We start from the raw sequence: 525,274 nt of genomic DNA on the forward strand, positions 1-525,274 counted from the left end.
ACCAGGGATGGCCGGAGCTACAGCAGCCTCTCCCTCTCCCTTCCCATTCCATCTGCATCCCACCATCTGTAACCGAAGTTCATAATCTGGGAATGTGCAACTTATTGTAGGTACAAGGACAGTAAAACAAATGATAGGCCAGTTTATCTATACAAGACTTTAAAGTAATAAGACACGGGGCAGATGATCTCTCTCGTGACAAAACCGTGCTAACCTGTGACATAAAAACTACTGCTTTAAATGTATGATGGACTTGTGGATCTAGAATATAGATAATGAATGTTTAGTCAGGTACTAGTGTTATTGGAAAGACATATAAACAATTCTTCTGTAATTCTTTAAGCCTTACCAATCTGTGACATGAATTATTGCCTCAAGCTTACTATGACTTGTAGAATGTAAAAATGCTGAGAAAAACCACTGGGCTGGAGAGATGGTTCAGCAGTTAAGAGCACTCACTGGCTCTTCCAGAGGTCTTGAGTAGCTCACAACCATCTGGGATTCAATGTTCTCTTTGGGTTTGTCTGACAGCTACAGTTTACTCATATAAATAAAATTAAAATAAAAAAAAGAAAATCATGTAATCAATTATCCTGAGAAGGTAGAAAAACTAAGAACAAAAATAATGGTGCAGCCTTTTCCTGCTTCATCCAGTATGCATGTGTCTTTTTATGTGTGTGTGTGCCTGAGTTATGTTGTTTTTTCTTTTTCTTTTCTCTCTGGCTCACAAGGAGTTAAAGAACTCTGAGTCTATTGCCTGTCCAGGAGATGTCCCTGAATCAGATTGAAGAGCCCAAGTAACTAAGTTTATTTTCTGATTTTTTTTGCTGCCATCAGCAGGAGTTAATTGCCAGAAGCCATCAACTTTTGGCCCTAGCATAGCAAGGGAGAGTTAAAGAGTTTTGGTCCCTACAGCTGCCACACCTCACCCCCTTCCCCAGGTTACCTGGATGCCAAGCTGGTTGTTGGCAAATAATCTCACCCTTTCTAGTTCCTTCTGAACTCTGGCTGATTCAACTCAGCTGTTCTAGCTCAAGTAAGTTCCTCTCCAAGCTGACTGGTTCAATCTGGCTTCTTGTAAAAAACAAAGTTTTTAGGGGCTCTGAGACTTTTCCAAAGCACCCATTTTTGAGAAAGTAGACAAAGACAGAATTTACTAGAATGTGAGACCCTAAAGACACAGAAATGGCTGAAGTCAGACTCAGAGACTTTCCAGTCATCCTGAGGCTGTGAGATCCTGCCTATGCCTGACAAATAAAAACAATGGCCCAGAGTAATTTTCAGAAAAACACAGAATATACTGACTGATAGCCACCTGACCCTCTAGAAAGCCCTAGATAGGGTCTGACACATGTCATAGTTAACTCATGCCCTAATCACCCAATTCTGAGAAACAAAACAAGGACAAACCCCCTCAAAGTTTTGAAATATATAAACAAGGTTCTGAATATGTAAAAACAAAGTTTTAATGGACAGGTCAAGCTATACTGACCAAGCTGAGTTAAAACAAAACAAAAATGGCAGCTTTAGGAATAGCTCCCCTACCCCTCCCTGTACTGAATCCCAAGGAGAATGCAAATTGTCAACAACCTTACTGCCAAAGTTTCTCCCCCCTTACCTCCCCCTGCCTCTCCTCTTTCTGAAAATTATACTGCTGACCAATGGTAAAATAGCAGTTCATCCCCCTCACAAGAAAGTATAAAAGATGTAACTTTGAGTTCAGGGTTGACTCCCTGCGAGGATGAGCGACCCATGTACGTGGAATAAAAACCTCTTGTTATTACAGGTCCATCGTCTAATTGTGTTCTGTGGGTCACGCTCCTGAGCTAAGACTCCTCAGGGTCTTACAACATAAGGTGCGGTGTTCGGGAACTGTGTGTTCCCCAGATCCACATCATTGAAAATATCAGGTTCTCTCGAGCAGGTCTGTGTCTGTGTACTTGGTGTATTTTGTGTATTTTCTGTTTTTGGTTGTTTCTGTTCCCTGTTGTCTGCGTCCGATGCCTGTTTGCGAGACTAGTCGTGGTGGTCTCAAGTGTGCAAAGCCAGCTGCGGTGGTCTCAGGTTTGGGGTCTCAGAGAGACCCCCTGGGTGGTTGCTGAAAGCTCCATGAGGGGCTTGCAGCTGTGATTGGTGGACCTGCCAGGTCATCACAGGCCACAAGGCCCTGGAGGACGCCCCAGAATCCTGTTGGGAGGTAGGGTCCGAAGTGGTCCACTCCATCTGGAAGCAGCTAAGGCTCAGCTGCTGTCTGAGCCGGGTACCGAAAGTAGCAGGCATCTGTGGAAATCGCGTGCAGGGCACCCTGTTTTAGTCTTCTCTTGCTTGTTTTCTGTGGTGTAGCACTCCACTTGGACGAGATGATGGGATAGTTACCCTGGACCACTGGACGGACGTTAAAGATAGGGCACACAATTTCTGTTGAAGTCAAGAAGGGAAAGTGGCAGACTCTGTGCGCCTCGGAATGGCCATCCTTTCAGACCCTGCGGCCACCCCGAGGCTCTTTTTGCCTGGATATCTCCTGTGCTGCTGGTGGCAGGAACTCCTAGGATTTTTGTTTCAGTTTCTGGTGTGTCTGTGTGGACTTGCGAGTTCGTGATAAGAACGCGTCAGAATTGACTTTCTTTTTTGTATCTGGACTTAGACTGACATCCCTTGTGGTGCAGACTCCCTCCCTCCTTTCACTGCTGCTGCAGGGCTACAGCCTCACCCTCTCCGGTTCTCTGCGTGAGGAGGGGTCTGGCCTTGCCGATTGTGTCTTGCTGGGGGCTCTGTGAGATTTGCTTCCCTGTGTACGGGCGTTGGTTCAAGCCTGCCTTCTCAGCTCAAACTCTGATAAGAAGAGCAGCTTTGGTTTTTACATTTTGGTGCAAGCTTTGGTTTTTATTAAAGAAAAAGAAACCCCTGGCTTCTGCTGCCTTTGGTTGTGGACCAGTACAGCTGCTCCAGGCAGAGCTGCGCAGAGCCAGGGAGTTACCTGGAGCCAGTCAGTGGGCATCCGGGAGGCGGCAGCGGCACCCGGAGGGGCGGGGCAGCACTGGCCGAAAGCTAACATCACAGCTCTTTTATTCACTTTACATTTCCACATGGCTGTTTATCACCAAAGCATGTCCTCCCGACCACAGATGCTGACCTTCTTCTTGGCTAACCTCCCCTTATCTGCCCTCTATTCCTTCTCAGGCAGACCCAGAAGCAGGAACCCAGGGTGGACCCTCCACTCCTCCAGTCCAACAAGGTAAAGAGCCCCTCAGAAGCCTGTGGCCCTCCTGATGATTGAAGCTTACAACCCCCACAATATTGGCCATTCTCCTCAGCCAATCTGTATAACTGGAAAACTCATAGCTCATCTTTTTCTGAGAACCTGCAGGCCTTGATTAATTTATTTGAGTCTCTCCTTTTCTCCCACCAACCAATCTGGGAAGACTGCCAGCAGCTGCTCCAGGTCCTCTTTACCACAGAGGAGAAACAGTGTATCATCCTTGAGGCTTAAAAGAATGTCCCTGGGGGCAGATGGGTGACCCTCCCTCGTGCCTGTGGACGTAGAAGCAGGCTTTTCCCCTGACTAGGCCTGGCCGGAACTTTGGCAGAAGGGAAGGAGCACCTTCTACACCGGGCTCCAGTTTACAAACCTTAAGGGCGTTGCAGGATGACCCACCAATTTGACAAAGGTACATGAGTTACCCAGGGACCAGACAAGTCGCCCTTAGCCTTCCTGGGGCAGCTCCTAGAGGTATCCTGCCTATGACCCTAGCAGCAAAGAAAACTTTATAGACCAGTAGATGTGTCAAGAAAAAACCCTCAGAGGCGAGAGAGACTATGACATAAGTCATGGTGAGATTTAGTGCAGGTTGTTAAGGAAATAAATATATGTAAGATAAAAAAGAAATTAAAGAGAGAGAAAAATTCATAGAAAAAGCAAAAAGAGCAGGAAGCTAGAGAATTCATGAGAGACAAGAGACAAGGGAAAGAACTTTCAAAGGATCCTGGCTACATCATGAAAGACAGGAAATTAAGACCCAAGTCTGGCACTAGGAAGGAGCCTCTAGACAAGGATCAATGTGCCTACTGTAAAGAAAAAAGACACTGGGCAAGAGACTCCCCAAGGAAGGAGAAACGGGGTACCTGTGATCCTGAAAAAGAACCCCTGGGTCCTAAGATATTGGCCATTCAGGAAGACAGCAATTAGGGAAGATGGGGTTCAGACCCCCTCCCTAAGTCCAGAGTAACCTTAAAAGTAGAAAAAAAGAAAAAAACCAAAACACCCCCAAAAAACAGGATATAAAAACTATTCTCAACAACAAAAGAACTTCTGGGGGAATCACCATCGCTGACCTCAAGCTGTATTACAGAGCAACAGTGGTAAAAAAACAAAACAAAACAAAAAAATACCTGTATGGTATTTGCACAGAGTCAGGCAGGTAAATCAGTGGAACAGAACTGAAGATCCAGAAATGAACCCCTATACCTATGGTTGCTTGATCTTTGACAAGGGAGCTAAAACCATTCCGTTGAACAAGATAGAATTTTCAACAAATGGTGCTGGTCCAGCTGGCAATCATCATGTAGAAAAATGCAAATACATCCATTCTGATTGCCCTGTACAAAGCTCAAGTCCAAGTGGATCAAGGACTTCCACATAAAACCAGGTACACTGAAACCAATAGAAGAGAAAGTAGGGAGGGCCTGAAACACATGGGCACTGGGGAAATTTTCCTGAACAGAACACCAAGAGCTTATGCTCTAAGATAAAGAATAGACAAATGGGACCTCATAAAATCGCAAAGCTTCTGTAAGGCAGAGGACACTGTCATTAAGACATAACAGCAACCAACAGAATAGGAACAGATATTTGTCAATGCTACATCTGATAGAGGGCTAGTATTCTATATATACAAAGAACTCAAGGAGTTAGACTTCAGAGAATCAAATAACCCTATTTAAATATGGGGTACAGAGCTAAACAAAGAATTCTCATCTGAGGAATATGAAATGCCTGGGAAGTACCTAAAGGAATGTTCAACACCCCTAGTCATCAGGGAAATGCAAATCAAAACAACACTGAGATTTCACCCTACACAGTCAGAATGGCTAAGATCAAAAACTCAGGTGACAGCAGATGCTGGAGAGAATGTGGAGAAAGAGAAACACTCCTCCATTGTTGGTGGGATTGCAGGCTGGTACAACCACTCTGGAAATCAGTCTGGTGGTTCCTCAGAAAATTGGACATAGTACTACCTAAGGACCCAGCTAAACCACTCCTGGGCACATACCCCAAAGATGCTCCAACATATAACAAGGACACATGCTCCACTGTGTTCATAGCAGCCTTATTTATAATAGCCAGAAGCTGGAAAGAACCCAGATGTCCTTCAACAGAGGAATGGATACAAAAAAAATGTGGTACGTATACACAGTGGAGTACTACTCAGCTATTAGAAATGATGACTTCATGAAATTCCTAGGCAAATGGATAGAACTAGAAGCTATCATCCTGAGTGAGGTAACCCAGTCACAAAAGAACACACATGGTAAGCACTCACTAAGTGGATATTAGCCCAAAAGCTTACCCAAGATACAATTCACAGATCACAGGAAGCTCAAGAAGTTGGAAGACTAAAGAGTGGATGCTTCAGTTCTTCTGAGAAGGGGGAACAAAATATTCACAGGTGGAAATACAGAGACAAAGTTTGAAACAGAGACTGAAGCCATCCAGAGAGTGTCCCACCTGGAGATCCAGCCCATGTATAGCCACCAAATCCAGACAATATTGTTGATGTCAAGAAGTGCATGCTGACAGGAGCCTGATATAGCTGTCCCCTGAGAAGCTCTGGGAGATCATGACAAATACAGAGAAGCATGTTCACAGCCAACCACTGAACTGAGAACGGGATCCCAAATGGATGAGTTAGAGAAAGGATTGAAAAAGCTGAAGGGGTTTGCAAGCCCATAAGAACAGCAATACCAACCAACCAGAGCTTCCAGGACTATCCAAAGAGTGCACATGAACAGACTCATGGCTCCAGCTGCACATGTAGCAGAGGATGGCCTTGTTGGGCATCAGTGGGAAGCGAAGCCTTTGGTCTTGCCAAGACTCAATGCTTCAGCGTAGGGGAATCTCAGGGAGGGGAGGCAGGAGGGAGTGCATAGGGGGCACCCCCTAGGAGGGGGGTGAATGAGGGTCTATGGAGTGTTACCAGGAAAGGGGTAACAACTGAAATGGAAATAAAATATATCCAATTTAAAAAAAGAAAAAGAAATGTTCAACATCCTCAGGGGGTGGGGTGGAGAGTAAGAAGAGTGTTTTCTATGAGCAGTGATGCTAATCTTCACTGTCAAGGTGACACCAAGTCACTTAGGAGACACACTTCTGGGCATGTTTTTGTGGGAGTTTCTGCTGAGGAGGAAGACCCACACTGGCCATGCATGACACCATTTCCTGCTCTGGAGTCCCAGGCTGAATGAAAAGGGAAAAAAAGTGGACCGCACCCTCAAAGTGCGTACTAGAATAAAACCTTCATTCCTTCACTTATCTAAGAGAAGTTCCAATTCCATTCTGTTGTTTTGATAGAAGCACTCTGAACAGAAGGGACTTGCTGAGGAAAGTCAGGGGCAGGAACCCAAGCAGGGATGTCCTCGCCAGCTTGCTTTCTGTCTCCTGTTAATTAGCTTAATTAGTTTTCTCATACAGCCCAGGACCACCTTCTCAGAAATAGTGCCAGCCAGAGTGGGCTGGATCTTCCTGCATCAATTAAGAATCGAGACAGTCCCGAACTCACATACCCACAGGCCAATCTGATCTGGGCAACTCAGCAGTTGCGACTCCTTTTCGTTTGCGTTATAGGTAACTATGGTTCTAACTACGCTGACCCGTGGCCTGTTTCACACTTGAATCTGTGCTCCAGAATGGATGTGTGAGACAGAGGGACAGGAGCTACATGTTCCAGTGCACTCAGGTTTACCTCAAGTAGTTCAAGACAGTCACAGAACAGGGTAGCTGCGTCAGCTTTTAATCATTGCAAAAAACCATGTTTGTGCATCCAATTTCACATTTCCTCTGAAGATGTGAACCATAGACTTACATTTTAAATTACATTTAATTAATTACAATTGAATTAAAGATTGCATTAATTTTTAGAATGGATGGAGCCTGGAAGTCACGTGGTAGAAGGGGAGGACCGGCTCCTACGGTTTGTCCTCTGACCTCCACACCCGTGTGCACATACAATCATAAAATGTGTCCATTAACAGTTATTCTTTTTTGTTTGTTCACTTTTGTTTTTTGAGTCAGGGTTTTCCCTGTCTGTAGCCCTGACTGTCCTGGAACTATTTCTGTAGACTAGGCTGGCCTCAAACTCAGAAATCTGACAGCCATTGTGGGATCAGAAGCAATCTGGCCTGTTCGTGAAAGCTTACTTTTACAATAGGTTTCCCTCTTTTATTTTTACTTTTTTATTTTAGGTGTTTGGGTGTTTTGTCTGCATACATGTTTGTGTACCAGTTTGGGGCCCACTAATGACAATCGAGAGCATTGGTTCCCTTAGAACCGGAGCTACAGGAGGTTGTGGGCTGACATGTTGGAATCATAACATCAAACTTGAGTTCTCGGGAAGATCAGCTACTGTGCTTAACCGCTAAGCCATTTTCTTTCTAATGCCACTACACTTAACTACTTCACATAAAATTCTGAGATTTGTATCTATAAAATATAGACCAAAAGTAACAGAAATATCTACCACCCCACCTCCATCTGTCAAAAAAAAAATATTACTCTGATTTCAAAAGCACAGGTTTTGGATCCAGGTAAGACCTTAATGCTTACTTAGAAGGCATAAGAGAATTCTGAACACATTACCATGAGAATGTGTATAGGGAAGTGTATACACACACACACACACACACACACACACACACACACACACACACACGCCGGAATAAAGTCATTTCAGTATTACACCATAACTTTTGTGTATTTTTTTTTAGCATATTACTTTCTCTTTGTTAAAAGTATGTTGAAAACCACATTGATTTGTTAAAACAATTTAATTCACAACAGTCACTTCATATTTATTGATTTATCACAACAATATTTATTGAAATATAGATAAAAACTACAACTTTAGGTTTTCACACAATATTTTTATGTATTCATTGGCTTGAATGGACATCTTAAATTAATCTGTTTTTATGCCTTTATCTATGGAAGATTTATGTTTTCAATTAAGGATTTTATTTGGCTGCTTCTATACAGTTATTTTTGAGATCTTAAGGCATTCAAATACATCTTTAAACTCAATTCATTTCCAAAACATTTGCATAAATTGCATGGCTTTGAGGTCATGCTGTTTCAATTATCTGTCTGTAAAAGGATTTGCTTATAATTATGATCTTTAACTTTTCCCATCATGTTGCAACAAAATGTACTATAGCTCTGTCAGCTCCTGATTGCTCTTTGACCTCTCAGTCAGTTGAAATAGAAAGGCAAACATGGGAGGCTAACCAGTCCAGTTTGCTGAAAGCCTTTGGGCTGGACTTTCTATTTTTTAAAAATTTACTTTTTATTATTTTACTTAATTTGTGTGGATTGTTGCCTGCATGTGTGTATTTGCAACACATGTGTGCCTGGTATCCCTGGAGGCTAGAAAAGGGAGTCTGATCCCCTAGACCTGGAGTCACAGATGGTAGTGAGGCACCATGAGGTTCTGGGAACTGAACCCAGGTTCTCTGTAAGAACAGCAAGTACTCTTAACCCCTGGGCCATCTCCCCAGTCTTGAACTGAAATTTAAAATTCCAGATCTCTTTACAAACGTTTATTGTTTCTTATACATTATAAACTCCAACCCACTGAGACTTCTTGGTTTGCCCTCTTGCCTTAGACATATTTATGTCTAAGATTGTCCCAATTACGTGTGGTAAACTAATTTCTAATATTTACTAATTGGCAATTATGTATATGTTAATTTATAGGTTTTAATTCCTTTAAACAGTTATTTTTATGGTATGAATGCTGCCTGCATGTATGTGTGTAATATACACCCACAAAGGCCAGAAGAGGGCTTCAGAGGCCCTGGAACTAGAGTTACAAATGGTTGTGAGCTGCCATGTGGGTGCTGGGAATTCAATCTCCGGAAGAGCAGCCAGTGTTCTTTAACTGGGGATCGTTTGTTTACCCAGGGATGATGGCTAATCTCCAATGTTGACTTGATTGGACTAAGGACGCCTAGAAGGTTACTAAAGGACACTGTTGGGCGATCTTATGAGGATATTTGCAGTGATGACTAAAATGTGGGGCAGCACCATTGGTCTGGGGTTACCCATAAAACAGAAGCAGGAGGGAGAAGTCTGCTGGAGTGAACTCACTCTTAGATTAGGCTTCCTGGTCACCGTGAGGCACGCGTCTGACATCTCCACTGCTATGATACTCTGCTTCCGTTCAGGTCCAAAATAACGGAATTAGGCAGTCAGGGACACGAACTCCTCTTCCCCCACCCACATCGTTTCTCTAGGGCACTAGTGGTGGAAAGGCTGGCTAATGGACCAGAGTATTTTCTCGGTTCTCACAAACCAGTATACCTAGGACTGAGTATGTTCTTAGCTTAAGACCTTTTCAGTATGAGCAACAAACCTTCCAGACATTCATCCTCAAAATCCTGGAATAGACAGGAATGGCTGGCAATGGCATACTGGAAGAAGTCCTAACAATTGCCTTGCTGAAACTGGGTAGACATTTTGCTTTGAAAGCCTTTGTGAACTCTAGACGACATTGTCACACAGGATAAAAGAGACAAACTTACCCTGGAGGGCTAGCAGACAAATGTCTGCGATGAGCGCTGAAGAGGCACTACAGCTGGTGCAAAATCAAACCTCGGTTTGCCTGTGAGGTGTGCTGTGATTGGTCCAAACGGCTCTCTTTGACTTCCCTGTGAGGTGTGCTGTGATTGGTCCAAACGGCCCTCTTTGTACCGCATGTGAGGTGTGCTGTGATTGGTCCAAACGGCCCTTCTTGGACTGTATTCGCTCTGGTTTTGCAATATGAGACCCGCCCCCCAAGGCTCTATCCCCACCCCATGTTTGATAATGATGTTGAAACAGACAGGAAGCATCTTAAGAGAAACGATGTTAGGTCAAGCTACAAACATGGCAGCATAGCCGGGTGCCCAACAGCTGAAGCAACTTCCAAGATGGGAGAGTAGCAGAAGAGATGACAAGAGAAGCCAGGCAGCAGAGGAGAGACATCCCAAGCCTTGGTTACTACAAAAACTCTAGAGAGTTGTCATATCTTCAACGTCAATGGCCTAGACCAGTGATTCTCAACTTCCTAATGCTGTGACCCTTTAATACAGTTCCTCATGTTATGGTGACCCCCCCACCCATAAAATCATTATGTTGTGACTTCATAACTGTAATTTTACTACTGTTATGAATCGTAATGTAAATATCTGATACATGGGGTATCTGATATGTGACCCCAATGAAAGATTCATTAAACCCCCAAAGGTGTCATGACCCATAGGCTGAGAATCACTGGTCTAGACACTCAGGCTAATATCTGTAACACTAGCCAGTGATTAGGGCTGACCAGCTGGAGTCAATGGCTGAGGAATCTCAGCTTTCTAGATCTACCCAAGAGGTGTAACACACATATGGTCTGAGGCTCTGGTTGCCCTGGATCTAGATAAGAGCTGGAACCTGTGAGGACCTGTGAGGTCTTGGTACTAGAAGCCTGTGTTCAGCCCTGACACTGGAACGCACTGCTGCTCTCACCAGCTTGCGGCCACCCCACCGTTAACTGCCATCAAGTGCAGAGGGAATCTGTGGTGCTTTGAAAGGAATGGCCCCCGAGATACATGTGTTTGAATGCTAGGCCAGTAGGGAATGGCATTACTAGGACCTGTGGCCTTGCTGGAGTAGGTGTGGACTTGTTGGAGAGAGTGTATCACTGTGGGAGTGGGCTTCAAGGTCTATCCTAAGTTCAAGCTACATCCAGTGTGGTACACAGTCTCCTTCTGCTGCGTGTGGACCAAGAGGTACAACTCTCAGCTACCTCTCCAGCACCTTGTCTGCCAGCACACTGCTTTCTGCTATGACGATACTGAGCAAAATCTCTGAACTGTAAGCCAGCCCCAATGAAATGTCCTCCGTTAGGACTCGAGAGGCCCCCACCAGCTGCCACGGGGCGTGCGCAGCATGGTTTGTGTACTGGGAAGAGAAGTGAACCGTGAGGGTGGAGAGAAACAGCCTTATAATGGGAGTAGCCTGCACTGCCACTCCATGTCTGTGCTAGAGCTGGCCCTGGTGATGCGGGTGTGGAACTGGGACGGGACAGCTGACCTGAGGGCTTGAGAACCGGGGGTGGGGGTGGGGCTCAGCCCCTTGCTGAGGAAGTGCTGGAGCCCTGGCTCTGGGCTATGGATGTGGGAGAGCGGCCCCTCCCCCCACCCGGGCAAAGCTGCAGCACAGAGGCAGTCTCCGGACAACTTAGCTCCTGTGCAGGGCCAGAACCAGCGCTTTGAGCTGGCCCATCCTAACATCTACCCCACCCTCGAACCGCTAGAGCGCACGAAGATACCAGTCCTGCAGAACCAAAGCTGCAGTATCTTCATGGCATGGGATATCCGAGAGGAGTCGTGATGACGGCCCAGTGTTGGTGTAGAAGAAGCCAGAGGCCTCAAAGCACACCAATGATTCATGGTAATAAACATTCGAAAGTAAATCTGTTTGGGTAAAAGTATGTGACACACCATAACACACGTCAGTGAGACGTTGTTGTTTTGTTTTATTTCTCTTTTTGTGTTCTTTTGGGAGGAAAGTTACAAGGGTGGAAGGCAGATATGAAGGGACGGGGAGATGAGTGGGGTTGGGGTGCAGCATGTGAAATTCACAAAGAATTAATCAAAAGTTTTTTGGTTTGTTTTTGAAAAAGAGTTACTGTGGATATAGCATCTCTTCATGTTAATAGAAACCCTAAGACAGGACCTAATAGAGGCCAAAAGAACTTTATGAGGTCCCTTCCTCCCTTCCCTCCTTCCTCCCTTCCCTCCTTCCTCCCTTCCCTCCTTCCTCCCTTCCCTCCTTCCTTCCTTCCCTCTCCCCCTCCTCCCTCCCTCCCTTCTTCCCTCTCCTTCCTTCCTTCCTTTCTCTCTTCCTTCCTTTCTTTCCTTCTTTCTTTCCTACTTACTATTCCACACGGGTAGAGCAGAGGACCCCAGCCACCTTATTTTTAACGGAACTACTCTTGTTGCACCCCCCTCCCCCAATTTTAAATGTCATTTCTTACGCCTCTCTAACTTACAAACCAACCTGGCAGATCTGTAAGCACAGAAGATTGCTCTTCACGGAAGGTCACCAGAACTGATTCAAAGAGCCTTGGGGTTTGGTCAGCAACAATAGGGTTCTTTCCAGCTTTGCGTCTTTTAAACAAAATAACTCCAAGTCAGGGGACCATAAACTGTTGAAATAAGCCAGGCTTCACACAAAGCACAAAAATCTTCTGGATAGTGTTTTATTTCTGGTCAGCATTTTAACAATTGCGAGAGAAAGAACATAAAATGTTGAGAAATAATATATCTGCATAATCAAAATGCTCCCATAGAGGCAAAGCAGACCTAGGCCATAATAAAAACTCATAGCCTTGATTCAGATTCGGCACTTTAATATTTTATTTTCTATGTGAGTTTGAGATCATAGGACAGGAGCACTCAACACTGTCTCTAAGCGCTCCTCCTTCCTAGACAGCGATTATGATCTTTCACAGGTCATTTCAAACAAGCATGCCAAAAGTTTAGGCAACACAAACTTAGCTCTAGTTTGCTTGCAAAAGTAGGATACCACAGAAGGGAGAAAATATGATAAAGCTAAAGGAGTTTCAGACATTTTCAAAGCTCACTCATAATGGATGGATCTCTATGAACTGTGGTAATAAGTACACTCCTGGTTGAGTAACCACACCCCACGGATGGCTCCACACTCATGAAATGTCTGGCAGCACGAACTGCATTCAGTAGGTTTTTTTTTTTTTTTTTTTTTTAAAGACACAGTATCTAGGAGGAATTGGGGGGAAAGGAGGTATGTGATTAAAATACATTGCATATGTTTTAAATTCTCAAAGAATCAACAAAACTGTTATATTTTAAAAAACTCTTCTTCTAAGCCAAGGCCAAAGCAGACACCTTTCCGTGTCCTGTACCTTTGCAGGGATGGCTTTGTTCAGACATTCCATATCTAGCAAGATAACTTCAGAATTGAGATCCTACATCACAAAGCAGGCATCACAAACATCTCTGGGACGTATCTTCACAGCATTAGTCTAGTCTCTGCTTGACTTTTTCTAGTTCAGGGTCCCCACTCTGACCCTTCCTCTCCACTGCCACAGGAGTCATCTTCCTAAACCAGTACCCTGTGCTGTCCCAACCCCTCTGTGTGGCAGCAGTGCCCAAGTCGTGGGCTTCCTCCCATTTATTCAGCCCAGGGAACTATACTCCCCTTTTTTTTTCTCCTAGACAGAGTTTCTTTTTGTAGCACTGGCTGTCCTGAAACTGGCTCTGTAGACCAGGCTAGCCTCAAACTCACAGATATCCACCTGCCTCCGCTTGAGTGCTGGGATCAAAGGCATGTGCCTCCACACCTGGCCCTCCTGTCTTTCTTACTATGGATACAACTGGGGATGCTTTGAACCTTGATTTCCTAGCCATGGTGGACTGTACTCTGGAACTGTGAGCCAAAATCAATCCTTCCTTCCTTAAGTTCCTCTTGTCGGGGAAGTTTACCACAGCAACGAGAACATTTAGTATGTTATTTTTATATCCGGCCACTTTTTTAAAAGTGTTACCAGACCTAAGAGTTTTCTGGTGGAATATTTTTTATTATTATTCCTTTTGTTTCTTTCTCTTGCCTTACTGTGCTAGCTAAGACTTTAAGTAGTATATTGAACGAGAGTGGAAACATGGACACCCTTGTCTTGTTCATGGTTCTAACGGGAACGCTGTAAGGTTTTCCCATCTAGAATAATGTTGGCTACAGGTTTTCTATAGAAATCTTTGTTATATTGAGATATGTTTCTGGTCTTTATAGAGTTTGGGTTTTTTCCCTTTAAAACAGCGTCTCAGTGTCTAGTTGATCTGGAGCTGTCTATGCAGACAGACCAGGTGAGTCCCACTTGCGTCTGTCTCCTCAGTGCTGGGGTTAAAGATGCGTGCCACCATACCTGGAACTTCACAGCTTTCATACGAAGGGATGTAACATGTCCTGCATCCGCTTATATAATGTGTCACATCATTTGATTTGGTTATGTTGAATAATCCCCCCATCTCTAGAATGAACCCAGTTTAACCACAATGAATGGTCTTGAATTCAGTTTACAGATATCTTATTGAGAATTTTTACATTTATGTTTAGCATGGAGGTTGGCCTATAGAATTGTTGGCATATGTGTGTATATACATTCCTCTCTCTCTCTCTCTCTCTCTCTCTCTCTCTCTCTCTCTCTCTCTCTCTGTGTGTGTGTGTGTGTGTGTGTGTGTGTTTATCTGTTTATATGGTTTGGTACCAGGGTAAAACAGGTTTCAGAAGGAATTTGATAGACTTTTTTCCTTTTTTGCTTTTATGAAACAGTGTTTGAAAGACCTCATAGCATTTCACATTGATTCTAGCCAGAGCCAGCCTTTTAAAATTAGAAGATTTAAAATTTTTTAATGCTTCAATTTTCTTGATTTTTATCACTTTGTTTAAACCTTTAAATCTCATTTTGAAAGGTCATATGCACCTAAAAAATCCACCGATTTCTTTAGATTTTCTCTTTTAGAGGAGTCTAAGTGTGTAAGTTGTGTTCTGGTAGTTTTCTGATGTTCATTGGTCTCTGTGCGTTCTCCCTCTTCATCTCCAGTTGTAGTAGTGTAGGTCTTCTTTCTTTTGCTGAGATTCACTAAGGTTTGTCGATCTTGTTTCTTTTTTCAAAGACCCAACTCTTGGCTTCATTCACTGGTTATTTTTTCCCATAATCTTGCTCTTTTTTTTTTTTTTTTTAACTAGGAAAAGACTTTTTATTAACCTTTTCCAAACTTTATTCCCAGGCTTCTTCAGCTTAATTTGCCGCAAAGAATGAATTAGGTATAAGCAAAAACTGAAAAGAGCTGCAGTGTCCGGGGGGCTTGGGCTAAAAAATATTAGAGATCTAGATTTTATCAGATTCATAATAAACAAAAAAATTTTTAAAAAGGCAATCATGATATAAAATAGCAGCTCCTGTGACTTCCGCAAGTGTCACCTTCTTCAGAAGTTGCTTCAATTCAGTTTGCATCATTCTTAGAAGCCTCATCAAAATTCTCCACCAGATCTGGATCTTCATCATCATCCTCCTCTCCAGGAGCAAGTGGTGCTTTTCCGTCCGCAGATTGTCTGGGCAGAGCTTCAGCCAGTCTCCGTAAACTAGCCAGAGTGTCTGCACCGCGCTGGTTTAGGATGCTGGGAAGTATGTCTGTCGGCTGCTTTGTCTCAGCGTGGCCTGTAATGGTGAAGGTGTTTGTTGCCAGAGATGCCTGAACTCTAGGGGTGTTAAAATGGACCACTGTTCCTTGGTTTGTAAACACGCTCACCGCTTCAATACCAGAGATACTGTTTACCCCTAACGTCTTTAAGGAGAACTGCAGTTTTTTATCGTCTGCTGTGGCTGTTCTGTGAACCACCTTCTTCTTTCCAAGAGCAGTTCCTTTCCCACCAATGCGCACTTGTGCCTGCAGTTTGGCGAGTTTTTCCTGGTTCATGATCGTTTCTTTCATCTTGTCGGAGTGAAAATGGGGCCGCGCGGGGAACTAAGGTTCACGCTCAGGGGGTCTCGGGCCGACCCGCTGAGATATGGCGCACACACGCGGGGACAAGATGGCAGCTAGAGGTTGCTCCGACGTTTTAATATAAGCACTCATAGCTACAAAATTCGCTAGAGCCTACTGGTTTTTATATGTTGTGTTTGAGTATTTATTTGACCCCCAAGACTCCTTTTTTAACTTCTTACCTTCATTGACGACAATGTGCCAATTATCGGTATTCTGTTTAACAACCACGAGCTGCGTGTCCCGTCGCTTCTCTTGCTGCTGGTTTCCAGTGTTGTTCCACTGCAGCTGGATAGATTATAAGGCGTTATTTCAGTTTCCTTCTATTTGTTGAGATGTTGTTTCTCAAAAATATGACTTATTTTTGAAAAAGTTCCGTGGGATACAGAGAAAATTGTATATTACTCAGCATTTGAACTAAATGCTCTATGGATGTTTGTCACCTACAAAACCATTTAACTTATATTTATCATATATATGATATATATCATTTAAAAAAGAAAGGAAATCGTAGTACTCCATTTATTGGGGGAAATGTGGTATTAAAATCGCTCACTGTATAAACTGTTGATCCCATCTGGATGGATCATTCCCTTACTGGTATGAAGTGTCTTTCTTTATTGTGTGTTATCAGAACATGGCCCATGAATGAAGCTGTGTGAGATTTCCGAGAGCTTGTGAGGAAACTAAGTAAACAGACAAGAGTCTTGTGACCCCTGTTCCTTTACAAGGTAGACTTGTTCTTGGAATGTGCTTTCACACCCCTCCCATGTGTAATAAATAAGATGGGGTATGCTGTACATTACCTGTTATCATTCGGAATGATGCTTCCTTATGACGCATGCAGCTTACACTCCCGTGAGCTTGCCACGGTGGCTGTATGCAGCTGGAAGTCAAGTGGACTTTGTTCATGTGATTTTCATAACTTTCAGAACCCTGAATAAAGAAGGTTATTGCATGAGAGTTTAGTCTACCTCATGTTTAGGGTCACTCAACCAGATTCACAACGCCAAATGGTAGCAAGTGGCACCCAATCAGGGACTTGAAGTTGACTAGAAGGTAGGAGAGTGGGGGCCTCCCTGGACACCAGTGAAAGATTTGCCTTATGTCAAGCCTGTGCATTGTGTCTTGAAGAAAGGCGAAGCGCAAGTATAAAATCACAGCATTAGATTGCTTGCAAGTTGTTTGTGATTGTAAGTCCTGGTTTGCCGAAGAAGGAACTTTAGATAAAGAAGTATGAGATAAAATCTGAAAGAATATTTAAAAGGCATATAAAAAGGGGAAAGAAGTCCTTGCTCAACTTTGGGTCACTTGGAAATACTTAAGGAAGATAAAGAGATCTCTCCTGTGCAGACACAAGGATTTAAAGAGAGCCTATGAAAATGCTGTTTCTAGCTAAATAAAAAGCACACAAGGTTTCTTTGAGCCTTATGTGGATCTCATGGGGGAGACTCAAAGATGCTATTGAAAAGCAAGTAAGTACAAGGGAAACAAATCTAAGAATCATTATTAAAACAATTAGATTTTGATAATGCCAATAAAGATAATGCCAAGGATTAATCAAGACTCAGAGAGAGAAAGAAAAGGAGAGAGGGGGTGATGGGGAAGAGAAATAGAGAAAGAGACTGAGACAGACAGAGACGGTATAGACTTTCTAAAGTTATGTATAAATGTGGGGACCTACAAGCATAGAGCAAAATTGGCTGCTTTAGAAGCCCACACTGTGTAAAGACAAAGTGTTACAATTTTGGTCAACCTGGCCATGTTAAAAAAAAAAAACTACAATGGAAAAAGGGCAGCATCTTCAACAAATGATGCTGGCTCAACTGGCAGTCAGCATGCAGAAGAATGCAAATTGATTCGTTCATATCTCCTTGTACAAGGCTCAAGTCCAAGTGGATCAAAGACCTCTACATAAAGCGAGGTACACTGAAACTAATAGAAGAGAAAGTGGGGAAGAGCTTAGAACACATAGGTACAGGGGCAATTTTCCTGAACAGAACACCAGTGGCTTGTGCTCTAAGACCAAGAATTGTCAAATGGGACCTCATAAAATTGCAAAGCTTCTGTAAGGTCAAGGAGACTGTCAAAGAACAAAATGGCAACCAACAGATTGGGACAAGATCTTTGCCAATCCTACATCTGATAGAGATGTTAATTTCTATTAAAATAAATAATCCTATTAAAAATGGGATACAGAGTTAAACAAAGAATTCTCAACTGAGAAATATCAAATGGCTGAGAAGCACCTAAAGAAATGTTAAATATACTTATTCATCAGGGAAATGCAAATCAAAACAACCCTGATATTCCACCTGACACCAGTCAGAATGGCTAAGATCAAAAACTCAGGTGACAGCAGATGCTGGCAAGGATGTGGAGAAAGAGGAACACTCCTCCACTGGTGAGATTGCAAGCTGGTACAACCACTCTGGAAATCAGTCTGGTGGTTCTTCAGAAATTTGAACATAGTACTACCTGAGGACCCAGCTATACCACACTTGGGCATATACACAAAAGAATCTTCACATATAACAAGCTCCACTGTGTTCATGGCAGCCTTATTTATAATAGCCAGAAGTTGGAAAAAAACCCAGATGTCCTTCAACAGAGGAATGGATACAGAAAATGTGGTACATTTCCACAATGGAATACTACTCAGCTATTAGAAACAGTGACTTCATGAAATTCCTAGGCAAATTAATGGAACTAGAAGCTATCATCATGGGTACGATAACTGTGATGGTTTGCATATGCTTGGCCCAGGGAGTGGCACTATTAGAAGGTGTGGCCTTGTTGGAGGAAGTGTGTCACTCTGGGGATGGGCTTGGAGACACTCCTCCTAGCTATCTGAGGATGCTCAGTCTGTTCCTGGCTTCCTTTGGATGAAGATGTAGAACTCTCAGCTCCTCCTGCACCATGCCTGCCGGATGCTGCCTTGTTCCCACTTTGATGGTACTGGAGTGAACCTCTGAACCTGTAAGCCAGCCTCAATTAAATGTTGTTGTTTATAAGACTTGCCTTGGTCATGGTGTCTGTTCACAGCAATAAATCCGTAACTAAGACAGTAACCCAGTCACAAAAGAACTCACATGGTATACGCTCACTGATAAGTGGATACTAGCCCGAAAAGCTCGGAATACCCAAGAAACAATTCAACGACCCTTTAAAGCTCAAAAAGAAGAAAGGCCAGAATGTGGATGCCTCAGTCCTTAGAAGGGAGAACAAAACATTCAGGGGAGAAAATACAGGGACAAATAGAGGAGCAGGGATTGAAGAAAGATCATCCAAAGACTGTCTCACCTGGGGATCCATCCCATATGCAGCCCCTAGTCCCAAGCACTATTGCTGATGCCAAGAAGTGCTTACTGGTAAGAACATGATATGGATGTCTCCTCAGAGGCTCTGCCAGAGCCATACTGATACAGAGGAGGATGCTCACAGCTAACCATTGGACTGAACACAGACACACCAATGAAGGAGCTAGAGAAAGGATCGAAGGAGCTGAAAGGGTCTGCAACCTCATGTGAGGAACAATATTATCAACCAACCAAACCCTCCACAGCTCCCAGGGACTAAACCACCAACCAATGAGCACACATAGAGAGACCCACAGCTCCAGCTGCATATGTAGCTGAGGATAGCAGTGTCTGGCATCAATATGAGAAGAGGCCTTTGGTCCAGTGAAGGTGTGTTTTCCCAGTGTAGGGGAATGTCAAGGCATTGAGATGGGAGAGGGTTGTTGGGAGAGGGGCATCTTTATAGAAGGGGAGGGGGATGGGAGTAGGGGGAAAGGGGATAACATTTGAAATGTAAACACAGAGAATATTCAAGAAAAAGAAAAATTATGCTGAGCACATCTTGGCAAGGCGGGCAGCTCACGCGTCCTGGTCGCCACTACAGGAACCTGTGGGGTTTGTGAATCTTTCCACTGACTCTGCTGTTTGTTTATATCCAGATGTCACACAATTTATTGGGTGGACTAAGTAAGAATCTTCCAGTCATAATGGGCAGCTTTGGAACCCCAGTTTGCACATCCTTACCCAAAATGGGTACAACTAAGGAAGACTGAAGCCTAACTGACCCCAGAGATAAACTAGCACACAAAGGACAGAAATTTACTGAGGATGGAAACCAACCTACCTCGGAGAAGAGCAATGTTGCAGATAGGACATGACGGTAGACAGGGCATCACGGAAATGGCCGTTTAGAGTAGAGTCCTTGAGTCTAGTAAACAGAAAGTTGGAACAGATCGGACACAAGTAGCTTAGAGACAGAAATAAAAGAGAGAAATGAAAGAGAGAGAAAAGGGAAAAGGCTTAGTGTGCTCCCATAACTGAATTCCCATGCCTTAAAAATAAAAAGTAAATAAAAAATTATTTAAATCCTAACAAAATCACTGTTAGAATTGCTGACACCTCCTTCACAGGTAAAAAGATAACACAGAAAAAAAATCTGCCTAGGAGGAAAACCAGAACCAGCTGTAGCTATGGCTGATAAAATGCTGCTCCAAAGGTTGGGGCGGTGAGTTGTCTTGTGACTGTAGGGGGTTAGACAGCAATGTAAATCACTTCTACAACAAGTAAATGCACAGATTAGAGGGTTTCAATCCCAAATCAGTAACATTTGTCCCAGCTTCAGATTGTAATCAGTCTATTCTCTCATTAGACACTGCTACATAAGGAACTATATCTATTTGAATCCAGGCTGAAAGGCATTGTGTGGACCCTTCAGTGCCTTTAACCTTCTCAGAAGTCAAGTCGGTCTACTGGGCACAGACTGTGCACCCAGGGAGAGGACGGTCTACAAAACACACAAAGCCCCATGTCACCTGAAAATCTTTTTTTGTCTATGCTAGCTGCTTTGACTGGTGCACCTATGGTGTCTCTGAACACATCCAGCTCCAGTTATCATCACTAATGACTCTGTGTTGGGACTGTAATAGACTCAATCATCCATCTGAAGAAAGAACTGAGTTTAATGTTTCCTTGGAGTTTGAATTACTTTCTGTTAGCATAGGACATCTAACACTGGTATTCCTATTAGAAGGCAAATGTGTTTTACCAGACATCATGGGGTCCCTTTCAAGCTGTTCCCTGGACTCTTCTGATCAATACAATCCTGTTTATATTACCGTTTCTTGTGACAATTATACATGTATCCCTGTTCTTTGGTCTACATGCGAAAGTGCAAAAGGAAAAATCACTCAACATGGCGATCGTTTTGTCCTCATGAAAGACTTGTTCCTCAGGTAAATGTATGAACTGTCCTTTAAGTAATAGTCAGTGGTGTAGTTACAATGAATCGGCTCTATGGCATGTTTCTAATTGCACTAATTTCCACTCTTAACCCAAGGGTTAGTAGCTTGGCATAATGGAGGCCTAGGATTTGGTTTAATGACCTGGTATCTGTACAATGGCATATTTGGAAATTTCTGAGAGCATTGAATTCTATAAGACCCTCTCTGCTCATTTTACACATATCTGTTCCATTAATTATACATCTTACTTTAACAACGTCATTCATACTACCCTGTGTATAAAGTACCAAAGCTTTTGCTATAGGTAACCTTAGCATTGATCTTACTTTGCGTTTTAAAATTTTTATTTATTTATTTGTTTTTACTTATTCATTTTATATTCTGATTGCTGTCCCCCTCCAAGTTCCCCTCCCATAATCATTACCCCCACCCCCCTTCTCCTCTGAGAGGGTGGGGGTATTTCCTCACCCTGGCACATCAAGTCTCTTCGGGGCTAGGTACATCTTCTTCCACTGAAGTCAGACAAAGCAGCCCAGATAGAAGAACACATCTCACATACTTTTGGGGTAGACCCCCCTCCAGTTGTTCAGGACCCACATGAAGACGTCTGCTACATATGTGTGGGGAGGCCTCAGTCTGTCCTGTATGCTCTTTGGTTGGTGGTTCAGTCTCTGAGGGCCTCCAAGCCCTTGGAGGAGCCCAGAAGTTCTTGAGTGGTTCCCAGACACTGGATGGTTAGAGTTTGATTTTGATTTTGACTGTGACTGTGCCCTGATATTTTTCCCTCTTGAAGGAGGAAGTGGAGTCCATAGTTAATAGACTTTGATTTTAAAGGGATTGCAATTTTAATATTTAAGAATTTGCAAAAGACTGTGGGAGTCTTAAGGTTATTTACATCTTGGAAATTAATAAGAAAGTAAGGGTTGAGGTTTAATGGAAATACGTTTGTGTATCAAGTTGACAAGGGGTCAATTGTACTGGCTGGTTTTGTGTCAACTTGACACAAGCTGGAGTCATCACCGAGAAAGGAGCCTCAGTTGGGTAAATGCTTCCATGAGATCCAGCTGTAAGGCATTTTCTCAACTAGTGATCAAGAGGAAGGGCCCAGCCCATTGTGGGTGGTGCCATCCCTGGGCTTGTAGACCTGGGTTCTATAAGAAAGCAGGCTGAGCAAGCCAGGGGGAGCAAGCCAGTAAGTAACATCCCTCCGTGGCCTCTGCATCAGCTCCTGCTTCCTGACCTGCTTGAGTTCCAGTCCTGACTTCCTTTGGTGATGAACAGCAATGTGGAAGTGTAAGCTGAATAAACCCTTTCCTCCCCAACTTGCTTCTTGGTCATGATGTTTGTTCAGGACTAAGACACATGGGTATCCTATATTTTATGGCCAATATCAACTTATAAGCGAGTACATACCATGCATGTCTTTTTGGGACTGGGCTACCTCACCCAGGATGATGTTCTCATGATCTATCCATTTGCCTGCAAAATTCATATTATTTTTGTTCTTAATAGTTGAATAGTATTCCATTGTGTAGATGTACCACATTTTCTTTATCTATTCTTCAGCTGAGGGACATCTAGGTTGTTTTCAGTTTCTGACTATTATGAATAAAGCTGCTATAAACATAGTTAAGCAAGTGTCCTTGTGGTATGGTGGAGTATCTTTTGGGTATATGCCAGGACTGATATACCTGGGACTTGAGGTAGAACTTTTCCCAGTGTTCTGAGAAACTGCCAAATGAATTTCTGAATCGGTTGTACAAGTTCGCACTCCCACCAGCAATGAAGAAGTGTTCCCCTTGCTCCACATCCTCATCAGCATGTGCTGTCTCTGAGTTTTTTATCTTAGCCATTCTTCTGGGTGTAAGATGAAACTGCACCGTTATTTTGATTTGCATTTCCCTGAAGACTAAGGACTTCAAGCATTTCTTGAAGTATTTCTTGGACATTTAAGATTCCTCTGTTGAGAATTGTCTGTTTAGCTCTGAAGCTTATTTTTATTAGGGTTATTTGGTTTCTTGGTATCTAACTTCTTGAGTTCTTTATAAATTCTGGCTATTAGCCCTTTGTTAGATGTAGGGTTGGTGAAGATCCTTTTTCAATCTGTAGGTTGCTGTTTTGTCCTGTTGACAGTGTCCTTTGCCTTACAAAAGCTTTTCAGTTTCATGAGGTCCCATTTATCAATTGTTGATCTTAGAGCCTGAGCCATCCATGAAAATTGTCTCCTGTATAAATGTGTTCAAAGATATTTTTCATGTTCTCTTCTATGAGATTTAGTGTATCTGGTTTTATGTTGAGGTCCTTGATCCACTTGGACTTGGATTTTGTGAAGGGTGGTGAATATGGATCTATTTTTCATTCTTCTACATGTAGACATCCAGTTAGACCAGCACCATTTGTTGAAGATGCTTTCTTTTTCCATTGTATGTTTTTGCCTTCTTTATCAAAAATCAAGTGTCCATAGGTGTGTGGGTTTATTTCTGGGTCTTCGATTCAATTCCATTGATCAACATGTCTGTCTTTGTACTAATAGCATGCAGTTTTAAAATCACCATTGCTCTGTGATACAGCTTGAGGTCAGGGATAATGATTCCTCCCAAAGATCTTTTAGTGTTCAGAATTGTTTTGGTCAGCCTGTTTTGTTTTTTGTTTTTTTCCATATGAAGTTGAGAATTTCTTTTTCAAGGTCTGTAAAAAATTGTGTTGAAATTCTGGTGGGGATTGCATTGAATCTGTAGATGGATCCTGTTTTAATTTAATTTAACTTAAAATTTGTGTGTGTGTGTGTGTGTGTGTGTGTGTGTGTGTCCATGTACAACATGTGAGTGAATGTCTTCGGAAGCCAGAAGAAGGTGTTGGAAACCCTGAAGCTGGAGTTACATGCAGTTGTGAGCCACTCATGTGAGCTGCTGAGAACTGAACTCAGGCTCTCCGGAAGAGCAACTCTAAGCCGTCTCTTTGACCCCTTGTCTTAGGGTTTTGTTGAGGTGACCAAGGCAAGTCTTATAAAGGACAGCATTTAATTGTGGCTGGCATAGAGTTGTAGAGGTTCAGTGTATTATCATAATGGCAGAAAGCATGGCAGTGTCCAGGCTCACATAGTGCTGGAGAGGGAGCCAAGGGTTCTACATCTTGATCTGAAAGCAGGCAGAGGAAACTCTTCTGCAGGCAGCTAGGAGGAGGCTTCCTTCTGCACTGGGTGGAACTTGAACACTAGGAGACTTCAAAGCCCATCTACAAAGTGTCACACTTCCTCCAACAAGGCCACATGTCCTAATAGTGCCACTTCCCATGGGCTAAGCATATTCAAACCATCTCACCTCTTCCTTTCTTTGTAAAAAGGAGATTTATTTCCTTTCACTGTATGTGTATGAGTGCATGTGTGCTTCTGCACTACATGTTGTTTGCAGCGGTCAGAGAGGGCATTGGAGCCCTGAGAGCTGAAGTTACAGGATGTGGTGAGCCTCCGTGTAGGTGCTGGGAACCAGACTTGGGTTCCTGCAAGAGGGGAGGGGTGAGACATAGTAAGACATGGTCTGTCAATTTGACATTGGGTACTAAGGATAAACAAGGAGTAACTGTGAAGAGGAAAGATAGATGAAGGGGAAGGGTAATGAATGTAGTCCAGACCGATTACTTAATTCAGCTGGACTTTATATTCCTTCCCATACCTCAGATGCCTGCCACACTCTTGGACAGTTCTTTGTAGGCTTGGATCACCCGTGCAGCTCATGAGATGGGGTCCCTAAGCTGATAGCTTAGTAGAGATCTTTCAAAAACAGTGCTCAGGGCTTCCGAGTGCCCAGAGCAGGACTTTCCTTCCTTTCCCGGTGCTGTCCCCTTTGGTCTGTCTGCCCCCCCCCCCCGGTTTTTCCAAAAGAGACAGGGTTTTTCTGTGTAGCCTTGGCTGTCCTGGAACTCACTCTAGACAAGGCTGACCTCTAACAAAGATGCTCCTGAGTGCTGGGATTAAAGGCATGCACCACCAGTGCCCAACTTTTTTCCCTTTAAAACATGAATTATAAGAGTACCATATGGTTTCGCCGAGCCTCTCTGTCATCACTCACGGGTCCCACCTTCTGCGGTTCACACTTCCTCTCACTGAAGGGAGAGCCCACACCATGCCGATGCCCTGGGACGACCCAGGTCTTATTCTCTATGCTGTTCAGTTACTTCTGTTCTACACTATTTCGCACCGCCATTTACAGGAGGGATGTGTTGGTGCCTTCCACTTTCCTGGTGTCCTCCAGTGTCTCCCAGTGTATCTCCCACACTGTTTACTCTTACACCCTTGACTTTTGGGGTCCCTGAATGTTTGCAGTTTTAGTGTGAATTTGCTCATTTTCCCCCTGGATTTAGATCAAAAGTGATGGGAATAAAATTTTTGCCTATAATCAAGGAGAGGAGAGGCCCTTGGCCCTGTGAAAGCTCAGTGCCCTAGTGTAGGGAAATACTAGAGTGGGGAGATGGGAGGGAGTGGGTGTGTGAGGGGACACTCTCATAGAGGCAGGGGGAGGGAGGAGAGATAATAGGTGGATTCCAGAGGGTAAACTGAATAACATATGAAATGTAAGTGAAGAAAATATCAAATTAAAAAAAAAGAAAAAAATTTTGCCTGTATTCACTCCCTGTACTAGGCTGTAGGCTTACTTAGGAAAAGAACCCTATGTGAGTTGTCTTTGCATATGACAGGAGTGTGCACACACGAAATGGTAAGCTCTTCCCTATTCTGACTCTGTAGCTCAGATCACCCTTCAGGATCTCACAGAGGAATTTCCTCCCTAATTTTCCATCACGTGAGACACTAATATTTTCATTTTATTGCTTATTGTTTGCTATAAAGAAAACAATAAACAGATTTAAAAATGTTTTTCTGATATTTGGTTCCTAGCACAAATAAAGTAATCAATAAAGTTTGAATCCATTTAAATATTTTAGATCGTAGGCTTTTCAAATATGTAAAACCTTCTACATTAATAATTTAAATTGTTAGACTTGAGTAACTAAAAAAAAAACAAGTCTTCTGAGTAAAAGAGAGAATATATGGAAGCATTTCATAAATTAATTGTGTGTTTAAAGGCCACCTGGAAATTGGAGAAAATCTTAAGGTAAAAAATAGGGAAACGATGTCTTCATCAAAGAATGCTCTGAAACAATTGAAGAGGCCTGCTCCGGGCCACAAAATGTATTTGTGCCTATGAACAGTAGGTGGCGCTCATATCATAGCACCAATTGGTCCTCAGCCATGGAAAGAGTGATCTGAAGAAGGATAGAAGTTCCAGAGGACACAGACTGCTAGAATCTTCTGAGAGGAAACTGAAGACGGGGGACTGCAGCTAACCTACGAGGTGGATATGTCAGAAAACACTAGTTTCAGCAACAAGGTAAAATAAAACTCTAAACAACAGTCCAAAGACCGTAACAGTCCCATCTGGGGAGTGGTCGCTCTTCTCTGTCCGCGGCCTTAAAGTGAGAGGGATGTAGCTCAGTTGGTAGAGTGTTTGCCTAGTGTCTTAGTTAGGGGTTTACTGCTGTGAACAGACACCATGACCAAGGCAAGTCTTATAAATAACAACATTTAATTGGGGCTGGCTTACAGGTTCAGAGGTGCAGTCCATTATCATCAAGACAAGAGCATGGCAGTATCCAGGCAGGCATGGTGCAGGAGGAGCTGAGAGTTCTACATCTTCATCCAAAGGATGCCAGGAACAGACTGAGCATCCTCAGGCAGCTAGGAGGAGTGTCTCCAAGCCCATCCCCAGAGTGACACATTCCCTCCAACAAGGCCACACCTTCTAATAGCGCCACAATTATGGGCACTATTATATATATTATACTCAGTGTAGCCCAGGACGCCCTTTAATTGCCCTCAGCTGCCTGCTTCACCACCTTCTTGATGTCATCATACTTGACAGGCTTCTCTAGGAGGCATGTCAGATCTACAACAGATTGGGAGTAGGAACACAGAAGGCCATGCCCGTGAGATTCCCATTTAGCTCTGGGATGACCTTGTCCACAGCTTTGACAGGACCAGTGGATGCAGGGATGATGTTCCTGCTGCCCCACGGTCATCACACCACAGCTTTCCAGAGAGACCATCCACAGTCTTCTGTAGGTCAGTGATGGCATGAACTGTGGTCATGAGCCTTCCACAATACCAAAGTTGTCATGGATAACCAGGGGGGCTAAGCAGTTGGTGTGCAGGATGCATTGCTGACAATCTTGAGTGAATTATCACATTTCTCATGGTTCACACCCATCACAAACATGAGGGCATCGGTTGAAGGGGCAGAGATGATGACCCTTTTGGCTCCACCCTTCAAGTGGTCCCCAGCCTTCTCCATGGTGGTGAAGACACCAGTAGACTCCACAACATACTCAGCACCAGCATCAGCCCATTTGATGTTAGCGGGATCTCGCTCCTGGAAGATGGTGATGGGCTTCCCATTGATGACAAGCTTCCCATTCTCAGCCTTGACTGTGTCACTGAATTTGCCATAGGTAGAGTCATACTGGAGCATGTAGACCATGTAGTTGAGGTCAATGAAGGGGTCGTTGATGACGACAATCTCCATTTTGTCAGATGCAGAGCAGAAGGCAGCCCTGGTAACCAGGTGCCCAATATGGCCAAAATCTGTTCACACTGACTTTCACCATCTCGTCTAAGGGACAAGGCTGGCATTGCAGAAGATTCTGCTGTCTCTGGAACAGGGAGGAGCAGAGAGCCCAAAATAAACTTTAAACCAAAAAAATTAAAATTAAGAAGGTCAGTATGTATTGATTAAGGAACAATTCTCCAAGAGAACATTACAATTTGAATCATATATGCATGGGACATGAACATACAAATAAGACAAAGTCATAACCAATAGATGGAAATTAATAGAGATCATTACAGAAAGTACTGAAATGGAGGCAAAAAGAAAAAAGTACAAAAACATAATCAAGATCAACTAACTCTTAGCCAAACCAACTAAATGAAAGAGAAAAATGATCCAAGTTAATAAAATTAAATATTCAAAAGGAGATGTCACAATAGACACAAATGAATTCAGGTGATGCTTACTTCTAACATGGAGGCACTTTGAAACCTGTATTCCGATCAGCTGAAGCATCTAGAATAAGTAGTAAATTTCCAGGTACATGTTATTTATAAAAATTAAGCAGCTGGATTTTACTAGAGGCTTAAAGAAAAATACTAATACTTTCCCAAATTGCTCCATAAAGCAGAAGGGACTTTGCCAAACTCATTGTACAAAGTGAGAATTACATGGATTCCAAAACTAGAATAATAAAAAATTACCAAGGAGGAGGAGGAAGAGGCGGAGGAGGGAAGAAAGAGAAGAAAGGAAAATTGCACGGCAATCCCCTGACTAGAACTGCTGTCAGAAATGACTGAAGAAGCCCTGTTTGCAGTGGGCAACAGTCAATGCAGCCTCACAACCTGTCACACTACTGAGTCCAAGTGACTCTGAGTGCTCAGCACTAGCCATGAAATCTACGTCACCCCCCCACACGAGCACACACACATACACACACACACATACACACATACACACACATACACACATACACACACACATACACACATACACACATACACACACATACACACACACACATACACACATACACACACACACATACACACACACATACACACATACACACACACACATACACACATACACACACACACATACACACACACATACACACATACACACACACACATACACACACACACACACACACACATACACACACACATACACACATACACACACACACACACACACACACACACGGTTCAGGGAACAGAGAGGAAAGGGTGGGAATCAACAAATGCTGTGGAATATTATATTCTGTACATGACACAGGTTTTGCAGCCATGAACTCAGCACTTGTGGTTAACTGCATTGGACCTGCAAAAGATGGGTCTATTAACAGTCCGTCCTGGGGGGGGGCTCACTGGGACCCACCCCTCTGGGAGGAGCTGTAGAGTGCAATGAGGGATGGAAGGAGTCATGTGCCTCGATGGTGTAGCCACTGGAAGGTCAGTTGCTCTTCCTCAAGTATCTCTGTCATTCAGGGAGAGAAGGAGGGGGAAGAAAAGTCATACAGGGGGAAAGCCCGGGAAGAGGGGGCCTGGAGGAAGGGCTAGAGGGATAAGAGAGAATAATGCAGGGGAGAAATATGGACAAGAAGCATAGGTGTGAAATTGTGAAAGAAAAAAAATGTCAAAGAACAAAACACCAAAACAAACATAACCCCAGTCAGCCAACCCAAGCAGTAAACAGAAGTGAACTTTATATGTGTGTATACACACACACACACACACACACACACACACACACACACATACACACAAAAGCTTTCTTCATTGGGCCATGCTGTCAGGTACATTATTGAACTGGCTTAAATTTTTCTTTTTTTCGTTTTTTCTTTCTCTTTCTTTCTTTCTTTCTTTCTTTTTTATTGGATATTCTCTGCATTTACATTTCAGATTTTATCCCCTTCCCCTAATCCCATCCCCCTTACCCTCCCATTGCCTCCATGAAGGTGCTCCCTCTTCCAACCACCCTCTCCCACCTCAGCACCTTGGCCTCCCCTACACTGGGAAAACGAGCCTTCACTGGACTAAAGGCCTCTTCTTCCATTAATGCCAGACAGGGCTGTCCTCTGCTGCATATGTACCTGGAGCCATGGGTCTTTCTGTGTGATCTCATTGGTTGGTGTTTTAGTCCCTGGAAGCTGTGGTGGATTTGGTTAGTTGATAATTTTGTTCTTCCCATGGGGTTGCAAACCCTTTCCGCTCCTTCAGTCCTATCTCTAGCTCCTTTGTTGGGGGTCCCCCTGTTCAGTCCAGTGGTTAGCTGCAAGCATCCTCCTCTGTATCAGTATGGCTCTGGCAGAGCCTCTGAGGAGGCATCCATATCAGGTTCCTGCCAGTAAGCACTTCTTGGCATCAGCAATAGTGCTTGGGACTGGTGGCTGCATATGGGGTAGATCCCAAGGTGAGGCAGTCTTTGGATGATCTTTCTTCAATTCCTGCTCCTCCATTTGTCCCTGTATTTTCTCCCCTGGGTGTTTTGTTCTTCCTTCTAAGAAAGACTGGGACATCTGCCTTATAGCCTTCCTTCTTTTTGAGTTTCATAAGGTCTGTGAATTGTTTCTTGGGTACTCAGAGCTTTTTGGAACTAGTATCCACTTATTAGTGAGTGCATACCATGTGTATTCTTTTGGTTCCCTCACTCAGGATGATAGCTTCTAGTTCCATCCATTTGTCTAAGAATTTCATAAAGTCATTGTTTTTAGTAGCTGAGTAGTATTCCATTGTTTTAATGTACCACATTTTCTGTATCCATTTCTCTGTTGAAGGACACTAGGTTCTTTCCAGTTTCTGGCTATTATGAATAGGTTGCTATGAACATAGTTGAGCATGTGTCCTTGTTATATGTTGGAGCTTCTTTTGGGTATATACCTAGGTGTGGTATAACTGGGTCCTCAGGTAGTACTATGTCCAATTTTCTGAGGAACTGCCAGACTGATTTCCAGAGTGGTTGTACCAGATTAGAGTCCCACCAACAGTGGAGGAGTGTTCCTCTTTCTCCACATCCTTGCCAGCATCTGCTGTTACCTGAGTTTTTGATCTTAGCCATTCTGACTGTGTGGGTTAGAAGCTCAGGGTTGTTTGGATTTGCATTTCCCTAATGACTAGGGATGTTGAGCATTTCTTTAGATGCTTCTCAGTCATTTGATATTCCTCAGTTGAGAATAGTTTGTTTAGTTCTGTACCCCATTTTTAAAATAAGATTACTTGATTTTCTAGAGTCTAACTTCTCTAGTTCTTTGTATATATGGAATACTAGCCCTCTATCAGATGTAGAATTGTTAAAGATCTTTTCCCAGTCTATTGGTTGCCATTTTGTAATTTTCAGTGTTTGTTGCCTTACAGAAACTTTGCAATTTTATGAGGTCCCATTTGTCAATTCTTGATCTTAGAGCCTAAGCCATTGGTGTTCTGATCAGGAAAATTTCCCCTGTGCCTATGTGTTCTAAACTTTCCCCCACTTTCTCTTCTTTTTTTTTTTTAACAATTTTATTTTACAAAACAAAGATAAATGTACAGATTTTAAGCATTTTTTGCATAAAATTATACAATACATTTTTGTCAGTACTTTTTTTTCAAATTTTAAAATAATTTTTACATAAAACTGTATGAATATATTTGTTAGTCAGTACTTGTTTTTTTAAAGGTTTGATAGTATGCATTGAAAACTTAATAGTTACAATGAGCATAAAGTACATGTAAAACAAAATGTAACATGGAAATAGTCAAAGTTTTCTTGTTGTATAAAGATTTTTTTGTTTTGTTTTGTTTGTTTTCTTTATTTCTTGGACTTCATACAGTCTGTGAGTTGTTTCTGGGGCAGTGCGAGCCTCTGGGGTTAGCATCCCACTATCAGTGACTGCATATTATGTCTGTTCTTTTGTGCCCACTTTCTCTTCTAATAGTTTCAATGTACCTACTTTTCTGTGGAGGTCTTTGATCCACTTGCACTTGAGCTTTGTACAAGGAGATAAGAAAATTCATTTGCATTCTTTTGCATGCTGAGGGCCAGTTGAACCAGCACCATTTGTTTAAGAGGCTGGAACAGACACTTTTTAAAGATGAAGTACAGATGACCAATAGTCATAAAAATTGTTCGGTGTCCTTAGTCAACTGGGAAATGCAAATTAAAACTACAGTGAGAATTCAGCTCACTGCAGCCAGAATTACTCCCGTTAGAAAAACAAACAATGAAAGTGACTAGGATGTAGAGAAATGGGGACACGGACACTTTTACTCTGTACTGGTGGGAGTGCAAACTGGTTCAGGTGCTCTGAAAGTCAGCACGGAATTGTCTCACACATCTAAAATGAGGGCTGCTATATGACAGCTGTATTCCTTTGGTTTATGCCTCAAAGGCTCTAAGTCAGTCCCTTCCAGAGATCATCAGCGAGCCGGGTTATGAATCATCTTAGGCGTTCATCAATAGATGAGTCAATAAAGAAAATGTGGTACATATTCATGACCAGGTCTTATTCAGTCATAAAGAAAACATAAATATGTATCTGCAATGGGAGATCATCATATTGAGTGAAATAAATCAAACACAGAAGGTGAATACTGCATGTTCTTAATATATAAATATTATATACATATGTATGTATATTACAGTAGAACAGAAAGGAAATTGGTGAAAGACTAGTGGAAGAGGGGAAGAAGCAGGAAAGTGGGAAGGAAGAATTTAGGAGAGGAATGAAAGGGATGAATATATTCAACACTCACAATACACTTAGAAGAAACTGTCCTTATTGGAAACCCAACCCTATATGCAATGACTATGTGCTGATCAAACTGCAAACAAAGCAAAAGAAGAATCTTGAAGCAACATGAAGAATTGTTAACCTCTTACCTTTTCACTAAAGGACACAAAACTACAATGCTTCATTCATGGTTCTGATCCTGAACTTTTGGAGAGCATTGAGCCACACTTGAGTAGTGTGGCTCCTTCATCCCATTGGTTATTGCCTAACGCATGCACACCTGGGATGTTCAAAATACTGGAAGTGAAAAGAACTTTCAAGATAAAAATAAAGATGACGAAGGATAAAATCCATGTGTTAGAATACACAGTCACACACATGAACAGAGTATGGTGGACTTCGGAACTGATGAACTCATAACACGGAATAGTACAGGACAATGATGGTGACCCCAGGTGTCCTGTAAACCTTACATCTATTGTCTCCCTGTGCCCAGGCACAAAGGTTTTAAGTCTCTGGGATTTGAACGTGTCTTCGCCTTTTACTTATAAGACTCAAGCTAAAATGTGTTTTATTTTAGAGATTCCAAGTTGGGCTCCTAGGTATACTCAATCAGTGACGATCAATTGATTTTTAGGTTAGACCCAAGACAGGGACTCATGCATTAGTCTTAGGATTTTATTTGAGCCAACTGAAGAAAATACAAGCAGTCTCATGGTCAAGAGTGTCCAGGTAACAAATACAACTCAGTTCCTACCTTAAGTCTTTGTGGACCTCATAAGCAAAGGTTCCCTTTGTATCTAGGTATAATTTATTGTGGTATCAGGCATGAAACCTAGGGTCTCACATATACTGCAAGTGCTTGACCACTGAGCTGTATACAACACTTGTGCATTTTGAGACAGTCTCAATTCTGTCTCAGGCAGAACTTTCCCCACCATCTGAGAAGCCTGCAGTGACAGGATTGCACCACCAGGCCTGGCTCTACTTAGTTCTTCTAACCCCAGAGGTTGTAAATAACACCAGGGAAGGCTGTTTGTTTCTCCTCCACTGATCTGGGCTGGAACTATGGAATGCTTCTGTCTGGTTTCATAGGAACTATCATCCTAATCATGAACACAATAGAAAACAATCACCTTCCCATTTGACTTCAATTTTAATTATTAAACTAAAAACATTATAAAGAGAGCGATGCTTTGTGGAGTCTTTTCAGACAAATTTCCCCAAATAAAAGTTTTTCTTATAAAAATGTAATATTGTAGACATGTGTATATCTACATATCTTAGCCCTCTGGAGGACATACAAACCATTCTAGTCATGGGGGTTGGGGTAGCATTGAAAATACAGTATAGAACAATTTAGAATTTTGTTATTTCTAACATAATCTTAACCGTTCAATTCTACCAATGAAGACTCAGGAGCCACATGCTTTGGTGAGAGCCTACTAGCTCAGAGATACAGAGAAAGCACCTGGCTGACCTTCCTCCACAGCCAATGTCCGAAAAGCAAATCCTCCACAAAGTCGCAAACACCCTCAGATTGAAGGTCCCTCCCTTCTACTTCCTGTGTGTTTTGCTATCCATCCTCCTGACTTCCTCTTACTCTCTATGAGTTTTCCTATGTTCAGCCCCTATCAACTGGTGTCATGCTCTGCCTGTTGACCTGTGGTTGACTTTAATACTGTTTATGACCAGCAGAAAGCTCTTAGATTAAAGGCGAGTGCTAGGGCTCAGCCACACTACAACTAGAAATAGGCTTTTGCAGTAAATAACAGTCTTGGTAAATAACAGTATTATTATTAAATAAATAGTGTGATCAAATATCCTGCAACAGAAAGAGTAGGAAGAGTATGGCCTTATTTTAAATCCAGAGCCCCCATTTATTTATGTGATCTTAAGGTACGGCTGCTGGGGCTTTCTGGGCAAAAGCATGTGCTTTTCTTGTCTTCCTTGGGGTGAATGAGCAGGGATTACTATAGGCTTGTAAAGAAAGGGCTATGGATATTATCAGGGCACCAATAAAAGCATCTTCTCAGGGGCTGGAGATGTCTTGGTGGTTTAAAACATTTGTTGCTATTGCAGAAGACCTAAATGCTGTTCCCAGCTCAAAACTGCATGGTGGATCATAGCGACCAGTGACTCCAATTCCAGAGACTCTGATGGCCTCTTCTGACCTCTGAGGGCACAGGCATGCACTCGATGCACATAAAACATCTGAGCAAAACATTTGTACAATGAAAATAAATAAATCTAAAAAGAAAAAAGACAACCTCTCGTGCCTATGAGCAAGTACCTCCTGTTTGTTTGAAATCCCACTAGCCATGGCGACTGCCAGTTAAAAATGTCAGACTAGCTATCAGGAGCTGGCAACAAGGGGACAATTCCCTGTGTGAACTGAGGCTAAGAGCTGAGCTGGCGTGCCCTCTAGAGCAATTTGTTTTAGAAAAATCCTCAGACATTTATTACTGTAATCTAAAAGTAAAGCTAAATCCAGCACCAGGGTTAGTACCCAGTCAGCCTAGAAGAAAACGAGGCCAAAGAGAAGCAGATGGGGTGGGCAGGGGAGGGAACAAGGAAAAGGTAACATTTCTACATTGATCCATACATATGATTTTTCCCCTCAGTGATGCTGACTGATTGAAGTCAGAGTCTCACACACACTATACAAGTACTCTACACTGAGCTACACCCCAGCCTTAGTGTTGGAACATTTTACTAGATTTACAACTAAGTCTGAGAGTTTGGAAACTAAGTAATGACACTTACCTAGCAGCAGGAGCCACCATAGTATATGGGTGGAACAGCTTGGGCATTGTGAAGAAAGAAGGAACTGGAGACCTGAGGATACAAAGGAACAGCCTGTTGTGAGCGGCCAGCACTGTCACCTAGGGTCATGGTTGAGGTCTTAGCCCAAGCTGCTGCTATGGGGTCATGTCAGCACGGTTGAAGGTATCTGTAGCTCATACTACCATTAGAGAACATGGCGGACATCCCTGGTCAGGGTAGTCACTGAGGACCATATAAGTGTCCAGGGGCTAAACAGAACTGGCTTTGATCCTCAATGACTGTAGTTCTCTGGGGAGCTAGCCCCACCTCAAATTTATCTGTGCCCTGTACCTCACCCAAACAGCACAGTAGATCTGGCCCTGGGAGGAGGGGGTGATCTAACCCCTAGGGTGTGAGCGTGGGAGGGCTGTCCCCAACACTCACCTGTCATGGGGTGACACAGGTACAGTGGTCATATCTCCTGTCCCTCTCCGTCTCCAGCAGTTGGGAAAGCTGCCCATAGGACCATGAGCATAGGAGAGCTATCCCTGCCCCTCACCAGCTACAGAAGAGCAGACCCTGAACCTCATCTGGGCAGGAAATTAGATCAGGCCCTGGGGTGTGGGACACAGATGACCCAACCCAAAAGATGTGAGTGAGGGAGAAGTGGCCCAGCCACTTCTTTGTGTGAGGTGGCCCTGGGAGAATTGCCCTCTGCCCCTTGCCCCTTGCTCCTTGCCAAGTGAGGCAGTTGGGAGAGTTGACCATGAGGTCAATGGTGTGGAAAACCTGTCCCTGTCCCTCACCATCTTCAGCACTCTGTAGAGCAGGCCCCGCACCTTGCTTGGGCAGATGCCAGAGGCATAGGCGAGCTAGTTTTGAGAGCAAGAGCAAGAGAGAGCTGGCCCCACCACTAGTCCACTGTGAGATGGTGGGGGTGCAAGGGTGATACCTCCCCCACCCACCTACAGAAGTAGGGAGAGCTGGCCCTGACCCTCAAGGCCACACCTTGCCTGGGTCACACAGGGCCCTGTTGGTGAAGGCAAGGGTGAGCCAGCCACAATGGTATGAGAGCAGGAGAGCTGGCCCAGCCCCTCACAGGCTGCAGCACTTGGAAGAATGGGCCCTGTGCCTTGACTGGGCAGCACAATGGAGCTGGCTCTGGAGGCTTGGGTGTGGGTGAGCTGGACCCAAGGATATGAGAGCAAAGGAGCTGACCCTGCCTCCTGCTGTTGGCAGCATTAGGTGGCCTCGCTGGAGCAGTGCTGGAGCGCTTAGCCTGGTGGACACACGGACTACTCCATCTACCACGCAAGCACACCAAGCTCCATGCTCTGAATTGGCCCACTCCAGAATTAAATCATCTGCAACCCCTGGGATGTATGAACGGGCCAGTCCTGCTAATCTAAAGCTGCAGGGTCTCCGTGACACTGGGCAACAGCAGGATAACCACCAGGAGGAGGTCCGGTGAAGGCCCAGTATTGATGGTGTCACAGAGACCAGAGAAAAGCAAACCACTGATCCATCGCAATGAACATTCATGTGGACAGAATACACACTGTGACAAATTACAGCTTTCATGAGAAGGTTCTCATACTTTGTTTTGTTGTTGTTTGCCTTGTTTTCGTTTGTTTCTGCAATTTTTATTTTGTGAGGGAGGTTGCAAGGGCGAGGGGCAGAGATGAGGGGATGAAGGGCCTGAGATGGTGTGAAGCAGACATAGAGGCAATAAAAAGTTTGTTAGAAAGGCATGCTGCTGAATGATAGGTCAACCTAATATAGCAGCAGACATGTATGTATGTATACATGTATGTTTGTATGCATGTATGTATGTATAATTGCACTGGACCAAAGTCAAGGTGTCCTTAGAACTCCTTTCCTCCCAGGATTCCCTGGAGGGACTCCCCTGCTTTCCTGGATTCTAGAGGCTGCCCACATCTCTTGGCTCTTGACCTCCTTTCATGCTCAGAGCCAACAGTCTCCTCCAACTGTTTCCATTCATACATGTCTGTGATGACTAACTTATCAGTAATGTGACTAGATTAAGATTGCCTAGGGTGTTCATGAGGGACACGTTTGGCTATGTCTGTGAGAGAGTTCTCAGAGTACCCGAGTAGGAAACACTGAAGGGATGGCACCATTCCCTGAGCTGCGATTCCAGACTGAATAAAAAGAAAATCAGCTAAGGAAGTTGGACCCATTCAATTTCCTGACTTTGGGTTTAATGTCCCCAGCTACAGCACAGTCCCACCATGCCGTTCCTGCTGGTGGACAGTAGCCCCTGAAACTGTGAGCTGAGAGAAACCAGCCCTTACTGAAACTTTTGTCACAACGATGAGAGAAAAGTAACTAAGACACTCTTCTCTGTCTCTGATGCTTCCTTTATGAAGCCCCCTGTAGTCTGCCATGGTGATGCAGGCTTACAATCCAGCACTTGGGAGGCTGAGGCAGGAGGATTAGGGATTCAAAGCCATTCTCGATAACAGTAAGTTTGAGGTCGTTGGGGCTACAGGTCTTAAAAAGCAGAAACAAGCACATGCACACCACATACACACACACACACACACACACATACACACACACACACACACACACACACAAAGAGCTTTGTGACTACATGGAGCTTATCCAGAGCACCTAGAGCATCTAGAATAAATCTTCCTAACTCAAAATTCTTAATTCAATCACATTTGCATGACTCCTTTACCTTGAGGGTAACATATTCATATGTTAACTTGATTTAAAAGTCTTGGACTTTTGGGGTGGGGGCGGGGGACAGGATCTCACTTTGTAGATTAGGCTGGTCTCAAACTTACAGAAATCCCCTTACCTCTGCCTCTTGAGTGTTTGGATTAAAGGTGTACACCAGCATGCTCAGTCAAAGTCTTAGAAATTATGAGGAGCCATTATCCTGCCCACTACACCTAGGACCCAGCGTAGTGAAGATGACAGGGAGTAGGCTGAAAATACTGGACTCAAGTGGAGGAGCTCTGACCTTCTTCCTCTCAGGTTAAATTTGAAGGCATTCCGAGATCCCTTAGCCAAGGGTTTCATTTACGGCCTAGCCTTCCAATGGCCCTCACTTGACACAGGAGAGAGATGCTTAGACCTGCCATTTTGCCAACTCTGCAGTTCTTAAAATAAGATTCTAAGATGCACTGCAGTCTCTTTATCATGCTGCAGAGAGCAATGTAGGGCGGTCCGAGGGACAAAGACATTTAGTTTGACTATTGATCTACAGCCTCCTCTCTGGCTCTATACAATCAAGCTTCCTTACTCTGGGTTTTCAAGGATGGAATCCGACATGTGCAGCCAAGAAGCCCGGCAACCCTTCACCCTGGAATTTTCCTAGGGTTCCCAGGACATCAGACCCACACCAGAAAGTTTAGAGCTAAGGCAGAGAGCCATGGAACCATTCTTATTCACTCACATTCCAGGCAGAACCTTTGAAATCTAATCTTTTCTCATGGTCATAGGAGACTGTACTGGCTGGTTTTGTGTCAACTTGACACAAGCTGGAGTTATCACAGAGAAAGGAGCCTCAGCTGAGAAAATGCCTCCATGAGACCCAGCTGTAAGGCATTTTCTCAGCTAGTGATCAAGGGGGGAGGGCCCAGCCCATTGTGGGTGGTGCCATCCCTGGGCTGGTAGACCTGGGTTATAAGAAAGCAGGCTGAGCAAGCCAGGGGAAGCAAGCCAGTAAATGACATCCCTCCATGGCCTCTGCCTCAGCTCCTGCTTCCTGACCTGCTTGAGTTCCAGTCCTGACTTCCTCTGGTGATGAACAGCGATATGGAAGTGTAAGCTGGATAAACCCTTTCCTCCCCAACTTGCTTCTTGGTCATGATGTTTGTGCAGGAATAGAAACCCTGACTAAGACACAGACCAATGCAGAGGGTCCTTGATGGCAGAAAAGAGTTTGCATTTTCAATATCAGGACTTGAGGAAGTAAACTTGGGGTTTTTATAGCTGGCACCTCTTTAGGAATGAATCCTAATCCTGGTAGATAATTTACAGACCAGAGAAGACTGACCTCCCATGAAATCTGATCATTTTTTCCCCGGATTAGACTGTACCCTACTGGTTTAAATGTGATCAAAGCTGGGTTCAGTGGTGCATGCCTATAATCTGAGCTACTCAGAAGGGTAAGGCAGAAGGACTGTTCCAGGCCAGCATGGGTTATAGAGAGAGACTCTGTCTCCTCTGCCTTTCTTTTCTTTTTTCATTTGTTGTTGTCTATTGGGGTTTTTTGGTAATCAGAACTTGATTTTCACAAAAAAAGCTGGGAGACTTCCATTGTTTTCATTTAAAGAGATGACAGAAAGAACTTTATAAGCCTGTTTTAGTTACCTTTCCATTCCTATGATAAGACACCATGACTAAGGCAACCTAAAGAAAAGTTTGGGGCTTGCAGAGGGTTTGAGTCATGGCAACCATGGTGGGAAGCATGGCAGTAGGTGGGTAGGCACTGGAGCAGTGTGTGGTAGCTTATGTCTTGATCCACAAATACGAGACAGAGAAAGTGAGTGGGGGGGGAGAGGAGAGAGAGAGAGAGAGAGAGAGAGAGAGAGAGAGAGAGAGAGAGAGAGAGAGAGAGAGCATGCACATTAAAAGGCATGAGCTTTTTAACACAGTAGTTGTCCATCCACAGAGGTATACCTCCTCCAACATGGCCAAACCTCCCAATCCTTCCCAAACAGTTTTTTCCCCTGGGGGTGGGGGTGGGGGGTAAGCATCCAAATATGTGAGCCCATGAGAACCATTCTCATTCATATCGCCACAAAGCCCCAGTTTAGTTTATCTCATTCAACATGTGAAACATTAATTTCCTTTAGGAGACCTCTCAGTATGAAATGATCACAATAAATAGTTCACCTACCGGCATATTTTCATAATATATCATTTCTATTCTCATCTGGGATAGTTAGTCTTTTCAACTTGAGACAACCCTGAATTCTTGGTGGAAGAATTGTCTATATTAAGTTGATCTGTGAACACACCAATGGGGTATTATCTTAATTAAATTAATTGATATGGGAAGACCCAGTCCACTGTTGGCACTACCATTCCCTAGGCACATGTCCTGAACTGTGTAAGAGTGGGGAACCAGAGCTGAGCACAAGCAGATAGGTGTACATGCACTCACTTCTCTTTGTTCTGGACAGTTGATGTGTTGTGACGAGCTGTTTGGAGTTCTTATTGGGATTTTGCCACAATGATTAGCTACCTATACCCTGGAATTAAAATCCCTTTTAAGCAAGGGATTTTTTTTCTCCCCTGCTTGTCTTTTGTCAGAGTATTTTATCACAGCAACAGAAATTAAACTAGGACACCACCCCTCACAAGTTCCCCTTAGTTATGCAAGAATTGAAAATCTAATATAAATGATCACTCTTTCCAAACCACCCTTCCGCCCCAGGCCACTGGGATTTTATAATGGGAACTGAGGAGTGCTCTGGAACTGAAAGGATTTCCTCTTTGGGAAACAAGGGGTCAGTGTGGGGGACGGAGCAGCTGGGCACCACACAGAGGCAGCTTTCTTCCAGTGGATTCCAAACCCACGGACATTCTGTCCTCAGCTGTTCCAACCCCTGTTAGGACCCTCTGTTTTGGGGCCTTCGAATGGGACCTTCCGGTCAGTCCTACACTAGAGTCTCCATCCCCCTGACAGTCTCTTCTCTTTATCATGCTAGGTTTGGATGGTTTTTCTGTCTACCTGAGTCTGAGCAAAAGAGCAGAAAGAGTGTAGAGTATGTTCATATCTGAAGACATGTTTAGCCATTGTCTGAGGACTGCCTCCGTCTGTCTGAGTTTGTCATTTTGGTAGCTGTTCCCAGCACTTTGAACCTTGTGGCTTCTCGCTAACCATTCTAAACCAACCTAGGTGTTATGATCCCCACTTTGTAAGGAGACTAAAATCCTGGATCCATCAGGGATCTATGGAAACAGATGGTGTCTACATAGAACTCGAGTGAGTGAGTGACTGTTGATGGAGGTGTGAGCAGAGTAAGAATCCCAGGAAGAGTTGATGAGTCCCCTCTGGGATTGGAGACAGATGGAAGCCATTAGCATCTCTGAGATTAGAAGGGATAAGAGGTGAGAGCCACCCAACCCTGACAAGAGCTGAAGTCAAGAAGAGGAGTGCACTGTCAGAAACAAAGACAGACATTTGTATCTTCCCACAGTGTCAGAATTTATTAAATAACAATAAAGTCACAAGTTATACAGATTTTTTTTGGCTATGATTTACCAAGTGGTTCTTATTTTTCTTGTTAGCTGCCCAAAGCAAACACATATTTTATTCCAATCTTAACTACCAACATTAACTCTATCACAATATGTGTGCATGTGTGTGTATAGACATACATACACAGGAAGAATTATAGATAATCTGTAATATATAATAATATGTAAAGTATATAATATATAATGTATTATTATAACTACAATATATAACATTTAATAATATATAAAATATATTGTACATAAACATGAAATGTATGAATTATGAAACACTTATATATAAATAAAATATAGTAATATATAAAATAAATTTATCTGTAAATAAAATAATATATAATAAAATTATATATAAAACCAATATATAATATAAAATATATAAATAAAATTATATATTTATATTAAATAATAATTAATTATACACATATTTACAGAATAACAGACACACAGAGAAAATTCTGTGGTTCACAACAGAGTGTGAGGAATTTCCAAGCAAGTCTTACTAGGCAAGGGTAAATACAGATGCAGAGAGGTCATGACGGTGGCTAGACAGTGACAAACTGGTAGGTCTGTCACTGAGTCTCATGGAGCTGCCCAGGCAAGGTGGAGATTGCTGCCATAGAAGCGGTGCAAGAACCAGCTCCAGATGGACAAACGAGCTGACAGACAGACATCGATTCTCATAGCTCATGTTACCATCATGGAACAAGCTGAGTTGACACCCCTGGGGCAGTCAGAAATTCTCTGCCTGTAGATTCTTGGATATGCATACACCAGGTGTTCAGGTGACAGGTCGGTGACTAGGGACCCTCTATGTAGGGACCAGGTAAGGTGGTTTCATCCTTTCTCAGCCTAGTGTGCTTGATAAATTCTCAAGTCTGACTTCCTGGTATGATTTAAATATGTCCACGTGTTCATATAATCTGAACTCACTTCAATAGCTTTTTAAAATATTTATTTATATGTATGTGTGTGAGGCTACATTTATGTGGACCAAATCATACAGGTGCCAGTGAAGGTCAGAGAAAATGGATCTCCTGGAACTGGAGTTACAGGTTGCTTGATATGGGACGCTGGGACTTGAACCATGATCCTCTGCAAGATCAGTAAGCACTTAACCACTGAGCTATCTCTCTAGCCCTACTTGGATAAATTCATAGGATGTCCTAGTCCTGTTGCCGTACTAAAACATCAACCAGGACAACTTGGGAGAGGACAGACCTTACCTGGCTCACATATCCACAGCACAGGCTATTGCTGAGGAGAGCTGAGGAGGAAATCCAAGCAGCAAACTAGAGATAGAAGTCAAAGCTTCCTGTTTCTACTCATCTACCTGTTTTATGCAACCCAGGACCACCTGCCCAGGGGTGGCACCATCCTCAGTGGGATAGGCCCTCCTCCATCAATAAGCAATTTTAAAAATGTTCATGGACATGTCATAGTCCAATCTGATGGAAGGAATTTCTCAACTGAAGTTTCTTCTTCCTAAGACTGTCAAGTTGACAACCAAGAACAGCCATCATACAGAATGATACCATTTCCACTTTTAGGAAAGTTTCAATTGGTACCACATGTATATGATCTGTTCACATGCCCACCAAGATGTAGTCATCCACACTTGATATCTACACTCAAATGGAGTCAACAAATGGTGTTCACACAACGAAGTCTCACAGCCTCAAAAATCTACTGTTTTATATAATATGAAGCAACTCAGAGCAGTACACAGCTGGTTAAAACATGGAGAATTAACAATGGAACACTGTCCTCTCTCATTTCCATCTCTCCTTCCCATTGGTCAAACCCAACTGGAACTGGAGGACAATGGAACTTGGGATGCTCAGCCCAGAAGTCATATCCTGGAGGGACAAGAGACTATCCACACAACTCCTGAGACATTGGTAATCAGACCAACGTCCTGTACTAGATTTAACCCATGCAGGATTCTGCCCTAATGTCTTCATTACTGCACACTACACACAGCAGCCGCTGTGGTCAGGAAGGTCAGGGGAGCTAGCCCTTTGTTCACAGACCAGTCATACCCAACATATATTTGAGGGTACATTAGGAAGAGTTTCACTGAATGTTTGATCATGACTTTACCTCTTATATCACATTTAAAGCTTCAAAATGTATTTTAGCATATGGGAGATTCTAAACGTAACTTTTGCTTCCCCCAACGTGTGTTAACCATGCAAATGTGCTCATGCACTGAAACCCTCTGGGTGAGCACTGCCGGGAGGACTGGAGTTGACACAGAGATGGTGAAGATGTGTTTGGTGCAGTGTGGAGGACGCACTGTAAGAGACAGACATGGCTCCTCCAGCCTGGTCCAAGATTAGGATGCAGGAGCCAAAGAAGCAGAAGAGGGAAGCCTGAGTCTCCTCGATGGCTGCGGTGAATGGCAGTGTTGTCTGAGACGGAAAAGAACAAACAGAGATTGGGAGATGATTTGGGTCCTTGAGACAGACAGGTACGTTTGTAGTTAACCTGGGCACACGGTGTGGGACTTGGAGGAGCACTTGCTTTACTGTAAGAGTGGCCAGCATGCCTGATGAGAAAGCAGACACTGCTCACGGCACCTTCATGTATATGGGCTTTTTCTTTCCTAGAAGACATCCCACAGCATAGATGGATTTTTAAGGTATCTTTAAAAAAATGAGGTTTAAAAATCACTGATGATGAATAAAAAGAAAGGGAGAATGAAAATAGAGAATTATCAGATGAGTATAATCTCCTTTCAGCTAGAGCATGTGATCCACACAGAGGCATGTGATCCACACAGGAGCATGTGATCCTCACAGAGGCATGTGATCCACACAGGAGCATGTGATCCACACAGAGGCATGTGATCCACACAGGAGCATGTGATCCACACAGAGGCATGTGATCCACATGGAGGCATGTGATCCACACAGGAGCATGTGATCCTCACAGAAACATGTGATCCACACAGGAGCATGTGATCCACACGGAGGCATGTGATCCACACAGAGGCATATGATCCACACGGAGGCATGTGATCCACACAGGAGCATGTGATCCACACAGGAGCATGTGATCCACACAGAGGCATGTGATCCACACAGAGGCATATGATCCACACAGGAGCATGTGATCCACACAGGAGCATGTGATCCACACAGGAGCATGTGATCCACACAGGAGCATGTGATCCACACAGGAGCATGTGATCCTCACAGAGGCATGTGATCCACACAGGAGCATGTGATCCACACAGAGGCATGTGATCCACACATGAGCATGTGATCCACACAGAGGCATGTGATCCACACATGAGCATGTGATCCACACAGAGGCATGTGATCCACACGGAGGCATGTGATCCACACAGGAGCATGTGATCCTCACAGAAACATGTGATCCACACAGGAGCATGTGATCCACACGGAGGCATGTGATCCACACAGAGGCATGTGATCCACACAGAGGCATGTGATCCACACGGAGGCATGTGATCCACACAGGAGCATGTGATCCACACAGGAGCATGTGATCCACACAGAGGCATGTGATCCACACAGAGGCATGTGATCCACACAGGAGCATGTGATCCACACAGAGGCATGTGATCCACACAGAGGCATGTGATCCACACAGGAGCATGTGATCCTCACAGAGGCATATGATCCACACAGAGGCATATGATCCACACAGGAGCATGTGATCCTCACAGAGGCATATGATCCACACAGAGGCATATGATCCACACGGAGGCATGTGATCCACACAGAGGCATATGATCCACACAGGAGCATGTGATCCACACAGGAGCATGTGATCCACACGGAGGCATGTGATCCACACAGGAGCATGTGATCCACACAGGAGCATGTGATCCACACAGGAGCATGTGATCCACACAGAGGCATATGATCCACACAGGAGCATGTGATCCACACAGGAGCATGTGATCCACACAGGAGCATGTGATCCACACAGAGGCATATGATCCACACAGGAGCATGTGATCCACACGGAGGCATGTGATCCACACGGAGGCATGTGATTCACACAGGAGCATGTGATCTACACGGAGGCATGTGATCCACACAGGAGCATGTGATCCACACAGGAGCATGTGATCCACACAGGAGCATGTGATCCACACAGAGGCATGTGATCCACACGGGAGCATGTGATCCACACGGAGGCACGTGATCTACATAGGGGTTTTGGGATCCACACGGGAGCATGTGATCCACACAGAAACATGTGATCCACACAGGAGCATGTGATCCACACAGGAGCATGGGATCCACACAGGGGCTGTGGGATCCACAGTAGTAGGAAAGACAAGCAGTTTCCAATGAGTAGAAGAGGTACCACAAAGTTAGTTAGAAGAACAGAGACTCCTCTAGATTAGGTCATTAGAAGGTCACGCCTTATCAAGGGAAGCACTAGTAGGAAGCTTATAGGTAAAATTAGACAGTGGATGGCTTTGAAGTAGATAGTGTGAAAAGACACAGACTATTTCAGGATTATGAGTTTATAATAGTTTGTACGCAGTAAAAGCTTGGTATCAGGATCAACCCACCAGGACATTGTTTTAAAAGAAAAACTAGAGCCCACATCCTGAAAAACAAAGCTTCATTCACTGTTCTAGTTCTTTTGGATATCGACTCACCATGACCTGGGTGCTTTCAAACCACACGGTTTGTACATGGTTCTGGAGGCCGGAAAGTCCGAGATAGAGGTGCTGGCAGGTTGGGTGTCTGGTTCACAGATGACCCTCTCCGTTCTCTATCTTCAAGTGGTAGGAGGGTAATCAGCTCTCTGGGGCTTCTGTGGTTTTTGTTTGTTTGTTTGTTTGTTTATTTTTTTTTTGGATTACTAGTCCCATTCCTGATGGACCCACTTGTATAACCTAGTCATCTCCCAACCACCAACCATCACCTTGGGGTCAGTTCTTACCTAAGAAGTTTGGGACATAGTACATACCGGGTGAATTAAAAAAAAAAAGATAACTCATTTTTGGCCTGCCCAATTCCTGGTGCTGACAGCTTACAGCAATAGACCTGGGTTCCTCTCAACTTTGGTCACAGGAGCTTCTTTGTGCAGTAAACAGCAGCCGATGCTGACAGGAACACATCAGTGCACCAAGAGACAGGATATATGTATTAGCACCACTACCGAGGCTCAGGAACCATCATGGAAAAAAAATCTGAGAGCCAGACAGAGGTGCTCTGAGATGCTGCCTTCTGTGCATGACATGGGTATTACACTCTGAACTCCCAGCTTACAACCTCGCAATGTCAAACCTGCAAAAAGCCCGGCAGAGACAAAGGTGTCTCAGAGGTGTCTCAAGGCTCCACCCCCTTACTGAAGTTTTTGGTAGTGGGTAGTGGGTGAGGAAAAGAGAATCAGTGTTCTTTTGAGCAATGTCCATGGGTAAGTTTCCCCGTGATGCAGTCCCACACTGATGTGCACATGGGCATCCCTAACTGCACTTAGTGGATAAGAAAGGAGGGGAGGGAGAGAGGAAAGGACAGATGGTCTGAGGGAGGGAGAGAGTGGGGAGGGAGGGGTGTTTCATTGGAATATGGGGAAGGTAGAGGGGGGAAATGAGGAGTAGATATGTTCATGTTTCACTGTATATATGTATGAAATTCTCAAAAAAAAAAAAAAGCCAAAACTTCAAGACAATAAACTTGTGACACTCGCATACAAGTGGGTGTGGGGAAGGAGATCACAGCAAGGATGAAAGCTCAGAGCCACAGTTGGTACCAGAGTGACAAGTTGGTACCCCGAAAGAATGGGTTAGGCATGACTTGTAGGCTTTGCTGTTGTGGCGGTTGGGAGAATGGTAGTGTCTTTTACAGGGTGGAGGAGAGAGGATGAGAATTTTGTGGAGGAAATGTCAAGGCTGAAAGGGCACAGAGGGAAAGCAGGTGAGATGAAGAAAGCCAGACCCCTTCCCCAGTCCCTTCAGTTCTGTAAGTCTCACGCACCATGGCTGTGGAGTCTGGAGCTAGAGAGAGTGCAGCTAACGGTAGAAAGGGATCTTGTCTGTTTCTTGAGGCTCTGCCACACTGCCCTGGTGAAGAGGTCACAGGTCAGCATTCTTCCCATGGGAGGAACACTGAGGAAGTGGCCTTCTTGATGACGTATTCACAGATGTGTTCCCATACCCACCCTAATGGCCACTGTCTTGGCAGTTACCACAGCATGACTGCACCTTTTTGCTTCTTGGTCACCCCCAAACCACCTACCCAGAGTCAAATTGACAGGAGCTTATTGAAACACCAAAGTCTGTGCTCATTCAAGGTACCTGGCCATGGAGCCAGTGTCCGGCCCTCTTCTATAAACTACAACTGTGCCCCTGGTACATATGTGTGCTTAGCATGCACAACTGCATGCAGCATCTTACTCCCTTTCATGCCAGCACAAAACATTTCTTATACCTTTAAAGTAAATAAATCCTTCTAAGTCTTGCTAATTAAAATAAATAGGTAAGCAAGTGACTAAATCAATAAGGTTTGCCACGGGGATTGCAGGCACAAGTGAGAGTCAATGATCCGTTGGTGATGGCTGTTACTTCTTAAGGTTCTCCCTCTGATGGAAGAGGAAGATTAGTCGCTGCCTCCAAGGGCTTCAATAAAAGTTCCTGTCAAGAACAGTCACAGGTGACATGCAACACTAAAACTTCAACCCCAGCCCTCAGGAGACAGAGGCAGGTGGAGCTCACTGCGTTTGGGTCCAACCCGGTTCTACGTATTGAGTTCCGGGCCAGCCAGGACTAAATGGTGAGACACTATCTTAAAAAGTTTGTTTACATAAAAAAGGTTTACATATTTTACATAACACCTAACTTATTTTTATTACTGCAACTTCCTCACCCTAGGTCTGGCTCTTGGATAAAAATCCGGTTTGGTTCAAATGCAAATTAACAAAAAGAGCATGGAGCTCAGGAAACTGTGCAGAACAGACACAGCTCAGCAAACAAAACCATCTGGGGCTCTGTTTGGGTCTGTTATTCTTCCTGTTCAGAAAATGCTTGTTTTATCCCAAGTCTTTTTTTTCTTTCTCCAAGTTGCTTACCATTAAGGATCAACCTTACCCCCACCCCACCCCCACTTAACACATGTTAGGAATTTCGGGGGCGCGTTGAAAACCTCCAGCAGGACTTAGGCTGTGGCCCTGGAATTCCTCTGTGGGGCAGGGCATTCAAAACAGGGCAAAAGAGCACCTGAGACTGAACTCGGCTTACAGTTCATGCTCAGAATACCTTGTTTTTTTAGTCGTGGGCTGGGTATGTAGCCAAACGTCCCCCGTGTTTCTGAAAATAAAATGAGGGTCTGGCTATGCTATCCGTGGGAAACTGACATGGTCCGTTTGTGTTTTATTTCTGTCAAAGGTACATAATGGGTTGCAGGTTTTTCTGCTCTTCTAGAGTCTATAAAGAAATGGGAAGAAAGAAAAGCCAGTCCTGAAAAGAGGAAGATGCTGGCCCAGAGCCCAGAATCCTCCTTCTGGGTTCAGACTGAAATGTAAAAACAGCCTGGGTTGTAAATGAAGAGGAGGAAAATGTTTGTGTTCTGAGTTTGACAGTGTGGTCCTCTGTGCCCCCCCCCCCCCATCCTGTCAAACAACGCTTCAGTCATATGATAGTTGGAGGGGAAATGGCTCTCCAGTGTTTATTTGGTCACTCATTTTAAAAAGTTCAAAATATTGAACAGAAAAAAAAAAAAAAAAAAAAAAAAAAGGAAAGGACATGACTGCTCTTAGGTATGGCGGAGGAGGAAGTTTACTGTAGAGAAAGGGTGTATGTAGCGGCGGGGACATCGGGAGAGTCCAGAGTGGGTATGACCAGACCGAGATGGAGAAAACAAAGGGAGAGGGAAGAGAGGGGAACCAGGCGCAGCATCCGAGGCAAAGGGGACACAGAGGTGGGACCCCAAAATGTCTGGATTATCTGAGTGTGTGTGGGGGAGGGTACATAGCCCGCCCCTAGGCTGGAGAGTTTAAACAGGGTGGGTGTTTAGTTTCAGACCTTGGGACAGGGGACTGAGGTTCATATTTTACATGTCAAAACAGACCTGACCTCTTGGTCTTCCCAGCATCCCTCAGTCCCTACCTGGGAAACCCATTTTTTAGCTCAGGAGCTGGGCTGCCCTTCCTGCAGTCTCCTCCTATATAATCCAGACATTTTATTTTGCGCTCATTCCTGCCCCCGCCCTCTCCCTCTTCTCTTTGCACACGGTGCACAGGCCCTTTCTCACCCCCCTCCCCATAGCAACCTCACTGGCCCCTTCCTCGGGGCCAGTGAGCTCTCTCGCCTTTACTATTTTTTAATCTTGTTTGAACTGGCTCATTTCACCCGTGAAGAAATAACCTAACAACAGGTATGGCAGCCATACCCTGTAATGGGTGGGGACTGGGGAATGCTGGGAGAACCTGGAGGCCAGATTCGCTCTGATGTGTTAGATAGGCACACCTCAGTCATTTGTTGTGGGTTTGAAACTACACATATCAGTGAAGAGGTAAGGTCGCCTCTGATGTTGCCAGCTCCAAGTTAACCTGAACCTGGAGAAACAAAGTGAGGTATTCTTGGCCCCTTCTCAAGAATGCACAAGATGAAGCCTTCCAAAAAAAAAAAAAACAGTTGATCTCTCTTTTCTTCCTTCCTTCCTTCCTCTCTCCTTCCCTCCCTCCCTTTCTTTCTTCCTTCCTTTGGAAGAGCAGTCAATGGTCTTAACCACTGAGCCATTGCTCCATAGATATGCATTTTAATCCATAGTAAATAAGAAGTTTATTTTTTTAAAGACTTATTTTCAAATCAAAGAAAAAGATCAAACATTCTCCTAGAGGCTGAGCATTACAGCACAAACCTATGATTCTGAGAGTTTGGAGGCTGAGGCGGGGGAATTGAAAGTTTGAAGCTCACCTGGGCGACAGCGTAAGACTGGGGCGATGTAGTGAGACTGTCCAAATAAAAGTAATTTTTAAAGGGGTGAGGAGGGGGTAGAGTCTCTAGAATGCTTGCTTCACAAGCGCAAGGCACTGGATTCAACCTCTACTCCTGCAGAAGAAAAGTAGGAAGGAGTAGAGCTTGCAGGTTCTCCTGAGAACGTCACCTTGCTGCTCTCCCCTGTCCCAAACACTGATCTGGGCTGGAGCACATGCATCCAAAGACACCCAAGAGAGCTGAGGCCAAGCTGACCACGTGCAAGCATCCTTAGTGAAACTCCCAGGAAGCCTCGGCCTTTGTCTTCAGATTCTCTCTAGACTGTTTGGAGTACATCCTTTTCACTCTTATAAGCAGTTTCCTGACATGATCAGTCCACCTCAGAGGACTCACTGGCTTCCAGAGCAGTGGGGGGGGGGGGGGGGGAGTGGCCACCTCAGAGGACTCACTGGCTTCCAGAGCAGTGGGGGGGAGTGGCCAGTGTGACCTCAGGTCACCACCCTTTTCATATCAGGAGGATTTGTGAGTTTCTGAAACCACTTCTTGATGTTAAAAGTTAATAAGTCTCAGGTCTACAGAGAAATACGGGCAGATGGACACTCTTTAGGACACTTCAGAAGACGTAAGGAGGAAGGTTGTTCACAGCTCTAATCAGCACAAAACAAATCCAGCTGTTGCTTCTCACAGGCCTTATTGGGTCGTTGTCCTATAAGAAGGTCTTAGGCACAGACCGACTCTAGTGGTTTGAATATGCTTGGCCCGTGGAAAGTAGTGTTAGTAGGAGGTGTGGCCTTATTAGAGGAAGCGTGTCACTGCGTGGGTGGGCTCTGACAGTGAGGAAGATGCCCTCCTCCTAGCCACCTGTGGAAGACAGTCTCCTCCTGAGTACTGTTGGCTTCTCCTGCACCGTGCCTGCTTACATGCTGCCATGCTTCCCACCCTGATGATAATGACTGAACCTCTGAAACCGTAGGCCACCCCCAATTAAATGTTGTCCTTCGTAAGAGTTGCTTTGGTCATGGTGTATCTCCACAGCAATGGAAATCCTAAGACACCAACTCATACAAATGCTGCACATGGGGGTCATTGTCACAATAACTTCCTCAAGCTCCTTTCTCGGCCACCAGTACCTTCCACCTATAGAGTCCGTGGCAGAACAGCAGAAAAATATCTTTCAAAACTGGAAGAAGATGAACTAATCTTGGGTGGTAGAAATACATAATTAAAGTGGGAATGGACCATAAATAATTTTTAGGTCTTAATTTTTATATGGAGATTTTCAAATATATACAAAAGTCTAATATACTAAACTATCAATTAACCCATCTCTCTGTTTCAAAACTCATTAACACAAGGACGATTTTTTTTTCATTTGCATTCCTGGCCATCTCTTCCCTTACTGAATTATTTTGGAACAAATCCCAGACAACATATTTCCTCTATAAATATTTTAGTATGCATGCCTAAAACACAAAGAATGAAAACCCCAACAATAGCATTAACCAATCTGAAAAAAAATGAAATCTTAATATTTATCAACTATCCATTCGGTAATTGCTATGGATTTGTCTTCAGCCCTAAAATGCTTCTGAGTACTTGTTTAGAATCAGAACCCATTCATTAAATTGATTATTCCTCTTAAGTGGCCTTCAATTCATGAGTTCTCCTTTTTAGCTCCTCCCCCTTCTAAAATCCTCTGCAATTAACTTGTTAAGAAAAGCAAGTTGCTCTTCCTGTGGATTGCTCACAGCCCGGAGTGTGCTGACGGAATTCTCCCCACACTCCTTACTGTCTTTTCTTTCTCTGTTGCAGTCTCTGTAACTAATACAGATGCTTAATGAGAATCAGGTTTGGTTTATATTTATTTAGATGATTTTTTAAAATTTTAGCTTTGCTAAGACTATAGGGGATGGTGTTTATTCCACCAGGAGGCTGGTAAATTTATCTCATTTTCATGTCAGTGTGTATTGATGACTGCATAGAGTATTTCATGTAGACTGCAAAGTGGTATTTATCCAATTTTTATTACTGCCCGTGTAAATGAAAATTCTTCTTTAAAATACTTCTATTGTCCATTTTGAAGTTTTTCTTTCGATTTTTCTTTGTTCTGGTACTGATCAAATCCAGGGTTTCACCATCTTAGGCAAACAGTTTCTCACTGAGACAGATCCCAGCCTTCTTTTGTCTTTGCAAGGAGGTCTTACTATGTTGCTGAGGTTGGACTTGAATTCTTGGTCTTATGTCACCCCTTTGCCTCGGCCCCTCAAGGGCTGTAACTACAGATCCAGCCTCCTGCAGCTTAAAGGGAAATTCTCCATGACTGTTCTATTACTTCAGAACTAAGGTGTGTGTGTGTGTATGTCTGTGTGTGTGTGTGTGTGTGTGTCTGTGTGTGTATGTCTGTGTGTGTGTATATCTGTGTGTGTGTGTCTGTGTGTGTGTTTGTCAGTGGGTGTTGGCAGGTTATAAAACCCCTCAAAATACTGACTGGTTTGCCAGCAAACGAGATAATTGTAGCAACTCCTTCACCGGGTTAAGGAAAATACACTGTACCCAGGAGCTGGCATGAAGTAAGAGCCCCCAAATAAATGAGCTATTTACCTCTAACCCTGGAACCTAGAAAAGAATAACCTAGAAGCAAGTACCCATTTTGTAAAAGATACTCCTTGGGGTCTTTCTGAATACTGTCATTTCTCAAGACATTTAAATGCTTCAGTTATACCAAACCTTACCCCCCCCCCCTTTTATTGTTTTTTTTTTTTTATTGAGGTTTGCTTTTTTTAAAAATTGGATATATTTTATTTACATTTTGAATGTTATCCACTTTCCTGGATTTCCCTCCATATCCCCTATCCCACCACCCCTCCCCCTGCTTCTATGAAGGTGTTCACTCACTCACTCACTCACTCCCATCTCCCCACCCTGACATTCCCCTACACTGCAGCATCAAGCCTTGGCAGGACCAAGGGCCTCTCCTCCCACTGATGCCCAACAAGTCCATCCTCTGCTACATGTGCAGCTGGAGCCATAGGTCCATCCATGTGTGCTCTTTGGATGGTGGTTTAATCTCTGGGAACACTGGTTGGTTGGTATTGTTGTTCTTATGAGGTTGCAAACCCTTTTAGCTCCTTCAATTCTTTCTCTAACTCATCCATTAAGGACCCTGTTCACAGTTCTATGGTTCGCTGTGAGCATCTGCCTCTGTATTTGTCATGCTCTGGCAGAGCCTCTTTGGAGGCAGCTATATCAGGCCCCTGTCAGCATGCACTTCTGGGCATCAGCAATATTGCTTGGGTTTGGTGGCTGAATATGGGCTGGATCTCCAGGTGGGGCAGTCTCTGGATGGCCTTTCCTTCAGTTCTGCTCTGAGCTTTGTCTCCATGATTTCTCCTGAGAATACTGTAGTTCCCCTTCTAACAAGGACTGAATCATGTGTACTTTGGCCATCCTTCTTCTTGAGTTTCATGTGGTCTGTGAATTGTATCTTGGGTTTTCTAAGATTTTGGGCTAATATCCACTTACCAGTGAGTGCATACCATGGGTATACTTTTGTGATTGGGTTACTCACTCAGGATGATATTTTCTAGTTCCAGCCATTTGCCTAAGAATTTCATGAACTCATTATTTTTAATAGCTGAGTAGTACTCCATTGTGGAAATATACCAAAGTTTCTGTATCTATTCCTCTGTTGAAGAACATCTGGGTTTTTTCCCAGCTCCTGGCTATTATAAATAAGGCTGCTATGAACACAGTGGAGCATGTGTCCTTGTTATATGTTGGAGCATTTTTTTGGTATATATGCCCAGAAGTGGTATAGCTTGGGTCCTCAGGTAGTACTATGTCCAGTTTTCTGAACAACTGCCAGACTGATTTCCAGAGTGGTTGTACCAGCTTGTAACCTCACCAACAATGGAAAAGTGTTCCTCTTTCTCCACATCCTTGCTAGCATCTGCTGTCATCTGAGTCTTTGATCTTAGCCATTCTGTGAGGTGGAATCTCAGGGTTGTTTTGATTTGCATTCCCCTGATGACTAAGGATGATGAATATTTCTTTAGGAGGAATATTCAATATTCCTCAGTTGAGAATTCTTTGTTTAGCTCTCTACCCCATTTTTTTCTACCCCATTTTTAATAAGGTTATTTGATTCTCTGGAGTCTAACTTCTTGAATTCTTTGTATATATTGGTTATTATTAGCCCTCTAGCAAATGTAGGATTGGTAAAGATCTTTTCCCAATCTGTTGGTTGCCGTTTTGTTCTAATGACAGTATCCTTTGCTTGATAGAAGCTTTGAAATTTTATGAGGTCCCATTTGTCGATTCTTGATCTTAGAGCACAAGCTATTGGTGTTTTCTTCAGGAAAATTTCCCCAGTGATGATGTGTTCAAGGCTCTTACCCACTTTCTCTTCTATTAGTTAGAGTGTATCTGGTTTTATGTGAAAGTCCTTGATTCATTAGGACTTGAGCTTTGTACAGGGTGATGAGTATGGATCGATTGCATTTTTCTACATGCTGACTGCCAGTTAGACCAGTACCATTTGTTGAAAATACTGTCTTTTTTCCACTGGATGATTTTAGCTCTTTTGTCAATGATCAAGTGACCACAGGTGTGTGGGTTAATTTCTGGGTCTTCAATTCTGTTCCATTGATCTACCTTCCTGTCTCTGCACCAATATCATACAGTTTTTATGAATATTGCTCTGTAATACAGCTTGAGGTCAGGGATGGTGATTCCCCCAGAAGTTCTTTTATTGCTGAGAATATTTTTCCCTATACTGGGTTCTTTGTTATTCCAAATTGCAAATTGCTCTTTCTAACTCTATGAAGAGTTAAGTTAGAATTTTAATGGAGATTGCAGTGAATATGGAGATTGCTTTTGGTAAGATGGCCACTTTTACTTTATTAAACCTTTCACTTCATGAGCATGGGAGATCTTTCCATCTTCTGAGACCTTCTTCAATTTTTTTCTTCAGAGACTTAAAGTTCTTGTCATACAGATCTTTTACTTGCTTGGTTAGAGTCACACCAAGGCATTTTATTCTATTTGTGACTATTGTGAAGGGTGTCAATTTTCTAATTTCTTTCTCAGCCTGTTTATCCTTTGAGTAGAGGAAGGCCACTGATTTATTTCAGTTAATTTTATATCCAGCCACTTTGCTGAAGTTGTTTATCAGCTGTCAAAGTTCTCTGGTGGGATTTTTGGAGTCACTTAAGTATACTATCATATCATCTGCAAATAGTGATGTTTTGACTTCTTCCTTTCCGATTTGTATCTCTTTGACCTGCTTTTGTTGTCTAATTGCTTTGACCAGTACTTCCAGTAGTATGTTGAATAGGTAGGGAGAGAGTGGGCAGCCTCATTTTATTGGGATTGCTGCAAGTTTCTTTCCATTTAGTTTGATGTTGGCTACTGGTTTGCTGTATATTGCTTTTACTATGTTAATGTATGGGCCTTGAATTCTTGATCTTTTCAAGACTTTTAACATGAAATGGTATTGAATTTTGTCAAATGCTTTCTTAGCAGCTAATGAGATGATCATGAGTTTTTTTTTTTTCTTTGCTTTTTTTTATATAGTGGATTATGTTGATGGTTTTCTTTATATTGACCATCCCTGCATCCCTGTGGTAAAGCCTACTTGATTATGATGAATAATTGTTTTGATGTGTTCTTGGATTTGGTTATTGAGAATTTTACTGAGTATTTTTGCATTGATATTCATAAGGGGAATTGGTCTGGAGTTTTCTTTGTTGGGTCTTTGTGTTGTTTAGGTATGCACGTAATTGTGGCTCTATAGAAGGAATTGGGTAGTGTTCCTTTTGTTTCTATTTTGTGGAATAGTTTGGAGAGTATTGGTATTAGGTCTCCTATGAAGGTAGAATTCTGCACTAAACCCATCTGGACCTGGGCTTTTTTAGGTTGGGAGACTTTTGATGATTGCTATAGGCCTGTCTAGATGGTTTATCTGGTCCTGATTCAACTTTGGTACCTGGTATCTGTCTAGAAAATTTTCCATTTCTTCCAGGTTTTCTAGTTTCGATGAGTATAGGCTTTTGGAGTTGGATCTGATTTTTTTTTTACCTTCTCCAGTTTCTGTTATTATGTCTTCCTTTTCATTTCTGATATTGTTGATTTGAATATTGTCTCTGTGCCCTCTGTTTAGTCTGGCTAAGGGAATAATCTATCTTGTTGATTTTCTCAAAGAACCAGCTCCTGGTTTTGTTGATCCTTTGTAGAGTTCTTTTTGTTTCTACTTGGTTGATTTCAGCTCTGAATTTGATTATTTCCTGACATCTACTCTTCTTGGGTCTATTTGCTTCTTTTTGTTCTAGAGCTTTCACGTGAGTTGTCAAGCTGCTAGTGTATGCTCTCTCTAGTTTCTTTTTGGAGGCACTCAGAGCTATGAGTTTTCCTCTTAACACTGCTTTCATTGTGTCCCATAAGTTTGAGTATGTTGTGCCTTCATTTTCATTAAATTCTAAAAAGTCTCTAATTTCTTTCTTTATTTCTTCCTTGACCAAGTTATCATTGAGTAGAGCATTGTTCAGTTTCCATGTGTACATGGACTTTCTGTTGTTTTTGTTGTTATTGAAGACTAGTCTTATTCCATGGTGCATGGAATTATTTCAGTCATTTTGTATCTATTGAGACTTGTTTTGTGACCAATCATATGGTCAGTTTTGGAGAAGGCACTGTGAGGTGCTGAGAAGAAGGTGTATTCTTTTGTTTTACGATGAAATGTTCTATAGATGTCTGTTAAATCAAATTGGTTCATAACCTTTGCTAGTTTTCCTGTGTCTCTGTTTAGTTTCTGTTTCCATGATCTGTCCATTGATGAGAGTGGGGTGTTGAAGTCTCCCACTATTATTCTGTAAGGTGCAATGTGTGCTTTGAGATTTAGTAAGGCTTCTTTCATGATTGTGGTAGCCCTTGTATTTGGAGCATAGATATTCAGAATGGATATATCATCTTGGTGGATTTTTTCTTTGAGGAATATGAACTATCCTTCCTTATCCTTTTTGATAACTTTTGGTTGAATTAGATATTAGATTATTCGATATTAGAATAGCTACTCCAGCTTCTTGGAACCATTTGCTTGGAAAATCTTTTTCAGCTTTTTATTATGAGGTAGTGTCTGTCTTTGACACTGAGGTGAAAACCTTGCTTTTCCAAAAATGGATCTCTTGAGAAATGGCCGGTTCAGCTCCTTCAGGTAAGGGGAAATGAAGCAGCTGTCTGGCTTCTTTTAGTGGAAAGAAATTTCTAGAACACACACAGAAGATAAGGGCTACTTTTCTTGGTGATGACAGTGAAACTTTCCAGAAGGTCCAGAGTACAACCAAGGCTCATTCTTTTCCACCAGAAAGAACTTCTCCTCCCCCTCCTTCTGCTCCTCTTCCTCCTCACCCTCCTCCTCCTCTCCCTTCTCCTCCTTCTCCATTTTCTTTTTTATTAATTTTATGTATTTTATTTACATTTCAAATGTCATCCCCTTTCCCCAGTTTCCTTTCCATAATCTCCCTATCCCATTTCCTCTTCCTCTACTTCTATGGGGGTGTCCTCCTACTCGCCAACCCCCTCCTGCCTCCCTGCCCTGACATTCCCCTATACTGGGAAATCAAGCCTTAGCAGGATCAAGGGCTTTTTATTCCTATTGATGCTCAACAAGGCCGTCCTCTGCTACATATGAAGCTGGAGCCATGGGCTTGTGCATTTGTACTATTTGGATAGTGGTTTAATCCCTGGGAGCTCTGGTTGGTTGGTATAGTTGTTCTTATGCGGTTGCAAAACCCTTCAGCTCCTTCAATCCTTTCTCTAACTCCTCCATTAGAGACCCTATTCTCAGTCCAATTGTTGGCATTGAGTGAGCATCTGCCTCTGTATTTATCATGATCTGGCAGAGCCTCTCTGGAGACAGCAATATCAGGCTCTTGTCAGCAAACACTTCTTGGCTTCAGCAATATTTTCTGGGTTTTGTGGCTGTATATGGGCTGGATTCCCCAGGTGGGGCAGTCTCTGAATGGCTTTTGTTTCAGTCTCTGCTTCAAACTTTGTCTCTGCATTTTCTCTTGTGAATGTTCTTGCTACCCCTTCTAAGAAGAACTGAAGCATCCACACTTTGGTTTTCCTTCCTCTTGAGCTTCATGTGGTCTGTGAATTGTATCGTGCATAATCTGAGCTTTGGGGCTAATATCCACTTATCAGTGAGTGTATACCATGTGTGTTCTTTTGTGACTGGGTTACCTCACTCAGGATGATAGCTTCTAGTTCCATCCATTTGCCTAAGTATTTCATAAAGTCATTGTCTTTACTAGCTGAGTAGTATTCCATTGTTTAAATGTGCCACATTTTCTGTATCCATTTCTCTGTTGAAGGACATTAGGTTCTTTCCAGTTTCTGGCTATTATGAATAAGGTTGCTATGAACATAGTTGAGCATGTGTCCTTGTTATATGTTGGAGTGTCTTTTGGGTATATGCCCAGTAGTGGAATAGCTGGATCCTCAGGTAGCACTATGTCCAATTTTCTGAGGAACTGACAGACTGATTTCCAGAGTGTTTGAAACAGCTTACAATCCCACCAACAATGGAGGAGTATTCCTTTTTTCCCACATCCTTGCCAGCATCTGCTGTCACCTGAGTTTTTGATCTTAGCCATTCTGACTGGTGTGAGGTGGAATCTCAGGGCTGTTTTGATTTGCATTTCCCTGATGACTAAGGATGTTGAACACTTCTTTAGGTGCTTCTCAGCCATTCAATACTCATCAGTTGAGAATTCTTTGTTTAGTCTGAAGCCCATTTTTAAAAAGGGTTATGTGATTCTCTGGAGTCTACCTTCTGGAGTTCTTTGTATATATTGGAGATTAGACCTCTATCAGATGTAGAATTGATAAAGACCTTTTCCCAATCTGTTGGGTTGCCGTTTTGTCCTTTTGACAGTGTCCTTTGCCTTACAGAAACTTCGAAATTTTATGAGGTTCCATTTGTTGATTCTTGTTCTTAGAGCATAAGCCATTGGTGTTCTGTTCAGGAAATTTTCCCCAGTGGCCATGTGTTCAAGGTTCTTCTCCACTTTCCCTTCTATTGGTTTGAGTGTATCTGGTTTTATGTGGAGGTCCTTGATCCCCTTGGACTTGAGCTTTAGCAAGTACTTCTAACATGATTTTCCTCCTGCCACTTTCTGCCGTGAGTTTAAGGAGCTCAGTATGTGCTGAAAGCTTGGGGGCATTCATTGCATCAGAGGATCTAACAGCAAACTGCCCAGCAGAGTGAGTCAGCCATATGGAAACGTTCTACTAAACTCAGATGAATGGCTTAACACCAGCTCCTTACCCGAGTCTTAAGATCACTCTGAGGGGCAGGTGAGGTCACATTTAAGGTGCTATGTCCTGTTCCCAGAACTCACACCATTGCTAACAGCTGCCTGTAACACACACACACACACACACAAATAATGAAAATAAAACTTTAAAAATTGCTCTCATAGTCCCCAAAAACATGGGCACCAAGGAGAGACCACTTCCACAGGGGAGACAACAGCCATACTTCTGAATAAAAGAAAGCGAATGAACGAGAGCTCATGCAGCCACAAAAGTCCACCGTTAGGTCCCACGGGCTTAAGGGGCCTCTGCAGGTGAGGAAGGACTTCTTGGCAGGAGCATGTCTGGCTTCATGTTAAATCTGCTCCTGCTTATCACGAAAGCTCAGTTTCCAGGAGGACCTTCTGGGCAATCCTTTTACAGACTAGAAACTAGTTCATTAACCCATGAATTGAGGTATTTCCTTATTTTCTAAAAATGTATAGACACCTTATTATGCAGCAGAAAACTTATGCAGGAGTCAACAGAAGCTGGAAGTGTAGGCACCATCTGCACCAAGAATAATTTTGAAGTTGCAAGAGCCTTGGGAGGTCCAATCAGGTGGGTAGGACCCTAAGGAGGGAGGGGCTACTGGTGATGTGATCACTAGCTAACAAGGTCAAGGAAGGCAAAGAGGCAAATGGCTGAGCACTCCCTACCCCATCCCCACATCACAACTTATCTTCCCCAGCCCTGCCCCCAACCACCTCACTATAGAGCCTCAATTACATTGACAGGCTTGGCCAGAGAATTTGGATTTGTTCCCAATGTGGCTTTACTACCCCTGTGCTGTCAGGTCTTGGGCCTCAGCCAGGAGAAGCACCTGGATGAGTCTGTGTATCACTAGATGCTTAATGTCCCTTGGGAGTGCTGGGCCTCTTCATTCCCCAAATGACACATCTTAACCCAGACACAGGCTTCTGGTTTTTTTTTTTTTTTTTTTTTTTTTTTTTGGCATTTTCATAAATGGCCCAAAAAAGTCTAGCTGAGACTCAGCCGTACACTCTCCATTTCACCCAGCTTGATTAAGGGTTGCCACAGTGAAAGCAAATTATTTCAGAAAATCAGGAAATGACTAAGGAATTAATTGGAAATTATTATTAAAAATTAATGGAGCTTCCAGACAAGCCCTTGTGAGGTCAGAAACAAACTCCCTTTTGTTCAAATTTCAAAAGAGCTGCCCCAGAACTCCGTCCAAAGTTCCTTAGATGCATATCTCCATAATGAGCAAGAGATTTGAAAACTCAGCTTCTGCAGGAGACTTTATTGCTTTTCAAGATGAAAAATGTTTTAGTGATAGGAAGGAAGGAAGGAAGGAAGGAGGGAAGGAAGGAAGGAAGGAAGGAAGAAGAGAATCGCCACCATTTCCCTCTTCAGTCCCCATCTGCCCAGTCAAAGCGATTCTAATGGTAGACGCCATAATGCTTCCTGTGACTGTGGGCTCTCTTGTAGGGAAGGAAGGCACATTAGGAAGGAAGCAGCGAGGCCACTTCTGTAAGGACTGTGGCACTGTCTGCCCATGAGTGATGTTTTGGGGAAGCATACATGTTACATGTATGTAATTATCATCTCCTTAATCATGCGTAAACTTTACATGGAAAAGGTTCAGATTTTTCTGTTTTGTTTTCCTGCCCCTTGATTCTACCACATAGTAGAAATGAAAGCTATATGTTGAGTAAAAACTATCAAGATTTCAAAGAGTAATGAGAGACAGACAGACAGACAGACAGACAGACAGACAGACAGGAACACGAATAATTAGAGCAGACAAAATATCTCAGTGGGTAAGTCTTTCTGGCAAGTCTGATGGCCTATGTTCAATCCCTGGAACTCACCTGATAGAAGGAGACCTCTGACCCCTACAAGTTACCCTCTGACTTCTATACATGCCACAGCATGATACACACACAGACACATAATCAATAAATGTAATTTGAAAAATTTTAAATGTAAAGTTTACATTTTAAAATTCAGTCTCTTGGTAGTAAAGCAAATGTACTACATTTTGTGTACATAAATACACTGTAGCTGTCCTCTGACACACCAGAAGAGGGTACTGGATCCCATTACAGATGGTTGTGAGCCACCATATGGTTGCTGGGATTTGAACTCAGGACCTCTGGAGGAGCAGTAGTAGGTGCTCTTATCCCTTGAGCCATCTCTCCAGCCCCTTCTATTTCTTTTTTGCAAATGTGCTACTTTTGATAACGTTTTACTTTAAAATAATTCCACACTTAGCAAACAGTTTTAAGAACTGTTATCAATGGCCAGCATTGGTGGTGCATGCCTTTAATTACAGCACTCAGGAGGCTCTTTGAGTAGGTACTTCGGTAGGTGTAGCTCTTTGAGTTCATACCTCTCTCTCTCTCTCTCTCTCTCTCTCTCTCTCTACACACACACACACACACACACACACACACACACTATAATTTTTTAAAGGACTATATCAGGAGTTTATGGGAATTCTTCATTCAGGTTCTCCAAACACCAGTGTCTGCCATGCTTGCTTCTGTGCATATGAGGGTAAGTTAGAGACAAGCCGCTCTTCCCTCTCCGGCCGGGTAGTGTAGGAGTCCTAAGCAAGTTGGTCTCTTCCATGGCTGCCAAGCAACTACCAAATTTAGGAGGATAATGAGACTGTCACCTCATCTGAAGGCAGGCATCACCCCCACTCCTTAGTCATCTTAGTCACATCCGGCAGCACAATGAGATATGAGGGCCTAAGCTGAGATCACATGATGCACTTATCATTTCTCTTTAATCTCCCTCAGCCTGAACACTTTCTCAGTCCCTTGAGACCTTGGTATTTTATGGACCACAAACCAATTACTTCGGAAGAAATCCTTCAGTTCATGTTTATCTGATGTCTCCTTGGGACTAAATTCAAACTTTGCGTCTTCGGCAGAAGTGGCGGTGGTGCTGTGCACTTGTTGGCCCTCGGATCTCTGTCCTGGGACAAAGGAGCATACACCAGGCTCAGAATTCCTCAGGCATCCTCCGCTCAGAATTCCTGTTGCTCCATCTGTGACTCGTGGGCCGCGTGGAGATGCCCTGAGACTGTGGACAGATCCTGGCTTTTTTTACATTTATTTATTTATGGGACAGTACCTCCCAGCATGCATGCAGAGGTCAGAGGACAATCTGTAGGAATCACCTTCTTCCTTCCACCATGTGGGTTACATAAATAACAATGTGGGCTCTGGGGGCAAACCCAGCTCAACAGGCATAGAGGTAGAGCTGTGGCCCCCTGAACCATCTCATTGGCCACATCTTAGCATCCATAGACAGTTCTTTTGTTGTTAGTATGGGTTGTTTATTCTTTGTTTTCTGAGACAGGATGTCATGGTGTAACTCTAGCTGGCCTAGAATGCTCTGTGTAGCAGAGACTGGTACCAACCCTCCCCTCCATCTTTCTACTAAATCTTCTCAAGGGTCAAGATAATACATGTATGCTACTATTCCTGGCTTCATTGACAGCTCTCACTTGACTTAGTTATTGAGTTACTGCACACTTGTTGGCTGGTATGCCATGAGAAATGGTATTAGTGCGTTTACTTATCCAACACATGGATTTGAGTCACAATTTCATTCACTGGGGTTATTCAATCTGTCACTATAAGTATTTTTATATGTATATTCTCTCCAATTAGGCTAGCTACCACGTTCTTTTCACATACATTATTTCAGAGTATTATTTCTTTATGTAAGATAAGGTATTATGTGCTCAAAATGAATCTGTTCCTGAAGTCAGCCCGAATATATTTATGGTACATATATGTATATGCAGACAAAACACTCGTAGACATAAAATAAAAATAAACATTTTTTAAAAAAATAAATAAAATTATATTTTTGGAATTTCAGAGTACATTAGGAAAAATCTAAAAGAATTAAAAGAACAAAATGACAATTTCAAGTTTACAGTCTCAGATTCAAATAGTCTTTCCTCTATCTTTGAGTAAGAAGTTGGGAGACTTGGGTGGGACTTACTTACAGTGATGTTCTTTCTCTACAATCAACATCAGTGTGAAACCTTCCTCCTAGGCTCCGGACTCCAGGCTCCGGGCTCGGACCAGACATGTTGGCTCCTTAAGGCTTCTCTCTCATTGATTCAAGGCACCGATGTTCCTCTCGACATCTCTCTGACCAGAGCTAGTTGGAAGCATCTGCTGCATTTCTTAATGTCTAGGGACTTGCTAGATTTCTAAAATATTTTACTGTGGTCAGGAGGCTTCTTTGAACAATTAGATCCTTTAGAATTTATCTTTTGGCAGGTGACCTGGACATATGCCTTGTGGATAAATACATTTGTCATAAAGTTTTATCGCTGGGACCCACATGGTGGGAGGAGAGAACTGACTCCCTACATGTGTGATAGGGCATGTTGTGAACACATAAAATAAATAAATGTAATAAAAATGTTTATGTATTGTTTTATGTCTATAGTAAAAGAATTTCACACATATTTAGTATACAATCTGCTAACACTAGATGGGGTCTTAGACACATTTTCTTAAGCTCTTCAGGAATGTTATCCAAAACTATGATTGTATTCATTTTTAAAAATATGTTTATTTTTATGTGTATAAGTGTTTTGTCTGCATGTACATGTATGTACCATCCGCATATTTGTTGTCCTCAGAGGCCAGAGTAGGGCATCAGACCTCCCAGAACTGGATTAAAACAATTGTGTTCTGTCATATGAATGTGTCTTAGGGTTTCTATTCCTGCACAAACATCATGACCAAGAAACAAGCTGGGGAGGAAAGGGTTTATTCAGCTTACACTTCCATACTGCTGTTCATCACCAGAGGAAGTCAGGACTGGAACTCAAGCAGGTAGGGAAGCAGGAGCTGATGCAGAGGCCATGGAGGGATGTTACTTACTGACTTGCTTCCCCTGGCTTGCTCAGCCTGCTTTCTTATAGAACCCAGGTCTACCAGCCCAGGGATGGCACCACCCACAATGGGCTGAGCCCTCCCCCCTTGATCACTAGTTGAGAAAATGCCTTACAGCTGGATCTCATGGAGGCATTTCCTCAAGGGAGGCTCCTTTCTCTGTGATGACTCCAGCTTGTGTCAAGTTGACACAGAAAACCAGACAGTAAAGAATGCTTGAAGGTGAACCTAAGTCCTCGGAAGAACAGTGAGTGTTCTTAACTAGTTAAGTCACTTCTCTAGCCTCCCACAGGCACAGCTTTTAAAGCAGAGAGCTCTTACCAGTTATGAATTTAGTGGTGTGAGTAGATAACAACATGCACAATTATGTCTTCCCACTATTTCATCTATCAATAAAAAGTGCTACTATTTACCCATAATTATAATTTCTTCTCTAAGGCTTATTTTGTCTGCACCATACAGTTATTCATCTAGCAAACATTCCCATTCCTCTGGTATCTGAGATTGGATTCAAGGCCTTATGTGAGTACTATACTGCCAACCTATTCACCATTTTTCCATCTCATCATGTTTACTCAACTGTACCACTGAGTCCAAGGTCAGAAAGCAGTGAATGATAAATTAATTTATAAAGCATACAAAACAATTGTCAGTGAAAAATTTCATTTCCAAAAAAACTATCCTTAAAAATTTCTATGTCCAACAAAACTATCTACCAAGAATGAAGAAGAGAGGAAGTACTGAGTTTTAGGCCAAACCTGAGACTTCGGACTTGAATATGTGCCATTCATAGGCTGAGACTTTTAACAGCCTCAAATGGTACGTTGACTCCCTACAGTTAAAGAAGCAATTTCACTACTGTAAAAATGCCAATAATGATAAAATACAGAGATAATAACTAAATTAAACCCATGGATTAGTGTTTCTCTGTGATACTTAGGACTAAGTGTTTACTTAATCATAGAAATAGAAATACACTTTTATATTTGGATCTGGAAAATTGACTTATTGGTTGAGAGCACTTACCAGAGGATCTGGGTTCAAATCTGATCACCCATGTCAGGCAGATGAGTTGAGTATGGTACCAGAGGACCCAATGATGTCATCTTCTGTCCTCTGTGAGCACCAGATATACATGTGGTACACAGACATACGTGCAGGCACTTACACATACACAGATAATAAAAAATAAACATTTAAAACGTCCAAAAGGGTTTAAAAAATCAGACATTAATCATATACACTTTTATTTAGAAATGTTTATTAAACTTTAATAAACATTTACTTTAGATTTTAATACAAATTTAATAAATATTTTATAAACAGTTAATCAACATTTACTTAAAAACATGTTCAAAAATTTGTTTTACATTGCTAGGGATGAAACTGGGGGCCTCAGGTACTACTCAAACATGCCACTGGAAACACTGGGTAGCCTGATTGCAGAAACTGGAAAAATCTTTGCTCTAGGTTTTATTTAGATGCTACTTGATGATTATCTTAGCTTTTTAAGTGGTCTATTAAGTTAATTCATTCTGAAAGGATTTACCTGGTCTTCAAAGGATATTGTGTCAGACACAGAAACAGGTGACAAACGGCTATTACGGTTAATGGTAGTTCAAGCTAACTGGTACTTGGTCTGCAACATTGTAACTCTCACAAAAGCAAAGTTCCAACCAGTCAATCAACCATATAGATTCTTTACTGCAAGTGTGGCTCTTTTTCTGAAAACCTTAGTTCATAGTTTTTTGGAGTTTTATTTGTTTTATAAAATCTGTAACATGTACATTCTAGACCCAATTTATAAAAATATGAACCAGGTGTCCAGCTTGGGGTCTCGGTGGTAAGCTGGGGCAGCGCCTTTTGCTGCTGTTTGGAGTGAAGCCCTGGCTGGTGATGTGAATTGTCCTGGGTGGTTTCCCCAGAGCCAACACTTAGTGTTTGCTTTATTGGAAAGAGGACAAAGGGATATTTGTTAATATTGTTAATGAGGTTGGTGTTAAACTGAGCTGTCCTGGCTACTGATGCCCTCGTGACCTGCTCGATGAACCTGGACCAGTTTCTGTCATCGCAGAAAGTGGGAGCAAAGGAGAAATGTTGGATCTGGGGCATGTAACCATCTTAGTGGCACTTCAGTTACCTAGAACAAACCCTACCTGCTCCTGGAGATGATGCTGGCAGCCAGGTTTCCGCTGGCTGTCACAGACGTCCTCCAGCAGAGCAGCAGGCAGGGGCTGCAGGAAGCAGCAGGTCCCTTGATATGCCCAGGGCACAGCCTATCCTGAGGGTGTTGGCAGTGACATCACGGACTGTTCTCCAGACTGCCTCCTGAGCGTCTGAGGAGTCAGAGCAAGCTTCTGACCATTGATTCCTGGGTGGCATCTGGTGGCCCTAATGCACAGATTCCATAGGACTGCTTGAGATAGCTCAGTGGGAGCTCATGAGTTTTCAAGGCTCTTGTGAAAGTATCCTTGGTTTAAATCAACCATAAAAAAATGCCATATGTGGTGTGTGTGGGGGGGGGGTCTGTAATCTTCACGTTTTTCTTAGCATTGCTTTGAAACTAAAGTGTAATCATCTGTCTTTCATGCATTAAGTCTCAATAAAACTCAGTAACCAAAAGGATTTTTGTGAAGAGATAAGGACAGATAAGGGGTGGAAATTCAAGACATTGTGATTTTGATGCTGGAAAATACTATAACTGTGCCATCCTGCCTTCTGACCACATGTGTAAGGTAGGACCTGATTTAGGGACACATGGTGGAAAATTCTCAAATATCCGCTGCTTAGGAATCAGGGGTAGCTATTAGAGTTTATTAATATATGTTATTTTAAAATTGTATTTGTGTGGGTCATGTGAATTTATGCCGTGTGTGTGTGTGTGTGTGTGTGTGTGTGTGTGTGCTCCTGACACGGGTGCTAGGAACTCAACTCCAGCCGTCTGGGAGGGCAGCAAACTCTTAACTGCTCAGCCATCTCTTCAGCACTGATGTCTTAGAACCACTGTTGTAATGAAACACCGAGACCGAAAGTAACGTGGGGAGGAAAGGGTTTAGTTTGTCTTACATCCAAAATTTACATCCTAAGTCACAGTCTACCGCACAAGACAAGAATTTGGAGCAGGAACTTGGAGACAGGAACCAAAGCACAGGCTGTGGAGGGCGCTGCTTGCTGGCTGGCTCCTCATACCCTGCTCAGCCTGCTTTCTTATAATAGTACCAAGGACCCCCTAACCCAGGGGTCACACCACCCACAGTGGTCCGGGTCCTCCCACATCAACCTCTAACTAAGAAATTCCCCTACAGCAGCTGTCCTCAACTTGTGGGTCACAACCCTTCTACAGGTTCACATTATGATTCATAACAGTAGCAAAATTACAGTTAAGAGGTAACAACAAAATAAATTTACCGTCGGGGTCACCACAACACGAGGAACTGGATTAAGGGGTTGCAGCCTTAGGAAGGTTGAGAAGCACTGCCCTAACTGCTAGCCCACAGCCAGATCTAACAGTGGCAATTTCTCAGTTGAGGTTTCTTCCTCTCAAATAACTTCAGATTTGAAAGGTTTTCTGTTTGTTTCTGTCTTTGAGGTTTCATACACATGAGAGGGAGGGAGAGGGAGGAAGAGGAAGGGAGGAAGGGAGGGAGAGAGAGAGAGAAGGAGGACATCATTACTATTTTGATAGAGAACACTATATCTGTAGATTGCTCCAGTTGTTTGGACGGTCTAGCTGTGCCGACCACTCTAGCCCAGGAACTCATGTCCTTCCATTTGCTTGTGATGCATTCTTTCCAATTCGACTTTTCACGACAGAAAGTTTTGTCTCGTTCACCACACCTAGGTACTCTGTAGTCATTGTAGACAGCATTGCTTTCGTGACTGTTGTGCTGATACACTATCAGCACTTGATAGCTATGCTGATAGTTTGTATTCCATAGCTTTGCCAACATTGTGGAGTCTCTGGGGCTCTTCTGCATATACCATCATGATGTAGAGGGCATGAGGTCCTTGTTCTCACAGATAAACACTGGTTTTCAACCTTCCTAATGCTGGGACCCCTTGATACAGTTTCTCATATTGTGGTGACTGCCAACCGTAAAATTATTTTATTGCTACTTCATAACTTTAATTTTGCTGCTGTTATAGTCATAACATAAATGTCTGAAATGCTCAATAACTGGTATGTGATCCCTTTTGGGATGGGAACCTACAGGTTGAAAAACACTGAACGAGGGAAATCAGGAATATGAAACACGCAAGGCTATCTTCTCAGTGGAAGTGATACATCCCTGTTTTTGGATTGGAAAGCTGGGAGTGGAGTTAGTTAACATCCTGGTGACCAGTGCTATCTGTAGGGGCAGGCACATCTTGAAAGACCCCCGGAGGGTATCTTCCGTCTGAAGAGACCCCTCCCAAGGAGAAGCGAGACCACTCACTTCGGATGCAAGTAGCAAGAGGTTTATTTACACAGGTACCTGTGGGCACACAGTCTCTCAGAGGACTTGCGCGCACCGGACAAAGGGGCAGTCCCCTTTTTATAGGGCTTGGGGGGGCAGAAGCAAGGTACAGAAGCAGAAACATAGCAACAGGGTTTTAATTGGTTAGTTTAAATGAAACCAGGGTGAACTGGGGACAAGCCTCAAGTTTTCGGAAAGAGCGGCCTTGGCCCCTCTTCTGGGACAGGGGTATTGTTTTTCGTCCTTGTCTCAGCATGTATGGCAAAATATTGTGTCTTTACCCCGGTCCAGGTGGTCAACTACAGATATCTTGTTTGGCAAGGACTGTGCTATTTCTTGGCTGACTCTCAGTTTAGTATTTTTCTATCTCTGTCTAATTTAAGCCTTGCACAAAATGGCGTTACTGCAGCTAAGGCGGATGAGGGGTCTTTCAATCTGAATCCCTCAGATGATTATGTTTGTCCCAGACTCTTCTTTTTTAAGTCCTTCTTTAAAGATAAAGGACTTTATCTTTAGCATTGTTTCTCTGTCAACAGAACCCATCTCTAAAGAACAGGTCACATGCACTTTGTAGCTTGATGACTTCTGTGATGCCTTAGACCACATCAGACCCTCTCCTAGGCCCTTCAGCTATAGAACCCTTCCTATGGAAGAGGTCATGAGTTTTGATACAGTCATGCCTCAACCTTTATTCTAATAATTGTCATCCGGGAAACTTTTTCTTCCCAAAGTTGAGCTGTATTTAAATGTGTCTACAATGAATTGGTTGGTGTCAGACTCAAGAATTTTGAACCAACACTGCCTAAGTCATGTTGACAATTTCCTTCTCACTTTACCTTTGGGTTTACTCTTTTGGGTTATACTCTGCTGGTCATGGGGTTTACAGGGATCCCCACACCATGTGACCTGCAGAGTAGCAACTTTCTGCTTTCAAGTTACACTGTCTCTCTTTTGTTTTCTTTTGCCTGATTGCTCTGACTGGGAGTTCTTAAACAGCATTTAATAAAAGTAGTGGAGGTTGGAACTGTTACTCTTTCCGGTCTTAGAGGGTTTCCAGCCCTTCCCGATGTGTTGGCTTGTCACAAATAGCTTCTGTTATGTCAGATTTATCCCTTCTTCCCTTTTTAATTTTTTTTTTTTTTTTTTTTTTTTTTTTTTTTTTTTTTTGGTTTTTAAACAAGAAGTCACTAGTTATGCTGGGCTGGCCTGAAACTCACGATATAGATCAATCTGGCATCAAATTAATCATCCTCCTGCCTCAGTGCCATTTATTCAGCTGCTGTGTGGTATCTTGGAAATAAAGATCTTACACGGATGTCCCAGACAGCAAGAAAGCCCTGGCTTCCAAAGTCACAAAGCCTGTCTGTCACTCATCCCGATCTTTGAAGCTTTTTAAAAATTACTTTATATGTATATGGGGGAGGGCAGTGTGTGCACATGAATGTAGGTGCCCCTGGAGGACCCAAGGAAGTGGGGACCCTGCAGCTGAAGTCCCAGGTGTTTGTGAGCTGCCCAGTGTGCATGCTTGGGTCCCCAAGCACTTGCACATTCTGACCACTGAGCCATCTCTCCATCCACTTCCACCCCCGCACCCCCACCGACCTCCAAGTTACTCAGTTTTATGCAATTGTTGGCTTAGTGCTTAACCCTTTGAAGTGAGGATAAAAATGTGTGAGAACTTGCTGCTTAACAGAGAGTTTTGCTTCCAGTTGTGAAATGTTGGGGAACTAGGCATTTGTGTCAGTGAATCCCTGGAGGGTATAATGGTGTCACTGAAGTGGACACTTACAAATGGTTTAGCAGTCTTCCCATGACACAGGTTTGTCATATTTCCGTGTGCGCTTCACACAACCGTATGGAAGAACTCAGCAATAAAACCCACAAGAAGGATAAAATGACCCCCATTCATAAAAGGTGGATGAGTGTGGTCGGTAACAATCATTCCATCTTCCAGGAACGCCTTGGGCTCTATAACCAGAACCTTTTGTGGTCTCTTGGCAACAGACAGACCTCACAGAGCAAAGCCTGACTTGCAGAATTAGCAATGCGGAGGCTCTCAGGACTTTGGGCAAATGAATACTGCTTATGTTTGCAACTCTCAAAAAGCTTGCAAATGAAGCTGGGTTAGACCCAGTTTGCTCCATCTGGTCAGCTCTGGTTATCACAGCCAGCACCATCTGTGCACAGTCATTAAGGGAGTTAAGGAATATTTTATTTGTACCCTTCAGACAAAGGTCAAGTTTCACCTCCTGATGCCATAGATTGGCAAAGGAAAAGACTAATGTGCGTTATGTCAGCCGGTGGAACTCCTCACCCTCCCCTTCACACCCCACCTCACCTCAGTGGCCCATCACCCTGTCACCACAAGGGCTAGACTTTGCCACCTGAGCGGGACATGTCACATGGGTGAGGAATGAACTGAGTGGTTCCATGGCAATGTTGGCTTCAGCTGTAGCCCTAGCTCTGCCCAGCCTGTCTGTCTGTCACCGGTGTGTGGTCTAAGAACTTCAACGCGGATGTTAAACTAGGAATGTGAACAAGGTTTCATTGCTGGCGAATGACTTTCTTTTTTCTTTCTTTAAAGATTTATTTACCTTATGTATATGAGCACACTGTAGCTGTCTTCAGACACAGAGGGAAAAGGTTATCTTATTCCATTACAGATGGTTGTGAGCCATCATGTGGTTGCTGGGATTTGAACTCAGGACCTCTGGAAGAGCAGTCAGTGATCTAACCACGGAGCCATCGCTCCAGCCCCATGATGTGGGACAAATAAAAGGGTTTCTCCTGGGCCTTCTTTTAAAATGCAGGAAGAGTGAGACATGGTTCTTGGGAGATTATGACTTACCTGACTCTGGTGCCCAACTCTAGTCAGGTGACGTGGTGGTTTGAAAGAAAATGGCCCCCATAGGCCCTTAGGGAGTGGCAGCATTAGGAGGTGTGGCTTTGTTGGAGTAGGTGTAGCCTTGGAGGAAGTGGTCACTGGGGGTGGGCTTGGAGGTCTCATGTTCAAGGCTCATCCAGTACGGAAGTTCTTTTATAGCCTGCCTATGAATCAAGATGGCGAACTCTGAGCTCCTGCTCCAACACCATGTCTGTCCTCATGTTTCTCACCATGACAGTCATGAACTAAACCTCGGAAGCTGTAGGCCAGCCCCAGTAAATGTTTTCCTTTGTAAGAGTCGCGTTGGTCAGGGTGTCTCTTGACAGCAATAGAAACCCTAAGACAGGTGCCAATGACTGTGATCTCAGTAAATTCTCCTGACAGCTCCAGGTAAGCCGTGTTGGCTTTGTGAGTTGAGGGTTTGGAGTCATTACTCCAGACAGCCTCTCTGAGCCTCATGAGCAGGAGGAAGGCTTACCGAGGATGTGGCTTCCCAGTCTGACGAAGCCACACTCAGTGCTGCTGGAAACTGCCCTTGCCCCTGTGCCAAAGCCATGTGACTCTTCTTCCTTTCCCACTGTCTGGATGGTTCTTTCTCTTCAGCTTCTTCAAAGATGGGATTCCAAGAAGCAGAGACCAAGCCCTAATCCCCCTGCTATTGGGACACAAAGGCTCGGCATTCCTGATTCACTGCTAGCCCGTGTCCATTGGTCTGCTGAACGTTAGTAACTTACTTACAGCACTGTGGTGGGGAAGGACCAGGGTAGAGCTAGAAGTATCTGAAAGGGAAAGGGCACATGTTGTATATCCACCCGGCTTGGCTCCTTCCAGAGCAGCCAAAACAAGTTTCAAATGAATGGGGCTCTTTCTCTGACCCCAAGCACCTTGGTGACTGTCCCTTGGCTGAGTGTCCTGGCTATGACATTGTAGAACACACTGCCTTCTCCTAACAGTGCCCCCTCCTTCCTCTGTTCCCACCTGTGTCCCTCTCTCCTCTTAAGCCCTTTCTCCCTGAGGAATATCTTTGTGGTTGATCTATTACTTTCAGCTGTTCCTCACTTTCTTCCTGCCATTGACTATTTTAGACGCATTCCTGGCTATTCTGACTTCTCAGTTCCAAGCTGCTGGTTTCTGGTTACTTGGCATGAACCACCCCTCTCATCTGAAGGCTGGTTGTCCGCCTTCGTGGCTTCCTCAGTCGCCTGCATCCTGAAGATTCCCAACCCACTCTTCTGTGAGAATGCTCAGAACCCAATCCTCCCTCGGCCCCCAAAAAACGTCCTTAACTTGCCTCGCTGTTGCTCTCAATGGGTGATGTTAACAACTGTTTTTTCATCCAGACCTGAAACTCCAGATGACCTTCTTCCATTTCCCACCCACCACCCTATGTAGGAGGAAGGGTAGATGGGAACGTGGGGTGATGTGCCCCTCGGCCTTGGAAATACCTAGTAAGAATGTGTCTAAGATTCCCGTCCGCATTCCATCCCCACTCTCTCTACCCCTGGCCCGGCTCCCGCCCCTGCCTGGGCCATAGACGCTGCTTTTCCTCTTTATCTCCTCTTCCCTGGTAACATAATGCTTCTTCAGGATAGTTAGTCCTGCTGCTTTAATTTTCTGTCCTAGAAGCTTATAGGGTCCCCACCTGTCTTCCAGCCCCTCCAGACTCCCCCCATTCCAATATCATTACCTCCCATCCCTGGAGCCCCGCTGGTCACCTGCGGTTTTAGGAAGCCTGGCTGCAGCTCCTAAAGACTTCCCCCTTCCCCACCCAGAGCACCCATAATTGCCCAGGGCCTGCACGGGTGTCCTACCATCACGAGAACTCCCCACCCCAGGCCTGAGCAACCCCAGTCATGAGTGGAATTAACCCCTTTTTCCTCTGTGGTCAGCACATTATGTTCCTGCGGTGTGAGGTACGCCACATCCTAGAGTTGACCCTGCTGAGAGCGACAGCTGCCGTGCATTCATTTAAGCTTGGCCGATATGCAAAGGATCTAGCGGCTAAGATGCATACTCCATGGCCATTAGACACATCGATTGACTGGAAGTTTTCTGTTGTTCTGTCTATAAACAAGGGCAATTCATTACATGATTCTTAAAGGTGTTGGACTCCCTAACATGCTGTCTTGGTATTTCTGGTGGTTCTTTTCCCATTCCTTGTTCTTTCTTCCTCTAAATAGTCATGATGGTCCTCTGCATGCCAGGCTCTGAAGTGTTGGCCCTGGAGGAAACTTCTCACAAAGGGGCACCTTGATGGATTCAGGGACAAGAACTCTGACATCTAGACACTCGCGACAACTCCCTCTCTTCGAGGGCAGGTTCTTCAACTGACAAGTCTGGTCCCTTCTCCTCTGAGTTTGTGTGTGGAAGATCCTGAGTACTGCTCCTGTTCCCCGTGGACCACCCACTTCGTTCCAGTCCTCTTCTGAAACATGTCCTTCATGGTTGCACAGCGGTGAGATTCAGGAAGCTGGTGATACAGGGAAGAAGCTGCCACCTCATTCTACTCTCTAGGTTCTATAGTGGCCCCACTGTAACATGATTGTGACTTGGAGTTTGCCACGCTGACCAGAAGCAGCTTGGGACTTGGATGAGGTTTTACACTTAGCCCCTTTTCACAGAGGCTCCGACTGGGCATCCCTGCCCCACCCTAGCTCCGTTCACTCTAAGTTTACTCCGTTTCCTCTAAGTGCTTGGCCCCACAGCCTTCCTCAAGTAAAGCCTTAACGTGGTCCCTTGCTTTGGAGTTGAATCCCAAAACTCTAGCCTTTAGCCAGTCCTTGCTACTTTGTGTTTTTTTTTTTTTCTCTCACCCCTCTCTAACCCTTTCCTTCCATCTTCTAACTCCCTAACACTAAATAAGAGAGAAAATGGATATACTGGGAAGTAAAGAGATCTCTAAATAAAGTTAGGTGTCCCCAAAGGGGTGATATTGTCATCAAACTACTTTCTACTGGTCAGGGTGTCTAGTTTCTTGGGGCAAGTTTGACCTTAGCAGTCAGTGATGTGTTTATAAAAAGATAAAGAGAGAAGGGATATGTCCTATTGAGATGGGGGAAGGGGGTGTCTCTGCAGGCCCATGCTGAGGCATCTCTTCCCCCTGAGGAACCAGCCACATGGTACAATGTAGAACAAAGTTTATTCAGGGAGGAGAGTTAAGAGGGTAGTAGAGGCAGAGAAAGGCAGAGAGAGAGAGAGAGAGAGAGAGAGAGAGAGAGAGAGAGAGAGAAGAAGAAGAAGAAGGAGGAGGAGGAGGAGGAGGAGGAGGAGGAGGAGGAGAAGGAGTATCTGGTCATGAGCACGTGGAGAGAGAGGGGAGAGAGTGGAGATAGGAAGGCAAGAGAGCAAGAGAAAACAAGGTAGTGGTGGGAGGGAAGCGCCCCTTTTATAATGTCAGGCATATATGACTGTTGCCAGGTAACTGTGGGGCAGAGCTTAGACTGAATGCTAATAGTCAGGATATCTATTTTTTTTTCTTGTTATTTCTTCTTTGGGCATTGACTACTTAGCAAACTGCAGCTAACAGTGACCAACAACAAACCACCCAACCACCCTGCCTCTCCGGGCCCTAGCATTTATATACTCTCTGAAATGTCCTCAGAATTCCATTTACACACAATCACAGAGACTATCTGCAGCTGGCAAAATCACGCCCCTGCTAGAGCTCGGGACAAATCATAGTCCGGTGTTGTTAATCCGAAGCAGCCCATATCCCACACCTGGGATAAAAACTGAAACATAGTCTTATAATATTTGTGTTTTTTAAAAGAAACCAAAACTCCAGAATTGTCACCATGCCAGCCATAGGCATTACCAGGAAGAAAACTGGGTTGCAGGGTCTATGAGTAAGGGACCTCTAGGGTGACTTTTCTTTTGTGTATAGTTCCATCATGACTGTCAATCATTCTCTGCCATCTTGGGAGTGGTCTAAATGAACACTCGCAGGCATCCCAGTAGTAGGCTGTACTTTTAGAAGCAACGGAAGAAGGGGAATATTCTTCAATTGCCGGAAAGTCTTGCCCGCCTTCGGTCAATGTGGACCATGTTGAGGTCAGAGCAGTTCTTTTTCTGAACCATTTTAATGAAAGACCCTAGGACCTCGAAGGGCAGCTCTGGGTAGAACAGGTTGCTATATTCTGTTTTGAAGTTTCAGTGCCAAAGGTGCAAACATGGTGCTTACTAATTCTTCTGTCTCCAAAATTACGACACCAGGTGCACAACCACAACGAAAGCCTAGGCCCTCTGTCTCTCTAATATCCAGTTTCTAAGCAGCCCTTGTTTTCTTTGTCCTTCAGAGTTCCCACCATGCTTGGACCCTACACTGCTGTGCTTTTTTTCTCCGTCCCCCGAGAGCAGCCTGTAATACTGTGAAGCCTTACTTAGCCGCATCCTTCACGGACTTTACATTTCTCAGTTAACCTACTTCCTAAAGTGTATTTACAGCACAAAAGCAGATCAATGCAGCACTCTGCCTGAGGTCACTGTGTACACCCCTGGGGAAAAGTGGGAGTCGGTGGACCTGACCTTCTTAGAAGGAACTGCCTCTTGACTTATATCACTCATTGTGTGGGGGTGTGCCCTTTTGTGATGTGTGTGTGATGTGCTTCTTGCCTCTTTGTGCTTTTTGTCATTGATTTCACTATTGAAACAGCCCCAAGGGTTGGGCTGAAGCACTGTTCTGAAATGCTAGATCATGAGTTCCTTCTAGAAAGTATGCAGTGTTTGGCCAGCTTTGTTCTCTTTCAGGTCATTGCTAACAAAGCAAGATGCGTTGAGTGAGGTGTCTTTTATCTGAAACACAAGACAGTGTTGCATGTTTGTCAGGTGATAAAGATGTAGTGACAGGAACACTAACCTTGGTTTCCCCCAGAAGAGACCTGTGAGTTTGCTAGTCAGTGCTTGTGCTGACTATTGAAAGTGACTATTGCCAATGGTGACAATTTGTCATCAGATTTAAAGCAAGTATGAAAATTCAATGCAAACCTTTGCAGTGCCAGGCAGATAGTAGGTTCTCAATAAATACATGATTGAATGAATGAATGAGAAGACACTTTCGACATCTTCATTTTCTTCTGGTTGTCAGTCTAGCCTTGGATGGCTGAACCATTTCTTCGGCCCAGACATCTCCAATGCAACGAATTTTTCAAACCATGTTACATTATAGAGAACTTGAAATATAGTTAATATTTATAAAGCCTTCAAATTTTATAGTAGATATTTTGCCCACAAGATAGTATCACATAAAAAATTTTGAATCACAGATCTTTTAAAAATGCTTTTTGAAATTTAGGTTTTTGTGATTGTATCTCTTTTTAAAATGTACTTTATTTTATGGGTACTGGTGTTTGCCTGTCCATGCATAATGTGTGTGCACGGCCAAGAGGCCAGAAGAGGGCATCAGATACCCTGAGCTACATATTTTGATCATCGTTTGAATATAATTGGTTCTTCTTAGTCGGGTTTTCTATTACTGTGATGGAACACCATGACCAAAAAGCAAGTTGGGAAGGAAACAGTTTATTCAGCTTACACTCCCACATTGCTGTTCATCACTGAAGGAAGTCAGGACAGGAAGTCAAATAGGGTGGGTTCCTGGAGGCAGAAACTGATGCAGAAGCCATGGAGGAATGCTGCTTACTGGCTTGCTCGCAATGGCTTGCTCAGCCTGCTTTCTTATAGAATGCAGGACCACTAGCCCAAGAATGGCACCACCCACCAATGGTTGGGCCATTCCCCCTTGATCACTAGTTGAGAAAATGCCTTACAGCTGGATCTCATGGAGGCATTTCCTCAACTAAGGCTCCTTCTGATAATTCTAGCTTTTGTCAAGTTGACACACAGAACTAGCCAGTACATGAGTTCTTTTGAAATCACTTGGTTTCTGTTTCCTGCAGTTAAGATCATAAATGTTAAACACTCTAGGAAAGGTCTATAGGTCCCTCAGGCTAGCAAAGAACCTGGCACAAAAGTATATAAGAACCTAAAACTGAGTTGATAACTCCTCCTGCAATCCCAGAACTTGAGAGGCAGAGACTCTCTGAGTTCCAAGCCAGCCTGGGCTACAGAGTCAGACCCTGTGTTAAAAATAATTAAGCCAAGCGTGGTGGTACATGCCTTTAATCTCCACACTTGGGAGGCAGAGGCAGATGGATTTCTGTGAGTTTAAGACCAGCTTTGTCTCCAGAGTGAGTTCCAAGACAGCCAGGGCTACACAGAGAAATTCCTTCTCAAAACAAAGCAAAATAATCATAATAACAAACTAATTAATTAATTAAAGAAGTTTAGCCTGGATGCAGGTATTAACTCAGAATTGGGGTCACATGGCAAGGTCATGAAGCTACTTGAGCAGAGTTTGGGTCTACAGAAAAATCTGCCTGCTGACACCATGGGCCAGTTTAGTCAAAGGGTTTCTTTGTGAAGACCACTCATCTGTGTCTCCCCTCAGGCAGCCCAGTGGGTGATTCCAGGGACCTCAATGACATGTATCCAGTGTTAAGCATGTGCAGAATCTTCTCGGAGGCTAGATGGTGGGGCCTTCCCAAGGTTAGCCAAGAGACTCACATGATCTGCAAATTGTTCTCGGGTGAAGAAGTGTAAAGAGCAGAAATAGAGTAAGAATTTAGAAACTTGGATTTAATAATAGCACAGCCTTGCAGCTTGCACATTTGCTCTCTTCGGATGTGTCTTCTCCTCCACAGGTATGTGTATTGGGCCCCTGGGAAGCAGAGGTGGCTTGAGGCCCTTAGGCCATACGGAAGAAGGTCCTCAGAAGAGGGAATGTGGTTTTGTTCATGGGAGCCTTCTGGTTAACTGTCATGGTGACTGTAATAAAAGCACGCGCTCCTTAGCATCATTTCCTTCTTATCCCTCGGTTTGACCTTTTCTTTGTGTGCCTGTGCCTGTTATGGTTACAGCATCCAGCACAAGAACTTTCCTGAGCCAAGCTGATGCCAAGGACATTGCCCTGGCCCTCCAGACCCCTGAGACGCATACACTTCTTTTCTTTATTATTAATTCTTCGGGTATCTTATTAGAGGAGACAGACTAATACATGTAAATGTAATTTTCAAATTTTATTTTATTTTACAAAGTCAGTGTTCTATGATGGATCGGAAGTGTGTAAAACACACACAAAACTCGAGCTTTTTTTCCCTTTTGCTGGGAGTCACCACTAGGGGGAGGGTGATAAAGGGAGTGAGAGATGGAGGTAAGGGTGGGCAATGCTCTGGATTCATAAGAGACCCACGAGACCGCTCTCAGTCTAGTAGAACTAGAGAAGGTGCAGGAAGCAGGAGGCGGTGAACTGTTTAGCCAACATCCACAGGCGGAGAAGGTGTCCCTTGGGTACTGCAAGAAGGACAACCCCACACCGTAAGGCAGCAGAAGCTGGGCAAGGAGCAGAGAGGGCAAGGTTGGACAGACAAGGCAGTCCTGGGGGCCTGTGTGTGTCCAAAAGGAGTTGGGTCCGTGTAGAGAGGGAAAGGAGCCGAGAAACACTTCTGAGTGCTACTCACAGATGCTGAGGGAGGTGCTGCCGATAAGACACTTTCCTGATGAGGCACCAAGAGCCCTTTATCTATCCTGAATGGGACGAAATATACCTGAGTTTCAGATGGTAATAATGTTCATCATGCCAATTTAACTTAAATTTTTCTTCATAATGTCTCTTCTTTGAGGGAAGAAAACTGTCCTCTTCTGAGGACAATTGTTCAGATCAGTTTCCACACTTGGGTGAACATGTGCAAGGACGGGCATGAATGAGGAATGTTCTGGAAGAGGCGTACGTTCCTTTGGCGCCCTCCCTTCCTCTCCTCTGCTTATCTGGACCAGATCAGACCCACATGCCCACATTTAAGGAAGTCCAGGGATCTGGGACTGTCACCTTAACTTGACTTTGCAGATGTGATTAAAGAGGAATCTCGAGTTAGTTGGCCATGACCCTGGACTACCTGTTTAGATTTCTGATCCGTGCCAGGATCCAGCCCACCAACACCAACTCTTCGGTTGTGGTGAGGTAGAATAGATTTTGGGATTTGGACATTTAGAACTATAAGGTGATCTATCAGTTTTTTTTAAAGGGGTGGGTTTTTTTGAGATTTTAATATCATTACATCATTTCCCTTCCTTGCTCTCCCTCAAAACCCTCACATGTACCCAAACCTTCTTCTCTTTCAAATTCACAGCCTCTTTTTCTTAGTCGTTGTTATATACGGGTGAACACATACACACACATGTGCTTATCAGTATGGCCTGTTCATTCTATACATGTCCCTTGTATGTTTCTTCTCAAGGATGACAATTTTGTATTGGATAACAGCCGGTGTGTTTTTCCCTCTTTGCTGTGGCTGGTGAAATCATGGATCTTAGAGAACCTATAATATACTAAGCCAGCATAGCCCCTAACGACATTCTTATACCCACAGAGAAGTGTCGTCCCCACCCTTTGTCAATGAAACCCTTGTAACAGACACAGGCCATTACAGAAAACGCAACCAATCAAAATGCAGAGTTGTGGTTATTAGATTATTGAAGCTGTTGAGAGACAAAGGCGGAGGAGGGCCTTGGTCTGACCTTAGGTGGGACCATATGTAATTTATTCACAGCAAGAAGCACTTTTGTCACTAGCATTAGCAGATGGCCAAAAATATCTACAGGAGATGCCATGTGGCCCCTATAGGACCGGGAATGACTCCCAGAGTCTGAAAGGAAAACTGGGGAGTGTAGTCTTTCAATAGAAGACTATCAGCGGAGCCCAGTGTTCTCCTTCCCCGTTACTTCTACAACACAGCTCCTCCATGTAAGACTTGGGGATCATTTCTGAAGAGGGCGCAGAAGAACTGTAAGAGCCAGAGGAACAGAAAGCTTGGTGTGAGGCTGCATCTCTTATAAGTGGCAGAAACTGCACCGTGAAGTCTTACCAGCATGACCGTCTGTAAACATGACCTACTCGAGGAGGACAGAAATAGACATGCTGGTGTGGATTCGAGAAGCCTGTCATATCTGTAACTCCGTGATGGCTCTGACCCGAAAGCCAGAAAGGGAAACCACAAGCCAGGCCTACTCCCCTCCCACATTCTCTGCCTGTAACAAGCAGCAGGGCCTCTGTCTGCAGTGGACATTAGTTATGAGTGACGATAGAGCTCTTGAAGTACAGTTGCTGCAGCCAAGGGGCTGATTTTCAGTTTCATACCATTTTAGTTCATGTGTCTGTTGGCGACCCTGTTGGACAGCTTAGAGAACTGTCTGGGCTAGAGACCAGTAATGAGAGCTTGCCTAACATGTGGGAGACCCGGGGCGGTTGGAACCCAAAAGTTAAAAAGAAGCAGAGAACTGAAATGTACATGTCACAAAGTGCAGACAGCTGCCACAGCACATGAGCATCTGAGTGAAGTGTGAACATTAAGTCTGGCATCAGACTATAGGGCTGAGAGTGTAGCTCAGGAGAAAGTGCATAATTAGAATGTGTGAGACCTTAGGTTCAACACACACACACACACACACACACACACACACACACACACACACGCACACACACTCAAGCTTAGTATCTTTAACCTGTTTGTGCCCATTGGATCCCTTAGTAAGAGATCTGCAGTCCAGGATTCTCACCTTAAACATGTAATTGTGGGGACAAGGACAAAAGCCACTGCCCACTGAGCATCAATACCTGTGAAACAGGCTTTCGTAGTCCTGTGTTACGAGAGAGGAAGATGAGCAACTTGTCCAAGCCCCAGGTGGCATTTAGAGTAGTCCTCAGGTCAGGGCTCTGGTTCCAAACCTCTGAGCTTGCTCACTCTCCGGGGACACAGGATCCATGGTCTTCACTGTCTGTCCTCTAGTCTGAGGACTAACAGGGGAACTATGAAACGGGAGGGAAGCTTTCAGGGCACCAGCACTGCGGGTGCTCTACCTCCATGATATTGAAAAGATTGTAACTTTCCATTTAAGCATTACAGGCCAGCACAGCCCAATCATGGAAAAAACAATGTCGGTTTGGAAAGGTTACCGCTGCTTTTCCAATTCCAGTCGACATTAAAAATGTAGATGCTTACTATTTAAATGCAGCCTCTGGCCACCGGCTCGGAGTGTCCAGGTCAAGGTAAACCACACTGGGCAGCCATCGCCCACTGAGGCTCAGAAGGAAGGAGGCAGAGGACACCCAGAAGTGCCCGTGTCACACCAGGATGCAGGTGTCACCTCCAGCTGTGTGCAGACTGGGTCCTCAGAGGTCATGCAGTTCCAGTCAGTGAGGCAGACTTCCATTCATTAGGCCCAGGCTTACCCACTCTGTGTCCTGGTGCACAGCACCTGCTTTAGTGTCTGAACTCAAGGAATATTGTTGAAGACATGGATGGCTTCCTTTGTCATCTTTTTTGGGGATATCTTCTCCTGTCTTGGGCACAGTGCTCCCAACTGATGCCAGGATGAACCATCTGAGGAAATCAATCCTGAATAATTTACACCTAAGGGTGGGGAACTCAATCAAACAATAACACCAAGCAACCCTGAGTTAACAGCCCCATAATGCCTGCTTCTAGAGATCGGTCAACAGTGCTCGGAAACATGCCTGCTAAAGAATGCTTGTGATGTCAGCAAGAAAAGTGGCCTAGAAGAGGTGCCAGGAGCTATCCCCAGAGTGGCTCCTGTGTTTAGCCCCCCCCCCCCCCGTTCACACGGTGAACTGTGAGAGGCCGTATTCATAGAGTGTCAATTGATTTCCATGGGGCCTGGCGTGTAATAGCAAATGTAAGTGGGTGGTGGATAAACAATGGCTAGGAACTCAGAAAAAATCAGAATGTACACATGACTGAGAGGTTAGCAATGGGCTGGAGCCAGAGTTCCAGAAAATGCAATGGTAGAGAGCTTGCCTAGCAAACACAGGGGCCTAGGTTCCATGACTGACACCTCAAAAATACTCAGGTTTCATTGTAGACAGGACTCACCTGGCCCAGGGACATGTCCCTTCCCGTGTTCTCACCCTGAAAGATGGCAGCCTAAGGCTTCGGTTTTAAGGGTAATGATCCCATTTCTGAGAACTCAGCTTTCCGGAACAAATCCATTGTCCAAGATCCACCTCATAATACTAGGACATTGGACATTGGGATACCTTTAGTTGATTTGTTTATCTTGAGACAGGAAAACAGAGTCTCGCTGTGTAGTTCTGTCTAGCCTGGAACTAGATATGTAGCCTAGGCTGGCCTCAAACTCAGAAAAATCTCCTGCCTCTACCTCCCAAGTGCAGGGGTTGAAGGGGTTATGCAACCACATCCCAAGAGTATTAAGATTTTAACAAACAGGTCTTAGGAAGATGCATTCAGATCCAAGCAAGAACAGAGGTAGCAGCTGTTGGGAGTGGCAGTTACCTGGGGGACTGGACAAGACCCCAGCAAGTGTTCTGTTGAAATTTCTAAAGTCAGAAGTTTAGAAGAGGGCCTCTGGTAACCTTACCTGGGAATGTGGAGCAGGGTCACTGCTTAGCTGCCTTGCTGGGGTTGAATATGCTAAAGCCAACTTCTTTAGCATTGGGAAATCTGCGCCCTGGCTTCCCCAATGCCACCGGGAAGGCTTGCAGTTGCTAGCATCACAAAGCTTGGATGAGATGATGGTAATAGAAAGAAAACAAACAGGACACACATTGCAAGTAAACAGGAGGGCTCTCTGAGTATCCCCATAGCAGACGTTCTGAGGGAGGACTCTGGATGCCTCAGACCTGGGATGCTTTCATAGGTAAACTTGGGAGCTTAACTGTGTCATAGCCAAGCTTATCTTTCTGGGAATTCAGGGAGAGTTCTTTCCTAGGCACTGTTTCACATCCTTTCAGGCCTCTGGCCCAGGTATTCAGAGTGGAAGCAACTTGGAAGTCTGCTGCTTGGCCCAGGAAAGCTAGCTGCTCTGGCCACTGCAATGACTTGTGTGAACTCCATGAAAGGCAAAGGATGTAAGAAGAGACAGAGAAATGGTAATGTGGAATGTCCTACTGGAGCGACAGGTGTTGGCCTGTCCACAGACTGGATCACACTCCTCTGTTGTCCTGGGCTCAGCAGGGCAGAGGCCCTTGAGTGACTCTCTCACAAGGGCCCTTACTTACGAAGCTTATGAATAGGAGCCTTTCTATCTCTGTCTCAAAATAGCTGAAGAAAGTTATTTAAAAAGAGCTTCTAGTTGGGTGGTCAAATGGCTTTTATTGTTTTCCTCTCATGAGAGTTCTAGAATTCTCTCATATTTTCCTTTTTCATTTATAGCACAAGTCATAACAGGAAGAGCCATTGAGCTCTGGAAGTTCCTGACTTAAGGTGCCCCGGCTGGTCTTGGAGTCAAGCATCAGCCCTAGCAATGGAATCCTCTCTCCATCGGTGCCCTTGCCAGACAGTCAGGTAGCCTTAGGTCACACTGTCAGCTATGGGCACCTCCAGACTGTAGTGTAGGAACTTAGGGGAAGAGAGCTGAATTGGGGTGTGGTAAAAAGACTTGGGCACGGGGACCAAGACTTTGACCCTCATGGACCTCCTAACACAAGATGTGGCCTCTGAATACTCTGTTGTAGTCTCTGACTAAAACAGGGGCTCTAGATCAAAAAAGGTCCCTGCCCGTATCAACCCTTGCCTTCCTCCCTTGACCCTTAATCTTAACTCCTTACATTTCTTGTTCATTGGTGGTCCAACTCCTATACAGCCATTACGCCCCCTGGAACTTGCCGTTTGCTGTGGGCCCCGGCCTGTCTTTTAACCCTTGCTGTCTTCCCATGATTCTGTCACCACTATCCTCACAGAGACTCTCTGATTTGTCCTAACAGTTTTCATTTCACTCAACAGCATTGGTACACGCCTTTAATCCCAGCACTCAGGAGACAGAGGCAGGTGGATCTCCGAGTTGTGAGTTCAAGGCCAGCCTGGTCTACAGAGTGAATTCTAGGACAGCTAAGACTCTAGTCTTATCAAATAAAATAAAAAGTTTTTCATTTATTCTGTAGCCCTTCTAGGGAAAAGTTCCTGGAGCCATGAGACTCGGAGACAGAAGCAGTAGCTGGATTGCCCTGGCTCCTCTTCCTCTCCACTGCTTGTCTACTCCCAACCTGGTTTTGAGTCTCAGGCTACCCACCTCTCCCATTCCTGGGGATGGACAACTGGTCAACACTCTTCACAACCACACAAGGCCTGGCTGGTGCTCTTCTCCATTTCAAATCCCATGGCATCCCTGGAGATTTTACATCCTGAGTTGACAGTATCTTGGCCTAGATATCTGGGAGTTTCTTTCTTCCTGAGATTTCATGTCAGCCATCAGTCCCAGGGGCTTGACGGGGGCTTGGCCATGAGCTGAGACCTCAATCTCTGGTTCATTCTTCCTTCTGCTCAGCAATTTCATGCCTCATTCTTACGACCCCTGTACCTTGACCTGAAGGGACCTCAGTCCCTTGGACCTTGTACTTCTTTCAACCCACAGTCCTCCTGGCCATTATGTTGCTCAGCTGTGGTCACCAACAAATTCCATTCCTTTCCTCTAGTCTCATCAGAAATCCCTCAAGTCAAATCCTTCATTCTTGCCCTGATCAACCCCCCATCTATTACCTTCTAACAACCCCCTATGACCTCTCTGTCATCTTTCATTCTGTCTTTCCTCACTCCCCTCTGTCTGGTCAGTCACCCTCTCCCTTGACTACCTCATGTTCCCAGCCTACTGTGTGCTGTCATCTGTCCTGACCACACCATGCACATTGCCTTCTCTGAAGTCAGAGTCTTGGGTATTGGCATAAGACATCTTATCATGCTCATGGGTTTAGAAAGTCAGAGAGTTGGATTGTCTCTACTCTGAACTCAGAGCCTCATCTGGGAGGATTTTGAAATCTGAGAATGACTTTACACCTGTGGGCTGAAACCATCTAAAGGCTTTTACATCCTCCTCCTGGGTAGGGATGATGATTCGAAGACTAGGTCTTCTGACCAGAGACCTCCTCACAGGCTCTCTAGGTGGCTTAGCCTTCACACTGTGGAGTTCTCTCAGGCTTCTTACACGAGATGCCAATGAGTAGGGTGGGAGTGGCATCACCATTTATGCCTCAGGAGTCCCATAGAATTACTTCTACTTCATTAGTCAAGGAAATGTAGCATGTAGCTTTTGGTACCCTGCCCAAGTTCCAGTCCCTACCCAGTTCCCTTGCCTCCATGGATAAAAGACACAGACACGCAATGCTGTTCATTTTCACTTACCTTCTTGGCACAATTGCTGGGGATTATTAAACTCCCATGGCTAGCATGCCCTTATCAATACCCTTTGCTCTGCACCACCACCTGCCCTAAACTTTAGTTGCTCAGTTACATCTAATCCCTACTAAACGTCCCCAGCTGGCCGCCTATAGGAGTGGTCACAGGCCACCGCTCTTCCTGAGATCACATGGCTGCTTAGTTTTTCTATGTCCGTAGCATGGCGAACTCAGTCTCTCCTCTCTGTCCCTTGCCTCCAGGGACTCAGACTTCCTGCCTATTCCTTCCGCCCAGCAATTGGTCCATGGCTTCTTTACTGACAGACAAGACCAATTGAGAAACAGGACCTTAGCATCAGAACCACCCCTATCAGGAAATCTCAAGATACCCGGAGTTAAGGGAAGATGGTAAAGCTCTCTTCTCTCATTGGGATGGTGATGTGATTACATTGTGGATCAGGCATGGAGACGCAGGCCTTCAATGCCAGCACCAGGGAGGCAGAGGCAGGTGGATCCCTATGTATCCAAAGCCAACTAATCTACATAGTGAGTTCCAGCCTAGCCAGGGCTACAAAGTGAGACCCTAATTAAAGAAAGGGTTTCTTTCTCTCAGGGATACCTAGTTACTGCAAAGCTGGACCTTCCTGTCCTCTTACCTCTTGCATGTCCTCATGCCCCATGTCATGCTCACTTACCTTGTAGACAGTTCCATGACCTTTATTTGCTTTTCATTTTCAAATTAGAGGACTAAGAATCAGATCATTATTGCCAAGGCGGAACAGCCACTCATTCTTCCATGTGTTCAACAACACATACTGAATGCTACGTTAGTTCTAAGGACTGAGATTTTAAAAGTTCAAGACATGGTTCCTGAACCCTTTTGTGGAACAGATGGGCAAGTAAACAGCAGATCCCTACACGGTGTGAGACAAACACAATTACGGTGACTGTAGGAAGCCCTGGGTGATAGTAAGGAAAGACCTTACTGGGTCCCGGTTGGAGCAAAGGTGGGCTGTATTCTTCCTTTGTAACAAATTATTCTATCAACCGTTTACACAATCACTTCCCCTTAGCTCACAGTTTCTTTGGGCCAGTAGTCTGGGTATAGCTTAGATGGGTACCTGATTCTGGGCTGTTACTATCTGAACAGTTGACTTGGGAGAGGTCTCACCCTGAGCACAGTGGCCTGACTATTTATTGACAGGCCTCAAATCCCTGCTGGCTATTAGCCAAAGACAGGGATATTCCTAGGCAGCTGACTTTCCCCGGAGCAAGGATGCTGAAAAGAGACAGAGCCAAGAAGAGAAGCCAGGCTTTTGTAACCCAACCTCAGCGTTATCCTAGAGGTTAGACTAGAATTACTCGGTCCAGTTTGTAGTGAGCCTCTAGAGCATCTCACGTAAGAAGATGCTTCTTAAATGACTGAGATCACTCTATAGGTCCAGCCTGAGTTTACACAAAGGTATAAATACCAGAGGAGGGAAGTCACTGGGAGCCTTCTCAGAGGCCAGTGATGGTGGACTCTGTTTAGGAAGTAGCCATTACTAGATGAAGGACTGTTGGTGCAGACACTGCTGTCCTGATCGCTACAGGAAGTTGGAGAGAACTGGACGCTGAAGGAAGCGTAGGGAAGGCTGAAGGGCAACTGTCAGCTGTGTGCAGACATGAGCAAGATGACACTGATGACTGATTGGTCGTCTGATGCTCATGCCCTATCTCCCAGCTTGAAGTCAGGTTTGTTGCTCAGCCCGCGCCTCCTTTTCTGTTAAAAGTGCGTTAATCAGCACTGAGTGATACCCAGCAAAACAGATTTGTTTTTTGTATAATAAAAATAAACTTATATCTTCTTTACCATTAAGGCCAAAACCATCAGAAAAGTTTTCCAACAGACGGTATATAGACCAGAATAAACGAGAAGGTGGCCAGAATTTCCAGTTATCTGGGTAGGGAGTATTCTATAATACTAAAATGTATTTAGCTAATTTTTATACAATTTTATATATAGAACTATTACATAGAAAGGAAACCACAGAAATAATAAAGGCATAATTCAAAGAGTTTTCAGAAAGTAACATCTTGTCTCTATCACTCAGACTGCAGAAATAGAATACTTTACTCCCAAGCCCCCGTGGCTCCACCCCCACTTCCTGGAGACGGCTCTTCCCCTCACTCCACACACTGTGGAGAAGCTGCACGTGTCTGGATGTTGTGTACGTGGCTTCCCGAGCCTGGACTCTCTGTGATTCCTGTTGATTGTTTGTTATGTGAGAATTATTTATGTTCCTAATATTAATTTACTTTCACTGCTAGGTAGCCATTTTCATCAACTGAGCCCCAGCTGATATTTCAATACTACCATGGATAGGAGTTTGAATGACTTTCAGTTTGGGGAGATCATGAATCATACAGCTGTGTTCTTTCATGATTTTGTCCTGTGATATGCATTCCTCGACGTTTCCTAGGCTCTCCCAGCTTGTTTGTTCTTTCTCTTCAGTTATGCTTTCTCTCTCTTCCTCCTCCTTCAAGTTTCATGTATCCCAGGCTGGAATATATATATATATATATGTGTGTGTGTGTGTGCACACACACACACACATATACACATATATACACATATATATGTATATATATATACACACACCCACACATATGTATACACACACACACATATATATATACACACATATGTATACATACACACATATGTGGACACACACATACACATATATTCTGGGATGACCTTGAACTTCTGGTTCTCCCACTTCCCCTCTGACTGCAGAAATGATAGGCATGTGTCACCATGTCATCATGCTGAGGATTGGTGACCCTGGGGTGTTGCAGTAAATAATAAAATGAATGGCTTACCCCTTTATCACCCCTCCACCCCTACCTCGGTGGTCTCACTCTGCGGAGCTCACAGACTCTACACAGGGTCCCAAGCCGCCCTCTCTACAGGATTCCTTTCCCAGGCGGTGAGAATTTAGGAGGGGGAGGGGAACGAGGAAGCAGGTCAGGTCTCAAGAAGGAAAGCCACACTGACGATTGTTGTCCCTGATGTCTGGAATCAGGCCAGTTCAGCATTCTGATGACAAGCTTCATCATAGCTGCACATTCTGTAATATACATAAAACTCAACAGAAAAAAAAACATTTTAGTATCAAGAGATATTTTGTTTGATCCTTTGAAATTAGTTTTTCAGGTGGTCTGTCTGCCTCTATCAAATCTAATCCATATAACTCTGGAAGACACACAGAGCCAAATCACAGTTTTTAAAAACACAAAGACAAAACCCTTCTCCCTTAGTTGGCAACTAAAATATCTTGTATCTTGTATTCTTTCTCAGAGAAATAATATAAACACAAAACTCAACATCATATACATTTTGAAACAATATAAGCAATTAAGAGAATCACAAACCCTCACTCTGACCAGCCATGTGGCCTCAGCAGGATAATTCACAAAACAAACTAACTTACTTTCACTTACAAATCAGTAAGTGAGCAATCTGTAAAGCCAGGACCTTAGTCCAGAGTATTTCCATCTGTCCTTCTCTCAGTCTGGAGCTTCAGCTCTTCATTTATTAATAACTTCTCTTTCATATTTCCGTATTCACTGTTCCGGTGTCCAGACTTCTGTCTTAGTTCCGAGCCTTGGGTGAAAATTGCCACGTGATTCAGGTGAGTTCTGTACTCTCTTCTTCTAACTAGAAAAACAAACGTGACTTGTGTATTAATTCTTTATACCATCTTAAAACAAACAAATAAGCTTTTTAATTTTTGAAAACAATGTTGTCAAAGAATCAAGTAGCTACTAATCTCCCTTTCTCTGTGTTCATGGTCGCCTGCCTTTTCACTGCAGGACACCCACAGCCTGTTAGCAGAGGTTGTCTCTGTGTTTCTTTTGTTTAAGGTGCCCATACTTGAGACATCATGTGATGACATGGCGCTGGCCCCCTCTTACTTAGGAAATAGAAACTTTCTAACTAACTCTTAGGCTGATAGCTGGAACCTTTTAGTGGATCCTTGCCTCACACATTGGGCACCTCCTGTTGCAGTAAATATTAGAAGGGAGGACTTTTGGTTTTAACAGCCCCGAGGTCTCACTCAGAGGAGGCCTTCCTATTGCATTAAATGTTTTTATGTACAATGAGGCAAAATTACCTTTGTATGTAGTACAATGTGCTGAGCATATTCTTTTTTAAAATTTTTAATCTTTTAAAAATTTATTATTTTTAATCTATTCACTTTATATCCTGCTCATGTCCCTCCCAGTCACCCCCTCCCCTTTTTCTGAGTGGGTTGGGATGCCCCTGGGTATCCCCCACCCTGGCAATGATGAGTGTATTCTTATTAGATTTGCTACTGACAATGTTTTGGATTTTGAACTCAGAGTGCGGGATGAAGAATCACTCTAATAGTATTCAATTCGTTCACCCGCCCATGTTCTCTTTATTCCTCACCATGTCTCCAGACACTGGACGCTTAACCGTCTATTCCCTCGCAAACATGGAGAGCCAGGCTTTGCAAACATATGTTGAAACAGATGCTACAACCCAGCAGAGGAACCAGACACCCTCACCTCGCGTAATTTCGCTCTTCGTTGAGAACTGGACAATAAGCAGTTTCCGTTGTGCTCAGTGCTCAGAAAGAAAAGCAGAGGTGTGATAGGAGCAGACACCTCAACTTCTGCCCCAGCCCCAGGTCAGGGGCCCAGAAAGACTCCCTGCAGACATGGTGCTTATCTAATACCCATGGGATCAGTGTTGGCCAGCTAGATGACGGATTGGGTGAAGAAACTCTTAGGCAGAAATAAAAGGCCCAGCAAGGAGGAGCTGAAGAATGTTTAGAAGACACAAGAGTCTCCGTGACCAAGGACTGGGAACGGAGAAGACACAAGACTGAAGGCAGAGGACATGGTAGATAGACTCAGAACCCTCTTAAAGAAGCCTGGACTTCATCTGGGAGTCCGATGCACCTGAACAGCGTGAGCATCTCGAAGGCTGTGTTGGCCTCAAAGCTCACGTAGCTGCAAATGCCATAGCAACTCCAAAGGAGAAATCCCACTGACTGGGAGCATCAGGCATTTCTTTACGGAGGATGCACTTGACATAGGCAAACATGGTTAGTGTGTATGTGATATGGTGTGTGTGTGTGTGTGTGTGTGATGGTGTGTGTATGTGGTATGGTGTGTGTATGTGTGTGTTATGGTCTGTGTGTGTGATATGGTGTGTGTGTGTTATGGTGTGTATATGTGGCATGTTGTGTGTGTGTGTTATGTATGGTCTCTGTGTGTGATATGGTGTGTGTTATGGTGTGTGTGTGTGATATGGTGTGTGTGTTATGGTGTGCTTATGTGGTATGGTGTGTGTGTGTGGTATGCTGTGTGTGTGTTGTGTGTGTGTATAGTGAGGATGTGTGTGTATGTGTGTGTGTATGTGTGGGGGAGGGATGTGGGTGTGGTATGGTGTATGTGTGTGTGTACATGTGTGTTATGGTATGTGTATGTGATATGGTGTGTGTGTGTTATGGTATGTGTATGTGATATGGTGTGTAAGTGTGTGTGTGTATGTGATATGGTGTGTGTGTTATGGTGTATGTGTGATGTTTGTGTGTGTGTGTGGTGTTTGTGTGTATATGGTGAGGATGTGCGTGTATGTGTGGGGGAGGGGTGGGGTGTGGTATGGTGTGTGTGTGTATATGTGGTGTGTGTGTATATGTTCGATATGTGTGTGTGGTGTGGTGTGTGTGTGTAATATGTGTGTGGTGTGTGTGTGATGTGTGTGTGTGGTGTGTGTGTGAGGTGGTGTGTGTGTGTGTGTGTGTGTGTGTGTGTGCTGGGAAGTAGAGGAGGTGAAGCCTGGGTGAGATGCATAGCCTGCATTCATTCAAATACAAGGAAACGGTGAGAGCTGTTTGAGGAGAGGCTGAGGAGTCAGGGTACATTAAGTCAGGAGGAGGTAGGCTTGGGGTGTGACAGGCCCTGAGGGCAACAGCAAAAAACTCATTAATAAGTGGCTTAGCTGTATGTTTTAGCTGGGTGCCCTAGAAAACTGAGTCCCCACAAAATCCTTTGGCAAACTCTTCTGGGAAAAGCAATCCCAGGGGAACCAGGCTGAAGAAAGGTTCAGAATGAGGAAAAGAAGTGAGTTGCTTGGCAACAAGGTGACGTGCAGACTCACAGGGTAAGAGGTTGTCCAGTGAGGGAGTAAAGAGCATCTCTGCAGCTTGCCTTTCCCTTTCACAGGTCATTCATATTTCTGCCCGTCCAGCATGTGTCAAACTGCTGTAATTAGAAATGACCCAAGGGCCCCGAGTCCGCCACTATAGTGGCCATGAGAACCTAGGCCTCACAAGTACCAGTCCAGGAATAAGTCAGTCTACACGGGAGGACCTGACTGCCCAGAGTGGGCTGTGTGCCCTGTGACGGCAGAGATCCGGAGGCCTTTGGGCTGAGGTGCTGAGAACCAGAGAGATGCTGAGTTAAAGCTGACAGCCAAGGATCAAGAAAGGATTTCTGAAACCACTGCCTCTACTTCCCCCTGAGGGGAGGCTCCAGAGAAGGTGACCAACATCCTTCCCCATCTGGAAGAGCCTCAGTCACAGACAGAGTGGGGCGGTGCCCTGCTGAGTTCAGCCTCCGCTGGTACCTGAAATTTCAGGGTTATCCTCAGCTACAGAGCTAGTCTGAGGCCAGGAATTTCAGGGTTATCCTCAGCTACAGAGCTAGTCTGAGGCCAGCCTGGGCTTCATAAGATAATGGTTCAAAACAAAAGGACAGTGCTGATGACAAAGAGCACTTGGTTAGAGAGGCTCAAGGTCATCTGCCACAGAAGTTCAATCCAAGGGCTACAGGGACGAGGAAAAGCAGGTCCCTTGTGCTTTGCAGTGGTGATGGGTGGCGGTCCAGCTGCTCTGGGCAGGAGTTTGAAAGTCTCTCCTAAAGTTAAGCATGGCTGGGTCAAACTACGCAGCTCGTCCTCCTGCATATTTATCCTGAGGAAATAGATGGGTGTTGGCATAAAACCTCCACAGCTTCCAGACTTAAGGATGTAAAGGAGGATGTTTGATAAGTCAGATGAAACGTGGGAAATTCGTTGTGGTTGGAGCTGTCACATTGCAGTTAGCACCAACACGTGGGGTGTGCTTTTGGGCGTGAAGATGGTGTCCCGATTCACAGAGACTGTCAGCTATACCACCAAGGAAGGAGCCAGGTTCTCAGCATGCATCTTTGTGTTTTTACCACCGTAATGTTCCCTAACATAAGCAAAAATGTCAGGCAACAATCACGTTAGACTCGTATTTGTCAGTTGTGTGTTGGGAACAAAAGCTCAGATACAAGAAGTAGGCAAACAGCAGAAGTTCTCTGAGAGGCTTCACTGACGGCGTGGACTGTACTTCACGTTTAATTGGTGCTTGTAATGATGAGGCACACGTGCGCACATGAAATGTCAGCTTGTACTCTTCTCTCTACCGTGCCCAAATCGTTAAGTTTTGTTTGTGAAACCTTCATTCCTGACCCAGAGTGCTTGTGGAAGAAGGGTGGATTTCTGAGCTCTGGGCATGTGTGCTCCCAGCTGAATTAAACCGGACGGCACCGCCCCACACACAGGCATGCACGCACGCACGCACGCACATACCCCCTGCTGACTCTCGCCCTCTAAATCTGCTCTGACTTAGCTAAAGCCTAAGTTTCCAAACCCTTGGGTTTTGTTGTTGCTGTTTTGCTGTTTAAAATAGCCCCCCCCACCCCCATCACTTCTCGGCTAAGGTAAAATGTAAAATAGTCCCCAGACTTGGTGTTCAAGTACTGTCTAGTGCTCCTAAGCCCAAGAGTGGAACACATCATGAGGACGTCGTGTTTTAGGTGAGCTGTTCTGGGACGTGAGTTCTAGTGTGTTACAGCCACAGGTTCAATACCAAAGAGTCAACGGCGAACACTGGAAACGCTGAGACCTTAGACAGACAGACAGGCTAAGCTAGTGTACAGGGTTCCTCCTTGCTCTGCTTCTGAAGTTTCAGGTACCCTTCATCAGCTGCAGCCCAAAATACTAAACAGGAAGCTCCAGAAATACTAATTTATCAGTTTTAAATTGAGTCCTGTTGTGAACTGCACGGGGACTTGGTGTGCTGACAGTACCGTCTCAGTCTGTGTGAGAAGAACCCCAGTGTCTAACAAATACACAATGTCTCCATTACCCAGTAACACACGTGGTCCTCAGATCAGCCCTCCTGGCGCTACAGTGTTTTTGTGGGAGGCTTCGCTTCACAACACCTGTACCACACACCTCTGTTCTTCTCTTGCCATTCACTGTAGGGTGTGTACGGCGCCCCAAAATGTTCTGAGACAGGGAGAGACTGAATTCACATAATATTCATGACGTTGTTCTATTTTATGCCTATTATATTTTATTATGAGTGTTCGTTCTGTGCCTGATGTATGAATTAAACTTGGCTGAAGATATGTAGAAGCAGGAAGAAAGGTAATATCCAGAAGATTCTGCACTATAAAAGGCATCTGCAAGAGTCTTGGGATGCGTCTCCTGTGGAGATTGCTGCATATATTAGTGGGTGGATGAAAATGTGGCCAGCGGCTCACAGGAGCCTAGGTCTCCATCCCCTCTAAGATTAATGATTTATTACTTGTTATTTTGGCGTTTGAATCTGCATGCAGGGTTTACAGGACCGGAGAGAGGAATGAGAACGGAGGGTCTATATAAGCAAAATTTCCCCTCAGAGGCCTGGTTCTTATTTATTGCCAGCACCCTGGTGACTGTAGGAGTTACCACATGTGGGTGCTAAACCATGCTGTCTGCAGATTCGCAGTCCTTTCTTGGAGAAAGACTCGAATGTCATTTCTTCCAGGCCAAGACCCAAGTTGGAACCCACCTTCCTGATTTTGCCTTGTGGCCTTCACCAAGAGAGTGACAGCCATTTTGTAGGGGAATCCAGCAAGACAGATAATAAAATGAGATGCCCATCAAGGAAGGGGTCTGGCAGGGCAGACAATGAATACACACCAGTCACCCTGAACTCCACATTCCAGCAAAGAGTGAGGCGGAGAAAGGAGCCCTCTGATCTAAACTGGGTCCCGAGCACAGAGAGGCTCGGTCTGCAGTGAGACTGTGCCCAGACATCCTATATCAGCTTTCAGCATGGATGCTCTCTGTCTGGGAGGCTCGGTTGGTTTGTAGTAGAGCTGTCCAAACCTGAAATTCTAAAAGATCTGCTGCCTGGGAGGAACCTCTTTCTCCCAGGACGCTGTAGTGGTCCACTTGCTAGTCTAACTCAGCCATTTTTCTGCCACAACAGGAAACGGCTAATGTCCTTTCTAGCTGGGGCTTCTTTTCTGTGCCTGTGGCTTCTGTATGACTTGGGGGGGGGGGGCGTGGAGAGTCCAGGTTTGCTTAGTGTATCCTCCCACTCACTTCTTGATGGTCTGAGTCTCAGAAGCCCAGGCTGCCCCAGTTCAGACTGTGACTCAGCTCTAACCTGGAGACAGTTCCACCTATGAGTCACCAGGCTGAGCTGCTTTCGAGGATAGCAGCCTGGCACTGCCTTCCGTCTTCTCAGGAAAGGTGCAGTGCCTCCACACCCCAGTGCCAGCCCCATGCCTAATTAGGTTCACAGTGCCCAGAAATCAAGGAACAAATTCTTCGAGGTATCTGTGGGTGCAGAAGAGCTCCAAGACTGAGGTTTAGAATGCTTGGGGTTCTGTTCCAGCTCAGCTAAGTAGCTTGTGTGAACAGAACACACCAGAAGCAGCCATTTGTTCCCTCAGAAGGGTGTTGAGAGGCCAACAAACAAACAAACAAACAAACAAACAATGTAGCACATGTCCAGGAGCTTAAACTAGTTATAAGGACAGGGTTTTAGCATTTTAAAAATAAGATTTATTTATTTATTTTATATGTTTGAATATTTTGCCCGCATTGTATGCATATGTGTGCTCTAGGTACATACATGCCTCGTGCACCGGGAGGCCAGAGGACTAGGGTACTCTGAAACTCACGTGACCAGTTGAGAGCCATCGTTCTAACGCTGGGAATCCAACCTGGGTTCTCTGCTAGTACAGCATTTAAAATGAGGTGTCAAAAACCAGAGAGACCTCACTTTGGTGTCTGGGTTTCTGGCTTCTCTGGGGAAATGAGCTGTCAGATTAGTTCCTTTCACCAGATGATGACAACCAACCAGGCCTTAGCAGGAAGAGTCTGAGGCTGTTCGCCCTTGGCCACAGCTCCACCCCCAACTCCTCTTTGGGCCCCAGCACAGAGGTCAAGGCTTCACTCCCATGCTGTAGTGAAAGCTTCGTGGAAATGAAGTCATCCTAATAACTATGTTTCTTTCAAAACAAAAATTAAATGTCCCTTGATTCAATCCCATCTGGGTCACAATGTCAAAAATAAAACTCCTTGGGCTGCTTCCCGGTTGTGGGTTCTAGGAAGGTGGGGCGTTGAGGGGGGAGAAATCACAGCTGGTCTCTGGATATTTGCCAACCGCCATCTTGGCCCCCCCCCCCCCCCCCCCGTTGGTCCTCTCTGTGAGGGGAAGGAGAAGCCACTCTGCATCTCTTTCCAGGTTGGTGCTGAAGTGGTCCTTAGCTATCTGTCCATTCAATGTTAGTAACTTTTAACTGGTACACCGCTACTGTGGAAATGGGTGGAAGAGGAGACAGACTGCTTTTTAGTGGAGCTGCAACATGGATTTGGAAGACAATTCAAAGGGAAATAGCTTAGGGGACGTCTAAGTCCTGTTGGAAACGACTCTCACACTTCCAAGGTCCTGCTAGAACCTCACTGCTCACCGGCTCTCAGTTGTCAGGCCTTGGTTCGAGTTCTGCCTTGGGCAGTTAGTACCATGTCTGATACTGTTTCTCCAACACTCTGAGGACAGAAAGGTCTAGACTCTAGAGTCTAGACGAAATTAGAAAAACGCACGGGGGAGCCCTGGGGAAATCTGGAAAGCGCCTTATACAGGCTGGGACTTTTCTGGTTTCTTTTCAAAAAGTTTTTCTTCTTAACTCTGTCCAAGGCTAAGACCCTCCCCTCGGTGTCGCAATTCTGCCCCTTCCTACACACCAAAGCCCGCGCCGCGTCAGGAAGGCGGGGACTGGGTGGCGGCGGTGAGGATCCGGCTCTCGCAGTCCCGCAGCCGGCGCGGTAGGTGTGCCCGCTGCGAGTGCGCCCCGGCTCCAGGCCCAGCCCGCCGACCTCAGGGCGCCCGGAGGGTGTGCGCGCCCCGGACAGCAGGGTGCGGCGGCGCGCGGTGCACGCCAGGACGCGGACAGTGCAGAGGAAGGGATCGTGCCACGGAAGACCGTGCAGCTGCAGCTGCGTGCACCCTGAAGCCGGGTTGGAGCTCGCGCTGCTCCCGCACAGCGGTCGTTTCCAGTCAGAACCCCGCGACTCCCCAAGGTAAGTGGCCTGGCGCCCTCTGGTCTCCGACAACCGCCCCACGCGACCCAGGCTGCGTCCCCACCCCTGCTAACGCCGCGTCCCTGCAGAGGCTGCTGCAGCCGGGCGTCCGGAGGGTCTTGGGTCGGGGAAAGAGGGTACCCGCTCTTGCTTTCCAGCTCTGGGAACTGAGGAGACCGTAGAAAGGGGACCTCCTCGTCCTTGAGACTCAGGTGGTGCAGACCCTCGCAGCTGTCCTCTGACGGACGCTGCGGTTCTGGATGCAGTTGCAGGACTGGGGGGCACCTCCAGGCTGGCTTACAGGACTACCTACAAATCGCCCGAGTCTCTTTCATTTTGAAAAACAGCCCGCACCTCCCTCCTCCTCCTGGCTGAAGTTTCTAGAGCTATGATGGGCTGCAACCTTGTGCAAAGGGAGGAGGGCTGCCCTGGATCCCTGTACTAGGCGCCAATATGTTAGGCTCTGGCTGAGAATACTTTGCTAAGCCCGCATGCCTCTTGGTTAGTTCCCCTCCCCTTCCTATCTTCTTTAAGGTCAAATCTTTGACCCCAGAACTTTGTCGGTGCAGACTGGCCAATTACAGACTGAAAAGTCCATGCGTTCTATGCCTGGCTGGAACCTACTCTCATGCTGCTACCCTGGGCTGCAGAGATTCTGGCTATTTCCCAAGCACCCTGGGATACTGACTTATAGGATCGGGATGGGCATTTTCCAGGAGACAGGGGTATGCCAAGGATGACCTCTGAGGCTTGTGCAAAGTCTTATGCACCAAACAGGGCCAGGGACGAATCACCTGCACCCCAGTGATGGGGCTACAGCCAGGAGAGAAGGCATCCGAGTAAAGTGCTGTCCTGGAGGAGCTACCTGAGTAAACGAAATCGGGCTCCTTAGCTTCTCAAGACATGGCACAGAAAAGCATGTTGCTTCCCGTGGAAGCAGAAGTGGGTCACGTGGAAGCAGAAGTGGGGTCAACGCTGGTATTATCCTTAGAGTCCAGCCTCCTACCTCAAGGAGGCATGATGTGTCTCAGGGACAGTGAGTTGTGGAAATGTTGTAGAAGCCAGAAAAAGCACAAAAGTTCAGATCCAGACATCAGGCAGGCTTTTCAGACACGAAGGTAAACAGAACTGTACACTGTCCTCAGCAGGCTTGCAGTCCAGTGACCAAGGGGAGCTGGACCACATCACTCCGGTGCAGAGTTCTGCTGAGGTCTTTGATCCTAAGAACTGGGACTGGGCTGGGCTTCGGTTTGAAGACTGAAAGCTAACTGGTTAGATGGTGGATGGACTTCCAGAGAGAAGCAGCCTGTGAGAGGGCTCTGCCCAGCCGCCAATTCCTGTGCAGGAACTGGAAGCCTTTGTTTGCTGATGGGGACTATCATGCCCCTTAGCTCTGCATTCCACTGACTGGGTTAATCAGTGTCTTCCTTTCTCAGCCATGATGCTGGACTATTACAGGCCCCAGTCTAGGTCAAGGGTACAGAGGAAAACAGCTTGACAGGAGCTTTCTACCCACACCTTTGTTAAAACTCAGAGCAATGGTTCTTTCCCATGCTGTTTCTCGCTGTCACATCCAACTTGCAACTTGCAAAAAAAAAAAAACCTCTGCTCAGCATTTAAGAAATGCATCGGAAGTGGTGGCTTGTTCAGTCCTGTGCAATTGGAGACCCATGTTTCGCGGGGGGGCGGGGGGAGGAATGTGGGGTGCCCACATGGCGTTATTGGACCTGGCCCCTGACAATCTCTAGCCTGGTTTCCGCCTTCCTACCACTCGATTGGCCTTCTGCAACCGCTGTGTTCCACTCCACATTACCACTGAGGCAGTTCCTAGAGCACGTGCTGTCTGAGCGCCTGGTGTTCTGTCTAAACTACTCTCCACTTCCTCACGCTGAGTGCACAAGCTGCCACCAACTTCGATATTAAGCTTAAGCTTCTCCACAGACGACCTGACCACAAGAGTTAAATGCTGCCTTTCTTTGTTTCCGGTGGCCTTGGACATGTGCCTGTAGTGATGAGCATCGGTAGCACTGAGGACCCCTTAAGTGGGACTCTCTGGTCATATTTGAGTCTCAAGTGCTTGGTACAGAGCAAGGACACATAGAAAGTGTTCAATAGATTGTTGTTTTTTCGATGGAAATCATGTAGTATTTCTTGATTTTTAATGGAGGAAGGATGATGTGTATCTTTGAGAATCTGAAAATGATGGGTCTTCTCCAGTGCATGCAACTTTACAACGTCACGATTACAGTTCCCACTCCACTCACCCCATTTCCCAAACCTTGGGCTGTAATTTTCAGAGAGGTGCAGTCAGGCTGAGTTCCCACAGCTAGCAAAGATCCCACGCTACTGACTCTCAGGCTCTCCCAGCCTCCGAGCCACGCAGCAGCCTCGCTCTATCCCTGGCATTTTGTGAAGGCTACTCTTCATGACTACGAGATGGATATCTTGGATTGTCTCAGTTCAGCATGAGCCTGAGGTAGAACGGGGCGTGGGGGGTGTCTTATTATGGGCAGAGTTGACAATTAAGAAGACAGGTGAGCCGTCTCTCCCCGCCCTGTTTGTGTCCCTTGGCCCACAAGGTTCATCACTGCATCTGTTTCCGCTGGAGGAGGAGCACACACACCTCAGTGATCATCTGAGCCCTGGATTGGGTCTGATGGGCCAGGGATGAGACCAGAGGCTCAGCCATTGGCTCTACACGGAGCATGCTCATGAGGGACAGAACACTTGCTGCCGCCACCCCATGCTTTTTGCAACAAGACGCTTGTTTCAGGAGCTCTGCCTCTGTGCGCATCCTCATTTGTTCAATGAGCCATCAGAACTGCGTCGTGCCTTTGTTATGTACCAGGCACTGTGCTGGTCCCAATCTCCTAAGAGTGTGTGCAAGGCTTATGTTCTGTTCTCTAGCAGAAGAAAGCGGCCACTCTTTCATGCCTAGGGAGGTAGGGGATAGATAGGACTTCTGGATCCAAAACTATGGTAACCCGTAAAGCTCAGATCTCAGGGCTGGCTGGCACTGTAGACTAGTGGCTTGTTCCTAGCACTACAAGGAAGCAGAAGAATAAATTTACCCTGGCATGCATCTCATCATCTGAAAGGGGCCCTGACTCTCTTAGTGGCGAATGGGTTTGATAACAGTACGTTCTCACTTATATTGGAGGGTCATGCAGACACAGCTGCTGCAGATGCACTCAATTCTTGGTGTGACATAGGAGCAGCTAGATGTAAGAATAGTGCAAACGCATGTCCAGCCGGCACCCTCAGTCCTTACAGCCGTGTTTGGGTTGGTTGGTCAGAATCTCCGGTGCACAGATGAGGAAATGGGAGGTAGACAGGTCGGCTGCTGTGTTTGGGATCTTGGACGTAAGGCTGGGATTGGGCAGAGCTGTCTAGCCCTGGACCTCAGGCAGAAAGAAACGCTGTGCTTTTCTGTGGTAGAGTAAATGGCTTGAAAGCCAAGGAATCCGGAATGGGACCCCAGACACACTACTAGTCAGCCGTGTGGTTTACAACCAAAGCCTAACTTCTCTGTGCCTCCGAGTGCTAATCTCCTGTGTGAAGGGCTGACTGGAAGGCTTCTGTTAGGCCTGGCTGGGAATGGCTTCTCTCCACAGATGAAAAAGAGGGTTCCTCCTCTAGAAATACACCTGTCGTGTTTTCCAATAAAGTAAATGTAGTTCTAGGATTTTAAGTAGGTGGTTCATGTTTCAGACAGCTGTAGTTTACCAGCCCTGAAGTCCTGAAGAAAGATATTACTGCTTCAAGAAAAAGTGTCCCCTAGGTTTTCCCCTGGGAGTCTTGTGCTCTTCTGGCCCACAAATGGCTTTCTGGGGGGCATAGGCAAGATCGGGAAAAACAAAAAGTCCTGGGTCCCCTTCTCAATTTTTTCCTCCTGGCTACCTATTAAATATATATGTATATGTATGTATATATATATATATATATATATATATATATATATATGTATATATATATATATATATATATATATATATGAGTGTGTGAGTGTGCATAGATGTGTGTGAATGTGTGCATCTGCATGTGTGTATATATGTGTGTATATTTGTGTCTGCTGAGTTTCCTTTAGTATGTATTTCTGGAATACATACTAGTGTCCCTTCCCTTCCATGGCAGTAGGGCTGCGTGAACATTTCCTCACAGGACACTGGCCAGAGCTCTCAGGAGTTTCCAAATGCTTCACTCATTGTGTGTTCCTTGCCTCAACAACCTTTCACCTCTGGAGGTACCCATCCTAATCCTTGGGGAGAGTTTAAAAGGCACAGTTTCAAGTTGGGTAAGTATAGTTTGACCAGGTCCGGGTTTTCCAGTTATGATGTTGGGTACGTGTGGAGGAAGGGCATTTTATCATTTTTATTTGGCTTTTTATTGCATTTCAGTTGATTTATTTAGTGAGCATTTGTGTGTGTGTGTGTGTGTGTGTGTGTGTTCACCAGTACCATGGATACTAAACTAAGGTCATCAAGCTTGGTGGCAGGTGTCTTTACCTTGCTAGTGTTTGAATTTCTTTTTCTTTTTTTCTTAATAAATTTACTTTACATCCCCAGAGGACTTTCCCTCCCTTCTCCCCTCTCAGTCCTCCCACCCCTCCCCTCCCCCATCTACTCCTAGGGTTTTAATTTTTAACATATTGTTTTCATATGTCATTCATGTGATCTTTCAGGAGATAAATACCAAAGGTCACGAGCCACTCGCAGGGCTCGGAGGAGAAGACAGGGCTAACGGTGTGAGTAGTCACCAGGGCTTGTGAGCCAGGGGATACAAGGGCTACTATCTTCAGCCTCCACCAGAGAGCTGGTTACACCGAGGTGGGCCCTTCTGACTTGGAAGGCAGAGATGCCGATAAGCCCTGAGGGAGGAAGAGAGGAGCTGGTTAAGCAGTGTCTGAGACAGGCAATGCTGTCGTGAGGGACCAACCATGGGCTCAGTGGCACTTTCTACCCCATACTGGCCTCCCTTCCTTGTTCCAGCCATTGATCCTGCTTTCTGGGAGCTTCTCTTCTCTGGGGCCTGGCAGGGGTCAGGCAGCCTAGGCATTGAGGCAGCCAAGAAGGGTCGTATCCGTAGAACTGAGTCTTTAGGGAAGAAAGAGTGTGATGAGGACTCTTCAAATGTAAGAGTAAGCTGCAACACGGATGTTTATCCTGGGGTCAACAACCCCAAATTCCCATTTACAGAATTTAAGACAAGTCTGTGAACTTGGATTGGGGAGGGGAAGGGTGGAGGATGGGAGGGGGAGGGTATGGAGGATGGGAGGGGGAAGGGCATGGAGGATGGGAGGGGGAGGGTGGAAGACAGGAAGGGGAGGGTATGAAGGATGGGAGGGGGAGAGTATGGAGGATGGGAGGGAGAGGGCATGGAGGATGGGAGGGAGAGGGTATGGAGGATGGGAGGGGGAAGGGCATGGAGGATGGGAGGGGGAGGGTGGAAGACAGGAAGGGGAGGGTATGAAGGATGGGAGGGGGAGAGTATGGAGGATGGGAGGGGGAGGGTGGAGGATGGGAGGGGGAGGGTAACATCTTGGCTTTACATTTTCAGTTTTCAGCATTGGCAACAAACCAGTTTGTGCTCAGTCCTCATGACACTGCCACCAATAAAAAGAATAGATCGTTTCATATTATATTTTAGTTGCTGTAGATATCGTGAAACATTATTTATGTTGGTTGTGTTTGAAATGCCAGTGGTTGCTACATCAGCTTCTAAAACGTGTAATTTAATGAGTTAATAAAGTAAAACACATATGGCTGTATTACACACTTGGTTTTTCAAATTGTAATAATTATATTTTATGTATATTGGTTTCCTTTGTAGTCAAGTTATATATTTTCTTTTATGGACCCTGAGAAAGGGTCCGTAGGCTTCACCAAATGGGTACAGGAGTAGTCGGGAGTCCTGAGAGGAAGTTCCCACCCTGGTCTTTCTTTCATAGACTCATGTCTCCGTTTAGGTAGGGGAGGCATTCCTGAGTGGTAGTAAATTCCCTTTAATAGTTGGTGAATTCTCAAAGGCTCGGCTTGTTCTTTGGGTAGAGAGCTTTGATGATGCACAAACCGAACTCAAGTTTTAAAATGCAGGCACACATGGGGAAATTTGACCAGCCCTTCCCAGCAGCTCTCAAAGCCACCAAGCCCAGCTATGATGGCTTTGCAAACTAGCCCATTGAAACAGTCACCCTGGGGGAGGCTTGGCTTCCTGAGCCTTAGAGAGTTCGTGCAGAGGAACTAAGGACACACTTGATCAAAGGCTCTCTCCAGCCCTGGGAAGAAACATCCTGGAAGTGGTTCTGGGATGAGGGAGGAAGAGAGGCAGGGTGGAATGTCAGGAGACTGGCCAGATGTTGAGGGGCCAGGAGAGGAAGGATCACACAGTAGTACTACAGGAGAGCTTGGGTTTTGCTGGTTTTTCTGGGTCTCACTATGGGGCCCTGACAGGCCTCAGACCCTCACTTCTCCATTTCGGTCTCCTGAGTGCTGGGCTACAGGCACTCGGTACCACACCCACTTTCTGCTCCCTTCTGGAGAATGTTTAATGTGTTTCAGACACATCCGAACCAAGGCCGTAAATTAGAGGAATTGACCTTTACCGGCTGCCTAACAAGGTGGGGCTGTTACCGTTCCCATCATGCTGCTGAGCCAAAGGAGGTCTCAAGAGATTAAATGTTTGCTTTAACATCATTGAGTATTAAGTGGAGGGACCCATGAGCTCAGCCCAGATCTGGCTAATGTTGGAACCCTGTACAGAAAGAAAGGAAGGAAGGAAAAAATCTTTTTAGGCAACAAGAGAAAAATCCATTTGAAAAACTTGTCTGCTATCTCGTATTGGTAGGAAAGCGATTCTTATCCATCTCTTTGCCCCCTACCAATCTTCTCAGCCATTTCTCTGTCCTTAGACACCTTCCCTTCCCATCCTCACCCTTAACCCAAGCAAGGGCACATAGACTGTGGGAACAAGGAGAAATTTAAAAAGACAAATGCTCTGGAGTTGGGCAGAACAGAGTTCTAATTCTACCTTTGTCACTTGACTCTGACCATCTGAGAACTAGGACTGTATCCTCTCCTTCCTACACATACGTGTTTCCTCTCCAGTGATTTTGGGCTTCCATTCTCCTTTGAGACTGGTAATCTCAAACCCGTTCCTCTTAGCACTTGCGCTCTGCTAGAAGGACTTCTGGGAAATCCTCAGATCTAGCCTGTGGCAGCAGCCCTCACCTCATGACAGCTGCTCTGGAAAAAAACAGTCAGTGTTCCTGAGAGTCACTGTCACCTCAGGCTTCTGGCCCTCAGGGTCACCTTGCACCCTCTCACTAAAACATCTCCCCAGCAGGTCTGTTTGAGTAGCTGGTGTCCGACCCTCCCTTTTACAAGGCTCATTCTTGGCCCACACACCTGCACGTACACCCTGAACTAGACACCTGTTCGATGGCCCACACACCTGCACATACACCCTGAACTAGACACCTGTTCGAGGGCACTATCACCTGGGGTTCCTTTTCTCCATTTTTTTGTTTCTTCCTCCTCCCTCCTTGCCCCTTTTGTCCAGTGATGGAGCCACTCATATTCTGGGTTCACAGCAGTCCAAGAAATGTCTGTTGTTGGAAGTGGAAGGAACCTCCCTGGTTGCCTAGACTACCTCCTCATTCCATGAGCATACTGAGGACCAGCGAGGGCAGGTACAGGCGTGGGTTGCACAGGGCCCGAGTGACTGAACTGTATGAAAACACTAAGCCTCCTGTTCCAGCTCCTTGCCCTACCCACCAATGTGACAATGTATCTTTCATACATATAGTAGAGTGGTATTTTGGGTACAGGGTCATTCGAAGAATGCATTTTTTTTCCCTGAAGATTAAGGCTGTGTCCCTTTTACCCCAGTCAAAGGTGAGCCATTTCCATCCTAAACTCCCTTATGTTTCTTTACCCTGTCTCCCAGCATTTTCAATTACCAAGTGGAGCCCTGTGTTAGCTAATTCCATGGGTGATGCCCAGTGGTGCGAAATGGCTCTCACCCAGAGATCTCTGCCTACACCCAGGGCTGAGGCCTGGCAACGGAATTATTCCTCTGAACTACAGTGGCTTCTTCAGAGAACTATTGTTCAAATTCAGGCTGCTAGCCCACCACAGTGTGGTTCTGGAAGAGCAGAAGGCCAAAGCATTCCCCTGTTAGTCAGGGTTCTATCTGTGACATGGGATGAGAAAGATGTTCACAGAGTACACAAAATCCCTCACATGCTTCCAATCATAAGATTGTTAGTGAGCTCCTTATTCTGCTGGATTACATATTTATTCATCCGACGTACGGTCTCACTATGCAGTTCTGGCTGGTCTGGAACTTGCTATGAAAACCAGGCTGGCCTCAAAGTCACAGAGCTGGGCTTGTCTCTGTTTCCCAAATGCTGGTATCAAAGGCGTGTCCCACACCCAGCTCTTCCAGGCCTTAAAAAGAATTTTGCTATTGAAGAGATGTGACCTCTTCAGTTGCTTTTGTTTTCCATTCTGGTTATAAACTGATTTTGATCTCCATTTTCTTGTCTGTAAGGTTGGTTTAAAATCCCACCCCACTGTTTGCATTGAGGGTTTGCTGAGGGGAATCTCCTGTGGACTCTCAGCATGGCTTTATAAAACCACATGGATGCTGGTGTCTCCTTGGTGCATTTTGAAATCCTACCCCCGTCGCCCGTGTGATGGCATTAGGATCCAGGCTTTGGGACGGTAGAGCCCTTGTGAAGGGGACTGACTGCTCCTTATCAAAGGAAACCCAGAGAATTTTCTTATTTCTTATCCTTTGTGAAGACACAGCAAGGACTTGCAGCCTGAATACTTGGAGCAGGCCTCAGCAGAACGAGTCTGCGCTGGCGCCCTAGTCACTGTCTTCCAGCATCTAACTGCGGGAAGGAAGCAGGGGTCTATTTATGAGCCACCCTGCTTCTGTTACAGTGCTGCTCTTAGACTTATCCTCTGGGTGGTCCTTCTGGTGGGTCATAAAGAAAGAGGAGAGGAAAGAGACACCAAGTGATAGGCTCCTATCAGATGCTGGTTCCTGGGTCTAGAAGCCAAGAGTTTCTTACAGTGTTGGGATGAAGAAGCCTTGTAGGGACGGTGACTGGGACCTTTAGCCTGTAGCACAATATAGCTGTGGTAGCCTCAACCTGGTGGCCCTCTTAAAAAGAACTGTATATGGCATTGTATTTTCCCGAATATATATAAGCGTACCGTGTGTGTGCTTAGTGCCCACGGAGGACAAAAAATTCCCTTGAAGTAGAGTAGCAGGCTGTTATCAGTCACCATGGGAACCAAACCTGAGTCTTTTCTTGACCACCAAGCCCCAGATCGGCCACTTCTTGGGGGGGTCTGTGACCCTGTTCTTTCTTCCCTTCTTTCATTGTCGTTTCTTTCCTCCCTCTGTCCCTCTCACTTCCTAAGAGCTCACAAATGTTTCTTGATCAATGGCACTGGACTAGGCCCTCCACTGGGCAAGCAGTTGGTGACCCATCAGAAGAGATGGAGCTACCACACTGTCTCATAAGGACTGACAAAGTCATAGTTGACAGCAGCAAGATCCCCCCCCCCCCCCTTTTTCTTTCTTTCTAACAGAAAGATTTCAACGTGGAGAGAGCCCGTGAGAGGTGACAGGGAGCAAGGGACATGCAAACTGGAGCCCAGGAGCTGTTTCTAAGGGGCCCGGGAAAGGTGGTGCTGCCTGAGGCTGGAATTAGGAGTTGCCTGGAAGCAGATCCCTGCAGGACGCCCTGGGGTAGGGGAGATGCTGGCAGAGGCCCAGGTACAGCTGGAGGTCAGGCAGAACTACCTGAGACCATTCTTCCTATCCACCTCTGGCACTGTGGGCCTCACCCGGCAGCATCTGTTTGCCTAAACAGTAATTTTAAACACTATCTTATTAATTCTTTGGGAATGCCATGCAGTGTATTTTGATCTGTACAGCATTAAAAAAAAAAAAATTCAGTCAACATTTAAAAACTAGATTTTACATAAGTCCACATTTTTGCCTTTTTTTTTTTTTTTTGAGGAAAGAAAAAACCTTGCGTGGAAATGCCAACCTTGAATTAACCCTGGAGCTGAACAGTGGGTCTTCACGTAATGACTGTGGTCCCAAAACTTGCCTGAAATCTTCACAATACCACTCTAGAATCAATGCCTTGTGCCCAGAAAGTACCAAATAATTCATTCCAGGGGAGGAGAAAGGAAATTCCAAAGGACGGGCATTGTGATTCTTTTATCAGATACTGAATGCCACCACTCTTTGGAGAAAGTTTAATTGTCAATTAAAAAAAAAAAGTAAGCATTCGAGGTGGATGGGCCTGGGTGGACTGGAAGTGTAAGGGCGGGTGTCGTACCAAGAAGGATGTAAATGGCAGGGCCCCAGGGGAAGGACGTTTGATCATATCAGTTCACAGCAAATATTTCAAATAATGGAGAACATTCCAAACCATAAAGAGCTGGTGGGCGGAGCTACAGGAAAGTTTGGACCGTGCTGGTCTAGACTTAGCATTGTCCACGTAGGAGCTGTATAAAAACCATGTCTTCAGTCGGGATGGATGGATGGATGGATGGATGGATGGATGGATGGATGGACGGATGAATGGAAGGATGGAAAGATAGTTGTTGGTGGATATTTTATAAATCAAAACGGGGCTTTACTGTGCTGCTGTATCTGCTCTATCCTGAGCAACTGGCAGTTCAGGCTTGTATTAAAAAAAACAAAACAAAACAAAAAAAAAAAAAAAAAAACCACAGTCTTCCACAAGAAAACCTTCTGGCTGGAAAGAGTGGGCTTTGGACTGTGCCCTTCCAAGGCTCAGTTTTCCTCCTCTGTAAAATGGGACGGAGATTCCCTTCCCTCAAAGGGCCAGAGCAAAGTTTTAAAATAAAGTGTGACTGACCTCAGGGTAGGCTCTGGGGTTCAGTGATCCCAACCCACTGAGCGCAAGCCCCGCCTACATCTTCCATTCTTGGGATTCCACATTCTCCACTGTTCACCACGCTGGGGGAGGGCTTGGAGGAAGAGCCTGTCTGGGAGGAATTACAACTTTCCACCATACAAAATCTTCTTTATCTGGTGCTGGTCAGACTTAAAATCTCAACGGCAGGTTCAGGTTTTGCCTAGGACTTTTTTTTTTTTTTTAATTCAGCTGAAAGGAAAGTCCCAAAGCCAGTATGTGTTCTCTGATGAAAAAGCTGTGTCCTGCCTTTGCTGGCGCTTGGAAGTGGGGGATGGGGCGCTTTTTTACTAGACGGAAAGTCAGCCTCTAGGCGGAACAACGGAGTGCCCCTAGCGCCCAGGAGAGGCGGCTCTCTCTGCTGCACCGTCCTGCCCGCTGATTTCCTCCTTCCGCACCTCCGCCCCACCCCCAGCGGGACTCCAACAATACCCTTCCTTCCTTTTAAAATGTATTCTTACTGTGGTTAACTCGTTTTCACGCGTGTGCACGCTTGTGCAAATGTCCTGGAGCCACGACTGTCTGGAGCTGGAGGTGCAGGTGCTCGTGAGCTGCCTGCATGGCTCTAAAAAAGTGATTCTTCTGCTCTGAGCCATTTCTCTAGCCCCGCCCCCTTCTTGTCTGTGGCCCATCTTTAATAACGCAACTCTGCTTTCTTTACCTCATCAATCCTACTCCCAAGACTAGCTTTAAATCAGTATTATGAGAACTTTTGATATGCCTTCAACTCCAGCAAACAAAAAAAGCAACAGGCAAATCTGAGGTAAGATCTAGACTGGCTTGCGGGCCACTGGAGTCAGGCTGTTTCGTGTTGCAGCCTTCCTAATTGCTGCCAGACTTCTACAGGGGTGGGGGCTGGGGTCAGTCTTGGCTAGCTCTAGGCAGTCAGGGGTTGGGGACGTTTTTTAAGTGTGTGTGTACATGATGTATGTTTGTAGGCAAGTATGCCATAACACACATGCAGAGGTCAACGGGCAATTTGAGGAAATAGAATCTCTTCTTCCAACAAATGGCTTCTGGGACCCAAACTAAAAGGTCTTTAGGCTTAATGGCTATTGCCTTAGCCCACCGAGCCATCTCACTGGCCCCAGGGACCACTCTTTGGGAGGCAGGATGTGCTTGGCATTGGTGTTCTGGGAGAGAGGGTGGATACAATGACTAGGTGAGCACTTGGGTAAACGGAGGAAGCAGAGCACAGGGGGCTGGGGGGATGAGGGGATGATGGTGGGGGATGGGGGTGGGGATGGGGGTTGCAGTGAATGGGAAGTAGTGCAGGTCGGTCTGGTACAAGGCCAGGACACCAAAGACCAAAGCAGAGTTTGAATCAGAAGTGGCCCCAGGGCCAGTCCTTATGGTTGGTCACTGGAGTCTCTCTGGATCTCTTCTAGAATTTTGGATTCATGGTAAACATTTGGTGCCTTCTAGCCCCCCTCAGTGACATGTCATGTTCTCTTTACGTACCCCAGAGGATCCCTTTCCTCATTCAGGTTATGTCTTCCTGGCCCTTCCTTCCCATTCCCTGCCAAACCATGCCATTCTATCCCCTTTCTCTCAGAAGGGCTGTAAGCTCCTGCTTAAGTCCTGGTACAGCCTGTGACATTTAGCCTGAATTTAGTGTAACCATTGCCTGAAAGACCAGTTTTTGCCAACAGCAGCATAAATGGGTCTCATTCGAAGCAATTAACAGAACCCAAAATAACAGGTAGAACTAATTGTAAATATATCTACCCCGGTATATCCAAGGGGATTTAACATGGACTCAGTATTAAGAGAGAGAAATAGGCTTGTGCTAATGTTTCACGCTAAGCCTTTGAAGCCCACCTGCCAAGCATTTTATTGAGGCTAGCCACGGTCTAGTGCTGTGGGCACAGGAAGTCAGTGGAGGGCTTTCACTATTAAACAAGCCAACTCGTATGTTGGAAAGCTTTGGAGTCCCTTTGTAATGAGTGCCTTGGGCAGGGTGGCCAGTCAGCAGACCTCAGATGTCACATGCCACAGCTAATGCTTGTCCTTGCCTACTGTGCTTGTTAGTGTAAACCCCCCTACCCCCCTCGTTTCCCAGCTCCCTCCTTTGCTAGGTGTGACCTATAGTCTCCCCTGACTCCTTTGAGGTTAAACTTTACTATCCCGTTTCCATAACTCAGGACAAGATCTATGTGAAATCTGTGCCCTTTGACCCCACTCATATTTGTGCCAAGGACCTCTCGCTCCCTTCTCCTCACTGCCTGGTACAAACCTCAGCTGCTTTCCACAAGTTCCCAGATCCCTCACTCTCTGCCTTTGCCTATCCCTGCCTTTCTAAGAGAAGGTGGAAACCATGTGGCTTAGACACCCTTTGCTTCACCTCAGTGTCTCTCCATCCTGCTTTTCCTTGTCAGAGATGAACTTCCAGAGTTTGACTCTCCCACCTCCAGAAGCTGATCTACCTGGCCTGTGGGTAAAAGCCATGGACCCTGTGGCCAGAACCTTTGGCTTTAAGTCTTAGCTCCTCCAGTTGCTGTATGGAAATCATTTAACCTCTGGCTGGGTCCACTTGGGTTGCTGTTACAAACTGCCATACACTGGGTGGCTTAAAAACAAAATAAGTTTGCTTCTCGAAGTTGTAGAGGCTGGAAGTCCTAGATCAAAGATTTGACAGGTTCCGTGACTGGTGAGGGCCACTTCCTAGCTCATAGAAATCATCTTAGTGTGTGTGTTGACCCAGTGGGTGGGCAAGACAGCTCTCTAGAAACTCTTACAGGAGGCTTCATGCGAATCAAGGCAATTCCATAACCAGAGCCCCACTCCTGATACCATCTGACCCATTGTGGATTTAACATGAACTGGGGCACAATCCTCCCTCTACAGTGCTTTTTCTGAGTGAAATTTGCTTTTTGTAAAGCATGAGATAAAATGATTAAAAGCACCCAGCTGCTGCTGTGGGGTCTGTATCTCAATAGAAGACTCTAAGGATGAAGTGGTAAGTTCAGAGACAGTTTTATGAGTGTTTTAAAGTAAAACCTCTGGGTAGGCAGGATGAAAATCTCAGCTGCCTCTGGAAGAAGGGAGGTGGAGAGAGAGAAAGTGCACCAGTGTGTAAGCAGCCACATGGTGGGTGCTCAGAGACTCAGTCCGAAGTACCCGAGAAAGCACACCTAAACTCTGGCCAGCATCCAAAGGATGAAGAGAAGAAAAAAGAGAAAGAGAAAGCGCTCAGAAAGGCGGACAGACCTAACAGAACCTCCCAGCAGCTTTGCAGAGGCTGATCTGGGTCCAGAGTGTCTAGGAAGGAAAAGTATATCATCTCATCAAAGGAATAAATGTTCCTACCATCTCTTTAGCATAGTATTTGGTGACATGGTCCCTTGGCTAGGTGATTGGTTTTAAGGTGATTGGGAGACAATGACATGTGTCTACCCAGAGGTAGATTACATTCTTTTGACTAGAAGAAACTTTTCCTTAATGGGTGTCCAGTGCTACATTTGGACAGACAGCAAGCATCCCTTCCTCTGTGTTTCAGTGAAATGAAGGAATTGGGCCAGTTCACTGCACAGGCTGCTCCGTGTCTTATGCTCCATGAATCTGCTTCTCTCTGTTTTAACTCAGAACCCACTTACTGTGTTCTCTGTATAAGATAAAGGTTGTTTGGCAAGGCAAAGGCAGAGGGAGCCCAGGAGGCATGTCCCTAGCTGTGACAAAGCTGAAAATGATTCAGGATGGCAAAGCCATCATCCGGGAACCTGGCAGCTGTGTAAGATGTTTTATGCCTATGCCTGCATTTCAGATCGTGGCTGCCCTTGGGTTGGTGAGGTGCTCAGTGGGTAAAAGTGCTCCCTGGGCAAGCCAGAAAACCTGGTGTCATCACCAGAACCCAGATGGTGGAAAGAGAGAACTGACTTCCAAAAGCTGTCCTCTGACCTCCACACACGTGCTATGGCATGCTGACATCTGCACTCATACATCCACACATACAATAACAATAAATAACTTTAAAATATATTGATGCTGTTCTCTTAAACAACAACAGCAACAACAAAAGGAGCATTTACTGAAGAGTCTGTCTGTTCAAACTTCTCACCAGACTCACTGCTCTCTTCTCCTTCCTCCCAAAACCAGTGGTGGAGACTGCATATGTGTTGAACACGCTCTAAAGGCCAGTGTCTAGACACAGGATACCCTCCCCCAGTCTCTTCTTCCTTCCTGCTCCTCTTCTGCTAAAGGATTCAGGACTAAGTGGAGCAGACTTCCAGCCCTGTCTCCTCTGCCATGCACACTGCGGCTAGGAATGTGAGCACCTGAAGCCGCCACATGCTTTCTTCTCTGCCCGTTTGTTTGGCAAACTCATATTCCTCACTCACAAGCCGGCTCGAGTTTGCGGTGTCTGTGTGCTCTCCGAATTCTCTCTGAAGCTTCGTCTGCTCCCTTCTTGTACCAGAAGTCCTTATTAAGAGTTTCTATTTCCTGTTTGGGATAGTCAGCTGCTTAAAGGAAACAGCCCCATCTGTGAACCCACAGAACCTGGCCCAACGTCTGCGCAGTTGTTTCAGATAGCCAAGTGACTTACACTTCTTGGAGTTTGGCTTTTGCTGCTCAGCATTTGACTCCAGGCACATGGGCTGTGGCCACATTATTGTCATTGTGTCTAACAGTAGTGAGGAGATGTCCCCTGGGGCCTCCCTGGCTCTGGAGAGTGGGGCCACGTGCTCCAAGGAGCTATGGTGAAGACAGCATTTATGTTTGGCTCTGTAGCCCAAGGTCGAGGAGCTCCAGAACACAACTGGGTAAGTCTGCTGGGCAGGCTCCAGGCTTCACACACACGCCAAATGCCTGCTGATGGCAAAGAAAAGGAGACCTGTGTGTGCTGGAAGTGCTCCAAGAGAAATAGTTGTTCTTCTGTGCTGAACGTAGCTCCCTCTTTTAAAGAGCAGCCTCAAAGGATAAAAAATAATCTCTCACAGGTTCTAATACAGACTAAATTTCAAACCACTTACACCCTCAAACTATATCGTGGATACATAACTGGGCCAACTGCGGTATCTTTCTGAGGCGTGGGTGTCCCTGTGGTTGAGCAGAAGATGCTGGCTTCATTGCTTTAGTGTCATTCCTGGGTGCCAGGGGTCTGAAGACCTCAGAAACAGGGCCTGGCTTCTTCTCTTGGGCTTGACTTCTGCTCCGGTTTTGAAGGCTCCGCCCCTGCCTGTTCCCCACCTTTGCATCTGAAGCTCCGCCCCTGCCTGTTCCCCACCTTTGCATCTGAAGTTAGTCTCCTGCCACTTACCCACTCTAAGCCACCAGCTTCCCTCAACTCAGGCCTTGTGGACCGAAGCATGATTCAGTCTGCCTAGGAAAAGTCCATCGGGGCTCACTGCAACGTCAGTTCCGCCCTGTGTCTCACTGCAACGTCAGTTCCGCCCTGTGTGGTCTCTGTGACGCCTACTGACTTCCTGTACTTGCCTGCACATTGGCTTCCAAGTCTCCAGAGGAAAGAGATATACAGTCCTGGTGGAGGGGCAAGAGTAAGAGATGACAGCTTACTGCTCGGCCAGTACACAGTCCATAAGCAAGGATAAAGCAGCCAACAGCTGCTGAGCGCCTACTGTTTTCCTTCCGCCCCTCCCCCCAGAACAATAGTGTTTTCGACATGCCAAATACAGCGTTAAGAGTGGGTATGTAGTTGGACATGGTAGCTCATACCAGGAATCCCAAGCACTTGAGAGGCTGAGGCAAGAGAGTTGCCTTGAGTTTGAGGTCAGTGTGGGCTACAGACTGAATTCCAGCAAGGTCTCACATAGTGCACACACACAGACGCACAGACACACTAACACACACACACACACACACACACACACACTGACACACACACACACATGGTAGGGAGTGAGGTAAGAAGAGATAGAAAGAGACAGACAGACACACACATGTACATGTACATATATATCATATACATACACACACACACACATATATATATATACACATATATATGAGCAAGCTGGGGAGATAGCTCAGTTAGGAAGGTGCTCACTGTCCAAGCGAGAGGACCTGAGTTTGGGTCTCCGGAAGTAAAAAGCTGGGTGTGGTGACACCTGCCGTCCTAGCACTGGGGAGACAGAGACAAGAGGACTCTTCAGGTTGCATTGGTCAGCTAATCTCGACAAATTGGTATGCTCCGGATTCAGTCAGAGAGCTTGTCTCAAAAAGCATAAGGGGAAGGGAGACAGAAACACTGACCCAACTCTCTTCCCCATACACACAAGCACACACACATACACCTAGATGCCCGAAACAACAGAACAACCATGTAGCCATCCCAACAGCCTTAAGTAGAAAGGCTTGCCCAAGGGCAAATCAGCTGCAAACTCTGGAGCTCTTGAGTTTAGCCAAGGTCAGCTGGGCCCCTGCCCTTTCCCACCCCAGGTGTGCTGCTCAGGCTGTGACGCCAGCTTCTCTGTGTCTATTGGAAACCAGTTCATGGAACTAGCTGGTGCTTGTTAACAAACTCTTCCGGAGATCTGGCAGAGTATGGTTTGCAAACGCACTAAGTGAGGGATTACGAATCTTGTTTGTGGTAGGTAAGTAGTCCTGGGTAACTAGATTTCCACGTGTCGGAGATTAAAGGCGGTACCACCCCTCACTGCACAAAACTCAGTTCAAAATGGGCCAGTGGCGTGGAGTAAGATGAGGAACTTTGAAACCGCTGAAGCAAATATAGGGGAGAGACTTTAAGATATGTGTATGGGCAAGGTCTTTCTGTTAGGAAGCTAATGCTCCGTAAGGAGCCCAAGGATTGACAGATAGGACTATGTTGAATCAAGACGTTTCTGCACAGCAAACCCAACAATCGCCATCGTGAAGAGACATCCTGACCAGGGAGGAGGGTAAATACTCACTAGACAGAGAATTAATATCCAGGTTTTAAAACTGCAAACACTGAACACACACACACACACACACACACCATCCAGGAAATAAATTCAGCCAATGAACTAGGAACATATAGGAAGTTAAACACCGTTTCAGTTCTTGTTGGTTGTTTTTATTCTTTTGTGAGTTACCAGAGAAATGCAAACTAAAACATTTAAGATTCCATCTCAGCCAGGCAGTGGGGACACACACCTTTAATTTCAGCACAGGAGGCAGAGACAGGATTTCTTAGTTCCAGGCCAGCCTGGTCTACAGAGCAGGTTCCAGGACAACCAGGGCTACATAGAGAAACCTTGTTTTGACACACACACCCCTCCCAAAAAAGAAAAACATCTTCTTCCAATCAGTCAATAGATGAAGTGAGAATGTAGTGGACGAGAACTTACTGCAAGTAGAAATGCAATTCTGTGTGGCCAGTATAGAAAACCGTGTGGAAAAAATTTTCAAATTCCTAAAAATAAACAGCATTGAGACCTGCCCATACTACTTCTGGGTCTGTGCCCAAAGGATTGTAATGCAACAGCCATGATTGTTGGTCTTCTCGCTGCAATACCCAAGACATAGGACCAGCCCAGTTGTCATCAAGTTGCATGGGTAAAAAACATATGTATAAACACACAGCCAAAAAAATGAAATCATGAAGAAAAATGGCTGTGCCTTGAAGTCAGTGCATGAAGTGAAATAAAGCAGACTCAGAAAAACAGAATTTCTTTCATATGTGAGAGCTAGACTTAATTGATACAAAATAAACATTTATACTACAAATATAGTAAATAAATATTTCATGTATTAAACAAACACAGATGTAAAGTATGCAAGAACGGGCATGGTAACATAATCCTAGTAGTAAGAAAAATGAGTTGGGATATGAAGCCAGCCTGGGCTATGAAGCAAGCCCAGTCACGAGGAAACTGAAGAGTGGAGTGTGCAAAGCTTCCCCTGGGGGACCAGGGCAGACTTCCAATTCAAGTTTTTTTTTTTTTTTTTTTTTTTAAGATTTATTTATTTTATATAACTACACTATAGCTGTTTCCAGACACACCAGAAGAGGGCATCGGATCTCATTACAGATGGTTGTGAGCCTCCATGTGGTTGCTGGGAATTGAACTCAGGACCTTTGGAAGAGCAGCCAGTGCTCTTAACTGCTGCTCTTAACTCTCTAGTCCCCCAATTCAAGTCTTAACCTTGGGGAAGCTCATGATCTTTATCTGCCACTGGGGCAGCCTGGATTGGACACAGGCTTTCCACCCACGGCTGCAGTGACGCCCCTCTGACTCTGTGGGGATGCTCCGTTGGCAGGAAGATACATCTCCCTAGTTATTCAAGGCAGGAACGGAGGATGTCATTCATCCCAGCTCCATACAGCTCAGTGAATGACAGGAAAACAAAATTAATTGGCAACCCCAACCCCTTTTTTCTGGCTAGGAGATATGTCTTCAGAATGGGAATTTTGACAGAATTGCCAGTTCTGCAAATAACATTGTATATAAAATTGATGACCATGTAACTCCATTGCTACTGTCTGTTAAACAGCTGTTAAACACCCTGTCTCCTTGGAAAATTTCAAGGTTATCTGAAACCTAATTGCATTTTTATTGATTAAGCAAGACTACATTTTTCCCACTCTATTTCTTAGCAAATAAATTTATTTATGGAACTATTGCATCCCCTGAAGATATCTATATTTTAATAGTTACTTGATACCCCATGAACAAGTCCGTGATGGAACCCAAGTCTAGACTCCTTCCTTCCTTTGCTGATCTTCAAAATTAAAAACAACGAATTCTTTTATGTTATGGGTGTTTTGCCTGTATATTTGTCAGTGCACCACATGGCTAAGGAGGCCGGGGAGGGTGTCAGTTTCCCTGGACCTAGAGCTGCACACATCATGAGCTACCATGTGGGTGATTAGAGTTGGACCCAGGTCCCCTGGAAGAGCAGCCATCTCCCCAGCGACCTTTGCTAATGTCTGGTTTCTTCTCTTTCTGTTTAGGCTCCAAACAACTTGTTTCACAGTTACAGAAACTGGAGCCCAGAGGGTCCTTCCACTCTGTGCTTAAGAGCTTGCTCCATGTAGTCGGACAAACACTGCCCCTACCAGATCTGTGATCCATGAGAGGATATAACCTACCTATTATAACCATGAATTCAGTATCCCTAGCATCAGTGTGTGTACCTAACAATGACTATTATCACCATGTAAGATATCATTCTCATATCTAAGTCTTAGCTCTCTCACCATAAATCACTTATAATGGAGAATAGAACTATTAATAGGTATTCATAACTTTGCCTGTGAAGCCTTCCGAGGAATTCCTTTCTGAGGAAATACCAGGCATAGCCTGCTTCAGTGTGGCTTTGTTACTGTGTAGACTGCGATATCCAGAGAGGATAAAGGCTTGGACAATGGAGCCAGCACTGGAATTCTGAGGAGAGGGCAGAGAGAACCTGGCGATGGTGAATTGTGCCAGGTGGGGGAGGGTGGTGGAGGCCCCAAGAGATGATACGCAAAGGATGCTGGGAACAAAGCTCTCTGCTGCAGCCGCTGCTCTGTTGGAGCAAGCTGCCCAGAATAGCAAGGAGGAAATCAGAAGGTTTGTTTTGCACTAAGAATGTTCTTCTCCTTTGGTATTTTCTCTGGAGACCACAGTGAAGGTTTGGATAGCTTCCAGTTAATTTTTTATCTGCTTAGCTGCTGTTTCTTTGAATGCAGCATCGCTGAGCTCAGACTGGGTCATGAGGCAGCCATCTTTGTCTCATTTGGAGAGGAGTCAGAACTCCAAGGGCCCCAGGTGCTGAGGAGAGAGGAGTAAAGAATGAACACAAAGAAGGTGCCTAATTGATCTTGGCAACTGTTTTTTATTGTGTTTGGTGCTGTCTCTGTAGCCAGAGGCTGCAAGCAAAGGTCAGCAGTGGGAGTGTGAGCAGTGTTCTGGCAAGCAGTCTCTCCACTGAAAGCTCCATTATTCTCTATGGAAACTGGGAAGACCAGCCATGCTGTTTTTAGAGAAACTTTGGAGTCGGTGTTCTCCAAAGCCCAAGGCAGACGAGCACTGTAACAGGAGCTTCTAGTAACAAGCAAGGAATCTAGAAGACAAAAGCTGACTATGGCTGTAGTGTGTGGCATCCACACCATGGGGCCACAGTATCCCACCTCGGAAATGAAGGTCATGACCAAGGTCCTGCTGGAGATTTCTCTTCTCTCAGCAGTAGAATTAGCAAAAATGGCTGCATGGAGACTCACCACTTGCAGGCCTGGCCTGGAGCTGGGGGAGGTTTGCAGATGCAGGAAGAGAGGTCTCCACTTGAGAGAGGCCACGGTGTGGCTTGAGGGAAGGTCTAATGGAAGTCAGCCTGTACTATGTCCTATGTGCTCAGCCATTGGGTGATGCCTCTGAGCTGCTCTCGGATGGTTTAAACCTGGGCTGTGACTTCACCTACTATCTTAGTCTGTTTCCTAAGGTAATTCGAGGTAAGAGAATATCTGAAACTGGATAATTTTTCACGAGCAGGAATTTACCTGACTCATCGTGTTGAGGGCTGACAATTCTAAGGTGCTGGCCTTCAGTTGTACCATCCTGGGAGAGAAAGCAGAAAGACAGACAGAGCAAGTGAAGACCAAACTCACTCTTCATGTGAGCCTACTCTCTCAACAGCTAACCCACTCCCAAAGCATGGCATGCAGCTACTCATGGGGTAGCCCTGGTGACCCTATCACCTCTTGTGAGGTCCCTCTCTCCAACATCATGGTTTAAGTTTCAAAGCATGACCTCTGAGAAGCACATTGAAACATAGCAGCCATATTAAGTACCAGAGAATGGAACTCAGGTCAGAACCGTGCACAGCCTCCCAGAATACTGCCAGGTGGCACTCTCAGTGAGCCCCATCTGCTTCCAGCAACCATTCAAATTGATAGAAGTTTCTAGAGCCTCTTTGGTTCACCTCTGATGATACCCACCTTCCATCAGCTGACATGTTGCTGAAACTAAGTGTCCATCATCCTTGTTTGACACACATAACAGATGTCTACTTTGCATACTGAACTTGTAGAAGGCTAGATAGGGTATTGTGCAATTAAAGAAAACAAAAACAAAACAAACAGTATTGAATTCACCCAGATATCTGGAGATCAGTTTTCATCTGCAGTTCTGTATAAACTGATTCCTGAGTAAGCAGGCTGTCTGTATGTGAGCCAAGAAAAATCTTCCTCCCAACCCAGAAGGCAGAAGCCATAGCCCACAAAAGTGCTGAACAGTCTGCACCTGGGGCTTATGGGAGCCTCAAAAGGTTCCAGTTGGATTCTAACCAAGGACAGTGATGCTAGTCATAGGAGGTGCAGGGGTGCAGAGGAGTCCCCTCACCCACCACACTGAGGTCTCTGCCCATGACCCAGGAAGGAGGAGTGGGCTGAATTCCTGAGAAATATTTGCTCCAAGTTGTGGTTTCCCAACTATCTAGACAGCAATCCACAGCTTTGGAGCAAAACTCCTTGTGGTCTACTGAGTGCACTCATTCCCATGTTCCAATGGGGGTGGGAACGGTAATAAAGGATTAAAGTGGGAAAGAAAAATAAAGTGGTAATAAAGCAAATACCCAAGATAGCAATCAACAAAAATTCCCAAAAATGACTTTATGAGTAATTGAAGTTTAAAAAAAGAAGAATAATTAACATCCAAGTTTTAGTAAGGGTCATAGTTGCAAACTTTTAACCCATTCTAGCAAGCTAGAAGAAGAGTTCATAAAAGAATGTCAGGTAGCAGAATGTTATTCTATTGGTCTCCCAAAGCCACTACCCAGTAATCTGTCTTCTTTAGGGACACTGACTTTCAGGCAGGAGTTGGGCCTTGCTGGCCCGGGATACTAATTTGGCTGGGTCCTAAGTGAAGTGGCTGGCATTATAAATTCCAGTTTCAACCTGGAGACTTGGGACTCCTAAGGAGGGAGTCCTGAGCATAGGAAGGGAGTTTGCAAAGTTCTGGCTCACTGAGAAAAGCACAAATGTCTTTTGTTCTGATAACAAAACGCCCTCTTTGAGAATGGCAGAATTTCAGATCTTGCCCTGAGTGAATATCCGGAAGTTCTGAAGTCATTTTTTCTGCATTTATTTGAGACAGGGTTTCTCTGTGTAGCCCTGGCTGTCCTAGAACTCACTCCATAGATCAGGCTGACTCAAACACAGAGTTAGCCTACCTTTGCCTTCTAACTGCTGGGATTAAGGGTATGCACCAGCACTGCCTTGCCACTGTTTGTTTATTGATGCCAGTATTTAATTGACTCACATATTTTGTTTCTAATTCCTTATACCAATAAAAATCATATTACTGTGTTACTTATTTTACGGACCAGAATTTGGGATCTGTTTAGTGCTATTCTAGAAACTCTTATTCTTGTCCGCTGCACCAGGATTTTGCTGTGAGAGTTGTAGATTTTAAATGTTGTGTGTGTAGAAATAATTTTAATCTGTTTTTTCTTTCCCAGGCCTGACTCCCAGAATGAGGATTCTGACTAAATATGTATTATTAAATGCTTAGGTCATAAGCTTTGGCTCATTCCCTGAGTAGCTCATCAAAGTATTTAACCCATTTAAACTATTCCATGTCTACCATGAGGTTAGTTACATCTCTTCAATCCCAGTTCGCTTCTTCCTTCACTTCTCAGCATCTCCCTGCTGGCTTATGTCCTTCTCTTCTGCCCGTCTCCTATGTCTGTCTCCCATCTTATCTCTCTAATCTCTTCTTTTATCCTCTCACTATTTCCCAGAATCCTTTCTCTTCCTGCCAATGTCCCGCCTGCCTCAGCTTATTGGCCATTGGCGCTTTTATTGACAGGTGATGCTTGTAAGAGGTATGTACATGGTGTTTCTAGGTCCCTATTTAAGAGCCCAGGAATTTAAGAGTGGCGACACACGGCTATTTTACCAGCACTTGGGAGACTAGGTATTCAATTCATCCTTGGGTGCATAGCAACTTTGAGGTCAGTCTGGGCTGCATGAGACCCTGTCCAAGGTCCACTAGGATATATTCAGGATAAAAAAGGAAAAAGGAGGAAGGGAGGGAGGAAGGGAGGGAGGGAGGGAGAGAGAGAGAGAGAGAGAGAGAGAGAGAGAGAGAGAGAGAGAGAGTGAGAGAGAAAGTTTTCTTTAGCCTTGTCTGATCTGAAGCTCTGATTCTCCCCCCAAATCCTGAATGTTATGTATGTTCCACCAGGCCAGGTTGCATATGTCTTTAACATGCTGTCTAAGGCTAGCTGACTAGTGGCATTGTAGTTCCTTCCTACTGTTTTGTTTTCTTTTTGGAGATTTATTTGACTTACATAGATATGTATCTGTGTGAGTACACGGGTGTTTATAGAGGTACGGGTGTGTGGATGCATGCAGGTGCACATGCTAAGGCCAGGAGAGTGCTTTGGAGCTGGAGTTAGAGACAGAGCTGAAGTTCCGGTGACATGAAGTTTAAGCCTTTGTAGAACTCCTGGTTGTCACCTCAGCATGGATGCAAGCTCTAGTCCTCATGGTTGCTCGGCAAGAGCTCTTAACCACAGAGGCATCTTTTAGTATTTGATTTTTTTCTTTAAAAAATTTTAAATTGTGTGTGTGTGTGTGTGTGTGTGTGTGTGTGTGCTTGTGTGCTCATGGTGGCCAGAAGAGGGCAAAGCTGTTACAAAACTATTATAGGTGGATGTGAACCATCTAATGGGGATGCTGGGAACTGAACTCAGGTCCTCTGGAAGAACAAGAAGTGATCTTAACTGCTGAACCCCGTATTTGATTTCCTAACTGACACATAGAACTTGTGCATATTTGTGAGAACAAGGAGGCTTTTTTTGGTTGTTGTTATTGATTTTGGCTATTTTCATTCCACGGGATTTTAGTAAAGCACGTAATCTCTCTGGCCTGGGGGAATTTTTATATGATGGTGAATTACCCATTATAGAAAAGAGGAGAAATGCTTTGTCCATTGGAAACCTTCCCTCAGCCTTTTGGCTTTGGGGATCCCACAGAGGTCAAAAAATGCTAAGTCTTCCAGATTTAAGAACTGTCAGCCGCCCTGCTGGCTTTTATACGGCTGCTGCCTTACCAGGTTTTTCTTTGTGTTTTAAGAAGGTTGCTAGATAGATAGTCTCTGCCAATGTCCTTGCAGGCTGTCGGGATTTAGATAGAGCTAGAGGGACCTTCAGCTGACACCAGAGCTCTGGCCAGAAGGATTCAGTTGTCCCTCCAGTGTGTCCAAATCTACGCGATGGTGATGACTGAGAGTACAGTAGGAAAGGATAGGTTGTTTGTCTTCAGAGTTGTAGGGGACTCACCTTCCCACCTTAGCTGCTGTTCAAGCCTTTGGGTCGCTGTCGAGCCCCATATTGGGCGCCAGATGTGGGAACTGGTGCCAGGAATCTCACACAGCCGCAGTTGCTGCCACCTCTACCACTGAGTCCGGCCGTGTGCACAAACTTAGGCTTGGGTGCGTGAAATCGGTGCTCTGTGCCAGGACAAGCTAAACCAAGCCAGCGAGAGGCTCCAGTGCAGGATGCAAGAAACTTTGAGAGAGAAAAATCTCTTCCCAATCGGAGGTGTTATCAGCACAAAGGAACTCAGGCGAAGGAATGATTTCTACATGCATCTCTCTTAACTTTTGTCCCAAGCTCCCATATAAATACAGTTTTTGAAATGGTTCAGAGTCTGAAAATCAGATTTCTATTGGCTTGGCCTCAGGGCTTGGGAAGACCTTGTCTACATATTTTAGGGTGGTCCTGTTTCTGCCTAGGGCTTAGTGCAGTCACATCTATGTGCGGGAGAAGGACTTGGGGCATGGCCGATCTGGCTGGGGTCCATGTCACATACTCCTGTGAAGGCAGGACTTGGGGCATAGCCAACATCCTAAGGGACCATGCATTGCTTATAGCAGCGTGAAGATTCCTGATTCTTGAGAGTTTGGGAAGCTTCCTGCTGCCTCTTTTACCACTCCTGGAACTTCGACCTGACTCAATCAAGAATCAGGGTTCCTAACACAGCCTACCTGCCCCAGAGTTTATTATAATTTTACATCTGTGTGTGTGCACCCACACCAAGGCACAGTTGTTATGTGTGGTAGTGAGAGAGGACAACTTGTGGGACTTGGTTCTTTCCACTGCATGGATCAATGGGAATGGAACTGAATCTGTCAGGTTTGGCGCTGGCACCTCCTGGCAGCAGGATTTGTACATTTATCAGGCAGTTGTAAACTCAGGGAAATGAGCATGTTTGCCTCAGCTTACCCCTTTCCCATTTCCTCGCAGTATATATGATGCATTATTGTACCACAGAACCTCTAAATGTAACTTTGTACCCTTGAAGGACCTTCCTTACCTCTGAGATCCACCTTTTACTCTGTCAAAAAGTCTAGAGCAGACGGGTTTTCCCAACACACAGGAAGTGTTTATCCGTAGGGGGTTCAGATAAATTTATATTACATGCTTTCTGGAGCCTGTGGTGGAGGTCAGAGACACAGACCCAGAGGCAGCCACTGTGGTGAAGAACAGACAGGAAAGATACAGTAGAAAGATGACGGTTGTACAGGGAAGAGATGTGTGAGGCTCAGGACAGGCAGGACCTGGACAGGCCAACAAGGGGGCACAGCCTTTGACACTTGTGTAGCTCAAGGACTTTGTTCCGAGAAAGGAATAGACAATGTCTGTCTTAGTCACACAGAGCAACTCCAGGCTGGACTCTAGTCTTGTCTGCTGTGACTGCTAGGTTACTTCCCTTCTCAGGCATCTGCCTCTGCCTGTCTCAGGCAGGGATTGGAAACCCTGCTGGGAGCAGGAACCACAGAACAGGCAGGAGTTTGCTTGTCATTGTAAGTACTCGTCCTTTTTCTTTCTTTTTCCTGCCTAAGATGGGGTGCATCTTAGGGTTCCAGAGCACCTGATTGGTGGGGCAGCAGAAACTGGGAACTGCTAGTCTGGCCCCAGGAATTCACTGGGCATTTCCTATCATAATCTTTCCCCAACCAAACCACTTTCATTCACTTAATATTCCGAGCCACCAGACGTCGCCATGAAGCCCAGCGAGTTTCCAGGCTGCAGTTAGTTTCATTGATGAGCTATAGGTGCACGTGAGAAATCCTCTCCTGAGTTCTTGGACTGGGAGGCATCAAAGAAGGTTGCATGTTTTGGGGATGTCTTTAGATGTGTCCCTCTGAAACAATGCCGGTTCCCCCAGGACAAAGGTTGTAGCTGAAAGATCTGAGCATCCCCTTTGCGTGTCTGACCCAGTATTAACTCACTGGACAGTGAATTCATTTCTGACCCAGCTTGCCTATTCCAGAGAGCAAAAAGGAAGTGAGTATTTGCTTTTCCAACCAGGTCATGGGTCACCTGACTGAGTCCTTTAACAAACAGACTGGGAAGCAGACTAGGCTGTGCTCAGCTTACCCAAATCAGCTCCATTCCTGTCTCCTGAAACTGGCTTCATAGGAGGGAGCCCTTCCTGCCTGGGCTGTGCAGAGTGGGCATCTGAGAAGGGAGACATGCACATAACTTGCTTCCCAGCTGGCCTTTCTTCTCCAACCACAGCAGTGTGGGCGAAATAAAAGAAACACTTGAACAAAAGTGTGGAAGTGGAATTATTGTGATGTGTTCATTTGCTAATTACTGCCCCTGACCCGCCTTCTCCTTGTGGGCAGGAGGTTATGCTGGCTGAGAACTCAGCAGTGCATCTCATTTCGTAGGTACCCCATCATGAGCCCTCCCAAGGAAGAGCTGAGCCTTGATAGCTCCTTAGCACAGGAAATAGTTCCACTTAAAGAATAGGGTCCTGAGATGAGAAACAAAAGCTTTCGTCTCAACACGTCATCAAGCAGGGCCATCCTAGGTACAGGGGCATTCATTTCTCTTTTGGAACGAGGGCTCTGTCATTGCCAGGTGATCCTGAAGGGACCAGTGGGGATGCTATTTAGTACACTACCATGCTAAATATTTGACTTTGGAAGGTTGAATTGTCCAAGAATTTTGTGGCAGTCAAGCTCTCTTTTCAAGGAAATCCAAGGTGCTATTTATTTTGGCATGCCATCGGTTTGGCGATGGAAAGCGGGTTCTTTATTATTGCAGAATAAAGAAGGGGTTTGAAGAGAATAAAAGCGCAGACGCAGGTCTTAGTTTCAGGACTAAGAAAGGGAAACTTTCTTTGTTTTGACTTGAGGTTAAATGAGGTCTGAAAATGGCATCACAGAAGGAGTCAGGGTGGATGGGTGGGACGGCGTGAAGATGTGCAGGAGTCAGGCTGACATGAGGAGACCGTTTCTAACAAGGTCCAACTGGACAGGGACCCTCTTTGCTGACACCAACTGTCTCAGTGGGCGCCTCAGGCCCTTCCTCCTCTTCTCATAAAAATATACTGTGTAGGGAGTGCCTGGCTGGCTCATGCCAAGGTGCCCCCTGAGAAATCAGCCATGCAACAGACCTGATATAAAGGAGGAGAGGAGGTAGAGACAGATGGGGGCCAAACCATGAGAGCAGAGAAGGACAGAAAAAGGGGGAGACTGGCCAGGACCACGTGGGAACAGGGAGAGGGGGCCTACTGGGGTAAATGCAGCCCACACCTGGCAACCAGTAAAGGCAGCAGGTGATGGCATAAACCACCGCTATGTCCCTGGGAGGAGCCTGGTGGAACTGCCTGTCAGCCCACACACTTGCCATCCGGGCCCTAGTTAACTGGGGAACTTCAGGCTGGCCACATAGCCTCTGGCTGCATTAGTGTCCTCATCTATAATTTAGAGCCAGCTCCCATACTTGCCTGTGTGGGGGAGGGGGTGGAATGACACCCAAGGCTTGGCACCTGTTCATTTCTCTCCATAGTTTCTGTTTGGAGATGGATAGGCTTGTTCCCTCCTTGGGTCATTTAAAATTCATGCAGTATCTTTAAGATCTTCACAGCAGGGATACAGCCTAGCAGGGCGGTCAGCCATGGCTGCATGTCAAAGCTTCACATGTTCTGGATAGTTGCAGGATTCCACGTTAAAGGGGACTTATGACCAACAAAGCTGTTGTCATGATCACGGCTGTTTCGAACAGCGTCACCTGTGCTGGCGTGGTATTCATTGTCCACGAACCAAACCATCAAACATCTGCCCAACTCCGAGGATTCTCCCTTAGCCAGACTCCAAGATGTCTACTGTAAGAATCACAGAGAAAAGTGGACCCAGCTATGGTGAGGAAGGAAAGGGTGAATTCCTTCATTTCCTCTCTGAGCTTAGAGCTCTTAGAGTAAAAAGCTGTGAAGCCCTTCCTCAGAGAGCTGGGTTTCACCACCATATGTAACCTTGAAGTTTTAGTGAAATGCAAGTGTGGGGTGGGGGTGGGGACTTAGGGCCTCCATAGAATTTTTTAGTCTTAAATCCAGCCTAAGGTGTATGGAATGATCCCGAGAAGTCATTGATCCCACATTTGATGGGCCACATTCAGAATTCTAGCCAAAGGCAATAACTCTAATGTCCCAGGTACTACTTAGAGTTTGCAATCATAGGTTTGGCTACATGTGGTGGTGTCCAGCCTTAGAGAGGTGGACTCATGAGGCCCAAGCTGTCCTTCCTTCTCCCAGCCTACGGGCTTTTCAGGAATTGAGTAGAAAAGGAAGACGTATTCAAAACTTTCTCCTCCCAAGGAGAGCAAAGGGCAGTCACAACTGTGAACTGGGCTGGCCAGGTTGGAGCTGGCTAGACTGGAGCCCCTGTTACACTCTAACACCTGTTTGTTGTGTTCCTTCACTCGTAGCCTCAGTTTCCCCATCTGAACCATGATCATAATGATCCTATCTGGGTTAAGGTAAGAACTGTATGAGACAATTCAAGTGTGTTACATGATTCCAGCCCTACCCGTGGCTTGTTATGTTACAGGATGTGGGGAGCAGGAGGCAGAATAAAGAAAGGTTAACATGATAAGGGGCCAAAAATAACTTCCCAAGCTTGACTTGACATGCTTGTCCAACCCTCCCAGAGGTACAGATTTGGGGTCGTGGGAGAAGCAGGGGAGTCCTCTGCCTAGGAGTGTTCTCCTCACAGGCCCAGTGCTCCATCACCCAGGTTAAAACTCTATGCTTTCCCACTGGTCTCATTCCTGCCACCCCAAGAACCACCATCTCTGTGGTCTCTGTTACCCCTGCCTTGTCCGCTCCAGCTCTATTCTCTGTCAGAATCAACCACTTGCTGGTCCAGTAACCTGCTAACTCCAAACTAAAGATGATAGTCAGCATCAGAATTCTTGTATTTCTGCTTTCACAAAACATATGTACCCTTTGAGGTTCAGCCAAATGTTGGAAAGGCCCTGTGGCTGGTGTGTAGAGACTGTATGAAGGATCCCTGATAGAAAACAAGGCACAAACTGGGGACACAGGGCTCATGTCACATATAGTATCGGGCAATCCTCTGAATCTCCCTCTTACTGGGTCAGTAATAATGTAATCAGCTCTCCAGAGCCCACCCTTGCTCTGTGTGTTCTGGGAGGGTCACAGCTCATCCCTAGGCCACCATTAGCCCACTGTTCTCTGTCTGGCTATTAATAGTCCAGCACATTAAAATCCTATAACCGCTCTGCTTCCACTGCTATGGATAATTTATTATTCTAATGTGAACTGTCTGATAATCACAAAAAAATCCGTTTCCGGTAGGTTATTGTAATGGGATAGGAGATAGAGAGAGTCCTGGGGATGGATTAAAACTTTGAGGACTGATGGTCAAATCTTAAGGTTGACTAATTCAATGTGAGGACAGCATTCCGATTGGGAAATTCCTATTGTCTTCTGGCCAAATGGGTTGGACATCCCCTCATCACCATGGTTATAAAATATCCTTCATATGAGCCACTTGTTGCCATGGTTATAACCCACTCCATATCAGCTCCATCTAATGCCCCTCCATATAAACTCTTTGTCCTGACGTCTCGTTTTTGTCTCGAATTTGATTGGAATGCCTCACATCACCTCAAATCATCACAGGCTGGATAATTTGATCCATTCTCTTACCAGGGAAAAGAGCCAGGCATCCTAGGCTCCCATGACGTCGTCAATAGTCTGCCGAGGAGTCTCGGTTGCCTCAGTTGCCAAACGAGGGCTTGGGCTAAGTGCCCGCCTCCTTTAGTGTCAGCTACTGCTAGCGGTCCACAAGGACACACCCAAAATCCAGCTGGGGAATGTGTCTAGCTTTTCACCTCCCACCTTGAAACACTTGTGAGCATCTAGGAGAAAGGTCCAGCTGAGTGTCACTTTCTTGGTACTGTTTCCTCGGCTTCAACGCATTCTAGCTTTGGCAAGGCTGACCGTTTCTTTTTCTTTTCTTCCAGACCTCTCCTGGAATCTCGCAGACTCCGTGGGTGTGGAGCACCTGACATACTGAGTCTTGGACAATGGAGAAGATAGACGGTAGGCAGGCGGTTTTCTGTTCCCTGATTTAAAGGGTTAGGTGGTTTGGAAAGGGTTAATCACCATCAGTTCCTGAAATGACTCTGGGGAGGTCTGCAGGAGAGAGTCGCCCAATATGGAGTGCTGCCTGCCCTGCCCCCCCCACCCCCGCACCTACTTCCGCTGTGAATCACAGTGGGTGTAGAATGTGAAAATGGAGTCTCGTGATGTACAAAGCATCAAACACATGTGAATTAAATTGTTTCATCTTATCTCATACAAGGACCAAGAATGAAATAGGATGCCGGACATCGTCATCTTTTTTTTTAACAGATGAGGAAATAAAACATGTTGTGACTTAGACAACATTTATTGTTTCTCATGTAGGCTGCTGGAGACAGTATTCTGGTGTAGGCCAGGGTGACTGATCTCCCAGACGGCTAGGCAGGGCCTGGGTGGTTTAGAGTGGCCTTGTTTGCATGTCTCATAGTTGACTTCTGGGCAAACCATGGACATAACCATGTCGTTCATCATCTAGGAGGATGGCTGGGACATGGTGCCATACAGAGACAGAAGAGCTAAGCACAGGAAAAACAACCCCCAAAGCCTCAATGGGCAGTTAGTGTTCACATTTCTGTCTACATCAGAATTGTTGTCCCCTAACCCTCAGGCAAAATCAGTCACAAGGACAGCCTATGAGAAGTGGTGGGTACTGGGCACTTTCCAAACTGTCATACCTCACGTAGAAATGGGCATGACTACTGTCTCCCGGGCTGGTGTAGAAGGAAGCAGGAAGGCACACACAAACCGAGCCGTAACTGTCTAGTGTAGTGAGTATCCCCTCCTAGGAAAGATGCTGCAGGGCCACAGACTAGACCCCATGTCCTGACTCAACGAGACATCTTCTTCCAAATTACCCAGTTTCAGGAAATGGGAGAGTCGGAAATCCTGCAGTCACATGGCTCTTAAAAGTGGCCTCACTAGTGCAGGGCATAGCATGAGAAGTCAGCCACAGCACTGGCTGCTTCCTGCTGTGTCCCAGTGCACTGCAGTCTTCAGAAGCCTGCACTTCCCACAGAGAGCCCCTCCTCTGGTGGGTGTGTCCCTGCTCTGCCTCCTCCGTGGAAACCCCTTTCAGTGACTGATGACTCCTCCACGCAGAAGCTCAAGAAATGTGCCCCTCCCTTTCTGTCTTGACTTCTTTTGTTTGAGACAGGGTCTTACTGTGTATCCAAGGCTGACCTGAACCTTCCTGTGGAGACCAGACCTGCCCGCCTCCTTTCTCTACCTTGGCATTCAAGGTGTGAGTTACCTACCATGCCTGCACCATCTTGGTTTTCCAAAGAAGTTAATATCCCTTCTTCACAGCTTCTCTTCCGGCTGCTTCTTCTTCATTCTGTTTCCTCGTTTCCTTCAGAAACTGAAGACAGACATTTGAGCTTTGCGTTTTCTCTTTAATCACCTCTGATTGACTTTAGTAACCTGCAACTCTTCACGTAGCCTTTGAGGTAATAACTGCCCCTTCCTCATTTGTTCCTACCCCCCCCACAGTGTGTGTGTGTGTGTGTGTGTGAGAGAGAGAGAGAGAGAGAGAGAGAGAGAGAGAGAGAGAGAGACTGGTATGTCTCTCTGGTGACTATGGCTATGTTTGCTAGTCTTTTCCATATACCTACCAACCAACTTTTCTTTTAAGCAATACAGTTTCTAATACCTCTGAATCTCCTATAGCTTGCTTTTCTTCTTCCCCTCCTGGTTCATTGTCTGGTTATTTGGGGGACTTTCACCCTCCCAACAAACTCTCATCCTCACAAAGTCCAGAGAAAGGATGGACAGCCAACACTCCCCAGTCCCATCAGAATCTCCCCATGTCTGCCTACCCACAAAGTCAAACAGCCAGGCATCATATTCTCTACTCTACAGAGGGAAAAATTGAAGCACAAGGAAAAAAATGAGAATCTTTTCCCAGAGCCACACAAGTCCGTTGGTTTATCGGATGTAGCTTTCATCTTGAACAGAGATAATTCTACTTATTTCTTGCCTTGAGGCCATGCCTGAACTCCTGCCTACCTGTCACCAGATATAACTAACAAGAGCTCAGCATAACATGAGATTCAGTCTCACACAGAAGGGCTTGCTTCAGCATTACTCTTGTCCTGGGAGAAAAGGCAGAATGCAGAGAGTGGCTGTCGTGCAGGGCACCATGAGGACTACCAAGTTGGTATGTGTGGGTTAGGGTTAGGGTTATGGATGTGGGTTATGGTTAGGGTTATGGGTGTAGGTGTGTGTAGGAAGATGGCTCTTAAACATCTCACCTCTTAAAAAAGATACTGGGCTGGAGAGATGGCTCAGAGGTTGGGAGCACTGACTACTCTTCCAGAGGACCCGGGGTTTAGTTCCCAGCACCCACATGGCAGCTCATATCTGAGAATGAGCACTCCTAACTGCTGAGCCATTTTTCTGGACCTTTGCCTCTTGCCTTTGATATCTTCTCAGTTCCAGACTCCTTTGGTTTCTCTTGGCTCTCAGCGGAAAGACTTTGTCTTTCAGCACCCTGCTTCATACATGTGGTGTGTTCATGCTCTGCATCTGCTCCCTGAAGCCACTGGGAAATCTGGACCATTTCTACTGCATGCAGGCGGTAGACCCCTACAGTGAACAGAGCAGCCTCTCCTTTAGGAGAAGTCTCTGCTTTGGGTCATGGGTCTCTTCACTTAACCTTGGACGGATGTCTCCTCTCTGACTTGGTTGTCCCCTAGTTCTTCTGAGTAGACCAGCGGCTTCAGAGTACAACTTGGGAAACTAACATAAGCAAGGATGAGAATGTTCTCATAACTGTCTTTGCAATGTGTCTCCTTGGGAAGTGAGAAAGTTGGGGGGATGTTGTAGATGGGAGGTGTTTGGGTGCTGGGGGCACATTGCCTCCTTGTCGATCTGAATTCTGAAACCCAGCAGGGACCATGATGTGAATCAGAAGTTCACCCTGCTCTCTGCTATGGTTGTGACAGTCACACACAGGATGTAGATCTATTAGGCAATAGTGATGCAGAGACTTCCTGACAAGTTGGCTCCACCCCATTCTCTAGAGATGCTTAAGCAGAGAGCCACCAGACAGGCCTATAGCGCTGCTGGAAGGAGCCACGGACACGTAGCCCTAAGCTCTCTTCCTCAGCAATCTTATCACTAGTGCCTTCTGAAAGCCCTCCTCGTTCTCTCCAAATTACTTCCTGTTTCTCTCCCCTTCATCATCTCAACAATCCCTCTACTGGTCCCTGGCTTTCTTTTAATCCTAGGCAAGACCGTTCATTTTGAGCTGTGCAGGATGACCCACAACTATGATCCCAAGACTCCAGGGGCTGACTGAGGTAGACAGAGTGATAATTCAGGGCCAGCCTGGGCTACACACTGAGACCTTATATTAAAACCAAATGAAACTAAAGCAACTACAAAATAATAACTAAAAATAAAAATAAAATAAATACATCTCTTCTTGAAATTTGCCCAATTCACCTTTTAATTAAACGCGGTTAGTGAATCCCGTGACCTAGACAATAAGTCCTGTAGCAGGCACGCACACAGGCTTCTCTGTGATCCAGCTTTTCTTCGCCTTCTCCATTCTGTCTTTCTCTCCTTGCTCTTCCATCCCACACTTTCAGCTGTGGCCATCTTAACTTTTATCCACCCCCGGCATGCTGTGTGAGCTCATGTCTTTTTGCTGCGTCTTTGACTTCCTCCTAGAGGGAACCTGGCCTGGCTGTCTGCTGCGGGAGCACAGACCACCCTGAAACTTAATGGCTTCCCACAGTATAATTGATTACTGATCTATATTCAGCTGAAAGCCCCTCATGTGAGGTTCTTCCTGTAGTCAGATGTTCCTTGGTGACTTTTATATTAGGCCTGGCCTTTGGGCAAAGTTGAATAGGACAAGCTTTTTCTTCTTGTCCATTCCTCTCTACACCCCTTCTCCTTCTCCAGATAACTTCTCTAAGAAGCTGCTTGGGCTTTTTTACATCATGACAGCCTTGGAGATTTATCTCATAGTAGCTGGCTTCCCAACATATGTGTATTCTGAGAGGCCCTGGTAGAAACTACCAGTCTCCTAACTTTTGAGTTCTCTTAGCATCTTCATTACCGTATTCTTTTGGTCCAAGCCTCACAAGCCAGCAGAGATTCAAAGGTGTAAAGAAATAGTTTCCTCCTTTATGAATTAGCTTGCCTGTCTCATGGGGCTGGGAGCCAATGGAGCCATCTTGGAGATAAAATGCTACAGAGTCTTTTTTGCCCTCTTGTTCTGGCAAATTCCTATTTTATAGAAAAATAATATCTAATTTTATGTTACTCTAGTGAAGCCTCCCTCCATCAGCAAGGTAAAGTTTTCTTCTATATCCAAGAAAGTATGTCCAGAGAAAGGAAAAAGACAGTCAGTGAAAAAGACCACTGTAGACTGTGCCCAACACATTGTACTGTTTGCTACTGCTGCCTTGTTTGGCCATAAATCCCTTGAGAGAAGTGGTTGTTCCTGACTCACCGTGTGTTTCCAGATTATATAGCTCAGCAATTGACACATAGGTACTCAGTAAGCAGTAGGTGACACATAGGTAGGTACTCAGTAAACAGTAGGTGAGGTAAACTGATTGGTTTGCTGAGGTTTTCATTTTTGCACTAGAACCCAGTGATCAATCCCAGCAAACGTGGGCAGGCCCTCCTTCACTCCCAGCAATGAGTCACATATGTTCATTTCCATCTTGGGACCTCAGTTCTTTATATGTTGCTCTCCCACAAAAATAGCAACTAGAACACTGAGAATGTTTATCATGTGCCAGGCATGGGACTGAGTATATCATATTCATTATTAATTTATCAGGCCTCACAATAATAATTACCTAATATTTTTCCATGTTGTGGATGATCCCACACAGGAAAACTTCTAAGTTTCCCAAGGTCATAGAGACCCCATATTCTCTTTGTTTCTCTATTTGATTTTGACTTTTTCTTCTTTTGAGACAAAGTATCACTTTGTAGCTCAGGCTAGCCCGGAACTTGAACTCCTGCTCCAGCCTTTGGTTCCTGAGATCACTGGTGGGCACTACCTTAACCAGCCAGTCACTGTATCCTTCTGAGCTCAGTTTTCTCAAAGCATGTTCTCACGGACGTAACAAGGGTGTCTGTCATATGAAGAGCATCAGAGGATCAAAGACGATTTATCCTGGGGTGGGGGGAGAATCTGTGTGCAAGTCCCAGTGACTTCATTAGACTGACAGGCTCCTCATGTCCTCTGTGGGAGTCAGGAGGGAGTCCGATGGCGGTATAAAGGAACGCATTCTCCCTCCCATTGCAGTCAGGCTTCCCCAAGAAGCCATGGACCCCACATCTAGGAAGATGTATGTCAGTCCTTTTGACATCTATGGACTCTCCTCCCTCAGCAATTGTTTCACGATTCATGAAAAGTGTGGTTTTGAAAACAGAACTCACATTGTTACCCTGTACACCATTTAGGGGAAAGGAACTTTGGGTATCTATGAGCAGCTGCTCCATTTCCCTTTGGTGTTTAGGTAACCAGAGGCTTAAGCACCCTGGGAGCTTAAATAATGCAGGAATCATAAATTATCAATAGCTTAGCCTTTTGCAAGATTTACTGGAACCAATTTAGGTTTACCCGTTTCTTTCTGGATGCTGAGAAAATTTTCCATCTTATCCTCCAGAATCTTCCATGTCTGTAACTGCCTGTTGGTACCTTCCTCTAACAATGGTAGACTTTGGCTGGACTTCAGTTCAGCAGTTACATGATGCAACCCCCGCCCCCAAAATTAAAACAGTGTGAGGCAATTTTGTTTTCCTGGTCTGCAGGCAGGTTCATGGTAACAAGAACTGAGGACTATTGGAAACAAGAAAGTGCAGATGTTGGCTAAACACACCAAGTCCATAGGCTCACTGGTACACTTCAGAAGCTGGAGCATTGGAGAGAAGTCTCATATGATAACGTAGGGTCAAAGTCACAGATAGCCTCATTTTAACTTTGTGCTTCTTTCTTTGTGTCTTTTACCTCTTAGTCAAGGACCAGTCCACTCAGGGGGATGAAGAGAAAGAGCCTCCAAAGAGCTACTCCTACTCTGTGGAGACCCCATATGGCTTTCATTTGGACTTGGACTTCCTCAAATATGTGGATGACATTGAGAAAGGACACACCATCAAAAGGATTCCTATCCACAGAAGAGCCAAGCAGGCTAAGTTTAGTACTCTGCCCCGAAACTTCAGCCTTCCCAACAGTGGGGACCGCTCCCATGTTGCTCCTCGAAAGCTAAACTGGTCTCCTGTGGTACCCAGAAAGAAATCCCTGGGGACCCAGGAGCACTCCCAGCCACTCCCACTGGATGATCTGCCCCAGCCCACAGTACATGGCAGTGAGCTGAGTTACCACAGGAAGGCCCTCTTGGCAAAGGACACCGGGCAGGTGGAGGCTGGTTCTCTAGAGGATGCTGGGAGTGGACGGCCCCAGCTGTTGAGAGCATCCAGCATGCCTGCTACGCTGCTGCAAAACCAGGCCCCAGAAGAGCCCAGCCTGACCTCGGGCCCTTCCACACTTCTTGCTCTCCCTCTGCTCCAAGATGAAGGCAGCGTCTGTGATGGTACCTTTGATCCTGCAGAAGGGTTTATGGGTTTCCAAGCAGCAGCTCAGTCAACAGACAGAGAGTTGGGAGAACTGGAGTCAGAAATTCGAGAGCCGGTCTGGGAGGAGGCTGAGCCAGAAGAAGGTGACATCAAGGCTGCAAGTCACCTCCCTCAGCCAGGTCCTTCCCCCTCTGTTCAGAAAGTCCCAATGGATCTAGAGGAAGTGGAAATTCAGCATCACACTAGAAAAACAGAGCTGGTGTTAACATCTGGCTCCTCCACTCCCAGCCCGCCCCCTCTGCCATCCCCTATCCCTGAAAATGAGCTCTCCCTGGAGGAAATTGAGCTCAGTATCAGTGAGATCCCACCTCCTCCTCCCATAGAAGTGGATGTGAGGAGCATTGGTATCCGAGTGACGGAGGAAAGCCTGGGCCTGGTAGATACTGACATCAGCAGCATCTCCAGCCTGAAGAATCAGGTCCTGGACCTTGAGGACAAATTGTCAGGGAAAACAGAAGAGCTTACCCAGGTCAGAGCTGCCCTTGAGCAGCAGGAAGAAGAGACCAAAGCTAGGGAACAGAGGATTCTAGAGTTGGAGTGCACTGTAGCCCATTTAGAAGAAAAGCTTAGTCAGGAGAAGGCCAGCGATGCTCTGGACCGGATTGACGCTATGGTGAACACTGACCCCCTTCCCAGAGAGTCACATGACAAAAACATTGGCGTCAATCTGCTGAACACTCCAGATCCTGAATGCTGGGTATCAAGAGCAGAAAGGAATGGCCTCCCATGGGTCCAAACTAATCACAAGCAAAGCGAACAGAAGAGCTCCAAAGAACCTGTGCCGCCACGTCAACTGTCACTGCCAAGGGGACCTGAGCAGATCCTCGCCTCATCCTTATGTAGCTGCCTCTCCATGGAGCTCCGGATCGAAGAGGAGGTTTCTGAGCAGGAGAGAGGGCCACAGGTGGGAGCGGGAGAATCGACCCCAGTGATCAGGGCGGAGGCCAGCTCAGAGCTCCCAGGGACGGAGCGTCCAGGAAGGCCAGCAAGTTCCCCACAAGATCCCACGATCGGGCAGTATGTTAAGAAGATCCAAGAGCTGCTGCACGAACAGTGGAATTGCCTAGAACACGGGTACCCGGAGCTGGCCAGCGCCATCAAACAGCCTGCCTCCAAGCTCAGCAGCATCCAGAACCAACTGCTCAGCTCTCTCAACCTGCTGCTCTCTGCGTACTCAGCTCAGGCCCCAGAGCCAAAGGAGACCCCTGCCCCTCCTCCCTCGGCCCCTCCCCCCTCTGCCCCTCCACCACCACCACCAGGTAAATAATAAATAATCACGCTCACTTTCCTTTACATGACAAATCGTGGGGGATGAGGGGTTTTAATTCTACGAGCATGTTTTTGTAAAGGATTTTAACACCCCATGGACTCAGGGGAGTAAAACTGATTGGCGGAGGCCTTGCTACCGGATTGTATCTGGCTGCAGTCGTGACATACAGCTAAACAGATAGCACAGGCCAAAGTGTGGAGGGAGAACCATTTGCCAAGCCATGAGCAGCACCGAGTGTCCCCCAAGGGCACCTTGTCTGTGCTGCATTATGTGCAGACCACATCTGGAGCCTGTGCACGCCTCCTGGGGGTCCCTTCTTGGTCAACTCCCACTTTCCTTTCTGGCTTTTCACATCAGAGGTCTTCTCTAGCTTGAATTTGGAGGAGCATCACAATGAGATTTGAAATTGTTCATTTACTATTTGGTGTGAGAGAGTGTAAGCAAGAGGAGGTGGGGAGGGCAAGGAAGAGGAGGTGGGGAGGGTAAGGAAGAGGAGGTGGGGAGGGCAAGGAAGAGGAAGTGGGGAGGGCAAGGAAGAGGAGGTGGGGAGGGCAAGGAAGAGGAAGTGGGGAGGGCAAGGAAGAGGAGGTGGGGAGGGCAAGGAAGAAGAGGTAGGGAGGGCAAGAAAGAAGAGGTGGGGAGGGCAAGGAAGAGGAGGTGGGGAGGGCAAGGAAGAGGAGGTGGGGAGGGCAAGGAAGAGGAGGTGGGGAGGGCAAGGAAGAGGAGGTGGGGAGGGCAAGGAAGAGGAGGTGGGGAGGGCAAGGAAGAGGAGGTGGGGAGGGCAAGGAAGAGGAGGTGGGGAGGGCAAGGAAGAGGAGGTGGGGAGGGCAAGGAAGAGGAGGTGGGGAGGGCAAGGAAGAGTGGGGAGGGCAAGGAAGAGGAGGTGGGGAGGGCAAGGAAGAAGAGGTGGGGAGGGCAAGGAAGAGGAGGTGGGGGGGCAAGGAAGAGGAAGTGGGGAGGGCAAGGAAGAGGAGGTGGGGAGGGCAAGGAAGAGGAAGTGGGGAGTGCAAGGAAGAGGAGGTGGGGAGGGCAAAGAAGAGGAGGTGGGGAGGGCAAGGAAGAGGAGGTGGGGAGGGCAAGGAAGAAGAGGTGGGGAGGGCAAGGAAGAGGAGGTGGGGAGGGCAAGGAAGAGGAGGTGGGGAGGGCAAGGAAGAGGAGGTGGGGAGGGCAAGGAAGAGGAGGTGGGGAGGGCAAGGAAGAGGAGGTGGGGAGGGCAAGGAAGAGGAGGTGGGGAGGGTAAAGAAGAGGAGGTGGGGAGGGTAAGGAAGAGGAGGTGGGGAGGGCAAGGAAGAGGAGGTGGGGAGGGTAAAGAAGAGGAGGTGGGGAGGGCAAGGAAGAGGAGGTGGGGAGGGTAAAGAAGAGGAGGTGGGGAGGGCAAGGAAGAGGAGGTGGGGAGGGCAAGGAAGAGGAGGTGGGGAGGGTAAAGAAGAAGAGGTGGGGAGGGTAAGGAAGAGGAGGTGGGGAAGGCAAGGAAGAGGAAGTGGGGAGGGCAAGGAAGAGGAGGTGGGGAGGGCAAGGAAGAGGAAGTGGGGAGGGTAAGGAAGAGGAGGTGGGGAGGGCAAGGAAGAGGAGGTGGGGAGGGCAAGGAAGAAGAGGTGGGGAGAGCAAGGAAGAGGAGGTGGGGAGGGCAAGGAAGAAGAGGGGGTGCTCACAAGCAAAAGTCACCCATAGGCGGAGCAGGAGTGACGAAGTCCTCAAACATACTCTTAGCTGTTGAGTAAAGCTGAACCATATATTGCCTTACAGAATTCAAGTTGGCTTCCTGCCACAGGTCACAAATCTGCAGCTAAACGTTCCTGCTACTTCTAGATTTGCCAGTGGGGACTGTCTTCTGTATCATAACATAACACACGGTTTGGGACCTGGCTCATGTGTCAGTCATCATTACAAGTGACCACTTGCACGCTATCACAAAGGACTATTGAGGTGTCCCTGAGTAGAGAAGAGAATAGCCCCTCACCCACAGACCTGAGCTCTTCTACCATCCCCTTCAGACTCGCCAGCCCTGAGACAGTGCCAACGCCACATACATGGTTCTGAGAAGTGCTCCAATGACTACTCAGTCATCCACACAGAGAGGGATCATTCCTGGGTACAGCGGCTAACAGCCCTAAAACATCTGATCTGCTCTATCTGCCCCAACCCCTGCCCTTTCTCCCCCTTCATACACCCATATCCTCTCAAAGCAATAATCTAGTTTACATGCCCCAAGGCGATTCTAACCTGTAATATTGTGTCTGTCTAGAGATCTCTCCGTCGACCAGCCTTAAATCCATAATGAAAAAGAAAGACTATGGCTTCCGTGCAGGAGGTAATGGGACCAAAAAGAACCTTCAGTTTGTTGGGGTTAACGGTGGGTAAGCATCACTCGTGAAGCTCAGACTGCCTTCCCTGCTACCTAACCTGCTGTTGTCCTTAGGACCCCTTCTCTAGGGAACACATCTGTTTCTTATTCTTCTGCAGGGATTCAGTCTCCACCGCCTGCTAACACTCCATATTGGGTTTGTATACGTCTGACTCCTTGCCAGCTATGGTGGTCTATTGGAACTTCTACTTTTAGTATGGCTTGTCCTGGTCTCTCTTGGGCCCACCTCCAGGTGGCTTGTGGGAGTTCAGGGTTTCTAGGTTCTGTGAGGAAGGACTTGAAACTAACACAAGGGAGCCTGGTTTGTTGGACTTCAAGTTTGATCTTTGCTTATTTCCAGTGTTGAGACTTGAAACAGACACAAACTAGTAGGCACTCTGCCATTACACCCACAAGCCCAATCCACTTTCTTTTTTTCTTCCTCTAATGTACTACAAATCAAACCAAAAGCAACTAGTCCATTTGTATAGAACATGAACCAAGGCTTCTCTAGGCTGGGAGATGGAGCATCAGATACAGTCATATTCCATCTAACACCAAGAATGCATTCTGAAAAAGTCATCCTTGGGGATTTCATCACTGCGTGAACATCAGAGAACTATACAAGCTAAGTCGTCGGTGACATCACTAAGCAGTACCATCTGGTGTGTACGCAGTCTGTGGTTGGATGGTATACTCTTGAATTCTACATGACTGCATCCTAAATTGGTCATTGCACAAATGCTCATTAGAAGACAGCTATGTGCTAGGTGACAGGGTCTTTAAAAAAAAAAGTCAGTCAGGTCAATCCTAGTTGTTACCTTTAGCTTACAGGTAAGTGAGGAGACAGAGGGAGCTAGGCAAGATGGCTCAGCAGGTGAAAATGCTTGCCACCAACCCCGAGGACCTGCATTCATCTCCAGGACCCATAGATGGAAGGAGAGAACTGACTCCTTTAGATTGTCTTCTGACTTCAACACACGTGTAAATATGTGTACATGTGTATATGGCTCAAGGGGGGGGAGTGAGGTGATAAATAAATAAATAAATAAATGTAATACAATTTTAAAAAACAAGAGGGGGCTGAAGAGATGGACCAGCAGTTAAGAGCATTGGCTAGTAGTGTAGTGGATAGTTTAGTGTCAACTTGACACAAGCTGGAGTTAATCACAGAGAAAGGAGCCTCAGCTGGGGAAATGCCTCCATGAGATCCAGCTATAAGGCATTTTCTTAACTAGTGATCAAGGGAGAGGGCCCAGCCCATTGTGGGTGGAGCCATCCCTGGGCTGGTAGACCTGGGTTCTATAAGAAAGCAGGCTGAGCAAGCCAGGGAAAGTAAGCCAGTAAGTGACATCCCTCCATGGCCTCTGCATCAGCTCCTGCTTCCTGACCTGCTTGAGTTCCAGTCCTGACTTCTTCTGGTGATGAACAGCAGTGTGGAAGTGTAAGCTGAATAAACCCCTTTCCTCCCCAACTTGCTTCTTGGTCATGATGTTTGTGCAGGAATAGAAACCCCGACTAAGAGAGCTAGTCTTCCAGAGGACCCTAGTTCAGTTCCCAGCAACCACATGGCAGCTCACAACTGTCTGCAACTTGGGTTCCAGGGAATCTGACACTTTCAGACACCAATGCACATTTTAAAAATTATAAAGAAATAAGAAAGAAGGAACTGCTGACTGGCAGTTCACTTAGCATAGAAGTACAGGATGCTACAAATGCCTGAATGGGTTATATCGCCCAGATCTGGAAGAGTCCTGAAGGCTTGACCACTTTCCTTTTTTTCTGTTTGCTGGCCCTGCCCAGAGAGTCTTCTCCTGGCCACTCCTCAGTATTTGAAACTCTAGAACCATGATGCTCATTGTGGCTATATATCAGAGGCACCAAGCCTTGCAAATTCTTGGTTCCAATCATGGAGACTGGTGCAGTTAGTGTAGGGTACAGTCAACATGCTGAGAATGTTAAATATTCCAACATACTGGTGTGTAACTTAGGTGAAAGGCCTGTATTATACACACTTCATTTTTTGGCAGGATTTTACTATGGAGCCCACGATAGCCACACACTCCATCCTTCTGTGTCAGTTCCCTGAGTATGTACCACCATGTTCTACTGGAAGTAAGTCTTCCTCATTCTAGTCTCGCCCACAGACATTCTGTGTGTGGCTGTTATCACAAAAGAGCCTGTGTGAGGGGTTCACCAGATATAATCTTGGCTGGAATAAGGAGGCTAAAGGAGGAGACTTAAGGTGGATGTGGGGATCCTTAGCCATGGGCTCCTCTCTGGACCTAACATTAGGATTCTAGAAGCATGTACTGATGTTGACATTGAACCACTGGCCCTGGTCAAGAAGGATGACCCAAATGACCTTTGTCTCTTCCATAGCTATGAGACCACATCTAGTGAGGAGACCAGTGGGGAGGATACCTCCCCTGAGGACTTGTCTGACAGTGAGACCGAGAAGAGACAGGATTGCTCAGAGCCCAGGGAGGACCGAGACACGCATCCTGGCTCTGAGACTGGGCAAGGAGTCTCCAAAGGCACCAGTAACTCCAGCCACACAAGTGAGCACGGGGAGGAAGTCTCTCATCCGAGGGCCGAGAGGTGAGTCACATGGGTAGAGATGGGGCACACGTTCCCCTAAAGAGGGGCAGGGTTATCTCTTCTTTATTTCGTCTCTCATGTGTGTACATTTCTACCAATCTGTTCAACGTTTGTTGAGGTTCTATTTTGTGCCAACCTCTTTGGTAAACTAAGCAAATGTGACTCTTGCTTTCATGAGGAAAATCCTTTGTGATCCAAACTTTTTTCTATATAAAAAACCCAGCATTTGTTGGTACTGTGAATAGGACAGACTTGACATGCAGTATTTTATGGAGTCACCTCTGCAGTCCTGGGAGGAAGACCTTACTGCAGTCCTTGCCGTGTAGGTGCAGAAACAGGATTCGGGCCCAGGTCTTCCTGATTCCCACACAGACTCTTCTGTCATGCAGTTTTGAGTGGCTGACTGACAGCTGCCCAAACATGCAGTTCCACACTTGGACCATCAGGGTCTTTAACCTATAGTCACCTCAGTGTCCTCATCCAGGAAGCAAGCATTGTGCCAAATGAGTTTTATCTAAGGACGTAGGAGGAAATGCTATGAAGTGCCCCACACAGAGTAAACCCTCAATACGTAGAAATATGCCAACCAGAACCACCGACATCCCCTCTGCTGGCCTCAGCCTGGGTGTGGGGGATGTAAGAACGGAGCCAATTGTCAAGCAGATCCACAGGGCTGCCCCATTGTAACAGTCCAAGATGGCAGAAGATTTCCTCACAGTAATGGACAGGTTCTTGTCACGGTGAAGCGCCAGCCTCACAGCTTCTCACTATACCCACTCGGTTCCCGTTTGTGCTGTCCTTCATGGAAGACTGCAGGTGTGGGCTGGGTTCTTTGTGTGCACCCAGGCAGAGCAGCAGCTTCCGTCCTGGCAGGGCAGTTACCACCATGGGGCCCTTGCCCCAGGTCTTCCTTAACTGCTCCAGCCCCTGCCAAAAGCAGCATGAAAAGACAGAGCCTGACCTTCAGAAGCACTCAGATGCCAAGCCACAAAAAGCTATGAACAGCCATGTTGTTTAAGAATTTCCCTCATTTGAAATAGTCACACTCTTGATTATCTGAGCTGTTGAAAGTGGAGGATGAGAGTCCTTTTTGTCGGTGCATTGAAACGGATATGTAATCTCTCTTTTTTCTTTAGGTATAAACCCTCAGAGGAATTTCTTAGTGCATGCCAGGCACTGAGCCAGCACCTGCCGGAAACGGGGACCACCACCAAGCAGCTCCTGGTACTCAGATTTTTCAGTGTCACACAGAGGTTTCCAATGGGGGGTGACTTTGGTCCCTTACCTAAGGCAGCAGTGTATGTGCACACACAGACTTTCTCCTCAGACATTGTATGGTTTACCAAATGCTCTCCCTTCAGGGGATGGGCTGGGCAGAGGAAAGAGTAGGGTTAATACACACAAGCAAGCTACTCAAACTAGGTGGTGGCTCACGACTTTAATCTCAGCACCCAGGAGGCAGAGGGAGGTGGATCTCGTGAGTTCAAGGTCAGCCTGGTCTACGGAGCAAGGCCTAGGATAGCCAGGGTTACACAAGGAAAGATAGCCATGGTCTCAAAGGCATTTTATGAAATATTTTAGGAGTCATCACCAGGTGCCTGCTACTAAATCTGCGGCTTAAGCTTCAAAGTGTTTTGCAGTTCACAAAACTGTGGGTAAAGTAGGAAAGGCACATGGATGTGGCCTGGGTCTTTCTTCCAGTGAATTCAATGCCGAGGGCCTGGTTTCCTCACTAGTAAATGACAGTGATTTGCAGGCTGTCTCCATCACCTCTGAGCCCCCACATTTGCTGCTACTGTACCAGGAGATCAGAAATAAGAACATACCTCCATTCCATCTTTCCCACCCTCATGTCCCACGGAGATTTGAACCTGTAATTCCTATGTTCTATTTTTAATCAAGAGCTACTGTGCTGGGCCAGGAGACAGCTGTCAGCCCCAAAGGGAAAAAAACCCCTGCAATTCAGAGCCCATTTGCTCCCTCAGCAGAGCAGCCTTGGGACCAAACTGATCAACAGTATTTGCTACCCGCCCTTTTTGTCTTGTTTTATTTTTTAATTCTTATCTTAGCTGATTGGGTAGATAGCATTTCCCAGACTGCTAAGCAGCCATACGTGAGGCGGCAGTTGATGAAGATTCCTGGCGCGTAGTTACATAACTGAGCTCTGCTCTGACCACTCTGAGGGAAATTCTTCGCCCAGCCTGGCTTCGCACTCATACATTGCCATGACCTTGAGCTTTTGATCCCCCTGCCTCTGCCTGCCACTGTGCCTGACTTTAAGTGGCTCCGAGAACTGGGTGCTTCACTAGCTTCGACTCTATTTAAAATCTACCGCTCTATTCCGTAGTGCCAGAGCCTTCCTCCGTATTTTCTTGATTCCTGAGATCAAGAAGATTTTCTAATATCTAAAAGTGTTTCAGCCACAAATCATTCTTCTTTGTCCGTTTTGGAACTGTGACAAGTCCATGCGTATGCAAGTTTAGCACCGCCCTTATTGAATCAAACCTTGGGATGTGAATCTCCCTCGCCTCGTCCTTGCCTGACCCTATAGAACTATGAAAACAAGGGTGCCAGCCCTGGGTTATAACAGGGACAAGAAATATTCGATGAGGGTGTATCTGAGCCAGAACTTATGTCTGGTCCTGTGAATTTAATGACTAAACCTGGTGCCCCTTCCAGAATGAGCATAAAGTCATTTAAAATCATCACATCCCTGTAGCATCTCTTGTCCTTTAGATAAATATTCTAAACATGTGGCCTTAACCATTTGGGCTTGTCACACAGAGAACTGATATCTCTACGTATTTGTTTTGTACATGGTTTCCGAGGGTGGGATGTAGGGGTGAGAGAATTGCACAGGCATTGAGTGTGCCGCATGATTCATGGTCCTTCCATCTCAGATCCCTGCCCGCAATAAATCGTAAGAACTGAGGGGAAGTGAGAGAGAAGCAGACACATCCGAAGCTGGCTATCCAAGGGTCACTCCAGCTAGGGTACCCAGGCCAGGGATGCTCCTGTCTCAGAATCTCCGTGCATTTCAGAGGCAAAGCATGAACACCGTCAGTCAGGAGTGGTTCCGTGTGTCCAGCCGGAAGTTATCCAGCCCCGAGGCCGTGGCCGCCTACCTCAAGGAGGTGCAGCCTCACTCTCCACATCTTCTGAAGCTGCTTGTCAACCTGGCTGACCGAAGTGGGAACACAGCCCTTCACTACAGTGTATCACACTCCAACTTCGCCATTGTCAAGCTACTGCTGGACACAGGTTAGAAATGGATGTCACAGTCTGTGTTCTTCCTTGAAGACCTACCTTCTGAACTCCTAAACTCATTCTCCTGTCTCAGCCTCCTGAGTAGCTAGGACTACAGTAATCTTCTGTATCATATTTCCTTCTCCTACTGAATTCCTCTTGGGGTCCAGGAACAGAGCCAGTTCATTTGCCTGATAGTTTAAATTTTTTTTTTTTTTTTTTTTCCTTTGAGACAGTGTTTCACTAGGCTGTCCTGGAACTCACTATGTAGACCAGGCTGGTCTTAAACTTACAGAAATCCTCCTCCCTCTGTCTGTGGAGCACTGGGGTTAAAGCATATTTTGTTGTTGTTCTTTTGGTTTGGTTTTTAAAGATTTATTTATTTTATTTATATGAGTACGCTGTCTCTGTCTTCAGACACACCAGAAGAGGCATCAGATCTCATTACAGATGGTTGTGAGCCACCATGTGGTTGCTGGGAATTGAACTCAGGACCTCTGGAAGATCAGCCAGTGCTCTAACCATTGAGCCATCTCTCCAGCCCATAGAATCTTGACTCATGTGCTCTTTCTGAAAAACTTTGCTCCTGCCTCCCTCCCTTCTCATCCAGTGACAGGCTTTGTGCCAAGCCCTTTTCAACCACACATCACCTTTTCTGTCCGACTGAACAAGGAACTTTTCTCTCAACTATAAACTGAGCACAACTATTAGCATTTGAAAACCATGGAGATGAACATATTCTCTCAGCGTTAACTAGTCTGGGTTAAACCGTTACCACTTTTTAACATTTACCACAACAGACAAGGGACCAGAGGGTATCTCGGGGATCCACAGAGAGACAGGGCAAGCTTCCGGTAGGTGGGTATGGTCACATCAAAAGGGTGAAGGAGACCATGAGGTGTGAGGAGACTGGCATGATGTGTCACGCTCTGGTGGCTGAGCAGGTGGTGGTGCTACAAACAGGAAGGGGCTGTGTGAGATCAGATACGTCTCCAGAAGGTCATTCAGGTGGAATGTTCAGAAGGCTATCAGTATTATATATACATATATGTATATGTGCGTATATATGCAATCAAAATGCTCATGTACATAAAATAAAATATTAAAAAACGTTTAATATAATATGACATTTCATAATAATATAAAAAATTTCAGATCTAGGATCTGAGAAAATGTCTCAGTGGGTAAACGAGTTTCCTGCCAACCCTGACAACCTGAGTTTGAGTCCTAGGACCCACATAATGGAGGGAAAGAACTGACTCTTGAAAATTGTCCTCTGATCTGCCTTTGTGCAGAATAGCACACACCTACACACACACACACACACACACACACACACACCTACACACACCTACACCTATACACACATACCTACACACCCACACCCACACACACACACAAACACCTACACACACATACACCTACACACACACACCTACACACACATACCTACACACACACACACACACACACACAAACACCTACACACACATACACCTACACACACACACACCTATACACACACACCTACACACACACACCTACACACACACACCTACACACACACAAACACCTATACTCACACACCTACACACACACAAACACCTACAGTCACACACACACCTACACACACACACACAAACACACACACACACACCTTTTTTTTTAATTTTTAAAATAAAACCAGACAGAATAGCTTCTGTCTGTAATCCTAGCATTTGGCTAGCTGAAACAGGAGGAATACCATAAACTCAAGGCCAGCCTGGGCTACATAGAGAATTGCTAGCCTGAGCTACAGAACAAGATTCAGTCTCAGAAACACCCAGCAACCAACCATTGGTTGATAGTAGTTAAATGCACCAATGAGGGGTGACTTTTGTAAGCTTACAACTTTCCTCAGTTCGGTTAAGTCCATTTGAGGTTCTTCCCAGTGACATCACAGTGTCACACACATCAGCAGCCCAAACTTTTCTCTGATACTGACATCATCAAAGGGTCAAATTAGTGTTCTGGCACTGAGTCAGCAAGACTGCTCTGACTTCTCTACAGGTTCAAGGCTCCCATCAGAATGACGACTTAGTGGGGTCAGTACTAGTGCAGGAGACCATGGCCTCTTCTGTTCCTCAGCCTCCTTGTTGGAGGCAGTAGCACAGCAGGAGCAACAGCAGCAATACTGGTTTAGTATGAGAATGCACACACATCTTTGCACACCCACAGTCCTTACACGGTGTGGACCAGATACAAATTGCATTTTCCAGGTGAGAAAATAGACTCACGGTGTCACTAGTGAGGTTAAAGTCCAGAACCAGTAAGTAGCCAAGTCAGAGTGTCTAACAAGATCTGATTCTTTCTACTGCCCAAAGCAGGTTCCCAGGATTGGATAAGGATTGAAAGCACCTATCATGTGCATGAAAACACCAAAGACTAGAAACACAGGGCCGTGTGTAGACCTTGTCTTGAAGTAGCTTTAAGACTTGAAGCATGCTCAAAGTCCTAGGTGAGCCAGGCCAGAGTCAGAACGAACAGGTGACATTTGAGGGCAGTAAATTCTTGCTGCAGCTAACCAAGAGCCTAGCTAATACTCATCCAACTTGGAACTTTCCCCTCTGCCACGGAGAGAGCGGAGGCTGGTTGGAGGGATGGAAGATGGAACTGTCACACTCCCAGGTCTGGGCTCTCTTCAGAGAGCAGTTGTGACATGCCCAGAAGGTACATGGTTAAACGTGTGATTATTGAGGAGGAAGCCATAAAGCGCCCCTCTGTGGTGTGTCCTTGCAACTCACTGAATGGAAGCATGCTCAGTTGAGAGCCTCTCCTCTCTCCTCCATGGATGGTTGACTTGCTCATTGGGCACTGCTCAAACCAGCTGCTGAAGGAATACGGACCTCTCCTCTGTGCTCAGTGGCAAGGAGAGACTATGCTATGAATCATGTTTCTAAAGAGAAGCAAGAAATCTGTAACCCGAGGCATTCGCCCTTCTTAAAGCAAACATAAAACAGGCAAGGATAAACAACTAAAACATATTAAGAAGGCAGCACAGTATCCACTTCCTTTAAGCTATATTTATGTATAGGGGTAGGGACACGTGTGCCAGTGTACATGCAGAAGTCACCCGACAACTTGTGAGCACCTTATGAGAATCAGTTCTCTTTTCCACCACACAGAACTCAGGGATTGAACTCGGGTCATTAGGTTGGTGGCAAACACCTTTACCCACTGAACCACCTTGCTGGCCCACGGTGCTTACTTCTTTACTGGGTCATAGTGAGGATCACATAGTTTTTGTCACCTGCCTGATCATAGCAGGGGTGGGTACCCCAGGGAAGAAAGCGGTTACAAAGGAGCCAGACTGCCTTTTTTATGTGTGCTGGCATCTGTGTTCCTATGGCACATCTCAGAAATATTCTTTGAGTGAGATGAAGGAATATCAGGTATTTTTTTTCTTTTTCATAAAATGTATAAGAAGCCCCAAATGTACTAATAAATTGACATTTTTTTGTAAATCATATCTGTTGTAAAAAAAATATTTACGTCTACATGAGTGCCATTCTGAATGGTAATACCCATGGCTGCTGGTAATGGCCTCTGGTATTTTACTATGTGCTCTCCTTGATCTATTGAGACAGATTTGTTTCCCTCAAACACATAACATTCTGCAATGAATAACAGTACAAGATGATTGGACACAATCTATGTGTACAATCCTACCTCATCTTTGATGTAGAAGGGCATAAAAGCATATCCCAGGGGCTATGCTTTTAAATTCTCACCACGTTGTCTTTAAAGTATTCTAATTTGTCATTCTGCCGTGAAAGGTAAATTCTCCATTTTTCAGTATTCGAATTAGGAAGCCCCTTTCTTCCCTCAAAGACGTTTTAATGTTTGTTCTGTATCGTTTTCCTGCCCCTGCTCTATGGTACATGAGCCCTTAGGAAGACCCTACAGGTTTAACCATCATCTTAAGTTCCAAACAATATGATCTAGCAAGATCTGTAGGCACACCTGTGAGTGGTATGTGACTGGATGAGAGATGGGTCCTGGTGCCAGGTAGTTTGAAGTCCTGGTCAAACCTCTCCCATCATGTGGATAGCTTGGGTGACTTCTCTGGCTTTCAATATCCTCATCTAGAAAGATTGTGTGTCCTGCCCATGTATACAAAACAAAGCCATTGTCATTGACCCCTTGTCTATCTCTGGCCCTTTTGTAGTCCTCCCTTGCTGGGCATCCTCAGAAAACCTGTAGAGAAGGTTAGCCAACTATAATGGCTGTTACAAATGTGAGCTGTGGAAACGCTAGTCCACAGTGTTTCAGCTAGCAAGCAGCGTTGTGTTGAACTGTTGAGAAGCAGTCTGGTTTTAACTGGCTGTTCCTTCCTTTGTAGGTGTCTGCAATGTGGACCATCAGAATAAAGCTGGTTACACTGCTGTGATGATCACTCCCCTGGCTTCCGCAGAGACAAAGGAAGACATGGCTGTTGTGTGGAAGCTCTTACGAGAAGGGAATGTGAACATACAAGCGACTCAGGTAGGTGGAGAGCATTCGAACCCTCTGCCTCTTGACAGACATACCGCCCTCCACTTCTGTACTGCCAGTGTGGTGAGGAATTCTGTGTGGATCCACGGAAATCTGGGGCAGCCAAACAGCATCTAGCCAAAGCTCCAATACTTGATTTTCCTTAAAAAAAAGAAAGCTCTTGGGACCTAGACACGCTGGCACAAGGGTCACTGAACACGGGTTTGTGTCCCAGACTAAAACAGGGAGAATTCCTTCTGGACTTAACTTCTGCAACCCAATTTCAAATGTTAGTTAGCGTTTTGGAAAGGGCTCTGCTGGTTGGCTGCTACAGTCAGTCACCTTTGTGACTCATCAGATCTTGACCCAGGACACTTAGGAAGCTTAATACTTTAGAGTTCTTACCTATCATGTCCTCTCTTCTTAGAATCTTTAAAAAAGGATTTGTTGTTGTTGTTGTTGTTGAATTTTTGAGACAAGGTTTCTCTGTGTAACCCTGGCTGTCCTGGAACTCACTTTATAGACCAGGCTGGCCTCAAACTTAGCAATCTGCCTCACAAGTACTAGGATTAAATCATGTGTCATCATACCTGGCTATTTTATTATTTTTATATGTGGCTGTGTCTACTGGGAACCCTTGGAGGCCAGAGGTGTTAGATCGCCAAAAATTGGAAGCTGTGAGTTTCCCCAAATGCGTGCCAGGAACCAAATTCATATCATCTGTCAGAGCAATCCATACTTAACTCCATGTCTTCGCTTCTCCAAAGCCTTTTTAATAGAGTCATCAATCTCTGTCAGACCAATGGAGAGTTTGAATAGCAGAGTAGGTGGGCGCTAGTAACAGTCACTTACTCACCTCGAAGGGGCTATGAGGATCCCTGACTCCCAGGCCTCTTCTAACCCAGGGGGTTACTATAGAATTTTGCTGCAACTGAGCAATATGCCTAGCATCCATCTTTGGTCCTTCTACTACCTGAGTCTTAAATCACTTTTGTCTCTTTTCTTACCTCCTTATTCTCCAACCAGATGAATGATACCTGAAATAAGTCACTTATAATGAAGGGATGTAGTGGCAGTGGATGCTTGCATAGTATGTTTGAGAGCCTGGTCATTCTCAGGGATTTATACAAAAGAAAATTTTATTTGGGCATATGGTTTCAGAGTTGTCAGTCCATAGCTGCTTGGTCTTATTGCCTTTTCCCCAGTAGTGAAAAGAATGTCATGGAAGGAACACACAGTTGGAAAATTTGTTACCTCATTGCGGAAATTGGAAAAAAAGAAGAGGAAGGGAGGAAGAAAGGGAGACACACACACACACACATACACACAGACACACAGAGAGAGGGGTGGGGAGAGAGAGAGAGAGAGAATATGAACATACCTGTAGTTCTAGTATCCCCTTCAAGGGCTACCCTAGTGAACTAACTTATTCCCACTAGATTCCATGATTCAGGATCCACCACACTTCCTAATGGTTCTACAGACTGGGTAACAAGTCTTTAACATATGAGGTCAATTGTCAGCAAGTCACAGTATTTGTGTTACAGGAAAATAGCCCTGAATTTGAAGAACCTGAATCTTTTATAATAGGCAATAAACCTGACCTAGGAGACACAGCCTCTTTAAAACCTGTTTGCTGTGTAAACATACTTTAAAAGAGAATCTGGGGACTGGAGATATGGTTTGTTGGTTAAGAGCATTGGATGCTTTTCCAGAGGACCCAGATTCAATTTCCAGCATCCACATAGCTGTTTGCAACCATCTGTAACTCCAGTTCTGCGGAATCTAATGCCTTCTTCTGACCTCCTTCAGCACAGACTTACACAAAACAATAATGCTAAAAATGTCTAAATGTTTGTGCTGGGCTCTACTCCTCTGCACTCCCCCAGATTGCTCACAGCAGCCTGAAGGCTACAAAGTCACTTTGCACAACTCATCTAAGAGCTTTGGGGACTCAGAAGATGGTTTGGTATTTGGAGCACTTGCTGCTCAAGCACGAGGACCTGAATTCGGATCCTGTGGTGATTTGAAAATGCTTGGTCCAGGGATTGGCACTGTCAGGAGGAGTGGCCTTGTTGGAAGAAGTGTGTCACTGTGGGGGGTGGGCTCTGAGACCCTCCTCCTAGCTGCCAGAAAACAGTCTGCTTCCAGCTTTCTTTGACTGAAGGTGTAGAACTCTGCTCTCCAGTGCCATGCCTGCCTGGACGTTGCTGTGCTTCTTGCCATGGTGATAAATGGCTAACGCTCTGAACCTGTAAGCCAGTCCCAGTTAAATGCTGTCCTTCATAAGAGTTGCCTTGGTTCACAGCAGTGAAATCCAAACTATGACAGATCTCCAGACTCACATTAAAAACATGGGCATGGGTCTGCACACACCCGGAAGCCCAGGTCTGTGGGGAGTAGAGATGGGATTGCGGAGGGCGCTGGTGGCCAGCGGGGGATAAGATGGAGAGTTACAAAGCATCATTCTCCATAACCACACACGCACCTTACACAGATCGCACAAACACATGACACACACGCAGGAAACAACATTTGTGAAAATCCTATGTTTCTGTTATCTCATAGCAACAGGTATTTGTAACTCACTTTCAGGTTTTCAAAGGATTCTCACCCACATACAACTCTTATTCCAGAAGATTCCATATTTAAACACTATTATCCTAACAAGCGTATTGATTTTGTTTGTTTGTTTGTTTGTTTTGTCTTTTAAATTGGGAAAGGGGATGATCACCCAGATCAAAGCCAAGTCCTCCTCTTTCCAGAGGTACATTTGGCTCTAGGAAGGTCAAAGTCTTGTCCGTGTCACTGTGGGAAGCCTAGGGATTCAAACCTGCATCTGTTCTCCTTGCCTTCCCTGGGACTCTGTAGGAAGGTGGCTGTGCCCAGCAGGGTGGGAGTGAGCTGGGAGTCTTTGAGGGATACACCTTTCTATCTCCAGGGTCACTCCATGGTCTGGTATATACTTTGGGAATGACCAATTACTGAACCAAGTTGTATCAATGTAGACCAGAAGAAAGATAAGGAAGAAGAGCCCCAGCCAAGCAGAAGGACTCTCTGCAGGGGCCCCTGGTTTTAACAGTGGTTGGGGAGAGGAAATCTCAATGTAGTGAACCACCATTACGTCTAGAATAAGTAATCACACTATCGAAGACAAACGGCCATCTCTGGAAAGATCTGTCTAGAATTCTAGAGAAATGGGACCTCAACCCCATGAGGCAGGTTGTGCACTAACTGTCCCGGACCTCCCACATCAGGAGACAGTGCAGAGACAAACTTGCATGTGTCTAGTCCACATATGCTGCGTGGCAGAGGCAGAAAAGTTCAGACTGCAAATCCTCTTTATTACGCCCAAGCTGATTGAAACTTATACCAGCAACATGTCCTCAGCGCTTTGACAAAAAAAAAAAAAAAAAACAAAACATTGTTTAGAGCAACAGTTCCCAAGTTGTGCTCATAACCCCTTTTCACAGGGGTCACATAAGACCATTAGAAAACACACACACACACACACACACACACACACACTATGATTCATAAGAGTAGAAAAATTACAGTTATGAAGTAACAACAAAGTGATTTTATGGTTGGGGTCAGGACAACATGAGAAACTGTATTAAAGGGTTGAAGACTTAGGGAGGTTGAAAAGCACTGATTTAAAGCCACAGGGGATCTGGAGGGAGAGAAGGCAGAGACCTTGTGTTATTCTTAGGAACCTGATATCCCACTGAAGAGACAAGCCCAACTATCAAACTAAAAAGGTTTGGCAAATACAGTAAGTCATAGAGTAAGGCTGTAAGAAAACAGGAATATATAACAGACTTGTGCAAATATGAAATAAATGTCACTTTATAATCATAAAAATGACCACCTCACACTACTGCATTTATATAATTTATCTCACCCAGTTCCCACAAGAGCCACATAAAACACACAGGAAAAGTAATAAGATGCATTTTCAAGTACAGCAAAACCAAGATTCATGGCAAACAGGAACCTAGTAGGGTCACACATTAAATTGCAGAGGCAGAAAACTTGGGTCGATTCTCTGAGTCTAACCCATTGCTATGCCCACTGATGGCCATGGGGATATAAAAGATAACCACACTGTCACTGGTGCCAGGTTAGAAACACTACAAGGTCTGCAAACAGAGGTCTTATTGAGACTAGAGGGTTCTGGGTATCCAAGAGACACCTAGCAGATGGAGGCTTCGCAGGGAAAAGAGGCGTGGGTTAAAGCCACAGCCTTCCTCTGCTCCATCAGCCATCACATACTTGGTGCTAGGCTTGGGGAGGCTGACACACTGACCACAGTCCCTGGGGGCAGTCTATAGCAGAACGTTTGTCCAGTATGTGTGGTGCCCTGAGGTTAATCCTCTACAAAGAATAAAATCAAATAAGATCTGTCTCTCCCCCCAAAAAAGAACAGCCCCCAGTGTCAGTTTCTTAGCCCCTAAGTGAAAAAAGGAAATCGGGACACAACCAGTAAGTGCTCTGTCCGCGCTGGGAAGCCAGGCAAGGCTTTGGAAAGGGCAACGGACTTGATCAGAGTTGTGGGAAAGCAGAAATTAGCCAGAAAGAAAAGGATGTGTCCCGTGTCACAGGCGGAGGGAAGATCTAACCAGCTCTGCCTGTCGCTGTGCGCAGGGAGGCCAGACTGCACTGATGTTGGGAGTCAACCATGACCGGGAGGACATGGTCCAAGCACTACTGAGCTGCCAGGCAGATGTCAACCTGCAGGACCACGATGGGTCTTCTGCCCTCATGCTAGCCTGTCACCAAGGCAATGCTGACCTGGTGCGACTGCTCCTGGCCCACCCAGCCTGCGACAGCAGCCTGACTGACAAGGTAAGATTCGCAGGCAGCTCACCAGCAGGTATTTAACACCGTCTCTCTACCGTGCTGCTGAAGGACTCAGTCTTGCCGCTGAATTCCTCATATGTAACAGAGTTCTTGCCACAGGTCAGTGACTCACCAAGAATTGAATGAATGAGCCCTAATCGTAAGGGTTTGGCCACAGCAAAGTGACCACATTTCCGATCATTACAGTAGGTCACATTTCTAGAGCATTTGGGAGAGCTAATCTTCAACTGACCATTTCCCTGCTCTTCCCAAGAGTACAGCAAGCAATTCATTGAGCAGAGATTCGATCTCAGGCCTGACTCTAGTATCATTAATGTTGGCATCATGGCTTAATGCTATAAACTGGTGTCTTTGTACTTAACATCAAAGTTCAAAGGGAACGGGAGTCTAGAGAGGGAGTGAGAGGCTTTTGCTATGCAAGGATAGGACCTTTTCCTGCATGAAAGCATCCATCAGCAAGCCAAGCTGAACCCCACACTCATAGCTAATGTATACCCCTGCCCCCACAGAATCTGGGAGTAGAGTCTCCTTTTCTAAACATGTAGTGAGTGAGACAGGGGATCTGTGTTGGAGAGCCCTCTGTGAACTGCTTTAATCTGGAGTAAACTTGAACAACAGTAGCCTACAGTCACTTAGAAGTGATTACTGCTCTAGCCCGGGAAAATGTCTGAGAAAAGCCGCCTATGGCACAGGCTAAGCGGGCCTGAGCCTTGAAGGTCCCTGGCTGGCCAGAGTAACAAACCAGAAAATGAGAGCCCCTCTTGGGTCCACATGGAGGTCACATATAAGAGAGAACTACATAGCTTTCTGGAGGTAGAGGAAAATGGTGAGGGAAGACAGCTTAGCCTATGATTATTCGAACTGGTTAAACCCGGCACTCATGAGTTTGAATCTGAGTTCTAAGTCTCTGTGTACATCTGCAAAATGGGTACAGAGATGAGTTACCCAAATGCTTAGTGTTTTTAAGCCATACCTGCCTGCTGGAACTATGACACCTAAGCAAAGTCCCAAATATGTCAGCAGGTGGGGGACTTGGCATTTGCAAGTGTCTGCTGGGTGTAAGGAGGCTGAAGATATGAAGTCAGGAGGAAGACTGACCCCCAACTGAGAAGCCAGCTGGGTACCAGTCTTAACTCAGTCTTGTGGTCCTCAGGAGGAGTACATTGCCATCTGGAGGAAGTTTGGTAGCATCTGGAAACATTTTTGTCACAAGTAGAGGAGGAAGTGCTCCAGCATCTAGAGCTAGGGTGTTGGTAAACACCTGCAGTGCACAGGAACCGTGAAGAATTATGGATTCCCCAGGAGCCAAATGTGGTCGTACACACCTTTTATCCCAGCAGTCGGGAAGCAGAGGCAGGTGGACCTCTGAGTTCAAAGCTTACTTGGTCCAAAAGCAAGTTCCAGGACAGCCAGGGCTGCACAGAGAAAGTCTGTCTCAAAAAAAACCTGGTCAAAGGTTGGGGCAGGGATAGCCAGGGCAGCGCTGGAGGAGCAAGCCACTGCAGAACAAGACCCAGACTCAGGGCTGGGTGTGGAGTGAGCTGGAAGGGAAGGCTAGCCAGTGTGGTCTTGTTCAGGACTTGTAGGAGTCACCCAGGGTGCAGCTACACTCTGTCCTCCTGAGTCAGGCCTGACTGAGGATTCCCACTTCAACTTCTTCATAGCAAGAGAGAGCGTGTGGTTTTCAGCAGCTGAGGGGGAGGAGAACAGGTGACAGGATCCACCAAGGACCAAGGCTGGCACCTGGTGCCAGCTCCCATCAGAGCACCGTCATCCTAGCCACCATCTGCCTTTGGAGTCTCAGGTCTCCACAGCACAAATCTCCTGGAGACTCATGTGGAGAGAGACTCGTGTTCGGAAATGATGTTTTCTCTTCGACAAAGCTTGATAAAAAATACAGAGAACTGTAGATACTGTAGAACTGTAGGTGTCAGGAAACTTCTGTGCGTTCTCTGGGGACTTTCAGCATGACAAGGAGTGGAGTGAGACCAGAGCACCAGCTGCCAGATTCTCCCTGGGAAGGGCTTATTCGGAAGATATTTCAGAACATCCATTAAATGGGAATGTTTCTGAGACAGAGATTACACCTTAATCATTACCTGATATATAATGGGTTCATGATGAGTTCTTATGTATTGAACAACACTACAGCGCACACACAGAAGCAGACACACACACACACTATCTGTGCAAACCCTCCACATTTCAGCTCGCAGTCAGGTTCACTGGGAGCCTGCAGTGTTGTTGAGTAAAGCTCACTAGGCCCCGCTAATGCTGGGGCCTCCCAGACTGCAGGAGATATTTATTTTAGGAGACACTCTCCCGGCCTAGGTGGTCTCTTTCTCCCACTTCCCCTCCTCCACGTCTTCAGCTGAGAAGCCAACAGATGGAAGCTGTCACCTCCAGACGGACTCTGTCAGAAATGCATAGCCTCTGGGACTGGCCCTGTGGCACTTTCCCATGGTAGCAGCCACCATACACTCTGTTTACATAAAGCTCTGGATGACAAAGGCCAGCTTGGAACACCGAGTAAAGATAGACCTCCCTCTCCCCTGACAGTTCCCTGCTGAACAGTCCCCTCTCCCCACAGTGTGGGGACTCCCTGCTGTAAAACCTGTACCTAGTTCCAGGTTTGCTCAGAAAGAAAATGCTCCTTAGGATTGCTTGGCTCCTTTGTCAACATGGATCAAACACCTCTGCCGTGCGGTCCAGCTCTTAACAGCGCTTAGGGCGAGCAAGGCCAGGCAGCCCACCTAGGCCAGGATGCAGCAGGGACCAAGCCAGAGAGAGGAACTGATCACATGACTTAGCAAATTCCAGCCTAAATAGGAGTCGGGGGTGGGCAGCAAATTCAAGGCTAGCCTGGGATACTTATCAGGTCACTGTTTCAAAAGAAAGGAAGAGCTGGAGAGATGCCTTCGAGGCTAAAGTGTATACTCCTCTTGCAAAGGATACAAGTTCAGCTCCTAGTACTCATGAGTGACTCACAATGCCTCTAAGCCCCAGGGGTTCTAACTCTATGAGTACCCACACTCATGTGCACACACACACACACACACACACTTAAAAATAAAATCTTAAGTATGAAACTAAGCAAAAAGGGGAGAAGAAGGATGTAGCTCGGTTGGTAGAGAGCTGGCCTAGCATGTCACCCTGTTCAAGCCCAGAACCACACAAATGTGGGTGGAATACAGGCCTGCAATCTCAGCACTCTGGAGATGGAAGCAGGGAGATCAGGAGTCAGGTCATCCTTGACCTCAGTTCCTGGCCAACCTGGGCTATGAGACACTGCCTCCCAACAACAGCAGTGTGCTCCTCCTTTGGAGCCCCTCCCACTTCCTTCTCTGCTGTAGAGCTGTGAATGGTCGCAGAGCTGTAGTGCTTGTTGGGGTTCATTCTGCTGCATAGGGGGAGCCCAAAGATCTGGACATGTTTGTGCCACAGTTCAGGAAGTTAATCTGGCATAAATGCAGTTACAGTAAAAGCAAACTGTGCAATACGTTTCAATAAGCTTCATAGCTTATTGAAATTGGATTCAGTAAGCTGGGGGTGTTACATCTAAGTTAGTCACCAAAAGAAGTGTAGCTTTCAAAGCCATTCAGCTGTTTCAAAAGAAAGCAAGAACCGGAGAGATGGCTTTGAGGCTAAGAGTGTACACCCCTTTTGCAAAGAATCCAAGTTCAGCTCACAGTACCTCTAAACCCTAGGGCTTTTCAGAATGCTGGCTGTAGGATTGTGCCTGCTCAGAAGAGACTGGATATCCAGGTGTCACTCACCCTCCAACACCCAGGCTTTGCCTCCATCTCTGTCCAGCCAGCAGCCCTGTCTAAGGAGAACCCCACAGGTCCAGCTTCTTTACCCTGCAGGATTCACAAGCTGTGCACCGGAGAAAGTGCTTCGCATAAGTGCTGTGAGCTCACTTCTGGTCTGAAGGAAACAACTAACAATGGGGGGCGGGGTGGGGGAAGGTTGCTAGGTGATAGCCCAGCTAGCTAGTAAAGAGCTTGCAATGTAAGTGTGAGGACTGTAGTTCAATCCCCAGAACCCACAACTCTAAAAACATCCAGGCATTGTAACACATGCTTGTAATGGGGCTCGCTGACCAGGTAGCCTTGCCTACTTAACAAGTTCCAGGCCAGTGGGAGACCCTGTCACAGTGGACAAGGTAGACAGTACCCGAGGAACAATACCCTGTGTTGAGCTCAGGCCTCCACATGCATATACATACATGTACACATGCACAGATGAACATGAACACACACACACACACACACAAGTACACGCACACAAGCAGAAAATGCTTTTTCAGTGAGTTTATGACTGTAGACAAAAACAAAACAAAACAAACAAGCTTCCAATAAGTAGAGATTTTCTGGTATATTATGGGCTGTTAACTAGAAGACATGCATTATGAAGACTCACATGGGAGGGGAAATATCTCCTAGCATACCACAGTAGTTGACAGTAAAGGGGATACTAGGCAGATGTGTGCTCCCAGTCCACTACTTTAAAACCAACAACAGGTTTGCACAGGAAAGAGCAGAGAGAGAATACACCAAGATGCTAATGCTCACTTAGACCTCAGAGAGAAGGTTGCTTTCTTTCCTATAGTTTCCAGTTCTCTTAAGTGTTGGGGGTCTGGCAACCCTTTCTCTGTCCCCCCGGCACAGGCTTCCCAGTACAGAGGGCAGCCTTGTGGAAGGGACCCTCATGGTTCATGGTCCCGTTTCCCATGGCCCCCATGCCATTTGAGTCACATCCCCTCATGGGTCACCTGATGTTTCTAACATCCTTGTCAACAATGTCCCCCCCCCCCCCTTCCCACGGAGTGGAGAAGCAAATAGGATGATTTTTCTTTCTTCCTTCCCTGCAGGCTGGCCGAACAGCTTTGTCCGTCGCTCTGAATTCGCCTGCCCACATGGAAATCGCAGAGCTTCTAAGGGCCCACTCCGAGCAGGGCAGGTCCTTGGGGCTGAAGGAGCTGTAGAAGAACTAGCAACCGGGAACAAAAGGTTCCTTTTCTGGACGCCCCCTTTGCCCTTAGAAAGGGCTGGGGTCACAGCCAGAGGGCCACCATTCAAGACAGAAACTATGTCAAATATGCACAATACATTCCCAGCATACAATTCTGCTCATTAGGATGCTTGGTAGTGTTTTGCCTTAGGTCAAGCCCCCAAACTACACGGGGTTCAGAGGAGGTTTGAGGTGCAGAGCGCAGGCTTGCAGCAGAGTCGTCTGGAAATTCAAAACATCTTCAACTTTGAATTCCTCGTTTTCTTTGCAGTCCTGTGTAGCAAGCAGGTGGGTAAGGGCACACTCACACAGTATTGTATTTTTGTATTTAATCAAGTATGTATACAAATATGTCCCTGTGGATATGCATGTCAAGAGAGAATGGCGGAGGAATCTAAATGCAGGCAAAGTAGGATTGAACCCAGTGATATCAGTGCCAGGGTGTGACACTTCTGTGTACCCCAGGGGTTTCCATTCCCTCTGTGGAAATAAGCAGAAAACCAACCCAGGTTAATACTAGATGCATGCTTGACAGAGTCCAGTCATTTCACCCGTTCCCAACCTATGAGAAAAGAACATGAACCAGCAGTTTCCTGCTGGGAATGGGTCACTGTAGAAGTCAACACCATTCACCCGTTTCTAGAAGCACAGGGCCGCTATAAGCAAGTACAAGCTCTGAGAACTTCCTGGATCCTTGCCGCATAAACATCCAGCCTGGGCAGGACAGAGCTCTCTCTCCACTGACATCTCTCCCAGGGATAGTTCTTCCCTTTCCTAAGCACCCATAACCCTTGGGTCCTGCACATGAAAGGCTCATGATCACAGCTCTGAAAGTCTCATGTATACACACACACACACACACACATCTTTTATATAAAAGGAAGAGTATCAAAATTGAAGATCTGAACACTGAAAACGCTAAAGCAAGAATTCTCATTTGGGCTGGAATGCTTATTTGCTTGTTAACCCTTGGCTGAGTCACAAAGTCTTCGTGGGTAACAACTCCCCCGAACTGGAAGTGGTCATACAACCTACCTCTGGGAGTCTCCATGAGAAATGGCTTATAAGTGTTTGGAACCTTGATGATAGCCCAGAAACGCTGTCTTCAGAAATTCTGTAGCCAAGTCCTTTCCACAATGTGATCTGTGAGAGATGCTCAAAGTCCCACATGTGGCCGCTGCTTAGAGATGGAAAAAACAGCATGATGACATTAAAAATGCTCTAAGAGGATCCATTTCAATGTCAAAACGCAATGTAAAAGCAAACACATACTTTAATCATGCCAGCTCCGTGCTTTGCAAAGGCTGATGTGTACCCAGCCCCAGGGATCTTGTTATGCAGTAGGTCTGAACCGAGGCCCAGAGGACGCCATTGCAGCCAGGTACAGCAACGCTTAGAGCAGCACAGTTCCCGCCTGTCCTTTTTGTTTATAAAGTAAAATGTTGCCGCTCGACTGGTCTCAAGATTTCTTTGTTCTGGACTCTTGGGAACTTGCAATTGCAGGCCTGTTTTAGTTCATTTCTTTTTGCTATGCCAAAATACCAAAGGAAGGGTACTTATGAAGAAAAAGAGGGCATTTATTGGTCCAGAGTTTTAGAATCTAATCAGCATGGTTGGGGGTCTGGGGAGACCTATGACAGGTGGTGGGAGTTTGCCTAGAGGAAAAGGGATCACCTCTGGGTCTAGGGAGCACGGCAGCATGGTGAGATGGGTTTTCGAGCAGTGATCTTGTGACAGCTGCTCTGGGTCCCAAGAAAGATACCTTAAATATCATTGACAGTGTTACCCCCCCCCCCCATGACAGCATGCCTTCTCCTTAAAGAAAGATACCTTAAATACTGTTGATAGTGTGCCCTTAGATGACAGCATGCCTTCTCCTTAAAGAAAGATACCTTAAATACTGTTGATAGTGTGCCCTCAGATGACAGCATGCCTGCTCCTTAAAGAAAGATACCTTAAATATCATTGACAGTGTTACCCCGCCCCCATGACAGCATGCCTGCTCCTTAAAGAAAGATACCTTAAATACTGTTGATAGTGTGCCCTCAGATGACAGCATGCCTGCTCCTTAAAGCTTTACACTTCCCAGTGCTAGGGTAGGGGGTGACCTGTTGTAGCAACCATCACAGTCTGAGAGTCATAGAACCACATGGAAGAGGCTTTGAGCTGAACTCTAAGGTGTTGGCCAGCGTGCCCTTGAGGGAGCAATGGGGTTCAGATGTGGCAGAAGTAAAGGCACATGGCCTCATACAATTTCAGATGGGAGATCTGAGAGAGAAGACAGATGGTCTTATTTGTTATATTTTGATATTAGAGATTTGGACTTAAGCCCATCTGTGAGTGTCTCACTGATTGATTCAAGAATTTAAACTCCTTTCAGAAAAACACACGTATACTCTAAGTCCTACTTAGAGTAAAATCCTACTGCTTAGGACTCAGCATGTAAAGGGGCTTGCTCCCAAGATGATGACCTAAGTTTGATTCTAAGGACTCACATGGAAGATGAGACCCAACTGGGGCAAGTTGTCTATTTCTACCCTGCCTTGATCATTCAGTTCCTGGATAATAGAAGCATCCTTTGACTTATAGTATGCCTTTATCAGAACTAAAGCTGGGCAGATATCTACACTCTATGCTGTTAGTCTACTTTCCAATCAACAGCTCTGAGTTATTACTTACTATGTTCCACTGGTCTACTCTTAACTCCAATAGGCCAGCCCTCATGGCCATGATGTTAAAATTCTTACCACACAGCATCTTTCTTCTCTCTTCTTCCTCTCTCATCCTCATGGTCTCCTCAGACCCCAAGCCAAGGAACCTCAAACCCCACCTATCTCAATTCTGCCCAGCTATAGATTGTAGACATCCTTACTCACCAATCAGGGATAACTTGGGGACCAAGGTTACATAGCATCACTTGAGTCTACATGCAGAGTCTTTCATCCTTGGGGGTAACCAGGTCTTGGGGGTCAATACTTAGCATTACAATAGACAAAAGACCAAACCTCAAAAGAGATGTAGTGAGGGATATAGCACTTTTATGTTTGAGGCTCTTAAGTTCCTTTCTGAAAGGGGAGAAAAAAGCATTACTAGAGATAGTGGGAGCCATTGAAGAATTTCTAGACATTGAAGCCATCCAATCAGCAGTGAGACTGGAGGAAGGAGCACCAGTTGGGAGTCTCTTGTGAGGCCCTGGGCATAAAGCAGTAAGAACAGTAATGCCTGGCAAGAAAGGCACCAGGAAAGAGGATGTGCCAGGATGTGGTCACAAACTGAATAACAAGTTGGTGTCCCCATTGTCTCCAACCATTCTACTCGGCCTTTTTAGTCATGGAATCTCCAACTCACTACCGAGGACAGACTCCACTTCCCAGCTCCCTTTGTGATTTGCTGTGGCTTCTTAACTACACACGGAAAGTGAGATAGGTGCAAAGTGATGTACAGACTTCAGACAAAGGGAAGGGGCATGTGCCTTCTCTTCCTCATTGGCCAGGATACTGTACTCATCCAGCTTGGTCCATAAGGACGAGGCGAATGGCTCCCCCAACAGAACAGAGGTCAGAGGGAGATGAGGTCCTGTTACATTTGCTCTGATCTGCTTAGTCCTCCTTTGACAAAATCTGAAAGTATTCTCATGCAAAAGTAAACCATTGTCCACTGGGACTCCTCCTGAAATAGATAACATCCTTGAGACCTCAAAACATTCCAAAGGCATCAGGATACAAAAGCCATTCTGTGGCTGGGCATTTGGAGGCAGAGGCAAAGGCAGGCAAATCTCTGAGTTCTAGGTCACCCTGGTCTACAGAACAAGTTCTAGGATAGCCAAGGCTACACAAAGTAACCCTGTCATGGGGAAAAGAAAGGAAGAGAAGGGAAGGGAAGGGGTCTTTCTACAAAAGCTTTTCTCCCATCTGGGTGTGTAAGAGACTTGACCACTTGGAGAATCCCTTGAATGAGAACAGAGATCGGAGATCAATGCAAAAGCAAGAGGTTTATTAGTCCAGTGCACTGAGATGGCCTACATCCAGAGAGGCAACCTGAGCCTTCTCAGTATAGTTTTTATTTACTTTGTAACGGGTGGGCTACAGCGATGGTGACCAGGCATGCAAGCATTGGTGGGTTTAGTTGACTTTTAAATCAATTGGCTGCTGCCAACGTGGGTTGCATCTCAGGACCTATGCCCTACATTCCAGGGCTGCCCAGATAAGGTTGAAGTGCTCCTTCCTGGAGAGTGTGAGACCACAAAAGCCCTTGCGGGGAGAGGGGAGCTGTAAGGAGAGTGTGGGACTGTAAAAGCCCTTAGGGTCCTTCAGGTGTCATGGATGTGAAACTAGCCCTGGTCCACAGTGATGTTCAGCCCACAGCCCCGCAGAAAGTGTAACCTTTGCCATCTTGGCATATTTCGGGACATGCACTGTCCATGCCTGGGCAGCCAGTCTTTAAGCAAATCTGCTATGACAACCTGGACAAAATCACTGAGTTGTTTGAGCAACTTGAGAGAACACAGTCTCCTGCAGCAGTGCTGGTTAGTTTATGAGAATGGACTGAAGCCAGAGAAAAGAAAGAGTCCGGGAGAGAGTGAATTTTCATGAACAGCAGTAAAGATGGGTTGAAGGGAGGAGTGAAGCCATAGTCAGAGACCAGATGAGCAAGTATGCTGGTTGGTGGAGTGAAAGGGGGATGGGAGGGATGCCAGTTATCCTAGCCTGCATCACAAGGGCAGCCTACAGGAAAACTCACCCTACCCCTGGGCATTACCTGAGTCAGTCAGCTGCCTCCTATGAACCCCAAAGTTGGTATTTAGTAAATAGCTCCAGCCCCCCTGATGTCTGGGTTGTAATCTAAAGAACTCTGAAACTCAGCCATGTGCCTGGCACAGACGTTCAGAGCAAAGCAAGATGAGAAAGCCAGGGCAACCTGTGCCATTAGGAAGAGGGCTGTAGATATCTACCCTCAAATACGGGAACTTCTCTGCTGGTATTTCTTTTCCCATCCCATGTAGGTGCACAGCACCATGTCAGGAAGCAGCAAAGACAGGTTTCAATGGAGCAGTCTGCTGCTCAATCCCAGCTGCTGCGAGGAGACCAGAGCTTCCTCGGTCCTGGAAGCAGCTGGTGCATGCACAGTGGGCAGCTTCTATAACAGCATGAAGGGTCAAGCTTTGGGTCTCCCTAGGCCCTGCCCCTAACAATAGCAAGTTGTAGAGCAGTTTGCTTTCTGCGTCTATAGATCCAGCCAATTGTGAATAGTGATAATAATAAATACTAAGAATGCTTTTCATGTGTCCTGGACAGAGACTTATTAACACTTCCTAAACAATACAGGGTGACAACAATTTAAATCTAGAGCTGGTTTAACTATGTGGGCATCAACCTTATCTGAAGCCACACCCAAGTCCTTTCTCCTCGTAACCCTGGTGTTTAAAATCTATTAGCAACAAAGACAAGCAAGAGCTCAGGGCTGAGAGATGGCTCGGAGGTTAAGAGCTCATACTTCTCCACAAAAGATCTGAACTCAGTTCCAGGCACCCATGGGGGCAGGGTGCCACCTGTAAATCCAGCTCCATTGGTGGGGTGAGGGGCCGAATGCCCTCCCTGGTCGTCTCAGGTACCTGCACAGCTGTAAGCACATGCAAAGATGCACACAAGCAAAAAGAAAGAACGCTCAGGAAGTTTGGATTCCAACTCTGAAAAAATTAAATTACTAAAGTCTACGGTTAACTGTGTGAGTTATATGAGAACGTTATGCCATTGTACATAAAAGACTTGGGTAGATGGATTCTGGTATCCTTAGAATGTTCTAGATGCAGCCCCCTTGGATACAACAGACAACTGTACTTAGGCCCAGCCATGAATTTTAAGGGCTTTAACACTTGAGAGGCAAAGGTAGGCAGATCTCTCTGAGTTTAGGCCATTCTGGTCTGCAAAGTGGGTTCCAGGACAGGTAGGGCTACACAGAGAAACCCTGAATAAAAGAAATAAATGAAACAAAACCAACAGCAAACATTGAGAGGAGCTTTAGATAGAGTTAAGTGCTATATTTTTTCCATCTTTCATTTTAAGAAACAGAAGCAAAGAGAGTTGAATAACTCATCCAAGGACCACACAGTCTAGTAAACTTCAGTTTTGGGATTAAAAACCAACCAATCAGGGCTAGAGAGATGGCTCAGTGGTTAAGAGCATTAACTGTTCCTCCAGAGGTCCTGAGTTCAAATCCTAGCAACCCCATGGTGGCTCACAACCATCTGTAATGAGATCTGATGCCCTCTTCTGGCATGTCTGAAGACAGCTACAGTGATTTATAATAAATAAATCTTAAAAAAAATGTCAGCCAATCAGATTAGTTTTATGTCAGCTTGACACAAAGTATAGACAGATGAAGAGAGGGAACCTCAGGTCAGAAAATCCCTCCATAAGATCAAGTTGCAGGCAAGCCTGTAAGACATTTTTTAATTGTGATTCATTGAGGAGGGTCCAGTCCATTGTGGGTGGTGCCATCCCTGGGCTGGTGCTCCCGGTTCTGTAAGAAAGCAGGCTGGACAAGCCATGGAGAACAAACAAGTCAGTAAGCAGCACCCCTCCGTGGCTTCTGAATCAGTTCCTGCTGCTAGGTTCCTGTCCTGTCCTATTTGAGTTCCTGCCCTGGCTTCCTTCAATGGCAGACTATGATGTGGAAATATAAGCCAAATAAAAGAAATCCTTTCCTTCCCAAATTTGGTGATTGTGTTTCTTCACAGCAACAGAAACTCTAAGACGAGCTCCATGAAAAACTCCACGGCCGCACACCCAGATAGTTCACTTCTTGCCCCCACCTGGTGCCTGAGGCTAAGGGCAGGGTAGCTGGGCACAGAAGACATTGCTTTTCAGGGGCTGAAGGTTAAGGCCACATCTGACCTGCAGGTCTGTTAGAGCCGTCCCTTAGGACAGAGTGTTTAAGACCGGGACAGCTGTAATGTCTGGGCTCTCTCCTGGGACCCTGGCTTGGGTCCCCAATGCTGTGTCTTCACTTCAGGCCCCTGGACTATGGTGCAGCGAAAGATGTGGGATTTTAAGTCCTACAGAAAATTTCTTGGGCATCAAAAAAATAGATTATTATGTTTCTCTTTTTTTCTCCTTATCATTTGTTACTAGCTTGCCTCAAACTCAAACTAGCAATGCTCCTGCCTCCACTTCTCAAGTGCTGGGACTGTAGACCAGGCTATACACCACCATGCCCTGATCTTTGGGAATCTTCAATGACCTCCCTCACTGATTTCTGCAGCGGTAGCAACTGCATCTTGAAGTCTAATATCCACACGGGCCACCAGGAGGGCTAGTCAAAGTGCACATCCTCATTCTTGAGTCTGTGCTGGGCCTGAGAGTTTACATTCTAGCATGTTCCTAGTGCTGCTGGAGGTAACCCCCTGTGGAAAACAAGGAGAGAAGCACCCGCATTAGACGGGGGAAGGAGGGAGCAGGAGTTTCACTGTCCACTGTGTGAGGCCTCATAACTGTATGTGTATTCCATTTACTCAAAAAAAAAAAAAAAAAAAAAAAAATCAGCTGAACAAGGAACAGGGAAAGGGAGTTTCGTGTACCCAAAGCTGGCCTGGAACTCACCAAGGAGCCAAGGATGATCTTGAACTCCTGATCCCTGTCTCTACTTCCCAAGTGCTATGATTTCAGAGGTAGGCCACTGCAACAGCTTCAGGCCTCTGCAGATGATGAAACCACTGTCTAGAATCTAGAATCAAGTTCAGGGCCGGCCGCACCAGTTTCCTAGACACTGATTCTCTCTGACAAAGAGTCTACTCCCTAGGATGGACGTCTTTAACTGTTCCACGCCCTTGCTTCTCCCCAGCTTCTGGTGGCTTCATAAGAGAAATGTTTGCTCTTTTTGTGTTTGACTTAATGTTTGAAACAGGGTCTCACTCCATAGCCCACGCTAGTCTAGACGCACCTCCATCGTGAACCAGAGGTGTCAGTCAAGATCAAATGACGGTCTCCTAGGTCCCTCCTAGTTCATAGGAATATTTGGAGGTCACATGACCCTGGCAACCTTTTTCTTACCCCTCCTAATCTTCTGGACGCAGGAAGCCTTGCAGCTCAGAGATTACAGAGCTGCAGATCATACCGCAGCAGGCTTAGCAGGCACTAGTACCAATGTACTGCAAAAGGTCACTGTGCCAGGGAACAGAGGGCCACTAGCTGTGACCTCAGTTCTAATCAAGAAGCAGCTAACTCCCTGGGATGGAGTGGTGGGTTAGTAGGATTCAAGGATGAAAGTGTCTAAGAGTCTGCAAGGACAGTTTTCAACATTTGCATTACATTACAAAGTTCAGCTTTTGCTTTTGTTTTCCGTGACCGGCCTCACTCTGAAGTCCAGACTAGCCACATACTCCTGGCTCAACCTGCTACTTGCTGGGATTACTAACCTGTGCCACCATCAGCTTCATGCCCAGCCTCAGCCATGATCCTCAAAAGCAACTGGGCTGTTTCTGCTGCGCACGCACCTGGCTACCTCCAACAAACTCTACTACTCAAAAGAAGGCATCGGCCAATATTTGTCACTTACTATTCCATAGCTAGTTAGCTAAAGACAAACTGAACCTCCCAGCAAGCAAACGGTTCTCTAAAAGTGTGTCTGTTAGCTGTGGATTGAGTGGATGCATTATCAGGACCATGGCTGAAGACGGAGAATATTCATAATCTAACCAGAGAGATTGTAGTGCTCAGAGTTCTGTGTGTTCAAGTCTAGCCAAAACATATTGTAAGATCAAGGCAAAGAAGATTGTTTTTTTTTGTGGCTGGAGACTGAACCCAGAGCCTGGGAGATGCCCGGTGATGAAGAACACCATCACTTCAGTCCAGGGGATCCCCAGCCCTCTCCTGGCTTCCTTGGCACCAGGCATTCATATGATACACAGACACACAGACACACACACAGACACACACACACACACACACACACACAGACACACACACACAGAGACACACACACACACACACATACACACACACACAGACACACACACACACATACACACAGACACACACACACACACACACAGACACACACACACACACACACACAGACACACACACACACACACACACACACACACACGTTGTCTCTGCAGACCTCGGTGTCCCCAGATTGAGACCTGACTGACCTCTGCAGCATGGGACAACTGATCTGGAGAGCCTCAGGAGACAGCCATTTGCTCGGAAAGGATGGTGCCAGGATAAAAATCTCTTTCCAGGTGCACAGTATGTCAGGGATGCCCATTCAGCACACATCAGGATAGACGGTCAGGCTGACAAGACGCTGGCCTCTGGGACGAGGAAGCCCCCAAAGGCATGCTTGCTTTGGACAACTACAAGAGCACATCCCTATTCACAAATGGTGACAAGACCATCAAAAAGGAATGAGATGACTCGAAGCTAAGAGTTGGGCAGGATGACAAACAAGGACCTTTCCTACCTCAAGCCAAAGTGCTGACAGTCCTCCCAGAGACACTCACGCCCCTCCTCCACCTCCTGCACACAGGCCTCTGAGGTCTCTCGTGTCATATGGCTGCATCTGTGCACTGTGCTCCAAACTATTGTGCCCCTCCGGTTCCTTCCTCAGGCCCTAGCTGGGCCCTAAGTTTAAAAAGCAGTGGTCTACTAGGTTAGCCCACCCACTGTGGTTTTACCACTGTCAAAGACTGGGCTGTCCCTCAGTCCCATCAATAATCTGGTCAGACCATCCATTGCTGTCAGTCACTGTCTAACCTGGATGCTTTACCATTCGGAACTGTCTGTGTGAACATGTCCCCTGGTTTGGTGTCACCAGACTGCTGTCCTGCCCAGGGAACCCTGGGGCTATGCTGCTGTTGCTTCTGACAGGCTTGGCCAGCTCTTCACCATGGTCAGGGCTGGAAATGGCTTCAGTAGCTAGGGGAGACTCAAACTGCCCAAACTCACTGGTCAGGTCCCATCTAAGGGGCGGGATGGGGATGAAGGGAGCTAACCCTTCTGCTTCCTCTGCCCTTTCTGGAAGTACTGAGTCTACCCCACAGCACTCCCCTGGGAGACAAAGCCGAAGGTCTCAACCCTTACTTGTCTCTCTTGGGTCCTGGAATCTTATACCCGGCCTGTCGGTATTTTTTTTCTCCATTTGGGCCAGTTGGCTAGCCTATGACAGCTCTCAGTGCCACCATCTCGACAGGTCCTTTCGGAACTCAGCCGTACAAACGTGGGACCAAGCATACAAAGTTGGGAGCTTGTCCCCACTCCTTCCTATCCCTGGTGGTGTCTGACAGGCCGAGGAGCCTGACCCCGATTCTCTTCTGATTGGGAAACACCTCTGAAGGAAAAAAAAATTTTTTTGACACATCTAGCAACAATTCTGTGTCTTACATAGAGATTTCAAAAAAAAAAAATTAAGGTAGTAACGAACCACGTAAATGTCAGTGTGAACATTTGAATTGAACTCATCTGGAAACACATATTACCCTGTAATTTTGCAAATGATATTATGAACCAAATTTATAACAAAAGCGCATGCCTTGATGTCCTTAAGACTTATAGGACTTCATTTGTCCTTTTTCTTTGGCTTTGATTTTACTTATGAGCCTGTGTGGCCTCGCACAACACTTCTAAATAAGCTGTAATCTCATCCATTAGACAACAGGTCTTCATGCCACATCTCACTTTATCTTTTAAGATCCATTGAGACCCACATCACTCCCAAAGACTCTCTAATTTTATATATATTACTATTAAGATGTACACTAAGTCCTGCCTCAGGAGCTCACACCTTTTTGTGTGCACACAAGTACGTGAGCGTGTGCAGAGCCACAGGAGGGCACCGATGGGTGTGTTCTAAGAGTGCCACCGTTTGTACTGAGTTTTAGAAGTGTGTTAACACATTCTGTTCATGGTCACCTACGACTAACATTTTAACACACAGTCTCCTTAGGATGGCAGACGGATGCGGTGAACGGCGTCCACCAACAGCCTTTCCCGAAATGTACTGGTGAAATGACATGAAGGATGCTTGCTGCGAATGCCTAACAGTGTAAGTTCAATGGTGAGAAATGATAGAGTCCACAGGCTTATCCTAACCCCACATGCACCTGTGTGTGTGCACACGCACACCACCCTCCCTTTTAATGTAATGTCTTAGGCCTAGCATGGTGAACACCTTTGATCCCAGCACTCAGGAGGCAGGGACAGGAAGGTATCCGTGAGCTCGAGGCCCCCATGCTTCAAAAACCCTACAAACTGAGCTGCACACACCACGGTCAAGACTGAATCCACTCCACAGGGACGCATGGGAGCACCAGGTGCTGAAGAAACACTTCAAGATGGACCTCAGCTCTCACCAGGAGACATGCAATGTCTTAGTTGCCTGACTCACATGAAAGGAAGAGAAGGTTGAGACTTGGTGCCTCGGGTGCGGGGACATAAGGGAGAGGAAGCGGAAGAGCAGTGAGCTTTACCCATCACCCTTTCTTTAGAGTTGACACAGTCCAAGAGGTCCTCCTGAGACACTGACACCCCCAGGTAACCCTCAGCTTTGGCAGCCTTGAGGAGGCTCACTCTCTACCTCAGCAAGTGGGCACCCAAGTGGAGATGACATGTCCAGGACGGATCCGAAGGGAGACAGCTGGCCTGGGTTTGGCTTAGAGGAACCCTTTTGGTCTTCATTACAGTCCCAATCAAACAGCAAGATTTCTAATGATGGGGAAAACAGTCATGCAACTTCATTTCTCCTGTGGGCAATTATGGCACCAACAACAGGGAGGGTGGCTGGCAAACCCAGTGATTCCAGGAGCAAGCTACCTCTTCCATCTTCCCCAAACTCCCCAGGGGTGATCTTGGGTAAGCATCTTCTCTCCTACATCAAAAACCAAACCATATGAGCCTGCCAGATAGGCCACAACCGGAATCACATGAGCATTTGATTTCTTGGGGGGTGATGGTGTGTATGGCGCGTGGAGGGGGGGGGATTGTACCCAGGGCATCAAGTACTCTACCAGCAACTTATATACTTAACACAGGTATTGTAACTAAACTATAGGTCTCTAGCTGGAGAGATGGCTCAGTGGTTAAGAGCATTTAACTGCTCTTCCAGAAGTCCCAAGTTCAATTCCCACCAAGCTCATGGTGGCTCACAACCATCTGTGATCTGATGCCCTCTTTTATAAATATATATATATATATATATATGTATATATATATATATATATATATATATATATATATATATGTGAATGTCTTTAGAAAAAAAAAAAAAAAACTATAGCCCCTCATAAGCAAAGACCCACAGTTTACCCCATACTGGGACCAGCCAGAGCCATGTCTGCATTACTAAGCCAACACTGGTAGAACTCTCAAGGTGAGACAACTAAAGATGATCTCTTCTTAAACGTGCATGAAATTGGGCTTTGCCTCACGAACAAAGCACTCATTGGAGCTCATATCTTGTTTTCCTTTACTGAGATGGGAAGTGAAGTGTCCCCTGACCACACTGTCTGAACATGTCACCAGCCTTCCCTAAGTTTAGAATTCACAGGCCTACATTCCTAGTTTGCTTTTACAGCTTTAAGACCTTTGACATTCTCTGAGATGGTTCCTCCGTGTTGCCCAGGCTGGTTTCTGACCCCTGAATTCATTGACCCTTTATTAGTCTCCTAATAGCTAAAGCTAAAGGTTTGGGACTATGTTTGTTTTCAAGACTATTAATTGTATGTCTGCTTTACTTGTATTCATCTGTGTACCTGGTACCTCTGGAGGCCGGAAGCACAGATAGTCGTGAATTGCACACGAGTATTTAGGAATAAACCCAGGTCTTTTGGAAGAGCACTCAGTGCTCTTAACCACTAAGCCATCTCTTTAGCCCCTAAATTTGTTATTAATCTTCAAGTTAGTGGTAATTTGTTATGGCAATACATCTGAGAAAGCAAACATGGAGGTGATTTCCCATCAGCCACTCAAAGCAAATGAGCCTTACAAGAGACAACAAAGGCCTTGAGATGGCTCTGTGGTTGAGTCCTACATGCTCTTCCAGGAGACCTGGTTTCAAGCCCCGGCACCTTAAGGGTGGTTTGCAGTCAATCATCTGTAATCCCAGTCCCAGGGCATCTGAGGGCACCAGGCATGTGGCACCCAAACACCCATACATGTAAAATAAACCCAGAGACAACACAGCAGCAGGATCTTGTGCCATTTTACACCTGACATTTGGGTCGGGACCGAGTGAGGATACAGCAAGAGAGCTGGTGGTTCCACCTCTGCATGGGAAAGAATAAAACCAGGGGTGCCTGGCACGGTCTTCTGTAGACTCCCCAACCTCACAGGGGTATCAAGGCTTGTTCAGTTGTCCTAACTTGCTCCAGGATTAGACATAATTTTCACTGCATGGTGTTTTTCCAAAAACATGATTTCAGCACTTGGCACTAGCTGCACGGAGGGACTCAGGACAATTTGGGCTATTGGAGACCATTGCAAAACAAGACACAACATTCTATTGTGTTCTCCTGGATTTTTTTTTAGTGTCTTCTCACCAGACTAATCTCGAAGGAAAGACTATCAATGCACCAGGTCATACATTTAGGTAAAAGACTCCATTCATGATGGGTTGAGGCAATAAAATGTAGAAGCTAGTAGACAACAGACAGTTAACGGCAAGGTACTCTTGGAAATATGAGTAGAGAGATTAAGTAAGCAAATGACAAATTGAGACTTCAAGCTTTAATATATATAATGGCAAATAACAAAGCAATGCACTCTTGATTCAGTCAGCCTGGTTAGCCAGGCTAATTTACTGTGCCCTTTCCCATCCCACTGTGGCCTCTGGTATTTTTCTCTGAGTGTGGTTACATTGACGAGATGTCCCCTTACCAAGATAGAGTCTAACTTAACCAACATTCAAGGTGTGACATTCTTCCTCAGCCCCTTTCCCTGGGGAATAAAAGTCAGCTGTCTACCCTTCCGGACAGACATAATGGTTCACTGTCCAAGTCTGCTTGGTTTTGGGTGTATTTAGATGGATGGAAAGCTCTCTAGATTGCTAATATACCTTGTTCAACAGTTCTTTCAAATAGGGAATATCAGAGATGAACGTCTTGAATTCTTCAATATCAAAAAAGACCTTAGTCTTACCTTTAAAATCAAATGCCAGTTTGGCGGGATAAAGAATTCTCGGTTGAAAGCCTTCTTCCTGCAGAACCTTTATGATACCAGACCACTGGCTCCTTTCATCTATAGTACCAGGTGACAAGTCCGCTGTCAGTCTGATCTTGGACCCTCTATAGGTTATTTCTTTTTTTGCTCTGGAAGCTTTTAGGATTCTCTGCTTATCAGAAGCACTCCAAAACTTCACCAGGATGTGTCTTGGTGTGAGTCTGTGCTTGTCCACTGAATTAGGAATTCGATGAGCACTGACAATCTCAAGATTCCGGTCTTCTAACTCAGCGAAGTTTTCTTCAATTACTTCCTTTATTATGTCCTCCGCTTCGTTCTCCTGGTTTTCTTTCTCTGGAATTCCTATCACTCGGATGTTGGAGCTTCGCAATCTATCCTCTCTCTCCCTCAGCCTTTCTTTATCCACCATCTCCTTGGCCAACTGCACTGTCTCCTTGGTCAGCCCCTCCACGGCATCTTCTTGTTCGTTCACCTTGGCTTCGATCATGCATGCTAAGGAATTCAGATCATCCATTGAACTTTTCATGTTTAGGACATCGAAAAAGTAAAGGTTCTTGATCCTTTCAACCTCCCTTTGCATCTGTTTGATAATGCTGATCACGCCTCTTCTAAAATTTTCTTCAGTTTCATGGATCAAGTTTGCTTCTTTGGCTGTTATTAGCTCTTCTATGTGCAGTGTCTTATACCTCCCTTTTTCTGTGCTCATTAAAAGTGGAGTGACTTGTGATGAAACACTCAACTTTGTACGTGAACAGCTTCTTTTAGGACCATCACTGCCTGCCCCTAGAGATTCTGATGGAGAAGCCAAATATAAGGTTAGACACGGTATCCCAAACCTTTGACTAGACATGGCAGCTGCTCCTCCCTCCTGGCTTCTGTGGACCTCCTGGCATTTCACCAGTTTGTTTTCCTTCCAGTCCCAAACCAGGTAGCTAAAGGCAAGTTCTTTAAGTCTGTGGAAGGTCTCCTTCTTCTTAGTCTGGGAAGATGTCTTTCCGGCTACGCCTTTCTCTGATTCAGAATCTACTACCAAACTAATTAAACCAATCTCCTCAGCATTCCTGGTGTCTTTCTCAACACAATGCTTTTCTGCCACAGTAAGGCCCTGAAAGGTGGAGCCTCCAGCTTCATGTTGTATGAAAGATTCTTCCTTCTTCCCCATTTCTGAGTTATCTTCTCCCTCTTCCTCCTCACCTGAGTCCTCTTCCACCTCTTCTGACTCTGAACCCTCTTCCTCTTCTTCTGACTCTGAACCCTCTTCCTCCTCTTCTGACCCTGAACCCTCTTCCTCCTCTTCTGACTCTGAATCCTCTTCCTCCCCCAACTCTAAGATTTCTTCTTCCCCCTCTAGCCTTGAAGACTTTTGCTTCTTGAGAGTTTCTTTATCCATCTGGTCCAGTGTTTCTTCTTCATAAGTCTTCACCTCTGGACTTGTGACTTTTACCTCTTTGATGAATAGGAAGCTCAAACTGTCACTTGCTATTCTTCTAGCTTCATGCTTTGTGTCTCCTAGAGTTTTACCCTAGAAGTCGAAAAAAATATTTAAGCCACATTTTCCAGCGACATTTCCGTTCATCAGGCTTGTGTAGCAAGTACCATTCATTACCCGCTGGGCCTCAAGTTTAGCTTCTCTCTCTCTCTCTCTCTCTCTCTCTCTCTCTCTCTCTCTCTCTCTCTCTGTGTGTGTGTGTGTGTGTGTGTGTGTGTGTGTCTCCCAATATTCATAGAAACCACACCTGATCTGTATGGTGTTGGGAAGTGAACCCAGGCTAGCCCTCCATTCTTAAGACCAAAAGATAGGCATAGTGACATGTGTCTGTCATCCCAGCTCTTCAGAGGTAAGGGTGTTAGGATGGGAGTAGGGGCTAGCCTGGGCCTCGATCAACATAAACAAACAATAAATAAATACAAAACAGTGAGCAACTGGGATAAACTGGACACCGAGGTTGGAGTTCAGTGGTACAAATTCCAGGTGTGTTACATAAAGACCTAAATATAAAAAACAAAATCATAACACTTACAAAATTTACCTTTAAAATTTTAAGCAAACCATAAACTTGAGAACAATACTTTATACAACAGAAAGGAGTATTACTCTCCACAAGAGTTCTTTTAAATCAATAGACAAAGAAGAAAAAGGAGGAAGAGGAGAAGAATAAGAGAAACCTAAAAGCTCGACGACACAGAACTAAAGTAAACACAGCCTTACTAAAGTAATGGGAAGATGCAAACCAAAACCGCAGATTTTGGCGTTCACTAGCCAGATTACCCATATGTTATGGCTAAGGGGACCCAGTTATGGGATTTCTTATATGTTCATGTAGTGGTCCCACTAGCAGGCACATGATAGGTAGGTACCTTCTAGAAGAAATCAAAACGTACCAGAAAAAAGAAGAGAGACCAGACCAGGTGTGGTGGACATACCTACAACTTCATCTGGAAAGACAGTTTGAGGCCAGCCTGGGCTACACAGCAAGACCCCATGTCTGTGAAGATATCTGTAGCCTACACTATCTGGAAAGGCCCCTTCAGCTTGTTAGGGTTAAGTGAGATGCTGGGCGTGAACAGTAGTCATGGGGTGAATGAAAGCCAAGTGTAAGGCCCCAGAGATGGCTGACTGGTTAGGAGCTCTTGCAGAAAACCCAAGTTCAGTTCTCAACACCGACATGGAATTGCTCCCGATGGAGCTTCCCCGGGGCTCCTGAGGGCGTATGAGGACACCAGTCAAGGCACACACACCCATGATACAGTGGTTCGTACAGGTAAAAGCCTATGACACACGAGGAAATATTTTTCAGAAAGAAACCTTACTTAGCCCAACACTGATAGTTCAGCGCTCTTCCTGTTGCTAAAGCTTTGGTTGTTTACACCCATTTGTCCTCTCTTAATGAATAAAAAAAAAAGTCGCTTAGGGTTTACCCTTAATTTTAACACATCTAAATGTTTTCCTATCAGCCTCTTGAACTCCTGTCTAGCAAACCGAAATTTCCTGTTCACCTCCCATGTATGGGTCTTGCTCCCAACTAACATTAGAATTTTCACTTTGTGCTTTTTCTTGAGGGAGTGCCTCAGAGTGGACCCTACTCTTCAAACCTGCCACACCCACTCTCACACCCACGTTCTACATCCTCGTGTGCTCACCAATCTTTCTTGAAGCTCGTTTCTTCTTCCTCCACGACTCGTCTCATTTTGCGGGAACACATCTCTCAGCAGCTCTTTCAGAAAGGGCTTTCTGCTGGTAAACTGCCGGAGGCTGTGAAGATCCGGGAAGATCTGAGCTTCACCGTCACACTTAAATGCCAGCTTCACCGTGCAATGGAGCTCAGGCTCCAAGTCCTTTTCTTTCAGAAGGCGGAAGACTCGGCCCCACTGCCTGCTGATGTCCAGCGTGGCTTCGGAGAAGTCAGCAGCCAGCCTCAGGGTGGCTCCGGCTCCTTCGGACGCGCCGTCTTTGGGGGCCTTTAGACGGTTCTCTTCGTCCCCGCAGCTGGGTTCTCTGGCTGGTCTCTCATCCGCATTCTTCACATTCTCTCTCTTTAGAAGGTCAAGGCTGCCGCGCTCTCTAGCCTCGCCATGTTCCCGATGCAGGGCCTCTCTGGCTCCCTCTAGTGGTTTCCCGACGTGGTTGCTGTGGAGTTGTCTAACTTTGCCCTGTTTCCTATCCAGCTTACTCTCCCCCTTGCTTCTCACAGTCAGATTTTCAGTGTCCTCGTCTGTTCCAGAAAGTTCCTCTTCCACACTCTCTCCTTGCTGCTCTTTCCGCTCTTCCAAACGCTTCACCCAAGGTGCTGTCCGTTTTAACAGCATTTCCTTTATATCATTTTTATAGGATTCTCTCATCTCTGCAAACATCGCATCCTGCATTTCCATTAAAGCATTAAACTGTTTCATCATGGCTGCTGGTACGTCGTGCTTTAAGCCCAGGGATGTGGCCATTTCCCTCTCCCTGTCTGCTGATGGCTTTTTTTTCTGCTCCTTTTGAAGCTTGGCGGCTTTGGACTGCATGCCCGACATGGTGACCTCACTAGCACGGGGCGCACCTTCTCCTGGGAGAGCTTCAGAAGTTTAAATCCTAAAAGACCAAAATGTCATCTGAAATATAAACAAATGAAAGTGTCCTTACTGAGCTTTATTGAGAAACTTGGCAAGAATAAGCATGCTTAAAACTATGTGTGCCTCATAAACCTTTATTATAAAGGGTCACTCACTAATGTCATGTGCTTGTGGAAAACAGAACTCACAACCTGTGCACGATGACTGAAACCCATTAAGAGGCGGACATGCCTGTAGTTCCATCAAATTAGGAGACCAAGGTAGGGGCCGGGAGTTGGTGGCGAGGTAGGCCGCATAGCGGGACTTCCATCTCAGAAGCAAAGCAGCCGTGCAAGAGTGCACACACAGTTCTAAAGAGGCCATGTGAACTGGTCATGGTGGCTCACACCTGCGATCCCAGCCCTCCAGAGACAAAGGTAGACGGATCTCTGTGAGTTCAAGGCCAGCCTGAAAAGCTAGTGAGATGGCTCAGGAGGATGGTGCCTACCAGAGTTTATTCCTTGGGATTCACAAGAAAGGACAGAATCCATTTTACAAATTGTCCTCTGACCTCACATGCACACCCACATATACAGTAAGATATAACAAAAATAAAATTTTAAAATTGAAAGATAAAAATGTGTGCGTAATACACACAAAACAAAAGTTCTGAGGTTGGCCTAAGAACACTATTTTTTTCCACAGTGACTTCCTGAGGGAGTCAAAATAAATCCCATTCCTCTTTCTCCTCCCACAGTGGTACCACATGTCTTCAGTCTCAGCACTCAGGAGAAAGAGGCAGGAGGATCTCTGGAAGTTCGAGGCCAGCCTGGTCTACAGAGCAGAACAGCCAGGACGAAACAGGGAAACCTTATCTGAAAGCCAAAAATAGATCCTTAGACTGTGGATTCCTGACAAGCCAGAGGGAAGGGAAAAGCCAGTCCCTTTCACAAACAGCATTTAGTAGGGATAGAGAGGGTGTAATACCTCCACTGATAGTTTAAAAAATGCCTTTTCGATATGTGAAAATATCTCAGGCCGCACCTGACGACCAGAACCCAGTGACGTCACTCGCCCACAGGCCTAGAGCACCAGGGTACTCACTCAGTCTACGAGCAGATACCAAGAACATGCTGTGCTGTGCACAGCTGGAGAGATGTCACCTAATCTGGCTTGTGGCTAGAGTGTCTCCCAGGACTTTGACCCTCAATTCAGAGACATTGGTTAGAGACTGGGCCTGACCTTCAGCTAAGAACATCACACAGATAAGCAGCCTGGGAGAGATAAGCTTAGGAATTTAGAGTGTGAACCTCCAGTGATGGCCTCAGCATAATAAAATGTTTTGATACCACTTCGGAGCCATCTACCTTTTTACTAGTGAGCTCTACTCAGAGGACAGCAACTGGGAAGGAATCCGTGCCGGCCTCAGGTTGTCATGTCTGTCTTCGCACAGAACCTCGACACCCGTTGGCTCGATCACAGCAAACCAAACCCACGCTGCCCGAAGAATCGTGAAATTTGTGAACCAGACAACAGATCACAGATGCTGGAGAACCTAAAACCAGTCCCACGGGGAGAACATCTTGAGCACCAAGGCTGTACACTGAGCATGTAGCCAAGGATATCCCAGATTGTGGAGAAGAAGGAGCAGGTCTCCCGCCTTGGCTTCCTAAGCTTCCTTCACCTAAGACTAATGTCTTAATGAAAAACACCGTTTCTTTTGGTTCAGCCCAGGGTTTATTCCATGGCTGCTTCCCTCTGCCCATCATGTGGTCTTGAGGAAGACCCTAGGACCTCGATACTGCTTTTGTGACCTCATTTACCTTCAGCTGGCCTTGCCCCCAAAGTCTCTACCACCTCCAACCAGCACTGGAGGATTGCTCCAAATAGACCATCCTGGGTTAGAGTAACTATCTCAAAATAAATAAATACCAAGTACACAAATAAATACAAGCAGAGATACACATGAGGAAAATGATAAACACAGAAGATTCAATCCGAGTTCCATCACCAGGATCTATGGTGGGAGAGAAACGACTTCTTCAGGTGGTCTTGGCTTCCACATTGGTGCCGACACACACATACAAATTAATAAAGGGCAATTAAAATCTAAAACACTGCACTTATAAAGCCAAGCAGGAGCATCTCTGTGGATCAGAGGCTAGCCGGTTTAATTGGAGGATTCCAAGTCAGCAAGGCATACATACACAATGAGATTGGGTCTCAAACAACCAAAGTGGAGAACAGCATGTTTTCATACTGAATCCAGAAGTTCAAAGCAAGTTTGTTTCGATTTGTCTTATTGTGGCCTAGAACTTGTTAGAACCAAACCCACATCAGCCTCCCACCGGCTCACACCTAAAGCCAGTACTTGGTTAAGTGCTGAGAGTACTAGTCCATGCCACCAGCCCTGACCTTAGGAAAGTTCTTAGTTACAGCCAAACCCCAGAATTCTAGAAAATGGCAGACAGGAAGTAGCTCAATAACTGTAAGAGGCTAAAGAGTATGAAGATAATGAGATTAAAAATAATAAAATGACACAAACTTCCTCAGGCTCATAAACGGATGCCGTTCCTTGTGGATTGGGTACTGGAGTGCATGCAGCTGCGGTGCCTTGTGTGTGTGTGTGAAGCAAACGCTTGACTAACTACTGAGCTGCAGGCCCATCCTGGTACAAAAGAACTTTAAAGCAATTATTAGCAATCACACCCATTGGCCTCAAGCAAACATATAGCATGGCCATGTTGGGTTTATTCATAAATAAAAGGCAAGGTGTGTCAAATAGTTTAAATAGTATTATGTTGCCCTGAAGAAGAAAAGCTAACTCGGGTATAGTTTCTTGGTACCTTTGAGGCAAGTGGTCATGGGAGCCACTGCAATCAACTAATCAATCAACTAATCAATCACCCAATCAATCAATCAATCAATCATTCAATCTAGGGTCATATACTTAACCCCAGCACCCCAGAGACAGAGACAAGTTGCCTTGAACTAGCTTTGTAACCTTAGCCAGATCTTGAACTTGAGATTCTCTTTCTTCATCCTCTTGAGCTTTGGGATACAGGACTACCACCACTAGGGCCCAGCCTACAGCCTTCAGAAAGATTTTTATTAGCGGTAAGACAACAAAATCACAAAGAAAAACAAAAGACAAAGAACTAGGCAGCTTACAGAAACAGTGTCGAGGGACAGAAGCCACAGCTTACAGGTGACTTTTTGTGCGATACCAGAAGGCAGCACCTCCACTCCATCAAACCAATGCAAACCGAGTAGACAGAGGGGATTTGTTGTTTTGTGTGTGTGTTTTAATATTTATTTACTTTACATATGAGTACACTGTAGCTGTCTTTAGACACACCAGAAGAGGGCGTCAGATCCCATTGCAGGGTTCTACCAGGTTTAATAATTCAGACATGTCTCCAGTTGGTCCCCATGTGGGGTGCACTGAGTGTGGGTGTTTGCTTATGAAAAGCTAGTTTTAAAAAAAGATTATTATTATTTAAAGAAAGAAATTTAATTTTATAATTTATTAGATTAATTTTTTATTAAATTAAAAAAGAAATTAAATTATTTTAATTACTATTTAAAAAGAGAAATTATTCACATATTTTGTGATGAGTGCTGTGGCTTCTTGTCCACCAGCAGAGGGATCAGATCACAGATGGTTGTGAGTCACCGTGTGGGTGCTGGGATTTGAACTCAGGACCTCTGGAAGAGCAGTCACCAGAAGAGGGATCAGATCACAGATGGTTGTGAGCCACCATGTGGTGCTGGGAATTGAACTCAGGACCTCTGGAAGAGCAGCCAGTGCTCTTAACTGCTGAGCCATCTCTCCAGCCCGGATTTGATTTTTGTTTTTGAAAGACAATCTAGGAATGGAGAGAGGGTTCAGCACTTAAGAGCACTGACTGCTTCCAGATAACCTGGGATTCCATTCTAAGTACTCCATGGTAATATCCATTGCCTATAACTCCAGTTCCAAGGGATCTGCTCTGCTCTCCTGACTTCCATGGGCACTGGGCGTGAATGCGGTAGAAAGATATGCATGCAGACCAAACACCCACACACATAAAATAATAAAAAGACCTTACAGTGTAGCCCAGACTAGCTTTGAATTCCTGCTTGAAGCCACCTAGAATGGCTGTTCTGGTTTTTTCTTTACATTAAAAGATTTATTTCTATAATTTTAAATACACACACACACACACACACACACACACACACACACACACACACACACACACACACGCCTGTAGGTGTGTGTATGAGTGCTGATCCCTGGGAGCTGCAGTAACAGAAGATGCTGACTTGACATGGAGCTGGGAACTCCAGGAGAGCAGCTCACCCCTTAACCCCTGAACCACCCCTCTAGGCCTTTTCTGTTTCTATAAAAGAACAGGAGGGCTGCCTGGTCTTGCCTCAGTGGGAGAGGCTACTGTAGGGATTCTGCAAACCCCACTCCAGTTACCTGGCAACAGCCAGGTATGCGGCACCACCCCCCTTACCTGCCTGCCCCCTCCTCTCACTCTCTTACAGCCTTGCTCTCTCCCCCTTGCCCCTCCTCTCTCCATCCCCCCCCCCACTACCCTCTTAACTCCCCTCCCATGCCCTGAATAAACTCTATTCTGTACTATACCGTTGTGTGGCTGGTCCCTCAGGAGAAGGGATTCCCAACATGGGTTCCCAGAGGCATCCCCCTCACTCCTATGCCTCACTGCACCTCGATGGAACATGTGCCCTACCCCCACTCTCTTCATTGTCACCTAATCCTGCAGACTTAATACACCAGGGTTGGGAGGATGTGGTGGTGATGTGGGTGGTGGCGGCGGCGGCGCTGTAGGGAGCAACATTTGGGGAGTAAATACATAAATTGTTTAAAAAGGAGGGGGCTGGAGAAATGGCTCAGAGGTTAAGAGCACTGACTGTTCTTCCAGAGGTCCTGAGTTCAATTCCCAGAACCACATGGTGGCTCACAACCATCTGTAATGGGATAAATACATAAATAAAGGAATATTAAAAAAAAACATGGTGGCACTGGGCTTTAATCCAAGCACTGGGGAAGCAGAGACAGGCAGATCTCTGAGTTCAGGACTAGCCTGGTCTACAGAGTAAGTTTCATGACATCCAGGGCTGCAACAGAGAAACCCTGTCTGGAAAAAACAAAACAGAACACATATCCAGAATTTTCAAGAACCTAGGTTCAGATCTCCAGCATAGTAAAACAAACCTGTAACTCTTAGAATGTTAATCAGAAAATGTATCATATTCCCAGCACATACACACACAGAGAGAGAAAGAGAGAATGTACAAAAGAATCTGAAATAGAACCGAACTTCAAAAAGAAGCACAAACACAGAGGTCACTTTTCTGCACCTGGTGCACATCCTGGAAAGACTTGGTGCCTCAGAGAGTAACTGTCAGATCGGAACTGAAGTGCAGGGGACTGGAAAGCTGCAGGTCCAGAGGTTAATTATCTTATCTTGGGATAGTTCTAGCCTTCCAGAACGCCAGTCCAGGACTGCCCCCAGTCTAGGGACAGATAGATAAGAACCTATTGCTTTAGCAGACCGCTACACTGAGCGTCCAAGAACTAAGAGTGCCCTCAGGTAGCATCTTGGACCTGTAGAAATGATTCCCCAAACTTGCTGGAACTGTCTACCTGCTGTGCCTAATGTATTTTAAATTTGCCTTGACTTATGATTTTCTTTGTTTTGTAAAATTATAAAACTATATGAGAAAAACTGGTTCCAAGCTGGAATGTGGAATTTGTGGTAACCTAAATCTGTATCCTGGGATCAAGGACAATCAAAATGGCTCCCTAATAAATTACCTCATACTTCCTCTAAAATAAAAATCATGGCTTTTGCAAGGCCACCAAAATTAAGTAAAGGTAGTGGCGTGTGAACCTGAAATCACAACATTTGGGGGTTGAAGCCAGGGTGGGAAAAACACAACCAGTTCCAGCCTACCCAGGGCATTTTGGCTAGACCTGTCTCAAAAACAAAACAAATACCCAGTTATCCTCTCTGCTATGGGGAGACCACTTCTATCACTTGCCTGTAATCCCAGCACTCGGGAGTGTGGGCAGGACAACCAGAAGTTCAAAACTAGCCTTGGCTAAACTTAGAGGCCAACCTGGAAGACATTAAGACCCCCTTCTCAAAACAAACAAACAAGAAGGGTCCTGGAGAGATGGCTCTCAGTTAAGAGCACTCACTGGCTGCTCTTCCGGAGGACCTGGGCTCAGTAACCATAGGACATGGTAGCAAGTCTGACTCGAGTTCCAGGGAGCAGATGCCCTTTCCAGTCTCCTCAGGCAATGCAGACACACAGGCGAACCCCCTCACTGGTAAGATAAAAAATTAAAAGCTTAAAAAAAAGTTAGAAAAAAGTTTCGGTCTAGAACTTACAGGTGACTGACTTAGCAGCTCCTGTCCACTGTTGGACTTTTGGGTGAGGTACCATGACAGAAAATTGGGGAGCACTTCAGGTTGTTGGACGGGCTGAGGCAAGGTGGAACCTGTACTCCAACTGCAGTCCGCACAGAAAGGACAAAACCCCCAAACATACAAAGGGCAAAGTCAGGAGGGAGACCACTAACTAGAGGCTAAAGTTAGAATATCTTAGGAGCTGCTGTTGCACCAAGCACACACTCCTCTCTGGAGTCCGAAGGTTGATCGCCTAGCAACTCTGTCCTTCCTGTGGAGGGGGTCAGGCCAACCTCGGACTGGGGGATTAGGAATTCAAGATTATCTTTGGTTTCACCTCAGGTGTTCAAGGCACCCCACCCTCCCTCAAAACAAGCCAGCAAACAGCCACCAAGCCGCTAGGGAGGTGCAGCTGAGGGGAGTCATCCTTGGCCACACACCTAGGACCGCTTGGGTCCCAGAGACTCTCTCAAAAGCACACATCAATTCAAATGAGCATTTTTTTTTTCATCCCGCATTACAACCGCCGCCTGGCAGCTACACAGACCCCAAACCTCTAAAGCGGGGAGGTGGGGGTTGGTGAGGGTAGGAAGAGAAAATCCACAATCTTGAGGTACCGGACCCAGACAATAAAGAACTAGTTGCTAATTTGAAAATGCAAAGAGATAATAAACATTTGAAAAGAGGGCGAGGGCGGGGTTGAACAGGAGGAACTAGGCCAAAGGCCAAGGAAATGCAAATTCAAGGCTGTCCTCCCGCTCCGGGAGCCAGGAAGTTCTGTCCTCCCCTCCCCCTCCTCCCCCCAGCCCCGCCCGAGTTGGAGCCACTCAGCTAAATTTTCCACTGTCCCCCACAGTAGCTTTTCTACTGCCCAGCGCCAAGAAAGTACCGTAACTATTTAAAATGTAAATCAAGCCGCAGTGGATGTGATCCCAGCAGCTGGGAGGCTGAGACCAGAGAATCGCAGCTCCAGTAGCTGGAAAAGAGGCAAACAGCAAACCACAACACAAAACCAGCGTCGCATTGGTTTCCCAGTCCCAGCTCTAATGGCCGCCATCGAGCCGGACGCGGCGCCGACTTGGCTCAGTTCTGCAGAGTTTAGGTCTAAACATCAGATTATATAGAATCTTGGATGGAAAAAAAGAAATCTCACATACTTATTTGAGGTTTTGAGATAGGGCCTCACGAAAGTCCCAGAGAGCACTTAAGGGAACCTTTTGCCTCAAGCCTCAAAGCAGGTGGGACCATATGCCTAAGTTGCCTGTTTTCTGCTATTTAGTTCTGTTTGAACAGCGTCTGTATATAGCCGTGGCTGTCCTGGAACTCAGTGTAGTTCAGGGTGGCGTCGAACCACCACGTCGATCTAACTACCTTTGTCTCCTAGCGCTAAGCTCAAGGCCTGACTCATTTTACGCTCCAAACTCGGGGATTTAAACGATTCCTAGTGGGGGTCTATGCTCTCAAACATTCTTGACACGGGGTTAAGAGCCCTCCCTAGATTCCAGGTTTCAATCCGAGACACTTGTGTCACATTCCAGAGGGACCTTCTCCGTGCCCCCCCCCCCCGAGCCCACTCTGCGGCTTACCCAGATCTGTGCGTTCCCCAGGAAGGAACCAGCGCTCGGGTCAGGGCTGGTCTGTCCACCTCCAGTCGCCTCACAGCACCTGGAATTAAGTGTGTAGCGCACAAGTCGTGACTTAGGTAGAAAACAACCCACCTATCAACAGTACTTGTATTTAAAGGTGCTTAAACAGTGTCCGTACCTTATCACGAGGGACACGGGTAGGGAGACGGCGGCAAGAAGGGAGCGAACACCCGGAATTCAAGAAGGCAAAGGGAGGGCCCGAGGACGGTGGCTTCTGCCCTGTGTAGGAGGGCACGTTAACATGGCCTCTTTAATGAGTTGAAGAAGAATCCTGCTCGGCTTTTTAGCAAACTTTGTTTAGAAACTGGTGAAAACTTCTTCCCAGCCAAAGACACTGAGGAAAGCGTTCGATGATGGAGGCTGGGAAGGGGCTAAAAGCCGGGGTCCCCCTCAAGCCCACCTTCGTGCAGCTCCCGCCCCGCTGTCTCACTGTCCCCCACTTTCCGGGTGCAGGAGCAATTCCCACTCCCCACCCCAGAGTCAGCCAGGCAGAGCAGGGTGAGAAGCATGGGGACATCCCGGGCCTAGCCCTGAGTAGCCTTACCTGGGAGCCACGAGGTCCAGTCCGGAGGTCACACTTGCCAACAAAAGCAGGCGTCCGACCTCAGGAGACTCGCAGGTCGTCTCGCGAAGACTCCTCCCCTCCCTCTGCGAAGTTCGCAGGTTTCTAGGCCCAACCCCCTCGCCTTCGGCTTTCCCTAGCCCCTCCTGAGCCTGCTAGCCACGGTGGCCAACGCCCCTAAGCAACTTGCTAGGGGCCAGTTAGGGTGCAAATTTATAAAGTAAATAAATTGTCCCAATGCTGCTCTCTGGCCTCACGCTAACCAGCCGGGGACTGTATGCACCACTGTCCTGACTTAAGGTACTGGTCGCCACATAGGCGACACGTACCTTAGGGACCGTACCTAGGCATCACTCCCAGCTCCTCTCTTGAAGCCAGTTGATGAGGTAGACGACTTTCCGACACCTCTCAGAATCTTTCTCACCCTCAGTTTTCTGCTCCAAGGTCTTTGCACTAGCTGTCTCTCTGTGACTTCTTTTCCCGGGTCATATCTAGGGGAAAAAATCTCAGCCTGTAACTGGATGTGTAGCTAGCTCCTATCTTCTGGCCTCCGCTTCCCTAGATGGGAATACAGAGCTGTGAGCAGAGGGCGGGGGATGTTAGGGGACAAACATTGTGTGTGCAAGGTAAGCTCTTTTCCAAGCGAGTTACACCACCAGTCCTTACTTCGCACTTCTTGCAAAGATGGCTTTTGTCCATCCCCAGGCCTCAGGTCAAAGATTAACTCCTGCGGGGATGGCGGCAGCACCTATGGGCCCCCCAGCTACGCTGAAGACAGCAGTACCCTTGTGTATAGGAATTGGGCTTAGTTCAGACACTATAGTGAGACCTGCCTTTTGAAAACAAAAACAAAGGTGGTCTTTAAGTGGCCTTACACAGTTCATGTGAGTGAATTTTTACCTTTCCTAAAGAAGACACTGCCTCCAACCCCAAAGCGCTACCATAGCCCTCTTCGTCCCCACCCCCACCGTTTGGAGACAATACCTTGCTACATCACATAGCCCAGGTTAGCCCTAAACTTCCTGTGTAGTTTAGATTGATCTCAGACTCCAGGCACTGCCCCTGCTTTAACCCAGAGCAGGGACTGCAGGTGCTGATTCTTGATTCCCAGTTATCAGGAGCCAAATTTATTCAATCGCTGCATTTCCTTTTCACATCTTTCTAGTCTCTTCTCCCTCAGAGAATGTAGTTCCAAACAGACAAGGCTGTCTTTTTCACTCACAGGCTTACTCACTGTGTCCAGGGTTGTGACTAGCGTGTGGTACAGCCTTTTGTTGAAGAAACAAGGGCGCCTGCCCCTCCTGCCACGGTGGACCAGCTGGAACTGCTAAACGTGGATCATGCTTTCTGCGGGGTTAAGGTTGGTGCTGAAGACACAGCTCGGTGGTTAATAACCCTGGCTGCTCTTGCAAAGGACTCGGGTTCAATTCCCAGCCCCTACATGATGGTTTATGACCATTTGAAACTCCAGTGTCAGAGGACCTCCTCAAACGATCTCCTCAAGCATACCATGGCGCACACACACATGTGCAGGTAAATACACATTTAATCGATTCATTAATCAATCAATAGAAGAGTGGGTTGCTGGACGTGGTGCCGTGTATCTTTAGTCACAGCACCCGAGAGGAAGAGGCAGATGGGTCTCTGAGCTCCAGGCCGCTCTGCTATACACTGGTGAGTTCCAGGACCGTCAGAACTCCATAGGGAGATCTGCTTTAAAAGAAGGATGTGCCAGGCATTTGTCTCGAGTTAGAGACTTTGGGGTTCTGGCTGGTTGGGCTAAGGTAAAAGGGAGGCTGTATTAGGACACACAGCTAGCTCATGAATAGTAAAACCTCAGCAAGTTTGTGTAAATGGAGCTTCCTTTTTTTAATATTTCACTTCCTCTTTGACTTTACTATCTTAACTACTTCTCTATTGCTTTGATGGGGCACCACGAGCAAGCCATCTTCAGAAGGGGCTTAGAGTTCTGGAAGGTTAGAGTTCACAGCCAGCACGGGAGCAGGCTGGGAGCGGAGCTCTGGAGCTGGAGCTGAGAAATTCTATCTTGAGGCAGAGAGAACAAACAGAACTTTGGGAGTCTTTTGAACCCTCAAAGTCCATCCCCAGTGACACACCTGAGTCCTCCCCAAACTGCTCCACCAACTGGGGACCAGCTACTCAAACAATAGTGCCTATTGGGGTCATTCTCTTTTAAACTATCACATTAATAGAACCCCTTAAATAAAATAATAAAATAAAGTGACAGGGACTCGAAAGATAGTTTAGTGGTAGAGTACTTCACTTGCATGTGATATGTCCTGGATCCTGTCTTCAGCAACATACATACACACACACACACACACACACACACACACACACACTCCCTGAATATGTACAAATGTGCACAATCAAGGTTGAATGCCAGTCACGGTTCAGGAAGCTGTCTGTACTGTAGGAACGCAGGCAGCAATTTGGAATACAGTTAGCCATGCAAAAAAATGTTCTGATTTATTTCATCTTAATGCTATTTTACTAATTTGTAATCTACTTGTGCGTGGCGTGTATGAGTGTGCCGCAGGGGGAAGAACTACAGGGTAAGGAAGAAATTATAGATTAAGATTCAATCATGCAATCATTAAAAAACAATCTGGGACAGCCTAGACATGATGGCAATCCCCTGTAATCTCCTGAGTAGTGAACGTGAGAGTATTGAAGGTTTTAGTCCAACCTTGCTACTTGGCAAGTTTGAGGCCAGCCTAGGTCATAAAAGCAAAGCAAACCAAACAGCAACAACAACAAAAACCAAGGACATCAATTATATGAAAGTGACTTCATTTTGTTAAGCTTACTTGAATCCTGACCGAGGCACAGAACCTATACAACATCTGAGGGCAAAGGAATATTGAACACCGGCCTTTATATGATGCTATTAAGAGACTGTTGCTTATTTGTTTCTGTGATGCCAAGAAGAGGGGCACAAGGCACAGGGGCAAAAGTATTAAGTAGAAGGCTGGCAAGATGGCCCAGTAATTAAGACTATTTGACTGCTTTCCCAGAGGTCCTGAGTTCAATTCCTAGCAACCACATGGTGGTTCACAGTTATCTCTAATGGGATCCGATGCCTCTTCTGGTGCGCGTGAAGATAGCTCTCATATACATAAAACACATGGATGAGTCAAAATGTTTAAAAAGTACTGAAGCCGGACAGTAGTGGCACGTGCTTTTAATCCCAGCACTTCAGAGGCAGGCAGATCTCTGAGTTAGGGGCTAGCCTGGTCTACAGAGCGAAACACACAAGGGCCTTAAGAACAGGCAGTGGTGAAGCTGTAAGACGGCCTGTCTACTTTCCATTTCAGAACAAAGCCCCCGGGCGCTGGAGAAGTTGGAATAATATTTTCCACTTCATTTGCCTGCAAATTTTACTTTTTGAAGATGTACTCATTTGTATGTATATAAGTGTTATGGGCCTCTGTGTGTGTGTGTGTGTGTGTGTGTGTGTGTGTGTGTGTGTGTGTGTGTGTGTGACAGGATCTCACTGGCTGGCTTGAAACTTGCTATGTACAACAAGTTGGCTTCATTTTGCAATTCTCCTGGCTCCATCTCCTAAGAGCTGGGCTGTCCTGCAAACATGTCTCCTTCTGTTCCTAGCTCCTGAACCTAATGGAGCCAGCTTTAATACATTTTGCAGATACAAGAAATGCCACACTGTATCTTATCTGTAGGTTTATGTAGAAACAGTTTCATGTAGCCCAAACTTGCTATGTAACTTAGAATGACTTTGAACTCCTGATATGCTCAGATGACAGGCATGTACCACTATCCCTAGTTTATGCCAGCGATGGAACCCAGGGTTCTAAGCATGTGAGGATACCAACTGAGTTACATCCTCAGCAAAGATCAGTTTTATTAACTGCTTGATTTGCTAACATTAACTTCATGCTCAGTACCTTACAATGTCCTACATACACACAATGTCATGGTAAGCTTTAGCAACAAGGCTCTACATCATGTAGAGAGAAAGGATGGGTGGGGCCCAAAGCCCCAAACACTCACATTCATGTTTCATTGTGCACATGGTTAACGGGAAGAGGAGAACTGAAAGGTAATAGAATCTGGTTTTAGGGACGAAACACCAATTCCAAGGGATATATTCCTTCCAGTGCTGTCGAGAGCTTGGTTGGATGTGGGGCTGATATTCTGAGAACTGGGTTTCAGAGAAGTCATGAAACTACTTATTGCCAGACTCCATACCCACGAGCCAGGAGCGCGGATCAAAAGCCCCATACACATGGTGCCTCTTGCGCCACCACGCGGTCACCTGAGGTATCTCAGGCTTCTGTATTCCAAAGCCCCGCAGCAGGCGTAATGGGAAGATAGCAAGGATGGACACCCTTGCCTGGATTTTATTCTTGACCAGAAGGTGCTTAAACAGGACGACTTTCCCTGCCTGGAGCTCTCAGTTGGGGCTTCTCCAAGAGGCTCACTTCGTTGTCTTTAAAGTGGCCACTTTCTTCTTGTCTCGGGAGGGTTGCTAGGACTTTGGGCAGGAGATTACAGAGGTTCACAGGAGTGCACTTTACAATTGAGTAAAGCTGCTCATTCAGGAAGGTAGGGGAGGAGCATTCCTGTCAACTGAGCCAGCTAGGAGCCAGCTATCTCTTTAAAAAAAAAAAAAAAAAAAAAAAAAAAAAAAAAACATTTTCTCTCAAAACTTTTTTTTAAGGCCAGGCAGTGGTGGCACATGCTGTTAAATCTAGCACTCAGGAGGCAGAGGCAGGCAGATCTCTGAGAGTTCAAGGCCAGCCTGGTCTACAGAGATAGTTCTAGGACAACCAGGGGTTACACAGAGAAACAATGTCTTAAAAACTCAAAATTTAGGCAAAAGAAAAAGAAAGAAAGAATAACCTTTAATTCCAGAATTCAAGTGGTAGAGGGAGGTGGATCTCGTGGATCTCGCTGAGTTAGAGGCCAGTCTGGTCTACACAGTGGGTTCTAGGCACCCGGCACTAGAGTGAAACCTCATGAGACAAAGGGGCTGGACAGGACTCAGTGGTTAAGAGCACTCGCTACTCTTTCACAGGACCCAAGTTCAATTCCCAGCACCCACATCAGGTGGCTTATAACTGTCTGTAACTCCAGCTCCTGAGGAGTATGATACACTCATGTTAACATGCCTCCACAACTAAAAATAATAATAAGCTATAAAATAAAATAAAAAACACTTGGGAGGCAGAGGCCAGTGGATCTCTGAGTTTGAGGTCAGCCTGGTCTACAGAAGGAGTTCCAGGACAGCCAGGAAAAATCCTGACTCAAAAGAACCAAGAGTAAACAAACAAACAAAACAAAAACAAACACAAAGCTTTAATTCTGGAGGCTGGAGAGATGCTCAGGCATTAAGAACACGTACTGCTCTTGGAGAGAACCCAAACAGTGGCTCACAGCCGTTATTCCAGGCCTAGGAGATCGAAGGTTCTGTGCTGGCCACATTTGGGTTGTTACATCTATGTGGTACATATAAACTCATGTAGGTAAACACACAGATAAATAAACAAGTCTTCTTTAAAAGATTGTTAACTTTTGTTGTTTCAAAATACAGTTTTGTCTTTTCCTGGTGAAGGATCAGGATAAATCCTGACCCCGTAACAGGTAAAGTAGAAGACCCTAGAAGGTAGAGTAGAGCCAAAAATGTAGGACAGCCAGTTCAGTGACTCTGTTTCAGGAACTGACTGACCATAAAACCATAAAAGTTAAAATAACACCTTATAAACAATCTTGAGAAACCGGGTGTGTCTCTTGAGGTTCTTCACTGGTATTTTTGGAATTTTCCAATGACATACTCCCTCCCCCCTTGGGTTGTGTTTTTTTCCTTTAAAAACCCCTTCTCTCAGCCACTCGGGGTCAGACTCCTCTACCCCTGTGTGGTATATGAGTCTTGAACACACTGGTTCATCAATAAAACTCGTGTAATTGCAGCAAGGATGGTCTCTTGTGAGTTCTTGGGGGGTCGTGTCATCCCGAGACTTGAGTGAGGGTCTCCCCTCTGTGGGGGTCTTTCATTGGCTGCCTTGGAATCAAGATGCAGAACTTTCAGCTCCTTCTCCAGCACCGTGTGTGTCTGCATCTGCCATGCCATGCTGGTAATGGACTAAAGCTCTGAAACTGTAAACCAACTAAATGCCTGCCTTTGTAAGAAAATAAAGAAATAAAGTTTATATACATGCAATACCCTCTAAAGTCAGAGGAAGGCGCACTACCAACTGAGCTAGACCCTCAGACCAGATTCCTGTACTGTGTTTATTTTATTTTGTTTTATTTTTTATTGGATAGTCTCTGTATTTACATTTCAAATGTTATCCCCTTCCCCCACCCACACTGCCATCTCCCCTTCCCCTCCACTTCCTTCTATGAAGATGCTCCCTCTGCCAACCTCCCTCTCCCACCTCAGCTCGCTGATGTTCCCTTACACTGGGAGAACGAGCCTTCCCTGGACCAAAGACCTCTTTTCCCATTGATGCCAGACAATGCCATCCTCTGCTGCATATGCAGCTGGAGCCATGGATCTCTCCATGTGTGCTCAATGGCTGATGTTTTAGTCCCCAGGAGTTCTGAAGGGTTTGGTTGGTTGATAGTGTTCTTCCCATGGGGTTGCAGACCCTTTCTGCTCATTCAGTCCTTTCCCCAGCTCCCTCATTGGGATCCCCATGCTCACTCTGATGGTTAGCTGCAAACATCCTCAACTGTATCAGTGTGACTCTGGCAGAGCCTCTGAGGAGCCATCCATATCAGGCTCCTGCCAGTAAGCACTTCTTGGCATTATAAATAGTGCCTGGGTTTAGTGGCTGCATATGGGATGGATCCCCTCGTGAGGCAGTCTCTGGATGATCTTTTCTTCTGTCCCTGCTCCTCTATTTGACCTTGTGTTTCCTCCCCTGGGTGTTTTGTTCTTCCTTCTAAGGACTGAAGCATCTGGCCTTCCTTCTTTTTGAGTTTCATAAGTTCTGTGAATTGTTTCTTGAGCATTCAGATCTTTTAGGGACTAGTATCCACTTATCAGTGAGTGCATCCCATGTGTGTTCTTTTGTGACTGGGTTACCTTACTCAGGATGATAGCTTCAAGTTTCATCCATTTGCCTAGGAATTTCATGAAGTCGTTGTTTCTAATAGCTGAGTAGTACTCCATTGTGTAAATTTATCCATTCCCCTGTTGAAGGACATCTGAGTTCTTTTCAACTTCTAGCTATTATAAACAAGGCTGCTATGAACATGGTGGAACATGTGTCCTTGTTAGATGTTGGAGCATCTTTTGGGATGACTAGGGATGTTGAACATTTCTTTAGGGGTTTCTCAGCCATTCCATATTCCTCAGTTGAGAAATCTTTGTTTAGCTCTGTACCCCATTTTTAAAAATAGGATTATTTGATTCTCTGGAGTGTAACTTCTTTAGTTCCTTGTATATACTGGATATTAACCCTCTATCAGATGTAGGATTGGTAAAGATCCTCTCCCAATCTGTTGGTTGCCATTTTGTCCTCTTGACAGTGTCCTTTGTCTTACAGAAGCTTTGCAATTTTATGAGGTCCCATTTGTCAATTCTTGATCTTAGAGCATAAGCCATTGGTGTTCTGTTCAGGAAATGTTTCTCTGTGCCTATGTGTTCTAAGCTCTTCCCCACTTTCTCATCTAATAGTTTCAGTGTACCTGGTTTTATGTGGAGATCTTTGATCCACTTACACTTGAACTTTGTACAAGGAGATAAGAAAGGGTCTATTTTCATTCTTCTGCATGCTGACTGCCAGTTGAATCAGCACCGTTTGTTGAAGATGCTGTCCTTTTTTTCATTGAATGTTTTTAGCTCCTTTGTCAAAGATCAAGTGACCTTAAGTATGTGGGTTCATTTCTGGATCTTCAATTCTGTTCCACTGATCTACTTGCCTGTCTCTGTACCAGTACCATACAGTTTTTATCATGATTGATCTGTAATGTGGCTTGAGGTCAGGGATGGTGATTCCCCCAAAAGTTCTTTTATTATTTAGTTTTTGCTATCTTGAGTTTTTTGTTATACCAAATGAATTTGCAAATTGTTCTTTTTCATTCTATAAAGAATTGAGTTAGAATTTTGATGGGGATTGCTTTTGGCAAGATGGCCATTTTTACTATGTTGATCCTTCCAATCCCTGAGCCTGAGGGATCTTTCCACCTCTGAGATCTTCAATTTCCTTCTTCAGAGACTTGAGTTCTTGTCATACAGATTTTTTTACTTGCTTGGTTAGGGTCATACCAAGGTATTTTGTATTATTTGTGACTATTGGGAGGGTGTTTTTCCCTAATTTCTTTCTCAGCATGTTTGTCCTTTGAGCAGAGGTAGGCTACTGATTTGTTTGAATTAATTTTATATCCAGACACTTTGCTGAAGTTGTTTATCAGCTGTAGGAGTTCTCTAGTGGCATTTTTGGGGTCACTTAAGTATACTATCATCTGCAAATAGTGATATTTTGACTTCTTCCTTTCTAATTTGTATCCCTTTGACCTCCTTTTGCTATCTGATTGCTCTGGCCAGGACTTGCAGTACTATATTGAACAGGTAGGGGGCAGTGGGCAGCTTTGTCTAGTCCCTGATTTCAGTGGGATTCCCTATTGTAAGAGGACACTGTGAGAAGCTGAAGTAAGGAACACAGTAGAGTTAGATACAGGGAAACAGTGTACAGCAGCCGCCAGGTCTCTTCTTGCTCCTTAGGCAGCTGCCTTATTTAGAACCTTTAGAAACATCTATACAGAAAAACATTCTGAACTTTTATTCTTCTAGTTCACTTACCTCTTGGGCTAACTCCAATGAACGACCTTAGTACTAGACATAAAGGGCCAAATGTAGTATGTGTAAGGAAAAGATGACGGGGCACCAATGAAAGGAAAAGTCACAGGGCACCAATGTTGTGAAAGGATGACGATCCGAGTCACGGCACCAATGTTAGGGGAAGGATGAAGAGAGTGGGGGGCCTATGGCCCATGGAGGTGCGGCGAGGCCTGGGGGCAAGGGGGATGCCTCTGGGGGGTCCATGTTGGGAATTCCTTCCCTGAGGGACCAGCCACACAACGGTATAGTACGGAATAGAGTTTATTCAGGTCATGGGAGAGTTAAAGGGGTGGTAGAGGCAGAGAGAGAGAAGTAGAGGAGTAGAGGCCGGCCATGAGCACGTGGGAGAGAGGGAGTAAGGGAAAGGGAAGAGGAGGGGTAGGGGTGGGAGAGCAAGGCTGCAAGAGCACAAGAGCAAGAGAGGCCAAGAGAGAGAGGAGGGGTCAAGCAGCTCCTTTATAGTGTCAGGTCACTGGGGCGGAGCATACCTGGCTACTGCTGGGTAATTGAGGGGTGGGGTATACCTGACTGTTGCTAGGTAACTGAGGGGTGGGGTTTACAGAATCCCAACATTATGTGTAATTTTAAGAAAATTACGTTTGTCAATTACAGCATTCTTAGTGTGTAGGAAGCTCTGACGGGACAGCAGTTACTCACTGGTCCTGGAACGAGGCAGGGTCCCTGAGGAACCTGATGCATAAAGTATTAGTACATGAATAGACTAAAGTGGCATTCCCTAAACAGATGATGTATATAAAGGCACACGGACAGCTTGTTATTTCAAACGTGTATTTAATGCTACCCCATGAAAAGTGTGCAGGATCCCGTCTGGCAAGCATTGCTGCTGTCTTTATTGTTTAAGGTGCACTTGCATTTGGGCTTCACTTGGTTTCTGTAGCTGGAGGTCTTCTTGTGGGTACCATTCACACAGGACACTGAGGCTGGTGGCTTCTGATGAACTGGAGATAAGGTGCTAATCAAACCATGTATCTTGGATACATTATAAATTCTAAAAGCCCTAGGAATTTCCAAAAACTTAATGCCAGTCATTGAAATACACTGTCAACGTAAGACTGGGGCATTCTGCACTTTTGAATATCTCAATTCGAATAGCCATAAAAAATATCTCAACAAGACTTAATGCGCTTTATGATTACATCTACTCAAAGGGGATCTCGATTAAAATCCTCATGATTTAAATAACATTTTAAATTAGGGTCCATTAGATTCTGGGTAATGACTGACCAATGTGCAGTATTGTCATAGTTACATGAGTTAGTTCTGTGATGCTACACTGTCTATTGCTGACCCTGTACTCCCTCTCATGGTACTTTCCTTTGATTTCAGGAGATTCTGCCATGCTCAGTGGTGAGCATCTCCCTTCCCAGCCCACTTCTGGGATGTACCCACTACACGGACTCTTATGCTATCGGCCACAGCTCCTTTCTGAGCCTCAGAACTTCAGCCAGTAGGAGGCGGAGACCAGGAAACTGACGCTAAGCACCGTGTGTCTGATCCCCAGGCCATTTGCTCAGCTACTCTAAGTTCAAGTGCTGCACACAGCTGCTGCAGGCGGAGCCATTCTAACTGGTTCGAACGAAGGAAAGGCAAACTTGCTTATCTCTGCAGTGTGGTCTAGGGTTCCCGCCTGCAGTCGGGGGGGGGGGGGGGGGGAGGGGGACTGGCTCCGACTTGGTAAGACGCCCATCACCCCCAGGCAGCTTCTCTGCAAAGTGAGCTAGTGTGGACAGAACTCAAACTTGAGGGTTACGTGTTCCAGCGGAGACCAAGGCACACTTGCTAGGCATGTACACTTCCCAAACTCAGAAACAAAGCCTGCTAGGATGGTTGAGTAGCTTACAGATTCAGAATCACCAATGGCTAATATACAGACCTATCTAGAGACAGGAATGTGAGGTTCACCTGACTGCAGTAATTCCCAGCGGTAGAGTATGAATACTCCATTGCAAGGAAGTTAATTACACTGCTAATGTTTTCTGGTTTATTTGAAGAGGCAAATTAGCATAAGTAAATCACGAGTTAAGATGACAAACTAAACCTTTGTTTCTACTCATTAGATGAAACCACAGGAGTTAGCAGTTAAGCCTCTGTGGGAAAGAGGGATGTGCGTAGAAAGCAGACACGGCAGCTCCAGTTTCTGCAAACAGAATCGGAGCCAATGACGATGCTGAGTTTTAGCTGAGGCAACTTTTCATCACAACCGGAAGACAAGAATTCTGCTGTATTGTTAAAAAGTGTGTGACGATCAGGACCCACAGCAGCACAGTCAAGGCCATAGCCCCTCTCTGCAGCTTTAGAATGGAGACAGCTTGCTCATGGGTAACGGCTTCCAGGGTCTCACCATCGACAGCCAAGATCTGGTCACTTTGCATTAATCAGCTGTCTTCTGCAGCGGCTCCCTATGAACAAAAAACAGTCCAGCTTTACCCAGTGCTAAGGAGATTAAATCAATATTAAAACTTCTGCCTTATATCTTTGCTTATGAAAAGACTTCATTTAAAAACTTCAATTAATTTTTCTAGACAAATTTTAAATTTTATTTTGAGGAAGAGTCACCATATATGCCTGGCAATCTGGAACTTGGTATGTAGACCAGGATGGCCTTGGGTTTATAAGGAACTCTCCTACATCTGTCTCCTGAGGATTGAGATCCTTGGTAAGCACCATTATGCTTGGATTTTAAGCATTTTTTTCTTTCCTTAGACTACGTAACCCTGGCTGGCATAGAGCTTGATATGTATGTAGACTAGGGTGATCTTGAACTCACAGAGATTTGCCTGACTTTGCTTCCTGAGTGCTGAGATTAATGTTACCATGCTTAGATTAAGCAATATTTTACAATAAAAAATATAGTATCCTATTGTTTGAACAATACTGACTTAACAGTAAAGTATCAATCATCTAAATAACTCACTGGTAGAGAGGCCCGGTTCAAAGTTCTCTTCACAGAAGCAGAACTCTGGCCAACACTCAGAGTTAAGTGGGACTGGGCGTGATGTCTCGGTCACGGAGATATGACGTCGAGGTAGAACTGACTCTGGTGTCAGTCTTACAGTCAATGCCGTCCTTATGTAAGGATGTCGATACTTCACTAAGGTCTCAGCACTGTCACTTGTCACTTAAATAGGTGCATTATTATTGACATCTTAGGGATGCTATATGCTTGTGATTCAGTGGCTTCATTATCACCCGACCAACCCCGAGGTTTCTAAGTGAATTCTATTTCATCATCATGGTGGACCTAACAACGGTACAGAACAGCTACGTGGTGCAGCCTTTAATCCCAGCACTCAGGAGGCAGAAGCAGGAGAGTCTCTTGAGTGTGAGGCCAGCCTGGTCTATATAGGGAGTTCCAGGACAGCCAGGCTATACATGGAAACCGTGTCGCAGAGAAAACAAACAAACAAACAAGGCATAGCACAAACAAAAGGCAGCTTTCATGCTAAAGTGAAAATCTAAAACTGGGCACCAATGGAAATCCCAGGGACTGAAATGGGAGGGAAAGGTCAGGTGTGGTGGTCTGAGACTTTAATCTCAGCGCTCCGGAGATGGAGGCCAGTGGGTCTCTGAGTTTAAGGTCAGCCTGTCTAAAAATTAAGTCCCAGGACAGCCAAAGCTACACAAAGAAACCTGTTCCAACAAATAAAAATCAACAAAACAACAAAAGCAAAAACAACAAGGAAGGAAGGAAGGAAGGAAGGAAAGAAGGAAGGAAGGAAGGAAAAAAGAAAGGAAGAAAGGAAGGGAAAAAATGACCTAGTAAGTGATTGTCAGAAAGTTTTCCCATCTCTTTGGGTAACTCTTAAATCCTGTGAAAGCTAGTTCTTGGAGAGAGGCTGAGACTCCACAGGCACTGAATCCTGCCCAGGCTCTGAGGGAAACTGAGTCAAGAGGCTTTCAAGGCCCTTCCAACCAGTGTCATCCCATGGTGCAAAGACCTGAGGTGCTTGGGCAACGATCCAGAATTGTGAAACCAGAAAACGTGAAATTCCTTTATGCATTATATGATAGCAATATGTATGTCCAGGTCTAACTGGGAAGGGGAAAAAGCTACACGACTATTAATTAATTAATTAAGAGAGTTTCCCATATGGTCCAGTCTGGCCTTAACTTCTGTACTGTAGGCAGGGTGACTTCCTGCCCAAGTACAAGTGCACCACTCTGCAGCTCGGGCACACCTGCCTGTGCCAACCGAACCATTCTGTCATCAGTGTGGCACTGTGAATGGCAGGAGAGGCCTGGGGCTGAATGACTCAAGGGCTTCCGCGTAAGCTGTGCCCACTCGATGTGTCCCAGCTGGACCAGACTCTGTGACACAGCCGTTTATTGCAGCTGAACACCCACAATGAGAAAACAAATTCCCAAATCTGAGAGGAAAATCTGCTGCACTTTTTATGGCATAACATTCAAAGTGGAAAATTTCATTACAAATCTGCTCATGAGAAAAATTTCAGAAAATATTGTATGACATTATCTTTCATTATATATTTGTATGTACATAAAATAAATATGAAGCTTGAGAAGCTTCCCTTCCATATATGTGGATATCCTAAATCCAGATAAAAAGTCCCAAATCCAAAGCAAGGCTGCCCTGAAGCACTTCAGGTCAGGCAGATTCAGGCTCAGCTCTCATGATGTTCAAACCCGTGACTTGGACTGCCTGGGGCTTCCAAACATTGTCCTCAAATTTTCTGAGTTTGCCTAAATCATCCTTATCTTTTGTTTCCTTCCTTCCTTTTCTTTTCTTCCTTCCTTTCTTCTTTTTCTCTTTCTTTCAACAGGATCTTACATGCAACTCTGGTGGGCCTCAACCCATTATGTAGAGCAGACTGGCCCAGAGTCACAGCGTCACCCTCTGCCTTCTGAGCAGCCTATTTCTTCTTGATTGCTGTCAGGACTAAGACCTCAGGCACCTTGGACTTTAAAGTTCCCTTTTAAGACTTAGTTTTTGAAAACTAGGTGCCTGGGTATAGGATGACACGTGCTTGCTGGTGCCTGAGGGAGATCAGAGGCCAGAGTCACCACATTCCCCTGCAGATGCTGCTCCAGGCTCTTCCGAGCTGCCTGAGATGGGGACAGGCCAAGATCAGCACACATTCTTAACTCCTGAGCCATCTTTCCAGCTCATGATTTGAAGTTTTCAACCAACAAGCACCGATGGTTACGTCTGTCTTAAGAGGACAGTGGGTATGCACGTCTACCTAAGGGCTCCCAGGCTGGGCACCATGTTGCATTGTGAAGCTGCCTTTCCTCCTCTCTGACCAGCTGCAGTAGTAAGTGGGAAGGACATGCCCTCTCTGCCTACTGTGCTGTAGTGGCCATTCCTGGCTGTCAACTTGACTATATCTGGAATAAACCACAGCCCAGAACTGGGAGTCTCACCTGTGATCCTGATCTTGAGGCATAGAGACTATGAATCTTAGGACAATAAGGCAAGATCTCTGAGTTCAGGGTCATCTGGGACAAAGCAAGTCACAGCTCCAGGTGTGGTGGTGCACACCTTTAATCTGGGACACACCTTCTGTTGGAGACCTACATAGGACATTGGAAGAAGGGAGGCTCTCTCTTAGCCTGCTTGCCTTGTGGGACTGAGCATCTGCTAGATCCTTGGACTTCCATTCACAGCTGCTGCTGACCATTGTTGGTAAGCTGGATGACAGACTGTTTAAGTATACCTTACTATATAGAAACTATCATAAGTTCTGGGACTCTTAGAGAACCCTGACTTACACATGTGCCATAGCCACAAGCCACCAACAGGAACAGACAGGTAAATCTATAGCTGTCTCGTATCTTCCAAGAGCAAACTCCCACTGATTCAAGGGCACAGTTAGCAGGTGAGATCTGTGCAAGTAACAGCAAGCTTGCACTAGTGTTAGCAAAACTTCCTAGGAAGAGACAGAGGGTCTATCTTTATCTGTACTTCTCTTGAAAACCTTCTCTTTTTCTTTCTTTTTTGTTTTAATATTCTTTGAGAATTTCAAACAATATAGTTTCATCAAGAACCTTTTGTTTCTTTAGGGAAATAATTCATAGAAAGCTACTAGATCAATTAGTGAAATAAATGACTGTTGCTTTAAAGGGGAGGAAGAACTGCTCAGAAGCCTGGTGCCTGCACTCAGCAGGCAGGGTCAGGGGGATGGGAGCTCAGGCAAGGCTGCCTTCACTACTCAGTGCCAGGCTAGGCTACAACATGAACGAGCCAAAAAAAAAATGAATGCACAAATACATTAGTGAGAGAGAAAGGTGCAGTGTTTATACTAAGTACCTTTCACAGGTCTTCAAGCTTTACAATAAAATCAGGCTCTAATGTGAGCGCACACTGAAATGAAAACTGATTACCAGAAGCCATGTAGAGGCAGCGGAAATAGTGGGACTGATTATGGGGCGTGCTGGGAGTAGTTGGGGTTGCTGTTGTTTGTTTACTATTTTACTTTCTTTAAGACAGATTTTCATAACGTAGGCCAAGCTGACCTTGAATTTACGGTGATGCTCCGGTGTCAGCCCAGTGAGTGCTGGGATTATAGGTATGCATCTACACCTGATTTGGAAAGTGCTTAATTCCTGAAACACTGTAATTCAGTATTAGTACCTGGCAGAGCAGAGGGCACCTGTGTTAAGCCAAGTTTCCCAGCGGTCTGAGGTACATGTGCACTTGCCCGAGCATGTTGCTGTGGAGGCGAAAGGCTAATGTAAGATGTCGTTCTCTCTCATCATACCTAATTGTTACCACTTCCATTTGCTGAACCAGTGTCTCTCTCTGAACCCGGAGTTTACCAACTCACTAAACGGGCTCTAGAGCCTGGGGTCTCTTGTCCTGCCCCTCAGAGAGTGTTGGGATTAGACATTTGCCTTCTGTGGATTTGACCATCTGAACTCAGGTCTCCATGCTTACAAAGCAGGCACCTTACCCACGAGCCACCTCCATAGCCCCATGATACCTGCCTTACCTCCCCTTGCCCCGGCTGCTCTGGAACTCACCGTGCTTGCCTTGAACTCACAAAGACTCCTGAATGTTGGGATTGAAGTTGTGCACCGCCACACGGAGACACTGATTTCTAGAAGGACAAAGCTGAATCCCTTTTCAGCCTAGAACAATGTATCTGGAGGCAGCTTCCAGAGCCAGTGCTGCAGAAGACAAACCTCAATTTTGTGTACCAGCTTCTCTGGTACAGAGACAAGTACTTCTTGGGATCCCGCTATTGTGACACTTCCTTCCCTGGTGGGGGTTTTCTATGAGACCTAGATAAAATGGCAACCCACCCCAGACATGAGTGTAGCCCCCAGCAAAGCAGCTCAACACACTTAAAAATCTTACCAGCTTTGATTTGAGAAGTACGGGAAAAAGGGAAAATACCTTTGAAAATATAGTCTTGACATAAATTGGGAGATCTCTGAGTGAAAGTCCATAACCCCTACAATACTAAGCCCCATTCCTGCAGTGTCTTTCTCTGTAATCGTCTAAGGTGCAGGTGTTCTGAAAGCACAGTGCATGCTTCAATTCCAAGAGCAGACAGCGAGAGGGAGTTCATTTTAATGGAAGCACACAGATTTGAGAGGGACTTCCACACTGCAGAGCTACGGATGCCATTTTACCAGACCAGACTCTTGGCAGCCATGCACATCAGCTCATCACCAGTGTGCTTGTGGGTTGGGGCTTTCTCTTGCCCCGAGTTCACTGCTTTCCAATTAAAATTACCTCCCAGAGGTGACACGCCCTCCCCTAAGCGTAACTCTTCTGTCCTTTCTCATGGGGCCTACACGGGCCTTCACATCTCTTCCTTTTACCTCTGCCTTCTGAGTTCTGAGATTTCAGGCATCAGCCATTAGACCCATCTCTATGGTTACTTCTTAATTCATCTCTTTGTTTTATTCAGATAAGATCTTGTTAGGTAGCCTAGGCTAGACCCTGTGTGGTGTGAACTGGGATAGTACCTACCCATGGCCTTGTGCCTGCTAAGCAGGAGCTTAGCACTGAGTCACATCCCTAACCCATTTTATTTTATTTAATTCTGAGGCAGGGTTTTGCTAAGTTACCAAGAGTCACCATGTAGCTCAGGCAGGCCTTGAGATCATGGTGCTTCTGGCTCAGTTTTTGCAGACATGACCCTTGGTGCCAAGGTAAGGAAACTGAGGTAGGAATTCAAACACAGAATGACATCCTTAGAGGCCTACATCCCTGGGCCAGTGGCAAGGAGGAGCATGTGTCACCTACATCATGTCAGTTTATCTCATAATACCTTAATAGTATTACTGATTTTTTACAGTGTGTGTGTGATGGCTGTTGTGGTTTCTAACTATGTGTGTGTGTTTAGAGAGTATATGTGCATCTGAACGTAGATTCCTGTGGAGTCAGGAAAAGGGTGTTAGCTCCCTGGGAACAGGAGTCACAGGTGGCTATGGTACTGACACGGGTGCTGGGAACGGAACCTAGGTCCTCTCAGAGAACAGTGTGTTCCTGCTTCGGAGCTACTTTCTCCACCCCCGCCCTGCCGCAACAGCTTGCTTGCTTCCTTCCTCCCTCCCTCCCTCCCTTCCTCCCTCCCTCCCTCCCTTCCTCCCTCCCTCCCTCCCTCCCTTCCTTTCTGAGCCAGGGTGTCAACACCTCTATATTACGTAGCTCTGGCTATGTTAGAACTCACTACGTAGACTAGGCTGGCCTTGAACTCAGAGTACTGCCTCTGCCTCCCCAGTGCTGGGATTAAAGGTGTGATCAGCACACCTGGCCGAGACTCGGTTCTTTTTCTTTTCTTTTTTGAAAGACTTATTTATTGTTATATGCATAGGTGGTCTGCATGTCTGTACAAGGGCGCCAGATCCTCTGGGACTGGAGTTATGCACAGCTGTGAGTTGCCATGTGGATGCTGGGAACTGAACTCGGGTCCTGGAAGAGTTCTTAACCACTGAGCCATCTCTCCAGTCCCAGAGCTGTTTTTTTTTTTTTCTTAAAAAGACATTTAGCTGTGGGTTTGTCTGTGCTGGTGACTTCCGGTCAGAATGAAGAACCAGATGGAAAGGGTGGTGCTGTTCTTCTGTAAAGATCTGGGCTTTAATCTTCATCATGCAGCTCAGGGTGCCCTGCCTCATAGCACCCCTACACCAGCCCTGAGTTCGGGGACTACATGCACACCTTCTATGCCACCTTGATTTTTCTTTTCTCTCTCTCTCCCTCCTTCATTTCTTTTTTGAGAGATAAGTTATCACATACTCAGGCTTGTCTATAAATCAAGAATGCTACTCTGCCAACAGAGCATGCCCTCCTCTCCCCGCCCTGACTTTGATTTTAAGAGCCGTGGTAGCTTGAATGTACTCTGTCATGTCTGATGACATGCTCTGTCATGTATGATGGCGTGTATCATGAGGGGAAAAAGTAGAAAAAGTTTATTTTTTCTTCAAGAAAATACCCAAAAGTATCACTTAGGTTGAAAAACCATGATCCCCTACCCCTAATAAGGTCCTTTCTGGATGGCTGCGGTCACAGATTCTGACATGAACTGGGCTCACTGAGCACACACGTGACCAGGTACTGACAAGGCCGAGAGGAACAGTTCCAGGCAGCGCTTCTCAAAGTGCAGCTGCTCTCGGCCTGTCTATAGAATAATCCCAGGGAACCTGCAAATACCAGAGACTCTTGGAGCCTCCACAACAGTGTATTGGAGAGCATGTGCAGGTGCCTACGCAGGCAAGCAGTGTTCAGGGCAGACAGCTTGTGAGAGTTGGTTCTCTCCTTCCTCTATGTGGGCCTCAGACTGGTGCTGAGTACCTCTATCCACTGGACCATCTTGCCGGCCTCCTGTTCTTTATTCTTGTATCACTTTAGCTCCAGAAACACTACTTTAATGAACAACTTGGCAATGACTAGCTGTAATGACACATGCTCTCAAAGGGGACAAAAGATTTCACCTCAGAATTGTAGGTTGATGTCAAGGCGACACATGATTGGACAGTAGAGAGTGGAGCATGGATAAAGTTGGTAAGATGGAAGAGAAGGAGAAGCAAGAGATTCAAGATGGAGGCAGCAGAGGAGGATGGTTCAGATCAAGGTGAACTAGATCGGTTTTATTTTGTCTAGGTGGGCAGTTTATATATTAATTGGCAGCAAATTTATTGTTTGGATGTATTGTGGATTGAGAATTTAACATATAAATCTATTTGATAAGTTATTGATTGCTGAGTCATATTTTTACTGGGCTGTGGAGGGCAGTGTATGAAAGCCATGGCTGAGAGGCAGCTGAAGCTTGCAGTTCCAGCTCTGTTGCTGCGTGAGATGAGGGTGAGAGGGGCCCATGGAATGAGATGAGTGGGTGCCAGGCTTGGTAACTAACCGCCTTAGGAATGTATCCTCACTGGAGCGGCTCCCACAGGACCGGTAGCAACAGAATCTTATTTTTGTATTTACCGCAACACAGAATAAGGCTTTAACTTAGTGAGCTAAGAAAATGTGACCCCTAGCATCTTAGAGCAGGGTGGACCTGTGCTATAAACCTGCAGTTTCTTAGGACAGAGGGTACAGGCTTGTGTTGAGGCAATGAGAAGCAGTGTGAGTGCAGTGTGAGAAGAAGCAGTGTGAGTGCAGTGTGAGAAGAAGCAGTGTGAGTGCAGTGTGAGTGCAGTGTGAGAAGAAGAGCCCTGGCACCTTGTCAGACCTTCTCAGGTCAGGAGAACTTAGCATATACATCCCTTCACTCCGAGATCACATAACCTGAACGCAAAGCTCAGGGCTAGGCCCACTGTGCATTAGAAGACTCACCCCGTGTCTTCTGGGTGTCCGTCAGCAGCTGGAGAGCCAAGCTGGGAGCCTGTGGTTATGATTTCAAGCTGAGTCGCTATGGCACTTACACTAGCATCTGCCACAACCTGCAGGAGGGGGTGACAAGGTATTCACTGTAAGTCACAGAGCGTTAGAGAAACCATGGCTGATTGTAAACTTCATTCAACCCGCACGAAGAACTGGACAGATGGATTATTCCTTTCTTTCCCTCCCTCCCTTCCCGAGACAGAGGCCCATAGGCACAAACTCTCATATTCACGCCGCGCTCTCCCCAGTGCTGGGGTTCCAGTATACACCTCTGTGCTGCGCTGGAGGGTGTCATTTTCTCTTACACTATTTCCTTCATTTGACTTCCAATGAGCGCTGACTCTCCTTTTTCTCTTGTGGAGCTGGAGACTGAGCCCAGAGCCTCTGTCACTCACCCTCCTTTCTAAAATGTTGATTTTGAGGCAGGGACTGTCTGTGAATGCTGATTCTTCAGCCTCCCAATAGCTGCAGGAATCACAGGCCTGAGACCCTGGCCCAGGTACAGACTCTTGTACGTTTTTGACCCTGCCTTCCTCTCTTGCAGACTCCTGTGCACTTGACAGGACCAGTTCCCAAGTTCCTGGTCTTTTTCATCCACACTTGGTCCCGTGCTATTAATTTAAATACCATCCGGTAGTGACGACCCCCGCTCTAGCCTAAGCCACATTCTTATGTGTCCGTCAGGAACCCACAGGCACACGTGCCTGGCCCTCCGCCCCACAGCCTGTGCTTTTGAAGCTTTCTACATCCCAGGTGACCGTGATCTGTTCTTATGGTTTCATCAGGCAAGGATAAAGCCCAGAGTCCTCTTAGGTGCTGCAGGCTGACCCACAAAATCATTGTGTGTGGAGTTCTACAGGAGTCATCTCACCGGCTGCCCAGCCTCACTTTTTCTCAAGCAGCCAGAAGCAAGTTAGCATGGAGCAAGTTACTCCAGACTCTCTCTGCCCGAAGCCATCTGCAGAGAACTAGATGCTCTGGGGACACAAGGAGAAGTCCTTCCTATGACCTTGAAGGTGTCCTGCCTGGTGGCATCTCCCGTGTTCAGCATTCTAACCTCATTTTCCTGTTGAGACACCTAACCCACCCCTACCCCAGGACAGAGCCTAGAGATCTGGAGGGCTGACTGTCACACTGCACACACAGATCCTCAGAAGAGTGTGCCAGCAGGAGTGCAGGGAAAGTTGATCCGACGCAGTTTCAGAACAGACCAACAGAGGGCACACATGCCTCAATTGTGGAAGAGCTGTCTGTACTGCCAGTAAAGCAGGAGAAAGGCAATGGGTCAGAGGCGGGGTCAGGAAGCATTTTAGGGATCATCCCAGACGAGGGGAAACAGTTGCAGCAAACGCAGAGTGTTCTAGAAACACAGTCATGGGAAGAATAGTCAGCTAAGTGGGGAAATGCATAGCATAAAAGCCTAAGGAGGAAAGGAAAACTCCCTCCCAGACCACAGGAGTGTCCTTCCAGCTGCACACAGGGCTGTCTTACATAGCCCAGAGCCTCAGCAGACCAGCTCTTCACAAGCATTCCAGCTTTCCTGCAGCCTGAGCCTCCATGACCCACATACTCCTGACATTCCCCTGCTGGTAGGGTCTGCTCTCTGCTCTCTGCTTACCTCCTGGCTCAGGCGACTTCAGAGCCAGGTGACAGCACATCCATCCTCGGTCTTTAAGTTCCAATGGTGCCCTTATAACCCAACTGCTATGCTCCGCCCAATCACCAATTTGGAATTTTTTTTTTTTTGACATCTCTCAGCTTATCAAAATTATGACAAAAAAAAAAAAACCCCTAAGTTTGGACTGGGGGTGTAGCTCAGCATGTGTGGGGCCCCAGGTTCCATTTTCAGAGCACACACACTTTTTTTTGGGGGGGGGGGAATGGGACTAGGGTCTTGACATATAACCCTGGCTAGCCTAGAATTCAGAGATAGACCTGTCTCTGCCTCTTAGGAGCCACTCCAGGCAGGCTCTCCCCTGGAGACTGCAGATCAGATTACTGTGCAGCCCAGGCTACCCTGGAACTCTTCCTGCCATAGAGTCCACAGTACTCGGATTACAGGCAGGAAGGAGCCAGCCCTGTGTTAGAATCTAGTTCTCGTCAGTCAGATGTCAGGAAGCCATCACAGGCACGAGGGAAAAAGCTCCAGAATTTACTTTCTAAACACAGCTGTCTCCTCAGGTACAGTCCAGTCACACTCATAAAGTTTTACCATCCAGTGGTCTCCTCCCCACAAGCAGCTCTAAACCGAGAAGGGCTTCTCAGGCACTAGTGAATCCTAGGGAACCACCCAAACCTTCCTGCCAGCCTTGTAGGAGGGGAACCCTCAGGCTAAGTGTTGAGTATGAAGGACAGCAGGTCTCCTGTGGGGAGACCCAGGACAGCAAACCTGCCACTTGCAGGAAGAGCTGGCTGATAGGCAGTGGCTAAGCCTTCCCTGGGGCTTGGCTTGGGGAGGGGAGGAGCTACTCCAAGGGTTAGGTCAGTGGTGTACAAGTTCAACACTGAGGTGGGACCTAGGTGTCCTGCTCAGCCTTGCCTCTGAACATCAGGGACTGGGGACTATGGTCTGAGGTAAGTAAGTCCAGGGTCCTTTGAGAGAAGCCCAACAAGAGGAGAGAAAATAGACATTATTTTTCCTTATTAAGTGAATCCTGGACTTGTTTTCAGCTTTGCTGGGTTCTGAGAACAGGGATAGGACTCAGGAAAACAAGGGGCAGAAGTGGTCCTGCCCTCAGGGAGGTGTGCAGTAGGTACCGCGAGGGGCAAAGTGTAAGGTGACAGGGTTAGAGCCTCTTAGTGAGACGGGACACCGTGGGCTCTGCAAGTTCAGGTGTTCTAGCCTCTGGGTGCCTGGTTTGCGCAGGTGGGGTCCTGTGGTTATTTCCCTGGGAAGCTTATGCTGGGAAAAAGAAAAGGTGGCAGCTAGAGGGAGAACCTGTTTTCAGGAAAGAGACGCCATGCGGTTCTAACATCTACAGGATGAGGTGGAAGTCCAGACAATGAAGGTCAGCGGTGGTGGAAAAAGGTCTTCTTGGACCAGGACTGCTTAGATGCCCTGGGCCCTCTTTAAACTTTAGGACCCTAAGATGGACTCTGTGTGTGTGTGTGTGTGTGTGTGTGTGTGTGTCACTGGGTCTCTTTGTCCCTCCTCCAAAGAGGGACACACTAAACAAATTTCCCTTTCAGGTTGACTCCTAGGTTTGGTGACAGTCCCACCCTGGGTTCTGTTGCCTCATGTGGACTAGAACTCTTTGCCCAGAGGAAAGGGACAGTTGGGAAATATGGCTGGTTCCATCCTGTTCAACCACAGCCCTTCAAAACATTAACCTGGTCAAAACTGAGAACTCCTTACATTTGTGCCCCTTGTTAGGTGCCCTGGGGCTGGAGTCGCACAGGTGGTCAGGGTGGGTGGTCAGACACAGAACTGTTGGGGGCCAGGTCTGAGCCGCCTTACCTAGTAATTGCAAAATTTGAAGATTTTTCACCAGACATCTAATGGAAGGATTTTGTACCCCCTCCAGGTGTAGTTATTATTAAACACTTAGCAATTACAGGCCTGAGTCAGAGCAGCCCAGCAGCCTGAAGGAAGAGTCCCAACTTCAAGGCAGAAGAGACCAAGAGGAGAAGTATGTAGCCTGCCTACCCCAAACTACCACCAAGAAAGAAGAGGTGGGAAGACCCATTCTTCTAAGTAAGAGGAGACCCAGACAGAGCCGTCGGGGAACAGCAGCCATGGAAGCAGAGGAGACCCACCTACAGAAAGACCTGGGTACAGAGGCCCACCCACCTGCGACCTGGGAGGCTCCCAACCCAAAGGAAGAGAAGGAGGGCGTTCAGCTACCCAAGGACGGCGAGCAGCAGGACAGGAGGGCTAGGAAAGACACTCCTTTTCCTAGGCCTGATGATCAGTCGGCGATATCCACAGAGTTGGAAACTGAGCCAATAACTATGTTCCCCCCTCCTACTGCTCTCTGCCAGGGTGTGTTCCCCCCTCCCACCGCACTCACACCCCACTCTGTGTTTCCCCCTCCCACTGTGCTTTCCAGTGAGTGTGTGTTCCCCCCTCCTACTGCGCACACACCCCACTCTGTGTTTCCCCCTCCAGACGCCTTGTTCTTTCACTGGGGTTCCCTGGCCAATGGAGTTCCTCTCTCATCTTGCAGCTCCTCTATTGGAGTTCACCTCTCAAGTCATTCCCCTTGAGAAAGTGTTGTTTCATCAGATGAACTGGCTTGGCCTATAGCTACTGGGACACTAAAGGACTTCAAAGACCAAGCTAAACTCAGTTACGCTCAGCGGGTCAATCTATGGTCAATAAACTTCCTGGTTGAGTCACTCGTGCATGTCTTTGTTGGATGGACCACAAGATGGTCAGCTCTCCTTATAAACAGGGCTGTTGGACAGCCCAATGCGGCACTCCCTGAGGGGAGCGTCCCCGAGCACCCAACCCTGCCAGGGAACCTTATTCACTGTTGGATTTGTCAGGGCCCAAATCTCTTGGTGTAAAATGTAAAACAGCATTCACACCCTGTCTGCATTCTCGGTCCAGAGGTGCAGATGTGCAGAGATGAATAATGAGAACTGAGTGGCCAGAGACAACCTCATGCTAAACAGCAACAAGCACCTAGAACTAACTGCCTTTGGTATGACTTGAAGCAGCGGAAAGTTGTGATCTCAAGCCCACTGACAGCTTCCCTGACATACTGATTTTTAAAACTAAGTTTAAGGGTCTAGGGTCTAGATTGTAACACATGAGAACAGCAAGCTGGCTGCTAGACAGAGCCCCCTAGTGGCTCAACCTCCCAATGTCACCCAGAATACTAAAAAGATTTTGCCTAGGATCACTTAATTTTTACTTTTCAAGTATCAGGGATTAAAACCAGGGTCTCATGGCTTGTGTTTGCTAGGCAGGCACTCCAGGTTGTCCCCTAAGATAATTCTGTGACACCAAAAGAAATTTTGCCACTCTCAGACCTCAGATACTATAAAGAAATATAAACCTTAATATAAGGAAACCTGAGACTGAGCACTGTCCATTGCAGCCCATTTAGTCTTCAGCAGCTCTGGGAGAAGCTGTGCTGTGTATTGCACAGGGAACCTGCTAGACCTCGAGAGGTGCTGGCTCACCGTGCACCCCACTCTCCTGTTCTACAGCTCCTGTTCTTTCCTGTGCCATGTGGCTTCCTCTTCTTCATGAACCCCGATGTTACCCATCCCCTCACCCCTGCACGGCCTCACCCTTACCACCATCTGATGTCTAGGGCACACCCGACAAGTAGGCCAGAATCTTTGGGAAGCTCTGGAAAACAGTGACCCGACTGGGTACCGACCGAAGGTTAAGAATTCTAAAGTCAGCCGACAGGGTGGCTCATGCCTGTATTTCCAAGAACTTGGGAAACTGAGACAGGAGGATTGTTGTGGGTTCAAGACTAGACTGGAATATCTGGTGAACTACAGAGTGAAAATGCCTTTTTAGTTCCCTCCAAAACCACCACCACTACCACAACAAAAACCAAACCAAACCAAAAACCTAAAACAAAACCCTCCACCAAAACCCACTCACCCACCCACCAAACAACCAAAAAAACAAACAAGAAAAAAAAAAAAAAAACTAAACTAAAACCCAATAAAAAAATCAAAACAACCCCCCCCCCCAGTTATGTTTCTTAATTTTGAAAGCCAAAATTGAGCTGGACATGATGGCATGGGCCTTTAATGTCAGCACTTAGGAGGCAGAGGCAGGAGAGTCTCTGAGTCAGAGGTCAGCCTGGTCTACAGAGTGAGTTACAACACGGCAGGACCACACAGAGAGAATCTGCTCCCTGTATCCCTCCCCCCAAAAAAGTCAAAATTGGGGCTGGTTAGGTGGCCCAGTGGATGAAGGTTGCCACCAACTCTGACAACGTGAGTTTGGCCCCTGGAACTAACAGGTGGAAGGAGAAAGTGACTGCTCTACGCTGTCCTCTGACACCACACAGGCATGAACCAAGTAAATGACAGAGTGCGAGCCCCCATCAGCGCTTTAGTGAAAGTCTCTGCTACTCCACCCCTCCTTCTGACGATATCTCACCTCTTTAGCAATTTCCCTCAGTATTCGCTTCCATGTTCCTAAGTAACATAATTTTACTTCTATTTGTTCATTTAATTGAATTAATTGGGTTTTGAAACAAGGTGAACAAACTATGTGGCCTGGGTTGGCCTTGAACTCTCTACAGCCCAGGCTGGTTTGTGATAAAATTTCCAGCCTCAGCCTCCTAAACAAGCTGCTACTTACTCCTCGCTGATTAACTTTTAAAGGGCCATATCCTAGTGTGGACTACAAAAGCTGGAACTCATCTGACCCTTCCACTGAAGTGTCACGGCCATGTCTCTGACTTCCTACACCACGATGTTTGTCTATGTCTGTTTAATACGTAAGAGAAGGGAAGGCTCAGGCTGGTCTTGCTGAAAGCAGGGACTTAACCAGGGCCGGTTGATGTGACAGGAAGCATGGCAGGCTTGTCATTCCGCCTTCAATCCGCCGGCTCCTCTGCTACCTTCAACTTTGGGTCAGATTCCTGTTCAACTCTGTACAGCAGGCGTTAATCATTGAAGGACGTTCCTCTGGCAACCTCCCCTTTCAAGGCTGAAGGCACCAGATGAGAACAGCAGAGGTAGTTTTCAAGACTTGCAGAGACAGAATCAGCCCACCATTGACAACTCCCTGCTACAGAATGGCACCTACATGTCCCTGGTCATTGCTCTAACCCTGAAGGAGTCCCGACAAACTCCAACTCGCCCTCCTGGTTTCATCCTGTGCAGCAGATCAGAACCGCCCCTGGCAGGGGTGATTTCCTCGCCCTGATAAGACGATGTGTGGCCAGTGCTTGGACAATGATCAACCAGAACAACTCGGTGCTATAGTCCCTCCGTGGGGGTGGGGTGAGGGTGGGGGCAATCTGGAGACGTCCTTTACTGTCTTTCCAGAGCAGCCAGACTGAAAACAAGTTTCTCCCTAGCGTCCACCATTGCTCATCTCATTCTCAACACTCGAGGCAAGTGGTACTCATGGGTCTGTGGGGTCCCCAGTACTAGATTTCTTTGGCTTATATTAGAGGTTGAGGGTAGCCTGGGCTACACAGCAGGAACTTGTCCCCAAGCAGCAGCAGCAGCAGCAACAACAACTAAAGACAGAAACAAAAAAACCAAACACCCTCCCAAAGGTCATGACTTAATTTTTACCTAAATGCCCTTCTTACTAAGCCTGCTATTTCCTATAAGTTAATGTTTCCTGGATTATGGTGTCACTTGATTTCCCAGAGTATACAGTTCCTACATAATTTATTTTTTATGTTTTTTTTTTTTTTTTTTTTAGATCAGCCTCAAACTTCTAGGACAGTTAGATATACTGGATACTCAATACATCCCCCTTAGTTTAACATTATTATTATTATTATGTACGTGTGTGTGTGTGTGTGTGTGTGTGTGTGTGTGTGTGTACATCCGAGGACAACTCTCAAAAGTCAGTTCTCTCCTTCCACTGAGGGTTCTGGACTTGAACTTGTGTTGGCAGGCTTGCATGACTAGTGCTCTATCCACTGAGCAGCTCTCCCTGTTTTCTCCTTGGTTCAGAGCCCTTCCTCCTGCTCTACTTGGACAGATTGGGCTCTGTGCCCACTGCTGGGACTTTAACATTGTCCAGCGCAACAGCCATCTTCTGTGGTAATTCTTAAAGTAATTCTCTCAGAAACGGACTTTAAAAAGCCAGTGGCATTCAAATGGCTTGCTCTTTACAGTTAAGCACTTTTCTCTTGAAGCGTGAAGTCTAGGTGGGTGGTATTCTTTTATTATTTAATATGTGCACTGATTTAAGTCAACAAATTTCTTTAGTTTTCCTTTCTCCCTCTCTCTCCCCTCCCCCATCCTCTCAAGTGTTTGTTTATAACTTTTACATCTTAGACATTAGATTTCTTGGCTTCATCCCATGTTCCCCTTGCTTTCCCCTCAGTCATGGGTGGTGCCCAAGGCAAGTAGTCTTCTAGTGAGCCACATGTCCCTCTTTCTCTAGCAGAGGCACCAGATACCCCTAGAACTGGAGTTAACAGAGGCTATGAATCACCATGTGGGTGCTGGGACTTGAACCCATGTTCCCTGGAAGAGCAGCCAATGCTCTTAACTGCTAAGCCATTTCTCTAGGCCCTTTTAAAAGTACATAGAAGCAATTTAGCAAGAATAAAGTATTTCCTTTGTGAACTTTGTTTTTGTGTGAAAAGTTTCAGTCTAGATTTATCTCTAACTTTCTATAGCTCCAAGACTGACCTTGAACTGACGCTCCAGCCTCAATGTTCTGAGATGTGACCATTAAATTTAGCTTCTAAAACTAGGCTTTTGTTGACTTTTTTTCTTTTAAATACAGTACCTCAAGTGCCCCAGGGCTGGCTTTGACTCAGTAACCAAGGGTAGCTTTGGACTTACTATGAGCCAAGGATGATCTCCAACTCTGTAGTCTTTTGAGGGGCAGGGGTGGAAGGGTGCTGGGATGTAACTCAGGGCTCTGAGGTGCCATGCGGTGACTCACTGAGCTGCGTCTTAGCTCCAGCTGTGTCTTGCTTGTGTAAAAGGCGGAGCTGAGTGAATGTAGTCAGTGTGGGGTATCTCAGACACTGAGAGAGCCCTTTCTTCCTCCTCAGGTTCCCACTGAGGTCTCAGGCTGCTGGTGACTAGGATGAGAAGGTGCGCTTGCAACAAGTGACTCTAGAGGTCAGCAGAACCCGAAGGACGGGGAGACCAAAGGCAAAGCTCCTGGAGCAGAAAAGGGGTAACGACCAGCGTGTCCACTGTCCGTGAGGACAGCACACACATCACGGAGAAGCAGGGCTGAGGCTGGCCATGCGCTGTTTTGTTGGTATTCAGTAGACACTCAAGGATGCAAATACTATTTGGCCTATTGCGTCAACTCCTTTGAGACCACAGACAGTATTTTGTGGCCCCCGTCATGTGTACCTTGCTAAATGCTTTGTCACTTTGACCTAGACCACTGAGTTCTCTGAGCTAAGCCCCACAAGTCGCTTCTCTCAAACCTCATGGAGTTTCCATTCATCTTCCTATTCTAAGCCGAGAACTGCCCTGTGCTGGCTGTGGGGTTTGTTCTTTTTTTTTACCTGTACATCATTTTATGCCACCTCTTTCAGAAGTGTGGTGATTATCATCCTTCATTTTAGGGGCACTCATTAAGGAAAGTCACTGGCATGTGCTGCCTCTCCCGTCTGCATGGCATCTGAGAGACAAGTGGAGGGCCGCCCCCATGGAGGGACTTAACAGCACACTGTGCTTTTACTTGTTCCTGGCTTTCTCTGCTGCTCTGGACAAACTCCCAGCCACCGCTGATCAACTGCCTTAGTTGAAGACTGCTATGCAGTGAGTCGCAGGCACCGGCAGCCACTCATGGTACAGGGGAGAGCATTGAATTTTTCTCTGCCTTTAAGGGACAGGAGACAGTGCTTGGGCTGCCCAGGAACAGTCTTTGGATATAAGGAAGGAAATCATGTCCTATTCATAGCAAACTTCAATTTACAAAAGAATGTCGGAAGCTAAAAGCCTTGTTGATTTATCACAGGAAGCTGAGAGTAATTTTTCTCCCCTTGTTATACTCTCTCGGATAATCCTGCTCACGCCTGTATGGGTGGCATTAAAGAATTTCTAAATAAGAATAATAATTTCTCGCTTTCAGCCTTCATAATTCACATCCGCAAGGACCCTGCTGGGTGGCGATGTCACTGCCAGTGACATTCCGCAGACATTTATCTGCCTCTGCCAGCTGCTTCTCCATTGATCGCAATACCTGCAGGGTAATGCGCCCAAAGGCATTCTTCAGGAGATTAACAGCGTCTGTGTGAGACAGCCCTTCCAGAGGTTGTCCGTTAATGCTCACAATCCGATCTCCAACCTGGAAGGACAAAAGTGGAAGAAAATCACTATCATTAAGAAAAATTAAATTTGAGAAGAATGCCCAAAACTCTTCGTAGGGTCTATTTCCCACGTGCCTCAGTGCTGAAAGCTGGCTTCTGTGGAGTTCGGGGGAACTTTGAATGGCTTTCCCCAAATGCAGCCCCATCAGAGAGACAAAAAGGGGGTTAGATTTGACTACTAAAAGACGCCACAGGTCACTTTTGTGTTTTGGTATAGCTAGTAGGGTGCACAAATTAACTGTTCATTGAAGCTCCACTGAGGAAACCAGGTCTTTTTTGCTTGATTTTTATACTTCAGTTCAAATTAAGGGACAAAAGAAAAAAAAATTGATACTTTCAGTTGGGGAAATATTCTAAGATCAAATCTAAGTTAAAAACCAATTTGGATAAATGAGATGCTAAAAGGTCTTGAGAGGGTTGTAAGGAGCTGGGATTCCTTCTTCCACTTGGAACTGATAACATTTTTAGGGAACTTGGTGAGTTTCGGGTCTGTAGTCTTGCTAATGCATTCTATCCGCAGCACGAGGGACTGATGGCTTTTGCAATTCCAACTTTAAACAAGGTCTTGATGGCTACAACCTCCTGAGGAACCTGCTGAACACGTGTCAGCCTTCTGTTAGCCAACTGGTATTTCACCTTAAGCTTCTGGGTACGTGCGGCCACTCCGCTGGCTTGAATCATGGCAATAAATATCGGTATATCTCCTAAAGGACTTCCTTTTCCTCCAGCGATACTGATTCCAAGAGCATCGCTGAGCTCCTACAAAGAGAGAAAAGAGAAGAGCCGCAGGTTTAATAATACGCTCGGACAGTCTGTCCTTACGCTGCACGGAACAGAAACTCTCCCTAAACATGGGAGCCGAGGGTAGGGCATCAAACAGGGCCGTGTTAGCTTTCAGTCAGGGAGATGTGGGGCCCAGGGGAGCTCACCTCTGTGAGCTCCATCCTTATGCACAAGATGGGAAAGTAGACTGCACAGTGCATGGGACAATCTGAGCATAAATACGGTAACGCAGTGCTGTCCCGGCCTACAGGAGAGGCTCAATAAAAGCCAATAGCTGCAGTAAATTAAAAACAAAGCCTTCACTACTGCTCCTCGGAGCGGCCAATTTGACGCAGGCTTGGCAAGTGTATTCTCATATGGTGTTTATGATTAAACTGCCACACATATCATGTTCTGGGTGTGAACAAACACTCTTGGCTTCAAAAGAGCTGCATGCCTGCACTAAACAAAGGACCGTAGAGGGTGCCCACTGTTGTGACAACAGTTTGGGGAGGGAAGCAAAATAGTAGCAAAATCTTTGTGAAAATGGACCGTGTGGAGAGATCTGGCTCTCGTCCCGCCCCATCCCCATCCGAGGAGGGTTAATACTTTCTAAATGACTGAAAGAACAAATGACAAGCCGCACTTCCGGCACAATGGCACTCACACCAAGCCTATCTGCTGCTCCTGTTGACTATAATGGAAAAGTCTTGCCAAACTGCAAAGAACTACGGCCCTTAGCTTTGTAACCACAAGAAGTGAAAATCTGCAGAAGTTACAGCATGGGTACACGGCGAAGGCTCAGCAATTCTGTGTGTGCTTGCACAAGCTCATGCACTTGTGTGCATATGAGTGTGTGCGTATGCATGCATGTGAGCGATGTGTTTGAGTGCTCCAGTACGTGTATATATGTGTGTGCGCCTGCTCGTGGGCGTGTGTCTTAGATACATTTCTGCTCTGAGGGAGAATTCTAGTTAGATTAGGAGCTGAAAAGGTGGCTGAACTGTTGCTTTTCTGATGCAAACCCCACCCTTCCAGACAGAAAAACCAAAAACAGAGGCTTACCTGGCAGCTGGATGGGGGGAGGTGCAGAGTGGAAAGAGAATTCTGAGTGTGTGAAGTATCACTAATCTACTAAGTGTAGAAGAGCCCGCAACCAGGATACCAAACTTTTTGATTATTAAACTTTGCTTTAAATCACAAAGGAAGTAGAAATTTCTCTCTCAATGCATAGTAACATTATTCTTCTGAGTAGATACATACAACATAATTATCATGATGTCTAGGACAAAATCTCATGCTTGTCAACATGCAGGAAGATGGAAACCACCCCGTGCCTTGGGCCCTCTGGAACTGGAGTTATAGATAGCTGTGACTGTTACCGTGATATGGGCAGAGCCGAACATACAGCAATGCGTGTTATATGAGGTGAAACATTCCACACTGGGAAATGTTGAACAGTTAAAACATTTGCAATCTTTTTAGAGGTTGTGGGTTTGACTCCTAGTCCCGACATGGTAGCTCACAACCATCTATAACTGCAGTTCAGCAGGATGGACCCGAGGCCCACACTTCTGGCTTCTGTGAGCATCAGGCACACACAGGCTGCACAAACACACATGTAGCAAAACACTCACATACATAAAATCAAACAGAACTTCAAAAGGAAACATGCTAATTAAAATTCTAGGCACACCCAATCAATGGGGTGAGTATCATATAACCGGGAACAATCACGTCTGCTGTCAAGAACAGTGACATGGCTCCAAGGTCACACAACAAGGTACAAAGATAAGCTATGAGAGAATGTCTAATATTCTGTTGTGTGAAATTTAAACACACACAATTATAAAAAGGAGATACTAAAAAATTCACAATGGACACCTCAATATTTCAATCTATGTTTTAAAAGCTCTATTTCTGTTAATTACTTTAGTAACTTGCAACAACATATAACCCAATAAATTACATTGAGAGAGAAAAATGTACAAAGTGGAATCCAAACAACACCGACTTACTCGGATTATCTCAACAGTCCTTGGTCCCTCCTCTGCGCCTGTGGATAAGAAGAGCATCCATTAACGCTATGATCAGACTAATATGCCTCCCATAAAGACAGCAGCAAGCAGGCACACCCTTCCTCGGCAGCAGGACCCAGCCCAGTCTTCGGGGGCGATGTCCCAGTGTGGGCAGATGCAGCCACAATCTGGCCAACCAGAGCTGATGTACTGCAGCACCAACGCAGGCCTGAAACATGCTAACTCAAAGCTGGGGAAGAGTGCACTTTCGTTCTACTGTGCATTTTCCTGCCCTACTCCAAGATAACCCTCACCAAGAGGGCCTTAAAAAACTGTCTCCCCCACTCTGTTCTCCAGGGCACATGTACTTCTCACCCCTCCAGCTATCTGTAATATAGTCACGTTCTCTCTATAAACAAACACTTGCACTTTCTGATGCACTCTTTCTTTTTTTTTTTTTTTTTTTAGATTTATTATATATGATACACTGTAGCTGTCTTCAGACACCAAATCTCATTACAGATGGTGGTGAGCCACCATGTGGTTGCTGGGATTTGAACTCAGGACCTCTGGAAGAGCAGCCAGTGCTCTTACCCACTGAGTCACCTCTCCAGCTCCCTCTGATGTACTCTTCAGTTCCTATGCACATCCCTTCGCTTCCTCTTGAAACAGGCCACACTGAGTAGCATAAGCTGACTTTGAACTTACATTTCTGGGGAGGATCTGAGGGTCTTTTTGTGCTGACCAGGTTCTGTAGGCTGGTGATGACTGGGGTGAAGGAAGGCCGACAGCTACTGTGTGCACTGTGCCGATCTCCCTGAAAAAGGAGACACTGTGGTCACTTGTGTGTAAGCATTACACCCATAATCTGAGCCCGCAGCAGCTGAGGTCTCTAGACATCTACAGACCATTCTGAAAAAGTCAAGAAGTAAAACTAGTCACTGCGCCCACTCCTCTCCACCCCTTTCCTAGTTTGCTAGTGTTATGGCCGTCAGTGACTGGCCTGTCCTTTGAGGGAACAACTAACTCGACCCAAGCTACAGCTCATGTCTCGCTTAGCTGAGTGTGTGGAACCAAATCAACAGAAAGGGGGCTGAGTACAGACTAGAGAAAGCACTGACTATCAAGCAGAGGAGCAGATTTTCTGGGTATCTTACTTTTATTTTCTGAACATCATCCTATATGCAGAATGGCTCAAGCCAACCTGTTATACCTGCATTTAACTCTTCCCCTCACATAAGTAGATATCTGAGATTTCTAATATAAAGTCACTTACACCTTAGTGATGATACAAAATTCCAGACGTTAGCAAAGGCCCTTTCTAATGTAGGGCATATCATCTCTAATTATCAAGCCTGTGCTCCGTTATCATGAAAATTTAAGCTATTAACATTTGGTAAATTCCAATGTGTTTTGTTTCTGAAACAGGGTATTGTTATATACTATGGGTTGGCCTTGAATTCAGATCTTCTCTGCTAAGGATCATATTCAGGGCTTCATGCACGTCAGGCAGGTGCTTCCCCATCGTAGCCTAATGATCATTTATTAAATAACCTTTAAAATATTTAACTATTTCTGAAATAAGAAAGAGTTCGAGGAAGTGGAAAAGTTATATAAATTCCAGCTATACCTAGACTCCATAACTGAAAATCTACTACATTTTCATCACACACACACACACACACACACACACACACACACACACACACAATCCAGCACTAAGGAGGTAGAGCCAGAGGACCCTGACCCTGGACACACATTTGGGAGTTTCCTTCATAAAACAAACACTAAAATGAAAAACAGAATGTCTATAATTTTTATTTTGTACATGTGTGTGTTTTGCTTTGCGTGAATGTATGTGCGCCATATGGACCAGCGCGAAGCACTGGATGCCCTGAAACCTAAGCTACAGATCATCATGAGCCATGATGTGCGTGCTGAGAACTGAGCCTGGGTCCTCTGCAAGAATATGCTCTAGCCCCCACAGTGTCCAGCACATACACTCTACTCAGTTCATCCTCTCAGCTCACAGTGTCTAGCCGGGGTGGACAACCTATTTACCAGTGTGGACTGGATTTGTTTTGAACATTCTTTTTTTGAAATTTTATTTATATGTGTATCATATTTGTATCAGACCCCGAGAACTGAAATTGAAGACAGTTGTGAGCCCCTGTGTACATTCTGGGAACTGAACCCACATCCTTCTGGAAGAGCAGCAAGTGTCTTAAACCCTGAATTATCTCTCCATCTGTAATTTTGAAGATTCCTGTCTGGTCAATGACATAAGTTGAAACTCTTATTACATCTGTGTGTTCGTGCATGTGTGTGTGACAACAAACTAAGACACACAGACATCAGAGAGTGATGAGGTCAGAAAACAACTTTTGGGATTCAGGTCTTTCCTACGTAGGAGCTCCAGGGATTGAGTTCAGGCCATCAGGTTTGGTAACAGGCGCTTTTGCACTCCAGCTCACTGGCCCTCCATGCTGCCCACTTTCTCACGCTAATGAGCAGAGCGGAGGTGCCAAATCCAAGGCACCCTGGGCCTTGGGGGGCTGTAGCTATGCAGCAGGAGGAGAGAACTAAAAAACACACTTAACCCTCACAACAAAGGCTGGGGGGGTTGCGTGTAAATCTCCATAGCTGAATCACGTGCCACGTGGGAATAAGAACACTCACCAAGTGTGTCAGCCGGTATAACGCACACACAGACAAACTGCCGTGAAAATAGTAATTAAAAAGGTGGTACTGACATCAGTCTTACAAATAAATGTATCCGCTAACTCACAAAATGTCACCCACTAGTACTTCTCTGCCGAGAGAAACCCCCAGACTTCGCTCTCCTAGGAGTGCATCAATTAACTGCCCTCAGCACGTGTGAGTGGCTATTCACAAGTTAACTTTATAGCAATGTTTAATTGGATGAATACAACAATGTTGTGCTAATGAGGGTCAAATTGCCACCAGATGTTACCTCTTTTTTCCCCCCATTTTTAAAAATAAACACAGCTGTGTACATGTGTGAACAGGCAATATTGAACACCGAGAGGGAAAAAATAGTTCTAAGAAACCACAGGCCATAAAGGAGAGAAAATTTCTTAATGGATTTCCACCCTACCTTTGATTTTTATTTCAAACACAATGAAAACACACTGAAGCTGGTGTTGTGAACAGGCAGAACATCAGACATCATTTCTAAATAATGGTATATGAAATGAGACACTCTTCCTCGGTGAATACACAAGAATAAATGAGTCTGCTAGGAAGACATCAACAAACCTGACTGTTTTGTGAGGTCTTCCGAGAGGAGGCCCAGGAACCGGCTCGTAGTCTCCCGATCTCTAGCTGAACAAGGCCCTGGACGCACTTGGAAGGAAAGAAAAATCAGATGTGAAATGTGGCAGCATTTGTGATGTAAAACACCAGTGTGGCCTTCAGTCAGCTTTGCAGCAGAGGCTTCCCAGAGGGTAACTAGGTCAACAGGCAAAAGGAGACCCAGCCATCCAAACCCCAAACAAAACAGCAGCTTCAAACACATTAAATAGACTTGATATCAGTGTGCCTTTCTTCCCTTCTAGCTCCCTTCTGACGAAAGTGATCATAAAGAACACAACAGTCAGGAAGTGGAGACTGCAGAGAGGGAATCCAACAGGAGACAGTTCAGAACCCAGGCCCTTTGCAGAGTATCTGAGAGCTGAACCAGGAACAAGCTATTAAACAAACTGTCTGCACAAACTTCCACAGTGGTTTCAAGATACACGGGTTGCAGCCAAAGAGGAAGGAGTTCCAGGAGGCAGAGCCCCTAAGCTGAGAAGTCTGAGCTGCAGCCTTCTACAAGCTCGCCAGGGTAGGAACAACCTGTCGGCCTGAGTAGAGCTTGGGACTGTTTTTATTTGTGAGATGAAGAAACCAGTCTAGATGAGCTTCCGTATTTCCTTCTAGCAGTAAGTTGGGGTGATACAGAGCTGGGGAGATGGATTCCCTGTTCTAGGAGAGCACATTCTGCCCAGTGATCTGGATTACCGGTCCGTGTGGCAGAGTGCTCAAATCTGTTCTTGGGCATGCGGACCAATCACGAGTTATATTTTTATAAAAACAGAGCAAAAATATCCAACCAAGGTCAGGTGCACTGGGACAGCTCCGTATGCACTGATCCCCGTAGCTAGGTAGGAAGCTGCTTAGGGACTCACCTTCAAAATGGTGGCCACTGTCTCCTGTGAGGCACGCCTCATGTCCTCTCCATTCACAGACAAGATCTGGTCTCCTCGAATTAACCTCCCATCAAGTTCTGCAGCTCCGCCTTTCACAATGTCGGAAATAAACACTCCACTTCCACTCCTGTTAACATCAGCAGGCATTGTGGGATTGGCGCAGCCAGTTAGTAACTAAGACTGGACACTCTTTATAGAGACTAAGATCTAAGATCTAAAACTCAGAAGTTCTAACACCAATCCATCGAGTCCAATGCAATCCGCTAACTAGACAACAATAAACCTGATGTTTAGACCATGCCTATCTGTGCTATGTATACATCCATCTTTGCCTTTACTTCTCTTTCTATTGGTGTAAACCTGTGATACAAGCACTGGCGTATGTGTGTATATATAATTTAGTGAAACAAAAAGTAGTTTCCTTTTTATTTTTATGATTTTTGTTTTTTTCCAGACAGGGTTTTTTTCTGTCCTGGAACTCGCTTAGTAGACCAGGCTGGCCTCACAGATGAGCCTGCATCTGCCTCCCAAATACTGGGACTAAAGATGTATACCACTTTTTATTTTTTAAAAAGGCAGAATTGTGGCCTGGAATATAGGTCCATGGCTGACTGCTTTCTAGGGTGAGTGTGGCTCTGGGTGATCCCAGCACCCCATGCAGACAAAGAGTGAGCAAGCTATTCTCCCAGAGAGGAGCCCATTGCTAATAATTTCCTTTTCTTAAGAAATAAAACAAAATTAAATCATTTACTAATTACTCATGTGTTTATGCTAATGTATTCATATGTTTATATGGATAAATGCATGCCTGCACATTCATGAACATCAACAACAGACACCATGTGGGTCCCAGGGATCTAAGAAGTCATCAATTTGATGGCCTCTGCTTTCGCACACCGAGCCTTCTCCAAAGCTCCTGATGGTTCTATCATTAATGTCCCCTCTCTCGTCTACGTCCTTGATTACACCCCATCACCCAGTCTCTGTAAGGCAAGCTAGCCTGGAATTCCTGACCCTTCTGCCTCCACCTTCTCAGTGCTGGGATCATAGGCCTGTACCTCCAAGACTGTTCTATGGAGTGCTGAGAATCTAACCCAGAGCTTCATGCTTGCTTAAACAAGTAGTTTCCCAACTGAGCTACCCCCTCAGCCTCTTATTTATAGTCTTAACTTCTTTTATTTGCTGAATAAGTTTGTTTCAAAATTGAACAGCTTAAAAAGTATATATCTTGGAGCTAGAGAGATGGTTTAGCACTGAAGAGCATCTACTATTCTTGTGGAGGACCTGAATTATGTTCCCAGCACCCACACTTGGTAGCTTACAACCATCTGTAACTCCAGCTTTCTTTCTTTCTTTTGCTATCGGTCTAACTGTATAGCCCAGGCTATCCTAGAATTTACTATGTAATCCAGCTTATCACTAAAGTTGTGGTGATTTGGCTTCCAGAGATGTGAATTACATTTGTGGATTGTCTTACTTTTGAATTATTATTATTATTATTATTATTTTGGGTATACACCATGGCAATTGATTTTTTTATGGAAAGTATCTGAAGGCTGAAGACAGGCCACACATACACTATGCATGTGGTCTGAACTGGGCTATCTCTCTATCCCCTGATCTCCATCAGCACCTGAAGCATCCTCACTTATATAGGTGTCTACTATTCTGTGGATGCACCATGATTTTACTGATTAAACATTTACCACTGTAGTCAGAGGCCCAAATGTGGGAGAGCAGGGCCTAAAAGTGAGGCAGACTAAAGTCTCAGGTAATAGCCAAATTTATTAAGAGCATCAGACAATTTGTATTCTGGGGTTATGAAGAATCACTTGAGTAAGTTGTTTAGTCACTAGGACAAGCCACAAGTGTTGAAAGATGGGTTTCCATAGAGGCATGTGACTAACAGCAGCTGAAGGAAATTCCCTCCTATCTACTCTACCTGGGAAACACAGAAACACATTCTAAGAACAAGTCTGTGTTTTGAAGGTGTTGTGGTAAAATAAAAACGTGATGACCTTTTATCCCGCACTAGCACTGGCACCATTAGGGCCACATGGCACTGCAGGGAATCTTTATCTCAGCGGCTCCAGGCTGCCCCCAAGTACTCACAGACCCACAAATCTCACAGACCCCCAAGTCTCACAGACCCAGCTTCCTTTGACCCAGGCAGTTAGCTCCGCCCACCCTGGCTGACTGCTGGTCCACGGCCGACTGCCCCAGCGTGCTGTTTTCACTTGCTTTCCCTTGGCAAGTTGTTACCAAGCCTGGCGTACTCAAATCCCAGCTCTGCAGCAGGCTTTGTGCTTTCCACCACGGCACTCTCTTTTGAGCTCATTTAAGTGCCAAATCAAAAAGCACACCAAAATATCATAATAACCTGTATTTATGTGTAGAGAAGAATATCCACATCTGCCGCCATGTTGGCTCCTCAGCTCTTTCCCCTTCCTACCTCTTCCTCTGGCTCTCCTGATTCTCCTTCCTTCCTCCTCTCTCCCACCTTACAAAAACTTTGTCCCGCCCCACTCTCTGCTGTCCAATCACCTATTGTCTTGACATCGATCTACGTGAAGGAACTGAGGTCCTGTTTTTTTTTTTCTTTTTGGATTTTTTTTTACAAGCACTCAGACATTTCCTCATGTAACTTCATTCTTGAGCTGTGTTCTGACAATTGAAGACCTGTTAATGAGCTATACAGTTCTTGTATTCCTCAGTTACTGCAAAAGATAGGTTCTAAAGATCTGCAGGCAAACCTTCAAGGAATTATGGAATTATTTGTCAAAAGGGTTTGTAAACTTTAAGAGATGCATCTGATCCTTTACAAGGGAAAGTTTCATGCTGAGGAATCTAAACCTTCAATATGTAAATGTGTCGTCACTTCATCTGCCTGTCACCTGATAGTACAGAACACGGAGTGGTGCTGGACATCAGCAATCCCAGCTGAGACAGGACTGCTGTGAGTTTGACACTAGCCTGGGCCACACAGTGAGATGCTATCTCAACAAGCAACTCAAAACAGAACCACCATTCTCCGCTTGGGGTGTCCCCAGGTAAAAAGAAAGCAGCTGAGTTCTGTCTCTGCAGTTGCTCTGTACCCAAGTGTGTAAGAGAAACCCACAAATACTGCCCTAGGTAGCCATTCTAATCCTTACTGTGGAGCTGAGTGCAGTCAGCAGCCCAGTCGGAATTAGGTGTGTCTGCTGGGTCCAGCCTACCGGGTCCAGTTGTATCTCAACATGACATGTCTTAGAAACCCATCACTAGTTCACAGTTGGGTTCAGGAAAGGCTGACCTGGATTTGAACACCCATCCCTACCGTTTCCCAACAATGCTCAGGCCTAGTCCTCGGCCAGTCTTCTTTTGCAGACCCACAAGGAACACCTCCAGGTTCTCCTCATCTTTGTACTGTGCTTCATCTCTGTACACCACCAGCCGCACCTTCTGGGGGGTCTGCCTCAGGGCTGTGATGGCTTCCTCATGGCTGGAGCTCCTCAGGTCAACTCCATTAACCTGTAACAACAGCCATCCTGAGATGGGTGGCTTACAGCAGAGGCTTCAGCCTGTTGCCGCTTCTTGAACTAACCAGTGAGAAATCTCAACAAAGTTCCAAGTCGTTCCCAGAATGCACCATAAAAACATCAGGAGTATGAGCTGCTTCTCACGTTAAGACCCCACCCCACAAAGACCAGAGGATGGACTGCTGTTTGTAGCATATATTTACACAGCTGTAAACTTTGTTGTGGAGTTAAGGGAGCTGGTGTGTGTGTGGTATATGTGTGTGCTATGTGTGTGTGTGTGGTATATGTGTGTGCTATGTGTGTGTGTGTGGTATATGTGTGTGCTATGTGTGTGTGTGTGGTATATGTGTGTGCTATGTGTGTGTGTGTGGTATATGTGTGTGCTATGTGTGTGTGTGTGGTATATGTGTGTGCTATGTGTGTGTTTGTGTGTGGTATATATATGTGTGTGTGTGTGTGTTGTATGTGTGTATGTGGTATGTAAGTGTGTATGGTTTGTGTATGGTGTGGTGTGTGTGTGTGGTATGTGTGTATGTGGTAAGTGTGTATGGTATGTATGCATATGTGGTGTGTGTATGTGTGTGTGTGTGTGTGTGTGTGTGTGTGGTGTATGTGTATATGTACCCCTATTTGTCTGCTTATTAAGGTTGAAGGGAAGTGGCAAGGACGGTCATCAACCCAGTTAGTATGTGTGGTCGTTGGCCGTTATACTTGACATCTTCACTTTTTGATTTGTCTGCTTATCTTTGCCTCACTGTGCAGCCCTGGCTGTCCTGGATATGCAGACCAGGGTGGCCTCAGACTCTGTCTGCCTCTGTCTCCTGAGCACTGAGATTAAAGGTCTGCATCCTTACACGTCTGGCCGGCTCCTCACTCGTAATTGCTCAGATCACATCATCTTTAGAAGTGGCCCAGAAAGAAATAAAGGACAGGTGTTTGCAACAGCTTCAAAGAAGCCCTTGAAGGCTTTTCCTTTGAATCTGATGGCACAGGCACAGAGAGGCCTGCCACCAGAGAACAGAAGATGCTGGGGACAGTCAGCAAAGCCACAGTTTTGTTGACAAGTCACATGAATGTGGGCAGCTCAGGACCCCTCTGAGCCCCATTCTCTTGCTCTGTTACATGGAGATCAGAGCCAACCTGTTCTTTAAGTAAATATTTCCACAGTGCTTATAATGTCAGTCCTTGGGGATCCACCCCCAGCTTTATTAGTGAATATTAGCTGTATAAATACTGTGATATCGTCACACATACACATAAACACTCTGCTCACATTTGCCCCTTATTACCTTTTCCCCAAACCTCTTCCCAATCTTCCCTCTTCCACCTCATGGCCTCCTCCCACCTGGACACAACATGACACAAAACTTGACTGAGTCTGATTTTCTTTGCGTACACAGTGCTATCCAGTTCCATCAATTTTTCTGTAAACGTATTTGCTGGATTTCTTGTCTTTTCAGCATTTAATTTTTTAGTTCTTTAAATATTCCGAGTACTAACCCACTGATGTATAAGTAGCAAGCAAAGATTTCTTCTCACTCTCTCTTCCACTCTGGTTAACTATGTCCTTTGCTATGCAGAAGCTTTCTAATTGGATGAAAAATTTTCAGTCTCTCTCTCTCTCTCTCTCTCTCTCTCTCTCTCTCTCTCTCTCTCTCTCTCCCTCCCTCCCTCCCTCCTTTTCTTTTATTCCAAGACAGGGTTTCTTTGTGTAGTCCTGGCTGTCCTGGAACTTGCCAACCTGGCCTTGAACTCATGAAGATCTTCTGTATCTGTCTCCTGAGTGCTGGGATTAAAGGCGTATGCCACCACTGTCTGGTGTCACTTCTTTTATTTCTTAAGTGACTGGAGTCCTGCTCAGAAAGTCAATACCTATGGCTGCTCTTCAGTTCTAGTTTAAAGTCTTGAATTATGGCTGTCTTAGTCACTTTTCTACTAACACGATAAGATACCATGACAAGGCGACTCATAAAAGGAAGCACTTCCTGGAGCTTTCAGTTCTAGAGCATTTAATTTCATGATCATTATAATGGGGAATATGGCTATAGTCCAAAGTCCCAAAGTCTTCCAAAACGCATCAAAGTCAGGCCTGCCAAACAGTAATAGCTAACTCCCTGATACCAACTTATATTCTAGTTGCTTTTCTATTGCTGTGACTAAACACCATGATCAAGGTAACTCAGAAAAGATCTAGTTTATTGGGCTGACAGTTTTAGAGGGTCAGTCTTTAGCCACCATGTCTAGGAATGTGGCAGCAGGCAGGCAGGCTTGGTGCTGGAGTAGTAGTTGGGAGCTTTAATCTAATCCACGTGCAGAAGGCAGACAGAGGAAGCTAACAGTGAATGACATGAGCTTTATAAAAAAGCCCACTCCCAGTGACACGCCTCCTCCAACAAGGTCACACCTCCTAATCCTTCCCAAACAGTTCTACCAACTAGAGTATTCAGATTATGAGCCTGTGGGGTCATTCTCATTCAAAGCAACACAGTGGTATTTGATGCATTTTGAACTAATATTTTAGATAAGGTAAAACAAGAATCTATTAAATATCCAGATTTTTAAGAGACACTGTTTTCCTCCAGTATATATTTTTTTGTCTATAACAAGTCACACAACTAACAGGTAGAGGAACAGTCAACATTTGAACCCAAGCTTTTTTTCTTTTCATATAGATGTGTGTATGTATGCTTTCACATTCATGTGTGTGTGTTCATGCATGAACATGTGTGTACGCATGTATATGGAAGACAGAGGTGACACTGACTACCTTCTTCTATTGTTTTTTCTCTACCTTATATATTGACGCAAGATCTTCTACTTGAACCCAAAACTCACCAATTTGGCTAGCCTCAGTAGCCAGTTTGCTATGGTGATGACGAATGTCCACCTCTCAAGGGCTGATTTAACAGGCCATGCCTACTTGATTCTTTCATGAGTGCTGAGGAGCTGAACTCCAGTCCTCACTCTTACATAGCAAATGGTTTGCCCACTGACTCATTTATCCAGTTCCTAACCAAGACAATATTTCTAGTCTAATGCTTTTACCATGTAGTCTCTAAGTTAGCCTGTGAACAGGGTATGAGAGAATGTACCACAAAGAATTAAATAATTGATATAATTACTCAATTTCTACAAAGAAGGAACTCAGGGGCAGGGTAGCTTTGGACTCAATGTTAGCCACTCTCTTCAGGTCACATCTTGGCAAAGAGCCAAGCAAAGGGGAGGTAGAGGCAAGAGGAGAAGATCTCCTGACATGTGAATTTCACCCCTGTTCTGATATAGCTCTGCATGGCCCATGAAGGTAAAGCCTGTTTTTGAACTCAGACCCTTCATCTGTGGCAGTAACAGAGGCATATTTACTGCAAGACAGAAATGGGTGGGCTGAGGAAATACTGCAGAGCTATTTTCCTCTGTGTAGGACCCCTCACTGTTCCTTCAGGCCAATAAATGCTTTCACATTGTTAATGAATAAACCCACTTACTGACCAGAGGGAAAGTAGTATCTCTAGGAAAGCTGAGATGATTATTTTCCTATGGTCCAACAGATGGCACTCAAGACCACTTCTGTTAGATAAAACACAAGATAACCAACCTCAAGAACTGAAGGTGGGCTTTGTAAGCCAACTCAGAGACCTCAGCAAATGCACAAGCAATTGAAGGCACTGTCATTGAACTCTAACATTACAAAGGCGATCTCTCTATCAGATTCGGGCACTAAGGGGCCTGCTCAGTTCAGATTGACTTCAGCCTGGTTTCCAAGTGCTCAGGCAACATGATGAGACAGTGTGGTGCAGCCTGGACATTGTGGAATCCCTTCACATTCCTTAGAAAAGCAGGCTTAGCCACCACATTGGTTACTGAGCTTGGGGTGGTAGGGGTGGCTTCCGGTTTGAGGAGGGCTCTTGGAGATGCCATCGTCACATCCTTTCAGTAGTATGTGGGAAGTGAATGAACCATTGCCAGCCTCGGGCTTTGGTTACTTACTGTTTCATGCTGAGTTCATGGGGGAAAATTCTCCTTCTGATCCCATTTAAACAGGTGATAAATGACAATAAGGTACGTAAGAGAAGGGACTGGCCAAAAACAAAACAAAACAAGCAAAACCAAAACAAAGCAAAAAACCCACCAGGAAGAAGACAGTCCACGCTAATCAATGTCAAACAATTGCTTGGTGGTGTCTCCCTAACAAATCTGGCTTATCCTAATTTTAACATCAGGACAATGTGATGTTCAAGATAGGTGGTCAGTCTGAGAATATATACAACCAGTAAAGAGAGGACATCGGACTGTAGGTCTGTGGATTATTTACTTTTTACAACTTTATTTTAAAAAACAAAGATAAATGTACAGATTTTAAGCATTTATGCATAAAAGTATGCGAATACATTTTTTGTCAGTACTTGATTATTTTTAAAGGTTTGATAGTATGAATTAAAATCTTACTAGTTACAATGAGCACAAAGTACCTGTAAAACAAGATGTAACCCGGAAATAGTCAAAGTTTTCTTGGTGTGTAAAAATTAAGCATAATGGTTTTTCTTTCTTTCTTTCTTTCTTTTTTAATTTAACTTCATATGGTCTGTGTGTTGTTTCTGGAGAATTCAGAGCTTTCCGGGGTTAGTATCCAATTATTGGTGTCTTCATATTATGTCTGTCCTTTTGTGACTGGGTTATCTCACTCAGGATGATATTTTCTAGATGCATCCATTTTCTTAAGAATTCCATAAAGTCATTGTTTCTGATAGCTGAGTAGTACTCCATTGTGTAAATGTACCACAATTTTTGTATCCATTCATCTACTGAAGGACATCTGTGTTCTTTCCAGCTTCTGGCTATTATAAATAGGGCTGCTATGAACATTGTATGTGTTTTTGTTGTATGTTGGAGTGTTTCTGGGGTATATGGCCAGAAGTGGAATAATTGGGTCTTCAGGTAGTACTATGTCCAATTTTCTGAGGAATCGCCAGACTGATTTCCAGAGTGGTTGTACCAGCTTACAACCCCACCAACAGTGGAGGAGTGTTCCTCTTTCTCCACATCCTGGTCAGCATCTGCTGTCATCTGAATTTATGATCTTAGCCAATCTGACTGGTATGAGGTGGAATCTCAGGGTTGTTTTGATTTGCATTTCCCTGATGAGTAAGGATGTTGAACACTTCCTTAGATGTTTCTCAGCCATTTGATATTCCTCAATTGAGAACTTTTTGTTTAAGTCTGTACCCCATTTTTTAATAGGGTTGTTTGATTCTCTGGTGTGTAACTTCTTGAGTTCTTTGTATACCTTGGATATTAGGCCTCTATCAGATGTGGGGTTGGTAAAAATCTTTTCCCAATCTGTTGGTTGCTGTTTTGTTTTCTTGGCAGTGTCCTTAATTTTCTCAAAGAACCAGCTCTTGGTATTGTTGATTCTTTGAATGGTTCTTTTTGTTTCTATTTGGTCAATTTCTGCTCTGAGTTTGATTATTTCTTTCCGTCTTCTCCTCTTGGGTGTATCTGCTTCCTTTTGTTCTAGAGCTTTCAACTGTGCTGTCAAGTTGCTAGTGTATGCTCTCTCCAGTTTCTTTTTGGAAGCACTCAGAACTATGAGTTTTCCTTTTAGTATTGCATCCCATAGGTTTGGATATGTTGTGTTTTCATTTTCATTACATTCTAGAGAATACTTAATTTCTTTCTTTATTTCTTCTTTGACCATGCTATCATTTAATACAGCATTGTTTAGTTTCCATGTGTATATAGGTTTTTTTTTGTTGTCTTTGTTGTTATTAAAGACCAACCTTAGACCATGGTGATCTGATAGGATGCATCGGAGTATTTCAATCTTCTTATATCTATCGAGGCTTGTTTTGTGACCGATTATATGGTCAGTTTTGGAGAAGGTGCGTGAGGTGCTGAGAAGAAGGTGTATTCTTTTGTTTTAGGATGATATGTTCTGTAGATATCTATTAATTCCAATTGGTTCATAACCTCTGCTAGTTTCATTGTGTCCTTGTTCAGTTTCTGTTTCCATGATCTGTCCATTGATGAGAGTGGGGTGTTGAGGTCCCACTATTATTGTGTGGGGTGCAATGTATTTTTTGAGCTTTAGGGTTTCTTTTATGAATATGGGTGCTCTTGTATTTGGAGCATATATGTTAAGGATTGAGAGTTCATCCTGACAAATTTTCCCTGTAATAAGTAAAGTATCCCTCCTTATCTTTTTAAATAACTTTTGGTTGAAAATCTACTTTATTCGATATTAGAATGGCCACTCCAGCTTGCTTCTTGGGGATGTTTGCTTGGAAGATTTTTTTCCCCAACCTTTTACTCTGAGACAGTGTCTGTTTGTCTCCGAGATGAGTTTCCTGTATGCATAAAAATGATTGATTCGGTTTATGTATCCAGTCTGATAGCCTGTATCTTTTTATTGGGGAATTAAGTCCACTTATGCTAACAGATATTAAAGAATAGTAGTTGCTATTTCCTGTTATTTTTGCTTTTAGAGGTAGAATTGTGCCTGTGTGTCTTTCTTCTTTTGGTTTTGTGCTTAGGTATTTTCTTGTTTTTACTAGGATGTAGTTTCTCTCCTTGTATTGGGTTTTCCACATATAATTCGTTGTAGTGCTGGGTTTGTGGTCAGATATTGTATAAATTTAGTTTTGTCTTGGAATATCTTGGTCTCTCCATCTATGGTGATCGAGAGTTTTGCTGGGTATAGCAGCTTGGGCTGACACTTGTGTTCTCTTTCTGTCCAGGATCTTCTAGCTTTCATAGTCTCTGTTGTGAAGTCGGCTGTGATTCTGATTGGTCTGCCTTTATATGTTACATGACCTTTTTCCCTTACTGCTTTTAGTATTCTTTCTTTGCTTTGGGCACTTGGTGTTTCGACTATTATGTGTTGGGAGGAATTTCTTTTCTGGTCCACTTTATTTGGAGTTCTGTAGCCTTCTTTTATGCTCATGGTCATCTCTTTCTAAAGGGTAGTGAAGTTTTCTTCTACGATTTTGTTGAGGATATTTACTGTGCCTCTTAGTTGATATTCTTTGCCCTCTTCTATTCCTATTATCCTTAGGTTTGGTCTTCTCATTGTGTCCTGGATCTCCTAAACATTTTGGGTTAGGAGCTTTTTGGCTTTTGCATCTTCTCTGTTTTGTCTATGTTTTCAATGTTGTCTTTGGTCCCCGAGATTCTCTTTTCCATCTCTTGTAGTCTGTTGGAGATGCTTGCATCTGTGACTCCTGATTTCTTTTTTAGGTTTTCATCTCTAGGGTTGTCTCTTTTAATATTTTCTTTATTGTTTCCATTTCCATTTTAAATTCCTTTTTCAATTCCTTCATTGTTTTGGTTCTGTTTTCCTCTAGTTCTTTTATTTCTTTGAGTGTTTTTCTTGTTTCTTCTTTAAAAGCTTCTGTTTCTTTATGCTTTTTCTCCCATTCTTGTTTAAAAATTTCTATCATCATCTTGATGTATGATTTCAGGTCTGAGTCTTATTTTTCTGGAGTGTTTGGCGTTCTGCTGTTTGCTGTGATGGGAGAGTTGGGTTCTGGTGTTGCCAGATTGTCTTGGTTTACCTGGGGTAAGTTCTTTTCCTTTCCTCTTGCCATCTTGTTGCCTGTGATTATACGTGGTCTTGTTGTCAGTGATTGGTTCCTGTCTCTCCCATGTACCTGACCTGTGTCCCTGGATCTCCGCTGTTCCTGGTGGCAGATGGCCTGAGCTCCTGTTCTGCATGCACGAGCCCTCCAGGTGGAAACCAAGACCCTAAGGCAGGGTACCTGCTCCCCTGAACCAATGTGGGGGGGCTCACTTTCCGGGCACTTGACCCAGGTCTGTGGATTATACGGATTGGCTAACTACAGGAGGAAGGCCCACTCTAATGTGGGCAGCACTGTCCGTGGCGCTGTCCCAGACTGAGCCAGGAGTGAGCTGAGCACAGCACTGCTCTCGGCTTCCTGACAGGACGAACGAGATCAGCTGTCACTCATCCTGCCACCACACTTCCGGCCACAGGCAGGATCTTTGGGGCAGTAAGTCAGACAAGCCGTTTCCCTTACGCTGTTTTTTGAGGTACTCTGTTGTGCCAATGAGATGAATAAGTATTAGCAGACATGATTAGAGGCATGGCAGACTAGCTTGTAGAACATAGAGGACCCTCCTGAGCAGGAAATGTACTTAGAAAAGAAAGCAGGAAAGCAGCTGTAACAGAGATAGAAGTTTTAAAAATGGTTTTAAGAATTGACTCCAAGCCCCTTGTCCCTGAGCCATGTGCCCAGAATTTTAATTTTACTTTCTGTAAGCCAACGACTGGGAACAGATGCAGAGTGTTAGAAATTCAAGTCCAGCCTCAACTATATTGTGAGTTTGAGGCTAGCCTGATCTATAGTATAAAAACAAAAGTGGTTTCATTGGGCTGACGAGCCGCCTGAGTACTACAGTCACCTGCCATCAAGTCTGATGACCTGAGTTTGATCCCCAGAACTCACATGATAGAAGGGTCCTATAAACTGTCTTCTGACTTCCACATGTGTGCTGTAGCACATGTACACACATGTGCTCATATACATATAGGCAATAGATGAATACATGCTAAAAAGTTTTTGTTTATGTTTTTATTTTTAACTAAATCTCACTAAGTTGACTACTCTGCCCTTGAGCGCTCTAAATCTCTGGCAGGCTTTAGACTCACACAGCATCCTGAGTGCTCAGACCATAACCTGTACCACCAAGCCTTGCAGACAAAATCTGCTGGGGTGTACGTGGTATAAAGTTAGGTGTGTGTATTTGCACTATTCTATATGTATCAGTATTTCACCTATATGCATGGCTATGCACCACATGCATGTCTGGTGTCCACAGAGGCCAGAAGAAAGTGTGGGATCCCTGGCGCTCAGGTTACAGAAGGTCGTGGGTACTAGTAATTGACCCCAGGCCCTCTGGTCTCCCCATTAAAGCCACTAATCTTGAAATATCAACTATGATAACACCAACTGACAAGAAGATCTGGGAAGAATAAAACAGAGACCAGAGGTCCCCCAAACTTTTGATCACTAAAACCAAATGTTTGTTTGCAAATGCATCCACGCTAACTGTCAAGGATGCCCTCCTGGCTACTTCACCTCAGTCACCTTGAGCATATGTCCCAAGCCAGGGTGCCACGGAGTCGTGGCCTGCAGAGAAGCCCTGCAACAGGGCCTGAAGTTAATCCGCACTGAGCCTGGAACTTCTCTCATCCCTCACGCCCAGGTTTCCTCTTACTTACACCTCTGCTTTCTTCTTGGAAGGCAGAAATGAGCCACCAAAGGGAAAGATAAAATCCTGTGATATCATTCTTAATATGCTACATCAAAGATACGAAGCAAGCGCTGCACATACTTGCCACAAAGTCTATTCCATTAAATTCATCCAATGAGGGGAATATGCTAAAGTCTCACACCACTGAAACCTCTTTAGCGCCTCCTACTGGAGTGCCTGGAACTGAATGTCTTCCTGCTCATCTGCCCCTCAGCATCACATGACCACCGGGCCACCATTCATTTATTTTAAACATATTAATCTTATCAGTAGAAACTATCTCATTTCACCAGTTTGCTTCTCCTACTTTTGAAGACTGGTTTTTCTTATTTTAAATATGTATATGTACATGTCTGTCTGTCTTCATATAGGTATGTGATATGAGTGGAAAGGCCCTCAGATGTAAGTTTCCTAACACGGGTTCTGGGAATCTAACCTGGGTCTTCTGGAAGTCTTAACTGCTGAAGTAAATGAAAGACTGCCAAGTAGCTCAGTGTTCGGTGAGCCCTGGGCGGCATGTACAGGGAGGGAAAGGCTCTACATGATGCCAGTGAGGAGCGTGGCTTCCCCTCTACAAACGCTCTACGACAATCAGCAAATGATTTATGGTGCAGAACTTTAAAATCACAGGGGTGTGTTGATGTATCTGTATGTATGTTTTTAGCAGGGGATTTGGTAAGGAATAACAGAGAAAAAAATCAAGTTGCAGTATAATATGTCTTGTCTGATATTAAAATAATAGAACTAAAATTGCTACTTTCATTTTCTTTCTTTTTTAAAAGATTCATTCATTTATTTATTATGTATAAGTACACTGTAACTGTCATCAGACACCCCAGAAGAGGGCATCAGATCCCATTACAGATGGTTGTGAGCCACCATGTGGTTGCTGGGATTTGAACTCAGCACCTCTGGAAGAGCAGTCAGTGCTCCTAACCGCTGAGCCAACTCTCCAGCCTGGTACTTTCTTTTTCACTAATTTTTTTTCTCAGATTTAGATAAAGAACTTCATGATTACAAACTAATGAGTTGTTCAATAAACACTGAATGGGGGAGAATCTGACATGGGCTTTGATCCACAGAAGAGAAATCACAAGGAAATAGTTGAATTAAAGACAGACAATTTGACCTATGGACCAACATCAATCATGCTCACTGTTACAAAGTGCAGTTCAGAATGAGGTACCTCTAAGATCTGGTCTCCAGCCCATAATCTCCCATCTCTGGCTGCTGCACCTTCTTCATAGACTTCATGGATAACTATAGCATCCTATAAAAAAAAAATCCCATTAATTCTCAACAACCACAACAACCTTAGGCAAGCATCCAGACTACGGGCTGCAACTCACAAGTGGCAATTTGCTAGTGATGTTTCCTTTGCCTGATGTATACATGAGAAGCAGGGTTATCGGTTTACAAGTATGTTTTCCAGAGATGACAGGGTTTGCTTCAGAGCCCAAGTCAAACTTCCCTCATGTTTTCCTGTTGACCTGGTCACGCGGCTGTGCTCAAACCTGAGGATCTCTGTGTCATTTACTTTAACTGGTAATTTTAAACACAGTTGCAGGTATTTATTAGAGCGGATCGGCACAGCAGTGTGGCCTGATCAAGGGTTCTACCAGGGACGCATAACTTGTGCAATGAAAGGAAAGAACTGTGGGAAATGTGCTGGTGCTGAAGAAGAACGTCAGTATGGGAGGAAGCACTCAGAACCCAACGCATAGGTCAGCGGAGGGCTTGGAACCCTTGAACTTCACATTCTTTTAAGTTGCAAGGTCAGCTCCTCACTGCCCCCGAGAGAGCCACAGCCTTGTCCTCCCATGTGAGCTCTGCCGTTGAGTTGACTCTTATTACCTCATTTCTTCTCTTCCGCCTCTACCTCTCCAGGGCCTTTTCTGAATGCTTTCTCTGTCTATGGGGCAGGATAATATTACCAATGGCATGCTATATGTTACTGACAGCTTGATGTTCAAATGCCTATAGACATATCTTCCTTGTATGTGTTTGGAAAGGATGAAGGGCTTCAAGCCCTGCATGATCTTGCTTCTTTTGCCTGGTAACTCCTTCAACGTTCTCCATGACTCGTCCTTCCTGGGGTCAGCAGTACACCCCTGCACCTGTCCGTGAATCCACCTCCCATCCCACGCTTCTCTTCAGAACTGGGTCTGCTTCCCATTCATCTTGGTGGCCCAGTGCTGACCTGGAGTAAGTACTTAGCAAGTGTTCTCTTCACTGTTTGTTGTGAAAACTTCAGCAATAGAAAGAGGAGTTCAAAATGACTCTGAGTGGAAAGGTGGGTAAGATTAATATATCTTAATTCTATTTTAACCAAACCTTCTGATGGCAAAGCATTAACAATGCAAAACCAAAATATTCAACAGAAAATAGATGTGAAAACCGCATGGATTCCAAGAGAATTTATTTAGCTCAGAGAACCAGTTAAAGAAACCAAGCACGAGAGAGACTTAATTATCACCGAGCCCCACAAAATCCCCAAATTCCTCCAAGGGGATTAAGTTTTGAATTGCTGGAAAAGAACCTGATAACATGTAATAATAGAGCCTTAGTCTGAGGCAAAGCCATTGCACACTACAGCACATACATCAGATTTCTTCACTGTTCAAGCTGCCAGGAAGTAGATAAAGTAACTCATACACATACCAGTCACTCAGCAAAAGGCAATTCTATCGTTGTCACATAGGCTCAGAACACTTAAGGAAGCCATGTGTTAGAAAAATTAAGTAATGTGTTTGTGGGCTCTACATTGTGGAAATAAATTTTTTATATTTAACACTTGTAGATATTCAGTAGATTAATTTAGTAAGCATTTTAAGATAAAATTTTGACGGGGAACTCCATGGTAGGTAATTATGAAATTCTGTGTCCACATAGCTTTGTTTCATGCTGTCAGGCAGGCTTCATGTGGCTTGGATTACCCTGGAAGTCACACTCATAAGCCTCTATCTACACTCCCATGAGAACTCCTAAGGGATGCTTTAACCACAGAAAAGTTCCACGTTAAATTTCACATTTAAAATGAAAAACACTTATTAGTATTCCAAAAAAAAAAAAAAAAAAAGTGTCAGATCTTGTTATCTGGCCTTCAGGGGAAAACTGCTCCTAATAAGAAAGACCCACGAGGGGCTGGAGAAATGGCTCAGGGGTCAAGAGCACTGTCTGCTCTTCTAGAGGTCATGAGTTCAATTCCCAGCAACCACATGGTGGTTCACAATCATCTGTGATGAGATCTGATGTCCTCTTCTGGTGTGTCAGCAACAGGATGCTCATATACATATAATAAATCCTTAAAAAAAAAAGAAAGACCCACAAGGATGGAAAGCAATATTAAACATATTCTGTATTAAATGGGTGTTTCTTGCTCAGACTCCTGTGAGCCACACTGCTTTCAAAGATGACTAAGTAGAGTTCTTAGCTGTCCCTGTTCAGAAATCACAGCAGACAATGTCTTCTACGCAGTGCCAAGCACTGTGCCCTCAGCTGAAAGGCCACGCTCACAAGGTGGGGAATGAGGAGAGGACAGCAAGGGTCCAAACTTCACTCAAATCTTCACTGCAAACATAGGGCTGAACTCAACCAAATGTAAATCGCTGATGGCGTTTATCTCATTTTTGGCAAAATTGCAAACTTAAACCATATCTATTTAAATACAAAGAACAAGGTTCTTATGATTCTTCTTTTTATTTTAAAGATTTATTTATTTAATGTATATGAACATCCTGCTATTGACACACCAGAAGAAGGCATCAGATCCCATTACAGATGGTGCTAAGCCACACCATATGGTTGCTGGGAAATTGAACTCAGGATATTTAGAAGAAAAGTCAGTGCTCTTAACCACTGAGCCATCTCTCCAGCCCATGATTCTTCTTAAAACCCAGATTCTCTGAGTCTGTCTGTCCATGTGTGTATGTGTGTCTAAACCCAGGGCCTCATGTAAAACTGAGCTATGTTCCCAGCCTCTTAACCCAATGCTTTAGGAAGAAAGCTTTAGAATTTTATTTGGAAGAAATAAAGTGTACCAGTGTGCAGAAGGACTCAAGGCTGGGAGTTTGAGGAGTTATGGTTTCTGACATTCTGCAGGTAGCCTATTTAATTTTCTTTGTTCATGCCATTTAACAATGCCAACGAAGCTCTTAATTGAACCACACGATCTCTAAAGTCATCCCAGATTTAAAATTCTCTCTTTCTCTTCACGTGTTCACACAAAATATTTACCATACAGTAGATAGATATTGGCTGGATAATAAGGTCCCCCCAGACATAGACATCTAAGTTTTAGGAATATATATAGTAAATAAAGGGAGGAAGATAAGTCAGCAAGTATAAATGCAAGACTGAGAAAAGCCAGTATTTCTACTGCTTCTCTTTCCATGGAAATTCCAATGTTTAAATTGTTGCTCTTTTTCCTGGTGAAAACATAAGATTTGATTAGTTCTTTGAACATTTTACACACGCACACAATGTATTCTCATCATGACTACTCCCCGGTCTACCCCTCACTGCCTTCTTTCAAGAAAGACTGGGGTACAAGGAAATTTCACATTCTTTTTTTCCCCAGTAGCTGTGTATTCTAACACTAATAATCAGTTCCTTAAACTGGGGCTTGTGGTGGGACCCTGTAATCCCAGCAATCCAGGAAGCTGAGGCAGGAGGTCTGCCTGCACTGAAAAATGGGTTTGAGAAAGCACTGGGCACCTTAGTGAGGCCCAGCTTCTAAGCAAGAAGTAAGGAGACTGCAGGCAAAGATGAATCCAGAAAAGGCTTAAGGCTGCGAGCTTCCCCTCACCATCACACCAAGACTGAGCTCCCGACTGAGGCAGCGTGGCTGCCAGTACTTTCTTGGTTTTCGAGACGTGTAAGAGTAAGAAGGGACTTGATTTTAGAACCTCATGGGAACATCAATGACTGAAGAAAAAAAAATAAAGTCAGCAAATGTCATACTTTAAAAACACTAAATACTATAGATCAGTCTCACGGCCAAGTGTAAATTAAATGTATTGTTTACAGTATTTGTCACACTAGCATCATCACAACTTCTCAATTCCATTGACTGAATAGTTTGAATGCAACTGATACAGTTACACTGTCAGTTGTAGTCACACACACATACATACACACACATACATACACACACATATGCACACATACACACACATATATACACACACACATACACACACATACACACACATACACACACACAATTTACCAAGTAATTAATATAAGAAATGAAAGTCACAGCCATAAGAGCTAACACAAGAACTGCTGTGAGAGCTTCCAAACACATAAGACTTTAGTACTGTAATAAACTTTCTCTGAAACTAAAAATAAGGACAACTTCATATGTACCTAAAATTGAGTTCTCATGCCAAGTCTGAACAAAAAGCTGATGCTCATGAACATGAATATATTGTTTATACTGAAACAGAGATCTACTGAAGGCAATGGGATATCCACAGTGCATTTCTAATCATCCTATTTCCTTATTTTGGGATTTCTCCCCTCCCAAATATACCACTTCCCACTCCCCTTTAAGTCCGTGGCTTCCTTTCTCACTGGCTGTTACTGCATGTGTGTGTGTATATGCACCGTATTTTCTTAGTCCTAAGGTCCCATTTGTTCCTTCCTTACTGAAACTACGCAGCCTGCATGACATTATTGCTGCAGTCACATTCTTAGAGCCGGAACGACCAAATCCAGGGAACTGCTTGTTAGCATTCTTCCAGGGTGGGGTTTTGAAAACTGATTTTAAAGTAAAAGGAAGGTAAAAAGATGTTTTGTATAAAAATATATGACTTAAGCAATGATGATGAGCTGGGCTTCGGGAAAAGCAACCATGCTCCTTGTGAGACAGACTGTACAAAGGTCACGTGAAGGGGAACAGCAAATACTCAATGTCAAATGCTTGCTCTAATCATCATAGTTCTACTTCCAAATTGTCAAAAGCAGTCATATGTGAGAGAATAGAACGGGGGTCCAGTGAGGTTCCTTCAGAACAGATATGGCTGCAGCAAGAGAAGATATCGTCGATTTTGGCTTCTTAGTAGGTAAACTTGGTGACAGAATGTGCTAATGCCCAGGGTCCTCTAACTTGATGCATCTATAGTAATCTTTAATGCAACTACATTACACAGCTGTGTAAAGAGATGGATTAAGTTGGTATTATTCTGTAGAATTTATGTCTAATAATTTACATTATTTGTGCATGCTGTAGCTTTGTGGTGAAGTATGTGCTTAGATGTGCCTTGGATTCAGCTCCTAACATATAAGTATGTATTAAATCAGGAAGTGGAAAAAAAAAAGAGAAAACTTAAAACTTAGAAACAATAAAATATAGTCTAAGGCCTTTGAAAATCAAGAATACATATATATTTAAAGTGGGAAAACGGCGGGAACTGGGAAATGTTATACAAAATGAAACAACCCAGGCCCAGAAAGATCATGATCTCCTTATAGAGCATGGCTTCAAACTGTGAGAATGGTGTGTTAAATTTGTGTGTGTAGAAGTCAGGAAGCCAGAAAAGGTTCATGAGAGAGGAGAGGAGACAAGGCCTCAGTGAAGAGTTACATGTTCATGAGGCCATGGGGCAGGGATGGCGGTGGCAGGGGGATGAGAGGGTAGCAAGCAGATTAGGCATAGTTAAGAAACATGTAAAAGTCTTAGGGAAATCCATTAATTTGTAAGCTAGTTAAAAATACAACTTAAAAATAAAACGAGTTTAAATTGAGGCATTCTCATGGGTGGACAATGCTGTTCCTAGAAGGCATGGAAAATCTGTGTCAGGTGCTAAATCCTTCAAGTTAGTGGTCAGGGAGGCTACAGAGGCATAGCCAGCACAGGACAAATTGTCTGGGGTGCTATATTTTGTTTCTTCAAGAATGTGGGTATAGTGGGCTGGAGAGATGGCTCAGTGGTTAAGAGCACTGACTGCTCTTCCAGAGGTCCTGAGTTCAAATCCCACAACCACATGGTGGCTCACAACCATCTGTAATGGGATCTCATGTCCTCTTCTGGTGTGTCTGAAGACAGCTACAGTGTACTTAAATATAACAAATAAATCTTGTACTTGCAGATTACATGACTTCCAGGAGCTGTGTGGTATTTTGTGGGGCAAAGGAATCCTTCAGCAAGGTCAGTAAGAGCAAGGGAAGACAGGAACAAGGATGAAATTGTATGCCTATGAATGACAGGAAACAACATGAACCAATACCCTACCTTCACAGTAAAATCTGCCTTATCTTCTTCCTCTTATCATATAACAATTCCTCTATAATAAATTCAGAAAACGCCTTCTACAGTGCTCTTTTTTCTACACGTTAGAGGTCCGCAGTGTTCTGACTTGTCACTGGGCATCTCCTACTGTAAGCTGCAAACACTAAGGGTAGGAGTTCTAATTAGCAAATCTCTCCGTGGTAGGGCAACGGCACTCAGCTTCACAAGCCAGGTCAAAGCAGGAGGAACTGAGCTAACATATGTAAGCTCTCACTGAGGCTGTGCTCTCCAGAGGCCAGCCTGGCAGCGGCGTCACACTGGAGAATAACAGGCTGTGTCCGAGGGCAGGACCAGGTGTGCCTGTCAACCTTCTGGGGGGATCTGAGGGGCTCACCCTTGTCATTAGCTCAGTACTTTCAAAGGCTGGTACAGGTGACGAGCTGCAAGCACACAGACAGGACATGTGATGTCCCTCTGTGATCTCAAAAGCCATCTGTTCTGGCAGAGAGGACTGATGAGGTGTCAAGAGACAAACTCTACAGATGGCCAGGATCCCTTGGCTACATAACATAAAGGACACCAGATTCTAATTGGGAGGGCTGTCTGTGTAGGGGAGGGCTGTGTAGGGGAGAGTGTGTAGGGGAGGGCTGTGTAGGGGAGGGTATGAAGGAGAGGGGTATGAAGGGGAGGGTGTGAAGGGGAGGGCTGTGTAGAGGAGGGTGTGAAGGGGAGGGTGTGAAGGGGAGGGTGTGTAGGGGAGGGCTGTGTAGGGGAGGGCTGTATAGGGGAGGGTGTGAAGGAGAGGGGTATGAAGGGGAGGGATGTGAAGGGGAGGGTGTATAGGGGAGGGGTATGAAGAGGAGGGTGTGAAGGGGAGGGTGTGAAGGGGAGGGGTATGAAGGGGAGGGATGTGAAGGGGAGGGTGTATAGGGGAGGAGTATGAAGAGGAGGGTGTGAAGGGGAGGGTGTGAAGGGGAAGGGTGTGAAGGGGAGTGTGTGAAAGGGAGGGCTGTGAAGGGGAGGGTGTGTAGGGGAGGGTGTGTAGGGGAGGGCTGTGTAGGGGAGGGTGTGTAGGGGAGGGTGTGTAGGGGAGGGCTGTGTAGGGGAGTGTGTGAAAGGGAGGGCTGTGAAGGGGAGGGTGTGTAAGGGAGGGTGTGAAGGGGAGGGTGAGAAGGGGAGGGTGTGTAGGGGAGGGTGTGAAGGGGAGGGTGAGAAGGGGAGGGTGTGTAGGGGAGGGTGTGAAGGGGAGGGTGAGAAGGGGAGGGTGTGTAGGGGAGGGTGTGAAGGGGAGGGTAAGAAGGGGAGGGTGTGAAGGGGAGGGTGTGAAGGGGAGGGTGTGAAGGGGAGGGTGAGAAGGGGAGGGTGTGAAGGGGAGGGTGTGAAGGGGAGGGTGTGAAGGGGAGGGTGTGAAGGGGAGGGTGTGAAGGGGAGAGGTGGAAGGCAGTGCCCTTCCCTGTGCTAAGGCCGGAGTGAGTCTGACCAGGAGAGGTTCTGCTCATACCTGGCTCATCATTTCCTGCAGCTTTTCACAAACTCTCACCTTTGCTTGCAAACTTCCTGCTGGCTGGATAATAGGACCCATGTGTTAGTTTTCACGCTTCATGTGAAAACTTGGAGGAGCATTAAAAAGGGACAAAGATCTTCACAGGAACAATGTGTTTAAGCACTTTTCATATCTACCCACTTTGTGGCACAGAAATGACACACCTATATATTTTCTGTAACTCTATCGTGAGGTTAGAAAATATAAGCTGTGTCCCATCTCTCATTTAAGTGGTGCTTATAGTCCCAAATGGCAGAAGCACATATTAGGAACCTCATGATGATCATCCAGAACTTTTATCTTCGCCTCTTGATGTGGCAGGAGAAGCAGAAGCGAGAGGACCAGTGGGGCCTCGGGCAGAGCACAGTAGGGCCTCAGGCTGCTGGACGAGAGGCTGAGTGAGCCTCGAACAGAGCACAGGCCAGGGGTAGAGGGCAGCACACACCCCGGGGTCAGGAATCCTGAGGGCTCCAGACAGGGGAACTGTATTTATGCCAACAGAGGTGAGGGGGCAAGCTCAGAGTCGCTCGGCTGACTCCACTCTATTGAGTCTTCCAGAAAGTCTAAACCTGCCTTAGGCTAAGTCATAAAAAGGACTTATTTACAACAAAGAAATCAGATGGTTAAATATTTTATGTGTATATATGTGCACCGTGTGTGCACAGTGCCTAGGTATCGGATCCCACGGAACTGGAATTATAGACAGCTGTGAGCCACCATGTGGATACTAGGAATTGAACCTGGGTCCTCTGGGATAACAGCTTATTCTCTTAACCACGGAGCCATCTCTCCAGCCCCCAGATGGTTAAAATTTTTATCATGAAAGCATTTTGTATAGAACTACTCTAAAATTTAATTTTCCTGCTTTGCTTACATAGCTTTATTTATACAAATTTAATTCTTATAGTATTTAGACATCTCTTTGGGAAAATGGGGTACACAGGCTTTTAAGAGGGAGCTGGTACCAATGTTAGGAACTAGCTTCTTAATATTACTCCACTGGGCTCAGTATGGTAGGGGAACACCGTTTTCTAGTGTTTAGAAATATCTTCAGTTTTACTACAAGCCAGTGATATGACATTGTTCAGTGAGATAGCTCCGTCATAAGAAATCATCCAAAAGAATTCCTTTAAGGAAAGGTCACTCCTCCCTCAATGACAAAAGGCACACACACAGCAGCCCAGGCTAGATAAGGACTTTTGAACTGTAGGGAAGCAAAGGCCCATGTGAGGGGCTGGCAGCTCAATCAGCTGTGGGCTCGGGCAACTCCAGCATCCCCAATTCTATCCAAGGGAAATTACACTTGTGTAGGAAGCTACCTGGAGTCGTTTCTGACTGCAGAAGCAGAGGAAAAGTTAGACCATAAATGTCCTCAATCACTGTGTTTGATCAGTTAGAATCCTTTAGTCAATAAGAGCAACTCAAACATATTCAATTCGGACTGGGTAGCTCACTGGGAGTCAGCAGACAGTCAACACACTTTAGGACAGGTGCAGTAGGGGACCAGATTCTGTAGCACCTGCAGCTCTGAGTTCCCTATGTTTTAGGAAACCAATATTTATACTTTGTTCTTCAAGCCTCCATTCAAGTATCCTGGGTCATAATGAGCCTCAGCAACTAACTCTGACTGGTTTATTACTACATACTTACCAAAGGTGTGTCTTTTCCTCCAACAATGCTGAGACCAAGCCCGGAGCGCCCCTTGGATATTTCTATGATCATTTCCTGGCCAGGGACAATGGGACATGTTGCAGGGTCCACTGAGAGAGGAACCTGGAGGTCACCTGTAAAGTGATAAATGATCAGCAGAGATGTAGCTCATCTTGTACTGACCGGAAGATGGGCTGTGTGGCTGACACCTCACTTTCTTTGCATGAGGCTCTTAAGGGAAAAGCTGAGTCATGGTTCCCCTCACCCCCTGATGAACCTTGACATTGTGATGGCGCTTCTGAGATGAAAACATTAACTCCTAGAATCTGTCAACTTACCAATTTTAGGTATATCCAATTAAAAAAGATCTCAAAATATATCACGAAAATCAGCAAGGAAAAACTGGACATGACTAATATTTAGGAACACAAAAGCATATCCTGCACAGAAGACTTTGCGTTTAGAAGGTGTGCCTCATGGGGTCTGTGGTGGTCTGAATATTCTTGGCTTTTTAGGAGGTGTGTCCTTGTTAGAGGAAGTGTGTCACTGTGGAACTGGGGCTTTGAGGTGTCATATATATGCTTAAGTCTGGCTAGTTAAAGAAAGGTAGGGACAGAGTTTCTGAAAGGAGAAGGAAAAGAAGAGAAGATGGAGGAGAAGGATGACCCACCCCTACATGGCTTTAAATAGCCACAGGTAGCTATGAGCATCTTATAAGGGACGCATTATTACAGGACAATTTGTCTTAGGTAGGTGGGGAGTTTGTACCATTATCAATTGGCTCTGAGCTTAGAGATTTGATTTTACTTGGAATTGTGACTATAACCCCAGGGGCAGATGCTGGGAATGTGAACAAAGACCACAGAGGTGAGCTGAAAGAGAGTGGCAGCTTCATGGGGCTAGCCATGGAGGTGGAGAGACCGCCGGGGACAGAGAGGAGCAGGAGGTCGCACGGCATGGTTAAAATTTACCACCACTTGCTTCCTGCAATGATGATGATAACGGACTGAACCTCAGAAACTGTAGGCCAACTCCAATTAAATATTTTCCTTTATAAGAGTTGCCTTGGTCATGGTGTCTCTTCACAGCAATGAAACCCTAACTAAGACAAGGTCTTAGGTTTAATGTCTCATATTGCAAAAACCAAAACAAAAGAGATAAAAAATGTGCTTAAATACTCCCAAATAAGAGTATAACACACAAATTAAGATGCATAAAGGAGTCAATAAAGTACATGATTGTAAAATGTTATTTAAAAATTATTCCTAATATCACAGGCTTAGCTTCCCTAATCCAGAGATCTGGAATTTTTTTGATCATTGACATACTATCATAAATAGAAAATTATGCACATTACCTCATGTGACAGGAAAAACTTAAAATACAGACACACCCAAACAGTCCTCAGGCTGTACATTGAATGTGATTTAAAACATAATGAATTCTGTATTTAGGTTTGAATTCTATTTCCAATCTATCTCATTATGTATATGAAAATGTTCCAAAATCTTAAAGATTTCTGCTCCCAAGTACTTTGGTAAAGATTACTGAACCCTTATATACAAAGGTAAACACACGTGTAGATACATACACACATTTATATTATAATAAATATTACTTCCTGAGGCCGTAAAGAAAAATTACTAAAAAAGTTAAAAGTTACTGATATTTCCAATCATCCTAATTCACACTGCAAGAGGATTCTGTCTCTGCTGTCTTTCCTTTACCTCTTCCCTTTGAGACTGGATTCCTGAGAGCCCACGCTGGCCTTGAATTCACTATGTAGCTGGGGATGACCTTAAATTCCTAATCCTCCTACCTCCACTTCCCAAGTGCTTAGATTATAGGTGCCTGGCTCTGAACACTGGCTTTTTTTTTTTTTTTTACTGAAACACAAATCTTCAAATGGCTTATATTAAATATACAGTGTTAAAAAACAGGCTTTAATATGATTTTGGAGTCACTATTTATGACTTAACCTTAATCTTTGGGAGAGACCAGCAGGCAGTCTGTAGGCCTTCGTTTCATCAAATACCTATACAGAAGGCCTTTTCTGTTTGTGTTCGTAGTCTGTAAATATAAGGCAATGCAGATGGTGGTTAAATGAGAAAACAGTGCAGGAAGTGGGGTGTTCAAGCTCAAAAGTAAGGAAGCAGGAGGACCAGACAGCCGGGTGTCCTGCATCCTCATCTTATTCTTTTCTCAAAGCATCATAACATTTGCTTCTCCAAAGGTTCACAAGGCAGTTCTCCTTAGATGGGGTCATACCAGAGCCTGTGACGTCTTCATGTGTTGACTGAGACAACGAAGCTGGTACTGATGGGATCTCTTGTGAGCTGGAGGAGGCTCGTACTGAAAATGTTAGCTGCTTCACCTGGCAGGCAGCCTATGAAAGGAAAGAAAACCACGTGAATGTCAGCGAGAGAAGGAATGAGAGCAGTGTACAACTGCTGCACTATTGTCACCAATGGGTTTTGAGACATCAGGACGCTCAGAGAGGTGTCAGGGAAAGCCAGGCTGATGTTTGCTCTGCCCCCTATTCAACTTTGCTCCTACCATACTTTGATGGAACCTTGGTCAAAAGGGGCAGCAGGAAAAGTGGAGTATTAACCAGTAGTTTTGTACTTGTATTGGCAAACCCCTCGTGCATATTAGCATTAACTAAGAGAAATGAAGGACTCCATGCTTCTCAAGAATCATGTAAAAAGCAGAAGTGGTGACCTGATTTGTGGGCTGGATTCCCATAAATGCTAGGCTGTCCCTGGACTCTAGGTTTACCTACTCCAATATCTGTTCTTCAGCACAAAGTACCAATCGTTATTCGAGAACACAGACAATTCTAACCACTGTGCGTCTGTGCTGTGCTTTCTAGTTTTTAAAACACTACTTCCTTCCCATAAGGATACCTCAACCATAAGAACAGCCCTCAGCATTAGACAATATTGTCACACAGGTAACTGGGGGTGGGAGAGGGCAGCTGGAAGTCAACTGTTAGAGAACGTCACGGTCAGAGTACATATGAGACAGCTGCTAGGCTGTGGTTCTGGTGGTGTTCGTTTGGTTCTTGAAGCTTTTTTTTAATATATAAGAAAATGCTTGATTTTTACTTATTATCACATCGGGAGATCAGCGCCTGTCGGGATGAGGCAGTGTCTCTGCTCCCCCACCTTCTGTAGGTACTGGACACTGCATCTGGCCTATGTATGTGGGCTCTGGGAACAGAGCTCAGGCCATCAAGCTTGCTGCACAAGGCTTCCACCTGTTGACCCCAGTGACCCTCTAGCCTCATGTTTAATACTGACTAGACCCTTACTTAAAAACCCTGTTCTTGTTATATATTAATCAACAAGAATAAAGTGTGTACGGAGGGTTATTACTAAAAACTGGGGTGGGGGAGGGCAGCCCAGAGGCTCACGGTTACTTAGCTCAGGGCTCTAAACAGACTCATGGTCACAGATAATCACAGTTATCAGTGTCTCTCTGGGGAGAGGGTCAGTCTTCACAACAAAGAAATACATGGGTTGGGAAGTTCCCAGCCACTAATGAGCTTTATGACCACAGATGGCATTTGGCCTCCTCATCTGGGCACTGCTAGTGGGGCAGCTGTACCTTGTGAGGTGGTTGTAAACATGAAAGAGGAATTAATACCAGCAATGCCTGTCTCCTCCCCCAAACATATCATAAGTAACCGGCGAGCTCTGGATCAGGGATTTTAGAGTTTCTTCCCATCAGCAGTCAGCTGCTTTGGTTTGTTGGAGTTCTGGCCACTAAACCACTAAAATTATCTCTCCAGTTCAGACTTTAGTTATTTCCCTTTCTTCCTCTCTCCCTCCCTCCCCCCTTGGTTTTTTTTAATGCACCCTCCCCCCATTTAGCCCTGGCTGTCCTGGAATTTGCTCAGTCGACCAAGCTGGCCTCAGATTTAAAGATTGGCTACCCAGAGTACTAGGACTAAAGGCATGTGAGATCACCCAGGGTCTCAGGCAGGCTACGTAAGTACTGTAGTGTCATGTCACATACCCAGGCCTACACATGCTTGTTTTTATTTACATGTTTAGTATAATTTTAGAGAGGTTTCAGAGGCCTGATATTTGGAAATGTTTGAAAAATCATATACACTTTTTGAGGACAATTGGTTCCTCTGTGTGGCCCTGGCTGTCCTGGTACTCATTCAGTAGACCAGGCTGACCTTGAACTCAGGGATCCACTTACCACCCAAGTGCTGGGATTAAAGGCATGTGCCACCATACCTGGCTATGATATACTTTCTATATACTCCTGTTATCCATTATTTTTGAATAGCAAGCATTTTAGTCACATAAACATATAAGTAGGGTGAGAGGGATGACTTGGCAGTCAAGAATCTGCACTGCTCTTGCAGAGAAACCAAGCTTGCTTCCCAGAACTCACACAAAGGGGCTCATAGTCACTTGTAACTCCAGCTCAGCGAGGGAATCAGACTACTCTTCTGGCTTCTGTAGACACTAGCACTTGAGCATTTTTATGTCAAATTGACATGCACTCGGGTCATCTGAGAGGAGGGAATGTGAATTGAGAAAATTGGTTTGCTGGAGTTCTAGCTACTACAACGAAGTGCATTTTCTTGCTTGATTTATAAGGGAAAGCCCACCCATTCTGGGTGGTGCTAAACCTGGTGTTCCCGTGTTCTATAAGAAAGAAGAGTAAGCAAGCCATGGTGAGCAAGCTAGTGAGCAGCATTCCTGAATAGCCTCTGCATCAGCTCCTGCCTCCAATTCCTGCCCTGCTTGCCTTTGACAATGACATGTGGAAGTATAAGCAAGATCACCCCTTTCCTCCCTGACTAGCATTTGCTTATGGTGATTTGTCACAGCAACAGTGACCCTGATTGGGACATGTGCCCATGCTCATGTTCAGACACTAGCACACATAGGTAACAATAAAATTAATCTTATAGTACAAACCACTACACAGAAATGAAAACCAGGACCTAAAAAGAAGAAAAATTTAATAGCTATGAAACATTTGCCAGATAAAAGCTGATAGCTTGCTATAGCACAGGCCAGACAACTCAGTACTTGAGAGGCGGAGGCAGGAGATCATGGTCAGTCTTGGCTATATGGGTTGGAGGCAAACGGGGCCACATAAAGCCCACTCCCCCAAACCAAACAATGATTTCACTCTTTCATTCACCCACTGATGTCAGAAAAGTGAAACTCAAAATGTAAGGAACACTAAAGTTAGTGTATTTATATCTTTATCAAATTACAAATTCTTCCGTTTGAAAATTTTATTTACAGCACTGTGTAAGATAGGGTGGTTTTACAAACTAACTGCAAAAGGATGTCTTGGAAAATTATGTGTGTGTGTGTGTGTGTGTGTGTGTGTGCACGCGCGCGCGTGCACGCGCACGCACATGCAAGGGCATGGAGGTCAGAGGACCACTTTTGGGAGTCCATGTCTCATTTTACCACGTAGGTCTCAGAGACTGAAATCAGGTCGTCAAGTTTAGTGACAAGCATCTTGTTGGCTCAAGGGTGTTTTTAAACACCTGGTCAAGCTACCAGAACAGTCTGGTGATAAGAGGACACTTCCATGTACCCATGTGTGAACCGTGACACAATTGTGCATTGACACCAGGTCGTAAGATGCCCTCAGCCTCTGCCAGTAAGAGAGAACTTGCCATCACAACCATCTCATTTGCTCGTGGAGACAGTTCCTACGGCACACTACCCCAAAGAGCAAACCCCAAACACAAATAACGCACACTGTCAGGTGACTCTGATGCCCTCTCCTGCTCTGCCACCATGTTGTCATCAACCACCGGGGACAGGTCTTCCTGAAATGTAAAAGACACAGACAGTTAGCAACTTAGGGTTAAACTGTACCTCAGCCTCTGGCAGTAACTGGGGCTTCGCCTCTATCTAAAAAAATGACCTCAAACAGCACAGGCACATGCTTTTCATTCCTCCCCGACCCGGATAAACCTGCACAGTGAGCTCAGGCTAGTCCCAACGGACATTCTTTGACGTTTTCAATTGTACTGAATATTAACTACACTTCCAGGGTTCAGTTCCTGTTACTAGAGTACCTTCCCCTTTAAGATACCCATCGAGAGGCTAAAAGCACACCTGGCAGAGTAGCTGAGAAATACAGGTAAGCTAGCCCTCAATACCAAGAGAGAAGCAAATGATCTAGACACGGGAGGCCGACACACAGACACAGGTGGGATGTCAGCTGAAATGCTGGCTGGAGTGTGCATGTCTCCTCATGTTCTATCCTCTTCGTGTAGATGGATTTAAGGCTAGGCATGGTTCCTACAATGTGGCTTCGACAAATCATTGACCACTAAGTGACAGAGATTGTTTTGAATGAGAGGATGTTTGTTCTGGCACTCCTGGGCGGTGTGGGCAGGAAACAAGACCAGGGTGGCTTGTGACACAGAGTGCTGAGAGTTTGCAATGCTACTTCCTTGACTCAAGCAAATTTGAGTCTGTATTTGACTCTTCCAGCCTTAGTTCCTTGCATAATTTATAAATGGGGTGTGTTGAAACTAATAGAACAGAAACGAGGGAAGAACTTAGACCACACAGGCACAGGGGAAAATTTCCTGAACAGAACACCAATGGCTTATGCTCTAAGATCACAAATAGACAAATGGGACCTCATGACATTGCAAAGCTTCTGTAAGGCAAAGGATACTGTCAAAAGGACAAAATGGCAACCAACAGATTGGGACAAGATCTTTACCAATCCTACATCTGATAGAGGGCTAGTATCCGATGTATACAAAGAACTCAAGAAGTTAGACTCTAGGAATCAAATAATCCTATTAGAAAATGGGTTACAGAGCTAAACAAAGAATTCTCAACTGAGGAATATCAAATGGCTGAGAAGCACCTAAAGAAATGCTCAACATTCCTAGTCATTAGAGAAATGCAAATCAAAACAGCCCTGAGATTCCACCTCACAGCAGTTAGAATGGCTAAGATCAAAAACTCAGATGACAGCTGAGGATGTGTAGAAAGAGGAACACTCTTCCACTGTTGGTGGGGTTGTAAGCTGGTACAACCACTCTGGAAATCAGTCTGGCAGTTCCTCAGAAAACTGGAAATAGTACTACCTAAGGACCCAGCTATACCACTCCTGGGCATATACCCAAAAGAAGCTCCAACATATAACAAGGACATATGCTCCACCATGTTTATAGCAGCCTTATTTATAATAGCCAGAAGCTGGAAAGGACCCAGATGTCCATCAACAGAGGAATGGATACAGAAATTATGGTACATTTACACAATGGAGTAAAACTACTCAACTATTAAAAACAATTAAATTCCTTAGGCAAATGGATGGAACTAGAAGCTATCATCCTGAGTGAGGTAACCCAGTCACAAAAGAACAGTCATGGTATACACTCACTGATAAGTGGATACTAGCCCAAAAAGCTCTGAATACCCAAGAAACAATTCACAGAACTTATGAAGCTCAAAGAGAAGGAAGTCCAGAAGGTAGATTCCTTAGTCCTTCTTAGAAAGGAGAACAAAACACTCATGGGAGGAAAAAATGGGACAAACAGAGAAGCAGGGATTGGAAAAAAGATTATCCCGAGACTGCCTCACCTGCGGATCCACCACATATGCAGCCTTTAAACCCAAACACTATTGCTGAGGCCAGGAAGTGCTTACTGGCAGGAATCTGATATGTGAGCCTCTTCAGAGGCTCTGCCAGAGCCATACTGATACAGTTGAGGATGCTTGCAGCTAACCATCGGACTGAGCACAAGGATCCCAATGAAGGAGCTAGAGAAAGGACTGAAGGAGCTGAAAGAGTCTGCAACCCCATGGGAGGAACAAAATCATCAACTAACCAAACCCACCACAGCTCCCAGGGACTAAAACACCAACCAATGAGTTCGTACAGAGAGACTCTTGGCTCCAGGTGCATATGTAGCAGAGGATGGCACTGTCTGGCAACAATGGGAAAAGAGGCCTTTGGTCCAGTGAAGGCTCATTTTCCCAGTGTAGGGGAATGCCAAGGCACTGAGATGGAAGAGGGTGGTTGGGAGAGGGAGCACCTTCATGGAGGCAATGGGACGGGAAGGCGGGATGGGATTGGGAGAAAGGAGATAACATTTGAAATGTAAATACAGAAAATATCCAATAAAAATAAATAAATGGGATGTGTGTGTGGAAGGTGTTTGGTCTCAAACCCGGGACAAACAGCTCACTGAGATGCCTATTAGCATATCAAAGCTGACTGGGGTTGCCAGGTTCCCCCAGAATCTCTCAGTCCCTACCTGTTACAGACAGAGTCATCCTGGCTAGAGTCCCCACCCCTCAAACTTCTTCAGCTCACAAGCTGGGCTGGAATGCAGTCCTGCATGGATTTGGAGACTGGTGCTTAGGTCCTCTGAACAACAGGACAACCTCAGTCCCTCATGTTTTTAGGGCCAGGTATTTCACTCATTTAGATGTCTGTCACTCTTATGGGAAAAGCGCCTAGGATCCATTTCACCCAACTCCTTACACTTTGCTATGAAACAGATTATATGATATAAGATGAATCTGTCACTTCATACCATAATTTCTCCCTGAGCCCTTGGGTCTTTCCCACAGTCTCATCAAGTCCCTAGCCCTCCCCAGCTCTGCTTTGTCCCTGGTTTCTGTTTTTTGTTTTTAATATTTGGTAGAATAAAACACGATCTAAATGAGTGCTACATGCATCAAAAATTAAGAATTGGATTTTAAAAGCACTAGGTAAATATCATACAGGCCAGCAAAGGCTACACAGTGAACTTGTGTCTGTGGCCTGTCTCCACTGTGCGGCTTCACAGGTCAGAGAAAGGCTGTGGAGAGGTCAATAAGGTTAGTGGGAATATTGCAAAGTAAAACCCAGGCTACTTTGTAGCCACGAACCATGGCTACTATTCCTTCTGGTTTACATCAAACAACTGCGTCTCAGAGATGCTGACGCTGCAAATCTGCTTTAACAATCCTCACTGGATGAGTGACAACAGGGATGTTTTTCCCAGGGTCAGAAATATTAAATGTGATCCGATTCAATCAAGTATCATAGTACTTGTGTTTAGAAGAATAAATTAAAACCTTTTCATCTGTCCCACCTTGTAGGACTTGTGTGCCACAAAGTAAAAGCTTCGTCTACCCAAACCTGCTGCTTGGGTCTAGGAATCTGCCAGCCCGCAGCTGTTCCCTCTCCCTCCCATTTCCTGTGTGCTTCATGTTTTCAGGCCAGCCAACTGGGTAGGACTGTTGATGTCGGCCCAACCAATGGAAGAAAGACACAGCTACCTTCCAGTTAGAATGAGAACAATACGTTTACCGTTTCTCTGCGTTTACTCAGTATCCGAGCTGCCCTCTTGATCAAGTGTGAAATCTGCTTTGTGTGGATACCCTGGTCAATAGCTGGTCTCTCTCTTTGAGACCTGAAGTTATTTCTAACACTAGCTATGGATCAAAACTTCTAATTTAGATACTGTTCAGGGCAAATACTAACTTGTTTTTTTCTCTTTTTTAAAACTGCTTTTACATTTATCAACTGTGTGTGAGAATGTGTGTGTGTGTGTGAGCGTGTATGTGTGTAAACTTGTAAGAGTTGACTCTTTCTATTGAGCTAAGCCCAGAGGTCAAACTCAGGAGGTAACAGGCTTGACACCAGCTGAGACGCCTTGCTACCCCACCCCCCTTTTTAATCATGTGCCTTTGCACAGAGAAAGGGCCAGAAACTATGGCTTCTAACTGGTTTTGACTTCTAATTAACAGGGGGTGCTTAGAAAGGTCCTCTTTCTTTCTTTCAAGGGTAGGTGAGGTGTAAGAAGCTCCCTGGAAAGAGGAGCCCAGTACTTCCCACCTCTACCCACACACTGGGATGATCATAGGAAGGACTATTACAGGGGATAAGCCCACATGGATCTGGGGGTGTCGGGGAAGTGCTGTTCCTCGACTTTCCTCTCAATGTCTAAGACTCTGGCTCTGCACAGTACCCACCATGACGGCACACGTCAGCTGTGAGCCAGTCATGCCACACATTTGCTGATGTGCACAACGAACCTTTCTGTCAGATACTGAATGGTCTGTTTTAAGCTGGCTGTGAGGATGCACATCATAATAATACTGGCACGGGGGAGGATGTGGGTTCAAGGTCATCCTTGGCTATAGAGCGAGTCGAAGGCTAGCCTGTGGTATAGGAGACGCTGTCAAAACGAAATAAAACCCCCAAACTCAGTCATCTGTCGTTAGAGTTTGAATGCCTGAGGCACAGAGAAGATAAAGTATCACCAAGCCAGGGCCCAAGCCAGACACACCTCGTTCTAAGGCAAGGCACAAACCCGGTGGGAAGGAGAATGCACTTTTGCCTCCCTACGACAGACAGTTTGTAGGTGACTCTGTATTTAGATTTGATACAAAGTTAGAACAAATTGAAGTTGTTTATTTCTAACCTGAAATTTAAAACAAGACAGAAACACTCCGTGGCTCTGCAGTGACACTGGTGGCTTCCTTGTGCTCACCCTGCCACTACTGCACCAACAGAGCCTTAGTCATCTGAGCACTGGAGCATTCTAGGATGCCAACTTTGCATCTTAGCTCATTTGGTTGGCACCGAAAGCCTCAGCAGTGTGGGGCTCCTAATAGATGCTTGGACCAGCCTATGGCACTTCTGAGGGGTAGTTCCTAAAGCACGCTGAATTCTCCTGGATGACAGTTATAATGACAGTCTGGCCTGCAATCCTCAAAGCAGACTGATTCCTTGTCTAAGTTACCTTTCCATTGCTGTGAAGTGGCCCATCACCAAGGCAACTTATAGAGCAAAGAGCTGACTGGGGCTTGCTTAAAGTGTTGTGACTACTATGGCATGAGGGCATGGTGCTGGTGCAGCAGCTGAGAGCCAAACTTTGATTCACAGGTAGGCGTGGAGGCAGAAGGAGACGGGTAGAGAATAAAAGAAAAAATAAAGCTAAAAATGGTACGGGCTTTTGAAACACAAAACCTCAGGACCTACCTCCTCCAAAGCCACACCTCCTAATCCTTTTGAAATAGTTCCATCAAATTGGTACCAGACGTTCAAACAAAATGAGCGTATGGAGCCTATTCTTATTCAAAGCACTGTTCTTGTTGTAAAACTAGGTAATTAAGTTCCCTTCTATATGGAACACAGTAACAGCCTAAGATAGACATTGGAATTAAACAAGAATAGAATTGACTCAAGGGAGGAGTGGTCAGCTCTGTTCTGGCAGAGGCTTAGCCCCAGGAGTGATGTGCACACTAGGTTGAGGAGTTTGGTTCTGCTAAGGAGGATTAGGACAAGAGATACCCCTGGCATATGGTCCACTAGGTCTGAGTTCCACGATGATTCTGTCCTCCCTGTGACTGCACGTGGCACAGACAACACCTGTAGCCTTTAAGTCAATTTCTACTTTTGGTTAAGCAAAGTTACTAAAAACTCCAACAGCACCTGAACTTTTCTTTAAAAAATTTGGAGGTATTTTGTTTATTCCTTGAGAAAAAGTAACCTTTAGCCTACATATTTATGCTTCATAGTTCAGGAACACAGATCAGTGACAAACATCTATGCAGATCAACCCAAAGGAATTTTTTAAATTGCAAAATTGGTTTGTATTCTAAAAGACAGCAGCTTTTTCTATAGAAACCTATATTCTTGGTTCAGCTCAACTTGAGAGAAGTGACCATTCCCAGGGTGACAGTAATGGCCACCACAACACAAGACCACAGATGCCCAGTCAGAAGTCTGAACCTAAGATGTTGCCAAAAGACTGGCAGCCATGGACATAAGCATGCTCCACACACCCCAACTGTCCTTTCTACTTTTATGACACCAGCAGTCTCTGGATGTGGAGTCTGGATGTTGTAGAAGGTCAAACTCTCAGTCTCCTAGGTAGTTGAGAGTACTGGTCTGCGAGGATCCTGCCCTCCTCCTGTCTCTTTGAGTCTATATGTGGGTATGTGACATGTGTTCATGTGTGTGAGTGTGATAATGTGTGTTCATGAATGTGAGTATGCTGTATGCATGCCATAGCATGAATGTAAAGGTCAGAGGTCAATCTCAGGTTTGTTTGAGACAGGGTCTGTTTGCCACTGCATACCCCAGGATACTCGGCCTGAGAATCTTTGGGAATTCTTCTCTGCTTCCTGTGGGATTTGAACTCAGGTCCTCATACTTCACAGCACTTTACTCACTGGTCTATATCTCCATCCCCTATAATGACTTCTTTAAGGTAGTTTACAAATCCTGTCTGTGATATTATATCTGTCTCAGTTTCATTGGCTATAAAATATGTTAATGATAGAGTTGATCTCATGTAAAAATGGGTTAATAGTAGGACTGATCTAAAGATGTTATCACTCACCCATACAGTATGGAATAGAACTGTGTTTCTTAGAGCATACGGTGAACACTGCAAATACTAGCCACCACTAATCTCAGCAGTTCCGAGAGCTCCTAGGTAGACCGGGCCACAAGCACTGTGGAGAGTGAGGCCCAGGACACACAGGTCTTCAGTATAAGTGGTTTATGCCTGAAAGATTCTGTGGATTTATAGTTTCCTTTGAAAGACACCGCAGCCTACACCAGTCTTAGCTTCTTCAGTTTTAAGATTAAAGCAGCAATGGAGGTTTCTCCAGGAAGCTAAGCTCTCCCTCACAGGCTAGTACCGAGACACACTGTTTTCCAATATGTTTAGGACTCTGAAAGATCTTGATGTGGGTGAGAAAGACAGCCAGAGTTCTGTGCCCTCTCCTCCATCTTAACCGACTACTAGGAATAACAATTAGAGTACTCATTTCTCCATTTGGAAAAAAATGTTCACAAGAAGTGGTTCCTTCCAGTTAGTCCCAAATTCACATTAAGTCTCCTCAGTGAAGCAGGCACTGGGCAGGAGAGGTGAGGTGGGGTGACGTACGTTAGAGGTGAGCAAGCGCTGTGAACCATGGAAAATGTGCACCCTTCCATCTTGGTGTTCATGAGGTTGCCTTCCTCAAGGCTCCCCGTTTTCTGCTGTTTCCATACAGAGGAAAGGGGAAGGTGGAAAAGAGCCTAAAGGAGTGTCTTGCATGCCTCTTGGGTTTGATTAGAAATTTAGTGTCAATTTTATGACTTGCAAAGGGAAATTTATCATCTGGGCAAATCCCAAGTGCTCTCTGAGGTGGGGCTATAATGAACAGCGGTCTGTGAAAAATGCCGCATATTTGAATGCACTTGAACTCTGCACTGCAATTCTCACTGTCATGAGAAACTGTCTCCTGTTCCTCTCGGAAGATCTCCAGACCTTGCTGTGGATGCCATGGTGGGTCTGAAACAGGAATGAAGATGTACATAGTCACACCCGCTGGGAAGACCATCCAAGAAAAAAACTCTAACAAAGCTACAGTCACTAGAAAAGCTGAGACTGTGTGTTACAACTGGGCAGTGTTAACATGGGGAAGAGGCTTTAACCAAGCAAAGCAGCCCAGCTTGATAGATGACTACAGAAACTAGACACTACATCGGTGCCCCAAAGGCAGAATTCCACAGTGAGCGTGGCATCTCCTCAGCACGTCAGTCTTCCTTCGGTTCCCACCCGTCCTTTTTAAAAGCCTCACCCTCCCACGCACCAGGTTTAAGAATACAGGCAGCCTTTTCCTCACTCCATCTGTGTTCGTGTCTATGTTCATCTATGACAGCACTCTCTTTAACAAGAGACACAACAGGAAACAAAGACTTTTCTTGGACAGTAGTTTTTCAACAGGCTAAGTTTTCTAGATGACCTCTGGGAATAGATGCAGCTGATTTTCGAGGGAGGAGGAGAGCAAGGGAGAGCAAAGGGATAGAGGGCTTATAGCTCAGCACTTAAAGGGCCGTGTGTTTGGTGCTTGATGTCCAAGAACCTGCTAACAAACTGGGGATAGTGGTGTGCAAACTGGAGTCCCTGGGCTAGGGAGGCAGGGATAGGTGGAGCCCAGGAGCTGGCTGGCTGGCTAGGGAGCTTCAGGGAGAGTATGCCTGAGGGAGAGACTTGAGGTTGATGTCTGACTCCCAACCCTGACATGTACACTCTCCCCAGCACACATGATTCTCACGCTTCGCAATGCCAGGAACAATTATCAGTGCGAGCTACTATGTGTTTTTACAACACAAACAAACAAACAACAAAAACAAAAGAGGGAGCATCTAAAAAACTCTCTGGTGGCTATTTTTTCCTGTTTCCCAGTAACCATGGGACTGTGGGCAGGAAAGCTGGCTTCTGCAGTCTTGATGCCCGTCACCACGTTCCTCCTCTCAGGTTAAGTGCTCTCTTAAGGACGGACTCGCGGTCTTCCTGGCTCAACACCATCCCTGAGAAGCCTTGTGGCTCAGAAGACCTCGAAGACATCCACATCAGTGAGTCAGATACAGAACGTGTTGGATCCTTACCGCGGGTATGGGCACTTCCAGAGATGGGGACAAAGGCAGGCAAAGGGCTAAGAGGACTGTGAGGCCACAGTGGGCAGACAAACTGTCAACCCACACGGAAAGGGCAGTCTGTGCTGCTCGCCCATCTGCAAACAGAACTGGGAACGAGGATGTTTGCTCCTGTACAGATGAGACACACCCCTACTTATGGAGGCCGGACAGGGATGAATGCTGGGGAGGGATCGTCAGCTTTCCTTAAGGATGCAGGCTTTGGTAGGTCACCTGTGACCCAGTGGGCGGTCCTACTCTAGAAAAGTATGGACTGCAAAAGTGGAGTGGACAGGGAAGTAAACCGGGGGTGGGGGGGAGAGAAGAGAAAGAGCTAAGGTTGGTGGTAGGGACGTAGCGGTGACTTTGGGAGAAGCTATGGGTGGAGTTCAGGGCGAGTATAACCATATCGCTACAAAATTCTCCAAGAACTAATAAAGTTATTATTTAAGGAATTAACAGCTCCTGTGTAAACCTAGCTCGAACATCTCAGGAACACGGTGCTGACTGAAGGAAAGACTATACTGGTCAGGCCCTGACCACCAGTGTGAGGTGTTTTGGGTCAAACTGTACTCTTGAATCTTAATGGTGCTTTATGTATTTTTACTTCTAAGAAAATTCAGCTTCTAAGAAAAACGTAGACTGAAAAACAAGGGCTTTGGCCCACTTGGGTTTTACCTAAGCAAAATGCGATCTTAACACTAGTGCCTGTTGACGAAGTCTTGCTTCAGGCAACTGATGTTGAGTTTCCTATTCAGAACTATAGTCAGTTCTCATGACAAAGAGGCAGCAAAGAGCCAGGCTTGGACAAGTCAGAGATGGACAGAGCGAGCCCTTTAGAGCGAGGATGGGCAGAGGGAGAGCCAGGCTCTTGGGTTGTACCTGACAGTCCTCACACTGGGAAACTGAGTCTAACCACAGTATCTTGACATTCGGGCACTATTTAAAACTGATCTTCCCTGAATTATGTTTGCAAATCTTACATGAACCAGGTATTTCAAGGCAGGGGGCAGGGGTGCTCCTAAGATTTTGGCAGTCCAGTGGGTGGAACCCTGGAAAGGTGCGATGAGCTGAGAGCATCCGCTTGAATTTTTATGCCACAGGCTATTTAGGTCAGTGAAAGTTAATTTTGGAAGCAGCTCATGTTTCCCTAGGCCTGATCTTTGTGCCCTATAAAATTTAAAATCACCACAAAGAAACTCCAGGCTGGATGCTACCTTGAGCTACCTGGATTTCTCCCTCTTGTATGTTCTTGTGCTAAGGGTCAGAATTACATTTTATGACAGAGGATAGCAGCAAATGCCACTGTTGGCATGAAAAAAAAAAAAAAGCCTGAAACAACTTTTAAAAAGTGAACAATGGGAAATGTCACAGGTGCGCTACATGTGGCAGGTTTGAAATGACATGTATCACTTGGCACACGGCTGTACCACGTAGTCTCACAAAACAGAGAAAGGCTACAAGGCACAACTGTTGGGGTGATTTTGAGCGGGATGTCCTTGGGTTGTTGGTCATGCCCTAGAGATAAGGCTTGTGCTGAAGATGAACAGAACTCCTGTCATCCTAAACCTGTGAAGGAAGGCTTTAAGGAACACGTACAGAAGAGACCTTGCACAGGGAGCCGAGAAAGGTGGCTCTTGTTACTGCCATCTCTGTGGCCTTTTCCTCAGATGCACTGTTGCACATTCTGTATTCTGAACACTGCCATTGCTGCCACTGACCCAGCCTGTCAGTGTCCGGACTGTGCCATGTCATCTCCACATGGCAGCTACAAGGACTTTGTGGCCAGCCCCTGTAGTCCTCTGAGACCTGGCTCAAGGACCATCTTAGTAATGTGACCTTGCTTTTGCTGACTTCTCTAGATGCTTGTATCTTACCGGTTGGACACTTTCAGGTCAGGGACTACCCAAGGTTCTAAGGTGACCTAGAATCTCCTCCTTCTAGTTCTCTCTGTTCATTTTATTTTTAAATGATATATATGTGTGCATCTGTGTGTGACGGGTTATATGCACGAGTGTCGGTGCCTAGAAAGGCTGGAAATACTGGATCTTCTAAAGGTGCCTGATGGGTGCTATGACCCAAACTCGGCGCCTCTGTAAGAGCCGTGTGTACTCTTAACTGCTGAGCCATTTCTCTGCCCCACCTCTGTTTCTTTTCTGCTCCAGTCTCAGCCACCCTCAGCCTTTTGTGCTTACAAAGCACAGAACATCTACAATTCAGCCACAATATTAAACACCCTGCATCTGTACTGAGCACATATAGGCTGCTTGTCATTACTCCATAAACAATATGCACAACCGTGTCAGTACAACACTGATGTCCAACAGGATAAGAACAACCTACATGGTATTAGGTATTATATGCATTACAGGTGAGCCAGAGGCGTCTTAAAGAGGGAACGTGTGCATAGGTTATAGCAGACACTTCATCTCACGCAAGGCGCTTGGGCATCTAAAGATTTGGTATTGTGACAGCCTGGGAACTAATGCCCACACAGAGACTAGGAGATAATTATATGGACATCTCCAATTCTCAACCCAGAGGTCCCTAGATGAGCCCTCACTCCCATCACTGCATGCACCACGGACTTAGTTCTTAGCTCTGATCAAAGTAGAGACTTCAGTATGATTGTGAGGCAGCCATTACAAGGGTCAGTGTTTGCTTGGTGCCAGTGACAGATCCTTAGAATCTAGTGCCCCTTCCCAGCCTGCCAGCTCCCCCACACCCACAGCATCTGCTGTTACCTGCTGTGTTGATTATAGACTTTCTACTAGGTGTAAAACCACACCTCACTATGAATCTGATGTCTGAAGCCACATCTCTGACATGCATTTCTCTAGAGTATTGTCTACACATTGACCCCTTATTTGTATATCTTTGAAGAAATATTAGTGTTTTTTCCCATTGTTTACCTTAGTTGTCTTTTTATTATTTATTGCAAGGCAGTTGCTTAGGATTGTTTTGTTATCAATAACTCTAACAGCAGGCGGGAGGACTAAGAAGACAGAAAAGGTGAATTAGCTTTACAGGAAAGCAGAAAATGATGAGCCACGACAGGGTCAGTTATAAGAAAGCAACGAGCACACCCCCTTCAGTCTACTCCTTCCTTTCCACCTAACCATCAAGCTTCTACACATAGGCGCTAGTGTAAGCATTTATCCATCTCACGCCCTTTAAAAACACAGCCAGCCATGGTGGTACATACCTACAACATCCCAATTTCCTAAACCCCCACAGGCAGTCGAAATATTTAGAAATGAGCTGAACCTAGACCACAGGAGGATTTCTGGTGACAGATAAAAGCCACCGCTCTTCAGGAAGTTGTCAAATTGGTTCCCATCTACCAAAAGGAGTCTCTGGCAGAGGAACACTCAGAGCCTCTCAGCATATCAAAGCTCACTGGCCCCCCTGCTTCTTCAGTGTCACAAGGACCCATGACACATTTCAAAGTCCCTGTTAGGGTCCTGTCCTCCCTCCTCCTCTACCCTGCTCCCTCCTCAGTCACTCATTTGCCTTGTAACCCCGCTGTTCTTGCTGTGCTTGCCCTCTTCCTGTCTCTGCTCTTCTCCTCTCCCCATGCTTTCTCTATTCTCTACCCTTCTCCCTCCTCTCACCGATAGCCTCGGTGGGTTGGCCATAGTCTTCCTCTCTCACTGCCCTGGACTCTTCAGATGCCTCTGGCTGTTCTCTCTCTAACATCTGCAACACAAGCTTTTCCCTTAGCCATACCTTGGAGCAGTCATGTCATGAGTTTATAGACTGGAGATTCTCTACCTTTGCCCCACTTCTATGTGAGCACTAGAGACCAAATCCAGGGCCTCATGGTTGCATAGATAGTGCCGCACTAGGAGCCATCTCCCCAGACCTAAGACCACTTTTTTTTTTTTTTTGCTAACCGGTGTAGAAGAAACTAAACCTAAAGCCACATAGATCTGCCTGCTTCTGTCTCCTGAGTGCTTGGATTAAAGGTACGTGCCACCAAAGTAGGCTAAGGCCAAATCTGCAATATTTTATACGAGACCACTTATATTATGCTAGAAAATGTGTCCAAATGCAGGCTATCTTTCTTTCTCAATTAGACCATGCATAGGATCCACTAGAAATGGTGAAATTTTAAAATATCAGAAAACCAGGAAGATGAAAAGGGAAAAGTCAAAAGGGAGACATAGTAAGAGGGGGCCCAGTCATTCTTAGATGAATTTGTATCTAAGAATAAGCCCAGACTAGGCACACATGTAGTACACAGACATATAGGCAGGCAGTGCGTGCATACACACACACTTTTAGGTTGTCTGAGAGCCGTCTCTCACTATTGGGGCCTAGGAGCAGGGTGGACTACAATGACTTCTCTCTTCACCTATAGGAGAGCCTTGCTGGTACTATCAGAGTCTCCCAGATATAAGAAAGAGAAAGTCTTCCCATTTCTTCTGTGAATTACACCAGGGCTGCTACAAAATTTATGTTGCTTTTACACACCCTTCTCTAATGTATTCTCTAAAGTATCTGCAGTGATACAGTGTTCCAAAGAGTTGACTTGTATTTAAATGAATGGCCTTTCAGTGCAGACATGCATTCTGTCTTTTGGAAGAGGGACAGGGTACTATGTGTTCTTATTGCTCCTCTTGATACCAGAAGTCTTCAGTCCCAAGATCTGCCCAACTGTGGTTTGCTACAATTCCTACTCCTGCTGAAGATAGAACTTTAATTAGAAGTAACCACTCCTCCATACCTGAACAAGACCGTTCACTTTGTTGAACAGACAATGTAAGCCAGTTCCAATACATTAGTTTTTCTACAAGGTAAAGGATGATAATAAATAGAAGACTTCTCAAACTCCTTCAAGTAAAGTAACAGCACACCCAGATTTAAGCTCATGTAAGGGATGGATTTCTGGAGCTCTACAAGACATTTTGAAATGCAGAGGGGCAGGGAAAAAACACACAGTCCTTTGTAACAACTGTAGCCAACCTTGAAGTGATCCGCTACAATGGAGAAAAGCACATTATGAAAAAAGGCATGGACATACACAGGTCATTGACCAATGAAAGGAAACTAACTTTGTGTCCTTGTTTATAACGGAATGGTCATCATCCTCATTGGGATGGTTTGTATATGCTCAGCCCAGGGAGTGGCAGGATTAGAAGGCCTTGTTGGAGAAGGTGTGTCACTTGGTGTGGGCTTAAGACCCTCACCCTAGCTACCTGAAGACAGTATTTCACTAGCAGCTTTCAGATGAAGATGTTGAACTCTCAGTTCTGCCTGCACCATGCCTGCCTGGATGTTGTCATGTTCCTGCCTTGATGATACTGGACCAAACCTCTGAACCCACGAGCCACCCCAAATTAAATGTTGTCTTGTATAAGATATGCCTCGGTCATGGTGTCTGTTCACGGCAGTAAAACTCTAACTAAGACACTCATGGATAGAGAACACAGCAGTGATCTTGGTTCAAAGTAGACAAACAAAGAAACTGCTGCCTCCCGTGAATATAGTTCTTTCAGTCCAGACTCTGGAAATACCCAGGGCTCAGCTGGATTCGCAGAAGTGGTTGACTGCACATCAAGCCTGGAAGTACCTTCCAAGCCTGGGGGAAGAGACCCTGTGCTCTGAGAACTAGTCACTTGCTGAGTGGAAAGCTCTTTCTGTCTCAGAGCTCAAGGTCCCCAGTGACAGGGGGAGCAGGCAAAGCATCCTTCTGGGGGTGGTAAGAAATGCAGGCCCTGCACCCGTGCCCACCTGCACCCCTCCCTGGGCTAGGATAACGAGCAGGCAGGATTCTCACCGGTTTGAAGCTTTCTGTTTCAGGCAGGTGTTTAGCATCCACACTGCTGTCTTCTTCACTACTGACAGGTTCAGTGCCACCCAGATCCTATGGGACAGTAAAAGACAAGCAGAAAGATGTTGTTCATTTCCACTGTGTATGACCACAGGCACTGCAGTCTTGGGTGGAGAGTTCCCAATGCTCCAATGGACAGTTTCCAAGGGAGCCACTCTGCCACGTTCCTTTGTAAGAGAAGGCCAGCTGATGCTCCTGTCCATTTGCTGTATTAGGGGTTGATTCTTGCTGCCTGCTCTGTTTCCTTGGGAACGCCAGTCTCTGCACTGTTACAGGCACAGGATGGCAGTCTCAGGTCAGTTCCCTTATTTTTGTCACCAGTCTGTCAGGAATGGGAACCTGGACCCTGGAATTTGCTAGATCTGGTGAAGAGTCCGAAAGGCATAAGAGATATCAGATGTCTGTTCAGTTTGTGAGCAGAAACAGTTACTGCTCAGCACTCCCTGGACAGAAGGAGAGAGCCAGTTGCCTTTGTCTCCTGACACCTCCGTCACACTACATAAATGTAATAAAAAGTAAGTGAATTTTATATACTTATGAGTAAGGGTTGATTTAGCTTTGATTCTGGTAATCTACCTTTACTAAGAGGCAAATTCCACTTTTGCAAGACACAGGTAACATTTTATAGAAAAATCTAACAGATGACTCACATTCTATTTTTAGGCTGCTGTTGTTAACTTGGACCTCAGAGTACAAACATTAAATTAATTCTAAGCCCTTTCTCCTTAAGTCTAGAAACTTTAAAGTCATGGGTTTCTGTAGCAATACTGATTTTCTTTTTAAAATGTCTTTTATTAGGCTATGAAATGCCTTTCATAAAGGCATTGGTGGCGCATAGCTATTATCCTAGCCCTGGAGAGGCAGAGGCATGCAGATCTCTGAGTTCTAGGTCAGCCTAATCAACAAAGTTGACCTCCAGCACAGTCAGGACTACACAGAGAAACCTTGTCTTGAAAAAAACGCAAAAACAAAAACCAACACAACAACAAAATAATTTATTGTTTCAGTTTTATCCATTTAGATACTACATGTTAGTTGTTTTTAAACCCCTGGTTTCTATCTCCCCTCCTACTAAAACCCTTCTTGTCACAAGTCCCCCGCCTACTTTCTGTCTTTTTTGCTTCTTGCTTGAACACAGGAACAGGGACAAGAAAATGACACTTCCTTTTCCAAAGATGGTTAACTGTTAAAAGCCCTTCAGGGAGGGTAGAGCTTATGAGCCTCCCCCTGACGTCTGACCTGGGATGAGACGGTGACTGGTCAATCCTGTGCGGGTCTGATGGTCTGTAGACTCAGTGAGCAACTGTAAATACGTCTCTAAGTGGTGCTTTCCCACAAATGCACAAAACAAGAACAGAAACACATCAACAGTCACCACGGGACAGACAGACAGACAGCCACGAAAGCCCGGTATTACTGGAATGAATGAGGAGAACACACACAAAGTGAGGTTACAAATAGTCACAGAAGCTCTCTAGCACTGGTGACTAAACTGTTTCTCAGTTCCCTGTTTTCTGCAACTGTACTATAAAGATACAAGCACTGTGTTAGATAGTCTGATGCTCTTTTCTCTATTTTTCTTGTATGTGGATAAAGTCTTGGCCTAAGAATGCATTTAAAGACACATTCTATGTGGAAGGTCGTCCAGTACAAGTTACACCCAGTACAAGCAATAAGCCTAAAACCCAGACAGCAGCAATCTGGTTAAGTGTCCAAACACCACATACATTGATTGTAATTCTGAACACTATGTCTGGTGACAGTGCTCTTTACTCCAAGGAGTCTTCATTAGAGCTATTTACCTGGCCAACATCGTGTTTATTTGTATAACAAATTAGGCTCCATGTCAAATTCTCCTTCCACACCAGTAATGGGCCTCAGCCGTACAGAACATAAGCTGTTTCTGTGACCAGGAGAGTCTGACTGTGCAGCTGCTTTTAGGACTCTCGCCTAAAGCCACAGTTGCTTGCCGTTAAAAGCTCCACTCCACATTTGCCTTGTGAGTTGTACTGCACTGTCCTATTTCATCCTGCCTGGTGCCGGGGCCAATGAGCAGCATAGCAACCTGGTTCTTCAGGAATCCGTTCCCATGGCTTAGCTAGTCAAGAACAATTTGAGTACAAGAACTGTCAAACAGCTGGAAGGACAAAGGCCAGCACCAACAGTCTAGAACACTCCTGCAATTCTTGATCTCAGCTGAATGCCCTGGCTAGTGTAGTATAGAGCAGTTTAAAAACTTTGTGCCAGACTGTGCCAATCAGAAGCCTTAGTGAGTTGTATGAGTCTCTCCCTTCAATAGCTTCCACCTACACCTAAGGGAACGGACTGATTTGAAGCAAACCCTAAACTATTTGAGTATGACAGGTGCTGGAACTGAACAAAGCAAGCATACTGGGAGAAGCCCTCCTGAGCTGCCTCTCCTGCTGTTGAACAGTAAAGAGGCTTTCCTATCTTTAGTATTGTGGATTGAGATGGTCACCAGAAGAAAGAAGCTGTGGGAACTAACAGCAGAGTGGTTAGTGGGCTCAGGCTGGGCTGCAAACGTGGAAAGGCAGCTAGCTGCCCCACTGCAAACGGAGAGTCTGTGCAAGATGGTAGCCAGAACAAAACAAAGGGATACAGAGGCTGGAAAGGCAAAGCTCATGGAGGTTAAAAGGCTGTAAAGAGCCAGGGAAGACAAACTGCTAGCTCTGTAAGGGCTCCAGAGAGCTGTCGAGCATGCGTAACAGGAACTGTCTACAAATAAACAAACAACAAAAAGCCCCCAAAGAAACAAATACTGGGGTACTATGATCTGCCATAACGTAATGTTTCAGTAAATGATGGGCCATACGCATAGTAGGTTCCTTCTATATGTCTTGGGTCCAAAAGTAACTATGCTTACACATCTCAGTCAAGGTCCATCTCCAAGAGAAGTCAGGGAGAACTTAAGGAAGAAAGCTGGAGGCAGACTCGGGTGCAGAGGCCATGAAGCCTTTCTCACGGCTGGTTCAGCCTGTTTTCTTACACACCCCAGGCCGCCTGTCCAGCGTGGCACTACCCACAGTGAACTGGGCCCCTCGCGTCAATTATTAAGAAAATGCTCTGCAGGCTTGCCCACAAGCCAATCTGGTGAGGACATTTTCTCAAAGTTCTCATCTCCCAAATGACTCTAGTCTGTTCCATTCAGGAAAAAATCTGTGCATCACATGTCAGTGGTAACACTGGTGTAAACACACTACAGTGCCACAAATCACCTGAAAGTGCAGCATATACAATTAAGTACATGCATATTATTTGATAGCATGATAAACGACGACTGGATTATGTACCCACTGCACTCTTCTTCATATTGCCTCATAAGAAGCTTCTGTGTGAGATGACGCACCATTGGCCAGCACTCGTGCAGTCCTGCACTGTTCCTCTAGAGGGCGCCACCTCCTCCATCACTCATTAGCGTCTCTGCATCTTAGTTGTGTATGCAGGGAATCTATCCGAGCAGACTGAACAATCTTTGATACCACATCTGTGCTTCTTTAGTGGCCTTCGTCTGATGCAAGCACTCCATCCTCCTGGGTCGGCCTCACTCCAAGCTGCACTATGTCACCTTTTAACATTCTTTTCTGCTGGACAAGCCTGCACCGAGGAGGATAAAAAGCCCAGATGCAGACGGAGAGGTGACTCGGGCCAAGACTAAAACTAACCAAGCAAACAAACCAAAAGAACACACAAAAAGGAGGAAAACGGGGAACTGAGAATGACGGAGACAAGGCATGTACTTACTGTCTAGGCAAGCTAAAGATATATGAGTCTGTGCTTAAAAATGCAAGAACAAACTGTCACTTCACCATGAGGACAAACATGGCTCACAAAGCAAAAAGCCTTTATAACCCTCCACTCACCAAGAACCTAAAACATGGCAAACAGTCAGAGAAGAAAGGGGGGGAGATCAGCAGCATGACTCTGAGGAACAAGGACCATCTGGCTGAAGGAAAGTGGCTGCTGACAGGGTGAGTCAGTTCATCCAAGGGCGGGTGTCCACTTCTCTCTGGCTGATCGTCAAACCACCTGTTCAGTGTGGCTGGCTCGGCTGAGCCTGCTCACAACAACTCCCTGGGAAGAGGCAAGTCAGGTCCATAGAGGGAACCCAAAGGCAGTGAGTTAGACAGTTTTCCCACAGTCTCTATCATTCTAAACTTCCCTTTCTCTCCTGGGTTCCCTGGAAATCTCCCAATTAAGGTGATAATTCAGACCAGAGAAGTTTTGTCTTGCAGTAGGTGAGAATGAATACAGAGACCCAGCTGGACGGTGACAGAGTGGGGACTTTGGAACACTCAGCCTTTACTAGGTTGTCTTCACCAAAGCCCTCCTTTCAGAGCTCAGGCATATGTGAAGAAAAGGAAGCAGAAAGACAGTAAGAGCCAGAGGGGACAGTGACACCAAGGGAAAAGCATCTCCCAGACACCACAGGCCCTCACAGAGACCGTGGTAACATGTAGAGGGTATCTCCAAGTGACAACCAATGGAATCTGGATATATAAACCACACTTAAGAACAGGTCCCATGGCTACCATAAAATAAACTCAGCGGTGATTTTTGTAGATTTTTTTTTTTTTAATCTCAGTGGTCTTTTGCTTGTATATGATGGCTCCTGGTTTTCTGGGTTTTTGTTTGTTTGTTTGTTTGTATGTATGTGTATCTGTATTTCTTTTATCTATCTATCTATCTATCTATCTATCTATCTATCTATCTACCTACCTACCTACCTACCTACCTACCTACCTACCTACCTACCCATCTTCTGGTTTGTTTCTTTTTTTTTTTAATTTTTTTTATTTGCCTGTCCGGTCTCTAAATAGAGACGCCCTGGAGTTGGATGAATGGGAAGAATCTGGGTGAAGATGGGGGAGGAACCATGACAAGGACAGTGTATGAATTTTTAATAGTTAAAAAATGTGTCTGTGTCTGTGTGTGTGTGTGTGTGTGTGTGTACACACGTGTGCACAAGAGCATGCACATTGGCAAGAAAGCAGTGACCCTGGAGCCCAGCAGCTGGCTTGCTGGGCTGGTCAGCACTGCGATGACGGACAAGCTCTGCCACATGCAGCTATCACGCTGGTGCTAAGACTATGCTGAGGTCCCAGGCCTATGCAGCAGCCTCCTAACTCAATCATTTTTGAGACAGCCTCTGTTTGCTAGTTTATTTTTCTGCTACTTTGTTTTCTTCGATATACAGTTTTCCCACAGTTTCTTAACAAGTGGCTAGAAAGAACCTTAAGGGCAGAAAGGTTACTTTGTCTGTGAGCAGAGCATGAATCTGGCTAAGGGGGTCTTGTGGTTTAGAAGACATGTCTAACAATGTCCCTCATCCAATAGGTCAAGAATACATCAATAGAAATAACTGTCTTCCTCTGATATGAGATGTCACTAAGCACTGAGTGGCTTGCTGGCCTCCTGAGTGTGCCTCCACACCCAGCTTAGATGTCTTTATTTCAAAAATAAGATTCATGTTTGTGGTTTTTGACTGTGTTATGTCTGTGTTCCTAAATCTAATGTTTTTTTTTTTTTTCAAACACCACACAGGGCTTTTAACTCTCACCACAGCAGAAGTTCATAAATACTTCCTTTTGAAAAAGAAAATTCTCTTTACTAGGTATGACACCCTGAACATCTTGACTATTACATGAGTCAGAATTCCAGAAAGGCAGTGTACAACTCAAGAGAAGATGAAAATGAAGGCAATGGCTGACCTCCGTGCTCATCCCTGAAAGCTGCAGGCTGGTGCTTCCTCTCCCCAGCTACTCACAGGGCGCAGCCTTGGGGCAAAAGGAACCTAAAAGCTACTGCTGTAGAGACAAGACCCAGGTCTCTTCATGGAGAGATGGCGGAGGCGTGAATGTCTAACATTCTGGGTCATCTGAGCCGCCCATCTCTTATGGGCACTGCAGTGACGTTTCTTTGCAAAGTATTATGTATGTATGTATGTACGTACGTATGCATGTACGCATGTACGTATGTATGTATGTATGTACGTATGTATGAGGACATGTTTGGGTTCCCAGCTGGTTTCAGGGGCTGGACTCCTGTTCTCAGGCTCTGCTGCAAGTGCCTTTACGCCAGGAGCTACTTATACCTTTGACATTTCTACTCAACTAACCCTGAACTTGCTAGATAATCCTCTCATTCAGATGTTTCCAGCAGCTCCAAGTGCCCTCAGCATGTCATTCAGACCTTCCTGAGTTTAGAATCCAACTCTCTCATGTGACCTCAGTCCAGTTCCCACCGGCCTCTATTGTTTCGTGGCATTTCTCATCCCTCTCTACCCCCAACTACTACATCTTCTTCCTACCAAATCATTTTTAAACCCATGGGGTCTCACTGTGCCACCCAGACTGGCGGGCCCGTGATTCTAGGGAAGTGCTGCCACACACGGCAGCAGGGACACATGTTTAAATCCAACCAAAGAAATGAAATACACACTCATGTCCACTGCACCAATGTCTCCAGTTACAAAGGAACAGATCACCTAAGCTTTTGTCAGTGGATGGTTGGACAAGGAAAATGAGACTTACAAATACAGTGTGCAAATCTACCTGTATTAAAAACAGTAACAGCAACAGCAATACTTTGTGATGACATGGGTAGACATAGAGACTTTTGTTAAGTAAGATGAGTCAGGTTTTCAAAGTACAATATCACATGATTTTACTTAACTATGGATTCTAAAACACTTTATCTCACAAAAGCAGAGAGGAGAATGGTGCTTACTAGGGGAAGGAATGGTGGAGTCCAGAGGATGTAAACAAGGGCTCCAAAATTTCAGTTAGTTTGGGCAAATCAGTATAATACACATATCATCAGAGTATAATTAAAAGCAATGCCTATAGTCTTGAAAATATCTAAGAGGGTTTTTTGTATTATGTGTTGACTTCAGATATTGTTATATAGCCCAGGTTAGCTCTTATTTAGAAACTAAACTCACTACAATCCCTCAATGCTGGGATTAGAGATATGCAGTTCTCTGAAAGATGCCAAGTAATCTTAGCAAACACATACACACACACACACACACACACACACACACACACACACACACAGAACAAAGCTATGAGAAGGAATGCATGCTATCTAGCTTGGGTACTCCATTCCATAATGTATACATATTTGAAAAACAATGTTGAATCTGGTAAATACATACACTTTTCATTTGTCAATTAAGAAATTAAATAATTTAATAAAAGAAGCAATCCTGTTTTGTTCATTACCATTGGAGATGGAAGGTTCCAGAAGCTAGGATGTATGCTAGAGGCTGTGGCAATGTGAGCAGAGCCGTGATAAACTTTCAGTGTGCACCAGGAAGAGTTGGAGCATTTCACAGTGAAGATTCAAACTGCAGTGTGCCCGAGCCCTGAGCTTGTGCGTGCTCACTGTGCACAATGCCACAATGGTCTCTGTGGCCAGGCGTGTGTATAGAAATGCTCACGACGCCGAGGAAACCTATAGCTGTGATTCTCATTCCCTTTTGGAAGACTTATTAGAGAAAGACAGGAGGTTAACTGTCTTTGTCAAGGTCACATGACCAACAAGCAATTGGTGGAAAGAGTCAAACCCCCTTTAACAAGCCCATCACACTCTGCTCACAGATTCTGCTAGTATATTTTTTTCTGACTCTCCTAGCACCGAATGGCACAATGTAACTTGGCTAGAACTGTGCTAGAAATAAGAGCTTAATAAACATTTCCCAAATAAAGGGACATGTGAAGTCATTAGCTGACAGTAAAAGTCAGGCGGGATTTCTGTTGTCAGGTTCAGCTTAAGAGTGAGTGACGCAGCTGTACTTAACGTACAGTGTACGGTTTAAACTACTTCTTTTCTCACCCACCTAGTAAGTGATGCTTGTAATTCAAATGGCAACACCGTAACAGAAATTGTGGAGCTGAACCCTTTAAAAAAGGGGGGAGGGGTGTGGGGGAGATGGCTCAGTGGTTAAGAGCACTGACTGCTCTTCCAGAGGTCCTGAGTTCAATTCCCAGCAACCACACGGTGGCTCACAACCATCTGTAATGGGATCTGATGCCTTCTTCTGGTGTGTCTGAGGACAGCTACTGTGTGTACATATACATAAAATAAACAAATCTTTAAAAAAAAGAAAGAAAAAAGAGTGAAAGAAAGAAAAGGATTTATTATACTTCTGTAAGCACCTCATCTGACTAAATTCTCCTTCAAATGACACGGCATACTGCATTCGGCGATTGCGATTAGGATCTTAAACTATAAGCCGCATGATTTCTACCTCATATACATTAGCAGCGTGCTTTATTTAAAAAGCAAAATCAGGCCAGGTGTGTTCACTTTCAATTCCAGAACGTGGGAGGCTGAACAGGCCTTTGAGTTTGAGACCAGCCTCCAGCCTGGTCTGTATGAGTGCGAGTTCTAGGCTAGCCAGGGCTACAGAGTAAGACCATGCTTTAAAAACAAAAGACAAAACCAACCAAAAAAAAAGCAAAATCAGTCTTCAAATGCTCATAAGATAATGAGACTCGTTTGAATGACATCAAGTTACATTTTGTGGCTAATTACTAATTCAGCAAGATTAAGACATATATAAAAAAATCTTTTAAAATAGCTTTTAAAATTATTTTTTAGTGGTGACTTACCATTTCTGTGATTAGCACATTTTTTAAAATGAATTCCAATAGCTATTATTATACACTAAAAAGACTTAGTTAAATTGACCACATAAAGTTTCCCTGTGCTAATGCTGCTCTGTGGTGTGAGCTGTGCTAAGTCCTTCCTATACGCTGCTTCTTTCAACTCCATGAGTGCAGGGGCCTTGGTGGTCATGGCCGGGGATGCAGAGGCTGATGCTGATCGGCATACATGCACACTCGTGGGTATACGGTTTAGCCTCCGTGCCTCTTCTCACAGTTAGAAATAACAACACTGCTCTGGTCTGGGAGCAAGGGTCATGAAAAAACTGAAGTACCCAGACAGGGCTTGGCACCGCTAGCAGCAACCTCAGTCACCTGTCATGTAAAGCCCCTGAGCAGGAAGCTGCAGACAGCAGCTGGCCAGGACCAAACGAAAGAAGGCATGTGGTTGATACTTTCCCAACAGAGGCAAATAGAGGCAGCCAGGGCCCTTTTACACAGCTCAGTGTAACCTGTGATCTGAACTGGTAGCTTGGCTGTGGGGCCAGCCCTCTGTCAGCTGTCTTCTATTTCAAGTCTTTCCTTTGCCATTCCTACCAGACTCTTGGTGTCACCCACCGAACCCAGGGCCTGATGCATGCCAGAGAGAGACTCTTGCTACATCTCCAGAACCTTTGAGGTCTTAAATAAAAACACAAAACAAGAAACCACAAAACCTTAGTGTTAACAAGACTGCTGAAATCATGACAATGAAGACAATGTTTATTGCTACAAAATTTTAATTTGTAGCTTATTTGACAATAATTGGTGTGATGATTTGTATATGCTCAGCCCAGGGAGTGGCATTATTAGAAGGTGTGGCCTTGTTGGAGTAGGTGTGTCACTGTGGGTGTGGGCTTTGAGACCCTCATCCTAGCTGCCTGGAAGTCAGTATTCTGCTAGCAGCCTGCAGATGAAGATGTAGAACTCTGAGCTCTGCCTGCACCATGCCTGCCTATTGCAGGATGCATAGATAATCCCATGTTCCTGCCTTGATGATAATGGACTGAACCTCTGAACCTGTAAGCCAGCCCCATTGAAATGTTGTTCTTATAAGACTTGCCTTAGTCATGGTGTCTGCTCACAGCAGTAAAACCCTAACCAAGAAAATTGTTCAAAACAGATTAAAAAATGCAACTTAATCACTTCTGATTCAATGGTGACTGATCTTGACTGGACTCAGACATGGGGTGGGGTGTACGCCTCACAGAGTACATGTGAAGGTGATTCTAGGGATGACTGATCTATGCAGTAGAAACTGACGGGAAAGTCAAAAGCACTTCAAAATGTCAGCAGCACTATAGGTGAGGCTGAGTGCCCAGAAGGAGAGGGAGATGTCACAACCCAGGCGCAAGCTCCATCCCAGTGTCCACCTCTGCTGCCCCGTGCTGACGACATCAGAGCCCAGCTGCTTTTGTCTTTCAATGGCAACTCACACCAACAATTCCCCAAGGGTTTGACCTTCAGCCAATGGCCTGGGACTGCACTGCAGTCCCTCTTGTTCTGGACTTTGAGTATATAAATGGCCATTGCTAGGTCATCCAATAGATCTGAGGAGGTTTGTGCCTGAAGAGGTAATTTTAGTGAGTCGACCCTAATGCATTTATTTAACACTGTTTTATCCTTACACTCAAACCTCCATGGTCTCTATCTTAGGCAAGGAAATCTGCTCGTTAACAGATATGCCGTGACTAAAAATCAAGAGGTAAGGTTTTATGGAAATGAAGAATCCTTACCTCAGCAGGCGATGGGGACTGTGACGGTCCTGGGAAGGGAGTGACAGCCATCTGACTGACGGCATCTTCATTTCTGTGAAATGGACAAACAGGAAGAGTCAGTACTTGAAAAGGGTTAAGTTCCTGGCTCAAATTACAAGTACTTCCTTAGTTCTCAGTTCGAAATGTGCACAAAAGTGTATGTGTGTGTGGAGAGATCAAGCATGCAATTCTATTACACAAGCTAGGTGTGGCACTGAGAAGAAACTCAGTACAATCATTAGTGACACAGAATGATGCCTCTGGGAGTTAGTAAATCCAGCTTAGAATGTCTGACGCTGTGGAAGATAACTTTAGAACTGTGTCAACTCTGAGCACCACGGCATGCTAACGTTTTAAACCGTGTACAGCCTCTAGGTCCTGTCATGTCTCCAGTGTTGTGTTCTTTGAACTAGAAACATTCCCAGGCCTCACACTTGGCTTCACACTTGGCTCTGCCCATGAAGGATGTCAGGGCGTCCACAGCAGGCCCAACATGGCAGACTGTGGGGAAGAGAGGTGGTCAGCGATAGCACAGCTCTACACAGACCATGCCTTGTGGTCCTGTGGATGCTGTATGTCATCTTAAATGAGCAGAGGACAGAGGAGCTGGAATCTCAGCAGCAGGCGGAAGGTGTACAACCTCCTCTAAAAGACCAGTTCTGGTCATCTGGCTCATTTTCACCACGTGAGCAGACAGCAGGCAGTGCTTTGTGGAGATCACGACCGTCTTACACTAGTCAGTCATTATGCAGGGCAGTGTAACTACGCTAAGATTTATTTATGTGAAGTCTTATCTTTCATAAATAAAAGCCTGAAGACTCATAAAGATGACTTCTGCTTAAAACACGAAAGCTGGTAAATGAATTTCAAGGTGAGAGCATTTGCTCTCACTGCATGAGGCTGAGTTCAGCCCTAGCACTAAGATGAGAAAAAATAAAGGTAAGACTCAGTAAGTCCTCACACATAGAAAAGTGAGCTGATTAGGCAGCTGGTAACAAGTCCACTGGCACATGCCATTCCTGCTCCACTTTAGTCGTGTCTCCACTTCCCTGAGGCTTGTCTTCATTCAGTCTGTAAATACCTATGCACACTTCTCCAGAATGACTTTATAACCTCAGTGAGATGACAAGTTCCACTAACAAGGGCCACATTTATGTTTTCCACATCCAACCCGGTCTTCTCCTGAGCTCACTATCTGCATGTTTAAGTCTCTCTCCACTTGAAGGGTCTCTACAAATGTCTGACAAGCATCCTGAGGAAAACAGAACACACTATTCCATCCATTGTCTAGACTGTTCTATAACTGACTCTCCTCCCCTGAGTACCAAGACTTGCCTTGCCAGTCACAGTTTTACACATATATAATACACTTTGATCATGTGCATCCCGACCCCTTCCTCTTTGTTTACAATGTATCTTAACGCTTTCCACGGCTTCCCCGCCATATCTCACCCCATCAGAGAAAGCTCTGTATTTGATTTCCTGTCCTACGTTTCTCAGCAATCTTCACTCAACGCACTGTTCACACAGCAAAGCGACTGTGGTCTTGATAGATAAATCTGGTTACAGTCATAACCACCGCCTCTTCCTCTTTGTCAGCTCCTTCTGTTCTGAGTTTCCCGTAGCCTAGACTGGCTTCAAACTTCCTCCGTGGAGGTCGATGACCATCAACTTCTGACTTCTCTACCTAATGTGATCACACCTTTATTCTGGTTTTAAATCATCTTAGGGCTTCTTACTCCGTTGAGGATGCAGTATACCGTGTACATGGGAGAAGCCCAGCTCTAGCTGTGGGGCTGCAAGGAAATCACTTGCTTCCAGACTGCTGATGAAAGTAGGCTGAACTATCAGAGTGGAGAATTCTTTGGGAACTGAAGCAGAGTGTGAAGAAACAAAGGGGTGGGAAGATGGCTAAGTTGGTAAAGTATTTCCCACACAAGTATGAGGATCTGAGTTCGGATCTCCAGCATCCAAGTAAAAGCTTAGTGCAAGGTCCCTAGCACTGAAAACATGGCTGCACATGTACTTTGTGGTCATGAATAGTTATCTCAGGATATCTGCTTAAAATGTAATGATTTTCCATAAATTAGTATGAATTCAATAGCATCTAAAGTCCATTAATTGTATGGAGAGTGGCATCCTAGTGACTTTAAAGAGGAAAGACGCAGGAGAAGGAACACAGAAGAAAGGGATCAGTATTGCAAATGGGCACTGGGCCACTTTCATGCCCTCAACAATCTGTGGCTCCTAAAGAATCAAACCTGTTTGCTCTATAATTAAGCTTTGTGTACTGTTTTAAGATCCCCAATGGATGCCTGAAACCAAAACAATGAATCCTACCTTTATTCAATGTTTATATATATTGTGTTCTAGTTTCCTTTCTTTGCTGTGATAAAAACACTCCAACCAAAAGAAATTTAGGGGAGGAAGGGATTTATTTGGCTTAAACTTCCAGGATATGGTCCATCACTGAGGGAAGACAGGGCAGGAGCTCATGCAGGAACTTGAAGCAGAAACTGTGAAGAAATGCTGCTTGCTGCTGCATGATTAGCTAGCTTTCTTACAGACCGCAGAACCACTTACCTAGGGATGCTGCAGCCCTCAGTGGTCTAGGTCTTCTAACAACTAATACCAGCCAATCTGATCTTGGAAATGCCTCAACTGAAAATCCCTTCTCAGATGACTCTGTACTGTGTTGAGCTGATAGTTATAGGTAACTATATGGATATTTAGGATGGTTTATATATCACAGTGAGACATTAACACAGTCACACAGGACAGTGATAACAAGATAATGTGAAAAGGTTCTGTGACTGCTTGGTCATCCAAAAGAGCAAATGCAGACGTGGGTAAACAGCTGGGTAACTTCGACCATGGCTTAGGGACAGGAAATGTCCCATCTCTGTACCTGCTGTACCCTAGACAGCTGTTTGAGCTGCTCTTTCCCATTACAAACACAGAGGTGGGATCTTATTTCTTTGGAATCACAGCTGCTAGTGGAGAGGGTGCACACAAGAATGTCTACTGAATGAGTCATCAGACAAACATAAAATGGAAGGCAGTGTTATCAAGCTAAGTCCTGTGCTTTCCAACCTGCTTCTGTGCGTTCCTACAGCCTGCCAGGAAGCAGCCCTTCCCCACGTAAAAGACAGCACTTGGTGTATGTCAGCTCGTAGGCAGCGCATGGCTGGTACATCAGACCTGTGCTAGACAGGCAAACAGCCTGCCTCCGTGAGCGGGTAGAGCAAGCACATAGGCACCTCAGTTCAGAGCAGCCACTCTCCATTCCAGATGCAATTTAGAGGAGATAAGCAGAGCTCAGTGTCATCAAGACACTACCAAAGGGAGTCCTCCAGTTAATACAGAGCTCAGGAACCTCTCAGCGCAGGTAAGTCTTTGAGGTGCATTGGGAACTTCTCTTCAGAAGTCTTAGAGGCTCCTTTAGATAATCAATGAGATGTCTCTATAGTCTCCTAACCGTGTCTTCCCCAATTTTGTTTTTTTCAAGAAAGAGTCTCAAATATCCCAGGCTGGCCTCAAACTCCCCAGCTGAGAATGACCCTGCTGCCACCCACGAGTGCGGGGACTGCGGTCTCCACACTGCCACTGGTTCACATTGCGTAAGCGAGGCAAGTACTTTTCCAGCAGCCACGCCCCAGCCCTGCGTTCCTTCTCATGTAGGCTGGTTAGTTTACTTGGCTATAGTTTGATGATATAGCTCACCTTAATTTGAATATAAACATCTATTTGACACATGTTTATAATGAATATAAAAAATGAATAAAACGTGATTTTCGCCTTGATAATATCGGCAATTAGTGAGGAATATACCAAACAAACAAAATACAATTGTAGAGTTACTATCCTGGGGCTGTCAGTCTGGTTTGTCTCAATAGGATATTAAGAACACTATCAATTTGGTCTCTTATTTGTAGTATATATATATATATATATATATATATATATATATATATATATATATATATATATACATATATGTATGTATAAATTAGTCTTTGTTTAAAAAATATACTCATGGGGCTGGAAAAATGGCTTAGTGGGTAAGAGTGCTTGCTTGTTCTGCAAGCATAAGGAACCCAGTTCAAATCCCCACATAAAGAGTTGGGTATGGCTGTGTATGTCTGTAACACTGAGGAGTAGGGAATCCTGAGAGGTTACTGGCTGGGCAGCCCAGCTCAGATGGTGAAAAAGCCTGTGTTAGGGCAGTAGGGTAAAAAGCACTACTCTGTGCTGTGTAGCGCGTAGCAGGATGTGATGTACGTGTGCTGCATTTATGTGACGCTTTGTGCTTAAATGCAGAGCCCAGAGCAGCACATAAGCAAATACTTGTACCACACACACCCCATCCACAGAAATACATGGGCACTGGTACAACCAAAGCAGTATGTACTTAGGCAGAATACCAAGAAGGCTGAGAGTTCCTTCCCTGGAACACAGGACTGGCAGTGCAGTTGGGTCAGTGGATTTACTTACAAGATCAGCTTATCTACATGATACTGCTGACTTCAGGATAAAGGGAGATGACCTGATTGTTCCAGAACCAATCATGAGAAACCTTTAAATAGAGAAATGTCATGTGGCAGAAACAGTGTCTGGACCTCTTAATCAGACTGACTTGCATGAATTCTGAGCTGAAGGAAATTCTTCGGGAACACCTTGAGCTCAGGGCTGATGAGGGGGAGGGACTGGAACACCTGAGCTCACAGTTAAGGATGAAGGGACTGCCTGAGGAGAAGGAAGGACTAGGAACACCCACCTTAAGCCAGCAAGGAAACAAGGTTTAATAGGAAGGAGATCACAAGAGTGCTTCCCTAGAGCCCATCCACTCAAACCTCACTAACTCTTGATCTCTACTGCGTGAGACCCCAAATAGAGAACCTAGGACTGTGCCAGACCTACAGAGCCATACGCCAAGAAGCGGGGTGCAGGGGTGCTGTAAGCTACTGAATTTGTAGCAGCATGTGGTATAGCAAGAGAAAATTATACCTACCTACCTACCTATCTACCTACCTATCTACCTACCTATCTACCTATCTATCTATCTATCTGTCTGTCTGTCTGTCTGTCTGTCTGTCTATCTACACACACACACATACACACAGACACACAGATACACACACAGACACACACACACACAGACACACACATACATGGTCTTACTATATAGCTTATGAGAGCTCAGAACTCACTATGTGGCCACTGGCCTTGAAGTCTGAATTTCTCTGCCTCGAGCTCCTGGGTCCTGGGATAATGAGGCATTTACCACCAACTGGAAAATACCGTGAGTAGAAATAGCGTTGGTGCGCTACTGTACACGCTTTAAGCTAGAATGTCTCCATGCACTAGCTACAATTTTCTTCATCACTTTATTTTAAATGCAGGTAAAGCAACCCACCAAGGCTACTAAATCGCGAGAGCTATGATTCAAAGCCATGGTCTGTGGACTGCGGCCTCTATGCAGGTGAGAGCCTGTAACTGGGCAGTGGGAAAGGAAGGCAGGCCGAGGGTTTTAGAGATGAGACAGAGGAAGGAGGATGGAGGAGGAGAAAGATGATCTAGATTCTGTGTGGCTTTAATTAGCCACAGGTAGCTATGAATATCTTAAAAGGGATAGATAATTACAGGACAATTTGTCTTACGTAGGTGGGCAGTTTATATCAATATCAATTGGCTCTGAGTTCATTATGTGGATGTTTTGTGGGGTGAAAACTTACTGATATAAATATGAATGATAAATTACAAGCCTCTTGAGTTTTGATTTTACTGGGTTATGGGGATTTGTGACATCTAACCACAGGGGTAGATGGCTGAAAATGTGAGCAGGAGCCTCCACAAGAGAACCTCGAGATGGGTGGTTGCTACATGGGCCTAGCCATGGAAGTGTGACTGTCAGGGCCCGAGGGCAGCCAGCATTAGCATGAGATGGTGCCTTTTTAAAATATTCACACAGCAATGGTCTGGTTCAGAACTCCCTCACAACGGCATACTAAGTGTCCCACCAACCCGAGCCACAGACAACTTCTTTCATAGGTTCAGACCCACTTCGGGAAATTTTCACAGGGTCACAGTTTTCTCTTAAATCCATTTTGTAAACTTCCTAAGGGAAGATATACATGGTTTCAAGCTCGTTCAGTCTCCAACTGCAGCCTCCCTGAGTCTCCCATTCACACTGCCTACCCCTTGTTATGGATTTAATGGTTAAAACATGCTTTAAGATGTCACTATTCTAAACAGTATGTTACAGGGCAAACAGTAGCAGTTCAGCAGAGCATGGCTCCCTGGGTTGCCTAGACCACAGGTATAAGGCACTCTTGAGTTCCTCTGGCACGCGCCTTTCCTCCTTTGATGGTTGTGGGACGCCACCAAAGGCCTGCTGGCACGGAATGCCCGCAGCATGGACACCTAAATGTTCAGAGTCAGTGGACATGCATGGGCTTGGTTGAAATTTGATGGGATATAATATGAAAAAGAAATAAACCATTAGAAATTGCTAATGGGCTGGAGAGATGTCTCAGTGCTTAAGAGCACTGCTTTCCCATAGGGCCCAGGGGGAGTCTCAGCACCCACCTGGAGGGTTATCACGGCTTGCAAGTCCAGTTTCAGGAGAACCGACACCCTCTTCTGATTTTTTCAGGCACCAGGAATGTGTGTGGTGCACATACATACATACAAGCAAAACACCCATCCACACGAAATCATTAAAATAAATGTAAAATGATTTATTAGCATCATTAGCACGTATGTGTGAGTAATGTGTATCTGTGCATGTGGGAGGTTAGGGGAGGCTGAGGAGTTGGTTCTATCTTCTGCCTTTCTGTTCTCAGACAAATATGCTGTGGATAACTTTATAGAGTGATTTTTGAAATCATGCTTACGTCTTATTCATAATACTTTAAAATTGGAAATGCTTACTTACAAGAAAATGGATCAATAAACTTTTGTACATCCATAGAATGGAATATTACTCAGCAATGAAAGGGACAGATTTTGAGGACTACAGTGACAGGGTCCTAAGCAGGAGGGCCAGGAGATGAGAACAGAGGTATGAAAGCTGGAGACAGCAGGTCTTTGACACTATTTCCAGGGAGAACTGGACAGTGTCAGGGGAAGGCTGTGGAGCTGGAACCACCATCGCTAACCGAGCGCTGCTGCGCAGGGACACAGGCTCTATCAAGGGTGCTGGAGACCAAAAGCACAGCAGTCGCCTGCCGGTAACTCCAGTCTTCTCAGGGTAACGGGCCAAGTTCCCAGAACCAAATCTCGAAACTCCTTTCAGGCCCAGGCTCCAGCCTTTCTCTTTCTTTGCGGGCTTGATCCCTCCCTCTGGTCATTGGATCCGATTTTGAAGGGATCTAAGAATCTTTGGGCATGGATAACTTGAAAATATTGTTTTATGCTCTCATTTTATTAAAAGGCTTGTTTTAAAGTTGGATGATAGCCCTTCCTCTCCTGACCCAAATATGCTTGTTTGAAAGATCTCTCAATCTCTGTCATGAGTCAGTTGGCCTCTGACTGAGACAGGAAGACGACAGAACTAAACAGTCCAAGAAAATACACGATGTCGTTAAAATAGCCGAAAAGGAAACTATTCCCAGCAGGATTACTGCTGCTTACCTCATACTTCTTTTCTTGGCTTTACTTGACTCTCTAAAGCATTTGCTAAAGTATAAACTTTATCTCAGGATTTGGATAGACCTGTACTTTCTGTAGCTCAGTTTTTTTTAAAGTTTATTGAGTATGGTTAAAGATCTGTATAATCTGTTTTAAAAAGTTATCTTAAAATTGTAACCAAAGGGTTGATAGTTAATAATCTATATATAGCTAATCTTAATTTGCCATCTCATGCTAGTATGTAATTTCAAATCTATTCTTGTTTAAAAAAAATAGACCTTTTTTAAAGAAGGGAATAAAGAGCAACCATGTGACTTCCCCTCATCCGGGCTGATGATCCATCAGGTTGGAAGCAGCCCTGTGGTTGACAGCCATCCTTAGTGAGGTTAAAAAGAATGCATGCCACGTGACTTCATCACCATCTAGATTAAGGTGACCATGTGGTATGAACCAACTGAGGAAGTGCCTATAACATTTCTAGTCCTTTTTTAAACAGGTCTCTAATTTATTATGAATTACTGTGGACTTTTTTGTATGATAATTTTTTGTCCTCGAAGTAAAAAAAATTATATAAAAGTGTGTTGTGGTAATTATTAAATATTGTTTTGTTCTGGTGCTACCGGCCCCCATGGTCTCACTCCGCACCAGGAGCCGCTACAGTGCGGAGCCACAGTGCAATACCCTAAGTGGTTAGTCCCAAGCCTGGCACCCAGTCACCTCGCTCCATGGGCCTGGTAAAAACATGACTCCATGATCAAAACTTGTCAAACAGGTTTATATGTTAAATTCTCAATTCACAAACCCTCTACACAAAGATATAAACTACCTAGATAAGTAGACCCATAGAAACCCTTAGAAATAATCATAACAACCTTATTCAATTAGAGATGCGTTGAGAGAAACACCCTCGTCTGCTTCCCTGTTGCCTCCTCTCGAATCTCCCGCTTCCTCCTCTTCGCTTTCCTAGACTTTTCCCCGCCCACCTCTCCTTCTCATCCAATGATAGGCTCAACCTGCTTTGTTGTATAATGACATCATCCTACAAAAATATATGCCTAATAAAGTATGCTTAATTAAGATTTATAAGTTCCAAAGGTTATAAAGTTCCACTCTGATGATCAGAAACTGGCACACAAATGTATATTTGACCTCTTATGTTCTTTCTAACTGTATTCAACAGAAAGTTTTCTATGAAATTTTAGATGAGAAACAATGTATGTTTGAAAAAGAAGTTATATTCAATAAATAACATCTATAAATTCTTAGAGTCTATTTAGGATAGCAGAAACTGACACAAAGATACATGTATAGTCTCTTTGTGTTTGCTGACTTTGTGAAGCATTAGCTATCTGCATAAACTAAGTCCAAGAAATTATGATAGTCTATAAAGGTACACTATAAAAGAATCAGGAAAGATTCCTAGTCTCTTTAGAGACTGTATTTATGGTTTAAAGTTTTATTTGCTGCTAAAAGATTTTTGTTCAGATTTTTAAGGCTAAAACTTAACAGAAGGAAGGGTGTGAAATCCTAATTTTGTAAAAGTTACTAATTTGTAAACTGGTAAAGATAACCAAGGAAGGCAATTTGTTTGTTAGTCACCTTATAAATAATCAAATTCCTTAATGTGCACAGAACTATGCTTAGAGTCATGCTAAGCACAGATGTAATTCACACAGAAGGACAAGCTTTATTTAACATTCTGCATACGTTCTCAGTCAAAGATAAGCCTGAAGTAAGTAACTAAAAGCAGTAAATCTGTGAAAATCAGGTACACCTAATAGACTCGATGGCGGGCCTTACACTGCTCAGAGTTCTGCTGAAAAGGGCACATAAAATGTTTAAGGAAAAACTTCCCTGTGACAGATAGAAATGTCACCTCCTACTGTAGCCCTCAGGTCTCTTCCACCTCGACTGTGGTAATGCTAACCTCTGGGCAAAGAACTGCCTCATGCCCTGCCCACTGCCAGGACTCTGCCCACACTGTGGACAACAGGACACTGGAGAACTGACTGCCCCTCTTAGCCTCACCACGGAAGGGCATTTTCAAGTGCCTCATCCGTAGTAAAGTCTCTCGGACAGCCTGGCAGTGGAAGGTTACACACCTCCCTGACCTCTGTCCCAAAAGTAACCACCACGACATGGTGACATCAAGGGGTACAGAATATCTGTCAAGATGGCGGGTACATTGCTGTCATTTTAATTGATACGGGGGCAATTTGGATCATGCTTCCTGCTCAAATTTATCCTCAGATCTCTGATGATACTCAGGGCAAACTGTAGATTTGTTAGATTAACCAACTAATGTTGCTATTAGTAACTAAAATTTTACCATTTACTATTCTATTATTTAAGGAATGTCCTTTGCAGTGACTGTTCTAGTAATCAACCATCAGTGTTTCATGGTAAATAACCAGATGAAAAGGAAGAAAAATGCAAAAGTTTGCATAAATTGTGAAAGTCTAAGAACATAATTTAAGGTACATAAATGCAAGTTATAAATGTCTGAGTAAGAGATTTAAGGGATATGAAAAATGCAATGCAATGAGTGTTTCCAATTCTTTCCCTCTCATTATACATTAAGACTTCAAAAGTCCAGTTTAAGCATTATCAATGGAGTTCTGACAAGCCAGTCATTTAGCCCTGGTAAAACACAGCCTACCATTATCATAGAAGCTCAAAATTCTCATTTTCTTGGGGGTTGTTTTCTAAACAAACACTTAAAAGTGTTTCTAACTGTGCTGAAAACATCTCTGTTTAATCTACATACATTCAGTTCTCTGGACACAGGAAAGAGTATTCATGTTCTTAATGGAAGGTTATTATTTTGGAGTCCCTAAGCTTAAATCGGAAGTATACTCCAGCTCTTTACAGACACTTGTTAACTGCTTTTCATACAATGAGGATTTTAGTGAAGATCACAATGGTGGAAATGCTAATATGTCTAAAACCTTTATCTTCTTTTGTAACTGTAAAAAAACTTATGTAAGCTTCAGGGGGTGGTGACTAGAATTAACCTGTCTGCGGTCAAAAGGGTTCCAGGTCAGTACCCTTGTCATGTTGGTCAACACCCTAAGTTCCCCCACCTACAGTTTGTCCCTGAGGTGTGCTCTGTCTTCTGCCTTGTCTTGGGATTCCTTCCATGGGCCAATGGCCAGGACCATAGTTTCAAGTGTGCAGTCATGACAAACTTTTTTACCCCAAGCACCTTAATTCTTTCCCTAGTCTGTATCTGTGCCAGCAGATTTCCAGTCAACTGAAAACTTCTGGGAACATTTCAGCTTCAGGTGGTCCTTTGAAATGAGTAAGCCCTAGACATGCTGAAAGGTAAAATAAACTGATGCTTCTAATTGAATTTCCAGTGATCTTGAGTCCCTGCTTTGGAACAGCATTCCAGACTGCTTAAAAGTCTCTGTAGCCCCAAATGGTCCAGCAGAACCTGGACAACAAACCAGTTATCCTCTGTTCCTCCTGGCCTCTCTCTGGCATTTCAGCTTTCTTGGGCCCTAACAACTGACATCCCAATTTTGGCTGAGAAGCAATTAGAGAAGAGAGTATGTCATCCACTGTCCTCAACAAAATGCTGGAACATTAGATCAGACAAAACACGTTCTCTACCAGAAGGAGGCAATTGCCTTCTCTCTGGTAGAAGAGACAATAGCTACCTGATAAGTCTATTGGCAAACTAAGGCCCATGCTGGCAACCATGTTCCTTCGGTATTATACATGTTAAAAATCAGAGTGGTACAAAACTTGCAAAACAGAGTCAAGAGGGGGTTGGAATCTGAATGAGTGGCTTACTTCATAGTTAGCAAGTTTTGGCTGGATGAAGCAGGTATTTGTTCTCTGTCTCACGGGTTTGTCTATGCATCCTAATGTTTACTTGTTGATGTCAACATTGACCTCTTTGTATTACTCACAGCCAACCCCAAACAAAAAGAAACCATGCTAAAGATACCAGAGGCCCTAACATTAAATTTCCCAGATTTACTCATTTTCCTATACCCAGGGGGAAATGTACTGGGCTACCAGTGTAATGCTATCTGATAAAAGTATTCCTGAGAACACTTTCCTTGCTAAAGCTATCTTAGAAAAACTGGTCTCTGGTCACTTAGACTAGCCATAAATCCCTACATATTGTGTCCCTGAAATAAAGATATGAACATGCCTGTTGATCAGCCAGAACTGAAACCACGTGGGGGAAACCCTTTTGTCTTGGTCTATAGTCCTCCCTAAATATACTTGCCAACTAAAATCCTCTCCTGCTGCTTTCTGGATATTACCATAGACCTTTGTATCATAAGCTGCATATCTGTCTGTCTGTCTGTCTGTCTATATGAGAGCCAACACAGTTAAAACATTAACCTTTAGTCTTACATAAATGTGGATGATTTGATTCATAGGAACCCGAGCAGCAAGCACCTCACTTTAGGTTGAGGCTAGCCCTGTGTGCAACCCAAGACTGTTAAGATACAACAAAGCATCCCAGGAATGCAAAGACCAAAGAGGTTCCCTCACACCTTTGGAAAACACATTTCTACAGGAATAAACTGTGGTCTTCGCCTTTAAAAGTAGCTACCCCCTTTAGCTGGGTCTCAGTTGCAAATCCAACCATGGGAACTGAGGCCAGCCACAGCTTAAATAGAAATCTGACTAATTACAACTGGATAGAGTCAGGTAGTGTCTTAGTATTGTCTAACTCTACGACATAAACACATTTTGTGACTGTGATGTTGAAGCACAGATGCTTAAACTTCTATGTTTTAGGTCCCCATTAACATTTGCATATTTAGCTGTTATCCAAGGCACCAAGCTTAATGGTTTCATTCTAATAGCTCTGTTCTTCTTTCTTCTCATCCCAGGGTCCTATCCTAACCCACTTGTATCAGTTGCCCACACCATGAGAAGACAGTTTTCTTGATTTGTATCTGAATTAATCCAAATGATTGTCTTCTCACTAGGACCAGAGTAAGTCAAAGACTTACCTTCACCTATGCTGTTCTGCTTCCTAGTTAAGCACCTGTTCACATGTTTTAACTTTTAACTGCATGACTTTACAAAAGATGTATACAGTAGGTATTTGTATTTTTGGAATGCCCAGTGAGTTTACAAGAATAATTTTTGAAAGAGAAAAAGTAAAATTAGACATCTCGAGTGTTAGGGTGGGTGTGTATAAAACACTATCATTTCTAATGGGTCAATCTGAGATCACACTCTCTAATTAGTATGTTTATTTCTTTTAAAAGTGAATGTGCAAGAGGAACCCACCTGGAGCTCTCTATACCCAGACCGAGCTAGGAGAGAGCTGCACTATACCCAGACCTCCAGCAGTGCTGACACACAGGCTTACAGGAGTGTTAAACCACTGTCAGAACCAGCAAGACCAGCTAACACCAGAGATAAGCAGATGGTTAGAGGCAAGTCCAAGAACCTAAGTTACAGAAACCAAGGCCACATGGCATCACCATAACGCAGTTCCTCCTCCACAGCAGGTCCTGGAAATCCCAACACACCAGAAAAGCAAGGTTCTGATTTAAAATCACAACTCATGATGATGTTAGAGGACTTTAAGAAGGTCATAAGTAACTCCCTTAAAAAAATACAGAACAGTGGTTAAAAAGTAAGAGCCCTTAAAGAATTACAGAAAAACACGAGCAAACAGGTGAAGGAATTAACAAAACCATCTAGGATCCAAAAATGGAAATAGAAACTATAAAGAAATCACAAAGGGAGACAAACCTAGAGATAGTAACCTAGAAACAAGATCAGGAGTCATAGACACATGCATCACCAACAGAATACAAGAGACAAAAGAGAGAATCTCAGGGGCAGAGATATAGAAAACATTGACACAACAATCAAAGAAAATGCAAAATACAAAAAGCTCCTAACACAAAACAATCAGGAAATCCAGGATATAATGAGAAGATCAAACCTGAGGATAATAGGTATAAAAGAGAGAGAAGACTCCCAAATTAAAGGACCAGTAAAAATCTTCAACAAAATTATAGAAGACTGGCGATTCCTCAGAAAATTGGATATAGTACTACCTGAAGATCCAGCTATTCCACTTCTGGGCATATACCCCAGAGACACTTTAATATACAACAAAGAGACATGCACCACAATGTTCATAGCAGCTCTATTTATAATAGCCAGAAGCTGGAAAGAACCCAGATGTCCTTCAGTAGATGAATGGATACAAAAATTGTGGTACATTTACACAATGGAATACTACTCAGCTATCAGAAACAATGACTTAACCAAATTCTTAAGAAAATGGCTGCATCTAGAGACTATCATCCTGAGTGAGATAACCCAGTCACAAAAGAACAGACACAATATGCAGTCACTGATAGTGGGATGCTAACCCCAGAGGCTCGCACTGCCCCAGAAACAACTCACAGACTGTGTGAAGTTCAAGAAAAAAACAAAACAAAACAAAACAAAAACAAACAAACAAACATTATGCTCAATCCTTACACACCAAGAAAATGTTGACTAATTCCATGTTACATCCTGTTTTATATGTACTTTTTGCTCATTGTAACTAGTAAGACCTTAATGCAGAGTATCAAATCTTAAAAAAAAGGAAAAAAAAGCCAAGCACTAACACAATTGTATTTGTATACTTTTATGCAAAAATGTTTAAAATTTTTTCTTTTATCTTTGTTTTTTAAAATAAAGTTTAAAAAAATTATAGAAGAAAACTTCCCTAACCTAATGAAAAAGATGCCCGTAAAACATATAAAATGCCTACAGAACTCTGAATAGATTGGACCAGAAAAGAAATTTCTCACGTCACATAACAGTGAAAACAGCAAATGCACATAACAAAGGAAGAACACTAAACGCTGTAGGGAAACAGGTCAAATAACATACAAAGGCAGACCAATCAGAATCACACCCGACTTCTCAACAGCGACCATGAAAGCTAGAAGAGCCTGGACAGATGTCATACAGACCCTAAGAGAACACAAATGCCAGCCCAGGCTTCTATATTCAGCAAAACTTTCAATTAACATAGATGTAGAAACCAAGATATTCCATGACAAAACCAAGTTTACACAGTGTCTTCCCACAGATTCAGCTATACAAAGGGTAATAGATGGAAAACTCTAACACAAGGAAGGAAACCAAACCCTAGAAAAAGCAAGAAAGTCATCTTCTTTCAACTAAGAAGACAGCCACACAAACATAATTCCACCTCTAAAAGTGAATGTGTGGTCTCTCCTATAATTTGTAAAAATTCTTGAGCTTACTCCTAATTGGCCAAAGTAATCTTGATAAAGAACAGCACTGAAGGGCTCCCCTTTTCATGTATCAAAAGCTACCACAGAGACACAGTAGTTACCCACAGAATATGACGAACAGCACAGAAATAAATCCTTTCGTATGTGACTGAAAGACTCTCAAGGACAGCAAAGGACAGCAAAGATACTCAGTGCAGGAAATGATTTCTCTTTAACAAACAGTGCTGGGGAACCCTAACAGTCACATGCACAAAACAACACTGGATCCTTTCTTCATATCCTGTCAAAATTAACTCAAAGTAGATCAAAAACTTAAATATGGAGATAATACTGTAAAAAAAAAAAAACATAGGGGAAAGTTTTGCAACACTGAATACTGAATGGCTAAACGGCAAAGCAGACAAATGGGACTATATCAACATTATTGTTTTTATCCAATGCAACCCAAAATGTGAAAAGGTAAGAGAGAATATTTGCGAATTATCAATTTGATAAATGGCCAATATCTAGAATATTTAGAATATGTACACTCCCATAACTCAGAAGCAAAAGCAAAACAAACAACCTGCTTGGAAAAATGGCCAATAATGCTGTGCTGGCTCATTTTATATCAGGCTGACACAGGCTAGAGTCATCTAAAAGGAGGAAACTTTATTTGAGAAAATGCCTCCGTAAGATTGGGCTATAGCTCATTTTCTTAACTAGTGATTGACGTGGAGGGCCCAGTCCATTGTAAGTGGTGCCATCCTAGACCTGTAGACCTGGGTCCTATATGAAAGCAGTATGAGCAAGTCAGTGAGAACACTCCCCCATAGCCTCTACATCAGTTCCTGCTTCCAGGTTTCTGTCCTGAAGCCCTGTAGGGATAAGTATGATGTGGAAGTGTAAGCCACATAAACACTTTCCTCTCCAAGCTGCTTTTGGTCAATGGTGTTTCATCACAGCAACAGTAACCCTACTTAAGACAGATGTGAACAGTTCTCCAAAGAAGATAGGAGTAGCCAAAAGCACATTAAAAGGTGCTCAACATACTGATCACTAGTGAATGCAAATTGAGATTGCAAGTTGTCCCCTCAAACTCACTAGGATAAAAACAAAACAGAAAATGAACTGGAAAAGGTGGGAAGGAATTGGAATCTCCATTATTATTGTTGGAATGAAAAACAGTGAAGCTGATACAGAAAACAGAATAATTATTCCCCAAAGAGTCAAGACAAAAGAGTGGGGTGACTCAGTAACTGCATTTGTTGGGCTACATCTAAGAGACCTGAGGTCTCAAAGAACTGCATACCTATTCTCATGGATGCATTAATTACAATAGTTCAAAGGTAGAAAGTAAGTATAGCATATTCATATGGTAAAACACCAAGGAAGGTGGAGTTGGAGGGTAGCTCAGTAGCATAGTGCTTGCTTGGCATATGTGAAGTTCTGTGTTCAATCTTCAGCACCATATTAAAAAGGAGAAGGGATGCAAAGAAAAGATGGAGTTAGCTCAGTCCCAACATGTAAATAACTTGCGATTCATGTTCATGAATGGTGCTAAGAATCATTTAGTCATTTAAGGTTTGATAAATCCCCCTCACAAAAGGAAAGTTTATTATTATAATTATGCCAAATATGTAGGACAGTTCTCCATTGAATATGAGATATTCACTGTGTTCTTAAAAACAGCCCTTTACAGGATGTGAAGTTACACACACACACACACACACACACACACACACACACACACACACAGCCCTCAATGTTCATATGCACTGACTAACCCCCAACCTTTGACTCTGTACAAACTTGCTTCCTTGTGCTTTGGGTCTCAGCTAAAGCATCTCTCTTTATTGTTCCTTCTCAAAGGCCCAGAAGGCTCCAAAGTGAAAGCTTTTTAAAGCAGGAATCCAAGATGACTTATTGGATGGGCTCTGCCTCAAGAGGACTCTGATATTAATATTAATTTCAAGCCAATCCATATTCAGGAGTATGTGCAGATCACACTATTTTGAATTGCCAAAGCAAGACATATGTTGAGTCGATACAGTGGGGTGGCTTCATGGTGAGTTCCCGTTTATTCTGCAGGGTCTGGCAGCCAGCACTGAACCTTTCCAAAGCTTTCAGTTTCATTTGCCTCCATTATCCCCAGGAGTTTCACACAGTACACATTTTCCACACCTAGTTAAATAATGGAGACTGAGTTCTTATACATGACATTTAATTTTCCATAGTCAGGGAAGGCATGACAGGAGCTACAGGCAAGATCATTAATCTCCTGACTCCCCTCACAGCACACAGCCATTCATTCCAGCATGAATATAGCCTCCTCTGTGTAAGTGGGCTTGCTCGTGTAGAGGGGAAGTACACAAAATGGACCAAGAGCCTAGATGGTAATATGCATCCAGATGGTGAAGAGGTGACTAAATTAGCAACACAAAGTCTGTATGTTTTTGGTTCAACATAATTGTGTATACACACACACACACACACACACACACACACACACACACACACACAGTAATTATGTAAATTATGGATACTTACAGTAACTCACAGACCCCAGCAAATAACAGGTCAGTTAACATGAGTGAATACATGTGTTAAGGGAACAGGACATGGATGTGATCTCAGGCACATGCATCATTACAGACTAAGGGACCCAACTAACTAAAACATGACCCATAGCACATTTTAACAGCTCCCCCTCCCCAGACATTAATCATACTCCAAAACCTGTGGCCAATTCTCATGTTTAGTTCAAAGGTCAATAAATTTGGAAAAGAGTCACGATGGTATAAAAGCCAGTAACTTCTGTATAAGGGAAAGGTTTCAAAAATTAGTAATTTCAACTAAGGTAGGGAAGGTTTTCAAATAGAAGTGTCAACTATCAAAAAATACGGTACATATAAATGCAGTTTCAGATAAGATAGCCCAGTGCAAGTGCTATGCGGTCTAATCATATCACTGGTGCTAAGATGACTCAAGAAGTAACTTGTTGAAATTTTATAAATTAACTTTTAGTTCTTCCAGAATCTTGTTCTCAAATGGGCAAGACTGGGTCCTTCGAGCTCTGGCCAGTGCACTACTGGCCATCAACAAGTTGCTGCATATGACGTAGATGCGAATCTACCAGTGACCTCCATTTGTCCTATAGCCATTTGACGAGAAGCAGACATTTGCATCAAATGGTTACGGGATTTGGTATTACTTACCCAAGTAAAACTGAAACATTTCACTGATTGGAATTCATTGTACATACTCCTTATGAAAGATATTGTGCTCCTTGTTAATAATAAAGAGCAGACCTTACTTAGAAGATAAGCTAAAGATAGGGATTTGATCCCTTTAAAATAATTTAACATATTGTTCCTTTTCCTGGTGCTTATTCATTCTGCTGTAATGAGAGATTCTTACAGCACATTTTTGCTTTATGTAACAGTGTCACAGCTGGGGCAGCACAGGAAGTGCTGTCAGCAAGCCTGGCAACCCAAGTCCATGACAGGCTCCACGTGGTGGAGAGACCTGACTATCACAAGTTGTTTTCCGATCTCCACACTCCTGCTGTAGGAAACGAACCACCTGTATGACCCCAGTAAACAGGCACAAATACACCAGACTCAGACAGACACACACACACACAAATATACACAGAGACACATACACACACCATCCTAAAATTAAACAGATCAGAGAGGACGGTGCATTTTTGCAGCATCTTCTTTCCGACTTTTCTTAAGCCCTTTCTCCCACGCTTCCTAACCTTTCATACCACACTCACAGATGTTCCCATATCAGCTGACACTGCTGAGCCCACATGCAATCATGCCCATTTGTACCAGGAAACCGACTAAGCTCACACAGATGTGTGTAAACAGCTGGGTTCCAAGTCCAGGGATGCTGGACCCAAGGTTTCTTCTTCTAAGGTTTAGGCAGGCTCTGGGTGGAAAGGGAGGACTCCGTATCTAGGTAAGCATTCTCAGGGAGAATATCTCCTTCCATTTGGACAAGTGAAGGTTTAATTCATTGTCTGTACATAAAATACCAAATATATGTCAACTCAGACCAATAAAGTCTGGCTGTCAGCACCACACACATCTCTCCTGATCAGTTGAAGCCCATTTTCCTGTAACCTTAGAAGTGGGTATGACAAGAAAGTGCACAGAATCACTCCTACAATTTTCTTCTTTCTATCTGGCTATTCTGTGTGTCTTCCCTGCCCCGCCCCCTTTTTTGGCAGTGTTGAATCTAAAACCAGCAACCTCCACAAACACACTGGGCAAGCTCTCAACTACTGAGCTTCCCTGCCCATCTATTTTTACTTATTTAGAAAAACTGAAAAAAAATCTTTCAAACTTATTAATCTGGGGAAATTGTAAGAATCTGAACTTAGATACAAAGAATTTTGAATTACACACATACATTTAAATCCACATAATATAAATGACTAAGATTTTCACTCTGGAAAATAATCTAGAACTGCTCTATGGTTGCTACCAAGGAATTAATTCAATAACATTTTTTAAATGACCAACAGATCCTAGGAATTATATAGTTTAATGGCCTTCAATAATAGTACATGCAATGGTCTGAATATTTGTGTCCCGAACTTAAATGCTGAACTCAATCAATAAGGCCTTCTGGGAGAGCTCTGCTCACGGAGGCAGGGCTCTCTTGGGATTCTTGCTCTTATAAAACAGGAGTAAGGAAGCTCCTTTGCCATGTAAAGACAGGAAGCAGACCCTCACCATTCACCCAACCTGCTGGTACCCTGACCTCAACCACAGGGGTTGAAGAAATGAATCTCTGTAGGTTACAAGCCACCCAGTTAATAGTATTTATTTTAATAACAGCTACAAAGAAACACAACAGTTTCTCATTAGATCAAACCTGTCAATGTACATTGATAATTTATAAGTTGCTTTATATCACCTTAGCAGATAAATACCCAGCAGCCTCTTCAATCTTACATACGTCATTAACTCAGCGAGCACAATCTTATTTAATTCAATCTTCTCTGAAGAAAAAAGGAAATCAACCAACCAACAAACCACCACCACCACCAACAACAACAAAACCCTCAAAACTATCAGAAAACCCAGCTGATAGGACTTCTCTGTTGAGACTCTCTGTACACGGCTTTGTCTCCTATGGTCAACTTCACATTGCTTCAGGCTTTCTTTACAGGAGGAGCAAGGTTTTCACTCCAAGTACTTTCCTGCATGAAATGATTCCTTTGGACCATGCTCCAGTTCCTTTCTGCTACTTTAAAGCAGAAGGCCAAGAACTGGCAACCGATGCTCTGCCGATGCTGGCGGGAGTTGACAACAGCACTTGTCACTGAGCCAAGGCCATAACTAAATAGAGAGCCATGTGCTTTTGTTTGCTGCTATAATGAAAAGCAAATACAAACACATACGTAATATAAATAAAACACTCAAGGCTGGGTAGCTTATAAAGAAAAGGCATTTGTTCAGCTCATGGCTTTCTTTTCAATTGAAAAATATTTTTCATATAGTATATTTTGATTATGCTTTCCCTTTCCTTAATTATTCCTATGTACCCAAATTTATGTACCTTTCCTCTCTCTTAAAAAACAAACAAATGTAAAAACCAAGAAACACCACCCCCCAATAGAAAATCAAAAGAAACAAAGGAAAATTCTAGAAAACTACATTGAGTTCATTTTGTGTTGGCTAAGTTCTCCTGGGCATGGGGTCTGCCTTGGTTAATACATTCAATGATACTCTGTTAGAGACACTGGCTTTTCTTCTGCCAGTGGGCATCAATTGCAAATAGCTTCTTGGTTGGGGTGGGAGCACATGTCCCTTTAGTCTTCTCAGTGCGGGGACCCATCTGAGGCCCTGTGCACGCTGCCTGTCACTCGGAGCTTGCATGTGCGCCAGTCTTGCTGTATCTAGAAGACACTGTCGCCTTGGACTCATCCATCACATGGCTCTCACAATCTTTCTGACTCTTCTTCCACATGGAACCCTGAGTCATGAGGGGAGGACTGTGATGAACACATCGCATTTATAAGAGGGTGTTCCCAAGCCTTACACTCTCTGCACATGCCTAGTTTGTGGTCTTCATGTTAGTTCCTGCCTATTGTAAAAAAACAAAAACAAACAAACAAACAAACAAAAAACCCCAAAAACCAGCTTCTCTGATGAGAACTAGCACATGCTTTGACAGGCTGAACATCCAGCCACTGTTGTGCGAGCTGTGGTGAGGGCCTAGAAATGGGGAAGTAACTGTGACGGTCTGTAGGAAAGGGAGAGGCAACATGGAAAACCAGGAAGCCAGAGTGTGATCCTGGGGGCAGGGTCATTCCATCCTTTCCTTTTCTGAATCTCTGTGGTGCTAAGGATGGACTCATGCATGAGAGACAAGCGTTCAGAATGGAACAGAGAGCCTCGAGCAACGGTTCACTAAGCTATGACTTCATCCCAAGTGCATCTTTTTCTTTACAAATTTAAAATGTATGTTGAGTGTGTATTCATGAATGCAGGCACCCAAGGAGACCAGAGTGACACAAGATTTTCCTGGAGCTGAAATCACAGTCAGTGGTAAGTGGTCAGATGTAGGTATTGGGAACAAGATTCTGGTCTCCTGGAAAGGCAGTATGTGAATTCATCTCTTAAGCTGGAAGCTTTATCTTTTTAAGAACAAAGTTCCAAGAAAACTAACTCACAAAACATGTGCAGTGTCTTAATCGTCTAAGATGAAGTGACTGAACAACTTTCAGCTCCATCTCTCATGGCCCTTGTCTTTACATGACCATACTGGAGAGCAAACCTTCTAATATACTAACCTGTGAGACACAAGAACAGGCTTTAAGTCCAAACCTGTGTGAATTTCTTTCAAAGGACAGCTTAACCTTTTCAGCGACTGATTTTCCTTCAAATCTGCTCAAGTTATCATCAGCAAACTCTCATTTGAAGCCCCTGACAACTGGAAGAGCAAAGAAAACCCAAAGAAAGCACTGCTGAGCAAGCCTGGGGGGGCGGGCAGCTTGATACACAGACACAGAAACTGTTCTTCCCGTTCGGAAGCCAGAACAAAGGAAGAAAGAGCGGGTAAGTGAGAGAAAAGGATGTGGCATCAGGAGATGCTGGTTACCGATGGATGACTGCATCAGAAGCAAATGCTAGGTAAGGCAGAAAGGTGATGTGGAAGGATATTCAGGAGCACCACTACCCAACCTGGGAACAAAACTACCCTGGGGAGGGGCCAGTGGTCCCAGCAATGGGGAAGTCTCCTGGATGGTAATTAAGGAGAAAGGGAAAGTAACAATCATTTTATCCTAAAAAGGCTGTAATGTTTTCAGGCCTTACCCTATGCTTCTCACTGTGTTGGCCATTTTATTTGTTCTGTAGTGCTGGGGAGGAAACCCCGGGCCTTCTGTATTCTAGACAGGTGCTCTACCACTGAGCTGGATCCCCAGACCATATTAGTTATTTTCAAAATTTGAAAAAAAAAAGGTTTATTTATTTTATGTGTATGAGTGTTTTATCTCTGTGTATATGTAGCATGTGCACACCAGGTGCCCACTGAAGTCAGGAAGAGGCACTGGACCCTCTGAACTAAGGTACAGGTGCTATAAGCTATCACATGGGTGCTTGGAATTGAATCTGAGTTCTTTGCAAGATCAGTCAGTGTTCTTAAGCATCAATTCATCTTCAGAGCCCATCATTTAAAAAGTCTGAAGCAAGACAATGAAGGAGATAGGATATCCATCTTTAAAATGGCAATGGAAGCACAGGGGACAGACACCCCGAAATATTTGACCAACATGGTTACTTACACCATCGAAAAATTACTCAGACTTAACATCACTCCAGTTAAATAATGGAGGCTTATGCTTGGTCCTTGCTGATATAGAAAACTGGCAACAAGATGGACAGACTCCCACCTCTCACCGACAAGCACTGTAGGAAATCAGGCAGTCGGCTGGTAAGGTGGGCCACGTGTGGGATCCCCGATACTGCAGAGCTGGCTGACCTGCCCTCCATCCTCTCCAGTACTGTCTTAACATCTTATGCAGGGGGTGCACAACAGGCACTCGGAACATCCGCCAACAGGAAGAGCTGAGACCCAGACACACTGGACTGGCGAGAACCGGGTGAGAACAGATTCCAACTAGCCAGGGGGCAGAGAGATCTCAGCTGAGCACTCGGAAACTGTGCGCCTGCCCAGCTGGATCCAGGGACCCAGGAACCCGGCGGCATTGTGCTCTCTGTTCCCAGCCAGCGGCTTCTGGGGTGCACAACAGGCACTTGGACCATCCACCACCACAAACAGCAGAGATCCAGGGACAACAGGCCAGGTACAAGGGAAAGGCGAGAACCAATCACTGACAACAAGATGGCAAGAGGAAAGCGAAAGAACGTACCCCAGGGAAACCAAGACAACCTGGCAACACTAGAACCTAGCTCTCCCATCACAAAAAACAGCGGAATGCCAAACACTCCAGAAAAAGAAGACTCAGACACGAAATCCTACCTCAAGATGATGATAGAGATCCTTAAACAAGAACAGGAGCAAAAGCATAAAGATAGAAACTTTTAAAGAAGAAACAAGAAAAACTCTCAAAGAATTCAAAGAACTAGAAGAAAAAAGAACCAAAAAGATGAAGGAATGGAAGAAGGAATTTAAAATGGAAATGGACACAATAAAGAAAACACTAAAAGAAATAACCCTAGAGGTAGAAATCCTAGAAAAGAAATCAGGAGTCACAGATGCAAGCATTTCCAACAGACTACAAGAGATGGAAGAGAGAATCTCGGGGGCAGAAGACAACATTGTAAACATAGACAAAACAGCCAGAGAAGATGCAAAAAACAAAAAGCTCCTAACCAAAAATGTCCAGGAGATCCAGGACACAATGAGAAGACCAAACCTAAGGATAATAGGAATAGAAGAGGGCGAAGAATATCAACTAAGAGATACAGTAAATATCTTCAACAAAATTGTAGAAGAAAACTTCCCTACCCTTAAAAATGAGATGACCACGAGCATAAAAGAAGCCTACAGAACTCCAAATAGGTTGGACCAGAATAGAAATTCCTCCTGACACATAATAGTCGAAACACCAAGTGACCAAAGCAAAGAAATAATACTAAAAGCGTAAAGGAAAAAGGTCATGTAACATAAAGGCAGACCAATCAGAATGACATCTGATTCTCAACAGAGACTATGAAAGCTAGAAGAGCCTGGACAGACATCATGCAGACACTAAGAGAGCACAAGTGCCAGCCCAAGCTGCTATACCGAGCAAAACTATCACTCACCATAGATGGCGAGACGAAGATATTCCAAGACAAAACTAAATCCACACAATATATGACCAAAAACCCAGCACTACAGCGAATTATAGGTGGAAAACTCAATACAATGAGGGGAACCACCTCATGGTAAAAACAAGAAAACTTCTAAGCAAGAAAACCAAAAGAAGAAAGACACACAGGCACAATTCAACCTACCAAAGCAAAAATAGCAGGAAACAGCAACCACTATTCCTTGATATCTATTAACATAAATAGACTCAACTCCCCAATAAAAAGATATAGGCTATCAGACTGGATACATAAACAAAACCCAGCATTTTGCTGCATACAGGAAACTCATCTCAGAGACAAAGACAGACACTATCTCAGAATAAAAGGTTGAGAAAAAAACCTTCCAAACAAATGGCCCTAAGGAGCAAGCTGGAGTGGCCATTCTAATATCGAATAAAGTAGATTTTCAACCAAAAGTTATCAAAAAAGATAAGGAAGGACACTTTTTACTGATTACAGGGGAAATCTGTCAGGAGGAACTCTCAAACCTTAACATATATGCTCCAAATACAAAAGCACCCATATTCATAAAAGAAACCCTACTAAAGCTCAAAAAACACATTTTACCCCACACAATAATAGTGGGAAACTTTAATACCCCACTCTCACCAATGGACAGATCATGGAAAAAGAAATTGAACAAGGACACTATAAAACTAGCAGAGACTATGAACCAACTGGAATTAATAGATATCTATAGAACATATCATCCTAAAACAAAAGAATACACCTTCTTCTCAGCACCTCACAGCACCTTCTCGAAAATTGACCACATAATTGGACACAGAAAAAGCCTCAATCGATACCAGAAGATTGAAATACTCCCATGCATCCTTTCAGATCACCATGGTCTAAGATTGGTCTTTAATAACAACAAAGACAACAAAAAACCCATATACTCATGGAAACTAAACAATGCTCTATTAAACGATAGCAGGGTCAAAGAAGAAATAAAGAAAGAAATTAAGGATTTTCTAGAATTCAATGAAAATGAAAACATGACATACACAAACCTATGGGATGCAATGAAAGCAGTACTGAGAGGAAAACTCATAGCTCTGAGTGCTTCCAAAAAGAAACTGGAGAGAGCATACACTAGCAACCTGACAGCACAGTTGAAAGCTCTAGAACAAAAGGAAGCAGATACATCCAAGAGGAGTAGACGGCAAGAAATAATCAAACTTAGGGCAGAAATAGACCAAACAGAAACAAAAAGAACCATTGAAAGAATCAACAAAACCAAGAGCTAGTACTTTGAGAAAATTAACAAGATTGATAAACCCTTAGCCAGACTAACTAGAGGGCAAAGAGAGAGTATACAAATTAACAAAATCAGAAAGGAAAGTGGAGAAATAACGACTGAAACTGAGGAAATTCAAGAAATCATCAGATCCTACTACAATAGCCCACACTCAACAACGCTGGAAAATCTGGAGGAAATGGATGAATTCCTAGACAGATACAAGATACCAAAGTTAAACCAGGACCAGGTAAACTATCTAAATAATCTCATAACACCTAAAGAAATAGAAGCAGTCATCAAAAGCCTCCCAACCAAAAAAAAAGCCCAGGTCCAAATGGGTTCAGTGCAGAGTTTTATCAGACATTTATTGACAACATAATACCAATACTCTCCAAAATATTCCACAAAATAGAATCCGATGGAACACTACCTAACTCATTTTTTGAGGCTACAATAACCCTTGTTCCTAAACCACACAAAGACCCTACAAGGAACGAGAACTTCAGACCAATCTCACTTATGAACATTGATGCAAAAATACTCAACAAAATCCTTGCAAACTGATCCAGGCCACATCAAAACGATCATTCACCATGATCTAGTAGGCCTCATCCCTGGGATGCAGGGATGGTTTAATATAAGGAAATCCATCAATGTAATCCACCATATAAACAAACTCAAAGAAACAAATCACATGGTCATCTCACTAGATGCTGAGAAAGCATTTGACAAAATCCAACACCCCTTCATGTTAAAAGTCCTGGAAAGAACAGGAATCCAAGGCCCATACCTAAACATAATAAAAGCAATATACAGCAAACCAACAGCCAACATCAAACTTAACGGTGGGAAACTTGAAGCAATCCCACTAAAATCAGGGACTCGACAAGGCTGCCCACTCACTCTCCCCCTACCTATTCAACATAGTACTGGAAGTCCTGGCCAGAGCAATTAGACAGCAAAAGGAAATCAAAGGGATACAAATCGAATGGGAAGAAGTAAAAACATCACTATTTGCAGATGACATGATAGTGTACTTAATCGACCCCACAAATTCCACCAGAGAACTTCTACAGCTGATAAACAAGTTCAGCAAAGTTGCTGGATATAAAATTAACTCAAACAAATCAGTAGCCTTCCTATATTCAAAGGACAAAAATGTGGAGAAAGAAATTAGGGAAAAGATTCCCTTCACAATAGTCACAAAAACTATGAAATACCTTGGTGTGACTCTAACTAAGCAAGTGAAGGATCTGTATGACAAGAACTTCAAACCTCTAAAGAAGGAAATCGACGAAGATCTCAGAAAATGGAAAGATCTCCCTTGCTCATGGATTGGAAGGATCAACATTTAAAAAATGGCCATCTTGCCAAAAGTAATCTACAGATTCAATGCAATCCCCATCAAAATTCCAACCCAGTTCTTCATTGAGTTAGAAAGAGCAATGTGCAATTTCATCTGGAATAACAAAAGACATAGAATAGCGAAATCCATCCTCAACAACAAGAAAACATCTGTAGGAATCACTATCCCTGACCTCAAGCTATATTACAAGGCAATTGTGCTAAAAACTGCATGGTACTGGTACAGAAATAGGCACGTGGATCAATGGAATAGAATAGAAGATCCAGAAATGAGCCCTCACGTATATGGTCACCTGATTTTTGACAAAGGAGCTATAAACATTCAATGGAAAAAGGACAGCCTATTCAACAAATGGTGTTGGTCCAACTGGCACTCAGCATGCAGAAGAATGAAAATAGACCCTTTCTTATCTCCTTGTACACAGCTCAAGTGTAAGTGGATCAAAGATCTCCACATTAAACCAGGTACACTGAAACTATTAGATAAGAAAGTAGGGAAAACCTTAGAACACATAGGCACAGGAGAAAATTTCCTGAACAGAACACCCATGGCTCGAGCTCTAAGGTCAAAGATTGACAAATGGGACTTAATGAGATTGCAAAGTTTCTGTAAGACTAAGGACATTGTCAAGAAAACAAAACGGCAGCCAACAGAGTGGGAAAAGATCTTTACCAACACCACATCAGATAGAGGCCTAATATCCAAGGTATACAAAAAACTCAAAAAGCTAGACACCAGAGAATTAAACAACCCTGTTAAAAAATGGGGTACAGACTTAAACAAAAAATTCTCAATTGAGGAACATCGAATGGCTGAGAAACATCTAAGGAAGTGCTCAACATCCTTAGCCATCAGGGAAATGCAAATCAAAACAACCCTGAGATTCCACCTCACACCAGTCAGATTGGCCAAGATCCAAAACTCAGATGACAACATATGCTGGCGAGGATGTGGAGAAAAAGGAATACTTCTCCACTGCTGGTGGGGTTGCAAACTGATACAACCACTCTGGAAATCAGTCTGGCGGTTCCTCAGAAAATTGGACATAGTACTACCTGAAGACCCAGTTATTCCACTTCTGGGCATTTACCCCAGAGACGCTCCAATATACAACAAAGATACATGCACCACAATGTTTATAGCAGCTCTATTTATAATAGCCAGAAGCTGGAAAGAACACAGATGTCCTTCAGTAGATGAATGGATACAAAAATTGTGGTACGTTTACACAATGGAGTACTACTCAGCCATCAGAAACAATGACTTAACGAAATTCTTAAGAAAATGGATGCATCTAGAGAATATCATCCTGAGTGAGGTAACCCAGTTACAAAAGAACAGACATAATATGCAGTCACTGATCATGGAATACTAACCCCAGAAAGCCCTGAACACCCCAGAAACAACTCACAGACTGTGTGAAGTTCAACAACAACAACAACAAAAAGAATATTTTAATTAAAATAGAACTGTATCACATCCCCCTTTCCTCCCTACAGCCCCTCCTAGTTTCTCTCCTATCCCCTCAAATTAATAGCCTCTTTTCCTATATTATTATTACATATGTGTATGTATATGTACCCACAAATACTTAATTGCAACCTTAAAAAATGTATTTATATACCTTATGCAAAAAATGCTGAAAATTTGTACATTTATCTTTGTTTTTTAAAATAAAGTAAAAAAAAAAAAATCTCATGCATCTCAGTGGGCCTTCAGCTCTCTACGTACACAAGAATGACCTTGAACCTGAACTTCTGACCCCCAACCCCTGACAACTGCTTGGATTATAGGCACGCTGGTGTTGGGGATGAAGCCAGGATCTAGCATGTCCTGGCAAGAGCCCTACCAGTTCGATGCACACACAGCTCTCACCAGCACCCCTACATTTTTCTGGGTTCTCTAACTCTTGGTTCTTTCATGAAGACAGTAATTGATTATTAAATATCAACCTATGATGACCATAGTTAGCCACCTCCAGTACATCTCTACAGATGTAAGCACACAGATACTTTAAAAGTTAAAATACAGAAAATAGTAAACTCAAATACCAATTCCACCTTGAGAAACATGAAAACAAGAAAAATTCTAGAGTCAAAACAGTTCACAGTTTCCTTAGAGTGACAGAAAGGAAAATGTAATTAATCAAAGCAAAAATAAAATACCAATACAATAATGGTTCCTGAAGAGGCGACTACATATAGAAAACCAGCTTGTTTCCCTTACCTAATGAAAACCAGTTTGACCCTGGTCGGGGCAGTCTTAATAATGGCAGACGCATTTTGATGACTTCTCCCATAAAGGATCTGATTATTTATCTGTTTGGGGGAAAAAAAGAAATACTTGTAAAAATACAGCCTGTATATTCATGAGTAAATATATACATAAAGGTGTCTATGTATACACTTCAAATTAAACAATGTCTTTACTTTTATTCATGTACACACTCATTAACGGTAAAAGTCTTAATACTCTTTGTACTACAGATTCACAAGGTAATTCTAAGCAACTATAGAAAGTCTCCGAAATTTAGCTATAGCTATAGCTAACCAAGGACTAAATCCCTTAGCCCCATTGCTAAACTTTACAAGAACAGTAGCTGACCTTAATGCAAAGTTTTATAACAGACATTTCCTTTTCTATGGCTTTTCCAGACTCCGACAGAATGTAGCAAACAGACTAGACTATAGTGTATAGAGCTCTGGAGGGCCTATTAAACATGGTACTGCAAGTGTGTCATGCTTGTTACACAGAATAAATTTTGTTACCATAGGAGATAAACATCATATAACTGTTTTAGTTGAATTTTAGACCAAGTAACTTCAAAGGACATCTTACTGTAGACAACTGTTCATGTCCAAGATGTACTAAAATTATAATTTGACTGGTGTTGGGAATTGGTTCTAATGTTTTGAATGAATCCAGCCCCCCAAATCGGGAATCTGCATGTCCAAATGCTGAAGATCCTTGTCCCCAGTTGGGTTTTGATTGATCAATGAAGAGCCAACGGCCAATGGCTGGGCAGGTAGGCTGAGGCGGGACCCTTAAATTTTGCAGGATAAAAACTGAAAGGAAGGGAGGAGAAACTGCCATGTCTCAGAGGGAGAGGGATCAGATTTAGAGCTGCAGAAAGAAAACCATCTGAAATGTGCATGAGAAGGAATGTGGGCCCTGGAAGAGCTGCCGAGAAGCATCTTGGGCAGCAGAGACAAGGGGTCTGTTCAGAAGGAGCCAGGGCAGCAAAGATAAAATATAAAAATAGAGGGTGTTAAACTAGGAGAACCAGAGAAAAGTGTGCTATCCGAGGGGAGGATTAGACCAGCCCAGCCTCCAAGGTAGTCAAGGCAGTGTGCGTGTGCGTAGCTCTTAGATGGGTGCGTGCATGTGATCTGTCTAGCTGCTACAGACTGGAGTCACCTAAATATGATAGAACAGTAGATCTAAAACTATTTTCCTTGCAGATCTTCCCACTGATACATTATGATAATAACTATAATGATTCTCTAACACCTTCCATATAATTCCGGTCTCTCCATCTGTTTGATAAGTAACTAATGACCTGTATTGTTATGTTATCCCTACATAACTGAGGCTCTGCTAACTTCTAGCATCTTATGGCTGATACAGTACACTCAACGTTAGATACTCAAGCGGATGAGTCTTTTAGAACTTGGTGCTTAATCCATTTGCCCTTGATGTCTCTGTAATGATGAATCTGTCAACACAACTGACATATCTTTGAAAACATTGTTTCATTGCAGTGGTTATGGTGAAAAAGAAGGAAACAAATACTTCAAATGATGGGATGAAAGTGGAATACTTTTTTAACTGTCTTGAAGGAAGCCAGTTCACTCCATCTCCGGCCGCAGCTCTCTGGATACCACTTTGCTGTCTTATTCCGTCTGTTTTTGTATTTTGTTCTCCAGCAAGGTCATTAGTCTTAGGCAAATGCGTGGATCCCCACATTCCCAGTTCTCTGTGGCTTGCTTTCCTAACGTGTACAGGAATTTAAGCAGCTGTACCAAAGATGACCCATAAGAAAGAAAGCTGTCACAGCTTTCGGATGGTCCTCTTGGGTCTGAACCAATTCTCCCTTATCTTTTCCAATGTTAAACTTCAATGTTCACGCATTTAATACTGTGCTTGTGCCTCAGATTTCCAATACTATCACACAATACAATTGTACAAATACTTTCATGATTTTTATTTTTTATATACACACAGACAGGCAGACAGACACAGACAGACAAACTGTTTTCTTTTGTTCCCCTTTCACTTTTCCATTTTTCATTCTTGGTGCTGTAGATTAAAGTCAGGTCTGTCCACGCACTATGTACTGCTTGGCACACAGTGAGACACCAACCTAAATACCTCCTCTAATTGAGTCACCAGGCCAAGGTTCTAGGAGCAGTGTGAAAAGCGCTGACTTTTCTGTGGTGGCAGCTGCTCACTGACAAGGTTTAGGAAGTGCTGAACACTTCCTTGACACACAGAGCAAGTCAGTCAAGACACAGCAGAATGCAACTTTACTAGATTAAAACTGGAAGGAAGACTGAGACTTCTAGACAAAAAACAAACAAACAAAAACCAAACCAAACCAAACCAAAACACAACCAAGAAGGCTACAACAAAGCCTTCTTTCTGGCTTTAAAAATGATGTACCCAGGGACTAGTAAGATGGCTCAGTAAGTACTTGCAGCCAAACCTGAAGATATGAGTTTGATACCTAGTACCTTCCTGGTGGAAAGTGGGAACAGACTCCCACAAGCTGTTCTTTAACCTCCACACACATGTGTATACACACACACACACACACACACACACACACACACACATTCACACACACACACTCACACACACACACACACACTCACACACACACACACACACACACACACACACACACTCACACACACACACACACACACACACACACACACACACCTGCAAACAATCTATGTAGAAATGAGTACTCATCAGCGGATTGGTATCATTACAAGGCACGACTGTATGCCTATAACCCCAACAGTAGCAAGAGGCAGTGGCCAGAGGATTGAGTTTGAGGGGGAGGGGCTCTACTGAAGGCTTCTCAGGTTTCCCAGCCCATTGTACTGTGAGAAATCTATCTGTGTCACCTCAGCCACCCTGGCATTTGTTATAGCCACCCTAAGTGACAAAAGCAATTGCTTGAACTAATTTCCGTTCTTTTAAATTAACTATTTCTACTGATGCAGTTTCTTGTCATTCTAAATAGACAGCAACCCAGATTCTCTACATCTCAATAGTCTGAGGCGCTTAGATTTTACCTTGGCACATACAAAGAAGAAAAAGGAAGCAGACTTTCTGTACACAGGAGATTTCTATTATATATCATCATCATCATCACCATCACCATCATCATCACCATCACCATCATCATCACCATCATCATTACCACCACCACCATCACCACCACCATCATCGTGCTGGGGTTTGAACCTAGGACTTCATACATGCCAAACAGGTACTCTACTATTCAGTCATATCCTCGGCCAGATCTTTCTCTATGTCTCCCTCCTTGCCTGCCTGCCTGCCTGCCTGTCTACCTCCCTGTCATCCAGCCATTTATCTAGGAACAAGGCCTTACTATGTAGCTGAGTCTGGCATTGACAGTGTGATGCTCCTGCCTCATCCCCATGAGCACTGAGGTGTTCATCACGACCCGCCTACTGCCATCTATGTGCCTGTCCAGCCATTACTGTTTTCTGAGTTGCTTTTGGGTTCCTCTTCTCATCAACTAACAACTGGGGACTTCTGTGTCTCTCCAGATATTAATTATGTTTCATCTCTTGACCCCTGGTTCCAGAATATGCAGCAATAGGCATATCTGTGTGAGTTAATATTCTCCCAGGCTCTGAAACTCAAAGCCCATTTAGGAACAAAATAGAGCAACTCTGGATTCCAGGGCCCCATACAAGGGCCACGTCTCCATTTTCTTAGCTGGAGGGTCATCCTGCAGTTCACCTGACTCCCCTCCAGGGCCTGCCTCCTACCTCTGCAGTGAGAAAGAACAAACCCTCAGGACGAGGGCAATCCCGACCAAGGTGAAATAATTGGCTACAGTATTTGTAGTTTGCAGCCAAAGTAGAACTGGGGTCAATGCAGCGCAGATTCAGCAAAAGTAACTGATAAAAGTCCTTTCCTACTTCTGCATAAACTTTCACTTTAAAGATCTTCAATCAGATTTGTTTCAATCAAATTAATTATGCAAAACTATTAAAGAGATAAGCTTTTAACTACTCCTAATTTTCCACAGTTCATCTGAACAGTAATATAAATTCATGCTGAAAAGCAGCTCAATTAAGTCTACTCAAACAACATATCAAATTGAAAGTAAAAGTTAATTAACTTAAGCTAGGGTTGAAAATATTAATTATACAAAATTAAAATTTAGTTTAAGTAACAGATTTGCCCAAGGTTCGAACATCACCATAATTTATTACACCCAACAATTTCCCACGAATGCTTTCTTTTTAAAAGCAAAATGGCGCATTATGTAAACTGTAAACTATTATTAGAGGGCTGAACTGAACTCACATGACACGGGTGCTGATAATAAAGTCAGAGCCTTCCCCCATCTGTACTTGGAAGCACTTCTGACTGTCATATTTTAAGGCATTAGGATCAAAACTTTTACTTTTTTCTGTTTTTTTCTTACCACTTTATTTTTAAAAAAGAGGGATACATATACAGATTTCTAAAGGCATTTTGGCATAATATTATATGAATATTTTTGTCAGTACTTAATTCTTTTAGAGGTTTGACAGCATGCATTGAAATCCCACTAGTTACCATAAGCATGAAGTACATGTAGGACAGAACATAACATGGAAACAGATTTCTTGTTGAGTATATATAGATTAAGCATAATGATCTGTGAATACCAAAAATTGCCACAAGGCTATTATCTTAGCTCTTGGATTATTAATTATTTAAGTTCCAGGTGTACCACACTCTGAGAGGGTGCTATACATTTATTTTTTCCTAAAAAGCACTGAGGCATTTATTTATTTATTTATTTATTTATTCATTTATTCATTCATTCATTCATTCATTCATTCATTCATTCATTTTGGCCTTTGTTTTTCTTGAGCTTCATATAGCCTGTGAGTTGTTTCTGGGGTGTTCAGAACTTTCTGGGGTTAGTATCCAATTATCAGTGACTGCATATTATGTCTGTTCTTTTGTGATTGGGTTACCTCACTCAGGATAAAACGTTCACTTTTAAAATAACCTTTACTGAACATAAGCCACATGGAAAAATATCAACACATTGTATTTATAACCATCAAGTCTTTTATATTTTTTTGGTATTGAAGATCAAACCCAGGACTTGGAATATGCTAGGTAAGCACTCAACCACTAAAGAACATTCCAGAGCTTTTCAACTATATTTTGAGATAGGGTCTCAATAAACTGCCCAGATTACAGGTACGTACTGCCACACCCAGCTGCCAGAGAACACTTGGCTGTAGCTGTCAGCACAGCTGTCCTCTTAATCAAGAAGAAGTAGGAAGACTGCAGGTTTACTCGTCTGTCCTGGCAATAGTGGAAAATGACCTCTTCGAGGAGAACCAAGGAAGGTGACGTATGTAGGTGTGTGCCACAAAGTGGGGACGCAGCAGCCATCACGGAGCCTCTTTTATGATACAAGTGTCTGTGTGAGTTTAAAGAACTAACTCTAACAGTTGGGCCCTGTGGTGACAGTTTTCTGTATCAGTATTTAAAAACATTCTTTATCATATTTTATTTAGTGTGTACATACACACATATGTGCATGTCTGTCATGACATGAGTATGAAGGTTTAATGTAGTCCTCTCCCTCCACCATGGGTTCTGGGGATCAATTCAAGTTGTCAAGTTTGTGTGGCAAGTGCTTTCCACTGACCATCTGTGTGATGTGTGTGCTTGTGTGGTGGGGTGCAGGGGAGGTTTGTGAACATGGTTTGCATGCTGGAAGTTAGTCTACCTCTTAACAAGACTGCTATCAATTCTAAAGAAAAACTGTTTTCCCATTTAAGATATGTCAACAGAACATTTGAAGGTATGTGTCTTTTTGTGTTTGTATATGTTCATGTGCACTTGCGTAGGTCCATACATCATGTAGCCAGAGGTCATGAATTGTCTTCTCCTGAAGGAGTGTCTTCCTTGTGTTTAATGATTTTGTTATTATATTTGTATGTGTGTGTGCCTGTGTGTATGTGAGTGTGTTGCATGTGTGTGTATGTGTGTATGCACCACAGGTGCCAGAAATATTAAGCCCATTGGAGCTTGAGTTATTGGTAGTTGTGACCTGTGTGATGTGCTTGTTGGGAGCCCAACTCTTGTTTCCCCAGAAGAGCAAGCACTCATTCTTGATCTGTCTCTCCAACTCCACACCTTGTTTTTAGAGAAAGGTCTTTCACTAGGACCTGGGGACTCGAAGTAAGCTAGGCTGCCTGGCCCATGAGCCCAGGGACCCATCCTCTGTCTTCATTTCTCTGTATGGAACTACAAGAGCTTAACATCCCACCTGACATTTTACATGGTATCAAGGACCAAACTTAGGTCCTCACACTTGTGTAGTAAGCATCCTACCAACTAGTTCAGCCATGACTCTGTCCAGCCATGACTCTGTCCAGCCATGACTCTGTCCAGCCATGACTCTGAATGGTATTCTAGCCAGATAAGCAAATAGAACTTAGGTGCTTAGTGACCTGGAATTCCTTTGCTGAGAATATCAAGCCTGGTGTGGTAGCAGAAGCAAGTGATCTCTGTGAGTTCAAGGCCCAGCTTAGTATATAGAACAAGCTACAGGCCTGTCAGAGGTGCACAGTTGACACCTGACTCAAAACAACCAAAAGCCATGAGGCAAACATAGAGAGTATCGGGATGTTACAGTAGTAATGCTTCTCCTGGGGTAAATTTCCTTCTTTCTCCCAATAGTTGACCTGATTAGAAAGCTACCCCGATTCTCAGTTACTATATTCTCCTCTTGTATTAAAAAGATTTAGTACACAGTCAATGCATTAAAGACATAGTCAAAAACTCAATTAGCAAGGCTCTCCTAACTCACCTCCTTAGAGTTCCAATCTCTCTGTTTTACAAGTGTTTCATCTTATCACTATTGTGTGCATGGTGTGTGTCTCAGTCAGGGTTTCTATTCCTGCACAAAGCATCAAGACCAAAAAGCAACTTGGGGAGGAAAGCGTTTATTCAGCTCACGCTCCCATATCCTTGAGTAGTTCCGGAGCCAAGGGAGCTCCCTAAGCTGCTCTTCATCTGTAATGTAATCAATCGCCCATATCCTATCCTCAACCAACTCCCAACCTCGGGAATAGAAAGGAGATCAGCAGGAGGGGGAGAGAGAATAATGGGGATGGAAGGGGGTGTAATTATCAAAGTGTTACATATATATATATATATTCATGAAAATGTCCTAGTGAAGTGCATTACTATATCATTTAGGATATGAAATAAACGCTTAAGAAATAATCCACTCATCAGAGAATAGCACTATTTTCAAACTTCCTTAAGTGAATGTGTACACTACATATACTCAATTTATTAGGTTGGTTAAAGTCTGGTAGTATACACATTTGCTAGTATAAAAGGTAGGGATGGTATCCCTTACTCACAGTGGACACCTAAAACCCCAGATGTTGTTTTGCTTTCTAAGGTTTCAGATTAAACATGATCTGAAGATACTTAAAGAAAAACTCCAGAAATAATTCCCACTTTACAAAAATAGGCGTTTTGAGAGTTGTTGGTGGTGCAACCCTTCCATTCCACCACTTGGGAGGCAGAGGCAAGGAGATCTCTGAGTCTGAGGCCAGCCTGGTCTATAGACCAAGTTCTAGGACAGCCAGGGCTACACAGAGAAACATATCTTCAAAAACAAAACAAAATGAAAAGATGTTGAAATTTGCATACAAAGTCTGTCATCTTCACACTGACCATGTCTTTGTCGAGCCCTCCATCCCCACAGGCTGGTACCACCTTCCAAGCTGTCCCCTCTCCCCTTTCTGTCTCACAGTTCACTGTCTTGGCTCTGTCCTGCCAACCCATGCTGGGAACCAGACTTTTGCACACTGCGCATGCCGGCTGCGGGCTACTCTGCTATCAGGTCACATACTCGCAGGCAGATCCCCTTCACTTAATAACTGCTGCAAGCCATAAAACACTATGCTGGTGACTCAGATATCCAAAGAGAGTCATAAAATGTCCCCTTTAGGAAAAAACAAATAATGCATTTGCATAGAAAACTCATTTGTGAAACTTTTACTAGAGTACTTTAGTCTGATTGTTATACTTCCTGAGTTACTGTTAATATTGTATTCTGCTTAGTTTATAAAACAGCCACATCATGGGTATATGTATAGACAGCAGGTGCAGTATGATCTGCTATTGTGGTCTATGCCTGTAATCTCAGGTCAGGTGGTCTATGCCTGTAATCTCAGGTCAGGTGGTCTATGCCTGTAATCTCAGGTCAGGTGGTCTATGCCTGTAATCTCAGGTCAGGTGGTCTATGTCTATAATCTCAGGTCAGGAGGGCAACAGAGCAACTGATCTAAACTTGAAACCACCCCAATCAAGAGTGAGAACTTGTCTAAAAGCAAAACAAAACCACATAAAAATAAAACAAACTAACAATAAAGATGGAATAAAAGGCCTGTTCTGTACACGGTCTCAAGCATCTTTGAGGAGTCTTGCAATGGTCCACTTGAGGTGTGAGCACAATGCATGACTAGGAAAGTATTAGCCCATTATGTAAATGAGGCAAAGAACACAAATGGACTGTGTGTGTCCAACCGAACGCCTTTCAGAATAACCTCAGTGAGTATCTTCCCAGGCTGCACCTCAGTAAGATAGCCGAGGAGGGACAGGCTGAACAAAGGAGAAATGGAAGGGCAGAACACAATCACCCCCAATCATGTGGTGAGACACTGAAAGGAACAGCGGAAGCTGGAGGCAAAGGAGCACAGCTTCCACATGGCACCAGATCCCTGTTTTCCTTCCTGGTCTCCATCTCCTCCACTCTTGATACTGAATTTTACTTGGCTGGATTTAGAATCACCTAGGAGACACATCTGAGTGGTTATTTCCAGATAGCTGTAATTGGGGAGGAAAGATCAATTCTGCATGTGTCTGGAACCATCCCATAGGTAGGGTCCTGGACTGGAATAAAAGGGGGGAAGGGACTTGAAAAGATAATCTGAGCACTAGCAGCCATCAGCCATCTCTCTGCTTCCCGTTTGTGGGAACACGTGACCAGCCACCTCACAATCCCTAGTGGCCCAGCCATGAAGGGCTATTTCCATTTAAAGCACAAAACAAAATTATATTTTCTCAGGTTGCTTTTATTAGGTATTTTGTCCTAGCACTGAGAAAAGTAACTAATGCACCTTCATTTTTACTTTGTTTCGTTTCTAAGGTCCTAGGATAATTGGCTCACTGCAGAGAGCTGGGAGCTTTGTCACAGCAATAATGAGGAACCGAGTAATAAGACATAGATGACTGTCATTGCTCCCAGAGAGTGGAAAGAGCAGAGACTTGAGCCAGGATATTTCCGTGACATAAAGACAATGAGGTGCAAGTAAATCATTCAAAATCCCTCCATAACAGGCTGTGCTCAGAAACTGAAATGGTAAAAACAGACCAGAGACTTCACAGCTGGAAGCACAGAGTCAGGACTCAGCCCAAGCTTTACACAACAGCGCTTACACCTGAAAATAACCCCATTCTATAGGCTTTACACAACAGCACTTATGCCTGAAAATAACCCCATTCTATAGCCTAAATGAGGGCAAGTTTTTCAGTTATGAGGTCCAGAGGCACACATGCTATGCACAGACAAGACTGCCTACCTTCTATGCTTCTTAGTAGGTGAGCACAATTTTAACAATAACATTATTATTTAATGTTATTTAATAAATAACATTATTCTCTTAATGAGTCTAGAATGGTGTTACATTTTAAGAAGATGGGTGGTATGTAATAGCAATGTGAGAAACTGAGGCAGGATAGAAAAGCAGAAAGGTTCAGGGAGCACAGGAAGGAAGAGGAGTCTTTCACTTGAGATTGGTTGAATCTTTTTCTAGCTGAGAGTCCAGAGCTCTGATACAGCTAACTAAACTGGTGTAAAGAGCTCTTACACGGGCCAGGTGTGATGGTGCACGCCTTCAATCTCAGCGCTAGGGAGGCAGAGGCAGGTAGATCTCTGAGTTTGAAGATAGCCTGGTCTACATAGAGAAGTCCAGGACAGTCAAGGCTACACATCCAGTCTCAAGAAAAAAAGATTACATATGTAGAGACAACAGTCCCATTTTACAGAGGTATTTAAAGTAACACCGTTCCAATAACAACTGAGCATGCTTAAGGTCTGACTGCTTGGGACCTCTGAATTTAACCCTTTCTCCCCTCAGCTATGTTTCTAAAAATCATACAAACAAGATTATAAACTTTGTTTATAGTCAAAACTTGCCTTAAGTTTTTTGTCACCTATTAAGTATTCTTTTGACTTGTCAAAAAAGGAAAAGGAAAAAGAAATAGAAAAAGAAAAAAAAGGGGGGGGGTGGTATTTCTTAGAAACCCTTTAAACAAAGTAGCTTCAGAAACCACTAAAATAGTATGTATGGCTAATGCTAAGCTAAGCAGGACATGAAGTTCAAACCATGCCCTTTGGCCAGAGGTTTCTAAGGGGCACACTCTCTCCCTTACTGTCCCTTAATCTCCACATTGTCTCCCTGAATGAACACTAAGATTTTACTTAATTTTATTTTCTCTATTCTATTTCTACAGTCTAGTTGTTTTCCCTTCCTGTTCTGCCCTCTGACAGTTCGATGTTCCCATCCTGACAGCAGTGCCGTACCCTGCCAGGCCTCTCCCTTCCCTGGGCCTTCAAGTCTCTTTAGGGTGAGGTTCACCTTCTCTCCCTGAGGCCAGACCAGGCCGTCCTCTGCTGTGTATATCGGGTGACCTTGGACCCCTCGGCTAGTGTATGGTTGGTGGCTCAAAGTGTGTCTCTGAGTGTGATCTGTGTGACTATATGCATGCTTGCCTCTCTGTGTGTGTGTGTGTGTGTGTGTGTGTGTGTGTGTGTGTATGTAGGGGCGAAATTGATTTCAGGAATCTTTCTTGATAGCGCTCTACAATCTCACTGAGGCAGGGTCATCAACTGAACAATGAGCTAGTCTAGTTAGCTAGCATGCTCTAGGGATCCTGTCTCTGCCAACCGAATGCTGGAGTTACAGGAAGATCACGAAACCCAACTATGAATTACATGGGCGTTGGAGATCTGAACCTCAGTCTTCATGCTTGCATGACAAACCCATGGAGCCATTGGCCCTAAATAAACAGGTTTGCTCCAAACTGACTCACCCAGAAATACTTCCCTGCAGGGGAGTCAAGAATCTCACTCTTACCTGAGTGGTATTTTCTGAAAGAAGTCAGAATAATAGCTGTGTCTTACTCCAATATGAAACTCTTTAGAAATAGTAATCTGTTCTGAATTAACTACATTGTTATGAAAAATACTGACGTGAAAAATACTCTGAGAAAAGCAGCTTAAAGGAGAGGGATTTATTCTGGCTGACAGCATCCATTCTATGGGGCAGGTACGGAGGCAGGAGCAGGAAGTTTTCCCACTCAGAAGCAAGTGGGCTCTACCGCCTCAAAGACCCACCCCAGTGACCCACGTCTTCCGGAGAGGGTCTACTTTTAAGACAAGGTCTCTCCCTTTAGCCTTGGCTGTCCATAAACACTTTGTAAAACAGACTGAACTAAAACTCTGAGATCCGCCTGCCTCTGCCTCCCAAGTGCTGGAATTAAAAGCATCTGCTACCAGGCCCAGATGAGGCCCCACTTCTTAAAGGTTCTGCAACCTTTCCAAATCATGCCACTCACTGGAGCCCATTTGTTCAAATAAGTGAACCTATGGGGGGCACTTCACATTCAAACTATACCCCCCAAATTTAATCCAAAATTATGGAAGACCCCAGTGTGAGTCAGAGAAGTTTGCTGATGCTGCCCACTCCTGGTCCAGTGCGCGTGCTCACAGGATGGGAGCTGACAGTTCACTTAACGCTCCAAGGTTGCTGTGAGCTGACTGAAGATGGATGTAAAAACTCAGCCAGGGCAGGAAAGAAGGCTCAGGGGTCCATCCACCTGTGACAGTGTCAGGAAATAGCCAGTGAAGTCACATAGCTAAGGTCACAAGGTTGTGGCAACCAGGACCCTGTACTCACTCAGTGACCACATCCCCTGGGAGCTTTTTAGGCCCAAAACAGATTATTTTAAGGAGCACAAAATGGGATGACTTTCCCTGGTGTGTGTGAAGGTCATATTTAGGACCTGCTCATAATAGTTATTTATGCCAGCTTGGATCAACTATCTTAAGAGAGCTTTTAGATATTAAAGCTCAAATACAGCTGTTTGTTGAGATGGGCTCTCACTTTACAGTCCTTGCTGGCCTGGAACTCACTTTGTAGACCAGGTTGGCCTTGACCCCATAAAGATCTGCCTACCTCTGCCTCCTGAGTGCTGAGATTCAAAGCATGTGCCAAGACAGCTGGCCAAACATGTAATAGGTTCAAATCTAAAGTGACAAAGCTGTTATGCTGTCGTACTTTCAAAGTCATTGTCACAGTAAAAAACAAAACAAAATGGAAACAACACAAAACAAAGCAACCTGGCCAATCAATTCTGCATGACTAGATATTAGGTATCACTCTATCAAAATATCATGCAGAAACCATAATCTTATTTCAGTTTTGACATCCTTTGCTCTTTCTATGGCTCAGATACTCTTTCTATGCCAGGAGGTTTTATTAATGAAGTTCCTTAGGACAAAGTCATTTCATTCAAAAGTTCTTGATAAATCCACCTGGGTGCCGTGCTGTGGATAACGTAAGTTTCTGAGTGGAAAGGAAGAGAACATATCCCATGGATACATAAAACCTGGTAAGTTACTCACTAGCTTCCAGGCCACATTCCAAATTCATACCTAAGCTTTCCAAAATAGTTCAACTAACCTTTGCTGGCAGGGGGCAGAGAGAGCGAGGGGCAGTGGGGACAGCTGGGGAAGAGGACTGCACAAAGCAGTGAGGAGCACCTGGCTCAATCCCTTCCCGTCTGTGGGGTTTTCACATGAAAACAATATCACGAGACTAGATCTGAACTTACCCTAGATTTATGTCTCTATCCATCTATAGCAGGAGGCGCTCACGCCTTTTCTTTTCCGCTGTGCACAGGACAGGATTCAGGGTAGGCTCTCCCGCAGGTGCCTGGTCAAAGAGAGCACCTCACACTTCCGCAGCTCCACAGAGCAGCCTCCTTCTGTGCCTTCCACTGGTCCTCCTGCTTCTGCTTTAAGCTGACACATCATTCAGACTCCCTGCACAGCACCATTTGCCCTGTCTTCCCACACTCGCTGTAGGGAAGGTTCTAAATAAATCCTGTATTCATCCCACAGCAACACGTCCCCACACCCAACTCCCCAGCCTGCACATTTTCTCAGCCTAATTGCTCTGGGAAAGCCAGTGTTCTAGAGTAAGCCTCCTTCTGTGTACATGGTAATTATATGCTAATGCCTTTTGAAATGAATTCAGTAGCCCCACATTAGAATCAAAAGGCAGGGTAAAGGAGCTGAGGTCTAATCACACTGTCTAGTGGGAGCTTAACAGAAAATTTCTTTTCCCCAGGGAACTCACTGACTATTCTACTACAAAAATGTAGTTGCTCACCAACTGTGCTGCGGGGCCCATAGGCTCCAAAGCTGTTGCATGTATGGCTCTGGGAGAGAAGCAGACGTTCTGACTTAAAGGGGGACAGGATACGTTTTTGATAATTCTTTCACTTCGTAGCTCAACTTCAGAGCATTAAGTGAATCAACTACAAATCACAGGAGGCAACAGAGAAACGTGACAGTCATGACGCAGCAGAACTGAAAATGAGTGAGACGCACACCTGTGCCCGACTCAGGGTTGAGGCCATAAACGTACTTTTGCATATTTGGGGTGGGAGTTAGCGAATACCCAGGGTTTGCTCCAGTTCTTAAATGGCCATTCGCACAGTGCAGTGTCCCGGCCTCTAATGCTCTGCAGTGCCTATGGTCCTGCGGGCTTCTGGCTTTCCTGATATACATCATTAAATTGATTTCCTATTCTCAGCAAGCACATTCTAACTCTCACATATTAAATAGAAATTACTTCATTTTTTTTTTCATGAGCTATAAAAAGAAACCAGGAAATATTTTCTGACAGGAATTTATTTTTTTGTCATCCTTGACCCAAACTCAAACTGTTACCAGAGAAGATGGACTACAAGCACACAGGGTCTGGATGTTTGCTGAGGCGCCACATGAGACTATTTAAGGAGTAAGTACTGTTGTTCTGAGATGACTTCAGGGATACTAGTGTCGATATAAACAAACTAGAAAGACAGAAATACACAAAAATGAGAGTTTGGTCCTGTCAGCTAAAGCATGCCAGAGACATCGCAATACCTAGCCTATCATTTCTGCCACTAACTTCCCCAAAGTTAGGGCTGCCTGAGGTTGATGCTGTCTAACCACTGCACTGCCGAACACGGCACGGCTAGCTCTGTAAGAGCTAGTGCACGGAGTGTCTGCTACGGGGCAGCCTGACTTTAGGGTCTGACACAAGCTATGCCAACTGTGAATCTGAAGAAGCTGTGAGCAAATCAGAGATATTCAATAACAAAACAGTGACAGAGCCACAGTGAGAAGTCACATGCGCAATCGGTGGATCCCACAATGATCAAGACAAAAGGAAGTTCATCAGTTCAGGGAGAGCCTGTAAAAACAAACATGGGTACCTTGGACTTATTTTTATGTGTTTTAGGAAGGTATTTGCTAAAAGGGTTGAAAAATCTGAGGTTGAAGAGAAATGGCATGTTGACAATGAAATCTGTGTCCCAACATCTCTGGGAGGTGAGAGGGAGCTGACAGGGTCCGTTGGAGCCTGCCTGGTTCCTGCACACACACACTGGATCATGTGGCAAGAGGACCAGACTCAGATGGCTAGAGGAAGGAAGAGGAGACGCACAGGCAATTGGTACTATTCTTTTCTGCCGGAACTGGGCAAACACCTGAGGTTTCTATGCATGAAGGAGACGATAGATCAATTAGCAGTTAACTCTTTACTATGCTACGTTATGATGACACCATGAAACACTCAGATCTGGTCTCTATCCTTCGTGTCTGGCCTAGAGGCAATCCTGTAATTTCCTAGTTGATCGGTGTGCTAGGTTCTTCTATAGTTGAACATGTGGTCTCTGACTCCCAATCATGAGTGTTGTTCAAACAAGGGATAGAATCAAGGATCTTGAGCATGCTCACAAGTACTCTATAACTGAACTACACCTGCGCTCTAATGAGTTACTCTTCTTTTTAGTTTATGTGTACAAATGTTTTACCTACATGCATGTCTTCATACCATGCAAATGCCTGGTGCCCATGAGGCTGGAAGAAGATGTCAGAGTTACAGTTATGAGGCACCATGTTTGTGCTAGGAAATCAAATGTGGAAGAGCAGCTCAGCAGCCAGTGTTCCTAACTACTGAGCCATCATCCCAGCCCTATGAACATAGGCTATCATCCATCCAAGAACTACAGGTTGCTTAGGAAACCCTCTCGTTTATCTGGGGTCAGCTCGCGTTGCACTGACTATATGGAAGATGAAAAACTGTTGATCTCTTGCTCGAACTATGCTGAACACCGTCAGTTGTCAAAAGCATTGGGGCAAAAAAGTACAGTAGGCCTTCCAAGGTGACAAACCATTTGTTACCAGTGTCTAATGAGAGGCAGACTGAGGAATACAGCACAGCGCTCCTTCGAGGCCAGATCCTTAGGCTCTTCCACCTTGAATCAGAATAACACAGAAGGCTACAACTAGAATCAACAAGTTCCCACGTACCGAAGCATTTCTATCCACGGTGCAGGAGGGAATCTGGGTCTAAACACAGCCAGTACACAGAGTGGCTTTGATACACAAGATTTCACTGTCGATAGGAACATCATAACCAGGACTCTCTGGGATCTAAACAATGGGGTACAATGGTGGTCCCCTTCAAAACTATGTCAAAATTAAAGTCCTTTTATTAAGAAGGAAAATATGGGTCATTTGAGACTTTCAGCAGGGAATTACTGTTCTGTTCTCATGAATCCTTTATCCATACATGGAACTGTCGAATAAAAGCCTTTCTCAAAACTCTAAAATTTAGTGTGGCTTGGTCTGTCAAGCACTCCCCATCTTTCACTATGTGAAGCCCTGAGCCACCTCTGGAAACTATCAACAAGGTCACCATGAGATGTGGTTATTTGATGGTGGGAGGTGGTAGCAAATAAGGAGGAGGCAGAGAAAGAATATCTTTTTTTTCTCCATAACTTAGCATATTGTGGTTCATCTATAGCAATAACAAACAGTTAAAGCACTGAGCAAGGGAACAGATATTTAAGTACAGTGGTAGAGCATTTGTCTAGCATGTTTGGGGTCCTAGGGTAGATCTTCAGTCTAGACACACATACACACACACACACACACACACACACACACACACACACACACACACACAACTTACTCACTCACTCACACACATTTATTTGCAGTCTCAGAGACAAAGACAGTAGAGAGAGGGAGATGGATGGATGGATGGATGGATGGATGGATGGATGGATGGATGGATGGATGGAAAGAGATATATATATATGTGTGTGTGTGTGTGTGTGTGTGTGTGTGTGTATGGATGGATGGATAGATAGATAGATAGACAGACAGACAGACAGACAGACAGACCAGGAGGGAAGGAGAAAGGAAGAAAGGGAGATCACAGAGTTCATTAAAGAATCACAGGGAACATGGTGACATTAGTGCCCACAGCATGACTCTAAGAGACTGCCAAGCCTAAGTTCTCTTCTTGTTGAACATCTTTATTTATTTTTTACACACAGGAATGTTTTTGCTTGAATATATAGATACGAACTGCATATGTGCCTGGTGCATGTGGAGGTCAGAAGAGGCTATCAGATCTTCTGGAACCGTGGGTGCTAGAAACAGAACCCAGGTTCTCAACAAGAATAGCAAATGCTCCAAGCCCCAAGCTTGAGTTCTTACCCAAGTTTAGACACTCAATTCTATAGTAATAAAGGATTTACAATGCAGTTTTCTTATGCATAAAATGAGAGAAATAATTTCCATCTAAGGTTCCTAAGAACCCCAAAGACAAATGAGTGCCACATACAGACACAGTAGGAACAACTCGCTGAGCTAAGCTCCTGTTCCCACCACATTCACCTTCACCTCTTCAGTCTCAAGGGACATTTCTAAACAGGAGCTAAAGGAAATAAGCTTGAAGCATGGGTTATAATAATTAATGCATCCTGTCAATGTTACCTTTATTTACTTAATAATTATCCTAGTGTGGGCTCTAGTTGTGACACTGAATTACAGGACAAGCAAAGAAAGGCATTCCCAGGTGTTTTAGGAGTTGGGTGGACAGAAGCTCAGGGCCTCTGGAGAACAGGGAGATGCTAATGTCTGTGCTCACTGGCTGCAGGTGTATAAGGCATGTTCGGTATAGAGTCTGAAGGGGAGACCACCCACACAAGCTCAGGGGTTCCTGTTTCATAGAGACAGTGTCATACCCAGAGCCCTGTAATGGCCTCCTCTGAAAGCCACATGGTGGGTCTGGGTTTCCAAGAGGCCTTAACAGTGGGTGCACACAAGCCAGAAGTCAGAAGGCATATCCCCAGGGCAGGAGAAGAGCTGACTGTGTCTGGAACTAGGTCTGCACTCTCTGTTACTCATCACTTAAAAGGATTTCTGTACTTTTTTAGAAAATCTCTTTTCTCTAAACTGGAAGCTATTAGGATGAAAATATTTATGCCCCTCTGTCCTAATGGACAGTTGAAAAACAAGCTGAATGAATGAAGAAAATGAATATTAAACTTCAATAAACTCAAATCAATGCCCCAAATTTACGTTTAGGAAAACAGAAGAACCTTGCAGATGACGGTGAGACCATCGAGAGTGACATCTGAGGGCCACTGTACCCCCTGCCCTTTAACTAGGAAAGCTGTGTCTGTAACACGTCACCAGTGTGACTGACATTAGCTATTCTCAATAAGAACTCCACACTTAGTATCTCGGTTTACTTTGTTTTCCTTTGACAGGGCCTCACATAGCCAATAGCTCATTATGTAGCAGAAGCTGGTCTTGAACTTCTGATCCATTTGCCTGCCTCTACCTTCCAAGCCTGGGATTACAGCTGGTGACACCATGCCCACCCACCTACAGGTTTGTTAGTTCCCACACGTTCATAAACACCCAAAGCTTCCTGTATGGACCCTCAATCCCTCGTCTGCACCAACGGACAAACGGAGAGCAGTTCTCACCTCCAGCAGCTCATCGCCGACCTGCATCCGTCCGTCTGCAGCAGCAGGTCCTTCTGGATTGATGCCCACCACAAATATGCTCATTCGTGCCCTGTCCTTGTTGCCAGCCAGACTGAGCCCCAGCCCATTCTTGTCCTTCTCCAGTTCGATGATGTATAGTTCTCCAGGCAGGTCTGCATACCTTTGTCTGATCTTTTCTGTGTTAAAGATAAAAAGGAAACAGAGCATGAAGCACCAGTGAAGCATTTGGTTTTAGAGGTAAAATACTGAACTCATGAGAGTAGAAATAACTGGTCAGAAAAAAATCAACAATTTATTATACTTAAAATATAGTTATATAAAACTGTAAGTTTGTGAGACTAGGAATTGAACTCAAGGGTGTGTGTGTGTGTGACTGGCAAGAACATTTTTCCACTTGCTGGCAGCTCATTCCTTAAAATGTACTCTTAAAAATATAGATACAGCATAAATTAAGATAGGATAAATGAGTAGAAGGAGGGAAAATTAAGGATGCCTGTTTAGCTGTGAGATCTACAAGTGACCCACACTGTCCACACAGCCATCACCCAGGGCAACGATTCATCTCCTTCACTATGTTGACGGTCTTAATAGTCATGGTTGACATGTGTTCAACATCCATCTTTCCATCTTCTACTTCACCGTCTGTGCTCGCTAGCTTTTTATTTTTTTTAAATCGACATGACATAATGTGGCACCCCCCACCCCCCAGGAAGAGGGACGCTTAACTGAGAAAATGGCCCCGTGAGACAGACTTACAGGCAAGTGTGTGGTGCGTTTTCTCAATTGACGTTCGAGGGCCAGCCCAGGTGTGTGATGCCAGTCCCAGCCAGGTGATCTCGGGTTATGTAAGAGAGCAAGCTAGGAAGCCCTGCCACCTCTATGCTATGGTAAACCACCAGCACCGCTCCTGTGCTGGATCCGCACAACAAAGCCACACTAGTGCACCAGTAGAGAGATAAAGGCTTGGGCTGGTCTCGCATCTCACACGGTACCAGCTCAGAAAGTACACCACAGAACTGGAAAGCGAGAATAAGCGAGGGCAGGTTTGTTACAAGGGAATGGCTACAGATCACTGGGCCATGAAGGACATGCTGGAGGATGGAAGGAAGCGTTCCTATGACAAAGCTAGGTATGATAGGAGCTGCTTTAGGATGCAGGAAGCTGAGGCAGGGGGATCTCCACTTCATGCCAGCCTAAGCCACACATCAAGGTCCCGTTTTAAAAAATAAAAGAAGAAAACATAAATAAATTTAAAAAAATCCAAAGATGTATAATATATACGCTTATTCTAGCTTTAGGGCTGAGGTGGTAGCTATTGAACCCGAGAGTCAGTCGTTGATGAGGCTGGATGGGCAATAATCTCAAGGGCTCCTCTTATCTCTGACCCAGTGCTGGGGTTTCAGGCCTACTTCTGGGCTGGAGACCCCAACTCTGGTCCTCCTGCTTCCAGCAACTTGACCTACTGATCGCCCCTCACACACCCCAGTCTAAATGCCATATCGTTTTCAAGGGTTGTATGATTTTATTTGGCTTCTGCTCTTCACTGAAGCAGGATTTCACATGGACTGGGCAGGGTTTGCTGTACAAGATGCTGGAAGACACAGAACAACCCCCAAGACGTTGGACATTTTTTACAATGTCAGGCATCTGAAAACTAAGTGTAATTGAGCCACATCTTCTTTTCCTAGTGCATGTTTACTGCACTAGCAAATCACTACTCACTGCAATTAATTACTTTGTACAGTCATGTGCAGAGATTTAGAAGGTTTTCACTGTCCATGATAGGTTTGGATAGTGAAATAAGAATATATTCTAATTAGACCACAGTCCACTGCTGCTGCATAAATAGTAGCAAAATGAAAGCATGGCAGCTGTCTTTCACTTGAACTCTATTAATGTCAGGTTTTCCTGTTGTACACGGCTACACACGTGTGCATTCAAATTCCATACGCTTTACAGGTTGACTCATTATGAAACATATAGAGATGTACAGTAAGAAAATCAACATAAAATCATGTTACTGTGCATTTTACAACAGCAGCAGCAACAATGACAAAAATACTCAATCTTAAAGAAAAAAAAAGTAGATACAATTGCTTAGCTGTATAGGTCAGTAATGACAAGGACTTTCCTTTGATAAACCACTGTGGTATCCAATGGGTGAAACTAACTGTGCTAAGCCTAGGCACTCTGGATGAACAATGAATGTACTCTTAAAGACCTGGGGTGCAGTAGACAGAGTTAAGTTTAAATGCCTGCTGAGTCACTGTGTCTGTCATTTCTGGATTGGTTTATATGCCAAACCTATCTGTAAAAAGTAAGGTTTCCTTAAGAGCATATATTCCCTAAAATAAGCTCAAATACAGGTGTCCAAATAATGAAGAGGGAAGAGAAACTCATAATCTTATTTTCAATACTTAGTTAATGATGTCTAAAATTAATTTTGAATTGATGACAAAGCTGTTATTTTCTTCTTAATTTTGTCTGCCACAAGGAAACTGCCATTTGAAAGTAATTACCATTTCTCTCACAAAAACATTAAGAAGAAACAAAAAACAGAAACACTCAATCTTCACTGGGAGTCCTAATAAAGGGGGAATAACCATCCTCTACTGTCCAGGTTGCTTCTCTGAGTTATTGTCAGTGAGAAGACCGAGCACAGCTCCTCAAGAGGTGCAAAGGACCACTGCAGGACCAGTGATGCCTGTGGAAATGAAACACAGAGAGCTTGAAAACTGAACGGTCGAGTTGCTTTAGTTAGGAACAGCAAAAAAGCTCTAAGAATGTGTAGGGATTGCTTCAGCATATTAGAGAATTTAAAGATGGGATAGCCAAACATCATTAAAAGTGGTAAATCTTTCATGTTTTCTAAAACATATACATACTAAGCCTTACTGTGAATCTAATGGACCTCAAAACTCAGTTCTCATATTAATTACATTGGGTTTAAAATGTAGACTTATGGACAGGATCCTTCAAGTCTCCATCTGCGCCATGGAGTTAAGGTTGTCCCACTGTCCTCTGTACCCAAATCCTGCCCTGAGAGAGCTGGTCTCCCAGTACTGCTGTCATTCCTAAACTCACAGGTGAGACTACCACTTTTGCTCCAAGAACTGGCCAAAAAGAGACCCACAAGGAGACCCCAGGGCACATGAATTGCAGAGTAGCCAGAAACAACAGCCAGAACATAATACATAAGGAGGACCCAACATTTTGCTGCATACAAGAAACACACCTCAGTGACAAAGATAGACACTACCTCAGAGTAAAAGGCTGGGAAAAAAACTTTCCAAGCAAATAGTCCCAAGAAACAAGCTGGAGTAGGCATCATAATATCAAATAAAACTGACTTTCAACCAAAAGTTATCAGAAAAGATAAAGAAGGACACTTTATACTCCTCAAAGAAAAAACCCGCCAAGATGACATTTCAATTCTGAATATCTATGTCCCAAGTGCAGGAGCATCCAATCAGATAACTACACACTAAGTCTAGTCTTCAATAACAACAAAAACAACAGAAAGCCCACATACATATGGAAGCTGAACAACATTCTAGTCAATGATAACTTGGTCAAAAAAATAAAGAAATTAAATACTTTTAGAATTAAACAAAAATGAAGGTACAATATTCCCAAAATTATGGGACATATGAAAGCAGTGCTGAGAGGAAAACTCATAGCTCTGAATACTTATAAAAAGAAACAGGAGAGAGCATACACTAGCAGCTTGACAGCACAACTGAAAGCTCTAGAACAAACAGAAGAAAATACACCCAAGAGGAGTAGATGGCAGGAAATAATCAAACTCAGAGTTGAAATCAACCAAGTAGAAACAAAAAGAAATATACAAAGAATCAACATAACCAGGAGTTGGTGCTTTGAGAAAATCAACAAGATAGATAAACCCTTAACCAAACTAACTAGAGGGTACAGAGTATCCTAATAAACAAAATCAGAAATGAAAGGTGAGAGATAACAACAGAAACCAAGTAAAGTCAAAAGAATCATCAGATCCTACCACAAAAGCCTATACTCAACAAAACTGGAAAATCTGGATGAAATGAACAATTTTCTAGACGGATACCAGCTACCAAAGTTAAATCAGGACAAACCACCTGAAAAGTCCCATACCCCTAAAGAAATTGAAGCAGTCATTAAAAGCCCTCACCAACCAAAAAGCGCAGGACCAGATGGGTTTAGTGCAGAATTGTACCAGATTTTCAAAGAAGACCTAATCCAATACTTTTCAAAGTATTCCGCATAATAGAAACAGAAGGAACAATACCCAATTTATTCTATGAAGCCACAATTACCCTAATACCTAAACCAAGAAAGAAAAAGAACTTCAGACCAATTTTCCTTATAAATATCTATGCAAAAATATTCAATAAAATTCTCAAAAACTGAATCGAAAAATGCACCAAAACAATCATTTATTGAGATCAAGTAGGCTCCATTCCAGGAATACAGGGATGGTTCAATATATGGAAATCCATCAACATAATCCACTATATAAACAAACTCAAAGAAAAAAAAAACCCACATGATCATTTCTTTAAATGGTAAGAAAGCATTTGACAAAATTTAACATCTCTTCATGGTAAAAGTCTTGGAAAGATCAGGAATTCAAGGCCCATACCTAAAGATAGTAAAAGCAATATATAGCAAACCAGTAGCCAACATCAAACTAAATGGAAAGAAACTTGAAGCAGTCCCACCAAAATTAGGGATTAGACAAGGTTACTCACCCTCCCCCTACCTATTCAAAATAGAACTGAAAGTCCTGGCCAGAGAAATTAGACAACAAAAGGAGGTCAAAGGGATACAAATTGGAAAGGAAGAAGTAAAAATAATCACTATTTGCAGATGATATGATAGTATACTTAAGTGACCCCAAAAATTCCAGAGAACTACTAAATCTGATAAACAACTTTAGTTTAGCTCAAACAAATCAGCAGCCTTCTACTCAAAGGATAAACAGGCTAAGAAAAAAATTAGAAAAACGACACCTGTCACAAGTCATAAATAATATATAATACCTTGCTATAATTCTAACCAAACAAGTGACAGATCTGTATGACAGGAACTTCAAGTCCCCCCCCCAGAAAAATAAATAAATAAAAGAAGATCTCAGAAGATAAAAGACTCTCCCATGGTTATGGATTGGGAGGATTAATGTAGTAAAAATGACTATCTTTTTGAAAGCAATCTACAGATTCAATGCAATCCCCATCAAAATTACCACTCAAAGAACAATTTGCAAATTTGTTTGGAATAACAAAAAAAAAAAAAAAAACAGGATAGCAAAAAATATTCTCAACAATAATGCTTATGCTCTTAAGATCAACAATTGACAAATGGGTCCTCATAAAATTGAAAAGCTTCTCTAAGGCACTGTCAATAGGACAAAATGACAACCAACAAATTGGGAAAAGATCTTTTACCAATCCTACATCTGATAGAGGGCTAATATACAATATATACAAAGAACTAAAGATGTTATACTTCAGAGAACCAAATATACCTATTTTTAAAATGGGGTAAAAACAAAATCCTCAACTGAGGAATATTAAATGGCGAGAAGCACCTAAAGAAATGTTCAACATCCCTAGTCATCAGGGAAATGCAAATCAAATCAACCCTGAGATTCCACTTCACACCAGTCAGAATGGCTAAGATCAAAAACTCAGGTGACAGCAGATGCTGGTGAGGATGTGGAGAAAGAGGAGCACTCCTCCACTGTTGGTAGGGTTGCAAGCTGGTACAACCACTCTGGAAATTCAGAGTTGGTGGTTTCTCAGAAAACTGGACATAATGTTACCTAAGGACCCAGCTATAATACTCCTGGGCATATACCCAAAAGAAGCTCCAACATCTTACAAAGACACATGCTCCACCATGTTCATAGCAACCTCATTTATAATAGCCAGAAGCTGGAAAGAACCCAGATGTCCTTCAACAGAAAAATGGATACAGAAAATGTGGTACATTTACACAATGAAGTACTACTCAGCTATTAAAAACAATAACTTCATGAAATTCTTAGACAAATGGATGGAACTAGAAAATATCATCCTGAGTGAGGTAACCCAGTCACAAAAGAACAGACATGGAATGCACTCACTGATAAGTGGATATTAGCCCAAAAGCTAGGATTACCCAAGATACAATTCACAGACCAAATAAAGCTCAAGAAGAAGGAAAAACAAAATGTGGATGCTTCAGTTCTTCTTAGAAGGGGAAACAAAATATTTACTAGAGGTGGAGGTTTGGAGGGACTTGGGAGGAAGAAAATGGAAGGAAGGAGAAAGGGGGGGCAGGGGTAGGTATGGAAGAAGATCGGGATGATATACAGAGGGTCAGGAATTTGAACAGAGGTGTATAGCAATGGGAAATAGGGAACTGGGGGTAGCCACTGCAAGTCCCACATGCCAGGAAAGCCAGAGGCAACCAGGATCCAACAGGGATGAGGTTAGCTGAAATGCCCAACAAAGGGGAGGGAGAACCTGTAGAGATAATATCCAGAGGTTAGGCAAGGCCCCCAGTTGGGGCCACCCACTAATCTACAACTCAGAATGATTCCTGTCTAAAGGAAATATGGGAACAAAGACTGAAGGAAAGGCCATCTAAAGACTGTCCCACCTGGGGATCCATCACATACACAGACTATTGTGGATGATAAGAAGTACATGCTGACAGGAGCCTGATATAGCTGTCTCCTCAGAGGCTCTGCCTGAACCATACTGATACAGATGAGGATGCTCTCAGCCAACCATTGGACTGAGCATAGGGTCCCCAATGGAGGAGTTAGAGAAAATACTGAAGGAGCAGAAGGGGTTTGCAATCCCATAGGAAGAACAATATCAACTAGCCAGATCACTCTAGAGCATCCAGGGACTAACCCACCAACCAAAAAGGACACAAGGAGAGACCCATGGCTTTAGCCACATATGTTGCAGAGGATGGCATTGTCTGGTATCAATAGGGGGAGAGGCCCTTGGTTCTGTGAAGGCTCATATCCCTAGTATAGGGGAATGCCAGGGTGGTGAGAAAGGAGTGGGTGGATGGGAAGGGAGCACCCTCATAGAAGCTAGGGGAGGGGGATGTGATAGGGGGTTCCAGAGTGCAAACCGGGAGAGGGGATAACATTTGAAATGTGAATACGTAAAATATCCAATAAAATTGTAGATTTATTATCCTTACTTTGTGATGGTAGAAGGTTAATTTTCCCAGCCTGAGTTTTTAATACCACAGTTATACACCCCCTGAGTCAATGAACAAATGCTAATGGAATCCACTTCAAAAACAAAAGGAACTCATTCCTTCCTCGAAATCTGTCACACACATACACATGAGTAGTTATAACTCAGAGAAATAAGAGAAGGAAGGAAAAAACCTAGAGGCTGGACACTAACTAGACAGCATCACTGCCAAGGACAGAAGTCCACTTCCTTAAAACCACGATGTTGTATAAAGGATGCCTCTTTCGCAATGTCACCTGTAGACTTATGTTCAGAATGCATTAGCTTTATAGAAAAACAAATTACTTTATAGACATTTTTCTATACTCTGTTAGGGATGTGGTGGTGACCTTCGGTGGCAGAGTGCATTGAATGCACTAGGCCCCGACTTTAGGTCCTAGTTTCTCTCCAAAGCAAAGCTTACACTGTTCATCCAATAGAAAGGACACCAGGATGATCAAATGTCTGCTCGGGACATGGCAAACATTCCATCCCCAGCATTTCTGTTGTCCTACACTTATTTTTATACTCACAGCTTGAAGAGGACTAAAAGAGGAGAGCCTGCTTCTCTGATATACCAATTTCTGTGTCTTCCCATCCCCGAGAGATGAAACAGATCATGTAACTGAATTCTGCTTTACAGATTAAGAAGGCTTCAGAGGAAAGACCTTATTATAAAAGGCCATTAAGTTAGCATAACCAAAACTTAAAATAAATTGCTTCCTATCAAATTATTTTTCATTCACCTAATACTATTTTAAAGACAGGAGACTTGTCCCTCAAGCTGAGGTGCTCTGTTCAGAAATCTTTTTCTCACAACAGCTCCTTACGTGAAGGAGCCTTCAGCGCTTGCTCTGCCTCTGAGTTCTTTCCACACAGACGGCGCGGCTGACGGGCGGCTGAGACGGTCTGGCCAGAGTTCCGCTGGGTCCAATCTGCTCACCTGCCCTCGGATGAGGGGCCCGCGGCTGTTCAGAAGCTCCCGTCACAACTTATTCATTCTACTTTTGTCTGTGAGACGAGGCCATAAGTCCTCTTTAAGGAGCAGCAACAGCGCATACCCAGCCTGCCCACCTCGGACAGGGCAGCAGAGCTATGCTAGCACTCAGAATGCAACACCCCAACACAGCAGCCTGGCCATGAGCAGTACACTAGGAGAAGCTCGCTACTCAGTCCTTCATGCAGCTCAGTGGCACCAGACGTCCTCTTTCTGGAATGAAGCCAAGGAAGGCCCCTCCCTCTCTGACCTACTGTCTCTCCTCCAACCTGAGGGGAAGAAGTGGGGGGCAGGCACCCGAGGACAAGGCGTGTAGGATTCTGCCTAGTGTGACACCATCGGGCCACATCCCTTTATCCTCCAATCATGTCTCTGCTTATCTGCCTTTAAGGACAGTATTTTGAGATTTTGGATCTTCATTCCTACAGGATCTGGTGTCACATGAAATTTTAACTCAATAAATATTTTGTCTGGGCCCAGAAAAAATGGTTTCGAAGGTAAAAAATGGCTTGTTGCTAAGCCTGACAACCGAGTTCAGTTCCCAGGACTCACATCATAGGAACAGAGAAGCAACTCATTCAAGCAATCCTCTGATCTCCATGTGTACCCCAGAGCACACGAACAAAAAATAAACTTAAAAATTTTTAAAAGTTTTCTGTTGATTTTTTGTCACAGTTATCTGTGCTATGAACCTTTTGATGGGTAATAAAAGGATAGTGCTTTCACCCCATACTACAGTTAAATATGGTGCTTTGGAAAAGAAATAGTGACCGGGCCCTAGCTGTTGACACTACACTGGTGAACCTGAGAATGACTATGAATCGGTTATCAGAGAACGGGATTCCTCTCCCATGCCACGCAGGGTGTTTTCCAGTGACGATCATGATAGTCAATCATGAAAATTCACAGGACTCAGGCTGAAGGCAGCCCTTCACAAGTAGCACCTCAGCAAAATTTCCTGTCTCCACCACCATGACTCAGGATTAAATATGAGGTTCCTTTGGGCCATACAATGAAGAACTTCAGAATTCTAACCATTTCTCTCTTCCTCCCTTCATCTAATTACATCTTTTATGAGCCAAGCAATTCCCAGTAATGGTATTTTACTCAGTAGGTTTATGAAGGTGAACTAGTTTCAAATGGGAAAGAAGAGTCAAGTTAGCATGTTGAATGAATTCAGTCTGTACCTTTGAAACATCAAGACAACATTCACTAGCTCTGGAGCTTCAGACATGTGGTTTTGCAGCAAGGGAACCCCATGTGAGGCTTGAGCACAGGCTATCATGAGTCATTTTCATGACAACTAGCATGAACAATGTATTATTTTCAAGTGGTAGAATACAGTATATATTTTGTATTAACATCCAGCCAGATTCTCCCATGAAACGGCAACTTAAAATTCCTATCTTTTCTGTACATACAACACACACACACACACACACACACACACACACACACACACACACACCAAATTATAAATTAAATAATAGTTTTAAGCAGCAAAAGATTGTTATAATGATGCAGGATCTTAAACATATCTGATTCTATTTTGTGTTGTTTACTGTGGTGTTGGGGTGAACTCAGGCTTTATACATCCGTGCTAGACATGTACCATTGAGAAACCAGCTCAGGTATACCATCCTTTTGTTTGTTTGTTATCATTTATCTATTTTTGAGATCATGCCATTGCATTGTCTATGTTCCTGAAGAATTTCTTGAATTCAAGAGTCTACCTCCACTACCCAAGAAGCTGAGGCCAAGGGTACAACCAAACTGCATACTCTCAACCATTTTGTTGACTTTTTTATTGGGTGTGGAACAAGCTTCCTGCCTCCAAACAGTACAGAGCTTGGCAACTGAAAACGTAGCAGAAAGGTTACTCACCACACTCACCGCCCTGAAGCAGGCAGTCATGCCTCGAAAGGTTTTCTGATCAACCCTCAAGCGTTTGTTGGGGTCACTGCAGAGATGTCCTGTCTAACCTGGGGCAAGGGGCATGTTTACCCGAGAGCACAAGGCCTCAGAGACGACCTGCACACACTCATTGCCCCCACCTATCACCACCAGGAGGCACCAAGACCATCTATTTTTATGTTAAGTTTATTCCTTTCCTTGGAACATGTCGCACTAAACCTGTATTCAATAAAGCTGTTTTCTTTCTTCAGTTCTGTACCAGGAGCTAAGATGGAAAGATGCTGTTTCTCTACACAAGTCCAAAGAGCCAGGGATGTAGCTGGGGCTCCCATTTCAAAGAACCCTGAAGCCCTTCCACTTCTAACAAGAGATGAAGAAATAAGTCACCAACTTCTCTCTAGCCCAGGCTCACTCACATACTCTGAATGAACATCATGTCAGTCTAATTAGATAGAACAGTTCTATAGTTCTGCTCAGCAATCAAGTTAATTTTAAACTTGGATTTTTCCATTCCGGTGATGACATTATTGGAAAAACAACAACAAACACTCCCCCCAAGCTCCAGTTGCTCATAATTCTCCACCAACACACCAGATGTCTTTTCCTTGTCCAAGAAAGCCAGAAGGATTTTCTAGTGGGTCTTGGAGTGCTTTGCCGTCATCACAGGATATTAGGTGTTGCTAGGTAACAAAGCCTTCCTCCCAGAGAGACACTTAATTCAAGCTACTGCCTAGTATTTTAATAGCAAATGCTCAATGCGCTGGAATAAAGACTCAAAGCAGTTTCAGATGGTTTAGCTGCTTGATCTGCTTCCAATAACAGAGTCTGATGGTGCAAGGGCAGCGTTATGAACATTTTTCCTATGCACGAAGGACAATAACGGCACTTGTTAAATCAGTTAGGATGAACTTCTAATTTTCAGAGTTAGTGCACACAGGCTTGAAAAGTAAAAATATCTGAAGGAAAACAATAGCAAATCAGAAGAAACAAAATGGTAGCTTAAGTGGCAAATCTCTGGTGAAGATTCACACTAAACAGAAAATGGTAACAACACATTTGGGTAAAGAAACAGACACCAGGGCAAACAAAGCGAGCTACGAAGTACAGTCAATATTTTTGCCAGCAAGCAGGCCTGATAATGTTAGACAAATCTATATGGGAAATTAACAATCAAAACATGAAACCATCCAGCCGTTAAGCACAAGAGCAATGAATACATGTTGCTCTTATGTGCCAGACAGTACTCCTAGCATGGCAGCTGAACACCACTGGTTTTTATGAAGATTTGGATAGGAAGGAATCCTCAGCTGTACCGTGAGGGAAGTAAAGCAAGGGGGAAAATAAACTGTGACACAGGGTACTAAAGATGGGTACCCCAGAGAGTTTGCCTCTGGAACCAGGAGAAAATCTGGCCAGAACTACTAAGTTATTACAATTTAAAATAATTTCCTTCCCTTTACTCATAAAAACTGAATCTGTGTTAGATAAAAAATAAAATTAAATGAAAATAAATTAATTAAGAGAGACAACTTGAGCAAGAATCGTTGTTTCCTGAAGACAGTGTTCAGGGTGTGTGTAAGAGTGTGGGAGGGTGTGTGTAAGGGTTGTGTGTAAGAGTGTGGAAGGGTGTGTGTAAGGGTTGTGTGTAAGAGTGTGGGAGGGTGTGTGTAAGGGTTGTGTGTAAGAGTGTGGGAGGGTGTGTGTAAGGGTTGTGTGTAAGAGTGTGGGAGGGTGTGTGTAAGGGTTGTGTATAAGAGTGTAAGAGGGTGTGTGTAAGAGTGTAGGAGGGTGTGTGTAAGAGTGTGGGAGGGTGTGTGTAAGAGTGTGAGTAGCCTCCACTAGGAGAGATATCTACAATTTTCCCAATAGTTGCATCAAAATTAAACCAATCCATACTGGACATAAAATGTACACAAGCTTTATACTAGGAATAAAAGTAAAACAAACCTTTCTTTTTAGTCACTATGGTTACCTTTTGGCACACTCTAAATCATCAATTAGAAACTTCACAACATACATTTAGTAAAAAAAACAAAACAAAACAAACAAAAACCAAACACAAGAAAAATGAGGCAGGGAAGCAGACAGACTTGACCAACAGGCTGGGACTGCCTTATTGGAACAGAAGACCTCAACCTTCTCAGGAAGAAAACTGTACAGGCGTGGAGGGGCTGAGGGATAGGTGTGCACATAGGTGCAAACACACACACACACACACACACACACACACACAGAGAGAGAGAGAGAGAGAGACAGAGAGACAGAGAGGGAAAGACAGAGAAAGACAGAAAGACAGAGAGAGAGAGAGGGAGAGACAGAGAGAGAGAGAGCGACAGAGAGCGCGCGTGCTAACTGGAAGTTACAATACTTTTTGAGGCTGGTCTGGAAGCAGAATGCCTGACAGATCTGAAACAGGATTTCCTTGCTTCAGCTTCTCTAGTGCAGAGAGTACAGGTGTGTGTCAACATAGCTGTATTTGTAAGTTGTGTACATTAAGTGACAAAATATCTAAGAATGAAAAAAATGTATAGATGCAAGAAGTGCAGATTGGTTATTACTGAACCCGGTAGGATAATACATGTCCTAGTTAGGACCACCATCGCTACGATGAAACACCACGGCCCAAGCAAGTTCAGGAGGAAGGGGCTTATTTGGCAAACACATATCGTCCATCACTGAAACAAGTCAGGGCAGGAATTCATGGTGGAACCTGGAAGAGCTGGTGCTGAGGCCATGGAGGGGTGTTGCAGACTGGCTTTCTCCCCAGTTTTTCCAACCTACTTTTTCTTGATAGAACCCATGACCACTAGCCTAGAGTGGACCCTCACACGATAACTAGACCTCGAACACCAATCACTAAGTCAGAAAGTGCCCTACAGCTGGAACTAATGGGGACATTTTCTCAAGGGAGGCTCCCTCCTTCCCAATGACTGAAACTCGACTTGCACTTGTGTCAAGTTGACAGAAAACGATCCAGTGTAGTATGCATTGTATATATTCAAGGAAAATATTGGAATTCACTGTTCTTTTCATGTTTGCATAAGTTAGAACATCTCACAACTGAAAGATAACAGTACAAAATCATCTGAACAAGCCTGTAGTATACAACCGTTATTTCTTAAAGACCGAGAAGCTGAGGCCAGTGTCAGGTTTGGAACCTGCCCAATGTGCAGCTCCTCTGCAGCAGATTCATGGGTCAGGTTAGGGTGCCTGTCACTCCAAATCCTATATGCTTCCCCACAATAAAAAGACATGATGTGTTCACATCAGCTAGAGTAAGGAAGAAAATTTAAACATATCTGTATCTTTTTCAAATCTCTAGCTTAGAGAAAACAGATAAGGAACACTCATCATCGGACCCTGGTCGGTGTAAGGGAGTCCGGCAAGGAGCCATGGTTGGATGCTCAGAGTCGCTGAGAAGCACAGACTTGACACAGGTTGGTGCAGGGCAAACAGACAACAGAGGACTGGCTGCCTAGAGCTTGGGACTGGAAAAGACAATTCTGGAAGGACAGCTAAGAGCGCTGGTAGTGGAGCTCCAAAGCTAGCTAGAGGAACTGGAATGCTTTGGGCAGTGTGGGATGAGTTACTACCTAACCGTAGGAGCACTAGGAAGCCTGACCATTTAGCAGGACTGAATTATACACCCAAGAATGACATAAAATGGACAAGGACTGGGGTAGCAGCATGTAGGGGAAGAGACAAAAGCAATATAAGACAACGGACTAGTGATTTTACTCCATTATTTCACCGAGAACTCTGTGTACCAGCTCTGTAACAGACTAGGCTACTATGGGTACATTAAAAGAAAGTAAAGACCGAAATGATGCTGGCAACGCCACTGAGAGTTCCAAGTGTCACTGGGCTCTTGAAGCTATGTGACAGAAGACAGGGACTTCACATGCATATTCAATACCTAACCTCTTCATTAATAACCATGCTAGGTTTGGGGGGACAGAGAAGCCAGTCCAGAATTCACAATCAGAAAAACACTGAACGTTAGAGAGCTTAATCAGAACAAATGGCACATTGAATAATGGAATCCAAAGTTCCTCACATCAGGACACTTTAACTGTCAATCTCAGCACTGAGGCAAAAACGGCTCAGGTTGGAAGCTAAGTCACAGCTGGGCGATCTTGACTTCTCACTTCCACAGGTAGCGCAGCTCCTTCCTTCTTTAACTCGGGCCATGAGACTGACCACTCGGCAAAACACTCTGAGGCGCTCATGCAGTTGGGGGGTTGGGGGCAATTATGCGGGGGGGGGGGGGGCGGAGGGGATAGTTGGCAAATGACCAATCTATAAAGACAAGTGTAGGTTCATTGACTTATGGTTAAAACAACGTGAAATCAGGTTAGTCCCAAGAGGAAGTTTATCTACCTCAGTAGGGATTAACATAAGGACCCATGTTCAAGTGCACAGGGTGCCACACTCTGACCTACAAAGCTTTGCTGTCAGAGTTCACTCTACCTGCTTTCCAAATTATAAAGCCTGGATGAGCTCCATTTTCAGCGCTAGCTGGATTCTCTGTCAAATCTACTAACTCTCCTTTCCTGGAGATGGGACAAAGGAGTCACTTTTACTATATTATTTTTGTAGATCTTTATAGACTATTGTTGGGTTAGGATGTGTGTTAATGGCTGTTTCCTGAAAACAAGGTCCAAGTATAAATTAATCTTATGAGACCTGGGCTGGAGAGATGCTCAGCGGTTAAGAGCACTGACTGCTCTTCCAAAGGCTCTGAGTTCAATTCCCAGCAACCACATGGTGGCTCACAACCATTTGTAATGGGATCTGATGCCCTCTTCTGGTGTGTCTGAAGACAGTGACAATGTACTCACATAAATAAGACAAATACATAAATAAATTTTAAAAAATTTTTTATGAGATCACCCAAAAAATGTTTTCATTTTCACTTGAAAATGGCACTGGAAAAAAACAATGTAATTTCAAAAGCACTCCTGATGATCATTTGTGTCACACGGTCTGTATCACAGCAGGAAGTGCAGTGCTTCTGTTTTTTAGCCACCACAGAAGTATGGTGTGTCAAATGCCCTGTGGCTATAGCACATCGGAGAGGTGAAAGACCTGGGTGGATGCCTCATGCAAAGCTGATTAAAAAGGTCCCATGGGTGTCAGTTCATTGTCACCAGCACTGGCGCTGACGGTATTAGGTGTTTAATTATATTTTGTGGAAATGGGAAAATGATAGTTTCAGATAATTAAACTGTAGCAGAAAGTAGAAAAGGAATTACAATGTGGTATCTTCCAGGTGACCTGGCCCCTTGGTGACAGAAAACAGAGGACCGAATGTGCTTGCAATCAGACCTTGTACACAGCAGCATTTCAAACAATTGTCAGAATAGGTTCGGAGAAGGAAGCAGGACTCCAGCTGAGATGTGGCAGTTCATGGTGCTGCTCACTGTCTTGTTAGGGGAAGAAACTACCTCTGAACATTATAGGCAGAGCTACAGGTTGAGCATAAATATATAAATGATATATATAAACACAGATTTATAAATTATTTAGTACCTATACTGATCAAGAGACAGGTAACAAGTTAATCAAAAATTCTTATTAGGACTGGTGATATAACACAATGGTATAGTACTTACCAAATAAATGAGGCTCTGTTTTTTTTTATTATTATTATTTTGTTTTGTTGAGACAGGATCTATCTATCTATCTATCTATCTATCTATCTACACATTCATACATATATACGCATATACAAACATACATACATATCCCTTGCTGTATGGGAACATGCTGTGTAGACCAGATTGGCCTTAAAAGCACAGAGATATACTTGCCTCTGCATCCCAAGTACAAAAAGAAATAAAACACCTTACCATACTAGACAGGCCCTAGGTTTTTTAACCTTCAGTACCTCATATTAACAACCACAGTAACAACACACAGACACATATCACACCTACACATCACACATACAGACACACAGACACATTCACACAGACACACACACACACACTCCTACTGCAATGAGTTAAAGCCTGGGGTAATTAAAATGGTAACGACTTCTTGTTTGGGTCATTCATATGTTTATTTATTATTTAGAAATAATTTTTAGGGTCAAAGACTTTTACTAAAAGATACACAGTAAAGTTAAAAGGAGCGAGTTAAATAACTACTTTTCCATTTCCACTTTGCTATATTGTACCTACTAACTTCCTACAGAGTAGTCAACTTTGCCTTCCCATCATGTTTCTACCCCAAGGAACCCGACGACTTAAGTTAATGATGTAAGAGTTCAGCATGGTGCCCCTCACCTACCAATTCTCTCTGCCTGAAGTTTATTCTCTTACCAGACAAGGCTTTCCTTGTCTCCTCCAGAGTTCCTAAAAGCTCCATTAAACCGGTTTTAATTACACAGCATGTTTTAAAATCATTGCTGTAATTGTCTTTACTTTACACAAGAGTAAACAGACTAGGCGAGTTTCACTAACAGGCACAAGGTTACACGGAAATTAATTTTTAAACAGTGACAACATATCTCAGGAGACCTTTAAAATTAGTTTAATGGGGGAAAAACAACATGAATTTTGTCATTTGCTACCATGTGATCTAAACATAATTCACTTCATTCAAACAACACGAAGCAATAATAAAGACTTGTACTTATCCATTTCATCCCAGGGCTTCTGAGTCCCTATGAGGCTCTCACCAGAGCTGGGAAAACGGCTCGGCCGTACACACAGAGCCTTGGGTTGGAGCACCAGCACTTCTGAGGTAGACGGCACATCAAGAGTGAAGAAGGCAGCCGCCAGCAAGATCTGCTACTTGCTGCCAGGGTCAGTGTATTCCCACAGTTCTGAGGCCATGGGGAAACTACTAGAAAGTTGTGGGGCGGAAGTACTGTTAAGGTTAAGAACCTGACTGATGGTTCAGGAGGAAACCTTGGGAGATGAAATCTTTAGTCCACTTTCAGTTCGGTCACGGGTTAAATGGAAATCATCTTGACTGCTTCAACTCACAGGCTCCATAAAATGGTCCAAACACCTATGTAAGAATAAAGTTTATTGTGTTTGAAGTGGGGGGCGGGAAGGAATGGGCAGTTCTCCTAAGGATAGTTTATGGCTCTGAGGCTTTTGTTAACAAAGACTGACAGAAAAAAGGATGAGATAATACTTTTTTTTTCTTTTTAAATTGGATATTTTCTTTACTTACATTTCAAATGTTATCCCCTTTCCCAGTTTTCCCTCTGGAATCCCTTTATTCCATCCCCCCTCCTCCTGCCTCTTTGACAGTGTTCCCCCACCCATCCACTCCCTCCCATGTCCCCACCCTGACATTCCCCTACATGGGGGCATTGAGCCTTCACAGGGAGGGCCAAGGACCTCTCCTCTCATTGATGCCCTATAAGGCCATCCTCTGCTACATATGGGGCTAAAGCCATGGGTCCCTCCATGTGTACTCTTTGGTTGGTGGTTTAGTCTGTAGGAACTCTGGAGGGTCTAGTTGGTTGATATTGTTGTTCTTCCTGTGGGGTTGCAAACCCCTTCAGCTCCTTTACTCCTTTCTCTCTCTCCTCTACTGGGGACCCCATTCTCAGTCCAATGGTTGGTTAAGAGCATCCAGCTCTGTATTTATCAGGTTCTGGCAGTGCCTCTCAGGAGACAGCTATATCAGGCTCCTGTCAGCAAGCACTTCTTGGCATCCACAGTACTGTCTGGGTTTGATGGCTGTCTATGGGACGGATCCCCAGGTGAGACAGTCTCTGGATGGCCTTTCCTTCAGTCTCTGCTCCACACTTTGTCTCTTTATTTCCTCCTGTGAATATTTTGTTCCCCCTTTAAGGACTGAAGCACCCCCAGTTTGGTCTTCCAACTTCTTGAGCTTCATGTGGTGTGTGGATTATATCTTGGGTAATTCTAGCTTTTGGGCTGATATTCACTTATCAGTGAGTGCATACCGTGTGTTCTTTTGTGACTGGGTTACCTCACTTAGGATGATACTCCTTCTTACGTTTCTACTTGGATGAGTATGAAACCAAGGGACTGAAAATTTAAGAGTCACAGTTCTTAATTAAATTAACCCTTCACCAGGGACAGAGAGAACGGCTGGTGCTGTAGAAATCCTTTAGCAGTGACACTGGCTTGTGGGTGCTGTAGGGACCCTTTAGCAGTGACACTGACTGGCTTGTGGGTGCTGTAGGAACCCTTTAGGCAGTGACACTGGCATGTGGGTGCTGTAGGAACCCTTTAGCAGTGACACTGGCATGTGGGTGCTGTAGGGACCCTTTAGGCAGTGACACTGGCATGTGGGTGCTGTAGGAACCCTTTAGCAGTGACACTGGCATGTGGGTGCTGTAGGGACCCTTTAGGCAGTGACACTGGCTTGTGGGTGCTGTAGGAACCCTTTAGCAGTGACACTGGCTTGTGGGTGCTGTAGGAACCCTTTAGCAGTGACACTGGCTTGTGGGTGCTGTAGGAACCCTTTAGCAGTGACACTGGCATGTGGGTGCTTCTTCGGCAGAAGTGCTCAGGTGTCCACTGTACCTGTCAGAAGGTCATGTGAACTCGTGAGAGTGACTTCTAATGCAAACTTCAGGGTGACACAATGCGCAAGCATCTAAGCAGCTCATACATGACAATGAGTATGTCCCCCTCATACATGACAGCAAATGTGTCCCCAGCAGAGGATATGGGGCAGGTAAGGGTAAGGGGGGGCTGGGAATTCACTGAGGGTCTAAAGGTGGTTTCGAAACAGAGTCTGGTAAATAAGATCTAGTCCCCCTATTACAGTATCTCTGGAAATAAGGCAAGGCCTTACCTGGATTTGGTAATGATTTCTTGAACATGATGCCAAAAGTAAAGACAGACAAATGGGGATGATACCAAAATTAAATTTTCACTCATCAAATGATTGAAAAGCCACAAACTAAATGAAGAATGTATTTGACAAGTAGTTTATATACACTGTAAAACTTGTAATCCGTCAACAAAATGAAGCAACTCTCTTTTAAAATGGGCCAAGGACATAAAGAGACTCTGCTCCAAGACCGCATACAACTAACTCCGAGGATGCACGCGCCAGAAGAAGGATGGAGACCTCCGTCAGTTATCACTTCCCTTGAATGGCTGCTGTGAGAAACAGGTGCTGTGGTGCATGGCTGTTAGCAGTCAACAGTGCGGGGAGACAGTGCCTCAGAAACCTTATAAGTCTTACTGCCGTGTGGTTGTGCAATCCGTTCACCCAAAAGATCCAAAAGCAGGTCTTCAAGAGACGCACACGTTAAATCACAGCAGGGCTTGTCACAACTGCCAAGAGACGGAAGCAGCCCAACTGTCCACCAAGGAATGCTTGGATAACTGAATGGAGTACACACACAGTCAAACACCATGCAGCTGTAACACAGAGGAAACCCTGACAGCATTGTACAAAATGAAAAAAGCGAGTGACATAAGGTCAAATACCATGATTCCCTTTAATGGGTACAGTCAAAATCATGCTGACAGGAAATATAATGGTGTCTATCAGGAGCCAACAGGTTAGGGATAGGAGGAAAAGCAGTGCTGTTTGATAAACGTAGTTTCATTTTGAAAGGAGAAAAATGTTCTGAAGAGAGCTGGTTTATACCAGAGTAAACAGCTGACCCCTTGGACCTCCAGGATGGTGCAGGGTGTAAACAGCATTTGCCACCTAAGCCTGATAGACTGAGTTTGATCCTTGGACCCCACTGTGAAAGGATAGGACCAGCTTTGCGAGGTGTCTTCCTATCTCTACACATGTGCACACACTCACTTATTCGCACACACACATATACACACACACTCAACAAAATAAGCAGCTAACCTAAATAGTAAATTATATATATACTTTCTACAATAAGAGAGTGTCCATTTTAAGAAGTCTAGCTTTGAAATTGTACTCCAGGTTTTGCTGGTACCTAGATCTGCATTTATCTAAACAAGAGAGTCAGGAAGGACACCAGAAGCTGCACAGAAAAGCTCCCTAAGTGAAGAGACATTTCTCCCACATACCTGAAAAGTCCAACAAAACAAAAAGCTTACCTTCTGAACATCTGGCAGCTAGGACTCTGACAATGACACAAAACAGATACCAGACTGTCATAACCAGCAGCAGAAGGCTTCACCTCAGGGACTGCTGTGCCTCGCTGGAAAGCATTTATGACTGTGCTTTGGGCTTTAACATATTTTTTTTACAATATTGTTTTCAGACACAAAGGTATAGCAGCTTTAATTTTATCCCACACTGAAGGCAGCTGACAGGGGAACCAAGACAGGCAGTCATGTATCAGTGAGCAACTGCTATCGGCACAAGAAAAGACCAAAGAGGGGCTGGACCTCAGAGGAAGAAGTGAGCGAACAGTCCAAGGCAAAGCAGGCCAAGAAACAGCTATTTTACACCAACCTAAGATCTCTCAGGAGCACTTCTTAACTCCAATGTATAGTGACAACTGAGCTCAAATCAATCATCTTATCTAAAACTTCCATAGTCTCTCCTAGACACAAGAAGCTCAGGAGGCTGGGAGGGACTAAGAGAACAGTTCAAAAACATCATGTTCTTGAGGGCAGGCCTGTGCCTCAACCTAAGCCAGGGATTCTTTTACAAAAGGTTGCCTGAAGCTCTTACAGCCGAGCTTTCCCTGCCTGGTGAGACAGTATTGCCAGTTGTCTCCCTCAATGGCCAAGGCGTTCAATCAGAACCAGGTCCCAAAGCATCAACTTGCAACTTGACACAGAAAGTGCACACCTAACTAACCTAGGACAGTGGCCTTCTGAGGTTGGGTATGGGACACTGGATATATGTTCCCCTCCAGGAAAGTTACCTTGGTTCAAATGTTAGTGGAATTCCACAGTGCCGGCACCACCCTGAGTCAGTCGGAGATGCTCAAAGGACAAAGACCTGCTGCCTGGTTTGAAAGGCACCCGTACATGGTGAAGGCCTGTGTCCAGCCTCTCAAGGGTAAATTCCTGGCTGCTTTAAGGGAGCTTAGGCCATCTAATCTCCTAAATCTCCAGGTTTGAAACCTGAATGCACAGCTTCATCAACAAATCCGAGGAAGAACTTGGCGTTAGGGTTTGGATCTGGGCTCTGCCAGTCACAGTCGAGAACTTTGGACCACCTGCTGTTGATCCACCTTTCTACAGTTTCCTATGTAATGTGAAACCATAGCAACTCTGAGCTTACATTGCTGGTGAGTGTGTAAAGAAACGCCCTGGAGCATGTCTGATAGTGGCCCTACTTCCCTACTGGAATTCACTTACTTTTCACAATCTTGGGCCCCGCATTTGTAGATTATCTGTGATAATCACACCCCACAGCCTGCAGGCAGCCATACCGTCTCCTTCTCCTTGCCTGGTATTCTGTTCCTGGGCTAGTGAGCTACTTAGCTTCCTCCGTGTTTCTGACCCTGCCTTCATGTGCTCAGTATCAGAAATGAAATGTTCCTATGGAGGCTGATGGGTCATATCAACTATTCTGTTCATTTCTGTAACTTCTGACTTAGAATTTTAAAAATGCATAAAATGCACGCAGGGAGACTGAAGACAACAACTTAAACTCTTACTATTGGGAAAAGCAAAACCTAAGGAGCTAATCTCAGCACAGAACTGTAAGCCCCAGCCACTGTGCTTCTAAGGGAAGCAGTAATTAAACTTGAGAAAACAGATTGCAGATTCTCAAGGGCTCTAGAACAGGAAGTTGCCACAGGGTTTGTTGCTATGCAATCCAGATTATCTCCCTGCTATGTCACTCGTTAAAGAACAGTCAAAACAGAGGCCTTAATAACTTACACATTATTAAACACAATATAGCACCTGACACAGAGGAAGGAAAGCAATGAAGATGAAAAGGAGACTCAGCAGTCCCACAGGGCAGAGAAGCAGGTACAACCAACAAACACAGGCATTCGTTAGCCCTACAGACATATCAAAACTTAAGTCTGGTTCTCAGGTCTGAAATTCTCACCTGAGGAGTGCTACAGATTCCAGCTGTGCTCAACAGTGAGTTCTGTGGGCTACACACCTGCTCCAAAAACAAAATAAGCTTGGTGGTGGCTCACACCACCAGTCCCAGGCACAGGGTGGATCTCTGCTTTTGAGCCCAGCCTGGTCTACAGAGTGAGTTCCGGGACAGCCAGGGCTACACAGAGAAACCATGTCTTGGCAAAAAAGAAGAAAAAAAATGGAGAAGCACTGTAGCATTCCAATTCTAGCCAGATACCGACCTCTCTCTTAGACTTTTGTGAACTCTAACATGGTTGCTTCTGAAATTGTGAGGACTTCCATTCCCAAAATGCACTCTTATCTATACTGGATTGGTTAAGATTCAAGGTATCCTGCAGGATACTGAGCACCCAAAGAAGGCATAAGAGTTACTGAGCTACAAGCCAAATGTGACTCAAGACACCATGGATAAAATATGACCACCACACATCTCAACCAGGACAGGCATGGAAATAAGAAATGACTCCAAGTACAAGCTTTCCACGTTTCACCTAAAGGTTCACGGAGCCACCAACTTACCCACGTCCATGTGGCTGACATCAGGAGACTTGCTACTTCTCTAGATGCACTAATTTTTCAGAGAAGAGAGAGGCATTTGCTGGCGCTGAGAGGAAGGTCTGTGCTTCAAAGAGTGAAGCACACCCCTCAGCTCATGGCAGGCCTCCATTGCTGGAATTTTCCCAATTCGGTCTCACTCGCTTGGATGAGAACCTTCCATACTAAAATGTAACATGCTGAAGATTGCAATGAGCCTTTTCCATCTATGTTTACCTATAAATTAAGACCAACAGTGTATAAACTTAAATGAGAAACTATAAAGAAAATGAAGTGTATGAAGCACTTAGAGTACACAGTGAGTCTTTTGGAAGGGAAAAGGCGAAAGTAGGGATTATAGACCAGAGTCCTAACACAGGCTCACCGTGCGAGCTACAGCTCTGGCGTCCAGCTCAGAGACTGCTTTAGGTTTAAGCTCAGGACACGGTGTGAGAAGCACCGTTCTCGGTTCAGTTTCTCTCCTTCCCCTCCCTGGCCAGGCTTCCAGCGCCTCTCAATAGACTGTCAGTTCTCTCTGTTGTTTCCTTTCCTTCCCTTCGTCCTCTCTCCCTAAAACCCTCCACCCCAGTTTCTCTGTCTCGATATAAAGCCCAGTCTGCTCTCAAAAATCACAAGAATCTTCTAAATGCTGCAGTGATAAGCGTGAACACCTTTCATGGCTCACATAGACTCTGAGGCTTAAGTCTGTTTAAGATGCCGGCAACCTCCCAACTCCATGAAAACTGATACTGAGAGCGTGAACAGTGGACACAACATGTGACTATGACATTATACACACTTTGGAATTAAGGGCTGGAGAGATGCTTCTGCTCCTGTAGAGGACACGTTCGGTTCCTAGCACCTAAATCAGGTAACTCACAACCTCTTAAGAATCCAGATCTAAATGACCCCTGACCTCCATGGGTAACTACCGGTCATAGTACACATAAACTCATGAAGGTGCACAAACATATGCACATTAGACAAATACATAGATAGGCGGGTAGGCAGGTAGGTAGATACATAGATAGATGTAAAGAGTCAGAAGTGATTTTTTAACATTTGCTATAAAATAGTGGGCGGTTAACCCTGAGCAGAAGCAATATGGACATATAACATGCAGCACCCACATGCTCTATACATACATGCTCCACAACAGCACACATTTATGGTCAGTCAAAGTTCTAAAACTGAGTTCATATATCATTGTGATTAAATGCAGAGAATATAAAAATTTCCAATGGATGCATTCATGCAATGCAGTATCCAGAAACAGCTGTGGCAACTCCTGAGGCTTTACCTTGGCTTTGAAGCACAGACAATGGTAACTTCATGTAGAAAGGAAATTTAAATGTATTTGTAATTTGGATTAACTTAAAGAAAAACAAACAAAGAAAACCCAAAACCCGAGAACCAAAATATAAACACTAGGCTTAAGGAGTCTGAACCACCAGGTTCTAGGTTATCTCCACAGTTCCTTCGTCAACGAAAGCTTGAGAAGTATTGAGTATTGAGATGCCAGCCGGCTGCCAGAGTTCTGCTCTAACCGCACAGCAGAGACAGGCGCAGGGACGGCCGCTCCTCTGGGGAGTCTGTGACGCATGTTTAACAGCTCCAGTCTTTCCTGGACTGAATAATAGGTGGTGCAGGACTATCACTGAAATGCACAGAGTGATTGAGAGGAGAGCCAGGAGTAAGGCATGCTTGTCTAAACCGGGGCTGCTGCCTACGTCCTGCTGGTACAGGAGAAAAACTGATTTGAGTCATTCTGCTGAAAATGAAAAGAAAGCCACACTGCCCCAGACTCTGAGTAAACTGACCCATAGATAAGGTACTTATGAAGACTCTTATTGGTTCTAAGTATTGGACATTTTAACTGAATAAAAAGGAGCTCTGGTTCTAACAATCATTTTTTTAAAAGTCAAACTCATGCTACTGAGAGTCCCTAACTGTCAACTGAGCAATAATCTTCAGAACATATGTTTAACAAGGAAGTTGCTGGTGATGCTTGCAGAGGCTGAGCCCCTCAGCCTAATGAATTAAAGGTGCAGGCTCAGACGGGAGACTGAGAACCAGCCCATAATCAAGTACTCTTTTAGGGACTATTTCCCAGTTAGGAAAAGCAGGCTTCTGCATGCTGCTCTGATTCCTTAGTGAATCACTGCTTCCACTGACATCTAAATCGCTGACTTCCCAGCTTTCAAATTAATCAGAATGCCTCCATTCTAATGTAAACACCTTTCTCTTTTCATCACAGTGAAGCCACAAATAATGCTAATAAATGCCCAGGAGATCTACTTCTCAGTCACCATGCTGAAAGGCAAGCACCCTGCATGCATGGGGTGTTCAGGATTTTGGTGCAGAAACTACTAACATATTCTTGACAGTCTGATAAAGTGCCTCATTTTCTAAAACCGCTCTAAGGCTGACTCCAGCAAAAGGTGCTGTAGGGATTCCAGCATGCGCCCACCTTGATCATGGCCAAGTGCCCCTACTCTCTCTCGCTTAAGAGAGATGTCTTAGCTTCCTGCCGTTTAGATCATTGGAGAACGAAATGATATTCTGCACCAACATTAAAGCAGCATTTGCCTGCGTGCAGGAAGACCCGTAGATGAGTCGGCGGCAGAAGCCTTACCTGGGAAACCCCCGTGGACCATGCTGCAGGACTGCTCCCTTCAGGGCTGCTGCATTCCTGACAGGTTGATGCTGCAGGCGCTCCAGTCTCTCCACGACTCTGTCCTCTCTTCTCACGACCTTGGGCCTATGTTCTTTTTTCCCTCAGATTTTATTCTTTTAAAGGGCAACCTGTCTGTTCCTACCATGGGAAATAATCAATTAAGCTCATTCCAATCGCTCCCTTGAGCTAACAGTGACATCTGCCAGTCGGTGAGAGCTGCCGGGAGAGGCAGAACTCCCTGGTTCTCCAGCCAGAGCCTCGGAGGCTGCAGGCTGCCGCTGGCTCTGACGCTCGGTCACCCTGCACACACAGGGACTGCATGCTGTAGGCTGTGACACTAGTCACCCCGTGCACACAGGAAAGAAAGCTCTATTTCAGAGCAGGAGGCAATACAAACGCAACTATTTATTTTGTGGCCAACTTCAATTGGTACCACGGTTCATGTCCCATTTCCTGCTGAGAAGCAGTGCTTGGGGGACAGTATTTTTCCCATGCAAATTAAAGGCAGCGATGGGTTTAAGCTGCCCCCAGTTCAGAACAGTCATCAACATTTCTCTTCCTTACTGCTTCCTGAACAAAATCAGTTTGTCATAAAGCAATCAGTCCAAACTATAATGCCTTAATTATCACTGAGTACTGTCTCTGACACTTTAAATACACATTAGCTTCAGGAAGAAAACTAAAATGGGAACAAAAATAATTCACAGAAACTGTTTAAAAAAAAAAAAAAAAGCTAAGGCCACTTCACCTGGCCCAGCCCTGCACGCCCAACCCACATACGGCAAACTGCAGAGATGCCTGTCGTTGACATTACAATCCAATCTGTCAATCACCTCAGTGGTGTCCAACCTCTCTGTGTAAACCAGAGGTAAAATACTCATCTTTGTGATTATGGCTTCATAAGCCAAGTGGGAAAAACGTCAAGAATGCACAAGGCAATTTAAATGTAGCTCAAAGCTGTTCAACAACACTGTTTTAAAATTTATACTTCTGTTAAATTCACCTGAACTAAAGAAGCTTAGAGCATTTTCACAGCTCCAGAAAGCTAAAAGAGGAAGCCAGTATTACCGGCCTCTAATCACATAGCTAAGATATAAATATTAGTTCACTTAGTTATAAATAGGAAAAGTCCATAAAAGGATAATTAACTATGTAAGACATAAGGAGAAGCATTCTGTAAAACTAAAAAACGTAATCTTAGCCAGTATTCTTATTTTGCATTATCAAAAATAAAAAGGGATTATTTAGCAAAAGCTGAGTGGCGCTACTCAGGGTGCCTGCGTTTGGTAGGCAGCGAGCAGTCCAGGCTACGTTCTCCACAGTAACTCCTGCCCAGGAGGTTACAGCTGCACCAAAGACCTTTGAAAGTGACACCTGGGTCTACCTCTGCCTCATCAGTACCCCATTCTATGATTTTGGGCAAATTAGTGACTCTTGGTCTTAGGATTCTCAGCCACAAAATCTGACAAACTTCAGATGCACCTTACAACGCTGAGATAAAACCCACCCTCCATTCCAGAAGACGTTCTTTTCCTTCTTTAGAGCTATTTGGTTTCCACTCCTTCTTTAATGGAGACCTGCTTATAACTTCAGCTATCCCTTACATGCATAATACTTACTTTATAACTTGTTCGGATCTGAGTGTTTGTATTAAGTACAACTGTACATAACAAATGCAGAAGTCAGTGGTTTTAATACACGTAAAGAACTGCAGTGGTTTGAATGGGAAGTGTCCCATAGGCTCAGGTCTTGGTTCTAGTAAGCGGTGTTGTCTGAGGAGGTTATGAAGCCTCTGCTGGAGGAAGCCACGGACAGAGGGCAGGCTTTGAGAGTCTATGGCCACACTGACTTTCAGTTCAAGCTCTCTGTATTTTGTCTGCAATCAAGATATTAGTTCTCAGCTTCCTGTTGTCACCCCGTGCCTTCCTTCTGGTTATCTGCTTTCTTCCTCTGCAACCAAAAGCCAAACACACTTGTTTTTTCCTAAGTAGCTTTTATTCACTTCAGTCTATCAATTTTACAACAAGCTTCAAAATTCCAGGAAGCCTGAAAACAGTTCAGTCCCACGTCCAGAACACTTCCGTGTGTAGGGTTATCCCTAAAGTCCCAACCAGCGACAACTGAATCCCTATTTCTACTAGGTCCAGGGGACGATTGGCAATGGCTGGAGCCATGGTCACATGTAAGTGGGTGGGAAGATGCTGCTGCCATCTAACCACATGTAGCCATGGAGACCTGAGGTACCACTATGCATCTTCCCATGCAAAGAGCCCTACAACAAAGAATCGCTCAGCCAATCAGAGCAGTGGAAGGAGGAGTTTTCTACTCCTTCATTTTCCAAAATTTCCACCATTTCATTTACAAAAGAATTTCAAGTTCTCATATGAACCAACAGTATATTTCACTTAGGATTTAGATTAAAACCACATTACTCTTCTGGATTGCTTTAGAGACCCAAAGCCCTAGTGTGAGGCAAACATGCAGCCACTGGATAACCTGGCCGGCTTACACTCCTGACTGCGGTGTCCTTATGGTTTCTAGTTTTTCTCGTATTAGGAAATGTATAACCTTTTCTAAGTGGACAATACTGACTGTATGTGAGTGTGTGTGTGTGTGTGTGTGTGTGTGTGTATGTGTGTGTTTATGTATGTGTGTATGTGTGTATGTATAATTCATATATAATCCTGCATATGGTAGCCAAAAGAATTTTTAATAAAACATTGTTTTAATTATATGTATCACTCTTCACTGACAATTATTCCATAATATCCGTGTTTGAACTGACAACTGCGCTGTCTGTATCTGCTCTTTCTGTCCGTGTGGCTTTGAGAGAGTGTGGGCTCTGAGCTCCATGCTCTGCTAGGATAGCCCACTGTCCTGAGGTAGTGACAACAGTAAATGCTCCTATACTCTTCCAAACCTGACACAGGTTTTATTTGTCTGAGACAGGTTTTTCATCCCCACATGAAAATATACAAGAATATCCTGCAAAGCTATGTTTAAACACCAAAAGGACATGTACTTGATTTTATATATGTATATTGAAGCTTAAGGCATCTGATGTGGATAAGCCAACTTTGGGGAACAGTTTAACAAGGACATGTCACGCATTAACTGCAGAGGTGCTGGACAGAGAAGGTGCACTGAGCTCACCCTGGAGGGGCAATGGCTATTTTCTGAGCTCTACTGCAATAAGTTTTTATCATTTTTTGCTTCTATACTTACAAATACTTAAATTCTCAGTAACAGTTTTGTTACTAAACTTCATTTCCCATAAGCCCAGCACTCAAGAAGCTGAGACATGAGAATCATGAGTTCAAGATCAGCCTGACCTACATAATAAGACTATTTCAGGAAAACAAACAGGGATTGAGGCAAAACATGAAGCTATAATGTCTGATAATCTAGGTTGTATAATTTGATAAGCCAGGTCACCATGGAGATCATCCGTGTGCTTCAAGCCAAAATATAGTGCACGGTACGTACTCAAGTAACCAACACAGAACTGGTGGCAAGTAGACACTAGAAAGGTAAAGCCACATGAATACATTACAGCCCATGAACAACCCAGACAACAGGAGAACAAGATGAAAAAGCAAACCACAAAGACAACTCTATCCTGGAGTTATCCTATTAGGGAAGGGCTTTCCCAGCCAGAAGCTGGGGTGAGGTGTGTGTAAGCACACATAAAAAGAGAGTCAGGCTGCTGGGTGAGATGCTTCCACTCTGCAGGGCTCTGCTCCTAGACAAAGGCAACAAGGAATGCTGAGGGAGACAGAATTACCTTTCCCCAGAGTTGAGAGCCCTAATTGGTGACCAAATAACTATAGGTCAGCACTGAAATTGTATTCAACACTAAATGGACTCAGAAGGTTATATTTATGCCTACACACACACACACACACACACAATGAAATAAGAATAAGAAGGTCCCTAAGTCTTCGGTGAGTCTGAAACCTTGATAAAACATGGTTCAGCGTAAAGTGAAGGCCAGAAACAGATCCAGAAGAAACCGTGGCGTAAGTAAGGACCCAAGTCCTTGGTGAATCTGAAACCCTGACAAAACATGGTTTTCAGTTTTGGTATGTAAGACTGTCCCACACTGTTCTAGTTTGCTTTCTGGGGCTGTAACAAACACCAGGACAAAAAGCAACTTAGAGGAAGATTTATTTGGCTTATACTTCTAGGTCACAAAGTACATCATGAAGGAAAGCCAGGGCAGGGACCATAGGGACCAGCAGAAACAATGGGGAAGTGCAGCTAGCTGCTTCACTTGTAAGACTTATTTACACAGCTCAGGGCCACCTGCACAGTAGGGTGGCCTCTCTACATCAATTAATAAAGACATGCCACCCAACATGCCCCCAAGACAATCTGATATGGGCAGTCCCTCAATTACAACTTCCTTCTCAGTGACTCTAGGCTGTTTCAAGTTGACAGCTAAAACTAACTCAACAGTTTTACAGTATCAGTGTACATCACAGGGAAATCCTGCAATTTCTGATAATTGTAGCATCACCAATAGCTAAGCATGAATATAGTATATCGATTCTCACCTCTTGTTTCATAAATTTAATTAAAACTCAAGCAACTTTGATTAATTTACAATTATATATACAATTTTATATATATAATATATATAACTATATATCATACAATTATATATAATATATACACAATTATATATTATATATATGATTGTATATATAATATATATACAATTATATTAATATATATATATATATATTTATAATTGGTCCCTAGTATGTCATGAAATATGTTCAACAAAGCATCTAGAATCCAATGCCTCATATATAATGGTGGATATTAGGTGTAGAATTAATTCTGACATTGTGAACACTACTTACTAAGGCTGTGTCAGTCAGAATCCTTGCTCTTCTATGCCAATGACAGTGCTAAATTCAGCAGCCGCCTGTGTCTGTCGGTGGCACCCTCACCTCTCAGCAGGTTGTCACAGTTTTCCACTGAAGCAGGACAGCAGAAGCGTCCCAGAAACACTGTCTTAGAATCTCATGCAAGTTTTCTGGAGACGGCTTTGCTGGGTGACCAAGCGGAGCTAGCCCCACACTGTTTTTTTAAAGGTTATATTCAACCATGTGTCTGTGTCGGCTTATGCAGTGGTGTCGGTGCTCACAGAGAACAGAGGCATTGAATCCTAGGAGCTGCAGCTGCAGGGGTTGTGAGCCGCCCATCATGGGTGCTGGGAAGCTCACTCAAGGCGCCTGCAGCAGCGTGCACACTTAACTGTGAGCCATCTGTGTCGTCCACACATTATTAAGTACAGGCATCAGCTTCCCTCACTCTACCATCCCCATCAACGGTTTCTGAAGGTGGCTCTGGAAGAAGTAGAGTCAGCAGAGAACTGCTGAGAAATACAGCTAAGGAGCGTGAGTCTGTGGGTGGGACCATTAGTCAGTGCTTGCAATCCTCACAAGTGCTTCTGATGAACTCTGCAATTTGAAAGCTCTAAGTCTAGATTAGTATTTCCCATAATGCAGGTCATTATATAAACACTTTATGATAAAGCTTAGTGTAAATAAATCACCTATAACCAGCACTTAAAAGCCAAACAAGAAACAACAACAACAACAAAAAAAACAAAATAAATCACATTACAAAGTACTATTGGTGCAATTTTTGTCTCAAATATACATGCATATTTCTACACATGCACCTCTGCTGGTTGTTATGGTTTAGACTTTACTTGTCCCTCAAAATCTCATTTGGTAGGGCTAGAGAGACAGCTCAGTGGTTAAGAGCACTTGCTGCCTTGCAGAGGACCCATGTTCAAATCCCAGTACCCAAGTGCTAGTCCATTAACAACCACTGCTCCATTTCTAAGGAATCTGACATACTCGTCTCTATTCTTGTTGGTACCAAGCATATACGTGGTATGGTACATATATACATTCATACATATAAAATTAAATAAGTAAGCCTAAAACACAAAAGTCCCATTGATTAAGGCATGGCAGCCAGTATGTGGCTCTGTTGGGAGGCCCCATACACTCTAGGTGGGATCTAAAGCCGGTCGTGAGGGAATGCTCATAGAGATACTAGGACCCAAGCTCTCTCTCCACATCCTCAAGTCTCTCACTTCCTCACTCCCCACCCCCCTCATCCTCTATGATGTGAACAGCCCCTGAGTCAAAAGCTTCTACCCAATGCATTTCACTGACATGGGTTCAGATCAACAGGTCACAGGATCTCTGACTGGAGCCCTTTAAAGGTGAGTGAAAAGAAACATTTCCTCTTAAAAGTTGACTTTCTCTAGTGTTTTCTCACAGGGACAGACAGCTGACTCATGCAGTTAAGATGCTGCTGCATGGTACGGTCTTGGTCTTCAACTCTCCGAAGACTGCACGAGCCCTGCGTGCCTAGGTTCCCAAGGATCCTATCTTAGTCTGGACCATCGTACCTAACATGGTCACACAATACACTGATTTCTCTTGTACTACCTTTAGCACCTTATATTTAACTTTTAGTCTTACTGTGTTTTCCTCCGTGCTCCTCGCTATTAAAGCAGCTGATTGTCTCTCCACATTAGAGAAGAGCGTCCCTGTCACTCTGAACCAGCCGACTGTCTCTCCACATTAGAGAAGAGCGGCCCTGTCACTTTGCCAATACGTCTCAGTATTCACTAAGCATATCGTGCATTCAGCAAGCCTTACCTATATCAAGTCCAGAACGAACCAACTAATAAAGCCATTTAGTGGGCTTTACAGCCTTTCGTATCTCATGTCTGCGATCTTTCTTATAACCCAGCACTGGCTTGTAGGTCACCAGGTAAATTTAAGACACACACTTGTAGCTACAGACCTTGGGAAAGCTATGAAATATATTTCACAAAATGAAATATATTTTACTAGGAGAGAAAGTGAGATAAACAGCAACCTGATGAACTTTTAGTTTAGGCAGATGAACCAAATATTAAATTAAATTAGTGAGGGTTACGGAACAAAGAAAACCTATGAGATCTATTTTAAAAAGAGCGCAGGAGGCCAGAGGCTTAGTTGCAGGCATACTGTGTGAGCTGTTCGGCATTTCTGGAGGTCAGCAGTGAAGTCAGCGGTGTGTAAAGTGCGAGGGGGTAAACACTGAGAGTGAAGACCATCACAGACAAACCAACGGAGAGAAGAGTCTTAGAAAGTAAATTTGCTGGAGAAACCATGAAATCAAAGTTTCAGTAGTGGAAAGAAATGACAAGTCTTTCCACATTTAATGTGAACCAGTGTCTCCATTGCTGTCGCCGCTGTGTGCCTGTGATGTATAGTACATATGACTTGGGGACAAGGATGCTGTCCCTCATATCTTACAGCGTGAAAGTGTTGTGAGCGAGAAGTTCACATCACTTTGTACCTTTGTTTGGACAGTAGGTATTTTATGCAGCAGTGAGGTTCTTCACAGCGCCGGTGTGGACACCCCATTTCTACTATTTATTAGCTATATAATATAGGGCATACTCCTTAATTTCTCTGAGCTCCAGTTTCTCTGCTCATATGAAGCAGAGTAGCCCCTTGTCGATAAACAAAGTGAGCCACAAGTAGATTAGAATAAGCACCGTAAGCAGCTGTTTTAACATCTGTATGAGAAGGCGTGTGAGCTCAGCCATCAGCACAAGCCCCCGTGGCTCTCTACAATAAACAGGAGGCTGGTGTGGCACTGCAGTACTGTGCCCCACCAAGGAAAAGGAGCTGGTGCTTCATTTCATAGCTGTTAACATTTCTACACAGCAGACAGCACTTAACCAAGCTTCATTAACTTCTGAAAATGAAGCAAGACAAAGGGACATATAGAGTCACAGAGTCGTCAACTTGACTATCAGCTAGATCTTTATATTTCATTTCTACTTATTCCCGCTTATAAAAACAACAAACTGAGCTCAATCATCATAAATAGCAATGGGAACAGCACAGCCTTTTAGTGATGCACCATGTGGCTTGTGGAAACCTGTTCCTTTATCTGGCCTCACTCTCAGCTCATGAGGTTCTGACCGACCACTGCTAGAGAAGAGCCACACTTAAGGTCATATTCTCAAAGGTGCCATAGCCTGCTTTCAACTCTCCATTTTTACATCAAAATACCTTCCTGTATTGAAGAGAAAAAAATTTTAAAGAAAGATGTAACGCACATATACAATTCAAAGGACACAAAATTCACCCTTGAAAATGTCCATAGACAGCTCATTGTCACTAATTACTTTTCAAACCACTTCCATACCCCACAGGAGAAACTCCATAAATAGCAACCAGGCTTAACTCTACATACTGCACATGCAAGAGGAAATGGGACTGCTTTAAATACGGACCCTAGAAAAGCTCTGCCCAAAGGTATAGCTGATTCAACTACTGCAAAATAAAATCATAAAACAAATTTCCCTGTGTGGCGATGCCAGTGGCGTCAGCATTCCTCCAGAGGTTAGTATCCAGAACTGGCACCTATGTCCAAATCAGGTGGCTAGGGTTAAAACCCAATATTAAAACTCAGGGCTCAGCATTTCTGTTTCACAATCAATTAGGAAAATTAAAGCATCATATGGTGTAGCTTTCTTAAGTGTGCTTTGATAATTTCAAATAGAAAAGCTTAGAAAATAAAAGCCACAGGAGTTTCAAATATAAAAAACTTTATTTTTAATACTTGCTCATGCACATTTTTTTAGAGATGTGGCCTTGTATTTGTGATTCACAATAATTATGGCAGCATAATTTAATAAACCCTGCATCTATCCTAAATAACGCAAAGGAACTCACTGTCGGCCAGGGCATAGTCTTCTTCACCTTCCTCAGCGTCTGCAGACGGAGCTCTGTAAGGCGGGGGCAGCTTCATTGGAGGTGGAGCTGTTCTGTGCCTCTGAAGGGAAAACGTCAAGACAAGGGTTAATTGTTTTTATACAATCCTCTTCAGTGACAAGAACAACCGGAAAATAGTCTGGATGCAGGCGTCTTCAACCATAACAAAAGTGTTGTAAAAGAAATATAATTTATTTCCCCCAGCTCCTTTTCCTTTATAAAAGTAATTTTATGATTAATTCAGCAATACACCACAGAATTCAAAAGCATAGCTTTTAGCGCACCGCTCTTCCCAGAAGATCATATTATGCTCCCTTAAGAAAAGGAGCCACGAACATTCCTACATTCATAGATTTGTCTTCTACCATGAAACTCAATCCTCTGCATTGGTAACAAAATAACTCATGGGTTTTTAAAATAAGCATACAGGTAACAATAACCCCATGTATCAACGTTACAATTATTCAGGTGGTTTTCATTATGAGAATTACAGATTATCCTATAAAATCTGAAATACCAAATTTTATAAATGGCAAAGTGCTCTCCTATCATTTGTAGACAGTGATACTCATTTAATGTTAAAAGAGAAGTGGTTATAATGAATAATTATTTCTGCATAAAGGTGCTCTGAGTTTATATAGCAAATAACATAGTTTGAACCATACTATGTAACTCTCATTAGATAAGTAAAGTAAAAAGTAACTCCATTGTTAAATTACCTTCACAGAACGAAGACACATTCTTGAACGAAAGAAAAATTGAAACATGGCAAACTTTACAGAGATGCCAGCGGCTGCAGGCAGGAGCTGAGATGCCCAACCATTCACAAAAACCCAAATGACTAGACAGGAATTTGTCTTCCTACAGGACTTCAATAAAGTGAGTTCAATTATGCTTTATCTGACAAAACCACTAATGTAGGGCATTATCTCTGTTGCGTGGACACTGGGCATCTACATAAATCATGCAGTAAATTGCTCTGGAAGAGAAAGCACATAAAAGCACACACATCCGTATCTTGAGAGTACATCTAATGAAATCAGTGATTATATGTGTGGGAAATACAAAATATCAAAACACAAGTGTGATAAAGTTAAATGTAGAAACATTCACTAAGAAGTAACTGGGATTGTGATAGCTGCTGTCTTTAATTAAGCCAAACTGGTGAGTGAAAGGAAAAACATCACAACCCCCACCCCCAATAACCAGTACGTTTCTTAGGCCCAGGCCATTCAGTGTCACAGACTGTTCAAACAAGGGCAGGGACTAAAAATCCTACTGAAAGCTAAGAATTCCAGCTAATTCAATTATATCCTGTCAGCGCTCTTGAGAGTAGAACACAGTAAGTATGTCCTCTTTCTGATTAACTTCTGGGACTAAGGTGTGGACCGAGCTCAGTCCCCTGGGACCCTGTCCCGCTGCACGTTAAAGAAGGGAGTGCACACGGCCAAGCCATCCAGTGAAGACTGGAGCTCTCGGTGTTGAAGTCGGCCAGGAGAAGGCCGCCCCATAAACACAGAGAACAAGTCACGCTGAGTGGCAGCTTTGGCTTCCGTCCAGTGTGCTATAGCTCAGGCTGACCTCTTGACCCTACATTCCATCTCCCAAATTCCGGGTGACGCAAGCGTGTGCCACCCTAACTACTAAACGTGGTTCTCACTCCACAGCAGCGCATACGGGTTGTGTGCGGGAGAGAGGTAAATTCTGTTACAGCTTTCTTGTCCTGGAAGACGTGAAATGGTTTTCTATCTACACTGGAACTTTAACTACTTGACTCTGTCCCCTGAGGCACTCTCACCATCTCTTGTCCCTTCAATGGTGAGTTTAATTAATACTTGGCACCTGCACATTTTGCATAGTGTTATGCATACTGTTTTTACTATCCTTTACGGACAGTTCTGGAAGTCCCAGTGAGATGCTCAGGCAGACACACCCTCCAGAACTAACTAAACAGAGACGCCTCAGATGTGCGCTCTGTGAGCTGCTGAAGCTTACGTGACACAATTCTGAGTGAGAACTCTACCACATTTTCCTGTTTCCTGCAGTTTACTTCCAATTCTGTGTTCGTGCTTTTTGCACTAGGTTAAGTCTGGGGTTCTGTTGCTCACTTGGGTTATAACTTAGCTGCAACAGTAATGTATAGAGTTTTGTTTTATGCCCAATACTGGCAGGCATTTATCATGATGATGAGCCCCTCTAAGATGGCTTTATGGGGATACACTGTCCACTACTGAGAAGTAATAAAAAGGTGCATACTAGTTTCCTGCTTGACTTTGTGCTAGAACACACTTTGATAAATTTCCCCATCATCTGGGTTTTTAAAAAGTTAAAAAAAAATCTGTTTAGAAACTAGTAGTAATGAACATTATTTTGACTTGCTGGTTTGTGATTTTTAAAAGTTTCTTCTTCAAAAAACTTATTACCTTAGAAACTTTGAAAGAATCTGACCATCTATGTATATGTGTGTGTGTTGGGGTGGGGTGTGTATGTGCATTAAGTTCAGGAGCCTGTGGAGACCAGGAGGCTTGGGTCCTTCCGGAGCTTAAGTTACAGGCAGTTATGAGTGGTCAGACATGGTGCTGGGACCTGAGCTCAGGTCTTCACTCTCTGTATCCCTGAGAGCCCTGAGTCAGAAGTGGGTGTGCTGGGCAGAAGTAATCTCGGCACTTGGGAGATGAAGGCGGGAGTGACAGGACCACTGCACCCAGTGAGTTCACACACAGCCTAGGCTACACCAGCACAGGCAAGCACACAAACCACTGCACACAGTGAGTTCACACACAGCCTAGGCTACACCAGCACAGGCAAGCACACAAACCACTGCACACAGTGAGTTCACACACAGCCTAGGCTACACCAGCACAGGCAAGCAAAAGAACCACTGCACACAGTGGGTTCACACACAGCCTAGACTACACCAGCACAGGCAAGCACACAAACCACTGCACACAGTGAGTTCACACACAGCCTAGGCTACACCAGCACAGGCAAGCACACAAACCACTGCACACAGTGAGTTCACACACAGCCTAGGCTACACCAGCACAGGCAAGCACGCAAACCAAACCAAAGCACAAATCAAGACTGACAGAGCAAAGTGCCCTGGTAATTCTTTCAACAGACACCAAAACAATAGTACTGTACAAACAGCAGTCTGATTATAACTGAAGTGAGAAAGTCTAACCAGCAAAATGTGGTATTTCTAGGAGCAAATCAAAGGTTTATATATTTCTTAGTTATGAACATTATTGAACAAAAACAATTTCATAAAAGAAAAGCACGTTAGGCAACTAAAAGGTTGCAACTTGAGAATGACAAGCTGTCATCCCAAACCAACTCCAAAACATCACAAAGTTCATGTGTGGAAATTGACAAACTGACTCTAAACTTACATGGAAATAAATGGACATAACTGTGAAAGACCTCAGAGGAGGAAATAAGAAAACACAAGACCCCACTCCACCAGGACACAGCACTGAGTGCCTGTGTCAGCACCGAGGAGCAGAGCATGCTGGGATAGATGGGCTGATCAAGAACCAGCTCAGAAGTCAACCTCACTTCACAACGGGCCTGTACGATAAATCCTACTTTAAAATAATGAGCCAATTTCTTTCATGGGGTAAAAAATGAAGACGCATCCTACGTAACACTAGACCTTAAGATAATTTTTAGGTCCATGAATTCTATGAGAACAGATGTAGAAAACAAAATGGGTGGTAACTTCTGACTAATAATGAAAACATTTTTTCCCAGTAGAGGTGAATTTTGATGTGGATCTTTTAGGAGAAAAGCACCGTGTACAGGAAAACTTCCAGCTTTGAGCACCATGCCCTGGGAATGGCCAGCAGGAAGAGGTACAGATGTCCTTGGTTGACTGTGCTTCCAGGTTACCTTCACATGGTTCATGATTCATCCTGTCAAGAACCAAGCTCACACCCAGTGAAAACCCACAGGACACCTCAGCACACTCACCCACCACTCAGCTATGCAAACAGAAATGAGAACCTCGCCAGAGGCTGGCATGGCTTACCTTAGCTCTCCTTTCTTGGGTGTTTTGGTCCTGGCTCTGGGCAGGTGTTTTGTCTTTGTTATTCACACTTGGGATGACCTATACCACCAAAGAAAGGAGGGAAGACAGGAAAATGAGTAAGCCCAAAAGTCTTTCTAAACTCTCTGTGACGGTGCACACCCTAGTGAAACTGAAGCAGGGGAATCAGAAACCTGGACTGCACAGTGGGTGGCCTCGTGTCGCAAATGAAAACAAAAGATGGAAAATGCCTTTAATCCAGCATTCCAAAGGTGGAGGCAGGAGAAACAATATGAGTTTGAGGCCAGCCTGGTCTACATAGCAAGGTCCAGGACAACTAGAGATACACACTGAGACCATGTCCAGGGTCAGGAGGAATGGAGGGATGGAAAAAAATTCCACCATCCTGATGTTGCTGTTAGTGTGGGGCAGGTGACTTCCCACTCTGTGGGTCAGGTAAGTCTAGAAGTTGTTCCACCATCCTGATGTTGTTGTTAGTGTGGGGCAGGTGACTTCCCACTCTGTGGGTCAGGTAGGTCTAGAAGTTGTTTGTAGTCTAGGTTAGTCTCAGACTCATCATCTTCCCAGGCCAGAACAGGTGAGAGCAATGGAGTGGGCTGCCCTGCCCTGCAATTTAATACATTCCTGTCTGTCTGTCTGTCTGTCTGTGCCATTGTTCATGCCAGGCTTGGCAGTGAGCAAGCTGCAGCCTTTATTTCTGTGTTTTTAGATAGTAAAGACTTAACAAACCTGGTGACTTCATCTTGAGACAATCAGTTAAAGTAAGTAAAGAAGATATGCATTATACAATCATGTATGTCACAGAAACAAAGGAATTAAAGATTTGTGTGTAAGGTGAAGACAGAACACTACAGAGTTAGAATACAGTCATTTGAATATCTCGTACTGCAAAGGAAGTTTTAGTGGTAATCTGTTAGATACTAGAATATAAAAGCGCTCATTCATTTGAAACCCGAAATACAAACTATTTAAGCTTATCCCCGACTAGCTTACAAATAAAGGAGAGTCAGGCTATGGTTGTTTTATTTGGTTTTGACAATTACTGAGGGGTCACCCCGCAATCTGCCTCCCCAGCAGTGCACCCCAGATACTTGCTGTTTCTCCTGGTCAAGTGATCATAGCTCCTCTCCCTCAAGTGGTTTCCTGTCTTCCTTGTCCCTCCAACCCCATCTCTCCTCCTCCAACCAGGTCATTCCACACCCACCTACCTCTACTCCCTCCAGGAACTGGCTGTAGTCAATTTTACTTAACCAATAGTTTTAAATCAAGGAAAAAGATTTGCATGGCAAAAGGTTGTAATCAGAAGTCACTAGTAGGCCATGTAGAATTGCAATACATAGCAAATAGGACCAAACCTCAGTAAGAATCTGAACTCCCAGCTGAAATCTGTTATTTAGCAGATTTCATAGACTTGTTAATTATATCAATATTACTGTTAGCAGAAGGATAAATTACGAATTTATTTCTTCTATTCAATGAAAGAAGAAATTGAGTGGTTTTTTTTTAATTTTTGTAGTACGCAGACAGGGTTTAAATACCTAGTTGCATTCAGTAAGTTAAGAATTTATAAATGAATAAAGTTCAAGTTCATAATTTGAATATCTACTTATGTTGTGTGGGTGTTTTGCCTGCATGTATATTTGCTCCCTAAATGTGTGCCTACTTCCTGTGGAGGTCAGAAAGACATCAGATCCCCTGGAATCACAGTAAACAGGCAGCTAAACCTGGGTCTTCTGCAAGAGTAACCAGCACTCTTAACCACTGAGCCATCTCTCCGGCTCCATTAAATTTATAAAAACAAATTTAATTCTTATTGATGCTAACAGCACAGGATTTTAGTTTTGTTTGGTTTATGGCTTTTCAAGACAGAAATTTAGGAATTCACTCATTCTTCCAGGGCTATTTAGAACTCGGGGTAGCCCAGGCTGGCCTTCAGCGAGCTATCATGTTCTGCTAAAGGTCCACCCAGGAGGTGGCTTGTCTCCTGGCTCTCCCTCTGCTGCTGTTGCCTCTGGCATGTGGCTGCAATTTCCCAAATAATGTCTCTTTGTAATGTTATCTATGAAACATCTTAGGAAAATATAGTATTTACAGTCATGTTCTTTTCTAGTCATTGAGATATTGAATAACTACTAGTAACTGTTGTGAGATTCTTCAAATTGCTAACACAAATAATTATGGCATAAAATCTGATGGCTGACTTGAAGGTAGGAAAAAATCCTTTACAAAAAATTAAAGGAATATAAAAAACATTTTGAACTAAATGCAATTTAAGATGAAATTTCATCCACTTTTACTATATTAAATAAAGTAATTCAGAATTAGTAAGGTCTCAGAATGTTTTACTTCAATAAAACAACTGTACTAAGTTCTTCAACAGGCTTTGCTGTGCGTGTGTGTACCCTCAAAGGCTAAGAGGATGTCAGGTCCCCTGGAGCAGCTAACATGGGTACTGGGAACCAAACCTGGGTCCTCTGCAAGACTAGCGAATGCTCTGAAGCTGAGCCATCTCTCTAGTCAGAGCTTCTCTTAGGTGCACAGTGCTCATACATTAACAATCTGCTGGAGGACAAGGTGGTAGCCTACAGTCAGATAATTCCTGTCAGAATACAACCAAGACAACCCGGGCTCTGCGTCCTTCGAAGACAAAAGCAGGCAGAGGGAAAAGGCGGGCAGAAGCTGAGAGATGAGCAGTGACAGTTGCCTCTCATGATGCCTACGTTCTGAAGACCAAAGACATGCCTGTGTATATGCTAAGCACTGGTAAATGCTCACAACAGCACTACTCCTGATAGGAAAATAAGAGATCAGGCATGTCACGGAACAGTGAAAAATAAATGTACATGGTTAACATGGAAAATGTGCATGGAGGGAAGGAAGGGACCATTCCAAAGCCATGTGATAAGAAACTACAGCCATGGTGCTGGGAAAAGGAAACAGCACAGTACACGGCTTCCGGGGGAATTAAGTGGGTCTAGTACATAGAAGTATTCATAAGTGCTTAGAGAAAAATGACACTCAATTTTAAATCTTAATGATGCTTAAGGTATGGCTGAGGAAATAGGTTCAACTGTGAAAGGGCTTTGTTATTATTGGAAGCAGGGTTGGGGGTATAAAAAATACAAACAATTCTATCATTGAAAGTATTTATGTTATTATATGGAAAAAATGATCTTGGTGTAGAAACTTTCTGAAGAGAAACGCAGTATAAACTGTAGGCTCTGCTGGCAAACGAGCGCTGCTAAGTAAGGTAAGTGCTGTAACTCCGAGAATCAGAAGCCCAGGAAGGCGTGCGCACTAGCTCTGCTGTGGCTCATGAACATCATGTGGCTCATGAGGCTGATGGCAAGTTTTCCAGCATGAAAACACTTTTACACATTAGTCGTTAGAGTGTCCCAACATCAGAAATGACTTCCTTTAGGGTTTTGAAGAAAGTTCAGAACTGAATGTAAACTGGTCAAAAACGTTTAAGACAGCTGGGCAAGGTGGCGCACACCTGCAGCCAAGCTACTGGGGAGTAAGAGAATCAGGAATTTAAACGCAGACTGGACAACTCAGTAAGACTTTGTTTCAAATAAAATAGGGGCTGAGGATGGAAGGTCACGGGGAGGGTGCTTGCCTAGCATGTGAGAGACTCTGGGCTTGATCCCTAACACTGGGAATTAATTAAATGCAATTAACTTTGGAAGGGGAGGAGTGCAGCTCAGAGGTACAGTGCCTGCCATGCGTGAAGCCCAATGTTCTATGGTCATTGCAAACTAGAGAAAGGAAGATGAAGGCACTGTCTACATCTGCCACATGCTGTCCTGAGGACTTGTGGCAGTAATTAATCCAAACCCCCTTAGCAAAGGCATGAAACTTGATTCGTCATTGGATTGGGAGTTATTCTGAGCTCAACCAGATTAAAAATGGAACAGGCAAGCCTAACACCACCGGTCAGCACACACCCATGGCTGGAGGCCAGAGGCTGAGAGGAGAGGCTACTGCCTTCACGGCTGAGTTCCTGTCTCCATAAAAAGCCTTGTAACTCAGCTCACTAGCAAAGCTACTAGAGGCTTGACATCTTTAGGTGACACAACCAACAACACTATCAAGTGTTCCAAATATTGTCAACAGGGCACTTAAGGCTGGCAGCAGAGTACGTCCTGTTGACTCATTTTCTCTCACAGTTGTTTCTTTGTAAGTGCCATTTGGCACAGAACAGTCTAAGTAAATTTCCTATTGAATGCAGTTCTAGGAAGAAAAGCACAGCCACCACTCCATTTTCTGTGTAATAAAATACAGTCTAAAAGGTGGACTCCAAAGAGTCTAATTGGATCTCAAATCATGTAAGTCTGCAGGGATTTTATGTAGTTCACTCTCTCAGTCTTGCTGGGGTAAGAAACACTCTTAGAAAGAAAGGCTCACCCGCAGAGCTGCCCACTGTGGCTATGGCTGCACCCCACATGCAGAACGTGCTCTCTTGCATCAGACCGGGGTGCTGGGACATCCTGAGACACACTTGTTTTCCACACAAGTATTAGCTTCTGTATTCCTGAAGGACTGACCACATTACTAAGACACAAACATGTTCATTACGTAGTTCTAAGTTCAGAAGTACATATTACTTCCATTTGTAGGATTTAAGGCTATGGACATACATAGGCCTACCATACAACAGCATCACACTGACAACATATCTGTATTTACATGACTCAAACATGCACAAGACCTGTCGGCTTCTCCACACAGCTTTCATTCTTGACCTTTTTTAGCTTTGAAGGAACTGAGAGAAGTGAAGAAGTGTGTCACTGTGTGAGCACAACCAGGAAGCAGGCAGGGAGGGGACAGAAACAGGACACTGTGATTCTCAGACTTGTTTAAGCCAACGTGAAGGGTCATGATTCAATTTTAGCCAGTACATCCAAATTGGGCTGAAAAAACAGACGTGATGGGAAAAGCTGAATCTGTAAGGAGCTCATTAGTACGTTTACAAGTAAAGCCAAGCAACCACGACGGGGAGGCATTGTTAGCAGGGGTGAAGAGAATACTCATGTTGAAGTGAGACGTGGAACTCACCCTTGGGGTGGATGACAGGCTCTGTACCACGAACACCACAGGGTTTCCCGCACTCTTGATTGCCTCCACGGCTTCTGCATGTGAGGCATTTTGCAGGTCTACACCAGACACCTAAACCACACAAGGCAGACTTCTGATTAGAAATGCACCAAATTGTGGACAAAGCTAGCTCAAGTTCGTGTGTATCATCCTATGTGTGAGAAAAGCCAGGAACTAACACAACTATGTGTGACAACAGCCAGGAAGTGAGAGCAACTGACATATGCAATGTTCCAGTGTTTCATGAACAACTGGAGAGGGACATCAAAGAGACCAGTTACGTTACAGCAGTCCCACGTTAGTTACGTTAGAGCTGTCCCACGTCAGTTACGTTAGAGCTGTCCCACGTCAGTTACCTTACAGCAGTCCCACGTCAGTTACGTAATAGCAGAGCTGTCCCACTTTCATATAAGGACCTGAACTGGAAGCTGGCACAGCTCCATTCTAAGGTCTCTACACAACAGCACATGGATCCATGTAACAGAAACACGCCTCAGAGTGGAATGAGGAACTTTTCTGGACTTTTACAGTCTCTCCATTAAACTCAGTTTCTTAATCTATTATCACAATCCAGAAACTATTTTGCAATTTATGCTAACAGAACTGTCCAAACACACACAGGTTCTTTTACTAAAAGCACTTGTAACTTTCAGATGAAGGCTTCTCTATCTGGAAAGTCAGGGAGCTAACTTACTAGCATACCCAGTCTTGAAAAGGACAGGCTTTCAGATCCAAATAGCAATGCCTTAATTGTTAGGGTGGGTTTTAGTCAGCGGGGTGGTGAGCGCGTTGCTTCAAGGGGATGAAGAACAGAACCACAGGATGGATGCAGATGTTCCCTTCGTGCAGAGATGCCAAGACAAATGGAAAGCTGACATTCCTCCACAAGTCTGGCTCCTCTCGGCTTTAGAATTCAAATGCAGGAACCTGCACTCACATGGATGAAGTTTCTTATAGTTCTGAGGAATAAACCCTAACTTCTCAAAGAGTTCTTCTTATGTATCTACATCTTTCTTAGCATTGCTTAAAGGTATCTGTTTACAAGACAGGCAGAACTCATCACTGCTTTGAGTAAAAACAAACCAAATAAAAGCCTTAGAGCAGGAATCACAGGAAGCAGAAACAAAGGACTCAATACACCTGACTCAACAGCAGGGTAAAACTAACTCTCAGCCCCACTGTGGGCCTGAAATAGCCAGCAAGTAAGGGGGAAATCCCTGTATTTACTTAAAGGCTTGATTATTTCTGTGTCTGTATGTAGATGTCACATATGTACTGATATTCAAAGAGATCACAAGAGAGCATCGGATTCCCTGCAGCAAGAACCGGATGCAGTGTGGGTAGCCTGAGGAAGCAGCGGGGAACATATCAGGTCCTGTGGAACAGAAGTAAGGGCTCTGAAGTCCTGATTTATCTTTTTGACCCCCAAATTCCAAATTCTAACTTTTAGAAGGTAAAGCAACAGGCCACCTGACAGCATGTGGAGTGCATGCTCAGACTCTGCACCAGAGAGGAATTAGCACACAGAAACACACAGAAACACTAAAATCACAGCTCGGTATCACCGCACACCCGTTAGAATGCCAGACTGACAACACCGCCTCTGTACTGATAATGTGGACAATCTGGATCATTAGGGCTATAAAATAGTTCAGTCAATCCTGAAAATAGTTTGAAAGCTCTTTTCAAATTTAAAAAATGGACTTAGCATAAAACCCAGGCAAATACATTTACACATATTCCAGACAAATAAAGACCTGCTTGCATTTGGCAATTGTACACTGGATATGGAGAGAGACACCTGTAGTTTTGGCAGGAGATAAAGGTGGGGAGAATGGGAGGTTACAGCCAGCCTCGGGTCTAAACAGGTTCATGGCAAACCTGGGCTACATAGAACTAGAGATATCTATTCTAGAATCATTCAACAAGTCCAATATCCACTCAGACCTCAGAGCACATTTAGTTTTTTCATGTGCATTTACATTTTAACTCCCAGGGCAGGAGAGACATCTTAACAGTTATGAGCATTTGCTGCTCCTGCCACAGACCTGGGTTCAGTTCCCAGCAACTACATGGCAGCTCACAACCACCTGCAGCTCAAAGGTGCCAGAGTGTTTAAAGCCTTTTCTGGCCTCTGCAGTCTCCTGTATGCACATGACACACATAATTCATGCAGTACTCACTCACGTATAAATAATGAGTAATAAATAAATCATAGAAATAAGTAAGGCTGTCTCTCATAAAACTGAAAACATGCGAACCATGGTTTCCCCTTTCAAGGTGACCCTTCTGTAGACAAGCTACAAGCACTTGCTAAAGATTCTGGGGAAGCAGGTGTCTACCTGTTCTACGCAAAGCACTGTGCTTAATCTATCAATCAGCTGGGGATCCTGCCTTCAATCAGCTGGGGTTCCTGCCTTCAATCAGCTGGGGATCCTGCCTTCAATCAGCTGGGGTTCCTGCCTTCAATCAGCTGGGGTTCCTGCCTTCAATCAGCTGGGGTTCCTGCCTTCAATCAGCTGGGGTTCCTGCCTTCAATCAGCTGGGGTTCCTGCCTTCAATCAGCTGGGGTTCCTGCCTTCAATCAGCTGGGGTTCCTGCCTTCAATCAGCTGGGGTTCTTGTCATATCATTTTATTTGCTCTATCCTTACAAGCTAGAGAAGCTCATGTAGTGTGCATCAGATATACAAACAAATGGACGCTACCAATGCCATACAATTAGACTAAACATCAAGCTAGCCTACATGATCCTTTTACTGCTTCAAATGTTTCCAGTAAAACATTGTTTCACCCCACTCACCTCAAGTATTTTATCCCCAGTTTTAAGGGCATTGGTCTTTCCTGCAGGACTGTCTTCTAACACTTGTTTGATGAATATGCCCTTGAGTTCCTCTCCATTCTTGAGGCGTTTTATAACTGTTTGTCCACCAACAATGCTGATGCCAAGAGACACATTAGGTTCTCTAACAATTTCAACACTATAAAGAGACAACGAAACATAATCAAGCATAAGGTAATGCCATCTGCTGCAGTGTCACAGCAGGTGCTGTCTATGGCACGACCTGTGGCTAGTGCTTTATGAAAACCTCTTAATGCACTTTAGAGATGGTGTATAAACAGGGCTAGCTCCGAAGTTGTAAGATATTATCAAGATTATGACATTTAAAAGTTGAAAGTTTGAAAAGGTAGATCTCTCAAATAAGAACTCTTGAGATTCGAAGATGAGTTTGCTAAGACAATGTGAAATGATCAGACATTTCATTTATACTTAATATAAAACGATCAGACAGCACTTCATTCATGAGCAATGTCCGAAGAGACTCTGAGAGAACAAAGGTGAAGACCCAAGAAAGCACACATTCATTGTAATGAAGCCCCAGCTTTTCAGAGGAGAATGAACTTCCCATTGCTTTCACTACTCTCCCAGTGAGAAGGTTTACGTGTGAGGTTCTTTGCAGAACACCACCTTTATCTGCTTTCTACTTTCACACCATTGTTTCTGTTTGTTTACTTACAGATTCCTTGTTTTTTGAGCTAGGTTCTCACTGGATAACTAGGAGGGTCTAAATTGGAATTCTTGTTTCAGATTCTCACATGCCAGGATTACAGGCACATGTCTGATATCCTCATACACATATCTGGACAAACATTTGCTTTTGAGTTAAAAAAAAAAGAATATGAAAGAAAGTTTGCTCCTATATAAATTTTGCTTTAACTAGAGAGACATGACCATTAGTCAACTCAATTTAAAAACTACTCATAAAATATGTCCTCAGAGTCTGTGAGACAAAACTCAGAAGTGGGAGCTGATGATAGGCCTAATGGTGGAGGTACTCGAATTGACACAGCATAAAATCTGGGAGAGGAGCGACCGAAGAACTTCAATAATCACAAGACTCCGGTGGTCTGACAAGCACCTCTGCGGGCAAACACATGCAAGAGAGGATGAGCTCACTCTGCAAGCCCCACCCAGACAGACACAGCATTCTGTCCACCAGGGAGAGGGAAAGGGAAGCGTCACTGGAGTTTCTGCACCTGTAGGCACACGGCACTCACAGCCACACGACCTCACTGGTACCGGTGCAGGATAAAGCATGGCTACCCTCAGTTACTACTCTCACAGGGAGGGACATCTGTAAGCTGCTTTCTGAGACAGCATCAAAGGGTTTAATGTCGGCTAACAGGCTTTAGACAGGACAAGAAGACACTGAAAGTCAGCACAGATGATTGCTTATTTTATCAATTATAGTGACTTAAGTGTCTTACTCAGTCAATGTCTTACTCAGGGATTCTATTGCTAGGATGAAATGCCAGGCGGAAAGAAGTTGGGAAGGAAAAGGTTTATTTGGCATTCACTTCCATAGCCCTTTTCATCACTGAAGGAAATCAGGACAGGAACTCAACCAGGGCAGAAATACGGCGGTAGGAGCTGATGCAGAGGCTACAGAAAGCTTACTGGTTTGCTCTCCATGGCTTGCTCAGCCTGTTTTTTTAAAAAAGATGTATATATTATATGTAATATACAGTGTAGCTATCTTCAGACACTCCAGAAGAAGGTATCAGATGGATATGAGCCACCATGTGGTTGCTGGGATTTGAACTCAGGACCTCTGGAAGAGCAGTCAGTGCTCTTAACCACTAAGCCATCTCTCCAGCCCCTCAGTCTGCTTTCTAACAGAACTAAGGAGCACCAGCACAAGGATGGCACCACCCACAATGGGTGGGGTCCTCCCGCCTCAACGACTAATTTTAAAAAATGCTTTACAGCTGACTCTTATGGAGGCATTTTCCCAATTGAGGTTCCCTCCTTTCAGATGACTCTATCTTGTGTCAATCTGCCAGCACACTAAAAAGTTGAGGAACGAGGGTGTGCTTGCACTGGGGACAGGAACAGCATACACTTACACTCTTGGTGGACCCCAGTGGCTGAAGTTCGGTGTTTCCTCTCCTTCACCTTCCTCTCTCTCGGGTAATTCACTAGAAGGGGAAACACAAACCACTCTTGTTCTTAAAAGTTCTTGGAAAATTCAAGATTGCATGATCTAAAGGTAAACAAGTAACTTCTAAACTTTTAAAGAATTCATATCAATAAATAAACAGAGAGAGCATTCCCGGCATTAACAGTCAGTGCAGCAACCAACCATGTCTCCAGGACGTCAGAATGATTGAAAACCCCTAAAACAGGAGACTCTTTCAAAAAGACTGCCTTTAATTTGTCCTGTTTCACATCTGCACCTGCGTCCATACATAACATTTTTCTGTTATTCTATAAAGAGTCTCATGTTGTAACCCAGGCTGGCACTGAAGATGCACCAGCCTTTGTGCCCTGTCTGGCCTCGTACTCGATCAGGTATGAGTGCCGAGGCCTGGCTTGGAATGTTTCCTAAACCCTGTACTGACTGACCAGCTCACCCAACTGCTTTATTTTTCCCTCTGCTTAGATCAACTTGCTGAACTGGATAACAAAAAAGTGCTGGCTGACAGAAAGCACTAGTTGGACAGTAATGTGACAGCTTTTAGTCACGGTATTTGTCACAGCAACAGACAGCAAAACAAATAAATGTGGAAAACTCTTAGTGTTCACTGTTTAAATTAGGGAAATTTAATTGTATTTGTGAGAGTTTTCTTTCTTTGATTTCGGGGTTTTTTTTTTTTTTTGGTTTTCTTGGGGGGTATTTTTGGGGTTTTTTGTTTTGTTTTGTTTTTTGAGCTAAGGGATATAATTCCTGTGACAGTGTAAATGGGTCATATACATACTGTTGTTACAGGAAACAACCAAAGGCAATTTGGAGAGGAAAGGCTCTCTTTTATTTCAGAGCTTAGGGTCCCATCATCTAGGGAAGCCAAAGCAGGAACTGAAGCAGAGACGTTAAAAGCCACAGTGGACTAGGCTCTACGATTATCAATCAGGAAAATGCCCACAGGCACGGCCACAGAGCAGTGTCACTCAACTGTGCTTCTCTGTCCTTTGGTGACTCTAGGTGTGTGTCAAGTTGGCGTGTGAGGCTGCTAACAGTGACTCACAGCTTCTCAGAAGGGAGGGGGTACGATGGTGTGTAACACATGACAAGATCTGCTTTTCCTGGCTAAGGATGGAACACAGGGGCTCTTCTCCCAGAGGAGTGCAGGACATTTTAGCAGCTGGTAGGACTCTTCAAGGAGCGGTGGACACTTGCTTTAATAAGATTAATTCATAGAAAATGAAGTCTGAAGCTTCTGAAGGTTATCTGAACTGAGTTTTAGAAAGTCAGAAGACTGTAAAGTTGAACAAAGCCACTTGACCAAGGTGAATGTATACACCACTTCACCTGAGTTAGAATCCATCAGCAAAAGCCAAATAGTTTTGCTGTACACATTGAGATATAAATTTGCTCAAATCTATTTCAAACACTGAGGAGATTTTTAAACTATCTTGTTTTCACTAATATTTTCTAGTCATCATACACAGTGGTGGGCTTCATAGCAACGGTGTCACAGGTCATTCAACTTCCTCTTATTTACCACCCTGTCATGCTCCCTGGCATCCTCTTGGTGCCCCCCCCACCCCTGTGCACGCACGTACACACTCATTCTCTCTCTCTCTCTCTCTCTCTCTCTCTCTCTCTCTCTCTCTCTCTCTCTCTCTCTCTCTCTCGGTGTTCATCATCTTTCTGAGTACAGCCCATGTCACTTAGCACAACGACTTGTACTGTATCCATTCCTGCAAATGTCACAATGTCATTATTTACGATGAAGAAGATCCACTGTGAATTTGTGGCAAGTTTCCCTTACCCGGTGCCCTGGCACCGCATCCTAGCTAGTTCTATAACTTAGCTGCCGCAGAGAGTGCGGTAGAGAACACGGCCGTGCAGACATCTCTGTGGCATGCTCTCTCGGAACAGGAAACATTCACATGAGCCGAAACATACTCTAATCTGATTACGAGTTTTCTCAAACCTCGACAGTGATTTCCAGAAGACTGGATTATTCCCATCACAGTGTACAAGGGTCCCTCTTTTCCCACATCGTCACCAGCATTTTCATTTTCTTCATGATAGACATGCTGAGTGGGAGGAGATAGACTTTCAATGTCATTTTACTTTAAAATTGCCTCATGGTAAAGAATATTTTTGAGTGATATTGAATAGCCTCTTCCATTGAGAAACATACAGTCAGTCCATGAGCCCATTTGCTAACCTCCCTTCCTTGCTGCCTCCTCTCTCTGCTGCACACTTCCTCTTCTGAGCAGATTTCCAATCTCATGCAGTACCATCTGAGTTGCTAGCATTTACCTTTGCTGCCAGGGCCCTTTGCAAACAGCCCCTGCCTTTGCCTGCACCTTGTACAGTTCTGCCGTTTAATAGAGTTTTTGGTTTTACATCACGGTTTTTGATGTGTCTATGGTGCAGGATAAATAAGGATTGAGTTTCATTTTGTCACTTATAGATTGATGCCGGTTCCCTAGCACCATTTGTTGGAGAGGCCACGGCACATGTATGAGCATCACATGATCCGAGGAAGAGCTGTCTCTCCTCTGGCATGTGAGTCCCAGTACTGAATTCAAGTGTCTGGTGGCACATCCCTTTCACCTGCTACCATCCTGTCAGTCTGCTTCTCATTTTAAAAGGATTTAATTCCATATATTTGATATGAAAGGTGTTGTAAGATCTGGTTCCCTTCCTCACCCCTCTGGTCAGGACTACTTGTTTCTCTACACCACTCCACTTTTGCTTTCAAGTGAGTGATATATACGATTTTATGTATCAATATAAAATATAAAGTCCTGCACCGAGGGGGAAACAGGACAACGGTGGGAGGTGGAAGGAGAGGGGACCAGGCAGGGAGAAAGAAGGGGAAGAAAGAAGGGTGATAGCTTCAGATTCTGGAAGAGATGTGGCACAGCCACCAGAGGGTCCCAGACACCAGGGAAACGTGAGGCTCTCAGGACCCAACTGGGATACTTTAGCCTAAATGAACAGAGAAGGGGGAAGACAGACCCTGTAGAGACCGCCTCCAGCAGATAGGCATGGCACCCACAGATGTGGATGCATTGCCACCATCAGACGGAGCTCCAGGAAACCTGGTGGGGAGCTGGCTGAAGGAATGGAGGAGAGGAGGGGGATTGCAACCCCACAAGAAGAACACAGGCTGGCCTGACCACCCCGTTCTCCCAGAATCTAAACCACCAACCAAGGAGTGCACCTGGAGGAACCCATGGCTCCAGGAGTGTACCTGGAGGGACCATGGCTCCAGATATATCTGTAGCAGAGGGTGGCCTTGCCTGACAGCATGGGGGGGGGAGGCCCTTGGTCCCAGGGAGGTTTGATGCCCCAGTGTAGGGGGGTGCTGGAGCGGTGGGGCCAGAGGGTGTGGGTGAGTGGGGAAGACTTTCATACTGCCATGGGGGGCTGGTGGAGGGAGTACCTGAGAAGTGGGATATCATTTGAGATGCAAAGGAATGGAGTGGTTAATATATATATACATACATATATATATATATATATATATATATATATATATATATATATATATATATATCATCTTCCTGACAATTACTTGCTTCTTGTTTCATTTAATAACTCAAATTGCATCCAGCTTCCTGCCAATGGCATAATGTCACTAGTGTGTGCGTGTATGTGTGTGTGCCTGTGTGTGTGCATGTGTATGTGTATGTGTGTGTGTGTGTGTGTGTGTGTCCTCCTTACCTTAGTCTTCTAGGCAATGTGCACTGGGCCAGCCTCTGTACATGGGCAGGATTCTCAACATCACCCAGAACCTGCCATGTCCAACTCTGGCCTTTCTCTCCCACTCTCAGCTGTGATTTCTACCCAACAGGAAAACAGGCGAATGAAAGCTGCCATCTTTAGGAAGCCTCACAGAAGGCTGGCGCTGGCCTACTGCTGCCTTTCTGCAGCTCCCCAGGCTTACAGTCAACACTTTCCTTACACCTGCTGTGTCCGCCCCACCTCCCCTTCCTCTCAGGCCAGGCCTGGAGCAGCACTTGTGGAAGGAAACAGAAGGCACCCCATCTCCTTACTGCTGAGTTTCCACAGATAATCCAGGAGCTCCGACTATACTAGACCACGTTCTCCGTGACACCTGTCAGAACACACCTCACTCCCTGATCCCTACATCGACTATACTAGACCACGTTCTCCGTGACACCTGTCAGAACACACCTCACTCCCTGATCCCTACCTCCAATGGAGTTCACTTACTCTGCTGATTTAGAAATATTTTAATCCTCAACATGTCCCCAGATAACCTGATAACTTGCCAATCTGTTTATAGGCCTTTATCAAAACATTAATGTCCTCCTATCTAACTTCCTACTCCAGAGCCATGAGTCTTCTAAAGTGTCAGTACAGCATTCCCTACGGATGCTGAGGCTGTATCTACATAGTCTTTTGTCCTCACACCCACTTGCTGGACAGTAAACAGAAACCAAATTACATCCCACTCTCTAAGCAAATGCTGTGTGCAATCCATTTTGTAAATAAAAAATGAAACTCTATGTGTGACCTCATTTTAAATACAATGGAGATTTTTAATAGTAATTAATAGATTTAGTCATGGTATCTTTCTACACTTTCTAAATGCATCACTAAACTTGTACATTTTTTAGAAATAAAAGCCAAACCACAGTGGACAGGGAAAGCAGGGGAATGTTGGCATGGGGGTGGGGGTGGGGTATAAGTTAGAATAAAGGACAACATCATACATGTGAGAATAGGACACAAAATATACTTTATATGACAAGTTAATAATAAGAAACACTAAATACACTACTTTATATAACTTAAAAACAACTTTTTAAAGGAAGAAATAAAATGAAAAGTCAGAGGAAGGACACCATACCATGCAGCATTTGCATGTCGTGAAGACACCATTCCCAGGTGTGATGAAGGCTTGGTGACAACCCGGGCACTGGGGAGTCGGTACAGAGGCAAATCTTCCTGCTCTCTTCTTTGGGCGACAGCTGGAAGATCGACCAGCATGCCAGGACCTTGCAAGTCACTTGGAATCATCACGTCTGAAGAATCCAGATGGGAACAGAAGATACAGTCGTGATTCAACATGTTGTTAAAGGGTGTCCACTCTAGGTACCAGCCTTCCACAAGGAGGCAGCTGACAGTAAAGTGTGTTGTATGGCAAAGACTTAACGCCAGGTGGCAGGAAGCACCACTGGAAAGCAGAGCTAGGATGAGGATGGGGATGGGGATGGGGATGAGGATGGGGATGAGGATGGGGATGGGGATGAGGATGAGGATGAGGATGGGATGAGGATGGGGATGAGGATGGAGATAGGGATGAGGATGAGGATGGGGATGAGGATGGGGATGAGGATGAGGATGGGGATGGGGATGAGGATGGGGATGAGGATGGGGATGAGGATGGGGATAAGGATGGGGATGGGGATGAGGATGGGGATGGGGATGAGGATGGGGATGGGGATGGGGATGGGGATGAGGATGGGGATGAGGATGGGGATGAGGATGGGGATGAGGATGGAGATGGGGATGAGGATGGGGATGGGGATGAGGATGAGGATGAGGATGAGGATGGGGATGAGGATGGGGATGAGGATGGGGATGAGGATGGGGATGAGGATGGGGATGAGGATGGGGATGAGGATGAGGATGGGGATGAGGATGGGGATGAGGATGAGGATGAGGATGGGGATGAGGATGGAGATAGGGATGAGGATGAGGATGGGGATGAGGATGGGGATGAGGATGAGGATGGGGATGGGGATGAGGATGGGGATGGGGATGGGGATGAGGATGGGGATAAGGATGGGGATGGGGATGGGGATGAGGATGGGGATGGGGATGAGGATGGGGATGGGGATGGGGATGGGGATGAGGATGGGGATGAGGATGGGGATGAGGATGGGGATGAGGATGGAGATGGGGATGAGGATGGGGATGGGGATGAGGATGAGGATGAGGATGGGGATGAGGATGGGGATGAGGATGGGGATGAGGATGGGGATGAGGATGGGGATGAGGATGAGGATGGGGATGAGGATGGGGATGAGGATGGGGATGAGGATGAGGATGAGGATGGGGATGAGGATGGGGATGAGGATGAGGATGAGGACGGGGATGAGGATGGGGATGGGGATGAGGATGGGGATGGAGATGAGGATGAGGATGGGGATGAGGACGAGGATGGGGATGGGGATGAGGATGGGGATGGGGATGGGGATGAGGATGGGGATGAGGATGGGGATGGGGATGGGGATGGGGATGGAGATGAGGATGAGGATGGGGATGAGGACGAGGATGGGGATGAGGATGGGGATGAGGATGAGGACGGGGATGAGGATGGGGATGGGGATGAGGATGGGAATGGGGATGGGGATGGGGACAGGGATGAGGATGAGGATGGGGATGAGGATGAGGATGAGGATGGGGATGAGGATGGGGATGAGGATGGGGATGAGGATGGGGATGAGGATGGGGATGAGGATGAGGATGAGGATGAGGATGGGGATGAGGATGAGGATGGGGATGAGGATGGGGATGAGGATGAGGATGGGGATGAGGATGAGGATGAGGATGGGGATGAGGATGGGGATGAGGATGAGGATGAGGACGGAGATGAGGATGGGGATGGGGATGAGGATGGGGATGGAGATGAGGATGAGGATGGGGATGAGGACGAGGATGGGGATGGGGATGAGGATGGGGATGGGGATGGGGATGAGGATGGGGATGAGGATGGGGATGGGGATGGGAATGGGGATGGAGATGAGGATGAGGATGGGGATGAGGACGAGGATGGGGATGAGGATGGGGATGAGGATGGGGATGGGGATGAGGATGGGGATGAGGATGAGGATGGGGATGGGGATGAGGATGGGGATGGGGATGGGGATGGAGATGAGGATGAGGATGGGGATGGAGATGAGGATGAGGATGGGGATGAGAATGAGGATGGGGATGAGGATGGGGATGGGGACGATGAGGATGGGAATGGGGACAGGGATGAGGATGGGAATGGGGACAGGGATGAGGATGGGGATGGGGACAGGGATGGGGATGGGGACAGGGATGAGGATGGGGATGGGGATGGGAATAGGAATGGGGATGAGGATGGGGATGGAAATGAGGATGAGGATGGGGCCACCAGGAGGAAGGTTATATTTCAGGTAGTTCTCAGGGAAAACAAACAAGTTAACTAAACTAGGCACTTTATCACTAGCATTAATTCATCAAAAGAACTCCCTTATGTTTTCTAGTCTTACTGCAAAGTTTTCCTTTCTTGCTCCAAGCTATTCTGGCCATGGGTACTCTAGAATTCATTCATTTAAACAAAACGACCCCATTGAACAACAAGTAACAATTCTTACAATTTGAAGGGCTTAGAAACAGCAGAGTTCCTCTACATCTTACATATTTGACACATTCTATTTTCATGGATAATTGTAAGAAAGGACATTATTGTTTACATTTTATGAAAGGGGAAATTCCAGTTAAAGATTTTGCTAATTTTTACTTTGTAGGAGCACAGGCAAGGGGGTGCACACATGCCACAGGGCATGTGTAGGTCAGAAGACTACCTGTAAGACTTGTTCTGAGGTCACAGGTCATCAGCCTTTGCAGCCTTCACCTGCTCGGCCATCTTGCTGACCCAATTTTGTATACCTGGCCACTAAAGAGCACAAATTACCATAATTTATTTCAAAGTCTACCTTTGTTAGGCCAAGCTCTGCTTTTAATGCACTTCTTGGTGGTGCACACAAGTGTGCAGAGGTGTGCATGGGTGCACACTCTTCCTCTACCACTTTCTGCCTATTTGTCAGGGTGTCTCCCAGAACCGGAAATTCACCAGTTAGGCTGGCCGGCCAGGGGCACTCAGGATCAGCCCAACCCACCTCTCAGTGCTGGGATTGCAAGCACGTGTGCCCAGCTTTTTACACAGATGTTGGAGATTTTAGCTCAGGCTCTTGTGTGTGCTGAGTCACCAGCCCAGTCTCTTAAATTAGTCCCTACTCTTTCATCTTGTTTGAGAGAGTCTCACTGTGCAGCCCAGGGTAACCTCAGACTCACAAAGGCCTGTCTCTGCTTTCCAGTTGCTGGGATTAAGCATATGAAAGTGTTGCCCATAGAGGCCAGAAGAGGGCCTCGGAATCCCTGCAAATAGATTTTATAAGTGACTGCCTTGTGGTGGGGCTGGAAGCAAAACGTCAACTATTATTTTTAATTGTTGAAATGCATTTTGTGTTGGGTGTGAACAGTGAACACGTGGCAGTCAGAGGACAATGTTCAAGAGTGGATTCTCTACTCCATCTTGTGGGAAGTCTCTGTGTTCCTGCTGCTGTGTGAGCTTCCAGCAAGTCTCTCTGCCTCCCAGCTCGGCCTAGGAGTACTGGGTCACAAAGTCATGCAATTAATTTCAAGCTTTACAGCAAAGGCTTCCTTGAATCTGTGTCTTTATCTGGTTGTAGAGACTTGACTGGTGAGTCACAGACAGCATGTCCCATCTTTCCCTGTGAGTGCCACCCATACGTCCCCTGGAACAACCTGTTACTAAGTGACCACTCATTTTGCCTGCTGGGACCCCATTCCCGGGTGCCAGTCAATGCGGGCCCGACAGCTCCAGGGGCACCTCCACTCAGTGCATGGGAGGCAGAGGAGGAACAGGACCCAGGCAGCTGTAAGGACAGAGGTTCCACTCGCTAAGCAATCTCCCACTGCTGTGCTGCATGAGTTCACACACGTTGGTAACAACTTCCCGTGCCTGCCCCAGGCCTGCTGCCCACCGCCTCCTCTCTGGCCCATCGCCAGCACACAAATGCCCATTTCTCACCTCTCCTGGTATTTGACACATACTTTATAGAACTGTTCACCCTGTGCTCCCAGCACCCACCAGCCCATAAAACAAATCCTGTCCTGGAGGCCTACAGTCGTTAGGCAATGGCTGTAATGGGCACAGAGGTTAGAAAAACAGGGAGGTTAAAAAAAAAAGGCCCCTGGGTAAATGGAAGTAAATGCTTACAGAAGAGGAATGGGGAAAATTTTTCAAACCTTATACATGGTGAGGTGGCTGCATAACTCAGCAACGGAAAGCAAAGCAAGTGAGCTGATGGGCTGAATAGGCACACACAAGCAGCCTGCTGCCCACCTGACAAACACCACTGTGCACACTGTGAGAGCTCAGCCCACTACTGACAGGACTCACATCCAGAGTGGGCAGAAAGATGGAAACAAAGTTGTTTCGTCCTAGAATCTTGAGACACTCATTTGCAAGTTTGTTCTCACACTCCATGGAATGTGAGTACTTTAAAGAAACAACATTTTGCTGGTGAGTTTTGTGGCTGTTGTTTTCTGTTGGTGATGAAACCACTGTGTGCTCTACCACCACTTAGTCACACCCAAAGTCCAAAGTCATCACTTTAGATTTGCCACAAGGTCATGACTAGCCTGTTGAACACAGGATATGAATAAATGATTTTAAAATTAATTTTTCTATAAAAATAAGATGGTTTGTTGCTGATGAAGTGGACTTGTGAGCGGCAGATTTGAAAGGGATTCCGAGCTAGGAATATAGCCTTGTGGCAATTTTTGGTATTCAAAGATCATTATGTTTAATCTATATACACCAAGAAAACTCTGACTGTTTCCATGTTACATTCTGTTCTACGTGTACTTTATGCTTATGGTAACTAGTTGGATTTCAATGCATAGTATCAAACCTCTAAAAGAATTGCCAAAATGCTTTTAAAAATCTCTTCTTTAAGGAAAAGAGAGAGAGAGAGAGAGAGAGAGAGACAGAGAGAGACAGAGAGAGACAGAGAGAGAGAGAGAGAGAGAGAGAGGGATCCCAAGACTCTCAGACTAATCTTTGAGGAAAGAGAGGCTTGGAGAATCTACCAGCAGATTTACAGCTTAGTACAGAGGAGCCGGTATTCAAACAGGGTCTATTGTTTGCTGAGCTCTCAAGAGGCATGCATGTTGTTGCTGAGATGTCTTATCAGCCCACATGACTCTTCTAAGCTCAGCATGAGCCACCAACCGATCTGTCCTGTCTGTCACAGCATTCCTGATGTGTGTGCTGACAAATGGTTCTGAGTAAGTCCACAAAACATGACTTCAGCAGCAGTCCCCACATGATGACTGGTACTCCCCCAACTCCTCTTGAGAATCTACAGATGGGTTCTGGGAGAGGGAATGTCATTTTCTTCAGTCATGCAGTCACCAACAAGTTGTTTATGCTCCCCTAAAGAATGCCCCACCTGTGCTTCTAGAAGAAAGTCTAATGGATGTCACAGGGTCACTGGTGAAAAGATGACATGTAAGTAGAAAGGGGACAAGTTGTAAAAAGGAAGAGGATCACACAGAGGGAACAAGAGTGTGACAAAGGTGAATGGGACCGAAAGGCATCACATATCTGATGGGATACTGTAATAAAACCCATTCTGTACAATTAATATATAGCAATAAAACCCAAGGATAATATTAAATGGGATGAAGCCTTTGAAATTAAGACTTAAAACCTGGGGTGGGGGGAAGGGAGTGCGTTTTCATGAACAGCCATGCAGAAGTATCGTTGAAGGATTTGATTTAATAATAGGCGGAATAGAAGCAAAGAAGGGCAGAAGGGAGGGAGAAAGGAAGGAAGGAAGGACAGCAAGTTCCAAGCAGTGCCACCACACCTATAAAACAGCGACTAGGCCAGTGTGCTCCGTTCATTCTTACAAACCATGAGGGAGTAAGTCCTCACTAAGCAGAGAACCACGGCAATGTAGATAAAAGCTCCACTTTCTTCCCAGCCATGAACCTGAAAAGTGGCAGACTCATCCTCCCTATGACTCCACAGTGACAGCCTGCTCTGGTCACTCAGAGGGGCCACCCAGTACCAGCACAGCACGGCTTTCTCTTCTGTGGCTCCCATAAAACAGTCTTGACCTCACAGTAAACTGTCATTGTGTTCTAAAGCGTTCTCCCATCTGTGTGTAATACAGGAGTTGTCACGGTGAAGCGCTTTCTGCCAGGCTGGTTCCAGCAGTGAAAGACAGCTCAGGTCCTGCCCAGTGGCAGAGTCCTGGTGTGATGGCACAGCCGTCTCACCCAGAATCCCATTGTTAGATGAATACAAGTATAGAAAAGTTGATATTATGAGTTGGCAAAGAGAGGCATAACACTTTCGGAATTCTTTAATGGAACCTAAGTTATTAATGTCCTAGAATCAACTATAATTTATGGTTATGAAAATACCTCATGAATGTTTCAAATATGCACCCCTTTATTAATATTTAACAGCTCCATCCAGTGAGCTAGCAATTTCACTTAATAGCATCGGAGACTTTAGCATATATTGGTAGAGACGTAGTTCACGTGAAGGAATGGTCTCACTTATCTCTCGATCTATGCGTCATACAAAGCAGAATGAGGCAGAGAATGTGGAGCCTTCTTGATACACAGAAATTGAAAGATCAAGTTGAAATTCTCAGCTCAAGTTGTCCCAAGACAGGCTAAGTAAGTTTTAGGTTCAAGAGATCATGGTGAGGAGACGAAAGGTACTGGAGGCCCAAACGGCAAGCAGGAATCCATGTAACTGTGGTTTAGCCCCAACACTGAAAGGCAGCAGGAGGGTGGCCAGTATGACAGTGTAGCACACTGTCCAGAAAGCAAAGCACACGGACCAATCACCCAACAAAGCTCACAAACCTAAATCCAGGCCGCTGCTCGCTAGCGAATGAAGATGTTCCATGGCGTCAAATCTGCGGTGCTGACCATTTCCTTCAGAGGGGATGGGCAGCCGGGAATCAAGGCCAAAGGTTTCCTTCATCTTGAAAAGGAACAAAACCAGAAATTCAGCACGTTAAGCAGCAATGAGAATGCCATAATGTTGTTCAAGGCAGACATCGACACAACGGATAACGGGCTGTAAGCCGCTGCGTCTGCGCGCACAGACTCTGTACCTCCCACCCTGCCGCCAGCCCACCCCCAACCCCTTCCCCGGGTTACTCTCCCATGACTTGCAACAAATGCTGCATGAGCCTAGACTTGGAAACCCGGATAGAGTTTTGTTTTTAAGCATTAACCAATAAATACAAACAAGCACATCGCAGACAAAAGCAAACTGGCTGTCAACCAAGTCATTTGGTGATATAGCACCTGGATGTATCCCTATGACATCACTGCTATTTCTGGGTCTTTGCTCTGCTCCCCAACCCTATTATTTCTTTCATTTGCTGTCTTCCAGACAGGGTCTCACTAGTAACCCAGGTTGGCTTTGAACTCACAGCCTTCCAACAGCTTGACTCATACGCACTCTGTCATGCAGACTGGCCCAAAGTAGAACTTACAGACTGATAAACACTGCTGATAACATAGTGCTTTCCTCTATGGCCCTGTCTTTCGTGGGTTTTTAAAGATATACTCTGCTGGAATGCTGAAACACTTGGGCCTTCTCCAGTGTCTTGTGTTGAATCAAATTACTCAAAGAGGTTAAGTAGTGAGACAGACCTTAGACTGAATGCCCTTGAAACACAGCAGGTAGAAAAGGATGGCTTTGACCTTCAAGCTATTTCCTACCAGAAGCTGGAATCTAAATCCCCTCGTGAAAGACACTGTCCCTGAAGGGAAAGAGACCAACATCTCTCTTCGAGGGTAAGCAGCAGAGAGACCTTGAGCCTCTCCCCAAGAGGCAGGAGCACTTTACAGCAGTCCTGTGCAGTCAGTCAGAACCTGAGGAACTGACTAGCTGCTTCCGGTGCTCCCTCATGAGGCCCCCATGCTATTCAAAGCTTAAGTGAATATGCATGCTTTTCTCTAGCTCATCTATTTTAATGCAATTTAATTTCAGGGCCCTGGAAGCTTGAAAACAGGGTTTGATTGGCCCCACTTCTCCCAAGTAGAGGTGTTAAGAGGCAGGTCTCAGTGTCAGGCCTCAGTGAGGCATGCAGGTCCCCAAGGCAAGCCTTAGCGAAGGCGGGGAGTAGCAGGAGAGAACAGGCCCAATTCGGAATCCTGGACAACCTGCTATAGAAGGTTCACTTGTGAACCACAAATTGAGCTCTTCCAAAGCATCAAAGCCACCGACTCCTTGACCTTAGACTTCTCAGCCTCAGAGGGTAAGAAATAAATTTCTGATGTTAAACCTCCCCCAGAAAATAGTACGTTTGTTGTAGCAGCCCACAAATATAAGTTGTCATGAGCATAAATTCTATGAGCATAAATTTTAAAATATTTTAATATAAAGAAGGTTTATTGACAAGAAGAGGGCAGAAAAGGTGAAAAGGAAGAGAGAGAGGAGGAAAAGGGAAGATCATAATTAAAATTTTATGCTCACCATATAGATATATTAATTGAAATGATTAGCATTTTTAAAACTTTGGTGGTAGTTTTCCAAGCGCTGTAACTTGGTACAGCTCTGTAACTCTGGCTAGCTCATTTGTGAGCTCCTGACTGACTGCTGGAATCACAGAACTGTACCACCCCACCAGGTACTATTGTTGATTTTTTATTGTTGGAGATTTTAATTGTTCAAAAGTTGGAATGTTTATATTTTCTAATGATCCACTTTCTTTAGAATCATTATAGTCAGTCTTTGGGTTCAAAGAGATAGTTCAGTGGTTAAGAGCACTGACTACTCTTCCAGAGGTCCTGAGTTCAATTCCCAGCAACTACATGGTGACTCACAACCATCTGTAATGGGATCTGATGCCCTCTTCTAGTGTGTCTGAAGACAGCTACAGTGTTCTTACATAAAACAAATAAATAAATCTTTAAAAAAAAAAAAAGCCATACTTCAGTGGTAAAGATGTTGATTCCAGACAGCTTTCCCAGACAGATAATGATCAGGGAAGAGAAGAGAATATAAAGTCAGATGACCATGGAGCCTGCAAGGCCCCACTCCACTCAAAGATCACACAGGCGTGAGAAGTGGAGTCTGACTATGTGTCAGACTGGAACAGAAGCAGCAGTAACTTCCTGAAGGAAGGAGAGGAAGGACTGGAAGTACGGAGTACTCAAGAAAAGCATTTTACAATAGCTTTGTATCTTAGTGAAGATTTTAACTTTATTATTTTTATTTTATTTTACATGTATGAATGTTCTGTCTGCATGCTTGTTTGTGTACCTTGGCAGGTACTAAAACTGAACCCAGGTCCCCTGGTAGAGCAACTAGTGTTCTTAACTTCTGAGTTCTCTTTGCAGCCTTTAGGAAGCAAATTTGAAAGTTTAGGCCTTTAGAAAATTGAATTTGTCTTATTTCCCCCTCTGTAAACAGAGGGGGAAAAACCATCATTCTAAGGGAAATAATCCTGAAGGATTTAATCAAAACAAGAATAAAAGCACAAACAAACAAATAAAAAAATCAAAACCTTTAACAAATGGACAGATGGTTGCAAAGCAGGTTTTCCCACAAATACATATGGGGTCAACATAAAAAGATGCTTAACATCATTAACCACTAATTAACAAAATGCAAATCAAAGTCATAACGAGATAGGTGTGCTGGCGCCTGTCTATAATCTCTGGAACCCCAGCACTCAAAGAGGCCTAAGGCAAGAGAATGTAGAATTCACAGCCAGCCAGAGCTGCTTTGAATCTGAAACGCCCCCTACAGGCCATAAAGTGCTTGCACTGATATTCTGAACACTGAAACTTCAGGAAGCAGGGCCTAGCAAATGTTTAGCAGCTGGTCACTAGGAATGGGTCTCTTAGGGTTCCGGTCACCTCTGGTTTCAGCCTGTGCTCTCTGTTCCCTGGTCACTATCACAGACTAAGCTTCTCCCACATTCCTGCCACCAAGAACTCCTCCCGATAATAAACAGGTAGAAATTCCTTTGAAGCCATGAGCTAAGGTAACCCTCTCTTTACATTTTCTGTTGGGCGGCCATCGTCTGGCACAACAGGACAGGACGTAGCTAAGGCACTGGGATATGAACAAGTTGCCATCTCAAAACTCATCTCAAAGTAGGGCACAATTGCTACTAACAAACAGAAGTCTGAAAGACTGAGGCAAACCAGCATTAGCAAGGGAATGGCGAAGCTGGACACCAAACAATGAGGAATGTTTGCCTGTCAGAGACGAATCTTTGCTTTCTGTTGGTTTAAAATCAGGGTCTAACTCAGCACTGACCTCAGGTTTACTATGGAGCGAAAGCTGATCCTGAACTCCTAACCCTCTCCTCCACCCCCCATATGTTGGGATTATAGGCACCTGGCTCATATACTCCATGTACCCACCACGCTCTGCTATTCCCAACATATTCCCAACACCCCAAGCTTGACATGCCCCACGAACACACACACTTCATCAGTATGTTAGTTTTGCAAAATTTGAGACAAGATACTTCTAACAGAATACTTGCCTAATCAGCATATCCATTAATAAGCTGGGCTTCAAGAGCGGGAACTTCATATTCAATAAACTGTAAGTGTAAGTTTTTGTCTTTTAAAAACTTGCCTCAGACTCTGAAAATGTTTGCCGATCACTATGTGTGCATTCACACAGTTAATCTGTTATTCCCAAATAAGTAACAGGATCCTTTGAAGAATCTCTGATTGTGATCTAATTTGACATCCCAAGAAAATCGGAAAACAGGTTATCGAGCAGGTATTTATATATACCAGCATTTACAGCAACATTATCCATGAACAGTGGGGTAGAGGACTAGAGACACCGCTCTACTGAGGGCTAGACTGATGAACCTAGGCTTCCCCTGGGGCCTTAGTGTAGAGAGAAGTGTTTGGCAAAGCCAGTAATAGTCTGGGTCCAGCGCCTTGAAGCCCACCCCACACTCCTTAAGGCACTGATGTATAGAAAACACAGCTTTTTCTAAAACCAGGAATATGCTTGGCAGAGCAAGTCATGGCCTGAGGCCAGGGCCTTGGGGGAACTGTGGCCTCAGATCCCAAGAACCTAATCTTCCCACCATATTTGGCTATAATTATCAGTCCCAAGACTGTTGTATGCTAGATTTATAATGCTCTTAAGATACCGTGTTGCCCTTGTGAAGCTTGTTTAATTAGCTTCCCGCTGACTTGGTCATATTATATGACAGACTCTGCTTACTCTATCCCACTTCTCCCCTAGAAATAAAACTTAAGGGCTGTTTGGCTATAGCTTGTACAAGACCTTCTGGTCTCAAACGTTCTTATCTTCTCTGTCTTCTATTATTAGCTTCTGATGGCTTGGGCCTCTTTCTGAGGACCCTGTCACTGAAGAACAACTTGCTGGTCCAGGTCATGGCTCAGTAGCTAAAAGCATGTATGGCTGTTTCAAAGGACCCTGGCTCAGTACCCAACACTTACCCAGCGGAAAGCCAAAAAAAGTGGCACATGAGAGAACATTCTTGGAACTGTAAGTTGCTACACAGATGATTTAAGCTAAAATCACCATATGTTTTGCAGGTACAAAAAGAAGCCATTCTTTAGAACTTCCCTTGCATGACTGAAAGCAGCAGCTTCAGCTGGATGACTCGGGCCTATGATCTCAGCACCTGAGAATAGTGGCAAGTCCATTTCATGGTGGATGAGAGCCTGTCCTACACAAGTAAGACCATGTCTCGGAGGGAGAGAGGGAGAGAGGGAGAGAGGAAGGGAGGGAGAGAGGGAGGGAGGAAGGGAGGGAGGGAGGGAGGGAGGGAGGGAGGGAGGGAGAGAGAGAGAGAGAGAGAGAAAGAGAGAGAAAGAGAGAGAGAGAGAGAGAGAGAGAGAGGGAGAGAGGAAGGGAGGGAGGGAGGGAGGGAGGGAGAGAGAGGGAGAGAGAGAGAGAGAGAGGGAGGGAGGGAGGGAGGGAGGGAGAGAAAGAGAGAGAGAAAGAGAAAGGGGGGCAGGAAAGAGAGAGAGAGAGAGAGAGAGAGAGAGAGAGAGAGAGAGAGAGAGAGAGAGAGAGAGAGAGGCAGGAAAGAGGGGGATGCCAAGAAGACACTTGTGGGAAACAAGCTGTCACGGGCTGGATCTACTCCCATAGAAAAACAGTAGTTCATTCCTAATACCCATCCCAGCCTGAAGATGGCAGCACCTCTAGCAGCCTTACAAATTTTCTTTGTCCCCCAAATTTTCACTTGTGGATCCTAAACAAACCAGTTTGTTCTACCCACAGAAACCCTTTCTTATTCTCCACTAATGTCTCTCGCTCTAACAGATACTCTCTGAGCCCTGATCTGAAAGGGTCAGAAGGATTTTCCATTGAGACAAACAGACAGGGTAAATGATGCTACCTCAGCGAGGTGGTCTGACATACACATGAACAGCTTGTGGTCAATAAGTCAGACATATAGTGGTAATTATCATACCTTCACTATAAAGTACTCACATTTTTAAACAGAAGATAGTTACAGTTAATGCCAGGGGACAATGAGCAAGGGAAGGGCACTTATCAACCCTCGGGCTCAACGTTTCTGCAAAGGAAGCTAAGGTTCTGGAGATGGACAGAGATGGTGGTCACACAACAGTGTAACAGTATTTAATACCATCAAACTATATGCCTAAAAAGTACACAATACAGATATTTACACAATTTGTATGGTGGTGTGGTGAACAACACAGATCCAGAAACTGTCATAGCTTACCCTTTACCTAAAAGAAGAGTATGTGACTGGTGGGGGAAATCAGCTTTGACCTTCTTGGGGATTATTTGTATACCACAAACACAGCCTTATCAAGACAGACGCAGTAATGGTTCGCAAGCCTCTTGAGGACCCTAAATGGGTGCTAGGAACTACATGTTCTTCACATATTTGAACAGCTTTAAATCCTATCAGGGATTGTAATATTATATGTGTTAATAGTATAGGTTGGAAAGCTTAGTTTATTCCTAAATTGGAAGTAAGTACCTATATTACACAAGTAGAAAATTCCAGCTTTTCCCCTGCTGCCGCCAACTTGCGCGGAGGCAGAAGCTCGGGTGCGTTCAAGATTCGGCGTCACCCGTGATCCACCGCCATGGCCGAGGAAGGCATAGCTGCTGGAGGTGTAATGGATGTCAACACTGCTCTACAAGAGGTGCTGAAGACCGCCCTCATCCACGATGGCCTAGCACGTGGCATACGCGAAGCTGCCAAAGCCTTAGACAAGCGCCAAGCCCATCTCTGTGTGCTTGCATCCAACTGTGACGAGCCCATGTATGTCAAGCTGGTGGAGGCGCTGTGTGCCGAGCACCAGATCAACCTGATAAAGGTTGACGACAACAAGAAACTTGGGGAATGGGTTGGCCTCTGTAAAATTGATCGAGAGGGGAAACCACGGAAAGTGGTTGGTTGCAGTTGTGTAGTGGTTAAGGACTATGGCAAAGAATCTCAGGCCAAGGATGTCATCGAGGAATACTTCAAATGCAAGAAATGAATAAATAAAATTTTGGCTCATTTAAAAAAAAAAAAGAAAAAAGAAAATTCCATATGTGACTTCATATGACAGATTACAGGCTGCTGAAAATACTGTACAGTCTTCTTCAGAAGTGTATAGGAAACAAGAAACCTAGATTACATGATAAGGTATGATTGCACGATAAATTATGATCACATGAGTAGGTATAATTGCATAAGTCAAGATTGCATGATAAGGTATGATTCCAGAGGTCCATCAGTACAAACAGTGGGCAAGTAAAGATCCAAGCCCACTCTACCATTACTGTAGCATGGAGAAAAATTAATAAAAAATCAAGTGGTAGTGTTCAGAGTTTATTAGAGCTGAAACAATCTTCATCAATATGTCCTGTAACCATAAATCATATAATTCAATGTGAGAAGAGGTAGTGTAAAGGAAACAGTGTGACTGTATATTGGCTACTTTAATTCAGGGTGGCAGTGTAAAGGAAACAGTGTGACTGTATATTGGCTACTTTAATTCAGGGTGGTAGTGTAAAGGAAACAGTGTGACTGTATATTGGCTGCAGTGTAAAGGAAACAGTGTGACTGTATATTGGCTATTTGAATTCAGGGAAATCTGTGAGGGAAGCAATAAGGAGATCAGACCCTGCACTGGCTGGGATGAAGATGTGCCAATGGCTCAGATGCTCACCATTTGCTCCCTCGCTGGTAGTGCCTTTTGGGCAGGTTTAGGACATGTGGCATTGTTGGAGGAGGTATGCCTCCTGGGCAGATTTTCTAAGCCTGGTGCTAGTCCCCTGTCTCCTCCCCAACCCCATCTTCTAGATACAGCCAGCATGTATCCAGCTACCATCTGCCATCATGGTCTCTAAGCTTTTAGAACCATAACGCAAATAAATTCTTCTATAACTCACTTTGGTCATGTGTTTTTGTTTTGGTTTTTTTTTTTTTTTAAAGCAAGAATAAGTAACTAACATGGGCAATTGTATGCCAGTCTAGAAATTAAGATGCATGTCCTTTAAACTGTAAGCACTAACTACTGTCTTGAACAAGCCTTAATTAAAAAAAAACATTTTACCAAAAAAAAAAAAAAAAAAAAAAAAAAAACAAACCAAAACAAAAACAAAACCAGTCTTGCTTAGATACAGTTGTCAACTTGGCACAACCCAGAGTCAACTGAGAAGACAAAACTTCACCTGAAGAACTTTCCTAAAAATCCTGGCCTGTGGCAGGTCTGAAAGTGCCCATGTTGGTCTAGACTGTACACATGCTAGCTGAGCAGGAGCCAGAGAGGAAGCCAATTCACAGTATTTTATTTAGCTCCACTTCTTGCTTGAGATCCTGCCTCAACTTACCCGGGTGAAGTGTAAGCTGAAGCCAGCCAACGATCCCTGCCCAGGCTGATTGTGATCGGTGTGGTCACGGAAGCCAAGAGCAAACTAACAAGTAAAATTAAACAAAGCCTATCTCAAACAAGCTACATAGAAAACTGGATGATCTGAAAGTGACAGTTATGAACACAGATAGACATGAAATATGCACTGAAATAACTGGAATGAAATTATAGTTAAATGTTCATATATGCAGAAGATTTAACCTGATACAGCTTTTAAGACATGAATTTTGACTAAATGTATCAAGTCAATTTTCTAAATATATCTGCCTATTTCATTTCTTGCCTTAAATGTTTAAGTAGCAACAGGGATCAATATTCCACCTTGTCTTCTATTTAAATCAATAGAAGTTTTCTCTGCAAAAAAGCAGCCACAAGTGTGCACATGTGCAGCGATCTCTGGCTCTGGTGTGCGTATCTAAGTGAAGATCCAGTATGAACACTGAGGATCTGGGCAAGGGCTGGCAGGGGACACCAGGCAACCGTGTCACTGCTTCCAGCATCCAAGACCACTTACACATTAAAACATCTGTTCCCTCGTAGGCTGCCCAAAACCCTCTGCTGTGGGGCATTCTGGAGGCTACATCAATAGTAGGCTAGCACCTCGCCCAACAGAACAAATCCATAGGATTTGCATGAGGGAAAAAGAGGAAATGTCCATGGGAGGAAGCGAGAAAGCCAGCTTCTGCCTACTTTGCCTTGGGACCTGGATAAGCACACAACCCTCATACCTTTAGAGACATCCTGTCCCTTTAAATACACCCTCTGGGGCAGCCAAGGTGACTCAGAGGTTAAGAGCACTTGCTAATCTTGCAGAGGGCTCTGGCTGATTCCCAGGACCCCCTGGCAGTGAACAAGCATCAGTTCCAGGATCTGACACCCACTTTTAGCCTCTGCAAGCACCAGCCATGCATATGGTGTGCATACATACATGCAGAAAAATGCTTATTAGAAAACTTCAACAAATAAAAACACCATCCATGGTAACTTTCTCCTCATACGTCTGAAAATAAATTCAGGCCAGAAAATAAGCAAGACAACAGAAAAACAAAAACATCCGACAGGCAGCCGGGAGGTAGTGGCATTTGCCTTTAATTCCAGTTTGGGAGGCAGAGGCAGGTGGATCTCTGAGTGAGGCCAGCCTGTTCCATGACAGCCAAGGTTATGAAGATAAATCTTGCCTCAAAAAAAAAAAAAAAAAAAAAAACAACCAATTAAATATAATTTTATTTTTTTTAAAAAATCAAGTTTCCTGGTGATTTAATAGTAAGGTTAACCTATTAAAAGGTAATGCTTCCTGTCAAGTTATAAACAGTCTCAGACACACAAGTACTTCTCTGGCAGATGCCACTGTCCCATGATGCATAGCAGGGAGAATGCTATGAACAGCGAAGACAGCAATAATAATGCCCTGTATATAATGATGTACTGTATGTTGACTTTGCCCTGATTTCCCCTGACAAATATAACACACGAGAAACATATAACCATGTTACCTTTAGGAAATTTTAAAGAAAATCTTAAGGATTCAAAGAACTCTTTATTGAAATGAGAAGAAAAATGTTACACACACATACACACACACACACACACACACACACACACACACACACACACACACACAGTGAGAAACCACTAGACTAGTAATGTAACCCATAGCTCATGATTCCAGAGAAGTGGATTGCTATAAAAAATAAAATAAAATAAAAAGGGTGAGCGGAAGCACAGTGCCTCCTGGCGGCCATCCTAACTGTGAAAAGCCCGTTTCATTCCTGTCCCGTCTGTGGGAGTAATGTGAGCGCGGGGCGCAGGGGCAGCGCGGGAGGTGGGCATGCGCAGCAAAGCCGTACCATGTCTGCCGCGCTGCGGCTGTGCTGCTCCATCTCCTGCGGATACGCACTCATCCTGGACTCTGCACCGGGACACTCAAGTATGTCGCCTCCTGAGAGGTTAGCATGCATCCAGTGTGTGCCATCCTGGAGGTCCAGCCTGGCAGATGCAGGAGGGGCCTCCCGAATGTGTGGGGGTGGTGGGTGTGAGTCCATGGCCCGGAGGTGATCTTGATAGAGCTCATATTCCTCATCAACAAGCATCTCTCTTTCTTCACCCCTTCCCTCCAGCGGAGGGCTCAGGAATTCATGCATTTCCCAGGCTTCCGAGGTGCTGTCCACGTCTGCTTGTTGGAACTGCAAAGACTTTCCCAAATCTAGAAAAGGTTCATCCACAAGTTCTTCAAGATACGGTTCATCTCTAAATCCCTGGAAATCAAAAGTTTTAAAGTATTCAGGTTCACTGTCTTAAAGCTGCACTGTACACCGCAACCAGAAAACCTGCCAGTCTGACTGTAGCACCCCGCCTTCACTAAGGCAGGGGAAGAACTGCAGCTCATTCTGAACAGCCCAGGAACACATTGGAGTAAAGAGGTGGAACTTGCCATTTGCAGGGGAACTACACTGAAGGCTTCACCACACGGTGACTACCGGCAAGTCTCCATCACAGGGAGGAATTCTGTTCAAACGCTACACCACACACAGAACGTCTTCCTAATACAAGTGGTAGTTCATAACCGCACTCACTTCCTACTTAAGATGGGGAAGACTGCAAGCCCAGCGTGGCCATGCATGAGGAACTCAACAAGTGAAGCTATTGGACAGTTCAAAACCCTTTGATTTTTACTTTTTTGAAGGACAGAGGATTGAACCTAAGGCCTTGCCCACCCCAAGCAACACTCCACTGCAGAGCTCCACCTCTAGCCCTCTACAAAGGAAGTTCTTTACACATTAAGGAAACAGTCATATGTCTCAAGTACTCTGAGTATAATTTTCTCCAATTACGCCAAATAACAGAAAGATTGTCACCTACACTGAGAAACTGGTAAAGAGGAATGAAACCAGAATGTAGTCTTTGCTGAGCCTCTGCCCTAACTCTGGCGAGTCTGTGGCTGCTGAGCAGAGTTGGACTCCTTACAGACCAACACGCATTCTATCGTAAGCCCCGCCATTAAGCACTACCTAGTGTAAAGTCCGCAATCCACCTGCCCCTCTGCTTTCTTCTCACAACTCACCACCACATGGTTCAGCTTCACACTGAAACAGTAAATCAAGACCGCAAATCTGACTCAAAAACTGATCAGTCAGAGGATATATCTGAAAAATCAGGACTTATAAGATGTTAAGAGGGTGGATATTACGGGACTGCCCATCCATCTGTGACGGTGTACATATATGTCAGGAACACGGCTAAACACTTGTTGGCAAGTAAAACAAAGAATGAAGTACATTTCAGGAATGAAAAGGAGCCCTCAGTGCACACTAGCTATGATTATAGCACCAAAGAGGTCCGAGAGATAATCTTCTTGGGACAGTGTCAAATATGAATTTGCATGTTTGGTTCCATGTTCCATAGCATTTTACATGGAGGCCTGTTTCCATGATATAATCTTTCTCCCAAATTTTGGATATATATTAGTGTTTAAAAAATATGCTTGCTCTTTTACAATAATCTTATATTTACTTGAGGGTAGAAGTTTTATCTGGGGATGGAAGAAGTTACGTGCCTTAGCGCATGTGTAGAAATCACAGGAGCACTGGGAGAGTTAGCTTTCTCCTATTGTTTGATTCAGGTGGTTTGGGAGCAAGTGCTTTACCCGAGACGTGCCATTAACCCCAGTGTTTGTTCATTGAAATGTTTTTACATCTTCTGTCATTAAAGAGACAATGTTATACTAAATGAAAATTTTTAATTTAAAAAATACTAATTACAGAGAAAGTTGTTGGTAAGGTACACCTGTGATGCTTAGGGGTGAATATCATTCTCTCATTCTCCCTCTGCCTCTCCCCCCACCTCTCACTCATTCAAATGGCAAATAACTTTACCAAATACCTGGGGTGCCTCGAGGATTAGAGAAGAGTGGATCTCCTGAACAGTTTCTGGAGGCTCACTGTTGTCTCCATTGTTGTTTGAATGTAAAATAAAATGTTCCTCCTTCTCATCCTCCTGAAATTAAAAACCACTTTTATGATTAAGAAAATCCTTCAGCTCCAACTTCTCTTTAGACAGTTCTCATCCACTGCAATAACTCAACAAAGGCCATGTAAATGTTCTCAACAAAGCTAACATTTACCCACAATGAAACTGAACCTTAGGCGACAATTCACCAATCTGAAGTATTCTTTAAAGAAAAGGCACTCACCGGGAAAAGGCCTTGCAGGCACAGCTATGCCGTGCGCCCTGAAGCAAGCATGGGCTGAGGTACCTGAACACACTCATCTCCAGGGGACACTCTAAGAAGACAGCGCATTAATGATGAGGAACCGGCTCAGTGCTAGTCACTCAATAGTTACACAGCCAGAATCTGACTCCAGAGCCTTGGTCCTCAATTACCACTCCATGTAATCCTCATTTTACAGATCAGCACCCTGGGTAGTGAGGAGGAAAGGCCTCGGGGTACACAGCTTTGAGACTACAGAGTAAGCCACGGCTCGACAGAGTTTGTAGCCAGTGTGTTTGAGGTAAGTTTGCAAAGGGAAAGATGAATTGTTACTCACTGTAGTTCTGTAAGTAGTTATTATATGACTTAATACTACAGAGGTAATTGTTCCACCACACCTACAGTCTTTCTGCCGCATCCTGACTTTGGCCCGTCTTACTGACCAGGAATCACAGGCAGATAACACCTGCTTTTCCAGAGCACTCTACCATTCCCTTCACCTGTCCCTTAATCCTGGCCTCCCATCCCCAGCTATCCCGGGAGCCAAGTTCCAATACACCGTGCGCTTAAGTCCTTCCCAGGGCTGTGCTCTAGGACCTCGGCTTCTGCAGCACTCCCTCCAATGCAAGCAGCAGAGGGTGCAGGCTCTGTCCGTCATAGGTCCCGTGTTTTCAGACTGCCTCAGACTTCTTAAAGCTGCCTAAAGGGAAGCCGGTGTTGCCTCTCTCCTATAGGGCCCACACGCCTAAGGATTTTCCCATACAGCCATGATAACTGAGAGACAATATAGACAATACTTGGTACAACCTAAAAGGGTGAAACTTATGAAATAATTAATGTTCTCCCTCCTTAATTTATGAAAACCCACACTGTGCACTTCAATTTACCATCTGTGGCCTATGGCGGTACATCTCATAGGAAAAGTCTTGGTTAGCCATGTACTATGCTTAATTTTAAACAACTAAAGTAACTGGTAGGTGTTAGATTCAGGCATTTTAATGAATATAGAAGAATATAAAAAATGTAATGTTGGTAGGGCATGTGATTAGCATGGGCAAGCACGTGAGAGGCTTAAAATATAGTGACATACAAACCCTAGAATCAATCTCAAGCACAGCATGTAAAAAGAAATACAAAGGTCACACTGCAGTTTCCTAATTCAAGACCATTTTTATCCACTGTGTGTGAGCGTTTGAGTGTGTGTGTGTGTGTGTGTGTGTGTGAACATAACTGTCACTACCTATCAAGCTAGTGAGATGCCTGAGCTGCTATCATGTAATGTGAATATTTTTACACACTGAAAAGAATTTTAGAGGCAAAAAGACTTTAGCTCTTTAGTTTTGCTCATTCCATTATGACTTTTTATAAAAGATTCATAGAAGAAGACTGGTCGACTCTACAGATCCCCGAAGTGATGTCTGTGATGGGAAGTGCTGCGTCAGAACGTATGGACAGCCCGCTGGAGAGGAGGCTTGTGAGGATGGGTCTCAATCTCCAGTCCAACCTTCTCCCACTGGATTCTTTGGAGCTTACACACCTTTGAAGTCTGAAACTCACTGAGTTATTCAGAGCAAAGCTAGAAATAGGCTCCCTGAAACCCAGCCTGACAACCTACCATGACCAAATTATTGTTCAGGTACATGCAGGCAAACCAAACAGGACATGTAATAAAGCACGCTTTGTGTGCTGTGCCTAAGAAAGGGTACAAGTCAGGAAACTGTCCCGCCAAGCTCAGACTTTGACCCACCCCTTATTAATGATAAAACTTTAGAAATGTTACTCAACTTCCTGTGTCTCCAGTGGCTCATTTGTAATGACTGACAAGAGGAGGTTTAACATTGCTTTGAAGATAGCACTAATTAATACATGAGAGGCTTAAAATATAGTGATGTGCAATAAACACTCACTTCAAACTAAAAGAGAATAATCAAGTATTTGTTTCACACCGAGAACCTCAACAACAGTTTTAAGGAGCCCAGTCAAGAACATTGACGTGAGATAGTACATCATACATTAAGATGACCTCAGAACAATTTGACCACAAAGGAGCTGTCAGCACTAGGACAAGAGAGTGCTGATGACAAATGATGACAGGAACCTATGAACAGCTCATGTCCATATGAACAAAAATAATAGTTTATGATTTCCAGCTCACTGTACCTTCTCAACATCAGTCTGGAACAGGCTTCTCAACCTATGGGTTACAACCCCTTTAGGGTGGAAAAACCCTCTCACAGGAGTTACATATCAGATAATCTTGAATATTAGATTTACATCACAATTCATAATAGTAGCAAATTAGTTATAAAGTAGCAACAAAATAATGTTATGGTTTGGTTCACCACTACATGGGAACTGAGTCACAGGATAGCAGGATTCAGAAGGCTGAGAACCACTATTCGAAAATGAAAATGCAAACTTATTTTACTTTACATTGAAGGATTTAACTAAAACTTAGAGGAGCCTGTTTTGAAGCCTGCAGGTGAAGGGGTAGTAAAAGCACCAGGGACAAGGCTGGCAGCACCAGCGGTGAGCAGCCACTCAGTATGACACAATGGGCCGCATGGGCCTCACTTCTGAAACCTGCTCTAACGTTCGAAGTCAGAGACATCAGACACTTGCTTACTGCTCTTTCAGAACAGCAGAGTTTGGTGCTAGGGACTCTGTTTGGCTGTGGGTCCCCAGCACTCACATAATGTGGATTACATACACAGTTAGGGGACTCGGATGCACTCTTCCAGCCTCAGTGGGCACTATACAGATATGCAACAAACAAACAAACAAACAAGCAAACAAACAAACAAACAAACCCGAGTTAAATAAAGAAAAGAAACTTGCATAGGGTCACACACATAGTAAGCCAGTCATGTGGGATGGATGTCAGGAGATGTCTCTCCTGGTCCATGTTCTTTACTGTACTAGTTTTATTTTCCTTATTAACACAATTCAAGCCCTACAGGTGAGGCATATTTGTCTTCCAAGTTCATGTTGTTAACTACCACACTATTACCACTTCTATATTAACTGAGTTCCAAACTTACCACCAAAGGCTTACAGATGCCAAGGTGCACTGCACCTGGGGGTACAGCCTTCAACACTTCCACAGCCTCAGCAAGAGTGGCATTGTCCAAAGAGAACTCATTGACGGAGACTAGCCGATCTCCAGGTAAAAGTTCTCCACTTCTTTCTGCTACGCCATCTGCCACCAAGGAGCGAATCACAATCACTGACCTCGTGGGATCCAGAGGGTCCTATGAGTTAAAGGAAAGAAAGTCAGCCCCCAAAAATAAAGGTGCAGGCTTAAGAAAGCTTCTCTTTAACAGATCTGACCTGGCTAGTCCTGTTGCTATTCTATATTCTATATATCTTATCTGCTTACATTAGGGTAAAGACATAAATGTACCAGTTAACTGTGGTCTGAACGGTCAATACAAATAAATTTATTCTTTAAAGTTTCAGTGACGGCCCACAAGAGATCTGAGAACAGTCAGGCAACATTCTCTGACACTCTCAAGCTTAGTTATACTGTGGGGCAAAGACATGCCCATTGGTCTATATGCAGGCTGTAGCATAAAACAGAAACAACACTCCATCATTCAAAGACAGCATACTTTTAGGAAACCACTTAAGGTGTGTGTGGGGGGGCGGGGTCAGAAAGAAATATTTTTAAATCTAGGAGCTGAAAAGAAAATTCAGCAACTAAGAGCATTTTCTCCCAAATCCTAGGAACCAGAGTTTGAATGTTGACACAGATACCTATAACCCTATCTCCGAGTGGAGCAGACGTGGGAGGAATGCTGGGGTTTGCTGACTTCCATTCGACCAGAGAAAGGCCAGCCCAAGGTTCAAGGAGAGATCCTGCCTCAAAGGAAAAGGCAGAGTGATAGGTGCCTGGCACCCGCCTCTGGCCTCTGCAGTGTGTATAGTCACATGCACCTTACCTGTGCACCATATATGTCATACACTCAGGGAGACACAGACAGACAGACAGACAGACAGACAGACACACACACACACACACACACACACACACACACACACACACACGTTCCCACACAAACAAGAGTTAAGTATTGCATTGATAAAGTGCCTGCCTGGCATGAGAGCATCCGCATACAGGTATGTGCTTACAGTGCAGTTTACAACTGAAATCATGACAGACTTAGGGGCCTACATCGGAAAGATTCCACTATGGATAAAGGGAATTCATGAGCAAACCAATATGAAGATCTTTCATCCAGTGGGAGGACGCTGAGTTCTTTGATTAGAGTACAGAAGACAACAGACATATTAATGCATCTGCTTGAAGAATACCACCCTGAAGAAAAACCTAGAACTCAGAAAAATTCTCCTGCTTCAGTTTACTGAGTGCTAAGATTCCAGGTATGAGCCACAATACCTGCCTACACTGTGAATTTCACAGATGACAGAAAGCGATGCTGAGAAAGTTAAGGAACCTGGACACTACTAGTCACTGGTTAGGGATACAGCCAACCTTCCACTGGGCAGTCAGTCCCTGCTCCTGAGCATCAAGCTCTTTCTTACTTGCTCAGGACAGCTGTCAGTGAGAACTCTGAATGAGGGAAAGCCACAATGCTGCAGATGGCCTACCGCCCGCACCAGCTCTGCCAGTTTTGCTGGTAGAGATTGAAATGTGGCACGGCACTGTTGCTAAGCCTTCCACCTTAACCATCCACAGCACATTTGTTGCCACTGTTTCGTCGTGCATGGACCATTTTACACAGGCCACTGTAGCAGGCAGGGCTCTACTGAGCTTGCTTCTATCCAACTCTTCCGGAGAGATGAAACTGCCAGATTTACTGTAACACTTTGGAATTAGCAAAGCAAGGACGTGCCAAAATGCAGGCTATATCTGTGAGACGTGCCGGTGGCTCTTTTGAAGATTTCTGGTTTGCTTTCCACAACTCAGTGCATTCTTCTCAAAGCACTGCACAGAATTATAACAAAACCATCTTCATCAAAGCCTACAACAATGCTTTTGAACAATGCTCTCAAATACAATTCTTGCCTTTTCTTCTCAACTGACCTTGACTGTTTCCCAAGTGACCAGGCCCTTGTTAACTGTCTAGTATAATCTGATACTTAACAATGTATAATGTAGCAAGAGAATTCAAACAAACAAAACAGTAAAGGATCTTACTAATAAGGTGTGTAGTGTTAAGTTGTAATTACACTGACACTTTCAAGAAGAGGGAGCTGTGGTTCAGGAAGAAAGCAGAGGCGCTCAGCAAACCGGTGTGCATGCAAAAGCCATCACAGCAGCCATATGGAAGAGCTGTCCTCTTTGTCACTGACAACCATGAATCACAACATGCTTTCACTTTGAAATATGGAACCATTACATTTTAAATTTAACAGACTAATAAATAAGCTATACAATTATGTCCTTCATTTAGGATGTCAGTTTTTGATAAAAGGCTTTTTTATTGGGATAGGAGGGACGTTACATGAAATACACGGAAGGAAGGAAGGAACGGCTTCCTACTAGGGATCACTAAGTATTACTGGGAAGACTAAGAGTAAAATATTCCAGAAGTAAATGATTTCTCTACTTTCTCTGTGGATACTCACTGGATACCACTTCATATAACACTGAACCAGACACTTGAAGAGGTGAATAAGCAATGGTGTAACTGAAGCTGACAGACAGGTACCAGAGAGTATCAATATATAATGAGGATAATTCATGGAGAAAGAAAATGTTCTGCTGTGGAAAGATAATGAATTTCATTAATTACAGAAAAGTCAAGCGAGTCCTAATGCACACAGCATAGCCTCCTTCAGAACACAAACTAGTGTTAGGGCACTTGCTTACTAAAATGTGTTCAGGCTTGGCATCCTACTCATTCCAGTAATCTTACTACTTTTTCCTGGAAGACAGAACCCAAGGATTGCTTCTTTGTGGCCTATAGAAAGAACCCCCCCACACACATACACACAAACACACATACAAACAGTGAAGCTACCCATCTAATAGTCCCTGACCTGAGGAGAATGCTCCTGACTGTGATTTCCCACAGCCTATAATGAATGGTTTCTGCACGACCATCAAGGAAGCAGCAGCTCTTGCCTCTTGGGATGGCTGCTTTTTGACTCTCTGTTACATGGAAAGTCCTCAAACACCATCCTGACATGTGATGCTTCGAACTAGAAAAGTCCACTGTTTGAAAACAGCCTATAGTATCATAAACAGGGACTATCAAACAAGATGGTAAAGATATTGCTCAAGATTGCCACTGAACCTTGAGGCCTTGCATCAAGATCTTTACCATTCTCACCAGATTTTATCATCTTTTACCATAGTGTGTGTGTGTGTGTGTGTGTGTGTGTGTGTGTGTGTGTGTGTGTACACATGTGCACCATGTCATCAGAGGACAACCTGCTGGAGTTGGTTCTTTTCTACTTGGGTTACCATGATTAGCAGCTGCTCCTTCACCCTCTGACCCGTCTGGACAGCCCCTATGATAATATCAATCGCTCATGGTTCCCCTTTTGATAGAGAGAACTGCAAGATGTTGCCTTAGAGCGAATATCCAACAGAGGGCACTAAGAGCCAATCTTACAGCATAAGAAACACTTGCCAGTTGCCTTAGGAACGACGTTTCTCCTATTTATCCAAAAGCTTTACGTGCTAGTACACCTTCCACAGTATGTGCCCCGTGTTTGGTTTAGTGCACCCGTTTATGAAATAATGTTTCATGAGGGTGTTAAGTTCCTTTTAAAGGACAGAGTTCCTCTAATCAACTAAGAACGGCGCATGCTCAGGGCACACTGCACAGAAGGCAGCAGAGTGTGTTCCACTCAGCACTCGGGGGCACTGCCAGCCTGCACGGTCTCACAAGCCAGTTAAGACACCCAACTGAAGTAAGGCAGGCAGAACATTTTAGTACTCCTGAGGGGATACTAGGTTAATATTTATTAGGGATATGGATTCTGTAACCTTTAGGGAGATCCAACCAAACAAAGAGACCCCTCTGTCCCTGGCACACACTCGCCCTTGCACTACGATGCATATTTCACAAGTCAAACTCTTATATTCCACGTCTTCTATCAGTTCTTCTGCCACACCAATGCCTTGCTTAGCCTCACACTGCTTCCTGTCTGGATAAATGTTACAATCTGACACCACACCTACAATCTCTAATCTCACCTCATCAGTCCGTTTTCTACACAGATAATAGAAACTTTAAAAAAGTAAAAATAAGAATGTGCCTAAGAACCAGAGGTCAGGAAGAGGCATAGTGAACCAAGGTCTTCTGCACCCATAAAGTCACAAAAGCTAAGGCACCCACACAAGGGTAGGCCAGGCAACATTCTAGCAGAGACAGGGCACTCACAAGCTCACTCCCACATCACAGGAACCCTGACTACTGCTGACTGGCCTTGGCAAAGGGGGCAGTTCTCTTTAAGGGTGAAGACTTAGTGGATGCACCACACTCTCAGTACATGGGCAACACAAACTGGACTCGATGGGTCATTCAAAAGAAAAGGAACACTTCCGGCGTGGCCATGGCAGCTAACACGACCACGAACCTGTCTCAACTCCTGCCACTAGAGCTAGTGGACAAGTGTATGAAATCAAGAATTCACACTGTGATGTAAAGTGATAAAGATATTGTTGGTACACTTCTAGGGTTTGATGACTTTGTCAATATGGTGTTGCAAGATGTCACAGAGTTTGAAATTACAGCAGAAAAAAGAAGCATTACAAAATTATATCAAATTCTACTACATGGAAATAATAGAACAATGCTGGTTCCTGGAGAAGGGCCTGAAGTATCAACGTGTATCCTTGACTTATGCTAGATTCTGGCTTTTTCCCCCCAAACCTTAAACATTTAGATTTTATAAAATGAAGCTTCTGTTAAAGAAAAACACTTTGAAGATATACATCCAGTTTTCTAAGCTAATCATAATTATTTTGTGAAAAAGTTTTGTTTTCTCTTTTTTTTTATAAGACTAAAAAAATAAAGATTTTATGGGTTAAAAAGAAGAAGAAGAAAAGGAAACGGAGGCAGTGGGGAGGGAGAAAGGATCTGAGACAAATGGGGGTAAGGCTATGTGGGTGAACAAGACTTAAATACTGTGTCTCAAAGAATTAAAATAGTTCTTTAAAAAAAAGACCTAAAAGTAAAATAAAATACGATCACAGCCCCTCATCTGCTTAAAATATGTAATGGCACTATTATCTTTAGGATTAAACCCTAACTCTGGGTGTGCGGTTCAGTCCCACCGTGTCCATGGCTGCTCCTCTGTGCCACAGCTTATCACAACACAGGACGCTAAAGCCTGTGGCGCTGTGCAAGCTGTTCTTGTCAGGAATGTCTCCCTGGGCACTGCCACTCATCCACGTCTTTGGCAAGATCTCTTCCAATGAGACGCCCTCCCAATTCCCTACACACTGAAAAGTTTCTCTATTTAGTGAGGCCAATCTTAGCACTTCTCATATTTCCAAACTATATAAATATATTTCCAAACTATATAAGTATATATTTCCATACTACAGTTAGGTGCCCCAGTTCACTGTACCCAGAGTATCTTGTATTGCTTTATTATATGACTTCTGTAATTTTACTATAAAACTGTCTTACTAAAAACAAAGCATTCTACAAGGTGAGTTCGAGAACAGCTAGGACTATACAGAGAAACTTTTGTCTCAAAAAATAAAAAAAATAAAAAACAAAACGCAAAGCAAACCAAACTAAAAAGGTAAAAATGAGCCAAGCATTGGCATTCATCATGCTGTCATGTGACGGAGCTGCCCTGTGACGAGCTGCTGTCTCATTCCTGCCACCATGCAATCCCTGGCTGTGGACAGCGCCTCTTAAACTGTAAGACAAAAATATCCCCACTTCTTAATTACTCTGTTAGGTAATCTGATCACAGCAGTGAGTTAAGTACCTAATAAAATATTTTTTGGAACTCAATCAAAGCTGCTAAGAAAGCAGAAACTACAGCCACACACCAATACAGCACAACAGAGTGTCAGTGTTACAAAGTCCAGTGAGACACTCGGCAGGTATGACCACTTCCCAACATCCCTGACAACCTGAATATGATTTGCAGAACCAACACGGTAGAGAGCGAATGAGACCCACAGAAGAGAACTGACTTCTGTAGGTTAGCCTATGATCTCTACAGACACACCATGGTATATGCACATGAAAGGACATGCATATGTACACTTTACACTTAATCAATCAATCAATCAGCAAACAAACTCAGTATTTAAAGAGCGAGTAGTACTCTTGCCGTGTACCCAAGTTCAGTTCCTAACACTAAAATCTAGCAGCTCACAACTAAATGTAACTCCAGCTCCAAGGACTGGACAGACATGAGGACACACACACACAGAGTGAAAGTTAAATTTTTTAAAAAGGTAGAAGGAAAAGTATGCCTGCTTATTTAGGGCTTTTCTCACAAGGGCCTACTACTATAATGCCTGTGACACAGAAGGAAAAATTCTTGCTGGACTATAAAATATACGCCAAGTAAGCTACTCCCATCATATATAAACAGTCACAACGGTGCGTATCTCCCCAGTGCCGACAGCCCAGGAGGTCTCACTGATGTGTGCTAGTTTCATCCGAGTACACTGAGAAATGCGCACCATTATCTGCACTGCCTGAATGAGAAAATGAAGAAAAACGCAAGTCTTCATCAAAGGACAAAGTTGGCAAATGGCAGAGTCAGAGTTTTAAGCAGTTAAATTCCAGTGGATGCTTTTCAGCTACTAAACTTGTAGGCCTGAAACAAAGCTTTGCCAAGGGAGCGAAGGCTGAAAGAACAGAGACACTGCAGGAGATACAGCTTCTCCTCTCTGTGAAGCTGAAGCCAAACTTCAAGACCTGGACAATGACACAGCAGACAGAAGACTAGCATGTTTCCAGACAGCTCAACATAGGCACTTCTTGGCCAGATTATAATTTATATATAGTTTCTCAAGAATCCAATCATTTGGTGAGCCTAAGAACACACAGCAAGAGAAGTGAACAGTCATTATGTCCCAATGGATAGGATTCCAAGTTTCTGAACTGCCTATAAAACACATTACAGGAACTTTTCTGTTCATTCCCAGAGATCAAAGGAGCAGACCCCATGTAAACTAAAGCAGAGCACAGCATATCACCTGGGGCAGAGAGGAGGCGCCCCCAAAACATGACTTTTGCCAGTGACAGGCATGAACAAGATGTGCAGAGCACCAGGCTTGCTCCAGAATCCTGACTAAGACAAGCATCCCTGGTGAAAGCTTGAAGACCGTGCAGGGCTGATGCACCGGGACACAGGTCAGGAAAGCCAGCAGCTTAATAACAGGACAAAATGTTTTGGAAAGGATCTTTGCCAAAAATAACGGGAATGTAGGTGAGGATCCCCATGCCGTGTGGTGCTGTCCCCCAAAAAGGAAATAAAAAACTGAAGTGAAACAAGTTAATCACGGTCATAATATAAAATAGAGTCTAAGGGGGTTTTTTGTTTGTTTTAATTTCATCTATTCTTTATCAATACTCAAACACTGACAGGTCAGAGACGCACATACCACACAGCAGGATGGTCAGGAGACAGAACAGGGTTTATTTCAAACAAGTTTGTCCATGAGGTTCTTTACCTTCAATACAATTTACAGGTGTGTTTATTATTATTTTATATGATGAGTGTTTTGCCTGAATGTGAGTCTGCACCGTGTGTGTGGCTGGTGAGTCCACGGAAGCCAGAAGAGAGCACAGAGGGCTGCAGCCCTCGTGGTACAGACCTGAACTTCCACCCCTGACAGCAACCGCGTTAACTGTTGAGCAATCTCTCCAGCCCACCAGATAGTACTTTAAATTGTATTTTATTTGTATTCATTTCAGTGTGTGTGTACATGTGTATGAATGTCACACCATGCCATCTGGAGGTCAGAGGACAACTTGCTAGAGACCATTCTCTTCTTCTACCATGTGGCTCCTAAGGTCTTTACCTGCTGACTGATCTTGAAGGTTCCTCTGATACTTTTCACACTTATTGTGAACAGAGAATATTAAATATGGAATATTAAGATATGTAATGGCCTACAAATACTCACACGACGGGGAACATGGGCAGCTCATCGACGCGGTTCTGGGCCGTGTACACAGCAGCTTACCACCCTAAGCCTACCCTCCAGCTGGAGTAAGTGACTGTAACCCAGGCTGGCAGAGCAGCGTCAACACTGAATTAGAAAGACATTTACAGATGGAAAAACAACCCAGCACCTAAGGAAGCCAAGGCTGTGGCATCATTACTATGGAAGTAGAGCTTGTTCTACACTTTCTGTAGGCGTGAGAAGTGCATTTAAGAGACAATTTTACAGGATTCGTATATACAGTAACTTCTGTACAATTTGAATGTAGTATTTCATAAGAGGTTATTCTAGTTAAAAAGTAAGCAAACCAAACTAAGAGACAAACAGTAACTTCATGTAAATGTCAATTTTATTAATTAAAGATGATTAACGTAGATGCTACATTTAATGGGTAAATAAATTTTCAAATGGATATGCAAAGGAAGTTGCCAAAGTAAGGGTCATAGGGAGGAAATAATAAGTTTAAAAGATAGACAGTGGAATACTTCATTTTGGGGGTACACAAGTAGATTCATCTAGAAGGTGAGTGCACTGAGTTGTGCAAGACTTAGGGACAGCCACACAACATGTGCAAGACTTAGGGACAGCCACACAACATGTGCAAGACTTAGGGACAGCCACACAACATGTGCAAGACTTAGGGACAGCCACACAACATGTGCAAGACTTAGGGACAGCCACACAACATGTGCAAGACTTAGGGACAGCCACACAACATGTGCAAGACTTAGGGACAGCCACACAACATGTAGCAGTTCTGGTACACAGCTAATGTAAATTGTGATTTTTGCACTGGGAACACAGGTCACTGAGAAAGCAGGAATTTTAGGTTTTATAATGGAGAAAGAAAGAACACACAAGAGGCAAAGATGACACAACTTACCCTCCAGTACAAGGTGACTATGAACTATAACTCAGTTTGACCCAATAGTTGTTCGAGTGTCATTTCTTCTGTGAGTCAGTTTCCTCAAACTGGATCTATGAGCCATGACCTGCCTCCTCTCTCACTCTAAAATCCTATATCTAAATACCTAAACGACAGCGCTGAGTATAATTTATACAAGTCACACACACATGCACCATGCACATATGCATGCATGTACCCACCAACCAAAAACAGGGAGATTATGAGCTCAAGGTCAGCCTTGATTACATGAAGAGTTCTAGACCAGCCTAGATGTCATATTCTTAGCAAGACACTTATTCTGCATTAACAATGAAAAGCCATATGCTGTGGTCACAAAATGTGTTATTCACCACATTTATACTTTAGTAATATCCCTTTAAACTCATAGGCAGTCTACTGATCATATTAGACTAACTTCCTGAGTATTCTGCCACTGAAGGAAAGTCAGCAAACAAAATATACAAGATATATGTCCCCCTGAACTAAATCAATCTTCTTTAGCCTTGTTTGTTGAAATTAAAATATAATTACCTCTATTTATAATAGCCAGAAGCTGGAAAGAACCCAGATGTCCTTCAGTAGATGAATGGATACAAAAATTGTGGTACATTTACACAATGGAGTACTACTCAGCTATCAGAAACAATGACTTAACCAAATTCTTAAGAAAATGGTTGCATCTAGAGACTATCATCCTGAGTGAGATAACCCAGTCACAAAAGAACAGACATAATATGCAGTCGCTGATAGTGGGATGCTAACTCCAGAGGCTCGCACTGCCCCAGAAACAACTCACAGACTGTGTGAAGTTCAAGAAAAAAAGAAAAGAAAAGAAAACAAAACAAAACAAAAAGTCATGCTCAATCCTTACACACCAAGAAAACTTTGACTAATTCCAGGTTACATCCTGTTTTACATGTACTTTTTGCTCATTGTAACTAGTAAGACCTTAATGCAGAGTATCAAACCTTAAAAAAAAGAAAGAAAAAAAAAAGCCAAGCACTGACACAATTGTATTTGTATACATTTATGCAAAAATGTTTAAAAATTTTTTCTTTTATCTTTGTTTTTTAAAAAAGTTTAAAAAAATAAAATAAAATATAATTACATCATTTCTAGCTTCCGTCTGTCCTCTAGCTCCTCCCATATTAACCTCCTCCTTTGCTTTCTCAAATTCATGATCCTTTTTAGTTGTTGATTTATATTTATATTCATTATCATTAATCCATTCATTCATTCATTCTGTCTGTCTGTCTGTCTTCCTTAGTTGCCTGTATTTCTTTCTTTAATGCTGGGGCAGCAGCAGAGTTCTCCCTTTTGTGTTAGAACGTTTTGTAAGTTACCACCCTTGTTTGGGTCTTAAAATGCATCTTTCTCCCTACTTGCCATTTAAGAGAATAATTAAGATAGAGACCGTAATTGGTGACATATCTGAAATTAAGCAACTGCTGGCTACTCAAGGTACATTGTAAACATGTGTGAAATTGTCAAAGAATAAGCTGAACAGTATCTTTTATTAAATGGGCTACCAAGATGGCTAAGCAGGCAATGCTGCCAAGTCTAATGACTTTAGTTCAATGCCTAGGAGCCAGCTGGTAGAAGTAAAAGCTATTCTCTGACCTAAGCGCGCGCGCGCGCACACACACACACACACACACACACACACACACACACACACACTGAGTATGGCATATATGTGTGTGTGTGTTTGTGTGCACACATTAAAAAACCACACAATTATATAACATACATGCAAAAAAATAAATACATAAATAACTTTAAAATGTGACCCTCCCCCCCCAAAGTACCTTAGCTGTACTAAAAATAACTAAACTGCCTGGTTTAAGAGAAAGAGGTATAACTGGTTATGTCAAAAGAGCTTCCTCTGATCTGACCAATTTCCTTTTAGGAAAGACAAATGCATTCTAATGAGTGTAAGGTAATGAGGAAGTGGTTATAATGAACAAGGGGCACACCTTTCTGACTCTAAGCTCATACTTAACTATTTCATAATATTAGCAAAGTATTGCACTAGCAAACCAATTACCACAATACTATCATGTTCAAAGTATGTGTCCACAAGACACATTCAGTCTACTGAAGACAGATGACTAGTAGTTTCCTACTGCTTCCTGAGTTCTGTTAGGTAAACACAGAGCAAGGCAGTTCCTGAACAGCAAAGCAAGCAGAGCTAAAGATCGGCAGACAAGAAGTAGGCAAGGAAACTTATTCCAAACCAAATGTTTAAGTTACCTATAAGCACAGCTCATGGCTATAAAATTCAGCACCTAAGGCATGCTGAGCCAGCGGCTCCCCCAGCAGCATCCCCAGTTCAAAGTCTAAGCAGCATTATTCCCACCGCAATTTCCTACAGTCTCTTGAAGAGGATTACTTTCTCTTAGTTCCTTCCCTTTTCTCAGTTGTATTGACTGGATATTAATCGGACCTTTAGTTGTTCATGTTTGGAAGTGTTTATTTCATGCTGTAATTATTCACACATTCAGCAGTCGGTCATTCCTTGAGCAGAACTGCTGGCTGCATTAGGACGGTGTGCAAATAAAAGCAAAACAAGGATGTGCTTGTCTGAGAGGATGTGTCCAGCATCTGGCGGACATGCATGGAGTCTGTCAGGAAAGCTGTACTGAAGGACATCTGCAAACACACTGCTGAGATGTGGACATTCTTAATAACATTAAACTGTACATGAACTTTTACGTAAGAAATAGTCTAGTATCTTGAGAGGAAAACCCACAGTAGTTGTAATGTTGCACTGCATGGAAAGTAGGCATGTAAAACCTAATGGCTTGGAGGAACTTGCCCGAATGGGGCTCCATCCGAAGATCCAGCTCCTTTCTGCGCTGTGTGAACGGTACAGAAGGTTCACACATCAATAAACAGGCATGCACATATACACAGTAAAACACAGTTCTTGAAAAAAATGACTAAAGCTAACCCCTCAAACATTAATTCATTCAATTTACACACAAACACTAGCTGAGTGGTATTATCCAGGCATTTTCATAGAGACTTGTTTCTTGTCTCAGAGTTACCAGCAGATGTTAGAGCTGTCAGGCAGGGGCATGTACAACACCCAGGAAGCCCACAGTATCCACAGTATAAACACTGCTGCCATTACAGACCTGAGGAGAACCTGAGAGATACCAACTTCTACAAACTATCCCTTCACCCCCAACTGAGCACGCTTAATCTAGGCCAACTGTGCTAGCATTTGCTAAACTATGTGTCGTACGTGAGACACAGCACATGAAACTTTAGAGCTGGTCTGTGCTCTCTGGACAGGTACACAGAAGAGGTTGACAACAGTGCAGGAACCTTAGTCCGAGGGCTAGGAAGTTGCCAGACAACCACTGTGGCTACATCAAGGACACAGATGCTGATCATTCTACACTTTGTCTTTGTTTCTAAGCCTTGATATACAGCGCACATCTTGTGCCTAAACCAAACAGGAAAAAGGCCAAGGAGTTACATCAGACACCTCAAAGTCAAACATACATGTTTTATGCTCTGGTAACAGAAAATATCACATCTCTGAAGAGCTTGGGCCAAGTCAGAGGGATAAATCCTAGTGACCATGAGCTTTGAGAATAAAGTGAAGCAAAGCTTGCAGAACACTGATAAACATGCTTCTCTGGGAAGATAAATTAAACTAGCCTGAATACCTCCTCTCTATCAATTGATTGATAAGTAGGAAAAAAAGTTTCTGTCTAAAAACAATGCTGTCACACATCCTCACCATGGACTGGAGAATTCAGCTCCACCACGTCTGAGTGGCTGAACCACCACTTCCTAGTGATGTGGCTGTGGCTGAACCACCACTTCTGAGTCAGTCATGGCCGAACCACCACTTCCAGGTCATGCAGTCAGGGGTGAACAACCGCTTCATGGCTTACAGAGAGATTTACAATGCCTGCATTTGGTTTGTGTCAATCGTGAAGCACACTTGAGGGAGGGCTATGATTTCTATCTAGTCTGGTGTTCGCATCAGACAGCAGAATGGAGTGGGAACTTCTGAAATACAGCCACGTCTGAAGGTACGAGAGCCTTGTAACGAGCTGCCTCTGAAGACTGAGTTTGTTCTTTAGATTCAGAGCCTTTCTGAAGTTGTCATTCTGGTTTATGTTGTAGGAGACAGGGTAAGACCTACTAACTCACTGGAATACATAAGCAATGCACCACACATGTAATAACCAGGTACTATACAGAAAATATGAGCATCTTGTACCAATGATTTAGCTCTCTGGGTTCATTCAACAAGCACTATTGGTTAGCTTGTCCTCTTCTAAAGTACTTAGCAAACATAATACACCAGTAGACATCTTCAGGCTCGTGTCCTTAGCAGTTTACTAGGGTGAATCCAAACTGACATGACAATGTTTGTTAAAGGGAAAGTTCTCCCATAAGAAAACCACGTCCAGGGCTGTCAGCAGTTAAGAGCACTGACTGCTCTTCCAGAGGTCCTGAGTTCAAATCCCAGCAACCACATGGTGGCTCATAACCATCTGTAATGAGATCTGATGCCCTCTTCTGGTGTGTCTAAAGACGGCTACAGTGAACTTACATATAATAAATAAATAAATCTAAAAAAAATGAAAAGAAAAAAGAAAGCCACGACCAGGGGACCAGCATTTGCTGCACACAGCTATTCTCTTTTGTCCCCATTAGACCATAAGATTTCTTTTCAAATCCACAAAATTCCCACAAAACTCTGTATCAGACTTGACGTAACTTCATCCCCAGCAGCTGCTCTCTCAGATAGGCTTTTGATCAGTGCTGTTTATGTGCATTTCAGACTGACACAAACAGCCCCTCTGCTTGCTCTCTCACTATTCTGACCTGCTGCACACAGGTTTTGGAGGTTGGTCATCACCTTGAACAAACTCAGAGGATCACGTTCCCTCTACCTAGCCACTCCAGAGGCTTGAAAAGCGGTATGTGAGTCGTGAGACTCTCCTGCAGCCAGTCATGAGCACACTCGCCAAATGAAGCAGCTTACAATGAAGGAGGTAGAGCTTTCCCACAGAGGCAGAGGAAGCAAGTCCTCTGGGGAAGAAGTCTTAGTTCCCTCAGCACTAGCACCTGATGTTCATATAAGTATAGAGAGGCACCAGGGAATGCGAACGTAGGCTTTGTTAGTTCCAAGTCCTTTAAACAAACGGTGACCTTCTAATGCAATTGTGTGCTCCGATGAACAGCAAGCTACATGCGTTGTGTGCAAAGCTGCCAGGCACCAACAGCTTACCCAAGAATCACAACGAAACCACACGGCCTGTCATGTACCAATGAGCTCTGCGTTTTATACTCTAGACAAAAGGAGTTTTGCAAATGACTTATTAGAAGACAATAAATTACAGCTGAAACAAAATTGATAGTTATAGATTGCTATCACTTATATATTCCTTTCACACCACGAAAGGCCATTAATTTCATGAGTTACACACCTGCTTATATTTTCCAGGAGAACCATTGAAATAAAGATATGATTCCACAAAAGACATCAATTGTAATTCATCAAAACTCTTGTGTCTCAAAATGGTGTTCCAGCAATTTGGTAAAAAAATGTATCAAAATCAAAAACCTAACTGCTCCTGTAATTAGCATGCTCTTTTCTAGGAACTTGTCACTAGCTTAACTGTCCCAGTTTTATAAAAGACTATGGCAACAATCCACTACAGTCTCATTCAGGCTACACCACCTGGGTGCAGGAGGCTAGTTGAATAAATTATTGTCTATCAACAATAATGTATTATCCGGTCATTAAAAAGAACTAGGTAGCTCAATAAATACTAAAGTGAAGGAAGATGTAATTGGTTACAAAAAGCAGAGTACTTAACATATGTATGATATATCTCACTTATATGTCAAAATGTAGAATTTATGTAACAAGAAAACTATTATTTATATAATGCTGTGTTTATGAAACACATCTTGGAGGAAAGACATGAAATATAATGATTTCCTGGAAGAGCGAGTGACTGTCACAAAAGGCCTGGGTGTTCTTTCGAATTTTTATGTGATGTGCATATATTATCAACTTTAAAAACATTTTAATGTGCTCAAAAATTCAGAGATACTTTTAAGTTATAAATGAAATTGATATACTCCTTCCTTTAAGTATTAAAAGCCTGTGTAATGAGAATTTGTGGGCTGGACATGTAGCACAGTCGTAAGGATCCTGCCTGGAATACTCCAGGCACTGGGTCTTTCTCTCCCTGGGCTGCAAACCAAAGAGAACAATGGATTCTCTGAGAAAGGACTGAAACTGTGCACAAATTCCTCACAGATTCAAAGGCAAACTGTTCTGGGCTCAGCAATAGCTTCTGCTAACTCTGCTTTTCCACAACTTAGTTCATGACAACTGTTTCCTCGGGAAAACTATCTGCACTGCTGTTTAAGTTCGGCATCTGCCTGTGGCCTTACAGACTTCAGTGTAACAACAATATTCACATGTGAAATGAACCCAGAAGAGCATTGTCTGTACAACATCCTTCCAAACATCCATCCTTACAGCAGGACCGATGGCCTCATGTGTGACTCTGTTCTTACTGAAAAAAAACCCAAAGTCTTTCCCAAATACCTGCTTTGGCCAAGATTGAGTCATTCAAGAGGGAGAGAAATGAAGAATAGGATGTAGGTGAGAGAAGAATTATTGGTTAATAAATTTTCCCTTCTAAATCACTGAAATTTAAAAGTACCAAGGATGGCAACGTCATGGCTAATGTCAAACATTTTCAGTGAATTATAATCATGAGGGGTTATTCAAAGTTCAGCATAAATCAAAACACCAGAAAATATCTACTTGCTCTGTTTAAATTTATAGGGTCAACTGAAGGTAAAATCCATATAGTTCAATCTTTGTAAGCTTTTTGGTAGAAATCAGAAGTTAGAGAGTCTCAGGGCTACCAAACTGCTTGATTAAGAAATGTTAACCTGTAAGAACGGGCTTTCAAACGAGAAGTCATTTTCTTCTGAAGCACTAGCTCTAACATGGTGCAGAAGCACACACTGCATTTACTATTTATTAATATTTACTCAACTTTCATATAGCAATAAAAGGAGAACGCTATTTGGCACTTCTTTCTCAATTTTTTTCCAATTAGAAAAACAATAAGACTTACTGTAACGCTGTCCTGTTTTTCAAAATGTAAACAAAAATCCCCATTAAGAAATAACATCATACTATATTTAAAAGCAATGGGATATCAGCCCAATTGCTTGAGTTCAAATTTCTGTATTGCCACTGTCCGGACTCTGACATGACACCTCAGTTACCTGTCCCTCTGTTTCCTGAGGGATTATGTAGTTCTTGTGAGAAATCAATAATACACGTAAAATAAGTAAAGCAGAGACTAGTACATGATTAATAATGGTCACCTACTACTGCTACATTTGTATTGTATATTATTGAGTATTATATATGCTGATCTATTAATGAGTATTAATAATAGTCCATGGAAATAGTATTCAAAGGAACAGTAACATTACATATAAAAAGGTAGAGGAACAAGGCTAAGACAACTAAAGTACAAAATGGAGCCCTGAATGCTATAAAGACTGCCAAGACCCGGAAGATGGGCACTGGGCAAAGTGCCTGCTGTACAACCCTGACCTAACCTCTCCTTCACGTCAGAGCAGGAGCCTCCTCCACTTTGTTACGCTATGCAATGACCAGAGCCGTATGAAGACAGCCACCGGTCCCGCCGGTCCAGGGCTCAAGTCAAAGTCCATAATCTGCTCACTCACAATTTCCTACAGCACAGCTAAACTGTGTCAAAACTAAACTCTGGAGCACTAATCCTCAGGCGACTTATACATGGCTCTCTGGGAGTATCAGCATGATAAAATATAATTTCATGGTTAGATTCAAACTCAATTGAACTAAGGTATCTATCTACTTTTTAGTTTCCCTAATCTAACTATATAGCTAAGATGTATATCGTTTAAGCACACTGCAGTGTGGTACTCAACCGAGCGATGGTATCAATAAGCGTTGTGCTGATTTTCAAAATTGAATGAGTTAACAGTGCTCATGTTTTCATGTAACAGAAGATTTTCTTTCCTTTACACTCAGACTTACTTAGTCCCTATGACCTTTTGCACGTGATATTACTATACTTGTCCCTGAGTAGTTATATCAAGGAGTCAGGTGTACAAAATTTTCTGTTCATGGGGCAGAGGAAAATTAAGTAACTAGAAAAACAGTTAACTGAAATTAATACTTAAAAGGAAAGATGCAGCATCTTTAGCATGGCTAATGTAAGCCCTTAGCACATAAAAACCATTCCAGATTAAATGAATTAATGAACTTACCACAAACTAAATTTTAAATTGCATTACCCTGTTATCTGAAGGCTTTGGTGGGAAATGTTTTCTCATGACCCCAATAAATGACACCAGTGGAGTGTACCCATCTGTGAGAGCTCTTAGCATCTCACTGAGAGAAGATACCCAGTATAAAAGCAAGTGCTTTGGCTATGGAAGACAGGAGCTGATCCATCCTACCTGAATTGAAGTAATGTTAGGAATTAAGATGCCTTCTATCAGTTCTCTAAAACATACAAAGACAGAAGAATTTTCTGGTACTATTTTTTACAGCAGAATTAAATCATACAACCTGAACAGAAACCAGTGTCTATTTATACAGATTGTGAGGAGGGTAAAGGAAAAAACAAACAAACAAAAACCCTAAATATTTGTAAATGACAATATTAAAAATAGAAAACAACATAATCCAAAATGCAGACCTCTGAGAACATACTGATAAAACCATCCACATTAGAAAAACCATTTTTAAAAGTACAGAGCTTAAAACTGCTAGCGATTTCCTGCCAATGAAAAATAAAATGAGAGGCTAACCAGTTTTCCTTTCTTTCAGAACTCTATCAAGCACAGAGACAATTTTCCGCTTTAAGATGTGTAACACTAAAAACGGGAAGTCTGGGTTGAGAGTGTAGCTCCAGCTGTAACTGTTGGTTAGCTGTCTGAGTTACACACCCCTTAGCAGTGAAAATGGAAATATCGATAACTACTGAAAGCCTGCAGTGGTTCTAAGACGTGGACAATAAACTCTATCAATTAACAATGAAAATACACAGAGATCCCCGAAATAATGAAAACCAACAAGATCACATTTTAAAAGTTTGCAAATTGAACCTCAGCCTGGAAATGGTTAACAAATTCACACCAACATTTGTTGATTTAATTCCAGTGAATTTTGGCTGACCTAAATTTCACTGCATCTTTTATTGGCTACATATTTGGGGACAGGTGACATTCTATACTCCTGTATAGGGAAGAAGGACTTCTTACAAGAATCTTACACTTTGACACTTCCTGTTGCCACTGTTTTCCAAAATGTTCATTTCAAATCAACAACTCATAATTCAATGATATTCTAAAAGGACGTTCTAAAAGCAGAGGTCTATCTGGCCCAGAAATACGCCAGCAAAAATGTAATTTAAATCTCACATAATGTTCCAAGTATCTTTCTTGACTCTATTCTCTATCTCATTATTACATTAAACAATGATTTCAGAGACTGGACAGATGCTTCAGCAGTTAGGAGCATTTGTTGTTCTTTCAAGAACCCGCGTTTACTTCCTGACACACACTTGTCACTGGAACTCCAGTTTATGGGATCCAGTGCACCCTTCTGACCTCTGCTGCAACCAGAAACACACACTGTGCACACAGACCATGCAAGCAAAACTTTTATACCCATAAAATACGTGTTTAAAAGAAAAGATTCAGAGTAAGAAGCTAGCTCAATGGGAAAAGGCACTAGCTGCCAAGTCTGACTGCCTGAGCTTTATCTTCAAGACCTATGTAGTGGGAAAGAGATCTGACTCCCACAAGTTGCCCTCTGACCTCTGGTTGGGTCCTACGGCATGTGCACACACCCATACTCACACCATTAAATCTATGAATGATGCAAATCTGGGTTTATAAAATTTTGCATTTTATGTGCTTCCGACATACACCTTGCTTCATTAATATTGTGCTTAGATTGCACTAGTTTTCAAGTATGCACCTAAACAGTAAAGGGATTTGCTGTCCCTGCTTTAGATTCCCTCAGTGATCACAGGACAATGGCAGTACAGGTAAGTTGCTATAAAATAAAGGTGTCCTACTGAGTGCTCCAGTGCTCCCAACCCTGTATCAGTCACCTTACTTTAGTCTGAACTGGACTCATAATAAACATTTAACTACAAAGCAGATAGTTTCACCAAGAATATTTCATCTGAGTTCATTAAAACTAGCAAGTAAGCAAAGCCATAGGAGTCTTCATATGATAGGAAGGACAAACAGGAAGTGGGGTGCTGCTGCTAATGTGCACAGGTTTTTCTGTTTGCTACTGCTTCTGCCTTAGGAGACCATAACCCAGATTGGCACAAGTCCAAGCTAGACTTGAGCTCATGCTCCTCTCAACCCAGCTTCCCAGAGCTCCTTTTAGGAACGTACTGTGAAAACGGTGATGATTATATAACTTATACACTAAACAACCTACATGAATGCTCTACATGAGTAGACATGGTACATGAAACATACTTCAATAGAGCTCGTCCCATTTTAAAGCTCAGCACGTTCCAGTCTCTAAAAGCATCGACTTTATCATTGCCCCCAGTTGTTCCATCGCCATATTCACTAAGAGCTATCGACCTCAGAGAAAGCAACAGGAAATATAACACCCCTACTGGAATTTAGTTTTCTGAATTTGGTGAATGCTTTAAACAATTACTAGCTCATGCAATGCCAGCATAAAACAACAGTCAAAAACAAAGCCACAACATAAAACAAAACTCCTCTCATACCTGATAATCCAAAATGCTGAATCCTAAGCCTTTACAGTCTTTGACCAGCTCCACAGTCTTGACTTCAGGAGACCACAGGGCTAATTCTCCATCATCATCATCTTCTTCAGTGCTGACATCTACACTTTGGTCAACCTAAAAGAGCAAGAAGGTAAATGCTGAAGCAACTGTCTTTTCTGTGCTAACAAGACCTCAGATTCTTTTCAAACTGGTAAGCGTCTTTGTCATGCGTAGTTAGCGTTTGCTTGTTGTAGAGGGAGCATGCACTGGGTAGTCACACTCAAAGTCAAAGCTTCATAAGACATTCAGACATTAAGAACTCCAGAGCTCTCACACATTTTCAAATGGTTTAATGCAAGTGTTAACACTGACCTCTTATACTTCAATGAGCTGTCATCCCATTAGAAGCATAAAAGGAAAAATAGGCAATTTAAGTAAAACTGTAAACTTCATGCAAAGCAGAGGCACGTAGGTATTTTAAAAGCAATACTATAATTATAATTTCTAGTTAGAGACAGAAGAGAGAACAATCAGGGCACATGGAGACAAGTCCAGCAGATTCCAAGGAAGTTTTCCTAGAGAAGAACAAGAAAAGGGAAGGAGAAAAGGAGGAGACACTGGCTGGGGCAGCAGAGGTGTGGCAGCATTAGCATTAGTCACTGCCACCAGCTCCCCAAGCTCTGTGGAATTCTCTAAGTAGGAACAGGGAAAACCTGGTCTTAGAGGAAGTGAGTTAGTCCAAATGTCCAATATACAAATTCTGTTAATTCCCACAATCTGGCAGGAGATCTCGGAGCTCAAGGTCATCTGGGACAAAGCAAGTCCCAGATCCAGGTATCGTAGTACACACCTTTAATCTGGGACACACCTTCTGTTGGACCTACATAAGGACACTGGAAGAAGGAAGGCTCTCTTTGCCTGCCAGCCTTGTGGGACTGAGTGTCTGCTAGATCCTTGGACTTCTACTCACAGCTGCTGCTGACCATTGTTGGGGAGTTGGACAACAGACTGTAGGTCATCAACAAATTCCCTTACTATATAGAGACTAGTATACATTCTGGAACTCTAGAGAACACTGACAAATATGTGTCCCAAAGGCTAGTATGATTGGGATAACTTGGGTGTATACTCACTGATCAATGAGAATTAGAACTGTTGCTAGGCCACCTATCTAGAGTTTAGGAACATAAGACAAAGCTGGAGATCTGTGTCAGTAATCAAGAGTACTTGCTGCTCTTCTAGAGGATCCAAGTTCTATTCCCAACACCTCCTCTGGGCAGCTCACTCCTGCCTGTAACTCCAGCCCAAGTGGATCTAACACCCTCTTTTGACCTTAAAGGGCACATATTCGGACACTCACAAAGACTCACATATGTACATAAATTTTTTTTTTAAAGAATACAAGATTGTATGGTAGGAAGGGTTAAAGTGCACACAACTTCAAGGATGAGCTCAGTTGAAATCTAAGTCAACTTAGGTAGTTAGAAGAAAGGCCCTGCATTAAACTGCTTATGTTTGGAAAGGAGGGGAAGGGGCCTAAGGACAATGCTCCAAAAGGCATGCGATGACAAGGTATGTTTTAACAGGTCCTTGCACAGCTGCAGTGCACTAAGGATAAGACATCCAAGAGCAGAGGAAGTGCTGGCCCGTGTCCTGAGTTCTGCATTTATGGATGCTTCTAACCTCACTGTGAAGCTTAGAGAATTCTTTCTATTTTTAAGGTTCTCAGAAAGGGAAGGTTAAGATGCTCACCAACAATACACCTTTGTGAGGATGAAATAAGTTGAAATAGAAAGAAAAGCCATGAATCGAGACAATTAATCTTTAATCATAGTTGTTTTTTAAAGGGTTTTCTAAAATCAGATTGATAAACATCACCATCACTGACACTGTCAGGGAGTTCTAGATAGCCAAATATAAATCCAGAATTTGAAACATTTCACATGTTGCTTAGCCAAATAAAAATGAGTAGGGTGAGGCAGCTGCCCCTCTTTATTTTGGAACACCCCTTTTGGAGTGCCCCTGATAAACACATACACAATGGCCACACACAGCCCTTTGTACCTCGGCCTCAAGAAGAGAAGGTTCCATGGTCCGTGGCTCATCAACTGAGGCCTCATCATCGAACAGCCGGCGGCAGAAAACCAAGGTAAACGGTGGGGGCACTTCTTTAAGAAAGGAGACTGCTTCTCGGCGAGACTTCCCATAGAGCTGCATGCCATTGACCTAGGATGACAAGGGATATCAGCTGTGAACAGGTGCAGAATTAAGAAGCAATAAAAAGAAAACAGGATGCTATTTCACCATTCTTGTAAACAAAGGCCTAAAACTACTCATATTATTTTATTAATAATTTAAAACATCCAAATTAAGGGTGAATCTTGATTGAAAGAAATTCATGCTCCATCTTGACTGAAATGGGGAGAATAAATTTCAAAGTGTGTGCCAGGCAGCACACTTCCTGGGCAGGAGATAGAATAGTTCACATCCCTTCCCTTTCTCCTTTACATAATCCAGTACTGTATTCTTTTGCCTTTCTGTCACTCCGCCTTAAATGCACTAACTGTCCCTGCCAGCCTCCTAACACCCAATTCCCTCTGCACTGTCACCGTAAGTCTGTTTGCCTAGCAACATGTGAGCACGTCTGATACAGAGCAGTTGGAGTTTACTGTCAGAGCGCCCTTCCCCAATCAAAAACCAGAAATTCCCACTTTATTTGCTTGTGTATCTCTGTATCTGTTCCTTTTTTTTTTTTTTTTTTTTTGGATAATTTTATGTATTTACACTTCAAATATTATCCTCTTTCCCCAACTCCCATCCTCCTTCCCCCTGCTTCTATGAAGATGCTCCCACTTCCTCCCACCCACTCCCCCCTCATCATCCTGGCATTCCCCTACTTTCAAAAAAATAACTTTTCCTTGTGAATTAATGATTATGCCCTATCACCAAACATCATATATATTTTGATGCACCAAACTTTGAACCAAAGATGATTTAGAAATCTAGATTGGGTGTCTTGTGATTTTCACACATGGTTTTAGCTCAAAGTCCTCTCAGGTGTGCACGTCACTGAGAGAGGCTGAAAAGGAAGGAACACACTCCAGCCAACAATAATTTCTTTGGATCTCTCTGCTTTCCTACGAGGGGTGAGCAGTCATTCTCTTTGGGTGATGTTTCTGTCGTGCACCAAGGAGAACACTGGGTTTCTGGAAGCACTGTATCAGCTGTGGGCAGTGCTTGGAGTCAGCTGCCCTAGGAACCACTCTCAAGTTTGTGACGCACCCACTACTTAGCCATCAAACCAGACACAGCATCCTGTCTCTTATTATTCAGACACAGAGTAAGATGACAGAAACACCTCATGGAGAATCTCAGTCTCACTCTGCCTCTCAAGTCATGTCAATGAATGAGTCTGAAGAACAGCAAACCCAGGAGTACTTAGTCTTCCTTGGAAGACTTCAAGTCAACCTCCAAACAGAACACTGGTCACATCATATCCACAATACTGGGCTTTATGAAATACGCACAGAAAACTCTAGAGTCAAGTGGACAGTAATCTCTATTAAATACACAAAGATATACAGCAGAAATAAAACTCCATCTATATACAATTATTAGTTTGTGCTTCAACAAATTAGAAAGTCGCTTTCCAGGTTGCTATCTTAGAGTACCTTTAAATATTTATTTAGTCCATTATTTATTCATTTGAATTGTCTCCACTTATTATAGCAGTGCCTGGTAGTCCTCTTCACCACCTACTGCTAAAAAGACTGGTCACATTTCCCATCCAACTCCTAGCTAAGGGGATTTATGGCTGCTGTAAATAGCTGTTCTGGGCTGAGACTTGGCATGGTACTCTAACCCCAAAGCATATTTGTGTTTTTGGTTTTAAGCTTTAAGAAGTACATTAAACACACTGGGGTGGAAGGAAAAAAAATGAAGAAGGAGAGAAGGCAAGAACAGGAGATGGGCGGAGAGGGAGAAGTGACCAGAAAGACCAACCAAAAGTTTATGTGGCTAACTTGGAAGCCTTTCTTTTAATGTGTACATTCGGTTAACTTGGAATTTTTATTTTAGAATTTTTCACATGGAATTCACAATATTCCTCATAGTCCTTAAGCCTGAGACCTTTTAAGTGACACTGAGTCTTTAATCATGCAGACGTGTTGATTAGAAAATGTACCTGTGAGGAGAGGCTTCCAGAGCACTAACTTTACAAGTAAACTGGCTAATGTCTGTCTCAGCGATAACAAGGCCAATCCTCTTTGTGACAGAAGCTCTGCAAGTCACATGCATGGCAGCTCTTTAGACCCTGACATACAGCACAATAGGAAAAACTGATTTTCTTATATGTTAAACAGCATACACAGGGACACATGTGGGGCAAATTCAGAGCCCAAAGCCTTCTCTGCCTCTCAGTCTAGGCTTCTTTCTCTAATCAGCTTTTGCTACTCTGTGAGTTCTCTCTTCAATCCTTCTCTGCCCTTGTAATGCCATAATCCTCAATAGGAGAGAAAAAAAAATTAGAAGGAAAGGGGATGTCATTATCACTAGACTACTTCCTGTTGATTAGGGATATTAAGTATCTTAGGGTAAGTTATTTTTTCTCCTCCTCCTTCTTCTTTCTTCTCCCCCAACGGTAACCAACAACCGTCAACAGCTCACTCCACCTCTCTGGGCCCCAGCATTTATATACCCTCTGAAAAGTCCCCAGAATTCTAAATAGCACACAATCAAAGGAACTGTCTACAGCTGGCAAAGACATGCCCCAGCTAGAGCACAAGGAAATCATAGTCAGCTGCTCTTAATCTGAAACAGACCCATAGCCCACACCTGTGATTAAATGAAAACGTACTCTTATGGTATTTCTGACTTTTAAAGAAACCAAAATTCCAAGACTGTTACATCTTTCTGTATCTCAACTTTCCTTACCAGAGTCTACATTTCAGGTGTCAAGTTATTGAGGCCATGAATACCACTGAGAACAGAGCATTTGACTCCCGTGTACAAGGCTAAGCTTGCTCCCAGCACAATTTAAAAAATAAGAAAAAGAAAAGAGGCACAAGACACCCGGAGGCCCACCCAGAGTAGAAGCGACTATGATCTGCAAATACGTGTGAAGGCATGGGAGAGAAGGAGAAGAATGCTTTGATCACTATGAAGGGAAGGCAAGAACTGTCTGATGTGAACAGCCTGCCCTGCCAACTGAGGCCATGGTGAAATCCTGGCCCATGCTGCAGCTATGGGCCATATCTAAGTCTGTGGCCATGCAGCAGCAGAGGTCTGATGTTCATGGCTCACGTTATCACTGCAGACCATGTAGACATCCCTGGTGTGGGCTGCCGCCTGGGACCATATTCATGGGCTCTCACTGTCTATGGCAGCGAGGAAAGCTATCCCCAACCCTCACCAGCTTTAACTCTGAGAAAAGCAGGTCCTGTACCATGCCTGCGTAGCACAGCAGAACTGGTCCTGCTCCTCGCCTGCTGCAGCATCGAGTGAACAAGCCAAGGCAGTCCCAGGGAGCTTGCCCTGGTGGGACGGGTATGAGGAAGCTGGGGGCCGAGCAACCCAATGACCACCTAGGCCCTGACCCAGCATTTGAGTTTGTCTACCTCATCATCTACTCCACCTATGAACAACTGGAGCTCATGAAGGTGTTGATCATGCAGTTCCAAAGCTACAGTGTCTCTGTGACATCAGAGAACATCAGTGTATCTGAGTCTTGATGAGAATCCAATTTTGATAGTGGCCTTAAACCAGACCAATGACTCACTGCAGTGAACATTGGTAAGTAAAGATATGGGACACACTAAAGCTTCCAGAGGGAGACCTTTTGTTTGTTTGTTTGTTTGTTTGTTTGGTTGGTTGGTTGGTTGGTTGGTTGGTTGGTTAGTTGGTTGATTGGTTGGTTGGTTGGTTGGTTGGTTGGTTGGTTGGTTAGTTGGTTGGTTGGTTGGTTGGTTGGTTGGTTGGTTGGTTAGTTGGTTGGTTGGTTGGTTGGTTGGTTGGTTGGTTAGTTGGTTGGTTGGTAGGTAGTGCTTGCTGTTGTTCCTCTGTTGGTGTACTTTCTAATTTTTTACTTTTCTTTTTGGAGAGGAGGTTGCAAGAGCAATATAATGGGGAGATAAGTGGAACTGGGGTACATGATGTGAAATTCACAAAGAATAAAAAGTTAAAAATAAAAATAAAAGAATGAATGAATCAGAAGATTATGAAATTGTGTGTGTAAAAGATTCATTACACTACCCTCGCACCCCAAATGTCTTCACTCCTGTTACAATACTTTGTTTTGTAGCTAGAGGTCCAGAGTATTCTTTCCTGAGATAAAGAAATAGAGAATTATGTTGACCAGGGTAAGATTGTATCAAAACTATGGCCATGTCTTGCCAATCAGAAAATACACGATCTTAGGCCCAGAAAGAGAGCATTAGTTAACCGTAAAACGGCATAATTCTTTCATGTGCAGCTCAAGGTCACCCTTGTCAATGATATAAAAATCAGTACCTTTCCACCATGAAGAATGCCGAGTATTTGAGGAGATGGGTATGTTTAACCGCACTTATCTGAGACAGAACACACACTCTTATCAAAACTACAGGCTATCAGTTAATAAGTACAGTCTACTCAGCAAATGGTGCTGGCAAAACTGCATTTTTACAAAAGAGTGAAATTAGACTCTTGTTTTAAACCTTGTACAAAATTCTATTTAAAATGACCAAAGATCTTAATTTCAAAAATGAAACACAGAAGCCCTAAAGGAAAACGTAGGCATTAGCCTTGATACAGCAGTGCAGCGTCTGCAGAATGGGAGAACCGATTTTCCTGCTACACTCAGACAAGGAAGGATAGTGACTTACAAAGAGCCGTGGACTCTAACGCCAAGGGCACTGCTGCACAATACAAATGAACTGAAAAGATACTTCCCAAAAACGCAAACACCAATGGCCAATGTTCTTAAAGGCATTTAATAACCCTAAGTCATCAAGGAAATACAAATTCCAACTACAGGATGGCTATCATCAACATACCTGAGAACAGCTATTGAGAGGCTGTATATGGATTACTCACTCCAGTGGAAATCCATGGTTTCTCAAAATGAAAAACAGACCTACACTTGGACCTCACTACTTCACACCTTAGCACATACCCAAAGAATCCCATACCCTGCCAAAGACATGCTTGTACGCTCAGGTCCATTGCCACCTTATTCACAACAGCAGAAGCACAGAACGTAGTTCTCCAACAGCAGGTGGATGGATAAGAAAAGCAAGTGCATAAATAAAATGGAAAACTATTCAGCTCTAGGGTGGGCTTAGAATGAATAATATTAAATGTGGTCACATAATCTCAGTAAGAAAGAAAATGCATGTTCTCCCACATATGCAAGATCTAGGCAACAACACATGTATGCATGTTAACAAATACACATGTATGTATAGTGTAACATACAGAAAAGGGAACAAAAAATATTAGGGTATCAGAAAGGAACAAGTGTAGGTCATTACAACACATTATGAAAGAGAATATAAAGCTAATAGCTTTTCTAGTTCTAATTGTCGGGGGTTTTTAGTTTTTCATAACAGGTAAGTTCATAAAAACATGTCCAACAGTGAAATTGTAAAATTCAATGTGAAGCGACACAGCCTCAGTTCCAAATGGCCATTCTAACGACTTAGGAATTCGCTGAGATGTATCGAGTTGAGTCTGGTTAATTTCAGTATAATTTTTAGTTTGATGTTTTTAATAAATAACAAAGTTTATAAATAAAATCAAAAATAATAAATTAATAAAATAAGGGCTGATATTAACAAAAATTAAGTTCATGGGAGTATACACGCCCAGCACACATAAAGCCCTGGGTTCAATTGCCAACACAAATGAATAAATAAATGAGCGAGTACTACATCTTACCATAGCATTCTAAGACCTTGTCCTCCCATACTTAAGACAACTTTATATCTGTTCATGTCAGTCAGAAATTCAGCTCAGCATTTCTCTCAACACATTGTAGGTTAGTGACAACTACTAATTAACCACAGGTGCATACAACCTGTGTGTCAACCTTGTCACTTCACTTTGATCAAACAGGAACCATGGCTACCAGACAGATTAATTACCTTGTAGTTTAAATGTGAAATACTCCCCATAAACTTCTGTGCTTGAATATATGGCTTCGAGATGGTGGGGTTATTTGGAAAGGTTCTAGAATCTTTAAGAGGTGGGGCCTCACTACACCTTGAGGTTTATAGCCTGGCTCCATTTCCTGGTCAATCTATGCTTCCTTACAGGCGGGTGCAAAGAGACCAGCTGTCTCACACTCACGGCACCATAGCTGTCCCACCATGATGGATCAGACCTCCTCAAACTGGATGTCATAATAAAAGAGTAATGGAATGAACAAACAAGGAAAACAGAGTTAGGAAACACAAGCAAAGGTATTCTGCTGCTAGCTAAGCAGGAAGCTGGGAAAGTCAGCATCTTTTAAATCTCTCAGAAGGTCACTTCAAGGCAGAGTTGCTTAGAAGCCAAGTTATTAAACTGTGGATCACAACCCTGTATCTGCAACTGAATGTAGGGCCATGAAAATATTAATAGTAAAGATTTCAGAAAGTACAATAAGCAGAAACCAAGTTAAAATTGAGCATATAATGAAACCAAGCTTTCTTCTGACAGTACTAGTCCAGGTGCAGAATATCAGCTTTCTGTGGCCTTGGTTGTAAATACACAACATGTAATGGACTATGCACGTCACCATGCCACACAACACCAACAAAAAAACACAGCCTACAACAGTGGCCCGAAATGAAAACTATGCTGTTATTGGGCATAGTGCTTTACTTATAAAAATGTAGCGTTTGAGCTGCTGATATGGCTAAGTGGGATATAGCCTCCAAACTAGAGGTCCCAAGTTCGATCTCCACCTAAAACAGGGACTGGAAAGCATGCAGACCTGAAACACAAGGTTAAATTATTTCCTGCCATCATTCCTCAGCCTACAAATGTCAAGTTAGTATATACTGACATTATAGTACATCCAAATGTTTGATTTTTTAAAATTGTTGTTTGAGTTGTTGACTTGAGCATCATTAAAAATTGTTAAATGAATTTTGGCTTGGGATAAGGACAGAATTTTGAACAATTTCTGAAATAGTCCTAAACATCTGCTACTTTGTACTATGTATTTAGGCAAAACAACATACTTAGTATTGACAATTATAAAATGTAAACATAGATTAGATCTGGAAAACACTGAAGATGCTCTGCTCCTGCCATATTAAAGTCAGCCAAGATTTAGTTCTTTATCAGAAAGCACCCGAGCACATCCAACTTCAGTGTGTAAACCAGCTTTATCTTCAATAAGGGGCAAAAATATATGCATACCAAAGAAGTATTTTAAATTAATTAGTGATTTATTGTCACCAAGTGTGTATACAAGCAAGTGTTGTATATGTACAGGATTGTGTTAAAATAGCTCAGGTGACAGAGTTCTGCCCTAAAACTGCTGTGGACTGACATGAGCCTTGGTGCTGAGAAAGCCCATTGGAGGCAGCCCCACAGAGAGAGGAATCCCAAGAGGACAACCTTAACACTGCACACAAGTGTGATGATGTTCCACTCTAACCCTCACAGAGCCTGGAAATAAACATGACTGTATGCTGCCAACAAGTATCGGGAACCATGGGCTAGAAAGATGGCAAGGCATTAAAGAACATCTGTCGCTCTTCTAGACAACATCCAATCTGGATTCCCCACACCTACAGCCCTCTTCTGACTATCAAAGGCACTAGGTCCATATGTAGTGTGCATATATACATGCAGACAAACCAAACTATTTTATCAACCAGTTAGACGAGCACTGAAAAGTATGCTCAAAGGCCTTAACATCTAGAAAAAAGTAAATAAAGACAAAATCAAAACTGTGGTACTTTCTTCTGTATTACTCAGTAAGATGTTGGTATTTCTCGGTAAAAATCACTGGCATTAGTGACATTGTCACACTGGCATGTCAGTGAACACAATTTTCTAGAACTTAAAATTTTTGCCATGTGTCTTTCTTCCCCTGGATGTTTTTACCTCAAGAAGTTCATCTTCTGGCTTCAGAAGGTTCAGAGTATCCACAGGGCCTCCAGGAGCAACTGAGGAGATGTAGTGGTGCCCCTCAAAAGAGTCGACTTCCATACCAAGCCTGAGAGTGTGGATTGGCAGCAGCTGCAGAGAGCACAGAGCAAGGATATCAAACACAGAGACAGGACAGCTGTCTGTCAACCCCACCACCTGTCACTCAGACAGTAACTAAAATCCTAAACTTTCCAACACAGGAAAGAAGTGGTAAGTAAAGTTATGAAATCGCTCTCTTCCTATTCTAGGACAAACAAGAGTCTGAGCTCTCTCAGTATACACTGTGTCCCTGAGTTCTGTACTTCAGAACACCCTCCTTCCCTTCATCAGCTAATTTACTTATACTTCAGTATCAAAATAATGGCACTCCCCCATCCCAAGCTAATGAACATCCAAGCAAGGTCAGAACCACCGTAAAAACACCTCAATCTCGGCTCAACACACTGATTTTCTAATTTTCTTCTTTCTTTTGCCTAAGCTTAGAGCTTTGGTAATGGTAGGCAAGAGTTCTACCATGGAACTCTAGCTCCAGCCTTGTTTAAGACAGAATGCCATGTAACATAGGATGCCTTCGGTTTACAATCTGTGGCCTTGTCGAATGCTGCAAGTAGGCGGCAGCACACAGGCACATCCAATTCTCCTGTCTTGGTTGCCCCAAAAAAGTAGGCACTGAAGATGACTCACTGAATGGGATGTGAACTAGTTTCTAACACACAGCCCGTCCTACTCAGACAGATTCCATAAGAACATTTCTTCTTTGGGACAATCTGCTCTGAGATTACTTCTGTTTGTTTTGAAGAACATGAGTCAGTGTTGAACAGGAAAATGAATGCTTTAAGCTGCATTCATCTTTGTTGGCTGCAAGACTCCAGAACATTCAACAAGCTTAACTTTAAAGATGAAAGTAATGCCTTCCCTGTAGCTGTCTAAACTCAAATGAGGCAAGCACTGTGTTGTTTTATGTTCTCTGTATTAACAGTCTATTTGACCACACAGGGCCACTTCTAATTGTTCTAGACAAGGTGACAGTCTTCTCCAGGTAGCAGTGCATCTCCAATGTGGCTTCCCGCTCTTTCCCCCATTCTCTGTGATTCCTCATCCCTCACTAGTCTGGTCTAAGTCACAGTGTTGCACAGGACTTGCTTCAGCCACCCTGGGCTCATTTCCATCGCATGATAGTCATGCAGAAGAATGTGAAGTGACAAGCTGTCCAACTGACTAATAGTTTATAACAGGCACAAAGGACTTGGGCCCCTAGGCTAGGTTCCCAAAAGAGTTACACTTGATCACCAAGTATTCTCGGCTGTTCTATCACCTGACATGGACACGTGTTGTTTACACCAGTCACCCCACGTGATTTATTTCCCACTGCCACCACATAACTCCCTTGTATAGTGACTATCAGGGTAAGAGCTGGGTCATTTCCTTAGTCATTCAACAGAGGTGAGCCAAAACTCTCATGTAAGTGTTTCTTTAATGAGATTCTCAACCATTCATGGGCCCTTCCTCGGTGAGCCCCACACCACAAACACTGCATTGTTATGTCTACCCAGACACCATCTCCCGTGGGAAACTGGAGCTACCTTTCACAGGATGATAAAAGCAGATTGTTCCATTTCCAGAAATTCTGGAATCCAGCTATAAAATATAGCCATATTTGAAATTAAGTTGTATAAAGTTGCAATTAAATCAAATTACAAATAAATTCAGTAAGTACTCAAAAGTCATCACAGCCTAATCAGTTATATTTTATTCTTTTACTCCCTGATGGTAAGACATAAATATTCCAACACCTCAGAGAAGATCCATCAGGCAGACAACTGGGGCGAACTGTCGATGAAATGGTTTGTTTGCTTAGCTGCCAAACTCAGCTGGGGCAGCCCTGGCCTGGCAGAGGAGCCTAGGAGAATAAAGTGTGTGAGCCGCTTTCCAGCTCGGCCATCAGTCTAGAGCTAACCAGAACTGCTTCTGGCAAATGCTGCAGTTGGGGTAGTTTCATTGTCCTGAGAGCTAGACCTTCGCCACCACACCATTGATCCATCACACATCCAGGTTATCCTCATAGGCAGCACAAGGCAGGTGAGAACAGACATGAACACGGATGTAAGGCGGATGGAGGAACAGCCTTGGCCTTCAGAACTAACATCCACTGTAGCAGAATGAAGCAGTCTGAGTAAATCATCAGTGGCAGCGTGCATCAAATAAGCCTCCACAGTAAAGCATGCAGAGAAATGCAGCCCAGTGTGGCTGTTAGTGACAAGCAAGTGTGAGCTCACGCCAGCAAGCGCTGCAAAGAGACGCTCTGGGGCTTAACACAGGAGGACAGCTGGGAAAGGTTATCTGGTAAAACTGGCCAGGCAGGTGCAGAGAGAAAGGGGCCTGTGAAGAGCTACTTAAAACAAAAATGATCGGCCCTATGAAAAGTCTGCTGGCAGCTCCTATAGAAGGAAACGATAAAGCTTGTATGTTGGCAAATGAGTAGATGGTGCAGTGATTATTTCTACATGAAAATAATTACCCAAATTACATTAAAAAACATTGCTGTCCTATCGGAGAAATCTTTACTGCATATCCTATCAAAGGTTAAACAACAACAAAAAAGATAAAACAAGTCTCTAATTTCCTCGTCCCTCCAACCACGGATCTATTCAACTGGTGGATGCCCATCGTCCTTACCTGTGGGACACCAGAGCCAAGATCAGGCTCTGTACTGAGACTCACTCATGGCATCCACGCCTTTCCGCAGACAGGGCTGAGCCCTTGAAGGCTATTTTCTCATGTATCTGTAAATGCCATATTCTCTCTAGAAAACTTCATCCGAAAGCAAGCTACATGTTTCAACTTCAGTCATGATGAACCAGAAATGATGTTTAGGAAATCTGTCAACCTGGGGAGCCTACCTATTAGCCGTGAACCTGAAGTGGAGTGCAGCTGGGCCTGTGGGTGTCATGTCCCATTGCTGCAGGCTGCTCTGCAGGAGCAGCGCTGTGTGATCACCTGTCCCACCTGTCCCTTCCAGCTGTCCACCCCTTTGGTACCGAGCTCCCGGGCAGACAAGAAAGGGCTGAAATGACAGGTGTGTGTGGGTGCGCAGTGGATATTGATGGCTTCACACACATTCCTTATCATGGTTTTGATGTTCCTTCAAGATGGACTTCCTGGGTTCTCTGGAAACTGACAAAGCAGTGGCGTTCTCTAGATGCTGCTCTGACAGATAAAAGACCCAAGTATGGAAATGGATGCATCTGAGGAAGGTGTGAGCAGGGAGTGTACTGTCAGTATAAAACGGACAAAGAAAGAGACTGAGAAAACTGAGCCTTCAATCCAGTGGAAAGAACCTGTCATGAAGCAAACCACAGCGCATGCGATCAGCTAAAAGCTCTACTTTTGGAATCTGAAATCAAGACAAGCAAATGCTCAAGTGAAAATATATATGCTATCACTCCAGGGCAGAAAAACTTCTGGAATGGACTGCTCCAAGGAGGTGTCAATGGGGTGGGGGAGGGGATCTCCAAAAAAAAAAAAAAAAAAAAAAAAAAGAAGAAGAAGAAGAACTTAAAAGAGAAGAGAAGAAAGCCCAGGGTTGGTTCTCATCAGCTGCATACACACACTAAGTGAAAGTATTAAGTACCCATTCATATTCAAAAGTGCAGTTACTAAATTTAGTATGATCAAAAATCAAATATTCCAAGATGAAGGCTACGTGTTTGAAGCACTTCATCCCCTCAGACGTCAGGCACACAATCAACCAGACCAACAAAGCAGCGCTTTACTCGGGGTTTGCTCATCTCTTCAAAATCTTAATTCTCAATACTGAGAAATGTTAATATATTATTAACACTGTTATATATGATTATATTTTATACAATTATATATCACAACATAAATCATATCATGTTAATATAATGTGTGTGTGTGTGTGTGTATACACATACACAATTGTTTTCAACTTCCTCTCTCTGGGACACAAAGTTTGAGACCAACAGAGGTGCACTGGGAGGAAAGATACATAGAGGGACAGAAAGAGACAGGGAGACTGGGATGCGGGAGGGAAGGAGAGAGGGAAAGAAGAGGGAGGGAAGAGAGAAGGAAAGAGGGAAGAAAAGAGGGGAGGAAAGAGGGAGGGAAGGACAGAGACAGAGAATCTTCTAATGTTTCTAACATGAAACTGGCCCAAGTGACTCTACACAGCTCCAGATGCCTCCGTCTCTGGTTTCCACTAAACAAAAATCACAAACATAAGAATTTTAAGGGTCTCTGCATCCAGGCGATGGATGAGAAAGAAACTTGCTTTTTATACTTCATCCTCTGTATATTTTGAATCCTAAGTCTCATCAGTACATTATCTACTGAGAACTTTGAAAGAAAAGAAAGTAGTGGGATGGGAGTAAGGGAGAGGGGAGAGGGAGGGAGTGGGAGGGAGAGGAGGCGGGGGGAGAAACTCCTACTGATTTACTGCTATGCCCACAATGAGTGCATTTCTCAAGCCTCTGAAGAAAAGCTTCTTGTGGTGGTTGGTAATAGTGGTACCCAAGTGGTCAGTGTGAAGAGGATAAGAAACTGGAGTACCCAACTTCAGTGGGACATAAAAATCATATTTCTCCACAAGGCCAGGATCTTTGAGAAGACACAGCAGAACGGAGAGCTGGGGGTTGGGGGGGGGGATAACTTCACAGCAAGCACATTTCACAGACACAACAGGACAGTCACACATGTGAGTCCACAGTGATTGTGATAGCATGCACATGACCTACACAAACTTAAGTCACAGAAGTCCCTGCGTGGCTGAGGGCTGAGAGAAGGTTAGCATGAAATCTCCCCACTAGGATTCCCAGCATTAACAGATGCTGGGAAAAAGGGGGACGTTTCTTTAATGGGTTGACCCTGAAAGGTCAAGTACAGGTCAGAGCAGGCCCAAGAGCTGTGGCTGGGCAAAGAGCTGGACTCAGTGAGAGGAGGGTTGGATCTAGGAAGAAATTTCATGGGTGGTTTTGATCAAAATGCACTCATTCTATGAAATTTTCCGAGAGTAAAATTTTTATTTTAAAACAGGAAGAGGAGAATAGTATAGGCTTAGGATACAATAACCCATGGTGTCTCTGCTAATTCTCCACTTACTAGTCACATATCCCTTTAAACGCTTTTTAGCGGTGAAGGTGTTGTTTTGTATTATTTGAAATAGAATAACACGTATCTTAAGCTGGTCTTGAACTCACTATGTAGCTGAGGATGTCTTTGAAGTTCTGATTTCCCTGCCTATGTCCTGTGTGCTGGAATCACAGGTACGCAAGGCCAAGCCTGCTCATCTGGAGGAGAAACAGAATCCACGGCTCTGTGAATACTAGGCAAGCAAACACTGACCAGCAGAGCTACACCCTCTCTCTGATTTTGTTTCGTCAGGGTTTTATCTTATTTACTTTATTTTCTGGGAATGGCCTAACTCATAATTCTTCCTTTGTCTCCCAAGTAAGGATATTATAGGTGTGAGCCAGCTCAGTCAGCTACGTAGGAACTTAGAAAAGGAATGTTGCCTATCATATCCCCTTTGGAAATGAGAAAAGCATGTGGCAAACCAGGAGAGAACACTTTTCAAACAGAGATCTGACCCAGATGACAGAATGGGGATGCTACTGCAGCCCCTAAAGAGCTCGAGTATCCACCACCTTAAAATGAGTCTGCTCACCAGAGGGGGGCAAAGCCTGCGTGTGCATGTTCACTTGCTTGGGGAATATATGTAAGAGGAAATAAAGTGGACTCTGTTGACCTGTTCCATCCAAGCTGCAGTACAGAGCCTGCTCTTTGATTTTTGTACCCACGTACATTACACTGGACAGCCAGCACAAAGTCATAAGACGAGGCTAATGTCTTTCTTACAGAACTGTTATCATCTTGATAGTAAATACTTGCCAAGAAAGCCATCGCTAAAAGTGCAGGTATTCCCAGATGCGGGAAAACCTCACTGATGTCGTGATTTACAGCTTCCTAGAAGTAAAGCTGCTAATGCGCAAGCCTCTGCAAAGGGCTTCTACCTCACAGACAAGCGTTATCTATTATCAGATGCTGTCACGAGTGACAACTTAGCATCCTTAAGGCTGGCTACAGGGAGGCCACCATCTAAAGAAAGCCATAGGCTGGCAGCACTTGCTTACAGCCTGGAACCCTATCCTGATGGAGCTGTGGAGGGTAGAAGCTGGACTTCAGATCACTCCTTCCATCGCTGGTCCTGGTATCGTGGACAGCGTCCATACCCACCACCACTCTGCATTCCTCACGAGCCTCAGTGAGCATTTTCCTATTGTCAAGTTTCACCCAGATGGATGAGAACCTTCCATTCCTCCTGCGTGCTAGTCCTGTGCCACAGTGGGACTGTTGCTCAGTTCCCAGCTGGCCACACTCTTCTTTTCGAAACCAGGTTCAGCCATTCCTTGTCTCCCTGTCTCCAAAGTGGCCTCTTCTAAATCAGCTTATGACATTGAGAAGAAAACAGAAAAGGTCACTAAGAGAGCATAAAAGCCGGGTGACAAATAGAGAAGAAAGTCCAATGTTCCACAGCACTAGGGTAACTAAAGCTTACAGTAGAGTCTACATTCATGAACATACACATTATACCTGTAGACATACACAGCCAAGAAATAAAATTATTATACATCAACTGGAAAAAATACAATGTGGAAGAGAGAAGAACTACTTTGGTTTTTGTTTTGCTTTGATTATTCTTTCAGATATTTAATGTTAATTTTAAAGAGGACATGAAGGATAACTTAAGGAAGACAGCACAGAGTCATGTTTGAAGATGATTCTTGTAAGAAAACAAACAAGAAAGTCACTTTTCCAAAGACAGGTGGATACGATGACTTTAACAGACTGTACATATTCTTTTCAACTTCCCTAACCACTGCTATTTATTCTGAGTCTTAGAATATATGCTTCATGGAAGAAACTAAACTTTTTACACCTGAAAAATAAAAGTTTTACTAAAATACAAATGGCAGAATAGGAGAAGCAACAGGAGATTGAATTACAAATTAGAGCTACAGGCTCTAGGATGACTTGCACATGCTTTCCCGGGCTATGCAATGCACATTTGGCAATCAGAGTTCTACTGAATCCTGGAGGGCTGGACTTTCCCCTCAGAGTATAAGAAGTAACGCATTTCATTATAGCACTGACGTACATCTTCTATTCTTGGGTCTCCTATGTATCCAAGCTTGGCCTGGAACTTGAGGCAACCCTCTTGTCTCAGTCTCCCCAGGGCTGCAGCTCTTGCTTACCATGGTGTTTTTAAACCCATTAAGTTATCCTTCATGTCCACTTTAAAATCAACAGTTAAATCTTCGAAAGAATAGCAAAACAAAACAAAAAACAAGTCATCTTGCCTCGTTTTGTTAACCTGATTTCATCACTGACAGTTCTGTGGGTCTATAAGACACTAGCACATGATCTGCCGGTCCACTCTGGTGTCCCTCCCTGTTCAAGCCCAGATTCCAAGCTACATGGGATCAGAGACCATTCATTTGTCCCCATAAGTGCTACCACAGTATGTAGCAAGCAGTGGGGTTCTACTGGAGATACTTCAAGAGTGAATGACACACACCAGGCACACCTATACAACGGTCATTCACTTACACAGCCCCCCAGAACCTCACCTATGAAATGGGTTTGGATTGGCTGACATCTTTATATATTGTAGGGAGAAAAATGAAAAGGTACTGACTTGTGATTTAAATGTGCAATTATAAGTGGATATGCTGTTTTTGTTTATTCTTGTTTTGTTGTTGTTTCTGAGACAGGGCTTCTCTGTGTAGCCCTGGCTATCCTGAAACTTGCTCTGCAGACCAGCATGACCTTGAAATAAGAGATTGCATACCTGTGTATCCTTAGTATTGGGATTAAAGCTGTGCATTTCATCTCCTAGTTTCTAAGTGGATTTGGAGAAACCTGTGGTGGGAGCTAGAGTGGTAGCTCACTGGTCAGGAGTACTTAATCTTCCAGGTTCAGTACCAGGTTCAATCAGGTGGCTCAGGAACACCTATAATACCAGCTCCAAGAATCCACAGGCACTGAGCACATGTACACACACACACACACACACACACAGTCTTAAAAGTTATGGCATTTACACCATAAGCCATTAACTTAAAGAGATATATCCTATGGACCTTAATAACTTAAAATCCAATATAAAAAATTTTTTGAAAATGTTAGATGGAAAAACTAAAACTTTTTGCCTCATGCATATTAAGCAAACAAATAGGTATAGTGGCTGCAAATACACAAAGACACACAAGGACCAGAGAAGTCTCAAGAGACTGGTGCAATTTGGGTGAAAACTTTTCTCTTTTTCTCACCATGGGGTGGGGTACTAGTACAAAAACAGTATCAAGTAAATAATTAAATGTTTTAAAAATAGGATATATAATAAGGAGCTTCTGAAAGCTTATATCCTAACAGTTCTAGACACATGTAGCCAAGACAGAAAACCACCGCTTATCACTGAGCTGTACTAATGAGGCATATGCCAAATACATTTATGTTTCCTCTCCACCACCAAGTCTTATTGTTCATATCATGTTGCAAGGAAAATTCAGCTGGTTATTTCATGTCGTAAATTGCCCCCAAGTCCAGAGCATGAACGCATGAAATGTAAGTCACTTAGGAAGCAGAATTCCTCACCAGCTTTGGCAACGTGGCAGGAATTCATACAAGTGACCACTTAGAGGTATAGGCATGAAGACTTCTAAACGCCCCCACCTTTAAGAGGCTTTTCCCAGCTAAAGCCTCGAGCCATTTGTTTTCCTGGTTTCCCTACCTACCTGCCTTGCCTAAGAGTCTCAGGGCATGTTATCTTTAGTAGAGACTAATAACAACGGAAGGACCACTTCCTGTTCCGTTCTCGTCTAGAACCCGTCTACGCCAGAGCACATGGCAGAGGGCATGTACCTCACAAATGAACAGCTAGCTGAATGCATGAGCAGCATTTTGGAACATGGTTCTTGAGGTCTTTCCATCTGCTTATGCCATATGGACACAAGTCTACCGCACAGAGACCTCGTGGGGAGGGAGGGAGAGGTAAGCTGACAGCAGGGAACTAGGGAATATGACACGGTTAATACCACCTGCCTGCAGAATCAGATGCTTTAAAACACACGCAGGACATGCTTTGTGTCCTTCTGCTTATGAGAAACTCTTAGGATGCTGAGCGTACGCTTTTTGTCATGGGAACACCAAAAGGCAAACAGTGCGATGAACTGAGCCTGGTCTGAGGCACGGTTTAAAGCCAAAGGATCTGTAAAGATCTGCAGCTATATGACAAAGGAGGTTTAAAGCTAATTAGAGAAACTGAATGGTAAATAACTACTGAATTTAGGTGGTTCTTACATGCCTTACTCCTGCTCTGAGTGAGCTGTGTCTACGCATCTCTAGGATTTATTAATCAACAACCACTGTCAGGAAGATGACACCGTAAATAATTAACAACTAGCAGTAAAGAGCAATATTAATTTTACATTATGAATCTGAGGAGAGCTTGGTCAGCCAGACAAGGCCTTCATGAGGAATTGACTTAAAATGCAGCTGAGTTAGGAAGGAAAGAAATATTCTTCACTATCGGCCTGAGAATCCAACCCCATAAAGGAATGGCCAGCAAGAGAGTCCAGCGATGAAGAAAGGACTTCCTTAGAGGAGCCCAGCGATGAAGAAAGGACTTCCTTAGAGGCCCACTGACAAGAGTTCAATCCTCAGTTCCCACAAGGGGGCAGGAGAGAGCCAAATCTGCAAAGTCGTACTTTGATCTCTGCACCATAGGATATGAGGCCTGATTGCACATGTACACACGTACACACACACACACACACACACACACACACACACACACACATCTAAGACAACAAACAACTGTGAAGGCAAAATACCAACCACATATGCAAAGGAAGAAACAGTAAAACTATGTGATAATCTACATGAGACAGATAACTTATTCCTTCTAAAGACTTAATTTAGTGTGTGTGTATGTGTGCGTGCATGCACACACATGTGTACCCGTGAAGCCCACAGGAAGGTAAAAATCTAGTGCTGAAGTTATAAACACCCTACCTGGTTGCTGGGAATAGAACTCAGGTGTTCTGGAACAGCACGCAGCACATGCTCTTAACTAATGGCCCCGTTTTAAACACAGCCTAGAGTGGACTCTAAGGTGGGCTCAGTGCTGGGGTTCGTGAAGGAAGACAAGAGTGTTTCTGAAACTCTATTATTTATCGTGAAGGCCATTTAAAAGGTTCTCTATGTTAATCAGGGAGGTTCTGATCGTGTAGGATAGAAAGTACAAATCACTCTGTAAGGAGAAGACGGAGTCTGCCCAAAGCACACAACCGCTTGTTCTCTACAGCAACAGTGACTGCTTCAGACAGGTTAAGTCAACAGTACAAACTCAGAAGGGCAATCATGATTTCTGTCCCTCAACATCCACACATTATTGTTTATGCTTTTGAAAGCCTATCTCTGATCAAGACTGTAGAAAACCTATCCCAAAAGTCTTCACACAGCACCCGAGGAGCTGTCACACTCACTGTCACCGTCACAGCCACTGTGCCAGAGTCAAACCTTGGCTTTGGCTCCGGGAGATGGCATAAGGATTGCACTTTCTCCCCACCCTGAGGTAGCCATTTGTCTGTGTTGTCGCTGAGGGCCTTGGTCACTGCTAGAACACACGTGTCACTAAGTTCTGGAGACTTTAGGTCATGCCCTCGGCTGCTTCAGCAGAAATGTGCAGACAGCTCCCGCCGCAGTAAAGGAGAGCAGCACGAAAGCCAAGTGCCTACCTTCGAGTACTTCTGCAGCTCCTCATCATCTGCAATCTGCGTGTCCAAAGTGGCTACCTAGAATTACAAGAAAATCATCTTCATATTTATATGATTTCATTTGCTCCTTCATATTGTAAAATGTATCAGCAAACCCAGCACACGGATTTCTGAGAACCATAAGTAGCACACAGCAACACATTTGGGTTCCTATCCTCACTACACTGGTCTCTTCATCGTATGCCATCCACACGTTGGACTGAAGATGGTCTGTAAATTGCTGTCTTGTTCTCCTTCTACATGGGCTGTTTTATTAACAAACGTAAGTCCTCAATGAAATACTTTTCCTTGCAAGGAATTCGTTTCCACACAGTGTCTACCAATAAAACTCGGACTGTCACTTGAACAACACACACGCACACCTTTTGGTATTGAGGGGCTTGCTCATCTTTACACAAAGGTGTACTAGGTACACGCACTGACACTGGTTCTAATTAATTATGATAGCTAATACAAGGAAAATGCTACATAAACACATATCAATATACTATTTAGGGATGCTGATGTGAAAACAAGTTTGTACCTGTTCAGTTATGATGAAATTTTCCCCAAATGCGTTTAGACCACGGTGAGAATGTGGAATCCGTAAACATGCAGCAAACAGATATGATGTTCCATCTAACCATACCAACTTTCTATTTGATGATCCCTCAAATTAAACTTTTATTCTTAGACCACCAAGATGACTAAGCAGGAGGCTGGAGAAATGACTCAGCAGTTAAAAACATGTTTATTTTACTTTTTCTTTTACAGAGAACCTGGGTTTGATTTCCTGACCCCTATGGGGGCTCACAACCATCTGTAACTCCAGTTCCAAGGAACCTGACACCATCTTCTGGCCTCTATGGGCACCAAGCACAGAAGTGGTTCATACACACACACTCAGTCAGGGTGATTCATACACACACACACTCAGGGTGGTTCATACACACACTCACTCAGTCAGGGTGGTTCATACACACACACACTCAGGGTGGTTCATACACACATTCACTCAGTCAGGGTGGTTCATACATACACACACATACACACACACACACTCAGTCAGGAGGGTGGTTCATACATACACACACTCAGTCAGGAGGGTGGTTCATACATACACACACACTCAGGGTGTTTCATACACACACTCAGTCAGGGTGGTTCATACATACACACACACACACTCAGTCAGGGTGGTTCATACAAACACACACTCAGTCAGGAGGGTGGTTCATACATACACACTCAGTCAGGGTGGTTCATACATACACACACATACACACACACACACACACACTCAGTCAGGGTGGTTCATACACACACTCAGTCAGGGTGGTTCATACATACACACACTCAGTCAGGGTGTTTCATACATACACACACTCAGTCAGGGTGTTTCATACACACACACACACACACACACTCCGTCAGGGTGGTTCATACACACACTCAGTCAGGGTGGTTCATACACACACTCAGTCAGGGTGATTCATACACACACTCAGTCAGGGTGGTTCATACACACACACACTCAGTCAGGGTGGTTCATACACACACTCACTCAGTCAGGGTGGTTCATACATACACACACTCAGTCAGAGTGGTTCATACATACACACACTCAGTCAGGGTGATTCATACATACACACACACACACACACTCCGTCAGGGTGGTTCATACACACACTCAGTCAGGGTGTTTAATACATACACACACTCAGTCAGGGTGTTTCATACATACACACACTCAAGTCAGGGTGTTTCATACACACACACACACACACACACACACACACACACACACTCACTCCGTCAGAGTGGTTCATACATACACACACTCAGTCAGGGGTGTACACAGAAAAAAAGTATTTTTTAAAATGGCAAAGCAGGGAAAACTTTTTGCTGCACAAGCCTAATGAGCTGAGTGTAATCTTTAAAACAAATGCAAAGGTAGAAGAAACCAGATTCCTAAAAGTTGTCTTCTGGTCTCTACATGTACAGCCATATTCACACACAATCATAATATATAGAATGTTAAAAAGAAAAACTTTACTCTTAACAAACTAAGAGCGTTGCCATTTTAAGTTTCAAGCTGAGGTCTTACCTTCGATAAGTCAACCATGGGGGAGATGGTGGCAGGAAGAACAGGAGGAAGTTTAGGCTAACCTACACAATCAATCTCAAATCACTACCCTCCTCCACAAAATGAGAGAGATCAGCAGGACTCTGGAGGGAAGCACCATAAGGAACAGCAGTGTGTTCACTCACCTGCCTTTGTGAGCTTCTTGTGTCCCTTCAACTTCAAAGGAATCACTGTAAATATCCAATTTAAATTCTCTCTCCTATTTAGCCTTGAATTCACCATGTGATATACAAAAATCTAATATTCAGAGAATAAAACTTTTACACACACACACACACACACACACACACACACGAACAGTTAGTGAAAAGTTTGACTAGCATGCAAAAAGCCCTAAGTCTGAGCTCTCATAAATGAGGCATGATAGATCATATCTGTAATTCCACACTGGCAGGTGAAAGATCACAAATTCCAGATTGTCCTTAGCTACACAGCATGTTTGAGGCCAGCTTAGGTTACGTGACACCTTTTATCAGAAAAGTAAAAAAAACCTGGATATTAGACTGGTGAGCCATGGATTCTCTGAACATATACCACTAAAGGTAGAGAGAGCTGAGTGTCTAGGTAGCAACCTAGTGACAGTGCCCTAGCAACTGCAGACCCTGCCAATACAAGGACAGATACACAGGCCCAGAATGAGCAAGAAAACAACCAGGTGACTTAATTACCTAAAGCTTCTCTAGTGACAATACCAGACATTCAAAATCAGAAATGAAGTCTGGCACTGATGGCAACCTGGTATTAATGATCATATACATGAGAGTATGTGTCAGAGCTACATACCAAGACCCTGCCCCCAAAAAGAAAATATGAAAGACTGCAGATATTTATTGGCATGTTTGAGGAACACTAATGAGGTTTTCCTAACACAGTTTTCTGCTCTCAAGCGGTCTCACTTGGGAAAGTGTCACCAATTCTTCACTGGCCAAATGTAATAACAGGTGAAGGAACTCTGCTACTGTAGTATGCCCTCATAGCTCACCTAAACTACTTCCTGTTCTCCTAAATACATTTCATAATCATTCTTTCATTTTTCTCATAAAACTGTAAGACCCTTTGTGAAACATAGAACTAATATCCGCAGCCCTTTCAGTGTACGATAAAACAAACAGATCATAAAAGCAATCATAAAGATGCCAGCCATTTTAAGCAGTTGATTCAAGTTATAAATTTATAGGCGAGCTCTCAACCTCCTAATGCGCTTCTGCCTGCTGTCGACTTAAATGGTTTCAACATGAACTGAGTGTCTGATCATTGTAACTGAAGTTTGTGTACAGTCCTTAATTGTTCTTATAGCTTAAAACGCTTTCAAACTTGATTGATTGCTCTAATTGGAAAGAAAGACAGGAAGACAGTAAAGGCAGCCTGTGCTTTCTGTGACTCATATTTTAAATTACATTGTTAGGAGCATAACATGAAATGAAACTTTCTATTGTAATATTTTCTTAAAAACATACCATTACTTCATAATCTGGGCCCAGTAGGTTTTCCCATCTGGATTTCAGCTCATTTTCTGGACAACCTGGGACTGTCTCCGGATATACATCTATAAGAAAGATAATGTTAAAGCTACTGTGAGCCAAACATACTTAATAAATTCTTCAACAACAGCTCAGCTTTGGTAGGTAAAGGGGAAATGAGGAAAGAGGAAAATGTATTTATTCAAATCTACCTGGTAACGTAAATCAAAGTGACTTACAAGGCTAATAGACAATGTAAAACCACCGCTGGTTAACTGTGAAGAGGCTTTTGTTCAGGAGTGCTTGAAAGTGATGAGTTACAAGTGAGATTTGAATATATAGTGTCTATGTAGATATCCTATATGCCTAGCTTAGATTTATTTGTAGGTCTTGCACAGATTTGATTTAAATGGTAATCTTTTCAAAGTAGTACCATTGTTCCTCTCCATGGGGACTGTAAGTGTGTATGGAGCTATCACTGCAACCAGCAAGACACAGGGAAACAACACAGCCAGGCTCCCGCATGCCGGGATGGACAGAGAGGCTGCCCAGCTCAGACCTGAGGTTTATCAGACAGAAGCTTTGGCTTTACACCAGCCTTTTGTTACTGCTTAATCCCTAGGACTGCTCCTGACTTAATGGCACCACGGTTGTACAGGCGAGATCATTTTGAAGGATAAAGACATCTAAAGTGCAGACCTACTCTCCATACAGTCTTCCCCAGTCCGTCGAGCAGTGAGCAGTCTGAAGACTACCTGACAGATGAAAGTCCAAGTACTGAAACTATCATCTGCACCTACGTCCATACTAATAGCAGAGGATTGAAAGGCTCCAGGTCTAAGCTAAGCTTCTCATTTCTGCTGTAAGATTGTCTGGGAACGCCTATCACAAGTGACAGAGCTATCTGCCTACAGTGGGCATGCAGCACCAGCCCATCCATCTTCAGAGCTGCTCACTGTGGCTCACAGAATGCTTACCTATGCACCACAGATCACTAAGTTAACCGGGCTAACTTCAGAATATCAGAGACTAAGACCAATGCACACTAAAGAAAAAAACTACTCCACTTACAGAAGAACATCCAGGAAATAACTATGCTGACTGATGTGCTAGATTACATTTGGGGGCAGCTAATCAAAGATACTGTTAAAGCAAGTACCAAAATCACTTAAGTAGCATGCGCTCCTGTGAAGATTTCCTTACGGAAGTGTGAGTTCTCACCAGGTTCCTTTTCTGTTTTTAATTTCTCAGAATTTAGGTAAGAAGACTAGCGGGGGTCTCGGTGGTGTCCTGTAAGGTGCAACACACATGAGGACGTGGAGGACAACTTCTGTGGAGCAGGTTTTCTCCTTCACCCTTCCAGGTTCTGGGAATTAACCTTGGCTTTTAAGGTCACTGCAAGTCCCTTTACCCACTACACCACCTTTCTGGTCCCTTTACCAAAATCATTGAAAGTTTCAACGGTTTGCCTGTTCGGTGTCTTCCAAACGTAGTTTCATATCTGCTTAATGACTCTGAACCAAATCTGTAATGTACTGAGAGAACTCTAGGCTTACAAACACAGTAGTCAGAGGCAGAGGGCCGCTCAAGTGAGGGGAGCACTGAGTTTCACCAGTTCCTCCTGAGGAAGGAGGCTAATCTGCTTGCAGCAACTCAAAAGAAGAAAAAAAAAACAAAAGAAAAAGGGCATAGAAGGCCATAACAAGACCATGCTGAGCTCTCAGCATGCAGAGACTGAGCACAGCAGTCAGGAGAGGTGGTCACACGTGCCAGTGAAGTTAGCCACATGTGTGGGAAATGCAGTGAAATTCATTCTAAAACCATGCTTAAATTCTGTGTCCACGTGACGGTGTACATGTTCATTCCCACTTTAATAAACACTCAGATGGCAGCAGCAGGCAGATCTCTTTGAGTCTGAACCCAGCCTAGTCTGTACAGCAAGTCTAAAGCCACCAGGGAGACACTGAGACTACACTGGGGGCAGGTTGGGGACTGGGGGTGGGGGTGGGGAGTAGGAAAGAAAAGGAAAGCAAAGCATGGGCACAGCACAGGGGAAGTGGAGACAGGAGTGCTGTGAATTCTGGGCTATCCTGAGCTATGCAGTAATGCCTTTTCTCAGAAACAATAACAACAGTAATAAGATAAATACTTCTAAGACTATTTTTAATTTCAAGATATTTGATTTTTCCTAGTAACCCATTGATATTTATCTGAACTCAACTAAATTAAAAGAGCAACAGTTACTAGCTTTTTTTTTTTTCCTTTAGAACAACTCAGCAAAATAAAATTCCGGTTTATTATTGTCTCACACATATATCAAACAGGCCAAAAAAATAAACAGCAACTTCATAGTCAAAAGGAAAAAAACTATCTTTGACCTTTTTCACCCTTTCATACAAACCAACTACTTATAGTACAGTTAGATACATACACATGCAAAGTTACTGGATGCTCCGAATAAGATTGGTTTTGTTGTTGTTTTTGTTTTTTTTTCTCCTTTGAGATTATAATGAACATGGTCACACCACAGGTAAAGTCTGAAGTAGGACAGAAAACACTGAAGGATGGCTCTGTCACAGTTATCATTAAAAATGGCTCACCCCTAACAATATGTACAAAATATAAAATGTAAATAAAAAATACAAACAAATTTTTCTTTTAAAGTATTTTTAAGAAAAAAAGCAGAGCCTGGGAAGTTCTGGTTTTTTTCCTCCCATGTTGCCAACTCATGTTGTGGTTTTGGTGGGGTGGTGAAGAGCTCATGTCAGCTGTGGGTGGCAGTGCCCGCTGTGGACGGGCGGGGCCTGCTTCTCTACTGGAAGGTGACCACGTTTGAATTCTGAGACGGGAGGTGGAGGGTGAATAGGTCACGGTGCTAAGGTTAGCTTTTCCTCTGCTGTCTAGTCATCCTCATCAGTCTCTGCTTCTTGGTGTCAACATCCTCATCCTCATCATCCTCAGCTACCCGATTGCCCCTAGGAGCCTCAGCTTCCTCATCTTCATCTCCATCGTCTTCCTCACCGTCACCTTCTTCCTCCTCTTCATGTATCTCTCATTGTCAGCCTCTTGCTCCCCATTTTCCTCATTTTGGGCATTCCCATTGGCAGGTGCATCTCTTCCATTCTCTGGCTCCTCCACAACCTCCTTCTTCTCCTTCAAGTCCCTGGTGGTGACCTCTGCCATGTCTGACATGGGCTCGCTGGTGGTCCCAAACTGAGAGTAAGGGATTAGTCGAGAAAGCTGCTGCTGGAGTTCGCATTGGAGGAGGCATTGGAGAGGCGGTGGGTAGAGAAGGTGGGCAGAGAAGGTGGGCAGAGGGTGGGCAGGGAAGGTGGGCAGAGGGTGGGCAGGGAAGGTGGGCAGAGGGTGGGCAGGGAAGGTGGGCAGAGGGTGGGCAGGGAAGGTGGCTGCAGTGATCTTGGAGCACAACCCGGGAACAATGCAAAGATGGCTTTTCAGGGTAACCAGTGGGGCAGTTAATTGCATTCTAGTGTATGCAAAGGGGTCAGGGCGCTCCTAAACCCTTATCTTGAGACATTAATACCTTCCTTCCGGCAACCTTTCCTAAAGGCATAAAGAAGTCAAAAGCCAGCTTCTCTGGAACACAAATGTAATAAATATTTTAAGCAGTTTCACTTAGCTGGCAAAGCTTTGCTCAGGACTGTGTAGAAGGAACCAAGCTATAATTCTTGCAGAAGGGAATCCCCAAAACAACTGAAGTGTCAAAGGTCAGAGTTGGAAACAATTAAAAAAAATTAGATATAAAGCAGCCTAGTCATTTGATGCAACAAATGAAAAATTTATGTTACTAATTTTCATTAAGAGAAAACACACACCACACAGATAAACAGACAAATAGATGATTGATGATACAAATGAATAGATAAAATATTTAGGTATAAATATGATTTATATCTAAATAAGTAATCTAAGTAAGAATACTTCTCAATCTAAATAAGAATACATAGTAATTAAAATGCTATGTAGTTATTGCATACTAATAAATACTCATTTGAAACACAATTAAACAAAAATACATTTGGTGCTCTGCTACCAAATAGATTAACATGATGTTAAGACTGCGCTCAAAATATCCCATTTTATTTAAATTTTTGGGGTGGGGTATGAGGTTGGTGGTAGTCTAGGGATTGAACCTAGGTCCTCATACATGCTAGGCATCACAATACAATAACAGTACATCCCAAGAAAAGCAGCCCATCTTAACCTGCTAAGGTATCTACATCATGAGCTTCCATCAGATTTAAACTGCTTTTATATGTGTTGTTGGTTGCTACCTGGTAATTAGAATATTTGTAACTTTACAAAGTTCTTGATGTAACACTGCCTTTATTGCATAGGTCTGAGTCTGATTCTGTGTATGCCACACCATATTAATCATAGAGAAGAAATGGTTACTAAACAAACAGGCTGAAGTACTCTACAGTAAAGGCTGTGGGCCCACCTGGTTTTTCTAAGGCTTGTACAGTGTCCTGTGTTAGATTATCAGGCCTTTCTTCGGTTTCCTCTGCTTCCATACTCAAATGAGTTTCTGGCTTCAGGCATCCAGTTAGGTCTGGTACGTTAGGTGGTTCTGCAACAGTGTCTGAAATAAGAAATGGGGCTTAAATCACTAGTCCTGTTGGCCATGGGGGCCACATCCAAATAAGCTTTATTTCGTTCCCATTTGCCCTTCCCTGGGCTGCTGCACATAATTCCTTTATACTAAGGTGTTCTGAGAGGAAGTTAATCACAAAAATAGCTTGATAGTATTCAAAAAATGAAGAAGTGCAAAAAATGAAAGTGAAAAGCAAGGTTAAACCACGACAGAACAGGGAGATTTTTTTTTAAACTATAGCTTTAGAAAAGAAAAGAAATAAGAACGCAACCAGAGGCTGTATGTTCTTGCTGTTCTCAACAGGTATTCAGCAACATATGCAAATAGGCTGGACCATCAAGCTGGTGTGAACTGAAGCAACCTCTGATACTGGGGGGACCTCCCCTAGGTGCAGATGGTGTACCCCCTTTTTCCTCAACTGAAGCAAATAAGGTTCAAAGTTGTCGGCAAATCACTAAGTGTTGTCTGTTCCCGTCTTCCTTCGGATGAAGATGGAGAACTCTCAGCTCTACGTGTACCATGCCTGCCTGGAGGCTGCCATGCTCTCGCATTGATGATAATGGACTGCACCTCTGAAACCGTAAGCCAGCCCCAATTAAATGTTGTGATTTATAAGAAAAAAAATCACTAAGTGTCTCTTCAACAGAAGAAAGGATGCACAAGCCACACTTTAGAGACTTTCAGCTCTTAAAAAATAATTCCCATCATTTGAAAAGAATTTTTTAAATTTGAATATATCATTTTGTAATGTATACAAGTGTTTTTGCCTTAGTGTATGTACATAATCAAGTGTGGGCCTTCTGACATCAGAGGATGGAAGAGGGTGTCAAATCCCTTAGAACTAAAGTTATGAATGGTCACGAGCTATCACTGGGTTCTGCAAACCACATCTGGGCCCTCTGTAAGAGCAGAAGAGCTTTAATCACTGAGCTATCTCTCTAGCTCTTTGTAAAACTTTTTATTAAAAATACAAGGTGTAGCCTGAGAGAAGACAACCCCCACCTGGGGCCACGGAGTCCAGGCAGCAATGAACACAAGAAACTCTCCAGAGTGGAACGACCAGGGCAGACAGGGAGCTAGCCTGAGACAAACCAGTCCAGTAAGGCCCAGGAAGACAGACCACACCCAAGATGAGCCCTACTGCACGGGCAGGGAATAGTACTGAGACCACTGCTGAGACAACCCCAGACCCAGAGCAAGTGGGTGGTGGAGAAATGGAAGAAAGACGCAGAAGGACGTGGACACCATGAAGAAAGGCAGGACTAGAAAATCAAGAGTAGTGAGGAACAGTGATATGAGTAGACAGTGATGCCACCTAAGGTCATTGTGACACTCTGTTCTATGCTACCACCGAGGGGCATGTCTGGGTTCATGGCCCTGCAGCAGCAGGAGTCTGTTTCCAGGTGGATAGCCCTGGTCTGGGCTGCCATCCAGAACCACGCTGATTACTGGGGCCTGTGCAGACCGAGGGGATCCCTAGACATCATGGGGGAGCTGGACCCGAGGGCTGTGAGAACAGGAGAGCTGATCCTTCCATCACCCAGGAAGCACAGGAGAGGTGTGGGTGAACACAGAATAAATGTGATCCAGGAAGCACAGGAGAGGTATGGGTGAGCATAGAATGAGTGTGACCCAGGAAGCACAGGAGAGGTGTGGGTGAGCATAGAATGAGTGTGACCCAGGAAGCACAGGAGAGGTGTGGGTGAGCATAGAATGAGTGTGACCCAAGAGCACAGGAGAGGTGTGGGTGAACACAGAGTAAGTGTGACCCAGGAAGCACAGGAGAGGTGTGGGTGAGCCCAGAATGAGTGTGGGAGAGACGGTGGATGAGGAAAAGATGTTCTCCGCCCCTACCCTCTTGCCCCTTACCACCATGCATTAGGCAGGAGAGCTGGCCCTGCCCCCTCACCGGCTGCAGCATTCTGGAGGGCCGCCCCTGCACCTTGCCAGGACAACACAGTAGCATTGACAGTGGTGGACCAGTGACTCATTGCAAGGAACATTTTATAAGCAAAGAAGTATGAAAACGGTTTACTGTGGAGCACTGTGACACGCTATAGCTTCCACAATAAGGCTTGTTTTTCCTTTTAGGGGAGAGGTTGCAAGGGTGAAGGGCAGGTATGAGAAATGAGTAAATTTGGGGAGCATGGCGTGAAACTCACAAAGACCAATAAAACGGTTCTTAAAAAAAAAAAAAAAAAAAACAAGGCTACAAGGAAACAATTGAGTTCAGGTTGTGGCATTTTAGTGTCAAAGATTAATCCCTTCAGAAAAGAAGAAAAAAGCATGAAGCAGGGATAAGAGGCTTTTCTATACTCAGAAGCCAGAGAATCACCATACACGGGATACATGGTTTAGGAAGGACTTTAAGGGAGGAGTCAAAAGGAATAGGATAGAAAATACAAACGACATTTTACAGCAAATGGGAATTGTGTGTGTGTGTGTCTGTAAACGTGCACATACAATCAGTGTGCTGGTGTCCATGCACTCAGAGGCTAGGTACAGCCATGCTCATTTCTTGCATCTGAATCAGATCTTCATGCCTGCTCAACAAGCATTCTTGTCCTCTTACCCTTGGCCTCCATGGTACCACCAACTGGGAAATCTTAAATATGTACAAAGTATTCACGATTAGATATTACTATTACTTCTCTTGCTTACAACAACATTATGTTTGGTTAAGAAAACATCGTTATCTTTGGGATTGCAACACCACTCACTCTAAAATGATTCAGAAGAAATATGGGAAGATGGCAGCTGTGAGACATTAGAAGGTGACTGGGTGTTCGTTCTCCTCTGTTCTATACGCTTGAAATGTCCTAACAACAAAGAGCTCAAACATACACCAAACTCTCAGGACCGTAACATGAGACTTCTAAACCACTCACAGAGTATTTTTTAGATCATTAATCATCTGACGCATAGGTAAATGCATACATAGCACTAGGATAAGAAATGCCTATCATTAATTGAAGCATTATTTATTTATAATAACCAAGACAGAGATGCAGCTGCAGTGAACACTTAGCATAAATATATAAATGAAATGCACATAGACAAACAATAAATATTATTGATCCTTTAAAAGAAAATCTAATCAGTTGCTAGGCATGGATGAGTGTGGAGGATACTGTGTGAAATAAAGTTAGCTCAGTAGAGAAGGACAAACACTTCATGACTCTACCGTTTGTGTTTTCTGCAGTCAAACTCATCGAAACAGTAAAACGACAGCCGAGAAGGAAGAAAGACGGACGTTAGTGACATGAAGTTTCAATCACAAAACCTCGGGAAGTTCTACAGATAGGCGGGTCTGTAATGTACATACACGGACCAGAGAACGCTCAACAGTGATTGTGAAGGTTAATCTTTTGTTTGCTTCGGTTTAGCTTGCTTTGGTTTTAAGACAAAATCTCTCTGCATAGCCCTGGCTGTCCTAGAAATCACTATGGAGACCGTGCTGGCCTCAGACTCCAGAGATCCACCTGCCTCTGCCTCCTGAGAGCTGGAATTAAAGGTGTGTGCCACCATGCCTAGCTTGGTTTCCTTTTTAAGACAGGAAAGATCTCACGATGTAACCCTTGCTGATCTAGAGACCACGCTGGCCTTGAATTCATAAGTTTTCCACCTGCCTCTGAGGGCTAAGATCCAAAGTGTGGACCCCACACACCGTGTAAATATTACTGTCAACTTGATGGGATTCAGAACAACTAAGAAAGGAATCTCTAGCCAAGAGGTGGTGTGTATGCCTTTAACAACAACACGTGGGAAGCAGAAGCAGGCAGACCTTATGTGGTTCAGGCTAGCCTTTACCAAAAACCAACAAAAAAAGAAAAAGAAATCTCTGGTTATTCATGCACCGTGACTGAGAATGACCCCGTTCCTTCCTTTCTAAAACTGTTTCTTGGTGTGTATTTGGTCACGACAAGGAGAAAAGCAACTAGTATGTTTTTTTTCTTTACAGATTTATTTATTTTGTGTATAAGTGATTAGACTGCATGTACAAATATGTGCTATGTGACCACCTGGTGCCTAGAGGTCAGAAAAGAGGACGTTGATCCCCTGGAACTTGAGTTTGTTCGTTTACGTTTGGAATGTAAACAAGGCCTCCCCATTTTACCCTGACTGGTCTGGAACCACCTCTGGCCCCTGAGTGCTCAGGTTAAAGATACACATCACTATGCCTGGTGAAACTGGAGTTAATAATAGTTCCTTTTTTAATGTCAACTACAGGGGCTGAAGAGATGCTCAGTAGTTTAGAGCACTCACTGCTCTTCCAGAGGACCTGGGTTTCATTTCCAGCTCTCACAAGGTAACTTAAAATTCTCTATAACTCAAGTTCCAAGGCATCTGATGCCCTCTCTTGTCTGACCTCCATAAATAAGTTTTTTTTTTTTTTTAAGCAATCTGAAAATGAAGCTTAAGAAATGTCAAGGTAGGAGACAAATGAAGGGTCCTAGATCAAAAAGTGATTTCTGTCTCTATTAGAGAGCTCGGGACTCAGTCCGTGCTTGCTTCCTGTCATTTGGGTTGTTATACTGCACAGACTGGGGAAAGTCCTCTCAGACAGGTGACTCACCTACCCACAACTGCATTACATGAGATACGTGCAGTTTCCTACCCCAACTCCCAGCTCTGTGGAGAAGAGAGGGACAGAAGGAAGAATTACCTGTGCTTGAAGGCTGTTCAAACGGAGAAGCAGATAGAGATGGTTTCCTTCGAACTAGGGTCAGGTGCACCACCTGCCCTGCATTCCGCAATACCTCAACCACATCCTGATTGGCAAACCCCTGAATGTTCACACCATCCACCTATGAGATCAGGAGACAGAGCAGAGTTGCAAGTAAAGTGTGGCCATTTTTGTTTTGGATTTTAACACAGGGTCTCACTATGTAGTGCAGAGAAGCCAACTCAGGAGACAGCCCAAGCTGGCCTCAACTTCACAGCACTTCTGCCTCAGCCTCTTGGGTTAGAGGATGAGCTACCAACCAATCATGCCTCTCAGCTACTCCCACTTTTCATTCTAGCAGTGCTGAAGAAAATGGGGTAACTAATTTTACTCCCCCAAATACTACATATTAGACTAGAAAGCAGTTTGGATAAAAAACCAGCTTGGCTGACAAACTTACATGTAAACTAAAACAAAAATTCAATCTTATAATCTTTCTTTTTAAGGATTTATTTATTTATTATATATAAGTACACTGTAGCTGTCTTCAGACACACCAGAAGAGGGCATCAGATCTCATTACAGATGATGGTGAGTCACCATGTGGTTGCTGGGATTTGAATTCAGGACCTTTGGAAGAGCAGTCAGTGTTCCTAACCACTGAGCCATCTCTCCAGCCACAATCTTATATTCTTAAGTCCCATATTTTTAAATATCAGCCTGACAGAGGCAAAGGGGTTATAATGATAGTCAAAATTTTTAAAATGTAAAAAGCTATAAAATCTGGTTGTTATATATTATTCTTAAAATATAACAAAACTTAATTACTAATATTGAAGTGTTATCTCTGTTTGGTATTATTCTGTGATGTTTTCCACAGAAACACACTCATTTCCCATCTAGTCTTCTAATGTTCTAAAAAATGTATGTGCAAGAAGCAAGGCAAGCATGCAATGCTTCTGCTGGCCTCCAGCCCCTGCAGATCATCAGAAGACATTCCCGGCATTCCTCAGATGGACTGATCAGCATGCGGTCTGTGTAAGTCAGTGTGGAACACGTGTATAACATGAATAGACGGCAAAGCACAGAGATATTTACGACTAAAACGGGAGATTCATTTTAACTAACAAAATGCTATATTCTCAAATACATAAAAGCATTTCAATTTTTGGTAGACTCAAATTATTCTAAGTAGAAAAAGCAGCAAGAAGAACTGGCAAATAGATTCTTCACTGTATGTAAAATGGATAAACACCCAAACTCTTAAAGAATGTTTCCCAAGGGATATAAAACATCTTTCAGATACATTTCCATGCATACATTTATTTATTTAAGTAAACATACAATTTTTTCTATAAATATGTTTAGTGGACTATTTCTTGTTTGACTAGAAACAAATCATGTAAAAGCTGAAATCAGTGTGATTTCACTGCAATAAAATTAACTTTAAAAACATTATGAACTAACAAGGTGGAGTACATCTTTAATCTCACCCCTTGAGAGGCAGAGGCAGGTGGTCTCTGAATTCAAGACCATCCTGGTCTACAGACTGAGTTCTAGACCAGCCAAGGCTAAGCAGTGAGACCCTGTCTCAAAATATATATAAAAGCAAAAACTAAAACAAACAAATAATATAAAATAAACTAAATTAAACTTCTTTAGCATATAACAGAAGACAAACATTTCTCCTACAGGTGTCAATTGTACAACAGAAAATCATTACTTACAGCCACAATTTTATCATTGACTTGAATTTGGCCATTGTGGTAGGCAGCGCTGCCTGGGATTATACTCTTCACATAAATCCCTGAAGCTTCCCCTGAAGGTGCACACACACAGAAAAAGAGACAGCTAAAATTAGGACCCGATTACAAAATTCTGTCAAGAGGTTGTTAATTAGCTAAAGAGGCTGACTAGAGACTTAATAAATACTATTTTGAACACATGCAGGGAAACTGATGGATTATTTCAAACTGTCACCATCACAGTGACCTGAATTAAAAGTGAGCTGACTGATGACTACCCTTCTGGAAAAGAATCAGTAGTGGACCTGTAAGAATGCCTGTCTCTAAGCTGGGCCTCCGCAGGGCAGACGAACCCGGTCGGTCTCTGCTCACACTGCCGACTCAGCGCACGATCGCACCGGTTTCACTAGCATCCTGACAAGACTCACACACAGTTTACCTGTGTGTAGATCAGTGCCCGTGTACATCATCCAGATAAAAAGAACGCACATGTGGTCTTTCAAAAAGCTAGAACTGAGGCAGGGTGATGGCCTGAGTTCAACCATAGGAACACACATGAAGGTGGATTAACCCCACAAAACGGCCCTGGGACCTCTACACGGGAGGTCCTCTACACACCCGTGTACACATGTAATAATCTTAAAACAGAGAATGAGCTCAGCAACGTTAAACAATCCTTACACTGTAAAATTAAATATTTAATCACAAATAGCTACAAAATGATAACCATATACAAGGGAAATTGTGAAATTTAAAAACTACCTCTTAATGATTATTATTACATTTCCACTGTCAGCACAACAACAGTCAACACATCCTGAATGACACCCCAAGTGTTCAATAACAGGAAAGTATTCTTCAGTACCATTTCCAGATTATTCCTTCTACAGGGCCTGACACCCAGGCGGCCTCTGTGCTTGTCGAGTGCCTTCCTGACGCAGTCTCATATTACATCTTTCCTACCTAATCCCCTTCCTTGCTCATTACCAGCTCTAATGCTCCTTCCTGAGCTTCCTGTACAGTTGCTAGCTTCTCTACTACAGCACGTATTTTCAGTTATCGTTACGCAGTAAAGGTTCTTATACTTCAGTTACACTCCCTGAATAGACTGACTTCTTTTGCTTGTTTCAGTTTCTAAGATGAAGGTTCCCTGTGTTGCCCAGGATAGCCTCAAACTTGTGAGCTCAAATAACCATCCACTCAGCTGCTGCCTTGACATTACAGGAGCAGCCACCATTCTGAATCAACCCCCAGCAAAACCCCAACAATAAACACAACAAAGTACAAATTATTTGTATGCATGTTTTTAAAACATGCTGGTATTTCAAACACCTCACTTTCTAACTCACTTGCTCATCCTTCCCTAAACACCCAAGCCCTCATGGGTTTTCAGGATAAATAAGTAAAAAGATTCCTTTCTGTACTCAGTAACACAAACAGTAATTTTTCTCTCATTCACCAACTTCCGCTCAGGCACTGGGACAGGTGTTTAGGTGCTCAGCCACAAGTCTGTAACCAGGCAGAAGGTAGGGATGACTCAACATGTTTGGTAAAACATTAGTTTTATGTTTATATTCAGCTTTTAAGGAACTTATTTAAATTCTAATCCTAAAAAAAATGGTGGCACATAGAAGAATCAGAATTTTGAAATCAGATATTTCATTAGGTTAAAGTAGCACAGAGTGGTCTCGTGATTTTTCCTTCAGACCTGTGAATATTCTTAATCTCTCCACCTGCTCCATGCATGATGATAATTTGCTTTTAAGCAATTAACACTCTATACTTGCTACTTTTCAGAAAAACTAGACTACTTCATAACTAAATTTTCATGTAACTACCAAGTATTTTATAAAGGTTACTTTTATTTAACCTAGTAAATCTTTAATAACCAAGAGAAAACCAAGAGTGAAAGTGACTCCTAACTTTCAGGTAACAGCTGAAAAATTTATTCATTCTCACACCAAATTCCCCTTATATAAAAGAAAAAAAAAGGTTCTAATAAAATATTTATTCTGTCTTTTCTCATGATTAAACACAGACTAATATGGTTTGAGCACTTACAATATATAGGCTATGCAGTGATCAACCTACTTTATCCCTGACATAATACTGCATGACATGTTACAGTCACAAAGTATCCAAAACAGAGCTACTTTAGAAGCAAAGGAAAGTGAAGTGCAAATGTTACTAAAGACCCTTTGGTGCTGACTATAAGCAGCTGTTAAACCACTGGAACAAAATGTGGCTCTGGTCACAGGAAAGTAACTGCTTGCTATTATAGATTCGGGATTTTATTTTGATGTTTAAATTAAAGGCTGCAAGTACTTAATTTTATTATGTAGAAACCTTAATATCCTTTATAATTATCCCAAATATGAAGTAGAAATATTCATTTACCTGGATGAGCTGTTCCAACATAGCCAACAATTCTAATCCCAAGACTCTGACCATCTTTTTTAACAAGTTCAACATTGTAAGTTTCAAAAAGAGAACTGTCCTATAGGGAAATAAGACAGGTTTGGTTACTTTTTCAGTTGCATAACTCTATATAGTCAATCTGTGCATCCAGCTTGCCACGTTTGTTCTGATTCCTGATCCCTGGACCTACCCCTATTATAATATTACACGACAAAGGGGAGATCATTCACGTGAGCCTAATCAGAACCCTCCAAATAGCAGAGTTTTCTCCTGCTGGTAGCAGAAAGGGAAAAGAAAAACATTTTAAACAGAGGAGATCAACTTGTAGTATGAAGATGGAATGATCATACAAGAAAGATGGGAACAAGGGGACCTACCATAAGAGGCCCTTGAAAAATGTTCTGGCTGGAGGCCAACAAAGAAAAGGCCGTTGTCCTACAGCAAAGAACTGCATTCTTCCACCAACCTGAACAGGCTCACGGGGTGCAGATGAACCAACACCTTCACTCGTCCTTACAAGAAGCTAAGCAGAAAACCCAGCCAAGCCAATGCTGAATTCTGACCTACACAACTGCAAACTAACCACAGGTACTGCTTCAGCTGCTAAATGTGTAACAACTTGTAACATAACACTAGAAAATTAATACAGCCATTCAGAAAAAACTCAGACTGTATTTCCTGTAAGAATCATAAGCCTAACAATAAAATGTAGAAGCCAAGGGGAAGGCTAGGTATTATATGTAATACTTTGTCAATTCCAAGCATCAGCTCAGAAACTAAACAATAGATAGAGTACAGTAGCATATTATCACAGAACATCCTAGTCCTTCAGTGGATGAGAAGGCTTCAGTGGGGTAGAATAATGCAGGAAACAAAAATCACTTATCACTACAACATGGAGAAATTAAACAAAGTAACTATTTTTTAATCATAGAAAAGTCCTGTTCAAATGGCTCCCAGTAGGAACAGGCAAATAATTTTTCAGAAGACCTAAATGATATCTTAGAAGATAAACGTTAACTTTACAATCGTTCTTAACAAAGGTTTTCTCATCTTGCTTTTATTCATGGAGAAGAGAAGACAGGGAGGGGAAATGGAAGATGGTGCAGTCAGTAAAGCAATTGTTGTGCACATGTGAGGAACGAAGTTCATAACCCATTCCAGATGTTAAAAGCCAAAGATGGTAGCATACACCAGTAATCTCAACTCTGGGGAGCCAGACACAGGATCCCAGGGGATTGCTGGACAGCCATGCTTCTTGAAGTGGCAGGCTCTCAATTGTGAGAAATTTTGTCTCAAAAATAAGATAGAAACAGAAGAAGACAATGATGTCTGGCTTTAAGGCACATCATACATACATGCATACATACATACATACATACATACATACATACATACATACATACATACTGTGATGGTTTGCATATGCTTGGCCCAGAAAGTGGCACCATTAGGTGTGGCCTTGTTGGTGAAAGTGAGTCACTCTGGGGGTGGGCTTGGAGACACTCCTCCTAGCTGCCTGAGGATGCCCAGTCTATTCCTGGCTTCCTTTGGATGAAGATGTACAACTCTCAGCTCCTCCTGCTCCATGCCTGCCTGGATGCTGCCATGCTCTTGTCTTGATGATAATGGACTGAACCTCTGAACCTGTAAGCCAGCCTCAATTAAATGTTATTTATAAGACTTGCCTTGGTCATGGTGTCTGTTCACAGCAATAAAACCCTAACTAAGACAGAAGTTGGTACCAGGACTGGGGTATTGCTGTGATAGGCCTGACCATGCTTTTGTTTGGAAGAATGTGGATTTTGGGACTTTGGATTTGGAAAGCTGTGGAAGCTTTTAAATGGGGCTTAATGGGCTATCCTAGTAAAAATATGGAAGACTTTGTTACTAAGAGTGATTTGAAATGTGCTGACTTGGATCAAGCGGCTTCAGTGGAGAATTTCAGTATGTGGCCTGGAGACTGTTTTTGTAGTATTTTGGTAAAGAACATGGCTGCTTTTTGCCCTTGGCCAAAGAGTCTGCCTGAGTTTAAGATGAGGAGATTTAGATTAACTGCTTTGAAAAAGGAAGTCTCACAACAGCCTGGTGTAAATTCTGTTGTGTGGTTACTAACATTCACCCTTATGAAGAGCATTTTAATAAAAAGGAGCAAGTTGAGAAAGGAACGATACAAAATATATGGTTCCAGTATTAAACGGACACCAGGAAGTGAAATGGAACTAAATTCTGTGTTCAAGAATTTTAAATTGAATTAAGGAAGTAAGGACTTTGGGGCAAGGACTTTGGGGCAAGACCCCGCCCAGCTAAATTAGCTCCACACATCTTAGTACAAACCTTTAATCCCAGGAGTCAAAAGCAAGCAGACCTCTAAATTCAAGCCCAGCCAAGGACAGAGCAAATTCTGGGTGAAGAAAATCTTAAATCTGGGTGTGGTAGTACATACCCTTAATCCCAGAAGACAGACATTCAGATTTCTAAATTCAAGGTCAATCTACAGAGAAAGATCCAGGATAGCCAAGCTTAGGTAGTGAAAGACTTAGAAAAGAGGAATCTAGTGATAATGTAATAGAACAAGGGGCCATGTTCCAGCTTCTGCAAGCAGCAGAAGGAGACACTGGGACAGTTGATGCTGGTGAGCTGGAGCTACGAAATTAGTGGTGATTAAGAACAGACCAGCATCACTGAGATCTTCTGGGAAGTGTTTTCTGAGAGGATAAAAAACTATTCCAGGGATAGCCAAGGTTGTACCTCATGCTGCAGCTGTACTTGGTAATGTGTAAGAGTCACTCAGATGGTACTGGTTTTGATGGCATGAAGGTGTCATGAAGAACAGGTAAGGCTTGGGACTGTGAGATGCCATGGAAGGCCATTGGTGAAAGTACAGCCTCGGTTGTAGTTGACAATCCAGGATTGAAGGGGTCATGCAAAGGATTTGAGGCTTGGCACCATGAAGGGAGCCTATGAGAGGCTATTGGTGAAGCAGACCCAATACTGTAACAGAAGATCCCAGTGTATTAGAGATGCCAGGACCATGGGATGATGACCAAGAGCAGCATCAAAAGTGCAGTGGATCAACCTGAGCTTGAACTGCTACAGAGGGCAGAGCTGGAGAAGTGAAGTCAGCACTTGGAGGAGCCCAGAAGGTCATGTGTAGATCCCAGACATCGAAACAAGAAGCTGTAACATTGAAGCTGCCTTGGAGACTCAAAGATGTTAAAGATGCCAGAGCGGCAGGATACCTACCAAGGAAAGCTGCTAACAGGGAGTGGAACCAACCCAGGAGGAAGAAGTTTGTTGCAATCAACAAAGATGAAAAAGGAGTTGAAGATCTGAAGACCGCTTTGACATCAGGATGGAGATGCAGAATTTGGAGTCTGCCCAGCTGGTTGCCTGACTTAATTCAGGAATCACAGTTAAGTGATTGGATGGATCTCAGAAGAGACTCTGAACTTTGAACTTTTAACATTGTTGATACTTTGGAAGTTGGACTAAATGTACTTTTTACTATGCTATGTTTAGGTATGGCCCCCATAGACTCATGTGTTTGACAAGCCCATGGCAACCAAGGAGTGGAATGTGATGGTTTGCATATGCTTGGCCCAGGGAGTGGCACTATTAGAAGGTGTGGCCTTGTTGGAGGAAGTGTGTCACTCTGGGGGTGGGCTTGGAGACACTCCTCCTAGCAACCTGAGGATGCTCAGTCTGTTCCTGGCTTCCTTTGGATGAAGATGTAGAACTCACAGCTCCTCCTGCACCATGCCTGCCTGGATACTGCCATGCTCTTGTCTTGATGGTACTGGACTGAACCTCTGAACCTGTAAGCCAGTCTCAATTAAATGTTGTTATTTATAAGACTTGCCTTGGTCATGGTGTCTGTTCACAGCAATAAAACCGTAAGACACATACATACACATACACTCACGCACACACCACACCACACCACACCACACCACACCACACACACCACACCACACCACACACACCACACCACACCACAGCCTGAAGTGTGACTTATGCTTCGTGGTCATCCAGCTGAGGAAAATTCTTATCTTGCATTTTGTCACAGGTAGCATGTGATTAAGAAGAATAGTTTCTACACTCACAAACTCAAGGGTCCTTGTGGCTACAACTGGCAGAGCCACAGGTAAGGATACAGGTGTTGGAGGTGTTACTGCAGTTTCACCAACAGGATCTCTGGCCACCAGCATTCTCACTGAATTCCCGCAGTTCCTTAGCACTTGAGCAACTTGTTCACTGGTCATTCCTTGCACATTTGTACCACCAATCTTCAAGATGTGATCCCCTGTCTGTAGTCTCCCATCCTTTAATCAAGAAAGAATAACAGAATTACTCAGAGAAATCAACAAATTAGCTTAACTGCTTAATAAAAATATGTCATATGTTCAATTCTGGCAAAATGACCGACAAAGCCAGTTGAAATGCTGGACAAACATAACATTTCTAATGATCTACTCAGCTGGCAAAATATAAAGAATTTCCTTGCAGAATACAAAATATGAAGGGTCCAAAATCAAATAAAGTTCCAGAACTCTAAATGGACATCTGCCCAAGGGTTTTAACTTATGTCCAAAAACTTTGATCCAAAGTATAATGACCATGAATGCAAGGAAGAGATGGAAAGCTAGAGACTTCTAAAAGAAAGGTCAGAATCAAGGGCTCCAGCATAAAGCTGAGCACCACCTAAGGTCAAAATGGTAAGCAGCAGGACTGGGGAACATAGCTCTAGGCAAACAGTGATGAACAATTGTTGGACAGACAGATGCCAAAGTCATTTCGATGACTGGGGAGCTAAATGAGCAAAAGGAATGACATCACCTGACTAATAGCTGTTCTCAGGTCTCCCCAGATCTTCTGCCTGAAATGAACCATAGAGGGGACAATCCCAGCAGAGGGAGCAGCTGGGAGGCGCTAACAATGGCCTTAGGTCAGCAGCACGTTGTCCGTAACAACTTCAAATTGGGAAGGGAGAGTTACACGTATTTTCCAAGAACTGTCAACAGGACTGACTGATGACTTCCTCGTGGGATGTCAAGAAAAGGGAGAAGGAAGCAGACGGGCCACATCTTATCCAAAGCACTAGAAGAACAGACCTTCCAGGAACCAAGCTAAAGCAGACTGAGGAGTGATGGGTGGGTGGAAATAGAAACTTAGGTGACATGTGGACAAGAACAGTCGGAGCTGCCCATCAACACCACATGGGCATATCAGGGAGACAGTTGGATCTACTGGGCTACAGCTCGGGAGAGAAATCAAAAGCACACATGCGAGTCTGAGGAGGAGAGGAGCATTACATGAGGGAAGTCACAGTCTTGATTCTGGGCGAGTCTTAGGCACGTGCATCTAACTGGATAATAAATACAATATCAGCTATGATTGTTTTTAAATGTACATGTTTGTGTGTACATTGAACCACAGAAAAGTTTAAGATATAATTCATAAAAATATGTACTAGGTAAAATTATTTAAAAAGTCCCCTCCTTGCAAAACTCTGAGACAGCCGATCCATCTACATTTTACATAAGCTTGTTTCATCAATAAATCTGAGTACTATATAATTACCTTTACTACTGAATATTAAAGATACCAAAATGCCAACAATGATGGTCTAAAAAATCCATCCCTACAAAGTACAGGTTAAAACAGCATCTATGGCCATCTATAGTAAGTAGTATATGCCTATGAACAAGTATAGAGAAGCCGGAAGACAGCCTGAGTCACATTCAAAATCTGAAACCAGCCTATACTATATAGTGAGACTTCTTTTTTCCAGAAAACCAAAAAGAAAGCCAGGAGTGGTGGCACAGATCTTTAATTCCAGCCCTTGGGAGGTAGAGACAGGTGGATTTCTGATTTTAAGACCAGCCTGGCCTACAGAGTGAGACTGAGGACAGCCAGGAACAACATGAGAAACCTTGCCTAGAAAAACTAACAAAATGAAATAAAAGGAGAAGGGGAAAGGGAAAAGTAGGGAGAGAACTGGCTTAATTCAATCTTCTTCAAAGAATAATTTAAATTTAAAACAAGAAAATTGAGGTTTAAAAGATTGTCTGACGTAGCTTTGTCCTGAATGTCTTTAATCCAAGCATTCAGGAGGCAGAGAGGAGAATCTCTGAATTCAAGGCCAACTCTGGTTTACAGAGGAAGGTCCAGGCCAATTCTATACAATGAGACTCTGTTTCTCAAAAAAATGAAAAGGATGACTGATCTAACCAGGTTCAAAAAGCTAGTAAGCAGCAATACCAAAGCTCAATCCAAATCCAGCTGTCTGGCTGTGGTGGTACAGGCCTGTGATCTCAGCACACGGGAGGAAGAAGAAAGAGACCACGGTGTACAAGTCAGCACGGGCTACATAGCAAGTTCTAAGTGCCTACAAAAGAAGTTCCAACCCAAGGTGTTCACTGCGTACACAGCAGGTTGCTCTCCAATACACAAAGGATGCTAACGCATGATGGTTATTATTTACTACCTAGTGTCCAAAAACTATCGGCTTTATAATTACGCTGCAGGGGCGGGGGGGGGGGGGGGAACCATTTAGAAGCCATGCCAGAAATACAAGACAGAAAGCTTAGTTTGCTGCTCTTCCTACTTTTCAAATCTTCAGAATGCTGAATGTAAAAAGAATTCCGATCAAAACACAGAGTACAAAAGCTATAAGCTGGGCTAGGGTGCGACAAAGGGAAGACTAAGCTATAAGCAGTTCAACCCATAAACATCTGAAAAGGCTTAAGAACAAATACAAGACAAAACTTATTGGAGGAAAGGAATAAAGGCAGCCTTTCAACTTTAACAATGGTGATTTGATATTCTGTTTCTAGCCATGCAAAAGCCCAGGTAAAATAAACACCTACTTAAAAGATTCAGGGGCGGAAAGTTGTTGTGCAAGCCTTGGCAACAATTTGATACCTGAGACCCACAAAATAAGCTGGATGTACTCTCATGTGCCCATAACTCCAGCCTTCCTACAGGGAAAGTTCAGTCACACACACACACACACACACACACACACACACACACACTCACTCACTCACTCACTCACTCACACACACACATTCAAATAAACAATTTGTAAAAGATAGAAGCTTCCAGGGCACTGGTGAGGACAACTCTGCCTAGGAGCTAGACCTTCAGGACAGAGGTCAAAGTCATAAAGAATGTTGGTTTGACTAATGAACACCTCTCCATCAAGTATATATTTAGTCACTTCTTGGAAACTATTTTTTCCCCATTTTATCTCAACTCTTAAATTAAAATTGTGTAGATAATTTGCATCTGTCACTGAGAGTCAAACATTTTCTTCTTACAGAAAAGCAGGTGTTCTGAGGAATTAATAACTGCAAAAATGTCCATCAGACGGCTAGGAAAGACGCCAAAATGGCAGCCGCCTTGACTAAGTGCAGCAGCCCAAACCTGTATCTCACCAGCATTTCCCCGTCACCGCTCTCTTTCCGTGCTGTATCTATAGACGCTCTTGTTCTTTGAGTCGTTATGCAACAGGAACACAGAGCATCCTGTGCTGTAGCCAGGAAGGCCTTGAAGCTGTAATCCTCCTGCCTCAGCCACTGAGTAGCTGAACTTCAAAAATAAAAACAAAACACCTAACTTGGGAAAACACTTTAATGCAGCAGGACAAGACAAATCTTAGATCCACCTTAAGCTGATGTGAGAATAAATTTCTCTCGTGTGGAATTCTGAACATTAAACTCAGGATCATACACAAAGGGCTTATCTCCACAGCAGGGACTGCTCCCTGTGCCTACAGTCTCTTTGCAAACAATATGGTCTCATTGGATGACACTTTCCTGTAAGGAAATGGTCTGATACATGCTGAACACTGTAAGCCTAAGTGACCAGCATTCAGTAAAGTCATCGGCTCTGAGATGCTATCAGCTTCTCCAGGATGTATTTAAAATGTGCTATCCTTAAGGTGGTCTCAGATCCATGATTCAAGTTTCACTGTAGGGTTTCATCTTCTTCTTTTTCCAGATTTGTTTTATTTTATTTGTATATAAAAGAGTATATGTATGTAGGTGCCCAAGGAGGCTAGAAGGGGTCATGCAACCCCTTGGAGCTAGAGTTACAGCATTTGTGAGCCATCCAGTGTGGGTGTTGGGAACCAATACTGGTCCCTGTATTAAGCAGTAAGTACTCTCCCATCTCTCCAGTACACTCCCTTCCCACCCAGTTCTTAAGCTACCATGCTGCTACCTTTTCCCTGCCAGAGAGGACCTCTGGATGGTTCGTCATCACAAATTTGATTAAATTTGGAATTATCTAGGAGGCATGGCTCTGGGAAGGTAGCTGGTGCACTAGTTAGAACAGAGGAGTGCAGAGAGAATGGTCTGGAGCCCAGGTAAGGACTGGATGCCAGATGGTGCTCACAGGCAAAGGACGCAGAGGATCTGATGTGACGTTAGCAGGAAGAAGAGAAAGAGTATTTATCACTCTCCAGCTGTGCAACCTTGCACAATTTCTTAAGTTTTTATACCTATGATTTAAAGATGAAACCTAAGACTGTTTTTGAGGATTGCACTGAAATGATGTGAACTAAGCAGACAGTACTTGGCACAAGCCCCTGCATCTCCATTACAGATCTGTGATGGGCAGGCCTCCTGCCCTCCATAGAGACCTGAAACAGTGACGACCCTTCCAGGAAAGGGTGAGAAGCAGACTTGGGTTTTTCCCAACAGTGCTTCACTGGGATTAATCTGGGAAACCTGAACATCACAGTGTCCTTGTAAAAACTCATAATGCACATTAGGATATTAAAAAGCTCCAAAAATTCTTACAGTAAAGGAACTGATTTGATTTCATTTAAATTTATTTGATTCTTTGTTTTTCAAAATAACTGCTATACTTTGTACTTTGCAAATGTCATTTTACTAGGCAAAACAGCCGGTTAAAAGGGCTGGGAGCTGGGGGCTGGGGGCAGGACAGAGAGAAATATAAGAATCTTCTACAAGGTCTCACTCTTTTCTAGGTTACAAAAATAAACATTTTAAAGATTTATTTTACTTGGGAGCTGGAAAATGGCTCATCAGTTAAGAATGCTTGATGCACTTTTCAGGAGGACAGGAGTTCAGATCCCAGCACCGTGGAGCAAGCCCACTGTCCTGCCGAGGCCCTGTTACTCCAGCTCCTGGGATCTCACTTCCTGCCACCCCCCCACACACACACACACACATACACAAATAAGTATCCGTTTAACATGTTTTATGTGTATGGCATTTTGCTTACATGTATGTATATATACCACATGCATACCTGGTACCTCCAGAGTCCAAAGAAGATATTGGGTTCCCGGTGTCTTAACAACTGAGCCATTTCTCCAGCATCCACTACAGATATGTTTTAAAGACACAGAGCAGAATCATTCTCATCCTGGTAACACGTGTGCACGTGTGTGCAGGTGCACACTCATGTGCATGTGTAAGGAGCAGAAGAGGAAGGACACTGGGTACCCTGTTCCATCACTTGTTACCTTCTTCCCTGAGACAGTCTCTCAGTGCCTGCAGATGGGTGGCAAGCCCAGCACTGCCCAGCTCCCCACCCCACAGAATCTCAGGTCCATGTAGCCGTGGGTCCATGCTTCATACACAGCACACACTCTCACTCACTGAGCATCTCTCTAGCACTCAGAGCCCCTTTACATTCCAAAGAAAATTTAAAGACAGAGGGATGACATATAAACAGGTAAAGATAAGGGAAATACTCACTGTCTTTCTATTGGTTATTTCAAAATTTTAAATAACATATTTTAAGTAATTTTTTTAGATTTATTTTAGGTGTATGAGTATTTTGTCTGTATGTATGTGATGTATGTCCTTGTAGAGTCAGAAGAGGATACTGAATTCCCTGGAACTAAAGTTATAGATGCTTATAAACCACTTTGTGAATGCTGGGAATTGAATTCAAGTACTTTGCAACAAGTGCTCTTAACCACTGAGCCACCTCTCTGACTCCTGAATATTTTTAACAATTAATTTACCCCAAATGCTTTAAAACAATCCAGCATGATTCCTCATACATGGACTGAAAAGTCAAAGTTCACTAACATTAATCATTTTTATTGTACCATGCAAAACTTTAGTGAATTTGACAGCTGTCACGAATCTGGGGCCCTCACCTTATTCTACATTAATCTCCCAGTCTTTCTTCTCCCTGTTTTTGTGTGAACACTGCAAATGTGAATAGAAATAATTCTTCTTATTACTCTAAGAATCACTTTGATCTCAAAGACAAATGAAAGGTGTTAGTCACCATGGTGTTCACAGACCAAATGCTAGAAACTTCCACAAACAAATATACTTGGTACGGATAGAAGGAAAAGCAGGGGTAAATAATTACAAAAAACTCATTGAGCCATCTCGGTGAGAAATGAGGAGCTGAGGAATCTACGTACATCGAATTCATCATTTTTACTCATATGTATATTAGGAGGGGTGTGTTTATAAGGAGATGAGTGTAATCCGTGAAAGTTTGTGTTTTCTAATTATAGAATTAGTTCTGAAATATCATGAACATTCTATGCAACATGAGCTCACTCTGATTTCTAAAATCTAATTGTGGGTGTCAGGAGAGAGCTGACTCTTACACCCTCAGCTCTTCTAGAGGACCCAAGTCTGATCCCAGCATCTACCCAGAAGGTTCACAACTGCTGTAACTCCAGCTCCAGAATATCACACACTCTTTTCTGGCTTTCATGGGTACACACACATGTGGCATACACAAACAGAGACACAAACATACTGATAAGTAAGTAAACAAATAAAACCAGATATAATATTTAACATTTTCTTTCATGTAAAATTAAGTGGAAAAGAAAGTTGCTAAGCTTTTACATGGCCTATTTGTTTTTGAAATACAGCTAAACAACAAAGTGTACACACTTGACTCTCACCAGAAAATAGCCATGGAAATCTTATTGTACAATGCTAGGATACACGGTGTTTGCTTGTTTTCATTTATTATTATGGGGAGAGGCGTGTGCCGCAGTGCACATGTGGCCGTCAGGTCTCTCCTTCCACCAGTGCACTGATTCAAAATCAAGTCCAAGCTACCAGGCTCACCGGTGGTACCTCCACCGAGCCACGTCATCATGCCAGGACAAACGCACATGCTCTCTCCGTCTTCTAACCCTATCACCAAGCCCTGGACGGCTGTGGTGAAGGACACAGATATTCAAAATGCAAATATTCACTAACAATTCTTTACAATAAAAATATCTGCTTTTTATGTAACCAAACTACTGTTAATTAGAAATCAGAAAACTGGTTAAATACAGAAAATTTATGGTACAGAGTATTCAAAAACTCTAATTATGGAGCCATGTGTTCTAGCAACTCATAATATAAAATTTAAAATCATAAGTCAAATTTTATTAAGGCAAAATGATAAAATAAAGTCAACTTACTCGGTCTGCCAATCCTCCAGGAACGATAGTCCTCACGACCACGCCGCTAGATTTCCCTCCAACTATCCCAAAGCCTAATCCAGAGCCGTCATTAATGAGCTCAACATCTTCAGTGTGGCCCCAACACACCTGCAAATGAACGGCAGGTTAGAGGCAGAGTTGGTGGACCACAGGTTCTTAGGGCTCCTATATGGTAATATGTCACAGATGTGCCAGAAACTGAAAATTCATACAATCAATCAAGACACCGATGGAGAAAATGATACGGAAACTCGGTGAGTAGACAGAAGAAAAATGCTCAGTGAATGGACTGATAGGACAAGGTAGAGAACCTTACGGGTATTCTAATTCAACAGAGAAAATGAGCACAAAGAATTCAAATACAAGGTACAATATCAGATCATAAGACCTGAAAAGGACAAGAAACAAGACCTTAGCACAGGCACATTGGGAACCAATGACACATATTTGCTGAAAGATGGGCCCAGTGTTACAAAGACTTCAGGGAGGTAAGGGAGAGAACAGTTCATAAAATGAGAATCATGAAAAACTTAATGAAAGCAGACGTTTAAATTAAATTTCAAGTACTTGGGGCACACTCCTACCATCCTAGCGCCCAGGAGAAATTCAGAGCCAGCCTCTGCGACACAGTAAGTTCAAGGGAAAACCTGGATTATAGGGAACCCTGCACATGAATAAGTAAACGTTAGACAAAGAAAGAAAGAAGGCATTTAAGCCAGAGGGAATTGAAGAGCACAGCTCAGCGGACAACAGGACGTGAGATCACAAAGCTAAAGCAATGACTGAGGAAAATTACCTCGCCAGAACTCTGAAGAACCAAAGGATAACAGTATGTCTAAATAAATTAACTCATACTGTCTGGCAAGGGCAGAGTCATGTCAAGGACCCATACCACAAGCCATGAAAGTGGCAAAGTCTTCACCAGGCTCAGAGAAATGGCAAAGTCTTCCTCTGGCCCATGTGAGACATTGGTAGTACGTCCACCATTGCTTCCTCCGAAGTTCCTCCACAGATACTGCTCCCACAGATTAGCTAAGCCCGCCTCCTTCAGCTGCATGCAAAGCCCACCTCCCGGTTCAGCTTTATAAAGTGACCACGCTGAGCTCCAGGGACAGTCCAGCCGATCTCAGCTCTGTCTGTGCACGGGCTCCCGGGTCACTCCTTTCTTCATTCCCCCACTGCTCCTAGTCAGGGCTCCTGGACCCAGGCCAGGATGTGGCAAAAAATAATTTAGAACACTTAGGAGGAAAGGCAGAGGCACACCCAACTCAAAATACTAGCAACCTAACCACGTAACCATACAAAAAGACGTAAGAAGTTCTCCTCTAACTATGAGACTCCAGGAGAAATGCACACACTTTTACATCGTTCGGCTTCAGGAAAAAATCTCCCAGAAGAGAATGCAGTCACCTTCACTAGTTAAGTCTCCTACTTTACAACATAGGAACGCTAACTGAAGTGAGTGGAGAATTGGAAGTTTTAAAGACACTCATGCCTGGAACAGTACCTGCAACCTTTAGAGCTGAAGTAAGGATGGCGGCTACCGTTCACCGTGACCACTGGGAACGGGCACTGCCAGGCTCACAAACCTACTTTCTTTTCACATCTCGAAGAACCAAACAGCGTTGTTGGTCTCACGTAAGGGTAAAAAACTGGAAGGCAGCATGGTGGTCTAGCCTGTACCCCAATACTTCTAGAGCAGCAAGAAAAGGATCAGAAATTCAAGCTAACCTCTGCCATGCAGCATTTCTGAAGCCAACCTGGGCAACTTGCCTCAATATTTAAAAAGATACAGAGGAGGAAAAAGAATAAACTGAGGCACGGAATGGATAAGGGCCTGGTGGGATACAAGCAGGAAGGGATAAAAAATGATTTGGACACATCAAAGCATGACTCCTCATTCTACAGATGCTAAGGAAGGTCCCATTTTGTTCAATGTATTTCTCCTATGAGCTGTACTGGATCGCTATTATAGTGTGTAAGAATGCGGTTCCTCTGTGCTGTGACCTTTCTCAATCCAGGCCTGCACCCAACACAGAGAGCAGCAGCGTTGTCTCCCTTTGAAAACTGAACAAATGAGGCAGCACTTGGTGTTACAAGAAAATAAGACTAATGCCAAGGCCTGGAGACTCCCACATATAATCAGTATTTGCAAGGCAGAGGCAGGAGGAATCACAACTTTAAGATCAGCCTGATGACAAGGAGTTGCAGCCCAGCTAGAGCCACACAGTGAGAACTCACCTTGAAACAAACTAACTACAACAACAATACAACAACAATACAGACAGTTTTCATTCTGAAGACACAGGCCTAAATCTGCATGGCTGACTGGGGATATGCCTCAGTGGACAAAGTGCACATAAGCAGGATAACCTGAGTTCAAACCCCACACACAAGAAAAGGCTTATGTGTGGCCCACGCGTGTGAGCCCAGAGCTCCAGGACTTCCAGTCTAGCTGAAAATTCAAGCTTCTAGGTTTAATGACCGCCTAACACAGAAATGACAGTGACAGAAGAGATCATCTGACATCAACCTCTGAGCTTCACCTACCTGCACACAGACATACACACACACACACACACACACACACACACACACACACATACACACACACCACACACACATCCAAGTTTTAAGTTTTTAAATTCATAAAATGTAACAAGTTGAAAAGATAAAAGTGGCATTGAGCATTGTGAGGTCAAGAGAAAAAAACAAGGGCAGTGAGATGGGGCTCCACCGGTGTCTGCCTGCACACCGGACAGACTGAATTCTAAGCCCCAGACCTACACGGTGGGACGGAAGAGGCTCCAGCCAGCGGCTCTCTCTCCTCTATAAGCATGCTGTGGCACAGAGCCCTGCTCACCAACGAAAAACAGACAGAAGGTTTTACACTGACATCTGTTTCTCTTTTTAACCTTATGTGAAAAATTACGGCAATAATTATATAAAAGTAATAATCTAGTCATAAAATACAATTCTTAAATATGAGGCGTTTAAAATAAATAGCGGGCTGGAGAGATGGCTCAGTGATTAAGAGAACTGACTGTTCTTCCAGAGGTCCTGAGTTCAAATCCCAGCAACCATCAGTAATGAGCTCACAACGCCTCTAACAAGCACCTTGCAGTGTTGCCATTTGGGGATACGCTCACAATATGTATATATTGATCTACAATAATGAAAACGACTTCCAAACGAGAACCATCTATTCTTATCGTGTGTAACATAATTTAGAATGTAATACAGCCCCGCGCTTTTGACCCACCGTTTCTGGCAGAGCTGTACCAGCTGAGCTGGTGGATGCTCGGCCCTGTGTGTGGCCCGCCTCCCTGGCCACCACCAGCCGCAGAGTTCCAGTGGCCTGCTGTAGTAATGCAATCGCCTGCTGATGGGAGATGTTCTGATCCAATGGGGTGTCATTGATGGCCAAAATGTGGTCATTTTCCTTTAATCTCTGATCCCTAATAATACAAGAAAAGAAGAATGTGAGTACTGTAACAACCTGAAGGTGTACACAGGGCTGGCTGTGTGTTTTTCATCTCTCCCACCATCCTTCCTTACGTTAATGTGACCGTTTTCTGCAGACACTGAAAGGTGTAGTGAAGCTAAGTCACTCGAGCAGCACTACACAGCTGGGAAGAAAAAGCAACATCCAGCCTCAGACTACAAGACTTTGACTAATGCCTGCAACAATAGGCTTTTTGCCCAGAAAAGTTGTTGCTGAGGTGTTGGTATTACTTCTATTGTGTGTACTCAATTCCAGTTTCAAGTACAGGAAAGATCTTGGATGACAAGATGTCAACAGGTGCATTCAGAATGTCCATGTCCCTAAACTCCCATGGATGTGATTCCCATTATAAATGTTCACGAGCTGGGCCTTTTCAGGGATGATCAGGCTGTACAAATGGATCACTCATGGATAAGTTTGGTGTCTTTCCAAAACGGTAGGCCAGCCCTTCACTGTCCTGTTTCCTCCTGCTTCCCACCATGTGACAACAGAGCCAAGAAGCTCAAGCAGTTAGATGTCCTGACATGGGCGTCTCAGCTTCCAGAGCTGTACACCGTGCTCATCACAAGTTCTGAAACCTCGAGTACTCTGTTATAGCAAAATGAACTAAGGCCGAGCCTCACCACCATTCTTTACAGGAACTGAATGTAGAGACACGTGTGTTCACCACTGCTGGAAGGCTCTGCGAGTACACAACAGTATGTCAACCTTCGAGGAAGACCGTAAATAAAAGCACCATGTATCAGACCAGATACACATCCAGGAAGGATAACCAACACATTGTACCAGCACTTCCATGGTGGTTCAGGAAACTTCATAGACACGTGCTGTTTTTAAAAAGTTAGTTGTTGCCAGAAAACGGAAGGAGGAAGGAGCTGGGGGTAACTGTCAACATAAACACAGGATGGGAGCTTCTTTTCTAGTTGATGGAACTTTCTAGAGTTCCTACTGTTTCTAGAACAGTGGAAATGATTGTGAAACACTGAGTATATTAAATACCACATCAAAATGGTACCGTTCATACTATTTGGATTATATCCCAATAAATCTATTATTTTACATGTTGAGTTTGAGAGACTAGAAGTAATTAGTAATAAACAGAAAAAACAAATTTGGAAAGAACAAAACAAAGCATTATTGACAGATTAATGTCAATTATTCTAATTGGGAACATCTGAATAGTGAACTTAGGAAACCAGTCCTAAACCAAAGACTAGAAATTGAGGAGACAAAGACTTGCGCTGAACCCTTCAAAAATACCAGCGGGTCCAGTGTGGAGACAGCAATGTAAGGAAGCTCTAAAGAGCCAAGCAGCTCGAACTACTATTGTTATTGCTTTTATCGCTACTTTCTTACTCTTCACAGTATCATTTTGGAGCTGACAGGAGAACAGGGACCACGTACAGAATGAACTTCATCCTCACCTGTCGGCTACACTCCCTGGATGGACTTCCTTCACAAAAATACCAATTAATCCCAGACTCTGGCTTCTCAGAGCCACCACACTGAATCCAAGGCCTCCAGCTGAAGGGCGTTCTATATCTATATACTCAACATGCCGGCCCTAGAGGGGGAGAGAGCGAGTCAGAGAGAAAGAAAACTCATGATGTACATTTAAATATCAGTTCACAGAACTAAAACTGCTCAGCACAGCAGCTTCTAAGTCACTGCTGCCGATCCAAGCATGCTCAGCGGTCTGCAAACAAGCGGGTCCTGGAAACCTTTTACCTTGATTGTTTTCAGCCGAGCACGCAGTACAGTATTGAGAAGCATTTTACAATTCATCCACATTATGAGATAGATTCTGTGATGAACAAAAGCTGAAAAGAAACACCCTATCCCAGTGAAAACTGTTACTTTGTACATAGATTTCTTTAAGTCAGCAGTGCCAGCAGCCACTTGTATTCCGCCCAGTCAGAGCCCACCTCTATATGACTGTTTTAAATCCTACTGCAATGAATGATTCACTCAGTCGTTTCAGCGGCTACAGTGTACGAGGACTGCAGGCTGTTCTGCGGTTTTAGTTAACAACTGCATGTACACTGCCAGAGTTTCATAAACGTGATCAAATCACAAGGCAGCACACAGAGCAGACGGAGCTTAACGTCATGAAAAAACTAGGATACTTTTCACTACTACAACTTGAATCAAATTCTTTTTCAATCTCAAACCCAATTTTAGGTATTTATTTATTCGTTTGCCTGTTTGTTTTCCTCTCTTCTGGTTTTTTGAGACAAAGCTGTCTATATACTCACATCGGTTCTGGAACTCACTATGTATACCGTATGGCCTCAGACTCAGAGATCCTGCTGCCTCTGCTGAAATAAACAGACATGTACCTCCAAAGCCAGCTTTGTATGGGTATTGGCCTGTGTGGGTATGTGCACATAAACTACCTGCTGAGGTCAGAAAAGGGTGCGGATCCCTGGAGCTGGAGCATTTGTGAGCCACCCAATGTGGCTGCCAGGAACCAAACTTGGGTCTTTGACAAGAAATTCTAAATTTTCTTTAAAAATTCAAAAACTTCAATTGCCTATCATTTACTTCTTGGTAGGTATTAGGGGACACAGTTAAATTTTCTATTCTAATCTTTTTCTATATTTTCCAAGTTATATCAATTATAATTTACAGATTCTGTTTTGATAGAAATTTAAACAAATTTTCTTATGAAGGTAAGTGTTTGTCTTCTTTGCAGACAGGGTTTCACTATGCAGCTCACTCAAGCAGGCCTCACACTGGAGACCGTCCGTCGGCCGGCTGTGTGCTGGGCTGCGAGCTGTACCAGCATGGCCTACTCTCCTGTGTCGTTACAGGTCCCAACACACAAGTTAGAAGTAGTGTCAACTCCTCTTAACAAAATAAAAACACAAGCAAACCAATGCATAAAATATATCAGGGCAAAAAGACTTAAGTATGTCTTCTTTTTAAACTGAAACAGAAAAAATAATAATAAAGCTAAATACTCCACAACAAGATAAAACCTTACCTGAGCCATCCGCTGAATGACTGAGTTAAAGTCTTCATGTCCTGACTTTTGAGTCCAAGGCAGCAACTCAGATGCAGTTACATTACTACAGGGTCTGTGGACATTCCCATTTGTAATGGAACCATCCGTGAATACCAGCAAGCCCTTCCGAGAAAAGTCAAAGTTGGCTGAAGAATCTGAAGGGATATGGCTAAGCTATTGGAGAGAATGGTAAGAAAATTATCAGCATAAATCTACACAAAAGAAACCATTTCTATCACTAGTCATCAGGGAAATGCAAATCAAAACAACCCTGAGATTCCACCTCACACCAGTCAGAATGGCTAAGATCAAAAATTCAAGTGACAGCAGATGCTGGCAAGGATGTGGAGAAAGAGGAACACTCCTCCACTGTTGGTGGGGTTGTAAGCTGGTACAACCACTCTGGAATTCAGTCTGGCGGTTCCTTGGAAAACTGGACATAGTACTATCTGAAAACCCAGATATTCCACTCCTAGGCATATACCCCAAAGATGCTCCAACATATTACAAGGACACATGCTCCACCATGTTTATAGCAGCCTTATTTATAAAAGCCAGAAGATGGAAAGAACCCAGATCTCCTTCAACAGAGGAATGGATACAGAAAGTGTGGTACATTTACACAATCTAGTACTACTCAGCTATTACTAACAATGACTTCATGAAATTCAATAGGCAAATGGATGGAACTAGAGAATATCATCCTGAGGGTGGAAACCCAGTTACAAAAGAACACACATAGTATGCACTTACTGATAAGTGGATACTAGCCCCAGAAAGCTCTGAATACCCAAGAAACAATTCATAGAGACATTATGAAGCTCAAAAAGAAGGCCAAAATGGGGACACCTCAGACCTTCTTAGAAGGAAGAACAAAACATTCATGGGAGGAAATGCAAGGTCAAATAGAGGAACAGGGATTGAAGAAAAGATCATTCAGAAGTCGCCTCACCCAGGGATCCACCACATATGCAGCCACCAAATCCAAGCACTATAGCTGATGCCAAGAAGTGCTTACTGGATGAACCAGACAGAGATGCCTCTTCAGGGACTCTGTCAGTCATATAGATACAGCTGAGCATGCCTGCAGCTAACCATCAGACTGAACACTGGGACCCCACTGAGGGTGCTAAAGTAAGGACTGAAGGAGCTGAAAGGGCTGCAACCTCATGGGAAGAACATCATCAACCAACCAAATCCTCCACAGCTCCCATGGAGTAAAACACCAACCTTTGAGCACACACTGAGAGACCTATTGATCCAGTTGTATATGTAGCTGAAGATACCAGTGTCTGGCATCAGTGTGAGAAGAGGATTTTGTTCCAGGGAGGGCATGTTTTCCCAATGTAGGGAAATGCCAAGGCAATGGGGTGGAGTGGGTGATTAGGAGGGAGTGCACCTTTGTGAAGGCAAATGGAGGGGGAGGGAGGATGGGAGCAGGGCAGAGAGGGGGAAAGCGGGGAGGGGGGGAGTGGATAACATTTCCACTGTAAATACCAAGTATCTAATAAAAAATGAGAAAAAATAAATAGGTAAATAAATCTTTAAAAAATAAATAAATAAAATTTGTTCCTGATACACTTAAATATGTAAAATACTGGGCTATTTTGTATTTATCTGTGTATCTTCGCGGAGGAGGAAGAGATGCACAGTAGGTACACAACTGCACTCACAGTAACAGTGTTGAATCGGTGCATGCAGATCATATTATCTCACTGAGTCTTGAGTAATAGCCTATGTCATTATCCCACTGGGTGAAAACTGAGGCCACAGCGTCCTCCATAGACTAATGGCAAGTAAACCACAAGGCCACTGAGACAGCTAAAGAAAAACATCCTAGCATTATTAGAAACAGCTTTGCTTTTTTTTTTAACAATATTAGCTGATCTAAGTGCTAACATGGCAGATCAAAAGCAACATTTATAACAAATGTCAAGGTGTCTGGAAAGGTGGCTCACTGGTTAAAAGCACTTACTACTCTTCCAAGAGATCTGGGTTCCATTCCCAGCACACACATGGTGGTTCGTAACCATCTGTAACTATACTCTAGGAAATACAATGCCCTCTTATGGTTCCCACATGCACCAGTCACACACAAAGTGCACAGATCTATAAAAGATAAGCAAAATATTTAGACATATTTTTTAAAAACTAAATGTGAAGACAGTATCTTATATATATGACACAGAGCTGTATCCATGGAATCCTTACAATATGATCACTAAACAAGATCTACATAATGACAATGCCAGCTGAGTCCCAACATGTTAGGGTAAATATCAGAAGGCCCCATCCTAGATGAATCATACCGCCAGTTAATGGCTGCAGAGAGAGAATCAGACCAAGTAGTCAACCCTAAACACACATACTAATGAGCAACACTAAATGAGCTCCGCATAATGATAAACGAGGTCATGAAGTTCAGAGGGAGTAAAAGGGGGACATGGGAGAGAATGGACTCAATGAGCGGTGGGTGAAGCAGGGAGTGGGGCACACTGGAAGGACCTGGGAAAGGGCTTAGAAGCTGGAGGAGATGCATTCAAGATACTGTTTCCTCATGTATCAAAGAATAAAGGACAATCTACCATTATTAAATAAATGGCAAGGGCCAGGAGAGGATGCCTGCTATACCATCCGAAAATCTGAGCTCAGATTTCTGGAACCCATGCAGAGGTGAAGGTGTCCTCAGCCTCCACATGGACCCTCACACACACACACACACACACACACACACACACTCCATATACACATGAAGGCCAATCAGTATGCTTGTTCTTTAACAAGGAGAGAGAAGGCAAGATGCTTCAGTGGATAAAGGCACTTGCTGCCAAGCCTGATGACCCAGTTGGATCTCTGCGACCCTAGTAACATAACACAAGTTGTCATGTGACCTCCACACATGCACATATATGCACGTATACACCACATGTATGCATACACACACCCAGACAAAATAAGATGTGACAAAAAGTGTGAAGTAGATAATAATGCCGAGCTGAGAGTGGCACACAGTAGTATAGTCCCAGCAGATGCAGGCCTGGACTCAAGGTAATAAAGAATGGAAGGAAGGAAGTTATGTTAGAACTTTGAGGAAAATGCTGGGATTCTAAGGCATTTGATTTTGACTTATGTATCACACTCCAACGCCCAACATAAACTTCAATGCTTACACCATCCACAGATGCTAGCCATAGCTTTCAGGCCCCACACAGCCTTTGCTAACTCAGAGTCTCAGTCCCGGTGGCTCCTCTGCACGCCCGAAAGGCCCGCTGGTAACTTGCCTGTCCCTTCAGCTGCTTGACGGACTGCTGCAGTGTGAGGATCTGGTTGAAGAGAGGGCTCTTCAGGGTCTCGTAAAATGCAGACAGCCTCTCGTCCTGGGTCGTGTCCCCCTTCTCCTGCAGCCTCCGTCTCAGGCGATCGAGGACCTGCAGGATCTGCATCTTCTCTTGGGTGGGGAAGTGATCAGAGCTCAAGTCAGACACCACTCACAATCCACTTCTGAATCATTACACAACAATAACAAAATATACAGCTTCTATACCTGCAGCAGGGTTTTCAGGCATCTTGGATTATTCTTTTCAATCACTTTCCAAAAGCCTAAAGAAAAAAAATTAACTTTCATTACAGACGTCTGCAGTCCTAAGGGGAAAGAGCAAATCTACAAATGTCAAAGTGTATGTTTAACTTATATTCCCTTTCCCCAGAATTTCAATTTCTGGGTTGGTGAGGGTCTGTCTCTGTCTCTCTGTCTCTCTGTCTCTCTCTCTCTCCCCCTACTCTAGTTCACTGAGAAACTCCTGCAAAAGTCAGTTAGCACTAGTGTCATTGAAATGACAAGCGTAAGCCAGAGCATGCTGAAGAGAAAAAGGAGAAATGCCCCAGCATGTGGCTCAGGAGGTTCTGAGGATGGAGTCCTCTTAGCAAATACACTTTAACAGAGTCCTTTACTTAAACTGTCAGGTACAGTCTGAGATCCCTGGACTCCTGGGAATGGCCGGCTGGGAAACAGGAAACAGACACTTCTGGTTTACCCAAGTAAAGAAATGCTTATGAAATAAAGGCTTCTAAGACAGAAAAGTTTTCCTTGCGTTCCAGCAGGACCCAATCTGAAAGGAAATACATAAAAATAAAACTAGAGTAAGCATGTAAAAACAAATCTAAAAAAACAAAAGAAAGGCTTCCTTCAGAAAAGTATTTCTAAATTTACCTCTCAAATTCTAGGTTTTTTTTTAAGTATGTCATTTTAAAAATAAAAAAGTGTCTCCATGAGACTAGAAGCAAATATTTTCAAAAATATTCTTAGAAGCAGATCATGACCACAGTCTGACACGCTGGGCCACCCCAGTGCAGTGGCTCAGAGCCTTATGCACACTAGGCTTACAGTAGTCAACCTACATGCCTAGCCATCATCTTTCTTAGAAGCCATAACTAACTGCCTGCGGGTCACGTTTGGTGACCATGTGATTACCTAATTCCACAGGGCAGGCTGTGTGATCCCCAGTACAGTGAACCAGTAAGAGGCTAAATCTCTAAATTTGAGAGATTTGGGGTTCTACTTGAAGTCTCTAATAGCCAGCAAGTATTTATTCTTCGTATTTCATTCTCTCCCACTCAAGAAAACATATTCCTGGCATCATCATAATTCCAGCTCCAGAGAACCTTATGCCCACAGCACCACACGTGTATATGGTCCACTAAGTTATATAAATATTTAAACAAAAATGGTGATGTCATGTCGCAGGCAATAGCCAGGGAAGGGGACTAAAACTCAAAGGTGCAAGGCAAGTGCAGAAAAAACCCAATGACTCCACAGCAGGGTACAGTCAAACGTATCAATGCAACACTCAGTATGATCAAGGCACTAGGTTCAATCCCCAGCACCTCCAAAAGAAAGTAACAAAACACAGGTATAATATTAATATCATTAAGTATCAGCCTGACATGACTAAGAATCATATGGAAAGAGTCTCAGTGAGGGGTTGCCTACACTGGGTTGGCCTGTGGACGTGTCTGTGGAGTGTTTTAAGGTTACTGATGTGAGAACACACAGCCCACTCTGGGCAGCACCAGTCCTTAGGCAGGGTCCCAGAACTGTAGAAGAGTGAAATAAGCTAGCTGGGCATAAGCAAGGAAGTAAAGATGCACGAACTTTTTTTCCTTTCCGCTCTTCGCTTTGGATGTTATATGATGATTTGAAGTTCCTGCCTTAACTTCCCTCAAATAATAGATTGTGTGCCTGGGATTATGAGCTGAATGAAACTCCTCACTAAATTCCTTTCCAAAAGATATTTTGTCATGGAACAGATATTAAACCAGAACACTGGGCTTACAGTTTATGTTTAACCTAAGTATAATCTGCCACAGATATAGGCTGCCTACAACTTGGCCACAATTAAAATTTAAACAGTGGGCTGCAGAGATGGTTCAGTGGTTAAGACTGCCCTTCCAGAGGTCCTGTCCCAGCAACCATGTGGTAGCTCACAACCATCTGTAATGGGATCCAATGCCCTCTTCTGGTGTGTCTGAAGATAGTGATGGTGTACTCACATACATAAAATAAATCTTAAAAAAAATTAATTAAAACAGTAAGACACAGTATTAAAGAATCCCAAAAGGGCTGGGGAGATGCCTCAGTGGGTAAGCCACTTCCAAAGAAGTATGAGGACTAGAGGTGGGATTCCCAGCTCATACTTCAAAGCCTCACAGGTCTGGAGGCCACCAGCAATCCCAGAACTAGGAAGGCAGAAGTAGTGAATCCCCTAGGTAAGCTAGCAAGGTAGCCTAGTTTAACTGGTGAGCACTGTGCTCAGGCAGAAATCCTGCCTCATTAAATAAACTAGAGAGTAACCAGGGAAGAGACCCAATGTCAACTTCAGGCCTCTACATGCATGCCATAGACCCATACACCTGTGAGCAGGCATACATGTATGTATACATTACACATTCATGTTCATATATATGTTACATTCATCCCCTCTGACCACCCCCCCAATATACATGAAGAACAAGAATTTTAATATTCCAGTGAAGAGAGTTTGGGCTATGAATTTCAGATAAACTGTAGGTTTGACTGACGAAAATTATGATATTGTGGCTTTTTAAAAATTCATATCCTATACCAATACCAACTGATGGAATAGTTGAAGGGAAAAGATGACTCAGAAGAAGAAATAGAATTTAATTTACATTTCTAATTTAATTTATATCTATTGAAAAAAATCTATCAACTCTTTCTTTTCTTTTAGGAGGAGGGGTTTTTTTGGGGGGGGGTTAAGATTTATTTATTTATTATATACACTATAGCTGTCCTCAGACACACCAGAAGAGAGCATCAGATCTTATTACAGATGGCTGTAAGCCACCATATGGTTGCTGGGGTGCTCTAAACCACTGAGCCATCTCTCCACCCCCATCAACTCTTTCAATCCCAGCACTCTCATGAGGCAGAGGCAGGCAGACATCTGTGCATTTAAGGACAGCCTAGTCTACAGAAGGAGTTCTAGGCCAGACTGGGCTACATAGTAAGACCCTATCTCAGGGGGAGACAAAAAAAGAACCCAAGAAAAATTAAGGCCAAAGAAACACACTTTTCAGACATTGGTTAGCTCATGAGAATTAAATTTTCTACTAACAAACATCTCCTCATAGATCTGAAATTTTGGAAAATAAGGTCACTGGTTCTCTTGCTGTGAAAGCACAGACACTCACTGAAGTGCACATTTGACTGGACCATTACTACTGCGTGGTTCAGAACTCCAGAGCTCAAGGAACCAGGAAGCTTGAAAAAAATCCAAGAGCTTATTATTACATCTAAAGTCAAATGAGTTTTTTTTTATTAGATATTTTTTATTTACATTTCAAATGTTATCCCCTTTTCCGGTTTCCCCTCCATATCCTATCCCATCCCCCCCCCCCTTTCCACTTCCTTCAGAGCCAAAGGTCAGGATTTATCCTGCTTGCTTTGTCCTCAAAGCTCTTACTTGTTAAATAACAAACAGAATCCAAGCCAAAGAGTGGTGGCTGTTGTCACCAGAATTCTAACAAACCGCCACAGGGTTGCATTAAGGGCCCAATAAGGGCAGGGTATTTTCTCTGTTCAGGAGTATGAAATCTCTGGCCTGAACGAAGGCAACATTCCAGTTGGGAGAGCAAACATCTGGTTTAGGGACCAGACTCACCAAGGCTTGATCCTCCTAAATCCAAGCTGAAGAGACAGGAGGAATAATTAACCCCTAATGCCAGGAAGCTCTGTTAGATAAGCCTCCCAAGCACTCAGAAAAGCATAGTATTTTCCTGTCCTTCCTCCCCTCCCCCCCCCCCTTTTTTTTTTTTTTTTTTTTTTTTTTTTGATGCTGGCCAAATCCTAAAATGCCTTTTCTGTATTTTGGGATCTTACTTTTCCCCTGGACACCCCCACCAGCTCCCCTTTCTGTCACAAGACTGTGTGGTTGGACTAAGTAACTGCCTAGATCTACAGCTGGTCCTCCTTTGGGTTTTTCTTTTAAACTCTAATAAAACTGCCCTCAAGCTTCCTTTGAGCCCATCCTCAAATTCTTTTAATAACAATACTAAGAACTCCAAGAGTACACCAATTTCCTTGGTAACATGTAGCAACTCCAGCAGGACTCCTCAAAATTCCCAGGAACACAAGGTAGGTATCCTACAAAGGCCTGGTGAAAGCCTTCCTAAACCAACTTAATATAAAATATTTAATCTCCACTGTCAAAACACCCCATCCCTAGAATGTAAGAAAAGGCAACTGCAGAATGCTAAAGTCACATATGGAGGAATACTGAAATCCAAGTTGAAAGACAGCGTGAGAAAAACCATGCTGGTTCTTCAGAGGGCCTCCGCAAGATTCCTATCTCATCCCTGACACACTCTTGTGAGTGAAATCCTATCCGTAATCTCTCTGGAATTTGTTTCATTCTGCAGAAGTTAAACTGCTGTGTCATACGTGTATCATTCTGTTGGTGACAGCCCCTTCCCCACAAGCAACAACAGCAACAAATCTGAACAACTTTCACACGTATTAAATCTCTGGTGTGTTTAATGGCTGCTGCAATCACGGTCCTCTAAAAGGACCTGAATGTTCAAAACCCACTGACGACAGCTACTGCCTCAGCTTCCCCGTCTCTGCACATGCAGACTGACCTCATGAGTCTCCAGGAATTATGGTCACTCCATATTTTGGAATTCCAAACAAGCTAGTGAACTGACCAGCAAAGCCATCTTGGTTCTGGACACCCCACCCACCAATGTGTATTCTCCTTGATTCAAATGCAGGCCGAGGTGGAATGACTGCTTAGGTTCATGCTAACCAAATCACAGAGAACTCCAGGCCAGCCTGGGCTACAGAGGAAGAGCTATCTCAACCCTTGTCAGAATAAAACAGAGAGACAGAGAGGCGGGAGACACACACTCATCTGCTGCCGTCTGACTGATGCTCTGAATGTCTGATCACTTGTAGCTCACGAATCCCGAAAGCTAAATTAAAGCACAAGGGAACAATGTTATGGAAAAACATGGAAACATAGAAGAGCCATAGATGCCACTGAGAATTAGCTTCATGGAGGAGGAAATATCAAATGCTCAAGACCTTTGGGCAAATAACTAAAAACGGGAAGAAGTTTCAATGTGAACTGGCCAAGTTGAGCGCACCTGACCCTCGCCATTCATTTACCTCACCTCCCTTTCCTTCCGAAGTTAGTAAAAGTTTGTGAGGAAAGAAAGAATTCAGAAAAGGGTCTTTTAAAATATCTAACTGCTGATAGGACTAAATAAAACTTGGCCTGGCACACACTCAACAAAGACTATTACTGGTAGCATCTCTTTTCAATCAAAATTACATGACATTTTGAAATTTCAAAGAAGTTCATGTCATCTGTGGTTTTGCTATGTGATCAATACTGAGAAGACTGAATAAAACCTTTCATCGGTGCAACTAATGCAAAACAAGTGGCCAAGAGGTCTGTGCACTGTTTGATTATGAGACAACGTCTCACCGAGTAGCTCTTGTTGGTACAGAAGTTGCTACATACATAGACCAGACTGGCCTGGAACTCAGATCCTCCTGCCCCTGCCTCTGCCTCCTGCTTGCCGGGATCAAAGATGTATGCCACCGTGCCCATCCTATAAGTTGGGACTTTAAGTCAGTTTAAAGCCGGCACTGGGGCACACAACTGTACCCAGCATTCCATGGCAAGAGGCTGGTGAGTTTGAGGCTACTGTCTCAAACACACGTCGACTTACACTGGAGCACTGACACCTCAATACGTCACCCCGTACTGGAGGGTAAACACATACCACCTCCTTACCTACTGTCTTCCCTCAGAAATAGAATGTGAGCCACAAATGTCATTTTTAAATTTCTGCAAGGGCTAGAGAGATGGCTGATCAGTTAAGTGTGAATGCTGTTCTTACAAAGATCCAAATTCAGTTCCCAGCACCCACACGTCAAGGCTCTACCCTGGCTCCTACCACATAACCACACATACATGTAATTCTAAAAATCATAAAAAGGGCCAGACAGTGGTGGCACACCTTTAATCTCAGAGGAGGCAGAGGCAGGAAGATCTCTAAGTTCCAGGTCAGTCTGGTCTATAGAGTGAGTTCTAGGACAGCCAAGGCTACATGGAAAAACCCTGTTTCAAAATTCAAAACATAAAAAGAGAAAAAAGTTTCTGATAGTATCCTATAAAAGACAAAATCAGGGCTGGAGAGTTCAGCAGTTGAACACTAGCTGTTGTTCCAGAAGACTTGTGTTCACATCTTTGATCCTGCATTCGGGAGGCAGAGGCAGGAGGTCCCACAAGGCAGCTTACAACTGTGTATAACTCCAGTTCTAGGGGACCTTACACACATGCAGGCAAAACACCAATGCACATAAGACAGAAAAATAAATGAAAAACATAAAAAAAGATCTAAAAGAAGACAGGTTTAACTTTAATATGTAACTTAATTAATCCAATGTATACAAATCATCACTTAAATATGCAAACAATGTGAAAAATGAGACAGCTTAAACTCTCTATACTGTATTCAGAATCTGGTGTGCATTCCACACTTACAACACCTTCATTCCAAAGAGCCCCACTTTACCTGGGCCAGAGTTTCTGACTGTCCAGGTAGGAATGCTTACAGGCTTGCGATTGCATCTGAGCAGAGGCAAGGAGTGGAGAACAATCGCTCGCTGTGACAGACGACACAAATTCTAGAAGTTTCCTTTCAGCCTCTTCAAATCTCTGGCAGATCATTTCCAAATGGAGGAGCAGGACAGATCACTCTCCAGGTCGGAGTGGGCCAGCGCCTACCGTTGACCTCTCCGGTCCTCAGTGCCACTCTAGGCAGCTCACTAAAAACCTATGGTCTGCTGCTACAGCTTGGCATGTGCAAGGCCCTGGCTTTCCGTCCTCTGCACCAGTAAACACATACAAATAAACCCAAGCACTACATTTCCTTCCATTTGCAACAGACCCTACGCTGGGCGCTCCAAAAGACATCCAAATCTATACAAAACCCCAGTTTAAGATAAAAAATTAAGTAGCAATGGTTATGCAACTTCACATATTAAAGCAGACTTGCTTGTTTTCTCAAGGATTATAATGCTCCCAGTACGAGAAAAGGAACTAACTCAGTCTGTGACTTCCCCCAAACTAATGTGATCTTGTTAAAACTTTAGCAGAGCAAGCAGGTTCAGACTGCTTGGCTGTTTGATGTACAAATGATTATTAAACCCAGCTGTAAGGACTGGGAAACACTGGGCTGTCTCAAAAATCCAAGGTTTTAAAAGTGAAATCATGGGCTGGAGAGATGGCTCAGCGGTTAAGAGCTCTTCCAGAGGTCCTGAGTTCAAATCCCAGCAACCCCATGGTGGCTCACAATCATCTGTAATGTGATCTGGTGCCCTCTTCTGGTGTGTCTGAAGACAGCTGCAGTCTACTCATAAAATAAATAGATAACTTTTTTTAAGTGAATTCATTATAAGAAAACTTAGGCATTTTTATCTTTAAAATTACAAAGTGGAAAAAAGGAGTCATGTGACTTGTTTAGTTTTTCTCATCAGTGGTTGCTGCCAGATCTTTTTTTCTTCTAATTCTTTGCCAGTTTCAGAGAGACGTACAGTATACTTTGGTCATTCACACACACACACACACACACACACACACACACACACACACACACACACACACCGTTACCCCTCTCATCCCCTCCTCTTCCCACCTTCACAGCAAGCCCACCTCCATTCTTCCTGTCAACTGTTTTGCTGTGCTCCTTTTTTGAAAATTCTCTTTTCCCTACAGTGAATTTGTGTTCGAACCATACAAGCTCAATGTCTGCAGGTGGCACTCAGGGACAGACACATCTAGTCAGTACGTGTGGTGCTAGGTTAGAGCCCCTTCACCAGCAGACAATAAGTGGAGTTTATTAAAACTAGGTTCGATTCGAGTGACAACTTCATACAAGTCAATTTTAAATCAAATCAGTCTTCTGATGACAAGTCCACTATACACCACCATAATAGCATCTAAATTAGTATGGGTACTCCCACATCTGCATTTATTAACGTTCAAAGTATCTTAAAATTTCACTAATCCCTATAAAAGCCGTTAGGGCCCTAAAACAGCACAAGGTCATGACTTCACCTCCCATTTTCTAATGTTGTAAAATAAACAGATTCCAGTTTTTCTCCCACCTCTCGCTAGCTTTTCCTAGAAATAGTGAATTCGAAGCCAGGGGAAGGCTAGTAGACTTGGAATATAGTCTGGCTGTCTCAAAGGAAGGAGATCACTCTAGGTATCCGTAAGCTTCCTCACTGATGGCGGGAGTACAGGTCAGATGCAGGTTAGAGGCAATCTAGAGAAATCAGGCCCGGCAAGGTGTGGCCTCTGAACCGCGGCGACAAACAAGGAATTCCAATCAGAAGAGGTAAGAGCCCACGGGAGGCAAAGTACGAGTCCAGGGAAGATTCCAAGGAAGGGTGGGGCATTCGAAAGGTGGGAGAGATGTGGAAATGCTTTCCAGAACTTGATTCCAGGCAGGAATCCAGTAACGTTCCCCAAAGACCCAGACGCCTCCCCAGCTAAGCAGAAAGGCCGGAGGGGTGCAAGGCCCACGCGAGGCCAGGGCGGCCCCTCGGCTCCCTCCCACCAGCCGCGGGGAGGCTCCGCCCCGCTCCGGGAGGCCGCGGGAGCTAGATCCGCGAGCACGCGCGATCGCTGAGCTCGCAGGCCGGGAGGGCCTGCAAGTCCGCGCGGGGCTCACTGGCCTGGTCCCGGGCCGCCACTAGGCCTGCGAGCTGCCCGGCGCACCCTCCTCGGGCTTGCGGGCTCCGGACGCGGTCCCCGCACGGTGCGCCGCGAGCGTTACCTGGTCCGGCGACAGCCGGGTGGGAGCCCCGGGGCTGCGAGCTCGGCCTCCTCACCTGGCGGAAGTACAGCTGCTGCCCTCACCTGGGCGGAAGTGTGGCGGCCTCCTCACCTGGGCGTCTCCACCTCGGCGGGGGCAGGGCGGGGCGGGGCGAGCAGGGCTGTAGCCCCTGGGCGTCTGCGCGCCTGTCCTGGAGGGGCGGCCAGAGGCCATGCGGCCAGGTGCGGAGCTGTGGGCCACTGACCCAAAACCGAGACCCCAAAGACAAATGCACTCAGGCCCTAGCCCGAGGCCCCTCTGTTCCTTATGTTTTCCAGATGTGCTGACTCAAAGTAAAATATCGTAAATGTCAATCTGTGTCCCCATCATCCTAAGGGTAATTATGAGTGTCTTTTTTTTTTCTTATTTAGAATTTTGATAATAAGTATTTACATCTTCTAATACAGTCTACTCCGGGCTAAAGAGAATCAATCATCAGATACCTTACTGAAATAAACACGATATTAAGCATCGTGACTGACGGGGATGAGAGATAAAATGGTATCCTGAAAGATGAATAGTACAGTCAACAGCAACATGGAAACATTTGCATGTTATGCCTTCGATACTTTATGGCTGTGTGCCAATTTAAGAGAAATAGCATTTGTTAGGCCTTGTAAGAAGGTGTGTAATTTCCCCCCTCATGTAAGGAATAAAAAGTAGATGTCCATTTTCACCCGTCCTGTTCAGCACACTATTGGAAACTTAAACCAAAGCAAACAACGGCTCATGCTAGGTGGTGGTGCATACCTCTAATCCCTATGCTCTGGAGTTTCAAGTAGTACTGTGATTCCCTGTCTCAAAAAAAAAAAAAAAAAAAAAAAAAAAAAAAAAGCTAAGAAACAAAGGGTACACTAATAGAAAAGAAGCAAGTGAAATGTCATTTGTGGACGCTATAATATTAAAGGTAGAAAATCAAAGATACTGAGCAAGATGACTCAGTGGATAAAGGCCTGCTCACCTGTGTTCACATTCTGTCCCAAGAAGCTATATAATGAAAAGATCAAACCAACTACAGCAAGTAGTTCTTTAAGCTCCAGTTCCACCAGTGCCCCATGCCCTCTCATAGACACAAATCAGACACACACACAAGAGAATTGCTGTGAGTTAAAAATCAGCCTAAGGTACATAGTGAATTCAGGCCAGCCTGGACAACTGAAATACATATCAGGACTTACCCTTGTCTCAAAAAAAAAAACAAAAACAAAAACAAAAACAAAATACATGAATAAAAATTTAAAACCAATAGTTTTTCATAACAAACAGTGGGCTTGGTAAGAATGAAATCAAGAAAGTAACCCCATTTATAATAGCAAACACAAAGAAAGCAAAACACTGGTATTGAAAGACCCCGTACTAGGGAAGCTCCTCACTCTAGTACCAGGAGAACTCGAACCCAAGAACTCACAGAAAGCCTATCTTGCTGCAATCAAGCAAGAGGTTTATTTAAGGGGAGGGGGAAGCCAGAGCTCTGGGGATGACACATATCTCACGCAGGAGATAGAGGAGTCGACCCTGAACTCAATTAGGGGGACATATTTATAGGGAAAATTACATAGGCAGTTAGCAACAAGCACATAATAATTTCATTGGTTCATTCAAATTGGCACTCTCTGTCTGCTTTTGGATAGGATTCAACTCCAGACCACTCTGTTTTGAGGCACTCTGACCTTCATTCTAGTTTTTCTCAGGACTGCAGAGTCAGACCTTATCGAGATCAGGTGGTCTGCAGTTTTTGTTCTCAGCCTTGAGACATACTTGTCCTCAAGTCAGGGTTAGTGGGGGCTAACTTGAAATTTTAACTGTATCTTAGCCTATTTTCCCATGTGTGCTACCTAATCTATGGCAGCTTGGCACAGGCTAGAGTCATCTGAAAGGAGGAAACCTTACTTGAGAAATGCCTCCATGATATCCAGCTGTAGGGTGTTTTCTTAATTAGTGATCGATGGAGGAGAATCCAGCCCAGCGTGATGGTGCCATCCCTGGGCTGGTGGTCCTGGGTTCTACAAAAAAGCAGTCTGAGCAAACCAGTAGTCAGCACCCCTCCATGACCTCTGAATCAGCTCCTGCCTTCAGGTTCTTACCCTGTTTGAGTTCCTGTCATAGTTTCCTTCAGTGTTAAACAGAGATATGGAAGTGTCAGCCAGCTAAACCCTTTCCTTCCTAACTTGCTTTTTGGCCATGGTGTTTTATCTCAGCAATAGATACCCAAATTAAGAAAAAGTGGTACCAGAAATGAGGTATTGCTGTGACATCCCTGACCATGTTGCTTCAGAAAAGTTTTGTGGAAGGACTTTGGAACTTAGTGCAAGGAAAACCATTGAGTGTTCCAATTCGTAGTGAGCTATTCTGTGGGATCTTAAAAGATAAGAATGTCAAGGACATTGCAGACCAGGAAGGCCTGGATTGTGAGGTTTCAGGAAAGTTTACAGACTACCAGGAGCTGTTTGTTATTTTGAGTTACGATTCTGTGGTACTTGAATTGAGAATCTGGTTAGCTGGGGATGAAGAAGAACCAGCTGTGTTTAGAAAGATACCAGACTAAAGTGAACCCTTTGCTTTTCAAGGATAATTAATTCAGGTTAGCGGAGGATGAGAAATTAGCAGTATTAGGAAGAGACCAGCATCATTAAGGTAAAACCATTTGGGAAGTGTTTTCTCAATGACAATGAGAGAACCTTGGTGAAGGAGCAGCCACAGTGGCTGTTGAAAGCCCAGAATTGGGGGCAGGTCATGCAGACATGAACCCAGGCACATGAAAAGAGCCTAGAAGAGGCTATTTGCCCAATTGTAGCAAAGGACTCAGGAATTTGGAGATGCCAGTTCCATGGAATAACCACCAGAACAGCAGCAGCAGTGGAATGGAGTCAGCAGGAGCCTAGGAGACAAAATGTATGTGCTACAGAGGGCAAAATAGGAGAAGTAACTCAAACCCTCAAAAGGGACCAGAAGATCATGAGTGGAGTCCAAACATTGAACATGGAATTACTTATACAGCTGGATTTTGGCTTTGCTTTGTTTAGATTGTGACTATGCCCTGGTTCTGAAAGACCAGGACAAATCCTGACCTAACAGGTAGAGTAGAAGACCCCTAGCAGGTAGAGTAGAGCCAAAAATGTAGGATAGCAGGTTCAGTGACTGCTTCAGGAACTAGCTGACCATAAAGAATTTATGGCCTTAAAGTCAGGGTGACTCTTTTTCAGAAACTGACTGACCATAAAAACATAAAAGTTAAAAAACACATTATAAGCAATCTTGAGAAACCGGATGTTCCCTTCTCGATTATTCTCTAGTAATTTTCACCTTATAAAGAGTCTTGAGACACCGGATGTTCCCCTCACGATTCTTCACTGGTAATTTTCACCTTATAGGCAATCTTGAGAAACCAGGTATTTCCCTTATGATTCTTCACTGGTATTTTAGGTATTCTCCAATGACATATCCCCCTTCCGTTGTGGTTTTCTTCCTTTAAAACCCCCTTCTCCCAGCCACTCGTGGTCAGACTCCTCTACTCCTGCGTGGGATATGAGTCTCAAGCCCAGTGCACTGGTCAATTAAAAAACCTCATGTAATTGCAGCAAGAATGGTCTCTTGTGAGTTCTTGGGGGGTCGTGTTATCCTGAGACTTGACTGAGGGTCTCCCCTCTGCGGGGGTCTTTCAGTTCTTCCTTGTTGAAGCAAGGGAGTTTTTACCATATTTTTTATTTGACGGGAGCTTACAGTTCAGAGATTAAATTTAAAGAAACATAAGATTTTAAAAGAGACTTGGATTTTTAAACAGATTAAATTTCAAAGTTATTGAATTTGTCAAGACTGTAGGGATTTTTAACTTGGTAAAATCTTTCATACTCTGGGTTATTAATATGTGATCTTGAGGATGAGCAAGAAAGAAAAGGCTGGGGCTTAACAGTGATGTGGTTTTGTGTCACGTTCCCAAAGTCCACATTACTGCTGTGATAACATACTCTGACATGGAAACTAATCAGGAGGATCTCAGTGAGCTCAAGACTGCCCTGGTCAAGATAGATGGCCCCAAGCCAGCCAGAGCCACACAGTGAGATCCTGCTCCTTCTCTGTCTCTCCCCCTCTCCCTCTCTCTGTGCGAGTGTGTGTGTGTGTGTGTGTGTGTGTGTGTGTGTGTGTGTGTGTTTAAAAGCAATATAAGAGAGAAAGCATTTATTTGGCTCATAATTTCAGATTGCAATACATCAGCATGAGGAAGTCAAAGTGTCAGGAATGGGAAACAACTAATCACATTCCACACAGTCAAGAAACAGCAAAGAAGGCTTCTATTTACACAGTTCAGAATCCTGTTTAGGGAATGCTACCACCCACAGTATGCTGATGATCCCCACCTCCATGTATGTAATCAAGGTAGTCCCCCACAGACATGCTTACAGACAAACCTGACTTAGATAATCCCCGCTGAGACTCCTCCCAGGTGATTCTACATTGCGTCAGGTTGACAGCTAAAACTATCCAATGCACTAGGGACTGAATGTAATGGTGAAAATATTCTCTGCCATGTTATGGAATACTAATGAGAAAAAATTATAAAGAACACAGACACAGATATTCACAGATAGGGAGAATTTATATATACATATATATATGTATATATATATGTATATATATATATATATATATATATATATATATATATATATATTAGTATAGAATGGAGTTTATTTACATCATGGGGGAGTTAACCTCAGAGAGAGAGAGAGAGAAGAGAGGAATAGAGGAGTAGAGGCTGGCCATGAGCACTCAGAGAGAGAGGGAGAAAGGGAAGGGGAAGAGGAGGGGGAAGGGGGGAGAGCAAGAACAAGCAAGAAAAAGAGAGAGGGAGAGAGGAGAATTAATATTGATAAGCTGTTGATCCCCGTCCCCCAAAGCAACTTATACATTTGATACAATTCAAGCCAAAATATAATGAAACATTTTATAGGAAGGGAAAAAAAACCCTATAATTTTTCTGGAATCACAAGAGACACAGAGTGGCCAAAGCAATCCTTAGAAAAAGAAATAAAGCTGGAAGAATCCTAATGCTTACTTCTCAAGTAGACTATAAAGCTCTAGCAGGTGAAGTCTAATCATACCAGCATACAGATCAGAGAGTTGCATCTATAACCAATTGGTCTTCAACATAGGTGTCAAAAACAAAATTCGGAGAGAGGGCAGTCTCTTCAATAAATGGCGTAAAAATAATAAACATGCCGTGTCTGTTACCATATGCAAAAATAAACCCAAAGCTGATCAAAGACCTAAATGAAAGATGTGGCACTTTAAGATATTTGTATAGATGATGGTGTTTTTGAAGGGACTGGGGTAGGAGAATAAATCTCCAAATCACTCACAAGAAACGGTCTTGATGCAAACTGCAAGAGGATTTTTATTCCCAGCGCGCAGGGGCCCACAGTCGTACACCACACAGGGGTAGAGGACTGCGGACCCCAAGTGCAGGATTGGGACAGCTTTTATAGGGTTCACAAGGCCCTCAGATCACAAACCAATCATGGCAAAGCTCTTGCATCCCAAACCAATCAATTTAAATTATCTAAGCCGGGGCTTTATGGACCAATTATGTTAAACTATCTAAGCCCGCACTCCATGGACCAATAAGTTCCCTAGTCTCGGAGGTCTGTATTTGCGGGGTCTCCTCGATCTTCTCGGTGGAGGTGACAATGGCACTCAGGATAAGTCACTAGGATGTGGGGGGGGGAGGGGAGGGTCTGTTTGCCGAAGCCAGGTAAGTGGTTAAATCAGCTTATCTCCAGTTAACTTACTAGGTCCTGCTCTCGGGGCCCGTCCTACGCCCTTTCACCCAGTTTCATACAGAAAGCAGGCTCTGGAACAGCAAGGAGTGTGGCCTTATATCTACTTACTGGCAGAGAGCAGGGTCTGGAATTTGAGGTATTTAGGGGTTCTTAGGCTTGGAGGTTAAGGCTCCTTTAGCTTGGGGTCCTTGGAGGGGTTAGCCTATAATTTTTATCCTTTCACTTCAATGTTGGTATAACAAGGACACATGCTCCACTGTGTTCATAGCAGCATTATTTATAATAGCCACAGCTGAAAAGAACCCAGATGTCCTTCAACAGAGGAATGGATACATAAAATGTGGTACATTTGCACAATGGAGCACTACTCAGCCATTAAAAATAATGAGTTTATGAAATTCTTAGGCAAATGGATGGAACTAGAAAATATCATCCTGAGTGAGGGAACCCAATCACAAAAGAACACACATGGTATGTATGTACTCACTGATAAGTGGATATTTGCCTCACCTGGGGATCCATCCCATATACAGTCACTAAACCCAGATAATACTGTGGATGTCAAAAAGTACATGCTGACAGGAGCCTGATATAGCTGTCTCCTGAAAGGCTCTGCCAGATCATGACAAATACAAAGGCAGATGCTCAAAACCAATCATTGGACTGAGAATGGGGTCCCCAATGGGGGAGTTAGAGAAGGAACAGAAGGAATTTGCAACCCCATAGAAAGAAAAACAGTATCAACCAACCAGACTCCCCAGAGCTCCCAGGGACAAAACCAACAACCAAAAAGAACACATGGAGGAACCCATGACTTCAGCTGCACATGTAGCAGATGATGGCCTTGTCAGACATCAATGGGAGGAGAGGGCCTTGGCAGGTGAAGGCTGGATGCCAGGGCAGGAAGGTAGAAGGGAGTAGGTGTGTGGGTGGGGCAGGAGAGAGGGGATGGGATAAGGGTATTCCGGAGGAGAAAGCTGGAAAGGGGCTAACATTTGAAAAGTAAATGTAAAAAGTATCCAATTTAAAAAAATAGTTCTTTAAAAAAGAGGCATGGCCAATGAAGAGACAAAAGGCAGCAGCAGCAGGACAGATGCCACGTGGAGAGCTTTGGGACACCAATGGATAGTCAGCAGTGGGAATTTTGACATCACCAGGACAATAGAAGTCTAAGCAGTTATCTGGCCCTGGGCTCAGGAAACTAGCCTGGGATTAAGAACATTTACATTTGCAGCTCTAGGCAGGCTCCCATGAGGCCATCCCTTCCTTTCTTGGAAGTCCCTTTTGTCTCTGTCTCTATACCCAGTCCCTAGAAAGATGTTTACAGGATTTTTGATTATTGGTCTGCTGGTTCCTTGACTCAGAATTGATCTTATTTTTCTGTATGTAATTAAAGTGGTTTAAAAGAGGGCTGAATAAAAAAAAATTGATTCAGCCTCAGAACTGGCTGGAGTCATGTTATAGTTTTGTCTGACTGTCTTTTTTTCTTTCAATCCTCGCTCCTGTCCTGAAGAACCTGTTGTTTGACCAAGCTGGTCTTGGTCAATCCCATCTTGTCCTCTAAACTCTATTTTAAGCTGCTGTCCTTGGAGTGATATGACCCCCACCTCGAGGTCTGAGAAAAATCATGAAATGTCCCTGACAAGTAGCAACATAGACACAGCAGCTGCAGCTGGCTGACAACACAGTGGGTGGAGAAAACATTGAGCACTTGAGCAGCCTGGCAGGGCAGCATTTGCTTTTAATCCCAGCACTGGGGAGACAGGCAGTGAGTTCAAGGCCAACCTGGTTTACAAGTTGAGGCCAGGATAGCAGGGCTCTTTTACATAGAAAAACTGTCTCAACAAACAAACAAACAAAAGGGGGAAAAGTACTTGTGCTCTTGCGCGGATCTGAGGTTGGACTCTAAGCACCCATATGGTGGCGCATAGCCCTGCATAACTACAGTCCCAAGGGATCCAACAGGCATGCACAGGGTGCTTGAAATGCATTCCATCAATGGCCCCCATAGACTCAAGTGTTAGAATGCTTGACCATACCTGAGTGGTGCTGTTAGGTGTGGCCTTATTAGAGTAGATGTGGCCTTGTTGGAGGAAGTGTGTCACTGTGGAAGTGGACTTGGAGGTCTTCTTTTTTTTTTTTAAGATGTATTTATTTATTACACAGTACACTGTAGCTCTTCACACACACCAGAAGAGGGCATCAGATCTCATTATAGATGGTTGTGAGCCACCATGTGGCTGTTGGGATTTGAACTCAGGACCTCTGGAAGATCAGTCAGTGCTCTTAACCACTGAGCTATCTCTCCAGCCTGGACTTTGAAGTCTTACATGGTCAACCTATGCTGAGAGCACACAACCTACTTCTGCTAACCTGCGTGTCAAGATGTAGAACTCTCGGCTCCTTCACAGCATGACCTATGCCTGCTTGCCTCTGCTTCCTGCCAGCCCCAATAAAATGTTTTCCTTTATAAATGTTGCTCAGTCATGGTTGAGAGGAAAAAGAGATATCCAGTTCTAAGGAAATCTAATCTCCTCACAATGGGCACCAATGTTGTTAAAAGATGACTCCCAGGTTTCAGCACCAATGTTAGGAAAAGGTGAGAGTGGGGGGGGGGGCATATGGCGCATGAAGGTGCAGCTAGGCCTAGCGGCTAGGGAGATGCCTCTGGGGGGCCCATGTTGGGAATCCCTTCCCCCTGAGGGACCAGCCACACAACTGAATATTACAGAATAGAGTTTATTCAGGTCATGAGGGAGTTAAGAGGGTAGCAGAGGCAGAAAGAGAGAGAAGAGAGGAATAGAGAAGTAGAGGAGTAGAGGCCGGACATGAGCACATGAAGAGAAAGGGGGAAAGGGAAGGGGAAGAGGAGGGGCAAGCAGCCCCTTTTATAGTGTGTCAGGTAACTGGGGCAGAGCATAACTGGCTGTTGCTAGGTAACTGGGGGGTGGGGTTTACAGAATCCCAACAATGGTGTCTTTTCATAGCAATAAAACCCTAATAAAGACAACCTCTGTGTGTGTGTGTGTGTGTGTGTGTGTGTGTGTGTGTGTGTGTGTAGGGTGGTGGTAGTTGCTGCATATGCTAGAATGTGTGCACAAGTCTGCCTGTGAAGGGTGGGGTGAACCTTGGGTTTATATTTGAAGAGCCAAGCACTTTGGTTTTTTAGATAGGAAGGAACTTGGAGTCAGACTAGGCTGTCTGTTCGGTAGGTTCCAGAGTTCAGGAATCAGTTTGTTTCTGGCTCCCTAGTATTTGAATTAAAAGAATAACCAGAGTCTTAATTTTTCTCAGATATTTGCTGTATGCAAAACTAATCTTTAGTGAAAGTAAAACACATTTATGTGAAAATCTTAGGAACCAGTGTTGCTGGACATAGTAGTGCATTCCTTTCATGTCAGTGTTTGGGAGCCAGAGACAGACAGATCTCTCTGAGTTCAGTGCCAGCCTGGTTTGCCTAGTGATTCCTAGGCTAGCTAGGCTACATAGTGAGACTGTTGTTCATGCCCTTTGCTTTCAGTAAAAGTCTGAAGAGTTTCTGTGGCACTTCATATGATAAAGAAACTAGGAAGTAAAAATGTTGAGACTTAACAGAGGAAGCTCAAATGATCAAGAAACACTTAAACATTCAACATCCTTAGCCATCAGGGAAATGCAAATCAAAATGGCTTTGAGATTCCATCTTACACCTGTCAGAATGACTAAGATGAAAAATACTAGTGAAAGCAGAAAAACTCTCTACCACTCATGCAGAAACAAAGGCCCAGCGAGGCCCATCCTGCCTTGGCCTAGGGAACTTCTTTGAGTAAACAATTCTCAGGAATTGTAAAATGTGCTGACTGATAGCCATCTAACCCTCTAGAGAGTCCCAGTTAGGGTCCTGACGCATACACTCACTAACCAATAGGTTTAAAGGTCAGTATGCTTAGCCAATGAATTTAAATTATAACCTTGCTGATGTAACCTGTACCTCTAAAACATATAAAAACTGTTTGTAACAGCCTTTTGGGGTCACCCATCTTCTGGATGTAGGCCACCCCAGTGCACTGGACGAATAAACCTCTTGCTTTTGCATCGATTCCCGATCTCTCATCTCATTCATGAGAGCCCCAAATAAATAAGACTCAATTTGGGTCTTACAAAAGTTCATGCTGTCAAGAATATGGAGCAAGGGAAACACTCCTCCACTGTTGGTGGGAGTACAAACTTGTACAACCACTGTGGAAATCAATATGGTGTTTACTCAGAAAATTGGGAATTGATCTACCTCAAGTCCTAGCTCTACCACTCCAGGGCATATACTCAAAGGTCGCTCCATCCTACCACAAGGATACTTGCTCAGCTAGTTTCATCAAAGTTTTATTAGTAATAGCCAGAAACTGGAATCAAACTAGATGTCCCTCAGCCAAAGAGTGGATAAAGTAAATATTTACACAATGGAATATTATTCAGTAGCTGAAAAAAATGACATCATGACACTTGTGGGTAAACTGATGGAACTAGGAAAAAAAAATCAACCTGGATGAGGTGACCCAGACCCAGAAAGACAAACGTGGTATGTATTCATAGTAGCTATTAGCTGTAAAGTAAGAGGTAATCATGTGACAACCCACAGACCCAGAGAGGCTAAGCAACAAAGAGGCCTTAAGTGGGGGTGCAAAGATCCCCTAGGGAGGGGGAAATAGAATAGATTTCCAGGATGGATTAGGGTAGGTAGGGTTGGAATAGGAGTGATTGGGGGGTGTGGGAGGGTGGGATACTGGGAGAAATTATTGGAATTAGGGAGTATTTCGGGGCCAACTAGAAATCTAGTGCAATGAAAACTCCACGATATCTCTGAGAGTAACCCTAGCAAAGACTCCTAGTGAAGGAAGACATGGAGCCTGAAGAGGCCATCTTCTGTAACCAGGAAAGGCCTCAAGTGGAGGGATTGAGACACCAACCCAGTCACAAAACTTTCAACCTATAGTTTGTCCTGACTGCAGAGTGCTCTGGGACTGGAGCCTAGAATAATTGTCATCAGAGAGATTTCATCTAACAACTGATAAGTGCAGGTACAGAGAGTCTCACAGCCAACCATTTGGTGGAGTTCAGGGATCCTGCAGATAGCATGGCATGGAAGGAAGGAGCTAGATGGGTCAGGGACACCACAAGAACATGATCCACAGAGTCAACTGACCAGAGATCAGGGAACCTGCAGGAATCTGGCCCAGGTCCTCTGCATATATGTTCTGGCTGAGTAGCTCAATGTCCTTGTAGGAATCCCAATATTGGAAGCAAGGGGGTCCCTGGCTCTTCTGCCTACTTGTGGGGAAAAATACATATTTTCCTCCTACTGCATTGTCTTGTTCAGCCTGATTTGATATGAGATTTGTGGCCTGAACTTATTGTAGTTTGTTATGTTGTGTTTGGGTGATGTCTCTGGAAGGCCAGCTCTTTTCTGAGAAGAGGGGGGGCGGGGGGAGCAGGGTGTGTGTAGGGTGGGGGGAGGTGGGAAGATTGAGTGGGGGGAGGGGAGCTATAGTTAGTGTTGGGATTCTGTAAACCCCAACCTTCAGTTACTTGGCAACAGCCAGTTATGCTCTGCCCCAGTTACCTGACACTATAAAAGGGGCTGCTTGCCCCTCCTCTTTCTTGCTCTCTTGTTCTCTTGCTCTCCCACACTTGCCAGTCCTCTTCCCCTTCCCTTCCCCTCTCCATGTGCTCATGGCCGGCCTCTACTCCTCTACTTCTCTACTCCTCTCTCCTCTCTCTCTGCCTCTTCTACCCTCTTAACTCCCCCAAGACTTGAATAAATTCTATTCTGTACTATACCAAGTCGTGTGACTGGTCCTTCAGGGGGAAGGGATTCTTAACATGGGTCCCCCAGAGGTATCTCCCTTGCCCCCAGGCCTTGCCGTACTTCCATGGAGCACGCCCCCCCCCCCATCCTTTTCCTAACTTTGGTCCCAAAAGCAATCGATGAGGGAATGAAAATTAAACAATGAGGCTTAAACTATTATCAAATTTAAATAATGTAGCAGCCATGTGATCATGGTAATTCATGTGAGAAGGAGACTGCGAACCAGAGAAGTTACTTTTATTTCAGATATAAAGGGCTTGTGAGGGAAGTGATCCATCATCAATACTTTAATACATCATCAATTCAAGAGTCAATTTTCTGTCCATGTGATGCTGGAGACTTGTGCTTGCTAGGCAACTCTACCACTAACCCAGCTCAGGAGTCAAAAGTTTTATAGTTTCATTGCTGTCTTATAGAATCCTTTTAATTTTAAATTTACATATTGTAAAAGAGAACAAAGATAATCACTAAACCCATAAAAATAGATCCAGTAATGGGATTAATGAGCAAAGCCTCAGCAGTTCTAAGTAATTGTTTTAAATCTGTATTAAAATTGCTACGGAGCTCAGCAGCATTCCCACACTCTGCAGGAAACCATCTAATTCTGTCATAATCTTAGGAAACCCGAGGCACAGAATTGCTTCCTTTAGTCTTTTGAGCTTATGTTGTATTTTTAAAAGCAACCAAAACATTCTGAGTCCAAGTAGTTAAAGGGAAAGTTGCTTTCATTATCTTGTAAGATGTATAACTGATATTCTGTCTTTTTAAATATTTATTTTTATTTTATATATGTGAGTGTTTTGTCTCAAGGACTGAATGTATTTGTCAGGCAGAGCAACAAAGGTTCTTACCCAGTGACCCAAACACGTGCATAGTGTCTGAGGAGGCCAGAGGGGACCCTAGATCTCCTGGAACTGGAATGAAAAGTCTGTAGCTACTACATGTGTGCTAGAAACCTAACTTGGTTCTCTGCAATGACAGCAAGTGTTCTCAACTCCTAAGCCATCTCTCCAACCCTGATATTCTGTCCTCTAGAACCATTCCTGAATGTTGATTCACTATATAATATCTACAGCAATCTATAATTGCACTTGGGTCACTTCTAGACAATCTGAATCTAAATCCTTACAATCATAGGGAAGCCCCCCATCCTTAGGGGCCTCCAGGATCAACACTGGTGTCCACTGGGAGCTGGGACAAGCACCCTAGTGAACTTTGGGTCCCTCTCTCAGCATGAAAGTATAAACTGGGGCTCATCACAAGAGCTGTTTCTGTCTGCTTGTGGGGGTTCTCAGGGAAGCTATTAGAGAAGATTCCCAAGTGTGTATTTAAAAAAAAATTATTCAGTTTTTAAAAAGTGTGTGTGTGTGTGTGTGTAAGTCAGTTTTTTTTTTTTTTTCTTTCCATCATGTGGGTTCCAGGGATTGAACTTAGATTGCCAGGCTCAAAAACAAGTGCCTTTACACTGAGCAGTCTCTCTGACCTGACATGTTTTTTTAAAATTATTACTGTTGTTGTTGTTAAAGTTCCCATGCTTGCCTTGGCAATACATATACTTAAATTGGAACGATACAGAGATTAAGATGTCCCTGCTCAAGGATGACAAGAGAACATATTAAAGGGGAAAAACAAAAAACAAAAAACAAAACAAACAAACAAAAAAAAACCCAAAAAACCTCGCCTATGTGACTGTGTTAACTTGTCCCAGGGAGCGCTTAGAGGACCTAAGCCGCCTCACAGCAGCCAGGCCCCTTTAAGGCCCTTCCTTATCGCGGAGGCGGAACCGGAAGCGCGAGGACGCCGTGCCCAACATGGCGGCCGCCTGGCCCGCGGGTCGGGCTTCCCCAGCGGTGGGGCCTCCGGGCCTCCTCCGCACTCTGTGGCTCGTGACGGTCGCCGCGGGACATTGTGGGACTGCTGCCTCTGGCGCTGTCGGGGGCGAGGAGACGCCCAAGTGTGAGGACCTCAGAGTGGGACAATATCCTCCGGAAAGCCGCCATTCTCGGGCGGTCAGCAGGACTCAGGGCTGTGGGATGGGGACCGTGTACTCCGCTGTGGCCCTAGTGACCAAGGGACCCCGGGAGGTGAGGAGAGCAGTGGGGACGAAGGGTGAGCACCGTGTGCTTTCCCTGGACAGACCAGGGGTTGACACTTCCCTTTTCCGATTGACCATGTATTCTACTCAAACACAAACAACCAGGCTTTGTCCCAAATACTAGAAATGTAAAAATTGTTAGACGCGTCCCTGAAAGTTTGCAGGTGTTGACGGAGACAAGTAATTACTAGTGAGCCAATACATATTTCTCGTTTGTCATTAACGTAACATATATCACCTACAGCCATCGTCAGATGGACTGCCACCAGACAACCGACTGCTTCACTTTGATTTTAGACGAATGTTTTAAAATTAGAGATCCTCTTGGATGTTTTAAAATGTAATATTTGTATTAATTCTTTGTGAAAATTTCACCCAGTGTGTTTTGGTCATATTCACACCGACTTTTCAACCTCTTACTCCTTCCACTACCTCTTAACCTCGCCCCCACCACACACACTTAAAAAACCCTAACAGAATCTGAGTCAGGTTTGTGCTACTCATATCCTCGGTGGTGTGGGGTAACCCACTGAAGCATGGTTGCCTTACCTGGGACTTAAAACTATGACTCTTTAACTTAGAAGCCATCAACTGGCAATAGTTGGGGGGTGGGGCTTTTGAATGAGCAAATAATTCAAGTCTAAAACATACTAATAACAGTGACCCCTAACTTAAAGGAACGTTTATGGCAGTTTAATTAGCATAGCAGTTTCATTGGGTGTTTATGTACAGATGAGAAATATGATTTAGTATTAGGTAAATTGTTTTTATTACAATAGCATGCTGCCCAGTCGGTTGTCTGGTAAAATGCCTGTTATACTCAAATAGCTACATCTGAGCAAAACTTTGAGTACTGACACAATGCCTCAATGCTCTGTGTACACATAACCAAACCTTCAGAAACAAGAAAATTCTGTAGCATTTGTGCGTTACAGAAAGCATCTGTTAGATTTTCACAGACTACCTCTAATTTACTTAGCCAATCCTATCATGCAGGGAGCTTGTTTATTTTTTTTAAGACTTATTTATTTATTTTATATATGGTAGAACACTGTATCTGTCTTCAGACACACCAGAAAAGGGCATCAGATCCCATTACAGATGGTTGTGAGCCACCATGTGGTTGCTGGAAATTGAACTCAGGACCTCTGGAAGAGCAGACAGAGCTCTTAACCGCTGAGCCATCTCTCCAGCCCCATGTAGGGAGTTTCTGACATACTGAGTTTAGCATTGTCTTAGGAAAGACAAGAATGTCCTAACAAGTATTTGAGCTGATTATGAGCTGTTGAACTCTGATGACAACTGAACATTGTCTTAATGGCCTAACTAAAGAGACCTTTTCAGAAGTGATTCTGAAGTCCAAATAAGGGCCAACCTGTGACTGAAGTCATCTTGTATGTACCATACTTATTCCATTGGAGTGTGAACCACACAATCTTTAGACAATAAAACTTACATTCTTACTATTTTGGCATCTATTTCAATAACTTAAGATCCTATTGGAGATGCTGACCATAGGGATAACAAATACAACAACGGATGCAAAGTATCTCAGCTTTGAGCCAGGAGATCAGATTTGTTTGCCTCTCAATTACATGACTGGATAAGCCACCCAAACTTAAAAGCTCAGCTTGTGCTTCTGTGACTTAGGAATAGCAATATCTCCCTCATCTGTTTGTGTTACGTGAATTTAAGTGTGAATTAGTTGAATCCAGAGCTCTGGAAGCTGATTTGTTTTTAATCTTAAAATAATTTGTTGAAGAGTTTTAGTTTGATTGTTGCATTCTGTTAATTCTCTGATATTCTTTGAAGATGGCATTATCGCTAGAACATTTGATAGAAATTTATCTTTTATGTCTTCTATATAATAGTTTAGTTTTAACTATTATCTAGGCAACACTAAAAGTGTATTTAGGTATTTTGTTTTGTTTTGTTTTGAAATAGGGTCTCTACATAGCCCTGGTAAACCTGGAACTCATTTTGTAGACACTGACCTTGAATTCAAGAGAGATCTACCTGCCTTTGCCTCCCAAGTGGTACATGCACCACCGTACCAGGTTTAAAACTGTAATTGTATCTGTGTTTGTTGATTAGTACAAACTCAAAGCCTCTCTGTACATGTGAATCAATAGGAGTATATAAGACATTTAAAACATAGTATTTTATGCTAGAAATATAATTCAAATTTCCTTAACTTTTTAAACATATATTTGTAAAGAACCAAAAATAAATGATGCTACTCAAGAACCAGTTAATTGTACAAACTACACGGCTCATGGTAAGATTTCCAGAATCAAGTCTTTAAAATATTTTGTAAGATTTTACCTATTTCATGTAACAGTGTATAAGTCCAAAGGGCAATTAATAAATTTGTTTTATGTTGCGTTAAATAATATTGGTCAGTTTTTAGACTAATTTAGATGTGGAAACTGATTCAGAAGTGTCAACATTTAATTAGTTCAGTTTGTTAATTAACTAATTATACCAGAGTTGTGTAACTTCAGAAACAATTTTTCTTAATTAATCTGGGATTTTTTAAAATGCTCATTTGTTTTACAGCATTAAAATCTGTTATATAGATCATGTTTTTAAATTTTTATTTAAGTTTCTGTTTAACTGGTTTATGATAGCATAACTTGTATATATCAGTTGTATGATGTGTGTGTGTGTGTAATACGGTAGTTAGAATGTCTATATTTATCTCTTTAAATATTTCCAGCCTTCTGCTTCCCAAGCCTTGTTATAGAGATAGAAATATAGTTAGTTAAGGTTTTACTTCTTTTAAGACAGGGTGTCACCGTGTCAGCTTTGAAGTCACAGATCTCCCTGCCTCTTCCTCCGTGGTGCTAGGATTAAAGGTGTGCACTACATGTTCTCTTAGTCACTGTGCCTTCGCTGTGACGAGGCCCCATGGCTAGGGCAAATATCATAAAAGACTTTCGTTGGGGGCTTGCTTACAGTTTCAGAAGTGTAGTTCATTATCATCATGGAGGGGAGCTGAGAGCAACATTTGGAGCCACAGGCTTGGAGCAAGACTTGTATCTAGAGTAGGCTTTCGAAACCTCAAGTCCTACCCCAGTGACATACTTCTTCCAACAAGTCTACATCTCCTTTTTAAACAGTGTTGATTCCTGATGACTGAGCATTTTTTCTTTAAACCACCACACATGCCCAGTTAGTTAGGACCTTCATTCTTCATTTTCTTATATTTTAAAAAATGTTATGTGTGTGTGAGTAGAGGTATAAGCATTGTGTGCATGCAGGAGACTGGAGTCAGAAGAAGCATTGGATCCCCTAGAACTGGAGTTACCAGTGGATGTAGGCGCTGGGGATGTGCAATACACATGTGCAGAGGTCAGGAAAGCTACAATCATCAGTTCCTGCCTTTTACCCTGCTCTCAGGCATCAAGCTCAGGGCGACAAGATTGGCAGCAAATGTGCTCACTCACCAAGCCATCTGCCCACCCTTGGACAAGTGTGTTTAATTACTGGGAAAGAACTTGAAGATGAATGTGGCAGTGCACACCTACAGTCCCAGCACCAGGGTGGCTTAGACAGGAAGATCACAAGTTCAAGACCATTGTGGTCTATACAGTGAATCTGAAGTCAGCCTGGGTTCTATAATGAGAGAGTTATAGGGCATGAAGCTTTTCAGTAAATTACACAGAACTGTATCACCCATATGATACAGTTGAAATGTGGATTCCAGTATATACTACCTGCAAAAAAGTATAGTAAAGGTTTTATATATGCATCGACTATCAAAATATGTTAGAAGTGCCTTGATAGTGAATTGCACCTTATTCTAATGATCGAGGGGAGGGAAGTGTGTATTTTAAGTATGTATAAGGCTAGGTGAAATTTAGTATGAATGCTTTCTGTCTTAATTACTATGGCTGTGAGGAAACACGGTGACCAGGAAACTCATAAAATAAGCATTTAATTTAGGGGTGTGGAGCATACTTACAATTTCAGAGGCTTGGTCCGTCATCATGGCAGGGAGCATGGGGGCACATGGGCAGAGAGAACTAGGTCTAGCAGAGGGTTTTGGAACCTCACAGCCCACCCCCAGCACTTGGGAAGGAGAGGCAGATGAATATTTGAGTTCAGCCTGGCCCACAGAGCAAGTTCTAGGACAGCCAGGGCTACACAGAGAATCCTACTCTCCTAGTGTCATCTTAACTTGATAAGTCTACCAAGAACCTATTTCCAAACAACGTACCATTTTTAAGGCATAATTCAGTTTATAATAAATGCTATTATATATATATATATATATATATTTTTTGCCTAACTTGGAAGTAAGTTTTTAAAAAGTTTTACAGAAGAGCTTGTTCTCAGATGACGAGGAACATCAAATTCTTCTGTCTTTTTAATTTTATTTTAAAGAGTACTGTATCACTGTAATCTTAATGCGGTATTTGGTATTCTTGGAATTACATATTTTTGCAGCTATTTAAATTCATAATCAAAAAAATTTAAATAAATACTTAGGAATGAATAATAAGAGCAAAACTGAAGCCAGTCAGTTCCAAGAAAGCTTTCTGAATCCCAGACAGGGTCTGGGCAGTAGAGACTGGTCTTGAGTTGCTGTGTAGCCAAGAGGCTGACTGGACTTCTGATCTCTCTCCCTCTACCTCCTCAGTGCTGGGGCTGCAGGCATGCGCTACCTTGTTGGCTTTATTATCATTGGTACTTCCGTAGTGGGGGACTGTTGTGCACTGTGGGGTGTCTAATAGTATGTGTGGCCACAATCCCCCATGCTGAAGTAGCCCTCCAGTGGTAATAACAAAATGCCTCCAAGAATTACCTGATGTCTTCTGGGGACCCAAATCACCCTGATTAAGAATTATTGACCTCAGCCAGACATGATGGCTCACGCAGTCCTACTACTTGGAGCCTGAGGCAGGATGATGAGTTTGGCTGGAAATTGATGCCCTGTCTCAGGAAACAAAGAGCAAAGGGCAAAAAAATGTACTGATCTGTCCATTTGTGGTGCCAGTGCTTTATAGTTCCAGCACTCACAGCCTGAGGCAGGACTGTTGGAGGCCAGCCTGTGCTCCAGACAGAGCTCCAGTGTTCTCCTTTGCTCTCACTGTCTTGGAAGAATCTGTCCAGGGCCCTCCAGTGCCAGCCAAGTATTTCAATGCTGACTACATTCCTTGCCCTTTGTATACATTAGCACTGTGTCAACCTCGCTGTATGTCTTGAGTCATAGTGAAAGCAGCTATGTGAAAAAACAATTGTTAAAGATTATTTTAAAGATTTATTTATTTATTATATATAAGTACACTGTAGCTGTCCTCAGGCACACCAGAAGAGGGCATCAGATCTCATTATAGATGGTTGTGAGCCACCATGTGGTTGCTGGGATTTGAACTCAGGACCTCTGGAAGAGCAGTCAGTGTTCCTAACCACTGAGCCATCTTTCCAACCCCCTTGTTAAAGTTTTTATTGAAAGCTTTTATATAATCTGTATCCTTTGTATTATGATTCAGAACAAGTCACTCCAGTGGGGCATAGGTGAACTGGTGTGTTCTCTTCTGGTTGGATCATAATAACTATAAAGGTCTGGCTTTAACTACAAGGAGTCTCAATTATGTTCTCTTTTAAGTGTAGTATTCTGAGTACTCCTTTACTTTTTCTCTTCCCACTTACTCTATGTAATAGTTTTCAACTGAATTGAATTTGTGTGTTTTATCTTACATGCCACCTTGTTTTAGGTTTTTAAAGTGTATTAAAGTAAAGTTTATGGATTGTATGGTTTGAGGAGTCCAGTGGATGTGAGCCTCATGTAGAGTTTCTTTGTTTTGTTTTGTTTTGGTTTTTTGACAATTTTCATGTACTACTCTGCCCTACAAAACAAAACAAAAACTGATTTGTTGGAAACCTTAGAATAGTTACAAACCAAACAGAAAATATATTCCTTTCATAATAAAACCATCAGGTCTCTGTGTGTATTTTATTACACAAAGTTCTGTGTCTAGCATTTTCAGAAAGAAAAATCCCATGATTGTTGATGCTAAATATAGAAGTAAGTATTTTCTAAAACTATCCTAAAAGTATTAGTACTTTTAATATTTACTGAGAGGGCTTACTCAGGAGTAGAGTGTGCATGCACATAGATACTGAAGGAGAAAATGGTCTTTTGGATTAGCATGGTATCACATGTCTTTAATCCCAGCTCTTGGGATTGGAGATGGAGAAATGATGGGCTTCTAGGTAAACTTGCCACATGCAAATGAGTTGGAGGCCAGCATGGGCTACATGAGACCTGGTCCCAAACAAAGAAACACAATGTGTTGAGTACCTACTAATGCTATAGACTTTGTGGCCCATACTTTCATATATTTAATCACAATGGCCCTAGGATGCAGGTGATGTTAGTGTTATTTCTACCTACTGGGAGATCAAGGGCTGAAAGAGATAAAAATAACCCAAATAAGGTCATCCTTGCTTCTAAATTCTTCTTACGCCATAAAGCTGTAAAGAAGCTTTACTTTTAGGACGGTGTCTGTCTGCACAAAGTGAAATCTGTGCTGATTATTTATATATATTGTGCCTTGGGTTATAAGTGTAGATTTATATTGCTAAATGCTGAAATAACACCATACCCCCATATATATATACATATATGTATGTATGTATGTATGTATGTATGTATGTATGTATGTATGTGTACATCAGGTGGTAAAATACCAAATAATGAAAGTTATTTTGGCTCCCAGTTTCAGGGGACACGGTAGTGGCAGGAAAGGTGTGACGGCAGGAGCAGGCGTCAGCAGAACATGCTGTCAGGAAGCAGCGCGACTGCTGCTGTCCATCTCACTCTCTCCTTTATATTTTGTCTACCACCTGGCCTAACAAGTGATAACATCCAGATTTAGGATGGGTCTTCCCTAACTAGGTTAACTTTAATTCAGATAATTTCTCAGATATGCACAGAGGCAGGATCCCGAACTAGATGGGCCATGAGCACATCTAAAACAGTATAGCAATATTCGTATTATTGTGTGAAGAGAACAGTATCACATTTATCTTCTATATAAATGTATCTCATATATATAATGGAATTCTTTAACTTCCTGTCTAAATTAAAAGTCTTCTGTCAGATATTATAACGGGAGGTAGTTTGTTATAGTATTATAGGTTCTTTTGTGCTTTGCCAGTCTTATAAAAAAATTAACTTTTCTGTCTTTAGTTCAATGTTTTCCAGCACCCAACATAACTTGTAAGGATTTGAGTGGAAATGAAACACATTTTACTGGAAATGAAGTTGGTTTTCTCAAGCCCATATCTTGCCGAAATGTGTAAGTACTTTACTGAAAATTAAAATGTTGTATCTTGATGTCATGGAGTGAACAATAATGAGATGTTATGGGAAGTCCTGCAAGTATAATATGTGTATCTTCTTGCTGATGTCAGACAACCATCTATTTTAAGTTTATAGATACAGTTCATTAGGCAGGAGCTGGGTTAACTTGTGAGGTAATAAAGAATAGAAATTGGGGGGCTGGAGAGATGGTTCAGCAGTTAAGAGAACTGAGTGCTCTTCCAGAGGTCCTGAGTCCAATTCCCATCAATCACATGGTGGCTCATGTAATGGAATCCTATGTCCTCTCTCTTCTGGTGTGTCTGAAGATAGCTACAGTGTACTCATATATATATATATGTATATGTATATATATATGTATATATATATATAGTAAGTAAATTAAAAAGAATAGAAATTGACGCAGGCCTTGTAAAGTAAGTTGATATTACCAAATGAGTTATACATAAAATATTTTTCAAAATACAAATGCAAATGAACATTTATATATTGTATCAGAAAAAAAACAGTATTGTTAATTGTACACTGTGTTAGTTACTTTTCTCACTGCTGTGACAAAGTACCATACAAAAGCAACTTATAAAGAAGGGTTGTTTTCCCTCACAGGTAGAAGGGTACAGGGCATCACAGCAAGGACAGCATGGTGGAGGAGCTCCAGGCAGCTGCTTTCTGTGTGTTGGTGGTCACGAAGCAGTGAGCGATGAAGCTGGGCTCAGTTTACTCTAGTCTTTTTATTCACTCTAGAACCCCAGCCTGTGGAATGTGCTGTCCACAGTTAGGGTGGGTTCTCATACTCTAACCCAGCCTAGAGGTTCCATATCCTGTCAAGTTGACAGTATTAAGTATCCCATAATGTTTCATTCTTTGTAATAGATGAACAATAACATTAGGCAGAATTCAGAAGTTAGATGAGTGTGGGGTAATAAAGGAATGGTCTCTAGAGAATGTTTTGGTTTGTTTATTTTCCTGTTAGGAAGCTTACATTCAGTTTTTCTGTTGTGAACTAAAGATATGTTTACTTTTCCTACCTTTCACTTCTGTATGTTAAAACTATAAATGGTTGTATTTTATTTGGTGGTATATTTTACAGTCATATTAAGAAATAAATAATATTTGGACTTTTTTATAACTTTTTTCAGAATCCTTAGAAAGAATTAGCAATGTAAAAATTGCTGAAAGGAATCCCTTTCTAGTACTTAGGTATTGTTTATTCAATTTTTAAATTATACATTGGTACCTTATCGATTACAAATGACAAAAAATAATATTAAGTTCTGGTGTATGAGAAAGATTTCATGGCCCTTAATATAACTAAGAAAACACATCTGTGAGAAACCTCCTCTCTCAGATTGCCAGTCACAGTAACTGTTCTCGCTACTTAGTTTCAAGTTAGTCTGAATTTTACTACAGAGTCTCGGGGTAGATTAAGCTGAGAGAGACCAGGCTTTGCTAACTGTGGTTATAAAGCACTGATGTCAGCTTTAATAATACAATCATTAAGGAAAAGACACTCCAGTCTACCAGCCAATCCTTTCCCCTCACAGTAAAATCAACAGATCCCAAATACAAGTTTGTGATGAGCATTGTATGAGACCATGGAAGTCCATTGGTAGTGTAATGTAAGAGTGCACACCCAGCATGTCTTGCTGTGTCTCATTCCCTTTATCAGGATGCACAGTATGTATGCAGCAACAGGCCAGCTGGGAATAGGCTCACTGGTAAACTGCTGGGTATTCCCTTCTCATTGACATGGCTTTTTCCTACGCTTGCTGGCATGGTTTTGAAACTATATAATACTAATTCTTATTAAAATTCCATTTCCGTATTACAGATAGCTACTCTGTAATCTAGTCTTCAGAAAGGGAAGTCTAGTGACCACATCTATTAATCACTAAGTCACTCAGCTATTTATACTGGTCATCTGAGTTAGCTGGAGCAGGCCAAACTGCTGTAAATGTCAGTAGTTCAGCACAGTAGGAATTACTTTTCATGAATGATGTGGTCTGGTTTGGGAGGCCGTAGAGTTCTAGGTTATGATGTGAGCAGGTGCTGGTGGTTTCACAGACATGCAGCACCCAGCATCTCCATCACCACATCAGCTTCCTCTAGAGTCCTTTCCATTCCCAGATGGGAGAGAGGAGAGGGAGCCTTTTTAAATATATTTAAGGATGAAATCCAGAAATAGCACATACTTGGCCTTCTTCCCATTGACCAAAACACAGTTGTAGCTGCGCTCGATTGCAGGGCCAGCTAGGAAATGAGGTTGAGGTATCTGGAAAATTAGAAATGGTTTGGTGAATAGCTGGGCATGTCTGCCATTCCAGGTGGTTCTTCAGCATGGACTGCATACACAACTAATTGCTGTTGTAGTTCATTCCCTTTACCCAACAAACTTTTGAATAATTGTTTCTACAATATTTACTCATTAACTTTAACTTTCTGAGTAGAACCATAATGGAATTTACCAGCAATACCTGCTTCTTTATCAAATGTTTTTTACAGAGTATATTAAAATCATTCTACAACATTGGCTATTTTTTAAATGCTTTCTTTTCTTGGTTTCTCACATTAACTCAAATAAGAATCCCTTTATTACTGTGCCTTGGCTTCTTTTTAAAAGATTTATTCTACATCTTTTTCTGTGTGTCTGTGTTGTGTGTGTGTGTGTGTGTGTGTGTGTGTGTGTGTGTGTACATTTGAGTATCTGTGGAGGCCAGAAGCATTGGATCCCCTGGAATAGAATCCCAGGTGGCTGTGAGATGCCTGACGTGGGTACAATCTGCAGTGCTAGTGTTGTTCCTTTCCTAAGTTAACATATTAGGAAATTGTAATATGTTCAACATACTCAGAATCTGATGCCTCTCAGCACTTTTGCTGTTACTCAGACAAGCCATTGCTGCTTCTCACCTGAGCATTGAAAAGCATTAAACACTTTATCTTCATGCTTAAATTTGAATTTGTTAGCAGATATTCAGCTCCCAGACTCCACGAACAGGACAGTGTATATTTCACATACCACTGTTTGGGGTTTTGCTTTGTTATTTAATTTGGCTTAATGTGGCAGACATAAAGAGGCTTAAGTGTGTATGTGAGATTTAGTTTTTCTTTTGTATTTTGATGGGATAATATTGAAAAGAACTTGCCATAAGCGTCTGCCATGTTCCTATCCTGAACCCTAGAAAACTTTACCTTCAGGGCACCTCAGCCCGGGGTAGTCAGCTGAAGCAGGTGCCGCCATGTTGAACTGTATTGAACCACAGCCAGGCTGCCCGTATAGTTGTGAGCATAACGGCTTGTTAGTAGGCCATCAAGTGTGGAGCTTGCTTTATGATATGCTTGTGACATTAGTTGACAGATACTCCATTACTGTCTGTTTTGGTGTAAGGACCACAGGATTTGAAAGTGTAAAGCAGATCCTGTCACAGCGTAAGTCCTTGGAAGTGCCAGTTGGAGTGTCAGTGGTGTTAGCAGCACCAGCAATGCTCTTGTCTCACTGGAGCCACTCCTGCTCCTCAGTTTGCCTCTGCCATGCAGACCTTCGTCCACCCCAGCCCATCAGGGTCCTGCTTTGCACTGGCCGCGGCTTCTCTCAGGGACTAACACAGCATCCTACTTAATCAGATCACGGAACCCCAGCATTCTGGACTTTGTTTATCCTCTAACATTCTGGATTTGACCAATATCTGCACTACCTTTTTTTGTTTCATATTATCTGTAACTTTGTAACAAAGTAGACAATTATATTTTAAAGCATGTTTGGATTGTTCCTATTGCCACTAGAGTGGAAGTCTCTGAGGGACAGAGGTCTGTGTTGCTTTGTTAAGCAACATCTGATGCTTGGCATTCACTGTATACGCTCAGCTCAGCTTAGTGTTACTTACATAGCCTCCAAAGATAATGAGTGAACAGTCGAGTGAGCGCCTGGATAAATAAGAAATAACTCAGATTTGTTCCTTCAATGCTCATGTGTTGACGAAGCATGGCTGTGACACTGAGGTCTCACTTCCATGCAGGAACGGCTATTCCTACAAAGTGGCAGTTGCGTTATCTCTTTTTTTGGGATGGCTGGGAGCAGATCGATTTTACCTCGGATATCCTGCCTTAGGTGAGTATCCTTCACCCAAATATGAAAAAAAGAAAATCCTTGTGAAACTTGTGTAGAGTTTGTTTTAAATGAGCATTTGCCTATGGTTTAAATCTCTCCATGTACAAGATTTGTGTGAGTTGCATAAGTATCTTTTTCTCTGAGTTTATAGTATGCAGTTCTGCAGGTCAACCAAAGCAGGTAATGTTGGCTTTTCCTGAGTAGTCTCTTTTTGGAAATCCACTTCAGAGTGAAGGCTTATCACTTGACTGTTATGTTAAGCTAGGTCTGCAGTGCCTGTCTCGTAAGTGTTCGCAAGCTCCTTTGTGTGAACATAGCAGAATGTTATTAATCATGTCAGGGGTTGGCTCTCTCCCATGAGATGCTCTGAAGTTGGGTAGTCTTTGGTTGGCCATTTCCTCAATCTCTGTTCCATCTTTATCCCTGCGCTTCCTGTAAACAGGACATAGTCTGGGTTGATGAGTTTGTGGGTGGGTTGGTGCCCCCTCTCTCCACTGGGGGGGTCCTGCCTGGCCTCCATACCTTCTACAGCTAGGTATCTCAGCTAGGGTTACCACAAAAGAGTCCCAGGAGTCTTCTCCATTACAGAGCCATTTCTGTTTTCTCTGCCCAGATCCCCATACCTGAACTCCACCCCGTCCCTACCTTTTCTCCTCAGTTATTCCTGCCACCTGCTTCAGATGTCTATTTTATTTTTCCTTCTGAATGAAATTCAAGATCCTCTGTTGGTCAACTTCTAATTTTCTATATTGATTTTGTGTATCTTAGGCTGGCCTTGAACTCTTGATCTTCCTATTCCAGTGTGAGCCACCACAGTCTTGATTTTGACTAAACAGAAGCTTTAAAAGGTCTAGGATGAATTATATGCATTTGAGGTACTAGTAGTCAAGTTTTGAAATTCCTTACTTTTCTTGGAAATTTTTTTGTGGTTTGATAGTGTAGATTTTGAACTTTCTACTCTGCTCATGTGTTTTGTCTGGTCAGATCAACAAGGGGCTTTGTGACTGAAAGGTCTGCAGCTCTGGGGTGCTGAGGCTCTGCCTGTGCTGCTGGCCAGGCACATGGCCAGGCTCCTCATACTATAGAGTATATAATAGTTTGGTAGAAAACTAGAATCATTTTAAGTGTTTATGAGACGTTCTAGACTAAACTATTTTCCGTATGTTTTCCTAGGCTTGTTAAAGTTTTGCACCGTAGGATTTTGCGGAATTGGGAGCCTAATTGATTTCATTCTTATTTCAATGCAGGTAAGTTTCAGTCTTCACAGTCGGTGAGGAGTTTGGTGGTCTGCTGGTGGATGTGACACTTAGACACATTGGGAAATAAATGCTTTACAGCTTTTCTGCAGATGCTGGGCCTGAGTGGTTGCACTTCCAGTAAACATTTCTCAAAAGTAGCTTTAAAAGCCATAGCATACTTGCTTTAAAAGGGACTGCATGTTCAGAAATGACTGTAAATATGGGTTAGAGTGAGCTACAGATTTCCTTACTGAGGAATTTTCTGATTTTATGACATATTCTGTAACGAGTCTCTAAGGTGGGTTGCAGTGAATTCTCCGACTTGCCATCTATTGGCCTGATAGTCATGATAGCTTGTTAATCACTGGAAGAGGATACGTTGGTGAGACTCTGGCATACATACCAACATGCTGGGGGCACAAGTCAGGGGTTTTGTTTTGTTTTTGAAGTGCACAGAGACTCTATGAATTACACTCTGCAAATGACAGAAGTTGTAATCTAGCTGATTTACTGGATATAGGACAAAGGAACGTATGGGTACTTTGCATGGTTTCTAGTCATGGGGATAGCCTCAAGCAAAACCAAATCCATATAGATTCTATGTTCTCGATCGCCTCACCTTCTCATGCTGCAGTGGGTATGGTGAGTCGTCCAGTTTATGAGACGCTGTCCTTAAGCACTTAAAAGTGCCACCAGATGTCTTCTGTTAAATACCGAACGGGTTGTCATTACTTGTGAACCGTCTTCAGTTAGAAGCAGGGATGGCTGTTGGCAGATGGCACTTCGGCAAGCGTGTGCCTAGTGTCCTGAGTGCGAGTGTTGGCTGTGCTTGTCATTGAGTGCTGCTCTGTCCTCTCACTCAGCATTGCTGCCCCTCGGCTCTGGCTGCTTGGAGCAGATAAAAGTCAAACAAGGAAAATACTCGTTTTTAAAGTTAGACTTTTCCTGCCTTACACACAAGCACATGCCTAGTCAGACTCCTGTCTCCTTCAACTGTAGACAGGTGAATGCATGAAGAGCCAAAGGCTTCTATGCTCAGAGATGTAAGGATGGACTGTTCGTTTTAAATGAAGATGAAATGAATTTATGTTTTGTTGGTATTGTTCAAATTAAAATATCCAAAGTTCAACACACCTTGTTTGTTTTCAAAAGAATATTACATGGCATAGGCTAGCTGTGAACTCCTGATCTTCTTGCTTCTGCCTCTAGAGGTGGAAGAGAAAACAACTCCTACAAGTTTTCCTCTGATTTCTACACATGAATGGCACACATACTCACACCTGCCCTCTAGTCCTACCCACAAAATAAGTCTAAGTAAAAATAAATGACTTCTCTACAGTAGGTCTGATGCTATCGTTTACACAGGCTTAGTGAGCAAGTTCTCGGGTATAATCCGTTGAGTTCTTTCCTAGAGGACTTCCAATCTAGCTATCCCAAGAGAGGTTTGGTAATAGGTTCTACTTTTTAACGAATATTTTCCTAGGAACCAAGGCTTTAAATAAAAAGAGCTTGATTTCTGAATCAGATAGTGGCTCATGCCTGTAATCCCAGCACTTGGGAGGTTGGGTCAGCAGTTTGAGGCCAGCCTGAGCTACACAGTAAGTTCAGGACAGTTTGTCTCAAACAACCAAAAAATGTTGATTTCATGTTGAATAATTTTAAAATTTTGCTAAAATGTTACAGATCCTAGGCTTTTCCGTTTATCTTAGAACATAAGTGATGTAAAGCTGTGGTTCCCTTTGGGAACCTGTTCTCCGAAGTGCTACAATGACTGCACCCTTGACTAAGTCTGCCAGTGCTGAGTGGTGCTCGTGTGGGAGGGGAGGGCAGCGCAGAAAAGCTAAGGCTGAGTATCAAGTCTGTCCATGTGCTCTTGTGTCATTCATCGAATCTTCCTGTCATTTATGGGAGGAACCATTGGAAAACTGAGGTGACTGATGATGTGTGCCGCTCCTGCTCTGACTGTTAGGTAGCTTTCAGTTCACTTACCCTGCGGGGACGTTTAGTGGCTTAGTGACAAATGTTTAAAATGGTCTGACTAATCCCTAGGCTGTGTTTTCCTCAGGAGACATCATAATGAGTGCTACTACTTAAAGAATAATATTTATATCAGTCATTTAGATTTAAATGATCAGTTGTTAAAAGCAACAAAGTCAAGTGGGTCAAATCTGTAAATTTTGTATTGAGTAAACATTCTGATTCAATTCAGATGTGACCCTGATAAGATGATTCTGATGCCCTTATATAAAAATAAACTTGCAGAGGAGTCAGTACGGACACAGTAGAATTCAGCTTGTCCAGGGGTCAGGATGGACAGAGCTGCATGGTTGACATCTGATTGTAGACAGCTGACAGTTACTTTGCCACTAGCATAATAGCTCCCTTGGAGGTGATTTGATCTGGTAAGTGTTTTGTTCTGTCAGCGTTAATGTTTGCAGTCTTTTTATGGAGAAAGTTAGAAGTAGTAAAGAGGTATGTTGGCTCATGACTGCGATCTTAGTACTCAAGGGATTGAGGCAAAACGATCTTGAGCTGAGGCTAAGCAGGGTTATGTACTGGATCTCAGACAGCCTGGGCTACATTGTGGAACAAAACAAAACAAACATGTAAACAAACGATAAAACCCAAAGTGTGTGTAATGGCGCACTTGTTTAATCTTAGCACTTGAGAGGTTGAGGCCAAGTTCTAGGTCAGTCGGGGCCACATGAGACCCTGCTCAGAAAAAGAAAAAGAAAAAGCAACTAATGCATATCTATTCAGCTTTTGTCTTCCAGAACTGTAAACATCTGCTGCCTCACAGTGTTTGCAGTTATTTATTAGAGCAGCTAGAAGAAACTGCAGGGTTTGAGCTTTATGGCTTTATGGCTTTCTACTTAGGAGACATTAGTGTGTGTTATAGAAAGTTCTTAATTTCAATTTTTTAATTCAGTTTTTTACATTTGTGTGTGTGTGTCTGTCTATGTGTATGTACATGCAAGAACATATCATGACATGTAGAGGTCAGAGGACAATTCTGTGGAGTTGGATCTTCCATTGTAGGCTCCAAGGAGCTCTTGCTGGCTGAGTAGGCAGCAAATGCATTTTATCCATTGAGTCATCTCAGTGACCCAGAAGTGACCCTTAGAGTGTGTTGGCCCCTTGTTCACCTGACTGTATGACAAAGAACTTTGAAGAACCAACATTAATAACTCAAGGGAAGATAAGTGCTTTGTAACAGGATTTCTCAGTTATGCACAGCACCGAGCCACATTCATGTCCACATGAGCCCTGCCTTCCGACAAGTCAGAGGCTGACACAGTGTGAAGCTCCTGGGCTGGGAGAAGTGTCATCAATCTTCTGTCACCTACTTCTCACTTTCCTGTATGTCTCTTCAATGAGTAAATGCAATTATCAGGAAAAATAGTACAGGAAGAAAGGTCTAGCAAAAGGCTCAGTTCCAGTCTGCTCACAGACTTCCAGATACGTTCTTACAGTGTTATTTGACCCCTTTCCACTAGCTAAGCTTTACTGTTTTGTTTTCTCAATAAAGTCTCGGACTATGTCGCCTTATAATTATCTATTCTTCTCTTAGCTTAATGTTCCTGGTAATTCCTCATGACCCTAGCTGCAAAAAAGTCACAGATGCATTAATTTTTACTTAAATTTATACATAGCATCCATAAATGTCAGACAAGTTAATTTAATCTTTAGGATTAAGTCAGCATGCATAGCAGCAGCTGACACACATAGCATCTGGCTGTGTAAGCATCAGCTAATCCACTAGAGAAGCGCCTGTTGGCAGTGATGGTGTCAGATCACTCTTACGTGCTGATAGTCTGTGCCTTCCTGGAATAGGGTAGGAATCAAGTATTTGTTGAGTTTTTTGTTTTCGAGAAATGGATTCTGATATGTAGCCCAGGCTGGCTTCAAGTTCCTTAGTTCAGGCAGTTCAGTCCCTGTGTGCTCTCGCCTTAGCCCCCTCCCAGTATCTGGGCTACAGTTGCATAAATAAACTGCTACATCCAGCCTTTCTAGTCTTTGAGGCTGAAAGAACTGTGTTTATATTTTTTAAACTAGATTTCTTGTGTTTTTATCATTTAGACTTATTTATGTGTATGAGTGCTTTCCCAGAGTGTGTGTATATGTACCTCTTGTGTTTCTGCTGCTTATAGAAGATAGAAGCGAGTATCAGGTCCCTGGTGTAGGTTCTGGCAACCACAGCCAGGTCCTCTGCATGGGCGGCACCTGCTCTTAACTTCAGAGTCATCTCTTCAGTCCCTGTTTATTTGTTTTTGTAAAACAGTTTTTTTGTGTAGCTCAGGTTGACCTTGAACTTGTGATGATCCCCCTGCCTCCATTTCTCAAGTGCTAGGATTACAGTTTTGCATCACAACTCCTGGCTCTGAAATCACTTTTAAATGAGAAGTGTTCGTGACAGCTTTTTCTTATCCACTTGTATAACCCTTAGAAGAATATTTTTAAGCCTGTACCCTCTGCATATTTTTAAATTGACATTTAAGTTTTCCATCATAAATTTAAATAGTTGCATGGGATGTAATTTTAAATATTGACATGTTTAAATAAAACTGTTACATCAATTTTTAAATGTATCCAACAGACTATAAATACCACAAAATTTAAATGTCATCTACTTTATAAAGAAAGGAATAAACTCATCACAGACGGTAATAATTTTGTTTTTACTTAAAATATTAAATGGCTCTATGTAAAGGCTCTGGAAAATGAGATATATGTAAATGGCATGCAGGCTGACACACCCTTGGTAGGTAGACATGCTGCCTGGGCATTTGGAATGAGCCTGTTCCAGCCACTGCAGGCCCAGAGCATTTTTGCCAGGCTTCTGCATGGAAATGTCCCCATTACTCCCAGGACCAGGAAACTCTAGTAAACCGCCAGAAATGCCCTTAAAATACGATGTCGCTTTAAACACCTTGAAACAGCAGCCAACCCTAACTCACTGACAAATTTGAGGAAACTGCTTTCAACAAAGTTATCACCAAGCCCTGTATTGTGTGAGGTTCCTTGCTAGCACATCTTTTATTATAACAGTGATCTCAAGTGTTTCTGTCAGTTGCCTGTGCAGGCTCCTCATTCGGAGCTGCCCCATTCTGTGGAGGTGCCTCTGTAAATGCACACTAGCACCCATAGAGCCCTGAGATGTAAACGTGCAGGAAGCTACAGCCACATCACCCTGTTGTCACTGACCTGACGAAAGGACACCATGTGCTTCCGCATCCATGAAGTTTTCGTGTCCTATAAACTGCAGGGAATACTGCTGAAGCAACCAAAATACCAACATCAGGGCAGCTCAGCCTCACTGGCTTCTGCCAGTACTTTTCACCCTGCGTTTGAGTCTGAGGCAGTTGCTCACTGGGATTTCAGAGATAAACTCCCATGGCCCAAGGTCAGCGCAGGCCAGGGACTTTACAGCCGGAATCGAGACCAAAGCCAGAGTTCTGTATAAGTTAGTGTCAGCTGACCTACCAACCTCCAGGAGTCAAAAATACTCAGAAGGTTTCATACTCAGGGGCAGTCAGTTGTTACTGTAAGGTTTGGGGTAGCTCTGATGATAGCTTTTCAGATACTGCTTGGAGAAACGACCACAACAAAAGGAGACAGACAGAAAAATAGTGAAGCATGTCTGCTGGTGCCAGGCAGGTTAGTTTTACAGAGGGTTGATGCCCATAAACCTTCCTGACTTGGCAGAGTCTTGTTCACCAGTGCTAAGGCTACATTTATTGTTGTTATATATATGGAGGGAGGGCAGACGTCAGAGGACAAGTCGCTGGACCATGTGGCTTCCAGAGATCAGCCTTGGTAAAAAGCTTCTCTGTGCTTGCTGAGCCTCTCACTGGCCTGGAGATGTCTGTCTTAAATGATAATCTGTAGACTTTTGTTGCAGTAAATATTAAAATGGATTGTTTATCTCCTTATCGACCCCCTCGGTTTCACTCCACAGGCGCCGCTTTAGTGTGGAGCCAATTGCACGGACTCTGTCCCTCGGTCCGAGCTCCCTCTCCACCCGATCCCCTTCCCGGGCAGTGCGCTCCTCCTGCCCTGCTGCTTCTGCCCCAGTGTTTCTCTCCTCCACCGCCTGTCACAGCATTACTCCTGGTAACTTATCAAACAGGTTTACATATTAGATCAATTCACAAACCCTCTATCCATTATATCCAATAAACAAACATACAAACTGCTGTTCTATAAGAGATAAAAGACCTATAAAAGCCCTTAAAAATATTCAAATCTACCTAATGCCAATTACGGCCATCGAGATCCAGGTCTGCTGTCTCCAGCTCCATCTTTTTTTTTTCTTTTTTTTTAAAGATTTATTTATTTTATATAAGTACACTGTAGCTGTCTTCAGATATACCAGAAGAGGGCATCAGATGTCATCATAGATGGTTGTGAGCCACCATGTGGTTGCTGGGATTTGAACTCGGGGCCTCTGGAAGAACAGTCAGTGCTCTAACCACTGAGCCATCTCTCCAGTTCATCTCCAGCTCCATCTTGATCTCCTCTCTAATGTCTGCTCCTCTTCTGTTTTTCTATCTTTTCTCCACCTACCTCTCCACTATCCAATCATGCATCACATAAATCTACAGAATATTGTTAATTATACTGTTGTGGTTAACATTGGATAGATGATGTAGTGGGCATGTGTCTTGTTTAAATAAATGTATTTTAAAATTTATAATTATATGTGTATGATCATTTTGCCTGTTTAGATTGTGTATGTCTATGTATCATGTGCATTCAGTGCCTATGGCCCAAAGAGGGCATCCGATCCTTTAGTATGGAGTTATATGGTTGTGAGCCACTATGTGGATGTTTGGAGCCAGACTTGGGTCTTCTGTAGGATCAGTCAGTGTTCATACCTGCTGAGCCATCCCTCCAGCCCCAGCATGTGAATGATCTCTCAGCGTCTTCCCTTTGCAGTTTAGGTAGCTGTAGTCAATTGCACAACCATCTCATATCCTTCTGGGAGTCTGGCCTAGACACTCAGACTAGATTTTATGTACTTGGATGTGGTCATTATCTGTCCGTAGTCGTAAAGCACAGACATACCTGTGAAAGCTCTTCCCTGGAGTTGGTGTGTAAGCAGCTGAGGAGAGAAGAGTACTGGAAAAGGCTGAGGTCGGAACACATGGTTCTGCCATTGCCGGCCTGCAGGAGGACAGGAGAGCTGGGGAGGCCAGAGCAAGGGGCACACAGCTGAGAATTCTGACGGAATCCTGTCCTTGCAGCATTTCTTTTTATCCCGTGAGCCTCTGTCCACTTTACCTGCTTTGCTTTTTTTCTTAGACTTTTAAAAAAATATTTATTTTCTATTTATGAGTACACTTTAGCTGTCTTCAGACACCAGAAGAGGGCATCAGATCCCATTACAGAAGGTTGGGAGCCACCATGTGGTTGCTGGGATTTGAACTCAGGACCTCTGGAAGAGCAGTCAGTGCTCTTAACTGCTGAGCCATCTCTCCAGCCCATGTTTTTGTTTTTGTTTTTACGGGGGGTGGGGGAGGTGGGGGAGGTGGCAACCAAAATAATTTTATTGCTTACTTGCAAAGGTAAACTCAAAAATTTTCTTTTGTAAAGACAATAATTGAAAATTTTTATCTTTTCTAGATCGTTGGCCCTTCAGATGGAAGTAGTTACATCATAGACTATTATGGAGCCAGACTGACAAGGCTCAGCATTACTAATGAGACATTCAGAAAGACACAGTTGTTTCCATAGTGTTTAAAAGGAGGACCAGTAAGTGATGGGTGTCTCTCACCTTAGCTCTGTGTTTCTTGTGGACTTATGAGACGAAACGCCATGGGAAGGTTTGAGGGGTTATTTAGTGCTCCAAGCCGTATTTACTTTATCAGAAAGTTCAGGTCCACGTGTGTGGCGTCTCCAGTCCACTGAAAATGCCCCACTGCTCAAGTCCTAAGTGTTCTCTGCGGAGTCTCTGTTTCCACTGAACTATTAATAACAGAGACTATTATATGATGGTTATGGTGAGAGTGCTGTGTGTGCTTCTGTGTGAAGTACTTTCTCTCGTCCGTTTCTCTGGCCAACATGGCCTTTTGTTTGATTCTTGCATTGGTTTTGAGAAGGGTTTTGTTTGTTTTAAGGAACTAGGTTTTTGACACATAGTGCTCTTTAAGGACTTGAGTTTGGTTGGTCCAGAGCTGCAGGGTCCCCAACACCCTCTTCTGGACACCGCTGCACGCATAAACACACAATTAAAAATAGAAATCAACATTTAGATAGTCCTAAGTAAGAGGTTTTTGATTTTTCTAATTTGTACTTGTCCCTCCCTCCTCCTCTCTGAGTGTGTGTGAATGAATGAATACATGTGCTCACCATGGCAAACCTGGGGAAGTCTGTTCTCAACTCCTACCATGTACATTCTGTAGATCAGAGCCACATTGTCAGGCTTGTTGGTGAACATCTTTATCCACTGAGCCATCTCCTGCACCTTGTGACCTTTTTTATAGCATATAAACCACTCTCAGAGTAAGAAAAATGTACCGGCTAGATAAGTGTTTAAATGTCTACCATGGCTTGGCGCTAGCTCAGGGGTGGAGTGCTACCTAGCATGTAGAAGGCCTACATTGTATCCCCAGCTGAAAAGGGAAAGAATCAGAAATGTGTGTGTGTAACTTTATAAGAGCAATTTTTAAACCTTCTTTTTTTGTTGTTGTTGTTTTGTTTTAGGATCTGAGCTTCCCTGATTTCAATCAAGAGCCCTGTGTGTGGAATTCCAGATTTTCCTTTTCCTTTAGTATCACTTTATGGGTTCTAGATGATGTTTTGACGTGTGCTCAACCTTGATTTGTTGATTTAGTTAAAATATACTATTCCTAGATTTATTTAATACTCTCTTAAGATCAGTATACTACTTTTCGTGGGCTTCTGTCTCCATGAGACAGCTAGTCTGTCACTGTTACTGTTGTGTTACTGTCATGTCCCTTACACGTCACTTGTCATTTTTATTTGTGAAAAATAAAAAGATAACTTATTCACGTTTTATTGGCTTGTTATTAAGACCTTCATTCCTGAGTGGAGCTGCCGTCCTCGCCGCCGTCCTTCGAAAGCAGTTCATTCATGGTGTAAACACAGGGTTCATGCTCTCGGCCTGCAGGTCCTGTGTGCCCGCCACCCGAGATGCTGCAGCACTCAGCTCTCTGTTGCATCCTGGGACCTGAAGGTGGCCAGTGTGTGGGACTGTGAGGCCCATGGAGACTGCTGGTCTCTGAAGTGGGAACTATGTCCTTTTGCTTGGAGAGTGACAAACCAGCTGTAGAAGGCCTGATCTCGCTCACTGCAGTTACACTGGACACTGGCTGGACAGTGTGAGAGCCCCGGGTGACATGCTGGCATCTGAAGCAGCACCTGGCTTTCTTACCCATTAGAGGGGCTTTCAGAAGATGAAAATCTGTGACATTGGATCCTTTCAGTACTGCCCCAGTCTGCCTTTAGCAGTAGAAATGCCACCATGATGATGGCTCCCCAGGGCTAACCCTCATTCCTGACTGCTGTGCAGTATACGTGTAGTATAGTGCCATTTGTTTCACAGCAGTCTGAGATGAAAACGTCACTTTGATTCCTGGATGACAGTGTAGTCATTGACTTCACTGGATGGGAAAGAAAAGACTTTATTTTCTCTAAAAGACAGAATCTCATTGCCCAGGCTGGCCTTGAACTTACTCTATAGTCAAGGTCTCATACTCTGCCTCCACCCCCGAAGTGCCAGACGATTATATCCACCACCATACCCAGTGTGTGTGCTGCTAGTGATGAAACCCAGGTCTTCATGTATAGACAAGTAGGTAGTCTACCTACTGAGCTGCAGCCCTAGGCCCAGTGCCCATTCAAATATGCTGTACTGCAAGAGACAGCTGACTCTTTTCAGTGTAATTCCCAGGAGAAGAACACTTAATTTGTCTGGTTCTCTGTTGTGTTATATATGTAATATGTCAACAGATCTTCTCTTAGCTTTTACTGTTTGTTAGTTTTCCCTTTCACTGAGCATTATTCCATCATGACTGTTCATTGGTCTGTAAGAATGTTGTGTAATTATCTTTGTTTTTTAAAGTAGTGGCAGAGTTGTGAGGTGGATTAGCTCAGTCATTCTAGAAATTTCCTCCTCAGCCCTCAAGGATACGTGGAGCAGTTCCTTTCATCCTGCAGGAACATTGAGTGCTCTGCAGTGATTACAAATGCACCACCTTGGCCTGAAAGGGTCACTGCTGCTTCCATATCGTAATCTCAGCTTTTGCTTTTATCACAGAATGCCTACTCCTAAGTGATTTATAAGAAATGAAGTTATTTTCCCCCCTGTGCTGGAGGCTTGGTAATTGAGTATTGAGGTGCAGATATCTGGGGAGGACCTTCTTGCTGTACGGTGACATGTCACATGGCCGAGAAAGAGCAAGCAAATGAAGTAAAATCCCTTTCTCTTCCTAAAAAGCCACTGATCCTGTTGAGAGGGTCCCACCCTCCTGTAATCTCTGGCTTCCCCACCTGTGCCCCAGTTCCTGAATAATGACTCAGAGGCTTAGTTATTTATGAATAAATGCATAGGCCATAATCTTTGGGTCATTCCTGACTTGCTCATAAATTATAAAGCCCTTTAAGCCATTCTGTGTCTACCACACAGCTAGTTACCTCTCCTCAGTTGCATGCATCAGACTTCCTCAGAGTCAGGGCACATTTCCTGCCTCTGACTATCTCCCAGAGTTCCAGTCTCTCTACTAGAAGTCCCACCTCTGCTTCCTGCCTTTTGCTAAGTAGGCCATCACATTTATTGAGAGGTGATTCTTCTCACAGTACACAGAAAATTATCTCTACATCCTCCCAACTTCTGATGCCTTCTATAGCCCAAAGGTTCTACCCATGTGCTACCATCAGCATCTGAGTTTGGAGAACAAATTAAAGTGATAATACCACATAGGCCAACTACAGACCTGTGTAGAGGCGTCACAGGAAAGTTGTGGATCTGCAGCCCGCACTTCACAGGTCTACAAAAATGTAATATAAACTTGTGAGTATGGTTTGTTTTGCATAAAAAATTGTCTTCTTCCCTCCCTTCCAGGGCTGGGTATCCACTGGGTGCATGCTAAGTATGCTATGAGCTATATCCTTATGGCGTCCCCTTTATTTTAATCTAAATGCATAAGAGAATGTCAAGTAGTATATTTGTTAGGCATCCTGAGAATTAGAATCTGTTTTTGTTTCTTTTAGAAATTTTTTCTTTTATACTGAAGGCCATCTTCATGCACGTACACAGTGTACTTTGAGCATTTTCCCCGACAACCACTGCCTTCCCCCACTTCCCTCCCATTAGTTTCCTTCTTTCCTTTAGATGAGTGGTCCTCAACCTTCCTAATGCTGTGACCCTTTAATACAGTTCCTCATGTTGTGATGACCCTAGCCATAAAATTGTTTCCATTGCTACTTCATAACTGTAATTTTGCTACTGCTATGAATAGTAATGTAGGCATCTGTCTTCTGATACTATTAGGCCAGCCCTGTGGAAGAGCCCTTCGGCCTGCCACTGGAGGACTCAGGAC

At 44.0% G+C, this 525,274-nt stretch overlaps 5 protein-coding genes and 2 pseudogenes across 9 annotated transcripts; 4 read left to right on the forward strand and 3 right to left on the reverse strand.

The window, feature by feature from the left end:
- Window positions 1–15,282: 15,282 nt before the first annotated feature.
- On the reverse strand, window positions 15,283–15,771 carry LOC308423894 (transcription factor BTF3-like; the record flags this gene model as incomplete). The annotated part of the gene is made up of 1 exon (XM_080920707.1): window positions 15,283–15,771. The coding sequence occupies one exon, from the start codon at window positions 15,769–15,771 to the stop codon at window positions 15,283–15,285; it is 489 nt and encodes a 162-aa protein (XP_080776833.1).
- A 112,944-nt stretch (window positions 15,772–128,715) lies between these two features.
- KANK4 (KN motif and ankyrin repeat domains 4) lies at window positions 128,716–159,267 on the forward strand. Its single transcript, XM_080921021.1, has 9 exons — window positions 128,716–128,789; window positions 134,816–136,693; window positions 138,950–139,061; window positions 141,431–141,649; window positions 142,786–142,873; window positions 144,691–144,910; window positions 149,277–149,419; window positions 154,055–154,255; window positions 159,144–159,267. Exons 1-9 carry the CDS (start codon window positions 128,774–128,776, stop codon window positions 159,255–159,257), a joined length of 2,991 nt encoding a protein of 996 aa, XP_080777147.1. The 5' UTR covers window positions 128,716–128,773; the 3' UTR covers window positions 159,258–159,267.
- Window positions 159,268–197,211: 37,944 nt separating this feature from the next.
- On the reverse strand, window positions 197,212–487,380 carry PATJ (PATJ crumbs cell polarity complex component). 2 transcript variants are annotated; one of them, XM_080921989.1, is made up of 44 exons: window positions 487,282–487,380; window positions 478,454–478,509; window positions 478,191–478,357; window positions 474,889–475,083; window positions 473,327–473,466; window positions 471,660–471,855; window positions 468,377–468,505; window positions 461,049–461,267; window positions 456,922–457,021; window positions 454,507–454,598; window positions 452,780–452,921; window positions 447,961–448,101; window positions 443,496–443,584; window positions 439,875–439,931; window positions 429,013–429,147; window positions 421,000–421,161; window positions 418,936–419,070; window positions 399,119–399,328; window positions 395,750–395,863; window positions 393,718–394,125; window positions 383,861–383,981; window positions 377,040–377,214; window positions 372,108–372,179; window positions 370,003–370,180; window positions 367,163–367,273; window positions 362,087–362,164; window positions 358,018–358,117; window positions 323,870–324,066; window positions 305,666–305,757; window positions 276,605–276,677; window positions 266,146–266,232; window positions 251,677–251,748; window positions 248,199–248,316; window positions 245,931–246,064; window positions 236,690–236,773; window positions 226,035–226,228; window positions 222,698–222,845; window positions 221,787–221,873; window positions 219,216–219,324; window positions 218,508–218,545; window positions 216,364–216,486; window positions 215,601–215,705; window positions 205,730–205,836; window positions 197,212–197,378 (listed from the first exon to the last, which is right to left on the reverse strand). In XM_080921989.1, exons 2-44 carry the CDS (start codon window positions 478,473–478,475, stop codon window positions 197,351–197,353), a joined length of 5,484 nt encoding a protein of 1,827 aa, XP_080778115.1. In that variant the 5' UTR covers window positions 478,476–478,509; window positions 487,282–487,380; the 3' UTR covers window positions 197,212–197,350. The 2 variants fall into 2 exon arrangements, with proteins under 2 accessions (XP_080778115.1, XP_080778116.1); XM_080921990.1 differs by lacking the exons at window positions 478,191–478,357; window positions 478,454–478,509; window positions 487,282–487,380 and having other exon boundaries at window positions 474,889–474,944.
- Window positions 390,016–390,512, forward strand: LOC308424245 (small ribosomal subunit protein eS12). Its single transcript, XM_080921176.1, has one exon. The coding sequence runs from the start codon at window positions 390,092–390,094 to the stop codon at window positions 390,488–390,490; it is 399 nt and encodes a 132-aa protein (XP_080777302.1). The 5' UTR covers window positions 390,016–390,091; the 3' UTR covers window positions 390,491–390,512.
- LOC308424891 (U6 snRNA-associated Sm-like protein LSm5) lies at window positions 403,608–403,904 on the forward strand (annotated as a pseudogene). Its single transcript has one exon. The product of its transcript is annotated as a U6 snRNA-associated Sm-like protein LSm5 (transcript).
- LOC308424246 (prothymosin alpha-like) lies at window positions 446,399–446,690 on the reverse strand (annotated as a pseudogene). Its single transcript has one exon. The product of its transcript is annotated as a prothymosin alpha-like (transcript).
- Window positions 487,381–500,741: 13,361 nt separating the features above from the next.
- TM2D1 (TM2 domain containing 1) lies at window positions 500,742–522,720 on the forward strand. 2 transcript variants are annotated; one of them, XM_080920765.1, is made up of 7 exons: window positions 500,742–500,917; window positions 503,239–503,312; window positions 508,236–508,344; window positions 512,381–512,472; window positions 513,646–513,719; window positions 521,337–521,465; window positions 522,417–522,532. In XM_080920765.1, exons 1-6 carry the CDS (start codon window positions 500,751–500,753, stop codon window positions 521,445–521,447), a joined length of 627 nt encoding a protein of 208 aa, XP_080776891.1. In that variant the 5' UTR covers window positions 500,742–500,750; the 3' UTR covers window positions 521,448–521,465; window positions 522,417–522,532. The 2 variants fall into 2 exon arrangements, with proteins under 2 accessions (XP_080776891.1, XP_080776890.1); XM_080920764.1 differs by lacking the exon at window positions 521,337–521,465 and having other exon boundaries at window positions 522,417–522,720.
- The last annotated feature ends 2,554 nt before the right edge of the window (window positions 522,721–525,274 follow it).

Source organism: Micromys minutus (assembly GCF_963924665.1).
Source record: "Micromys minutus genome assembly, chromosome: 9".
Lineage (NCBI taxonomy): Eukaryota > Metazoa > Chordata > Mammalia > Rodentia > Muridae > Micromys > Micromys minutus.

Coding starts and splice junctions, on each gene's coding strand:
- KANK4 (XM_080921021.1), top strand. Junction 139,062..141,430: donor TTTGTTGGGGTTAACGGTGG/GTAAGCATCACT, acceptor TCTCTTCCATAG/CTATGAGACCACATCTAGTG. Junction 149,420..154,054: donor TGAACATACAAGCGACTCAG/GTAGGTGGAGAG, acceptor CGCTGTGCGCAG/GGAGGCCAGACTGCACTGAT.
- LOC308424245 (XM_080921176.1), top strand. CDS start 390,092: ATGGCCGAGGAAGGCATAGCTGCTGGAGGTGTAATGGATGTCAACACT.
- PATJ (XM_080921989.1), bottom strand. CDS start 478,475: ATGCCTGAAAACCCTGCTGCAG. Junction 439,932..443,495: donor GCCCAGATTATGAAGTAATG/GTATGTTTTTAA, acceptor TTGTAATTCTAG/GTAGCCACTTTGGACACGCA. Junction 251,749..266,145: donor AAACAGAAAGCTTCAAACCG/GTGAGAATCCTG, acceptor TTTACATTTCAG/GAAGACCTGTCCCCGGTGGT.
- TM2D1 (XM_080920764.1), top strand. CDS start 500,751: ATGGCGGCCGCCTGGCCCGCGGGTCGGGCTTCCCCAGCGGTGGGGCCT. Junction 508,345..512,380: donor CCCATATCTTGCCGAAATGT/GTAAGTACTTTA, acceptor ACTTCCATGCAG/GAACGGCTATTCCTACAAAG. Junction 513,720..522,416: donor TCATTCTTATTTCAATGCAG/GTAAGTTTCAGT, acceptor GTTTTGTTTTAG/GATCTGAGCTTCCCTGATTT.